General features: G+C 33.7%; 29 protein-coding genes and 2 long non-coding RNA genes across 65 annotated transcripts in view; 12 read left to right on the forward strand and 19 right to left on the reverse strand.

The window, feature by feature from the left end:
* The first annotated feature begins 299 nt into the window (after positions 1-299).
* Positions 300-12,011, forward strand: LOC126854198 (leucine-rich repeat-containing protein 24). The gene is made up of 2 exons (XM_050600661.1): positions 300-3,451; positions 11,630-12,011. Exon 1 carries the CDS (start codon positions 1,129-1,131, stop codon positions 3,040-3,042), a length of 1,914 nt encoding a protein of 637 aa, XP_050456618.1. The 5' UTR covers positions 300-1,128; the 3' UTR covers positions 3,043-3,451; positions 11,630-12,011.
* A 12,408-nt stretch (positions 12,012-24,419) lies between these two features.
* LOC126853582 (uncharacterized) lies at positions 24,420-27,610 on the reverse strand. The gene is made up of 7 exons (XM_050599434.1): positions 27,551-27,610; positions 27,343-27,465; positions 26,170-26,232; positions 25,995-26,057; positions 25,842-25,883; positions 25,674-25,748; positions 24,420-24,494 (listed from the first exon to the last, which is right to left on the reverse strand). Exons 1-7 carry the CDS (start codon positions 27,608-27,610, stop codon positions 24,420-24,422), a joined length of 501 nt encoding a protein of 166 aa, XP_050455391.1.
* Positions 27,611-30,344: 2,734 nt separating this feature from the next.
* Positions 30,345-31,165, forward strand: LOC126853593 (arginine kinase Pro c 2.0101-like). The gene is made up of 3 exons (XM_050599443.1): positions 30,345-30,406; positions 30,509-30,623; positions 31,034-31,165. Exons 1-3 carry the CDS (start codon positions 30,345-30,347, stop codon positions 31,163-31,165), a joined length of 309 nt encoding a protein of 102 aa, XP_050455400.1.
* A 4,409-nt stretch (positions 31,166-35,574) lies between these two features.
* LOC126853604 (venom allergen 3-like) lies at positions 35,575-43,715 on the reverse strand. The gene is made up of 6 exons (XM_050599454.1): positions 43,662-43,715; positions 42,758-42,928; positions 42,584-42,668; positions 41,939-42,074; positions 39,464-39,741; positions 35,575-35,783 (listed from the first exon to the last, which is right to left on the reverse strand). The coding sequence occupies exons 1-6, from the start codon at positions 43,713-43,715 to the stop codon at positions 35,575-35,577; spliced, it is 933 nt and encodes a 310-aa protein (XP_050455411.1).
* A 1,428-nt stretch (positions 43,716-45,143) lies between these two features.
* On the reverse strand, positions 45,144-81,023 carry LOC126859345 (uncharacterized). Of its 7 annotated transcripts, XM_050610507.1 has the most exons (16): positions 80,679-80,705; positions 76,441-76,530; positions 75,702-75,791; positions 73,533-74,963; positions 72,967-73,192; positions 66,926-67,041; positions 64,488-64,724; positions 62,089-62,240; positions 56,835-57,051; positions 55,837-55,998; positions 55,233-55,430; positions 54,621-54,730; positions 53,113-53,465; positions 52,738-52,986; positions 47,475-47,787; positions 45,144-46,473 (listed from the first exon to the last, which is right to left on the reverse strand). In XM_050610507.1, the coding sequence occupies exons 4-16, from the start codon at positions 74,355-74,357 to the stop codon at positions 46,299-46,301; spliced, it is 3,333 nt and encodes a 1,110-aa protein (XP_050466464.1). In that variant the 5' UTR covers positions 74,358-74,963; positions 75,702-75,791; positions 76,441-76,530; positions 80,679-80,705; the 3' UTR covers positions 45,144-46,298. The 7 variants fall into 7 exon arrangements, with proteins under 7 accessions (XP_050466464.1, XP_050466472.1, XP_050466515.1 ...); XM_050610515.1 differs by lacking the exons at positions 75,702-75,791; positions 76,441-76,530 and having other exon boundaries at positions 80,679-81,023; XM_050610558.1 differs by lacking the exons at positions 73,533-74,963; positions 75,702-75,791 and having other exon boundaries at positions 80,679-81,022.
* Positions 81,024-81,725: 702 nt separating this feature from the next.
* Positions 81,726-109,277, forward strand: LOC126859457 (icarapin-like). The gene is made up of 4 exons (XM_050610767.1): positions 81,726-82,012; positions 97,802-97,876; positions 106,126-106,232; positions 107,857-109,277. Exons 1-4 carry the CDS (start codon positions 81,946-81,948, stop codon positions 108,091-108,093), a joined length of 486 nt encoding a protein of 161 aa, XP_050466724.1. The 5' UTR covers positions 81,726-81,945; the 3' UTR covers positions 108,094-109,277.
* Positions 109,278-111,076: 1,799 nt separating this feature from the next.
* LOC126859450 (syntaxin-5) lies at positions 111,077-113,458 on the forward strand. The gene is made up of 5 exons (XM_050610753.1): positions 111,077-111,607; positions 111,944-112,200; positions 112,497-112,691; positions 112,769-112,890; positions 113,009-113,458. Exons 1-5 carry the CDS (start codon positions 111,241-111,243, stop codon positions 113,166-113,168), a joined length of 1,101 nt encoding a protein of 366 aa, XP_050466710.1. The 5' UTR covers positions 111,077-111,240; the 3' UTR covers positions 113,169-113,458.
* Positions 113,459-114,186: 728 nt separating this feature from the next.
* LOC126859340 (transport and Golgi organization protein 1) lies at positions 114,187-121,609 on the reverse strand. The gene is given in 17 exon segments (XM_050610492.1): positions 114,187-114,354; positions 114,869-115,396; positions 115,855-115,984; positions 116,134-116,230; positions 116,431-116,520; positions 116,599-116,737; positions 116,836-117,058; positions 117,254-117,421; positions 117,758-117,982; positions 118,067-118,144; positions 118,268-118,363; positions 118,576-118,713; positions 118,792-118,853; positions 118,929-121,005; positions 121,196-121,329; positions 121,460-121,598; positions 121,601-121,609. Coding segments are annotated over 17 exon segments (4,389 nt in total). The 3' UTR covers positions 114,187-114,298.
* Positions 121,610-124,591: 2,982 nt separating this feature from the next.
* LOC126859359 (uncharacterized) lies at positions 124,592-142,905 on the reverse strand. Of its 3 annotated transcripts, none has more exons than XM_050610592.1 (8): positions 142,373-142,905; positions 131,705-131,969; positions 128,993-129,265; positions 128,281-128,579; positions 127,787-128,094; positions 127,520-127,703; positions 127,129-127,307; positions 124,592-126,955 (listed from the first exon to the last, which is right to left on the reverse strand). In XM_050610592.1, exons 2-8 carry the CDS (start codon positions 131,871-131,873, stop codon positions 126,508-126,510), a joined length of 1,860 nt encoding a protein of 619 aa, XP_050466549.1. In that variant the 5' UTR covers positions 131,874-131,969; positions 142,373-142,905; the 3' UTR covers positions 124,592-126,507. The 3 variants fall into 3 exon arrangements, with proteins under 3 accessions (XP_050466549.1, XP_050466539.1, XP_050466559.1); XM_050610582.1 differs by having other exon boundaries at positions 128,281-128,582; positions 142,373-142,904; XM_050610602.1 differs by lacking the exon at positions 131,705-131,969 and having other exon boundaries at positions 128,281-128,582; positions 142,373-142,904.
* Positions 142,288-169,609, forward strand: LOC126859472 (uncharacterized). Its single transcript, XR_007688820.1, has 2 exons — positions 142,288-142,322; positions 168,671-169,609. It is a non-coding gene; the product is annotated as an uncharacterized LOC126859472 (long non-coding RNA).
* Positions 145,560-161,138, reverse strand: LOC126859325 (serine-rich adhesin for platelets). Of its 3 annotated transcripts, XM_050610477.1 has the most exons (12): positions 160,935-161,138; positions 159,219-159,369; positions 158,448-158,576; positions 158,157-158,323; positions 157,763-157,979; positions 155,280-157,649; positions 154,857-155,204; positions 154,383-154,763; positions 151,704-154,277; positions 150,701-150,821; positions 150,147-150,514; positions 145,560-149,733 (listed from the first exon to the last, which is right to left on the reverse strand). In XM_050610477.1, the coding sequence occupies exons 3-12, from the start codon at positions 158,572-158,574 to the stop codon at positions 149,642-149,644; spliced, it is 6,765 nt and encodes a 2,254-aa protein (XP_050466434.1). In that variant the 5' UTR covers positions 158,575-158,576; positions 159,219-159,369; positions 160,935-161,138; the 3' UTR covers positions 145,560-149,641. The 3 variants fall into 3 exon arrangements, with proteins under 3 accessions (XP_050466434.1, XP_050466425.1, XP_050466417.1); XM_050610468.1 differs by having other exon boundaries at positions 145,560-149,714; positions 154,857-157,649; XM_050610460.1 differs by having other exon boundaries at positions 154,857-157,649.
* LOC126859462 (cytochrome c oxidase subunit 6C) lies at positions 161,820-162,931 on the reverse strand. Its single transcript, XM_050610780.1, has 3 exons — positions 162,770-162,931; positions 162,147-162,301; positions 161,820-162,018 (listed from the first exon to the last, which is right to left on the reverse strand). The coding sequence occupies exons 2-3, from the start codon at positions 162,299-162,301 to the stop codon at positions 161,946-161,948; spliced, it is 228 nt and encodes a 75-aa protein (XP_050466737.1). The 5' UTR covers positions 162,770-162,931; the 3' UTR covers positions 161,820-161,945.
* Positions 163,399-169,543, forward strand: LOC126859374 (uncharacterized). The gene is made up of 10 exons (XM_050610639.1): positions 163,399-163,824; positions 164,502-164,686; positions 164,772-165,011; positions 165,088-165,327; positions 165,418-165,513; positions 165,591-165,865; positions 165,979-166,077; positions 166,200-166,473; positions 166,571-166,815; positions 166,892-169,543. Exons 2-10 carry the CDS (start codon positions 164,546-164,548, stop codon positions 167,049-167,051), a joined length of 1,770 nt encoding a protein of 589 aa, XP_050466596.1. The 5' UTR covers positions 163,399-163,824; positions 164,502-164,545; the 3' UTR covers positions 167,052-169,543.
* A 1,000-nt stretch (positions 169,610-170,609) lies between the features above and the next one.
* LOC126859368 (serine/threonine-protein phosphatase 2A 65 kDa regulatory subunit A alpha isoform) lies at positions 170,610-174,100 on the reverse strand. 2 transcript variants are annotated; one of them, XM_050610624.1, is made up of 10 exons: positions 173,789-174,100; positions 173,251-173,442; positions 172,919-173,138; positions 172,665-172,825; positions 172,429-172,584; positions 172,015-172,286; positions 171,740-171,934; positions 171,405-171,648; positions 171,071-171,314; positions 170,610-170,905 (listed from the first exon to the last, which is right to left on the reverse strand). In XM_050610624.1, the coding sequence occupies exons 1-10, from the start codon at positions 173,870-173,872 to the stop codon at positions 170,901-170,903; spliced, it is 1,773 nt and encodes a 590-aa protein (XP_050466581.1). In that variant the 5' UTR covers positions 173,873-174,100; the 3' UTR covers positions 170,610-170,900. The 2 variants fall into 2 exon arrangements, with proteins under 2 accessions (XP_050466581.1, XP_050466571.1); XM_050610614.1 differs by having other exon boundaries at positions 170,610-170,910.
* A 619-nt stretch (positions 174,101-174,719) lies between these two features.
* LOC126859470 (uncharacterized) lies at positions 174,720-191,380 on the forward strand. The gene is made up of 4 exons (XR_007688819.1): positions 174,720-174,769; positions 175,677-175,761; positions 176,477-176,562; positions 191,244-191,380. It is a non-coding gene; the product is annotated as an uncharacterized LOC126859470 (long non-coding RNA).
* LOC126859431 (ornithine decarboxylase 2-like) lies at positions 177,153-189,609 on the forward strand. 4 transcript variants are annotated; one of them, XM_050610725.1, is made up of 8 exons: positions 177,153-177,967; positions 178,190-178,266; positions 178,566-178,738; positions 178,862-179,162; positions 179,256-179,495; positions 179,618-179,826; positions 180,027-180,146; positions 189,471-189,609. In XM_050610725.1, the coding sequence occupies exons 1-7, from the start codon at positions 177,784-177,786 to the stop codon at positions 180,124-180,126; spliced, it is 1,284 nt and encodes a 427-aa protein (XP_050466682.1). In that variant the 5' UTR covers positions 177,153-177,783; the 3' UTR covers positions 180,127-180,146; positions 189,471-189,609. The 4 variants fall into 4 exon arrangements, with proteins under 4 accessions (XP_050466682.1, XP_050466672.1, XP_050466700.1 ...); XM_050610715.1 differs by lacking the exon at positions 189,471-189,609 and adding an exon at positions 180,857-180,995; XM_050610743.1 differs by lacking the exons at positions 179,618-179,826; positions 189,471-189,609 and having other exon boundaries at positions 179,256-179,427.
* Positions 180,466-186,732, reverse strand: LOC126859383 (dipeptidase 1-like). Of its 3 annotated transcripts, none has more exons than XM_050610668.1 (11): positions 186,581-186,732; positions 184,147-184,300; positions 183,563-183,725; positions 182,988-183,271; positions 182,582-182,639; positions 181,942-182,118; positions 181,781-181,871; positions 181,332-181,407; positions 181,078-181,228; positions 180,847-180,962; positions 180,466-180,677 (listed from the first exon to the last, which is right to left on the reverse strand). In XM_050610668.1, the coding sequence occupies exons 2-11, from the start codon at positions 184,269-184,271 to the stop codon at positions 180,548-180,550; spliced, it is 1,371 nt and encodes a 456-aa protein (XP_050466625.1). In that variant the 5' UTR covers positions 184,272-184,300; positions 186,581-186,732; the 3' UTR covers positions 180,466-180,547. The 3 variants fall into 3 exon arrangements, with proteins under 3 accessions (XP_050466625.1, XP_050466609.1, XP_050466616.1); XM_050610652.1 differs by lacking the exon at positions 186,581-186,732 and adding an exon at positions 186,404-186,516; XM_050610659.1 differs by lacking the exon at positions 186,581-186,732 and adding an exon at positions 186,413-186,510.
* A 10,018-nt stretch (positions 191,381-201,398) lies between the features above and the next one.
* Positions 201,399-231,537, forward strand: LOC126859395 (beta-1,4-glucuronyltransferase 1). 6 transcript variants are annotated; one of them, XR_007688816.1, is made up of 5 exons: positions 203,463-203,977; positions 217,764-218,740; positions 219,046-219,226; positions 224,754-224,904; positions 230,356-230,494. XR_007688816.1 is itself a non-coding variant. In XM_050610692.1 (4 exons), exons 2-4 carry the CDS (start codon positions 217,824-217,826, stop codon positions 230,560-230,562), a joined length of 1,305 nt encoding a protein of 434 aa, XP_050466649.1. In that variant the 5' UTR covers positions 201,399-201,543; positions 217,764-217,823; the 3' UTR covers positions 230,563-231,537. The 6 variants fall into 6 exon arrangements, 4 of the variants coding, with proteins under 4 accessions (XP_050466649.1, XP_050466635.1, XP_050466642.1 ...); XR_007688815.1 differs by lacking the exon at positions 230,356-230,494 and adding an exon at positions 224,978-225,967; XM_050610692.1 differs by lacking the exons at positions 203,463-203,977; positions 224,754-224,904 and adding an exon at positions 201,399-201,543 and having other exon boundaries at positions 230,356-231,537.
* Positions 231,538-235,480: 3,943 nt separating this feature from the next.
* On the forward strand, positions 235,481-447,212 carry LOC126849949 (protein O-mannosyl-transferase TMTC1-like). 6 transcript variants are annotated; one of them, XM_050592447.1, is made up of 16 exons: positions 235,481-235,521; positions 243,431-243,466; positions 373,760-373,937; positions 387,703-387,776; positions 389,827-389,958; positions 390,468-390,540; positions 395,143-395,246; positions 410,507-410,696; positions 422,260-422,381; positions 422,469-422,633; positions 423,079-423,192; positions 433,396-433,536; positions 435,746-435,945; positions 436,139-436,274; positions 442,273-442,402; positions 443,597-447,212. In XM_050592447.1, exons 3-16 carry the CDS (start codon positions 373,773-373,775, stop codon positions 443,780-443,782), a joined length of 1,932 nt encoding a protein of 643 aa, XP_050448404.1. In that variant the 5' UTR covers positions 235,481-235,521; positions 243,431-243,466; positions 373,760-373,772; the 3' UTR covers positions 443,783-447,212. The 6 variants fall into 6 exon arrangements, 5 of the variants coding, with proteins under 5 accessions (XP_050448404.1, XP_050448413.1, XP_050448395.1 ...); XM_050592438.1 differs by lacking the exon at positions 235,481-235,521 and adding an exon at positions 273,605-273,651 and having other exon boundaries at positions 243,451-243,466; XM_050592429.1 differs by lacking the exons at positions 235,481-235,521; positions 243,431-243,466 and adding exons at positions 327,802-327,911; positions 357,010-357,239.
* Positions 258,233-260,137, reverse strand: LOC126851116 (trypsin-1-like). Its single transcript, XM_050594726.1, has 6 exons — positions 259,960-260,137; positions 259,690-259,778; positions 259,476-259,617; positions 259,303-259,416; positions 258,935-259,084; positions 258,233-258,614 (listed from the first exon to the last, which is right to left on the reverse strand). Exons 1-6 carry the CDS (start codon positions 260,065-260,067, stop codon positions 258,468-258,470), a joined length of 750 nt encoding a protein of 249 aa, XP_050450683.1. The 5' UTR covers positions 260,068-260,137; the 3' UTR covers positions 258,233-258,467.
* On the reverse strand, positions 264,600-271,094 carry LOC126851081 (trypsin-1-like). 2 transcript variants are annotated; one of them, XM_050594683.1, is made up of 8 exons: positions 268,424-268,565; positions 267,614-267,727; positions 267,490-267,542; positions 267,215-267,303; positions 266,870-267,011; positions 266,642-266,752; positions 266,103-266,240; positions 264,600-264,872 (listed from the first exon to the last, which is right to left on the reverse strand). In XM_050594683.1, the coding sequence occupies exons 2-8, from the start codon at positions 267,678-267,680 to the stop codon at positions 264,723-264,725; spliced, it is 750 nt and encodes a 249-aa protein (XP_050450640.1). In that variant the 5' UTR covers positions 267,681-267,727; positions 268,424-268,565; the 3' UTR covers positions 264,600-264,722. The 2 variants fall into 2 exon arrangements, 1 of the variants encoding a protein (XP_050450640.1); XR_007687636.1 differs by lacking the exons at positions 264,600-264,872; positions 266,103-266,240; positions 266,642-266,752; positions 266,870-267,011; positions 267,215-267,303 and adding exons at positions 269,222-269,329; positions 269,505-269,640; positions 270,423-270,603; positions 271,006-271,094 and having other exon boundaries at positions 267,499-267,542; positions 268,424-268,712.
* Positions 286,561-291,862, reverse strand: LOC126853614 (UDP-glycosyltransferase UGT5-like). The gene is made up of 10 exons (XM_050599467.1): positions 291,319-291,862; positions 290,824-291,194; positions 290,479-290,701; positions 290,193-290,412; positions 289,785-290,057; positions 288,198-288,691; positions 287,624-287,994; positions 287,288-287,513; positions 286,979-287,198; positions 286,561-286,739 (listed from the first exon to the last, which is right to left on the reverse strand). Exons 1-10 carry the CDS (start codon positions 291,818-291,820, stop codon positions 286,688-286,690), a joined length of 2,952 nt encoding a protein of 983 aa, XP_050455424.1. The 5' UTR covers positions 291,821-291,862; the 3' UTR covers positions 286,561-286,687.
* A 35,073-nt stretch (positions 447,213-482,285) lies between the features above and the next one.
* Positions 482,286-485,339, reverse strand: LOC126850490 (myrosinase 1-like). 2 transcript variants are annotated; one of them, XM_050593580.1, is made up of 7 exons: positions 485,160-485,339; positions 484,880-485,013; positions 484,448-484,781; positions 484,007-484,349; positions 483,560-483,710; positions 482,783-483,024; positions 482,286-482,594 (listed from the first exon to the last, which is right to left on the reverse strand). In XM_050593580.1, exons 1-7 carry the CDS (start codon positions 485,308-485,310, stop codon positions 482,489-482,491), a joined length of 1,461 nt encoding a protein of 486 aa, XP_050449537.1. In that variant the 5' UTR covers positions 485,311-485,339; the 3' UTR covers positions 482,286-482,488. The 2 variants fall into 2 exon arrangements, with proteins under 2 accessions (XP_050449537.1, XP_050449527.1); XM_050593570.1 differs by having other exon boundaries at positions 482,286-482,633.
* Positions 485,340-510,986: 25,647 nt separating this feature from the next.
* LOC126850680 (UDP-glucosyltransferase 2-like) lies at positions 510,987-513,006 on the reverse strand. Its single transcript, XM_050593921.1, has 4 exons — positions 512,476-513,006; positions 511,710-512,080; positions 511,333-511,552; positions 510,987-511,210 (listed from the first exon to the last, which is right to left on the reverse strand). Exons 1-4 carry the CDS (start codon positions 512,996-512,998, stop codon positions 510,987-510,989), a joined length of 1,338 nt encoding a protein of 445 aa, XP_050449878.1. The 5' UTR covers positions 512,999-513,006.
* An 18,846-nt stretch (positions 513,007-531,852) lies between these two features.
* LOC126849999 (nose resistant to fluoxetine protein 6-like) lies at positions 531,853-541,507 on the forward strand. Of its 7 annotated transcripts, none has more exons than XM_050592569.1 (14): positions 531,862-531,969; positions 532,106-532,390; positions 536,299-536,546; positions 536,751-536,944; positions 537,593-537,699; positions 538,344-538,568; positions 538,655-538,868; positions 539,004-539,169; positions 539,257-539,336; positions 539,420-539,515; positions 539,574-539,703; positions 540,304-540,487; positions 540,728-540,870; positions 540,948-541,507. In XM_050592569.1, exons 2-14 carry the CDS (start codon positions 532,144-532,146, stop codon positions 541,095-541,097), a joined length of 2,184 nt encoding a protein of 727 aa, XP_050448526.1. In that variant the 5' UTR covers positions 531,862-531,969; positions 532,106-532,143; the 3' UTR covers positions 541,098-541,507. The 7 variants fall into 7 exon arrangements, with proteins under 7 accessions (XP_050448516.1, XP_050448570.1, XP_050448526.1 ...); XM_050592578.1 differs by lacking the exons at positions 531,862-531,969; positions 532,106-532,390 and adding exons at positions 533,058-533,788; positions 533,860-534,221; XM_050592559.1 differs by having other exon boundaries at positions 531,853-532,390.
* A 10,746-nt stretch (positions 541,508-552,253) lies between these two features.
* Positions 552,254-557,219, reverse strand: LOC126850399 (UDP-glucosyltransferase 2-like). Its single transcript, XM_050593355.1, has 6 exons — positions 557,000-557,219; positions 556,187-556,671; positions 555,702-556,072; positions 555,357-555,576; positions 555,055-555,274; positions 552,254-554,921 (listed from the first exon to the last, which is right to left on the reverse strand). Exons 2-6 carry the CDS (start codon positions 556,668-556,670, stop codon positions 554,582-554,584), a joined length of 1,635 nt encoding a protein of 544 aa, XP_050449312.1. The 5' UTR covers position 556,671; positions 557,000-557,219; the 3' UTR covers positions 552,254-554,581.
* Positions 557,220-561,198: 3,979 nt separating this feature from the next.
* LOC126853623 (uncharacterized) lies at positions 561,199-562,772 on the reverse strand. The gene is made up of 3 exons (XM_050599480.1): positions 562,650-562,772; positions 561,903-562,405; positions 561,199-561,424 (listed from the first exon to the last, which is right to left on the reverse strand). Exons 1-3 carry the CDS (start codon positions 562,770-562,772, stop codon positions 561,199-561,201), a joined length of 852 nt encoding a protein of 283 aa, XP_050455437.1.
* Positions 562,773-564,614: 1,842 nt separating this feature from the next.
* On the reverse strand, positions 564,615-566,017 carry LOC126850975 (uncharacterized). The gene has a single exon (XM_050594470.1). The coding sequence runs from the start codon at positions 565,921-565,923 to the stop codon at positions 565,012-565,014; it is 912 nt and encodes a 303-aa protein (XP_050450427.1). The 5' UTR covers positions 565,924-566,017; the 3' UTR covers positions 564,615-565,011.
* A 2,922-nt stretch (positions 566,018-568,939) lies between these two features.
* LOC126851119 (histidine-rich glycoprotein-like) lies at positions 568,940-569,855 on the reverse strand. The gene has a single exon (XM_050594754.1). It carries the CDS (start codon positions 569,780-569,782, stop codon positions 569,048-569,050), a length of 735 nt encoding a protein of 244 aa, XP_050450711.1. The 5' UTR covers positions 569,783-569,855; the 3' UTR covers positions 568,940-569,047.
* A 1,053-nt stretch (positions 569,856-570,908) lies between these two features.
* On the forward strand, positions 570,909-571,876 carry LOC126851073 (histidine-rich glycoprotein-like). The gene has a single exon (XM_050594674.1). It carries the CDS (start codon positions 570,940-570,942, stop codon positions 571,723-571,725), a length of 786 nt encoding a protein of 261 aa, XP_050450631.1. The 5' UTR covers positions 570,909-570,939; the 3' UTR covers positions 571,726-571,876.
* Positions 571,877-575,831: 3,955 nt separating this feature from the next.
* LOC126851030 (histidine-rich glycoprotein-like) overlaps positions 575,832-576,716 on the reverse strand; it is a 1,063-nt gene continuing 178 nt past the window's right edge. Inside the window, exon 1 of the mRNA XM_050594588.1 lies at positions 575,832-576,716. This exon is cut by the window's right edge and continues 178 nt beyond it. Coding sequence (XP_050450545.1) covers positions 575,995-576,716 — 722 coding nt within the window. The 3' untranslated portion in view covers positions 575,832-575,994.

The raw sequence follows: 576,716 nt of genomic DNA on the forward strand, positions 1-576,716 counted from the left end.
GACGACGACGACGCTAAGCGTCGCTGGCGTCGCCGTACTTTTTTCCCTTGAGCGAGGAAACGCGCGCGCGCGCGAGAGCGATAGATAGAAGCGACAGAGGGTCGACAGGGTAAGGAAGGGTGAGAGAGAAAGAACCAAGGCGGCAGGGGGAGAACGACACCCCTATCGGGGTGATCCTCGCGAACCCTTGTACGTTGGCCCCCGTGCAACGAGAGCAGCGTTACGCTCGAGCGCTAGCACGACGGGGTATCTCGTGAAAATTCGGGTGTCAGCGGTGTCTCTGTAGCAGCGACGACGATCGGTGATGTGAGTGGTGGCGGTGGTGGCCGGTGGTAGCAGCGGCGGTGGTGGTGGTGGTGCTGCCGCTGGTAGTAGTGGTGCGGTTACAGTCGATACGAGACGTGGCGAAGGCGTCGAGGAGTTTCTCGTCGGGGACGACGCGCGAGTGGTGCATGTTGATGGACATAGATTTACGTAAGAGCAACGACGGCAACGACCTGCCCGTCTGTCTAGTAGTGACGTCGTATGAACTAGTCGCGTATGCGCACGTGTGATATCACCAATGGATACTTGATACAGTGGTTGATCGAAAATCCGAGGGGATGCTGTTTGGGCTCGCCGAACGGAGTGTGTTACTCGAAGCGAGAACGAAAGAATGCAAAGTGAATATATGCAGTCGCTAAAGGGATGCTAACAAAGGACTCACGAATGGACGAGACGGATTCGTTCAACTTCGCTCCCTCTCGTGATTCGTCACGCTGCGCAGCAAGGATTCCAGAGAATGGTGTGGGTTCATATAAGCTTCGAGGCGCGCGAGATGTATAAAAGGAACATTAGCCAGTGAAAGGAGAATCGAATGTAAAATACGATAGGGAAAGAGAGAGATAAAAGTGCGACGAAGCGTGGAAACGCGGAAAAGAGGAAGAGAATGGGCGTAAGATCGGTCCCGAGAGGCTTTTCCATGTGGACGAAGACATTTCTCGGCCGTTGTTGAGGTGACGTATGCGAATCCCAAGTGTCATCGGGAAAGTAGGTGTCGCGACAGAAAGAGAGAAAAGAGTCCAGTTGCAGAACGCCAAAAGTTTGCTACGACGACGACGACGACGAAGAAGACAATAACGATCCATCATGGGGGTCTCCGTATTTCTACTGTACGCGGTGACGGTGCTCGGCGTAACGGCCAGCGGCGACAAGTGCGCCAACCAATGTTCGTGCAAGTGGAAGAGCGGGAAGCGCACGGTGGAGTGCATGGATCGCTCCCTGACCAGTATACCGGACGGAATCGATCCGGAGACCCAGGTGCTGGACATGAGCGGCAACGAAATCCGTCTCCTGCCGAGCAATCTCTTTGTACAGGTACAGCTGACGAATCTGCAGCGTCTCTACTTGCGTGAGTGCCGTATCGACCGGATCGACAGCGAGGCACTGGCCGGCCTCACGAATCTCGTCGAGCTCGATCTCAGCCACAATCTACTTACTGCGGTGCCCAGTTCGAGTTTCACCGATACGCCGTTTCTGCGCGACCTGGTACTCGCGAATAATCCGTTCGACAAAATTCACTCGCACGCGTTCAAGAGCACACCGAATTTAGTTAAGCTCGATTTGTCACACACGCAGCTCGTTGAAATCGAATCGAAGGGATTCGTTGGACTCGAGCTGCTTGAGAGTCTCAAGCTCAACAACAATCAATTGTTTACTTTGCATCCGGGCACATTCGAGCCGCTCAAGAAACTTACTAGCATCGAGTTGCACGATAACCCCTGGACTTGCGATTGCCACTTGCGTGAGATGAAAATGTGGCTCGTCAAGCATAACGTGCCGACCCTCGTGGCGCCTGTATGCCACGGCCCTCAACAGTTGCTCGATCGTGCCTTCACCGACCTCGATATAGACGACTTCGCTTGTCGGCCGGTTCTGTTAATAGCCAGCCGTTACGCTGAGGCGACCATCGGCGAGAATGCCAGTATCGAGTGCCGCGTGAGCGCGGTACCGCCTGCGAAGGTCAAGTGGTACTGGAACGGTCGGTTGCTGGCGAATCACTCAGCATTCAGCAGCTATCAAAAGATCCTCATCTTCGAGGAGGGTCTTCAATTTAGGAAGAAGAGCACTCTTGTTCTTACCAACGCCCAGGAGGCGGATTCGAGCGAATTTTATTGTGTTGCCGAGAACCGCGCCGGTAGCGTCGAGGCCAATTTTACCTTGCACGTGTCCCTAAGAACCGCGGGTATGTCGACTCTGGGTACGGGCCAGATCGCGGGTATATCGGCCGCGTTAGTCGTACTCATATTAATCATCCTGCTGATCATTCTCGTGCTATTTGTGCGTCTGCGACGAATGCCGCTGAAGGACATCAAGTCGTCGGCGCCGATGGAGGCGACGTCCGGCGACGGTACCGGCAACGGCAGCACAAGCGACAACAATCCACCATCCGCTACATCGACCACTCGCAGGAAGCACGAAGAGATCGAGACAACGTCGTTCGCTCTAGAGTCGAAGCCTCCCGCCTCGTTGCACCTGAGTTACGTGCAGAGACCGCAAGCGGCTGTGGTGCAGGAGACTGAGTACAGTACCATCAGCCGTTTTGATGATCAGAATCAGTCCACCGTAGCAGCGATACCGGGCGCCGGGTGTTTCTCGTCCACGACGTCCCTGATGCCGATCGATAATCCGGATCTCATCAGGGACACCCGGCGCGGTTCCGCCGAGGATATCGCATCTTACAGCGTCGCCGATTACAGCCGCGTCGGGACGATGGATGACGCTGGCAAGATGCTCTACTCTAGCTGCCTGTGGGAAGCCCGGGACACCACCTGCGGTAGGACGTCCACCGTTCCGGTGAGCGCGTACCACCCGTCGAAGGAACAGCTCGCGGTGGTCGCGGCGCCAATTGTCGAGCAGTTCCCGCCCGGCGCGAAGCAGATGCGTGTCTGGCAGAAGGGTGTCCCGGTGCTGCCGCCGGTCTCGGCGTTAAAACGTGTCCTTGGATCCACGCGCAGCTCACCTGACGAGGGCTACCAGGAGGGAACCGGCACCGACGTCTAGGTACCGCTACTTCATTACTGCGACGCCCGGCACCGTTACCTGGAACTGCGTAGGAGGCATCAGGAGGACGACACCGATTGCTAAAAGAGAAGAAAGAAAAAGATCGTCCTCGCGAGTGTCGGACGGGCAGTAGTGAAACAGGAGCAAGAATGTGTGTCGGACAAATCTCGCTTCGAGTGTGATCGCGACCAGTGTGACGATGACCGATAACGCGCGCCATTGTCGTGCGCGAAAGGACATAGTCGAGACACCGTTCTCCGCTGCTGCGGACGAAAATGTACGCCAGAGTTCACAATCGTACATACAGTAATCGAAGATACGATACTTTATTCAACGGTATTACCCCGGTATCTCATTTAATCAGTGATACGGATTCAAATCAGCACCACGATACCCTGCAATCAGGAAGGTATGATACAAATCGCAAGGTACCGGTAGGCAATGCGAGAGCAATACATTTAGCTTATCGCTAAAGATTGCTATTAATAAAAAATTGAGTCGTTAAACATACAGGGAGTTTTTGCAAGATCGATTCGTAGTTAACTCGTTACTCATAGTTAACTCGAGTCGGCTTTAATTTAACAAGGGACATATCATATCATCGAGGATCATATCTATGTACGTCATATCGATATACATTGTGGTATACGTTTTGTTCGATTCCGAATAAACTGTATTTAGGGTCATCGCGTGCAATTAACACGACCTTCGTAGACGACACGACAAAATTCCTCTTTCTCGAAGAGACCGGTCGCTTGTGCTTATACTTGCGAGCAAGCGTCATTTATAGTGGAGCGATTCTTCAAAGCGGCCAGTCCATTATGCATAGTAATTAATAACATAATCTTGTGTGCGTCACTCCAAATACGTGCAGTGCGATCAGTTGGTAGACATTCGGTTCCATTTATTTGGATATGTACGTGCATCTGTCGCAGGGATTGTTTCCAGTGCTCGACAATGTTAATTTATACAGGATGTTCCAAGAAAAAAGATCAATGTTTGGAACGATAGTGTCTGTCGTTGCGAATAAAGAAATGCTTGTAAGTGTATTTCCTGTCAATAATTAAACAATCTGAATAATTAAACTTTCTCTATGAAAGTCTGCATTTAAGAATATATAAATATAGTGATTGACGATAAAGTTTCACATAATTAAAAAATGATATACATATTTGTTTGCAATTGAAAATTTCTCTTGTCGATGCAATAATCGTCCCAAATTAGATGTACATTTATTATTATTTTATTTGCAATGAGATTGATAAAATCAACTATCAAAGTGGATCTTTTTTCACTGGAGCACTCTGTATAACGCAACAATGAGAGATTGCATCGATCGACCGGAAGTCGTCGTCACCGATAGCGATGTCTCGCGTGTTACACGCACACAGGCAGAGTGCATACAGGAAGTGCATACACACAGCATGCATCGAGTCAGAGACGAGGAAGTGATACGCTACGCCGGTCACGTCATTGTCCCGGCGGTCGTGCAGCACAATATCGACGGGTAATACATTTGTATCATAGCTAAAGCCGTAAAGTCAGCGAATCGCGGGAGATTTCCGTAAGATTTCCCGAAATAAAATGATGGCGTTACATGACTCCCCTTGAGATGATAAGTGGCGATCGCGAAGATTACGAAGACGATGAGAATGATGCGCAGAGTTACATAGGAAGTGAGAAAGTGACGTTTATAAGCTACGAAGTATTTCGCGGATTTTTTCTAGTCAATTCGGTAAAAAAAAAGAAGAAAAAAGCAGTTATACGATGGATTAATTATTCGACGGAACTGGAAACTCGCGCGTTGGCAAAATGTTCTCTCGATCGGAAAGTAGCCTCGTTGAATCATCCCTCGAAGCTTCGGTCGACAAACTCACGATTACGGATCGGCGAGCCTATATTATTGCTTCGAGTGGCCGGTCCAAGTGGCTCTCGTGTCCGAGACGAAGCCTCGCGAAAATGATCAGGCGAGAGATAAACGGTAGATGCTGTTCTAGATTTATACTCACAATGACATGCTCCCCGATTTGATCGCGATCGTGACTTGTTGGCGGATAATCTCAATTTTTTTCGAGTATCCGATATTAAATTTGCCGTGTTTTTGACCGATATGAATCCATTTTCCGATGTTATTCTGCGTAAACGAAAAAAAAAGTTGACAATTTTTTTTACTTAATTTAATACACAATTTAGTAAGGTATGGTTTTTTTATCAATGCTCTAATGATAGATTATTTTCTGTTATTTATTTTTAGTATTTTTATTTCTAATAAAAAATAATTGTTATACGAAATCCAGACAATACATCGATATTAATCAATAATATTCATAATGTTTGATCTTAATACTTAAAGTTTTTCTAATGGGGAATATCATTTCTAAGTATATGTCGTTGTGACAATAAATCCAGTATATTTATAAATTTTTATTGTTCGTCTTTTATATATGCGCTACAAATTCACTAGAATCAATTATATAAGACTGTGAAGAGAGAGATAAATCCGTAAATCAATCGCAGGCGAATGTATACTATTGCTCAATCACTAAAATTGGATTTCGCGATTGATTGACTGGGTTATGCTTAACGTAGCGTCTTGTGAGTCTAAGTGAGTCTCTGTCGATCTATGCATTCGACGATGAATCGTCGTACTGTCAATCAAATTACTATTTCTTTCATTCAGAAATAACTTTGCACTAAATTAAATGATTATTTCAGTATCATTATCCGACAATATTATTAGTAAACAACGTATTTTTGTAAACAATGTAAACAGCAGTTTTATAAAATGCTAATAAGCTTTTAATTCCGTAAAAAATTTTAATCTTAATCTTTAATTTAAAATCTTTTTATTACATAATTTTATTAATTTTATTAAATTTAAAAAAAATAGACATTTTTATAATTAGAAAAAAATTATTAATTTCTCTATTTTATTCATAAAAAATTGATTAAATTTTTTGGTAACGATCAATTTAATTAAAGCTTTTTTTTTCAAATGCTAATTTGTTCTTTTACATCCCTTGCAAAGAGGCAAAATAATCCGATCTGTTCATAAGTCAAAACTGCCAGTCGCGAGTTTCGTTCGTTCGCCATCTAAAGAATATCGTCGTGCGTTCATTTTGTATGCCGTATATAAGCATGTATTCGTGCGGCGCGTGTATGCGTGTATGTGGATATGTATGTTTCCTTTGTGTCAAAACGCGCGTACGCGTTTTCCGTTTGTCGAAAATACATGCGGCCGAGATTCAGCCATTTTTGCGTTTGTCGCCGATTTTGCCGTATAGCGTATCGCGCGGTACACGACCGATTTTCTCTGCTCAATGATCTCGAACCGTATTCGACATATCAAAAAATAGCGTCCCGAAATAACGCGGACCCGATATGTCGCATACACACACACACACGAGATGAATAATTCGGACATTTGCATTGATTCTTGCATCTAGAAACATGAGAGAGAATATATAGACGAGAGAGAATATATAGACGACAAGCGAACAACGTTAATTATATACGAGTTGTTGTACGGTTACACTGAATATTCTGAAAACAATTATATGAGATTTTTTTATCTGACAATTTTGCTACCTGCAATTAAAAGTCACGGTAATTAACCGGTCTCTCAAATGACGAAGAAAAAGTTCATAGAGTTATGTAAAATAAGCAACAACAATCACATCACTTTGAGACGAATCGGCTACTGCTCTCATATAAACACGAGTTGAATATTATATATATAAAGAAAAAGAAAGAGGATAATTTGACGTTGATGCTATTTTCTAATATTTCGATATAATAAACGGAGTTTTAATTTTTTTTTCTTTATTTATTTACTTGCCTACGACCTAACTTTTAATCGTTATCTTATCGAACGCACGACAAAGAATCGTTTTTTTATTTTTTTATTTTTTTATTTTTGTCGGAAGCTTTATTTTGTAACAATTTCAATTTGAGGAATGCACTGTTGCTCAATCCTACCTATCGTTCGTTGTGATCCGTTCGTTAATCTGTGCGAACCGAATTTGTCTCTGAAAAAAAATTTCGTTTAAAACTTGTATACGCAGTTTCGTTCATACGCGACATTTAAAAAAAGAACCGTGCAACTTAAATTCGAGAATTTCTCCGTTTCGCGGACATAGTTGTCTTTTATTAAACGTAAAGTCGCTTATCTTGGAGACTTATATTTTGCAAAGTCGCAAGAAAATGTGAATTGATAAATATATTGCGTTATTTTAACTTATCTGCTTTGTTTTAATCGTGTTTTTTTTTTTCAAGCATTCTCGCGTATATGTCGGCATGTGTCGATCGTTCAAAGCAGCCAAGAGTCAACTGTTGCGTGCAAGTTGAGTCTTTATATCTGATTTCCAGGAGCTTTTTTTTATACCTTTCGATCGACGTGGCACACGACTGACTATCGCAGCACCGCATGCCGGTTCAATATACGCAACGATAATATAGCGACTATAAGGCACGTGAAATTTATAACTTATGCAAACTCGATGTGCGAGCTGTATTGATCAAGGAAATATGCGATATTAATTGTGGCGTATTGTCAAAATTGTGCGAATCTTCGGGGTGTAATCGATCATGCTAAGTGACAATGCTACTTGACAAAAATTTCTGCAAAATACATGTCGAATAGTGTAATCTAACAAGACAATTTACTGTACAATTTACAAAAACTATACGATCGCCATGTGTTCACTGTTCATGAAATTTAGATTTAAAAAAGTTATGTTATGAAAAATCAATGCGCGAAATATATACGTATCACGTGCTCTATTTCACGTAAGGCAAAATAGATATTTTAAAATTTGATGCATATTATGTTTGAAAATTTTATCTTACGTAAAAATCATTTTTAACAATAGATTCCCAATGATCGTAGAACTAAGAGTTGATTTTATTGGTTGTTCTCTCTTAAAAGTTTTGCACTCTAAGAATGACTTGATAATAAAACTTAGCAAGTACACACGCGGAATAATGCTGCTTCGTAGACTCATCATGGTGTGACTTTGGGATTTTCACTTTCCTAAATTATCGATCTAACTCTAGGGAGACGTTGCCGTAAATTTATTTTCTAGCATTCTTTGCTTCTGAAAAACAAATGATCGTGTAGTTAGTTACTGACACATGGCGTGCTATATTGCGTGAAACGAAACTTTCGTCGCATACATTCGAGTGACGACCTGCTACACAAGTATAACGATTATATTTGCTAATGAATAACTTACGAAATAATTTATTTAAATTATGTTCAACAATTTCATATTCGCGCGCGTTATTTCGCACACATATTAGACTAATATTAAAATTTCACATATTTTGTTATATTTTCTCTATATAATCCGCTAATTTACAATCAATTGATTTAATATTATGATTACACAATAACTTGGAATAAATTAAAATATATTTAGAGTTAATAAAATATGAGTAAACAATTGTTATATATTATATAGAGTTAGTTTAATTTTTAATATTTTTATAATTGTGGCAACTAAGCCCCTTAAATCTTTCTCGTTCCTCCTCTCTCAAAGTTTTAATAAATTAAAACTCAATCAAAAAAATATTAACTTGAAAACGCGAAAGTTTCGTTATCCATCGAGAGAAAGATATCATTCTATTTATAGAGATAACATATTTTAAATTTACACAAACGTATAATTTTTTTCCTTTCTTTTTTACAAACGACATAATGACATCAGTCGTTCTCATGCCAGAGTATCGATAATGCGGCTGTGTCTGCATATTTTCACGAGAAAATATATTTGAAACACTGCCGAAAGAGAGAGGGAGAGAGGGATGTGGCGCTAGGCGAGACGAGCGCAAACAACCTATGCACATATTTTCTCACTTCTTAAGGTAATTTTGCTCGCCGGGAGAAGCTCGTGCTTCGCTCCTGGCGTGAAAATATGCTTTCGCGACCGCAACGTTCGACGTCAGGTTTTCGTAAAATTTACACACCTCGAATTTTCGTATCTCTTCGGAACCTTATACACGCATTAACATAATGTTATGTGCAGCGACGGATTTAGAACATTTTGAACCCAAGACAAGGTATTCCGAGCCCTTCAAAAAAAAAAAGAAAAAAAAAGAAAAAATGAAATAAATCAGATGAATTTTATATAGCTATATGTATATATATATATATATATATATATGTATTTCATCTCATAAATATTTTTAATTAAAGTTTATAAAAAAAATTGTTATATATGTATAATGTTTTAATGTTTCTTATTGATGTGTGGCCGAGAAACGGGCCTTATAGCTTTATTATCTAGACCAAAGATTGCATCTGTTATTACGGGTCATTATTATCAGTAAATATATAGATACATCTTCTGGATGGCGTTTCCTGTTGTTGCATTGTGATGTAACAAACGAGTGTTACTTGTTTTAACAATTGGCAACAATAAATCCTAGTAACTACTAATCTACCGAGAAGTATTTAATTAAATTAAATTAAAACGATAAATAGGACAAGAATGTGCATGTATGTGTGAGAGAGAAAGAAAGAAAGAGAGAGGAAATAAGACAGATTAAAACACAAAATGTTAATTTTGCCGCTCGTAGAGTTTTGTATACAGGCAATATACGGTGATTTTCGTACACTATGATAAAGACAATTAAATGATGCGAGACAAACTAATCGTGAATTATATTAACAGCGCGCCTGATAATATAATGGTATGAAGTATAATAAGATGAATGATAGATACTGAAAAGAGAAGACCCTTGTTCGCAATAACTCCACACATTGATAAGCATTTTTTTTACAAATTCAAGATACGCGCAGTAAATTAATTGTCATTATATTATAATAGTATGCCATATTGTTAATTTTGTATTTGGCTAAAAACGTGAGATTAATTCTTATAATCCTTGAGACATTCTTTTTAATTAGAAAAGATGCCAAAGAAGATGCAAACGGGCAGAAAATAAAAGCAAAAAGCTACTTTTAAGAATTTTAAGAAAAAGAGTGTATTTCTTAATCTCAAGCCACGATTCGCATTTTATATAATAGTATAATTAAATCGCATCTTAAATTAATTCTAAACATATACGTGACTTCCAGAGATATGTACGATGTGGTTTTAAGAGTTAATTTCATTCATGATCCCATTCATTCGTGATGTCATTCTCTCCGATTTATTAAAGAAAATTATAAGCATAATATTTAATACAACAATCTAATTATATATAATCACCCACGTAAATAATCTACATAAATCTGCATCGTATTATTGAATGAAGGTATCTGAATGCGGATACTAGTACTCAGGTATGGATAGGGATGCCAGAAATTTTGTAGGTTTCTTCTAGATTGTCCGAATATACTCTTTCAGAAAAAAAATCGCGCTCTATCGTATCTAATTTGATTTTTTTAATTTTACAATTACATTTCAAAGCAAGAAAAAAAGAACAAGAAAAAAAATGAGATAAAAACTTATTAAGAATAAATACGAGTAACATATGTTTATTTCTTCAAAGAGAATATCTGATATTTCTAAGCATGAAGAAGAGCTTCGAAATACGCACCGACGTAATGCGCTAATCCCGGCCTTAAAAACACTGCACTTGTACAATTAGAGTGCATGTTACAAGTCGCATTGCCGCGGTTCGTAACTGGCTATGTGTGCTCCGTGTTAACGTTAGTAATAACATTAATGAGCAACTCTTTGTTCCAACAAGCAGCTCGAGCACGCGAATCCTGCGAAAAAAACCTCACCATAAATTGTTAATTCTGTTAATATAATAGATTGTGTAGACGATAACTCATTCGTTATGTGCCATTTTTATCAAAATGGACATCTCGGATTTTCCAATCCCTCAATTTCATATCTCTCATCGTAGATTTGAAGCGCTGAGAAAGAGAGAGCGCATATTTACGCTTCTATTGCAGACAATAAAAATTTCAGTTTTAATGATAAGAAGATGCTGATAGTGTCAAAACTATTGTTTGAAACAATAGTATTGCGTATATATGCGCTCAGTCGAAAAGATATCACATAACTTACACGTATCATTGCGACATATATGGAAAACTGAAAACTGAAAATCAGATGGAAGGAAGAAACTTAAATCTCTCGAAAATATCGCAGAAAAGCGATAGAGTGTGTTGTCAACGAGATTGTTTTACAAAGTCTTTAGATTTGACAAAATGTAAATCTCTCTCGAAATTTTTATACATTTCTCGCATATCCATATGTTCACACACACACACATATCCATGTAGCTACATATCTAAGTAGTTTCGAAACATCTTAGTTCGGAACGAATTTTGTTATTGCGAATTAATTCGAATTAAAATCTGAATATGTCTTCGGACCAGAATCGATGCGATGTTGACAACCTTCAAAAAATGAGCAGAGAATGTTATTGTATATCCTGCGTGCGCGCGTGTACACGCATTTTCATTGTGTACGTGTACATTTGTGTGTATGTGTGTGAGATTTGCGTATAGATCGAGTGCTCGTGTATTACGTAAGAAATCGGACCTAGTTTACGACCCTTAAAACGAGCCCGCCAAAGCGGGCAATCACTTTTAAGGATATTAACGATGTACAAATGTGTAATTTAGTGTTGCAGGAAGAATCCGTCTAACGGCGTGGTGTATGACGACGAATAAGAAAAATAAATAAGAAAAAGTATATAGAAATATTTCTTTTATTTTACGAGAGAGAATGTGAGACGACGAGCATGCATACAATTGCGACCGTTTAGAGGGCATAGACGTATCTATATTTCCAATTACACACTTTTTTGAAGGTATACATAATAGAGCAGAACATACCGTTTCAAGACGAGGAGATTATTGGTAAAGAAAGGAAAAAAAGAATGAAGAGAGAGTGAGAGAGAGAGAAAGAAAGGGTGCGCATAAAGGATACTGTCATAAACTCACATGTACGGTAAAATCATGTGCTATAACGACAGTTGTCGAAATAAAATTCTTTTCGATCGAATCAGTAGTTTTGTCCTTTTTACCTCATAAGTTTGTTTTTATATAATGCGCAAAAGTGTTGCTTCTAAAAACGAAGAATTGTTAAATCGAGAAACGAAATATACCATTTAAAATACCAATATAGGTTTGGATCAATATTGATTTGAAATAAACTAAAAGTAGAATGTGTAAAAAATAAAAACTTCCAATCTATAAATATGTTATGATTATAATTATTATGATTATAATTAATACGATTTATATATATAAACATTTATTGATAAAATTTATTTAAAAAAATCTTATAAATTTATATATGCATATACGAAGTATTTAAAAGAAAGTGAAATCTATTTCATACTTATTGTTAGCTAATGTAATAATTTAAATATGCGATTATTTTGTGATTGCAGAATTTAATATTTAGTAAAAATTTATAAATTTGCTTTCAAATCTCTTACAAAACTTTAGTTTTACCGTTTAATATTTGATACTTTTTATTCTTAGAATTTAAATAGTCATGTTTTTTCATGAATATTTATTTCAAATATATTAAGCGCTGACAATGAGAGAAGCGTAGGGATTCTAAATATTAGAAATATAGTGCTTAAAAAAATTTTGTAGATTATTTGAAAATATTGTTGTGAAATATTATCATATGCATAGATTGAAAAAAATCTCGTCAATTCCGCTTTATACACTCTGCACATCATAAATATTTATCAAGGATTTAATATTACGATCATTTTCATATATTCGTTTTAATAATCATAAATGTCCGCCAGTATATCCCTGATATGTCTCATCATTGCGTTTATTTATTGACATTAAAAAGGGGAATTCAACGAGATATGGACGAACTGACGGCCATGAGATTTCAAGTGACTGTCAAACTCCCGGAACGAGGAGCGATGAGATAGATCGAAGACAGGCAGGACGATGGTGCTCTTGATGTTTGACGAGGAGAAATCTCCAATCCGTCATTATTATAAGCGGCACTTTATCAATAGAAAGAGGGTCATCTCGTGTCGGATCGATTCGCTTGCATTTGTCAAAGTGAGAAATTATGATGGGTCTCGCGTATATACATCATGTGAAAGGATCGCGTGAAAATTCAATTGGAAAGTATCTCGCGACATAGAATATACAAGTAATACATGAACAGAGGGATGTGTCCAATATAGTTTGATATGTGTGAAGATAACGAAAGAGGACCGATAGAAACGAGATGGAATTGACGAATAAAGGAAACGCCACTGGGAAATCTAGATTCGGAATTATATCTATTACAATTCTGTGTGTATACCTGAATACGTAATCAAAGTTTTGAATCATGGATTATGATTGTTAAATCTGCTAGTTTACTATGCGCAACTCTCGCGCAAAACAGAGTGCATTTCATTCCGGGAGAATTTTATAAATATTAATTTCAAGAAGGTGCGAGTATCAAATTGTGCATACAATTTATCGCCCGATTCTGTCGTCAGATTCCGAGTATCTAAGTGGATTTTAAGCAAATACGGACACGAAATTCTGCATGACAAGAACGTGCCATGATAGCATTCGCCGGATTCCTGGTCGAAAACGACGCAACCTGATTGAAACCTGAACGGCCGAATTGCATCCGGCGACACGGGTGTTGCATTCTGAAATTTCATATCCAACAATCGCGTTATAGCAACAATGCCTTGATTGGTATCATTCTATCTGCGCCGTCTGTCCCGCGCGTTTCTATTTGTAACAAAAAATCAATATATCCGCATGATGCTCTCTCTCTGCCTCCCTCCGCCCGCCAACCCGTCTCTCCACCATTCCCACTCTCCTTTGCTCCCGATCTTGATATGGATGGTGGAGAGAGTTATTCTTCATCCATATGTGTGCATCTCTAACTGAATGAACGCGTTGTCAGGATACAAATGCGTAAGCCCGTGTTTTAGTCCTGGATTTAACCATATCGTGCGTGCATATCCATACTTTTTACGAATGAAATAGCATGACGGCTATAAAAGCTCGCATTGCATTGTATGGTGATGAAGAGAGAAAGAGAGAGAGAGAGAGAGAGAGAGAGAGAGAGAGAGAGCGAGAAGGAAAAAATAGTATTGTTTGAAAGGGCAATCGGTTATTTTCTGTACTTCTGTGATGTATCGGATATCGATCATGTGTGTTAGGAGAAATGCTGTTTTCTATGTCTATGAAACGAGGAAGCTATATGTTTCTGGTGTTAACCGCAACGTTACACTCATATCGTTATATATTTGTACTTGCGAGAGAAATGTCATAATATATAGCGCAATTAATGTCGTTACCTTCGTAATAAATATATATCGTGAGTTAATTATATTTCGGAATTATGTGAAAGCAATAACATTGACAGATTATAAAAAAAAAACTTTCTTTCACACATACACAGTATAAAGATGTGTTATTTATTTGTGTAAATTATTTAATTTGCTTTTCAATAAATTAATGTTTACATATGAATTCCGAGATCAAAATTAAAAATCATAACTATTAAATATTCCGTATTATGTATCTGTTACATTCTAATAGCCTTTCTAATTTCGAACGAAGCCAGCGCTTTGCCATTATACCGAGATCTCGGCAGCAATTTCAATTTTGCAGTGAGATATGCAGGAAAAAAAAAATGCATTTGCCGCGTCGTTTCTATGCGTCGAGTATGCATACTTCGAGCGCAGCTCACGGACCATCTCGAAACGGCATTATTACGCTTTAGCATACAGCCTGTCGAGGGTAAACTCGTGCGTGCACACGCGAATTAATGAACGTACGGTCAGAAAAAAAAACGTCATTCTATTTTTCCGAACACTAATCATGGATTCAGCTCTAGATAGAGCTTGAAAATGCGTATCGGACGGTCTTCATAATGTAACGTAATGCTACCGTGAGCTATTGCGTTGGCCGCAATTTTCCCGTCTCGTATATTTTAGGGATTCTTCAGGGATAACGCAATGCATGTACATTCATGTTATCTGGAGATACGTACATGCATTTTCCTTATGCTAATATGAAATTTTGCATCAATATCACATTTTACGTTAAATCTAATTTTTTACTATAAATATAGAATGAAAATTTATCTTCTTATGTAATAAAAATTGTAATTTAATTAAATATTTGCATAAATTATATTTGCAATTGCTGGTTCAACTGAAAGAAAAAAATGTTTACCTTTTAAAAAATAATTATAAATAGATTCAAAAATAATAGAAAAAAATTAGTTATAGCAATAAATGAAACCCTTTACAATAAAAGATTAGTTTGGCCTCTCTCTTTAATCGCTCGCCGCTATTGCTGATTAATCGGATCCCATGTTAATTAGATGCGAGAGAGCGAGAGCTGCACGGACGACTGGCAATTATCGTTTACGCGCATCGGTCTTTTTCACGCTCTCGCGTGCTAAGCTCGCAGGCCGCCGCTGTTCTACCTTTACCTCGAATTTACTTCATGCAATTACCCATGGGTCTGTTTTTGAAATATCGCGTTCTCCACCGCGTTTTGCTTTTAATTTCGTACCGGGCCTGCGGCGCCGGGCCACGGTTATCCTTGGAGAGCGATATTCATTTTATTAAACATGCGTGCGCGCGGCATCGCAATGTGAGAAAAAAAGAAAAAGAAAAACGAGAGAACGAGAGAAAAGAGGAGAAAAATTTAAACGCGAGCGAGTTTCTTTCGCAAGACTCCCTTTAATCAACCCCCCCGTATTTTATTATCCGACGATTAAATTCGCGTGTTCGTAATTCGCACGTTACTATACGTAATCTGGTGGATGGTTCGCGCGGTCTTGCATATAGACTGATTTGCGATCGAAGATATCGCGTCACTAGAAGAAACGCTTTCTGAACCGTCTAGATAAGCTGGAGCACCGCTGCAATTAAATCTCGAGTAAAACCGGCCGAGTTTTTGTGCGCCAAGTTTGAGTATCGTTAATTGGCAAACGCTGCGGTTTGCTGTGCTCGTAGACGCCATGTATATACCTTCTAAATACCTTTCCCTCTTCTGGGTCACTCACAAAACCCGCGGATCCGCGCGATACGACGAAGTTTGCGCTTCGAAATCAATTTAAGAGGCAAAACTTACACGGCAATATCGGCTGAAACTTATTCAAGCGAGTCAAGGCCATTCTTTTTTTATACAGCAAATCCATTACATAAACCTACTTACACGCACAAAGTGGTTGTCCATGCCCAAAAAAATGATACCTGTTATTATCTAAATAATTAAAGTAAACAATAACGCTAAATGACCCGCGCATTAAGGTCAATTTCGACTCTTTGCCTAATCTCTAGAATAAATGTTGATTTTTAAAGATAAAAATCACGTTTAATTGAATACTCAATTAATTTTAATTTCAAGTATTATTCGGATAGTTATGATTTCACAGATATATCGATATCTCAGCGGAATTATTCTTGGTTGTCGAAAGAGTAAACTTTCACAATTTTAAAAACATATATGAAATTATTTTATCACATGTTTTTTTATATAAAATTGCATTTTACTAAAAGTAACAATTGCTTTCAAGTAGCACACGAGAATTCTCGAAAATATCTATGGACGCGTCCAATGCACACTGCGATATTTCCATGCACAGATAATATTTACAGACATCATTGCGCCTAGCTTTTTCCAGCGTGGCGATAAGCGAGCGCGGTGGTAGTGTAGGAGAATGAAAAATCTCGTTTTAAAATCCGCCAGGAGCCGTATCTGTAAATTAAACTTTAATCAAAAATTCCCTCAAGAGCAAAGAGACGAGTTACGTTCTTGTGGTGAACCATGGATCCGTTGGGCATACCATGGAAAGAAAGATCCTCATCAGAGGTATGCTTGTTGCATCTTTATCGTATTCGAATTTCACATCGCAGTGATAAGAGCGTGACGAAGGTCACGCGCGAATTATTTTTGTTATGGTGTTAAAAATACATTTTCAGAAATACGATATCGATAATATATATATATATATATATATCGGTTAACGTCGCTCCAAATTACCGCACGTGGTTGGTCTATTAATTCCATTTTCTCTAATAACTACCTCGAACCCGCGGGCATGTCCCGCTCGCATCCAAAATCGAATCATGCCGCGCGTCGACAGTCAATCCATCGCGTCAATTTCTAAGTGATTGCGTGTCGATACGCTCGATTAATCAGCCGAAATTCGGTGACAGCTTCGCGATGGGATGTGCCAAATGGATGACAAAAAATTTCAAGTCAACTCAACTATTTGGAATTTGCCTTCTATGGATCTAACTGAACTTCAGTCATCTAAAATTTATACAAATGTGTGTTGTATCTTCTAGAGATTTATCATACATATATTATACTAGAATTCTAAATATATATCAAGATTTTATATTTAAACTGTGTTTATATATATATAATTTTATTCGAAAAAATCAATTGTCTCTGAATCTTGCAATCAAAATCTAGGACAGTTCTCGTTGTAATTAATAATCGACTATTTAACAGAGATATTAAAATCCAATACAAATTTAATTTACATTAAATTGATTTAAATTAGCAAAACGATTAATAATATATATGTAATATATATATATATATATATATATATATATATATATATATAACCTTTTTAATTAATCACATAGTCGGGAGCTTACAAACGTCGAACCAGAACACTGGTCCAGAACAAATCATCTCTCTCTCTCTCCAGAAAAAATCATCTCTCTCCCACCATTTTGCATTTTGCATGATTTCCATTGGACGGTACCGTTTAACGGATCGAAGAAGTTTGCGCAAACGATTAAAATTATTTCAAATTCCCGAACGCGGAATAGCGGTCTGAGGCTGCCGGTAGCGGAGAAGCCGGCGGAAACGGCACGGCAGCGTACTACGTTAATACAGATGTATGAATTACTGTCACGTACCGCGAAGGTTTTCTGTACGCGATGCGTAATTTGTACCGCTGCCTGCGCTCTGTCGTGAGATGAATAAATCATTCGCCACTTATCACGCAGAAACTTTCGAACATCCACACATACACATACACAACGCGCACACATAGCCGTCCCTGATCCTGCACGGTGGTCGCTGCAGAGTCATATGTAATACGCGTAGTTTAGCTGCAGTTTACCTATTCCCCGAGAGCCCTTTTTCTGCCCGACTTTCGAACGTAGATATATATACGCGCGTATATATATATATATGTATATGTATGTAGGTAGATAGATAGAGATATATACGACGAGAAGGGCGATGTAACATCCAAACGACGATTTATCCTAGGACCCGTCTCGAACGACGCTAGATATTATTCATCTGAGAATCTCTCCCCGACCCGACGGAGACTCGACGGGACCGACGGGTTGCTTTTCTACACGAAAGGAAAGGACGAAGACGGATTTCCGACGAGTCGCTTGAGGGATTAAAATCTTCTTTTGAAAAGCGTCGCTAGCGGGCGTCCTTTAAAACGCGACGAGTGTAAGTTTATTTCACATGTCTTGTGATAATATTAATATAATAATAATAGTAATAAGAATTTTATAATAAAGGCTAATTAATAGTTGAAGTTTTATCTCGATTATAGACGCTTTAGTTTTGCCGCGAAAGAAATTAAAGTGCGGTTTAAAAAGATATTCTGAAAAATATTTCTAACTCACGATAAACTTCTACGTTTCATTATACTTTTTCAAATCAAAAGAGTTCCTTCTACAATTTGATAATAATGAAAGGAAAAATCTCAAAAAATATAAACCTTTATCTATATATATGTATATATCAACCTGTACTAAAAATATCCATTATATGTAAAAGAAAATAATAAGAACGCGTTCCAATTACATCGTTGAAACAGCTTATAACGTAGTGGATAACGATAACAACGAAACGTAAAACATAAATAAAGCCGAAGGTATCCTATTCTATCCTGCCTCATAAAATTGCAATAATGCAGACTAATAGTATACATTACACGTTTATTAATTAAAGACTGGACCCAAAATGGGTAGCATTTGGTGAGCTAATAAATTCTAAATACATTAAGATTCTGGAGCTAAATTGTGGCAATCTGAATTAAAGCGTTAATCCCGCGTTTATTCTAGTCTGCTTCTAAGTAATTGATTGTATTTATACATAAAGATGAAAAAAGGAAAAATACGTGTAATGTATAACTCTTAATGTTAATTACGTGGCGTTTTATTTTTTTTGACAGCCGATTAAGCTCGTATTTATTAATACAACTCTATGTGGCAACACGCGATTCTCAAATTCCCGGTTCGCGATAAGGAAAGTAAAGTGTCTACGACACGTGGTGCAGAGGGACGCCGTGACAAGTGTAAATCACGGGGAGAACCGCGCGCAAGAGTTCGACTTGCCTCGCTCGCCAGTAGCTGCGAAATCGACGATGCGGGGCAACGATGCCGTATGGGATGAAACGAGACAAGGGGAGGTGAGGAAGGAAGGAAGGAAGGAAGGAAGGAAGGAAAGAAGGAAGGACTAAAAAGAGAATGCGCGCGGGGCACACGTGTGGCCCATTCGTTCCGAATCCTCTCGCCGCCATCCGGTGTGGGTTTCGCGAAGGGGGTGCCGGACGAAGAAGAAAAAAAGGCGGAGGGTAGAGTCACGCTCCAGAGGCATTTTTCAGAAGCTGCTTGTCGGCCATATCCCGCCCGCCACCCTAAACTCCCCACTTTCTTCTCTTCTTCCACCATCCCACTCTCGCGTCCCCGAAAAAGTCGATAGTTGCGTAGACAGAGTACTCGGAGGTGGTGAAGAGCGGGTGCCAAAACGGGCGGACGAAAGGGGCGGAAGGGACTGTGGCTCTCTCGCGGGCCACGTTGTCAGAAGTTACCATCGATTTTTCAAATTCCCCGTGGGTACATAGGCGACTGACACAATCGGATTTTCTTCGTTCGCCAAGCGTCACCCGGGATATTTGTCAAGAGCGTGAGTCTGACCATACTCCGGACACTTACTACTTATGCGGATGAGAAGACCGCTTAACTCGTCAGGTCACCGTCTTTTTTTCTTATATTCATAAATTTTTTTTTTCTTTTTTTGTATAACGTATGCGAGGTGGAAAATCCAACTATAAAATTGTCAAAGGTTCAAAAGCTTTATGGAGATAAACTATTTTTATTTACTTTTTAACTTTTAAATGCACACGTTTAACGATGGATTGATATTTTATTTCAAATTTTTGTTTTTATTGGTTTTAAACAGCAAGGCTGAAGTTCCACGTTCACAGATGCAAAATCATTGTCGGCCACATGCCCAAAATTTCCGAAGTTTGGGCGTTTCAGAGATACGTGTCAGAGCTATTGGATTATTTTGCGGTAAAGCATGGCGACGCGAGACACTTGCCAAACGAGGCTATCGGCGTAGTAACGTAACACTTGCATAAACAACCTGCCTGCTGCGGTGCGATCGATTTCTCAAAGGCTTATCGACATGTAGAATAAATGGAATTTTCGTGTAATTCCCTCTACGACCAAAGTCATTCCCAAATTGTATTACCACTTCCCGAATTGTCAAGCATTGACATAACACCGTTTGAAAAAAGGTCTGTTAACTTGTAAAATACATAATTACTAACAATTAATATAAATCTTTCGGAGAAGCTGCATGAACATTGCACTGCTGTAATACAGACTAAATAAAGATAATGAAAGTATTAAATGCATTCTTAAATCTATTTTTTTAAAATTACTTTAATTTCATTAATTTTATTAAGAAAATTAAAGATAATGCACATTTAATTTCAATTGCATAAAGAATATTAATAAATTATACTATTTACTAATCTCATCTCTTATTGTCAAACTCCACGCATGTATTAGCCGTCTCCTAAAACTGTTTGCGTATAATTTACGCGATTGTTTCTGCCTTGAGACGCTTTCTACATGTACTATAATCGGATTTAACGATCAACAAGCTCATTGGACAATACCCGTTACTGAATACGTATCGATCGATCTATGCCAGTCGGCACAAAATGCCGATCAGCATATATATGGCTTTGCTGACTATAGTTGACGGGCGACAAAAGAAGTCGAGTCGAATCGTGCAATGGAAACGCAAAAACATCGATTAATCTTTCAAAACCAATCGTTTTATTAATTTTTATTTTTATATGCTAGATAAATCTTTTTCAACTTATTTTTCAACTGATGATTTGAACTAGATTTAATCTTTTTTTTTAACGACAAGTTATTCATTAAAATTTATTACTAATTAGCTTTAATCAATATATATATCACTCAATATATATCACTATTCACATTATGCAGATACGCGATCTTCTAATATTATATGAAACGTATAATGCGCACAAATTATATTTTTACACAACAATATTATATACGGTAGTAGTGTGCATGCTTGTAAGGTTTCTTCTACTTTAAAAATTCTCCACTACGGTTCAGTGACCACGTAGTATACGGGAGATATAGAAGCTACTCTATACCCGATTTCCCAACGTCAACACTAGGTTGCCATTTCACGGGGTTTAAAAATCCGGAGATCGTAGCACGAAGATGGTAGAAATAGAGGTAGGTGGATTGCGTTTCCCCTGAATTTTAAAGTCAAATATAAAGAAGATCGTCTCTTTTTCTTTTTTTCTTTTTACAAACAATATATCCAAGAACAGAGACGTATTATAAATGCTATGATTAATGTTTACCGCACGTTGCAGTTACATATCAAGACGCACAAATGTTTCTAACATATGATATGCGGCTTACGAAGTATCTCGCATGGAAGAATTAACTTTAAAGCGGGTTCTCTAAACATCGTGAAATTATCCATTCATCAACATTATATCAAGCAAACGTGGAATATTCCCTCGCCTTAATTTTCACAAACATCAAATATGATTCCATGCATCATAACTTTAAAACACCAAACAATCCCCTATTTCTCTCCAAAATATCAAATACAACTTTCGGTACAATCAAACGAAATTATTTTACTTTTGCAAGAATAAGGACTTTGCACTGTATTAAATAAATAAATAAAATTAAGAAAGAATAAAAAAAAAAACGATTAAGAAGTCGAGTTTTAATCGAAATTGAAATTTCTAAATTAGTTCCTTAAATTGTATTTCTGGAGGCTCTTTTTATTACCGGGCGATTGTATAAACATCGTATCGAGGCGAAAATCTGAGTTTAACGATACGGTAACGATCCACCGTTTATATAACGAGGTCCTCTCTCGAATCAGTCGGAATGTAACACTTTCCGAACCATAAGCGGCCACCGTTGCGGTTCGATAGCCGCGGGATCGATGGCCGAATAAATAGGCCGAGAGCGCGCGCGACGCGGATCGATCGGTCTCGTCCCCATATCGATATCGGATGGGCCGCGTGTAGCGCATTCGTTAGATTACCCCCGGAGCTAAAAGTTTGGCCGATCTGACGTAACGAGGCATGTGAGAGCGCGCCATGCCGTGCCGTGTCATGTCGTGTCGTGTGGTGTCGTGTCATGCCGTGCCGCGTGTAGCGGAGCGGAAAGTAAGCGGAACGAGCGGAAAGCCAGAGCGCATGTCGATACCTCGAGCGGCAGCGGCCAATGGACTGGCTAAAATATTAAACGAGAGCAAAGACCCTGCTTGTTCTTTCGTACCGCCACGTAGCCGTGGCCGGCGGTTCAATTTCTGAGTCAGTCTAGCTCCGTAGCGGCGGCGCGGGGGGATCGGAAAAGGCGACCCAGTGGAAACAGACGCTCGTGGCCAGACCCACCGCGCCGAGGCAGTCCGAGGACTGGCACTACTGGCGACATCCGCAAACGCAAGCGAGAAGGGAAGAAGGTGCGATCGGTCGGCACGGGGTGAGTCAACTTCGATCGGGAATAAGGACTCGGGGATGTATAAGCGAGATCGCGCAACGCGAGATTTCTCCAATCGAGAAGGATATTTGGTATCATTCTTTCTTTACATTTTCAAAAAATTTTATATATGACACATGTATTATAAATACATACGTATATATTTTCGTGAAATTCTTTCCAAGATTGAGATTTTTAAATTAAATAATCTCAAAATATGAAACGAAATATTCGAATACAAGAATATAATGCAGAATAGTTTCGCTTTTATTTTTCTATTTGTTTTCTTTTTTTTCAATGTGTGAATTTATCATAATTGAAGTTATTTAAACTATTACATGAATGATACGCGTTATGCAACGATCACGCGTAAACGAACGATCGCCTTGAGATAATAGACGATGAAGTTTGGTAGATTGTAATCATGCTAAATTGTCTTTTCTTATTTACGAGTAGGATAATAGCGTTAAACTTCAACGGTTGTATGTATCTTAAGACAATGGTGTTGCGCTCACAATAGCTCTCATTGTTGCATGACATATATCGCCCATATATTCGAATAACTCTTCGATCTCAAGGACTAGTCGGTTAATTTTACGTTGGACTAGTTGGTTTAAGCACGAAGATGATTTTGAACGTTTCTATGTAAATGCAAAATTTGTTTTGCTTTATCTATTATTATAACTAAATTAGGATGATGCGAAGAATTTGACAAATATTTTAAACGATCGAACAAATATCTACAATAAATTATATGAAGCGTGTTATAAAACACAGTACACATTCTAAACAGTTTTAATTCTTTTCGTATAAATGCACTGAATAACATAATCTAAAATATTTGAATATTGAAACATAAAAAAAGGCAGAATAACAATGCAAGCGACGTTATAGCGCTCACTTTTTAAAAAATTCACGAATACTCGTATGGTCAACCGCAAAAAGGCTGTCGCATTCTTTTTCGATAAATTTCAGCACGCATAGTTTGGCGCACCGTTGCCTATTTCAACAGCGAAAGTTTTGTCATAGAATCGGCGCACTTTTATACAGTACACAGTTTATTTAATAGGTCACGATTTATACTGTTTTACGTGTGATCATACGAAAATTACATTTGTTTGAACAAGAATATACAGAGCAACAATACCACAATGTGACAGAACCATTGCTTGAAAGCGTTATTTTTTCGCTAAAAATCGCGTAAAAATATTGTTGACTTTATATTTTATCGAACGCGATTATAATTCATGAAAACTTGTGTTAATTTATATGATAGCGTAAACTACGCCACCATAATTTGTGTTCCGTAATCATAAATACACACAGAGCGAATGGCGACTAAATAAATTCAATTTAATTTCGAGGCGTTTATCAAATCACAGTTATTAATGTTTACAATTAACTGCTTACAATTAATGAGCATATTATGGGGATATGTAAATATATTACTCTGTTATATACGTCATGAGATTTACACTATCTGTTCAAAACGTGATGTCAGGCAACAATTATTTCATTTACATCAATTAACATCGCTATTGACAACGTCACCAGTTATGAAATTGAGAATGAAATATTGCCGAAATTGTTTACATATATATTAGCTGCGTTCCAATATATATTCTTACTTGCTATTTCAATATCTCTGCGTTGATTGGACGATGATATACCTTCGGTGATCTGCTACGACGCCATTCGGATTGTTCCTGAAAAAAAGAGATTGCTGCTCAGCATAGAAATTGTACATATTATTATAGCATATAATAGATATATTATTATTAAAATCTCTCAGACGCATATTACTACTAAAAATCTTTTATATCATTACAATATTCAATTAATAAAGAAACACTGTAACTTATTAACAAACAAAATGATTCGTACAACATAACAACGTATATATAGATAATGTAAGATTTGTAAGACATATATGTAAATTGAAAGAAACGAAAAAGTAAGAAAGAAAATTTCTAAATTATTATAATTACAAAAGTTTCGATAGTCATTACAATCGAATAGAATTTCTCTTCAATTAAAATAGTCTAATTCTTTATGTCCAAAGAAACTTCGACATTTATAGCCCGTAATTTCCGTCCTTCTCGTTAAGCTTATTTCTTCAATGATTTGCCAATTCCGCATAGAGACTGTTAAACTCGATTGTCAATAGAAAATAACATACTTAAAGAGAGAAGTATTAAAACGCATACATTCAACTTGCGCAAAAGGGTTAGCGGGGTAAATAAAAATATCTTGTCAAGCAATATATGAACTCGCGGATAGACGCATAAAGGTCTAAGAGGGTCGAGCATAAATCTAATTTAAGTCTGCCAATCGAGCGACCGGGCTATACCGAGACTGATCTAATGTCCGACCAAAAGACATGATGCGTTTATACGACCTTTGGTAATTCAGAGTTTAAAGGTCGTCTCGTGTCTGTCACGCGGAAGACACTACTTCCTGTAGTAACGATATCCGACGCATATACGCGGAAAATCGCGGTAAATGCGTTTTATTAAAATCTCTCATTTTTCAACGACGGCGAAACTTTAATTAAAAGCGAGCTCGCGATCGGCACCGGGCCGTGACTCTATATGCGGGGTTCCCGTAAACTCCATCGTATTCACATTCCCGCAGAGAGTTTGTGGATTATTAAATTATTTAAGGTCGATGATCTTGCGCGCGCGTAAATTCTGAATAGAGACGCGAATAGGTCACGGTTCGATGATTTTTATCTATGACGCTGAATTAAAACGCGACAAAAGGATATGCGCGTGGATAACGTTCAAGTTTCAAACGGTGTTTTCTTTTTATCTTTTTTTTTTTTTTATTCATGAGTAACGACCTGACCGTGCAGTGAGACCCATTTATCGGGACAAATAATTTACCTCCGGTTTCAATAGCTTCTCGATGCATGACATTTTGCTGTTCATTATTTCCAGTTCCAGTTGCTCCTTGCATAACTGTCGCAGTGAGAGAGAAATCCGGAAATCGGTAAATTTTATTAACCGAGAGCATAACGAAAAAAGACAATTATATAAATTATCAATATTTACCATTTTCTTTGTTTTCTCTTGGAATACGCTCATGCGTTGCAGCTGAAGAGAGAAAAAAAAAAACAAAATTATTACTACGAGCAATGGAAAATTAAAACTAAATATATATATATTTTTTTTTAATTTTAAATACTCGATGATCAGCATGCTTACATGTTTATGAATACATCTGTACGGAGGTATGACATTAGCGATGCTCTTCATCCGTGGTAACTTCTATAAATTATTGGTAGTCAGCGTTTGGATGCTTTTAAAGTATGGTTCAATATCGTTCTAGCCTCGATCAAACTTCAATTTGACTATGATTGCCGAGACTATCACAACTTACCTTCTCCGTTTTCTTGAACAATTCGCAAAAAAGTGCGCCATTCGACGTTATCGTGTTTAAACTCTAATGTCAAAATAAAAACTTATCGTTATTAACTTTTTATTAGTAGTATTTTTCTATATTTTTGTAATTTCACAATTTTATATTTAATCGCAGATAAGAAGTGATGATTGTAGTTTTCAATTATTATATTGTGCATTTTTTAATTTATTTTATATATCATAAAATAAATGTCTCGCAATTATTTACAATGGAAAAATAGCAGAGCAAAATCAATGGGAACTCTGTGTTTGCAAATAATTTGTTTGAAGTACAAAATTATAATTCCTGAACATCATTGCTTCTATAAGGATTATAAAAAATGTTTCATTGAGTGGAAAATAATTAAAAAATTCTTTCTCAATATTGAAGCTGGGATATATTTTTTTCGCGTGTAAGAGTTTATATATTGCAATGGTACATGTGTGTGTGTGTGTGTGTGTGTGTGTATGTGTGTGTATGTGTGTGTGTGTGTGTGTGTGTGTGTGTGTGTGTGTACATATCGATATTCAAATGATTCGTAAAGTTGTTTATATTTTTTTTAAATCGAGAAGAGAATTTGGCAATAGCAAAGTTTTCTAAAGATTGATGACCCGTTTTCTTTCATACGATAACGATGATTATTAAATTTATTTATAAAAATCTTACCACAATACGACGAGAAATATATCGATAATTCTGCGATTTCATTTATTATTTCTTGATTAATTACACACTGAATTAATATTATTACGTTGATTTTAAAGCAAACAATTAATTATAGAACCGTGTACTCGCATTGTCAATAGTATTTTAATTATTATATTGAATCTCCAACGGCATCATTTGCAAATTAATTGTCAGACTAATAAGCTCACTTGAATTTTCTCTACTAAATGGATAATTGTGCCTATAGATTTTCAATGCTTACGCTATATCAATAAAATGATCAGATTTTTAGATTTATATGTGATCGATATGATCTAGCTTTCATTATTTATACGGTTGTACTACCTACTGCTTAATTGATTTCATTATTAAATATTAAAAAAAAAAAAATAAAAAAGTTTATTCTAAACAAAATTCAATTACTCTAATAAAAAATTGTTCTATTTTATTGTTAGAATTAAAATCACTCTGTACTACTGAACTCACTGCAATCGAACAAACGGCTATAATCGCTGCAAAGATAAACGTAACAAAAGTCACCGCTCCGCAATAAGCTTTCAAATTGAAGAAATGTCTGAGATAATAATCGGTGATGAGAAATCGGTATATCTGAAACATGAAGCACAGGGTTCATGAAAAATAATCGAAGTGCTTGACGAACTCGAGATAACCCTAATCGATCTGCATTCCTGACCAGCGAGTTCAACCCGTATCCGGACGCCCGATAGTATTTGTGCAGTGTGATGTCCTTCATGATGGGAAGGGCGATAACTACCGGATAATTTGTCGAGATCAGACGATACTACGTCGATGCTCGGGAGTATAATCGAGGGAATGGTAGCGAATCTACCCTACATTTGACAGGAGATGATGGTTTTTCTATTGGCATGCGCTGCGATCGATCGATGAACAAATGATGGTAAAAAGGCAAATTGCTTTGAAACTGGTCAAACAACCAGACAGTTCGACATATAATAAAAAATTATTGATTTTTTCTTCTATCAATGATGATTCGACACTCTTTCGTAATGATGTTATTTTTGCCAATAATATCGCGGTAAATAATATTCTCGTTCAGGCATCGTATTAGGTATCATCTTTAAGACAGAGTGATGATATATAGATCTAAAGTAACGTTTTAAAAAATCTCAGCAGGAATGTAACTAATTTGAGTATTAAAAGAAAAGCATATCTCAATCTATTTCACGCATGTATAGATAAGAAACTTAAATATATACCTAAACTAAATTCAATTTTGGACGCAAAACAATAATAAGCAATCAATTTGACTGTTTTTGCATGTACAGGGTAGGCCCAAACGTTCTGGCCAGACTGAGATTTTATTGGAAATTTAATTCTGAACAACTTCTGTTTCAGTATTTTTTAAAAAACTCATATTTTCTTTAGTATTTGTAAAAATATAAGAAATAACCGTGATTTCAGAGATTTTCAAGCATTATATTAGCTTTTAAGGAAGCATTTTTTGACCATTTATCCGAAACTTTTTGTTCAAAATTAAGTTTTTTAAAATCTCAAAGTCTGGCCGGAACACTTAAGTCTACCTTGTATAGTTGCATCAAAAAATTTCATATTTAATATAGATAACCGTATACGAATAAATAACAATATTTCTTTTTAAAATATCAAACTGATAACTTTTTGGAAAAAAGAAATTATTAAGAAAGAAGAATTTTCAACTTTTATATTTCATATAATCGACATTTTCGAAATCTATCGAACAGTTAATCAGTTTGAAATTTTGACACATTTAGATATAATTAATTTCCATGCTCACTCGCCTCTGGGTAATATCGTTTTCTTGCATTTTCAGTATTTACACGAGAGTTAGCTCTTGCGTTTTGAAGTTCGGGCATAGTTCGTGTCAGTCGCGTTCGTTACGTTACGTGTCATTAGGATCCTCGTGAAAGGTTTGTTTAGTTTTGCGTGCGCCGCCAATATTCTTCCCGCCGCGTCTTCCACCGCGCGCCGAAGTTTCCCGACGTAATTTATAACCCGCAACTTTATACCCGCCCTATTGGTAATACGAAATGTGTTATTGAGTTATATAAGAGAAAGCGCGAAAGAAATGTTATTCATAATTGATCTTTCTATCGCTTTTTAATTAATATTCTAAATCGGACAAATATCTTGATTCCATATAAAGCGAGTTGTGTGAATCAAAGGTAAACTAAAATGGGAATTTTTAAACAATACTTGGAATATAGAAGAATAGAAGTGACAGAGAGAATTATTAGCACGAGTTTAACAACGATATTAAAATAATTAATTGATATCAAAGTATTAATTGAGATCGATCAAAATTTTGCATATTTTTGCGTCCTTGTCTAACAAAGTTCTCGTGACTGCCACGAATGTCGAGAAAAAAGAAAGGACAACGGGAAGTACGTGAAAAAATATATAATTAATCCAACGCTGTGGGCGAGATGCATCTCGAGCACGAGCAAGGAAATCAGGACGAGGAAACGAGAAAATTATCGAGATAGACAAAAGCAGATAGGATAGATGGGCTGATGGGTCAGAAGGAAGATAAGTGTGTAAAAATAAAGAAAAAAAAAAATAATTACATTCACGTAGACAAAGAGAAAGATGGAAAAAAAATGTGCGATTAAGTTGCGGTCATGCGTTTGTTAAGAAATTAAGCGCACTACCAGAACGAACTGAAAGAAATGAAAGATGTAAAATTTTATGCAGGCGGAATAATAGAATAAAGTAAGTTCTCCAATTAAAGCATTCATTCAACATTACTATTCGAAATTAAAATCATTATTCAATAATAAAGCATAATATTCTATGAAATTAAATTCTCGGAAAATTAAAAAATTAGTTATTTAGAGAAGAGGCAAGTCCTTTTGATGAAACGCGATATTTAGAATATCTTGTATATCGAAAATGCATACGACCATGCGCTTACATTTTACCGTACATTTTATTAATAGCGTCTATAAAAGCATTGTTCTAAAACGGGCAGGCAATAGGGCACTGACACATCAGTTTATAATTTTCCCGAGAGTTGACACCTGTAGTCAATATATAAACAGCGAATCTCTCAAGTTTTTATTGGAAACAATCATCTGCATCTCTATATAATATTAGTGTGATACGTTAAGAAACTCAACAATTAAGAAATAAAATTTCTTGAATTGAAGAATTAGGAAAAATAAATTCAGAAATACATTTTTTACTCTTACATCAAAAATATCCTTCCCGATATGTCAATTCCTATAAAATCTTTTTAATTCATGCATGCAATTGAGAAAAATAGCCCAGTGAAATTTAAATTTGTTTTATTTATTTGTATCAAACATATAGACAAGATTTTTATATATTTGTGATTTTATGTTCTTGAATAAAAATGCTTTTTTATTGAAGTGACATATGACAAGAAGTCTGTTCAACGCTTCTGAACATACTCGCGATTATTTGAGACTTTACTTTGATACAGTCTGTATATGATCCAGTCTGACATAATGAATTCCGATTCTTGCGTAGGCATATATGCACCTGATCCGAGACTTCTGCCGTTTTTGCCGTATTACTCGATCCCGTGATCGAGGAATGATTTCAAGGTCAACAATATTCATCCCGACCTGGATTGAAGCGAGTCAGAAAAAGTGAATAATCTTGATTCCAGGAGAAAATTCACGGACTCGACGCAGATTCATTGCGTATTAAAGTCGATCAAGAGTTATCCGTTCAATCCCGTCATGAACGAGATTCGCTGTTGCGAGCTGGAGCGGAAAGTGGAAGTCAGCGATGGATAAACGAATATTTAGAACTCCGATTGCCCTTCAAGTTGTTATGCGTAAATTTGTAATTATTTATTTTTTGAAACTTTTTTGAAAGCATTTTTGATAAAAAATTTTATTATATAAGAAATCGATTTTATAAAATTAGTAAATACAGTTTTTACTCTACTCTGTTTGTTGAACGGGGGATAAAGATGGACAAAGCGAGTGCCCTTAAACGTCGTTTCACTTACTAAAGTCTCTAAAGCGCTAAATCCGCCATTCGTAGAAGACACGCGGTTTATCCCAAGAAAATGATTTCTGCAATTAGTTTTGTATCGCTTAACGTGGCATGTCGAAAAGGGATTAAAGCTGCCGTAAGAGTGAGGCTAGAAGATAGCTTTTATAATACGATTATCTCGTGCCTCTAGGTACAGGAAGCTTTAACATTGTTAAAGGAAGAGCTCAAAGGGACCTATTACACGCTCGGAGCATTAGACAAACAGATTCGGCAACAATTACTGGACGACCATTTCCTGTTTAACGAAGGCAAGGACAAGTAGTTTCTAAAAGCGAAGAAAATTTCGACCATCGAGTAAGCTTTATAATACGAACGAATGCATGATAAAAATTAATAGTAGTTAATTTGTTCTCTTTTTTGTTTATGTTCGAAATTAATGTTGACGTGTGCACGATTAAACTCTAGATTAAAACACGCAAACGAAACTGAATGGCTTCACGTGTACTCAATTTATGCTAAATGCGCGCTAAGAGCCAACTTCGACGACCAACGTTATAGGGGGTCAAACTTTGATCCGACTTGCTTTCGTTAAAACATTCAATTACAATGTCCCAAGTTCCTTCAGCCGACTCGAAAACATTAATCCCGGTAAGCTGAATGCTCCAAATTGTGCAAAGACTTATGTTGAAACGAAGATTAAATCAAAACTTTACCAAGATTAATCCAAGTTGTATATGGAAATAAGCAAAAAAAAAAAAAAAATTATTATTATAAGACAGAAAACGTTTCTATCCGCAACATGCATTTTTAAGCAACTTCTTAATCAAAATTTTTCGCGTTTACATTATACATTTAAGTTACAAATCCTTCAAGATATCGTCTGTCTAAACAAACTTTTACGGTGTAATGTCTTATACATATCTTAGATAGAGTACAAGAGCGGTGAGTAGCTGATTAAATGAATTTGCATTAATGATTTTCGTCACGATGGGCTCTTGAAGATCCCTTCGCCCCTAGGATTAGGGAGTTAAAAGGGTTAGAGAGTATTACAGGGCTTAGTATTGCGCTTAGAAGGGTGTGGCGTGTGGTGCTTGGGGAGAGATAGTTTGGGGAAAAATAGCCGAATGTTTCGCTCAATTCTTTTTTTATGAGTAAGTTCAAATTCCACGTTTGTGAAATGTACATAGCGTTCCGAATCATTGATTCGTTACTGTAAAAAATGGAATCTGAGAATACTTTTTGTTTTCTCTCCGAAATTTTCCCAATTGTTTTTTTTTTCTTTTTTTACATCTTTGATCAATTAACAGATAGTTTTTAAAAATACGAACGTCATAAAATAATTCAAGATATACGTTTCGCTCTTTAAGCGAAAAAGATAAAACAGATTATTGCGTCAATTAAAAAAAAAAATATTCGCTCTTTAACGTTTGTCAAACAAAGAATCCCCGAGCGCTCTTTTTCACGTTTACACACGTCGCATTTGTCGTTATGCTTAATTAACAGCATCATAACTTTGTTGGGTTTCCCCTTCCAGTCGTTTCTTCTCACCTTTTCTCGCATTTGACATTGTCGCTAATATTAATTAAATCTACAATATACAGAAATACGATTTTGCCATAGGACAGATTTAATTGCCTGCTTTGTTTCTTCTACTGATTGCATATCTCTCGTTGCGTTTCTTTTTCTATTTGTTGCATGCACTCAACGATTACCAGCGCTGTTGCTTGTTATTCACGAATAATCAGAGAATCGCGTAACCGGATTTATTTTTTCCCCCCTTTAATAGAGAGATTTGTTTCACACTGGCTGAGTCAATGTAGACTATCCTTTGAATGCACTAGATTAAAGTGCATCTGACTTTTCGGCTTATTAATTAGACTGTAGTATACACATACTTTATATTAAACTGTTTGTTATTTCATACATTTTTTTCTTAAAAAAGGTAGATAATATATATTATTTATTTATTATATTATATCAATTTAATATAATTTAATTAAATTGTTGCTACTTTGATAATTAACGAATTTATAAAGTACTTATCTCTAATTAATCTTAATATCTACTTTCGATCTTTTGTTTAATTTTGATACTCATCAGTTTTCTCCCAGCTCTTAACTGAATTCAATAATACATACAGTCTATTTACAAGACAACGTAATGTAAATTGAGAAATCTCTAAGAGAGATATTTGCAAAATAATTAAGCGAGATTAGAGCAAGTTTAATCTTAAGACACACTTGTGTGATACTTTGAGATAAAGTGACTTACTCCACAATTTAAGCACTTAATATGATTATACGAAGGAATAATAAATTAAACTGTAAGAAATCGGGGAAGGACTTTCTAACTTGCGGAATACGCGTCGCGATATAATATATTTCTAAACTCAAAATAAGACAGTTCTCACGGTTAAAGTTAAACGTTACATCTATTGCGATCTATCGATTATTTCTTTCTCGTGATGTACACGATTTATTATAATATTTATACCGAATACAATAATAGCAGCAACATAAAAATATCTTCAACACGCTAAAGACGACACGACGTAATAAGAAACCTTTCGCGATTAAAGAAGAACAGCTTTTCGTTTGAAAGTTCAAGGTATATAAAAACCTACGTTGCTCTTGTATCACGCTATTCTTTCTCTTCGCTCCAGGCAAGAAGATATTTTTTTAACGAGGGGAAAACTTTTCTTGTCTGTGGTGCAACATGGGGAGGATCGCATGTGCCTGATATCGATGGAATGAAATGGTAACCTCGCGGCAATACGAAGGACTCGTTAAAGCGGTCCAAGAAATCGGGAAGAAATTGGAATTCCTGCGGAAACACACTCGGCCTTCCTCACATTCTGCCCTACGAATCTTGGCACGACTATTCGAGCCTTCGTGCACGTTCACCTGCTGAAATTGAGCGCGGATTATAGGTGGTTCGAGGAGATCGCAGTCGTGTACTCTTCAAGTGAGAACGCGACGATATTCTATAGGAAGGGTCCGATCAGCTGATCAGACGAATGAATATTATTCGATGGATATAGAAGAGAGAGATCAAACTATGCGTTTTATGAATCTGATCTTTCCCTCTAAAATATATTCTATATTGTAAATATAAATACATGTATACATAGGTATACATTTTTTTTTCACACACAAATATTTATTTATAAAATTCGCTAAATATTTAAATATTTTGAATTTTGAAATTCTCGCGAAGGCTTATTTCATGATTCTTTCCATAAGAATCAAATAATGGACAAAGGAAGGCTAATATATTCATATATCCATAAATTTTGTAATTGATAAAATAAAAATAAATAAATAAAAAGCACATTGAAAAAATTTATAAATTAATTTTACTATGTATTAATAAAAAGAGAATGAATTATTATAAAGAAGTAAATTTTTTACCCACAAATGTTTTTACTGACATAAAGATTCAAGGAATGAGGGAAGCAAGCATGAAAAGAGCAAAGGTGGTATTCACGACATCAACGGTGGGGATTGACGGAACGGAAAGCCCTTTTTGAAATGAAATATATTGTTATGATACTGATCAACTAGGAAAGCAGCTGGAAAGAATGTGTCGTGACCTTTTTTTTATTAATAGCACACAAGTGCCACGTGCGCACGCCATTTATATATTTCAGCTGTTTTATTATTTTGGTTACATTAGTTATGATAAGGCATGATAAGACCCTACGCATAACAAAAAAAATATTAGAATTAAAATTAATATCAAATATTAAGAAAAAAAATTTGAAATTATATTTCAAACGACGGAATGTAATGGCTCAACATATGAGTTAAAAAAAATTAAAAATAATTAATCCATACCATTCCATTGCTTAAAGTAAAATTCCAAATTGCTTTTTCTAATATTTGATATTTATATTTCTATTCCTAATATTTTCTCTATTGTGCATAAATGCTTTATCATTATTTATAATAATATAAAATGTTAAAAGATTTGTTATAACCATTTTTTATAAATATCATTTTTTTAAATTTTTATTTGATTGGATGTATAAAAAGTTTCTAAAGGGTTGTACTTTTTATTAACTACAGAAAATTCTTTTGTGTGTGACATTTATAATATTATATATTTTTATGTAACATACGTGAGAATTGCCTTTAGAAAAGGTATTCAGTAATGTTTCAACCAGATGCTGTCATGATATATGAACAAGAGTTATAAGAGTTTTAATGTTGGGCAAATGTTGGAATAACATAGATGTGACTGTTTACATAGTAAAATAACATTTCATAATGATAGAACGTCCAACGTTACCAAAGCTACTATCGATCAGTTTCTTTCCGCACATTTGTTTCCCTTAAAACATAATAATTTATCTGATGTCTCCCTCTCTCTTTTTCTGTCATATTATACTGTAACACTATACGATTTCTTTTTTCTCGATATGTTTCATTACGTATTATTGATTCACACACACACACATTCAAATCAAATAAATTTACATAATCGCGCTTATTATATTTATCCATTTTTCGCTCTTAGTTCCTATACAGATGATTTTCATCATTTCGTTAACATTAAATTGCCTAATATAAATCTAATATATAAATATTTCAAAAAGCAGAGCTGGCATGTCTTTTTTTTCTCAATGCAACTTTTGCTTTTTTTGCTTTCATCTTCTTACTCGTCTATGTCACATTCACTTGTATTATTCCGATCATCGTTCTCAATAGTAATAGTCTTCTTCCTTTCACTTCAGCTGACACTGGAATTCCTTTCCACTGTTTGAGCTTCTTTATCTCGTCGCATTGGCTCCTTGATATTTTTCCACCCTATTTCAAAGATAGTTTTGGGAAAAATCAGGAGTAATGCTTTACACTTTAGCCTGTTTCTATCAGACACCTTTTCCATTTTCGTGAAAACCGAAGATACATAACTCTTGAAATGACTTGCAAGACAAAGTTCTGTCGCAGTAGAAATTTGTGATAAAAATTCATTGAAAAATGTTTGTGTCAAAGTAATAAATTCCATAGGACCAGAAGCCAGAAATGATTGCTTTGAGCCAAGCGGTTTTGAATACTGTGCTGAAACTGAATCTCGCTTTTTCATGAACAAAGCTTATCTTAATACGTAGAATAAAAGAATGTGAGCAATGGATATAAAATGTAAATCGACTTATCCTTGCAAAGAATGAGAGGTCTTTAAATTTTTATGGCTCGCGCAATAATCCAATATCAATAGACATGACGCCCAGAAACTTTAAATTAAAACAGAAATGTTTCCAATCGGTGTGCAAATATTTTAAATTGAAATGTTTCCAATCGTTGTGCAAATATTTTCTCATTGGTGTTTGTTATTATTTTTGTTATTCCATTTTCAAAGAACCACGAATGAATTAAATTTGAATTTCTTATAAAATTTGTTTTTCTTTTATTACAACAAAAATAAATTGATTAATGGTATTTATGTAATCAGAAATTTTTTGCTGGAGAGAAATAATTTGTCAATATTTTACTGATGATATTATTAAATAAATTTGAAATGCCACTGAGTAGAGATAAAAATAAATTTATTCATAAGCTATTTTGAGGATACCTTACAACAGTTTAAAAGAGTCAACTTGTTTTATATTTTGATTTTGTTCATGAAATAAAATTTGTTTCTTGAAAAAAAGAGAGGCAGAATAATGATACAAATAATCTGCGACAAATTCTTTTCTAGCCATTTTATATCTTGAGTTCATGTTTGATTCCATTTTCTTATACAAATATACATAAACAAACAACAAATCTGTTAATTTTTAAAAGTAATTCAAAGTTGCAAAATTTCACAGTTGTGTTTATTAATTTCCTTTATTCTTCCAGAAAAAACATTAATTTTTTTATTAATCTTAAATCTATTGTAATACATTGTATTTATCAATAAATATACATATAAAGAATACTACAATTTTTAGTCACTTTTTGCATACTCATTCCATTTCAAACTCTTTTGCATCTTTTATTTCTTTCTCTTTCTTTGAGAGTTATAAAAAATTATTTAAAATTAAATTTGCAATTTAAATTTATTAATAGATTAGTAAGTCAACGTGACTCATCCGATCTTCAATTTATTTGTTTGCGATATTAAAATATTAGTTAACATATAACAATGAGGATTAAAAACAATGAGAATTATAATATTCATAAAAGTTGTAGATTACAAAAATATTAAAATTACTAAAGTTTGTTTTATTAAAATCACGCAACTTTGTTCTTTCTGGGACATGAAAATTAGGAAAATAATAATAATTAATGTATTTCATTATATAATTTAATTTACATTTCAAACAAAAAAAACCTATAGCTTTAAAATTTAGATTTAATAAATAAAAGTTGACTATTCATATTTAATTTATGTTAGTCAATAAGATTTCCGTAGTCAATTGCATAATGGTGGAATATATTTGCACATGTGTAGTGTGTGTCTATCACATTTCCATAATTTATAAACTGATAACTGCTAAATTACTGGCTACAATTGTCATTGACAATTTTAACAATTCACTTATAATCATAACAATAATGTCATATTTACTCGGATTACGGTGACATTATTGCGCATTCAAATGCACACGCTGTATGCATTGTAATTTAGATACATCTAACATCTGATATCATTATGCGTAAGCTGTAGATATCATGTATACATATAATAGTTCAATATTTTGATTATCTTAAATAATGTTTGATCATGCTTATCTGTAATGCAATGGCAATTGCATCGTTAAATATAACAGCAACAATAGCTGATTCAGAGAAACAGCACGGATAGTGGAGGTAGTATGATTGTTTCTTATCAGCTGTCTGTTTCTCTCGTAAAGGCTTTGACTTGATTTACTCACAAATGACGATTCTTGTACTATTTTTAAGTGAAATAATAAATATATGAGTAGAAATACATGAGTGGAATAATAAATATATGAATTAGAAAAAAATTTTGAAATTAATATCAGATTAATATTATTTCAATGTTCACTCATCCTTTATCATATATTCTTTATTTTTAACTTGTCAGAACTCTTCATCGTTCTAATCATAAATGATATAAAACTATCTACATCTCTATATTAAATAATAATTCTTTTTTATTTGCCGTCCAACCTTTTATTTCAGAAGAGAACACTCATATTCTCTAAGATACACGTATACATATATTTATTTATGAGATCATTTTTCGGACAGATATGTAATATACGTGCAAAGAATGAAAACGACCAAATTATAATGGAACGAGTGATATATCCTTGTGTGTGTTGGTGATATTAATCCATTTATCATTCTTACGTCAGATTCTCGATGTTCATAAAAGCATGAATAATCGCTATACACCGTATGATAAGAGCGATGCTGATCGTTCAAAAAAGTACCTATCGTTCTTTTTACATTCTAATAATGCAAGATTACTCAGCATTAATTTTAGTTTTGCCGTCATTTTGAGGCTGTCGGTCGAGAATGAACATGAAAACACTGATCCGCATTGACGGATCGTAACTTGGTTTCGTCCGGTTGAATCCGGTTTAATCTTATTTATAAACGCGAGAGAAGATACATAATAATGAAGAATAACAATTTTGTTTCCTTCATCTTAATCGTGCACAAACTGCAAATATATATATGTTTTCATGTATGCGAAAAATTTAGAATAAAAATATAATATATAATTTATACATAATAATATTTAAAATTATTATTTTAATATAAAGCGAAATATTTCTTGTTAAAAAAGTATAATAAACAAATTTTGATAGCATACTTCGACATTGTTTTCGTCTCTTTTAATCAACTTTTTTTTTTTTTGAACTATATAGTGAGTGTTATGTACTTGTCCAATAAAACGTGAAAAAACATAAAATAATAAGTATGTATATAAATATATGATAACAAAAATACGGATCGGGAGATGGGTCAGCAGGCATTAATGGCGAGAAAAAGATTTCCCACTTTTACCGACAAAGATAATCTTCTTACACAAAAGTGCCCCCGGCATCTGAGACTAAGGAACACCGATAAAGATAAACGAGCTTTCGTGCTTAAGGATTAACCGAGTGGTCGCGTGTCCCGTAACGATCGATGAAGCGACGAATCAACGGAGAAAAGAGCCGGCTCCCTAAGTCGCTAAGTAAGTAGTAACGACCGTGCATGGACGGACAACGTGACGACAGTGGATGCCCCTCCGCATCCGTTACTGAGGATTTTCAAGCAAACCACATATGGCTGCTTGTCCACGGAGTAACAAATGAGAGATTGTTAACGTTATTCTAAACTTTGCGAGATATCTTACAAGTATCTACCCACCTTAATACGCTTGAATATATGTATTTGCGATAAATCCGGCAGTAGAATTTATAGCTATTTATTTTATATTATATATTTATACTATTATGTAATTTAATTTAAAATAAACAAGTTGTGTCATATAATCTAAGGAGCCCAAAAATAATGAAATATGTATACGCGTTTTTAATCCTCTATGTCTCTTTCTCCCTCTCTTATGATTATAAAAATTTTTTTATAATTATTCCCTCTTCTTGTTAATCTATCTTAATTTTTTATAGATATAGAGATCAGAGAATGCGCAAGTTCTTCTAAGAGTCTGCACTTACTACAGAGGGATTGGTAATGGTCGCTGGGGAAGGTTCCGGATGGGCATAGACCCGGTCGGCCGAGCTTGTAGAGTTGCTGGAGCGCGGTGCGATCGACAGGTCCGTAATTACACACGAGTACCTCGACTCGATTCCCAAACCTGCCGGGCGTCGCCGCGGTCTTGTTCAAGTCGGGCGTGTAAATCGCGCGGCCGCAACCAACGTAAATGAACGTCGCCGATGCGAGGGAAATGTAAGAGGGGGAGGATTGCAACGCCGCGTCAGAGTAGTTCACTAGTCTGAAAGGTACGATTATCTGGACTAAATGAAGGTGGTTGGGTCTTCCCCCCCCATTGCAGCGCAACTTGAATTCAAATTAGGATGGGAGAAGCTTTTCATTCAATTTGAAATATTCACGCAAGTTTCGAAAAATTAAAAATGTGTCTTATAAATTTATCTCGAATGTTACAAATCGTTGAAAGTTGGAAATAGTTTTTATCAAAAATATGTATAATAATTTTAAAAGACATATTTTACCTATAAGGAGAATATTATAAAAGTTATCTAAATATTAATTATATGTCAATTAATATTTTCTAAACTCTTCTATTTATCTATTTATCTGTCTATTTATTTATTTCCTCTCTATTATAAATTTATTTAATAAATAAATAAATTTAAATAAATAATGTCGTTGTGCTGTAGATATATATAAAAAAAGATAAGATAATTTGTCTTCTCGTATACTTCTTTCAAACGACTTTACAGGGTTAAAGCTCGAAACTGATATTATATCACACATTTTTATGTATCCTATAGGAAATTGAAACCTTTTTTTCCTATCAGACCGGAATAAAAAAAAAAAGACGGCAGCAGCTCATAGCTGCTGGGGGATCCATGTATACCGGACTATCGACGAGTAATTTGGGCTGGTACAATAGCACTCTCGATTTCCAATTTATCGAGAGAATACGCGATTTTGATTGTTCCCGACGACAGAAGAAGAACACCACCCGCTATTTCTCTATCTCCACCCTCTGTTCTATAGAATCGGTCTTCGCTCATTTTCCCTGACGGTCAAGTCGACCGTTTTTCATTTATCTCCTTTCTTCTAACCTTCTCCCAGTATACTGGCTTTACAAAGATAAAGATGAGCTGTCACTTGAGGCATCAAGAAAAGCCCGCATATTATATCAAATATTGAAATAATTTAGATATTTTTATAGAACATTATCTTCCTAAAATTAGATTTTTGCATTATATATGTATACTCTATATCGTGCACTATATATGTATGCATTATATATATATATACATTATTTATGTATACTCTATTGATATTTTTTCTGCTAAATATAAAAAAAAATATGAGAAAAAAGAAATAGGTACTTTTAATATTATAGGATTAGATATCTAAGTCCAATATATTCACATTACAAAATTTATATGCATTCCACTTTTATAAGTAAACATTTTATAAACAATTGTACATTTTTATATTTTTTGGAAGAGAAAATAAAAGATATATATATATATATATATATATATATATATATATATATATTTAAGATTCTTTTTGATTTATTCATATTCTTGTTTTCAAATTTTAATTTTAACTCAGAGGGAGAAGAGAGTGAGAAAGGATATCGCTGGGATATAGATGCAAAATCTAAAATCAGCACTAAGTCCCATGAGACTACCGTGATCGCGGGCAATAGCAGAAACGAGGGTGGATACATAGGATGAAATAGAGGATCGTGAAAAGACGAGAGGAAGATGAGGGGTGGCGAGGAACAGAGCGGTAGCCGCAAACCTTCCCCCGAAATTTGGCGGATAGAGTTAGCTGTGTCTACACACTGAATCGAACATCGGTCATTCACAAAGGAATGCTAGAGTCTCTCGACACAAAGGAATCGTTCCGATCAACTCGGCTCGGGCTATTGTACCTTCTTCTCGATGGCATCGCGATTTCGTGCGTTACCATCGACCTACATACGCAGGAGTGAAGGAAACAGCGCGTATGTATTTACGCCGATTCTGTCGCACGATTTGCATATACAAGGTGTCCCATATCTATCCAGCCATCCTTTATTTCTTTATAATGTGTCTTTGACCGATTTGAAATCGATTTTTTTTCAAGAGACCGTAGTGTAGTTAAGCTATAAGCAGTTGAGAAAATAAAGGTATTTTCACGCGTCATGTTGAAAATTAAGATTTAAAAATGCAAAGAGAATAACACTATTCTTCTTTAATTTTAATACATTTTTTTAAGTAAACTCTTTACTTTATAATAAATTCTTCATTCAAGAAGTGATCAAGAAGATATTTACTGTTAAGGATTGAGAATTTGTACGACCAATGATAAATGATCTTCTCTCGACGTTTTCGCCAACGAGAAATTGGTCAAAAGATCCATCTAAGTGAAAGATGGCTCGCTAGATACGGGACATCCTGTATATCCTGCATGTACATCGTTCACACACTTTTGAATTTTACCCGATTTTCGCGTTGTCGAAGTGCTGTACCTCGTTGTACCACGATGTAATATGAAAGTGAATTCTTTTCCTACTCGTACTATGTTCCATTTTGTCCATGTTGAGTACGTTCACATTCTGACGTACTCCAAATCGTTCTGCAACGAGCGACCCGTTTCAATAAGGCATCCGTATGCACTCCGACCTCGGTATAGTAATCGTTTTGAGAAGCGTTATAACAAGGTTCGTTCATCGAATTCTCTGTCTTATTAACAATAAAACTCTTGACTCTCTCTTTCTCTATTATAATTTTGCAAATATCGAAATTGCTGTAATTTAATTTAAAAAAGTTTCGCATTTGATATGTTCAGGAAAATATTGTACCGTCAATATTCTTATTATCATAATACAGAAGTCATTTTTGCGTATTATTAGCATCTAAATCCGAATAAATTCGATGGAAATTCGAAAAAGCTTGATTAGAAAATTAGAGGGTTCTCAATCTTGTGTACATAATGCAACGCATACACGCGCGTTGTTGTTTCGGCGGCCGTATCGATGGAACAATTTCGCGTCTGCACGGGTTATTGGATATTGAAAAATAACGGCGAGAGAATGAGGGGAAGGGAGGGATGAAAAATGAGATATATCCGTTGGAGTTACTTGCCAATGTCTCGGCACTCATCCGTCTCGAAGAGCTTGCACTGCAACGCCCATCTACGCGCTATAACGGCGAGTTCGTCGTCCCAGATCTGTCGAAACAAATGACGCTTCAAATGCCGCCTCCGCCACCCTCGGGATAAATGATTAAATATTGCGCGTGTTCCGTCGATTTTTCTACCAATTCCATCATGATCCTCGCGGCAGGCTGCGGCCCGGGATTTCCGCGGCTCTCCTTGCCGTTCGCTATAATGACCCGATAAAAATTATGACTATGGAGCACGGTTTCGATATCCTCCTCGTCGAGATCGCTAAACTCCATATCGATGCAATCCGCGTTCTCGCAATCGGTCTGCAGAAGAATGAGTAGCGATTATAAAATGATAATACATTCTTTAATTACAAAAAGAAATGTTTCTCGACTATAATATATTAAGTATAGGAAGTGCGTGTTATGTTTTTACTAAAACGATTAAGGTTAAACATTTGGCTGTCGAGGATTACGAATATCGTATCAGCATGTTTTGTCACAACTTTGAATATTGATTTATTAAATAGAATATTCAATATTGAATATTGAATATTAACTCGCTATTCTAATCGATCGAATGCAGTTTACATGTATTCAATATTACCCAAGCAGTTTCTATAAATATTTACAGGGAACAAGCACATGGTGTGATTGGAACAAATACGGCAATAATTTTTGTTCTCATGGTCGCGCGTCGATAATATCTTTCCTCTCGCCCCGCTATAGTCGTAACGCGCGAGGAAGAATAACAGACAAAAGGTGCAAACTGTCATCCCCGGATCGAACTTCATCATCGTCAACGCCATATCGCCGCCGTCGTCGCTGCCGCGAAATTGGTCGCGCGCGTCAGCTGCAATTGCGCTTCAGCTGAGCGATTTGCGCACAGCTTAATCGCGAGCTTTTCTTCTTTTTTTTCCTCGCCGCGAGTTGCCCAACTTCAAACCGCGCGAATCAATTTAGCAACTTCGACAGTTCGAGATGCCTGAATTGGTAGGGAAATTTATCGCGCAACCGAACGGAAATTCATATCGCCTCTATACGCGAACCGACTTGCCAAGCCGGTCTGGTCTTGCGCTTGATCGATGCGCGAGCCGAAAACGAGACGCATATACCTAAGCAACGCATCGCGCAAACTATTTCAATTCCGCATTTATTACGGACCGAGAATTCGCGGCTGCGTATAGAGAAAACGAAATCGCTGCCAGGACGGCCCGCTGATAAATTGTCTCTCGCCTGCCACTCGGCAGACCGATATTTTTATTTGCTTACATGGCATATTGCTTTATATCAATAACCACATTTATTTATCCTCCTTCTCCTTCTTTTCGCGTTGCGAAGTATTGCGATGCTTGTATCGCGTATCGTTTAATTCGCGCATATTTGAAACTCGCGTTGCATTTTAGTGATTAAGTGATTCTTGGTCATTCAATATGATAGATAATCACATACTTTAATTACTTAATATTAATAAAATATCCAATATATATGTAATATTATATTGTAATATAAATTATCACAATTTATTACCAGAAGTCGATATTAAATAATTATAGAGATAAGAAAGTACAAACTGAATGTTAAGTCCGTATCAAAATGAAAGCGATAGTGAAAAGCAAGGATTAAAAAAAATGAAATAAAATATAAAAAAACTATACTCGTGACTATACAAGATACGATTCGTAGAACAATTTCTTAACGTTTATTCTCCCCCTAAGAGCGATTCATAAAGCTCTCTATAGTAATTCTGGCGTAGCGGGTCGAAATTTGTTTGTTCGATCGTTTCCCCACGGGAGATGTTATAGCGTGTAAACGTGCTTGTTCGGCAAGTTCCTCGCTTCTGCTTTGCCGTGTACGCGTCTTTTCATTTCGCCTAAGCCGCCTCTCGTATCATTACTGTTTCAATACGCATGGGAGATAAGAACTTCTCAAGTAGCGTCGCACGAGACCGCCGAACATTTCGCCATCTCTTCTCTCGCCGTATCGTTATATCGCAACAATAGATAGAGATTGTTGACGAAATTAATGTACGATAGCCGTAGCGAATGATATTTGCGAGAGTGATTCGAATATCCAATCGATACGCTCTTCTGTCGAGTTCAATTCGCGCGATATTTATTTTATCCGAGCGTTGTGTGCCTTCTCGTAGTTTTCCTAAAAATTTTTCTTTTTTCTCAACAATTAAATAAATAAATATAAAATATATAACACTCTTTCACGCACACACATATGTGCTGTGTGCGAAACGAAAAGAGTAAATTTTTGGAAGCGTAGACTATATGCGTTTAACGATACTGTAAATTTACTTAACATTTTAACGTAAAACGGTATGCATATGCGACAACTCGATTTTACAAGGGTTGATTGTTTTGTCAGTAACGCAATTTACATTTCCAGAGTAATGGCATGTCAAACATTTTGATTAAAACGAAAAGCGGCGTATGGGCAATGAAACAAGCGGAAGAAATTAAAATTAATCTGAAGAATCTCAAATTAATAATACGCACTTGAAAATAGTTTATTTTATATATTTCATGTATACATTTATATTTTATATTTTATTTTATCTTTTATATGTTTCATGTATATAAATAGTACATTTGTATGCACAAGTATTTACATGGGGACTTGAACAGACAATTTCAAGATATTTTTATTTTTTGCACTGCGGGATAATTTTCGATATTATTATAATCTTTCAAATGTAAATGCGCAAAAATTAGATAAGTAAAAAAATAATTAATAATTATTATCAGCGGGAATATGACTATTGTCGCACAATATATTAAGAGCTTATAACTTGCCGAGTGTCTTAATTGCGTAATTGGAGAATCTTGTAAGAGATCTAAAATCTGGAATCTCCTTCAAAGTTGGAAATATCTTCTAAAGCAGAGAAGAGATACAGATACAGATTGCCTGCGCTACATAGAATTGCCTGTATCTTTGAGAAATTCCTTAGCGGCTCATTTAATAAATATGCATACATATGGATATGAAAATCTCTCATCGTGCAATCCCTATAGAAATTACGTAAGTTCGGTAAGTTAACATTATTTGGTCCCTGGCTATATACGTGTATGTGTATGCGTGTGGTGTGTGTATGTTTGCTTCAATAATTATCATACGGAAGCCTGTTACTTAATGGCATATCGTCCACAATAAGATACGCGGTGCGCCAGCAAGAGATTAAATAAAACTTATTTTAGCCGTTTAGCTTATACACATAATACTGCCGTATATGCAAATCGACCATATATCTTTACAAACTGTTTATTTTATACAAATCAAAGCTCTTTGTTACATTAAGCATATCGTACTAGCAAAAAAAAAACTAATTTATGCAATATTAAACTGTGTTTCACAGTTATTTTCGAAAAATAGTGAGCCAATCTCTTATATATGAAAAGCTGTTGTCGATTAATTTTATATTTTAACTCTATTGTACTTTTTGTACTTATTTATAAAATATTATTAGCATATTATTAATTAATGATTATTTATTTAAATCAGAGTAATTTCTGGATTAAATCAGAATCCGCCACGCGTATTACAGTTTAAAACTTTAAAAACTGAACTTATGCAATTTTCGAAATAAGTTCGAACGCGAGGTTTTCTTACGCACGATCATCCATATGATCTGACGCCGATGGCGTTGGCGCCAGATCGGTGCAGCACAAAATGTCATAAAATCATATTAAGGACTATCCGGTGCGTTATCCCGCCAGGCCAATATTGTGTTCATGTCAGTAATGCCACGCGTGCTCCATGGTTCGAGCGGATCCGAAGACGACGTCGGCGGTGAAGCCGCCTTATTCAGCTCAATCGATTCCTTCCTCCTCATCGGCTCTTCTATTTCCTTAGGCGATACCCTGCGCATGAATGCATTAAAAAAAAAAACGCGGGCTAATTAGGGAAATAATCGGCTGCCAATATCGAGCTTCATATAGAAACTATTCTACTGGAGACGTTCTTTAAGCTATATATTTGTTTAATCTATATTATTTTTTCGCGAAAAACGTCAAACATCATGAATTATCGTATCTTTTTTTCTTTTTTCTCTCTTTCTAATTTTTAACATTATACAATGTATATATTTGTAATTAAACGTATTTAATAATCAAATGGATTTTTAATTAAGCTCTTTGAAAATAAGAATCTATTTATATAAAATTTATTTTAACTTATTGACGTGATCATGTATTTTTTTGCTAAAACTATAAATGCAAGAATATCTTTGTTGAGAAAAAATCCAATTGCAATATAAACATGATGATTTTATCCTGCATAGTACAAAGAACGAGGTGATTATTAGATAAAATTTAATAAATGCATTATTTAAATCACATCAGTTAACACAGCATATTGATCGTTATTCATTTAAAAAGATAATAGATATAGGTTTCTCTCTCTCTCTCTCTCTCTCTCTCTCGCTCACTATCAATTTTCGTGGTTAATTATTGATATAAATTATTGATTCAATAAATGTCAATTTTCAGTTTCATATAAAATATATCTGATAAAAAGGCTATAAATTTGCTCATTGCTTATTGAGAATAAATAAAATAAAAAAAATTGTGGAAATAAAATTATTTATAAACTCACAAGTATTTTTCAAATTGTACATTTTTTATGAAACTATTTATTCTTTGCTAAAAAACTATTCGTCTTTTTTGTTTGAAAAAATTGCGATGCGCAATAGAATATACTCTTTTTCTATCTCTCTTTCTCTCCTTTTCTCGCATTTAAATTTGTTTCGCAAATATAAAAATATTCTTGTGTCTATCTCTTCGCAATTTTTCGCATATGTGACTTATTGAAAAATTATGAGAAAATATCGTGATTTATCATCGACTGCGTAAGGCATTATTACCTGTTCTTGGCCGTTTTCGGTCGACGTTTCTGATTTTTATCCGGTACCTTGACTGGAATACTACCATTCTGCTTGACTTCCGACTTAATTGTTTCAATGGAAGCCTTTCGACCTTCAATCTCGATATGATTTGTCGGTTTCTCTTCCGGATCATTGAATAGTGATCGATATCGCTGATTTCGTTCGATTGATATAGTGGACGAAGAACTATCGTCATCGTCATTACGGTGTGACCGTTTTGACGTAGAAATAAACCTGTTATTCGCAGATTTTATTCTTCGAAGACGAGCTTCAGTGCCTAGCAAATTATCACCTGTAAACAGCGATCATAGTCTTTTTTGGATAATACAAGATTTACAGATCTAAGTTCATTGAAGTTTTCGCATTCTTGGACGAAAAATTTAAAATTTGCTATAAGTAAATTCGTATATAGAGGTGACTATCCAAAGTCATTTAAAATCATGTTACAGTTAAGCCACAATAAAATTATAATAAAAAACATAAAATTTTATTTTATAAATCTATTTTCATATACACGTATGTATAATCATCTAGTCGAAAATGATTTGTATAAGATAAGATCATATCGCGCCAAATTTCGGATTTAATTATATATAATCTTATATAAGTACATAAGTCCATTTTTTCTCGAGTATATTATATAATTTCATATTTGCATCATAAAATAAAAACAAAATTGCATTTTTAACTTTTCATTAATACGATTTTATTATAATATTATTTATTAAATATACTTAATTATAAATAAATCCATTTTTGTTATAAATGTAAAATAAGATTTTTTAATAAATATTTTTTTCATGAAGTAAAAGAGGAAAATGATCATAACCATTTCAAAATATATTTAACAGTACGTAAATATTTCGGCTAAGTAAAGTTCTCTGACAGCTGATTCTTAATAAATTAATTTTTTTTTCTCAATCCTAAGCAGTCTAGTATTATAATATTTGCATTACTTAACTCAAAATGCAAAGACGAACGCCAAGAATTATGGCATAAGCATGCATGAGTAAGATTTTCAGGTTAAATGAAACTCTTTTGAAACCTAACTCATGGTAATGTATTCTTCCTTCTATCGCCTTAGAGATCTTAAGAAGTGCCACGACATCTACACTTTTGATACAACGCTTTTATAAAACGCTGGAACAACGGCTAGGAATCTTTAATCGTGTAGAGTGTAGACCCATGCATGAGTAAGAATTTCGAGTTAAACGGGGTCTTCTCAAACCCTCATTGTTGGCAAATTATATTTTTTTCTATCGTAAAGGATTTTAAAAGGTGTGACGCACAACACAGTACTTGTCCTTTAGTATAAAACGTAAGGATGATCGTCAGGAACTTTTAATTATATATACGCATACACGAGCAAAAAATTTCAGTAATTTTATATGCTTGGTGCATATTTTTTACTATCTTTTAGAGAAAGATTATTTAATGTCGTTTTAATTTAACATCTAATTGTTTCCTTCACATTTTTCTATATATTTGTACATTAACAACTAACAGAAAAAGATTTTCGATTCTTTTATAACTTTTCTTATTTTACATAGACATATATATTATTAATATTAATTTATATTAAATTATAAAAATATATTTATATGCATTATATTTTATAATAGTATCAAATGGATCACTGTCTTGGAGATAAACCAACTTAATTTCACAAGGATATAAAATAATAAATTATATTCTTACTCTAAGATTGCTCCATCATCATCCGAGGCTTTCCTATGTCTCTTTTTTTCACTCTTTTTTCACTGCTCTTTTTCTGCTTCCTCGTGGTATTCACTCGCGAAAATATTTTTAATTACGATCTTGCTCGCAGAACATGACGCAGATCGGGCGACACTTTATACGGCACTTCCGACATGTTAATTGCACGCGACGCGTTTTTTTTATTTATTATATTACGTCGAGAGAACAACGCGAATAAAAACTACGATCTGTGCTCGACACTCGAAATTCGTGCAACCAGATTAACGCGATGCTCGCAACCTTTATTGTTAACAAATAGTATATATGCTCTTGTTTTAAATCGACTACTATCTTGTATTAAAACATAAATGCACAACGTACGAGTTTATGAATTAAAGATAAATGTCCGCGAGAATGTGAAATAAAAATATATTCTCACTCTGTTGACTGCTCGCGCGATCGATAAAATAAATCACGTACGCATTTCAACAAATAACCGATATATATATACATATATATATATATATATATATATATATATATATATATATACATATAAGCATCAAAAAAGCTTTAATATTCGATTGATAAAAAGTTTCAATCAATTAAACGTATACTTGTTTGTAGAGCGCGTGTAGTAATTAAACGCCGCTTGATTCGGAGTCAATACATTTTGTCCTCAGAATATTTCGTTAATGAATAATGAATTGTAATAATGGTAACTTTATCCTAATATTCCCATATTATACGAGTTGAATTAATAGCTAATTAAGACGAAGATCGTTAGAAAATAGAGGAGTAAATGCGATGAAATACGAAGCGACTACCTCGCGTGCTATCTACCTCGAGTATCGCCGCCCGAATGATAACAAGGCCACGAAACGTAAACAATAACGCGCTATACGCCGTGAGAAACAAAGACCAAATACCGTGTAGTAAGCAATATTCATTGTCGCCACGAAATATTTAACGCACTACGAGATATAAATATACGCGAAATATACTATTCCTTAAATTTCAAATTAATTATTAATTAACGGTTATATATTACAACTTTTAATTACTTTGTTCGCTTAATCTTGCGATTTGTGTATTATCGAGCGTTCGCACAATTCAAAAATGATTATCAAAATTATTTTTTATATTTTAATCTTCGAAAAATTCAATAAGAGATATATATTTGAATCTAAATATATTTTTAAAAATAATTATTGTCAGAAAATTTTTCGCGATTAAACCATAATTTATAATTTCCGTCCTTCACTTCGATATTTATTTCAAGTTAATATATCGCGAGAAATACATGCTTTGAAAGAGATAAATAACTGTATAGGGTACGCTTACGAGTCGTCAATCGCGAGAGTTAATTAATTGCCAAGAGCTGTTAATCTCTAATTGTTATTTAAAAGGGCAACGATCGTATTTGACATGACGTGATACTTCACCTATTTTAAAGGGTTAACGATGATACACGAGCATTTTTCGTTGTGTAATTAATCTACGAGCCAACAAATAATAAATTAGATTAAAAATAATATATTATTAATTATAATTACTAATAATATATTATATAAATTAAGTTATAAATTGTTCATTCTATTTGTAATATATTTATTTTTAATATATTTAAGCAGATATCGAAGTAAAAAAAGATAGAATTTACAAATTGTTTAACTGCGAAGATTTATTCGACGCTAAATATTCCTTTAAATATGTTTAGATTTTCAAATGTATCTTGTTAAATAGAGGAAAAATACGAGGAAATCTTAAAATGTATAGATGATATGAAAACGGAGTGACTCATGTTGCTGCGTACTTGCTGCTCGAATAGTAATAAGATTATGGAATGTAAACAATAGCACGCTATATGCCGTGAGAAACAAAGGATACAAATATTGTATACGTATACGTACATACGTGTTGTGGTATTTACGCGTCTGCCTTGTTACATTCGTAAACGAATTAACTCAGTTCGCATAATATCATGCGGTATCGAGATAATGTTACCGTCATATCAAAATTCATTAGTTATTAATATCTTCGATCATTAACAAAATATTTTGTAAGTACAGAATGTGTGTCGAATCAAATGGAATTTAATTTATACACGATGCACGATATAAAGTAAATAAATGGAAATAAAATTCGCCAATCGTATAGCAGAACTTTGGCATTTATACATTAATGTTAAAATGCATAGGTATTTTATGTGGTTTATTCGATCAAAATCCATTGCGCGAGTCAGAAAAACAAAAACATTTTCAGATATTGCGATTTTTCTACAAATGTTTATCTTTAATTTTCATTTATATATATTTTCTTTAACACTTAAATTTTAATATAGGAATCATTTTAATACAAGAGCAGTATATTAATCTTATTCAATAAGATTATTGCGATGTGTCAATTTGGTCGCGCGATTTTCGGATGTCCAACTTCGTGAATCATAACATTGTAAAAACATAATTTTTATGTTGCTTCTTGGTCGTGATATAATAATAGATAAAATACGATATATACGATTAATATCAGAAATATCATATAAAGTGCCGCGCAATCGTCGTCTTATGCTGATTAGTGCGGGCGTGATCGTAATTAATAGTGTTTTCGCGAGTGAGTGTAAGTGTCATGAAAGAGCAGCAAAGGATAAGTAAGAGAAGAGAAGGAGATTTAGGAAACTGTCAGGCGACGGCGGAACAACCGCAAGGTGAGCAATTTATAACTTACTTAATTTATTATTTGTTACTCGTGAAATTAATTAATCGTTTATTTCCGCGATAATAATAAATTCGCGTATATATATATATATATATATATATATATATATATATATATATATAAAAGTTTTTTTTTCACAGGTGATTGTCGATAAATAAATATATAGAAACGTTAAGAAAATAATTAACATTTTCAATGACAAATTAAATGACTTTTCTAAAAGACGACAAAAAATATACATCAAGCATATAAAATTATCAAAAATTTTCGCTCATATAAAACATGATTAAAAATCTTTCTGCAGTTTATATCAAAAAGGTAAATATATACATGGCATTCTTTAAGATCTGTTAGATAAAAAAAAATAAATAATTTGCCAAACCTCGGAGTTCCAAAGAGTTCCGTTTAGGTGAAATATATACGCGTTTAAATGTGTTCTTAAAAATTAGTGACCATCGTTTTTACATTTTATATACAAATATTTGTTAGAAACTTTTATTTTACATTTATAGAAAATTTGAGAACTTTGCAATTTTTATTGTAATTTTATCATTTTTTATTTAGATAACTATTTCTATAGACTTGTTTCGTAATAGTAAATTTTAAATTTTTGCTCCAAAGATGTTTCAAATTTCAATTGTTATAATTGTTATATTGTATACAAAATTTATAAATAAAATAACGTTTACACATAAAAATAGACTATTTAAAATATAAATTACTTAAAGCAACAATTATAAATATCATCTATAAATAAACTGAAAAAATGTGATTGAATTTTAAACCGTTTTTAAATTTTAGTAATAAATAGAAATAAATATCTTACCACCGAAATCGTTATCACTGGATTCTATAAAGTACTGCTTTTTAACGATGGACTTCTCAGTGACTGGCGGAGCGATCATGGCAAAATGTGCCAAAATTTGTGAATCAACCATTGTTTTCATCGAAGCTTCGCTGGCAGCTAGGGCAGACTTCGCCATTTGCAGTAAGATTTCATAATTTATTGTAGTCTCGGAAGCAATGACTAATTCCAGAAATGGATCTTCAATAGCTGCTTCGAGCGCTTTTGTTTCTATATATTTAATATTTATTATTTAATTCCTTTACACGTTCGCACACACACACAATTATAAAATTTGCAGACTTCAAATATAGTTATAAATTATTAAAATCAATAAAAAATTTTATTTGTACTTACGATTTTTTACGGTATTTTTTAAATTCATCGCTTTTACATCCTTCACAGGATTAGTAGAATTGTCGATTAAATCCGTAAGACCTGATAATTTAGTTGGCTCCTTAATGGGCTGTTTATGTGATTCAACACTCGTCACTGTTTGCGGATTATTCTGGGTCGTTTTCATCTGGTCGTTGAGAATGGCTTTCTGTTGTGTCGTTTTTGTCTGTTTCGCATCGATATTGGTGGGTATACCTTCTGTCGCCGCGGATAAGTCAAAGTCATGTGCAAAGGCCATTACGTCCAAAGCTGCGGTTAACGCATCACCAAAACCTGCAGTAACTGCCGACACTTGCGGTTGGCCAGCATTGGGACTATAATACACGTGAAATTATTGCACGGCCACAATGTTCCATGAACGGATTGATATATCATGAAAATCGATTGTCACATATAAATATATTTTATTCAAAAAAAACAACAAATTTATTATCAAAAAAATCATTACAATAAACAATACTTATTATAATATTAATTTATATATATATATATATATATATATATATATATATATACATATATATTATATATTATATTATATATATAATTTTTAAAACAAAAATTTATTGATACAAAATGAATTGAATTAACAATAAAATCATATTTGAGTGGTATAGATATACGCGCGAGCGGAAGTCGTATTCAATTTGTGAGGTAATATAAGATATTTTCACAGAATATTACCGACATGACCGACATGTTTCGAGGAACTGATTCTTTGTTATTGAATAGAGATATACGATCTATTCATCTTACATCCTGCTACATAAGTATTATGTAACGCATCGCGCGCGTCGAGCTTCATAAATATGTAATAGAATCGAGATACGGTCACGTTCGTACCGCGTTGTTACGCGTTCGTTACGTGGAAGCATAGAACTAATCCATGAAGGACTCCGTTGTTTCTAAACGCCGCCGGCGTTAACTATGTCCGGATTGTACATGACATGCTCGACGGAATTACGAGGTGATAAAAAGTATCGCGTCTGAATACACCGTCTCTCTGACAGAGTGACTCATCCGGCGCAAGGGCGATCATAAATCTATGTATGCGTTACGAGTTGCAAACAGTTGTGAGACAGAATATCAGTCAGTAATTAAAACAGATTTACTATTCTTGTCGTATATATGGATTTACAATAATTAAATAATTATTATAAAAAAGTAACAAATAAATTATAATAAAAGAAAATCAGAGTCGAAAAAAAAATGTATTATTTAAAAATTTTTATCTAATTATAATATAAAATAATATAAACAAGTACAATCAGTATAATTATTATGATAAGCATGTATGTTATAATTTAATTAATAATTTTAGTAAAATTGAAGCATATGTATATGAGAAACTCGAAAGAATAAAACAACGTAAATATTTTTAAATAAAAAAATATAATATTATAGAATATGGATAACTCTAGAGAGAAATGTGAAAAAGATATGATGAGATGCAATGAAAGTATCATTACCTGACTCGTACAGGAGTGGAGAAGGATTCGCGTCCCCACATTATATGTCGAAGCTCCTCGCCAGTCAGTCCTCGTTTTCTCAGCTCGTTTATCGTGACTTTTCCGACTCGCTGCAAAAGTGCGATGAAGCGAAAAAATAAAATTAAAACGACTTGTCATATATAACAATGCAGATTATTCATGTTGCTTTTATAGACAAAAATTGATACTTAAAAAATAATTTTAATAGTCATGCCATTTCATAGAAACGATGTTTAATTTCTTCAAATAATGCTAGAGATATTTAAATCGTATCAATGATAATTTTCTATTCGTTTGTCGATATATTAAAGAAAACATATAATTTGGTGAATTATTAAAACCATTAATTTTTAACCCATTTTAGGATAAATATTTCGCGTAGTTATTCTATTATAACAAAATTTATTACATCGTAGCAAAATTCGATGCGTGCATTTTACGAGAGTCGATACCAGAACCTATATCAGTTGAATGGGATGGCGATAAATAAATTCTGACGCTTGATACACGAATATGGAATAAATCATGTATACGCATTGCCGGCGCGCATATATACAAAAAAAAAAGAACAAATATAAGTAAATAAATCACCTTCCAATTAGCTACAGCGCCCTTACGCTGTTTCGCTTTAGTCTTTGATTTGCTTTTAATAACGAGCACGCCTCTCTGCTCCGATGCGGGATTGTTAGGATCGTCGCCGGGTCCTAGCTTGATACTGTATTCTTGCAGATAATTATGAGCATCTTTTTGCGATACGGCGCGTTCCAAGGACACCACGATTTTTGCCCACTTAATGTAGAAAAAAAAAATTTATTTATGTAATCTGTATGTTCGTATCATCATAGTTAAGTAGATCATTTTTATTAGTTTTATTTATTTATTTAAGTAGATCATGTTTATTATTAAACAATTTTTACAAAAGTTAACAATAAAATCCAAAAAATTCAATTTTTATTTTATTTTATTATTTTTATCAATTGATACGACACAGTGTATATTTCCTTTAAATTTAATATTTAATATTAATAATTTGTTTTTAATGTGATACTCGAAAATTTGCATCATATTGGAAAATTATTTTTAAACTATCTAAGACAGTACTATCTTAAGGAAGCTATCTTAAGAAAATCCGGAAACACAAACATTTTTCGTAAATACTAAATTTTTTAAAAATGTGAAATATTTTAATACAAACCTGCTTGACGAATTCCTTTTCGCTTTGCTCGATAACGTGTGCGTATGTATTGCCCATCATGGCAATCAACATGTTGAGCAATAAAATGGGCACAAGTACCATAAAAATCGCGAAGACGGTCTTGCTCAAATTAGGATAGATCGTGTTATTCAAGTCCGCATACTGCAATACACGCGAGTATAAATACAATGGGATAAATATAACGGCGGTAAATTGTCGCGCGTAAATATCGTGAGGCAATTATAGGTATACACGCTAATAAATAAGCGATCAATGTTCAATATTGCATGCCCGCAGCGACATAGAATTTTCAAACGGAAACTCATATTCTTCCTACTTCGTGCCTCCTCTCCGATCTCACCTCTTCCCTTGTATCATTCTCTTTTTGATTCAATGCAGCGAGTTAATCGTTATACGAACTGCAAAACCGAGCAATGATTTTTATTGGACAGGCGTATTTTGCACATCCGTTGTCCATTTGTGCGGACGCGCGCGACCGGCGTGCTAAATCTTTAATTTTGTCAGGAAACCATATTGTAGTGCATTTTGTGCGACATGGAATTGTCTGTGATTGAAATTCAAGATTCATGGCTTCATGGCCTGACACGCCATTGACTGCAAAAATATTTGAAATAATATAAACGCGCGCACGCGTGACATTTAATTGCAATTCTGACGTAAAACGATTAAATTAATGTCCTTACGTAATCCTTTAAAATCCCTGAAATTTATTTGAATCACAAGAACGAATTAGATGATGAATATTCATAACGCAGGAAGCGGTCAAAAAAATATCTTGCAAATGTTGACACATTAGACAAATATTATATTATATATCAGAGTGCACAGACTAAAAAAAAAAAGGGAAAAAAACGAGAGAATGTATGTATATATGTGCGTGTACGCGTGCAAGATAAAGGTTCACGGTAAAAAGTGATATGTCAATAAAGTGATAATCTATGGCAAAGCTTACATAGCTTATAATATTATTACGTTACGTTATAATCGCCAAGGGTTATCTGAAATAACGCCATCCAGGTCGAAGGATAAGAATGATAGAGAGATGATTTCACGCCTGGAAACCCCTTGTAGAGAAAATAAAACGATTGCGAGAATCCGAAGAGCACGATCGTGTAGATTATACCGAAAGTCAGCATATCACCGGTTATCATGCTGTACACCATTGTGACGAATGGGCCGGTCAATCGAATTGCTCTGGAGAAAAAGGAAAATAAATCACATATAATACATATAATAAATAAAAATATAAATCTTTAAATTATAAAAATATATGATGCCTATATACAAAAGCTTTCTTTTTTTACAAGAAGAAATTGATATTCAAAAAGATGATCAAGTGACAAAAACAAAATTTGAAGCTTTATTTTATTTCATATACATATACGCACACACATATATATATATATTCTAGTTTATCTTGCCTTTAATTATGTAATCCATATATTAGCGGTACCAACAAAATTATCATTATTAAGTGAATGAGATGTCGCGTTTCATTCAGTAGTATTCACACATCAAAGTCCGGAGTAAATCAATCTATTAACGTCATTGATATTGATTTCACTCGCGTGACACAAATACGCATAATATTATGCATACAAAATCCGTCGTAAAACATTTGCCGATATGATGCATATGTGCATATGGAATGCATTATAATTGCATCTCTCTAATCCGCCGAAATAATATGCTTTTTAGCTCGCACCCATCAGTCGTCAAAGCCAAATTAAAATAGCGGAAACAAATTGATGTATATCTTTTTTGTGGTACACGTAATTAATATATTTAATTCCGAGTAGTACAATATTGTTCAAGGTTACTGTTTCAAACTCGATTTCTTTGTAATTTTATTTGGAAATAATAATTTATCATCCGTTTTATATCATTGCATTTCTCGTAAATATCTTTGTGTTGTGATATCGTTTTACAACAAAGATATTATTTGATTTATCAATATTAAATTACACTTACATAAATGGCGTTTGATAACAAAATATTCGATTAATAAGTTAAAAAGTGCATAGTTTTGAACACTTGATATTGAAATTCAGTGTACCGCATGTTATCGCATTTCCAGTAACCACGATAACACGAATAGGTCAGGCACGAATAGTGCTTGTGCAGCTATTTGGCATGCATATATAAACCACTCTTCTTACATGCAGCTTAAATTTATAACGTAGTAAAATAATTAAATGCTAATAATTCTACCTAGCTGAGAAAGTTAAATATATCATTGATTAACTCTTAAAGCAATCGATAAAATCTCTTAGGGAAATATTCCTATTTCTACAAAATGTTGAATGAGTCACACAGATATATAGAGAAAAAGTGAATTATGATCATTAATTTATGATTTTTAACTATTAAAAGCTGTTAAAATATCTTTATATTGTAAAGCACGAATAATTAAAATTATTCTCATATCTTAAACGTGCACAAATGAATTTCGATAACGATGCTATAAAAATGACATAACTAAATTGAAAAAGAGAAAATTCATTACAATAGCATGTAGAGCGTTTTAAATGTTTAAAAGAATTTTTTCTTTTTTATCAATATCGCTATGCTCAAAGTGAGAGGAAATTTCATTTTAAGTTACCGCATTACTGATTGCGTTAACTTTATAATACCAGCGTAAGTAAGTTACGACACTTTTGTTATCGCAAAGTTGGAATCGCGACTACTAATATAAAGCAGACTTCGAATGAAGTATTAATGTATTACACTCGTCGACATTGAAGCAATTTATATGGAGAAATTTACTTTAGCATATAATCAATATCGTTCATCAATATAATATTAAGAATTTTCACATATCTTATTCATAATTATGAATTTATTATACACAATTTTTTAATAATTAATAATTATATTTTAAAATTATAAAAAATGTAATTCACAAATATTTTAATTTTGGCAAATATATATATGTATATATATATATATATATATATATATATATATATATATATATATATATATAGTAAAGATTATAGTTTATATAAATTATTTTTTTTTTTGCCAACTATTATTGAATATATTGCTGAATCCTGTTCATTCTTTTTCGCCTGTCAATTTTTTACATTTTGAAGACAATACATATATTATTATAGCTAACAGTAAACAAAATCAAAGTACGCATCGGTATCAAAATCAAAACAATACGTAATCCGAGATTAGCGGTTTCGGATGTATCATATGTGAGTATAAAGGGGACGCGAGCCGGAATTGCGGATCGGAATCGGCAGGACGAGTGATTAAAATCGATGCCGTCACCATCGGTACAAGAGAAGGGAAACAAAAGCTTTTTAATCCCGGCGCCGTATCCGCGCGCGTCGACGGGCCGACAAATTTTTCAGATTCGTCATTCGGCCGGGATTAAGATTGAAGAGACTCGCGTGGCTTCGTGAAAACGAACGAACGAATGTACGAACGAAACCAACAGCGTGATCGACGAATAACAGCGGAAAAGAGAGCATCGATCGAGTTTCCATTAACTCCGACGACGACGTTGTCGTCGTTCGATTCTACCCTCTTTCGTTAATCGATGGCTGACCTTATCTTGTCAAGGGTTACCGGCGCCCATAAATCTTCAGTCTTTTTCACGGAGTAAGTTCAAGGGAGGGTACAGCCGCGATAGAAAAGACACTATGGAGCCTCCGATATAACTCGTCTAGGGTTTATAGCGAGAACAGTATAAGCGATGCAACTTGGATGAGGGATATAACGTCGTTGTGTTCCGGGTATCGTGTATATGTTGTCCCGAGAAAATCAATAGGGACGCCGACTTCCGCTTGCAAACAAGTTTCCGCTATGCGAGTCTTCCTCCGCTATACTTTCAACAAAGTTCCAGAAACAGACGCTTTCTTCCTTTCTTTTTACCCCCTCGTGCAACTGCTCGGATAATTATACCGGATTAATACCAGATGAGCCATCATATCCGTCTTGCGATGATGGATTAAAACTAAGAATTTCGCGATTATTGTTGCTGTAATCAATATCCGAATCATGAGAAAAAGTTTGAAAAATTAGCTTTATAATTTAAAATATTACTCAGAAAGCGTTGTATCCCATTTTTTTCCGAGTAATATTGTGAGAAAATATTACGATTTCATTCTCAATGTAATTTAATTTTTTCAATATAGTCGCAAGCCCCGATAATGTAGCTTAAGAGAGCTAACTATATTACCAGTTTCTGCACATATAAAAAAATAGAGTATAATATATTTTATTTATTGAAAGCGGTATAAGAACCGTAACATTCTCCCACGCGTAATTACTGTCCATCAGGATCCTCTTTAGAGGATCCCAGTCGCCACTTTGTTTAAGTATACGTGCAGTAATTCCTCAAAGGCTGCCGCGTATTCGGTGCCACGATGTTTCTTGTCCTCCATCACGGCTGTCGTTCGCTTGGCAATAAGCCACAGTCACGCCTTAGATTAATTTCGCACAAAATTTAACGGGAGTCTGCTACAACCGCCTCTAAAGTTACGGCCTAAGTGCTTTACGATGTACCATTTACGACGGGCCTCCATTTTACGTTTGTTTAAATTCAATATACACTCTTTGCGCCTGTACAAGTTTCGTGAACTTCTCTGTATACCTTATAGCCAGCTCTTAAGCACGTTATATCTTGGGCACAGCTGGAGGGCATCCAAGAAAGGGGGCACACAAGAACCTATATAATGCTCTCTGAGCATTGATACTTCACGCGCTTAGATATTTATTTTAGGCCTCAATTCTGAGAAACGAAGGTAAATCTGATAGAGCTTTATTTAAATTTCTATATTTCTCTAAATATATAAATATTACGATAACACGCGTGATAGTAATTAATAAATAGTTAAAAATTACTAATAATAATAATTAATATTTTGACTTGTATAAAAAAAAATCTGAAATAAAGTATCACTTATAATTCCTTCGCTAAAAATTTCAAAATTAAAAGAGATAAATATTTTTACAACAATCCATACGCGAGATCTGAAAAAAAAAAAACGATTGACATTTATCTGATACTCCACGTGTATGCATCGAAATATGACATCTTAGTGATATGTTTACGTGCGCAGTCGGATTGCGGTGGAACAAACCGAAAAGTTTGTCGAAAGGAGCAGCTGCAATCCGGCCACTTTCAATGTCGATCACGTAGCTTTGATATCACGTATTAGGAACGTATAAGCACAATGCGAATGCACGTCTCCTCGCCTCTCAATAAACGATTTGTCCCATCTTTCGCGGAAGTACATCCGACAGGAGGTACGTCGACATTCGTCAAAGTGTCGTTAAGTAAGAAAATGTTTGTGAGAACCGTGTTGTTCACGTAACAAACCAAACGAGGCGAATTCACGATTTATTAAAGTTCTTTTCCCATTCTTTCGTAACGGGAAATTTCATCTGCAGAATGATTTTCTATAATGAGTTATAGTGATTTGCGGTGAAATATTTACGTGATACGTAAAAAGAAATCGATGTATGTCGAGTCAAATGTAGGGAATTTATAATGACATACAGAGTGTAGTAGTATTTAAGAGAGAATAATTATAATATAATAGGAAACAATATATAACGATAAAATTTTTTATCGGGCATTAAAAATTCCGCAAGCTTTTCCTGAAAAATGGAACATTTCCACAAATCGGATTATCGTATATTTAATGCATGCTAATAATACCAAACATTTCTCTTTAAAATAACTTGCATGGAGAGAGTAAATGCATCCTTTTATAAAAATAGAAATATTTTTTTTCAACTCTGCCCTTAATATTCCGTTATGTTTCCCTCGCTAATCTACCATATTTAACCGGCATCCCTTTTTACGGATAATGTAAAAATAACCAATCACGATTATTTTTTACGCTACGTACGCTACGCACACAATTCTCTAGATAAAAATATATTAAATTATATACAAGCAGGACGTTAAATTATACATCGGTCGCGTTACAAAAGAAAAAGATCTACTCGCTATTCAGTCCGGTAAATTGGCAAAGCGATATATACATGTGGTTGCAAACACGTCACCGGATTACACGTGACGGTTGTCAGCTGCTAAAATGATGTGTAAAACAAACGCGATGACAGAGATGTAACGGGTGTGTCCTGGTCGCAGGACCAATAAATTGCAAGCACTTTAATTTCGCAGTGACACCTCCTCTGCCATTTCTTCCTCCCCTTCCCTCTTCCTTGATCCCTTCCTTTCTGCGTGTTTCTTGCATTATTACTTACCCGGCGAAAAACATGAGAAGAAACCACGAGCCAGGTACGGCGAACGTCAGTATCGCATCCTCCGCGTGCCGATTTCCGGCGATACGACATGGAATGCACGCGAGAATGAGTAGATTGCTGATCACGAATATCAACTTGGCCGGTTCGTGGCTCTGAAATGCAAATGCGCGCAGGAACGTTAGTGCAGCCGCATGCACTCTTGCAACGTTTCAGGAACGTCCGCAGAGGAATCGATATTTTCGTGTAAGTTCGATACCTCCCTATGATTTGACTGCATCGATGATAACGCCTAGAGCAAAATTTGCTCAATATGCAAAAGGAAAATATTTCATCTTTGACTTTTATTATATTATGTGTACAAACATTCTACATTTTCTTTTCTGCTTCTCTTGTTTAGTTTTACACCAATCGGAAATGTCATAAATTCTTTTGAAAAGGTATAAAATAAATAAATGTTTAATATTTTAAAAAATATATAATAAATATATATATATGCGTATTGTATTTTAAACACTTTTGCGTGATCTTTTAATAAGCACTTGATTATGCTAATGCAGCCACATACAGTAATTATGAGAATATAAAAAATTAAAGTACATTATGCTTATATTTGCACGTGCGATCAGATAAAATATTTTTGGCCATCAAGGGATTGAGGAAATTACACATTGTCCGACAATGAAACTCGTAGGCTCACGCGCGTTAATGTTTTTAAATCGCCGCCGGTATTAATTATCCGCAAATCGAACCGGACGCGCGGATTGGGACTCGCGTTTAATAATGCAACGATATAGCTTAACATCGTTCCGATTGTATTGGAACGGAGCAGCGTATATATATGCTATTGATCCAGCACCAACAATAACCAACGGTATGTACATATATATGTACAATATATTCTCTCTTAATTGATAGATGTGGATAGATAGCCGATAGGCATGCACGCCATGCCTATGTCGATATTTTCTACATTTTCGCGATCTCTTGTGAAAATCCTTGACTTGAGAAGAAATAACATGAATTATATCACACATATTTACATATAGACATTTTAGTTAAAATTTGTATTAAAATAGAAGGTATATACTTATACGTATATATATAAAATTATATATTATAAAATTATATATTATAAATTCTTTTTATAATATAAAAGAGAAAATTTTATTTAGTTATACTATTTCCGTGTTTATAGTTTGCCGGAAAAAAAATCATTTTTATCACTATCGAGGACATATCGAGGAAATATCGCCTCTATCGAAAATGTTTTCAAGGTAATCAATCATTCTACTACTGGCATTGTCTTTTCTGAAATTTCATTTTCCTACTGATATTCAACTATAATATGATCATGCGAAATAATAAAATTTTATTATAAATCCTTTATGGCAGCATTAATCTAGTAAGAGATAATTAAAAGAGACGTACATTTATCGTGTTTTTATAAAAATATACACGTTCATTTTTACAAAATAAAAAAGAAATCTATAAATGTTTCTTAATTTCCTAATAATATGATATTTAATATGATCCGGTTTATTACAAATCAAATAAACAGGAATGAATTAATTATTTGTAATTGATCTAAATTTTTTTCAATTTATATAACATTTCTATTCATGTCACGAATTAATAAGGCTAATAAAAAAAAAACAGAAAGAACTAGTTGTTAATATCGATACCGCTGCCATTATACCGTTATACATAATGCTCCCGTAATCATCAACCTATCTTTTTCTTATCCATCGGTCTTATTAACGCGTGAAAGATTAGCGGCACGAACATGCAGCTTCCATAGCGGAATATACCTCGATAGATCCACAGATCCGTTACAGTTCACTAGCCTCGGGATTTGCGCAACCAGTCGCATTTAGCCGGTATTGGCGCATTGAAATTGTACCGTTGAGAGTATCAGCGTTGCGAGCTCAACGAAACAACGGGACGTTTTGCGATCGGTCGAAACGACAAAGATGATGCAGCGACGATGATAAGCAGGAGCATTTTAGTTGACTTAAAGATTCCGAGTCGTGTTTATTACATGAAGAATTGATTATGTAAACAAGGAGATATTTTTTACCTATGAAAGCAAACATCTTGAGTCTCACGCACAATGATAATCTGTTCAAAATTTCTTCTTCTTTATTTATTTATTTTTTTTTTTTTTCAACAAAATTTATTTACTTCAACAAATCTCAGTTCAAATTCTAACTCCAATTTATATATTGTTTGTGTAATAGTCTATACTTAATGACGGAATAGAGAGAAAACTGTTGAGCTAGTATCGTGTCATTTTTTTCGCGACTTAAATAATGAGTCTCTCGAGCCCAACTATAACTGTACAAGCAGCAAAACGTCCCTGATGACTACCTCATCGCATAGAAAAAATTTGCAATGCCTACCAGTTGCTTCAGAAACGACAGCGGTCCGACGTTGATCATCTCGCCACCCAGCTGTACCAGGATATAATTGAGCACGCCCAATACGGTGATACACTCCGCCGCGGTGCGGACGACGTCCGTTATCTCCTCGGGCCACTGCAGCAGCACAGCATCCATGTCTGCGGGCCTGAAGTATACGGCTAAGGACAGCGAGGCCAGGTGAAACACCAAGATAATCAATCGCTTCAGGAACTGCAACTTTTCAGTGAAGAACAGACGTCGGCGTATGCATCTACAAAACTTTCCGCATCGATTGGCCGGGACATAAGAGCAAAGTTTTATGAGCGGTAATGTAAAGGCAAGCGGAATACGCGAAAATATCGTCGGTGCCGGAGCTAAGCTCAAAAGATCTCTCCGGATGCGAGATAAACATTCGAGATGACGCATTTCTGATCTCTCGCATTAAATCGGTCGTATTTATTCGCGGATCTTGATTATCGAGAGTGACAATTTATTTATAGAATTAGATGATGTCTGACTCTTGACGCGGAATACGATAAAAATAATCTTTTTTTGTTGTACATTTAATATCGCACGCTTGTTTACTCATAAGTAACATCAATTCTGAACAAGTCAAGAAACTTCTTAATTTCCCGCAAAATTTCAAAAGTTGTGAGTCAATTCTAAACGTGAAAAAAATTCCATAATTAACATGACATTGTTGGAATATTCCACGATGTCGCCGCACGTAATCATATTATCGCGCGATAATCCAATTAACAAATGCAACGTTTAACGTCTTCCGTTTTATCTTTATTCCACTTTATCGCGCCGCTTATTTGTAAAGCGACCATTGTACGCGCCTCGTTTAACGGATAAAATCGCTCTAACCAAATACTCTCGGGATTGACTCCTATATGATCCGATAATAGGGAAATCATAACCGGACGAATACAGTAATACTGTATATTACGTCTACGTGCGGTCCGAGTGTGGTCGTGATTAGTGCCATAAATGGGACACGTTATGGACGCGGTGCAGTTATAATATGCGCGATACGCGGGCTCGTCTGCTAGAGCCTTTAACGTACGTACGAAAGCTTGTTTGTGATGCGAGCGTAATTGCAATCACAGTCCGCCCGTATAACTCCGATAGCCATCGTTTCGAAATCACTGAGCCACCATTGGCCCACGACAGAGTGACTTGAAATAACCGGCGCAAATTATACTACCATCACCGAAAGCCTCATCGACGTCATTCGGCCGATCGGCTGATCGATGTTAATCGTTTGAAGTCACGAGAAAAAGACAGAAACAGAGAGAAAGAGAAAGAGAAATCGTACTCCATGTCGCGTAAACCAATAACGAGATGATATAAACGAATTATAAACGCGCGTCTTGATCGAAGTACCGTAAAAATTTAATCGTTACATCTATCAATTTTTAATAAACATCAGTTTCATATATTCTTGCGTTTTTCTTCTTCAAAAATTAATGTTTCCTAAATATGTTAACATTTAAATTTTTTCCCGAAAAAAAAGTTTACAAAATTATCTAAAATAGTGATTTAATAAGAGAAAATCTTTTTTCTTTAAAATTCTAGAGAAGAAATTTATTACTCGATATTATCCGATATATTCGATAGCTCACTTGTGACTCGAACAGCTTTGTAATTATTTATCGGTATTTGTCCAGGCGACTCGTCGTCGACTATATAAAATATACAAACGAAAAAGCTTATCGCGATGTAAACGGATCATCTTTAAAATGGTCGCGATGTCCTAAAATATAGCTTAGCGACATTTAAAATTGCTTCAGTGAATAGAAATATCTTTAAATGCATTCTATATATATATATATATAGAACATTCTTACAAATAATAGATTCTTTGATTGAAAATTTAGAATTGGTTCACCGTTCACCTTTAATTAATATTTAAAATAGAAGATCTCATTTTTTTACGATCATTTTTACTTATTAAAGCGATAATTTTTGATAACGATTAATTTTTAGATACAAAAATATATATATTATTATTAAATATAGTATATCCTGAGTAATGTCACGATATAATTCTATTTTTCTACGACATGCACGGACACAATACACGCATTTTAAAATAATATATCTTAATTTCGAAATATTCCATGGAAATATTTATTTTCTGATATGCTGCTGATTAAAGTTATCTTTGACAAGACTACTACTATCTTATTTTTCTACCATTTCGAAAAAAATTACCAAAAGAAATAGATATTCGAAATGACACTAAAAGTTGAATTAATAAAAGATGATACTTATTGGTGCGCTACATAAGTCTATCGTTACAAACAAAATGTCAAGTCATTGTGGCGAAGTCAAACATAAAAGCGACGAGATGTTGAAAAACTTAGAAATATAGTAACGTCTTATAATTCAACGAGGAACGAGCAGGAACGCCATCACGTGGACGCACTTACTCGCGCGAAAGTCTTCCATTTTTCCTCAAGTAATCGCTGAATAATACCACCGTCCAGCATGTCCAAGTGCTCCTCCTTCGTACCGTTCAGAATGATAAATAGCGCGGAGTTCCAGTCTGAAATAGAAATTCGGAGAGAGCCATTTGCGGTTAATGGAACATCGCTTTAGGGTTTGTGCCGCGATAATTATGGGTTTTGCATTAGTGAGCGTGCATATATAGCGTGCAGTGTATACAGGTGCAGGTGCGCCTTTTCGACTTTCCTCTTCCGCTCCCGCATCCGGCACGAAAGTTTCCCGCCATAAGAGCGGAAATTTTCCGCCGCCGCTGCCGCCGTAAGATCAGAGGACAAAATTTCTGATGCCGTTAATGTTTCGTTTGAAAACGAACGCAATCACTGAAGAAAGGATACGCCGTAGCCGCAAAATATTCGTATATGTATTTGGCGTGCGACAAGCGATCCGTGACATTCCGTGACATTCCAATAATTTCAGTTTGCGAGCTTGACATTTAAATATTTGAATTACGATTATCGACTTTTAAACATTTTAACGCGATCGATATAATACGTCTTTTCATTCTATCGAATCGTATCAATGTATTATTAAGCGCAACGTTCATGTTCGCGTTACTAGGAGTCTCAGTTGTGTATCGATCGTATGCATCTGTCGTCGCACTTTGCCCGGCTTTGGCGCGAGCGCTAAAGTAATTGGAACTTGGAGGATTGTATCCTCGGGAGTCCTTAATTACCGCTCGACACAAGTGAAGGTAGCTTGACCCGTCAAAAACAATTTCTCGGCTTTAGAGATTGTCTAGAGCATATTATTTTAACATATTACTTCAATATCTTTTGCGATATTTGCGTTACATAATATTTCCTTTATTCATATAAAACTTTAGAGAATAAAAATGGTGAACGGAAAAAATTTAAATGTCTTAGACAGAATTTTGAAATCCGATAACAAATACACAGCATATGCAGAGGATTTTGCACTGGCTGAGATGCTCTCGAATGATTATACATTTATAATTTCAGGGAATAGCTTGTGGATTTCACACAGACCGGTTGCGCGCGAGGTTCGATGCTAATATCAATATCTTCAATCATCCGGTCTTCAATTTTGCATGATGGCCACTGATCTCCCGGCTCCAAACCGAAGTTACTAACGCGTATCTGTTACCGCAGCGCGTAATTATATCTGACTTTAGACTACGCGCAAAGCTGTATAGTTTTCCCCAAGTTTCCCTTAGAGTATATCCTCTTGGCTGCTATCTAGTAATCCTCGGCCGGACATTGAACCGCGAGCTTAAATAACAAAGTACCACTTTGGCATTCCATCTCCTTCGATCGGCAATATTTGTTTTGGAGAATCGATTGCAAAATTAATTAGAATGTATCTCTTCGTAATAGATGACGTTTAAACTATGTATTTATTTGTGTATAGCACAAAAAAGAGACTCTTTCCCATAATAATAATAATAAAATTAATATATTCAAATTAGAAATAAATTATTTGTAAGTTATTTAAAATATAAGGCAGAAGCTAAATCTCTTTAACAATACAAAGTCTTAGAGACTATGGCTTATATATAAATTCGATTCTATGCTGTTCAAAACAATTAAATTATATCCAATTACATATTTATTCAATTACTTTATAAAAATAAATTATTTCTAAAATATATATTTTTATATATTTCTAGAATATATATTTTTATAAGATATTTTTATAAGATAATCTATTTAACCTATTCTTTTTTATAGGATTTTTTACCACTTAATTTCTAAGGTTCTCTATTATTGCCATCGCGATAAAACTTGCGATATGCGACTTTGTACTAGATGTTCTCGAAATAGACACAATTCTGTTTCTCTCGGGTCGACAAGTCGATAGGTTCTGGTATCGAAGTTAAATAATAGAAGAGAAAGAAGCTCCGTGACAGTAGGAGCTCAACAGATAATTAAAATCGCATTGGTGTCTACCGGGTGTCGTCAAGTTCTGAAACAATTTTTCTGACGAAAATTTGATTTATATATATTTCACGTTTGATACTAAAAATTAAATAAATTAAATACGAAAAATGTAAATAAATAGCAAAAATTTCGCGTTTGTTGTCAAAAAGTTGAGATATATTCTATGATAAAAATATAGTATAACATAATAATTTGCAGAGGTAATAAAAAGTTCTCCAAAAAGTATTTTTTATATAAACTGATATAGAACATATATCACTAAATTTTATCGCCTGTATAAAGAGAATATCCTATAGACAACTGTTATCGACACATTCGCGGAAATTTTCGATATGTACGTACATATGAGCTCTATGTATATTTAGTATCATATCGTCTATAAATATAAATGCCAACAAATATAGTAAAGCGAAGAAAATCGCTTCGTTAACATAATTTTCTGCTCTTTCCATAATGCATAACGTAGCTAACGTAATGCTGCTCGGGCAAAATATAACAAATAGTTCTTACAGACCAACATGAAATCAAGATGTTTTACATGTACAGCTTTTGTTATAACATAAAACACAAAGATTTATGCGAACTCATTTACTTAGCTACTAAAAATTAAAAGATTTTATTAATTTTACTAAAGAGCAACCAAATTTAATGTTAAGTTTCAGTATTAATTTTTATAAAACAGAAACCGTATTTCTTTCTCTCGCATCGTAGAAATTATTTTCTATAGTGAAGAAATTTTTTTATAATATGCAAATTTTTTTAGATGTACATATTTTCTCTCGATATTCTCCAATGTATATTAATAAATGTAAATTTTAGATCAATGTACTTAAGAAAATTAAAATAAAATAAAATATTTTATACGATCAAATGGAATATTTTTGTTTTTACAGATCAATTTTCGCAGTCTCGTTTGCATTCGAGAACTATCAAAGACACGCGAAAAAAAAGTCTGAAATAGGAGTTTATATGAAGAGAGCAAGCGTCTTAACGATCGCGTATCAGAACCTGCTAAGAATACTGTAAGCGTCTCAAAGTCTCAGTGTGACGTCGCGTCGTGACATTTACATGCGACAAACATTGTTGTAAGATTATTCGCAAGTTAATCGTGCCACACATAAATTTGCATAAACATAGCATGTGAAAATGTGATGTAAAAAGTTGTTTATATTAAAAAATTTTTGAACAATTTCGCAAAATATTCACACATCATATTCATGTTCTTATTTCAATATCTATTTATTATCAGTGCGTATATTTATGTGCCACAGAGAATTAATTCGTGTATGATTGTGTCGTGAAAAATGACAGCACAAATTGCGCGCCGGAATATCTCGAAATTTTGTTTGCAGCGTGATTTTTTTCTAGCGCAGATATGATAGCGGAAGTTACACGAAAATAACATTTCGCGTGAGCATCGCGCGCTTACGACGCAAGCCCCGAATTAAAGCGAGAGAAAAACGTCGGTAGAGAACGTCGACGAAGGGAATGGAAAAATTTCCGCTGAAAGCTCGATCTTTGACCATCGTCGCCGTCGAGACTTTTTTGGCCAATCGCCATCATCCTCTAACCCACATTCTTCCGATTTGGTCCGCTCTTTATCTCCCTCTCACTCCCTAACTTTGATCTTGGTTTTGGAGTAATTAAACGCCCCCCGTAGAAGAGATTTGTGGAAAATGCAACTCGCCTTCCTATAAGACTGTTCTCTCGCCGTTTCGCTTACTTTTTTCCATCCGGACGCGCCCGTCATCATCCTTTACCTTTACAAGATAGGGCGACATTTGCCCCGACAAAAATATGTCCTCCCTCCCCCTACCATGCCACGAGGACAGGTAAATAGAGTAGATGAGTAAGGGACAAGGCGGCTAAGAAGGAGAGAGATCGAAGGAATAATGGATTCCGAAACTAAATGAAACGCAAACATCCGTGCACCGCGTCGCACTGCGCTGCGGATCCGCAGCTAATCTCGAAACTTCGTTAAATGCCCGTAATTGCATCCTGCTACGACCCACCGCGATTTCAGGCATCCGCTTCGCGGTGTATTCTTACTCGCGAATAACCCGGGAAAAGCCGCGCCCACGAACGCATCCATTTCTCGGTAACGCTTTCCGTTGTTCAGCAGCAAACTTCGATACAATTTCACGCAAGTTTGATTGGGGATAGAGCTCTTAAAATACGAACGCAGCATGCGACAACATGCAGAACTTTCTTCAGCCCTTGTTCTCGGCGGTTCTTTGTTGGGAAATTTTAGTGACATGATAAGGGTAAAACCAAATTGTATCACTTCCTTGGACAGAATGCTGTCATGAAGATATCATCATGATCGGTTCGCGCTCAAATGTCAATAAATACTTGTTGACAATTTTTTATGACAGTAAAAAAAATATGGTTATTTTAAAGCGAATCAATTTAATACTTTTGCTTTAGCACACACATGCATTCTATAATATAAATGAAATATTTTTAGGAAGCATGATACAAATTGCAGCAATATAGATTGAAGTTGACGAATTATATCGACATATATATTTTATTTCTATAAATATTAAAGAAAAGTTAAATTTTTATATCGATGTAAATCGTAACAAAAAATAATGAAAAAAATGAAAAAAATTTTGTAAGAAATCTTTTTGTTGAATGGTTTTTATTTATACTGATCGTTGTCATTGAAATTATGACTTTTATAACAAAACAAAACAAAAAATTATCAACCAGAAACACATTTAATAAAACTTAAAAATGTACAAATTTTTCTATTGTATAATTAAATCGTCGATATAAATTGTCAACTTCAAATTATATCGCTGCAATTTGTATCACGCTTCCTAAAAATATTTCATTTATCTCGCCGGATTTCAATTAAATGAAAAATCGATTTCAATTCTAAATTATCATCAAAATAGGAAAATATCGACGCGATAACGATGGCGAAAGGAACGACGATAACGAGCCAATATCAACCAGTTTTTACTGGCGAGTAGCATGTTATATCGTATGCAATGTCGCGAGAAGTTGCTGGCAGTATGGTTTACTATCCAGCTGCGACACACGTTCGACGTGTAAGAAAACTTTGTAAATTTTCTTTTTTTCTCCCCTGAGAACTTTGCAACCTGATTTTGTTCTCGATTTTGCCCTCGTATCCAATTTTACGGGAGAAGATAGTCCCTTCTTGTTCTCGCTATATTAGTCCTCTTCCTCTCGTTCGCTACCTCCTCTATTCCTGTCGCCGACACTCGCGTCACAATTTTTGCTCTATCCCGCCTTCTTCTTGTTGGGACGCTTTACATGGAGGACAAGCCGTATGTTGGAAACCGTGAGGACAATTTTACATAAGCACGTATGATATAGCGCAAAAAATCCAGTGCGGAATAATTTATCGAATATTCCGAAAATCTTCCTGACGAAATACTTTGTTCCTGTCTTAAAATATATTCGAGATTGTGAAAAGCAAGAGAAGCAAAAAGGTAGAGTAGAATAAAATATAATACTGATTTATTTCGTATCCAAAAACATATGTTAAAATATAAAAAAATAGAGAAAAGAAATAATGAAGAAAAAAAACAAAAATATTAAATGTGTGATATCAAAAATAAAACAAATCAGACTAATAATACTAAAAATTGAAATAAAATAAAAATATTGCATAACTTCTTTTCGAAATTAAGAGAATCAAAAAAAAATTGCATAAATTTAAAAAGAGATTTTTCTCAGCAAGGAATGCTGCACCGCGAGTAAAGAAAAATTTAATTCATTATTCACTATTTCTCTAGAACAAATTAAAGCAAATTAAATCTTTGAAACATAAAAGGACTGAGAGCAAAAAAGAAAAAGTAGAGAAAGGAATGCTACGTGTATATAATAGATGAAAGAAGAGCAACGAGACGTGATGCAGTGTCACTACGATACTAATACTACTATTCGGAAACATCTCGCTCTTGATTCGTCGCAATTAATTAAGGAACACGCGACAAAGTGAGGGCTCATTTGAAGGCGCACGATTCGGTGAACCATGAATGGCGATTCTCGTAGAATCGTCTCGGCGTAATTCGATTAGCTTTACGACGTACTTGTTCTGCCGTCTGGTAGCAGCGTGTCGAGGGCATTGAGGGGATATGCCGAGCAGGTGATATTACTGTAACGCCAGAACTCCCGCGCGGACAGTTCCAGCATCTCACGAAAGACCTCGGCACGCCCAAGCTGGCAGGCAAGTGTCAACGGGGTCAGACCCGCAGCATTCACGATTCCGTTGCGAGCGGGAAGCTTCGGATGTCGCAGAGCATAGCCGAACATATCCTACGTCAAACAATGATTCTCTGTTCTCTATTCCATTAGAATGACAAAAGTCAATTTTCGCGTTTAATTATTATAAGACGGAGTCAAGATTTACGCGGATGACATGAATAAAATCAGAACAAAATGTAAATTTTTTTAATTTATACAGAAGAAAATATAAAATTTTCGATTTAAATGCTTTGCATGTAATAAAATATAAAATAACTCTCTAGGAAATGCGAATAATTATTCAATTCAGAAAAATAAAAAAGATGCTTTTCTAGGAATAAATAATGATCTGGTGTGATGCTGTTTTATCGGATATGATATGACAAGTTTATTCTTTACTTTTAATACGCACCAATTTATCGCCAACTACGACCATGTGCAAAATCATATTTCCGAAAGAATCCTGCTCGTCAGGATCGGCGCCGGAATCAAGCAGCAGATTATAGACGCTCTCGTTAGCGCAGCAGGCGGCCCAAGCGAGCGGGTATTCGCCCAAATACGCGAGTCCCTCGTAATCGGTGTTTCTAGCGGGATTCATTCTCTGCTGATCACGCGGTAGAAAGAAGCTACCGATAGCCCGCTGTGAGATAATCGCGCCCGCATCGACCAGATCCTGCACGAGCTCGTTGTTGTTATAGGCGATCGCTAAGTGAAGGGCGCTCGCACCGAGATACTCTTCCCCCTCGACGACGTCAATAGCAAGTCGCGGGAAACACTTGAGCAATATACGTGCTATTCTGGTGTGTATTCGCGTGTCGCATATAATGAGAACATGCAGCAAGGCCTCACCCAGCGAGCCTCTGTACTGCATCTGCCAACAGGCCTCGTGATCGTTCCACTGCGCGAGTGGATCGAAACGTGATAATGAGGCCTCGATCGGCAGCACGACCTGCTCGAGGTCGCGGAATTTCCAGCGCAGATACTCGGCGCGATTGATCACCTGGCCCTTACCGTCCGCATACATCAGCATACCGAATTGCTCGCGCATCAATTTCTCCACTTCTGGCTGGCCGCCCTGATTGTACGCCTCGATCAGCTCGCCGCCCTTCTTGTAATTGGCAAGCCGATATAACAGGCACTGATCCTCGTTGCTTGCCTGGCTGATCACGCGATCGAGAATCGAGCCAGCGTTAACCTGGCTGCCGCGACCAACGCGACACAAGCAAACACCACCCATTCAGACATATCCCTTCGCTGTCGATCGGGAAAAAGCGCGAAAAAGTGCTATCGCACCTTCGTCATGTCCACAAAGCCGATTTTTTTCTTTGTCTGTTTCGTCGGCTCCTTATCAGCCAACGTCGCCCGAACGAAATCCCACTCGAGTATCTCTAGACGTTCTCAAGGTCGGGCAGCGCGCCATTTCCGTCACGATAAAGCATAAAGCCACTTCGCCGTATGGCTACTCACGACCGACTCCATTGATATAACACTCGAGATTCTCTTACCCCCGACGAGAGGCGGTGTGGATACAAATGGAGAAAGGGAGAGAGAGGGCGAGGGTGCTGGTATAGCAACCGGCCGATCCATAAGCGGTACCTGGTGCAAACGGACACGACAGGGTCACCACCACCACTACTATTTCGTTACAATGAAATTGGAAGCGTTTTTAAACGAGTTTATCAGAAGCGCAATGCTAAGAGATGACACATGAAACGCCGATAATTCAGAGTGAGCGGTCCATTTAGCGTAATTTTAGTCCAATCCGGTTTTCTCCGCTCGATTTGACAGATTGCCGAAGATCATGACTCACTCGTAATCCGTATGTTGACCTTAACACACTTTCCTGCAATTGGATATATGCGCAAATACTTATTTGAGGTCAGTTGCAAGGACGAATGCATTATCGCGTGTAGATAATAAATAAAAATGTAAAGATTAAAAGAAAAAAAAAATACTCAAATAAAAGTATATTTTAAAAAATGAGATTATAAAATTGTTTGTTACAAAAATCAAATTTTAACTAGATAAAATAGTATACAATTATAAATAAATGAATGATATTAATCGCTTCGATTATTTTGTGTTTTTATTAATTTAATCAAGATAAAAATATTAATTGCATTTTTTTAGTACGCAATCATTCGCGCTCAGACACGGTTTCGCGCTTCATTACGTCCATATTTACGATAGGAATGTTGAAATCAATTTCCCATCCCCCAAGTCCGTATAAAACAGTTACGCGCAACGTGTATCTGTGTTTAAAGTGCATTCGTATTTGAAACGCAGCAAATATTCCATTTCCGTCGAATTGGAGCATTGCAATAATACGTATATTGTTACATTGCCGGCATTTAAAATTAGTATCACGTTAATGCGCCGTAGAAAATATTAAGCTGTCGAGAGATTATGGTAGCTCGCACTTAAACGCTACGTATGCTATCAACTCCAGCAAATTATAAAATTATATCTGCACCGTTTAAGAACAAATATCTCTCTTCGTGTAATCGCGAGAAATCTAATGATACCACGCATTGAAATGCAATGAAATTTTACGTATGGCGCATATTTCATGACAAATCACCATTGTCCTCGTTCGACGAATCGTATATAGTCAATGTATTATACGCTACAATCGCTATTGTAAATTGATGCCTCGTCATTCTCCGAATAACTGCAAAAAAAAAACAGGCATTTTCAATTCCGACGATTCACCGACGCGCGCCGCCGGATGGATCGCGCAGACATGTGTGGGTGCAATAGCTGGCGGATGCAGAATTGCAGGTGGTATGTATTAAATCTGATTCATATGCGCGAGGAATAAGTGCCTAAGTGGACACTTTGCGAGCGCTCACATTTAACGCTTTCACAATTGAAGAATCTCGGCAAGTGCCTGAAGGCGGTAAATCGTATTCTTGCGAAAGTTCAATTAATCTCATGAATCATTCCGTTTTGTCGATATGTGCGCTGTCAATTTATCATTAATACTTTTAAAATTTTTAGTCGAAATAGAATACAATTTTTACCACGTAATCGTCAAGCTATGTCTAAAATCGAAAACGTTAAAATAATATTTTGCAGAAAACATTTGAAACGTTGTTCTTGGATGTTTTTTAACGCTTCTATTATTATTTCATTTTTATAAATGTTCTCGTTTTTTATCTAAAAAAATTTGTTAACCAAAAAAGATTTTTTTTCATTATACCGATAAAATTCGCGTTCCTAGATTAAAATATTTTCGAAAATGTTGTTAAACCATGCGCTTTCATTCACCAGCTCTTTCAATTAATACATTGTTTATGCAATTCGATATGCAAACTCACTTTTTCTCCGTTCGTTGCGGAGCGACCGCAACAATACCGTGAGTTTGCCCAACGTGATAAACTTCCAAATTTACACAGGCACGGTGGAATCTAGGGAAAGAGATAACGTTTGATATCTGTGTGACGTCGTAATATATACAATAAAATGAATTTCCACAAACTGTCACGCGTTTGACAAACGCCAGAGACTTCGTAATATGTTCAATATCTATATATACGAATATGAATGAGAGGATTATTGTCGAACGTTGGTTTGAATCGACACGAAGTTACAGTCACGTAATTTATTCGCCAACCGCTATATGCTATTGTATTTGGCATGAACAATGGTTTTTTTTTTTTTGACAGAGAAAAACCAGTTTCTTCAATGCCATTTTCGCTATTAGAGTTTCGATGTTACTACATGCAAATTCAACATGATTCGATGTGATATTTAAATCGTCGAATTTAAAGACAGAAAACGTATATATAAGTCACTATCAACAAGAATTAGAATTTTAGATGCGTCATCATCGTTATCTATACTATATACGGTAAATGGAAATACACCTTATATATATATATATATATATATATATATATATATATATTACATATATATTACATACATATATATTACATGTAATATATATATATATATATATATATTACATGGTCAAACAATTACAATATTTTCTACCATGGATGAGTCAACATGTGCGTCGCACGATGATCTTGACAGTACCAGTCTCGACAAGAGATACATATATTTGTCACTGATTCATGCGTGGCTACGCCGTGAGTGCACGGAAAGCTAATACGACTTTAAGAGAACAAATATGACGAAAGATAACATTATGAAATTGATAATAATGTTTAAATATGATTTTAGATTACATGTGGACACTGTCATCGAGAAAAAATATATTTCGTTTAAGTGTAACTATGAAATGTAATTTTTTATTTTTACGTTTATAACAAACAATTGCTATATTTTTATTATATTGTAGGGCATACTTTTATATTTTATATTTCGTACTTTTCTATTTTATATTTCTTCTTAATGATAATTCATACGTCATGTTATTTTCTTTGATTGCATAAGAACTTTTGTATTACTCTTAATCGACCAAGCTTTTCAAAGGCCAATTGCAAAGTCTAATCGCAGACTGTTTGCGGTTAACGAGCTAATGCGTTTGTCAAATTATGTACACGTGGTAGATTATGCGTCAAGTGTCGAGAAAAGATCTTGAGAAAAATTTCCGTTATTTCTTTTTTAAAGTCGTTATCAGAACTATTGTCATTCTGTAAAAATACTCCAACGATGAATTATATATAGTTTTATGCACAGTAGCTTTAAATTATAAGTAAGCATATCAGTATACTTTACAAATATTTTAAAGACGAAGACTTACTCCTACTTACTTGATTTATGTAGTAAATTATAACTCTTGAAAATATATATAATGTTCTTATTTTTTAAAATTAAAGTGTCGCTTAAACAAGATCATGTAATAATATAAATGATATACATGATATACGAATATACATTAAATTAAATATAGATAAATTACGTGTCGTTATTTATTAGCAATTTATGAGCAATAAAGTATGAGATACTTTGATTCTTTTTCTCTTTGCTTCTGCAATAACAAAATATATAAAAAAAGATGTATAATAGAATAAAATTAGTTAAAAATAGCTTAATAACGTGATCAAAACAACTGCGAGTGTATCACTCTGGGAGCATCAAAAATAAATACTTTTTTTAATTGCTTACGACAATCTTTGTCGTGTCGACAAAAAAATAAAATAAAAATTAAATCTACTGATAAACATGAATTATTCAAAAACATATTTAATTAGCATGTAAAAATATACGGCTCAAAAATATATAAAAAAAAATATATATAGGAAAGATATAAAAACATCTCATTGCCAGTATAGTGCTAGGTATAGATATTTTTTTTTTTATAAAAATTGTCGATGGGAAAATTTTAACAAGCTAACAACTAATCTTAACGAACGACAAATAACGACACAATATTATTGTTTATTTTATTGTATAGATATATATATTACTGCATAGACATATTTATCGAGACATAAAATTATAAAATTATAAAAAAAAAATACGAGAACTGTATATACATTAATACAAATTAATGTGATTCCGTATTATATTCTTCAGATAATAGCAAACTTCTGTCATCAGATTCACGTTATTCCCGACAATGTTTTTTACGTTAAGACACCGAAAAATGTTGTTACGGAACACGATACGGAAAATTTGCTGCTTCTACAATAAAATTTGAGAGTTCAATAGTTGAGAATCCGTTCGAAATAAAAAATTGAATACAGTATTTAAATTATGCACGCCGCGTCTTTCGAAAGACAATTTAACCGATTGCTCGGCAACCGATTGCATCGGCAAGAATCGGCGACGACGACGACAACGAAAGCAGTCGCCTTCGCCTGCGCCCCCCGCCCTCCTCCCTTCCCCCTCCCTCCACCCCTTCCTATTATACCGGCTCTTCCGCATCATAAATTATAGCGGCTGGTACACTCAGGGCCGGAAGGATCACAGGAAGCGGGCCACGAAGCCGAAAACAACAGCGTGATCCACATTGCAATCGACCCGTGAAATGCATTTTCGCGAAATTACCAGCGGCCTGTGAATGAACACGATGCGATGCGGCGCGGCCGATCCGAAAATTCGTCCCAAAATCCCGGCTACATCGGACATACGCAATTACTTTTAATCAAACTGTCTGTTGTTTGCAGGCCACCGTGTGTCGGTGCGGTTACTGAACGCACGACTTAACGGCGCACTCGATCCAAACCTGGATCTCTCTTTCTCCATCTCTCTTTTGTTATTAACCTATCGCGCATTTGCATACATTTTGTGACCTTTGTGACTAATCGCATCAGCGAAACAATAGCTGACGCAGTCATGTTCCGCGAACCGAGGACGTGGTATATTTTATTATGCTTTGATGACACAGTGCAAAATAAGTTGCAGTTATAAAATTGTTTCTTGAGTATTCCATCACACTCAAATATGGATAGATTATGTTAAATAAAAAAGTTAAGACTGCCAAGAATGAATTTTCAACAAATCTGAATCAAAGGATAGAAAAACAACTGATTAAATTGCACAATGATGAATTTGATCAAAAATCTATTAGTGTGACGTATAATTTAACATTCTAAAAAATATAATTATTTTTAAGATTCAAATGCTTAATAAACTTCTTTTTCTAAAAGGAGTTAAATCATTCGATAAAATTCGATGTTTGACAAGCTGAGATTTTTCATGCTCCGCGAACTACCTAAGTTCAACACACTAAGTCAACAAGCCAAAGCTTGTCTTTTGAGCTAATTTTGAATTATAATTTTGATATTGATTTTGTGATAAATGAATTTGATTTATTATAAATTTCGCTATTAACTCAGCATTTAACGCATAGGCAGCATAACAGCTAGTAATGACATGGAAATATCTACAAAATCGATAATAAGTGCAAAATCAAATTCACACAATATATATAGACGACAAAACAAACGACGCATTGATCTAGTACAATGAATTAGTTCTATTCATTGTAACTACAATTTTCCGCAGAAATTGTATGAATTGCGTATGTAAAAAAAATTCGTAGAAGTAACAAATCAAGTAACGTGTTGTTCGTATACCTTATACTTTATTCAAGATAATAGAAAAAATATATGTAATTTAAGTGATATTCGAACTATCGTGTATGGACATTCTTAGAAAATGACATAGTTACGTAAATTTGCACCGACATATTTGATTATCGACAAGATGATTGCATGTATAATAAAGTGTTTTATTATGTAATTATCTCTTTTATCAACTGTTATGAAATAAAGCGAAAATTATAGGTACCCATAATAATATTTGTAGTCTGATAACAAAAAATAGAAATAACGAAAAGGTAGTTAAAGTTATAAATATATATTGTCTCCTTGTTCTAAAATAAGTCTCAAGTTAGAATTCTCTTTTCGATATTTTTCAATGCTAAAGATCTTTATAAAATTTTTATGTATTTGTTTTAATTTATTTACGTATTTATTTTATGATTATTTTAATTACGTTCTTCGTGCATTTATGTATTAAAACAAAAAAATTATAGGAAATAAATTTTTTATAAAAACATTCAATTAAATTATAAGTTAAGAAAGTAATTAAATAATGAGTTAAAAGAGAAGAATAATCATTTGAAATAATATGTTACCTTGCGAAGAGCAGCGAGGATTTCTCGTGTTTCAGGGCTAAAGCATCTCGTCAGTCCCGCCTGTTTCCAAAGTTTCTCATGTAGCGGATTTCTTACGGAGAAGAGCGCAAGCATAGTAGCGGTACACCGATGCGTACCCGCATGTACACACGAGCGTGTTGCGAGATGCACGATAATTATGTTCCGCTGCACCAGTTGGCCCGTCAGCAAGCGCGCGCGTGATTTTCATAATAATAATAATAATATCCGCGTACACACAGATGACACACGCTCGTATGCGTATCACCTCCCCATTGCGCCACGTGTACGATTATCTAAGGTTTCTCCGTGCCAAGTACCTCTACCCCCTTCCCGCATCCCCCTGTTGACCTATATTTTTTCAAGATTATAAAATCTTTCAATGTATATATATATATATATATATATATATATATATATATATCAATCTGCGTTCTGAAAATATTACTTGCGTCATTTATCTTTTCTCATTTTTCTCGAAAAGTCTCATAAATATTCTCGAATGCAAACTCAAGTCGACAACAAGTGCGATAATATTCAACGTTTACTCGGAATAGCAGTATTACTCATCGTCATATGCGTCTTGATTTTCATTTGCGTTAAAATTATCTTATTGATAATTTCCGTGCTTATTGCACGACGCAGAAAGTATAGGGAAAAAGGTACATGGCGAAAAATACGACAAAATTTCGTGACGGTGTGCGACGCAATTGTTCACTGACTCACTCACAATTCCATAAAAAAAGAGACAAAAACACGATTATTAATGCAAATGATACGATATACTTATGCGTCGGTGGCAAAACAAAATTATAGGAAGATACCAATGTTGAGGAAAAAGCGCGATACGTGATTCATAGCGATCACATGCCGCGCCCCGCCATACTTGCAGTCACGTGTTGTTTCGCGCCACACTTGCTGTCACTTGCTGCCACGCCGCGCCACGGTCGTGATTTGCGTCACGTGATCACTGTCGACGCGTTATTCACTGGCCCCGGGCCCGACTGTGATCGGGGGATCGTATATAACCGGCGAAGTCGCGGGGCAAGGCGTCGCTATTTTCCGCGGTCCGGTTCGACGAGTGACCTTGATCCTTTCGCGAGTTGTACGTGACAGGCGTCGTCGACGTCGTCGTTCGCCGAGTCTGCTAAGTTGTGAACCGGTTAGTGTCGATCGAAGCATCGTCGAGGCAACAACAAGCGAGATCCCTAGCAAGTATCCGAATTTTCAGAGTTCTTTGTGCGACAAGATGAAGACGTTCGTCCACGTTGCTTTCGTTGCCGCGTGCCTCATCGCGTGTACGCACGCTCTTCCAAGTAAGTGACACTTTCTTTTAGCTCATTTTTTCTCTTTTTTTCTGCAAAATTGTTCGTTTCGAATCTCGCGAATACGGTAAAGTTCCGCGATATACGGTTGTCCTAGAAATTTTCATTTTAAATATATGCAAAATTTTGATCATTGGTGATTGAGTTTAAATTAAGAAAATTAAATTAGAGAAAACGGTCCTTATAATTTAACTTCTGTTTATAAATGATCATGGATTTGTTGAGTTTTATGAATTGACAAACGGAAATTGATATTCTTCTAAATAAATTCCATATAAATTCTGTCAATAAAGCTTAACTTAATTAAGCTATAATCCACGTCTTTTCTTCATCTATTTAATATTTTATAATACTCATTCTATTTTATAATATGAAATATGCACTATAATCTTTCACATATACAATTATTATGATCTCTCTCAGTTTAGAGAAAATATTGACGTTTAATTATTATTTAGGATTACAATTACCATTTACATTTTTTTTTTTTTCTAAAAATAGCGTACATGTAAAACTGGATTATTGATAAAGTCAGATAATGAAACATTCTGTTATTTCTGTTATGCTATAATCGGCTCGAAAGATAAAATGCGCTGCTATCCGTTAAAATATAATGTTAAATCAATTAAAGCTATTGCATAAAAACAGATTTTAGTTTAATATTTCCAGCCACGCAATTCACTTCGTTAATACACTAAATAAACAAACTTTATTTTAGCTTACTCACGAATTTCGATTTCATTTATTTATATATTTTTATATTTATATATTAAATTTTCCATCCTTTTTACATAATAAAATCAGTTCTGATATATTGTGTTGTCAAACAAGATCAAAAAATATTAAATCTTTTAAACTAATTTTATATATTTTTCCGCGCTTCAATGATTTTTACAAATAAATAAATTATACAGAGTTATCGAATCTTTCCAAGTTTTTATCTCTTATACATTTCGGATCATTTTAATAAAATATAATCTACGTTGTTTATTTTCTCTACACATCTCCGCAAAACTTTATCGCGGCTCCATTTATCGCATTGAGCGATTCTTCAGGATTATTTGCATTCGGCTCACGACATTTATGCGTCGTTATAAGGCGAAGCGGGCACCCGACAAGCAAATATCTCGATTGAATGTCAGGTCACGAAGAAATCGTGGAAGCAGATAGCACGCTCCAACTACTTAAGGCCGTTGTTTACTCGATTACAACTCGATATGAAATTCACTTCCAGCGTAGACTTTGCTAATTAGCATCGGCCCCGTTTTTGCGAGACGGGAACGGCAGGAAGCTCGTTTAATTGGAGCTGCTTCGTCCCCAAGATAATTGTCCAAACGAATTCTCCCATCGAAGTCCAATTTATTCTTTTTGATTTTAATATAACTTTACTTCTCTCGAGCCGACGTTTGTGTGTCCCAACTCTCGTTTTAATCGTGCGAGAATCTTTACAAAAATAATACGATCTGACTTTTAGAAAATTACAATTTCATTGCTAATTTATCGTGATTCCTTTTTTAAAATCAAGATATACTTTACATTATTTTCAATCACACCTTATATTATTTTCGTGAAACTATTTGATTATATTTTTATATGGCAGATAATAATTAAAAAAAAAAGAATTTTATTTTAAATCTCTTTTAATCAACATCAATAGTTATTTATTATTTTTAAAAAATGTTATGTGTAAACTTTATCTTAAAAAATTTTTTTATTTTTATTTTCTTAATTACTCTTGTTTAATGTATTTGAAGATAGAAAGCTTTTGCATTTGTTTATAAATATCATTTATAATTTTTACGAGGCAAGCAACTTTATTTCTAAAGGAAATTAAGAAGTTTGCATTCAAGTAATTGTACATGCATAAATGCATGCCACATTATTGCACCAACCAACATTTGTAAAACAGTCTCGGAAACTTATGCGTATTCTCTCGTTGAAGTACCAAATGATACGAATATTTTAACCAGTGGCTTCGTGATGCGCTACCTATTACAGCATGTCGTAAATAACTTTGGTGACACTAAAATTAAAGCTTTTATATTGTGTTAACTATTATTATAAAAAATATTTACTTATGAATGATAATTCAGCGCGTGTGCAGAACGTTTGTAATCATCGAATCAATAGCGACCCGTCCAACCGTTACAGATAAGCAGCGCTTATCATTTATATTAATTATAGACTTGAATTTCTTTCGCCATAGAGGCGAATGTTACACGTCTATTATTGTGTACTCTGTGAGGAGTGCGACGCCTCCGGCGAGATGTTTCTCTTAAACATGATGTACCTGCCAGTTTTCATGTCGCGAAACTTCGCCGCTATAACGCAGCCTCCACAAGAGAGAACGTCTGCTCTCATTACGTTCACTGACAGCCAGGTGACAGCCGGATAATAATGTAATTTTTGAGACTTTGGCCGGGATGGCGGCCAACAAGCTGGCGAAAATCGAGTTTCGGCGAGTTTCGATCGCGCAACGAACATATTCGCTCGGATCGTCCTGCATTCTAGGTAGACAGAAATACGAAGTAGCAAGTCTGTCAGCGTCAAACAACGCGAATCAGTGCTACAGAGCGGAATCTGCATATAAGCAGATTGCATTTAATCCTATTAAGAATACGTAATCGTCGTGCTTACCGCTGGGTAAACACGCCTCGTCTTTGAGGCACAAGCTTTGCGTAATAATTATCTGCAATCGTAAATCTCTCTCGTGCAACGAACATGACATTTAGTATTATCGCGAACGCGGTGTGTTCTCCGTCGTTGCTGCGGTTCGCTTACGAATAATTATGCTTTATATAGAAATCGATACGATAATATGTAGTCGAATTTACGAGAAATGCGCTTCCATCCATTACATGCGATATAGATGTAGACTGATAAAGGGGAATACACATATTTATGCGTTTAATGATTAATTACATTGCTACTTACGAAATGTATTGAGGCATAATCATTTGAGATATTTGAACACGACTTGCGAACGAATTCCACAAAATATAGAGTCAAGTTGTACATATATTACTATAGTTATATACATATATTACTTATATGCGATTAGACAGATAATGCTCTCGACAAGTTCATTTAAAATTTGAAAGCACTCATTAAAATAGTTAGCTTTTGTAACGCTACTGTACCAATATGCTGTAAAAAAATATCTAAAATCACATGAACAAGTATAAAATTGTTAACATTATTCATTTTAACATTATTTCATACGCTTATTATTATATTTTTCGCTTATTATTTTATTTTTGTAATTTTGTAATATTTTTTACAGTATATATTTTTTATCATTACTAATATAAAATACATTATATTAATAAGTTTTATCATTTTTTTCATTTTAGAGTCGGTACACACATTAGTCTTTTCTCATACGTTGCATACAATATTTGTATTTGACTATATTTGTATTCGCATAAAAATGTGTCGTCTAAATCACTCCACTCGACGCCAATTACAGCGGGAAAGAAATCGTGACTAATTACTTCCCATATATCGCTCACTGTCTGATTACTTGATTCACGTAGCGTCGCAACGTGGCAGTTGCGCAATCCGGTAATGTAATTCCTTCTTCCTATGTTCCGCATCGCGATCGACGAGCCTTCTGTCACCGGCTTCCCTTTCACCCGCCCTCTTCACACGTGCAATCACATCGATATATGTGTATGTGTCATTTGCGCGCTTATAATGCGGATATATGAGGCACACTATATATATACGGTACAACACGATTATGTACGGCAAAGAGTAATAATGGATTCTGATGGAATATTTTTATGCCTTTAAAATGTCTAGCTAAAGAAAGAAAATCTCTTTTTTATTTAATTTTTACAATTTTTATAATTCTAGACGACATATCTTCAATATTTTGTTCATAATTATTATGAATTGTGTAAGAAATAATTAATAAGTTAGATAATAATTAATAACTTATATATACAAAATGCCAATATGAAATTTTTATTATTTAAATAAAGAATTTTATATTTGTATAATTAATTGAATTTTTATTTTATCTTTACTATTGCTCACAAAAATTCGAAAGCACGGCAGAGAAAAATATTCTTTCCAGATGTTATTATTACCCTTCGCTGTACTTCGCGCAATTCCATATGCGGAGTGTCCTTGCGTGTTGACGGCTTAGTTTGTTGTGCCCCTCCGTATCTGGAGGCGAAGTGCTGCCGCGGATTATGACCAACTCATATTATTTTCCTGTCGCGAACAGCCTGACCCCGTTGACGTAGTGTTGGGCTTGCCTTGAGTGGCAGTAGCACTGCAGAATATGCCGTTATTAAGTATGCAGCTTGCGTCCGACCGCCGCCTTACGGTCATTTAAATGAAAAAAGGCAGTATCCCGCACAAACGTTTTGTCAGCGCATCTTTTTTTTACTTCTTCTGCATAGTCTGCTGCATGAGGTCAAAATCCTGATGGAGAATTATTCTGCGCAATAATTATATAAAGTAAAATCTATTTGCTGAATTTCTTATGATTTGTTATTAATTTGCGATAATATGTGATATATTCGATGCTAAAGAGAAAGCTATAATTGTACAAATATATAAGAACAAAGATAATAAGAATCAGAATTTATTAAATTATTTTTCTTCTTCCTGTTTTAACACTTCTGTATCAAATAACACGTATGCTTTAATATTTATTTTAAAATATATTAGTTAACAATCAAACCACATCATTTTAAATATTTGCCTATATTTATACGTTTTTCCATCGCATATGCTTGAAGCAAATAATTTGATATGTAAGTCAATGAAATGTTAAAATATTATTTAACTACAGAATCCACACATTTTGCCCTGTTAACATTTTTACATTTCTCAATGACAAGTAAAAAAATATCATAACGCGTTTACACTATTATATATATTTCATATGAAAAAAAAATCAAAGAAGTATTGTGATATAAGATTTTAACATATGTGTCATTTAAAAAGATTACTTTAAAAAATTTTTTTAATTGCTTGATACGCGCGCGAAAAGAAAATTTATATAAATTTTCAGTTAAATATTTATTCACGCGTGAAGTAAATTATCAACTTTTATATATAAATCTTTTGTTTACGTATCATTCTTCTAAACAATTTATTTTGGGATACGTATCTTCTAGGTATACGGCATGAGATGGAATGAGTATACATTTCAGGATTAAAGTAAAGCGCATCCTTAGCTTCAGCTCGTGCGCGACTTTTGTCTCGACAATGTATAATGCCGCGTGCGTTGTGTAATTCGCGTGTATAAGCAACAGATACAGTATTATAATAACAGTTATACAAGAGAAATAAAAATTGCTCTTGCGCAGTTCTTATTGTTGATTTCAATTTATACTAAACTTGTATAAATAATTTGTGGCAGTAAAGCTAACAAGTGCTCGTACAGAAACTATGCAAAATACAGAAATATAAATTTTTTCTAGAAAAATTAGTAAAATATTGATTTTGATTTCGGAGAACATTTTAAAACGGAGAATATTTTAATATTTTAAAATAAAGCGTCTTGTGTAACAAATTAACTTAATATTTGTATATCAAAATTGGTTTACGTATTTATTGATCATTGTACTATATATAATATTGATATTGAATCTTGCTTACAATCAAATATTCGCTATGATTGCCGTTATAATAATTTAACAACATCGTTTTACGGCAACATTTTTATCACCGTAACTATGCATACATCTGAAAAGAATGCAGTTTTTAACTATCATTCGTAATTCATTTGTAGTAAGATCTTTACTGGCAAGTAATTTGTCAATCTCTGCGCAATCTCACGGCAATGAAAGGATAGATAACAAAAACATTTTTGGAAATATTTTTTTATATGCGCATTCACAAACTAAACGCAAGTTTTTTTTACGAGAGAAATATATATAATGTCGCGTTGCATTTTGTTTGTAAAATATATGCATATTTCTTTAAAAAATATTTCTACTTTACAATTCAATCGCAGGTTCAAAGAACTGAAAATCTTGAGATTTTGTCTTGTATAAAATTTTTTTTAAGTTTTAAATGCACAATTCTATATATTTAAAATATTACGAGAAGCAAGAATCATGAAAACGACTCAGAACAATCTTAATCATACATTTTCCCATCTTTTTCATAACTTTTTGTAATTGTGTAATTGAAACTTGGCCCAAGTTAAATTAATAAATTTACGATTTAATATTTCATACACTAAAAGTTAAGAATGTTCTTAAGCAAATAACGACGAGCAAACTTAATGAGACATAAAAACTTTTCAATTAAATAAAATCCGTTGAAACTTTGTTTACGAAACCGTACGTATCGCCTTCGCGCGAGAACAAGAGGAGGAAATCAAAAGCAGTCTCTAAAAGGTCGAGTTCGTGCCAATATTCGCGAAATGATAAAATCGAGTTGTGTATTTATCAACGATACAACTGTACATTTAGCTTCGCTATATCACATCTGTGACTGTGCTGATCTTGTAATAATTAAAAATGCTTTTGCATAAAGATTCGCGACACACATACATATATCAAAAATTTGCCAGGCTATGCAAATTCTTATGCATAAGTATATCAATAATTAAACATTTCTCTCAGAGTATTCGTTCAGTACCGAATATAATAACCAACTTTCATTCGCGTCATTTTAAAATTGTCTGCAAAATCTCAATTAATAAGGCGACATCGATAAAATACATTTATAGACAAGAATGGAAATAGACGCGATTAAGAAAAGCGATGTAACATGCAAAGCGCTCAACGCTGTAGCCATTTTGTTGGTGTAGAATTATGAGATTGCCGTTCTTGGTCAGTCGGCGACAGACAATCCAATTATTCGCGAGTTGCGAAGCCATAAACTATTGCCGTTGTAGTAACGTAGGATGATCGAGTAATTATGAACAGGCGAATGCATATCGCACGCGGATATCAAAATCGTATCTGTCAAGTGGAAATTCATTTGGAACCAATCATTAGAAAGGGGGAGAGAAAAAGATAGATAGGTAGAGAGAGAGAGAGAGAGAGAGAGAGCGTGCTTCCCTGACTCGTCTCGCTCGCTTTTTGTCGTACATGTCGCCATCGTAATCGCCGCCTTTTCGAAAGTCTAATAAAACACAAAGATAACGAATATTCCTTCGAAACAAATTGAAATTCAATCCCGCGGCGAATCTGTCGGGAGCAAAAGTCAATGTACCATTGATTTTAACGTGGGAGGCGTGACCCCGCCGGGAGAACTTGTGGTAATTTCAAGCGAGAGTTGGGATGTTCAATTGGTAGACAAAGGAAAGAGATTTGTATAAATTTTTGGTATTAAAAACTTATAAAACGAATCAAACTTTTTGTATTTGAAGGAGAGAAAAAAGAGACATGTCTTGTGAATTTACATTGAAAACAAATATAGCGTGATATGAAACTAAAATAATATAAATTATAGCTGTCATAATCATAAAATTATTTACAGTAACCAATTAGAAATTGAATCAGATCGAGATTAGCATTTTGTTAAAAAAATGTAACTCGTTAAATATATTATTTAGAAGAAAAGATCAATGAGATTTTTTCGATCAAAACACGAGATAATAAAATCACCCAAAACTTTTCTTTATATATTCTTTTTTTTTTATTTTGAATTGTGTTGCATATATTAGTTACTCGAAAAACGACGCATTTGACAGACGCGAAAAAAGATTTTGTATAGCTCGAAACGTGTGATTTTAACAGTCTTACGATAATAAGCGCATTGTATATGACCGGTGAAGCTACAACGGTGACTAATTAGCGACAAGCTAATTGTGTACTTAATGATTCTCAGAAAAAAAGATATTGCCATACAGAGAATAAAATATCTTTATTTTCTGACAAAGAGAGAAAGAAGGTATATATATATATATATATATATCATCAATTGGAACAGAAAAATATACGTATGTATTATATATTATTTGCAATTCATTCGCTTCACATTTCTACGTGCAATTACACATATTAAATCGTTGAGTACATAACTTACTTTTGCTGAAATATTTCATGATAGAAAAATAAATAACTATGATATGGACAAGTGAACAAGGATAAATATTGAAAACAATTTAATTAAATAATTAATAAATTTAATTTTAATTAATTATTAAATAAACCAAATATTATTTTTTATTGATTATTAACTAGTTTAAATTAATGAAATTTAAAGATAAACCTCTTTTTATATCTGTTTACAATTTATTGTTAATGCGACTGTCTTGAGAAAAATTATCTGCTATTCCCAGAAGCCAATTTAATTCTAGAAAGTGACCGTCATTAGTGACGAAACCTTATCATACCTATACTTACGAATTGTCTTAAGAAATTAATGTTATAACATTTTATACACCATGCTCACAAAATTACTAAGATTAGTGTGTCACATTTTATCTCTTCTCCTTTTACTCGCGCTACGTTCACTGTACCAAAGCGTATAATTCATGCTGCTCAAGTATTTAATGCCGCTAAAACGTGACGGAATTTATTGTCGAAACATTTTATTGATCTTCACTTAAGCGAAGCATCGTACACGCGTGCCGGTAATTCTTGTTTTGCGTGATCATCACATTTTCGAAAACCATCGGTGTGATCGACGAAATCGAGAAAAAAGCGTGCGAAACACAATGAACCTTTATGGGAGGGTGCGTGTGCGTTTATCCATGTGAGAAAAAAGCTTTGCAGCTTAACGCGAATCGGATTAACACGCTAGTCTTTAATAATGCAAGATAGTGCGCAAATGGAAGCTATCTCTATCTTATATTAGAATACTAGAATGTCTCTTGCCTTTCTAGCAATGAAATTTATATTTTTATGTCACATGACACACACGCACACACACATACACCACACGAACTAAATGTGAACAGATCTAGACAAAATTTTGTTGTTGTTGATATTTAAATTTTTTAGTATCGTAAAATCACTGTTTGAAACGCATATAAACAGCAACTACGTTTCAATTACTGTACTGCGCGTTTGTCATGTAATGTACTTCGCTAATGTATAAGAAAAAAAGCGCAACAGTCAGAGAGGTCGCGATACTTGTGAAAGCGTAAAAAACTGATACGTCAATTTATCAAGGAAAAACATCTTCAATATAATATACGAAGGTAATTATCTCTGTAATAGTTGCAACTAATCTGTCTCTACTTTATATACTGCGTTTGGTGTTCGAATGAATAAATAATGCTTTATACATTTTAAAAACTAGCAATTTTAAAATAAAGCTAAAATAATATAGATAAACAGAAATAGATAATATAAAAAAAAATTTATATTCTTAATTTAAAAAAAAATGCATTTAGTATTGAATATTCTAATTTCTAATTTAATTTCATAATTTTATTGCATAAAATTGCTTTCGATACATATTTGAACTTTGGAGAAGTAAAAGAATATATATTTAGTATATTCAATATATCTATATCAAATATCAGTTTTATTATGCTAATATATTATGCTAATAGAGGCAACGTTGCTCCTTGCGATCGTAATTTTAAATTCTCCTTGTCTCACGTTACTTAATGTACCTGTACATAGAATATTCCATTAATATGCTATATTGATATTTAATTTATAAAGCATTTTAAATACCTAAATCATGTTATCTTATATGTTAGATATCTCTAGGTTGCATGTGCGTTTTTATTGCGCAACATATAACGATGAATTTTCGCCATGCTAAAAAATGATTCGAGATTTCTGTAGAATTACTCCTATAGGACACCTTGTATGCATAGGGTGCGTAATATGTGTCAATCTGACGCACTTACCTCCACTCAACGTGCAATAACTTCTTGATTCAAGTACAGATGATGTACGAGCGAATACGTATTCGCACATGAGTTCGTATGTGTGTATGTGTGCGCACCCTACACAATCTCATCTCTCGATGCGAGCAATATTATATACCGGCCCGCAAGTACTTCCAAGTTATTACGCCTTTGACATCAAGTACATACTCACGCGCGCTATTTCGATTCCAAGTTTCATAATGTTGGGCTCTGCACCAGCAATACCACTTCCCGTTCTATCCATCTCAATTGATGGGTGCCCCTGTGTCTGCCCTCGCTATAATTCATCGATTGAAACTTCAACTTTAATACTGGCGAAAGAGTCATTTTGCAGGAAACCGAATCTTTGAAATAATTTGGAGTTCTTGCTATGTAATTTAGTTTATTTAGTTTATTTCATTCCTGTCTGCAGAATTAAATTCTAGACTTTTGTGAAGTTTCTTTTTAAGATTATTTTTTCCCGTGATTTTTTCGCATATATATACTCGATCTACAATATAGTCTCTCATACTCTACATATTTCTTATCTTCTTTACATTTTTTATATGATTAACAATGAAAAAATACATGATTTTGTGGAATAAGAATTGCAATTTACCTGATAAAGATTTTGTTCTTTTGCGAGAAGAATCACAAACTTCCCAAGCTAGGAATTTGTTCTAATTTTTGGCAAATCAGCTATTCTTACATAAAAATAGATCAATTTATTTTAATTATATAAATTTTTAAATTAAATATTTATATCCGCGTGCGTAAAAGTAAATATTTTACGAAACGAATTAAAATCCTATAGAATCAAAAAACCTCGGAATAGAATTTTTTAAAATTCTGGGAGACAATGCAGTTGTACGTGTTAAAAGACATCATTGCAAGTCGATGAAATGAGTTTTCTCGGGGATTTGAGCACTTTTTTAGAAATCGCGATACTAATACACGCTGCTGCGAAGTATTATTTTTTTTCCCTCATGTCAGCTCTTTGCTCGTTCGCATCTGCTATCGATTTCTTGCATCTCTTTTCGCGCGGCAGTATTCGGTCGGTAGACTTTATTTTCGGTGCAATCAAGCCGTCCGAGATAGTTCAGATAATGAGAAATAGCTTTGACAAAACAATAAAAATGTTTAAGAAAATTAAGTTAAATTACACATACATACATATACACATACAAAATGTCATTATAAATTATATATATGTTTAAATATCATTATAAATTATATATATCAGTATATAATGGTATTAAGTGGCATTTAAATGGAATTTTTCTTACTCAAGTGGCAATTTTATGTGTTTAACATTAGGTTACTGTCGCTAGTGCTTGTCTCTTTTTTTATTTACTCTTTTCGCCATCAAAACTATACGATCCAATCCCGAAAGAGTCTTTTGAAAATTTAAATAAATGCGAAAACTGTCCGTGTCTTCCATATTGACACTAACGTAAAGTTTAAGGAATTTTAATAAAATTTTATCGTATGTACGACTTAAGAAGCGCTTTTAGAAAGTATAACGTTGCACGATCGTAATATCTTGAACAAATATTTATCCATCCCACGTGATGATGATGATAGTGGTAGTGGCGGTGGTTCACGGAGCGAAATATATTTTGTATATATGTATATGTATATGTCGCACGATAGAGTGAAAAAGGAAACATATTTTACGAGACGACAGCAACGGTGATGTCAGACCTGTAATTTCTCATTCCGAGCATACATTTTTTTCATGCGGTTACATCTTTTCCGATAAACAGACTAAATAAGTTACGAAACTTATTTTTTGACGGACAATCGATATACTTTGCTCTGTTCTCGTTTCATATGGGAGATATGGGGAGGGGAACATAAAAAGCGAGAAAGTCACGCCAGTTAAAAGTAATGTGAACCTGTTGAAATGGAGCAAATCTAGATTAATCAAATTACAAAAACCTGTTTAATCTAGAGAGTCTTATTTAATAAAAAGAGAAAAATATTTTGTTTAATTGCATATAAAATAAAGCTTTAAACTGAGATATTTACTGTGAAATTTTTTATGAGTTTAAACTCATGAGTTAACAACAGCAAACCTAAATTTTTTATATGTATATATAAAATATTTTTTTTTATATTCTTAAAATTTTTTTATATTAATCGTGCTATACTCATTTCCTCTTTAAATTTTTTCAGATTTCAGATTAATCTATTTCAGCAAAATAATCTTAAAAAAAAATAAATGCAGAATAAATATCTCTATATAACCAAGTGAAATATATATTCTGCTTTCTAAGCAAATTTTTACCGTTTAAAGAGAAGATTTTCGCAAACAGACAAACGTTGCAATCCAATTCGTATCTCCGTTATAAATATCGAGCATCTAATACTCAAATTCTCCGAGAATCGATTAAACTCCATTTAGCGCCATTAATATTGTATTATGCTATTAAACAAAAGCAATTTTCAATCATGACATTTGCGCGAAATGTTTCAAAATTTTATTATTCGTTGTTTTCCGTACATAATTGCTTATAATCTGAAGAAATTCTAAAAATGAACTTGAATTTATTAACCTGGTAATTTTATTTATCATCGTCGATACCGAATATTTTTCCTAGCGATTTTCAATGTACAAGCTCTTGCTAATTTTTCCACGTGTTTGAAAACACATCTTCATAATAATAATAGAGATGTGATAGAGAGAGAGAGAAAGAGAGAGAGAGGGAGAGCTAGAGAGAGAGAGAGAGAGAGAGAGAGAGAGAGAGAGAGAGAGAGTATGAGAGATAGCGCTCGCAATAACAATAGAAATCATCATCTATTCACGTCAATTTCAATAAATCAGATTAATATTCCATTTGATTGACGACTTCAATTGACTCCCACAGTAATTGCTGCTATATAGGGCGTTTTCAAACTATGTTTACTCTTAACTAAAATTTTTTAAATATTATGAGTAAATTTTTTGAATCTCCCTCTTGTGAAAATATATTTTATTAAAGTAAATCGTCAGATTCAAGATAGATATTTGATGCTTAAGTGCTAATTACTAATTCCATGTCAGTTGGTATGATACCATTACCATCAACAGTATGCAGTTAGGATCGTTGTATATGCATGCATATATCCCACGAAACTACCAATACTTTGCCGCAATTACTGTAATTGCCTTATATCGAAACGCTGCACGTTGGGTCGATCGAATCGGCAAGCATTCCAATTAAGCCACCGACGACGATTGGATATCCCAAATCTCCATCGCTGTGTTCCTTGCTCGAAATATAGTTTATTACTTTTAAAAACAAAAGGATCGTACACCCATAGTTTAACTTAATCCTCGGTCATAATTTTAAATCATCCACAAATTGCTGACTATTAGTCGTGAAAGTACTATTCATTTTTGTTTTACTTATTTTTATAGAGTTTTACAAGAATTTATAGAGACTTTAAGATACTTTGATTACATAATACCTTGCTATTTTCACACATAGAGCCATCTAATCCAGAATCCAAACGTGCTATAATTCGAGAATAATGCTGATAATATCTAACGATACTCGTCATTTCACCGCTAAAGGATATCTGTTTTTGTCAACTGCACGGTGGTCTGTCCATAAAAAGTGGAATTTTGCCAGCCACTTAAAGCAGAATGCTGCGGAAACGCTGCATCTCACGATCAGGAGCGGATTTATCCGGAAGCTAGAACAATCTTCTTCATAAAAATCATTTGGCGCAAGATAACTTTGCTCAATAAGATTTAAATAAATGAAAAAAAAAGCAGAGCATTTCCTATAACGTCTCCTTATTTTGTTATCCTTCTGTATGCTAGGGATTTCGAGAAATAAATCAATTTTAAATTGCGAGATGCCAGTATCCGCTCCTGGGAAAACTATTTCATTCTGCAGTCAATGGCAGTCGCGACGCGGTTTCGCGCTTACGACACGACGTACGTGTTTCCCTTTTTGCCAGGATATCGCATTAAGCCTGCCTAATGTCACTAGAAGAAACGAGCGGCGGGAGGGAGATGGAGAAAAGTGGAAAGTATAAAAAAACGAGCGGGCTCGATAGATCGATCCGGCGGAAATTTCTCAGGGGAACAACATTCGTGAACGCGGTGCCGCAGGCCGTTCAGGCGTTATCCTACATCCATCATGCAGAATTTGCACATTCGTGCTGGACAACTAGATTTACTAGCGAAATATCCATCGCGGCGATGAGGGAGGACCGTAATCATGAAGAAATCTACGCAATTTTATAAGGGGTATATAAATTGAAAATTATTTATAGAAAAAAAATATTATTTCTGATATAACTTATATGTGTATGGATTTATTTGAATATATTTTATATTAATTGCGCAGATTAATATAAATATTTGTCATATACGCGCAACTGCGGAAACCCGAATATTAACTAATGGACAGAAAATTTTAAAAATACTACTTCCTAATAATCAACAGTATCAGTAAAGCGTTGTAATCGCGCGCGACAGGATAAATCATTAAATGATTAAGTGTCTATTTATCAACGCATGGTGTAATATATAGCGTACGCATATAAATTCATAATTTTCGTATTATTAATCTCTTACGCGATGAAAATTTGCGCTTTTACAGACGATCGATACGCGGTGCGTTTTATCAATCATCATGCGAAATTAACAGTTTTATCCGTGACATATCCGTTTTCAATAGAAATTAATATCACATACTTGAGAATCGATTTCTCCGCGAATGCGATTCGATAAGGTCGGTCCTTTACGCGATTCGTTCAGAGCGTTCTATCAATCTGCGCGACGTTTTTCAGCGGTGCGTTTTTCAGCTCGCCCTCACGAGTTTTCTCGAGTCCACGTTACTGCGCTTCTTGCATGCAGAAGGGGAATAGATTGACTGAAATTGACACCTACACTTCCGTCCGTCAATGCGAATTGACGACCAAATTGGATAATCGGTGGAAACGCTACGATCGCGGTGACGATTTTGCACCGAGCGTTGGTATGTCCTTGTTCTCATCCTCACATCACTGTCACTTTCGTCCTCACTTGATTTCCCCTTTTGCCTTTAATTCTCTAAACGTATATTTTTTATACGTATTTTTTAATACCCGTTATTCGACAAACTCTTTAATTCCATGGCAATATTTGGAGAATTAATATTTATATAGATTTTTATATTTCCCAATGAAACATTTTTATTTCACTGCAAGAATAACAACATAAAAGTGCAAAAATTCATAAAATTATCTAGTACGTAATATTTACAAAAATTAAATAATAAATCAGGAAAAAGTAGAAAAATTCATACATTTATGTTTATTGCGCTGTAGTTTTACTAACTATGCCGAGCGATAATTCATTAGAAGTCCTTCATGAGCACGAATTGGATGACGTATAAGGTAATTAACGGTTATGCCGCGCCTAATTGCTCGGGCGATTATGACTTTTCCGCGTGCACATCGTTGCAGCGCCGCAGTGCCACGGCATACACGTGAATAAAGTTTTAAATAGCACCGTTCTTAATAAATCGTAGAATAAGTCTGCTCATCTATCTGTAATACCTTCATTCTTAAACACATAGAAGAATGCATAGAATGAGTTTAATCAAATCACTTTCAAGACATTATTTATATCAGTAATATAATTACGCATTAATTTTGTATGATTTTCTTATAATAACCAATTATTTTTAAGCATTAATAAATATAATGGTTTGACGTATTTAAAAAAATGTAAAAGCTTAATTAATAAATACAAATGCTGTTATACTGTAATAAGTGTTATTTATGTATATAAATTTTATTTATACGTTCAAATATTTTATACAGAATATTTGTTATTAATTTCATAATAGCTTTTCTTCGAATAAGAAAATTTAAATTTTTTATTTAAAGAAAAATTATACAACTAAATATTTTATTGTAGATATGAAATATTCTAGCTATTTTTTGAGCACGCTCGTTTCTTCTGTTGCAGAAAATGAATCATACAGTAAAAATGATTATGTTTATTTCAGGTGCGCGACGTGATTCAATTGAGGATGATTTCGAAGATGCCATCAAATTTGATTTGGCCATGCCGAGTTTATTTGGTATGTATATTTATAGTTATCCCGAGATATATAGACAGATTCTATAACATAATTTCGATTTTCGATATCAGAGTTTACACCTTTTAATAACAGCGTTACATTCGTCACGCTTTCTGCGCGCGGGCGCGCAGTTAAAGTCAATTAAATATATATTTGGAAAATTAAATAAAAAGAGGCAGGAAAGAGAGACAGAATTGTAAAGAAATAAAAGAAGCATTAAAACTAAAAAGAGAAGAGATTTTTATCATTAACTTTCATCAATACGCGTACATTTGTCCGTATTTCCATCGCACGTTTCATGCTAAATTTGACCGCGGAAATTCTAATTTTATTCATGCGATATAAATACCGCATTTAACGTAAATGCAAAATGGACATGGAAATGGTACCTTTAATGGCCGAATGTATGCGTGCGGAAAATACAGATTTTGGGATTACAGACGACCGCCTATCAAATCAGGTGCTAAATATAGGCGCGAATACATCCCGTTATTTTCATTAGCGCTTTCGTATTCCTGCGCTCTAATCACACAAATTCGCAAACGTGGTGTACGAGCGTGCGTATTGCCACTGACAGGTGGGGATCATATAGGCGTGCGCAAATATCGCGCTCACGGTCCGACCGGAAATGCAACACGCATCCACGATTGCATCGCGGGCGTCATGCTCGTATTTCGCTTACATGCGGTTTGTCTGAGCGTAACTTCCGTCAGTCTGCGCCTATATGGACATTTGGTATTGTTTATGGTCTACCAATTATCACGTTCTGTCGTTCGCTCAGAGCAAAACTTGGTTATCAACGTCCATGTATGATCGGCTAATCAATGATACCGCTATTTAACACCGTTTAAAAATTGATTATTTATTCGATGTTTTAATCTCGTCTGATTGCACAAAGTTTCACGTGAAATGTAATTTTTTACGATTTATAACTTTTAACATTGTTTAAAAATGATATTTTACTCGATAAATACGCACACATAAAAATGTTAGATCCAATAAAATTTAAAATTAAAAAAAAAAAGAAACTTGTTTTTGTAAAATTTTATTATATTATTGCATAAAAATTTATAAAAAAATTCTGTTTACGGACAAGAAATATGTTATACATATATCTAAACGTAGATATGTGCCTATTCTTTTCTTTAAACAGATAACGATAAAGGTTTCAAGGTTTCAAATATCCGTTTTGACGATGCATAGAATTAGCATTAAACAAAGATATATGCCCCTTCTAAGTAAATAACAATAATCGGAGTTTCAAATGTTCGCTTTGGCGATGCGTAGAATCAGCGTTGTGGCACTACACACGCATTCTACAGATTATCGCACCGCTTTACGGAAGGCAACTTCCGCTCTTCTACGCTCTAGGATGATCAACAATCTCCCATAAACCAGCTCGACTGCGATATGCGTCATATATACGATTTGTGTATACGTGTATATGTATACAACTGCAGTAATAATGTCTCGCGGGTAATGACTTGCTTATTCGTGTGTGGGCGCGTGCGTGCCACCCGTCACTCTCGTTACGCAACAATTCGAGCTTCGCATATATCGCGAAACGATACCGCACCTGTAGACCATGCCTTCACTCTGACAATGTATCGCCATTTGGCCATTATTGATGATCGCATTTAAGAGAATCCGCATACGAAACTGGATACTCGCATTTAACGTTATTCGAACGTGCATTGAAGATTTTTGAAAATAATATCGTAAAGCATATAAACAATTATATCGAAATTAAAATAGAAACTATTTTATAATGTAAATAAAATATATATATATAAAACTCAAATATTTTAAAAGACAGAATGACCGTGAAATGAAAATATTTTATTAGAAAATTTATAAATATAATTTTTAAATAAAAATATATTTTTATAAATAATATATTATATTTTTAGATTATCCTTATTTTCGTCATCTTTATCTTGAAATTATATTTTAAAGATTTAATTAATGAAATAATTTATTTAAATAAGTTTTTTAATTATTATTAATTTTATTTTATTTATTATTTATAGTATTATATTTAGAATAATTTTATTAAAGTTAAGATTATGTATTTATGATTTATTATTTTGAATCTTTTCATGTAAAAATCTTTTTATGTAAAATTTGAGGTTTAAATATAAATGTATATAATTTATAAAATCAAATAAAAATTGAAAATATTTTAGATTGAAGTCTAAAAGAAAAATCGATATTGAGATTCTGTCTTCTTTCTTCTTATTTCTGGAGTAAATAGATGAATAGACAAGTACAAACGTATGTTAATATGTAACACTTCCGCATTTCCACCGCTGTACGTTGAAGAAATTTGCAAAAGATATAAATGCACGTTACAGTCGTGCAATCGCAACGGAATACATTTGAGAAACTTGTTTATCTTCATTTTTTCCGATCGAACTTGAAGTATACGATATGCGAGAGAATAAACAGAGAACAACAGAGAAAAAGCCATCCGTGTCGGATGTATATTTTCCTACTTTTTTACTAACTAATATTTAACAAAATTCTCGTTAAATATTTTCATGCGTTTCGCGCGTTCGATGCACATTTTATAAATATTTATAAAGTTCAAACAATATGCATCAAACGCCAAATATGCATCCAAATAAGTAAAAATTTTACATAGATAACAGCCGAATAATACGACGGCCTAAAAATTCGCGTAATTCCTCGAAATGCAACGACTTTGGCGATTGCGACAATTTCTGCTTAATGCGCATATGTACATATATGTTACATTCTTATTAAATTATTAGACTTAATTATTATAACAACTTAAGCTGTAAGATTACGTTCATCGCATAAATCGATATAATTATAATATTACGTCGGCGAAAAAGAATAATAACAGGTAGCAGCAGTATTCCAATTATGGCGATTACCAGGAAATATTGTTCTAATTAGCCAGCCGTGATTATTATCGGATTGCAAAAAGCTACGAATTGCTCGAGACAAGTTTAGGAGACATAACACTACAAATATTTATCAGTTTTATAAAATATAATTTATTATTGATAAAAAAAAAATATTGTCAGAACTTTTTGAAAATTTAATGATTGACAATTTGATGTTACTATTAACAAATCTAAAAAGATATAGATAAAAAAATTTATGAAAATTAAGATGATTTTTTTGAACCTAAAAATCACTTAGACATACATCGCTTAGAAATACATGTTAAATTTTTTTTACATTTATTTATCTCAAAAACTCTATATTCGTATATTACATATAGAGCCAAATCTGATTTGAAATAATATTTGTATTGTGAGATAACGCATTGATCTTCATCAGGAAGAAGACAAGATCCGGGATCATATAGATCTAAATCTTTTTAACTATCTGTCATCTTGCGATTGTGACCCTTGTCATGATATCAAGTCGCGAAATACATGCGTACGTCGCTAGTGATAAATATCTCTGTGCAAGCGTATGTTTGCATGGCTGTAAAAACGTGCGAAGAAAGGTAGCCGATCGATCGATCGACATGATTAACAGTGTTATCGCGTGGAAATTCTAACAAGGTGATTCCAAAAGGTGATGCCAAAAGGTGATCCCTAGCGAACATGTAGACGGCACGTGCGTCGTGTGCTCGACAGAATAAAATCCATGGCGATAAACGTCATGTTTGATGGCCTTTCGAAGTAGCGCAGTCAGGTAAAGGTTGCGATATTAATGTTAAGCTCGTAACAAAATGAAATAATGCAGACGTAAGATTAACTCTACTATATAATCTGTAATTTGCATCAATCGTTATCATCGCTATAAAAAGATAGCGTTTTTTTCTTGAACGGAAAATGTACTAAAAAATTAAATAAAATATGGATCTATATGTACAATAAATTAAATATGAATATATGTCTGTTCGATATAATTACACGACTATGACTACACTAAATTAAAAATATTTGAATTGCTAATGCTAAAAATAAAGTTAGAATGGGAGATCAAATTTGGAAAAGTTTCTCTCTCTTTCTTTTTCAAATACATAATTTATTTATATTCGAATATTCACATATGAGAAGATATATGATACCTAAATTACATTAGATATATTTTGAACAGATATTGCAGTGTAAGTGTGTGAATCTCTATATCAGAGTATTGATAGTTTTATAGTCTAATGTCATTGTAAATTTTTTTAAACGCTGATCTCTTTTATAGCCCATCTATCCTTTTAGGAAAGAAAGCTTTTTCCTCTCCTGAAATTTCGCTCAATATTGCGCGCAGCGTGATTAAAGCGTAGCCGAAAATTAAATTTTTCAGAGAAAATTAACAGGTTGCGCAAAAGAGAGAAAATTAATTGGCGCGACCTCTGTTATTTTCAAAGAGCCATTCTCTCGTTCGGCATATTTTGCGAGATGGATGCGCATTATACGCCGCAATTGCGCGTGAATATGGCAAATTAATAAACTGATAGATAAATTTAGCGATAATCTTGTGCGATATAATTTATCAAAAAATGTATTAAAACAAACCTAATGAATTTTTCAATTTTTAATATTTTATAATCATTAACATCGAATAATTTTTCGAAGTATTAAATTTGAAATTGCATTTTTAAGTTCAAATATACATTTATATAATAATAGAGAAAAATATAGAAACGAAATATATAATAAAAATATATACACATATATTTAAAAAGATACATCTTTAGAGTTTTGTCATTAAAAATAAATTTTTGAGTGTAAACTTTTCTCCAAATATATATAATGCTCCTTGTGCACAAGTCACAAAGACCCATGGGAGGAAATAAATTTGTGAGCCACGTGCATAACTGTATATAATCTCTTACGTGTACATATCTCATGTATCAAATTCCATATGCACTTGTGCAGAATGCAGTGCACGACGACGCGGATAGTTTCAGTAGTATGCCTATTTGCCAAGTCGCGACACGCACAAGTCACCGCAATGTCAAAAGCTTTGATTACTATTGCTTTACTCGATCGAGCGAAGTGAGAGTGGATGAAGCGAGACTATGCGAGAACGGAGGTCACACTGGCTCGCTGCATCAAATTAGAAACGTATTAAATTAATTGAGAAACTGCGATTGGTTTTCGTCTGCATGATTACTATAAGCTGGACTGAAATCATCAGTGAATAAAAAGATTTTACGTTGCAGCAAAAGCACTCTCGCAACGCATGTGGATTGCAAAGTAACGAAATATATGGATCACTTGTAAAAGTCACTGCGAGATCGTGCGTGGCTTCGACAAGGTCGACACACGAGAGTACAAAATTTATCAGGTCACTTTCACTATTGAGAGGATTTTAACGGCGCGACAGAAACAGAGAGATCGGGGAACGCTGCCAAAAGCATGAGAAAGAGACGATGATCGATCCGCCGTTGATGGTACATAATACATAATCCGAGGGCCAAAAGCAACCGCGGACATCCAATGGGCAATTTACAGTAATCATTGATTGCGCGACTCGATGAATCGTTATTCAAATCCGCGTGACGCAGCACCGTGGTAGGCCGACTAAAAATATACTCGGGGGACCGGGAGTTATTCCGCGAGCACGAGAGCCTACGGATGCCAATTTCCCGATGATTTCACGAGCTATTTATTATTTTAGCGTTGTCGAACAATCTGAAATTTAATACGATCGCAATGGCCGACTGATTTGCATCAGATGCGCCTCGGAACTATCACCATAAATGTAAAATCTCCTATTTTTTCTCTCTCTCTCTTTCTCTTTTCTCTGCACAATATACATACCTTTAAAAAATAATGTACAAATATTTTTTTGTAAAGATCTTATGAAGATTTTTTGATAATTATTTAATTGGCATTATATCATATAGATGTTCTTATGAGCCATCTTTATCCTTGGATTAATTCCGATAATTCCGAGACACCATATGTTGAGACATAATCGTAAAATGAATTATATTATATTTATGCTAAATATATGCAAATATGCGCCCCACGTAATAGTTGAGACCAGTTGGCCTTCTGTCAAACTCGATATCGATTTGGCGACAGATTTTCACTTTCATGATTTAAATTGATTAAGAACTTAATCACCGATAAAATATAATAATTGCATTGCTATCATTATGTCGAAAACTGATGTTATTAGTTTTGTGTGCATTTTATGTTAATATATTAGACAGATATAATTTCATATGGAAGATATATCAAAATTATATATTGTAAAATTAAAACATCGTAGCATATATAACACACAATAACGATATAAATAATAATTATTACCAATTTAAATTAATGTTGTAAGAGTTAACGACTACGACAATTTTATTTTGCAAAATTGACAGGGTATATTTCGATTGAACGCTCATTTTATATCATTATTAAATAGGCGCAATGTTATATAAGCCAATCCTTCAAATCTCTATATAATCTCAAAATTTGCATTTTTAAATATTTTTATTCTAAATTATTTTTAACATTTCGCGACTCGTATAATAAAACTACTTACTTGTTGCTCGCTAAGCTTATGACATCATAATTTCCTGTTGCTGATTTAGCGTATTTGCTAAATTCCGCGCTTCATATATTCGGCGCACGTCGAATTTCGAAATAAGTGTTTATGAGTGGCCGTTTTTAACAATAACGCACCGTTTTGTCGCCAGCTAATTAAAATTGTCGCGTGCAAAGAGCCAGTAATGCACTGATTTCAACAATGTATCCAATGTTACCATATCGTTTCCCGCGTTTTCCTCTTCCCATCTATTGCAAATTTTTCTATATGCAAACGAAGCCACTGTCGAATAATATGCCGACCCGACGTGTCCTCATTGAGATTCCACATAGCAATAATCGGCCAATACGAGTCGACTATTTTACTCCGACAACCGCATTGTAAGCGCAATAAAGTATGCAAAATTTATCGGCACGGTTGACGCACTCCCCGTTTTCTCTCTGCGTATATCCGATCACGGCATAAATTATTATTATATTTTACGAAATAGTGGGTCGCGGCATCAACTACCATTTTATTTATAACACCCACCAAACGACGTCTTATCGTGGAACCACGGGAATTGCATAACGACATGCGAGTTCGCAAACATGTAAGAGATATAAATACTCTTGGATATAAATATTTATATATTATATCAAGTACATTTAAATTATACAGGAAGACTTAGGTACGATTGTAAAGAAAAAAAAAAAAAACGAATTAAGAAAGCAATATTTTTAAATAACAACTTATGAAGAACTTGTTTTTAATTTTTTTTTTAATTTACACATGACAAAAAAAATGTATTCAATTATATCAAGATTAAGATTAATAATATTAATTAGGTATCCCTTTGTAATCGCTTTTAGAAAAACAATTTTATATCATAGATTTCGCTTAGCGCAAACGCGCCATTAAATAGTATCGTTTATTGCGTTCGCTCTCTCAATTCTTCGATGTGTACATGGTTCTTTTTGCGGGAATTGTGTGAAAAGAGATACAGACATATTAGTACCTTCATTTGTGTTGTTTGATCCAGGATTTGACTTTTGACTCACCTATACCAGTGTGCGCACGAACTGATTTGCGCCGAATCGCAATAAAGCGCTATTGAATCGTTAAAATGAAACGAAACGGTAACTAGGCGGAAAGAACAACGGAACAATTGCTAAATGTACGACTCGAAATGCAAAGTCTCAAATACAATCGTCATTAGATCAATCTTTGGCACAGCTGCATTTTTAACATAATACAAAGCATAAGAAGCTTGTCAAAAAATATAGATTATCAAATAATGAATAAAAATACAATTACATGTATATCGATCGATAATAGAATTATATATATATATATATATATATATATATATATATATATATATATATATATTGATCTCGATTAATGTAGCAAATTGTCGAGACCACAAATTTTATTGAATTATTTTTTTTTCATAAACAATTATTCACAGATCAATGAATCCGTCATGGCATGCTTCATTTCCTAAATCAAAATCATGAAAACGTAATTTTGTAATTCAACGATCACACATGGTCTTAATAAACACGTCATCTCCAAATGCTTGACAAATATTTTTTAAACAGTCGCTAACGCTTTAAATTCAATTCTGTATTATCAAGCACACTTTATCAAATCGTTGTTATTGACATTTACAAATATAAAATCAAGCAGTCAATTTAAAAATTATACAGGAACATTATTCATATGAATTATCACGTACATAGGCAAACATTCGTTTTCTAAATTCTTATTTCTGTTTTTTTGTTCTCTTTCAGAAACTTTTAATAGAATGAGGGAAAATCTTCTGAACTATTTCTGGACTATACCTGATATCGCGAAAATTCCGATTCCTGAAGGAGCAAACACAACTTCCACCACTAAGGTAAACATATTTAATACTACATTACTCGATATATATTTAAATTAATTTATATACTTAAATTATACACTTAAATCAATAATTTCGCTACAATCTCCAAAATGAATTCGTTCAGAATAAACTCGTTAATCAATAAAATTATCGATTATTGTTCGAAATGTTGCATTTGTGGCGTTGGATATTTTGGGACTGAAACTGATCGAAAGCAAATTTCGGGCTGGTTGATGATATCGTCCGCGATGAACGAAGTAAAATAACGTCGACACGCGAGGAGAAGAGCTCCGCACCGCGCCGGACACGTCGCGAAGATAATGCAACACTAGTAATTTACGTACACGTGTAAGCTGCAGCATCGAGATGGAGGAAGGGATGGAGGGGTGAGAGGGAATACCCTTAACAATAGTATAGTAGCGGCAAGTGTACGACGATGGTAGTGATCGGATTACTGCATTTCCCGTCGCGTGTATTGTTACACGCGTGGAATCTGCACGCCACCATCTCTCTGATATGTTAAGTCGCTTAACGCTTAATGCAACTTGCCGTACAAAAGGCGAAACAAAAACGGATAACTGACCGCCAAAAAGTTTGCCGAGTGCCGACGATTTTCTTTTTCAGATACAGTGTTTAATTTGTAAAGCCCGTCGTTTGCACAGCATATATTCGTATAAAACAAGAAAAAAAAAAAGAAAAAAGAGAGAAAGATGAATTCTTTTCTAAGACACTGCAATTGAAAGAGAGAGAGGCAGCTAAATTTGCTTTCTTTATCTTTTCATTATTTGTAATAATCGCGAAATATTTTTGTAAATTTTATCTACAATAAAATTTTTATTTATAATAATCGAAATACTATTTTAAAATCGTTAAATTGTTTCGTGAAAAATGTTCTGTTTCATAAAAAAAAAAACTTCCAGCGGTATTTAAACATTGAAAAATATGAATATAAAATGAAGCAATGATATAATAATACATTAAAAGTATGGCATGTGAAAACGAAACGTGATTTAGCATTTTGTCAGAAAAATATGAAAATATTGAATTGGATATTTTCTTCATTGCGTTTTCACATACACACACGCGCGCGCGTAGAAAGAATGGAAAGTTTAACTAAATACATAGAAGAGCGGTTCTAATAATTCAAACCGAAGCACTACATCTCCCTGTTAGCAGAATAAATCACCGTACTGTACTATGCGCACTGTCATGTTCTAAACGTGGCGGTTGCTAATTTTTCAATAATAGAGCTTAATTAATTTTGATGATGTATTTGTCGGTTGTACAGCTGCAAATTGTTCGAATAACTTATTTGCACCCCTATCTAAACCAGCTCTTATTTTCCGAGGCTTTCTGTTGTATACATCATACTATCTTTGGATATTTAACGATATAATAAATTGATTAGATAACAAAAGTAAATTATATTTTTAATTTAAAAACAATTTTTTAGACAAAAATTTTAAACCGATTACTAATTTTAAAAATTATGACTAATTTATGACGTACATACATATGTTTTAATAAAAGATAGAATAGACGTTCTTGCAATTATAAAATCAGTATACACAGTGTTGCTTCTAGAACAGATTATAAGATTAATCTAATACGCATAATTTAATTCGTTTAATTACAGATCATTAATGGTCATGTGGTAACGATCAACGAGACGACTTACACATCGAGCGACGAAAACGGCGGCACCGCATTCCGAATTCGCATAATCGATGTGAAACCGGAAAATGACACTATACCGACACTCGGCGGTGATAATGCAGAGCCGACAACGGTGACGGCGGAAGCGTCAGAGAGCAGAGAGACGTTGGAGAATATGAACGAGATACCGAAGAACCCGGACGTGCTGACCGCTTAAAAAGCGGTCGGTCGTTCGCGCTCGATATGTCGATAACGGCGTATCGGGGCCGTTTTTGGAAACGAGGAATGATTCCTCATTACGTGGCTGTAGTAGAGTAACTTTTCGATATCGCACCGAGTGCGTTGCGTTAAAATAACATTATTATTATATATAGTTGTATTTCTGTTATTTTCTAGAGCTTTTCAATACAGTTGATTGTTTACGACGTTTACCTGCATCTTTTTGAAATAAAAGATTGCTATTGCTGTGAAAAAATATAGACGGGATATTTACGAAGATATATGGATAATATAAATTGGAAAGGAGTAAATTAATTTTAATTAAATAAAGTAATTAATGCATGTAATTTTAATTAAAAGATTAAAAGTTTTGAATTTACAATAAATTGAATTACAATTTTTGATTAAATTGAGTTAACATAACTGCCTTTAAAGCTTATTGCGCTTTTATATTCTGGCAGCAATATTTTGCGAAATAATGTTAAGTTAAAATATTTTTGTTGTAAATTAATAAAAAAAAAGATTGAAAAACTGATTTGTTGAATCACTTAAATGTATATTTCATATGTATATTATTAAAATTAATTTTTTTCTTATTTAAATGTTACATAGAAGAGGTGAATACACATAACTAGTCATGTATGCTAATTTATTAGTTGACGGTCTTTATTCTCAGAGAAACTGTTTTTTGTAATACATAATATCGGCACTCTACTTGATTGATTATATCACTTATTTACATCGTTCGTCAAGCGTAAGATTTATGCTAATTTACTATGTATCATACGATAAAATACGAATGTCAAGTAGATTATAATTGCTGGTTGACATTATGATATTATCTTATATATATATAACAATGCGGAGATTTTTATTTTATAAAAAATTGTTAAGCTTAATATCGAACACACAAAAATAATGTAACTTCCTCTGTGTGTATACCCAGATAATCTTAACTCCTTTTAATTCGACAATAGTGACTTTGGTATAATTCCGAGTAATATATAGTTATACAATCGAATAGTGTTATGCAGGAGTAAACGTTCGTAAACAATTTTTAAAGGCAAGGAAAAATTTTACAGAAAAATACACAGCAGTGTCGAGATTTTTTATAACAAAAAAACGTACGTTCCTGTAGTTCTATATTCGTGGTTTTTAATAAATTTACAGATATATTTCTTATACATTGTAAACTGGTTAGAGAGAGAAAGGTTGATACAATAAAATACGATGACAATGTATATATATATATATATATATATATATATATACAAATAAAATATGCACTTTGTGTATATTTATTCATGTAAGTTTATAACTTAAATATCCTGAACCATGATGTATGTGTAACCTAAAGATTTTGAAATATCTGACATTTAAAATATAGCTCGAAACTATTCGTTATTCTGTATACAGATAAATACCGATTATGCAGATATACTTTTAATATAGGTATAATACATCATCTTCGTATAATACATCATCTTCAATAAATTCATTGAAAAAATTAGAAAATTAAAAAAAAAATATTTGGCTAATAAACTGTTGATATTTGATTCAATAATTTAAAATGTATTTTTTCAAGATTAAGTATATAGAGTTGTATCTATTATTCAAGTTCTAATCTAAAATCAAGTGATAGTATAAAAATCCAAATTAAAGTTAAAAAATACGAGTGCATTTTATTAAACAAAAAATAGATGATATATAAATAAAATATTAAATTTTAAATATTATCTGAAATTTTCCAAAAAAAAGAATAAATATTAAAAATCTAAACACGCAATAAAAAAATTTTTTTAAATTTCTAGTAGATAACATATATGAAAAACAATATCAGTATCAGTTATTATGGTCTCTGTAAAATGCTTAATACATATATGTATTATCCTTTTTGATATTCATTTCTAAAATGGTGATACTAAAAGTTTTATTTTTTTTTATATTGATTGACACAAGATATTATCAATAATGATGCAGTCTCTAGCTCTGCTGTAGCAAAAATAATCATTCAATTCCATCATATTCAATAAAAGTCGCACGCTTTACGAATTACCGATCATATTAAAAGTGCCGCGATCACTCATAACTACTAATTGCTAATACAGCTATTATTAATTATTATTGATATAATGTAATATAATATTATATATTATATAGCATTATATAATTATATAACATTATTTTATATTATTAATATTTAATAATCAATAAAAATTCAATTAGATTCTACGCACAATAGAGAAAATATTAAGAATAAAAATAAATATTAAATATTAAGAAGTGCAATTTGAAATTATTTTACTTCAAACAAGGGAACGCGGAATGGATTAATTATTTCTATTTTATTAATTTATTATGCGTTAATTCATTTTGATTCTTTGAAGTAAAATATAATTCCAAATTGTTCTTTCTAACATTTAATATTTATTTGTATTCCTATTTTTTCTATTGTGTATAGGACTACAATTATAAAATTTGTTGAAACTATTTTTACATTACATGACAATTTGTCAAGATTGTTGAAAACAGAGAAAATGCATACAAGAAAAATTACAATCTGAATTTTTTAAATTAATATCTTATAACAAATAAGTATGGATTTGCATTGGAATAGCGCGTTAAATCTATAATTATAAAGATATAAATCTGAACTCACCGAAAGTCCGGTATTCTTGTTGGTCGTAATTAAGCATCGTATTTAATAAAACTTAACAGAAATATTTTTCTCTCTTCAAAACTACAAAACCTTGAAATTTAAATTTATTTTTTTTTCGCCACGCGCGAACTGCGAATGGAAGCATAGACATAAAAATATATAGATGGAGCATTGTCTATGCAACATGATATCATAATATGCGAACAGCCTGATGTGATAAATCTAGACATATTTTTATAACTAGACGGATCTAGTTATTATTGGTCTCCCGATTGTGGCTAACTTTACGGTGAAAGTATTTATTGACGCCTAGTGTATATATCACGTATATGTATAATACGTGATCGCGCCGCGGAACTGTCATATGTGTGGTCATGCGGACGTGTCCGTCGCCGTTTGCAATCTGTTGACACATAACTGGACCTAGTGGTAAAGATCTTCGCGACACGCGCGCACGTGAATCAAGCAAGCTGAGAGGATGCTGCGATGTTAGCACGCAGACGTCACATCGCAGGAAACGTGATAGATCGCGACTTCGCAATTGCGAGCTCGAGCAATTCGCGATATCATTACGATGGAGATGAAGCGAATGATGAATTGTTGAGCGAGGAGACTGTCGATTCAACCGAGCACTCTACGACGACGACGACGATGACGTCTCGTGACAGGACCAACGAATTCGCCAATGCGATCCGCTCCATGCAGAGCAGAACCGTCGCGCGGACCGTTGCTAATCTGCAGAATCCGCGTCGCGCGCGCCAGATACAGAGCTACTCAAACTTCATGATGATAGCAAAGAACATTGGCAAAAATATTGCTAGTACATATACCAAACTGGAGAAGCTTGCTCTATGTAAGAATCAAATGTACAGGAATCTGGTATACCACTTACTGCAACTTTAGTCAGTCGCAATATATCAAAGGAAAAATATTACAAGTAGAAGAATCATATTTTTATTGCAAAATCTATTCTTATTTACTCTGAAATCTACTGTAGGCCAGATCATATTGTTTTGGAAAAGTAAATAAAAATGTTTAGAAATTTCAATTACAATTGAGATTATCTTTGATAATTGCCCTTAAATTTTATCACATAAGATATCTGAATTAATATATACAAGATTAAAAAACAGATGTTTATATTAAGCAAAAATACTAGAACTATTTTACAATAATTGTTATGTTACAGTGGCCAAGAAGAAATCCATATTTAATGACAGACAGGTGGAAATTGAAGAGCTTACAAATATAATTAAGACAGACCTAAAAAGCTTGAATCTTCAAATTGGAAAATTGCAAGAGCTTGGAAAGTCCCAAAGAGAAAGCTTTGGTTCCTCTCAGAGTCATCATATTGCTTCACATTCTTCCTCAATTGTGATGGCACTGCAATCTAAATTGGCGGACATGTCAAATAACTTTAAAAATGTTTTGGAAGTTCGATCCGAGGTAAGCTAAAGTAAAATGATATAATCTCTTTTATAGATATATATCAAAAATTATTTTATATCAAAGATTATTTTAGTCAAAAAATATTTTATACATTATTAATTCTCTTTGTATTTTTATAAAAATACACGAGATACATGGTATTATATAATTATATAATTAGATAATTATTTTGTTTAAATTTCTTTGAATGTTTATATTGTTGTACAACTAAATATTTATATATTATGAAAATTAGAAAAGTGAGTACATTTAAATGATAATAATATATAAACTATATGGAAATATACATACAGAATATGAGAGAGGAGCAACATAGAAGACAACAATTTAGTCAAGGATCTGTATCTACTATGCTCCCCCCTAGTGTTGTTTCGGGAAGACAAGGTTCTTTATTACTACAGGAAGAGGTTTCTAGTAATTCAGTTGCGATAGACCTAGAACCAATGATGAATCATCAGTTAATGCAACAAGCTATGCAAGACGATACTGTAAGTGATCTAGCACATGTGTAAAGAAAATTAGTATCATATGAAATAGAATAATTACATATATTTGCTTTCTGCAGGATGCATATGTCCAATCAAGAGCTGAGACTATGCAAAACATAGAATCTACTATAGTTGAACTAGGTGGCATTTTTCAACAATTGGCACATATGGTTAAGGAACAAGAAGAAATGGTTGAAAGGTAAAAAAAAATGTAACTCTGTGTTCCATGACAAATATAAAGAGTTGTCTGAAAACATTTTATCATCAAAATTTTATAAATATAAATTCCTAATTGCAAAAAAATAATGTATTTACAGAATAGACAGTAATATAGAGGATACCGAGCTAAACGTGGAAGCTGCACATACTGAAATATTAAAATACTTTCAGTCTGTAACAAGCAATAGATGGTTAATGATAAAGATATTTGCGGTCCTGATATTTTTCTTTATATTTTTTGTAGTGTTTTTGGCGTAACACTCGGCACTATCAATTTATTATATATATTTATATTGTTACATTTTATCATTCATATCTACTATTTGTGATATAAAAGAAATAGTTGCAAAATGATTTTTACAAAGCTAAGATCTTCATACATAACATAGGTTAAATGAAAAAGATATTCTGTGCATTCCTCCACCTTTTCCCTATAATTGTGAATATTGTACATTTAAACACTTACCATTGTAAGTATTTAAATATTACGTTACTTGTACAATGCATCTTATTAAACATAAAATGTAAAAAGAAAATATTTCTATAGATAATAAATATATAATTTTCATCTTATGTATATAGAAAAGGCAAACAGTTATCAAATAAATTGGACGAGTAACGTTTTACAAAGAATATATACATTTAAAACAAAAAATTTGATTATTTTATATATACTTATACTATTTATATATGTATGTGTAAAGTAATATATTTTTTTAATTTTAATTGGGGTATTTTGATCTAAAATTAAAAAGATAAAATTTTCATATATATATATATATATATATATAATTTTTTTGTGTTCTAGCTAAAATATTAAATTTTCAATAATTCTGATAACACACAGCCATAATAAATTACAATTCATTTCAATCTTTAAAACCATATATAACAATTGTATCTTTTATTCTACATAAATTATACAAGAAACTTTATCATAATATTTTATTTACTAAATTGAACACCTAGAATATGCATGTCATTACTAGAAATATAGATATAATTTACTTATACTTTTTAATATTTTCACTTTTGTTACTTTTATAATGCAATCAAAATACATAAGTATTTTCAACAATTTTTACAAATAATTCACTATACATGTGTTTTCAGAATCATAAAGAAAAAATCATAATATTAATTTTCCAAATAAGTAATGATAAAAAAAAGTTCTCTTAGCAAAACAATATCGAACAATTTATTATATAATAATGACAAACATAACAATATCTTTATGATATTGACATGTTTGCCATATGTTAATGTTAACGGAAAATTATATTATTGTTACATATTTATTTGAAATTGTTATACAATAAGACTGTCACTGATACAGTGATTAGATTTGGCCTTTGTACAAGTATATTGAGAATAACAAGATACAAAACTTAGACTTTTCCATGATGTGCTTTATCCAATGATTCTCCCGAAGAATGCAAGGAACCTGAAATTTAAAAAAAGTAAAAAAAATTTTTTTTTCGATTACAACTTATATTTTTATATTTTAATGTATACAAGTAAAAAATATATTTATACAATTTTAAAAAATGCAAGGAGATAAAAATGGATGTCGCTAAAATAAAAAATTATATATACAAAAAAAAAAAAAAAATTCTGTGAAGCTAGTAATGCAATAAAGAAATATCACAAAATATATTAGAAAATTGAAGATGCACATATCATGTGTGTCGTTAACATAAATTAAAATTGATTAAGCTCTTTAACCTGACACAGCATCTATTTGGGATTATTTCCTTCCATAGTACTCCAAAACTGTCTCACTTTAGAGAAACGTTTGCGTCCTTGCATGCATAAAAATAAAAAAAAGGAACAGATAATAACAACCAAAATGCTTTCCGAAAGGACAGGAAGGAGATGAATCTGACTAAAAACTACTATGATATCCCAATGAATGTCGCTCAAATCGTCGCTCTGTGTCACATACTGTTTTCACAAACCTTTGTGATTGCGCGCACGTTGCTCTCGTTGATGAGGATGAAAACCAGAATTGCGTGGGGGCGGCAGTGATTCTTCCCCCCAAGGATGCGTCGTTCCAAGAGGTGGAGGAAAACCGGGTGGAGGAAGAGGCGGGATGCGATCGCTACCGAATGGAAGAGGTGGTGGCGATCTGTGATGATTAAACGATGGAAGTAAATGCGGTGGAGACATCGGTGGCGGTGGGGAACCGGCGTTCTCATACCTGCCGCCGGAAGTGAGCTGAGGATGTAAGGGCGGCGGCGGCGGCATCGGCGGAGGTGACGATAATCTGCCGCCGAGAGGTGGAGGACGCTGACTAATATCATACGGAGGTAGACCGGAGGTAGTGGGTGGTAAGGGTGGCAGATACGGCGGAAAACAGTGTAGATAGGAGGGCGGTGGAGGTGGAGGAACACCCGAGGAACCACTAAACATTACTGGAGAGCTGGACGATTCTGCTCCTATGAATAATGGCGGCGAAGTCACGGTTTCCCCATTTGTTTCCAAGCCTGTTTGAAAATCAGTTTACGAAAGTAAAATATCTGACCAGAAACATACGAACTTGCAGTTTCGATGTATAATAACTTGCGCAATCCACCATCTGTAGATGAACCTGTACACATTTCTGATGCGCTAATTATATATCTATGATATTATTACATTGATTTAAATTACTACTTGCCAAGAAACTAGATAATCTTTCTATTCTACAGATTACAATATTATATATTCTACACAATTATAATTTCTACAAGATTTTTATAATAAATTATTATTTGCTTATGAAAAGTGTATTGTATATATAACATATAAAAAAAATATAAAAAAATATATTACTATAATAATAGTTAAACATGAACTTTATAATAGATATATAATCTTTTTCCAAGCTAAAAATTATTGACTTTTAAGTTTGTTTGCTAAATATGTATACATATAATAAATATCTTGTAATAAAAATACTTACGATGTAATTTTACTTCAGGATCAGTATCATTTAAGTTCAAATTTTTTTCTACAAGAGTAAGACGATTACGTAATTGACTGGCCTCGGCTTTCGATTCTTCCAAACGACGCTCATTTTGGCGGGCAGCAACCTTATAAAATATAGTATGTGTATATATATATATATATATATATATATATATATATATATATTGTTGTATAGTTTATATATATATATTTATTTATTTATTTATTTATTTATTGTGTGTGTGTGTGTGTAAAATAGACACAGATATATTACCCATTGTTCATGTGCTTTCATTTCCAGAGCAGATATTTGATTTTTATATTCTCTTTCCTGTTCCACGATTTCTCGTTTTAAGATTTCTACTTGTTGTCTAAAGTAAAATTTTCTGTGATGAATTAATTGCAGTTTGAAACTAAACAAGAATTCTTGTAATCACAGGTATATTTAAGAGAATATTTTAACTTGTTCTAAATAATAGTGTAAATAATATAAATTTCCACAAATTTTTAAATTTTTTCTTCATATTACTATTAAATGAATTATTAAATTTGTCCAATATTGTATGCTTACTTATAATTTTGAATTTCATTTTGCATTGTATGTATCCTTTCAACCGTTGATACCACTTCTCCTTGTTTCTGTAGCCACATAGCTTCTTCCCTAAAATAATGACAACATTAATAATTTATCTAAGTGTAAGACCACACACATATTTTTATTTAGATTATCATTGCTTACTTCTGGCGTTCAGCTTCTTTCTCTTTGAAAAACTTTGACAATACCTCAAGTCGCGTCTCTGCATCTTTCTTCTCTTTTTCAGCTATTTTACACTGATCACTTAGCGCAATTATCTCTTCCTTAACAACTTTCATATGTTCTGTAACATAAAAATATTGTTATTTTTGTATTATTATTAAATTTAATTTAAAAAATGTCGCGGTAAGCTAATTCAAGATTTCTTATATTTAGATTAACCTTCTAATAATTGATGAGCGCCTTCAATATCACTTAATCGCATCTTTAATTCATCTCTCTCTTCACGTAGTTGCAGTGCATCAATTTTAATGCGAGATACATCATATAACTTTTCTAAGTCCAAATTATTCGATTTGATCTGATTAACAACTTCCATCAATTCTTTAACTTCTACTTCTTTGCCTTTCAATTCTTTATATAATGATGTTTTTTCGATAAATAACTAAAAAGAAGTCACAAATAGTGTGTATATATTTCTTGATAGTTGAATTATTGTATTTGTGTATATATATATATATATATATATATATATATATATATATATATATAACATTTATTATTAATTATATTAAGCATAATTCATATACATCTATATAATAATATTAACTACTATTGAGATATGCAATTAGAAACTTACTTCATCTAATTTCTCTTCTAAATTATGTACTTTGTCCGTTAGTGTTTCTTCTATATTATTCTTAAGATTTCTCAGAGTTGTTAGCTCGTCTTGAGTTCGCGAAAGTTCTGCTTCAAGTTCTTCACTTCTCTTCTTAACAGAAGCAAGATCTACTGATAAAGTCTCAATCTGTAATAAAATATAAATCTTAAGTATTATATATTTGGTATGTAAAAATCATTTTTTTTAAATTGATAAAATAATAAGTAAATAGATAAAATATTTATAAAAAATAAATAAAACAAATGTACTAATATAAATACCATCTTTAAATTTCTATACTCTATATTCATTATTCTATATGCATTAAAACATATATTTACAAATTTTAATTTTATCGAACTCACACTGAGAAAACAATAAAACAAAAAATTAATGTCGTTTTACATAAAAAATCAAATCAAATAAAAATTAATCTAATAAAAATATCACAGAAAGATATTAGTAAAGTAAGATTATTCTCACTTCTTGAGCTTTAAGATTTAATGCATTTGTTAAGGATTCGTTTGCAGTTTGCTGGGCATCTAATCTTGCTTGTAGATCTTCCACTGATTGAGCTAACGGATTAATTTCATTATTCGATGATAAAACTTCTCTTAACATGCGTTCAAGCTCTAATCCAGCCTCTGTTGCATTTTCTAAATCTTTCTCCAATACAGTTATCTGTTCCTCCAATCTTGTCTTTTCATGCTGTAACAGGGAAACATAGATAAAATGTGTAATTCTCAATTCATACAGATATATAATAAAAATGTAAGATACTTGGACATATACCTGTAACGCTTCTAAATCAGCTTTTAGAGATGTAGCCATATCTTCAGAATGAAATGAGTCACACTGTGTGGAAAGTAACTAAAATATTTATATTTTAGTGGAATGTAACACATAAATTCGCATTTGTATAATGAAAAAAGAAAATATAGCAAAAAGTATAAGTAAATAAAAAATTATAATTTTTACATGTATACTGCTTACCTTTTGTTGGATAGATTCTATATAGAAAGTTAAATCTGACTGCTCTTTCTCAAGTGTATTAATTCTCGCTATAAGTTGCCCATCTCTTTTTATATTCTAAAGAGAAATATAACATAATTAATAATGTTAAATACTTTACATGATTTGATATAAAAGTGAATATTAATTCAAAACATAAATTATTCATAATTAATAAGACTTTAAATACAATTTCTTTTAAATTTGGAAGACATTTTTTAAATTATATATAAATTCGAGTTACTATTGTTTTCGAGCACTATAAATACACACGCAGTATGTATTATTACCTCAATATAATAATATCCAAGAGTAAATATGAGTACAGCAATGGCTGTTATACATAGACAAATCAGTGTTTTCCAATAATTATGATCCAATTTCATTAGATCAATTAAATTATCTTCTTCACTTTCTGATTCTTCTTTCTATTGCAAAGAAAATCATTTTATATGATAAAATATATATATAAATAATTATTAAAAAATATTTTCTTTAAGACTTACTTGCTCCAGAAACTCAGGTGTTGTCTCAATTATGCATTCATCATCAAGTGAACAAACTTCATCTGAGCAAAAATTATATGATTATACTTTGAAACTATTAGATATTACTAGATATTAGTAAAATAAAATTTGAATACCTTGAATTTCATCTGGTATAATAAGTTTTGATTCTGATTTTTTCAAATCCTCTTTGATATATTCATCTTTGTACAAAACCTTGTCTTCACTGTTTATGTAATTACCATATTCAGGCAAGGTTTCTTCTTCTTTTACTGAACTGTCTATTTGATCTTTTTTATGTTCTAAATCTTCTTCAATATTTAATAAATCTTGATTCTGCAAAACTTCATTGAAAATTACTTGATTTAAGATTTCTTTTTGAGGAGAATCTAAAGATGTCTCTGGACTAACAATGCCAGATGATGCATCATTAGAAAATTCGTTAGATTCTATAAGAACATTGTCTGAGTTAGCATTATTAACTGAGTTACCATTTTTATTTATATTGCTATGTACAATAAATTTCTCAGTAAATGAAATATCTGTAGCACTATGATTTAATGCCTCGTCTATAATTTCTCCAACTATATTTTCTCCAACAATGTTCTTGAGGAATGATTCTTTTGTGATATTTTCTTCAATAGCTGTTTTCATAACAGGTGATAAGTTAATAGTTTCGGAAATGTTATTATTAGTTGTAACTTGGACAAATGTTTCTTTGTGACTAATATCTTCTTTTATATTTTCTGCATGCATATTATCATTTTCTGGTAATTTCTGTTCAATATCACTGCTGTTTTGAGTAGAAACGCTTTTTGTGTCTACAGTTTCTTTCAAATCAGAGATTATTGATTCTTTTTCAAGAGACTCAACTATGTCTTTAACATTTTCTATAATTTTTTCTTCTTTACTTGTATCCTGTATTTCAATATTTTCAACAAGGTTGTCAGTTTTTGCAGAAATAGAACTATCATCCGCTACAGTTGAAGGTATTGTTGGCAACTCTTTGGCAGGTTTAGGTACAGCATCTTCATGTACAAAATTATTGGATAAAGGCACGTCACTAAGAGGTGTAGCATTTTCCAAAGAAATAACAGATGCTTCTTCTTCTATTTTTGTCTCATCCAAAACTTTTGCACTCTCAATATTCTCATGTATAATTTCTTGCTGTATTTCTATTTTTTCTTTATTTATAAGATCTATAGTTGAGTCCGATTCTATCTGAATAGTTGGAACATGTTTTTCAGCTACAGTATCTTTAACTTCATCTTCTGAAACCTGTTTTAACTGCAAATCATTCTCAGTTTTAGGAACAAGTATATCATCATCATTTTGAATAGTAGTGCTCTCTGTTGCTACAATGTCTTGTGAACTAGATAAAATTTTGAATGTGTTTGTAAGTGAAGCAAATATACCTTCGCTTTCAACATTTTCTATTATTTCTTCTTTCTTATTATCTTGTATGTTTTCTTCAGCACTATTATCTGTCTCAACTTTATTATTATCCAATTTTTCTTTATGTTCCAATTTTTTGGATGACTCATCTTCAAATTTACTGCTTTCATCAAGTATTGGAGTATCATCTTTGCTCACTTCATCTAAAGTTGAATTGATTAATGCTTTTGAACTCTCTAACAATATCTCAGTGTTGGTTTGTTCATGAATATCTAAAGGTAATTTAATTCCTTCAACTTTACTAGCATCATTTGCATCTGCTTGTGATTCCTTATTGTTGATAAACGTATTCTTGTCAAATGATGATTCTTTATGATCAGGATTTATTTTAGAATCAATTGAATCTTGTTCATTTAGTGATGCAGTAGCATGCACAACTTCAGACACAAAGTTGGGCTGTATAGATGGCTCACCGTCAGAATAAAATGTAGTACCATCTATTACTTCGTAAGGAGATGTTATGCTATCTACATTAATTACTTGAGATTCCTGCACAATACTTTCATCTATGGATTTTACTGATCTTGATGATGCGTCATTATCTTTATGAGCTAATTTATTTTTTAACAAAGGATGTTTATTTTTTAACAAAGAATGTTTTTTTTGTATTTCTTCTGTTATTGACTCAAGTTTCTTGGGCTGAACTTTATTAATTTCACCATTATATTTATAAACAGGCACTTCATACTGCAATTTACGTTGCAGGATTTTATATTCATTTAGGAATGCCTTGGGTGCAAATCCACGTTTGCCATTTATCTGGAATAGAGATTAGTAAATAAGAAAAATATATTCTTTTGAGAAATAAAAATCTAAGTGATAGCAATGGTAAACTATTAATAAAAAATATATCTAAAAAGAATATTGAAATGAGAAATTTTACTTTTCATTAACGTATTTTATTTATATTCTATTAGCTTAATAAGATTCAATATAAAGAAAAATATACCTCAACACCCCATAAATCTGTTCTTTTTCCAGCACCTTTACTAAAAACCTTGACATCTGCATTAATACCAAATGACATTACCTCACGATCATTTGCCGCATAAGCAAGTATTGTCTTGGCTAACGAAATGGGTTCTAAATAAGAGAAAAAATAGATATATCAATAGTTATAATAAAATAAAAATAGTAATAGTTACAATATTTATATTGGGCAACTAAGAAAAATGTGTTATGGGCTTTAAGGCTAAAGTATGGCTTCAATTACCCGAACAATCCGGATCGTAACATAATTGTTTGTCAGATAGGGTGGCTAAGCATTGCGATATGATACAGAGAATTATCACGACCAGAGAAAATAAAAGATTCGTAAACGATCTGATTTCCGTCATATTTTCACTATTGCAAAATTCCACATCACTACCGCTGGCACACACAATGACACTACACCATTTCAGATTTCAGATACACAACGTGACCACAAACTATATATATATACTAGGCAAGTATGTCTTCATTATGCGTAAATTGTATTAATTTCCTTTATAGCATACATATTTTGACATCTAGATATTCTATGCACCATGACTGTTCGAAGGAACGTAAATTTTACGAACGATCCTCTCTATTCTAAAATTATCTGGATCGCGAGCATTTCTTCTATTCTAAGATCTTCCTAATTTTCAATCTCGTTGAATAAAAATCTCGTTGCGTACTTTGTCTTTCATTTATTTCTTCTTCTTACTCTAACATAGTCACGTGACAAACTTAAAAAACAAACTAAACATTCAAGCGCAATATACGCGCGGCATTTGTCATATTACATTTGATTTTCTGTGTATGTATGCAAATGTACATTAATACGTTATATCGTTTTATAATAGTCAATATATATTTTAAATTTATATTGATATAAAATAATAATATATTCATATTTTTAATTTTTAATTTATATGTATACGTTTAATATATAATATAATTGTTTTATAGTTTTTAATTTATACAAGATACAATTACATATAATTGTATATATAAACTGATCAAAGCAATACAAGTTTTTCACTTGGGGTTTGTCACACCGCAAGTTTTCTATATCAAAAACATTTTTTACAGAGATAATAGAAGAATTGATATAAATCATCGCAGTACTAATTAGAAAAAAAAACTGGTTTGAAATATAAAGGAAAAAACTTAGAATAAAGGAGTTATGCAATAAAATTTATACAATCAAAACATTGTGCAAAATTATCAAAAATCATTTTCACAAATCAATGCTTTAATATATAAGCTGAAACCAAAAGTCAATTACTGATCTATCTCCCAAATTACAACTTTTAAAAATTAGCAAAGTATCAGAATATTCTTTTCTCTTTTTTATATAATTTCTAATATAATTATAAACAAAATATGTAGTACAAATCGAACATTTTAATTCCAAAAGCTGTCTTTTTATATTTATGTATTCTGTTTCCTCCTAATATGTTTAAACTTAAAAGATACATAATAGTACAAAATATAAATAATAATTTATTATAATTTATCGCAAGAAATATAGTGTAAAAGGAGAAATAAATAAAAAATTCGAGAATATATAGAAGGAATTTTTAATAATATTATTTTAAATTTTAACATAATTTGTTCTACATGACTAGATTATAAAAGCAATTATAAATTTATGGATTTAACAATGTTAAATATTATGCATCACAAAACGTTATAATACATTGAAATGTTGTCACAATGTAAGTGTGCATTTTTTTTCTTAAGTTTACAAAAAAAAAGAATCACAATTTATCTTGCTCTTACGCATGTACAAAATTACTGAGCCATATGGTAAGAAATATAAAAAAATTTTTATAATAAATTTTAACATGGAGATATATAGATATTTAACAGAGATACATTTGAAAAAGATCAAGAGAAATATGAGAATTTAAATAGCGTATCATATACAAATTCCTTCAATTATTTTTCTCCATGCCTCTAATGCGTGAAGTATTGATATTTATCTTATTTGATATTTTTATTCTCTTTACGAGATTCTTTATAGGTATAAAAAAACGCATTGTGAGAAACTGCAACAACTCGTAAAATATACTCTGTGATCAACAAAGCACAATAATCGAGAAAATGTCATTTAAAATATTAAAAAATAAGAAAATGACTAATTCTTATATAAAATATGCATAGCTGTAAACATTGGAAAATATACAACGAGAGAATCATATAATTTCTTTTTCAATCTTACTTAATACACATATGTGTGTGTGGGTGTGTGTGTATATGTGTGTGTGTAACATGACATTATGAATATCTGTGTTTAGTCAGTTATTATATTATGCTATATTTCTCTCTTTTTCTCTTTCAACTTGATGTGAAGCAAAATTTAGATGTATTAATTTTATTGTTCTCAAATATTCTTAAAATTTAAGATAATAGCAATTTTTTATAGAGCAAGTATATTCTGAAAACTATTATGCAATATCTATACCAAAACTAATTCTAATTAATCTAGTGTAATCTTCAATATCACTTTTTGTGTGAGTCCAATTCCAATATTTTCAGCTCCACAACATTAACCCTAAAGTGTGTACAAATTCACACTATGTGTATATATGTATTATGCCTAATTATTTCTTATCATGAAAAATAAAATATGACTTCAAAATTTATAATATTATTACACACACGCACACACACACATACATACATATGCCGCATATGCATAATTTTATATAATAACGCTTTGCAATTGATTATTACAGCAGCGATTATAAATTTTATATAAATTGTTTATGTATCTTCATCAGAAATTGCATATATAACACTAATTATATTACGCCAATATCTAATACCTTATACATAACATTTCGGGCATCGCAAATTTGCTTCTATCTTCAATGTTTTGGCGAGTTTGAAATTAATTTGATGTTATCGCTTTGCGTAATTTCTTAATTTTTAATAACCAATATTTTCATAACTAAAGTTTAAATAAAAATGAGAAATTTAATTACCAAAATTTTATAAATTGTTTTTAATCATTTTTAATTGTAAAATGCTCTCTTAATGCTTCAGGAGTAAAATAAATTTATTTAGTTTTTAGTTTAGCCTCTCTAATCTTTGCAGTCGGTATAAGATGCCTGAGACATTCCAAAAAATTCTTTAAATTATAATTGTTTTTGCATGAAATGTATCTAATAATGTATCTAATATTATTTAAAGATGACATGTAGTATCGATTTTTCTCCATTTTATTGAAATTCTATACCATATTTTATGCAAAATTGTTAATTACACATTCAAAACATCTATATCACCTGAAATGAGAGAAGTATGAATAATTCTATTTTATATTACACAAATCGTGTTATAAGAATATATATATATATATATATATATATATATATATATATATATATATAAAATCATGTAACATCTTGTTGTAAACATCCAAAATTTCCTACACTACCATGTTGTAGGATAGAATTATACAATTATAAGTGGATTATGCAAAAATCATTAGTTTTTTGTTTATTATAACATGACAAAAGTAAAATGTTTTTAAAATAAAAAACAGGCAATGCAAACCGACAAATTTTCTTATTCATAAAATATAGTTACATATTAAATTCTATATATTTTAATACATTGATATTCAATCAGAAGAATAATCTATGCACATGTGTAAAATATTACACAAAATGTGCATTATCATCACATATTAATTGTGTGTGATTAAATATTTATTATAAAAAAGAAATTAAAATTAAATAACTAAAGAGCTATAAGTACAACTCTCTGCCGGTAAAAATATAGAAATTAATTCATTATTAAAATATAATAGTTACGCACACACGCGTGATTTTCGAAATACAAAATATAAAAGATTGATTATCATAATCAAACATGGCTAAATTAATTAGTTTACAATTTACCAAATCAATGCAACAAAGTCTACATTATATATTTACATTGTAAGTACAATAACAAATTTTTATCCAATAATATTGGTAAAACAAAACCAAAATTCAGCTTGCATTAAAATTCATAGTAGTTTTTGTAACTTATAGAGTTCAGTCTAAAGATAGCATATTATCAGATTTTTCAAGTAAATTTAAAAAATATATGTATATATATAGATATATAGATATTATATTTTTTTGTACGATTTACATTGTGTGCATAATAGTAAAATAAAAATTGATGAGCGTAAAGCTTAATGTATAGTGAAGCTAGCACAAACTTTTGTAGATTATTATTAAAATAGAATAATGTTAAATGAGTTTTCATTTTATTCAATATTAATATAAATCACATCAATTCCTACTAAACTACAAAATTGGAATCATTCTTTTGTCTATTGTTTAACATCAAGTTATTTATATAACTTATTGATTATCTAAATTTCATGAAATATTAACATCAATTGAACTGTTTCATTTTAAATATGATTTTTAGAAACTATCAAGAGTATATATATATATAAAGGCAACATTTTTTAATTTTTTCTTTTTTTTTTTACGAAATTAGATCTGTACGTTCTCCTAAAATCGAGGTAAATATTTTTCATCTGAGTACTTTTTCTAGTAAACCAAATCATCATTTTCAAGATCAAAAATGAGATACAGCACATATATATGTCGTCAAATTTATATCTTTTTATATTAAAATTTAATAAATTCCAACTTCTCTCTCTTTCTTATACACAATTACTAATATTTTGTAATAATCTAATATTGCTTTGCTCTCGAAATAGAAAAAATATTCGCATAACATACTATAGACTAATTACAAGATTAATAATGTTAAAACCTAATAACGATTTTTTCCGAGAAATATATTATATATAAACAAATATTTTTCAATGTACCTTCGCAAAAATATTAGACATCACCAAAAATTTTTCTATACAGATTTTAATATAAAAATTAATGTACGACAACCCGCATATCACGTAAATATGTTCCAAAAACTTTACCCTGAATTTATAACCACAGTTTGACGAAAGGCACAACATATAACCATAACAATTAATTGTAAAATGGCACAAATTCATTTCTATTATTAAGGACAATAAATTAAAACAATAATCGTACTTTTACAAACAGCTAATACAGGATTAACAAAAATCGTTAAATTATACAAATAATAAAAAAAAGAATAAAAAGCGTTAATCAATTCCATATTTACGAGAAATGTATGAATGCGAAGTATCTGATATATCATTTGTAGAAGGCAAAAGCGCATTATATCGTTGAGATTCGAATATATTGTTACTGGAAATGAAAGATTTACCCACGTTGAAAAACTCGTTGTTTAGCTGTATCCTAACTGCACTTTACGACACTGGCAAAGCCATTTGATAATACGCGCGTTTCGTTCGACAATACTCGGCGGATCATTTACCCTTTGATTGCATTCGTCATTACCCATACCAATGCTGCAGTTGTTTTGCCACTGATTACTCTGGTTTGTCTGATTATTACTGACCCAGGAATAGAGACCCAATGCCGAATCTACAGAGCTGACACTGTCGAAGAATATGGGTGATGAAGATTTCGAATCGGGTTCCGTTATACGCTGATAGTTATCCGAATCCAGTCCTAAACGGTCAAAGAAATTCTCAAGCTGAGTTATCGATCGCGGAGGGCGGGATGATACTTTGCTGGAACGGCCGTTATCCTGGCGCCAATATCGATCACTGATATCCGATTTTGATCTTAGAATTGGTCGACCGCGACCTTCCTTCCAACCGTCGGAAAATCTAATGTATGGTAAACATCGGATAATATAGTGTCGGAAAATCAAATTATGATATACATTATACATATAGTGTCAATTTTCTTCAGATGGCTGATGAATTCTCCATTATATTTATTATTAAATTATTATTATAAATATATTATGTAAACATGAAAATTAAAGATATATAAATACCTTGAATTACAGGTCGGACTGTAGTCCGTTTGACTATTACTACTTTCAGAATCCGGGCTATAGTGTCTTACAACCGGTGGCAGTGTACCACCAATGTAACTACCTTTCCTCGATCGATCTTTCTCGGTGGAATGTTGCGTGGATGCTCCACTATCTCTGCGTATATGAGTCCAACAATCCTGAAAGAGATCGATGATTAAAACTAAACAGTTTTGTGTTTTGTTATATGCACACACACACACCACACACACACACACACACACACACACACACACACACGCACGCACGCACGCACACACACGCACACACACACACACACACACACACACACACACACACACACACACACATACACACACACACACATATATATATATATATTCATTTATACCTGTATCCTGGGTGCTGGTTCGCTACGATGAGTACAGTGTCCAGAGGAACCACCAGAGTCCCTGGCTGTTGCGCCGTGGCTTAATTTACTAGAACCAGATGATTTTTGCGTTCGTCCACCTGAGGATAATACACTGCTCGCATCACCACCACCAGATCCCAAAGATCGTCTAATATGGCGGGAACTAAAAATCGAGAGAAATTTGCTAATTAATTACTTCGTTTTCGATAATATGTCCTAAAAGGATTCACAGACTAAATCACCTACCTGCGATAGCAAACGGAATCACGTTTAAAACTGTGATCCGAATAATCCGAACTAGTTTCATAATCCGGACAATTGCTCGTGTTTGTAGCTTGATGATGGGCAGATGGCTTCGCTGATAATTTCGTAGATGCACGCGGTGAGAGTGATGCCCGACGACGTGTGCTTGTGTGGAGATCCGGCAAAGACTTGTGGCATATCGTATTCTCCACCGATGGAGAGCTGTTTGACTTGCGACTGGATCTTCCGGAAGTATGCGAGTGTGAGTTGCTTCTGCCGAACTTGAAGCGAACATCCTGCGGCGCGCAATGCTACAAAACAAATAATATAATCTTATTATCAGAAATTTATCGATAAAAATGCATATATAAATTTTTTTAACAAAAAAGAACGTACACTAAAATATTTTCCAAAACTTAATATAGATATAACTGTGTAAGAGATGAGTGAAAATATATTATAATACGAGACAAATCGCTTTCGCAACTTTTTCTCACCAATATACGATCCTCATCTCGACAGCCAGGCGATAGACTGCCAGGCGAATATCGAAATTTTTCTTCTCGTGTTGTGGGCACACCGTTGCTTTGTGTCGAACTCTGCGGCGGACTGTCAGAAAAAAATACGTTTTCCTTGCTGTCAGTGTTTAATAGACGACGTAACTTCGTTTGCAATTGATCGCCTCCGGTACTGCTCGGGGGTCCTGAAATCGTCCGTCTTTGGGGAACTGGAACTAAACGTGGACTTTTCGGTGGCAGCGCGGGTGGCAGTGTTTGTTGAGGACTCAGAATTCCGTCTACTATGCAAAATAACAATCTTTTATGACGATTTGTGCTATATTATAAAAAGCACGTATATACATAATAAGTAATAAAATATTTATTTATGAGTCTTTCAGAAATCGATCAACTTCACTTTTAATAAATTTCTTACTACTAAAACACTGTATAATCATATGTTTTGACACGAAAATTAAGGAATTTATAATAAGTGGAATTGATCGGTTTATTTTCTTATATTATATATGTGTATAAAATTTACAATATATATAGGTAATAATATACGTATAAAATATGTCAAGTGTAATTTCAGTTTCTCGTAAGGCAATAAATTTCAACATATAGCCTCTTCTTGACTGGATTATTGACAACATGTTGCGGGATCACACTTGTGTGTCCCTTAAGCTTACGGATCTCTTTGGTGACTTACGTCTGTCTTGTTCGTGACACGAAGCCCAGCAACAGGGCGGCGTCATGGGGGTTGGCTGTAACTGCGACGGCGACGTCGGCTGCATCGGACAGGCGGACGAATTGCCGGTACATTTTCGCAATAATCTGGGAGGTGGTGCACCGGGAGCGCTCAGCTGCGAAACCTGTAGGTGGCCGCTGTTTTTCAGTTCCTGCTTCCGATCCAGTACAGTCTCGCTCTTCACATAAAAGGCTTTCGTCTCTTGCAGCAGTTCCACGGCACTCTTCCGTTTTCCTGCAGCACATATGGAGAAGAAAAAAACGTTAAAAGATTACATAAAGGACACACTCCAGTGTAACTAATCTGCTTCCTAAAGAGGAAAGAAATATCATTTTCTGGCCAGATAGTCAAGTTAAACTATGTGCAGACAGTTCTTATCTAGCTGCTAAATTTATGAAAGCGATCACCATCTTATGTAACTTCCAACAAAGATTTCCGATATTTATGTTAAGATTATCAAATATCCCGAAAATGTCAGATTTCATTATGAACATTTTTGATTTATTTGAAATTTATTTCAACAAAAACTTCAATAAGAAATTTTTTGTTCTAAAATTTTTCATTTTATCTCTATTTATTCTTATATTTATAAAAAAGAGAAAATACCGAGAAAGTTTTAAAAGACAATTGTCTATAGAAATTCATAAATATATTGTTTAATATTCAATTCAATGTCTTCATTAAAAAATGAAGTAAAATGCTAATGTGAAATGTACACGAACGGAGTTGCATACGAAATAGAATCTTGTTGCCAATTAGAGCGCCTTCGTATAATCTTACTTTAAGTAATTGGCAATTTAGTCAATTTCATTTCATGTAAGTTCGCAACCGGATATTCCGACATCTAGAAACTCACGAAGCAGTTTCCATATTTAAAAAAAATTGTTATTAATCAATTTTATTAACAAGCAACAAATTTAAGAAATTAGAAAAATATTTTATAAATATATAAATCGTTAATCTTTCGCGAATAGTCAATTTGTAGATTTGCTCATACTTTTAAAGAATTTCGAAATAAAGTATTTTTTATTTGAAATAAGAAATTTCAAATAAATTTAATTAATAATGCGTATTTCATGATCACTATTTTTGCCACAATTTGATAATTTCTTTTCATTCTATTATAAATCGATTTCGTCAATACCGCAGGAAGTGAATACTTATAAGAAATTCTGAATCGATGAAAAAGAGATATATTTTCCTTTTCATTTCGTGTCACGTCCCGGTCTCTATTCTTGTGGCATCATCGACCGATCGCGTCATCGTGTGACAACACATGTGCGCGTATGTATATCGCGGACGCTTGGTTAAGAGGCAGAGGGCAAGTGTTAACGGATGAACGGCAGCATCTGCGCGTTCTCCTTCTGTTTTCGTGCGCGGGCTCTCGCAGAACATTCGTTCTGTTCACGCTGCCACTGATTGACGACATGTGCCCGCCACCGACACGCACATGTCCTCATAGAGAATGCCGGCAGATAAAATCCCCCGACACACATCTCTCTTCGAGAAGACAACCGCCAACTGCGATAATAGCAGGGACGCATAGCGATGATAAAAAGAGTCTCCGGACGGCAAAAGCGCAACGTCAAGGCTACATATGTATATATTATAATGATGTACATATGGCGAAATCGACGGGAGAACGTAAAAAGTAATGGACTTTCCATCGTTTGATGTTCGTTGATGTGGAACAACTGAGTCTTTTTAACTGATTCACACATGATGTGGAAAAGCTTCAATATATTAAGAGAGAATCCTAATTTAAGAATTTAAATAAATTTATAAGCGTAATCCTGTGTAAATAAGAATAGCCGTGTATTCATCTTTGTGTATTCATTTATCGATATATAATATATTCAATAATTTCAAATGCAATAAACTTGTAATGATACGATTTATGAGACGGATGATAACATAGTTTTATTTTTTTTTCTTTTGTAAGATGCTTTTTCTCTTGCAAGCATTTTTATAGGAATGCACAAAATATATTTATTTTTCTTTTTGTGTTAAATGACCTTATATTGTGATTAGAGAAAATTAATGTATATTTTTTTCATTCTCAAATTGTAGGTCATAATTGCGGAATACATATATGTCTATGTGTGATGACGCAATGTTGAATTGAGTCGCGGCATTATATTCGCTATAAATTGTCGAAACGAGGCTATCGGACTATCGGCGCTCGTCCTTAATCGAACGTGACACGGTCTCGCACAATGGGACATTAATGACGAAGATAAGCCGAATTGTCGCAAAAGCCAAAAATGGAACGGGCAATTTTTTATTGGAATATACTGATAACTATAAGAAAAAAAAAATTTATGCACGCATTATGAATCGTACTTCTATCGAGCTGCCTTCCTCCTAACTTGCAAAACTAAAAAAACAAATAATTATAAACTTTTATATCTCACAAATTTAAAATTTTGAGTTCGTTGCACCGGATAAAAATTTAATACTTTTTGTGGGGACACTGAGTCAATATCGATCCCCTAGTCATTTTTATTCACTAGTAAATCTATAAAATAGAAATTTTTTTGAAAACTTGATAAGACTTTAAAACGATTCGAAATACGCGCATAAGTTTATTGCTTCTTTTTCAAATACACACATCAACAGTGCTTGACGCATCGATTTGTAATGCAATTCGCAATGCATTCGCTTGATTTTCACCTGTATGATCGGTATGCCGATGATGATTTCTGACATACGGCGGTGCAGGATGTCTAGCTTGCTGCATGTCCCAGTAAGGATTCCGACTGTTTCCAAAATTGTTTACTCTCGGTTGCTGCGAGGGCGAAGACGATTGCTTGCAAGGCAACCGGGCCATGGTAGTCATCATCTTCTTTACGGAATCTAAGCTGATTTACTTCATCGACGTCTCGCTCAATTTGTTACGCCGTCGTTTCAACCCCATTTTCGAGCTATTGTCTGTTCCCTAAAAGAGATCAAATAATCAGAGAAGAGATAAGCGAAAAAAACAGATAATTTTACCTAATTATTTGTTATATGTATACGTTATTAAAAATTAATTTTATATATTTATATAATAACATTATATAATAATATAATATATCTGAAATATAAATCTGTTTTGAGAAATATATTAAATATAAATTTATATATGTACATTTATTAATATATATTATTATTACAATTTGTGTATATGTGTGAAAAATGTATAAATTTGCCAACAAATGCATTTTATATATATTATAATATGATAGTTATAATATGAAGACCATTGTTTTAAAGAATGTTCAGAAATTTCATAGCAAATAGAATTAAAAGTATGAAACATTAGATTAATATTTATCAAATTAGTATTCGATACATTACCGCGAAACCAGATACTTTGCCATTACCATAATACCGATTTCGTAATGCAGAGACTGTCTCTTTGTTTTATAAAAGGATAAAATATATGCGACATCGGAGGAACACCTGTAGTTCTCTTACTAGATCCTATTCTAACAAAAGTTGTACCAATTTACATGATCGTATCGTCACTCGTTCGATAACTTGTATTCATAGATTTCGTAACAATGCCACTTAAATTTGTAACTCATACAATGAAAGACATCTTTGTTCAGCCCTCATTCGATTAATATCAACATATATACTAATTAATTTTAATTTTAATTAAATTTAATTTAAAGTTTAATTTTACTGAAATTTATTAAAATCGCAATTTTATTATTTTTTATTTAATATAATTTAAAAACTTAAATTTTAGTTTTATTAAAACTCATCAACCTTGATTTTACAATCTAATCCTATTTTAATTTTTACTAACTCTTTAATTTATTGAAAATACGTAAAAATAGCTTAAATTTTTCATAAAAGATTGAGATCTTGCGAATGTATTGAATAGTTTAACAATTTTAAAAGAATCTTTCTCTAACAAACCCAAAAATTTCAAATGCTCCAACAGAAAATTTTAATATCGAATGACAAAGATATCGATATTGAAGTGAAATTTGAGCGCGGTTCCACGTGCGGTCCAAATGTTGACGTTTCGGTTGGCGAATGGTATACCCTCTCGCTGCTGGAACAGCGGGATTGTTCGACTTGACCGAGCAAAAAGCTTGACGGCGGAATCCTTTTCGTCTCCGAGAGCACACGTATAACTGTCGTGTACTCGTGCGACACGTAAAGGCGGCCGATAATATCGCTGCAAGTATGTATGTGTCTGTCTCCGATGTGATGCATTCGCCGAACGGTATCCACCCGTGCGTGCACATACAAAAGCGTGCGCGTAAGCGTGAGATGTCCTAACTGCATCGGACACCGCCAGGACATGCATCGGCGATTGCGACGCGCGTGTAAGCATTTGCAAAGCTGGCACACGCGCGCGGAGTAAACCGATATCAGCTGTCGTCGATTTGTATTAATTATTATTTTTCGTCGAATCGGCGAATAAAATACGACGCGTTGAAGTTACATTTTTCAATTCGAAGGTAGCATTCAGTGAACGAAATTTTAAAAAAAAACTTCCTTGATTTTTTTATTGGCAGAAAAGTTACTTTCTCGAATTTCAGGTGCGGAATTTCATTTTAATGTTATTTTTCAATGATACCCGATAAATTGGAGTACCTACACGTACCAAGATCGTATTAAATTTCAATCACAAACGCGTAAATCATTACATTGCTCCAAAGAAAAAGAAAAAAAAAACTATATCGACATTGTATCGCATGTCGGGAATTGGATGAAATCACAATAACACATCAATGAGCGCACTGATCGCATTATTACAGACGAATGTGACGGACGTGATAAAACTTCGAAACATCCCACGCGCGCGCTTGGAAAGATAAAAGTCCTTCCAATATTAATCCCACAGTAGGGATTTCATGTTTCCGACTAAGTTCTTCGTTCAAATGTTCACGCGTTGAATTCACGATGGCAAAAGGAATATTCTGTTTTGTAGACGTCACAGACATGTGCGTTATCATACGCTCAGTACCGCCTACGCACAACACTTGCGGGTGCACACTTGTCTCCGTCGATTATTGTTTGCATAGTCTGCTAGACTAGAGATCGTCCGCAGAGAACGGAAGCTGCCCACGAAGCCGTAACAATAAGCGATAAATCATGGTAGTACCATCCTGTTTAAAAAAATAATTAACAAACGTAAAAAAATCTTCTCTAACCGATTATTTTTAGAAGATATAAAACTTATTTCATCTTCTTTTCCAATTTCGTTTCAAAAAAAAAAAATATAAGATCACTTAAACCACATTTAAAAATAATTAATTTTTAATTACTGTGTTTATGGGAACCAGACCGTGAGAACAATCAGATATATTTATCATTAGCAAGATTTATATATTATTTTGCAAATCAAATTTCTTCTCTTTGTATTATATTTCCGATATATTAAATCAGTATAATCATGTATATGCATTAAAGTGAAATTAACTTATACTTTTATAGATCATAATATGAAAGAAATATAAAAAAATGATCTGTTTTATATTTGTACTGTAAAGAGTGTTATATATGGACTTGTGGGCTACAATAATAGGAATGTATGGAAAATTATTAACCCACATATCTATAAAGGATTAAGATTTGCGGAAAATAAATGCCTTCGCTTTCTGCAAGTTGTTGTTTACCGTTTAAAAGAAATGTAAATGCCATCTATAAATAACAGGATGTTTCATAAACTAAGCGAGTTCTATTGTACATCTACCGTTTTTTTAATAAGCAATTTAAAATTGTTTTTTTCTTATGCAGCTAATTCTCAAATTAAACTCTGTACAAATCCACTGGAAATTTAACAAAGAATAAGGTTGTTTTTGCATTTCTGGAATATCTTTTGTATCTCTTAATCCCTGAAAAACCTTTGAATTTTTTCCAGTCATTTGAAGAATGCCGTTGGGTCTTTCGTGGAAAAATCGATTCTAAATAAATCAAAGAACCTGTAGATGAAAGATGGCTCTGTTGGTTCGAGACACACAGAATGTGTTCCGAACGCGTTAAACGCGTAACAGTCGCAAAAAACGTCAAGCCCAGCAGCGGCCAGCGATCGTATATCTGCCTGTAAACCATCGACGGATGTGTCGAATGAATCCGCCTAGTCAACAGTTTATGGTACGCGCACAGCAATTGACCTACATTGTGTTGTGTGTTAGAGGAAAAGACCGGAGCCCGTGACTAAATTATCAGGACATTGGACGGCGAGGGTAGACGAGCGTGAGGGTGACTTAATTAGCCAATTACTGCCGCGCAGTCGGTGGTCTTAGACCAGCGGGTAACGGAAGAGAGAAAAAGAGAGAGAAGGGTCCGAATATCACTCGGATTAGTTTCATTATTGGAGGGCGAGGACCAGCCACTGGGGGTATGCTATTCGAATCCAGGACAAGGCGATTGAAATGTCAGCTTTATCCTTGAACGGCGCAAAAGGATTTCCGACTCTCTGGTGGAATCAATTCGCTGCCGTTCTCTTGTTTGCGTTTTCACGTAAACTTGCTTGTACTGACAAGTCTTATTGAATATTGTAATAGAATTTAAAGAAAGTGTGGATGATATCGCAGCATGTTACATATTTTTATCCTAGTATGTAACCTTCTCCTACATATGATTCTCTGGCAGTAAAAAAAATAATACTGTCCTCTTTAAGAGAGAGAATCGTAAATTATTACAGTTGTAGTCCTGCTAAATAATATTTGCTATAAAAAATTCATTGTATTCTAAATATTGAATTTATATAATTCAACGCATACATGATATGTTATAAATTTTTTATATAATGTAACAATGTATTTTTTTCTTAAGTTCGTACACATTTCGCGATATTTGCAATTTTTGCGGTTAAAATTATGGGATGTAGCATTATATACAGCAAAATAATTGCGACAAAAACTGTACTTTCGACAAATAACATTAATGACATTTTAAAGAGCGCGGTGAATCTCTGCCCACTTTACGCGGAGCCTTTCGTGAAACAAATCGCGCGCCGCTTCCGCTTGTAACTTTCTGATTATTTGCCACACGTAATAAAACGCTAGTCTAACATATCTGACAATCAGCAGGGGAGCAGGATGCGTTCATCGTCTAGTTCCGCGTAATTTCTGCGAGCAACCAATGGTTGACCGTGTACGAATAACGTGTACGGTTACGCGGTTAAATGTTAGTAATTGTTTGTTATTCCATCGTATTCCGCAAACGAATTACACAAATTATTACTTTACGAAAAGAAAAGCGAGACAACGTAACAATGTATTTTTCGAAAGAAACCGCATTTTCCTTCCGGGTCTCAAGACTTTCCGCTCACTATTACAACGCTGCATTCATTAACGCGAGAAAAAAAATTGAAAATAATTATCATGAGAAAGATATTTTTCTTTCGTTCTTCTTTCTTTCGGTAACAATGGCATTTAAATGAAACGTCACATATACGGCGGAACTTATCAGTTTATTGAATGAGAAAGGACGGTTCTCTGGAAACACAAATGCAACATGTGCGTCGCGCGCCTGAATAGAATGCCATCGAGGTAACACGTGGATATTTGTAATGACCTTCACGTTCACTCAAGGAAACATATGTGTGACGTAAAATATATCGATCCTTCTGTCACAGATTTCCGGTTTTGTCTGGGCCAATATCGAGCCGACCGACCGCGTACCAGCAACTTTGTCAGCTTATACAGTTCCACAACAGTGTTCATTCTCTATTGATATAGTTATCTTTCCGGTTTTATCTCGCAATGTACTTGAAATGTTTAAACCAACAGGATAGAGTGGGATTTAGCAAAATGAATCTGGAATAAAATTAAAACTCATTTTTTATATCGTTGCCTGAAAAAAAAAAACGATCCTAGAACAAGCCAAGATCTTGCAAACGCGAGTGTTTACATAAAATATCTAGCTTTTACAATGAATTTGCAAAAGTTTTCAGAATTATATCTCTATTAATTAATCGCTGTTGTAAAGTTCATAAAAAAATACGATCTTTCCTCGTGAATTTACAGATTAAAAATTTTATCACGCGAGAAAAAGTTTAATTAACCATGGTTTAATTAATCCTCCATACACAAGGGGTATATTCACACCCCGAACAGCCTTTGAGCGTACCCTACTAACCTTCACGAGGCACGTAAACGGAAGGTTAAAGATATCTTTTATACGTCATACTATATATAATGACGTCGGTGCAACCTTATGTTTTTATACTTTTAATTTTACGACATATGTCGCATAATGTTTTTTTGCATTTCATTATGTAAAAGTGCATAGGACCCTTGCGTCACCTCGCTCTCATTATTTTTTTAATTGTATCACTAACAAAAGATTAATGAAATTACAGGATATTAAAAAATTATTTCGCGTCTAAGAAAATAACGAGTAAAGAACGAGACTCTATGGAGAACTTGAAACTAAAATTTGTAAATTAAATAATGTTAGCGTTAATAGCGTAGTATTTTATACTGATTATATGTAGTTTAATTATCTAAAATGTCGAAATGAAAGAACCATATAAACTTGTATTATTATTGTTTTTAACTGTCAAAAATATTGCTACATATGGAACAAAAAAAGTTTCACTCCTAAATGGACGCTTCTAACTACTTCTAATATTTCAATACTAACTTTTTCTCTGTTTATTCGTTAAATTAGAAAAGATATTATGTTGCTGTTTGCATACAATTCTGCAGCAATACCGCGGATCGATACACACCACTTTCTCTGACCACTCTTCGGCGCGCTATTTTCATCTCGCTTTTGACATTGAATTCAGCCTCATGCATTCCCGAAGAACAATAGACGAAGCCACTCTATAGGGAGCGAAACTAGCGTAGACAAAACCTAGATATGTGGTTCGAAACAAGATCATTTAGAACTGTCTAAGTAATTGTTTAGAATTTTTGTTATAAATGAAAAAAAAGATACATTTGAATAATAAGCTTAAATACGTAATTTAAGCATTAAATTGAAACGCGATTCTCTCTCCTTATTTTCTAATATATTACGATAATAATTATCAGCATTCGTCGTCGCAACATTCGTGCGTTTGTGAGATCTCGTTTACTCTGGTAACTCTATTGTTTTTTACGGACAACGATGACACATGACGTCGTTACGCGAGTTTCGAAGCTGCTGCTCCGTCATTCCTCTCCAGTCGTTTCATCCTCGAAATGTTTTCATACCACAAAGTATACCGGGGAACACAACCAGCCGTATCTCCCGTGTTTTGAAACGCTCGCGTGGCTTACAAAAGGCCGTCGCTGTGGAAAACCGGTACGGAAAATGTCACGGCCTTATCTCCCAGAGCTTGTTTCAATAAAGCGATTACAAGCGCAAATAGCGTCCTAGTCAAGATCTGGAGTTCGGGTATCTCGAAATAACAATTTTAATGGCAACGAGCTAACGAAATTCAAATTTCGCATATTTTTCGACGTCGATGCTCCGATAGCAATTCTATAAGTACCGGATGCGGAAGTGGTATCGGTAGCGCGAAACATTCACAAGCGAATGCCTGATGGAGGTTTAGATTATTTTTAAATGGGTGTAATATACGCGGATATATACACAGCAGCATCTGCAGTTATAATTTAAATGCGAGCAACGGTGTTATCGAAGCATATCGCTAGAAAAACCAGCAGATGTTTCTCCCCTTCACGTCCCGGATTAGCATTAAACGTTATTTTTTTTAAATATTTTTCAAATGTAAATATCGATGCTCGAAGAACTAGACTAACGGTGATTAAATTACAGTATCAACTTATTGCACATAAATTGAGCTTCGATGAGCGCTTTTTATATATTTCCACATAATAATAAATCTGATTAAAGAGTTTATCAGTAGAAACTAGATTAGTATTATCTTTAACAAGAAAATATAATCTTTGTTCTATAGCAATTTTTCTGATAGATATTGATTAAGAATTAAAAAAAAAAGAGTCTATGAATAATATAGCTTCGCTTTTATTTTAACTCACAGAATAAACTTGCATTTTAATAACCGACTGCTTCTTATCAATGCGTTAGCTATGAGGTATAATGCCGGGTTACGTCAAGTCGAAGGTATCGAAATATGATAGAGCTTTCGAAACCGGAAGGAAATCATAATTTTCATGTTGCAATTGTATATGTATATACGTGATCGTGTCGATACTATTGCAAACTCTCCGGAGGAGCGTTAGCATAAAAGTCGGTCATTCTCGAAATCTTACGTGACCATCAGCGGTGCGCTTCCGGCGCGTGCCGTGTGTATATATATATATATATATATATATATATATATATATATATAAACGTACAAATAACGTGGTTCTATGTTATGAAGAATTTTTAATGCCCCCCGTAATGCAGAACGCGTTATAATAATGGGTATACCGTAAATAGCACGCGTACACGACGAATATGCACGTAGGTGGGGAATGCACCTTGTTGTTTAAGAGCTAGCGGTTTTCATCACATGTTCTCACATGTGTGTGTAATTCTATCTATCCACGAGATATAATAAAGTAAGATGGCAGAGAATATAATGCGCGGCGAGCACATTTTGCGCTCGATTAGAGGCTAATGCCAAGGTTCTCTTTCTCTTGATAAAGGGTGAAGTCATCTTTATGGAGATCGAAGTACAGGGCGAGTATTTTACATTATCACGCGCGATAATTCAATTTCTTGTGACAGATAATGAAAGTTCCACGAATAATTAATCAATAGCTTCAAAACAAAAGTTTATTTATTTTGATTAGGTTTAAAATTATCGACATTTGATTTGGTACAGTTAATTTGAATTAAAATGAATCTCTCTAATTCTGAGAAATTGTTGTAGCGACATCGTAAAGAGCAAAATGCAAAATTATGTATTCTAAAAATCGCGAGATCATATTTTAATCGATGTGTAATTAATTTTAATTGTTTCCGATTAAATCTTATCGATATTAGAAAATGTAAAAAAAAATTTGCTCGAATTAACTGTAATATTGATTCTACTAATTATTAGAATTGACTAATAAAATCCAATCCTGAAAATATTAAAGCAAACATTTGGGCCAAACATTCTAAAGTTTAAAGAAGAATTAGGGACAGAAATCATAATTAATTTCAGAAAACTAGCTTTCGAAAATTACTTTCGAAAATTTCTTTCAAAACTACAAGTTACATTCCTTGTTATCCGTGTGACCCTTTTCGATCATAATCAAGCAGCTCTAAGTCATAATTAACTAAATTAAATGTTAAAGATAATATACATTTTAATGAAAACTGATATTAAAGAAAGCGATGAAAGGGAAATGTATTACGATGCAGCGTGATTATCGTGTTCACTGATAAACTGTACAAAAAAAATTTGAAATAAAAGATAACCTAAAGGTCGAAAAGAACGAAAGAGATTTAACGGATTTTAGATATGTTTTATTAAAGTACGCGAAAGCATCTAAATCAGAATGAATGTTTTCTTTTCGATATCCATTTCAAAAAGTAACGACAGAACTCGCCGAGTGCGCGATAGTAATCGAAAGAAATTTCTGCCATGTGCAACACGCGACAGTATTGATTAAAGTGAAATTCTAGATTTTAAATCAAGTTATTGCTTATAAATTAATTGTGAATGGATCGATCGATTCGCAAGAAATCTGATCTTGTTTAGCGTTTAATCTTTTATTAAAATTTCACGAAAAATAATTAAGTGGAAAAAAATAATATATACCCATAATTACTAAAAATAATATTTCTTATCCAATATTACTTTATTTATTTATTTCCTCGATATTTTTGTTTCAATCAATGTTGAAAAAATTCGAAAAATCCCTCTTTCTCTCTCTCTCTTTTTTTATTTGTGTGTGCCTAGAAAAAAAAGTAGAGAATCGGTAAAGTGTCACTTAACGTTGAGTGAATATTTGTGACCTATAATAAAATATGAAAATCGATAGGTCGAGTAAGCTTATCGCACACGGATATAGACATCCGTGTGGACTTTATCGAGAAATTGACCGATCTTCGCTGCGGCGACGATGACGACGAAGCGAGATGAGGACAAGACAGCATTCAATAGTTCAATTAACTCGAGCCTACCGAAGTAATATGAATATTTAATCGAGACACACACGAAACAAGAACGCGTTTGAATCAATGAATTCGAATGTACATCGTGCGGGTGCGATCATCAACGTTTATTCTCGCGTCATAAAATCGATTTGCAAACGCGTCTTTATCGCATTTAATTGATAGACGATGCTTCATATCGGCATTCCACAATTAATAATATTCATAGAACTAGATTCAAAGCTAATCGAAATGATAAAATAGAAATTGTTTGAGAGATTATTAGTTTATTTTATTTGAGAGAGTTGCGAGATAATTTCAAGATATAAAAAGAGTAATAATAATATATTTTTAGTGACTAGAAAAACTTAGTTTAACGACAGATAAAACAAAAAGTAAATCCTTAAAAAAAATAAAAATCTAGAATCAGAATAAATTGTAATACAATATTAAAAAATATAATGATATAAGAACATGCATATATTAAAATTCTTTTGAGAGAAAAAAAATGAGTACTTAAAATAATTACAGTTATGCCTTAGGAATAAGACATTTCTTTTTCGTATTCAGGAATTTTGTATAATTCATGCATATTTTTTATTACACATGAATGTTATTATACATGAAAAAAATGTACATATATGAAATTGTAAATATTGAAATTGAATTGTATAATGATCGATATGTTATATTTTACTGATGTATTAAATTTAAATAAAAAGCCATTAATAGCAATTTATGTTTGACAAAAATATATACGCCACTTCAAAATCATTCTGTCCAATCAAATAGAAATTAGAGATAAAAATCAAATACTAAAGATTGATTTAACATTAATTAAATTTAACTTTATTAAAGTGTCATATTTTTTGCAATATATCTTCGTTTCCATTTTTCTACACAAACATAATTATAACAATACATTGTTTCGCTAAAATTTTACAAAGTTTTTAGAGAAATTTAAAAACGATTTTAACGATAATTCGCATTTCCAACATTTACAAGTCTCAATAATTAATTCGCGTAATAAATGTAAATCAATATTTCAACAGCTGATCAGTCGATGTACAAATATATCGCATATATTAATTGAATAATAAAATAAAAAAAAAAAAAAATCGAAGCAGGCATGCAAAGTAAGCATGTGTTAATCAGCTGTAATAGAGCTGTAATATCTTACTCCAAAAAAAAAGGAAAGAAGATATCTTGGTTACTAAATGCGTGCAATTGCACACGCGACAGAAAGTATATATATATATATATATATATATATATATATATATATATGTATGTATATATGCATATCGGTAAGATGCTTACATATTTCAAATGGGTACTCACAATTGATGTTGCAGCGTCAGCATAGCGACGTTTTCGGGAAAAGGGACGCGGCGAGGACGATACCGCGAAGAACACACATTCGCATCCAGGATATTACTGGCAGCCTATGGGACGTGTTTAGCCATGAGTGAGATGTTCAACGGCCGGTGACGGCCACGGCGAACGCGCGTTTCAAACGTTTGCATCCGGCTGATTGCACTTGCGAAAGTCGTACGAAAAGTCGTTAACCGAACGACACTCCCGCGTGCGAGTATATAAGAGTATATATGGATAAAATACGCGGTCGCTCACGCTCGATAGACCGCCGCGTCTCGCTTTGACATAATATATCTACTAACTGACCCCACGACTGGCTCCCAGCTCTCGCTAGGTGACAAGCTGACTAGCTCTGCTCTCGTCGGATTCGTTCGCTCGATCGCAGCGTCGCGGCGCACAGCAACGGCAGCGCTCGCTACGACAGATTCAGGTAGACTGGAGAAGGGAGAGGGAATGTATAATCGCGATCGCGACGTCGCGTGTATAACTCTACGACCTACGTTCTGACGTTAGGCGCTCAACAGCGCTCAATGATAGTTACTGGGAGAGTTTCGATAATTTATAGTGAAATCATGATTGCCTCTGCGCGCTAAAGGCTGTTATACATGAAATTACTTGAATATGAGCCTATCCGGATTTCCATCGTCGTATAAACATATGCGTAAGGAAATTGATTGGCCCATAAGAATGTATAAGGAAATGAACTAATTAATTTCCTTATGCATACGTTTATGCGACTATACAAATCTATATAGGGATAGGCCCTATGCATAAGCACTTTGAGATTTTAATAAAATGGCCGAAATATATTTTGTTAAATAATACTATAATATTATCTGAATCGTGACATTACCTGGTTCATCTCAAACATTTCATTCAGAATTTCTTTTGATAAAGGATATGCATTTGACGGTACATCAAGATAAAAAAACTTTGCTCCTTTTACTTCGAAACTTTTGTGAAATAAAGGCTGTGGTTAGGAAGATGCTAGAAATGCTTCGAAGCATTTGCTTGACCAATCAGGACAAAAAGAGCAAAAATTTCTTTACTTTGATTGGTTAATGTAATGCTTCGAAGCATTTCTAGCGTCTTCTCGACCGCAGCCCAAGTAAAATGTATTCAGAGTCATCAACCAATCAGTATGTACAAGTTAATGATTTGATTGGCTGACATTGGAAAAAAATTCAAGACTCTAGAAATTCTCTATCCGATAGCCAATCGTATGTCCGATAAATTACAAACGCATACGTCACTTTTATCAAAGAAATTCTATTTTTCGATTATCTACTTTCGTCTTTCACAACTGTCTTCAGTACTTGATTTAGATCTATATTATATATATTTATCTGATATTTATTATAAAAAACACAAAAAATTACACATAACAGGACAATATGCATGTAACTTTTCATGCAATTTTGATCGTAAAGGGAGGTTATATAATCATTGCCTTGGACAAATAAAATGACATTACCCAAATTATTTTTTTCGTTTGTAGAATATTATAAATTAAAGATTTTTATCATGTATATATCACTTAATCATCAATATATTTACATTTATCATCGATAATATTAGATCTGAAAGATTAATAGAGGTTTTTTAGTCATTTGTGAATGTATATTACTTATTAATATATACAATGCATTATATATATATATATATATATATATATATATATATATATTTATATACATATATATATATATATGATTTTAAATAATATAGTAAAAAAGTACATGTTGCAAATGTTATTATCAATATTTTTTCTACTTTTGATATTCTTCAAAGTGGATGATATTTGAATATATCAACAGATTTATAATTAAAAACAACTAAATGTATATATAAAAATTTTAAAAATAATTATAAAAACAGATTTAAAAAATTGTAATAATTTAAAATATCGCGCACAAAATATGAAGATGTACCTTGATAATATCATACATAATATACATAATATATATGTATATATATATTATATTTATCTTTCATATATATTACATATATAAAATTAAAATGTATTTCATTTTTATTAAAAATGTTTTGAAATATTTTATAAAAAAAATTAATTTAAAAAGTTAGTATTATTTTATATTAATTAATAATTCTCTTGGAAATAAAAAACAGTACAATTTTATTAAAATGCAACGTTAATAATCAAAAACAATGAAATAAATAGTAAATTATCCTGATTAATACTGTGTTGTGTGAGATATATGTGATGCAGTATTGACTATACAATAATTAAAAATGACATTTTTTACGGTTAATATTAATAATAATTATCATAGAACGACTTTTTTCTTAAAAAAATAAATGTCTCAGTTTAACAATTATTCTGTAAATGAGATAGACAATGTAACTATATTCGATAGAAAAATAAAGATATAACACGTAATTATATAAAACATATATATGCGTATGTAATAATAATATATACGCATCCGCGCGCGCTCCAGTTATTCGCATCTATTTTCAATTAAAATATAGTAAATTGTTCGATGAAAATGGGTAGAATGTAATATAAAACAAACAAATGTATTTTTTATAACACATTTTTCATTGTCTTATAAGTCTATGGTAATTAATAATTAATAACAAGAAAAAAAACCTTTTTCGTCAATGTGTGTCTACAGTAATTATTAAAAGATATAATTAGCAAATTACTATGTTGTATATTCATTTTGTGTAATAATAAGTAATAATATAATTGTAATATTTTTTCTCCGTAATCATAGCGCGATATCTCTCACGTGCTCAATCATTTCTACAAATATAATATGGTATCTAATTCTTTATTTCATGGAGATATGTATATATATATATATAGTCAGTATATACATACATACATATACATATATATATAATCTATTTAGATTATTATCAATCTTTTCTTCTTTTTCAATGCTATTTATGTGTATATATATATATATATATATGTATGTATGTATGTATGCATATATGTATATTATATAACCAAATACTAAAAATACAAATGTTTTGCATATAGCAGGTTTTAAAGTCATCAAACCTCACCCCAATCTGGTGATCTTAAAACACACATCCATATACATCATATAATATTTGCAGCTTTGCCTACAAAATTAAGGAGCTCATCAAGCGACTATTAATAATATATAAACAGACATAAAGTGTGATCATTTATTATCGGTATAATTCTCGTAGATTGCGCGGAGATAGTAGTATTACACTTTACATCTTTTACGAGAGGACCACAATATCAATACCAATTATTTATTGAGCTTTTCATACCTACACCACTTCTTCAACTGTGTTGAGTGCCAACAGCTATCCGACATCTGATCTTTGGCGCATTATTAATTGCTCTTACACGCGCATATATATATATATATATATATATATATATATATATATATATATATATGCATGCATTACACACACACATACAGAGACACACACATGTGATTACACAGCAGAGATACTTTAAAAGCTCCTTAATTATGCGAGCGCGCTAAATATTCGCTTATCCTTAAGATATTCATATTTACACAAAGATCTCATCTTTGTTTATAGTCTATACAATCATATAAATGTAATATTCAATGATAAAATTGTAACATAATAATGCCTAGCATATCTATCTAATGTGAAAGAGAATATTTTACACATCAAAATTACAATATTTTTCAATTATTCTTGTATATTCTGCAATATTAAATTACTATATATTACACTCGATCCTATTTATGTTATAGGATACGAATTAAATCAAACCCGCAAGTCGTGTATACCAATTTCTTCGTAGTTTTATGTACAATCAGGTTGTAATTTCTCATCCGAGTAAAATAAGTATACTATTATATACAATATATAGATCCAGCAATGTCTAATAGAAATAAATTCTGATAAACAAGCAATATTCTAATTAAATAACTTAAATCAATATTGAAAGTAGGACATAAATTCAACGAAACTATAACCCAAGAAGCAGTCTGTCTCTTAATTTGTTGGGTATAGATCGATGAAATTCTCTCCTATTTGAAATATCATTAAATTCGGTATTTATTACGAGCGTGAGAGAAGCATTTTTCTATTAAAGTGCCGCCTGGTAGCCATCGAACCTTTGGGAGAAAAGTATTGATCAGAAAATTTATATGCATACTATATAATTGAGCACTGTACTTATCATACTTTGTACATTCTATGCTTGTAACAATTGTAGCGCGCAATAATCTTTCTTTATCATATAATAAATATTTACTTGGTCTGTGATAAAAAATCGCATATTTTTTTTTATACAAAATCATATATATTCAAAAATGATCATGATAAAATTGAGTCATGTAACTTTTGATCCACAATTTTTAACATACATATATTGACAATGATATAATTTATAATCATAATCACACAGATGAGAATATTCTAAATAGAATATATTTAGAATATTTATCTGAATGTACTTAAAGCTTTCACGAAAACTGTTTATAGAATATTTAACACAGATATTCCAAAGTTTGGAGAAAATTAAGAGATATTTAAAGAGAGGAACATAATAATTAATATTATATAATTAATTAAGATAAATAATTAAAATTAATTAATTATTAATATTTATAATGAATAAAGTATTATTTACTAAACAATATTCTAAATTTCTGCTGCTTGAAAAGAGAAATGTTAATTATCTCCATAATAGATTTATAAAACATTTGGACAGTGCTACACGATGATGACTACTCAGGCTCAGCTAGAATTCTCAACAGCACACACATAATACACACAATCACACACACACACACTCTAGCTTTTTCTTTCTCTCTCTCTATATCTATATATATATATATATATATATATATATATATATGTGTGTGTAAGTTATATTTATACAATATAAAACTAGATTATCTGTTCACAAAAACAATAATCGATATAAATCACATACATAGATCTTATGTATACGTATGCACATATAATTCAATGTAGTTCTAAATTTGTATAAGAAGAATAAGTATATTTTAATTACATGAACGCGAGAGAATAATTATAATAATAATGACAATTACGATTTTTATTTTTGCACGTTATATATACTTCAATTATTACTAATTTAATAAAAATTTAAACAGTTTTTATATATACACAATAGGGAGAAAGGGATGTGCTTTGTCCATCTTTACAAGAAATTATTTACAAAATATATTCATTCATATATTACCTATATCAAATTAACATTGTGTTAATAAGTTTTCTTATAATAATTATTCTTATCATCTTCGCATATTTATGCATATCTTCCAACGTTCACTGTGTGTATGTTCATATTTCATAAATAAAATAAATCCTTTTTAAAAGTTCTATATCCCCATTTCTGAATATTATACAGGGTGTCCCAGATTAATAGGGACAAAACTCATGTGCAGATAGAGTGGACCAAACTGAGTTGAAAAGTCCTTTATCATTTTTTTTTGTATAACGCTTAATAAAAGAATTATTATTGAGTAAAGTCTGGCCAATCATCGTTGATCTTTAGCCGGACGCACATTGATGAGCCGCGCGCCTGATAATGTGCGTGAGCGCTTAACTGTTACATGCGGCTCACCGATGTGCGCCCGGCTAAAAATCGGCGATGATTGACCAGACTTTATTCAATAATAATTCTCTTATTAAGCGTTATACAAAAAAAAAAATGATAAAGGACTTTTTGACTCAGTTTGGTCCGCTCTATCTGCACACGAGTTTTGTCCCCATTAATCTCCAAACACCCTGTAACTCAAGACGAACTTTTTACTGAAAGACCTGTTTGACGAGTTTGAAAAATGAAAACTTACAATAATGTAATTACAAACTTAATTGCTAAGTTGTTGATTAAAAAAAATATACACGTTTCTATAACTACAAATGTAAATATTACCTTTCACATTTATCAATATTATTACATCAATGTGTAAATTTATTATTCTCAATATTCAAAATGTAACAATTCTCAATATATCCAAAATATAATCATGTGATATTATATATAGGTATTTAATTATCTAAATACCAAATCAACAACTCAAAAAACGTTTTTATCTTTTGGATAGGTAAGTACAAAAAATGTTATTACTTTGTATCTTGAACTTATAGCAAAAACTAATTCGTGTGAAAAATTCGTATGATACTGTTACTTTATATATATGTGCTCTCTTACACATGCATATACAAAAAACTTTTAGAACAGATAGATGACACACAATAAATAAATATGTATACACAAATTAGACATACTTAAACAAAGTCTATCAGCAAAATCGTCAGAATAGCAATCTATAATCCCCATAAATTTATCCACATATTTATAAATATGTATTTTACTTACGGCAGTACAGTCAAATTCACGTTTTTGACACTTGAAAAATTTGGACTTTCTTTTACCGCTTCTATTTTATAGTGATACAATGAACGAAAGAAATTATGAGAGAAGATGATACCCGAAACATAAATAGTTCGAGTTTGAATTTTCTTAAATCTTTCTAAAGCTAACTTGAAGTTTTTTACATCTAACAGACGATAACGTTAGAAAATTGCACATCAAAGAATGAAATTTAGTTCTTGAGGCTAGAATGAAACATCTAACTGGTAAAAGAAAGTTACATACAATGTCTCGGCAGTTTTGAGTTAGTTCAGTTACTTAGATTATAGTATATAATGCATTGTGAGCAAGTCAAATCTGAGTAACTAAACTTTGCTGTTTATAGGAGTACAACATAAATGAAAACGCTAGACGGTGAAAGAAAAGAATAAAAGTAAATTGCTTTTATTTTGTTCGCTATTCTTAAACATTTAAGAACATAACAATTAATAATTAATGACTTATTAAATATACAAAACTCTCTTTAAATGTTACAACAATATAATTCTTATGATCTATGCTTTAGAGAAAAGAAAAAGACGAAAAGAAAAAGGAAAGAAAAACGTAAAGAACGAGCAAGAAAAAAATTGGAAGGTACTATCTTTCTTGTATGACTAACTTAGTAGCAGCCAACAAATCTTTTATAGCACAAAATGCTTTCACACACCGTCTAGCATTTCTTTTTTGACACAATACTCCCGATACATATACAGCAACGTTGTGCGCTAATGTGACGCATACAGTTTCACCAGGTGGAATTCAGCCACACGGCGATCAAATACCCGTTTATGTCGGATTTACAATCAGACAGATGATAGGCCTTGACGAGCGACGGTAGCTAATCACTGTCAAGGTCACTTCCCGAAGGTCATTTGTTTTCTCGGGATATTCGTCTCCGTTTCGCCTGCTCCGCCGTCTCCGCTGTTACTAAAACAATGTTTGCCCGCTGTACGAAATGTTTTCAATTAAAATAGTATGCAAAACATACAGCTAACATCTATAATCATTATCTTTCATTAATATTTAATATAAATTTTATTATATTTGATATATCATGCTAAAAGTTGTGGAAAAGAAAGATAAAAACAACGTAGAAAAACTTTGTAATTTAAGCAATAAATTAATATATATATATATATATATATATATATATATATATATATATATATATATATATGTAAATATGTAGATATGTATGCATGCATGCATATATATGTGTATATGTAAAATATTTTCTTAGAATATAAACAACATAGTTATTGAGGGATAATAAATTGACACTTGCAAATTTTTAAAAATCGAATATGATTGCCTATGCCTTTTATAGATGAGCTATTTTAGAATAAATTGTTTACATACCAGCACCACTACGAGTTTTCCTTCTGTTAATATCGTCCGAAGTTCTGGACGCACCTCTAGTATTGCTTGCTGGAGTAGCTAGCGGTGAAGCTGTATTCTGCCGTACAGATCTTCTTGTCATTACTTCGCCCACAGATTCGTTGCTAGATACAGAAGTGCCTCGTAATCTCTCCTTCCCGACAGTAACTGCCATCGTCGCCGCCACCGCAGCCGTCATCGACGTCGTCGTCGTCGTTATAGTCGTCATCGTTGTCGTCGTTGTTGTTGTCATCGTAGTCACCGTAATCATTGTCGTCGTTGTTGCCGTCGTTGTAGCCATAGCCGTACTCGGCTGCTTGGTAGTTAACAAACGGCTCTCTCTTTGCATTCTATTATTGGCATTGAAATTTAATATATTACTGAAATTAATTTGACTGCCAGAAACAGCTGTAGTTTAAACTCGTTCTAAAGTAACAAAATTATCTTATGTAATATAATTCTCAAATCTCTGAGATTCGTTTTCTTTTTTTAACTTTTTCTGGGCATCATAAAAGAATGCATCAGTATTTGCTTACTTTTGATCTTTAGGCTTTGAGGAAGCAGCGGATGTTTCATCTGACAATCGAACTCTTGCTTTTCCTACAGATTCAATCAATGGTTCATCATCAGACGAATCTACTTCTACCACAATGGGACCTAAAAATATAAAAAAAACGCTTGTCACATAAAGTCTGGCCCAAATATTATAAATCAGACAAGTACAAGAGATAAATAAATTTATAGAATTAGAAATATACATTAAAATGAAATTGAAAGGTTATTATATCTCAAATATTGCAGTATTCAATATTTTTCAATATTTCTCATTTCAACAAATCACTAATTTGGATCACTACATTTGTGCATAGTTGATTTAATACAGTTTTCATTATTATAAGCTTATATTCTTTCTCTCTCTTTCATAATATAATAATTCTCAATATCAATAAATTTTTTTGATATATGTTATAATAATTTGCATATAAACAGTCCTGTTTTTGGCAGTCCTTAATTTGTCATATTATAAACTCTATACAGATCTAAAACCATTATATATATAATATATATAGGGTGTCCACCTACCACTTTTAGCTGATAATGAGAAATTCCTTAGTGAATTCGAGATTTCCTTAGCGAAAATTTTATGAAAGATTATTTTATTTGCTATAATATATATATATATATATATATATATATATATATATATATGTGTGTGTGTTGTGTGTGTGTGTGTAGTGTGTGTGTGCGCGCGCGCGTGTTTCACGCAGAAAGGATAAATTTGTAATGTTTAAATCTTCATAAAATTAGGCAGTTACTTCATAAAATTTTCGCTATAAAAAAGAATTTTCATGCAACTTCAAGTTTGTATAAAAATCGATTAATACTTGATGTGCTAATAGTTAAACAATCTGTATATATAGAAAGATATAAGTGGATAAAAAAAGGAAAAAATAATTCAGACAAAAAAATTTTTGTAAAAGAGAACTCCAAACACTACTCTCTACACACAGAGAAATAGCTTAAGAAATAAATAAACACCTTTCTTAGCTTTTGCCAATATGTTGAACCCCTTCTTTGATTGCTCTTCCTTGCCAGGCACTTGTTTCTTTATAGAACCAGCCTCTTCTACACCCATGCAAGCTTTAATAAGTTCTGCCGCATTCTCTGAGCATTTCCGTTTACCTGGTCTTGGCTGTGGATCTTCAGCTGTACTCGATGCAACGGAACTCTCGCTCTCTTGTCTTTTCCGTTTCCCTATTTTTATTGTCGCATTAGGAGACAATTTCGATACCGTTAGTTTTGGACTTGCTTTCGCGTAGGGTGATATACTACGGCGTTCCTCTAATTTATTAGGACCGTGGGGGCTGCTTTTCGGAGTTTTCGCGATATCCGGGCTGTTCAACTTTTGCGACCTAGTTCTCAATGACCTCTTCTCATTGTTATCGTTCGGAATATCTATTAGAAGCTGTTCCAGCAACGATTTGGGTGGTCTTTTGATATACTCCTCCGAATTGTTTAGCCTCTCCACAAAATGTCCTTCATCGTTATCCTCTATACATATAATATCCTGTCGTCCTTCGAGTTCTTGCTTCCTCCTGCGTTTACGCTTGAGATGTTCTACTTCGCTTGAATCTACTTCAGGATTCTGAGCTGCCGGGCTCGGAGTTTCGTCCCGTTGTAGAACCACAGGATTGGAGTAGGTGTACAATGGTGGTGTAATTCTGATAGGCTGCGGATCTTCACCGAGAGGCGACTGAATACCACTTACGCTCAGATCACTCGAATCATTAACCATCTTTTTAACTAAATCGTCCGTCACTTTTTGAAGATTTACAGAAGGCTCTCTGAGCATGATCTGACTCTGATGACTTTGTACATTACATTTCTGATTTTGTTCGGTGCACGTTTCTAACTTGACGGACTTTGTATTCAGTGAAATGTTACCATTTTTTGAAACCTCGAACCGATCGGTTTGCCTGGTATCATCTACTTTTACGTTAATTTTAGATTCGACTTTGATTTCTAGATTGCAACTCTCACTATTCGAGCAAGAATTATCCGTCGACGTGTTAGTATTGTTCGCGAGCACACTATCGAGTTTTATCGTGTCAATTTTACTATAAGCAACGTGATTTTGTATTATAGGCACACCATTATTATTATTATTATTATTATTGTTATTATTATTAGTATTATTATTATTATTATTCTGTCCGTGAGGTTCATCACTTAATCTAATTGCACTGTTACTTTCTACAATCGCTTTCGTACTGTCTTCAGATACGCTTTCCACAGTTCTCAATTCTTCATGCGTAGAGTTTGTCTTACCCTGATCATTTTGGTTAACAGTACTCTCTAATTTAACACTAGAATTATCTTTATCGGAGAAATCCTTTGCTTGGTGCGCACATTGTAATAAGTTATTATCACTATTCATACTGCTGGTTATGGATGCTGTTACAACAGTCATTGTTCCTGTCACTAAAGGACTGGACACACTTTTGTCGTTACTTGCTGTGTCTAAACTAGCAATCAAATCACTATGTCCAGTTCTTGAAATTGTCGATGATTTTTCACTAGACACATTCTTTGTATCATGCTCACTGGAGTTTGATATATTGCGATTCAACTGGTTTTCAAGATAACTCATTACGGACACAGGACTTAACCTTTGCGGACCACTGGACTTGAGAAGTTCCGAATGGGAATTTGAACACATATCACTACTACTAGTTGAGGAAGGCACGTTCTTATTGGTGGTTGATAAGGTGGGTTCCCCCTGTATTACATTCTTGGCGCTGCTCTGTGTTACTGATTCAGTTGCCGATGCCGGCCTATGCAAAGGTGACTCTCCTTGATTTGGTGATTTTTCCGAAAGAGCATCCATCGACTCGATGCCCGAGTCTTCACCGCCCCCGTTACTGCCGACTCTTTCGATATTCGCGTCAACACCTATAATAGGTACTGTTGTATTTTCAAGTAATTTTTGCTTGACCTTTGCTTCAGTCACATTTATTTCACCGATAGGCAAGGTCGGCTTATTTGCAGGTGCATCAATGTTCTGGGATCTAGAGACTTGGTCCACCGAATTACCGACTACTGTATTGCCTGTAGTCTTCAATAAACTAATCCTTTGCGACGCACTATCTATTTTGCTATCTGTCGCGGATCTGTCAATTTGTTGTTTTACAACATGGTTTTGAATTGTCTTCTTATGACTAAAACTCAACTGTTCGACTGTCTTGTGTCTATTCATAATGGAATTTACTTCACTCTTGGCAACCACATGATTTTTTAGCTGCTGACCAATGTTTTGATTTTTAACAGTAGCAATATAATTCTCCCTATCAGATTTACATTTGACAGAGAGTATTCTAGCCATAGATGGCTGAGAATTTTTTATCGTGGTCTCTGTATGCACAGGTGTCTTATTCTCAGGATTGTTAGATGTATTTCTAGAATCGCCCTGCTGCGCCGAATTTGTCGATTTTAAACCAGTATCGCTCTCAAAGGATAGACTGATATTTGTTTTCATACTTGGTATTGTATTTGCAGAACATTCAGAAACTGCCTTCTGACTGTTAAAATGTGTAATTTCTGTATTTGGAGATTCTAGAACATATTAAAAAATTAATTATTTTAAATGTACTTTTATATATAAATATATAAATTTTGTTATTATTATATTAAAATAGAAAAAAAAAAAAATATTTTTACCTCCTAAATGCAGATCTTTTTCATCGATTAAACTTAACCGCCTTCTTTTATCTTGACTTATTAAGTCTTTTTTTATGCCATTAAGCTCTGTTAATCTGGGAGCAACATTAGTCAGCAAATTACTTTTTTCAAGCGCTGATTTATTAATGTCACTATCGCTTGTTCTCCGAATTTCGCCAACCTTCTTGACTGTATTAAAATCACTCCCAGTTAAAAGTGAATCTGATTTTCTTATTGATTGAGTTGTATCACCCTTATAACCAAGTTTTCTCCATTTCACTTGATTATCTAAAATTCGGCCTCCTGATAAGAGGTTTTGTTCCCGATGTAAACCATCTCCAGATTCTGATTTCTTCTTAGAATCCCTTCTTTTTGTTTTACCTGTAATAAAAACATTATATATAAAATGGAAAAACAGATATAATTAATAATTATATATAAATTAATTATTAGATATTTAATAAATTCCCTCACCTCCACCTATTTTATATTCTTGCATGTGATTTTGTGCGTCAAGATCCATTTGACTCTTTGTTAAAACTTGCGAAGTATTTAAAGACTGATTTACAATTGCAGATTTATGCTTCGAAGGAGATGGTATTCTACTATTCAACGGTATATCATCTACGTCGCTGTTTTTACTCGAACATGGCTTAATAATAGTACTAGTTTGTAGTCGTGCGGCATCCACTGGTAGTTCTTGTTTTAAGGCATTGGGTTTAGTCATAGCAGTTTGCAGTATATTACCCATTTTGCAAACGGCATTAGCATTGTTTATCATTGTGGAATTGGACAAAGGTAATTTTGATGCAGATGAAGTGCCTATGATCATATTTAATGGTGATTTCTTTTGCAGCAATTTGTTACCATCAATACATTCTTTCTTCTTCAATTTACCTCTCCTCTTGGTTAGCTCACTCTCACTTTCACCCTTCAGAGACTTCTTTTCTTTCTTTTTTTGTACTACTAAAGCGTTACGTCCTCTTAAAGAAATGTGTAACGGAGGCACTCGGAGTGGTTCGTCACCGTTCCCTGTATTTGGAACACCACTTGTGAAAATTTTATTCATAGATTTATCAGCTTTTCGCATGGGCGGCGTATTCACGAAAGAAACGTCAACTTTGTAAGCCGGTGTAACGGGCTCGGATTTTTCTAATTTCAATCTTAGTTTGATTTTCTCTCCCGGCATCGGACTATGCGCAGTCTCTCTGCTAGATTTTATTCTGCTATGCTTTAAACTTCCTTCGCTGGCCGTGGACTTGGCCGTTGTCTCGGAATCAGATTGATCCGTATTTGTCGTCGTGTCGTTTCTTCTTGAAAAATTGCTGTCCGCATCGTCGTCGGAAAATATAGAGTTTGATCTATCGTTTGATGGAGATGGAAAAGAGAAGAAGTCATCCTGATTATCTACTGCACTCTCCGGCTCCGAATCTGAACTTTCACTGGGCATTGGTTCCAAGTGTCCTGTTAAAGGATTGATTAGAAATTGTCGTATCTTCCCGGTTGAAGTATACTCCGGTTCTGGCTCCGGACCTTCTTCTTCCGGTTTCGAAGACTCGGAAGTTTCCGTTTTAATAACAGACGACGAAGCAATGCTAGCATTAGAATTATTTATATGAGACCCACATTGAGGAAAGGCACCTGAAACCTGATTCGAGACTGATACACGTGTGGTATTGACTTGAGCACCTTGCGGAATAGAATTGCTCTGTGCATTCCATGTGGTCCCATTAGCATTGCTCGTTGAGGGAGATTGATAATTTCTACTAAGGATATTTTGGCTCTGTCCATAACGAAAATCAGTACTCGCGCTAGTGTTAATATTCATGTTCTTTACTTGATTGTGATGCAATTGTTGTTGTACATTGAGAGCCTGATTTTGTTGATTTAAATGCGTTTGCTGCGGGACCGGTTGCCTCGGATAGGATGACGGGGTTTGTTGACGTTGACTGTTTAAGTAACTTAGCCGTTGTTGCGGAACGCTTAAGCCTACTGTCGAATGTTGTAGCAATTGTTGATTTTGTTGTAATAGTGACTGATTGCTAAGAGATGTGGTTTGCAACGATGTGTTTATATTTTGCTGATGAAGAAGAGCTTGCTGCGTCGTCGAGATTTGTGGGACAATTTGTTGATTTATTTGTTGTTGTTGCGTGAGAAGCTGTTGCTGTTGTTGGAGTAAAAGTTGGCGTTGTTGTAAAGGTGTTCTAATTTGTTGTCCATTTACCGGGTGCCTGACAGAAAGTTGATTCTGCATTTGCATCTGTGAATTCCTGTAAGCCAATTCTTGCCTAATGTTGGGAAACTTTTGCTGAGTTTGTACTTGATTGTGTAAAGTCGATGTAGCTTGCTGCTGCATCTGTCCACCGGGCGGCACTTGATGCACTGTTTGAGGCGGCATCATATTTTGTCCGGTGCTACTGCCGATTACATTGACCGTATGTTGTTGCGGTGGAAGCGACGACGGTTGATTAGCGTTAACAGTCGCGAATGCCGACGATGTAGAAGTTTGGGATAAGTCAGGAATAATCGTCGTCGTTGTCGTTGCTGTCCCTCCAATCAAGTCTTCGCTTCTCAAAGTATCCAAATTCGGAGGCGACTCGTTAGGCGACGGGAGATCTTTCCTTCTAACTGTAGGCTTCTTGGTAGGTCTCATACGATTAGTAAGTCCAGAATTATCGATAACAGCCGGTGGTAACATCTTCTGAGTAGATACGACATTATTTGCATGTGAACCAGCATCATTTTGTAAAAGATTCACGAGTAATGGACTGGATAAAGCGACCTGATTTCCGCTACCATTCGAACTCCCTGCCAAATTAGTACTGTTGTTTGGTGACAGACTAGATGTTGTAGCAATCGTCGTGGGCTTAAATTGATTCGTTAATTGTCCAACGGTAACGACCGGTTGAGTAGTCGTATGACCGGTCGTTAATGCCGTAACTGTCGCCAAATTTTCCTGAGATGGATAAGGGGGCGGCGGTTGCGCATGGTGCTTGAATTGCATTGTATTCTTAATTGTTGTAATCTGCGATTCGCGATTGTGTATTGCTTGGGCAGCATGCGTCATACTGGCAAATGGAAAAGGACCATTGTAGTTGTTCCTAGGCGATGCATTAGAATTAGTTACTTGCTGGTTTCCAGAAATGCCAACATTGCTCGTTGACGTGGATTGGACTGATTTCGCAAGAAACGGTGGAATAGGATCACAGTCAGTAGGTGCAACTACATTTGGAGAACGAAATTGTGGAACTTTCTCCGACGATGTTCCTGAAAGAAAAAGAAATTTCCATGTACATTTCTATGTGCAATTCAACTCATTGTGTATGTATATATATATATTTTGTTTTCATTAATTTGTTTTACAATTTATAAGAACTTACCAGCTGCTATTATTTGAGCAACATTGCGTAGCGCTGACGAAATGCTGGTGGAATTACTGGGACCAGGCAAAGCTGTTGAAGGATTAGCATCAACCGTAGCTGTGTTACTAGTAACATCGCCTTGCGATTTTGCTCCGCCATCTTGCGTAGTTCCAGAATGCAGCACAATTTCTTGTGCATCTCCACCAAAGCGACTGGCTATCCTCAAAGATATTACCTGTAAAAAAATATAATAATACATATGTGTATGTAAATAATATTTCTCTCAACTATTTTGGATTATAGATTATAAAAATTTATAATAGATTATAAAAATTATAGATTATAAAAATATGATGATAATAGAGTATATTGTAAGAAAAATATATAATCAGATATTTATTACATAAATTACCTGATCTCCTTCGACCTGCACTGAAAGTATGCCAAGTTGTGTAAGAGTTGGAGAGCCCTGAGCTGCTAACTCTCGAAGTCGCAGAGCAGCTTCTCTGGGTATTGAAAATGTTACTCTGACAGAATTCCATGGTTCTACCTTATTGACTTTCAGCCCATCTCCTTTTTCTATAAATTGTAAAATACATAAACTAAACATGGACTGCTTATTAATATATTATTTAAATAAAAAATACATTATCAATACACATTATTTTGTTTAGATTATCAAACTGTATATCAATTGGTTTACCTTTGCAAAGCAAAGCATTAAGACGGTCAACAATAATTTCGAACTTCTGAGGAAACTTTGGATCCGCAAGATCACCTTCGCATGTTACCACCGTCTCAATAAGATCACCATCACTATCTGCCGCCATGACTGTAATATTCATTATTATCTTCTAATAATAATAAATAAATTTATCTTTATATTGTAGAATATATAATGGTAAATGTAAAATATATCAAATACATATTAATACAAAAAATTATTTTTAATCTTTGCCATGTTTTAAAATGATGAAGTAATAGTGATGGCAATGCTAATGTAATATTTGTGATTGATATTAATAATAATAAATTTAATTATATATTTAATTATATATAATTTAAAAAATTATAAGAGAATGTATCAAATAAAAAGAAAACAAACAAAATTAAATAAAAATTAAATTTAAGAAATATTCATTTTCCTATTTTTTTCTTCTATCCCCCTCCTCGCCCTTCTCTGCCTGTTTTACTTGTCTTTTTCTTGTCACTCTCTTTTTCTATTTCTTATATCATAAAAAGGTATTTCTTTTATCAATATGTTTTTTATCAAATTGTCATCAAAAAGTAATTTGACAGATAAATCTACTTATTCAAAATCACAGAACTTAACAGCTTCAAAACAGTTTCTAAAATCTACTCGATAATATTCAAAATAATAATCAACTATAATAATCATAATAATCTCTTACTTTCAAGTTTATCACAATAAATTATATAAAAATCATATTTATATATAATAAAATATACGTACCAATCACAAATCACATAACTACCCAGAGAGTTTCAGAACGCCTCAGGGTGTTGCTCCAATATGAATGTGTGTATGTGTGTGATGATGAGATGTCGTGTATCAGTTGTACACCGACAGCCCCAAATCACACCAATATTACTAATCTTGTTTACTGCCAAACAGATAAAAAATTAGAATAATTCAACTATATAAAAAACAAACAATATTAAAATAATTGTATAATATAACACCTTAATACACATATAAATAATATAATATTGTTAGGTAATATTATACATTCCTAATATATACACATGTGTGTTAGCAAAATATAATATTAGAATTTGCAATATAATAATTGATACATAAAATATATCAATAAAAGTTTTTTTTTAGTCTCTCTAAAGCCTCTAAAATAGTGATATGTGTGTGTGTATTTAAATGTCTTACGTATCTGTAATAAAATAATGTACAAGATTATGAGAACAAGTTTGCATTATATTTCAGAAATATTTTAAAATCTCAGAAATTTAATTGAATATAAATGTAAATATATCATAAATACAACATACATAAAAGTAATAAATTAAAGTTAATACAAATTTTCTAAACTTATTCTTGCAATTTTAGTATTTAGACAGTGGAAATTAAAAATATAACAAGAAAAAGAAGAAAAAAAAAAGACAATCTTATACATACCACATAATTATATTGACATAGTTCTCTTTAGCTTATTATATGCCAATAATAATGTGTAAAATATGACACACACACACATATGCATATATCTCTTCAAGAAGAATATAATATATTTAATATTTTGCGCGTGTGCATGCGTATTAAAATTTTAAATTTTAAATGTACGGTGAATAAAATTTTTATTAAGCGCAAAAAAAAAAAGGAAAAAACTTTTCAAGACAGAATTCATCCATATTATGTAGAGATAAAAACATTTAATGACAATGACACAAAGAGAAAGAGTATTTTCGAGGAAAGGTACCTATTATTTACTATACAATCGATAAAGCTGATGGTGCGAAAACGACAAGAAAATGACAAAAACATGGGCGCATAAACAAAAAGTGAGGCCCACTGAGCGTTACTAGGTTATAATTTGTGCGCGATTTCCGGGAAACCCCCGAACGATTTCTGACGAAGAATCCTGGACGCCGGTGGAGTCTGCCGAGGATATTTTGTCGATCGTACGCGCGTACATAAACGCGAAACGATCCCTGACAGGCCGTCTCATCATCCGCGAACGGCAATTAAAATCCACGGGTGCACAAGCGGCCGCGGGGGCACCCGTGCGCGCTTTAACAACGTTAGGAAATAGGTTATAGATCGCATTTTTTTAGCTGGGCGCGAAACGCGGACGTGCATATCGACGTGGATCGACGGTTTCGTAGCGCGAGACGGCCATCCCGACGGGCAACGTAATGATTTTCGTCGAAATAAGGCATCCAGACCATCAGATATCGGGGGGGGCCCACCATTTTGTCCGTCGGAGGAGGTGTACGTGAAGTGGGCTCAAGCATGCTCAAAGATAGACACCGCGAAAAGTCGGAATTATTTTTATTCCCGAGCCGCATCCGTTACACACGGCGCGTATACACACTAACTTAACGTAATCGTGTGGATCCGCGGCGGCCAACGGGCTCGGCTGAGCGGACCTCACTTCAGCCGTCGCGCACAGCGCCGATTTGATACCGTATGAACACAGGAAAATTTCAACGTTACCCCATTTCTTTCCGACACTGTGCGGGATTTCACGCGTCCGTACAACACGGAGGCACACCGCCCGGCCACTGGTCTTAATCGGAAACACACCGCGCGGCCCTTATTTCACTCTCAGCACACAGCGCGCGGCAGGGATCGCGAAAAAACTCGACATAATCGCTAATATAAAGAGACAAGTCATAAAACGCCATGAACAATAACAAGGTGCCGCCATTTGCAATGCGTACAACTGACATGCGCAAATCAATCGCGCGGGGCACGATGGGTATTTTACGAAGCGCGCCATCTTGCTCGATTCTCGATCGCTTTATACATATACATACGTGATATATGTTCCCTAACCTCGAAACGCTTCGAATTCTTCCTTATTGCTTGTTGCGTTTCGATCTCGATGATATTGTCACCAAAACTTTCATGTAAATGCCAATTATCATCGAGACCAGCTTAACGTTTGTCGCATCTTAATGTCAATTTTCGTCATAATATACAGATAATGCGTTTACTATTTGCTTAGCTAGATCGCATCATATATATATATAATTAGATAAAATAACGTTCAAATATTAAAGTTATTACAAAACTCAAATATAAATCTGGATATTATATTGCATTACATCTCAGAGTTAAAAACTTTATCTAGTAGGTATTCAAAAGATATTCACAAATATTATAAATATTGACACAAAGTTAACAGAATCTTTATAATCATTAAAATAATCTTTAACAAAAGCACGCACATTTATATACACATTATATTAGAATATTGTATACAAACTATAAATACTTTGATATAAATTTAATGAAGATAAATTTCAAATGAGAAATCAACAAAAATAAAAATAGCCAACAATATTGTTTTAAAAAATTTATGTATATACAAATATATAAGTCTAAATACGTAAGTTTATTTATTATAACATGTACAGAGATATAATATATAATTTTGAAAAAGACTATTTTTCTTTTTCTTACATCTTTTTAAGTTCTTGCCTACAATAATCTATGAATCTTCTATTTGTGCATGTAAGACTGCATAAGACCGGCTTCATTCATTATTTGTAATTTTTTCTCTGCATCATAGGTTCTACAAAACAACAATTTTAGAAATGTAGCTGAGTAACTTGAAAATCAAGTAAATATATATAACAGATCTCATTGTATTAAGATGAAATTAGAAGATATAATAACAATTTATATAAAATTAAAATATACTTGTAAAAGTCAGCATATGTCCGTTTCCTTTTATCACAGACAAGTATTTTGTATAACAAAGTCCCACTGATACTGACTATCGCCATTCCTATAAGGTTTTTTTTAATCTGCGCCGCATGAAGACCACGGAGCTGAGGTTTTGGCAATGCAGACATCTGAAATTTACAAAATTTTCATATAAAAAATATTGTTTTAGTCAAATTCATTTATTTACATAAATGTCACTAAAATTTCAAAGCTATAACAAAGTTGTTGAATATTTTACTATTAAATATAAATTATAGCACTTATTTAATTTTATCAATTGTTTGATATTTTTTGATATCACAAAATGTATATGATTTAAAATCTTTGAAGCGAGATAATATTGTTGAAATATATATATGTATATATATTTCAACAATATTATTATCTCGCTTCATAGTTGAAATATTTTCGAAGCTCTTGTCTCTTTCTTTTAAAAGTGTTACAATATACAATTTGCGTTTAAGTAATATAATGTTTAATACTATATGTGAATATGCGGAATATATATTATATAATGTTTCATGATTCTTAGCTTATTCTCTTGAAAAGGTATTCTATGAATCGTAAAAGATAATTAAGTTAAAAAAATATCTTGCCTCGAATAATTCGTTTATGTCTACTAAAAAGCTGAACACAGTTAAGTCTAAATAATATTTCGTTCAATTTCGATAATTAGACAGATATCAACCGTTGGCCACAATATTCGATAAAGTGACGTCAAAGCATGTCCGTATTATACTTCAGACTTTAGACCTGTTTCCAAAGCACAATAGTGAAAGATCTCAAGTCTGTTCGTTTTGCAGGCATTCTCTAGAACTTTCTGTATTTGAAATGAGATAACGTATACTGAAGAGAAAAAAATGCAAAAAAATACTGTCATATATATTACAAATTTTTAAAAGGAAGAAACAAGACAAATGGATCTTATGTTGGATTCTTCATGTTTCTTTTTTTTTTGAAAATTTTTTGAACATATATGTGATCAGCTTTAAAGAAAGAAAAAAAGAGTTAAAAATTCGCTGAAAGATAAATCTAAGAAATTTGCATTTCACATCGGCAATATAATTTCATTAAAAGCACATAATTTTTTTATATAGATATATATTAAAAAAAAAATCCTGACGAAATATAATAGTTAACATAAAGATTTATTATTGGCGAGAGAGTTGGACAAGCCAGTTTTAATACATCATCGAAATCAGACATTATTCTATTTTCGTCGATGGTGGTTTTTTATGGCCAGAATTAGATAGTTTCCCGTGTAAAAAGAATTTATATCACCGAAAGGATTCAAAGCTGGACGAAATGCATAGTATGAAGAAAGATTCTTCGTTTTTTATCCGATGTAATTGTTTGTACGGAATTGATTTTTGATGGACTGCATCTCAAGAATTGAGGTCGATGCGTAGCTTGATGCGACGTTTCGTTGCGCAGCAAGCAACAGTGACCAACACCAACAGTGACCAGTGCCAGTGACAGCTGACTAATGTAATGCATAACGCGACGCCTGTCCTCGCGTTCCGTACACTTGTACTCATTTTGTACCCACGGCAAGACCTGTGCACAACATTACGCACACAATATTGATTAATATTAATGGGGAAGAATCATCATTTTCCCAATAGGAAGAACTAATTTCTGCTCTTAAAGTGTATGTGATGTTTATCATTCGTTTATCAGTGTGCATATTTTGTGCAAATTTTCCCTCGAGCGAAGTATAATCTAAATATACAGTATATCTGTAAGAATACATGAATCGATATCATTGTTGTTTTATCAACGAACTTATCTTTCTCTCTCGGTTTCTTTTTATTTATATAAAAGATAAATGTGAACGATATGTGATGTATGTGTGTAATCGTGTTTTAATCACATTTTTTTGTCACATACAATAAATTTAAATTATTTTGTATATAAATATTGGGTTGGAAGAAAAATCGTTAGTTACTTTTTTACTTTTTTTTTTGTTTCTAATAAAACAATTAAAGTCCTCTATTGCCAATATAATATTATTTTCCTTCCAACCTATTAATTTGTACTGAAATTAAAAAAGTATAAATAATGCTGAAAAAGTTTTTTAAGACTCATTTACTATATTTTTTTAAGACTCATTTACTATAGATTTGTTATAAGCTTTTTTATTTGAATTTTTATCAATTTTTACCTTCAAATAATTTCATGATTCTGGAAATTATATTACAAATTTTTTGTAGATTCTTTATTAGATTAGAACTTTTTTAGAAAATGTTATTTATCTTTAATATTGTTTGTAAGATAAATATACAATAAAAAGAATAATCGAGATAAATGATTTGTATTTTAAAATAGTTTTCAGAATTTGTATCAGAGCTGTTGCTCTGTATCAAGCGATCATGGAACAAATGATTGCATTAAGTACACAAAATCCATTGTCTATATTAGTTAAATTTGGTATGATGGCTTGGAACAATAGTTGTGGAATTGAGAATTGCTCTGGTCATGGAGAATGTCACAATGGGACTTGCTTATGCGAGGTAATAATTTTATTATTTGTTATGTTAAATCATCCCAAGATGATATCAATGATATGAATTTTATTTAGTTATTATTCTGTTTTAGATTCAATTTGATGGACCAGAATGTCATATTCCAAATCTAAGTTATTACATTGCTTTTGCTACAATCTTTTTTTTATTAGCTTTTGTTTGCTTGATACAACTTGTTATGTGTATTGTTGCTGAATGGCAAAGAATGAAGGCACCGTCATTTTTGAGAGCATGCAGGGTTACTACTCAGAAAGTGTTATACTTTGTAGTTTTTCTTGCATCAGTTATACGAGGTGCATATTTTACATCACCGGTATGTACAAACAAATATACTTTATTAAAGGAAGTTTTCTCACACACATTTTAATGCATTTTTAATTTTCTTACAGACTTCTTTCAAAGAGGGATGGTCCAGAAGTTTGCTGTCAGCGTATTATCCACTGCTTTTGAGTGGATCATCATTGATTGTTTGTTTTTGGGCCGAAGTATTTCATCTTAGAGATATACGATGGGACAAACCTCAGTTTTTATCAAAATCTTTTCTGGCTTTTGTTGTCTTCAACATAATAACATATTCTCTTCTATTAGCGGAGTTTATCACAGCTCAAAAATATTCACAAGAAGATCAAGTAAGTAACGGAATGGAAAATAAAATAGAGCAACTAATATGCATGCATGCATATTTGATCAAAATAAAATTCTTTTTTGATATTTTTTAGAGTTTCTATACACATGTATTCAATGGCTGTTATGCAGTGCTCCTGTTCATTGTAGTGGTTTTATTTTTGATATATGGAGTGGAAGTCTTTTTCAAGGTGTGTTTCTTTATATCATAATATTTTATAGTATTGCAGTTCAAAATCTCAAGTTATTTATGATACTTTTAACTTAGGTTCGTGGTGGATTCTTAAATGAATATCGAGTCGCTTCCATTGCAACAAATAAACGTATAGCTGATGAAATAAAGATCCATGCAGAGGATCAAGTAACAGCAAAGTTGTTTGATCCAGTTCCATCTACATCTACAGCAGAGCCTTTACATATGCAACAAGTGAATACATCTCAATTACATCAATCAAGATTTGGATTACTCTCTCAAGCGTTTATGCTGTTCATAATCGTCGGTTTTCTATTCAGCGAAACTCTCAGTGAATTTTGGAAAACAAAGTAAGGAAACAAAGAGAAATACAATATGTGTGTATATTATAAGTAATTCCATATATATAAGTTATGCAATATCTGAATTTGTCTTAACTTATACACTTTTATTTATGTCTTAGAGTTCCATTATACAGCAGGAATTGGCATGATGTTGTATTTCGCGTTATTGAAGTTGGTGTAGCACTGTGGTTTCCCTGTGTTTTATGGAACTGCATGAGGTATGTGAACTATACTTTTTATGTATATATTATAATAATAATATAATAATAATATAAACTTTCTTGTTTTTATAATATACTCACATATATTTACGGTGCCATTTTTTTCATTTTTATTTCAGTCCGGAACAATTGTGGATTCTAAATCCGAAGCGTATATTGAAAAGATTAGATTTGGATCAGGGGAAACATATAAAAGAAATTGAACTGCAAGAAAAGAGTGCATCTCAAGATACCGCGTTTCTTTCTGCAGACATAGCATCAATCAATAACAAAGATTGTTGGATTTGTTACGATAGTGATAGACAAGATGCTGGTCCATTAATACAACCATGCCATTGTAGGGGTGATGTAAGTGCTGTACATCATGATTGTTTGCGTCGTTGGCTTGTTGAGGTAAGATAATTATAATGTCTTATTTTAGATAAAAGTTGGTTTTGGAGCACATTGCATTCTGTAAATTTTAATTTTTACATTTTTCTTCTTCCTTTAGAGTTCTATCAATGCTGACAGCCTCATTTGTAAAGTTTGCAATGCAAAGTATAATGTTGAACATGCCAGTCGATTAGATTGGCAAAATAGTTTAACTCCACGCCATTGTCTACAAACTATTGCTATTGTTACCATGATGTGTGCATCTTCTGCTGTCTTATGGGTAGTTATTCAACTTGTAGAAGGACCCATCATCAGAATGCTCGCAGCCGGAACTGCATTATTGATTATGTATGTCTGCATAAGGTAGGAAGTGTTAATCTTCTTTAAAATTTTAACATTGATGCTGTTCAGTTTATGCAGTTAAAGTCGCTTGTTTCAGATTCTTGAGTTTGAACACTGTTATAGCATATCAACGGGCCAAAATCTCGTCGTTAAACATCGTTAACAGTGATAGTGAGAGTAGTGGGAGTGCACATGTTACAACAATTAGTCACACAATTTCTGTGGATGTGACAAAATCGGATGTGGCTACAATATAATCTACACTTGCCATTGCATTATAAAATATAGGTATGCTTCCTGCTTGAAATAAATTCAAGATAGGAAAACTAAATAATAATGTAGATGTGTATATTTGTTTTTATAAACATATACAGTGGGTCCAAACTTTCGAGCCGAATTTTGAGATTTTATAGGAAATTTAATTCTGAACAAAAAGTTTCCTATAAATATGGATTGAAAAATGTTTTCTTAAAAAGTTAGCATCCAAAAACCTCTGAAATCATTTATTATATATAATAATATTATAATAATCGTGATTTCAGGATACATTTTTACAAATATAAGGGAAAATAATGTTATTTAACAAGAAGTGTAAACAAAAGTTGTAGAGAATTAAATTAATTATCTTTCAAATGAGATCAAAATGATTGTAGTAATTTCCATTAGATTTTGAGATAATCAATTTTTTTTATACAAAAAAGTGTTTTTTTGGCTATCAGCGATAAGGCTTTTTAAAAAGGTTAGTTATCTCAAAATCTACTACAATATACTACAATCATTTTGATTTCATTTAATTAAATTTTTTACAACTTTTGTTTCAATACTTTTTGTTAAAAAACGCATACTTGATATTTGTAAAAATGTATAAAATAACCGTAATTTTAGAGATTTGGGCGCTAACTTTTTAAAAAAGCATTTTTGGACTCATGTTTATAGGAAACTTTTTGTTCAGAATTAAATTTCCTATAATCTCAAAATCTAACCGGAATTAGGCCCATTCTGTATACATATAGTGACAATGATGACGCAGTACATTTTCTCAATCAGAATTTTTATATATTTTTTGTAAAATAACAAAGTTATTTTATGAAATATACATAAAATACTAAGAAAAAATGTACTATGCCTACAATTTCAGAAGGATAAAACAGTTGCCAAACTTTCATATTTTGTCTCCTGATAATTTGATTATACATTTCTAAATGAATAAAAAGCAAACTAATTTTGGGTAGAAAGAGATCCCATATTTTACATTATATAATGTATATAATTCATTGCATTACATAATATTTGCAAGATTTCATAAGATAAAGATAAAGATATGTTGTATAACTTTAGTTTAATTATTTCGTTAGTGTATTTTTTCTATATATTTTCTATATTTCATATTCGTAAAGTATTATTAGAATTTGTATGGTATGTCAATTGTTTCAAAAAATTGCTTTGAGAAAACTTAGCACATATACATATTACAATTAGCATATTATATATGCATAAATATATATATATATATATATATATATATATATATATATATATATATATAAAATACATACAGTAATAATATTCATCATAAGCAATTATAATGTTTAAAGAGACAATGGTTTTTGAACTGTTTAGATATCAATAAGATATTATATCATTGATGCAATTTATACCTAAGTATTTATAATTAAGTGAATTGGGTAATTTATGTTAATTGAGTAATTTACTAATTGTTAATACTGATTTAATAATTTACTAATAAGTATTCGCGCGGAAACTACGAATGTTATATATTAATAGAGTGTCATATATAGTATACATATATAAGTTCACACACACACACACACACACACACACACACACACACACACACACATATATATATATATAGACACACATAAAACTTAACAAATAGGTGTTTAAAAAATATTGATGAAAAAAATATTAGGCAAAGTTGCAGTGTCTTAGAGTATATACACTGTTCAGATATATTATTCTTTTCTATGCAATGGCCCAGGAAATTAAAGGATTGTTTTTTTTTTTTAAACAAAATTGTATATATTTTTGAAATGCCTAATTACAATTTATATTAAAAAGAATAATGATTATAATCATTCAGTGCTAATCAAAGACATAAATACTGAAAAAGCTGAAATTGTATTAATATTGTCTAATATAATATGTTTTTAAATCATCATTTTTGAAAATATTTACTTGTTTCATTTTACGCGCTTCACTATGTAGATTTATGACATACATGCATAATAGTTCTATCTTTCTCTTATATGTATATAAATAATTACATACCTCCTTTCTTCTCTCCTTCGATAGAAAAAAAAATCGGCAAATTTAATTTTACAATTTTTTTTTTATTTTCGATTATTTTATCTTTTTTTTTATTAAAAGATGTATTATCAGATTAAATAACAATCTATATAAGTACATAATAAAAACAAAGCTGCTATATTATAGATTGTATTAAAAAAAATGTAATAGAATAATATTGAAATGTCCCAGTTGTATAACAATGACGAAGAACTATGACTAGATTATATATCTTAAACAATTAGATTAATAATTTAGTTACATTAAAATTTACAAATTATTTTATAGAGAGTTTAAATTAATATTGTTTTCATATTAAAGACTCTTTCTCATACATAAAATAATTGTAGATAATATAATTTGAGTGTGTAATTTATATAGTTATATATGAGCTATATACTATACTATACATATAAATTGATAAAAAATTTTAAACATCTTGTTTAGGAACTTATTTCTTCTATAACATTTTGTGTTAAAATAATAACGTATTATATACCATGCATTATGCTATGTAATTCTAAAATTATTATTGATATACTAATAATTTTAAAGATAATTCAAGAATATTAATAATACAGTAATGATTAAAGACTCCATATAAATATTAAATATGAATTTTGAAAATTCAGCTTATATTTTTTTCTGTATAATTTTCTAAAACAATATTTTAAAAAGTTCAAGAAAATGTAGTATATACTATATACACAATACAGTTGTTAATACAAGTATATTCTTATATTATAAAAACATGAAATTGTGCATTAATAATGTGCTCATCTATTGCAATAAGTAAACGAATAAAGTTCATTTATTCTTTAGTATTATTATTCTTATTATTTTATTGCATAATAGTACATGTTAATTATGTTAAAAGTTATGCACTGATTGGATCTTATTATTTGAAGTTATATCTGATATTGTTACATCATACTTTTATGCATACAAATCAAAAGTTATAACTATTAGATAACATTTTATTTTACTTGATGGAAAGAGCAGATTTTTTTTACTTTATGTAAATTTAAGATGAATAATTAATTTTTTTTATGTTTGTATTGTATGGATAAAAGTTGGATATATTATATGATAAATATATCGTCCTCATAATACCGGTGTATCTTACATTCACAATTATTAAATTTAATAAATATATGTATCAGAAATTTATTAAACACAATAATAGTAATAAGCTGTGATAATAATGTATAATATAAGATATCTATATTAATGATTATATAATAAAATAAATTGTAACAAAAACTCATTTTCTCTATCTCTTTTGTCTCTTCTTAATATATATATATATATATATATATATATATATATATATATATATATATATATGTACATATATATATAATAGTTTTAAAAACTAAAATTACTAAACGTTTTCTAAGATTAGCAAAAGCAGAAGTGCAATTTATGATTAGGTATTTTATTGTAGGAATGATTCGGAGAGATGTTTTTTTATTATTGTGTTATATTATTTTTTAAAACACTCAAGTATGTATGAGAAATACATGTTACAAATTAAATTGTATATTGTACTCATTAATGTAATAATAGATATACAAATACAACATAACTTAAGAAAAATATGATTTATATGATTTATTTAATATAATCTACTAATTAGAATTTATATGCCTTTGTATCGCGTCAAAGTCTGCTCAGTGACTGTGCATTAATATTACCTATTATCATGTATAGTGAAGTATTGTGGGATGTTACTTTTATCTCAAATTTTTAAGTTGAATATGTTGTGGATACATGATAAATGCATTCTATGTTGTTCAACCTACGCTGAAACATTATCATAATTAAAATTAAATATGATTAGGACAGAAAATAATAAATGATTTAGTTATGATTTAGTCTATAAAAATAAACATGCAATATACACACTAGATATATTAATTATTCATTCATTAAATTTTAACAAGATATAGCAATATATTTTTACCTGCAATGCCAGCAATTGCTTCTGAAGCAAAGTATTTCACATCCACATCACTATCAGTGTTTAATTTATCGAGGATAGGTTTTACTTGAGTCTGGACTGCTGAAGGTTCGAGAAAAGGTCCAATTCGTTGGAAAGTTTTAGCAACATTAAATCTTACATTTGCAACGTTATCAGTAGCCATTGCTAATACCGTTGGAAGCATTACTTTTGTTGTTATCTCTGGACCACACACTTCAGCTAGAACCTATTATAAAAATAAATCGATTTTTTCATTTTTGAATACATGTTACTTTTACAAACTCCGTTTCAAAGTCGAATAGCACAATAAACTTACATTAATGCAGAACAAGCATGTCATTCTGTGAAGATAGTTCTGATCCCTAGACATAGCTAAGACTTTGGGTATCACTGTATTCTGTGCCCATTCGGGACCAAACTTCTCTACCAATTTTTTCAGATTTAAAGTAGCTGCTTCTCGAATTGCATAAACATGGTCCACCAACCAAGTCATACATAAAGAATTTAATTTCTCGTCAAAAAATTCTACTCCAAGCTGTCCAGCTAACAATGGCATATACCTAAAATGTTAAATCAGTAAAGTTTATTGCTATCTTATTCTTTTCTTTTGATTCCAATAGATAAAGTAGATAAATTAACATATATAATTACTCGATTATAGCTAGTCGCACACGCCATTTAGAATCCTCGGCTAATTCTACAATGGCAGGTAACAGGGATTGTGAAAGTTGTTGTATGCCAATAACTTCGTTAACGCATTCCAGATTGCTAATAATATTGAGTCGCACCTCTGGACATTCATCTCTAAGTTGGGATAAGAATAAAGGTAATAGATGTTCAATTGTGCTGCAAAAATATTAAACGTTATTATCAATCAATTATTATATCTTGCAATAATGTATCAAAATTATTTATTTTATTTATACTTATGTTTTCCAAGTATGGGACTCAATCCCATGATCACGCTTGCTAAAGCTGACTTTACATGTTGGTTTGGATCTGCCACTAGTTCTTTAACTATGGGTAATATACTTGTCATTATTATGGACTCTTGATTAAATTGATCAAGATTCTGGCAGAAATCGCGAACTTTATCAGCAGCTGCAGCCCGCACCTCTGCTTCAATATCTTTTAGTAATACTTGAAATGCTGGTACAAGATCTGTTTTTGTTATTTCTGGACCAACAGCCTTTTGAAGCTACAAAAGAAAAGAAAAAAGTTTATAGATAGTATATTCATAGAAAATATTATATAAATTTTTTTACGTAAATTACAACATTTTTATATTCTCCAAAAAATAGTTTTAGAAGAAAATTTAAGTTTTAAATAGCAATACATACATCTGTAAATTTATCTGCTACCATATAACGAACGCGCCATGATTGATCACTAGCACACTGCCGAAGTGTAGGCATAACCAACTGTTCAACATCTTCTTGTTGTAACAATGCTGCAATACTAACACAAGCTTCAACAGCCAAAAGACGAACTGAATCCTGTAAAATTATTAGTGCATATGTGATAATCAACATAGAAAAAATAGAATTGTGAAATTTCATAGATTTAATAAACTTACTTGTTCATCCTGAGCGAGGATAACAAACATAGGAATTAAATCTGATTTAAGATATTCAATTTCCACAACTTTTGCAAATTCACCTAATTTAGAAGCAGCTGATCGTCGTGCCATGGGTGTATCATCCTGGCACAAGCTGCGAAAGTGATTTCGCAATTCCGCTGTAACATTCAAGTTTTCAAAATGTTATTATATTTATTCTGTATTAAAAAACATGGATTTGCAAAAAAAAAATAAAATTATTGTACAATTACCTTTGATGGCTGGACTCACTCTTGGATAGCAAACACTGAATAATCCACATGCTGATGTTCTTGACGTAAACCAGTCTCCTGAAGCTAAGCGCTGTACCAAAGGAACAAAATGTTCTTCCAAATCTGCAGGACTATGTTGGCTTGCAATATTTCTTAAAGATTCCACCGCTTTATCACGAACCACAGTTTCTTCGACAGTGGCCAGAGATTCTAATGGTGGCTACATTAGAAATTTATAATTTATATTTCTTTGATAGAACAGATAAGACAGATTACTGATATAAATCTGGGACTTATGTTAAACACTATTAAAAAAAATCTATTGCTATTACCAATAAACAATGCACATATTCTGGTCCACCAACAAGAGGAGTAAATGTGCCGAGTTGCTCAGCCAATGCAAGAAGGACTTCATCTTCATCATAAATAGTCTCTGTTAAAAATGGTATTAGCTCACTCCGTGTTCGTTCAATACCTAATGCAAGTGCAATTGTTGATAGCTTCTTGATAGAATTGAGGCGTAGCTGTAAAAAAAATAACATGCTTATAATGTATATTAACGTATGTAGAAATAGCAATAGAAATTATTGTTTCACATTCTAAATGTCTAAAAATTTTAATCAATTTTTTCTTTTTTAAACAATTACACTAACGCGTTTTTAATTCTATAGACTATTATAGATATTATCTTTGAGATCATTAAATGTATATCGTATATAAACTCGATAAAGGATATTACTAGCCTTTCCGCTAGTATCGCTATGTTAGCAATGCTTTGTCTAACGATCAGATGATGGAAAAACGAGCATTTCGGAAGAAGAGAGGGAAATAGAAAATTCGTTCTTCAAAATCATCGTAAGCAGCAATTACCTGAACGTCCTCGTTTTTTAGCTCGTCGATCAGAACCGCAATCGGGTAAAGGCTGTCGTCCGTGGTAGAGTCACTCGCTGCCATTTTGCTACCGGACACACTGGCAATTTGGTGCGCCGCACGTTTGTAAGGCTTTCTCGTGTAGCGTTGACGCGTCGACGCCGATATTTGCGTTTTTGAAGCTCGAGCTCGGATACTGTTCTCAGGATGGCACGTATAATTACAGCATAATGTGAATTTTTTTAGCAACGTAGAAGTTCACTCAAAATATATCTCACACTCCACGCGACTCCATGAATCACTGATACGTACTGACAATAATAATGAACCAATTCGCTGATAGATGGCGTAATGGCAACTTTTTGCGTTCACGAAAGCGCGAATTATGTTTGTGTTTATAGAGTCCTGTATTATAATATAGGACTCTATGTGCTTATTATTACGTACAATTGCATATACGTGTGATTTTCTTTCAAAAAATCTTTTTATATAGCGCCTCGCCTATAAATGTCAATTAATATTACTGATTGCTCGTCTTTAGATTTAAATTGTTTAGATGGAGAAAAATATAATTCCTCTTATACATGTTAAAAAGGATAATTTTTATATTACAGAAGAGATAGTTGGAGATCTCGCTAAAATTCAAATGCGTATTATCTTGTCGAATACCCATTTCCATGTAATTTTCAAGGGAAAAAAATTATATTTTTGATATCTCATATTATGTCCATTTGCATATAATGACTTCAAATGATTTTGAATTCTTGCGCTAAATTGTTCGGAATTGCTCGGCGGTTTTCGGTAGATTTCGCGCGATCTCTCGACTTGATTGGCCGATATGAAAAATTTTCCTAGCGCTTTTCATGCCGATTACTTCAAGATGCTACGTCTGGTATGTAGTGATTTCTTTTTTCTCTTTCAGCGCGGAAACGACGCATCGTATAGACGTAGAGATTGCGGGCTTCGATAACATCCGCGTAGGTAAGCCGATAAAAAGATAATCGAGCCAAATAGATACGATTATTTACAATAGTATAGTTTTGTTGAATAAACTGAGAAAATATTTAACAATTTTATGGCATATTAGATTAGAATTTTAAGAATAAAATAATCGAGCAAATTTTTTGGATAATCGGCCATTATAGATATTTTTATTCTATCCGTTTTTCGAGTATTTATACATTTAAAGACTGGTTTACATTTGTATATTTATAATCGTGTTTATACTACGTTTAATGTCATTTTTATCGAAAGTTTGTTTAAAAATTTTGCTTAGAAATTAATTGCAGAGTATCTTATAAAGTCAACGGTGCGGCGCGGTGTCGCATTAGTTTTCGAGACGCAATCGCAAAAATATTATCGTGATGTACAAGTTATATTTTAATTAATAAGTATCAACCTGCGCGATTATTTATGTTAGTTCGATTAAACGTATCGTAATGATGATTATTTGTCGAAGAAAATATTACGCTTCATTGACTTGTAGTGATATTGACGCAAATGGGAATTTATCAATCATTGTCTCATGATATATATATTTACAATAATTGCCATCTATTAAAATCATATTTTAAAAATTTTTAACTGCGTATATACAGCGTATGTATGAGCCTCGATAATTTGTTAAAATCTTTATTATATGCACATGTATGTGAAGTTAGTCCCTAGGGACATCGCGAGCGTTTGTGAGATGCCGCGAGCTTCGCGTACTTTTCCCGCGTTATTTTCTCGCCATAATCAAGTGCGCGTCGCTCGGTATTAAAGTCGGAAGTACTGTGCAAAATGCTTCGTGCTCGTTAACTATATTTGGATATGATTAGGGTGCGCGTAATTGTAATTAATTGTTTTTGCATGCTCAATTGTAAAATTAATTGTTTTTACTCCTAAGTGCCACATGAAGGAGCAACAACGGTGAAATATGAGAGTAAAGGAGGACCCATGGCGGCATCAAGTAACGGCATAGTAATCATGAGGTAAATAATTTATTATTTATTTATTATTATTTGTAAACAAAATTTAATAAGAGAAAATTTTTAATACGCAAAATAATTATTTTTTGAAATATTAAATAGGGTGAGTTTGAACTATTTGTTATTTTAATTATGAGATAATGAATTTTGAAAAATTATTAAATAGACAAATATTAAAATCAAACCAAACGAATTTAATGTAATTTTTTGTCAATTACTATAATCTTACTGATCATTATAAAATTAACGTTCCATTTCGGAAACATTTTTTTGATTACATACTTATGATAATTTGGAAATTGAATTGCAGTTATTAAAAAGTTATAAAAATTACATTTTATAAATTACAATTTTACAGAATGAAATTTTCAACGCCATAAAAAGAAAAACTGTTAAACATATTAAAGATCTAATCTATAGTTAGATATTTACTCACAATAATATATTGATTCTTAATGAAATCTTAACTATGGCAAATTTTGATTATAATATAATGAAATTTATAATGACTTGAATATTCAAAACTTTCATAATTTTTCCGTTGATACCATCGAACATCGCGAAACGAGTTTAAAAAAAAAAAAATTATTTAATTATATTGCTGTTTATTGTTGTACGTATCAAATATAAAATTTAATGCATACAATAATATTTTTTAAAAATATTAATTATTTTGGGCGTTGCTACAATTTTTTAAAATTTAATTTGTATATTACAGATCAACGTAGCTGAATATCCGAGAGAAAAAGGAACTTTGAGAGTGACCCCTCCCACTTCCCACAGGCACTGGCAGAATAATCCTGAGTGAGTTTTCACTATTTGCAGTATTTTTTATTAGTATTTCTCTGTATTTTTTCATATGATTAGAATGCATTTTAAATGAAAATTTTGAAAGGTTCTAATTTTTCTTTCAAATTAATTATAACTACCAAATATATATATGAGAGAATGGCTTGCTAGTTAGCGCCGAAGATAAAAGTATCAACGATACTTTTTCTTTTCAAAATCAAGCCTCTTTCGCGCGCTTTTGTAAATATTAGAAATATAAATCTTACTTTAGTAAAATTTCTTTCTATATTTGTACACGTAATGGCATATTTTTGTATAGGAATAGTTTTGTTTATTTATTGAATGGTATTGTTATCCTATCGATGATAATAATAGATCAGTGAGCAAAATGATGCGAATCTCTTTTATAATTTGTATTATCATATATAAAGATATGTAAAGATTCTATCAATAAACATTTGCAATTTCAAAGAATCTTATCGCTGAGCAAACGTGAAAATGAGTGCAATCATATTCAACGCAATGCTTACCAGAATATCTCGGACTGCTTATAAGTAGTTAAGTTAATTTTTTTTTCTTAATGTTCGAGATTGCAACGATCTCGAACTTCGCATTTTTGTTGTCGCGCGACCGCGTCATCGCCGCGCGCGCGATGCGAGGTAGCGTTTTCTGCGACCGAGCGAAAACGCGCGGCAACAACAAACATCGTCGCCCTTCTCGAAGGATCTAAGGTAAAATTGTGACAAACAAGTCACCTAAAAACTGTCGGCGGAAATGACTAAATTTCGGGGACCTTCTGGATCCTTCGAGAAGGCGATGACAGTATAAAGGTAAGCCGCCAACCGAGCACGGCGCATTCCGCTCAGAGTACTTTGACGCGTGTACGCTACTCGAGTGAGATAAAGAGTCGGTCTCGTTTAGTGAAATAGACATATTTCAGTGCTGTTGTGTGACTACCGGAGCAACTCCGAGACAGACGCTGTTTATTCGCCGCGTGCGAATTATAATCGTATCTCGCGTATGATTAATATAGCAAAGTGTTAAGATTCTATTCATCTTAGAATCGAGCGCGTCTCGATACTCGCGGGTGTCGTTGTCCGTCGGCCGTCTCATTTCGCGCTTGTCTCTTTTGGAGCACGCTCGCTCGCACGCTCGCTATAACTTTCGCTCTCACTTAAGATACAGTTATATTACGGGCAGAGACTTCATTACACTCGAATCAATACTATCTGAGACATGTCTGCGAACAATTTCAATGAGATTAGAGTTTTCGACGATGCGGTTGACAATATGGACATTATCAAAACTATAATCGATACGGAAAATCAAGAAAACGGTTTTTATATCGTAGATATAGGTGATATCATTATCAAACATCGCGAATGGATTACCAAGATTCCAAGAGTTGTTCCACACTATGGTATGTTCATTTGTAATGTATATTATATATTATATTCTTCTTTGGTATAGAGGAGGATCTTCATTGACGCGAATCTCGAACGGAATTTTTAGACGAATCTCAAATCGAGCATCGTTGCAAATGGTGCAGCAATTCGACTCGATAAATCGGCTCAATAAATTTAGGTTTTTGAATTTTTTTATTATTTAAATTTATATCAAAAAATCTCTTAATTGATTTTAGCGGTTAAATGCAATCCTGATCCAACAGTAATAAAAATATTAGCAGCTTTAAATGCTGGTTTTGATTGTGCGTCCGAGGTAAATTATTACGACTTTTACTGCGATTATATATTCTTTTTGTCAAATTTGAAAAAATCTTTATTATTCTTTCTAATTAAGAAGATATTTTATTTTATTTTAAATTAAGTATATTAATTATTATTTTTTCAATCAAATATTTTTCTTTAAATAATATTTTTGTAATTTTTTATTTACATTAAATTATTGGTTTATTTTGATAATATTTACATGATATTTATTAATTTTGCAAATTATAAGCAAACTTACTTTTTTATAAGCTAGCTTATTTTTAACATATCTATAATATATCATAACAGCAAGAAATCAGGCAAGTAATGCAATACAATGTACAAGCTAATCGTATTATATTTGCTAATCCGTACAAATGTCCATCTCATATCAAATATGCCAAGAAAATGGACATTAACCAAATGACGGTCGACAGCGAATTAGAGCTTTTAAAGATTAAAGATTTTTATCCCGAGGCAAAGTGAGTGTATTATAAAAGATCACTATTATGATATTCATTATTGTAGCTACGATAACATCGCATATGTTTCATTTACGTTGATGTTTCTGTACGATATAGTAATTTTTCGTAATAATCCGACAGAATAATCATACGCATACAATGCGACGCAAATAATACAACATGCAATCTCGGATTGAAATTCGGTTGCGAATCAGACAAGGAAGCTGTGCGATTGATACGACTCACGATAGATCTCGGTCTGTCTTTACACGGCTTTAGTTTTCACGTCGGTAGCCCATGCGGAGAGTTAAACGCATTTAGCAGGGGTATCGATACGTGCAGACGATTAATCAAAATCGCTAAAACTATGGGCTGCAAAGATGTACAATTGATTGATATCGGTGGTGGTTTCCCTGGTGAAAAAGGAACAAATATTGACAAAGTATGCTCTTTTTGTATGCTTTTTTATGAGTTTTTTTATTCATTTTACAATTTACATAATAAAATCTTTGATCAATTTTTCGAAACTTTTTAGCTCGCCAATCTGATTAATGATGCAATTCAAGATCTTGATCCTAGCATAAGAATTGTTAGTGAACCTGGAAGATACTACGTTACTTCGGCGTTTACTCTAGCCACGTACTTACATTCTAAAAGACTCTCTTATAAAAACGGTAAACTTATGAGAATGTATTATGTTAACATCGGTACGTATAGTTCGTTCATCGAAGAATTGATGGGTTTGAAATCCAGAGTTCCGCGAATTCTCTTTGAAGTAATTAAATTTTTTTTCTGGTTATATTATATTTATATGTATATTTTATATATGTGTATTTATATATATTTTTTATATGTGGATATGTAAAATAATATAATTAATTTATTATCGCGATTTAGCCGATGAGTAAAGAAAAATTTCTTTCGACTTTATGGGGACCGACTTGCGATTCGTACGATGTTATTGTTCAAAATGTATTATTGCCGGAACTTCGTCTTGGTAATTGGTTAATCTGGGAAGATATGGGTGCTTATTCTCTATCTTTATGCACAACGTTCAATGGATTTCCAATCCCATCTGTTATACCGATTATTAGAAAAAGTCAATGGTTAGTGTAAATTGATTAATATTTTTCAAATGTCTTATGGATATTATTTTATAGTTAATATACACAATATATATAATGATCATACTTTGAATGAGATATTTTTAAATTTATGAGTTATCTCTAAAATACCTCGTATTAATATAGCCGTACAATTCAGTCTAATTTTATTTTATAATTTAATAAAATAGTTAAATTTTCAGGAAAAATTTAATGGCGGAGATCGAATTGATGCAAAGATCTGTGAAATTCATAGAATGGTCCGAGTCAGTAGAAAGAAAGGGTTATATTGAAAGTCACTGATAGTAACTCTGAATCAATAAGTAAAAGAAAATTAAAATAATATAAATTTTTGTTTATTGTTGATTAAAATAAATTTTTTAAAATATTTTGTATATAGTAATTATCTAATCTTTTTTCAATATTATAAATATATTATAATAAATAATACTAATAATAATAATAATTTTTGTAATTTAGTAAGAATTACAAAAAATACAAAACTAATATTTTTTTAGATTTTCTTTTTCTAAAATGATACCTTACTTTTATGTTCTATCTGAGAAAAGCATTTTGAAATATATTTTATCTCTAGAGAGTTGAATAATATAAATAGAAATAAAATAAATAATATTGTCATAATATTTTTATATTTTGCTTTTTAATATTATTTATGTCTTAATGAAATATCACATATTTTAACATGCTTTCACATATATTTACTTTAACAACCTTCCACTTCAGTCAACATTGAATATTGATGTTTCATTCCTAATAGTTTTCTTCCTATTCTTGATACATTCAATTCTGAAGTCTTTTCTTCTACATCTGATGTTGCATTTACATTATTCCATCTAACATGAAAGAAAAAGAATATTTAAGAAATGTTAGGAAATTAAATATTAGGAAAACTACTTCTTTGTGCGCGATAAATTAAATTAATATATATTATTATATAATTATAAATATATAATATTATTATATAATTTATATATATTATATTTCTCATAAAATAATATTTACTCCTTTGCAGTTTGACATGCGCCTGGATTAAGTCCTTCTCTTTTTTGCGCAATGTATAATTCGTTTCCCGTTATAACATCTTCTCGAGGTGCTTCGGATGATAAAGAGTCTCGTATCTTTTCAAAAAACATTAATAAAACAAAAGCAAATTAAAAAACAAATGAGATAAAAGATGTTATATTCTTATTACTTGTGAATGCATTATATATTGTTTGTAATTTTTGTATTTACCGCTTCTACTGCTTGGAAAACGCGAATGAAATTTCTCCCAGCCAGTTTTTCTAAATCTTCTCTGGTCCATGTTGGTTCTCCTTCTCGATTCTCATATAAACGATCAAACAGGTCGGGATACTTCGAGACATCTTCCAAGCCTATCGGCATTCTAATCAATTTTATTAAACATATTTTACTCACACTTAATATAATAATTAATATCATTATAATTAATTAACATTCGTGTTATTAGTATTAAAATAATTACTTACGACGATACACCATCATAATCTCCGCCGATACCAACATGGTCCACTCCGATAAGATTTCGAATGTGATTTATATGATCTAAAAAGAGTAATATATATATTTGATCGACTCAATAGAAGATAAAAATTCGTGTACAAGAATTAATTGACATGTACAAGAATTAATTGAGGATATATATATTGGATACATTATTGTCAGATTGTTAGGATAAAAATTTAAAAAAAATTATACAATAGAAATAAGATTTTTGTGGAGAAAGAAAGAGAGAGAGAGAGAGAGCGGGAGATAAGGGAAAGAAAATTTTTTTTATATATTATTTTATAAGTGCTATTATCTTTAACTTTTGAGATTGTAAAGTTTATAAGATCTTTTTAAACTTAAACTTTTACTTTTTAAATTTTAAGATTATAGTACTAAATCACATATTGTGTAATATAATTGAACACATTACCTACGACATCCTGCAGCGTTGCCTTTCTGGAAGAATTACAGTTTACAAAATCGCTATAGAAATTCACCATAACGATACCATTGTTTTTTTTCTGAAAGAAAAAAAGAGTTTTTTTGAAACTTTTATATATCTTAAAAAAAAAAAAATTTATATATACTTACAACTAAGTGCAGGACATCATCAGGAACATTCCTGTAATGTCTGCAAACACTGAAAGCGGACGAATGCGAGAATATGACGGGAGCTTTTGTTATTGCGAGCACTTCTCTCATAACATTGTGAGAGACATGAGACAGGTCGACCAACATTCCAATTCGATTCATCTCGTAAACCACTGTCTATAATTTGTAAAATATACCATTATTTTTTTAAGAGAAATTGGTAGTGTTTGGAGTTTTTAATTTTTATTTAAAACTAAAAATTGATGATCGTATTAAACTAGTTTAAAACGATCGCTAAATCATTTTTCATATAATATACAATTAATAATTAATATTGTATTTGAAGACTATTTTTTGATGCGTATTATAGTTATGTAAAAAGGCAATTAATATTTTAGTTTTTTAAATTTAATTAATTATTACGCGTTGATCAAGTTTTGATATAGCATATCAATTTCAACAATTTGTGCCTCTTAACTATTGTAGGATCCATCCCGTATTAGTGATAAATCAGTCATAATTAAAGATATACCAAATGCTTGAAACGATTTGGGTTTTTCCATCGTATCAGACATACAAAATAATAATCAAAACATTATATTAAAAAGATAACAATAATTTTGATAATTCTTTCACATACTTGTCCAAATTCTGTTAGATTGTATACATATCCGGCATCCACGATCGATGCATCAGCCCTGTAGAAATAAAAATTATAAATGTAAAAACAAAATTCATCATCAATTCTCTCATTATATTTGAAGATATAAGATAAGACGTTTTTATGTGTTTCTCTAATTCAGGAAGCTAAACAAAATTATTATACTTATAAATAATATCAAAATTTGTGTTATCGAGAGATAATTATCAAGAAAGATAAGAACTTGTAAAATTCATACAACGTGACTGAAATTTAATATCGCATCTTGCAGTTTTTATCTTGAATACGGGAATTTTGTGCTTAATATAGATGAACAGCGTTTTAATTGCGATAAGCGAGCGAAAGATTCCATTGAATTGGGTTTATAGCGCTTACGGTGACGTACCACGGTGTATTGCAGGTGTGTGTCAGGGTAACGTAACGAACACCGAGATCATAGTAGAGTCTCAAGATGGCTAAACTCGAATCTAGCGAGTGACCGCCCTCAACGGCTATCATAGATGCTATTTTGCCATTCCTCCATGTGGTCTCAATATCTTTCGCCTCTGTGACTAGTTGCAAGTTGGCCGGATATCGCTGAATAAATCGCCTGATCACATCGATCTGCCGCAATGTTAATTGTACAGAATCCTTGTATTGCGATTCACACAGTGTATATGCCACCCAGAACTGAAAATTACGTTATCGCGTAAGAAATAAATAAGATAAGCTTTTCTGCAGAAAGCCTCGTGAAGTTTTTAAAGAGATAACAATCTTTTCATGGCATGCAGTGAAAAGTAAAATAACAGACAGAGACGTAAGAGAGATAAAATAATAATGGGACAAATAATTTCTTGTAGAATTTGGCAATGCGTTCAAGATGAAATAGCTGATCTATTAATTGTAAAATAAATTGGCTGCGTAATTTCTAATAATAATTAATCTTTTGTGTGATCTTATATGCAAGTTGTCATGACTTACTTGTCCACCCACTTTTCCTGCATTTAAGCGAGGCAAATCAGTGAAACATGAGGAACAAGCGTTACTGCCCCAGACACTGTCATTCCTTAGATCTTTTTCGAAATGGAAAGCTGACAAGTTGTTGCTCAAGATTTGATAGAAATTGTACGGTAAATCGTTATGGCTACGAATATAATTGTTGGAGATGTATTTAATCAATCAAATGGGAAAAGATAGGATGCAGATGCGATAAGAATGCGAAATAAAATTGACCTTATTGATCGTTTGTTTGATTCATATTTTATAAGAAATCGTGATTATTTTTAGTTAATAACACGATGTTTATTGTAACAATATATAAAATAAAATGGTAAAATTTGTAAATATGTAAGAAAATATTAGCACAAAAGATCTGATAAAATTTAATTTGCATATCTTTAATCTAATTGATTAATGTTACTCATAATCAGTTTAGAGATTATTTATCAGCAATTAAATCCTTAAACCTGATATCGATTATCTTTAAATGATATCGATGAAATAAAAATAGGTCGAATTTATTCGTTTTCTTATATGCACACTTCCTAATTACACGATTGAATTACCCATCAATAAGAGGCGCTGAATCGAGAGCATCTCGACCTTTAAAGGTATTCACGCTAAATCCCACGGATAATCCGATCACAAACAGGAGAATTGACAGGCAAACGGCGACATTAATGTATAACATTTTTCCCGTACAGTATCGAAAAATGATGTCTGAAAAAGACGAAAAGTAACAAAGTTAAAATTTTTACAGAGAGAACAAAGCTATTTATAAAATAATAATTTTTAATAAAACAAAATAAGGCTTTTGTAAATTAAACAGTTGCCTTCTTCAAGCGTGTGTCGCGATTTTGCATCACAAAAAGATATATACCTTCCATGGAAATTATAGCATACCATATTACATTGATTTCATTGATTTTCTATATTGATTATATATATATATATATATATATATATATATATATATATATTGTTCTAATATAAATATATATTAGAAAAAGAAAAAGACACAATATATATAAAATAAAGTCAATTAAATATTAGTTATTGATAATACGTTACCGATGATACATCGGCATATAATATGTATATTGAGGTAATAATCGTTTCAAACTCTCTTAATAATGTTTAATGTTTTACAATTGCTGATATAATATGCGAATTGGAATAAATCTGGATAAAATGTATGCAAAAATGTACTTTAGTTTTATTTTCATATATAGATTGCCATATATTTTTTACATTGTATTATATATATATATATATATATATATATATATATGTATATATATATATGTATATATAAAAGGAGAAAAGTGATGAATTCCAAACGTACAATAAAAATTATTTATAACAAATTCGGTAATAAAATTTTAGCAGAATATTAAATAGAGTTTTTCAGTGTATCTCATTTGATTAATTTTTTACTAATTACATTATTTACTACTATAGCTTGTAAATTTGACAAAGTTTATATATATAAAATGTGTAGAGTGAATCAAGAATAATCAAGAATAGAATAAATCAAGCAAGAAAAAAATCACTTACTATGCGTCGATAGACAATCAAAAAGAGATATCAAGACAAAATTATAAGCAGTATTTATATATTGTGTAATAGACATATCTACCATAAAAAATTTGATAACTGCATTTTTAATTATTAATCAAGTATCTGTGCCATAATCCTCGATAAGCTCCAAAAAAATGCGGAGATTAAAATCGTGATATTTGCTTGTCTCGATATCAATATGTCATTTAACGATTATTGTTAAAATATTTTAACATTGTCGTTTTCTTTCTTATCTAATGAAAATGAATGAATCTTTCTGAGATGATTCAGATGACTCTTTAAATTACTATCTCAAAACATTATATTTATAGATTTTTATCACAATAATATTATTAATAAATCAATGAATTCAAAATTGCAAAAAATTGAATCTTTAGTACGATATATGTATCGTAATTATGATGAAATCATTATACTTACATCAGAAAAAAATTGACTAATATCACGTAAAAACTGAATGTTATATTTATAACATCGTCCGGCTAAAAGCACGAATTGATGCGTGCTAAGAATTTATACCAATTTATATACCATTTTGAAACTTTTATCATAATTAGATTATTAATTGTTATTATTAATTATAAACCGTAGCAAATGCTGTTAATTAAGTATAATTTATTCCAAACGAATAATTAGGTTTTTTTGCTTTAATCACACAAGAATTTAATCGCACAAGTTAAACGAATTTTTTGATATATTAATTCATTTGATAGAAAACTGGTAAGATAAAAAATTGTATATATATAAACATCAGCTTATAGCATTAAATATCGAATCATATTTTTGTAAAAGTTTTCATTACGCGTGACATTTCCGTATTTTTTCATTTGGTTAAGAGATAAGAATAATCGCGCTTAACGATCACATACATATACGCATACGAACATGTACACTTATATTTAATACACAACAATTATATTATTATTTAATAAATAAAATTTAAATTTAAAGTTTATATATATATATATATATATATATATATATATATATATATATATATATATATATATAAAGAGTACATAAACAAGTAAAGTATATTTTTTTATTAGAATTAATTATTTTATATTACACATAAAATGAAATATAACCGATAATCTGCAATAACACGCTAAGTTTTGGACGACACAAAGATGCGGTCCAAAATTTTTATTGGCAACGTATTGTGTAAAATTGTTGTTTAATATTTGTCGAAATATCTATTCTATCGAGTATTATGCTCTTATAAATCAATGCGATAAGTACTAGATTCACCCATGTCGAACAGTAACGAAGCATTCCTCCGACTATGCCAAGATCGAGCGACACACTGAGCCATATTGCGACATTGCTTTGAAACGCCACTTTAGTATGTAGTTCTAATATACATACATATATGTATATGGTAGAGCTTTATGTGATACATTAGCGTATAATAGGTACCTTCTGTGCTTGATATCTCGCTTAAGAGCGAAGTCTGTGACTTATGTAGCGGTATTGCTTCCGCGGCAAAGCGCTCTTGACGAAAACTTTATTTCTCTGTTTCTTACTGTATGCATTCATTATAAATAACTTGATAACGAGACTAATTGAACTTTTTTTTTCTATAATAAACGTTATATAAGAAATGTGCCTACGCGCGGATGATGTAATCGCACTCTTTTAATGTTTATTTTTATTTACCATTCATTGGCAATTGGACATTTCTTCCTAGTCATTCTACATAATGTATAATCGGCTATTATATTAAAGGTTTTATTTATATCATTCATTTAAACTATAATAATTCAGATTAGATTTGGATTTTACAAGTTTGTGAGAACGCATGCAAACACAAGTTTTATATTTTTTTGCGATATTTGAAAACGCAATAATTTATTTAAGATATTTCTTATATGATATTTATATTATGATTTTATATGATTATGCATTATATTAAATTGTTCAATATATTAAATAAAAATATGACAAAAGATATCTACATTAGAGAAAAAAAATGATTTGAGAGAAGATGTTAAAGTTAGCAACAAGTGATAAGATATCAACGGTCTTTTATATTAGCAGCTGGTATATAGACAACAGTTGCTAAATTAGCTGAAATATAAATAATGATAATTAATAGAACATGTGTTTTACGCAAAGCTAGTTTTGACTTTTCTATTTAATTATTTTTAACAGTATTTATGTTACCGATTATATATATTTTCATAATTAGTTTCTGTGTATAATTTATAAAAGATGACGTTATGTGGTGAATATATTTTGTTTAAGGAAATATGATTCTATTGTATAATGTGCTTAAATTTGTAATTAACAAATTAAATAATTAACTGATTTTTAACACGTCTTAAATAAAATATTTATGATTGTTGTAATACAGAGAATATAAAATATGAGGATGATGAATTTTTAGACTTGCTTTTAAATTAAGTATAAAAAAAGGCAAAAAAAAAATATGTATATTAGAAGACAATTTCGTGAATTTTTAATATAAATTTGAGAAGAAAGCTACTTAATAACCGATATTTTGAAATAAATCTTTAACTTACATATTATGTAAAAAAATATATTAAATATTTAATTATTAAATATATTAATACTTTTGTGTTTTATGTGTATAATACTAAAACATTGTACATACTAAAACATTGTATATGTACAGTATTAAAATCAGTAGAGCAAATAATCTTTCTTTTAGTATTCTATAAATATCGTTTACAAACTTAATAAAAAAATTAAATTAAATTAAAGAAAATTAGGATTTGATATAGCCGTTTCAATTTACTCTGTAGAGAAGTTTTTCTAAAATTGCCACATATTTTGCACATGATTTATTGTACATTTTAAGTTTCACGGATAAAAAAAAGTGCGAAGTTTGCCACACGAAAAATAGAAATAAAAGATTATTATCATTATCGTTACACGTTGTGCAGCGTTTATTATTCTTAACTTTTTGTGCCAAATGAAAATTTTGCAGCAATGTCGAAGTATTCTTTAGATTCTTTGGAGAGTATTGAGGAAGATTCATTGGAAAAGAGTATTTTAATGAATAATAATAATGATAATTATAATGATAATAACCTAGAAGCAATCAAATCCGCTGATAAATTTGTCAAGGATACTTCATTTCATTTAAATCCAATATTAACGACATCGTCTGGAATAAAAGGTATGAAAGACGTAAAATAAGTTTTGCAGATTCGAGTTCGCGAAAGAAGGATTTTAAAAATAGCTGTTTAATACAATATAGTATATCAACATATTTTTGACAAAGAACTTTCGGTTTTGTTCTTGTGATGTTTTTATAAGATTATGCACGTCAAATTAATTGCCGTAAATTAAAAATAGAAATAACTTACAAAGCAACAAGCGCAATAGGATTTATGTATAAAAGAGAAAAAGTGTGAGATTTTTAATTGAAATAAAATCTCTTTATCTCTTTAAAATCTCCGAAAAGTGATATTCTGGGATTAAAATTTTATATTGTATTGGAAATATGCTTTTTTTCTTCTCATTAGCGGGAGATAATTGCGCGCATTCGTATGTATGCGTATATTTGAAATAATAAAAAGACAATGGCACTACAAAATGATGAAGCGATGCTCTGCGTAATGCAATTCGATTTCTCGTAACCCGGGAAGCCGCGGCTCTTGTGGATGAACGAACGAGTTCCTGGATATCGTGCGCTAATTAATTAATGATCGGCGCATAGTAGCGTTGACTTACCGGCGGTCGTGGGGAAGTCGATCGAAAGTTTGACAGTAGTTTGAGAGCACCGAAGCAAGCGCAGAACTGTAGGCGATCGATCGCCTCGTTAACGACAGTACTAATTATATGATATAAAACGTAATATTTCTGGTCGAGACTCGTTCGCGGTAATGTAAAACTCCGCGGGATAATTAAAGCGACGAGCAAAGTTAGAGGAATAAGGCAGAGCGCAGGAATGTAACACGAATGGCAAGAAAATCTACTTATCGATCTTAGCAGAAAAATGAATAAGATAAAAGTGATTTTATTATGTTCCGGAAGAAAATGTTAAAAACTTTAAGTGATAAATCAATGTTAAATATCAGGCCATACTACATATATTGTTCTAGCATAAATTGACGATATTTGGATGCAAGTAATGTACATATAACGTAAAGTAAATGTAGATATTAATGGATACTAACAAATAGAAAATTATACGAATGCACATCATATATTACATGACTATAAAATATTAGGAAAGGTGTTTACTAGCTAAATAAATACGGACTTATTTTATGTAAACGCAGTTTCGACATATAGAAAATACTATTATATCTAATCTCGTGTTCTGACAATACTTTAGACAATACGACAGAGCCCAATGGGACCGTACATGGAGACAGGTGCGCGAAAATAACCGGCAGCAGAAATTCGATAACTGCGAGCGGAAAAAGATTCGTCCAACGACGACAGGAGAGCAACGCGACGTGGAACGAATCGCAGTTTCGTATCAGAAAGGGGAACGATGTCGTTGGGAAATGTGAAAAAGAAGAAGGTGAGGCGAATCGTCGTTGTTGTCATACGTCGACGGAGCAATGTTCCCCGAAGGCGCAAAATTCTTTGTCAAAATGTAACCTGCGCAGCAGCGGGAGTAACGCAAAGATCGACAAAAAACTTGGTAACGTATTCACACCGTGGAGTCGACCAAAACCGGCTAGGCCTGGTTGTACCTCGTATTCGGAGCTTTATCGTCGTAGATTTGGTTAGTCCCTAATCAGATGAGATTTCTTTTTTACGGAAATACGCGGAATAATGCCGAAATATGCCGCCAACCTTGTTTCCACTACCTCCTTCTCATCGCCGTCGGCGGTCCCGATAAAAAAGGACGACACGAAACGATGCAATTTTCCCCGAGGACGTTTACTTTCTCTCGTGATTAGAAGCGGGATGTGTTCGCGCCATGAGAGAGACTGGGTGGAAGGGACGAGGGGAGATTCTCAATCCGGCGAATGAGTCTCGCTGGATAACTTGACGTTGTCGTTTTCTTTTCTAAAGTGGCCAGATTTTTAAATTGCAAAAGTGAGAGGCAACAAAATTCGTATCATCTGTAACAGCTTTTCTGAGTCCGCATGAGAAGCGTGGAGACAAATGTACTAATTTAAGAGTATTTTCATGAATATGAAGATTAAAATCATCTCAGAAATGCATTGTAAAAGATGATCTATCTTTTATAAAGTAAATTTTGTAACAGAATTATCTTTATGCTTAGAGAAATTATTGATATTGATGTATGTATAAATGCAAATATGCAAAGATTATCTTTTCAAGAAATAGTTTCTTGTATATCTCACTCGAGCCTCATATTAATTTTTATTGGAAACTTTCTCTCCGCCGTATACATGAATTTTGATTAACGCCGACACAATTGGGAATATTAAATCATATGTTTGAACTTTATCTAAACATATCGTTGTAAGGCATGAAATTTTATTTTACGACATGCTCGCCGCGAAAGAGAGTCTACTGCGATACAATGTAGGCATAGCTATCAGTTTCTACATATTAGTACAATAAAGTTGTACTATGAGTAGTGACATTTTTATGAAAGAATATTAAAGTATTCGTCCGTTGTAAAATATTTGGAATTGCTTTATCCGATTATATTTCTTTAACATAGACTGTCCTTCAATTATAAAGATAAAATTGTTTAAGATGCAAAAAAAGTCACATTAAATAATTATTTAAAATAATTATAAAAATATTTATTAAATAATTTGGGTTATTAAATAATAAATAATCATTTACGAGATACATATTCTTTCTCTTTAAGAAAATAAAATTAATTATATACATGAATTATATGTTCTTATCCCTAATTCAAATAAAATAAAATAAACTAGATTAGAAAAAAATTATCTAATTGAAATTAAAATTATAATTTAATATTATATTTCTGAAAATGTAACTCAAATGGATCAGACTGAATGAAATGAAATCAGAACGTCTGATGCATACAGCCGTTCTCATGCGACGTTGTTTGTTTGCCATTACATTCTGACGGCTAATTTCGGCAATTTCGCGGGTTTCGCTATTGATATGAAAAGTTAAAGTTCGGCATACTTTATTTTGTTTTCAGGCATCTCGAGGCGTCCGTGCATTCGGTCTCTGGAGGATACCACCCTGTCGATTTGTGGTGACAGCCAGCCCAGGGAGCTCAGTCTGGACGAGGGTTGTTCATCCCTTCCAGGCACCTCAAGGGACGACAGTAGCGAGCTCAACTTCTATCGTCGTTTTATCGAAGGTCACGTTACTCGTTCAACGCATGCTACACAATCCTGCGAGATACCGCATCGAGGAATACTTTCAAATATCTTCTTTTCAGGAGAGCAATGCGAACATAACAGCTCGGACAAGTTGAAGAAACCGGTATATCGTCCGTACACCATCGAGGAGTATAGGAGTCTATCGGTGCCAAGACCTGATCGATCTCTGGGTCCTGATAAGGATGAACTGCAAACAAAGGTACACATATTTTTACGAAATAATAATAATTTGATTTATTATTATTTTTATTATTAATTCTGAGATATGTCAAATACTAATTGAGCAGCAGAAAAACGAAATATATATGATACGGTACAATAAAATTATAAAATAATAACACAATAAGAAAAAGTATCGCGAATGTATAAAATAAAAATATAAAGTAAAAATATATTTGATTCGCGCGATTATTATATTTGACATAGAAAAAAATATAAGTTTTTAATAGTTTGTTTTTCGTTTTAAGTTATACAGAATTCTGAGATATTTAAAAAGTGCGATATTTCTCCGACGTTTTTCTATCTATAGATAGAAAATCGGGATCAGATTGTTGAAGCGAGATTTAGAAGCATGGCACGCAATTCTCATTTCCGAAAACTTATCTGTCGCCCGCGCGTTCGATCAAAGTTTCCGGGACAAGGAAAGTTTCCTCGCTTCGATAATTCACGTTTTCTATATTGCTCTCTTGATAATGAGTATAAAAGTATTTTATATTACTCGAGAACGTCATTAAAACTTGGCGTGCCAAGTTCGCTTGTGCTTTTATCGCGAAATTTATCTTCGCCCGTTTCTTTTATCCTTATCCTTTTATCTCGCTAGATGTTTATTGCTGCGTCTTCGCCGTTAGTGTCCTCGATGTGAGGTAATTATGTTACGGACTGGATCGTACTGAGAGTATGTACGTTAATAACAACGTTGGCCCGACGAAGTTACACTGTTACGGTGTAGGAACGTAACATCGTGATTCGATTAATGCGATAATTCGATTAATTCTTCGGTATCATCGATGCTCATCGTCGATGCAACTCGTTGCAGCTCATTGCCTCAATGTAGCTCAGCGTTTCTCATGCAAAACTTCTATAGACAACTTTGACAGGAAAGTAGAATAAAGCCCGTTTATTTTTCGAATACTGATCGTATAGTAAGGGATCAATTTGAATAAATTGAATAATACGGAAATATAGACGTTAGAAGTTTTTTGTCATGAAATAGAAATTCGATTCAAAAAATGGGAATTTCACAAAGCTAGCCGGCTCGTAAGTTGCTACAGGAAAGGTTTCTGTCGTCGGGTAAGCGAAGCGAAGGAAACTCCGCCGCGTCGTATTTGCGAAGACCCGACATCGCGCAGTTAATACTTTCATGGAAGACGTAGCACTTCTCTACGAAGGAGTTGCCTCGACAACAAGCACGGCTTCGTAGCTTCAATTTAATAAATACGCGACTCTTGTTCCCGAGGCTCAAGCGCGCTATTTTCACTGGCGTCTATTTCCTATTTTCTCGGCGCATAATATGCAATATTGAATTAGAGACTGCATACGACGAATTGTATTCCCGGCAATTGTATACGACGAGTGTCGATGAGCGTCGTGACAATGACTCTTCTCCGTCCGTTTGTTCCATCTGAAAGATGCGCGCGGAAGAAAAGCGTCGCAGTTTATCGTTGAAAATTTAATTCGGGAAGTATTTTAATTCCTACTTTAATTTGTATTTTATTTGTTAATAAGTACATTAATCGCAATAATTGCTTTAAAAATCGAGATACATACGTCTCTTAATAGTGGAATTATGATTTTAATTGTTTTATCTTACAATTAGTAAATTGTTAAAATTTTAATGAAATTTTCTTGAATTGTTCTGCACAAAATAATATTTTTCGTAAGATTTTTTTATAATTTTATTAACTCAGGATTGTACTTTTTTCTCGCGTGTATTTTTTTTTCTTTTTATGTGCATTCAAATTTCTTGCTGAAATTTTTCCAGATATGAAGATAATAATACATAATTTGTGTCTTACTATTTCGGCATCTTTATGCTTTCAGATTTTTTTACCTAATACTCACAGTTTATCTATATTTTATTGCGTTCAGTCGACCTATATTTTTTATATGAGTGATTCCTCTCTGTGCATTTGCTATAAATTGTCAATAATCCGTGCACTTATTTATATTATTACAACTATAATAGGAGTCTAATGTATTTTCTAGAAAAGATATAGATATTTTATATTTTTGGTAACGAATGACACAAATTTTTTCAATCAAATGCGGTAAATAAAACATAGGTAATATTGCTTTCTCAATGATATATCTAGATCCATAAAATATATGATATTTTATAGTTGTATTAGCCGATATTCTTCAATTTTGAATCGTCAAAATCGCCGAACTCTGCGCGAGACGGCAGGTGCGCGACGAGAAAATGGCTGTCGTCCTCATAGTCGGAGGACGCAGTAAATTTTCCGTAGTCTTTGAACGCTTCGATCCGCGAGGGCGAGCGATCTGTAAATTTTTCAGGGTTACTCGATCGCGGCTAGCGAAACGCGATAGCGGGTTTACGGCGCGCGAGAGCCTTTCTCATGCACCATGCAGTATCTGGCCGCGGACCGATCCGTGTGTTCGTTCGCGCGTGTGTCTGAAAGAAAACTAGGATTCCGAGAGTTACGCTTCGTTGTACCGTTTTCGCGGGAACAATTTTAGCAGATTGGAAATTAAAATTTCACGCGGCTTCACACGGGAGCAGCCATCATCCGCCCTCGGAACGTCGGAAACCCTTTCTCTTTAAGCGTGCCTCGGGACAAGCGGAAATGCTTCGTTACTGCATCACGAGGGTTCCTCAACATCGTTTCCTGGAGCCGCGGGCGGAGAGCATGGCGGGTGCACGGTAAAAAGTTTCAAGGTGTTTCACCTCCGTCGGATAAGCAAGGATGAGGTTTCCTTCTCTAAGCGCCGCGAGCGACCGGAAAACGAGCTCGATAAAACTTGTTTAGCGCGCGTACACGTTTGCCGCACGTCAATCATATAAGTTACTTTAATTTGATATATATTTTTTATAAAAATGTATATTTTAATAATGTTCTAAGCTTAAAAAATATTTTTAAAAATTGTTTTGTTGTACAGTCAAATCAGTGCAAAAACATTTAATTAAATATGCAAAAAATATTTTATCAATACAATATATAATTATAATTGATTAAATGGATTAATAAATTTAATAAGTATTTTGTTATAGATTAAAAGCATTAGAGATAGAAATAATTAATATTGATTCATTGTTTATTTAACTAAAAAAATTGCACCTTACTTTGGTATTTTATTTCATACTTTAATCAGAAAGGTTTATATATATATATATATATATATATATATATATATATATATATATATTTATATATATATATAAAAAACGATGGCGCCCGAATAAAAATCTCTTGATTCAAAATCGATATCGAATAAGTCAAAGAATCCTATTATACGAAAGTATAAAGTATAAAGTGCGCCCTATAGGAAGGCATCTCGCAAAAGAGCGGCGTCATGCCAATACGTTATCTGCAATTAGACGCTATAGAGAACCGCGACACGTAAAGCCGTAAAAAGCTTCAATTGCGCAATCGAACTTCGCCGATACCAGATCCAAGTACAGGCGAACAGGAATTTCCGCTCTAACAGCGAACGCTGTGGAGAGAAGACCCGGAGGGACTTTTATCCGGGTGTTTCTTATATAAGCGCGCGCGTTCGTTGTACACTCGCAGGCTATTATCCGGGATTACTAGGTACGCCCAGGCACGAGAGCAGATAAGTACAGCAATATACGGTGGCAAATTTGTTCCCGACAAAGTCGCCGCTATCACTGTCGCCGCTGACATCGCCCTCACGGACAGTTTAAATATTTTAAATGAAACGTCGATGAGTAAGCCGACGAAATGTCCGCGGATGACAGTGGTGGCTAAAGAGACACTGACAGAATGTTTATAATTATGCCGATTTATTAAAAGATATTATGGCCGATAATTACGCGTGACGTTAACTAGTTTGGATCCTGGTATTAATATCGTATCATTAATAAATATCCAATCAGATATTACTAAATGTTAAAATAAATCCATAAATGTTTAATTATTTATTAACGTCAGTAAGCAATTACTTTAATTTGTAATCATGTAATATTACGTTGCAAAGTGTTATATTTAAAATGTAAAATGTGATTATATATAATACATATAATACTTTATTATGCTTTGCACAGTTATATATATGCGCGCGTGCACAGATACATATTTCATATATAATTATGTGTATTGTTTTTATTAAATTATTATAATACAATAAAAAATCAATACTATGTCATTATCATATCTTTTAATATATCTCGTATAGTAATATAATATAATTCTGATTATATGTATATATAAGATACGAAAAAATATCATTGCATTAGATACAGTAATATAAAAATTTCTAATATATTATTCAGTATACAATTTTATGTTTATTTAATATTAACGAATGACGCAACGCTTGCTCAAATATCAAAAATTTGTGCTGTTATCTTTAAATAAAATATTTAGATAATTATACTATTTTATACGACAACAATAATAAGAAAATAGAGATTTTTAATTATTATTTAGTAATATATTTACGCTAAATATATTAGGAAAGAAGATGTGACGTGCTAATATTGCATATATCAGAAAATATAAAAATGGTTTGTTGGCTCATTTATTTTTTAAGGAGAGCGTCTTTCATCCTGACTCATCTGTCCCTTCTGTCAGATGTGATTTTTTTTCGTCTTTGTCTCTCCTTCCATTTATCTGTTTCAATTGCTACTTTTATTTTTTCTGCCGTTTGCTGCTCGGTCTATCCCGTTCTCTATTTCTTTTCGTTATCCCATCTCCAACCTCTCTACCGGGTTCTTCGTCATCGACTTCGATGAGCATTTGCATAATCTACTTTGTATCGGATTCGAGCGGGTCGACTTGGCAGCCGATGATTTTTGATGCAACTAGCTCGATCGACCTTGCTGTGTCTGCAAAGACTTGTAAGCATAATATAATTCGCAATCACAAAGAAACAATTAATTCTTCTATTCGTCATCAAATATGACTTTCATAATCTTAAAATTTCCTTTGCAAACATCAGCGATATGTTTTTACCGATGTATAAATGACGAGTTAGGATGAGCCAAACGTGAATATTTGTGACTATTACAATTTGTGAGATTTTTACAATTTCTGATATTTAAAAATACTTTTGATAAAAATATTATTCGCATACTTTGAATATTTTTGTGTTTAATAAATCTTTTTGGGTCAAATGTTGGCATTTACTAATTGAAATAATATTTGACGCTTTCGTATTTAAATAGATCAATATAAATTTTTGATACTAGACAATCGTCACACCAGCCATTAATTATTAAATAAACACTAAATAGTGTACTGAATAATATGTTAGGAGCCTTTATATAATATTTGCTGTATCCAATGAATATCAAATATTATATCTTTTTGCATTTTTTGTATTTTTCGTACTTTAATCAGGTTTATATTACTATGCAAGATTTATTAAAATATATCATGGGAATCTATAAGAAATGCATAAATGTATAATGATATATATACTATGAAGATATATGTACATCTCGGTATTAAATTCAGACTTTGTTATATCTAGAAAGATATTACTCGTATGTCATGTTTACTTGTACCTTCGTCGGTGTACGCCTCTTCACGGCAAACAGCAATCTATAACCACATCTGTCCGCAAATTTGCGGCCGCCTGTATACTCTTGTATGCACACAAGTGCAGACGTATGCGCGCAAGCCGCAGAGACTATCCCCTCGTCGCGCTGAACTTTCGCAAAAAGTAAATAAAGCCTTTAGTCAGACGTAGCGCGGCGGCATGTTTAGGTTGAAAGTTTCACTAGACCAAACTGGTGGTAGTAGTAGTAGTAGTAGTAATAGTAGTAGTAGCTTCAGGGGTTGTTTGTTGTTGCAGAGAGAATGGCTGATGCGCCGGAGATCATACGGAGACTCGGTTAGCGCGCGCAATCGTGAGCAGATACTGCAACGAACGAGAAGACTCAAGGTACGAGTATATATTCACGCGTTTCGATAGGTTACCGATTACGGTTTATCTTAGGCATGAAGGATTAAATCGATAACATTGACAATTATATCCCATTCTTCTACAAGATTTAAATATACATTGCTGTCAAGTTTATACGTGGCTGAGTCAGTTATTGTGCCATTTTTTCGCATGACAGTAGTAAAGCTGAATTTTTTACTTGATTTGAATCTTTATTTTATTTTTCTCTTTGTTTATGTAGACTTTTGACTTTAAGTTATTACAAATAATTATAATCTAGACTTTAAATTATAAATAAAATACTGATATTTCTCATGTCCTCTTTTTACCCTATACATTACATTATTTAGATATTCATTTAAGATTTGTATGTAAGAGAAGGGGTGTTCTAAACAAAACAAAAAGTAATATGGACCAATATAGTAGTATCGTACTTTACACAGCTAATTGTAAGCGCGTGCTGTCTTTATTTACGTAATCTTTGTTCGCGATCACAAATGACACTCGGTTAGAACAGGCGTCTTATTTCGCTGCCGACAATGTGTGCACTCGATCGAGGAATCCGGGCATTATCGAAAATGAGATTCCGGAAAGTTTCATCCGACACTCGTGCATATCTGAGAACCCGTAATTGCGTTTCTGCAGAGATTTGCTTTTCCGCTTCGCGCGGCGAATCATTTGTAAGTACAATCGCGTTGACGACCATCCGGCGGAATATAATGTCGAAAAAAAATAATGGACGAGGCAAGAATCGCGGTTTGTGCTTGATAAATTAGCATCGATGGCATTCGGTTCCGTTACGGTCGATATTTAATTGCCAATTAGAGGATGCAAAAGAGGCAGATTGCTGACGGGCACTAGCTCGTTTTACCCGACGCACTCGTGAAAGTCAAGCCTCGTAATGACCGGCCGCAAGATTTATAAATGAAATTAATTACGTACGTACCACTCCGCGTTAACAATGCCGGGACCGCGTTTTTCTTTTCTCTCCCCTTCTATATTCTATCTTCCTCTTTCCAGCAGCGTATCTTGTTCTGGCGCTAGTCATTACCCATTTGCTTTCGCTGATATATCAATTTCTCATTTAATTGTGTCGACGGCGATTCAGCTATGAAATTTTAATAACCATTATTCTATTTATTCGCGAGATCAATTGAATCGTAACGAGTGACTAGTATAATAATTTATATTAGCAGATTGAAAATAAAGGCCAACTTTGTTATTCGACTTTCTAACGAATCGAAGAAATAAAAAGCCACATATTGAATTATGTGCTTATCTTATCATTTTATAAAAACTTTACCAACCTAGTTATTACTATTGTAGATTATTTTATATAAATTATAGATTTATTATAGATCTATTATAGATTTATTTTTATATAAATTATAAATTATATTTTTATACAGATTATATTTTTTCTTGCATTTGTTCTGATCTATATTTTTAATCCACATTTAACGGCGGCGCTGGCACATTTCGATATCCTTATGAATGAAATGTATTATACATCAAGAGCAGAGGGGTACGTTAGAAAAGACGCGTTGCGATTCGCAAGATGAAAGATATCAGGAACGCGCGGCGGAGATAGTCTCGTTGCGAGACAAAATATTCATAACGGTAGAATGAAATTCCGTCGGGTCGTATCCTCCATTCGCGCGCTCCATTCCCTAGATACAATTCCGAGAATAACTTAGTTTCGTATCGGCCACGGCTAAGTCAATTGCACTTTGGCAACTTGTATTCAATTATTCCATTTCAACCGGGAACGCGCTCACGATCTGATCTCGCGAGATTACAAAGGTTCGAGCTTAACGATTATTCGCGCGGAACACCGTGCCGTGGTTATGCTACTACGTGTGTTTCCACTTGGCCGATCCAACGCCGGAAGAATCAATTGTGTGTACAGGATGCTATCATCTCATGATGGTATAGCTTTACGTTAAGGAATATCTTTTACTTAAACTTTGCAAATTATAAAAGTAATGGAAATTTTACGTTACATTAATTCGCAGATAGACGATACATAATATTACACGGATTTTTTTTTTATATTTCGCGTATTATAAAAATATAATGAACCTTTATTCTGCGTATTATAAGAATAATAGATAAATTTGCGTTGTTTCGACACGCAGATGTAGACGAGCGACGTAAACAGTGAATCCGTCCAATTTCCTCATGCAAATACTGTATCTTGATCAAGGTTGTAGAGACAATTCACAATATTGTTTTAACATCCATTGGAAGCTCCGTTAATGAACGCCCACTAGTAACGTTTGTTCACGTTTCTTGCTTAGTTTAATGAATAGTGCTGAATTAGAAATAAAATATTTATGTGATCTGAATAACGAAAAATTAAATTTGGTCTGTAATTCTAATGTAATTATTTTAATAAACACAAATTTAGTGTAATAGAATAAAATTCTTATATTAAGATTTTGTTGTGATTTTATAATGATTATCTGATCACTGTTACGATTTCCGGCTTTGTATGTATAATGAAATATTTTATTATTTCACGATTTTTAAAATTATATTATTGAATTTGATTTCTCTTTTACTATCTTTCTGCGTATGATTTATTCGTTGCCAAGAACTTTCATTATGACATTAGGTTCGCATAGATATAAGATGCGATTGATGCAAGTTCGCATAACGGACGAGCAATGGCCGTATAGAAGTAACCCTCGCCGAAGTGCCGTTATCCGCACGTAAATTCAATTATTCGTACAAAGCTACTACTGCAGACCACAACGACCACGAGCATAGGCAGAAATTGAGGGAATAAGAGGGAATAGCGACGCTCTGCGTACATGGATCTGCGTACATGTTATGCTTCTCATGAGAAGTAATCTCGTGATTCGCATACTACACAGCAGACATTCCATTTGCAGTGTGTTTTCTATGCTTGTACACGATACGCATCTCTTATTCGCCAACATTGGTGTGATATCTTGTCACGATGAAGGAAAAGCTGCGATATTAATTGTATTTAAACGGTCTCGTCGGTCGAATTTTATCTTTTTATATAATCGAAATTTAATTTAATCTCTGCTTCTTTTTAATTCTCCGGTTCTAAGAAAGAATAAAGAGTAAATTTTTTCGAAATATTTAGTTTCTAGAAGCAAAATATTATATTTCTATCCTCCATACACACACACACACACATATACAAGCAACGCATATACAAGCTTCCTATATTTCTTTATTTTACATAATGTAAAAAATTAATGCTTCAATACAAAATATTATATATAAATTGTTTTTTTAACATCAATGTGTATTATATTATTTATTTTATTTGTTATACAGAACCCATTCGTATTTCTAAAGTAAAATAAATGATGCTTATCTATATTATTCTCGCTGGAAAAGACTCGCGAGACTATCGACACGAGTCAAAGTGTAAAATCACAGTCCGTGAATATCATTTGATTCTTCCGTCTTCTCTTCCTATTTATTCGATCAAAGCGATTCACCCACTCCCGCGAGCACTTATCCTCTTTGTGTTCACAGTCGAGACGCGCCATCGCTCAAAAATGTTTCTTGCCCCCTTTGAAGGATCGGAACGCTGCCGCCTCAAAGGTAAATTGAGCTCTTTGCGACCTCGCTCTCCGATACTCTAGCTGACTTTTCTGCCGTGCAATTATTCGTGTATCTCCGTAATGGAGTGGAGAAACTGAAAGAAGTCGCGCGGCAAGATCATTGTCGATAACATTGTCTCGTTTATTTCAGGATCGTGAAAACTCAAGGATCCCTGAGACGGACTGCGCGATGCAAGAGAGTCTCTTAAAGTGTCCTGTCAGACATCCGAAGGAAAAGGAAATCATCACGAGCGAAGCATCGCCGTCCCGAGAGGTCGAAACGCTTGAGAAAACGCCGAATTTCAGTTCATCGCTCGCTTCATATGATGTTCTTGAAGATCCGTACTTGGAGACTTTGCAACAGCGTCACTTACAGGAGAAGAAACTGGCGGATCGTCTTATGCGTCAAGCGTTAAACTCTTGATCACGACTGGTTCAGGTAAATAGAGCGTTCAGGTAAATAAATAAAAATCACTATTATAACTTTTTATTTTCTTTTGTGACTTACATGCGACTATTCTATCTAACGGTCTATTTTTACAACTGCGAAACAATATTTTACTGCGGTTTATTTTTCGTCGTATATTTATCCATCGCATCCTGTTTACACGTACTTTATATTCGTAGATCTATATCTTCTATCATTTTTTATATTTATGTGAAATAACTCGCCATATACGTAACATACGACAAATGTGTACGTTTTAAAATGACCCAGTTAAATTTGAAAGTGATATTAATTATTACGGTACATGGATAGATACTCGCTATGAGTCTATGAAATATCGCAATATCGATTATTCGTTTCCACAGATGGACAGCTTTATTTTCGATCGTATCGTGATCCGTTTCTCGTAAACCGATCCGGTCAGCTCTCGTCAAGAACTTCTATACTTCCATATTTTGTCACAAGCGTGCTTATATTGTCGAGACGCAGTTGGCAGACTTGGCAGATCGACGAGATGCCCGTAAATAAATTGCACTTGTACCCGTGAGATTAGTCTGAGGATAAAATATTTAAACTTAATTCCATTCAAATAAATAATTCACTCAATGTTCTGACGGTTCGTATGTCCGCTATATCCGTTACCCCTTGATGCCGCGACGAAACGAGTTGCGACGGTAATACGTATGGACGTAAACACAAACATATATATATATATATATATATATGTGTGTGTGTGTGTGTGTGTATAAATGTTACAAAATATTTCTACAGCAGAGATATCTTTATATCAGACTGTCTTGTGATGTATTATTATAGAAACTTGAAATCTTAATCGAAAAGAAAAATCGAGTCATTTTGTCAATAAAGTCGAACTGTTTTCTTCTACATTACGCGATAGCTTTAGTCAAAAAGAAAAAAAGCTAAAAATTTTTAAAATTTTACGAATATATCATTCAATTTCATTTATTTTTATTCATTAATCGCATTATATATACTATGTTTTTAAATATCTATTTCTCTTTTTTTTTTACTATGTGCACTTTTCAGCATGCATGCAGACGAATCCCTCTACGATATGCAATTGTATAACGAAAACTTGTATTTCTCAGCACGGTTCTAGAATTATTCAAAGTTCTTTCCACCTAGAGAACGATGATCGTGCGGAAAATGAGCGCTCTTGCCAAGAGCGAATCGCACGCGGGATAGTTGGAACCGACGAGTACCAGGAGAATATTTTTATCGGTCATGATCCACGTGGCGTTTTACGCAGCCGAGTTAAACTTAAAGATCCGGAAAATCAGCGACCGTAAAGTGTTCGCTCCCATCGTGTTGCGGCTGCTCTTCTGAATATGTAAATGCGCTACTGTTGTTCTCCGAGAAGATGATTCCGCTGCCACGGTCACGGCTAAATCTGTTATTACGCTTCTATAATCAAGCGCTGCTTCTGAACAATATATTCATTGCCTGCGGCTGAAATTACTTTCGCAAGCTTCGCATAGAGTTACCAACGTTACTCGCCTCTCAATTTATCGAGTCTGAAATTTTCTAATATTTTTTTTTCATTTCACGTTGTGAAATGAAAGTCCGGGAAATTGATCCTTATTCATTTCTCCGAGTTACAGTCGCTTTTATGTTTCAATAATTTTTGCATTTTCGATAATTTTAGTAATGATTTTTTAATAAAGATCAATGACACACAATACAAAAAAAAAAACGCGAGATTAGATGGAGCAAATATTTGTTAACCACAAAAATTTTTATCATTATTTTTAGATACTAAACTATTTTTCACATATATTGTATAAATACATATTTCCAAAATTATTAATTATACAAGTTTAACCGCATTAGAATATAGAAAAATATTAGAAAATATTAGAAAACATTGTATGTCTCTTGCAAATAACCGATTATTTGGTCTTACCCTGCACTATTCTATTCTACTCGATCCTTGTCGCGACGATAGACTTTCGCGGGATATCATGAAGGAACGTGGCGTTATCCGCCGTGAAGGGTTGATCGATCCACCGGTTGCGCGCGCGCTTGTCGCATGCGCGGAATTGATCTGCCGACACGCTGCAGCGAGTTTCGCACGAGTGAGAGAGAACTGTCGTCGAGGTTGATAACTCGTCAGGCCTGGGATATATATCCGTAAATAAACGCAAGATTCTTTTCTTTTTTTCTCCCTCGGGTCACTTCGACGTGTCCCTCGTGCGCGGCGGGAGAGACTCGCGGGCGTGGTTGCGCGAACGAGCGTGTGAGCGTCGTCGTCCATCAGGACGTACCGCGTCGACGGCACCACCACCGACGACGACGGCGGATGTACGGTAAACGTCGTCAACCCGAGTTGGCCGATTACGCCATCAGACTGCCGTCAAGCGGGGAGGAGGTCTGTCTCGCGTGCCATCACACATCAATGGTTCAGGTGAGTAAGCGAGCGAGGCGCCCTGCGAGCGATGACAAGGGGGTTGCCGCGGCGGCGCTCGTCACCGTTCGGGGAATGACGACTGCACGCGAGTGGGGTTTGTTGTGAGTGACGATGGAGCAACGCTATACTCGCCTTGCTTCTTGTGTTGACGTTGCTGACGAACGTGTCAGCCGTGTGTCTAACGGAAAGGTGTCAGCACTCAAGATGAAACAATTCTCACGTGTTCGTAGAAGTACTTTTGATTTCCGTAAATTTCGGGTTTTTTTCTTTCATTTTTTCCCACTTCATTTGATTTGGCGTATTTAGCGTAGTTTTAGTTTGATTGGTATGTATTATACATATCCACAAGCTAGCATCTAAAATTGTGCTAATTTTTAATTAATGTAATGTAAGTTTGAGCGATCTATAACATTGACAGTTGAGATAGCTATGTTGCTATCTTATTTTTAATTTATCACATCGATATACATAGGCATCTTCCCCTGCGCGGATATATGCACGGATACTTTATTCGTGATAGATATTTGCAATGTTGTCTGCATCAACTATTGTTGATAACGATCCAGAAAATTAGTAGGCACGTTTACGAGATTATACCCGACTTGGAATTTTTCGTAGCTATAGTATTATGTCGTCGATATTAAATTTATATTTTAATTCGGTGTTTTTACTAGTAAACAAGAAAGATGTGAAAGAGAATAAATATATAATAAAATATATAAATTTTTTTAAATAAATTTTTATATATATCTGCATATATATAAATGTATAAATATGTACAGTAATAAAATCATATATATCACATATTTTCTTAAACTTCAATTTCGGTAAGAATTAATTTATAATATACAAACATAACTTTATATAATCCATATGGCTTCTGTAATAAAATCGTACGCATCCACTCGGATCATTTGAGCGTAAAGAGCGTTAATAAACGTCTTGTAATTATATAATTTCCTATAGTAATACCCAACTTTTTTTACGTTCGCGCAGTTGCACGGTGAAAATCGCGATTTGTTTGATCAAAGACTATTAATTCGTAACTAAGAGAAGAGGATAGTTCTCGAAGGGAGAGAGAAAAGAAACGAAATGTCCGTACTTAAACCTTCAGCTTCGATTCCGCGGCAGCCCTTTATGTAAATGGATAATGATTCTACAACGGTTGGCTGGGTTCCTAGGACGGCGAATATGTACGTTACTACTGCCGAAGGGCAGTTCATTAACTGCCAGACGCCGGGTTCGATGAGAGAGTTACGGCTCGGAAGAGATAGAGGCGAACTGGCGTGCGCAACGAGGCTTTGAAGTGGCGGGCGCCTCGCGGGCGTCCAACGCGGAACAATGGGAATTATCTTCTATTTCGCTCGGTTCGACTCCCTTTTCTCGCACTTCCTTCCTCTCCTCCCCCCCTCCCCCTTCTTTCCGTTCTCTCCCTCCTCCCCGCCCATTCGTTTATGCCCATCCGTCCCTCGACACGCGCTCATCTATACAAGGATACCTGACGCTCTGTTGATTGGGACGCTTCAGGCGAGGCAATAATCGCGTCGGTTACCCGACCCTATGAAAGCTGTCTTAATGAATCGACGCGAGCGAGAAGTGTTGATACGCGCGCTTTCCCTACACGCGTATTCATACTACATTGTTCTACGGTTCAACGATACAATCGCGACACACGAGCAATTGTCGGCTCGTATTAATTACGTCATGAAATGCTATACGTTTCTATATTTCCAATATATCGATACGATAAATATATTATAAATAGATTGAAGGAAAAAAAGAAATTAGAAATATATAGAAATATATTATTGATATATTCTCAAGATAAATATATTTTATATATATATATATATATATATATATATATATATATATATATCTATATATATATATATATATATATATATAAGTAAAATGAAATAAATAAATATAAATAAAATAATCACATTTTTTATAAAACAAATATATTTTTTATAAATTTTTATAAAACATTGATAAATATTATTGACTTATATCCTGCGAGCTGCAGTGATAATAGGGATTGTATTATTTCAGAACAAATCATTAACGCTTAAATATATATTGCTCTTTGTTGTGTGCGATGTATTTAATATCACAGTTTGTTGATCGCTTATAAATCGCGGCTATATCCTCGCGCAATAACTTAAATCCTTTTTTCTTATTTTTCTTAAGAAGCGCTCTGAGTTACAACGCTACTAATATTTCCCGCGTTATTAATATATATTGATATAAGCTTTATGCAAAGCTTTATGTAACTTGATAATGTAACTTGAGAAGTGTGCACGTAATTGTTCACAGCAGTTCAAATAAATTATGATTATAGCATTTTATCTTAACGACACTCTATCGAAATAATTGTCAATAACGTAATTATTGCTCGCTTAATGCATAAATAAAACGTTTCTCGAGCGCGAATGATGATTTTATACATATTTTATGCTTCCATAAGTTTGTATATTTCATAAATGTCCGTGCAGCCGATGATGGTTTTTTCCTAATTGCAGATTCATCACGCGTTGATTCGCTCACTGTGTTGCGTTGTCCCGTTAATTATCGGCGTTGCTCATCACTCTGCCAGGCAATTATTAACGAATAAATCTAATAATTAACAGCGTTTCACATTAACGGCCGCGTCGATACACGGACGATTATTTATGTAAACCGCGATTATTTATGTTTTAATTGCGGCGCGTTTGTTATCGCACATCAGGTACGAAGACCTTTTTATAACGAGCTAGCCGACACAAATTCGTATCATGCTAATGGCTTTTGCATTAATACCAACAATAAAAACATTAAGTTTAAATAATAATTATTAATTGTTATTGTGCTCGCAAATATTAAGAGAAACACATTGTTATTGATTGAATACAATTATTTATCGATTGTGTATCAATATAATTACCTTACAAATTTCCTACATTTCACACTATATTACGGATATATTGTGCGTAAAAAATTAAAAAGCGCTTTACTTCACCGAACATCTCTTTAAAACAATAAAAATGTAATTTTTTTTTTATTGTTTTGTAATCTTCCTATTTCGTCGATAATGGTAGCCATTATTTGTGAAATAATTGGCTGTTGCTAACGTTTCGTAAAATATCGCGGTTATCAAATGGGTTTCCATATATACAATGAATAATTACATGTGATGCGCTGATTCATATCTGAAAATTTTAGAGATAAATACAATATAAAGAGATGATCTCGTGAGAGAGTTGTGCGTAACATTTGCACATCAGTGCATTTTTTATTAAGTCAATCAATCGCTGTCATTTAAAAAGAGCAAGATTTCAAATAACTTTTAAATAATAATCGAAAAAAAAGATTTAATAATGTAATACTTTTATAAATATTACAAGTTATCATTGTCAACATATGATTGACCGTCTGGAAAGATTTTAGGAGAAAATATATAGTGCGCCAGGTGCACCAGTAATATAAATAGTATCAGTAGTATAAATGCAGTGCTAGATATTTGTAATTAGATTTTTCGTTCGCGTTACGTCGCATCGTTGAATGAGTTGACGAAAATCAGCATTCGTATAATCCACCGGATGCTTGATCGACCAGCCTGAAGCGAAAATATAGCGGAATACTCGACGTGGATACACCGTGGATATAGCAATCCCGAAACGACCAATTTATCCGCGGTCGAGTTACCCTTCTGTGCCACTGCTCTCGTTGATAGTATCTCCTGCCAACGAGCAGCGTCCAAAATCGTTGGTTCGATCTGAACTATCGACCCCATGTATTTGGAATGTCCGATAGAGAGATAGAGTTCTCTTTTGCACTCATCTCTCTCTCTCTCTCTCTCTCTCAACCTCGTAACTTGTTTGATTTCAATCATTTTCGAGTGTTTTCAATACATTTTCCAAGTGTTTTCAATGCAAGGCTCACGAGCGCGACCAGGTATATTGTTTTATCGTTTCCGGCTGTGTTTTCAATGGGTTCGGATGCATAGCAGATATGCGATTCGAAAACGTTGCATTACAGTGGATGCCGAATATCGACACTGTCCGTCTGAAGTTCCTCGCGTTCTGTGGGATACAAATTTTTTCTTTCTTTTTTTTGTTCGACGTCCGCGCTTTCACTTCGCATATATTGCATGTATTTACAGGAATTCCTATTATTTTTTTTTTTTTATGGGACACACGACGGCGATTCTGTGAAATATGATCTTGGAATAATGTTCGATCGCAATGTGCTAAATTTGATGAAGGGCTCTTATTAAACGGCGAACATGTTTTCACATTCCGTTTATTGGATATAATATTTACAGGTTTTGAAATAAGAGATCTATGAGAGAGTTATTTAATTTTCTGTACTTGAAAAATCCACGAAAAATTTTTCTCTCTGCACACGAATTGTTGTGTGTACCTCTATATACAAATTAAAGTAATTCAGATTGTTTGGTATTATTTGATTTATTTTTATATAAATTGAGGAGTATGTAGTTAAATTTAGAGTTCATTGAAAAAACACAAATATATCAAATATTTTTTACTCGCATTTAAGAGGTAAAGATAGATAGAGGGAGACAGAGAGGCTGGGGATATATTTGTTCAGAAATTTAAAATAAATTATTTTAGAGAGAGTAAATCGCTTTTCATCAGATTAAACATGTCTACAACTCGATTTTATTTAGCAGGATGTTATGCAGAATTCACTGAATATATTATTAAACGCTCCTATAAATGCACGTACATGCTCTCCATCAATATAAAAGTTATATTCACAATTTGCATTTTTTGAGATATAATTTTTTATTTATTATATCGATGAAGTGTACATAATCATTTCTGGCTGAATTCTTCATGTTAGTAGTTTTTTGTACATGAAAAAAGAAAGACAGTAATTATTCGTTGAGATAGCTCGAGGTGATATCGCGACATGATTTACATGTCTGAGAAACAGAAAATTCGAGTAGTAGGCTCGACTACTGCCGCGTCTTTCATATTTCCGGCTCGTCGTGAACCACCTTTTGCATCTTAGCTGTCAGTGACACATCTTAGAATTGTAGCTTGTTTAATTATCTCGGCAGTTATGCAAAGCAAATACGTGCACCAGCAGGAAAATTGAAGATGTGCTAATTATCGCGTAAAGACGCAAAAAGATGGGTTCAAGCATGAGGCGGAGGAGCAGAGAAGAAAAAAGAGGGAAGAGACGAAGGAGAAAGATAGCTTAATTGCAGTGGTTTCGTTATATTTGTGTGTTTGTGTGTGTGTGTGTGTGTGTGTGTGTGCGTGCGACGAGGATGATGACTCTCGTTCTTAACTTTTGATACTTCTGCCCGCACGACTTTGCCATAAGATTCATCTTCAAAGCGCCCCTCATCGAAAGCGACTAACTAGCTTTTGCACTCATATGCAGTTTGTAATTACACGTTACGTTTCCGGTTGACGAATTAAGGAGGCTCCTTGATACGTATTTCGTTGGATCCTAGCTCTCTCGCGACGATCTTGAATGCGAAGGCCAAAGCGCGACGCAAATTGAAGAATTATTTGCATACGCCATGATATATACTTCGGAAAAAGCTCTCGCCCTTTTTATCTTCCAAGTATCTTTCTAAGTATCTCATTTCCAATATCGTTATCCCATAAAGAGAGAATAAATTAAGTGAAGCCACTAGAAATTGAACTAATAAAGTTACAGATAAGAAATTCCGGTTTACCCGAATACATTTTTCGATTTTTTAAAATCCATTTACTTTTTACTTTTAAAAAATGATATAGAAATTTATTAACGGATAATAAAGTCGAGTGTATATTTTCATGAGCAAGTGTGGTCGAAAGTTGCCAGACTAAAAACGAGAGCAAATAAACGGGAACATTGAAAGGGTGGCGCCAGGGTGATAGAGTGATTTTTTTATCAATACCTTTTTAGCATAAAACGGCCCACGGCAAGCTATCGAAATTCAACGCTGTCCTTAGTTCAACGAAAGATATCGCTATCGAGAGTTCGATAATACGCACGTCGGCCTATTTTCTTGACGGAGAGGATGGGCGAGATTCGTTTATTATCGCAAACCGCATCTCTCACGAACTGGCTCTTTTCAATCGATGTATCCGGCGGTTAGTGATAACCGAGATGAGAAAGGGAGCAGTGAGGAGAGAAAAAGGGCGAGTTTCAAAGAATTTCCAATTCTCAGCTTTTCAGCGGTGCCTTCGACATTGCGCTTGTACGCGAAATGGGTTAGCGTAATGAATGGTATTCAGTTTATTTTGCCACCTAAGGTTGTTATATGTACGCCGACGCTGTACCGGCACAATGCAGCGCGCAATGGTTGCATCTAGGCACTGAGCTAGAAGTAAAATGAAATTATGGCAAAATTGAAAGGCGATATTTAGTCCTTTTCCACTATCCGCACTATCTTCGTTGTTATAGATCTGCTTTACTTTTATGTCATTTTGTAACAGCGTACTTTGATATAGAATAGAATAAAATATAATTTATGTTTTTAAAGTATGATAAAATATAATCGCGAAATAAAAATATACAAGATAAAAAAAAAATAAATTCTTGACAGAACATGGATTAAGTCGAAAACAACGCGCATGGGATAATAAATCAAGATTGATATCCAGCATAGAGTAAATGAAAACAGAAACATTCTATACTACATGTGTAAATGTAAAAAAAAAAAAGAATCAGATGGAAGATTATTAAAAATTTGATAAAAAAGAAAAATAAAAGTAACAATATTTGTGATATATCGGTATTTTGATATAAGAGAAAAATTTGTTTTATTCAAATAAAATGGAAGATTTTGTAATGTTATTAGCGAAATATGAAAAATTCAACTCATTAATTAAGCTGAAGAGGTAATTTATGGCAAGAAGAATCGTAAATAAAAGAAGATACTTTCGCGATTTCCAATATTTTCTATCGACCTGAAGCACGCTATTTGCTTTTTCTTTAAGAGATAGTTATGTTTATTTTTCTTATTCCAAAGAAAAATGTTTTTATATATTTTCATGTTATATAATAAAAAAAAGTTACTGAAACATGAATGACGGATGATAGAACGGATAACGGATGACAAATTTCATTATTGATAAAGGCATCACAAGATATTCAATATATCACGATTCTTTTATTCTGTTATTCCATTAATAAAAAGATATATCGCGTTTTGATATCTCGATATCTAATAATACGTATAGGAAACAGATTTCAAAAACTATGAAATTAACACTCGATTTGTGGTACCATTTGTTATTCAAACCGGATCTTTAGCAGAATCCGGAACGGAATCTGGGCAACGTGGAAAAACAAACAGAGAAAATTGTATGAGATTTCTTGGGGTGGTTACGAGTGCGGAAACTCATTTACGCTGGGTATAAAAATAATTTCGCACGCATGTCGAACACTGTTACGCATTGTGAAACGGATAAACAATCGATAACCTCATAATCCTTCGTCGAGTGCGTTCGTACTCATTGAATTTTAGAGTATTATTGATGTGCGTATAAATGTAGAATTATCGAAATGCTCATCAAGCCAATTGCTCAATTATTTTGCACAGAATTAGAACTGTAAAATTCTAAGTTTTTTTTTTAAGAATTCGATTTTGAGTTGAATTTCAGGAAATATTTTATTGTTTTTTAATGTCCCAAAATTCTGATAAGGAAATTTTAAGTTATGATTTCTTTTATGTACAGAGAGTTGTGAGTATGTACTAATTATTACAGAAGAATTAATGATTTAAAGCACATTCAAAGGAGGAAGGAAAAATTGAATTCTTAAACATTTGATTATTGAAATTAGTTAAAAAATTTTTATAGAGTTTTATTTCTGCTCGCGGTGGAACGTTCGCTTCGTGAAACGCGAACGCGAGCACACCAAAGCTCAGGTACACAATTTGATAATGGGTTAGCTGTGTAATGTGCACACATTTGCCCCGGTCGGCCCCCCAGCCGGTACACGCGCGCTACACGCTGCAGACTGAATCAGTGATAACAACGTGTTCGCATAATCAATCATGCCGTGACTCCACCTTCCGCACACATTGGCATGCACAGTCTCTCTCCGCCAGTACTTCGCCAGTATCTACGTAGTATCTACACCGTTGGCTCTTCGTGTATCGTGTAGAGGGATTCGTGTAGTCGTGCATTGGAGCAAGCAGCTACTTGGACGCGCACACGAATTTTCATGGTGCTTGAATTACCATAGGTCGCTGGAACTTCGCATGCCGTATACCGTCATCAACGTACGTTCCATTGGCAGCTTGTAGTCTTCCGGACGTAATCGATATACTCGTGATTTCTCACAAGAACAGTTTTGTCCTAGAATATGCGCGATAATCGATTGCAAGAACCAAACTTATCAGTCGAACAATTGTTATATGTTTATCTCTCTATTATTATATTTTAGTGAAAATTATTTTAACTTTTTACTTTTTCTTTCAATTGTATCATTGTTTTTTAAATTTTTACATTTGTATTAATGTGCACTATTCGTCTACGGCTTCGAAAATGGATATCAATTAATTGTGCGCACTCTCAACGGTCCTGTTGTTCGATCGGCTTCGGTAACGCAAAGCTTACAATTAGTATAAATTTAACGATCGATCTTTCTCTTTCCTCTCGTGTGAATCACTGTCACCGCAATCGCCGCGTATTTGTAAACGACGTGTACACATTGCTTACCGTACAAGGCGCAGCATTTATTGGAGAACGATGCTAGTCTATGGTAGAGACTCGATTAACGAACGTTTGATGTTACTGTGTGACATTGTAATCACTGATCGGATTCTCTGTGTATGATAAAATCACAGAGAAATTCTTATACCGATTACAGAAAGATTGTAATTAAACAGTTTGAAATTCAAAATTTTACTAATAATGAAAGAGATATTATATCTTCAATCATATGCATACACGCGTAATATAATACTTGAATCGAAATATAAATATTTCCCGCAAATTCGAGATATTTGCTCGAAATAATAATTTGATTAATTTCTTCTAATCCCCAATCGATCTGTCAATCGATACATGTACTAATTTTTACGAGATCTTAACCAACACGTTATACACGTGGTCTCATGTCGACGGAGATCATCTCTTTTTCTCTCTTTCTCTCTCTCTCTCTTTAACAGATTTGGAGAGAGTTCTCTCTTCTCAAAAGCTCGAAAATATTAAATTCCCTCTCTTTATGCAGAGACTACTTCGCCAGTCGCACGCTGTCGAGAGAAAAAGCGGACAGGAGGAAAAGAGAGTCGGGTGTTCGAGCTCCTTTCGAAGAACGCGGATTCGGGACACTTCCGGATGCACATCCCAATGCATTCTGATATTACTTTCTGCGCGCCCACCTCTCTTGCAATTGTAATGAGCGTCCGCTGCGCGCGACGTAGAGGGATTTGCTGGCGGTAATAGCATGCAAACATCCTTACGGAGGGAACACGAGGACGTCCCGTACCTCTATCCCTCTTTTCCCGCAGTCGTGCTTGACGTCACGACGAGTTAATACATCTGCCTACCAGACACGAACGCTGGTACAGTGTCCTCTCGGGCGAACCTTGACGACGGCTGGAATTTTCTCGCGTTTTACACCGGCGTGCATGGTTGCATCCGGGATTTTCACTCCGGGTTATAAAAATCCCTGCAACTGATGTTTTCTCCCGACGTCGACGTGCTACGACCTTCCGCGGACGTTAGTAACTAACGTGTACAACGAAGGACATGATGCGACGAAGAAATGTCGACGAGTTTTGTCGACGTAGCACGTGAAAGTTTTTTAATAATCTCTTTATATTCATAATTGCTTTATTATGCAGAAATGATTATATCGTCTTATCTTTTAATTTCAATTCTATATATTTTCTATATATTTCTTATTGTATTATTGTGTTTGTGCCATGTTAATTTTATTATTACGTTATTGCTGCAATATTATACTATAATGCTTTGATTCTTAGTAGAATATTTCCAGAAGGAAAGAAACTTTTAAACTTTATATAAATATTTATACGAAATTCTTCTCTTTGCGACTAATGTCTTAATATATTCCAAGCGTTTTATTTTAATTTTTCTTTTAATTATATATTAATTGTAGATTAATATTTTATATCATATTAATGAAAACAGTGCTACAAGATCACTCTTACTTCATCGCGCGATATTTTTATAGATTTTCATACACGGAGATGCAAACATCTCTTTTGCGGTTCTCTTTACGCAAAACAAAGATGCTTGCGTGGTCGAAGTACTTGTTCGTACCTTTTTCACAATAATGATACGGCAAGCAGCGAAATGGAAAGAAAACATGGTAGTGGAAAAATTGCGTTTACCGAACAAATTATAAGAAAATAGTTATGACGAAATTGTGGTTGCTACGTTATACTTACTATCGTCATGTGTAATGGTGGTCTTTCGCGGGAAGTGCGCGTTAAGAAAAATATAGTGCGCCGGAGTTCGCAAACTTTTAGTTTGTCGCCGCCGTTGTTTTAAACAATTCCGTAAAACGGCACTTTTTCCGCATTTTTTGCAAGATGTATTTAATGGTCTACAACAAAACCGCCATTTTTATATATAAAAATGTGTAATAAGTGAAAGTCAAATTTAATTGCCTTACGTTATTAGATTGTAAGGTGTTACAAATTGGAAGTACATAAAATTACATCGATACTAAACAATTAATTCTCGCATTAACAGTTAACATTTTATATTTTTTATACTGAAATATTACTTCGGATTATTTTCGTAATTAAATTGCAACAATTTTTTACTATTATATAAATTTGAACTATTTTATTCAATTACTACATGAAATATAAATTGATGTATATGAAGCATTTTAGATAAGATTTAAAATAATAAATTGAAAATAAATGGACTAAAACTGGAATTAAAACATACAATAAAATTGTTTTCTTATCGATGATTTTGCGCTTTTTCGCTAAGATAGCAATCGGAATGTCACGAAAATATCTTACTAGTTTCCATTGAATTGACATAACGCGTCGAATGTGCCTTCGAGTCGTCAAATATTTACATTTGCCAAGGCGTGTAAATGCGTCATGGGATAAACATACGCGCGTTTTACACGTTACTATATATGCAGGCTATAATTCGCAGAAATGTAACATCATAAGGAGTACATTACGCGCGCGCTCCTCGTTCCACACACAAGTGACCCTAATGCATCCGATATTCGTTTCTCCAAGTCGGTCAAGACTCCTTCAGAAGATGCATTTCCACTCGAGACTCTCTTCCCATGCTCGCTCGAGGAGTTGTGGGTGCATCCGAATAGTCAAGGTTTGCCTGCCAAGGTGAGGCTGGCGATCTGTGCGGGAAGATTGTGAGTCGGGAATCGAGGGGGAGGGGAAGGGGGGGGGGTGGTGGAAGTAGCTGAAGGATGATTTATCTCCCTTGGGCGTGAAGATTTTACTTCGGGTGTTAGTTCCGCCGGTTGAACATCCAGATGGAAAGCGGGCGGTTTATGTTGGGCGGTGCAAGGAAGGGTTGCCGCGAAGTTCTTATCGGCATGTATATAATTTTCGGTAGATTCGCAACTGTTAGTAGACTGCGGCTGCCCTTTGCCCTTTGCGAACACGAAACTTGCTGTACTACGGCAGAATACTTACGACCGACGTTTACGTTTGCGAAGCAACACATTGTTCCCCAAGGTACAGTAGGGCGGATTTCCTGCCCGTATCGGTTAGTTGAACATGATTTAGTCACGCGATTTTTGTCAAGCTTAATATTGAATCGTTCGGTGAGGAATTCGAACGCGCAAAGTTTCAGTCTCGAAGTTTGGTTCATGAAATTTTATTGAAAATAAATATATAGAAAATTGCATATTCTCTTGCACAGATACACAGACTCAGTTTTTTAAATATTTATCATAGAGACATATTCACAGAGTCAGTTTTTCAAATATTTATCATAGAGGTAAAAATATAAATAAAATATAAATAAAAATGTGCAAAGCGCGATCAAAGTAAAAAATATAAAAGATCTTTTAATTATTTTAGAATAATAAAGAATAACGTTACAAAAATTAGGGCAATATTTTTATTCGATATTATTGTATCAGTATCAAGTTAGGAGCGTAATATTGGAAATTTTACTGCTTCGAAGAAAAATGATGATCAATATTTTTTTTGCGAGCGCCGTACAGAGATTGCGTTATTAGAAATTTTTTATTTCATTAATGAAGATAGACACACACTCAGTTTAACGATTGTGCTCTCGACATCAAATTTTATATACGAGATTCTTATTATTTTTATATATATTAGATATATTTTGTATATTTATATTAAATTATATTCTTATCTGTTTTGGATTTTTTTGCTTATGATATTTGAAGCCTGCTTCCCCTTCTCTCTCTCTCTCTCTCTCTCTCTCTCTCTCTCATCTCATTATAGAGCAAACATTGATTTTTGCAACAGATTTCGTCGATTAACGAACTAATAATTAAGATAGTAAAGTGGCTCTTGTTCTGCAGTCGACAAGCTGTTGTCGGCAAGTTGCTCGTCAGTTTGTTTTCGTCGATGACCGAACCACTTCCATAGGTTTGTTTAAAAACAACGCTAGCCGTTGCGGTGTTATCATAAGTTCTTCGCTTGGAGCATCCGTTGGGATAATCTCCCTGTTTATAGAAGGGAGCGAGGTATTCCTAGTTTAAACATACCCCCTTAGTCGGCTTTCTTTAACTTTTCTCGCAAATACGCGCAAAAGATGTAATCCGATTACACGTTTTGATACATTTAGAGACGGTGTAGAACAACATGCGCGCTTGACTGCATTTTACCGGATGTATTTTCTTGCCGTTTGTGCTTTAGCCTCATGTACATAGTCAAAGATCTTTTTCTTGGGTCCAATAATTTTTGCACATTTTGATCTGCGTACTTTCTAAACAAGAAATGTTGAAAGAAATGCGCTTCCTCTTGTATTTTACTTATATCTAAATGTACATAACATTGACAAATATCTTTTTGACCAAAATTAATTTGCAGATTTCTCTGCTTTTTGCATACATTTCATGTACAAATTATTTGCTTTACTACAAGTAAATAACATGCTTTATACCTATTTCCAACTGTTTTTTGAAGGATTCGCGTACCTGAATTAATATTCTTCCGGACGTTATTCCATCGTCGAGAACTAATGCGAGATTCATCATTACACGACGACCTCATCTCGCCATAGTCTGTTTTATTCCGCTCACGTGTCCCTATGAAATTATTCACGTTAGTCGGCGACACATTGTGCCTCGCGGTTCTGGAAGAATAAGTGGCGAACGTAAAACGCGACAAAAAAGGAAGTCGTTCCACGCCGATTTAATGGGAACATGTTACACAACATTAACGAGAACACATATTTGTCTTATGATTACTTTCTTTGTCAAGTTTTCGGCTGACTTCTACAAGAACGAGTACAATAATTAATCAAGACGTCGCGATAACTCATGTTTCGTGAGAGAGCTTGATTATTATTTCATACTTCGTTTCGCGTCACGTAATCATATAATCGATTCATCACTTGATCGCTATCATTTTAATGAATTTAGTATTCGCTCAATGTAAACACGGAGAAAATGTATCAATTAAAAATTCGAATCTTCTCAAGTTTTTTAAAATATAATAAGTATTATACTTATAACATTATTCACCAAATGAAACGCGATTATTATTTTTCATCGCTAATCAAAATCGCTCTCGTATATCTGTATCTCGAAATTTAAACTCTTCAAGATGATGTTTGTTCCGATGTTTTATAATCAGCCGTGTTTTTCTTATCACTTCCAGCTGGGATGCCGACCATGGAATCTCAGTCTGACGAGCGTGATCATCTTGGCGCTGTCGAATATGCTGCTAACGTTCCTGCTATTACAATCGGAGACTTGTATGCCGGAGACCATTCCACAGAAAGTAGTGGAAGTGAACGCCGTCACAGAGTGGAATCTCGGTACCCTCGTCAAACAGCAGGAACAACAGCCGGAATGCATCACGCAGGATTATCAACCGACATCACCTGATACTAACAGTCTGCGACTGGATATTAAGCTCGGTAGATGGGACGCTCGGCGGATGTTCCGAACGTTCGACTCGGTGCTAGTCGGTAGCAAATTCACAGAGTTGTCGCAGACTTATCGGGTATGTCTGGCTACCCAGAGTTCCGTGGAAAAACTGCATTCACTGGTGCAGGTCGCCTTGCATTGGACCGGACCGATGTCCGTGGCGCTTTACGCTGCCGGTGACGAAGAATTCGAAGTACTGCAGCGTTACCTGGTGTACCTGAGGAGATGCTACGAGTCCATCAGAGAGAGAGTGATCTTCTCTCTTGCTGTACCGAGGATGCGACCGCCTAAGAAGCAGCCGCGCGTCTTCGAGCTGCCGGATATTATCGATTGTGCCAAACCGGAAGCCACTCTGAATGAGTTCGCGAAACATATATCTAGCGAGCAGACCAATTGGCGGATACGTAACGTTTATCCGCAGAACCACATGCGCAACTTAGCGCGCAAGAACTGCCAGACGGACTACGTATTTCTGACGGACGTTGACATCGTGCCGAGCTACAATCTGACAGCCGCGCTCGACGAGTTCCTCAGGAGCGACAACTGTGATAAGTGCGCCTACGTAATACCCACGTATGAGTTGGATACGCGGATGAGATTTCCCCAGAACAAGACCGAACTCATCAGGCTGGCGAGGAAGGGCTTAGCCAGGCCCTTTCATCAAAAGGTCTTTATACATAATCAATTCGCCACAAACTTTACAAGGTAAGTAATTTTATTAAATATTACCTCCCCTTACAAATTTGTTGAAATAATATTTGCTTCAATCAAGTGAAAATATATATGCAAATATTATTAAAATATATTTATATAATCGATTTAATATCCGTTGAAATTGAGTGAATTAACAAAATAATGCGAATATATAATAGTTTTCCTATTAAAAATTACAGAATGTTTATCCGATTTTAATATATATCATTTTAATATATATGATTAATTAAGTATACAAAATGTTAATTGGATACTGCGCGACATATATGTATGTTTGAGGACTTCTTATTTTATAGGTGGCTGCAGGACGTGTCGCCGACACATAAATATCATGAAAACGTAAGGACCGGTAAGGTCTACGTTAGTCATGATGTGACGAATTTCGAATTCCTTTACGAGCCTTTTTACGTGGCGAAAGATATCGCACCGTCTCACGATGAGAGGTTTATGGGATACGGATATACGAGAAATACTCAGGTACGCGATATTCCCTAGGATATGTCTTCTTTTTTTCTGTTTGCATTTGCCATCCACGTGACGAATACGTTAGTGGCAATGTGGAATCGAAAATGCAATTTCGCCCAAGCACGAAATAACATGAAATTTTACAATGCGAAAGTTTATATTCCACCCGGTAGGTTTAACGATACGAACGTAGTTTTTTCCGTTAATGTATGGAAATACTCGTATTCGAGAAGATGAGCGCTGCGCGTGTACCTGTATAATGCGCCATTATAGTTGTTATTTGCAAAATATATCAAATCAGTCAGCAATAATACCGTAAAACGGCTTAAATTAAAAATGTTTCTGCGGCAACATTATTATCGATATTCTGATGAAAAAGCGGATAGGTAATAAAAAATATAAATGTGACCCAAATGTACCCATGATAATTGCACGAACGTGAGATGGTATTTTACCGCGTTGTTAGTTTAGCTCAACGTCGAGAGATAAAAAGTTTGCTATTAAAAATTAATATACCTTTTGGAGCTTTAACGAAATTAACAGAGATAAATGACAATAATGGAACCGGCAGCCACTGCCCATTATTATACTTACATAGTTACTATGTAAATAAATGGCATAAATTATACTAAAAGATTTTGAGATATAATTGGAATATAATATATATATATATATATATATATATATATATACATTTCCATGTTTTATAATCAGTATTTTAAATTACAATATTTTGCTAATTCAAGGATATAAGTCATGCTACGAAAAAGTCATGCGGATATACGATAGCGTTGGTAAAGTTTTAGCAAGATAGAATGTAGGCGAGATCCTGGCGTGAGCCACGGGAAAACCAGGGAGCCAAGGGCGCTCGTTTGTGAATAGTACGTTCGAGAATAGCAAATTGGAGTGAGCATGCCCCCGTGCACAGCCGCGACATTAATTGAATTACATATTATCATTGCCGCGCTGTTATCGGGCCGATAGAGGCTCGTTTCGCGGAACGATCATTATTCAATTTAAACTTGATGCATCCCCGGTTGTGTAATCGAACGTTTGCATATCGGGACAGCGGGATGCAAATTGCGTTCGCTAATGTGCTTTTCAGGCACGTCATTCTCGCCCGAATTATGGAAGAATGGCTAATTTCTTAGGCCGATAACATCAAACTTTGAAACTTCACGTAGCTCGTGGCTACGTCATGCGGGTAAAACTTGGATATCACGGAACGGGGGAAGATTTTCGATCTCAAGTCTAAAACTCGAAAGCGGAAAACCAATATCTATAGATGCCTCGATTTACCTTTCACGATTTTCACAGATACGATTTTCGCAGAAAATTGATAGTAATCTTTTCTTCTCTCTTCGTTGTTGTTTAAACTGTGAGAGAGAAAGATCGAGGCAATTAAAATTGCAACGGTCTCTAAAAGATTATTTGTGAGAGTCACGAAGCAGCGGCGACAACTTTTCCGCTCGCAGTCCATACACGAAGAGTTTGCATACCTCTGAGCGTATGGATGTACGTTCGTAGGGTGGCACGCGGTGGTTTCGCGTTGTTTCGACGAGAGAAGTGTACGATGTTCGTGGTTTTCGACCTCACGGCGGAAATAACGAAATTCCATCGCACGGCGAAAATCCGAGCGCGACGACCGTAAAACGAAGTATGCCAAGTACCGACGGCAATAAAACGAGCGTAAATCTACGTATATACGTATCGCGACTGCGTCGTCGACTTGCAAACAGTCGCGATGGTGATGTGGTGGTCCGTAGTCATGCGGCTGATATTACATGCCGGTGGACATCGGAAGTACGTACTCGCAAGCGCGTCTCCTTTGCGGTTTACGTCGCGCAACATACATTCGCTTCTGCGGAAAAATGAGAATGGCTATTGTTTGTTTGTGTTCTCTCGTTGTTCCCTACGACACGTTTAGATAACTGCCAGAGACTCATTTCCGAGATGTATAACATTAAGGCCAAGCTATTATCTGATAGCTTTCTTTGAGGAGGAGGGAAGGAACAAGACGCAATATTGGAAATTTTATCTCCATCGCTTTTAATAAATAATAAAAATATCCTTGTTTTACGGTACTCTATTTCGTTGTCATAGCGAGATTTTTGTACACGAGTAAATTTTTTAACGCATTTTGTTTTATTGTATGCATATTGAATGTTTATATATATTGTTTTCAAAGTGTTTCGATTAAATCTACACATTTTGACATTAGGTGTCGAATTTTAGACCGCAACTAAAATGCCTTTTCAACCGACGCACGTTTCTCGCGTCGGACGCGGAGGACGCGTCGCTGCCGGTTAAATTTTATTTTGCGTTAATTAATCTTCGGTTGTTTGCGTATACAATGTGCGAGAACAATGCGGTATACGCTATAATCGCGACGCAATTACGCTAGTTCCCTGGCTCGCCTCGATTACCCCGGTAAAATGAGCATGTTAATTGCCGATCGATTCGTTAATTCCCCATGCCCTCCCATCCCTTTTCATCGAGTAGCCTTTGTCGAGCTGGCTTAACTTTCCCCCCTTCCCCTCACCTCGATACAACCTTCAATTACTCGCCGCACCGGCCGATTATCGACACGATATGAAAAATTCGGGCCTGACGAGACGCGCGGCATGCGTTGCTCGTTCGCGATTCCTATATATAATATCGCGTCGACGATCGATCTTGTCATCGTCGATTCGACACGCCAACGTAGTCGAACCTCGAGGGATTCTTTATTGTCGTGTTTATCGAGTGTGCCGATCGGGCCGGCACGAACCGTCCCGGCTTGATATCTCATCAGACCCGGCATTATCGGATTGATTCCCGGCTCCCAGGACTGGCGCATCGCGACAAGAGATAAGCCTGGCGTGAGAGATGGAAGAATAAAAAAACAGAAATGAAAATAATCGGAAAATCAACACACTTTTTCTCCGATGTAGTTCAAAAGAATATATTATAATTATAAATTCGGATCGCTAACTTGAGAATTGTGCAAAAAAAAAAAAAAATATATACAAGTATTATTTTTACAGTAGCCAATTTCTCAAGCAAGATAGCAATAAGCAGAGGAATTTGCACGAAGCTGATATTAAATAGGAAATTGAATATCGATTTATGCATTATATCAGGAGTGTTAGAAACTCCATGCCATTACTGTTTCGTGAGGTGACGCATTTCCATTCGCGCCGTACATATCGAGTATCGACGCGACGTTGTTCGCCGTCTGACATTTTGTTTCTCGTTGCTCGTTGATCCATTATTTATTATCGCTTCAGGTTAATCTATAATAGCGATACATTCGACTCTCGAGGGTAGATAGTATGTCGTTGTCGCGAGAGAAGTGGCACCGAAGTATCGCACGCAAGCACCTCGCAGATGATTGCTATCAAGTCGGAAACGAGATAGTTCGTTCTAGATGCTTCAACGTAGCGGTCACTCTGCTACGTTGATTGAGCGATTTGGTCTGCCGGGATCGTAAATCAGAGGCACGAATAGAACGATTCGATTTGCTGGTTGCGAGCGATACCTTTCATCGTTTGCAGTTTGTCGAAAAATTACGCGGAATATAGAGTCCACTTGCGCATTATATAATTATTGAAAAATGCGAGACGAGAAATTTAGTGCCGAAGGTATGTAAATAAAATAAAAATAAATCCTCTTATCGCTATGAAATTTTTAGAAAAATCTTGAATTTACAGAAAAAGATAGAATTGTTGTTACACGAGCCTACAGTTAATTGCTCATTAATACGATTAACATATTTACAATATTACTCGATAAATTATTTTACATGACTCATTAACGCTTGATTCGGCTTTTGACATAATTTATTTCAGCTTAATTCGTTCGATAGCATGCCGTTAATTTTTGACGTAACACGCTTTCGCACATTCAAATATAACTGATCGCAAATTTTGTAACTAGATGTTTCATGTGGGATTAAGTAATATTGAATAAGTAAATTTTATTTTATATATTTCGCATTACGCGCATTTAAATTTGCATCCGTAGCAAAGTGCTGAGCAAATTAACCTATGCGAATTTGAATTATCGGCGCATATATCAAGCGCAGTAAATCGTAGCGGCTGCATTTCATAATGCAAATTCGCGATAATGGAGCAACAAAAATCTTATTCGATTTTCGAATATAATATCGCGTATGTATGCGTATCGGCATTATTTCCATTGCGTTTAATTATTCCCACGCATTTTTCCGGCAATCTTTTTCCCTTAATTGTTTTATAATTGAATCGGTTCCAAAGTGATTTTCGATTAGGCGTTCAGGTATTCCGCGTAGCACGTCGGTAGCCAACGATCCAACTCGATTCAAAGGATGTCCGTAATTTAGCGGCTAGTTCTCTCATGGAAGATCAATGACCGCGGCTTGCAGGCACCGTGTAACAAGCAGCAATTTAAGTGTCTCGCAGGATAATGCAAGTTCTCTCGTTTGTAGAGAGGAGATCGATCGACTTTAACCAAGCGCGAAGCTTTTGCAAGCAGATTTGTCGTATTTAAAATTGAAAAGGGGCATATGATTAGTGTAATAACCTTTTTTCAAAATAATATTGTGAACATGAAACAAATATCTCGAACGTCACGATTGTGTGGCGCAGAAGATCTCTGTAACGTCGAAATTTGAATTTATCTAATATTACACGGATTTTCGTTTCTGCCGCTCGCTCCATTTAAGCGCCCTCGAAACGAACGAGAGGATTTGCGTTCCGCCCTTTTGCCTCCGCCGTTTTAATTCCATTCTAAGTTGCGGTGCCGCGCCGGTGCCCCCTTAATGCAGAGAATGTAAGATAAGTGGAGGCGCCATACGGCTGGGCGGCCGAGACGCGCCGTATTCGCGGGGATTTACGTCGACGTGCGATGGCATAAAACTCAATTATCAGATTTAGCCCGCCACTTACCATCGCATAGCCGGCATATTACTCGGCTGCGCCTGTGTTTCCATTTGGAAAAATTATACGATCCTGTTTACCGTCGCATTCACTTCACCTTATGCATGCGTCGGCACGTCTTCATCTAAAATACCTGTCACTTCTTTGCACATTTGTTTGACGAAACGCGCACATCTTGAGTCGCGAAGAGCAATCTGAATATTATCCGAAAAGTGTCACTTGCGGCACTTCATCGTTTTGCGATATATGTTGACATAAAACCATATGATATATCCGACTGTTTGAATTGCCATGCTATTACATTGATATTATATTTAAATCAAATAAAATACTCAATAAAAGAAAATTTGTAAAAGAAGCATTATATGTATAATTAAAGTTAACGTGTAACAATATTTAACAAATTATAATCCATTAGTTATTTGATTGTTGGCTATATTTTTTCTCAATCATTTGTAACGTAATCATGCTAATTTGACTGATATACATAATACTGTAGAATATATAAAATAGATAAGAAAAATTGTACATTCTTTTAGATATTTTAAATATTTATATAAACAAGAACGTATTATTTGTGTTCAATATCGAAAATCGTGCTTGTTTTTATAAAACGACATGCTATGGAGATTATTTTGCAGAACAGAGACGCATATTCGCGGACAAATTGAAGAGAGCCGCTGCGGCTTGCGCGAACTGAGAGAAATTGGCGCGAGTTTCTCGATGGGATTGCGTCAACAAAGCTAAACCATTGGTACGCAGTGATTTCGCAGAACCACCCGAAACACGTCGGTACGTAAGGAATTCTCAGCTAGCTATGGAGGTTCTTGAATATCAAAGGGACACTCTGTCTTTGAATTTCAAGCATCGGGATGCCACGGGATCCTTCTGCAAACGGTACGGATCGAGTCGCACAGCAGTTTGTGCCAGCACTGATTTTAACCGATGTAACAACACGGTAATTACGTCACGTGTAATTTGCGAAATACATGACATCGGCGCAACCCAGTATGCATCCCATTGCTTATAGACTGTGACACGTAATGCATTGTATTCGCACGCAACAGACATACGCACAAACTAAATTTAATACTTCAATCTCAATTGGGTGAGGAAATATTAACGATTGTGTGCATTACGTGCATTGTGTTCTGCATCTGTATTATCAGGTCGCATATCTTTGGAAGTGCTTTGAAGTTAGAGAAACTATATTATCGGGAACGGGAGTTCTCCCTCGACAAAAGATGATTTGATTATAGTATAATATAATCACATATTCTGATTTATGCCAATACTGTATCACGTATATAACAGTGATGAAAAATCGATTAATAAAAAGAAATATAATCAAATATATTGGATATTATGTTTGTCATACTCACACACATGTTACACGTGACGTGGCATACTTTCGTCTTTTCCAAGCGAAATTGAACGGGAGTTGTCGTGACAGGGGAATGAAATAAAGAGCGCAAACTGTCAGCATCGGCGTGTCACGAATCGTAATGGTCCGCGGCGATGATAGTGACACCGTCCATTCGATACTGAAGCGTGAAATTAACCCGGGCGCATTTCCCCCAGGTGCTAGGACCATAAGCTTATCTTCCGCGCGACATGCAATTCCATTTTTGCGAGCGAGCGTGCGGAGCGAGTTGTACCGCGGCCACGTTTCCGCTAGTTGTAAAATTTTAACCTCGCCGCTGTATGTTTGTAAAACATGCGGCTACACGAACACATTTAAGCACGTTTTCCTTTTTGGATATCCGGAGCACAGAAATGCTCCGGCAGAATAAATAAAACGTCGAATAGAAATCGTGAGGTGCATTGTGAGTTTATTAATCGATATGGCAACACAACAACAACTGCTACTCTCTGGAGATTATATATTTTTCGTAGAATAATATGTTGCTTTATTTATTATCATTCTTATTTTTACGATTTGAGACGTGCAAACGTTTCTTATTTTAGAATTTATTGCACACCGTATCCGGGTAAGGGAAATATCGTATTTTATTCTGCTTGTGCTTATAAAACATAATAATTATAATACGCGTTCTTTCTATGCAGCCGCACGTACTTACAACTGTGTGGTCCGATTATGTGACATGCAGATGCATACACCACATGATGCAGATATAAAACCGTTGCTCTCTCTCTGGTGACCCACTGTAATATTATGCATTACCATTCGAAAGCCGCAAACGATTATCTTATCTCTCGTTGAAGCGGCAAGCGTTGTCATATTATCTCTGACGGATGGAATACGAGCCAGATCTTTGAGCATCTTGACAGAACGATCTTTCCACTGCATTCATTATAAATGTACACCATGCCAGAGCAAGCACTATTTTTTTCCAAACAATAAAATTATTAATTTTTCTTATCTTGAAATAAAGCAGCTGTGGTGTTTGATTTTTTATATCTTTCTTTATTTCTCTTTACTAATTTCAATAAAAAACATACGGTACAAATGATATTTTGAGAAAAAGGAATGTCTAAATGCTTTTGTGTTCGTTAAAAGGGCCATTATGGAGCACATAAAAGATAGAATTATGTAAATAATATATTGCATGCTTTGCATACATACTCTTTTTTTCCGCCCCTCACATATATTCTCATTCATCTATTTTTTTTACTTGCACGTACACAACATACGCGTACGGCGTCATCGCGACCGCCCTTTGAGTCCTTTGAACTTCGTCGGGAGAGAAAGAGAGAGAGAGAGAGAGAGAGAGAGAGAGAGAGAGAGAGAGAGAGAGAAAACAGAGATCGTGCGTCGAGTTCCGCAAATTGTTCATCCCGTCGCGCAAAAGTTTCAACGGGGCCGCTTCGCCGCGCCGTTTTGCGTTCTCGAGAGCTTTGACGTGTATTATGCGTTATCGTGTGCGTGATGGTTCGCGGAATATTCTCTACCCTAGTCATTGACAGTTGTCGATGTTACATACGGTAGTTCGGAAGGCCACGTCGGAATTTCAGAGGGGCAAGTTTTATGGCAAGAGCACGTCCCGGACCCGCACCTTGCGTTCTCTGCCTGTTTTATAGCTATGTATACGCTATAAAACCGTCGCCGCGTCGCGTGCATATGTATATACATATATATGTATATATGTAGTATGCATTAATGCCGCGGTAGCCGTGGTATACACATGCATTATCCAATAATCGTCGCGATGACGAAAGTTTCGCGTACAAACAGAGAGCGCGGCGGCGTGCATTCGCGAGCAGTATCAGGGAAACGTGTAAGTTCAGCAAACATCATTACGCCCGCGAGTCTGTAACGAATGTGAGACCGTGGGGTTTGTTAATTAAGAAGATACGTCAGCCCGCCGTGTTGTTTAATGCAATCTGTTCCCCGGGAAACCCTCGACAAACAGTCGGTCGTCCTCTTTCCGAGAGGTTCGCGCGCGCGAGAGGCGCACTTTAGCCGCAAGGATGTGAGAGATCTGCGCGCGAAACTGAAAGGAATTTATTATCTATCCAATTAAGACGGATAATTATGCACGGTGTCCGCCGCGCCAGCGCAAGCTTGTTAGTTATATAATATATACGGCAATGTCATAAATATACGTGTTGAACTTGTCAAAACCGGATATCAGATTTTTATCATTACTCACTCTCGAATCTTATACTTTTAAACACGCGAAATCATAATTACGCGAATTTTTTTTTTTTTTAATTCAAAGCATTTCTTTCCGTTGCATCTTCTTATGTTTCTTGATGGAATTTTCAATTCGTTAAATTTATATCATTTTCATTCATATATATATATGTATATAAAGTGTCAAATTATTTCTAACCATCACGTTTCAAAGATCAATCTTAAAACATTAAGCCTTTTTTAAATATTTAATAATCTTTTTTATATAGGTGGAAAAAGTTCGACCCGAATCAAGATTCGTTATGTTGCGTAAGTGCTGTGTCATGTCGCGCGTCAATATCGCGTTAGATGCTTTCAGGGCAATTGTACGGGGCGAATATGAGCCCGAGGAAGGGAATGAACGCGAGTTATAAATGCGAGCTTGTCCCGTCGATCGCGACGTATATATGTTTTGGCAGTGTCAGCACACTGTAGTAACGTGACGAATTGTATGCATCTATTGCGACATGTACTGCGGAGACAATCCCGCGACGTCGCGGCGCCTGTCACACGCATGTCGCGTCATCGTTATGTATAATTATTCACGAGGTCTACATCTCCAAGATCTAGAACGCGGTAGATTAGATTCTGTCTATCAATTTCATCCGATGATATAATCCGAGTGCATGCTGCTATTCCCATAGGTTACCGCTCTTCGTCGCATTAACTAACAATGTTCATTCTGCTCCCATAATTAAGATCATTATTTGTCATTTGCTTGATGGTCTAAATTTGATCCATTATTTTTAACTCGATTAGAAACTATAACCGCATCAAGATCGCTTTATACTCTGTGTTTTTATATATATACATGATGGAGAATCTTGATCGTATTATGTATTTATAAGTAATGATGTGAATATATGATTCACAGAACTCTTTCTCTATCTCTCTCTTTTGTGCATATTTTTTCCATCAATGGCAGTTTCAAAGCATACAAAAAACTAAATATTTGATAATTTGAGGTCTATCTATATAAATGTATAAGAAAATATGTAAGATACATATGTAAATAATTCTTATATTTTTGTAGAATAAAATTTCAAATAATTTTTATTGTGTCGTAATAAGAAAATAGTGTAGTTTATTTAAATGATATCTAAAGAATGTAAAATAGAAAAGAAAAGCAAGCTCATAGGAGATACTTGCATTCAAGCTTTTGAAAACAAAATGTCATTATACATAGGAGAGCAGATCGATGCTTTATATGATAAGTAAATCGCTATGGACAAAGTGAGGTCTACACACATACTGTTGTCGCCAATATTGTCTCCGTTATATTGTTACACGCGATTATTCACGATGACGTTTTCAGACTGAAGGAGAACGGGCGAACCGCGGATCTCGTCCGTTAGGTCTGTCTGGCTCGTTCCGACAAACCCAGAGCGAGATTACGACGCCATCCGCTTTTCTCCTTGCTGTCGCGCTGCTTACGCTGTCGGAAACACGGGACTTCCCGCGAAGATGTCACTATCCGAACGAATATTTGCGGCATGTTCTGAAAGCCACTTCCGCCAAAATGGGACGCACGTTCAAAAGTTGGCGAGGAGCACGCTCTCATCCGGAAATGTCGCAATGTCATACAAATACGGCGTACAAATACGTTCGCCGGTCATAATGTTCGCCGATTTCTGATGTCATAAACGTCCACTTGGACGCAATTTTCGATACAATTCTATCACTGTACCGTGCCAAAATTCTATTAATTTTTTTTTGCACATAATTAACACAAATATCTTGTTACAATTTTCATAAATTTGACACAATTCTATTAAATATTGCGTGAAATTAATGTCCCAATTATTTTCACACAGTATGTATTTTATTCATCTGATTACTTTTTACACACGGTCTTAAATTGATATTTTGGATAAGGAAAAGTCATCTTAGTAACAATGTTTTTTATTCGACATATGCCCAACTCTCTTATCGAATAAAAGACAATACATCACCAAATATTTTCGCGCGTACTCACGACGAAATACGCGCTCATATTAAAGATTTCCATTTGCGCGTCGACCTAAGAACCTAACGTCATTTTCTCGACCGGATCGAATGCTACAGAAATGACAGACATGCTCGCTTGCACACATACATAGATGTAGTAGATGCACGAAGGCTTATGCAGACGCCCGCATTTATTACGTCGCGAGACACGGCGCGGCAGCTAGAATCTCCTCACTGTGGTTACGAATCAGAAACTCTTCCCGGGCTTTGCAGCGGGCTCGTAAAGAATCTAGGCACACTTCCTGCACCCCTCGTCTCGTTCGCTCACAGTTACCGCAGATCGGCCTCGACAGAGATTTGTACGTGTTATATCTCGGTGCCAGCACTCGCGAATCTTGCCGTGGAAAATGATCCGCGAATGATTCTCGCCATTTTCGCGGTCTGCGATAAATTCTTGTTCTCTCCGCTATTGATTTTGGTCAAAATATAATTGAAGACAAATATAATTGAATTAAATCAATTAATATCGATCGCGGAATATAATCGATCGATTAAACCGCGCTCGTCTCAATTTCCAATTTATTTCAATTTTCGACTTTAATTCCATTTCAGGGGGCACATTTGTCTCGTGTAACACCAGTCGCTCGTTTTTCTTGCAGGTTTACGAGATGTACGTGACGGGTTATCAGTTCAAAGTGCTATCGCCTGTATTTACGGGCCACTGGGGACTGCAGACCAGAAAGAGCAGGCCCGCCTGGCGCGAGCGTCAGAACAGTGCTAACAGGAAGCAGTTTGAGACGTTCAAGAAGGAAGTATTCGCTCGTTACATGCGAGATCCGTTGAAAATGATGAAGAACGCTAACTGACAAAAGCTTCATCAAGGATCTCGTTGAATCGAGACTTTGCCGCCGTTTCATTTACGTTCGTCCTTAGGCTCAACACACATCGAAGATTCCAAAGTAGAATTAGGCCTCTGACAATAGTCAGTGCTCACACCATTTAAGTAGTCAATAGATTCCAAGTGTTTCACGTGAGTCAACGAATAATTCGTCAAATAATATTCATACTTTATCTTCTGTTATTATTTTAAAGTGACGCAACATTTTACATGCAAATCCTATAATTCTCTCTGTCAACTTTATTTAATTCCAATAATATTATTTATTATATAAACCGTTTAATATTTTTTTTTTACTAATTGGTGTTCATTAATCGCAGTAAAAATTGTCTTTGATTATCTATATACACGTTTAGGTAGAATTTATTGGAAATCTTTCACGGAGGATAGTTGATTTTATCCTTTGGACGAGAATAATGATGAAATCGTATTAAGCGACGGAGTGCTTCAATATGCTTGGGAGAACAGATGCCAGATCGAGTAACCGCGATTCGCGCTACTTATCGAACCTTCCGGTTCATCGATTCCGCTAGGCGAAACCAACCGCGGAAACTCTTGTTACTTCTACTCACGATTTCCCAAAGTCATCAGAGACCGCGCCATACGGGATCGCGGAATAAATATCTTCTCGTGAGTTTCGCGGCACGTACTCGTGCACGAGGAGCGGGAAAACGCAGGCAGGGGATCTTAAGTGAGCGTACCTCGTTAGCTGTCTGGGGCTTAAGAGAGGGTGGCGTTTAAATCCAAAATCGATACTTTGCTCGACGCCGACATAGCGCTCCGAACGTAAAATAAACAAATAGCATAAACCATCGCCATGCCGTATCTGGTTGCATAGAAGGATGCGAATTATTTTATATAGATATATAAAATATGTCCTAAATCATAGATTCTTTTATCTAGACAGATTTCTTGACCAATATCGATTAAATCGATTTTTTTTTAACAACAAAAAATCATAGAGCACTTAGATAATTTTTTATAATAAGAACTTTACAAATTTTATAAATTAACTTTTAGAGCGAAAGTAAATAATAAAAAAATTTAAGAAATTTATATTAATTGAATTTTAATTCGACATTTGATCAGGCTACATCTATGATCTGGTTTCACACAAATCGAGAGAGAGAGAATTGAAATTGTCTAAAAAATTTATAGATTATGGAGGATATACGGAGAATTTTGGATATATAATTAAAAATGGCAATACACAAAAGAATAAAAAATAATATTGCATTATTAAAACGCGCTCTACAAATCAAGGGATCGACGATATTTATGACATCGAAAATGTATGCGTTTTGCTTAACAATATAATGAAGTTATTTCGTAAGATCGCATTATCTGTACATTAATATATCACCGTTATTTGTTTTACTTTATGAAATTGCAGGGCAATTATGAGGCAAAGTTTTGAGATTTGTAGGTATGAGGATGTCTAAGCTCAAGAATATTGCCATCGCTAACATTCACTTCATCTAATTAATTTTTAGATAACGTACTCTCACTTTTTCTTTTAACTGACATAATATAGCCTTTTAGATCTATTTCACTTTTTTTCTTTAATCATAAAAACGAAGTATTTTATCAAAAATTTCAATTTTATTATTTATGTTTAACAATGATTGCAAAAAGATGCCTAACACGTAAGAAAATAACTCTCTCTCTCTTTTTAGCTAATTTTATAAAACTATGAGGATACTGTTGGTGCTGCTACTGTCAGTTAAAAGTTAAAACGTTAACGTTTAATTCAAGGCACAGAGTTATCTTTATATTGTAATGTTTTTACTGATAGATGTAAAATATAGCGCATAGACGGTGTTGTGAAATAATATAAAATGTAATAAAGAATTACGAGAATTATATATTGCTGTCTCTCTGATTCTCGCAATAAGTTCGTTGTGAAAAAGCGTAGTATTAAAAGACGTGAAAATAATTACAAAGTTCTGTCCTTTTATTTCTTCCGACGTTTTATAAGAGACAATAAAAAATTCCAAGAAAAATTTAAATTTAAAAAATTGAAAAGTAAAATTGAAAAACTAATATTAAACCGATATTAATATATGCAAAGGCTATATACATCTTTTTCCATTTTTGTTATTTTTCAGATTTAATTTTTCGTGACATATATATTTATCTTTTATATCTGTCATTAAACATTACGATAACAGAAAAATTAATTTTTATCTGTGTTAAAAAAATTTTTTTAAAGCTGTACGAGACATACAATGTAAATGATATTACGAAATGACGAGCACCAAATCGTTTTACACACATCTGTGTGTTATATTTTGTTTTGTAGACAATTGTATCTCTCTCATATTATGCGGTATTGTTCCGTAATATAATACTTGACTCTTCCCATTCATTTCATAATCTCGAGAGCTGCACGAATAATCCGATTAAATATTGCATGCTCTATTGCGCTCTGTTCGAACGCGTCAATCCTTTTTTCCACAGTTATCTCAAGCGATCTCGCAAACGTTCGGCAGTTAACTTGAATCGCGAATGCTGACAATGGCCGACAGTAAAAAGTATACATAGAGAGACTTCACCGGATGTGAGGATAGAAATGCTAACGATCGGGCGATTTCAGAGCACATTCCCACGCAGTTCCATAGCGCCAGGTTGCGGCTTATAGCTACGTTTTATCGTGTTACCGCAGTTGCATCGCGTGTCATAGGTGTCGACTTCGAGTGCATCGGGTCCTTCGAATATACCGTAAAGAGATATCGACGGCACGTGCGTTGAATATACAGAGCGGTACGAAAACACGCCAGTTATATCTTCGAAAATAGATTTTTCGAAGAATTTGGGGAGTTGATTTTTCTTTAGTAAAAATATTGAGATAATAGTTATTATTAATCAAAAAATTTTAATATTAAATATTTTCGTTAAAATTTTGCTTTGCAAATTTTATTTGTAAAAATCTCTTCCCTCTTGTGATAGTTTTTATCTGGAAAATTATTACTGTTTTAATATTCATGTTAATAAAATATTAATTTGAACTTTTATGAAATTTATTTCTAAGATATCACTCAAACTTTTTTGGGAATATCTTGTATACATAAATTATTTCATGGATTTTTTTTGGTTACATGTAATCTTTAGAAGCGCGTTATCTGTTCTCGATTTCTGTAATCGCATTTATTGAACCGTTTTGAGACGAGAGAAAGCACTATGCTTTGCGAAGTCTTTTTTTTCTTTTTCATAAGTTCTCGCCCATCGGAAAGCACGATGAAAATTTTCGTAGCTTACGTCAATGCACTCGATGACGTAACTTCACGTTTAAGCCCGAGATATAAACCGTTTTCTCGGCTTTTCCCCGCGATCGTTTCGGTTTAGTAAAGTTTGTTTACGACCATCGTGTCTCGTTATGCAAGATCGGAAAGGATGTGCGCGAGAAACCGTTGCCGGCGATGTTGCTGTTATAGTCGTTATCGCTTCTGGTTGGACCAGCAGTACAGATTCGCTGTTCTAGTTGTTGTAAAGGATTACTGCGCGCGAGAGAGCGGAAGTCCTTAAAGGAAAAAAATTTTGATTTATTTACGTCACAGCGCAGCAAACACGTAACGAAGAAAAAGATTTTATTAAGGTCTACGTAGTTCCGTAAACTCGATATTTTCATCACAAGAAAATTCGAATATAATATAGTATAATTAAATGTTAATTTATTAATAATCTATAATTCTGAATTTATAACTTCTATTTATAACTTCTATTTATAACAATTAATTAAAAAAATAGATATTAAAGATAGCAATGCTAATTTAAGATTATGTTACATAGAAAAAATATGTCAAAATTAATTACTAATTAATTAGTCAAGATACTACAAAAGTATATATATATATATATATATATATATATATATATATATATAATAATAATAATAATAATAATAATTTTAGTATCTCTCATTACAACACAAGGGGATAAAGTTTTAGAAAAGATAAATTAGAAAGTAATATCATAATGAAGGATACGATGATTCCTTGGGTCTTACTGTGTTGATGACATCAAGATTATTACATGTAATAATTTTCCACTAATGTTGCAAAAATCAGTATTACGTTATCTCTCAAAGTAATTACAATTAATAATAGAAAATACTTAATACAATCATTTCTATACTATCATTACAATTAATATCGAGTCTATGGAGAACCGAGTGATTGGTGTATTCTAATGATGTAGAGAGCGAAGAACAAACAAGAGAAAAAGAAGGGATCTAAGGAGAAGGAGTAACAATAAGGTAAGTAAAAATTACAATTTGGTTATATATTACTTATTCATGCATAATAATTATTATTTATAAAATTAATTGTCTAATGTATTTTTGCGATAACATAGTTTATTTTTACAGCAATATAAAACTTGGAATATTTTCAATTATTTTAAAAATCTTGATAGCAATTTTAATACTAAATTAATTCTAAAAAACAATTTGGTATTAAGTTAATTTTGTCAATTTCTCTTTTTTGCCTTGTTTTTAATCATTCTTTTATAATTATATTCTATACGTCTATAACAAGTTAATATTTTTGAATGTATCCATCTTTATGTAATTAATTTTGATATATTTTTTTTGTTTATAATTTGCTATTTGTGTTTTTTGGAAGTAGAAGTGCTGATGTATTGTTAAATTAACAATTTAGTGAACTTTTATTTAAGAAACGCTTGATCTCTGAAGTGGTATAGAAAAGGCAAGAAAATAGCTTTAATTTTCAAACAAACACGGAATGTTTATATTATACTTATACGGATGTGATCGTGATAAATTACCAAAACTTTGAAAGTCGTCTTATTTGTAAACACCCCCTCTATATTCGTATTTATATATCGTGCGATATGAAGAAACTTGACAGTCTGTTTCGAACATCCGTGTGAAGCATTTGCCCTCAACAACATAGGTAACTCACTCAAGGTCGGTATATTTATATTGCCAGTTGTTTTTCAAAGTAGTTTTTTATCTCTTTGTTTTAAAATTTTATTATATTACATTTATCTTCTTACAACATAAATGACTCATTTTTGTTCTGCGTATTATTACTCTGTTACATTTTTAATATAATATATTTCATATACTTTATATATTGAGCTAAAGAAAAACTGAAAAAGGACCAAAACATATGCTTTTTGTGATTGTATCATTTAGTTAGGATATCAATATAATTTTTGTAGTGGGACATATACGCACAAGTTGCCGCGCTGGCTCTTAATTGCCTTTTGTCTTCTTCGTACGATATATTCATAAAAGTCATTATTAATTTATTTTGATTCTTACTTTTTATTTCTATTTCTACCTGATAAAAGCAATAAATTGAGGCAGATTAAGCAATAAAATTATGACAAATTAACACATAATTATGCCATACACATAAATTTGATTTCTCAAGATGAGAGTATCAGATTAACAAAAGCTATTAACATACATATTCTCGAGCATACTTTGCCACTTGCGTGTACTAGAAATGTACATAATCCTGAAGCGCAATTTCTTGAAAGAGCACGCATCGTACCACGGTTTAAGTATAATATATTCTGGCGTGAATGTTAAAGCTCTCGTTGTATATTCAACATTGTATATACAGTTAAACCGTTGCTCATTAATAATCATAAGAATGCAGGAGCACTTCTAATTGCATGATATATCACTGTGATTAGAATTTAGCCAATGTTCAGTTTGATATGATAAAGTGAAGAGATCATTGACTTTTTTTGCAAAACGGAACAATAAGAAATAAGATTTATTTTATATTTTTTCAAATTAGTTATTTGCGTCTTGTCAAAAATTTTATTTTGTGAAACAACACGTGTTGTTATTGTGAAATAAGAAAATTTTCTTGATTCTATTATTTAAGATGTTAATGCGACTACATGCGACATAATCTTATATAATTTTTCACACTTTATATGTGTACTTTGCGGTTAAAAGACATTTTCTTCTCTTGCGCATTTTCATATTACAACTTGGTATATTTGGCTCAGCTAAACAGCAATGACCGTCTACACTTTCCACATCGTTGACTCATTTTGAGAGTGGTTTAATTTTCTGCACGTTGCCGGCTCTTTAGCTAGGATTAGTCCTCGGCCAATTTCTACAGAGTAAAAAGATGTAGAATGATGTGTGCAAGAGGGATGCTACAGGACACAAAAAACACAGGGAGGACAGAAAATAGACAGCGTATGCTAACAAATGCAAAGTACAATATGCTAAATTCTAATCACAGTGCACGCATTATATGTATCTATCCGCGATATATGCATGTAGTTGACTAAATTATTAGATTCGTTCTTGCGACTCTTCGTCTCGTTTTTCTTTCTTCCACAATCGTGATCCGAACGGTAACTCTTTCTTTTCCTTGAATCGCGTATTTTCTTCTTATTTTATCTTAGTCTGGATTTTTCTATTAGATCTGTTCAAAGTGTTCGTCTAAAAAGTATGCGAAAAGCATCGCTGTGTGGGAGAGAAAGCCTCGCGGAATATAGCAGCGATATTAAAGCGAGTTTTGAAGCCGTTTACGCGTCAATCAGCTCGAAAGACGAGCAGTCATGTCATTTTACCAGGATAACAATGAAGTGACAGCGCGTAACTAGATTTTCCGTTGTATTGGCTACCAGTGTTATGTTCGCTTAATTTATCACAAGGAATTGATGTTGTCGAATAATTTTAGAAAACGGTTATGTGGAATGATTGCCAAATGATATCAAATACAGCATTGGATTTTATTTTCATAATTAGAAAAGAAATTAATAAAAAAAGAAAAGGATAAAATTTTATACATATATACTTTTATTTTTAGTTTATAATATTTTATTTATATTAATATTTAATCGTTTATCGAGATGACAGAAACTTTTTATGGTTTTGAGATATATTATCATCTTAATATTCAATATGTTTTATATTGTCAAGCAAAATGAATTTGAAATCGATTCGGAGGAAATAGAGAATAAATGAAAATGTTCGAGAAAACGTATGCGGGACACGTCACATGTTCAAGAGAGCGAAACTCGTCCTCGAACGTTCTCGCGATTAAATTCTATTTCTCACACCATCCGATGTTCAACGTTTGGTTAAATTCGCTTATCCGCACTGTCGCGAATTTTTCGTTGCACACCTCTCTCCCAAGTACAAGTTCCGACCGCGCAGATTGCGCCTTTTCTCGCGACGCGTTAAGTTCCATCTCGAAGGAATATAAGATGAAATTCTCTTTGTTGGCAGATAGAATTCCAGTCATTCAGCTTCTCTCAAAAAATTCTTACAAGTTACTGTGTTAATATTATTATTTATGGCTACGTTAATATATTTAATATCAAGACGATTTTGTTTGAATAATTACTGATTTGAATGATTATTAAAGTGTAAATTTGAGTAAAAGACAGAGAAGATTGCCTCGACTTGATGTTGCTGTGATTGCAATTTTTAATTGCGATAATTAAGATATCGCTAACTCTTTCTCTATAATTAACATACGGTGTACGGAATAGCACTATAACGTCAAAGCGAGCGGTCGCTAACGGGTAACACCGGTAGTTGGTGTTCCTATCTAACGTCGCCTAATACGGGGACGAGTCTAATCCCGTCTGATCTTGAATAATCTGAACTAATCTCGTGCAATCTAACGGCAGCTTTCGGCGCCGGGTACGAGCGTCGGTGGAATAGGTCCGTTTTCAATTAGAGGGAACATTTTGCTGATGGCTCCTGCTTCCTCATACACCTCCCACCGCCCGACTGGATATCTGCCGAAACTTCGTACGGATACGGAAGGAAGGTTTACGGATACGGATGTTGGTGGGAATCTGTCAGTATGAGCAATCCCCCATAGATAATGGTCGGATTATGCAACCGGATTAGGATTTTCTACAATGCGAGTGTGCGTGAACCTTCTTACGGAGATTCGTACCTTGATTAAATTCTAAGTGCAATCAGCCGAGATCTCGTGCAATCGCTTAGTTTAATAGAATTTGCCACTTTTTGTATTTTTTTTTTTTCAGTATTCACTCCGCTTTGTCAGAAATAGATGCACGAGAAATCGGGTTTCGCGAAAAAGCTACGTCCATTTGGAAATTGCCGTTCATTGATTGTAGCTTTCTCGTGGTAACCGCCGAGATCGAAATGGAACGCCAGGTTGACGTTTTGCCACACACTATGTGTATTGTTTGAGTAGGTTTTTATATCCCAATTCTGTTTTTGATTATATATGTATATATATATATATATATATATATATATATATATATTTTCTTTCTCTCTCTTTCTCTCTCTCTCTCTCTCACACACACACACACACACACACATCTCTAACGACATAATGCGGTTGAGCGCTATTTTTTGGCACCTGCTCTCAATTGGATTCTATTTTTTTTACAATCTTCTTCCGCATTTTCACATTAATTTACCGCATCCATCCTTTGCAATCCGATTCCATAAAACGATAAGATTCTTTCTTTGTGATTCTCGTGGATCGTAACTTCATCGTCTTTTCTTTTACTTGATTTTAAGTGTCAAATATTTACGGAGTCTGATAAGAGAAGGGAGAGAGAAGAAAACGTAAAAAGGGGAAAAGAAATAGACGGTTACGATTCTCGTCTGGATTACATGAGGATGCGGGTGATCCTCAAAAGTTGAGGACTGATGTAACGGACAGAGAACGCAATGGCGACGACGAAAGTCATTTTGCAGAGCTTGGTAGGCGCTCCTGGCGCCTGCAGAAGGAGAATCGTTTTGTAATTGATAGGAGTGTTTGTTTTCGCATTTGTAAATAGCATTCCATTAGTGCCGCCGCGAGCACACAAACTGCACGAACTTTGGCGCGCACGTCGAAGTTTCACGTTTCCCATAGCCGTTTCGGCCAGAAGTACAACTAATCGAGCCTCGTCTGCTCTACGAGCTTTTCCCAGTCCATAACCCTCGAGAATACTGTATATTATAATTTGTTGCGTCGTACATCTTTCTACGATTGCGCAAACCATAAAAAAAAATATCCCAGGGCGCATTTATCACTCTAAAATTGACTGAATAATTTCCTAATTTGATATTAAATTAGGCATCAAATTTCCTAAATTTGATGCTTAATGAAAATTAAACAATTAAGTTTCATTTTCATAAACGTCAATTAACATTAAATGAGATTTAATTAGCATTTCTAGAGAAAGGGTCTTGGGTAATTAATTTAAAATTAAAATGCTGATTTAATTTTACACAAATTAAATGTTTTTAATAATCCAAAATTTTATTAGTTTTTCTTTGCTACGATTTTAAATCATAGAAGTTAAATTCAGAAGGGAATGTCAAATGCATTGCATAGTCTATATAATGCACGTAGATATGTCATATGCAATATATATATATATATAGATATTGAAACGTGCAAGCAAACGTTACACAGCAGCACGTATAAAAAATATATTTTATAAATTTCTACGTTGATATTATGTCAATACACTGCCTTTGATTATGAATTTACAAAGCAGACGAGTACATATATAACTTATATTGATTTATGCAGTATCATGCTTCAACTTTAATTTGCAACAATTATCGTTGATGATTCATATGACGGCTACATGTTAAAGTATTTTTTTTTGCAGGATAAAGAATAAACATAAACTAATAAACAGAGGAAGTGATTGTAAATATCGTAAATACCGTAAAATTGTTTTGTCTGAGCAATGTTTCGGATTGGCTGTTGGCTTTCGTCAGTAGCAACGAATGCGCAATTTCGTTCGCGCAATTTCGAGCCAGCTCAAGCGAGAACGTCATCCCGACACGAATTTTACGACTGATCACTCGCGAAGCCTCCTCTTTTGTCACGTTCCGCGCCGTGGTTTTCTCGAAAGAAAAGCGGATCCTCTCGGATACGGGTTCTTTCGATTGGAATGGATGAAATTCCATTACTACGGAATTTCGCGTAATTCTTTCGGAGCACTGTCGCGTATATGTTCCGAGTAATAAGATAGACATCACTTTTTTCTCTTTTAGTCATCTTTTCAAAATGATGTTAAATATAAAGAATGTAATTATATTAGACAGTGTTAATTTTTTAATGTTAATAATTTTTCTCGGGAACTCGTAAATATTCGGAGCAAATTAACTATAGAAAGATCTTTGTTTTTATGTCAAATCTTTTGAAATCTTTATATGTTACAATCTCATAATAAGATTAGTCATTTTTTTCAAAATTATTTGATATTTAATAAAAAAAAGATCTAAGTCAAGACCTAGAGAAAATTCTAAAAAACTTTCAGAAAAGAAACCTTTATTATATTGTACTTATATTGGGACGTAAATCACCTAAATTGCGAATAGTATTACTCAACCAATTCTCTTGTCAAGAAGAGTATAAGCTTATTTGATTTCTGTGCATAAATTCGCTCTGAGTGAAAATTCATTTTGGACTGCGCGTTATATAACGAAACTCGCGATATTTCTCCAAGCTGTGAGTAATTAAAATGTAAATTATGCGATGTGAGTAAACATGTTTGTATGAATCGCGCCAAGCACAGCCGACGCCGGAAGGATTATCCTTTTAATGAGACTTGACAATGCGCATTAATGTCGCGATGCGTTTATTAGAAGTCATACTGAAAATTTTGCACACTGAAGAGAATTGTCCGTACACCTCTACTAATAAAAAAAAACGTGCCGGTTTAAATCGAGAAAATTACCGCACAAAACTAATTAAAAATAAATTTATAAAATATAACTAGGATATATATATATATATATATGAAATCGTTATATGAAATTTATATTTTTTTTTGCAATTGTGTGAATAAAATAAAAATTATTTGATTTTTCGGCAGACTTCTCGGCACGTTCGTGGCGTTTCGACGATTACAAAGGAATTCTACTTTATATTTGCGCTATCAAAAGACTCGTGGTCATATTCTACGTTTCGCTTTTTCCTTAACGTATAAAAGAAATTCTCGACACGTTCCCCTCTACATTCGCGCTCACATCTGTACGCGGTATAAATCGCTCGATGATTTTTTTCTTTTTCATAACCCTCATACGCACCCTTGCCGTTCTCCTTCCTGCGTCTTTTCGCCCAGTACTTTTTATCGTTTTCCCGTCCGTCTTCTTGCTTCTTATTCGTTCCTTCTTATATTTCCATTACCAAAACGAAACAGGCTATTCCGCGGTTTTCATACTTTGGCACAACGTAATTACCGCGATTTCTGCGAAAGCGAAAGAGTCTGTTCTGCAAAACGAACGATCACGCGTAAAAAGCGCTCGTGAATTTCGTGATGGCATGAAAATAATCTTGCATTTGAATCTCTCTCTTGAAGTTTCGAGAAGCGTTACGGAAATAAAAATTAAAAATTCTTTAATAATACGTAGGTTTGAAAAGACTACATATACGTGCAAAATAATAACAAAAACATAAATCTAAAGTAAATAAAAACAACACACAATAGTAACGTCATAAATTCTATTAGTTATACGTCATCATTCGGCGCTCGGTTTAGTAATATAACGCAGTCTATTGTTATTCAGACACACGTGAATAGTCTCTGTCAGACAGACAGAAAATGATTATAGATTACTGTGTATTTCCTTTTAATAATTTTTTAAAATAATGATAGTTATTTTTTTAATGTTTAAATTTTTCTAATATTTGCATCGTTTGAAATTTTCGCGGACTTAGATGTAACTTATCTTTATTGTGTTTACTTATTATTTCCAGATTAAGAACGTTGATATACAAATGTCGAGTGATTAAAATAGAATGATGTGGCATATAAAATAATAAGATATGATACATCTAATACTTTATTAATAATTAAATATCTCGTTTTGAGAAGAAATAAAATATTTTGCATAAATTTATTTTTTGTAATGTATTAAGTATCTTACAGCAACAGCGAATATATATGTTATCGGACTATCTTTAAAGAAACGTGATTATTTTCTATTATTATAATTAGCAATCAATAATTTCGCGTAAGCAAATCGAAGATATCATGTGTGTTTTCGCGAATAAATATATAGGTGCAATAAATAGAGAAATTCAACGACGATGGAATAATCTTGTAGTGAGAAATTTATAACTAATATAATTTATTATTTATTACTTGTGATATTAGTTGCTTTTTTTAACTCTCAAAAAGGGATGCTTAGTACTATTAAATATATCAAATGTATCGTTACCTTTTTTCCGCGATGTCAATTGATTTTTTCATGAGTAATCACTGAAATTGCGTATTTTGACAGTTTAAAAAAAATATGCTCTGAGATAAGAATCGAGGCGCATATCATTCGCATCAATCTCATCCATCGTTTCGGTCTCTTTTCATTTTAGATTTAACTCTTCGCATTGATAACTTCGGTTACTATTGCCCTCTTGTTGACTTTAAGTGCGATCATCGCGACCACGAAATAGATTATTGATTCATTTATTCTCGAGTTGCAAAATTCGGGAGTGCCGTGCAAAGTGTCGCACGAACGTTTTCATCGTGAATGGTTTATCGCATCTTAATTAATTCGGCAGTATTGTAGGCGACAGTAAATATTGCGTGTCCGAACTTGGGAGTGCTGTGTAAAGTGTCACATCTCCATTTTTATTGTGTTGTGCAATGAACTATGTTTTTGTGAGTGCAACGAATTCTATAATTGCAACAAATCTTGACAAAAGAAGACCTAGAAGACATCGGGTAACACTAGAGCAACCTTACCCCAAGTAAAGATTTATTTTATTTATATTTAAATATCAATAAATAAATATATATATATAATCTCTTTCTCTCTTTTTATAGATATAATAATAATTTATTTTTAATTACTTCTGCCGCTGTTATAATTTGAATCTTATATTTGCATGTTACAGATCACTATAATTAACTTTGCTGCTGCGCATCGATCGGTGAGTCTTTTAAATTTTCATTATGTTTTAAAATAATACTATTAAAGTATATTTTTAAGTGCGCACTAGTTTGGATAGGTAGAGTTTTTTTTTTGTTTTTATTTCGAGATATTCTAACTATTTTTGCAAGCCTGCTTAATATATATATATTACTGAATTTTTAATTTTTACTGCAAAAACGCTCGAAACTTTAATGAGATCTTCAAGCAAATGCTCTCTCTATTCCTTTCGCATTAAGACGTGTCTCGGTTATAGAATCGTGCTTTCCTCCAAGTTTAGCGAAACCTCCTTTGTTTTCGTCGCCGTCTTCACCTCGAGGCGACAGGGGTTTGTGGTGCGATGCATCGGCTTGCTCTCGTGCGCACGGTACAATGATAATCCTGTTACACGGTAGCGTGTCAGTGACTGACGTTCCTTTGGCACTGCCTGTTCCCGGCTCGTCAAAGTACAAGAACCAGGAAAAGGCTCTGTCAATATCAGGATTGTTTGATATAGACGCTGTCCCTCAATGGCTGGCTACATTGTTGTCGCGAGAGAGTTTTATTCTGATTCAATTTTTTGTTTTTCTAGAAATTCTATATTGCTTTTATTGAACTCGTCAGTACGTGTTGGTATTCTTGGTGTGATTACCTTTATAAAGAATAATCGTTTTCTAATAAATAATTAAATATTGTTAAAATAAAATAAATAATTATTTTGTAATTATAAAACATAAGAAATAATAATACAATAATATAAAATAAAATAAAATTTATTTAAAGCATTGAAAAATTTAAAAGAAAAAATTAATATAATTTAACTTTTCTGTTGAAGAATTTTAACCTACATCTGCGTATTAAAATTATATAATCAGTATATTTGATCGATTCTGTGTATTTTTTTTAATTCTATTTTAAAAAAATCAATTACATCGTAAATCATTTCTGACGAAACTGACTTTAAGCCGTTTTCAACCAGTTTGCACGTATTAAATTCGAATACCTTTGACGTCGATTCACGCGTTATCTCCCTGCGCACGTTATTAGAAATGCATTGTACCGAATAGCGCACTTCGTTTAAATTCATTCGGCAGTTAATAGAAAATGTCGGAGAGCGAATTTGGTAATAGCGCAGAGCGGCTTATCGGTAGGAGGCTGCTCAAAAGCGGATGCGAGAGCGGGTTCGCGACCGGCCATCCGGTTCCACGAGGTTGGAGGCCAACCAAGCGGTCATCTCCCAGAGGCCTTGTACTCGGAAATAGACTGGGTTATACGTATATATATATATATATATATATATATATATATATATATGTATGTATGTATGTATGTATGTATATAGGTTCTGTGCCGTAACTCTAGCCGGAATACCGGTATAGTATTGATAATGCACGGCCTGTGCCCCTTTGCGTTTATACCATATGAGTATATGATCCGCCTTGCCCATTCGGTGCCGGCGATTCTTCATATCTCCGGGCTGTTGATTTTTGCCCGGTATCCCTGATCGCGTTTAAAGCGCCGCTCGTTATTTCTATCAGAAAATCAATCGTTTACTTAAAAATTTGTATCGCTATTTTATGACTATTTTATTTATTAAATGGATTGATCATTCTAAGCTTTATTTCTCGTGCAATATTTTTATAAATGTATAATTAATAGAACGCGAGATGGAAGTCACACAAGAGGAATAATAAAAAGTATCAATAAAAAGTATCGCTATACAGTTATATCCAACAATTTTCATAGATACATATTTCTGACGGAAATGATAAAATATGTAATTAGTGTAGTTTTTATGGGAATCTGCATGAGAGTTCGCGAATACGTATTCCGTTGGTATACCGCGTATTATACATTTCCATAACCCTTCTTCTTTTCCCTTGTTTTATTTTTTTTTTTATGTACGGCCGTTCGTCATGACGACACGAGCGCACCGTATTTCCCCCGAGTGTTTTTCGTAGCCATAGTAATTGTTTACTACCGTCGCGCACCGGCCCGGCCGTACGATGCTGATCGCAAAATCAATTTTCCTTCGTGCGCCAGATGCGTTCTGCAGCGAGATTCTCAACCAGGAAACCTTAATCTTGATGGTAAAATTTTATATCAAATCATTGTCACGTTTTTTTGAATGACAAGATCGATAATATGGAACGTTCAATTAATTTCAGATAATAACAAGAGATTATACAATTACCAAAATTCTTTTAATATTTAATGATATATATATATATATATATATATATATATATATATATATTGTTATATATAATTTTTCAAACTCTGTATGTCAAAGTGCAAGATCAACATTATTGCTTTTCGAAAAATATACATGTATACGTACCTATCTATATATGCGCGGCACGCTTTAATATATCAAAAGCGGGCGTACGCATTGAAACAATTAAATCGCCAATAGTACGAGCCAATTTAAGAATGTGTTTATTCCCACGGTAATTTCCGTTATATACGTTCGAAGCATGAGAGAGTTAATCGCCCTGTCCATTTGCGTCGCGCAAGAATCTCACTCACGGGGCTATCGGCTCAGCCCTGGCATCGTCGCGTGAGGAATTCCGTATTAAAAGTTTACCGTCCTCATGGTAGGGTCGTGTAGGGCTCTCGCTTGCGGGAAAGGGCCGGAATTCCGTTGCGCGGCACGAGAGAAGGCCGAGGCACCAGGAATTCTGTAGTTACCTACGTTAGTCGCGCTCACCCTCCGTACATTTCCCTTCCCCGTTCCTTCATCCAGCTCGATCCTACGTTTTGCCGTCCGTTGTCATCATAGTGTAAATCGGACCTTTTGACTACCACCGACGGAAATCGAGAACCTTTGACACCGTACACCGCCACGCGTCCTCGGAAATATTTTTTGAGTTTTATTCGCCGGTGCTCCCGGAAAAATGCCGCGAGCGTAACAACGACGCCGTTCGATCGCCCTATTTTTTTTCTCTCTTATTTTTTACTTTACACTTTTTTTTTGCCATGGTAGTACGTGATAATTAAAAAATTCTGTTCAGGTCAAGTTGCTTTGACCGGGAAGATTAATTGTTCGGCAGATAATTCTCTCTCTCTCTCTCTCTGTCGCGTAATCTTCTGTAGAGTTTCTGCTTGAAGATATACGTTTTCTGTTAAAATGGTGCATCTTCGAATATGGATGCATTTAGCTTTATTTCTGTCTGTAACAGATGAATATTAATATTCGAGTTCCTGATTTAATGAAGTCACGTACGGAAGTCCTTGGCTTACGTCATTTGTCATAAGAGCAAAGCTTAGCTACAAGTTCAGTATGTAATTGCGTTACCAGACAATTTAACTTTGTAGCTGTCAGATGGAAAATGAGACGGATGAAAAACGACATTTCGTGGTATGAAATTTCCAAAAGCGTCAAATTAATCGATTTAAAGGACAAACGGGATCAAGAGATCGCGCGGTTTGGTCATTGGTCCGGGAACACAATGGAGAGAAATGCATTTGTGTCGCGTTTCACCAGGAATTCTGGTGTCGCTATCCGTTTGTCCCATCTGTGTTCTTTTTATAGCGTTACTAACGAAGGTGTTATATTCCAGGCATCTATATCGCTTCGAAAGCGCGTTTCGCTGCATCGAAATGTGGAATGCACACTGCGTTGTTAGTAAAGATATATATCGTGATAATTTCGCATCCCATACGCAGACATTACGCGTTCAAATACTTATTCGTGCGTTATCGTTATCGAAACTAAATCACCGCGAAACAACGGACGTAATATAACGACAAATATTACATCTCTCGCGACAAGGTATATGCGCGACCTTTTTCTTCGACACATTATGATTGTCGTCTTGAGTAAACTGCTCGATGCTCAGCAGATATCATGGCACGATATCCTCGAACATTTGTTCGTATATTTGACACTTGTTATTGCAATCGACTTGGTTTACTTAAATCAAATCGATTCCTGTAACATGTTTACGTTCTCACAACACGTATCTCTACGTCGATCAAATTCCATGGGATGTTTTATTTAGTAGGAATTGGAAGATATTGTTGCTCGTTCAACAGAAAGATTTCACAACTGATAAAAGTTGATTTTCTGGAATTTGCGATCTAAAAAAAAGGAAAAGCTACTGCTTCGTAACGTATGATAGTAAGTAGGTCACATTTACAGATGTGTGCATTTCCAATTCAACAATAGACCATCGATATTCAGGATACTTTTAATTAAAAGGAAGGTCAGAATATTTTTCAGTATATATTTTTTTTGTAGAAGGAATAACACATAAACGCATATATATATAATAACAAGCATGTTGATCAAATTATACTTGATTTAAGATAAAACATTGAACTCCTTCAATATGTGCATATGTGTGCAGCGCTCGGCACACTCTTGAAGGAAATTTCGTCTGCTTTATTTATGTATATTCTCATCGAATTTCCCGCGCTCCTGCATACTAGCAGCAAACCACTCGCATCTCGGGAATTGTATGACGTTCACGAACAAGATGGTATAAAATTTTGCAGCCAGAGAAACGGGAAGTCGTTATTTCGTGCAATATGCCGAACGCAATTAAATGTTTGCTCATAACTCCTTTTTTTTTCTCCACAAATATCCTGCGCGAAATACGCACGTACACACATAAATCTATGATGTATTTTGCGATCATTTGTGAAATTTGCGAGACATCGAGCACAACGCATTCGTCTCGTTTTCTTTTGTTCTCCCGTATGGGGAGTATGAAAAAAATTTCATTTGCGCATACATGTGGGATGCACGTTTAATTAATGTTTGAATATATTGGCTCGGGCGTTTGCATGCGAGTAGAAAGCCGTCAGAAACATTAATAAAACGTTTGTCGTTCGAAGAGAACCTAGAACGAGAATGTGTTTCTATTCTTTTATATTAAGCCAAAAATAAAAGAATGTGCCGCGATTTAATCCTAAGATCGAGGTTTCTAAATTTCTTTATTGGTATCGAATACTCAAGATTAATCTTTTAATAAAATTTTTAGAAGTTTTTCCTTACATTTTTTTTTACTTAGCGCATCATGTAAATTTAACTTAATGATGCAAGCAAATTTTTGCTTTTGCTGGAGATAAACAGCGTTTTGTCCTTTTATTCATGCGTGTTCTTATCAAATTTTCCCCGCATTTTCTCCGTCTTTCTCTCTCTCTCTCTCTCTCTCTCTCTCTCTCTTTCTTTCTTTCTCTTTTTTATCATGCCGGGGATTGTACAGCGCGTATAATAAAGCTGGCGGAAAATGTTCGTCGGAGAAGTTGGGAAGGGATGGTTGCCGGGAGGTCCCTATGTAACACGGGTACATACGTTACGGCGTTTTATCCCGTCATTGTTTCCCCGGAAACTTTTCGCCCGTTGGTGCAGGTACACCGTAAACTTACTATTTTTTCTAGATGTAAACTCCTTCGCGTACAGGTGACATAATTCTCGATCCTTCACTTTCCGATGTTCCATAAAGTGGCCAATAAAATATCTTTCGCATTCTTCTCATGCGTATTCGCCATAGCGGCTTTGCCATAAATGTTTTATGACCAGGGTAGATATTGAATTCTTCTTATCCCTCCTTCACGCACTATACATTTGATAAGCGTGTGGGAAATTTGTCATGGATGATTCTCGACTTTTTGAGTACGTGGAAAGATCTCTCCCTATCCCATGTGCCATTAATTCTTTTACACACGTGAAGAGAAAAAGAGTTTGAGAAAATATTTATCTTACGCGTATCTTTTCGAGAGGCATATTTTAAAAATATCGATTCAGCCCTTCATCCTTTTACAGTTATAACAAGAGACTCTTTTATACGCACGAATCTCTTACGTAAATATTGCTTCAAAGTCGCACGTAAATGTTGCTCACTGTAACAATCTGCTTGCACAACGGATTGCGCACTGCGGCAGATATTTATCACTGCGGTGAACTTTGAAATGTGTTGCACGTGTGTCGATCTCACAAGCTTGTTGTCACTGTGATTTTGCTGCTATTTTGTTTAAACGATCCTTCAAAAAAAACGACACCGATGCGGTCGACTGCTGCTGATCGTTGTTGGCAAGAAGCACGTCCCGTATACCCGTGCTAATGGAACTCTTTTATCAAGGCTCGACTTTGCACGACGGTCGATACTTTATATTCGCACGGACGAGTCGCGGGCGTCATATTTCCGAGGCAGCGTCAGGAAAAGAGCGACAGGACGAAATGGAATATCAGCCCATGGGTTCGTCACGCGCGACAGGAGTTACGAAACGACGAAAAACGAGATTTTGCTCGAGGGTCGAGGAGAGGCGAATCGGGATCCGGGAAGGGGAGCGTGGGAGCGATGGGTGGCGAGAGACACGCAAAGGCCTGTTGGGATTATTTGCACGTCGCTGGGATGGAGATGGCTTCGCTTGATCGGGACTTGCGCGAATGCATGCACCGATCGCGCGCAGTCAATTTGCAGGCGAATGCAGGATTATGAATTTTTTCGACAAACACGCGACTCAATCGTCTCTTGTTTTCGCTAGCTGACGGTATATGCAAAATTTTTTAAATTTCGACAAAAATGTTCGAATTTTTTAAATAATTTTCTAAATAAAAACTTGTTCTAATTATTTTATATGTCATTCTGGGGGAAAGAAAAAGACAGCTTTGGACAAAAACAACTAGCTCTGAGACTAAAAAATTTTATTTGAATATATTTCTAATAAAAAACATTGAATCAAAGCTGTGCATTATTTATAGAATATTTATATAAAATTTCTCACTTATAGCTTTTGTCCGAAAAATGATAATTTTTCACTTGAATTTTTTTTTCACTTGAATTTACAAAAGATATGTTCCTTTTTTGTATATGTCAAGAATAATCTGGTAGATTTTTTTTTTAATTAAAATTATATTCCTTGCGCGTTCTTTTGATATCCTAAGCGATTATCTATCTTTAACTTCGATTGGGCCTGTTGCGAGTCGACAGATGCGATGTATTTGGCTGGACAACAGCACGATTCGAGCAGTGATCGATCGATGTTTAAAATGTTCCGAGTGATGGAGGATATAGTTTTGTACAATGCTTGATCTCTTACGTTTTCGAGATCGATACACGCGTCGCAATATCGTACAACGCTATCGTGCAAAAATGAGGAACGAAACTTTTAAGGTATATACGCTAGCCAGCAGTGTTCGTATCAAAAATCGATGTCGGTCGCGTTAAAGCACAAGGTCAACGGATAGAAAATACCGTTCCATGATTTTCATAAAGCGTCAGAATGCGACTCTTCCTTCGAATATGTAGAGCGCACGAGAAAACGCTCGTGCACGGCATATGCCTTTCGCAGTTTTAATACCATGCTTATGATTTATGTATCGGAATACATATTGCATCGAATCCCCTCTCGTATTAATATTGACACTGGAAGCGAAGCGTTTTCCGTTCTTTCTGCGCAACACGGGAGATATTTTTATTTCGCGTAAAGGCTCGTTCGGACATAACGATTTTCGACATGTCACAATACATAGATATCAATGTTATTTTTAAATCTTACCATATTTTACACAGATAGTGTGCTCAAGTAATATAAGATCAGTTTATATAAAACTTTTAGGACGCAAAACTTTTAGTTGCAAATCCGCAGCGAAAAAATTAATAGTAACTGTAACTATGCGCAATTTTTTACTAAATAATAATAAAAAACATATGTATCTAACAAGAGATATATTTAATAAGAGATATATTTTATCAATTAAATATATTCTTAATATAACAAATATTTAGCGACATTACAGTTGTAAATACGATTTTTTTTTTTACATTTTTTAATTAACCGTATGACGCTTTTGTCCGTGGCATTTTGAAACAATAAAAGCGAAAGGCTCGCGAACGATCCTACGGGTCGAGTTTATTGTCAGGAGAGAAGCTACTCAATGGAAGAGCTTTAAAAATGGGGGTCTCCACGCTGGAATACAGAGAAAATTTCAGGATAACGATCATAATCTTGACAGATGCGAGCATTCGTCACTCGTTAAATTTCCTACTCGTGCGCGAACCTGACGAATATCCTGACGGGATAGAGTTGCAAATTAGGACTTTGTTACAGCGCGTTTTCTTTCTTTTAAAAGAGTCTTCGTCGGCTTTCGGAGGATGACGAGGAGGCCGCTTGATAATGCTTCTAAATTTTCGTTACCGCACGATGGAAGGCGTCCTGTGAAATGCCAGTGTGTAAACTAGTTAAAGTAAGAAAAACGGTCATGCGAAGGAGAAGTCGCGTAGACAGTCGCCATTGTGCTTGGTAATTCTCGCTATGTCTCCGTTCTCCGTCTTTATACCCCCAGCAAAGAGTTCTAACAAATGTGTCACCTCTGCAGAATTGCTACTAAGACTATTTGTGACAGTGATCTATCGCTCGCAACAGAGGTATTGTAAGTGGCAGCTTGTACATTTAACATTGTCTTCAATTTATCCACGTGCAAAATACATTTTGGAATTTTTAAATATCAGCATTCCCGAACATTAGAACATGAGAATCCTCTGGAAAGTTTTCAATGTTACGAAAATTTTAAGAAACGAACAAGAAAAAGACTCCGAAAGACAAATGCCTCTGAAGGAGCGAGACTTTTTGCGTTTCTTCGCGTACAATTTGTTCATTGTATTTGGTGTTGTCGAATGCTGCCTCGCGACAAATAAGGCTACTCGCAAAGAAAAGAAAATCAAAGCGGCTACACAATGAGCTCCCTTATTGAGCGCAAACCCGGTTTATATCTCGCGGTAAGGAGGATACAATGCGGCGGGCGCAATGCTCCGAATCCATTCCGTGCACATTCGGTAGACAAACAATAATTACAGAGTTCTCGTAGTCCCTCGGACTACGCTCTGGGAAAATACTGATGCAATCTCGGGTGCAGCGCCAGCCAGCCAGCGAGCTAACCCCCGACAGAGGGGTGAGTCGCGCTTTTATTTCCCCGGGAAACGGCAAACGACGTTAGCCAGTACGGTGTACCATTCTCCCCTCTCGGAACCCTATTCGTGCATTTTCTATGTGTGGGTGTCTGCTCTTTTTATATTATTAAGTTCCTAACGTACTGAAAAGGACGCGGCTGTAGCCTTTCGCATCCAGTATGTGTTTCACAGCCGTCGGGATAATCATATTTGTCGTAGCGACGCTAATATCGTCGAGGATCTCGCGAAATTGTCGCAATAAGCGTGTCTCGCGTCGCATCGTATTCCTAGAGCGATGTGTGTCACCGTAGTTTACTGAGTAAAAAATACTGTAAAGATTATAAAAACTCTTATTCGATATTCACGTATTTTCGTAAAAAATGTGTGTAAATATTTATCATTCAAAATTTGATTAATTATTTAATTAATCTTACAATATATTTTTTTCAAGTAGACAATTATTTATATACACTTTTTCCAATAAATAATTGTCAACACATCTTACCAATTACTAATATTCTAAAAATTAATAAAAACTTGATGAATTTCTGTGAAGAAAATTTGGATTCAATGTCTTTTTCTTTTTTTCTTCTCTTAATTTTCTCTCTTTACGCGTGAGATAACAAGCTGCTAACGACGATAGTCGCGAGCATCTTTGTTTGGGCGATTTCAGGCAGAAAGTTCCCTCACTTAGCATTCGTGCTTCGTCGTTAAAACGATGAGGTCTCCTGCACAAGGCGCGAAATAGCATCGAATAAAAAGCCGATACGCTTTTGTAGAACCGAGATGTGCCCGGTACGGCTGGTTATCGGAGTTTCCCGGTTCGCAGGCGCCCAACTGACGCGTGTAAGAAGACATTCTCAGCTTCATCGGCAAACCGAGAAACTTTTCGATTGCGCCTATCAAAGAGAATTTCTTTCTTTGATTTTATTATTGTCACAGCTTGTTGTCTATTGACGACTATCGAGTAAAGTAGACAACTAGTTTCGTCGCACATGAACGCTCTGCTTCCTCTCGAGAAATAAGAATTACTACAGATAAATCGGGATTCTCTTTTATTTTTATTTTATTTATATTTTATCGGATCTCTTTTGGTCTGATTATCAACGAATTTATGGACTTCGCAGAAAGAATTTGCGTAATAATATATTTCTCAATTCGTAATAATTATCCAATGGCGTGCTGTGGCTTGATAAGTTATTATCCTATAAAAGCGAACGATTTATTCATTTTATTCTCGCGAAAATCTTTATATCACGCGCGATCGCGAATGCACATAGTGCTCAATTGGCTGGTACGCGTACGTTGAAGTCGCGGGTGCAAAATTGAAATGCATATTTGAACGTTAATTTTAGATATCGCATTTAAATCTGAAATGGGTTCTAAAATCTACAAAATTAATATCCGCGTCTGCGAAAGTAATGTAAAGTTACGTCTGTGTTGTGCGAGCGCGGACAAGATTGGATTGTAATGTGAACGATGACGATAGAAAATGAACAAAACAGTTCGCCGCTATTTCCTGGCAGAACCATAAACCCAGCAAATTATCGGAAGAGGTTTGCTTTAGTATATAGTGAACACATCTTTTCCTTCCATAACTAAACTACCTATTTAAAAATTGATATTTCGAATTTGAAATGTAATTAAATTTAACAATAAAACTTGAAGCGTGTTAAATGACTTACATGACAGGAGGGAAGAGAAAATTGTTTAAAATAAAAGAAAATATCATTTTCTATTTTTTAAAAAAAGCGAGCGCTAATTCAGATACGTCTTTCATCGTTTTATAGTTTTATTTTTAAATTGGCAAATTTTATTTTTATTAATTTATTTTCTTAGCGTGTTCTTTTGTAAACGGTTTTACATTAGTTCGGTGAACGTAATTGTTATCTTGAGTACGCGAGTATCAATAAGAGAATAGTGGGAATAAATTTCTGTGGATTGCTATTCGCTCACGGTATTTCGCGTCGCAGTGCCACTCGCAATAATCGCTGTACTATTATAACGTAATAACGCCCTGCGCCATTACTTTAATACGGTATCCCGTCACCGAGGAGTTTTGCCATTCCGCAATTGCGCACGTAATGTCACAATATTGAACGGCTACTCCTTGACTGCTTTTTCAAGGTGCTGTTAGTTATTGGGGAATTACTTGGATTTTGATTTTCAACGGTGATCGAAGATCGATGTGTTGGAAATGACAAGAACGATTTCTATATGTATGAAAGAATTTTTCTCTATTTTTTGAAATTTAAGAAAATATAATATGTGAAAAAATATAAACCTTTCTTTTTGGATTTGCAAGATTTAAAAGAGAGAAATTTGAGAAAATTGAAGTCAAAGTGCAATGGAGCGAAAAAATATCAAACGGACATTCGCGTGAATTTACAGAGATATTGGAATCGGTGAATCAGCAGTATCTCTCGGATTGGTCGGTCTCCGATGATTACACACGATGGATATCGTATAACGACGATTCGATGATAATACTTTGATAGGAAACCGTCGCATGCGAAACATAAACGCGTATCACCACAGGAATTGTGTTTCATACCGGAGGAGAAATATTTACGTTGCTTATACAATTACATACGATATTTTCTGAGCTCTGAAACGTTCTCCACGATGGAAAATAAAAATTCATTTTTATGATAGTTCGAATGCAAAATAATCGCGAGTTCAATGATCGTACATCTCATGAAAAATAATTTGCTTTGCGCGTTTGATCGCGCCTCTCTGTTAGATAACACCGTGCTTGCTTTTATCGAGAAGAATCGCGCAAAAGAACTGAAACGAGAACACATCACGTGAAATATCCGTCACTATCCGACTATCTACTGGCCGGCTTAACAAAATTGATCCGTTAAAAATCTATGTACTCTTCTATCACACAGCAATGTTCGCGGTAATGATTCAATCCTCATCAATGATAACGCTGCCGCAAACGCACGTGCCGATTCTCATATTTCAGGAATATGTAGAAATTTGGTGAATATTTTAATTTTATATATCATCAAATATCATAGTAATCATCGGAAATCCGTCGCAAGATGAGAACGTGCGGCGCTACAATTCAGATTATTATTTTAATTTCTCTGAAAAGAAATGTAGCTTTATTTGGAATTATAACTTATCAATAGCTACGAACAAATGCATTATAATTTGCGCATGTGGCACGAACGGTCTGACCTACGAATAATTTATTACTTTCAGATTTATTTACGGATAACTTTGTCCTTTACTAATCAATAGTAAAAACGTATGTTTTGTACAATGTCTGTGAGCGATTATTTCTACCGTCTTTATAAAAATTCACATACGCGCATATATTATTGAAGCATAGTAGACAAAACCATATAGATCAAAGTTCAATTCGTAGCAATTACGCTGTTTCAATTAATATCTCTTTGCGTTGTCATTGTCTTAAATTGTGTGACTTTCATCGTGGCATCTCTGAAAGTTACTTTGTTTAACGAACTTGAATTCACATCAATTGTTGTTTATTTGAAACACACGTTTGTTGATACGCTGATATTGTTCGTCAATAACATTGGTCAACTCGTCTTTAACAATCTATCATACTAAATCATTCTCTAGATGGTCAATATTTGAATTAGTATTTTGTCACACAATTGTCTATAGAAACTATTAACTAGCGTACACGAGTTGAGTTCTGACATGAAACAAGGACTGAGATGGATCTATCTGAAAGGATTGTTAGAACATTTCTGCATGGACATTTATAAATATTTATAAAGTATGACCTGTGCTTTATCATTATGATTTATTATTCTTTCAAAATGTAAAATCGTATTGCTGTAATTATAATATTATATCAATCGTGAATACGATGGTAGCGTGAATGTAGAATATTTGAGATTGCTCGGAGAATGAAACAACACACGATATATTAATGAAGAAATCAATAGTTTTTACATAAAGTACTATTATAAAAAAGTAGAGTATTCATTTAGGACAAAAGATTATTAAAAAATTTATCTTATTGATTTTACATTTAAAACACATCTAAAACATATTATCTTAGGTTACACGTATCTTAGGTTATCGTTAATAATCGTTATGTAATTGTTAATACTGCATCTCGATGGAGATAGCATTAATTTTTATACATATAATTTTCTCATATTGATTTCTTTTTATTATTGTAAATCACATTTATTATTGTAAATATGCAGAACAATATTAATGTGTAGGAATTGAATTGCTTGTAGTATCGAAATCGCTTACAGAGACAAAGCAAAAAATTTGATTTTAATCAATCCAATCACGTGCGTTCGATACTTTTCTAATTTTTTGCCTACGTGTTATTAACATTTATATATGTACAATCATCTATGAAAAGGTCTTTACGACAAATTTTTTTTGCAAGATAGCAGTATTAGAAGCATAAATCGTAGAAATTTTTCATCGATGAACCAATACTTTCTTTCGTCGATACGCGTTTTTCTTATTCCGATATCCGGATTATCGGGGTTATCCGGGGTTAACCGGTCGCGTTGAATTTCCGAGAATTCGACCTGGATTTTGCTTGTTTAGCGCCGTAGTTTATTCGGAGAAACGCTCTCGAACAAAATATACCAAACGCTTACCTGACAAACATAGTGAAACGCTTGCCAGGCTTAATTAAACATCCGCGAGACAATTCGGAACGTGCCGGTTGAAAGATAATTAAACGGCTTTACAGAAGAGTAATGAGACGTCTGTTATGAAGAACAGCCAAATCAAGGAGGGAGTGTTCTTTTCCCAAGAGCCAACTCGAACGGCTAGCAAGATAAACATACAGTATCGAGACAAAGGAATCATTTTAATGTACGCAAATTTATATCGCAAATTTAAATTTTTCAGATCCAGATTAGTAACATTAGAACAAAGATTAGTAACATTTCATGTATAATTTATTGTTATCAGAAAGTCTGGATATATTCACGCGGCGAAAGCTAGATAACAAAAAAATTGATATTTGAGGAAATATTTATTGCTTACCGATTATAATAGCACATTATAATATGTTATATTCGTCATAATTCTTAACGATCAAAATCGTACACCGTGAGCTGTTCGAGCAGCATGACGTTCTTCGTGAGACGAAGACGACAATTATTCGGAGCTACGATAATGGCAATGCTCTTTACTGGCAGCACCCAGTACGTAGATAGGGTGGATGCGTACATTGACTGTTTGTGCCACCGTTTACGAGTCAGCCACCTGTGTGCAGGGTTGCAAAACCGTTTATTCAATGCCACCGTGCAGCGGTGGTGAAACCCGGAGCCACCGTTCCGAGTCGACGCTGAAATTAATAATCCCGCGTGACGAACGTTTACATCGAGGCAAGTGTAAAGGGCAGCAAGATAATATTTATTGCATTGCGCAAAATTACACGTCGCTACCTTGGAACTGATTGCTCTCTCTCTCTCTCTCTTTCTTTCACTCTCATATGAAAGATGCATTTCGTGAAAACAGAGGACCATTATGCATAAGCGATTATAAATGTGTTATATCGCGTTTACGCATAAATCTGAATCTGTGTTGCGGATTCTGTGATTTTATTAATGTGATATGTCGCTTACAGAGATCAAGATATTATTTGACAGTGACTTAAATTTCTAAAAAAGTTGGGGCGAGATTGATGATTATAGTTTTGTTGTTTTGGAATTGTCGATTGTTAAGATAACTTAAATTTATTATTCGAAAGTACCTTTTGATGATAAAACAAAATGCGTAACATTTGCAAAATATAGTGTTGAATCTTAAATTTATATATATATATATATTTGAAAAATATAAATCGATATAATTTTACAAATTTCGATAATAAATGCACGAAAATAATGTCTACGCGTTGATTCATACAGATGAGAACACAATGATTAAACTCATCAAAATTTTTTATTTCTGTTTCCTTATTACAAAATATTCGTCATTGTCGCAAACAATTTTCTTTCCACTTTTGGACACTTTTCAGCCTTCTACTATTATACGTAATATCTTTTTCATAATGCTGTCCGGTTTTGATATAGTTTAACAAAAGTAAATAGTTTTTCAACGGTATGCTACTTCTCTGCTATTTTCGGGGGAGGACAAAGAGGGAAGAAATTAATTCTGCTACACGTTCGCTCGCTTAGTTATCCAATTTCGTACGGTAGATATTCGCGTGTACACCCCAGGATATCCAGCACTCGCACATTGAGCGCCCCAGGACACGATCCCAATTTGGACACTGTTGTATACGAGTGGACCACCGGAATCTCCCTACGATATGAACAAATAAAACTTTTTCACTTTTGCATAGAAATCAATTTCTAAAAACTAATGCAAAGACAGAATAAAATGATTTTAATATGTGATGTTCATAATAATGATTATGTATTAAATTAATCTCCATCTAGTATTATTAAAAAATTATAAACAGAGACAAAAAAATTTTAATAGAACTTATACATATAGTAATAGAAGATAATAGAAAGATATAAAGAATAATAGAAAAAAAAAGCTGCAAAAATATATTATAATTAAAGGATTACTCGGGAATTGTTGATTAAAAGAAAATATTGATTGGATATGAGATATACCTGACAAGTGTCTTTTTCACCGATAGTGTAACCGGCGCACAGCATATTGGGTGTCACTATTCGATGACGAATGTATATCTTTTGGCAGACTTCTTGATCAATAATCGGAACCCTCAAGATTTGCAGTATTTTGGAACTCTCGCCATTCGGCTAAAATTGGCAACACGCTTGTATGTAGGCTACCAAATGTTTACCGAATATCTACCAGAAATTCCGTCAACATTTATCATGACGATCAACAAACAAATCTTGATATTTCTATATAGACAATTAATCCCGTCACTGCTGATGACGATGAACATTTAAGTTAATAATAAATAAATGCGAAAACAAAACAAAAGTTTATGAATACACAGAAAAAAACTCACCGATATTTTTCCCCAACCCGAAACAATTGCATTGCTACCAGTTTTAATGTTACTCGATGGTTTCGCCAAAGTAACAATTTTTGCGTTTTGACCCAAGGATAAAGGAGTGAGCAACTAAAAAAGTTCTACTTTAACAGTATATTGTGCGAAGTGAACCATAATTGGTTACATACTTTGATTAAAGCGACATCATAATCGTAAGTATCCTCATCATACCATTCATGGGGAATGATTGAAGAAATATCTGCGATAAGAGTACCTTCTTTATCGTGATAACTGCTAGCTACTCGGATTTTAAACAGCGATAATTTTCCACTATAATAAACATATTTAATGGGAGATTAAAAAAGAGATTATATATTAAGAACAAGAAATTGTGACACGTACCCATAAACGCAGTGTGCTGCTGTTAAAATCCATTGTTTGCTAATTATTGAACCTCCGCATACGAGTTTATTATCATAGTGAATAGAAACCTGCTCAAAATAATTTTCACAAGACGATAATAACACATGCATGAAAGAATTTTATTTGTTAGAAAATTATTTTTCAGAATATCTGATAATATATCAATATTGAGTTGCAGCAAATCTATATAATTACTCGAATATTGAGCCATATGATCATTGCGAAAGAATATTTTAATCGTAAACTGACCTGATATGGATGCTTATCGATAGTTGTAGACGTGCCTCCAATTATTCTAGGTCTAGGTTCTAAACATGAGGCGGAAACTATTAACGTCAGACAGAATATAATCAGCATGGTTACGGTTATTACGGTGACTTAGTTACTAACATATTGATTCGAAAATCAACTCACGGATTTACGGTTAATCGCGATAAGACAAATGACACTGTGATACCAAGATATGATATACGTCGATATTCTTAGAAATCATTCATAAGGTGCATTTTCAGCGTTGTTTAATTATTGATATATAATCGGAAAAAATCAGGAATAGATAAATTGTATTTGTAGATATAAAATTAAATATGCGATAAATTGTATTTGTAGATATAAAATTAAATATGCGATAAAATCTTTTAAATACATTTAAGATGGTAACAGAGTTATACGAGTTGCTCATATTTTATAATTATTTTTTATAATTTGAATAATTTGAATATTTTTTACACATCAATAAACGTTTAAAGCCTTTTTCTAAATAAGCTTTATATTTTAAGCTTTCAACATTATATTTCGATTTAGGCAATCAATTTTTTTTTTATTTTTACATATCACAAAACATGCAATTTTAGAGTGCAATATAGTGCAGTATAGTCTAATTTTTTTTCTATTTTTTACATTGCACGATATTCCAATATAAAATAAAAATATGTTCATAATGATATATGGATTGCAATATAAAAAAAAAACAGAAATTTTCAAACTTGCCTGAGGTAAATGCTTGAATTGTCCCCACATATGCTTGAGAGTTCATTCTATAGTTTTAAAATTATGTAGTAGCATAATATTAATCGTAATATTAAAAGCATATAAAATTAGAGACATATATAGATGTCTATTATTTAACATATAGTAACAGAGAGAAATAAGAATACATTAATTTAAAATTTATAGAGTTTGTAATTTCTAAACACTCTGTAATAGTCCAATTTTGATCCAATTTTTTTTATTTTAAAATTTAAACATTTATTTGAGAAGTTTAACAATACGACAATGCAGCGTCATACGGAGACATTAGAGAAGATTCGAAACAACAACTGAGTGTTCGCTGAGCGAACACAACATTACATGCAATTAGTAAGTTAATCATTTAATGATCGCATCCCCAATCGTGTTCAATCACGAAACAACAATCTCGCTTACGGAGATGTTGCTCGAATCTGAGAGAGAGAATGTTGCCCCCATGTACGCAAACTTCCTCTCGTAGGTTAACTCGTTGTAATCTGTTCGAAATTTCCAACTCGTGATACTTACTTAGTTTCTACCAAACATATAACACATACATGTATGAAATGTATACTGTCCGACACACAAACAATATGAGAGAAATATTCTACTGTCATACTTTTCAAAGTTATACTTGTTATATCTCTTATTGCAAGTCTGACAGATCCATTTTGTAAGCATCAACTTCAAGAGTGCAAATAGATAATAGAATCTTTGAGTTAATATAACTAAAAATTATATAACAAGTTGCGTAAGGCAGGTAATGTACATCCTATTATCGTCAAAACGTGTTTTTAATCAACACGTATAACGCATCGCGTTATCATTAGACACGAGTGTATGACCGCAATATTGATAAAATAATCCAGGGACAAAATATCTGTTACAACATTGATATTATAGTGAATGGAAAACAGCATTCAACTTTATAGCAGATTTTCCATTTTACGGAATTATTATTTGATGCACATTTTACTACGATAAAATTCTATTAATGTATTCACATAATGTTCTCTTTTTCGAAAGCCTGAGAGCAAAATATTAGATAGTTTTAAAACGTGCTTTTACTTACTCGATTTAATCAGAATATTTCTATTTTTACACTAATTAATTTCGCGCCAGTAAAATGTAATATCACATTCTACGGCAGATTGTATAAGGATTTGTGCGCACAATAGAATTAATCCTCAATTTTAAAATTATATTGTAGTATTCGCGTCCGTAGTTTCTATATATATTATTCTCCAAAAATTTAAAAATTATTTTTTTTACCAATGAATAAAAAAATAAAAAATAAAATTATAAATAAAAATTCTAATAATACTTCTTTATAATACTCGTTATACACATATAACGTAATATTATTTATGCATTCAATATGTGCGAAATTATGATCAACATACACATTTTCACTTTCCAGCTTTTATTAAAGTTCAACCATATTCTGCAACAAAACATGACGTTAAGTTGTGCAACATGACATTTATGTTTTTATTTTGCTCGCATAGTCTCAACGCTGATTCATTAGTAACATTACAATCGATCGTTACGATTTTTATGGATGATTTGGCTTTTAGAAAATGTGTTTTTTCATCTTTTTTTACATATTAAGAACAAATAATTATATAAATAAAAAAGTAACAAAAATAATAAAAATAAATTTTGTAAGTATAATAAAAAAGTGAGGCAATAAAATAATAGATAGAAAAAAACAATCTCAATAATATCAATTTTTTAAATTTGTAGACAATTAAAATTGTCAATAATCAAATTTCGTCATTGACAATTATTGACATTTATATATAGTCGTCCAATATAATTAATTGCGGTGGCAATAAATGATCATTATATTACTGATTGTAAAGCGTTAGAAAGCAATGACACGATATCTAATTAATTATGTAAAATGCTAATGCTATTCGTTTCAAACAGTGCTTTTACTCATAAAAAGATTGCGTATAATCATCTTTAAGCTGTGTGTAGCTTATTTAAGCATTGGAAAAAAAGAAGAAAAAGAAAGAGAGAGAGAGAGAGAGAGAGATACGCGCATCTGTCAAATAATTTTTCGTCTCTCGAGAGATGAAAAATAAGAAATAATGGGATACCGAATGGATAAACAAGTGTAGGAGCGAGGAAAAGCTTTTGTTTCTTTCTCCCTGTCTAGTTTTTGTCAGTGAATTGGCTTCGAGACGATAGAGCTGAAGAAAAAGAAAAAAAAAAAAAAAGACAGAAGAAAGAGAAAGAGAAATGTTACACAAGGATCCGCTTGTGAAAAAATATTAATCTCCGCACACAGATGAAAAGTATCGCTCGTTGTAGTGATTTTATTCTTATGCCGTTACGCAGACAGTTTTAAATATCGAGCAGTCGCGATCGAAAATTGGCGAGCTTTCCGGCGGCGATATTTTTCTCTACGCGGGATAACGGAAGGAACGGATAATATATTGCGACGACTCGTATCGATTTTTGCGCTTGCATATAGCGATCGTTGTAAGGGACTTGGGGCTGCAGCCGTCCTTCCTGAGGGGATATCCTCTATCGCTGCTATTCTCTGCCACGATAAAGAACCGATTAGAATTACTATACAAACACACACGTTGAATCGCTTCGAATTTTGTGCACACGTTTGTTTCTAGGACGATGGTGGAGGTCTATTGCAAAATGGCCATCTGATAGGAATAGTGTCTCTTGGGGATTCGATTGTGTAAAATTTGCTCACTCCGAAATATATGTACGCATGTATGTCGTTTGTACTTCACAATTAAAAATTAAAGAAAACAAAAGTTTCAGCTTTCTGATTTTCTTTCACATGAAAGAGCAAAACTTTTTATATTAACTTTTGCAAACTAATGAATTATAGATATTTTTTACTAAGAAAAGATTATATATATATATATATATATATATATATATATTTATATTTGTTTGTTTATAATTATTTGTTTATTTATTTATTGTTTTAAAATCATGTACACTTTTTTCTTTATTTATATTTAATAAAAAAAATATTTAATAAAGAAGTACAGTGTTTTTGTGTGTAAAACGTAGCTTATCTTGGCCGTATATTTATTATCAGATAATAAATTTTATCGTTCTTTTTTTATCTTAATGATGATTGCGCGAAAATAGATTAATGTGTCATTAGTGTTTTAATAAAGCCGCTAAAAAGATTTTAAGCGGCCGCTAATTAATTCCGTGCAATCGGACTCTCCGCGAGATGGAAATGAAAACTGTATGAATTTGTATAACTTTTATAAACCTCTTCTCTATTTAATTGGCGTGTACAAAATATCGACGATAATTTAACGACCAATCGCGGCGGCGTGTCGGAAGTTCCGTTTCCGAAACATGACAATTAAGTCACATTTGAAATCGGAAGTACAGAACATTCACTGCTAGCGCTTAAATTAAATGGCATGCTCGAGTATTCATGGACTTTATCAACAAATACGCTGCGCGCGGCAGATCGAAATAATTGATTGCTAGTCCGTCGCTGCTACGTTAAATCTATAAATATGTATCAAATATTGATGAAACCGCATAATATTTGAGTTCAAGTAATTGTTTATTTGCACTCAAACGACTATTTTTTTATCTTTTGAAGAGAGATACGTATAATATTTGTGCGATGCATAATATCTATATTTATATTATTATATATATATATATATATATATATATATATATATATATATATATATTTAATTAAAATAAAGGATTTTATATATATATATATATATATATATATATATATATATAAAATCCTTTATTTTAATTAAATTCATAATTACTATGATGAGATAAAATCTAACCGGAGATATTTCATTGTTGGAAATTAAATATCGAAGACTGCGTGTTTTAAAATTAGTACGCATTTAAGCTAATTTGCAAAATTTGATTTATTAATTGACATTATAATCTCTTATATAAACAATATTATAATTTGTGTATCATTAATTGGGATTAGGATGTAAAGATTTTACATGCTGCTTTAGTAAGCTCTACTAATAGATACCGGAGTTTACAAAGATCCAAGATAAGTAGCTGCTGATGCGAGTATAGACTCCCGGATGTGTTCTGATTTCGCATCCTAATCCGTAGGATAGAATGCCAATCAGCGTTTGCTCCGATACTAGAGGCGCGCCTAGATCACCCTGTAAACAATAATATCATGATGGTTTTGAACGCTAGAAGCTTCAATCATTTTAATTATTAGATATCAAGGTATTCAACGATAGTAATCTACCGTTGAAGATAGATTTAATAGATTAGATTAGATTAATTTAATCTAATTCAATAGTTTTCTAACTAAATTAGATTAGATTAATTTAATAGATTAGATTAATTGAGATTTAATAGATTACTATTGACAATCTCAGAAAACACCAAATATTGATTCTCTTTCTATTCTTATGTGAGTGTTTAAATTTTATTTATTTTTAAACATTTTTAAACATTTTTCAGAGAGTCTGCTCGTTTTATAATTTTTAGTGGCAATATATAACTGAAATAGAAAACTTCAAGTATTATCTATTAAATCTTACAAAATTTGTGTAAAATCTTAGTTTAACTCTGCGTAAATCGATTGTAAATATAATACAGTTTGTGTTACGGAGATACAATGTATCTACATAAAAATGCTTCCTTGTTCTAGTTTTCGAACATAGCAAATGTTGCAAAAAAACAAAAAATTTTTCTAGCCCGCGTGCAAGTCTCTTGGTATTTTGCTCGCGGTACATCGACGGCGCGTGGAAATTGCGTTCTCGAGTCAAGTGCCGCATTGTTCACTAATCTGGTGCATCCGACACCTGAACCAGCCGTGCGCATACTTGCGGAAAGACTATTGACTCTATCGACGTAATTGTATACTCGCGGCCGTGTACAATTGGAATTCGACCACCATCGACTGCTCTTAATTTACGCGCCTCGCATTTTCCACTGACCGTTGCTCCCCGTGAGATCATTATGAACGTAAGCTTGTATATCCGCTTGTATACCTAACGGAAACGTAGATGAGAATTACCATTAACACAAATCGCATACATAAATGCTAATTTTTCGTTATCTATTCTCCGCATTTTCTGTTGTAAAAGAAAATTTTTTAGTAATTCTAGCATCTCGCGTAATACTTTACCGGATCCATTGCGTCTGACATCCTGAGAACATGTACTCGACTCGACGGCACGTAAATGATGCATACACTGTACACGCGTGCCAAGTATCATGATGCGCGCCGACGAGGTCGAGGTTCTCTTCTCAGTGTCGGATACTTTCTCGAGTGTCACCTAGGATTGTCGCCGGTTTTGCGCGCGCGACGACGAGCTCTTCACGGATCATTGCGCCGCGAGTTGCGTCGCGTCATCCTCATCTTATGTTTATCTTACCTGACACGTTTCCGACGGGCGAGTCGCATTAACGGCGCATAGCATCTCCTTGGACAGCGGCTTGTAGCTCGGCATTTTCTCTTTGCACGTACGTTGATTTATGATAGCCACAGCGGCCGCTGAGAGCTGAGTCCTGCCCTGTAAATTTGGCACAGCTCGCACGTTTTTACGACACGTTTCTCGTTATTGCAACTTTGGTCAAGTCGGGGCTTACGAACGCGTGCGAACGTTTTGCGATAGTGTTTCGTAACGATTTACTTTGCTAACGAACGTGACTTTGAATAATGTCGCGCGCGCCAGTGTCAGTTAAAATTGTGTAGAAAGTTTGCATATCCGCGCTCGCTGTAAAAATCTCATTCTTTTAGCATCGAGACTTTTAAAACAAAAAGTTTAAAGTTTCACCGCGGAGGAACAATCTATGAGTTACGCATTTTTCGTAACATCTGGATACTTGGTCAAATGACAAAACGGCGGTTTTTTCGCGCACAGATGCTTGGGAAAATTTGAAAATAAAGCCGCGCGTGTTACTCGATATTTACCTGTTTCCAGCCAGTTACAACACAGCGTGTTCCATCGAGGTCTTGTTCAGTCTCATTCTCTGGAAGCCCGATAGGAAGTAACTTTTCTCCAAACTTTGCGGGATTTTTTAGCTACAGGATTGATAAATGTGAAAAGATAAAAGTTTATTATGATAAAGCAATGTCGTATGCACAATAACCAATGAAACATATATGCTGGATGTTTGCTCAGCGATTTAAAATACATACCTTTATCAATGCTATATCATTGAAGTATACATGCCTATCAAAATTTTCATGAATTACAATATTACTTATTTCTAAGACATGGCCGCATTGTGTGCAAGTATAAGAGGAACGTACGCGTACGGATACTGTCGACAATTTTGCCCTGTAAGATGCGGAAACATATCAAAAATATTATTTTCATAAAATCTCATAATTTGGAATTAATTGCAAAAATACATAATAAAAAAAAAAACAAAGGAAATAATTATTATTGAGAAAAGATTGATGCGTACAAATTTATGAAAAAAAGAATTTGTAAGAGACACCTGGTATATTATTATGTATTTTTCGCAGTAGAGCACGTACTTGAAAACACAGGATGCCGCAGTCATAATCCACGATTCGTGTATGAATGCGCCACTGCAGACATGTCGTTCGGCTATTTGGATCGATACCTATATTGAAATAACGAATTCTATCTGAAATCCGATTTATTCGAAAATAATAGCGGCTTACAGTCACTGCGCTGTACTGACTACCGATTAAAACCACATGTGAATGGCGTATAGTTTTATTTGTCAGCGAAACGCACGTTACTGCGAACCATGGTGTAAAAAAAAAAAGAAATAAATTTCTCTCACGTGGTATGGGTAATCCTCGATGTCCACATATTGATGGCTTTCGGTATTAACAACTATAATTACAATTTATATGAAAATAATTTGATTTGAAAAGTGCAAATATATGTAAAAATGTTTGACTCACTGTACACCAGAATGATGCAGAAGAATAAGATAAATTTCTTGGACATTCTTTTGCACTGATCAGTCATGACTAACGGCGCTTGTATAAAAAGATTTTGTCACCAAAACTTGCTTTCTGTTGAAGATAAAAGTTTAGTATCGCATTATCTATATCTAAAATCATTACAAAGCGTTATCATAAAAATGGAAAGAAAACATTGCACGATTAATTTAGGGTTACACATTAAAAGCATAAATCCATTACGAGATAATGTTTATGTGTCAATCTATATGGTATATATATAATATATAAATGATACCCTATCAATTGATTGATAATGGTATAATTATGTTAAGATTATGATAGCTAATTGAATATCTGCGGTACAATGAAAGAATAATCATAAGACATGTTTTATATTTTTAAACTAACGCTATATTTTTTTATCTTTGTGGTCTTTAATTAAAACGTTAAAGCTTGTTGTTGAATTACATATGTTATTTATAATATCGGTCATGTTATTTAATATTTATTTATAGCATTTCTTTTAATTTATTTATTTTTCAATTAATGTTATTGTAATTAAATAATATTATTATCATAACTTTTTTCAATTTGATCAAAGTTATTTAATATGACAGTTCATTGAATCCGTTTAACGACTTTGTTTTTAAATATTGCAAAAAAAAAATACATATATACAGAATATAGAAAAGTTTTTGCAACTATCTTTTATGTTTCTAATTTATTATACAAATTTGATATTTTACGCTTGCAAACTGCTAATAACATGCAATCTCAAGACATATGCAATTGTCAAAGATTAAATACCGCTCTTCCATTTTATCCACCAGCGAAGATTTGCGACGTTGGTGTAAACACCGGGATAAAATGGCTTAGAGCATTCGTATCCCCAGGATACGATTCCGTAGAGAGTGCCATTGACGGTGAGCGGCCCCCCCGAATCACCTTCACATGAATCTTTGCCACCCTGTATATAACCCGCGCAGATCATTCTGTCAGTGATGCTGCGATATTTTTTATATCTGTTTTGACATGTTGTTCTGTCTACGATTGGAAGCGACACTTTTCTTAATACGGGCGACATTTTTCCACCTGGCTAAAATAATATAATTGCAACTTTTATTATTCCAACTAATTAATATACCTATGATCGTAATAGGTCCATTAATAAACGATATTAGAATTATAAACGTGGTCGTATATCATTACATATATATAATAGACAATAATTATCTCTCCCCGCAAATCAGATATCAGTGAACGATACGATGCGAAAAATTCGTTTTCACTAAACGGCAGAGCAAAAAAAAAAACATTGAAATCCGATTAAATATAATTTAATAATACTCGCTTGCGTAATATGATATTTTTCATACACTCGTAACATGATTTAGTATCGTCGCGAATATCGACTTCGTTCGCGTATTGCAACACCGAATGCATCAATCGAATGCAGCGGTTCTGATTGCTGATACATGAGACAACATGAGATTCCCGATCGTTCTCATGGCTGAAAATCGCGCTCGATCGGGAAAGTTTATTGTCACTTAGCACCATCTGTTTTCCGCGACGTTCAGATAATGAGTCTATTCTCTGTGAACTCACCTTCACCATACCCCATCCAGTAACGTTCACCATAACACCATCCGCGAGTTCCTTTTCCGCCAGCTTCACTGGCTGCACCCTATCGTTAAATCTGATTTCGCCGTCGACCTGAAATGAAATTTCCAGAGCGTGCGAAAGCTACCGATGCTGTTATTGTCAGCTGTTGTATTGTCAGACCGTTAGTAAGTAAAGAGAGGAAAAAACACATATACACACGCACATAGAGAAAAAGAAAAAGAGGAGAGAGAAAAGAGAGAGAGCGAGAGAGATATTGATTACGTACTTCGAGAAGGGCAATATCGTAATCGATTGTCAAGTCATTGTAAGCTGGATGTCGAATAATCCTTTTAACTTTATAATAGACGCCTTCGTATTTGTTGTTACTTCCTGCGCTGAGGCTGTAATTGTTAGCCGATGATCTGCAACGAAACGAAACGCGCGTCAATATATATAAATACTGTGACAATAACTGCATGCTATATGCGAACCACGCTATGACAATATCGACAAAACGTTTACTGGTAAATGCGCGACCGCATTTGTAATAGCGAGACGGATGATCACGCAAACATGGCTACAATTTTCTAACTTGCACTGTGACAATATGCATCGGAATAAACTTGATGTGATATTTGATTTGCTTGCAAATAATCGAAAATTATATTCAGTTTATGACTGAAAACAAAATTAATTAAACAATTAATTAAAAAAGTTGGCTTAAAAATTTCTTTTCTATATTTGATTAGTTGGATTTTTTAATTTATTAGAATTTTTTTATTATACATTTTTTTAAAGATAATCAATTATAAATAATCCATATTGATACCGGTAGATGCATTTAGATGATTTTTAAACATTTAATAAATTTAACGATTTTTCAAAAAATTGCATTATTATGAAAAACTATAGTAAATAATTTATAGTTTACAATTTTATCTTTTTGTATCTATTTAAATCCATGAAGCATGGGAGCTTTGGTAAAGCTAAATATAAATTTGATAACGAATATAGTGATATTATATTTGGCACTTGATAAGAAATATTAACAATTAAGAGACTTTCTAAAGATAAGAAGAAAGATCATTATCCCAAACATATGTTATGTGAAGATTTTGTCTTGGGATGTGTGCGAGATAAAGTTTATATATTTATGAGAAGATAGAGTTTATATATTTATGAGAAGAGAAAAAGAAACGTATACCTTACACAATGAGCCGCAGAAACAATCCATTTATTACTGATGATGGTAGCTCCACAAATATGCAATGAATTTTGGAAAATCTCTTTCTGGAGGCTCAATTGATAAGGATGCTGGCTTATGTCAACTATCGTACCTTTTATGATCCGAGGGTCAAGAAAGAAAGCCGGTCGCAGGAAGGATGCTGTAATATTAAATTTGATGATAGAATTTGTCTTCTGGCCGTTTCAGCAAAAAAGTTAGCCCCAGAATGCGGCGAATACATAAATCACACTAGGATTCAATCGACTTTATTACGTGTAACGCTTTAGAATCTTTTGAACTTTTCTTTCTAAAATGGAACGTCTCAAGCATAATAGAAAATATGGCTAAGCAAATTCTGCCGTATTGATTTGATATTAATAATTAAAGCTTATTATTAAATAAAAAAGATTATGTTTTTACCCTATATAAAGATCCATTTATAAATATGGAAATATTAACTTTAACTTAAATAAACTTAGGCAAACAGATATGAGGAATTATGTATTATAAATATATTACACGTAATAGATATATATAAAAATTATTGGTCACTTCTACTTACCGAAACCAGCAATGAAAAGCAGATGAAAAATGAAATTTCGTAACATCTTACAAGTATACACAGACTAATGTCATATATGTACACGCACTGGCTTTTATATTGGGTTTCTCATCACGACAAACTCTTATCTTGTGACGACGCAAGTCGTTTTATTCGAGTGTCGTATAATATAACACAATTATAAAGTAAAGTAAAAAGTAAAATAACGCAGTTGTAAAGAGACGTCATATAAGAAATAACCGATAACAAAGTATTATCTTGATAAAATCGTAATAATATTGTACGGTAAAAAAAATAAAAAAAAAATATTCATATTTACGACTATTTTAATATAATAATAACTCAAACGAGAGAACATTTTTCTAAAATTATATAAATAAAATTATATTAATAAATATTTATTTAAAAAAATATTTATTTTATTTTATTGACGGGTAGACAATTTTATATTTTTCATGTTTCATTACTTCTTTTTTATATAATTATATTGTAACATATCACAGAAATGAAACAATAAAAAAAACTTGATAATCTTTTATTATTTTTGAATACCATACTCCTTTTAAACGTCATTTAATCATATCGATATCCAATTATAAACTATTTTATATATCGGTTTTTTTTCTGATTAATTATTTTATAATGCGCGATTTTCAGAAATCCGAGACCTGTAATGTAAAACAGACAGTATTTATATACTTGTAAGTAATTGACTGTAGAATTGTTTGCGCAAGTGTGTTCGATCGAGCTCTGATAAAGTCTTTATCTTACAAAAATTCGTATAATACATCAAAAAATTTCATAACTTGTAAAAACGAATTATAGGCCATAAATGACGGATAAAAATTATTGCAATCATTTCGATAAGATATCTGCTTTTTCTTACGCTTTTTATTATTTCCTATATGATACTATTTATTGTATATGTTAACATATATTTTAACTAATACTAGAATACTATAAACGCGCTACGCGCGCGCCATTTATTTTATGTGTATGTGTATATAATTACTTACATATTAATTCTAGTTTTCCACTTTTTCAAAATAAATTAAATAAAAATTACACACCCACTTAATATTTAAACTATCAAATGTATCGCTCAGTTATGACACGCTTTTATTGATATAAAAGTAATGTTCAATGCATGGTCGAGATAACTAATTAGCATCGCAAAAAAGAGGTAACAATATTGCCAGTATCGATTTAATAAATTCCGTAATATATTAATTGATAGTTTAATAATTGATTTATAATTTAAAATACATGTATAATTTAATATTCCGTTTGTATATACGTCATAGTACGGAAAATATTTCGGCAACGAATAATCAAAACATAACGGTACACGGTCTTGACGATAAACATTAGCGCGCTATTGTTAACGTGTTATGGCTTACAACTTTATTATTCTCACGGCGATACTCGAACAGTAAGGAAATAGAACGCGAGACACTCCATCAAATTTCCCTACTCAACGCGATCGCGACAAGTATCGGGAAATAATTTAATATTATAAATAATTAATTATATTATAAATAATTATTATAAATATATTATCTTTCGTACAATTTAAATTTTGAATAACACGTAATTATATCATAATGGATAAATTCCGAAGCGCGTATTTTACGTTTTAATCATGAATTGAAATGATTAGAATCAAAATTGTAAATTATTGTTTTATCGTGATTTTTCTCTCTCTTTCTCTCTTTATAAACAATAATTATTTCTTTAAAAATACTTGATTTCTAATTATATTTTATATTTTATCGTTATTCGAGTTTTTAATAATTTAAATATGATTCGGCTTGAGAGCGCATAATAAAATAGTCAAATCGCAGGTTCTAATAATGATTAACATAATAATAAGCTCCATGATATATAAATCGTTTATTAAATAATTAATCTATAATTTAAAATATTTGTATTATTTAATATTCGACACCGTATATGCGTCATAGTACGCAACATATTTTCGGCCGCGAAAACAATAACATTGTATTCGGCCTTGGCGATGTAAACATTAGCGCGCTATTGTTAACGTCTTACGGTTTATAGCCTTATCAGTCGTACAACAACGCTCAAGCAATAAAGTAGTACTTGTTGACTCGCAGTACGATTCACGTGTGAAACCGGATTCGATCGTGCCGAAGTTTGAAAGTGCGGGAGTGTCGTTCAAAGTATCGCGCATACAAGTGCGGAAGTATTTTTTAATAAAAGTGCGAGAGTTTAAAATATCGCGCGTGTGAATCAACCTGAGAGGAGGAGGAGGAGGCCTAGGAGAGGCATCCTGCACCGGCGGAGCAACCCAAGGGTGAGAATTATTATTTTTATATTAATTATTATAAATCCCGCACACGCATTAATTCGATTCCATCATTATTTGAATAGTTTAAACAAGAGAGACTAATACTATAAAAGTTTTTATTTAAAATAGTTTTCTTTTTTAGAATTTATAAAATTATTTCATATTTATATACCTTCTTATTATTATACGCATCGGATATAAAATTCGATGCGCATAATAATAATTTTTTGAAATAATAATAATTATTTTAAACTGCTATAATTTGGATTTTATATTTGTGTGTTGCAGACAACGTAGTCTCAAGACCAAATCTCCGCTGTTGCGCATCAGTGCCGGTAAGTGATAAATTTTATTTTATTTTGAGGTGACGGATCCATAGATATTGTAGATACAAATGTAGATTGTAAATTGTAAATAAATCCGTTGCCTCAAAAATGGATGGGCTAGAATAAATGCACTCAAATAACTTTTAATAGACTTTTCAAATATATATTAAAACACATTAGAAATATAATTTTGAATATAAATTAAAACAAAAAAATTGAAAAAATATAAAATATTTTTTTCAATAGAAATTTTATTTAATTTATTTATTATGTTTAATTTTAAAAATGTCGCCAGTAAATAAATTAATAAACAAGTGTTTATACGACCAAACTGGCAATTTATTGTTTGATTATTATATCACGACGTTTCGATATGATTTTGGTCCTTATCAAGTGAAAGTTATAATTAAAAAGTTTGGTCGTATAAACACTTGTTTATTAATTTATTTAATGTAGAAGACGTTAAGAATTTTATTTCATACATGAAATATTGATAATTATTGTGATGCGCCAATTTTGTCATAATTTTTCATAGCCCAACCATCTTTATTATCATAGCAATGAAAGCTTAGACAGTTTGTCACGCATCGTTTTAATATAATTTTACTTTAGTCAATCTAATGCCAAGTTATCAATCAAATTTAATCATTGTTTAAAGTAATAATCTTATTTAATCTTATAATAATATATAATATTTATAATATGAAATTTATATTAAAATAAATTAATAAAACATTTATGTGTCGTATAATTTGAATAATTTGACAGAAAGTCAAATTATCAATCAAATTTAATAATTGATTGTGAAGTAATAATATTTATATTAATCGTAATAAAATTAAATTAAATAAAATTATAAAAATATATAAAACAAAATTAATAAATAATGTAAAATAAAACATTTGTTGACTTTCAGTCAAATTATTCAAATATAAAATTTTGCAATTTCTTGAAACGATGCATGACAAACTGTCATGTCATAAATGAGCATAAAATTATGCTCGTGTAAAATTATGCCCGGCGACAATAATTAGCCGGCAATGGAAGGAATTTTTTCCTTCATTGACCTCTGATAGGGGGTCGAAGCTACATCTCTGGCTAGACGTAGCCAGAATTAATATGGCCAGAATCAACGAAAGGTAAGTCCAACTGGCCCAACGGAAACAGCCTATAATAGTGCATTATATTAGGGCATTCTATTAGGGCACGCGAGTAAGGCACGCGAGTAGAGCACACGCGATTAGAGCACGCATCTATTATAAAATATATATAACTATTATAAAATTAGTTATATGTAATACAATAATATGTATAACTAATATGTGTTATCTGTTTTTTGAAAATCTATTAAATCAAAATTATATATATATATATATATATATATATATATATATATATATATAATATTTGAATTGTCAAATATTATGCAGCCATGACAGATTTTTATTAATATGAAGTAATGTACAGCGTAATATTGAAATAACCAATCAACACTGAGGAAAAGAAGCAACAATACTTGCGAGTATCGATTTAACATGTCTTTTTTAAGAGTGGATTTATATATTTTTTCTAAAGATATACAAATATTTATTATAAGTATACATATTTTTTACACCTATTTCTATCGTTTATTTGAATATTTCTTCGAGCATTAATTAAAAATCAAAAACATAAAAGTTCTATTTAAAAAAATCATTTTAATTTATATAATTCTCATAACTGAAATTCTGTACATATTATTGGTTCACAACTAATTAATAGCTGGAAATTCGCAATTTCAATTAAAGCTCGCTTCTCTGTATATCTTTTATATGTATTTCAACAGGCATTTGGAATTTGAACGCATGGACTATGGCGGTTTTCAATACATCGATTAATGAAATTCTAATAATTCCATAGATTCATTGAGTCGAAAATGCATAATTTTCGTATTCATCTATCTTTTGCTCGATAGATTATGATCCATCAGCTATTAATTAGTCGTCTTGTGTATGTTCCATGTAATTTTATAATTCTATCGAAATAATATGAATTCTGACTTCAGTATAATTATATTATTTATAAATTTATTATATATTAGTTTTATATACACGCAGAATTATATCACACTTCTGATAGTTTCTTCAAAAACCGACTGATAATTAAAATTCGAATTTCCGTCATACGTACCAATATTGCCTCGAAAAATAGCAGATGTCTGCTTATACAGGATATTTCGAGGATTGTTACGAGGGGTAAAAGAGTGCCGTACCAGACTGCACACTTGCCGACATCGGCAACGACTGCTGTCTCGCGATTAACATATAAATCAAAGTTCCAACGCGGCAGACCATCTTCTCCTTCTTTTCGTGCGCTCGAATTCACCCTCGGATTCCCCTGTTATTCGCGCCGGATGCGTGTGTACCACCAGCCGTCTTATGTGCTATTCTCTCTCTTTTTCCTTTTACTCACTTTCTCGAAAACGCACTGAAAAAATGTTCGGATCTTGAAGAACTGATAATTATGAAAAATATATCGTTCACTCACATCGAGCAAGAAATACAGCGTGCCTTTTTGCGAAATTTTTCTAAATCAATCAATCATCTCGTGAGTTAGCCTAATATAAATTTGCAATTAACAGGGAAAGAAATTTTTGAATGTAAAGAATTTAAAAAAGAGCACTTAGCGCATAAATTACATTATAAGTAATTTTTGTTAAATGGATTTATGAATTTGTTTAAATCTGTAATTAAACAGAAGTTTGGTTAAGCTAATACTAAATACGGGATTTCAATACGCAATTGGATTGCCCTTTAAAGGACAGCTTTTTTAATTTTTAACTTTTAAATTCTTATACATTGCGAAGAAATGCAACACATGACTAAATATGTTTCCAAGAACTCCAAGAGCTGACTCTAATCAAAAGAGAAGACTATCGGTGTAATTTGAACGGAAGGAAACTAACGTCCTTGCCTCGCTGGTGTATCTCGCTCCGAAGCCATGATAGATAACTGAGGTGGAACGAGTTCTGGGTGTCGTAAGTCTGCCACGGTAGGACTAACGAGTCCCATCCTGAGAGGATTCTCAGACACCCACTGGTGGTGGACGTCCGCACCGTAACGGGTACTTTCTCCTTCGACTACCCGCGTATTCTTTCTCCGCTTCTTTGCGTCGCGCGCACGTTCAAGGCGATTACAGCACACTGGGGACAACGACGTTACAACGACGTATGCAATTTTCACACTTTCGCTGGTCGCAATTTATCAGCAGTGAAAGTTGACCGTAAATGTACGCGAGAAGATCGAGAAACGAGAATGTATTACATCGAAGACATATATCTTGCTGTCTCTTCACATCGAAATATCGTAGAAGCACGAGAACTGGTGGAAGATTTTTTTTTTTCGTGAAATGTAATTGTTGGGTTTCGACGGAGATCGTAAGTGCAGTTTAATGGAAATAACATTTTGAAATGAGATATAAACGCTTAGAAACAAGTTTTTCGTGGATTGTGCGACGCGGTTAAAGTCTAGAAAATTTTATCTGTTTGGCTTGTAATTTTTATATAAGAATTACTTAATGACACAACGCTTCGCCACGCACCTGCAACGTCGGCATGTGCAAGATTGGCGCGTGACAATTAACGATTTTGATAATGAGCTATAGCATAATTCGAATTAACGTTAATCGAGTAATTGTGCGCTACGTCGAAATGTACTTGCCCTGCCTATGTATTCATCCCTTCCTTCCCGTCTAGCCGCTTTAAAGCCACATCTGTACCTACGTCAGCCACATAATTGGCTTTCCCGATCGTGCCGAAGTACTTGAAGGCGCGAGGATTACCGGGAACCTGATTGCGCGAGAGCTTTGTGCGGCAATTTGGATTTTCCATCGTTTCCCGTCCTTCGTTTTCCTCTTTGTTACTCTCGTCGCTTTTACGGAGCTTGCGCGTCTTGCCCTACGAGTAGAAACGCATTTGAAAGAGACGGTCGGTAGTTGAAAACATCTTTCTCGATAGGATGTATCGAAAATGTATGTTTCCATTATAATTTATGATCCATAAGACGAGCACTTAACGAAAACCATACTATTTTGCGTACGCTTACAAATTGTTCGATAACATTTAATGAATCGCAATTATGTTAATCACATATAGAAATGAGGTAAATATTATATTTTATGTTAAATTTTCTTCTCATCAATATTTAAAAACATTGCAAAATAACTAAATAGAAAAATGCATGGAAGAAACAAAATATATATGAATGATTAAATTTAATGTTTTATAGATATATAATTTTATTATATTATTATTTACAATATTCTTTCATTATTTTTATAAAAGATGTTTAATTGATTGCAATTTTCGTAATTAATTGGTGAATCCATTGTAATGGATTATTATCGCAATCACCATTCGATAAAGCGTATCGAGACAGAATGAACGATTAGCGCGATTTGCACGGAAATACTGTTGGAACGAAACTGTCTGGCGAATAGTCGACAAGGCATAGAAAAGATTACTCTCGCATTGTGGCCGGGTGTCACTAGGAAAGAACGTCGGTTTACCCGAGAAAGGGGATGTATGTGGGGATGCATAGATAGGACGTCGCGCGGAGCGGCGCGGCGCGGAATCGGACTTGTAATTATACCTGCATGCATCGTTTCTACGTGCATTATAAATGGCCGTGCATAATGAATGAACCGCCGGACGAACCCGCCGGATTATCCCTCTGAAAGAATGGTCCCGCTATCCTATCTAAATCATACCCACCGGCGTCGTTTTGCACCACCGGCAATGTTCTCGAACCCAGGGGGTAATTTCCATGAACGAACGCGAGTAATGTGCGGCCGTGACATTTTTCAAGGTATCAATAGCCTTGGCAACGTTGTGATATCTCGGATTTTTCGTTAAAAATAACTGATTTACAAAGGGGTTGAAAAAGATTTTCAAGCCAAGGAGAAAATAATGAAACAATATATATTTTAAATTTGTTTTTTTCTGGATTTATAAAGAAGAGATAATAAAAATAATATTGTATTATTTCTGTACCCACAAGCACATTCATATAAAGTAAAACGTTCGCGATTGCATTATCTTCTCCGCCTTGTCATTAACACTGTAAATTAATTTGCAATTATACGATGATATGTACTACGAGGACGTATAACGCGTCGGAAAGTTCATAGGAATGATGGACACGTATTATTCCGCGGCGTTTTACCTCTCGTATAACATTTTAAATCTTAATGGAGTACGCTGTGAAGGTACGTAAAGCGTAACGGCCGAGCAATGAATTAATTACGTGGGTTAGTCGTTCGCACTCTGAGATAGAATCGTGCGAGTGAAATTCACGAGCTCGATTTAATATTTCACTCGGAGCCGCGGGATGCGAATTCCTCGCAAAATCTTCGCACAAAGTCGAAATGTATGCCTTGAGTGTGTCGTTCTATGTAACACTCAAACATTTATATATGTATATATAATTTTATTATAAATATACAATATATAATATATATATATATATAATGTATTAATATAATATTTATAATAAAATTTAATTAACCACATATAGCGCCGCGCGCTGCGGTGACCATTAACGCACATGATTCCTGTATAATATGGTCTACTGAATTACGGTTGATATGCAAATGTGCCACGCGACCCTCGTTTTCAGTTTACGTGATAATGTCTCGAAATTGGACACGCCAGTACCATCGGCAATCAGCATCGCGAACAAGCGACCGCGGCTGCCATCGTCGCGGTCCGGTCGCATTTTTCAAACTTTACCAGTAAAATTTCGACCTCAACCAACGACTCTTGCGTACCGCGATACATCAATCCGCGTGGCGTCGGTGATGAAACGGCAGGGCAGGTCGTATAAAAATATTGGGTGCAAATCAATTTGGTGATGACGTAACTCCGCAACTGCACCGCCACTAGTGACCTATTTTACTGTCACACTATGCAAGAAATAGGACTATATCGGATAAATCTAGATTTACAAGAGAGAGAGAGAAAGAGAGAGAGCAAGAGAAAGAATAAAAATAATATAAAACATTATTTATTTTAAGAAATGTCAATTTTAATTTTAAGGATTTTATGTCAATTTTAATTTACAGATTTTTCTAACAAATAGTATTTAAGAACTAACTCAATTAAAGTTGATTGAAATTGACAACTGCGATCTAATTTGTGATTATATACATATTGTACATGTACACATATATTTTTATAATAAAATATATTTTATTGAACGTTTTAATTGGTAACTTTAAACAGCACTCTCGACGAGCCCGCCGGATGCATAACTTCCCTAACGTTCCGCGATGGAACGCGTCTTGCGGTCGGATCACCTGTTAAGCACAATGCTTAATCGGGCTCCGTAAGTGATTAGGAAACTCCGAGGGAGAAACCGCGGAAATAATTAACATTCGCGTCTCGACATGCGTCGATGGTGTTGGAGACGCTAAACGACATGTATCGTTATCGAGTGAGTAGAGTAGATGGAAATGCGGATTCCGCATTAGCACATGAAAATTGGAGCTTGCCTCTCCCTCCCGCCACCCCGAGTAATTCGAATAGTACGCGAGATATCGCGGTCTGCGGTCCAAAGATCTTAACACATAACTTGCCCGTGGGGAAAGTTGGCGCTATGTACGATAACGCTCGTGGGCAGCATCGCTCGAGTGTACGTCAACTGTGTAAGTTTCAAATTCTCGAGTCCGTTCTCTTCGTATGTCTTGATCTGGCCGGTTGAGGTCAGGATTAATTGGACTGAGCCGGGATCGGATTTCGTGGGTCGATTTCAAACGCTTTCCGCTACAAAGATATTCGAGAATCGGAGAACATTGCGATTATCGCGTTAATTAGAAATTTGCAAGGGACTAATTTGTACGTAGAACTTGGTAGTATTATCAAGGAATAGTGTAGATAAGACCGGCATAACCGCGAGAATGATATATCGACGTATTATTTATAAAAGAAAAGATCAATCGATTCCTTTGCATTGGGATACACATAAAAGCACACACACGAGCCGGACTTTTGCGCGTTCAAAGGGTTTTAAGTTAGAGGTTCTCTCTCAACTTTACTCGCATGCTCCAGGCATTTATTTTTACAAAGAGGATAATCCATTGGATTCCAGTTGGTTATTGCTAACTGTATACGACGATAATCCCTGCGTTGAACCAGGGTTTTGTTCTTAACACCAATTTAATGCTATCTCTTTTATCGTTTTCTCCTACTACGAAAATCCATCTATAAATTATGCTCTTTCAGCTCGCTTATTTTGTCGCGACTGTTGAAAGAAATTTGAAATGACAGATACAATACGGCAGACAAAAATTTAAAAATATGGTCGGATATTTGTGCATAAGATTATTTTATTTTTAGACATTTATGTTAGCATACAAGTTAAAATCATGCGATGAAAATCATGACTGTATATCATGTAAAAAAAAAAAAAATACTTTTGTCATTCAAATTTAATTATAAAGGAGGAAAAACATTATATATAAAAATTATTTATTATTTTATTTTTCGATATCAAATACTTTTCTTGAATGCAAAGAGGGATTTGGAAAATGTAAATAAGTAATGATAATGAATAAGTAATGACGAATGATATTATCGCGCTGTTCTTCTTGATTATTATCTTTGATGATTAAGATAATAATTTATGTATTTAAATCTTTTTCTAAGACAAAAAAAATAATAAAACAATTATAAATATAATTATTATAGTAGAACGACAATTTCTCACATTGTTACTGATAAATTTTGATGAAAATTGCTTATAAGAAATTTATTAAAATTTGAAAAGAGAAAGAAATCAGAATAATATGATATCTAATATCTTTAATTAATTGAAGATTATTCAATGTTTTGTAATTTCATACAGATGGATCTAATACTTATTAGACTAAAGTCTTATTAAACAAGAAATGAGAAACGGAGTGAATGTTAATAAACGTTATTATATAACACAAAGTTCAGTGGCATTTCTTCTGTAATACATTTATCACGAGGGATAAAACACGTGTTCGCGTTTAACTATAGATAATGAACGTTCTAAATTCCGGATATGGGACGAAAATTATTTTCGCCAGAAGAGCAACAATTTCATATAGTTTTATATCGCCTCTGCAGTCAGCGTCATGTAACATCTTCAATGTGTACCACATGTTGAACAGTGCACACATTTGACCGCTACAACACATATGATTGATACGATAAACTGTCTCGTTTCCCATTTGTTGTTCTTTCTGTGAAATTTTCTGTGTTATTTAGAAAATAAACTTTGCGTTACGCAATGTTGCTCATTCTGTTGTTAATGCGGGAAATATATAGAGGCTTAAAAAATATAAAAATAAAAAATTTTACAAAGGACTTCTGTGCCAAATTTAATCTAAACGTAATATTATTATTTCATTATTGACACTCGGAATATTTTCTTTCTTACATTAAACGAGCAATAACTAATCCCGATCCCATTTCCGATATCGTGGCATTGTAAAATCAAGCGCCGGTAGACGATCATAAGAATTATATCTGTAGTTACGCGGGCAGTCTCTCTCAAAAGATCGAATAGCAAGCGTCTAAGAAAAATGTTTCTATATCTCTAAATAAATTAATATAATTTAAATCATTATTATATAGTAATACATGAAAAGAACATAACAATGATAAATTTACAAAGATAAATTTTCGCTGTTCGCTGTTTCGTTGCGATACATTGCTCTTAAATTTTCATCCGTTTCGTATTTTTGGGCTTTCCATTTCGATGACAGGCCAGCCGTGCAAATTAAAAGCGCGCAGCATGGGCTCGCCGCGAGCAAACAATTTACTGTAGCCGCGGCGAAATATTTGTTTCCTCATAAACAAACCTGGTGATCCAATTTAGGTGCATTTAGTTGCTTTCGATGCAACGCGTAAGTCATTGATACATTATAACGGTAATTATAACACTAAAGAATCGTTAAAAAGAATATGCCATTAAAATGTTATTATAATTTTTTGAATTATATTATTGCTTTGTGTATGTGTGTGTGGTACAGCACATATTTATTATATTAAAAAATACAATTCATTATTAACAAAATTAAAAAAAATATAAGCTTACGTCAAGAATTAAAATTAAATGTAATTAAATTTATAACAATGCTGTGTGTTTGTAATTATAAGCTAAATATATATATATATATATATATATATATATATATATATATATATTATATATAAATGTTTTATAGAATTTTCTATTTTTTATATAAGCTCTCTTATCCTAAAATTCTTCAATTTGCAAAGAGAAAGCCTTTGTTAAGTTCTATGGATAAAACTGTCGCTACTTAAGTTTATTGGAAACACATTCGTCGTTATCGAGATACATGCGGAATTATTTAGGACGCACGTATATATGTTTAGCGCCGGATGGAATTTATCGTTAATTTTATCTCTTCTCTTCCTCTTTCATTTGATCTCAATTGAAGCTTCTACTTCGCGCTTGTAGTTGTTCACGAATAGTTTGGCGTTCACGATGGGTTACAACGAGCAAGACGAGTTGAATCTCGTAGATCAGATCGAGAAGCATATTGACACATCGGCTGAGCGCCGATCGTGCCATAGTATCTCTCGTGTTACAATGCGATACTATGTATCAGGTATCCGTGAATCATGCAATGCGTACACCTAACGCGCCACGCGCCTCGCATACGCCGCATGATTACCACATTAAGATCAGCCGATAGGATCAAGCAAAATAGCCAACTGAGACGAACGCGCGTCTCGAGGCGATACATTTTTGTCATATCTCAATTACAACAATTTTCAATTGTCAAAATTGTGTGTGTGTGTGTGTGTGTGTGTGTGTGTGTGTGTGTGTGTGTGTGTGTGTGTGTGTGTGTGTGTTATGTGTGTGTGTGTGTGTGTGTGTGTGTGTGTGTGTGTGTGTGTGTGTGTAACTTGTGAGTTCTCTCCGTTACAGAATATTTGTTTCTTTTCGTTGCTTTATCAGAAGTCTTCCGTTTCAAAAAATTTTAATTTGGAAAATATAGTATACTAGTGAGATAGACGAAAGTTTTCATCAATTATCTTTACAATAAGAAAAATAAAGAGATGAGGAAAGGAAGAGGAAGAATTGAAATATAACTTTTGTAAGCGCGCGATTGGGTGAAATCGTATTTATATAATATTATATATTGCAAGAGAGAAATTCTGCGTTTCCTAAAATATTTTCATGTATAATATGTAGCATCTTATGTATATTTATATTTATTATCAATTAAAGAGAAAGAAGTTATTCTGTGCCTGGGGATATACGCAGAAGAGATTTAATAGTTAAACGTAGTTATTAAAATAATTCGCGAATATCGAATGATTTTACTAATTTAGTCTAACGACCTTAGCTCGGCTGCCTACTTGAATCGTTAATATCCACCAGCGCTAATTTAGTTCAAGGGAGTTGTGCGAATTTCTCGTCTTTGTTCTCCCTGGGTAGCGCACGATAGTTTAGCAATTGCGACGAGGGCGCGTCCCGGCGTAACGGTAGAGACAGTCGGAAAGACAGGCAGTTCCCTTCCAGATCTTACCACCTTGCATAATGCATCGCGCGACGCCACTAAGCCAAAGGGGAAACTTCCCTGACGTGGAACGCCAGGAACACACACGCGTAGCTCTTACATTTCTCTCTTCCTTCCTTATTGTTCAACATCCCGTTGCGCAAATCCTTTCATTGACTTTCGATCTGCTTGGCTCTTGTTTGATTTCATCTTTGTATTGTACGTGATTCTCTGTATTGCTGTTTAATCGCGCGAACAGGATAATTCTTAAAGGTTTTATAGACATATATAAAATTGTGATTGACGCGCAACGCGCGAGAAATCGTGGATAAATGAATTAATGAGACAATACATTTTTACAAGCTATCGTATCGTGAAAGAGTTGAAAAGTCCTTGATATCGAAACTTTTATTTGCACGCAAAAATTTGGCTTCGTTATCGGAACCTTTGTTTACATGTAAAAATTGTTAATTAGTGCCGAGGTTGTTATAAATTTTTTGTATAAAGATCATTAAAGTTTTGATGAAATTTTTTGTGCTTTAACGCGCGATCGATGGTTGCGTGGCTTGCGCGGCCGCTCGCTTCAAATTTGCCTATGTTGGATTTCACAGAGGAACACGATGCGGTACGTTAACTCCGAAATCCCGTGAAACACTTCGACCATCGTCATCTTGTATGTACTACGTCGTAGCTGCGTACGCCTAGACGGTACGTGCGGACGGTGGTATGGTAATCTAGTTCGCGCCAAGTTTCCGCCGAGCTCGAGTTAAGTCGGCTGCGTCGAGTAAGCTCCTGGTGTTACCACGGCTGATGAGTCCAGGACACTTTGGAGGTACGGTTACTAAAAGATGACACGTTTCCGTCGCATCGCGATAGAAGCTATTCCGCCGGCTTTCGCATAGCGTATCGCATAGGGGATCGCTTCTTTAATACCGGTTTTTTAGATCGCGATCGCAACGATCGAAATTTTCATCGATAACATTTTTTTTTATCGCAAAATTGCTTTTCTCTTTCTTTAACATATCCAGCTATGGATAAAAACGTAAAAAAACTGCGTTTTCTCGATGTTTTATTATAGATTTTATTGCTAATAATGTATCTGCAATAGTATCTGCAATAATGAGAGTTTATCTTTCGTATGTAATGCAAATAATTTTATTAAAAATAAAATAAAATTTTGTATATGTAAATAATCTCTTTAAATAATAGATTAATATGTACTTTAAATAATAAAATAATTAATTTAAATAATAAAATAATTAATTTAAATAATAAAATAATTAATTTAAATAACCAAGAAAGAATGATCATTGTGTGACATATGCAGAATTGTAAATAATTAAATCTGCAAATTGCATATAGTTAAAGATTATTTATATTTTGCGTTAATCACCCTTTGTGCTTTAGGCAATCTGTATATCTATAACATTAATACAGCGCCAAACTGGCTAACTCTACTCTGATGTTCTATGTTTTATGCGTTACGAAGTGGGATAATCACATAACTTTGTCATACCGCTAGTTAACTTAGAAAGCTTACAATTGAAGAGAGTATGTACTTCGCTTATTTGGCATTACATAATGAAATTTTAGTCGTCCATGCATTAATGCTAATAATATTTTACACAATAAAACTTCTATGTTGTTGTTGCATTAGTAAAGATAATTTACGAAAAAATTTATTTATTATTTATTATTTTGTTTTTAATAAAATAAATTAAAGAATCGATATTTTTTGTACACATATAATAAGAATAAGGAAACATATTATGATTGTAATAAGTAATTCTTATTCTTCTATTTCAAATGTTTTTATTAGATTAATTATTATGCGTATTATTAATAAGTTTGAGATAATTTGATATCTATTCAAAATAATTTAATATCTATTCATAATTTGATATCTATTCAAAATTTATATACAAATTAATTTATGAATTGTTATTTCATAGAACAATCGATGTGGAGAAGGATGATGGATGTGGAGCGCTTATATCGACATTAAAAGTTATAATTTTAAATACGATATGATTTATAATAATATCGCATATCGCTGTGAAATAATTACGTCAACTCATTAATACTGCTTAATATTAGATCGCTCTTCCATTATTCATAAAAGCAGAATTACAATATACAGAGATATAAAAATTGAGAAAAATGTAGGTTCGCTTAATATTTCTTGAAAAATAATTTTATTTCTGGAACACAAAAGCATCATAAACTGAATAATTCTATAATTTCAACTATATCTTTTTACTACGTTGAGAAATGTTTTAAAATTTAAAAATTAGAGTACACAATAAAATTGTTTACAATAAAATTAAAAATCTGGAAAATAATTAGTACTATTACAGATGTTAATATAAATAATATCGTGGCAAGTAGAGCAATGATATCTACATCATAACGTTGATACCATGGTTTATCGCATTCGCTAAATCGGAGATGATTTACTTCTTTGTGGCGCATCGCGAATTCTATCCACCATATTGCTTTTTCCATACTGTCATATGGTTGATCCTTGTAGAGAACTTAGATATGTCATCTTCTCTTTATAACTAAACACATATTAAGTTAGCAAATCACTATTAATATTTAACTGCATTACGTTAAAAATGAATTTCGTATAATAGGTATATTTGTTTTCGCATACGGAATATAATTATAATAAATTAATTGATATTGATATCTCGGGTAATTTACATTAATAGCAGAAAATTTTGATAACAGGAATTGATTCATATTGAAGTATATATGTATATATAATATAGTATATAATATAGTATACACGAAATACCTTTTATCATTTAGAATCTGATGAATGGCTGTAGAGAGAGATTTTTTGGTTATTTCGTTTAATTTGAGATATATTGCTGCACCTAATGAAACCAATCGTCGAACTTGAACTTTCTGTTCGGATAGAATAGGAATTCCCAGGACTGGAACTGCATAATAAACAGCTTCTTCGGTACTCTGAAGTCCGCCTTGATAAATAAACAACTTGATGTTCGGATGAGCTGCACGAATGGGACAATTAGTAGTGCTGCGTGAGTCATATAAATAGATTGGCAATCGTGAAATAATGACTTCACATTTTTAATTTTACCGATTATGCCTTGTTGCGGAAACCATTTCGAGATAAATGCATTATCGATTACAATCTTTCTTGACAATTCGTCGCAATCAAGTTTCCAAATTATTTTATAAGATAACTTGGAAAATACTTCGACAAAGTTTTCTAGCATTTCTTTCTGGAAAGGGCAGGAAATGGTGCTTCCAAAGCTCACATAAATAAATCCTTCTGTTGCGTTATCTAGAAATTGTCCTAATTTCTGGTCGTCGTATTAAAAAATTAATTATTTAGTGCGTTTATTACAAAATGATAAAAATTGAAATAATATATTACCAAACAGGCTAATTTTTGTTTTTAAAATTTACATACTTTTGGCAGAGGTGGCAGTGTTTTTTGTATATGGATTCCGCTAAAAAATACTGCATTTGGTTGTTCAGGTCTAGGGTACACGATCGCCGGGTTTTCATTAACTAACAAGACTCTCATGTTTTTTATTATATCGATGACGCGTGGTATATCATTTCCGAGATATTTTTTAGCCGTTTCTTGCTCCATAGTTAAGAAATTATTAACATAATAATGAATAGAGGACCATGTCTTGATAAAATTTTGCAATCTTTGCCAAAATGATGGATTTTCCTCAACTAATGTATTAAGTTCCCAATTTGAAACATGTGATGGAAGTATGGGACTACCAAAAATATATCGTTGATGATTATGTATGCCCATAGATATGACTCCTGTGTAATACATTATCAAGATATCAATGTTTCACAACATACCGAAGGCATAACTCTCGCAGAAGGAAAGGTCAATATTTTTATATTTATAACGATACTAGCATCTCAGGCAATACAAACATCTCTGAAAATATTGACCGTTCCCTCTTGTATGTACATATCATTTGATATCTTGTACATGCCACTTTCAGAAATCATCTCACCTATGAGAGGAGCGTTAAATCTATATGCCATAGTAAATACCGCCGGACTGCTTATTGCTTCTACGATAACCGCGTCAAATGTTTCATTACTATCTTTTCTATAAAGTTCCTTAAATTTTGGTTCATCAAATATGATGTCGCTAAACATGTTCGTTTTGTTCAAGATGTGTTTGAACAATTTGTCATCATCGTCATTTATCAATCGCAAAAATTCTGTTTTGTACTTTTTAACAAAAGAGGTTGCGGTACTTGACAAATTAATTTCTGTATAGTTTTTTAACGTCGAATCTCTCATCGGAAGTGTAGTTAATATGATTATTTCGTGCCCTCGTTTGTTTAAGGCTAAACATAACGATCGAAAAACTATTTGATGACTGTAAAACGGTGCATACGTGATCACGAGAATCCTTTTAGCATTCGCAATGTTGTTTGCCGGCAGCAGCCATAGAGATAAAATCACGCACATTTTACAAATAACTCTATACATTTTGCTACTGTTCTGGTGGAACTGATTTTTCAAAGTTATGGGCACTTATATATACATAAATATAAATATTTATATATATATATATAAATATTCTAACAGTTGTTACTAAAGCTCGAATGAGAAGGAATAATTCGAGTGACCTTTCGCATCACGCCGTTTGATAACGAGCGTATAAATAACCTCATTTAAAAATACATGTATATGAGAATTTTTTATTTGTGTTGTAAAATAAAAAAACTAATCGTTTTAAATAGAATTTTAATCATTACACTTTTAATTACAATTTTAATCATGCACATTATACCATATTAATTGTTTATAATTTATTAATACATTAGAGATAGCTTATATATACATATCGTTATTTTCTATTTCAAATATTGTTTTAATTATGTCTGATCTTAATCTTTTTCTCTTTTATTATTCCTTCACTCAAAAATTAGCAATGTATAATTAGTGCTCACAATTAGTGCAAATAATCAAATTACATGTTATGCATTAGTACTCTCGTTCTCGATGACTTTAATCATTATTGCAAAGCAAATGAAATATTAGAATAAATTATATTACATTAGAATAACGCAGGAAAAAAACTTTTATTTGATAAAAAAATAAAAATAAATTATGCATATTTATCACTGTTACGTTCAGAAATGCATTTTAAACGTTATTAACGTTATGCTTTTTTCATTATATGTTAGCATAGATACTTTACATGTGCTACATATGATAAAATAATGATAAAAGTAGAACTTGGAATTAATGACATGATAAGATTGAGGCAATATTCTATTTTTAGGATCAAACCGAATAGAAAAATCTTTTAGCACTTTTATCTCAAATAAACAGTCATCACGATTTTGTGATCGATCATAAAATTTGATGAATAATACAGAATACGATATATTAACAAAAACATTTATCAAATTTCAATTTTATAGTCTATAAATAATATAAATATTACAAGAAAATAATGCCAATTATTATGCGGGATTCTATACTACATATCGTTATTTGTGTCAACTATGAAGGATTATTTTTCGCCGATTTGGATACGTGCTTAAAGTAATGTTAAAATATTTTTTTACGCTAACAACTACCGCAGAGAATTCGATAATATTCGTAAATGAAATCGTAAAATCTGATATAATATCCAAAGAACAAGAAGAGATGCTATAAATATTACTATAGCAAAAAATCCAATGATATCCCAATCGTATCGTTGATACCACATCTCGTTACAAATATTATCTCGCAAGAAAGGCGTCCCATTCTGCCGTATCACGTACTCGATCCATCTTATTGTATTTTGAAGACTGTCGTACGGTCCGTCATTATAAAGTTGACTTAGATGTTTCATCTGATCTTTGTATCTTAAAATAAAGAATACGATATTATTACGTCGATGCATAGTGATTTTAAACTCTTTTCTTTATTGTATAAATATAATTAAGCTTTAATAAAAAAAAGATTGCTTATGTAAAAATATTTAACTTATGCAGTAATACCTTTTATTATTTATAACTTCATATATAGCAGCCTCAATGCTTTCTTTCGAAATATTGTTTATATGAAGTTGAACTCCAATGCCCAATTTTTTTAAATATTGCACATTAAATATCTGATCCCACATAATGGGAAATCCTATGATAGGAACCTCATAATGAACAGCTTCCTCGGTACTTTGCAGGCCGCCTTGATAAATAAATAGCTTGATATTTCGATGAGCTACGAGAAAATCAACACGAGTTACATATAATAATATTTCTAACAATAAAACACAAGCGACATTACCAAGGATACTTTGCTGGGAAAACCATTTCGATGCTAGTATGTTCTCAAACTCGCCAGGTAATAGGTCAGGGTCATGTTTCCAAACAACTTTGTACGGCAGCGCTGAAAACGCTTTAACAAAGGATTGATATGTATTATTCGGTAAATATTCCCATTTAACGTTGGTTCCAAGACTGACGTAAATAAATCCTTCGGTCGCGTTGTCGAGAAACTGTTTTAAATCCTAGCAAATGTAACAAGACTGATAGTAACAGATATACAAATGTATATAATGCAGCGCAAATAAATCTTATTTGAAAGTATTGAAAAATTATATATACATATATATATATTTGTATGATATACTTTTGGCAGGGCAGGTGGTACTTTTGCGATATGAAAACCATGGAAAAATATGAGGTTTGGTTGTTCAGATCTGACATAAGAAAGCGCTGGATGTTTGTTCGTCAAGTATATACTCATGTTTTTCGTTATATCATTAATGTGAGGCAGGTCTTCTCCTAAATACTTCTTTGCGAGTGCATCCTCTATAGGAATATGTACGTTTATCCAGTCATACATATGCTTCCACACTTCACAAAAGTTAACGAGTCTTCTCCAAAATGACATATTGCTTTCAGGTATCGTATTGATTTGCCAATTGGAAATATGCGATGGGAGAATTAAAGATCCAAGCATATAGCGCATATAATTATATCCATCCAGGCTTGAGATACCTATGTGTCATATTATTTTTTATTACTTCATGACTGTACGAATAAAATGAATAATAATTATTCTTAATGAATAATAAAAATGGATCGTAAAATTTAATTGTTTGATGTCACAAGTTTTTCTTACCTATGAGAGGTGCATTGAATCTGTATGCAAAGGCATTCAATGAAACTGTGGGGCCTTGCGCTACAATAACTGCGTCAAAGTGTTCATTGCTATCACTTGCATATAATTTCTTCATTTCTGGATGTTTAAAGACCTCGCGATTTAAGATGTGAATCCCACTCCATACAATACTTTCTACCTCTAAAAATTTTAACTGCAAGCTTGCTTCTGCGATATTATTAAATGATGATAGCGTTACATATTCAGAAAAACCCTTATAAAAGTAATTTAAATCAATCTCTCTATAATTTTTTAAAGAAGAGTTTTTTATAGGGTCTGTAGTGACCGACACAATCTCGTAACCCTGTTTGTTTAATTCTAAGCATAAATTACGGTAAACTATTTGATGGCTGTACGATGGATAATTTGATATAACTAATATTCTTTTGGCGTGTGTCACATTATATTGCACTATCGTACACAAAAACACATATATTAAGAACAAACACATTTTAGACCACATTCTTCCAATGATCTCAGTAAATTATCCTGTCGCAAAAGTAAATGCGCTCGTAGAATTCAGGTGAAATAATTTATATATAATATATATAGATGTGTGTGTGTGTGTGTGTGTGAGCGCGCGCGTGTGTGTAAGGATATATATATTTGATGTATATATTCGTGTAAAAAAAAACACTTCTATTTGCAACAAAGTACTTAAAATGCGCATATAATATATATTTTAAAACAGAGCGTTAGTTGAATTGTTAATCGCGTAGAACGTGTATTTTGATCTTTTTTTTGATTTAGAAAGTCAGATATAATACAAATTATTTTAAAAATTTTGTAATTTTTTTATTCTATGACGTACAGTTTCACGCGTCTCGTACGTTTGATTTGTCCTTGAAAATAAAAGCATTAAAGCATTAAAGCTGCGAGCTTAATATAATATGTCATATCATGTTGTGTCTATTACGATATTCATATCATTATATCGATTACAGTACATGTATGTATATTTACTTATCTATTTCTTTGTTTATACTTGTTATTATTAATTACTATTTACGCAGAGAAATTTTATGAGATTGGACTAACAATCGTAATGATTAATGCGTGATCGTTGGCTGTTTATGACGTATTTTCATGTTGGATATAAAATCGTTGAAACGGACGTGTGGACATTCTCATAAATCTGTCGGCATCATAAATCGTTTCGTTGAGATATATTTAAAAGCATGCTGTCTCCGGTAACAGACGGCGATAAGTTTTCTCAGGTCGCTTGTTTCTCCATCTCTTGTTTCCGTATCGATTAAAGAGGCCATGTATCTTAATAAATTGCGCATTAGCCGCCAGTTGTTCCGACACCATCCACCATATATACCGATCTCATAATTTAAAAAGTTTCGTGATTTTACATCGTGATTTTATTATTTATGTAGACAGACCACGTGAAAGGAAATCGAACTTTCGTCTGTAAAATTGTGTCAGTGTTGTTTGTTTGTAATGGCGGCCGGATATGAGAGTTACCGGATTTTGACAAAACCCAGGTATTGTTTTTATATTCGTTAGGAAAAGTTTATCCTTAACGGAAAACTGATATTAATTTTCACACACACACACACAATAGACATTCTACGAAATATATTATTCATTTTTCCCGCGACAATCGAATAGTAATAATGAATTACATTTCTTACAATTTTTTTTATTTCTCCTTATTATTTTGTTGGTACAATCTAAAAGTAATTTGAAAAAATGTGATGACGTGTGTAATAATTTTAAATTATTTATTTATAATATTTATCATAAATTAATCAGCCTATTATCACAGAAATTCAGCATTCGATATTAGCAAGTCTTTCTGAGAAAACTTTCTTAATGATGTACTTTATAAAATAAACATTTTTATAAGATTTTCAATTTTACATTAAATATCTCCACATGGGTGCAAGGATGCATACGTATTTTCTTTTTAATAATGAAATAAAATGCTACAGCTCATACAATTCGGAGTACAACACATCAATAAGTTCTCTTTAGCTGAAAAATATATATTTCTCGCAATGTCATATATTTGTTACGCATTCTCGGAGATTGACACACCTTTTATTAACCCAAGTTATTCAGAAACGTTGCGCGCCACGTTGTGTATAAACACCTGCAGCATTTTCCTTTAGTTCCCATCATGTGAACATTATGAGACTGTCTGGATATAACGGCTGTCGGAAACTACGACGAGAAAGACCGCGATACGAATACGCCGGGAATCCAACATTTTGCGTTATAACGCCGAGGAAAAAGCCAGCGAAGAATTCAGGAGAACGTCAATAAAATCCGCTCGTGGTGCCTTGTTATTCCCTATAACATGTATTTCATGAGGAGCGACAAGTGTCTTTCAATGAGTGGAAAAAGACGTTTATATTTCCATTATGACATTGATACGCGGATTATCTTTGAAGATTATTGCCACGTGCTTGGCTCTATAAATAACATTGATACGGCGATTATTTTTCTCTCTGAAAGACATCAAACGTACAAATCGCAAATGATATGGTTCTCGAAAATTCTTTGATTGTTCTTCGCATTTGTCACTCTTTGTCATTCGCTTTTAACGATCAGGTTATCATGATTGGAGCAAAACCCCTTCAAATGTTGATTGCAATCGTGAAACTCTTTGTGAGTCAATTATTTTCAAATAAATAGAAATTTATAATACATTGTTATCCGAATTGCGACATAAACAATGCATGTTTATCGAATTAGATTTTTATAATATTTTAAATAATTTGCAGCATTAGACATTTAGGAAATTTTATGTGCAGTTACATATATTTTATTTGGTGTTTCAGTAACATATTTACGTAGCAATATAACGCATCATGATTATCGCTGTAACATTCGTAGAAATCAAAATTTCCATGTAATATTAAACACCTGTCACAAACTAGGGACAGTAAAGGCAGATTGCGATATGCTGGTTTGAAACCGTGTAGGAGGTATGTGGCTCGGCGAAATAGAGTTACGAGTGCTTTTCAGGATATTATGTTTGAGTTTCGTTCGTAATATACGCGTGCATCACTAACTTTACGCGGTGATATCAAAGTAATGATGGTGGTTGTAAGGATAAAGCACAATTGCGATTTTAGTTAAACACATTGATTATCGAAGACGAAATAATTGCAGATATATTTCTGCAATATATTTTTAATTATGTCGATTTAAAAAAAAAAAAAATTATTTATCTATTATTAATTATGTGTAAGAAAGAAAATATTTCTTTTTTTCTCTCGCTTGTATTATTATATCATATTTTTAATTTTGTATGAGATATATTCGAGAAATATCGTATCGATCCATTAATAATACAATATTTGTTACATCAACTTTAATATAAAGCAACGCTCCAAGGCAAAGTAAGTGGAGTAAAGAAATCTGCGGGGAAGGGAGATAAGAATTCATCTAATTGAAGTATTTTAATTATTCCGTAGTTATAAAAGGAAGTTCAAGACACGAGTGAATTTTAGCGAGTATCACAGGAACTTTAACTCGGACGATTCGTCGACTATTAAAAGGTAGTTAAATAAAATACCAGCTACCTAAGGAAATTACAAACGGAACGAAGTATAATTACTGAGAAAAGCGTCATATAAAATTCAGCGTTTAATTGCAATTTCCATTAAACTTGTACATCGAACGACTATGTTCTGTTTGATTTCGAATGAAAAAGGTTTTCTAAAAACGTTTTTTCAATGTAGAAAACATTAGCGGATAATACTAACGAACGACAACTGCGTTTGTCGCTTTTACAAATACCTTTTGCACAAACAAGGTTCGCGCATTTTTTACAGACGCCACCGTGAACGCAAATATGTGCTAATGGATGTGCATCGGTAAAATATCAACGTTGCCTAAACATCACGTCAATGGAAAACGTTCAACGTAAGTTAGATACCAATTTTGCAAACGTTATCGGTGCACATGATGATGCAGTCAAAGTCTATGCGACATATTTTCGACTCGGACATGCGCATAAATTATTAAGACATGATTTTATTCTTATATTTGAACGTTATCAATTCAACTTATCGTAATACTTATTGTAACAGCTTATCATGCTTTTTTATATTATATGTTCACTATTTTTTTATATTATATTCTTATTTATGATATAAAAGAACATAGATATATAAAAATTTAAATAACCTCGATTCCAAGCGAGATATCGTTGAAATATCTATCTATCGCTGATACCATTACGATTCGAGTTTAAGCATTTTTCAACATAACACCGTAAAAACTGTGCTTGTAAGATTTTTAAGATGTGACATTTATCTTTGTCCTATATATCCACCGCAGCCGCCAGTGATTCAAGCATCGAAATGGAATGCCGACCGTTTGTACTTTCGATTCCGTCATTAAGGCAACACTCATGGTTTATTCAGATGACCGCACCGAGAAATATAGATAGATAGAGAGATAGAGAAAGGTAGATAGATAAATTAGAGAGAAAGAGAGACAGAGAGAGAGAGAGAGAGAGAGAGAGCACGAAAGCGATGCTACTCGTATGAGGTCGGTACTCCAGAGTCACTTGCTCATTCAGTTGATTACGTCGGCCCGCAAGTATGGCTTTTCCCTATGGCTTGGAGAGCCCATAATCCCGCCATCTCCGTCCCGTTGGGTTGTTTGCGCGCGGTCCTGAAATATCAGACCCGCCGGCGTTTACGAGTTCAAATGAGAACCCTTTCTACTGCTCAGACGTGTTATAGAAGCATTTTATATACTTTTTTCATAAAGTAGCATCAACCCACCACATTGCTTATTGTATAGCAATATTTACGCAACATTTACAGGTGGAAAATATTTATTTACACATATTATATATATATACATTATATATGTTATAACTGTGTATGTCGTAAAATCTACACAAAATCTTTTACTCTATGATACTTTGTATGTGTGCTACTTTTCTGGCATATGTTGGAAGACGCATTGTAGACAAGCGGATGAAAACTGTTAGCTTCGGTGTAAGCCACTTAGCCTCGAGGCATTTGTCTAACGAGTGGATGGTTTCGATCGGCTTTCGTCCTATTGTGTTTGCAAAAGCTTTCTTCTGAGCCGTGTAGCCCTCAAGGGTATCTTTAATTAAACTTTATCTTATTTAATTAAATAATACTCTATTGAATTAAACAATAATGACACAATGGAAAGAGCAACAATGCTGCTTAAACACAAGATTTTTCGTCGGCAGCCAAATTTTTGAAGCCAAATATTATCTATCCGATTTTAATTGATTCTCTCCTACTGATACATTTGCGAATGCGTTTGTAGGCGTACTATATTTCGAGTAGCTCGTAGTGAGGTATGTTATGCACTCGAATTTTATACATTCTCAAACTCGCGTATTTATTTTCTACATATAGAATATCCAAATTATACATTGCATAGTTTTATATAGATATGAGACTTAAATGCTACAGAGAGAAGCTGCATAGACGCGCGTATCTCGTGTGTGTTCAGGAAAGTATGTATTTATTAACATAGCTTGCGCTTGTATCAGCGCTGTTTCAGATTGCACAATAACATCCTACTACCTCTCGCTACTCTTATTTTCTCACTAAAGGCCGGAGAAAAGGAATTTCCCGACAAAGTTAAGAAATTCTTTGCTACCTGCCGCGCTTTTTACATAAATAACATTCCGTAGTTTCCTAGTAATATGCCGAAGCAACTGGAAGAAGAGGTCGAGGCGGTTCTCCACCGCGCCGGTTGAAAGATTCCGCTTTTGAAATTTCATGCCGAATCTCTCGTTGTAAAATTTTCCACATGGACGTCGATCGTCTAACCGGTAGTTCGAATCGCGACCGCGGAAGCGATGGAAATATTTTTCTTTCCTGACGATATGAATTCCTGCCGATACACACGCCACGGCTAGAGAAACATATCCACGATCTCTTCTCCTTTCTGACATAAAATCGCAGACACGCTCTGTCATACTGCTTCCCGCGAGAATTGGAAATTATTCTTCTGTCACTGCGAGACATTCCGTATAGTACTGAAAACTATATATTCATTTTATTGATTTGACGGTTTCTATAAACTTTATAACTTTAAGCTTTTCTTATCACGCGTCATATATATATATAAAATTTTATCGGTATAAAAAATTATTCTGTAAAATAATTATACCGATAAATATATACATCACGCGAGAAGAGAATAGACGGTTTTTTTTTTTTTTTAATTTAAATGTACTAACTTGAAAGAACTGGTAATTATCTCTGCAAATTTTAATAAAGTACATCAAGGATTTAAGGTTTGTCGATTGATCGGGAAATCATTGCGATATCGAGAAAGTATCTCGGCAGCTCTGAAATACGATTCTTCCCTGGCGTGGAATAATTTTTATCATCGCCATAGACGGTTGAATATTCAAGGGAATCCGTTCGATTCATCTGCGCACGTGAATATTCAGCGGTTCCGCTCGTTCGTTCGTCCGCCCGCCTTTACACCCTCCTCCTCTCATTTCCTGCCGCACCTTTCCGCCCATTCGTATCTGCGATTCACAAAGGATTCGCGGTTTTGTGATACGCGATGAAAATAAACCACGCGATATCACCGGCCGCGTCTCTCCCTTTTTTTTCTGTGCAAGTAATAGCGGCGTCCTCTCTTACTTAATGCATTTGCCATGACTTGATCTGAATATTTACTGAGGTTTTAAATCTTTTATTGCCGACGTTCTTGATTTTTCGCATTTTTAAACCTTGAAAATCTGCCAACAAATTAGACTTTTGTGTGTGATTTCTTTTATTTAAATAAAAGATAATAAATGGCAATAATTAATCTATGAAGATTAAACAAAAACAAAGCTTTTTTTTTAAATGAAGGATATTTCGTTATTATGTTATCTCAAGTCATACAAAATATATTTCATCATTTTTATAAAAATATTAATTTATATTACTGAAATAACGAGATTATAAAGATAGAAGCTATAATTAAGAAAGATAAAATATGAAAAAAAATTATTAATAAATTTTTAATTTATTTATGATATATTGATTTTTTAAATTTATTAAACAATTATATAATAAATTTCTTACTAAATATATTTTTACATTTAATTTTGATCTATTTTAAATTTAATGTGGACTAATGCTATTCTTGATAATTCCAACGAGATCTAATCTAGATGGTTACTTTGCAAAATTTAGAATGTTCAAGCTATATTGAATTCATTTAATGTAATCTGACATAAAGTTTAGTTTAACATCACTTTTTTGGATTAAGAAATATATTTGATTAAAAGTAAAGAGGGAAATGTCATGTAACCGTGGACATATGTAAATATATATATCTTATTTATTACAAAAAAAATCAAATACAATTACAATTGTAAAATTGCTTTGAATTTATGTGCCATGCCTCAAATAATTGCAACCAAAGATGCAACTTGATGCAGTTTTCAGTATGGAAAATCTGTGGCGATGCAAGGTTGCAAGCTTTTATACCGCAGCGAGGGAAACTGCACGCGGATACTTGATACATTGCGATGTGACATAATGATGCGTCGGCTCGCATTTCATTCCGTCATTTTCTCGTGGAGAACTCGATCTAAACTTGCGGCGCGGGCATTAATTCTTAAATCCACGATCAGAGAAGCAGCTCGCAATGATATCGCGTACGTTCGCTTAATCGCCAAGTGACAATCCGCTTTTTGCGCGTATCGTCGATGTCCACGTCAGATGGAAATGCGAAATTAAAATTTCGGTCGAATACGCACGCCCGATATGGCGTGGCAATTGCAATTTCACGCATGGCGAGGCAGGTTCGCAGTGCAACCGCACGATCGCTACCGGGAAATTAATACTGCGTTCTCTACCGGCTCTCCCCTCCCCTCCCCTCCCTCCTCCTCACCCCCATCCCTCACTGCACGATCGCGTATGGTTTTTTGTGGATTTAAGAGTACGCAGCTGGCACGCGAGCCAGGCCTGATCGCGGTGAGTTAGGGTTCCCTGAATTTACAGACCATTGCGATATAGGCGAGCAGTGACAATAACGGGTTCAACTGTTACGTGACACATTTGAATTCATATCACACTCCGCCAGATTAGATGCCATCCGCTCATATTTTATATCTGAATCATTGCTACATTAAAGTATACAATATATACATATTTCTTACATGACAAATTTATTTCTCAAATGCGGCGGAAATCTTGAAAAATGGTCATCAAATTTGAAGATGTTGTAACGATACATTTTTTAGACTAGTCTCCAAGAGATAAATTTTATTTTCGCTTAATGCGCGAATCATTATTTTTTGTCGATCGCAAATTTTCAACTTTATCCTAATTTGTTTTCTCGAATTAAACAGAAAATTACCATTTGCTTTATAAAAATTTAAAAGTGAGGTACGAATGAGTCGTACATTAGTGAGCGCATATCTCTCTGTATGTATATATCTGCCGCTCGTTTCGCACGTTAGTTTGTGGAAATGCGAGAAAACAAATGAGGGTTTGAAATGTGACGAATCGCGATAGTGAGCCGTGCAAACGAAACGTGCCCGATGCGTGTCATCCCTGGCATTTATAAACGGAAAACAATGAGCGCGCCGCGAAACGTACGTCGCTCTCTCGCCGCTGTGCCTTTCCACACGAACGGCAGTACAAAAGAGTTGAAAGGCTGAAAGGTTGCCCCGTGGTTTAAACGATACGTTCGTACTATGATTGCTAGACTATTTGTTGTGAATACGTGGCAAAGTGCACGCTTTGACGGTATCGCCGATGACGCATTGTCTTTTATTATAGCCATCCACATATCCATTGCCTCATTTTCCAGGCGCGGGAAATTGAGGCGATAAAATACATTTAACCCTTTGGCTCTTTCTCTCTCTTTCTATGGATGATGTGATAAAGCATAATATTAGAATAATAACGTATTCGAAATCTGCCGAACGATCAATATCTTGAGTCGTACGTAAGAATAAAAAAAAATATAAATTACACAGAAACAATTTTATTTTACATTAATTATATAATAAAAGATGTAATGTAAAAAAAAAATATGATAAAAAATTAATGGCCTAAAGAATTTAAATTGTGTTTTTTCTTTTTTTTTTTTTACAAGAAAGTCCCGTGAGTCAATGAATAACTTAGTAACATATTGAACTAGTTGTGCGCACTTGAATAAGTAATGTGTATATATCTTCCTTTTCCATATGTATATGTACGCGTTGCACGTATTACAGATTATGTGGAAAATGTTCTATATGTATGGAGAACTTATGCAGAGTTATGTATATTTTGCGCAACGAGCTTATCGAATGGAATTTGCGGCATATTTTATGGAACTTTGCTCAAGCGCGATTATAAATATGTATATTTAGAATCATGGTAAACAAATATGATATGAACAACATTTAGTAGTACGATAAACTATAAAGATATAGGGACGCTTATAAAACCGAATAACTAGATACAGATCTTTGTTGTATCGACTGACTTAGGCTTGTTAAGCTTCATCGATGTCTCGTGCATTAGATACTCGGTAATCTCGGCTTATGTAGATAGGAGAATCGAGAGAGATTAATTACTCATTCAGTTTGGAATTAGGCCTATTGACTTAAGGCTTACCTCCCTCCTCTCTTTGATCAGATCAGAAATTGACCGAGACACATCTTTCTCAAAATATTTTTTTCGGTATAATTCTCTGTCATAGTAAAAGTTCAATTGAGATCAAATTTATAGTAAACAAATAATTTTTTTTAATTAAAAATTTCTATCGAAAAGTTATTTTTTGTGACTATTAAAACTTTTCTCGAATGATTTTTAACCGCTAAATTAAATTAAAGGAGCTATCTCTTCCGGGATATTAAATTGAACGTGAGAAACAGAGAATTTTTGCATTTGTTCTTTTGCAAAATCACGAGCAGAACTATTGGCTTTAAATCAACACGAAAAATTCTACGTTTTGATACGATGATTAGAGAGGACTTTCAAGACTCGGTTGGTGTAATAAGGTATCGCAAAAAAAGAATGTGTATCCTCTTTTTTTTTACTCGGTGAAGCTACCGTACGTGACCAGGATTCCTGAAATGTGGAACAAGAAACGCGGATATACACACACATACATATCTCCGAATCGTAGGGTATAACAAATCATGCTGTTTGTTCTCTGTGTTAATATTAAATCTGTTGAATTATCCTTTGTCTGATATTGTTGTATCTATTTTATTTATGTTATACTACAAGAGAGCGTGTGTTATCGCATTATAATACTTGGATGTCCGAATACATATAAAAATCCAGTAACGTTTGTTTTGTCGGCGTAATATTACATATATTTTAGTAGATTAAAAAATATTAACAGAATAATACAGGATAATTATTTATAAATAATTTTACGCATATTATAATTATCCAATTTTGCATGATGCAAAGAGATTATGTTTAAATAATTTGGAGATATTGTTATGTTATTTTACATCATTTAAACTAGACCGCGCCAAATAAAAGCATTTTTTTGGCAGCTGCACATCTCGTTCGATACAGCATTCTAGAATGCAACAAATAGAATTATACGTTGCAGTAAAATTGCATGCCCTTCACTGATGCGTATTTCCATCAATTCATTTAGCCAATTTTGCCGTTCTTCCATCGCTGTAAACTGCTAATCAAATTTTATTCTTTTTCAGATAGTGCCGTTCAATATTTATATTATTCTGAAATATTTGTAATCGTTCCAATCAGTGTCGCAATTATTCACGTAACTTGATTGAAATGTTTTGAAAGTTTTCGCTAAGCTGAAGCGTTTTAAACAGCAGTTTGTATGAAATTATCTTGTGAATTATTATCTTGTGAAGATATTATCGGCACAATACATGCTACGCAAAATTGAAATGTCTCTTGTCCTATGTCCTCGACTGAACGAGAATGATAACAGTACGTAAGTATGTTTGCGCTGCAAACGAATGGGATGAGCTCTAAAAAAAATAATGATAGAATCGCGATAAAAGGGTCGCAGAAAGGAAAGCGTTGTTAAATCGGCGACATAAAGAATATGATGGACTGCGAATGATATAATATATTTATATATATACATGTATATATGTGTGTGTGTGTGTGTGTGTGTATGTGTGCGTGTGTGTGATTTATATATACGAGAAATACGCTAAATATTTCGGTAAATACTCTTTAAATTTTATGAAGTTAGAAAATTTTTTGTAATAATTTTATCGCACATTTTTTATTCAAAATATATTATTTATAAAATAATGCTAAGAAAAAGAATATATTTGCCGCTACGCACAGAATTTAAATCGATGCTATTATGTTTACCGCAATTTTATGAAATAGTATAAACTCCTTGGAAGTAATGCGTTGTTTAACTTCAAGAAGAGCGCAAACTTTAATGCTAATTGTAAATGTTTTTACGGCTATAGTTGACTAATCGGAATCCATTATAGTAGCAAAAAAATCGTGACGAGTTCTCGAGACATTATCCGCAAGTAAATTACCATTTCTTCTTACAATATCACTTTACGACAAATTACTAGAATCTTTTTTAGGTAAAATGTTATTTTTAATACTGTTAAAAAATTTAATATTATAAATTAAAGCTTAAAGATCGTTGCGTTTCATATTCTTACATCGGTATTAAAATTAATTATATCTGTCTTTAATAATTTATTTCGGTTTTCTCGGAATTTTAGTTTCATCATTTTTGGAATGTATCCAATTTATATAGCCTTAAAAAATATCTTAACAATAAGAAAACTTATTTTACATGGCGAATACATGTCGACATATTTTTCTTTGCCTACCACTTTTCTTCTTTATTATTGAGATGCATAGTAGAACCCATTGATGTTTAAAAGCTTCTGTCATGTTGACGAATATGAACTAAAGCTATAATATTTAATTCTAAAATCAATAATTACAAAATTTAAATTAATGATATATTAAAATAATTGATTTCTAATCAAAAATTAAAATTAAAGGAATCGTTATAATAAAACAGTCGAGTCAAAAGATCTATTAATTTTCTTTTACTTTCTTTTGTTCTGTTACTTACTGGAATATAATTATGTTACCATTAATTTCTTCAAATTATACACGCGATTTGCAATGATTTATATCGTGTGCGTGCTAGCAATGCTAATTTTATTATCCAACGATTTTACATTGGCCCGTAATGTTTATCGCACCTGATTGTACGAAAATAGAGAAATTTCAGTTGATTGCAATTTCATGACGGCTGGATTTTTTTATGCAGTCATGTGCTTTGCGTAGGTTGTTTGCAATCCGTTGAGTTTTTGTTCATTAAAATTTTTCGTGCTACGGCGACTATTGCAGGTCGCAATGGTATTAGCGGAATCCCACAGCTGCAACCATATAAAACTGCAATATGTTGCGCGTTCGGACGTATGCACACGCACGTATCTTCATTAACATACCTAATTAATCTTCGATAAATATACGCTCCATCGCTGCTACTGGCGCGCATCATTTTTATGCTCGCGGATCTCGTGAATAAGCAAAATCGTAATAAATATAATTCACGTTGGCATAAGCAGAGATATACGCAACATAATTTTTATAATCCTACCAGGTACTTGCGAATTTTAAAGCGAAGAGATTGCTTTAACAGACTCCGCCCTTTGCTTCCCTCATAGAAGAATTAAAATTTACGGAAATACGTGTACGCTTCTTTTTTCCTACGCCTGCATTCGCCGTCTAACGTTAGGTAAGCTGTAATAAAAATTATATATTGACTTATAAAACTATTAAAAGAGGCGTACATAAATGAGCTTGCTAAGATTGAAGAAGGCGGAAAAGCTTGGTAATTTCTTGCTGAAGTGTGGTCACGGTTAAATCCGGATTACTCTTCTCGATACAAATCGAATAAATAGCTGACTGGACAGCCACTATCTTTTGGATTGTCATAATGATATTAGTTTTAATATTTTTAGAATAAGATAAATTATGTGTGTGTGTATATGTGCTCATTTTTTGCGTATATAATATACATACATTGTTCAAGTTGTATTATCGGGAAAGTTTTGGCTAATAAAATTCAAGTCTAAGTAATCTTTTTTTCAAATTAAAATGTTTGCGGATATATATATAGCGTGTATAGAAGTCAAGATAGATAAATATAATGTACGTAATAATAAGTCGCTTTTAATTAAGTCGTCTGAGTAGAGTGCTTTGTGAGAGTTATCCACTAAATTATGTTTTGATAACGGCAAAGAGGTAGCAGATGACGCAGAATGGAGCGCTATAATGTAGAACGATTAATCTAAACAGGATGATAAAGAATGGAGGGATATATTTTCCGGAACGCGTTAATGTCGTCTAAGGATGCTGTCCGGGTAAGCTAGGAAAATTGTGAAATATCACAGTATTTGTCGAATTGAAATGCACGATCCAGCTCGCATATTCGTCATTGAAATCGCAACGCTGTAAAGATCGACTTAATAATGACAATGCCATGTCATCCGAATCCTTTTTAAATCTGAATCAAGCTGCACGATTGAGTTCCTGCTCCAGTCCTTGATGTAACATCCTAACGGGTGCTTCGCATTAATTAAGGCGAGTTGCTCATCAATCTTATTTTCTCTTACGCCGCCGCAGCGGAAGGGAAGATTAATGTAGGTAAGACAGAAAAATCGAGAAAAACCGACGCGTATATCCTTTCCGTAATTTACAGCCATAGACCCGCCAAGATGCCGCGCGTGCGCGCGGAAACGAATTTCAGATTCATGCAAATCATCTTTAAGCGATTCGTGTAAAATCTGCGATCCTAACTCCTGTTTTTGGCCGCTGTTCACAGTTCGTGCCAAGAAGTTTACTTTCACTTCTGACATTTTGATATTATAATAAAATTGACACGAGAGAAATGTGCCTAAATGTCTACATTGATATGTGAGCATGATATATGTATATATGTCAGCTTTAATAGCTTTAATTATAATATTAGTGGATTAAGCGCACCAGAGCAAACAGACTTTGTTGTAACTACGCATGATAGATTAAATGAAAGTAATGAATTTGCATTAATGCCGTAATTATCTGTCGCCATTATATTTTTCAGGAGACGTATTAGTGGTCTCTGATATTAAAAAGCTCTCTCTCTCTTCCCCTCCCAATTGCTCAAAAGCTTACAAAGTGGCGCAGTAATTTATGTGGGCACATCAAAAGGATGTGAAATCGATGAACTGTTCGAATGAAAATTGCGGCTATATACGTATTATCGTTAATGTAGTCCATGTATATACTACTTACTTCATCTTAATTCATATTTAAAAGAGTGCTCTTTTGCGCAGCTTTGCATGTAGAAATATCATGAGCATGTTGTAAAGCAATTTATTATTCATTTTCATTAAACAGCTAAATTGACTTTTGAGCGCACTACATGCTAAATTGAAATTGCAAACGGATGTAAACATGATTGGTTTAATTATGATAATTATTATAGCGTACTCCCCTCGTATATAATTAATCAAAATCGAATATAATATATGACATATATATATATATATATATATATATATATATATATATATATGACAATTATTATGTGTAATTAAATTTAAACATTATTTATTTTTTAATAAAAAAAAATTAATTTTTTTATACTTATTGAACGTTTTGGACATCCATTATACAAAGCCGTTTGCAGTCAATACTATAAAGATTTCGAACACAAAGTCCTATATGTAATATCTATCTATATATATATATATATATATATCTCCACTCTTATTTCTTTTACTCTATTTATATATAATAAAGCAAATATATTTACATTAAATTTATTCAAGCAATTTCTGACATTCTATTAATAAGCAGGATTATAACGATAATATAGAAAAACTTATACATTATGTACTCTTTTTTAAAATGTTAATGCACACGAGGAGGTTAATATTGTTAGACAGAACGTTATACAGTAATGCGGATATATGCGTGGATAAATTCGATGCATAAAACAGTATCTTAACGAATCGGATATAATATTTAATGATTTTCGATGAGTGTATGCAACATTAAGATTGAATATAAAGTGACATTAGCTACATGCCTTGACAAAGCGCGAAACTGCGCGCATAGATGTTTTTATTATTCTCTATTATTTCACATTGTTATAATATTTTAAAGAGATCTTGTTTTGAAACAGTTTATTCTCCGTTTTCTTATTATTTAGTTGCGTAAAAAAAAATAGCATTTTTTCGCTTCTTTATTTGTTTCAATTTTGCGAATTTTGCGATTTTCGAAGCATTTCGCTTATTTTATATTTTATATACAAATACAAGTAAGTCATTTAATCTTTTATGATCATTATTAGTTATAGCTTTTTTGTTAATAATTAATTACATCTATATATTAGTGACTCTACTGCAAGATTATCCAGTTAAGGATGAACGTGAATAATTCGGTATCATTAATAATTGAGATGATATATATTTGTTAATATATTATGTCTTACAATATATATTGTATATATATATGTGTGTGTGTGTGTGTGTGTGTGTGTGTGTGTGTGTGTGTGTGTGTCTATATTATGTGCTTATATGTATTGTGTATGTAATAATTCTATGTTTTTCTCAAATATACATCATCAATTCAAAGATAGATAAATGACAATGGTGAATGTTCTACATGATCATTTCTGTTTTGTTTTTTGTATAAATAGAATGAAAAAATTAAATGCAAGATTTTTTAAATTTGAAATAATATGCGCGCATATAATTGTACATAGGAAAACGATCGATACGTACTAATATTTTTGATTTTATGAAATCAAATTTATCGAATCTTTTTCTGGTTCAGTCTTTTCTTTTCAAATTCATGAGACGTTACAACAGGATGAAGTTACGGACAATGATTTCAATGTTCTCATCTCTTTTAAAAGTCGAAAAATTTTCAACGTTGAAAGAGTCGTGATGAAAAAGTCTTACGGTTTTTTCTTTTCGTTTTTGATTGGACAAACGTAAATAAAAGGACCGTGTCGCAACGTCCGAGTAAACGTAACGTAATGTATCGCGAAGTCGTATTGCGCTGGCGTGGATAAAATATATTTTTACAGCAGAACCGGACCTTCACGTCAGTTACAGACGTACTTCGCCGTGATTGTAGCGCTTTTATCGTTTTTACAAACCCTCTCTCTCTTTTCCTCTCTCTTTCTCTGTCTCTGTGTGTATGTGTTAACTCTCTTTTCCTCACGTACGAAACCTTCGCATGCACACGCAGTCAATTGAAACGCAAACACGATAAGCGCCGTCGATGCGCGACCTGTGACAGATCTCAACGTAAATCGTATACTCGCATCGCTAAACGTAACATTTTTCCAGTTTTAACGTTTGTGAAATCGTTTGTCTCGTATGGCTCGCACCGTATTCTTTATACAAATAATCTTTGTATACAAATTTCATACTAATTTCCGTTACATGCAGTTGCAAAAATTATCAAAATAAATCGTACAATCTATTTTCTCGAGAATTTTGTCGAAAAATAGTAAACTATCAAAAGGCATCGTAGCATAAATTTTATCTAACGGTAACAGATGTGCCTTGTTAATTGTACGAAATTAGCATTATGATAAATCATTGCCCAAATTGTTGAATAAACAAGACTTTCAAGATAAAAAAGTACTATACCTAAAGGCACACGAAATAAAAAAACACAACAAATTTTCATATTATATATTCAAAAATGTACAAAAAAACTGGATTAATATTTAATATTAAAGAATAAAAATGAAAATGATAGTGTATATATTTAGGCTGATTATATTTGGCTTATCAACGTGCTTTGCGTAAGATCATGAAATTTTTGATGTTTACCAGCACGCGGCGCGCTTTACGTCACGGATTTATTTTTAAAAATAAAAGAATAATAATATTAAACAATATTATTATTTAATATTATTTAATATTATATATTCACCTTCTTCTATAAAATAACATTGATAAAATTAAATAAAGATATTAAAGAAAAATTAAAGATATTAATAATATTTAATAATACTTACTAATAATATTTAACAATTCAATTAAAAATTGAACAATATTATTACTTATTATTATATTTCTTCTTCCTTTGTTCTCTCTCTCTCTCTCTCTCTCTCTCTCTCTCTCTTTCCTCTCTCCTTGCCTCTAAATTATTACAGTGGTATTGGTAACATACGTAAAATAATATATGTATTCAGCCTTGGCGATGTAAACATTGGCGCGCTATTGACATACCTTGACTTTATCATTCACGCGACGACACTCGAGCAGAAAAGTAGTCGTGCGAGACACTCCGTCGAATTTCTTTAAATGCGATCGCGATCGCGTATTAAAAAATTATTTGCTATTATAATATAACTGATAATTAATTTACATTTATAAATAATATATAATTACATACATATCGCGACGATAAATCTTGAATCGCATATTTCCTAAAATTTATTTATTTAATAAGAATTAAATAAATAAGAATTAAAATAATAAGAACCAAAATTATTGTTTTGTTGCAATCTTTACGGGTAATAATTATTTCTTTAACAATATATACAGTCAAATATGTATTGTCCACGACGCTACATCGTTTGATTTTTCGATGATTTAGATATAATTTCAATTAAGAATGTGCTGTAAAACAATCGAATCGCGAAATCGAATAAGTAACTTAACAATAACTTGTTTAATAACAATAATTCAATTATTTATAAAACGATTAATGTATCACGAAATGATTTATTAATAGTTTAATAAATAATTTATCTATAATATAAAATATTTAATATTTCGTACATGTAATTTAATATTACGAATGTATATATTTTATAGTACGTAAAATATTTTGACAGCAAATTAACAATACCTAATATGGTATTCGGCCGGTGACGACGTAACATTGGCGCGCTATTGTTTACATATTATGGCCTTATTATTCATTCGGAGATACTTGAATAGAACTGTAGTGGAGTGAGACGCTCAAATTTCTTTTCTACGTGTTATCATATCATTTGCACGGCGATACTCGAGTAATAAAGTAGTAAAGCACAAGTGATAGATAATCTCTATTAAAATATTTATATATATATATATATATATATATATATATATATATATATATACATATTTCAAATCATATATATTATTTACACTATTATAAAATAAATATATTCTAAATTATTATTTTACAAAATTATATAAATATAACTCTTCTTCGACGCAACCTTGACGGAATGGCAGGGCTTAAGTGGTGCGGGAGTGCCGTTTAAACTATCGCGCGTGTGTGTATCAATCAGAGAGGAGGTCTAGGAAAGGCATCGGGTATCGGTGGATCAACCCTATGGTAAGTAAATTATTATTTATGTATTAATTATTTATTAATTGCGTACGTGCAATTTAAATTAAGCAATTAATCGTAATTTGATTTTTTGTTTATATTATTTAAACAAGAGAGAATTAGAGAAGATTTATATATAAAAACTATAAGCTTGTAAAAGTTTCTACTTTTATTGATTATAGCTTTTATATGAAATTATTAGTTATTAGTAAATTTTTTTTAAATTTATAAAATTATTTTATTAATCTGTTATTATATGTATATATCAAACATAAAATTTAATGCACAAAATTTTTTAAAAATATTAATTATTTTGAGCGGTGCTACAATTCGCAACTTTTATTTGTATGTTACAGATCAACGTAATGACTCTAAAATCCTGAGAGGAGGAGGAGGCCTAGGAGAGGTATCTTGCATCAGCGGAGCAACCCTAGGGTGAATATTTATTTTTTGTATATTGCTTGTTAAAAATCGCATATGCACATTAATTCGGTCTCTTTATTTGAATGAATTAAACAAGAGAAAATTAAAAAAGAGACTTTTATATAAATTATATAAAAATTTCTATTTGAAAAAAAATCTTTTTAAAATTTATAAAAATGTTTCACATTTACATAGAGCTTCTTAGTAGTGTTCGCATCAGATATAAAATATTCCACACAAAATATTAATTATATTTTGAACACTGCTATAATTTGGACTTTATATTTGAATGTTACAGACAACGTAGCCTCAAGACCAACAACTCCGCTGTTGCGCATCAGTGCCGGTGAGTGATTGAAATTTTATTTTATTTTGAAGTGACGGATCCGTAGATATTGTAGATTGTAGATTGTAAATAGATCCGTTGCCTCAAAATGAATGGGCTAGAATAGATTAAATTAAATAACTTTCAATGAACTTTTTTAATATACAATAAAATATATTAGAAATATAATTTAGAATATAAATTAAAACAAAAATTCGAAAAGAATATAAAATATTTTTCTCAATTAAAATTTTATTTAATTTATTTAATGAAGAAGATGCTAATAATGAAATATTGATAATTATTTTTATGTTACGCCAATTTTGTCGTAATTTTTCATAGCCCATTCATCTTTATTATCATATTAATGAAAGCTTTGCTTTAATTGATTTTAATATAAATTACATATTATTATAAATATTATACATTATTATAAGATTAAAAATTGTTACTTCAATCAATTATTAAATTTGATGAAATAAAAAAATTCTTTGATTAATGAAAAAATTTGATAACTTGGCATTAGATTAATTAAAGTAAACTTATATTAAGACGATGCATGATAAAACTGTCATGTCATAAATGAGTATAAAATTACGCTCACGTACCGGTATATAGCGATAATAATTAGTCGGCAACGGAATTTTTTTCCTTCATTGATCTCTGATAGGGGTTAAAGCTACATCTCTAATTAGTTGTAGCTAGAATAAATATGGCCAGGATCAACGCAAGGTAAGTCCAACTGGCCTAATGAAAGTAACATACGGTGCATTCTGTTAGGATATGCGAATAAGACACGCGATTAGGATGTTCCCAAAAATTTCAATAATCCTGGATTTTTACTGGCTTAGCTAACAAAAGTTGAGTTGTTAGGACTGTTAGAATTATTTTAACTTACAATTCTTAAGGAATTAAATGCTTATTAGGGATCGAAAGTGTACTAAGACTATTAAAATATTGAGGGGATAAACAAAAAAAAAAAAATAAAATATAAATAATATAAAATTTAAATTTATTTACAGACAAATTAAAAAAATTAAATTAAAATTATTTTTGAAAGATAAAAATTTTACTTCTTCTTCTTTCTCTCTTACTTATCTTCTTTTTGATCAGCTTTGGATCAAGCTGTCGTAATTTGTTCGCCTCATTAATTTTTATGTTATTTTACCCGATAATGTAAACGTCACTTAAATAGTCGCTCGAATCACGTGTTCCATGAATTAGACTCATAGCGCGAAATACCCAGCTACCTTTTATTGCCGCGACAAACATAGCGAGAAGGGGGAGAGGGATTTATTCGTAACGCCGATGTGCCGTGTGGCATCGCGGATTCGCAACCGCGTCCATTCCCAGGTAATAAAATCGCGACAAACTGATTTCGATCAAAGCCGGGGAGAGAGAATCGGCCGACCGGCTTTAAACCCTTTAAAATCCTCTCGAGCGTATCGAGCATTTTCAATCCTTTGCATGCACGGCAAATAAAAGTTCCGCGACCATGTACGTGTCGTATCGGCCGTTTCTATATGCGGTTGCATCGTTTGGGCTTCGCCGGACATGCGTTGGTGTTTGAGAGAGAGAAAGAGGAAAGGGAATAATCCTCCGCAAAGTCGGTTTATCGCGGTCATTTTTGTTGCCGCGGCCGTTTCTGTGCGTTAACTCGAGTTATTTATATATTTCGAGAGTTACTCTCGCAGAAATCTGATTGCTCTCACGCGTCGACGGATATTAATTCATATTTGCCTCCCCGCAGCTCGTCGATTACCATTCGGTTGGTTAATCGCTCGCTTCACCGTTATTTATCCGGCTTGTTAGCTCTCTCGCATATTAACGATAATTAATGCTTTGCTAGAAATTCCTTAACTGCAGTGTGGCCGTTAAATGCATGTAAACAGCTAGGCATGTGCGAGCGTTTCAGGACATCAACGATCACCCGCTTATTCCCGAATTACGCACCGGAAGTAGCTGCATTTGACGGGATAATTAAGACGGGTTCGTTTCGTAGCTGGTTCGTTGCTCGCGCAACCAGCGTAATAACAGCGATAATCATTATGTGCAATTGCTTTAATTGCTCTAATTGAAAAGTTCCGCCGCTCGATGACGAGTGTTTTAATCGAGAGAGACATGTATTGTGATTCACAGAAAATATTTTCTCGCAAAAAATTTAGCGTTTTAATTGCTTAGCAACGCGACGCAGGACGTCCTCGATGATGTATGATATAATAACCGTAAGTGCCTCTCTCATTAGCGGCTCAAGTTTCTCATTCAAATAGCTGCCGCTTCATGTCCCGATCGAGTTTAACCCGGCCTTAAGAAAGGTTCTAGTCTCGCCACCTGCCGCCAGCATCCCTTCCTTTGCGACTGGCTCCGTCGCGTCGCGAGGATCATTGCGTGCGAGTTAAGCGAGTTATGCCGGTAATTAAATGCAGCGGAATTGAATGTGTTCCCCGACGCAGGAGCTAATCGACATCTCACGAAGTGCGCCTTGTCGAGTAATTTGACGACGCGTTCGCGTCGCCGCGAATTACCTGAAACCGAAAATTATTTTGTGATAATTTGCGGAACGGGTAATGAAACTTATAAAGTAATATAATATAAAAAAAATGTATAATATAAATTATTAAAAAGTAATATCTTATAAAGTATTAGGTATTAGGAAAAATAGGAAGCAAACCCAGTGTTTATTTTACTACGTATTTCACTCTATTATTTTACCATTCCGCGATATGAATACATCTCCCCTATCATTTGTACTCTCTCAACTGATATATGTTTATATTTCCATGGCGCTCGCGTTTTCGCGATTCTCTACGTATTGACGAGCGAAATATTCTCTCCCTTTTGTCCGTATCATAACAATCCGTTTAAAAAAAATCCGATTTAAAAAATTCTGTTTCATGTTTCTATTACCTAGCTCGACGATATTCGAAACACGGGAGAAGTTAGTGAATCTGCTCGATGCTTCGATCTTTGCGCGCATAGCTGACGTTATTTATTTCGTGTCTTTCGCAATCGCTCATCACTCACGGTCCCGAGCGTCCTCGATTTTACTCGACGGAGATTGCATTTAATTAAAACACATGATAGGAGCGCTTGTTTTCGAGGCCGCATTGGGATTAATAAGTCATATACTATATGCAATGTACACAACGACGGTCATTTTACATACATGGCCCGTTTGATTGTAAATCGTAAAGTATATTACGGGGCCTCTGTGTGTGCCTCTCTCTCTCTCTCTCTCTTTTTCCCTCTGATAGAGCGTAGTCGCGATTATCGTTCGTTACGATGTCACGCTGCTCGACAAAAAGTTTGGTACAATAGCCGCCGCTGTTATAATAAATTACTGTCACACGTCTACATGTGTGATTCGTTATACAATATTCGCACGCATGTATGCATGCACGATGTACACATATCTTTTATCAGACTGGAACAAAATTCGCCTATTAACCCTTTCACGAATTTCGTGTAAAAAATGCTATTCGTCTCGCCGTTACATATGTTTTAAAGCAGAAGTTATCTTCAAATTGCTGTCATACAAAATGCGTCAACGTTTTTTTTTTTCATCGCGAAAACGAGCGCGAAAGCTATCCTTTTTACCATTGCTGATTTTTTTTTATTTTTTTTTATTTTTTATTTTGCGGGATTCCATCCGTTCCGGCCGTAACCTTTGCAGGGATGGACATCTGCATTTAATTACAATTGCGCTGACCGCCGCGTGTTTTTACAGAAACGCAAACTCGCGCAAGCGTGCGCGCGAGCACGAGGATTAATAAATTACAACGCGCGCCCAGTGATGCGACCGGCATTTTCAACGCGTCCGCGGGATTAATCCCGAATAATGTCCCGCAAACTGCGCGACACGCGATCGAAAATAAAACGCCGTCGACGCCAGGCGTATTTTTCCTACGCACTGGCCGGATATTTTTATAGGGTGTACACCGGGTTTTATGGCTCGTGCATCGTGAATCACTGATTCCGAATGTCCGGGGTGGTTGTGAGGAGGGAGAGAGTTGGGGGAGGGGGTCCCTCTACCTCGTCTCGGAGAAACGAGCGAGCCGTTAACCTGATAGTGCTTTTAAATGCCGTCGTCACGTACGCCAGTTCAAAGCTGCTAACGAATTCCCGGCTGAAATTCGTTGCACGTGAACGGAAATGCGCGTAGCAGCTGCGACGGGAAGCGATCGTGCATTCTTTCGGATTGCGAATGAATCTGCTTCCGCGACCCGTCACTGACACGGAAGGAAACAGATATATATATATATATATTGGTAATATTATACTATTTTTACTTTGCGCATGCAAAGTTCGAAAAATATTCCTCATGTGCAATAATATGAGATTTGAAGTCGTTTAAACGAATTGTAAATATGTGTTATCAAGAATTTTACGATTGCCTATTACCATTTTATTTTATGCTTGCAAATATCGAACATACAAAATTATGCATATCAATGTAACCTGCATACATGATTAAGTATTAATTGATAGATTACATATTGACGGCGATGAAAAATTTATAACCATGACACAGCATATTTATCACTATTATTTTTTAAATGACGATTATAAACAAAACTGAAACGTCACGCCGAGTATCTATATTAAAGATCGAAAATTCAGCAAATGTATTTAATCGTCCGATTAAATGAACAAGCGTAATGTAATAATTATTGAGAACGATTTGCTTAATCGGAGCATCGAATAGGATAACTATATATATATAGTTAGATACAATATGTACATATGTGATTTCCCCTCGACGATTCTGTAGAGAGTAACCGGGATAGAGGATGGCACGTCTGCAACAGCTCGAGATTAATGGCTGGCCAAATGCGTGGAGTGTATGTTGCCGCACTTTGTGCGTCGTCCAGGCCTATATTGCTCCCCTTCCTCCGCCCCGCTTTTACGTAGATAAATGCGAACGATATGGAAGACTCGCGCAAACTTCCATCGTGGACAAGCTGTTGTTCGGCGATGAGTCGTTGTAAATGAACATATAGGGAGCGAGATGGTAATTTCGTTCTCCTATATAATGAAAATACGCGTTACGAAAATTGAGTTTGACAGTTTCATCTACTAATAAAGTTAATCTACGTATTCATCAATAAGCTCGACATTTAAATATTACGGATCCGAATGCGCGTAGTCTCAATGATTTTTTTTCCTATAAGTCGAAAACAGAAAAATACTTTTTCCTCTCCGCTGTCTATCGAAGGTAATATCAGGGTACATTACATCGGTAGATCTATTACGCGATGCACCTATCTCCACACGGAAGTAAGTTAGCGAACTAGGGCATCAGATAAGCGGAAGAGATCGTCGGGGAGCTTAGGTGCGGCGTAAGGAAACGTTGATACCCATTATTTCACCGTTATTTGCTCTTCGTTATTTCACGTCGGGTCAATTGCGAGATGAACTACTGGTGCTTGCACTCATACGGCGCACAAGACCCAATCGCTTTATCGAAGCCTGACAGAGTTAGCGTGCTTTGTAATAAAAAGTTTCTTTCCTCCTGAATAAATAGAGCGGCACGTTGAGCGAAGATACAGGGATGATTCTTTGATGTGAGTGCGTGATGTCAAGCGTAGAGAGTCGCGCGGCATAAATCACGATGTTTCATGCATGCGCGTCACGTCGTTCCTCAATACTGTCGCGCTTTTAAAAGTTCTGTCATCCTGTTGACAAAAAGGGGAACTACTTTGTCGTATTTCTTCGATCCGTCGTACGTATTCTTCCCCGCCCGTATTTTACTTTATCGAGATTATTCGTGCGCGCAGTAACACTTGCCACTTGACGCTATTAAAAATTCAATAAAGCATACTACGTAAGAAAACGTAAGATTCCTTTTATTTATTGTTGCGTTATACTTATTCATGCGCAGCTTCGAGAGTAGCTATTGTACTTGTGCCACGTGATAAAGCAGACCGTCAGGCCAGACATATATATATATATATATTTATATATATATATATATATATATTTATATATATATATACATATAGAAGAGAGCCGCGGAATTTATTTCGCCGCGAGTTTCACCGTAAGCGGAAGAGCCTTGCGGCGCGCGTAAAACACGTGCTCGATAACGACGTTAGCGGAATTATCATTGGTTTCGCGGTCGCGTCCATGCGGGACCAATTTCGCGCGACGCTAATTGTCGACAGTCGGCGGACACGCGGGCATTACCTCCTCCCTCGTATTTAGTTACTTCGAATCAATGAGACAAATTTCGAGGGTAAATACAGCGGCGTGACGCGGCGCTCGTTGCATTAAATCAAAATACATTATTCAAAACGTATTATTATTCGCGTTCTAGTCTGTAAACGTGATAAAACGCGAATTCGCTTGTTGATAAAACAACGTCGGGTATACGCGACAATATGGAAACCATATGGAACCGTCGCTATGCAATCGTTCCATGCGTTCTGTTTTCCTTTACTTGCTGTTTGTCCGGCGTAACCGGTCGATGTTGTTAATAACGTTGTCGTTAGTGCGGCACCCGTGCGATGTATATACGATTATTACAGCTGTAACGATCCCTATCAGCTATTGCCAAGGTATTGTAACGTATTTCGCGGAATTTACGAGGACACGTAAATGTTTCATATTATTAGAGAATGGAATTAGCATGCCGAGGTAGTTCTCGAACTTCAACGGCGAAATGCGATTTAACTTTTGAAAAGGAGGGTATTAAGCTTTTACACGACAATGACTGGTGTTCTCTGTACTATGCAATGAGATTGTAACGTTTCAGTAACACAGTTTATGCTTTGCTACTTTTTAAGTAGTCGGCAGTTCGTTATATTTCGCTCAAAAAAAGAAAATAACAGACGAAATGTAATTAATTAAGGATTATGTTATTTGATTGTTGAATTTATTCATAATTCAATCTTCTTTTTTTATTTATTTCGTTATCTTTAGAAAAAAAAAAGAAAAAACATTTTCCCCCACATTCTTTGTTTCAATGTACAAGTAGAATCTGTAAAACGATCTTTAAAAGTAGGATCAGAGATAAAACAATCAAAATTGAGATGCCGTACAATCAAAATTTCGCTATAGCCGTGATCGTAAAAAACGCGCAGCGGTTGTTTCCTTTGTACTACACAAACAGTATTTGTAGAAATTCATTCCGCACAGCGTCGGGCATTCTAAAAGTTACCGGATCTCCCAGGACAATTTTGTCAGACGATAAAATCTGCAATGTCGTAAAAGCTTATTCGCGTTCATCATAAAGAAAGAGAGAGAGAGAGAGAGAGAGAGAGAGGGAGAATGCGCGCGAAGATATCTACGCAAACTTGCTGGGAATTCGTCTCAAGGACGATCTGCCGACAATTCCTCGTCAGTGCGTGTTCTCGAACGAGCGAAACGTGGGAAAGGGCGCGGATGTTCAAAGCACGACGGCAAAGGAAAACTTAAAAAGGGATTGCGGAAGAGGGGGTGGAGGGACGAATACACGCGAGATCCGGGAATACGAGCGATATTGCCGCAGCGCGAAATTTTCGACGTTTGGCACGTAACTGCGTACTTTATAGAAAAAGCTTTCAACTTTACTGGTTGCTGTATATACGCGCGCACGCCGCCTCGTAAGTCTCGCACAGCTTTATTGCACATTCCAGCACTTTCCTCTTCGTTCCTATCGCGCGCCCTTGCATCCATCGCGGGAGTGGTTCGCGCGATTGCACGGACGGGGAATGTCGAGAAGGCAAGGGCGTTCACCATCCGTCGTACTTATTCAAGTTTTCAAGGATACCGAACATTCGGTAATTGCGAAAGTTTCACGCCTTAAATTCCGGCTCATTCGAGCTCTGCTTTCTCGTCTCGTCTCGTTGCGTCGCGTCGCGTCGCGTCGTCGCTAATTCCTCGAGATTCCCGTCTCGTAGAACGGATTTCAATGCCGCGGCATTAAATAACAGCAGATCCCGACGAACGGACAGACGATGTTAATATCATGCCACGATGAGATGCATTCCGCGCGCATTTTCTCGCGCTAAATTGACGCTGAGTAATCGTATTCCCCGAGAGATTCGTCGGTATTTTTATTTTATTCCGCCGTTGTTAATTTTCCATGTTGAATTTCTCGACCTTGAGCTTTGTAATAATTTTGCCGCTAAATCTGCTCAAGAAATTTGCATCGTCGATTTCTTTTTCTTTTTTTTTTTCAAACATGATATTAACCGAACATTTTTTCTATTGGAATCCCAGTATTAAAGTTCTCGTAAAAAATGTTGAATTTTTTTTAGCGGCTCAAACATATTGCTTGTTTTTTCCCTTTCGTTAATTTCGTCGACGTTTCTTAAGACGGGCAAGGCAGTCGCGGATCACCGAGTTATGGCACTCCTCCGAGACTTTCGAGGATCGAAACGTTACCACCATGTCACGGCAGTAATGACGGGCGAATCAGACTTTTTGCTTGGGAATCCAAGATAGAAATGTTTCGATCTTTTTCTTCATCGTCTTCTCTTCCCTGTCTCTCTTTCCGTCTCTCATTTTTCTTTTTATTTTCGGGAAACGGAAACGAAAGTTGGAAACGAAAAAGAGCGCGAGGATTGACTGTTTCTGGGATATATATTTAGTGAAAGATAGAAATTTGGTGACAGCGTCAATCGACAAATCGCACATCGCAATCAAAAACTCTTCCACCAGGAAACTTACACGAAAAAAGAAATAAAAGAAAAAGGATTAAAGACGAACTCACCACCGTCGCAGTAATTTTGACATCTATGATATCTCTATGGAATTGAAAAGCGATTTCTTTCCTTATTTATTTATTTTTCACATTTATATATTTTGTAGAATTCTTCATAACATTGTTCGATTATGTTTCTATCGAAGATAAATTATTGGTTTTAGTTGTGTTAAAAATCCGACAAGAAGGAATAAAAAGAGTGTAAATGCCAAAGTTATAAATACGAAATTGTAGAAAATTGGAAAAGTTTTGACTTGGTGCATTTAGTACATCGAGGCGACTATCGTTGATATGTCGTCGACCAATCGTTAAAGGCGATCATTGGACGGTGTTATCGCAGGAAGAAAAATTCTCATCGGTTATCGCGGTATCCCAGCTCCCATTACTTCCAAGCGGCTACCAAAGCCGTACGTTTATTCGCTTGACCACTGATATATTTGGACGATTTAAATTATCTAATTTCCGTATATGTTTTATGGATTTCAATGAATTATTATGTAAAATCTATATATGTATATATATATATATATATATATATATATATACGTATGATTTTAATATTTACGATATTTAAAAAAATATAAATATTTGCAAAAATTCTTTAGCATTTACAGTTTATTATATCAAAAATATAGCATATCATAGAGACTGTACATATGAAAATAAGATTGTAGATATGTTTTGATTTGAGAAAAATTGCGTTTTACAAAAAATATCACAAAAACGAATGGCGGCCTCTTAAACTGTACAGCGATCGTACGTTGATGAAAGCGATCTGGCAGAGAGACAAGCGCGAGAGAAAATACATGAACCGGATGTACATTGAATTACATTGTTTCAGCCGTTCTCATTTTGCTGCTTGATTTATCGTCGTGTTACTTTAAGCGACGTTTTAAAGTATTACATGTCGATCCTGTATTTTTGTGCCGCACATTTGTATCCGCCCGCGCTCTCTCGTGTAAATAATGTAAAAGGGGTGAAACATTTTGATCGAACAAAAATACGAAACGCGTCTCGTAAACCGTTTTTGCAAGCCGTGTCCAGTTTCAGTCCGCTTGATTCTCTATGAAATGTTAATGCCTATCGTCGTAAAATTTCAGAATTGAAAACAATTGGTCTGTTGCCAGTATCCAATGCTCACTCTTAGATACGATGTTTCATCTATCCCCTTTTTCGCAGGATAATTCGCTCTGCGAATCATTAAAATATGCTCGTAGACACGTTTCATTAATTCGCGAACGGTAATTGATAATCGAAGCTCATTTCGGCCGCCGTGTCGTTGACATCTGACAGACTCATTAACCTATCGGCTTTCCTGAACCCCGTAATTGATTTACGACTCGGAGTTCCACGCTTCAAATTCCGTGCGTGTTATTATCGGCGCGTTTGCAACGGCTATTATATCCTCCCAAGCATTGCATCTCAGAAATTTCAGAACGAACTTAACCGGAGATAATTCGACAAGTTCGCTGATAAGAAATAGCCTTAATCCGGTTGGTCCAGTATATCTTCATCCTCATCCATAAAGTCTCTCTCTCGTATCTAGCCAGTAGCTCAATCATCGTATATATCCTGCGATAGTTTCGCCAAATCTTGTCGAATCGCTAAGCTACTGATCGGAGATTACGACAGTTTGCGACATAATGTCAAGTCAATCATAAGAAAGCCGTGAATTTATTATACCGAATGCGGCGTATCCTTGTTTGGTCAGCTCTCGAGAAGCCCGAAATCACCTGCAACCCTCGCTTGCGCGCGCGCGTAAGCCGGCCTCGTAAGCTTCACCGCCAAAAGCCGTCCGAACGGGATCGGTACTTCACATCCGATCCGTTTACCGATGCGATTATATTGATCGACCGTGCCCGGCCGTATCGTCGTATAGACGGATCCTCGAGCGCAAAAACTCCATGCAGATCTACGCTCACTTCGAAACGAAAATGTGATTTCGCGAGAGTTACAGCGGCAGTGTATTATGCTCAAAAGACAGAACGCGCTTTTTTTTTTTTTTAATTTGAAGCTAATCTCGTGTAACTCCCTTTCGATGTCCTCTTCTCCGAAGTCGCGCGCGCGAATAAAGGTAATTAAAATCTTACTCGGTCGTTCGCGTGTATTTCTTCGCCGGCTGGTCACGAATACATTCTACGAGAATTCCAGCTGACGCGGAGATCTTTCTTCTCATTACATCTAACTAGTCTCCTTCCTAGATCCGTGTTTTATCTGCAAACCGCATCACAATGCAGATTGGTTTATCGATAGATTGGACGTTTTGAGAAACACTGAATATTACTCAAGTCTACCTTACGACGTAATTTCTTGATTAATACAAGTAATTTAAAATGCATCATAAAGTCTTCTCTCTTCTCTATTCTCTCTCTCTCTCTCTCTCTCTCTCTCTCTCTCTCTCTCCATCAAAAAGATATGAATATGCAATTTTATTAGCATGTTGTAATCCGTTCTCTTTTTACTGATAAAACAAGGACAAAAAAAGTTATTATATAAGACATAATATACGTCAGGGTCAAAAGTTTTGGCGGTATATTTATCAAATGGAAATTTCTAAACTTGCAGCGTAAAGCGATAATGTTAGTTAATATTTCCACGTACTGTGCAAAGAGTTCTCTCTTGTCATTCGGGTGGCATCCAAGGGAAGTAAGACAGAGCCCGAAACTCTACGCTCGAAATCATTCCAAGTTATCCGTGTACCGTGAAGGGTGTTGGATGGCGGGGTAAAATCCCGATTACGTTCTACCTTGCTTCGGCTCGTCGACGAGATTCCTCCGACAGTTGTAGCTTCGGGAATGTCTACGCCCTTCTCTCGTAAGCCTGCGATCTTGCCTACGGTGGACTAGGTTGAGATAAGGGAGAGAAAGGAGAAAAGGGAGAAAGATCGTAAAGAGGATGTTTTTGAAGCACGAGGATGGCGAATTTTTGTCTGGATTCTGTTCACCCACTTCATCCCGAATCTCGTCAATGCATCTTCCCCGCGAAAACGAGATGTTATCGGAAATTGCGGGCGCTGTCTTACTTTGCGAAATAGCGTCTCGACATTGGCATGAAATCTGCCGAATTTTCTGGCAAATATGATAGCATTTTACGCATATATCGCGTGTAAGTCAACATATATATGATATACTGTTCTCAGTTCTATGCCATGTGTGTGTATTCTATAGTGCATTGTCCAAGTGCATTAATTAAATACATTCCTATCCCCTGCGGCGCTTTAACCGAGTGTTCACCACCTTTGATTGTCCACGGAGTTGTCCTATTGTGGCTGATGAAACGATCTCTCTGTCGCGCGAAATCTCGTGGGCGGGTGAGAGTTGTTTTGATGAAACCGTCGCCGTCTAAATTCATTATCGCGGCGTTAACGGGTTTCGAACTTCTCGTAGACACCCAGTCGGTGCGTTGCAGGTGACCGACCGCTGATTTTCGCTAACATAGGAAACCGAGCTTTCGGACGGCATTTGTCGAGGTAATTGTGGAAGGATTGAGCCTGTGCTCGATGTACGAGCCACGTTTTGCATGCTCTTTCACGTCGCGTGCCTCGCACTACGTACGGATTATAGGTATTATTTCTCGCGTCGGTTCGCGTTTAAGATTGCCCGCCGATCGATATGGCACGTACAGCGAGATATCCGCACGGTTAACATGTGATTTCTCGCAGAAACATTGCGCTTTCAAGTCCAAGATGCTATCTCGCGCCGAGAAGTCGAAATATTTCACGAGACGAAGATAACGAAAGCGATTTCACGATTCGACGATAAAATAGACACGAAGCAGAACGCGTAACGCATTAACAACAACCGAGAAACAATGAATACTTTATACGAGAATTTAAATAAAGAACCGACGGACGGCACGGATCAGACTGTGTCTGAACTGTTTTCGTCGAAACTACTACTACTACTGCAAGAATACGAAATGTCTCGCGCAAGACATCGGTTTATCTTTATATCTCCGGCAACGAGAAAGAGACAGCGAGCAATTGCTCGAGATATACCACAGCGTTTAATAAATGAAAGCGCACGCGGAGAGAAAGGTGAACGCGGACTAGACTTGCCTTTATCTTTATTTAAGATGAAGTCGTTTCGTATCCCTCCTTCTTCCTCGCTCTTCGGTAAACTCATGAAGAGACCAGCGTTCTATTGCAGCCGTTCTAACTTACGGGGCGCCGACACCTTTTCACGGTCGTTGGCGGACCTTGCTCTCATGGGGCAGGCGCCCGACGTCGATTAGCTGCATTATTAAATACGGTCAGAGACGGTGGCAATATAACGAACCGAATATAACGAAGTATAGGTAGCGCGCAGTAGCGAAGTCGCTGAATATTCAGGCGCGACAAGAACACTATATTTCAGTGCCGTCTACAGACGTTTGTTCCGCGACTATAAGTTTCTAGTTAGAAACTTCCCCGACAGAGTATAAAACCAATTTATACTTCAACGGAAAGTCTACAAAGAAATGATTTAAGCGCGTCATCTTCGCGCGCTACGCTAAAATCTCGTCTGTCAGATCGATCTCTTAAACGTTTCTCGACATTGCATGCTAAGTGCCGCCTGACACTTTCAGCTGAAATATGTAGCTTAAAACCAAAAAATTGAAAAATATATGAGATATCACAGATATATGATCGATTCGATTTAAAGAGAATAAAGATCGTGTGTGAATAAAATAGTTATCGTGAATAATCGCGCTGCTCCTTTTTGCGGCGAGCAAAAACTCGTTATGCGGAGTCATGAGGGACATGCCCGCGTTCTTCCGACGCTTTGAGTGCGGAGAACCATTAACCTGACACGTAAGTGGCGTTTTTCGTTCTATAGGGTCGTAATTAAAAATTCTTGTGTAGTTTGAAAGTGGATTCATACGGAAGTTTAGCGTGCGGGCGGACCAAAGTTCCGTGCTCGCTTGCGAATCGTGGCACTGACGGCTACTCGGAGCCATTACACTAAATGATCATTAATTGCGAACTCTGGGTACATTATGCGAATTACTTGAGCGACAGTCATGTCGCTAATATTAAGTTTCTTGGTAGAAGAATGTTGGCATCTTGCTCAATTATAACTTTCTGGAAAACTTACTTATTATTATCTAGTGATAAGGAAAATTATGATTTATCTTATTATCACTTATAATTGATTTACATGATGATATTTTTATTGTTTGATAATCTTTCTTATGATTAAACTCATTTTTGTAATTTTAAAGATATAACAATTAACATTCTTAGATTAGCAAAACTATGCATATATATTTTTGCATTATTATTCTTAAATTCTAAAAAACTATTTAAAAAATGCATCTTTTTGACATAAATATTTCTAAACAGAATCATTATTAAATGTGTATTAAATGTGTCTTTATAATTGTACATGTCGATATTCTCGTTCCCTTTATATAAATCATTACGCGTGAGTTATTGTTACGTTTACACATTAATTGTTTCACTTGCGATAATGATTTGAGGCAATAATTAAAATTATATTATATATATACATGACTGTATCTTGATACGATGTAATTTCAATTTGATATATGTTCAGAATTGTGATGGCACGCGATGTAGCCGAATTCAATCATATATCCATGCAGCATCACTTCGCCACTACGGGCTCGTTATCGTATCATCATCGTCGGTAACGAGCTCGTACCGTCATTACGTTCATTGATTCGCGAGCCGTGATTCGTTGCATTGTTAGATTCGAGATATCCTCAGGAAATACAGGTAATAAATAATTGCTCAATGTCGTCTTTGTTATATTGCTCGTAAGGTCCAATATGCTTTTAACTGTTTAATGCAAGACGTAGCGCGATGAATACTAAAAACTTTGTTAATAATTAAATGTTTCATTCATTAAAATGAGTTAATAAGCGTTGCAAATAAATGTTTACGAAGTGGAATAATTGGGATCATTAGGATCATTAAAATCACGGTTCTAATAAAATTATTAAATATCATTTTTTTTTACCGTTTCTTAATGATTATTAAATGTCACATATATATTTTAAGTCAATTTATGGCAACTGTTAATTGCAGATTTTTTTTTTAATTATTACATCGTTTACTCGAAGGTTTCAGTTTTGATCACTTGAACGTAACGCGTTTTTGGGATGATGCTTCGGGCAGGTAAACCATAGGATAAACAATGTGACGTCAGTAGAGTCCAAGGTTGAGCAGGTGCCGGCAAACGGGAAAGAAGAAGAAAGGGAAGGCGCACGAGAGTGCAGGCAGGAGGGAAAGCCCCCGGGGGTGGCTCGTGCGCGGGCGCGGCTTTGCGGGTCAGAGTGCGTCGGGTATATAACCGGGCGGATGCCGTCGTTCCTTAGTCTCGCGCTCATCGTCGTCGGGACGACCCGTCCGAGCTCGACGCCGACGCCGACGCCGATTGTCGTCGTGATCTGTGACATTCCGATGACGTTGTGCGGTGCGTACCGATCTGCACGTCGTGTCGATCGGCAAAATGCGCGATAACAGATGACAGATCGTGGGGAGGTGTCTGCGTCTATTCCATCGCTAATTCGTCATCATTCGTCAACTTTTGATGATATTATCGATTAGTGGAAAAATACCGTTTTTTATCTTTATTCAATCGCATTTAAGCGTCTTTGACTGACGAATCACATGTTCTATCATGCGATAATTAAAAATTATAATGAAAGGTAGAGCAATCACGGAGAGAAAGACCATAGATGGTATGAAGGTACTGCAAATAGAATATTGCGGTAAATTTGAATGATTGAAGATATCGAATATCTATAATTGGAACTTGTTCATAATTTTTATCTCACAAAATTTCTCCGCGAAAAGTCAATACAAATTGGCGCGTGCAAACAAAACGATCGTTGAAAGACTATCACGGGAGCATTTGAGAACGATTTTTTGCTCGAGTGTCATCTCACCGGAGGTCATCTCACAAATAGCGAGAATCTGTGAGATCGTTCATCGTATCAGAAGTTTGAATCTTGGGGATCTTGGGTTGCCGACCAAGTAGAATCGGGGGAAAAAAAATTATCGCAATACTTGTCCAGAGATTGGATTCAACGGTGCGAGAGGTGAAACTGGAGGAAGACGTGGTACAAGAAAGAAGCAACCAAGAGGTAGCGGCGCCGGGAAAAAAGATAGAAAAGCGCGCAATAGTGAAGGAGAAACGGGGGGTTGGCGGGAGATGAAGGTGCTGCCGCGGAGAATTTCAAGCCGTGTCCCCGGCGAGATAGGAGCCGTTTGTATAGATCTATATGCACAGTAAAATTGTGGCGACGTAGGAGTTCTCGCTACGAATATCTGGGTCATACAGCCATCCTCTCTCGGCGTTGTAACCTGCTCTCCATAATTCTACGAAATTCTCTTGATACTGCAACAAAGTAGACCATTGACGATCTGGAGGACTTCTCACTCTTAAAACGCTCGAAAAGCACGCCAAACTAGGATGATAAATGTAATTGATAAACAATGTAATTGATATAAATATTGAATAAAAGAGCACACGTAAAATATAAGATAAAAGAATAATCGCAAAATTCGTGCTCGCGTAATCGAAATTACGAGATTTTATCCGAACAGACGGATAACAATACATATATGAGAGTATGCAAAATATCGAACCGCAATTTGCTCCAGACTCAAACCACAGTTTACAGAACCATTACGTTAATGTCATTTAAGTCGCGCGCTAAAGTGAGCTATAAGTATATCGTGTTTTACTCCGCCGGGAGAATCCGTAATACGTACGAATCAATGATTTGTGATTCGGTACGTTACCGGTCGCGTGCGCGGTAACGAGCTGTCACGTCGTTACGCGGTTACGTAAAAAGAATCTACCTGGGTTCCCCTATGGGGACAATTTCCGAGGAAAGTCCACGCGCAAGGGCTATTATCCGAGTCGTGTAGCGAGAGGTTAGCGCGCGAAATCCGCTGCTACCCTTCATCTAGGACACGGTCGGGCCGGCCGACTCGATAAATAATGAACCCCCGCAGTCATTTATCAAGCTCACCGCGAGAGGAACGAATGCTTGGGTTTCGCTGAGGACGGTCTAAATGGGAGAAGCCAACGCGAGGCACCGGCTAGCACCGCAAGATACCGCGTCGCATCGCCACGAAGGTTACGCAGAAATTATGTCCCCTTGATCGGGAGCTTACTCGAAAGCCAATGTATTATTCTTTACGACTTATCTACTCACAAGATTATCGACAAAATAAGTATCGTGATATGTGCCGGAGTTCGCGATCCAAGTGATACTTGAGAAGCGACCCTTAAACGCCGAGGAGACGCAGAGCGTCTTCTCTCGACCGTGCGAACTCTTCCCTGAGCGCTCGTTTTAGAAATGCGAGAATCAGCTGATTCAGATCGCGATCAGTGTAGTAACACCGGGCAATGCGATCAAATTCCGCGCAGGAGATAACGGCGTCCGAAAACGTACGGTTCGCGATTTGATGACAGTGATCGCGCTTCGGGCTTCGCGATTCGAAAGAAAGTAAGGGCTTGTCTCGTGCGTGGTATCAAGCAGCGCCGAGTAACATGAAGCGACGGAACAACGGTCCCTCCTGCTTCTGTCAGACGTCGGCCAAGAGAGGCGGGCGCGGCGGATGCAATGGTACTGAGACGAACGAGCCACCCGGATGGTGCATCTACGCGGCGGTCGCCCTCGTCGCGGTCGGTTGCTATCTCAATGCGCTCGACTGCGACTTCGTGCACGACGATATACCGGCGGTGGTGAGGAACAGGGATGTGATCGGCGAGGCGTCGTGGAGCAGCGTGCTCAATGACGATTTCTGGGGCACGCCGATGGAGAGCATCAATAGTCATAAGAGTTATCGACCTTTCACCACTCTGACGTTTCGGTAAGTCAATATTTCTCTCCGTCACATTTATCGGGTTCCATATTATAGAATAATTTGTGGAAAGTCGATAGAGAATCGACTCGGTAGCATTCATTGTGGCGACATTCAAGATAACTGTAGAAACTGGGTACATGCGAGAAGAAATCGAATTATTATCGCACGAAATTATATATTCGATCATTTGAGGGCAAAATTTAGGATGAAACGTCATTTTAGATATCATCGTTTTCCTCTATGCAACTTCTTTTCTCTTTTTTTTTTTTTGCATTTTATTCGTCAAGCTCTGACCTCTTAGAACAATCTGTTAAACAGGAAAGTGAATACAATTCGGTGCACGACTATTCGGATAAAATAAGATAACAAAAACTTGTCTCGAGAAACGTGTCTGGTTGCCTGACGTTCCAAACACATGGCACGGCCATGTAGCTCGCAGCACCCATATCCTCCGTTCTTACCGAGACATCGAGAGAATCGCGCATGTACATAATACATATATATATATATATATATATATATATATATATATATACATACATACACATGTATATCCTTGCAATCGGAGATGCACCTTATGGTAGTACTACGAAGAACGGCAAGAACCGTTCCCTGACCACGATGGAGGTGACCGAGCATACGATAGTGTGTGCAGTAGCGTGTCGTGTAGAGCACACGAAACTTCCACTCCCTTCGTCCACCTTCCCTGTCGTTCATCCTTCTCCCCCTGCCCGGCTCTGCCAGCCGATTTGATGCATGGATACCAGTTTGCCACTCCACGTGCAATACTGCATATTGGCTAGTATTGGACGATCCATCACATCGCAAGACACCACCACATCGCTCATCCACCCTTAACGCTCCAGATGCTGTTGCCAACTTGGACGAGGTGTGCGGTCTCGGAACGTGCTACGCGGGTGGACGGGAGCAGGGAAGATGGGGGAGGGGGGAAGGGAGCAAGAGCATAACGCCTTCACGTTTCGCGCGTTATCGGAAGTGGAACGCATCCATAATCCTTGGGCGGATGCGAGGAGGACGCCGGCGCCGCGGCGCGCCGCTAACCGCATTCGTCTCGTCGGGAAGACGAGCCTTTAACGATCCAAATCGCCACTGACGCGCGAGGCTGCCTTTATATCGCGCTCGAGGCGATGGTACCCGATATCTCTCATTGTTGCCGCTAAGCGATTCGAGTGGAGGAGTAATTTATGCACGTACGAAAATGCGCTATTTACGTTGACATGCGGTTAAAAGGATAAGCGAAGATTTATGTGTTAGCCGTTAAGGCGAGAGAGTTGTCTATCGAGACGGTTGATACATTACACTTTCATCCCTTATTTAATGCGAAACATATGTATGTATATATATGTATATATATATTATGTGTATGTGTGAGCAAATACGAATAACTTTTATCTTATTTAATAATCTATTCTAGCATTTCGTTGCATCTGCTATAAAATGAACTTGTCACAAGAAAGTGGAACACGGTAGTCGAGCATGCTGGATTTCCTTTGTTCGTCGATAGCTCGTTCCAATAATTCTTTCTCTGTGGACAATCATGCTTCGAGTTGCCGGTATATCGGGTGAAAAGCTTTGGGCAATTGCGCGTTCCTTCCGAGTGCATGTGTGTTTCATTCTCTATCCTTTCCAGACAACGCGTCTCTTTTCGTTGCCCAGTTTCTTTATTGCCGCGAAACTCTGACGGCGTTCATTGTACGTTGCTTTGAGGATTCGAGTTCGCGGATGAAAACGCACTGGGACGACCCCAAGAGTCCAGAGTACATTTGTGGCAGTTGACCCGATATCTTCCGCACACTCGGACAGCTTTAAAGTTTTCGAGAGATTCCCGGGTGTTTCCTCGAAGCGGTCATCGTATTTCTGCCGTGCTCGCTTCTATACGCTTCATCATCGATATCATCGTGCGACGTGTACAAGCTATACCTCCACGAAACGATAAACGCGGGTAATCTTGTACTCAACATACATGGCATATCATTTCGAAGAATCGCACCGACGATCGTTCTCCCTATATTTAATTCTCCGTTTGATCCCTTTGCCGACGCTTTTGACGCGACGGGTGCTAATTGAGATGATATCAGCTGTGCGAACGGCGTACCTTATCGCAAAAGGAGTATTTGAAAAGCAGTTATCCACAGTTATTTGCAGTCTGAAGAATCGCGTGGGCACGTATTTGATAGGAAAAATGAGATTTCATGCAGGTTGTACGTATTTCAGCTACTTCGTTTTGCCCGGAAATAATTTACGAGTGCGGTCGAGCGTGAGTCTTTGCCTCGACGTCGAATGAATAACGCAGAAGCTCGCCGAGCGATTCGTTTCCACGTTTGCGAGAGAGCGAACTTTACGAGAGAGTTGGCGACTATGTTAGATTATTACGGCCGCAAATAGAAACTGACCGTAGACTACGCTCTACTAGAATATAGAGTTCGATAAAGCACAAAGAGTGGATAAAATCAAATAACCCCTTATTATCGTTGAGGTTGAGAAAATGTACAGGTGTCCAATAATACGCAGCATTCGTTTATCAAGTTTATGCCAAAATGGACTGTTCTAATTTATGGTTTGATATTTATGAAAAACTATTAACGCTTCACAGAATTCGCGAGACACACGAGTTAATAATCGCTGATCGCTTTTGATTAAAATTGAAAAAAAAAAAATTAGGTCGATTTGATGTTAAATTGTGATAAATTTCATATGTTTAAGTCCGATGTGTTTAAAAGGGATTATTAAAATTCTGCAAGTGAACTAAACTTACATTTATTTTGTAATTAATACGCGTTCTCACGTTCACGTGATATCGCGTAGTTTACGTCAATTTCGTTAAGAGAAATCTTCTCGGCGTGACGGAATATTCGTGGCTCTGTTATGTTCTTCTCTAACGGATTTGCCAACGCATCCCCGGTGTACTTTGTTAATACATATTATATACACTCATATGCTCCCGCTCGCGGAAACGTCTCATTCTTCGTCTCATCACATCCAAAAAAATAGCGATTCAATTTGATAAAATTGTGTCGGCAAATCTCCACTGATTTTTCAGAAATTGTCAGCGACTTTGAAACATTATTTAAATTTAATAAACGTCGATTTGTTTGTAGATCATATCAAAACACGATTCATGAATTCTAAATGGAGACCTTTCTTTTTCTCTAACTTCTTTATATTTAAATAGTCATTTAAAAAGACATTAAGTGACGTCGATTAAAAAGCTATTTCATACAAATAAGACTTGACCAACCGTTCATTTACTCACAAACGCTCTCTTTTACCGGCTATAGTTGTTAGCACTTTACTGACATTGCCAGTTAAATCACGATCAGCGACTAAGTCCGCTAAGCGTTAGTCGGTGATTTATGAGTCGGTCGACAGTGGCGATGGGCCGCGTTTTGTGGCCGTCCTCCCTCTGTGAGGGAATAATTATTATTAAATTACTTAACTGGACACACACGCGTGCATGGTGGAATCTCGTTCCACGACATTATAGTGACATGCATGAATGATTGCGTTGCAAACTCTAATTTAGACGTCTGATATAGCTTCGCGTTCACGTACGCCTCGTATTCGATTATGTCGACCGTAATATTTCATTTAGTCTTGCAGCTAACCCTCGTCATTGAATTAGATATTGGGATATGCTATATATTGTTTTATGCAAGAAAGTTTAAAGGCAAATATATTTATCTTTAAGCTACAGAAATAAGCTATAAAAAAACAATATCATAGAAACCTTGACATGACGATATTATTATATTTTGTTATTTCCATATTCAAGACATGAATATGCAAATCCGTCAATTCCATATATAAAATTATTACCTAATTATTATCTAATTATTATCTTACATAGTCCAAATCTGTTAATAATGCGAATTTATATTAAAAAACATAATAATGCGAATTTATATTGAAAAGCATTGTTTAATTATTCATGAATGCAAAAAGATAAATATTTTTAATTTCCTGCTTAATGATATGGAATGTTGATACTTTATTTTAAACAAATTAAAATCATGATCTATAAATATGTATAAGCAAAGCTTGACGCATACGCTCTGACGATCGAGTTTTGGTACGAGTTCAAGAAAGAGATATAGAGAGTGTACTTCCACTTCAAAAATGGCCATTTCCACATTTAAGTGCGTTTCCTTCTGGCGTTCTTAGTTCATGGCGGATAGAGAAAAGTTCTTCCCGTTTTATTTGAGTTATTCAAATAGAATAATTTCATGAGCGAACTGTTTAGTCCAAGTATATCCGACAAGAGCAGCATTTGCATATCGATGCGAAATGGACATTCTAGTTTCAAAGTTGCGACAAGAATGTAGGATTTTATGTATCTGCGAATATTCTTTCAACCCGATTGTGAGGAGGAACTTGAAGAGCGCATTTGTCTTCTATGAGATGGACTTTCATATATTGGATCGTACTTTAACTTGTTACATACAGGCTTATACACAGAGGAAAATGAGATTTTGCAAATTAAAAGAAAAGAAAAGAAAACTACCACTTTTAAGCTACCACGTTTTAAGCTTTACGAAAATGTAATAAATGTACATAAATATACATATATTAAAAGTCTACCATAGTCCTGCTATCAAATTATAAATTACATTATATCAAATGAATAAAAGTCATATCCAATAATTCCATTAATATCTTGTAAGATATTTTCATCACATTATAAAATCTCTCTCAAATCGAGATTTTATTAAGAATCATCTTACTTTTCCCAGTTTTCGGAAAAGAGTTTAATATATGGATAGCTTATCCATGTTGGTTATATTAAAGCTTGTTCTTGATATTCTACATGACATCTCGCGCCGTGAAGCTCATTTCCGACATAGTAAAGATTGCAATACTTCCCCTCGATTAATCGAATGGACGCGCGCCATTAAATTTTCATCGATTGATAAAGAGTGGCCCCGTGATCGAGGAACGGTGAATTAATCAGGTGCGAGGTACAGGTGGTAGAAAAGATAATTTGCTTCCGCATGGACGCACGTCATTGGATTCTCGGGGCGCGTTTAGCTGACTCTATATCACTGTACTTCGTGCCGCGCAGTGATTCATCTGGAGCCTTTCGTGACTCTCTCGTGCCAGAAGCGTGCCGTGAGCAAGCGCTGTAAACTCGCCCACTCGATCGTGCGCGTATATTAAAGAACGCTTTTGTGCGCGCGCGTATCTATCCCAGTACACATATCCACAGGAGAGCGTGGTACTTTGTGGATTTGAACATTTTATTGCGCCGCTGTATGGATACGCATAATTTTCATTGACCCCGATAGATCGTGCGCGACGAATACCCGGCAGAGCTTGAAGGTATTAATTACTGATTAGGCATGGCTCGATTTTCTCGTCCAAACTCTCATTATCAACGTTTAATTATTACGCTGCTGTAAATTCCCTTGTTTAGTACGGCTAATTAAGCGCTGGCATAATGGGTGATTATTGAGAAAAATGTAATTTGTCTTGAAATATGAATCAGAACCTAGGTCTATAATCCGTGGACGATATTTTTCAAAATCCAGAGAGATATATACGTACAATTTTCAGACAGTTGTTGAATTTTGTTATTAGCTATGGATTATTAAGAATTTTGTTTCTATCTATAGACATAAATAATGTACATTGAAAAATTATTTAAATGTATTTCGTACGGGATTTATTCATCAGAATTAATTAATTTATTAAAAATATCATAATTAAATATATGAATAGTGCACTAGTTAATTACATAACTCTAAAATAACTCTCACAAACTGCATCAGCTTTAAATGTGCGTACACACATATAGCTCGACTGAGTTATGGAACGAGAAGCTTTGCAGCCTCCTCCGCGTTAGATAGTTAATTACTTAATTACGTCGTCGTAATTAGTTTACGGTTCCAAAGTCGAGCGTGCTATAGTTACCTGATTGACGTATCGCCGTAACAATAAATCGCTTCCTTACGTGTATGAAGGCGCTTCTCTTCGTAAAGACTTGATATTACAACACGTTAACAAAGTACGTAAGCGTTAGTTTATACTATTTATAAATAGAATTGTGGCATCTTGAATATTAAGCATTAAGTTTTTATTTACATTATGCAATATATTTTTATTATACAAGCATTATTTATTTTCTATATTTTCTTGCATTTTTGTATTTATATTTTTGAAATTATATATTATTATTTATTGTCAGTATATGCACACGCACAAAATTTTTATTAAGAAAATTAAAAATATCTTTACTTTGCGATTTACGACGTATAAAAATTTTAAAAAATACTAAATATTGCACGGAAGATTTATCATTGAGAATCGATATAATTTAAAGAATTTAATTTACGATATATATACCTCTCTGTATTTAACTTGTGCAAGAACAAGACTAAATGGCTTTATTCGCTCGAGCCAATTCAATTTTCAAGCGACACCCCGAGGCCTTTAACTTCCTAAGTTTCAATGCAAAAGAGTTCAATTACTTGCCTTTGTACGGCACAAAGATGACATCTGAGACGTAAGATAAGCTACGATACCCGCTATAAACGATTTGCCCAGAGCTTATATAGGAGCAATGCCAGAAAGAATGATTCAATTTTCAAAGTAAATGCGGTAGGTCGACAAAAATGTGCAGTCTCAAGAAAAATAATAAAAAGCAGTTAAAATTATGTACAAATATTTTGAATATTTTCATATATATTTAATGTATGTATATATAATTATATTTGTTTATTTTTCTTTGTATGCTTTCTATCTAAGCAGTGCGTGTATGGCATAATAATTAAAGATGCTTTGAAAGACTAGGCTTTTCATCTTTTTTCTTTCATCTTTTATGCGCTTTACACATTTTTAACAATATGATGCGCTGTTGGTAATATATATATATAATATATAAAAGTGAAGAGTTTTTTTTTTCATCGCATCTCGTAGGGAAGTCGAGCTTTCACAAAAAAGTCAGACTATTTCTTTATTTGCATTTTTTTATTTTGACGGCAAAGCTTGTGTCTATAATATCTTTAACGTCGAGAGCGTGTTAGTAAAATATGAAATAATTCAGATTCGAGATAATTGATATGATTGCACAATAATAAGTTCATTGAATTTTATTAGAGCATTAAATATTTATTAAATCTCATGCTGACAATCAAGGAGGGAATAATTCATATAGAAATGTGTCACGATTGTATGATTATAGTGTATTGTATCGGTTTCTAATTTATTTTTGCACACTAGGAACATTTTAGTCCCTGAATCAAATGCCTTAAGAAGATTCCTTGTTTTTTGCCATTACACTTTCGTGAATCGTAACATTGTCCGGACAATCAAAATAAGGCTACAATTCCAGATGCGTGCAATAATTTTCTCTATATGTATACTAGCTAATATTAGTCGAACATCTTGCATTTTTCGCATTGTATTTTGCTAGAAATATATCGATGCCATTATTACTCATAACAAGTTTGTTGCAAACTAATAAACGTTTGTGAGAATTTATGATATTTTAAAGAGACGCATATCAAAATAATTTCTTTTTTTCATTTTTGTATATAAAATTTAAAATAATTTTTGGTTCAATGTAGCAGTATTCAAAAAGATTGATAGCGGCAGCGACTGAAAAGAAAAACAGACAATGCATAGGAAAATGTAATAGAATGCATAAAGCAATGGTATACGTCGCAGTATGCACGATATTGTGATATCGTAGTGGTTTGTAAAGTGGAGAAAGAATTGCTAAGTATTCATACGGAATTTATACACGCATTACATCATCGCAAAAATATATAATAATCTTTTGATTTCACGGCTGATTTTTGCGAGATACACAATCAGAATGAATCGTACTTTTTCCCATTTCCGCGATGGTCCGGATCGTTCTAGGAAAATTGAACCCAACATATATGATAGCCGATAGCTGACGCGTGCCTGCTTTCTCTCTCTTCCGACGTTTTTCTCTTTCTTTTTTTCTTTCGCAGACGCAAGCGACATTTCATGGTATTACTTGTATCGCAGTAAAGCCCGACGGAGAAGCGAAATACCGTAACATTAATCTCGGGCAATCGTAAACCGAGTAATATAAAATGTATGGCTTCTCTTGCCGTTGATGTAATTCCGTGCATCGGTCGTGCGTCGGTCCAACTTGCGTTCTATGTTATCATTTTCACAATCCGCGCGATATTGAGTCGAGAGAACTTCATTAAGTATTACAATATAGTAACGGCTCTTCTTTTATTATTACACTATATTTTGTAGCGTCATCGCCTATCTCTTTTCCTGCCTCTCTCACGTAAACCGTCATCGCGCGCGTGGTAGAATAACAGGGCTGTTAAATAGACAGCGTACCGAGAGCTGTTCTCTTAGGGTTGCAAATGCAATGTCCGTAATAGCGGGCGCCATTATGACTGTGGTAAGCAAGACATCAAAAAGATTAAAAAACTATGTTGCTTTTCTTTCTGTGTGTTGTACCGAGTAACTTTGTTCTCTTCTCTTAAAATGTTAATTAACAGTGACTTCTAAGAGCCGAAAGTAAATTCAAGTTGAAGCTTCAAGAAAAAACAGACCGAACAATGAATATTTTTTTCATGTAACTCGCATAATGCGAACGTCGCTTAATAAATAACTCATTCATAATTTGTTCAAACATTTGTTGCAAATTTAAATCGTAAAATTGCTATAAAATTAAATAAAAAATCAGAAAGAATATAACATGGAAGTTTTATATCTTTCTCATGAAACTAAGAATACTGCGATAGTCGCGTGCTGAATGAATTATATTCTCTCATGAATCCATCGGCGCATTTGTTTCGGCATTCCGACATCGATAGAAATACGAATAGCGAGGATGATTTATTCGAAGAGAATCGGCGAAGTAAAGACATTCCTCGTAATAGCAGTGGGTTCCCTAATACGTTCGTCCTTATGGAATGGTTTATTGGTTGTCAATATTCACCACCAAGTACTCCGTAATGCCCGTACACTTGGGACAGAACAGATTGCCTCCCTTTTACCGCAACGGGACCGCCAAAAACACGACTCTCTCAGTAGCCTTTCCGACCTGCAGACATCATTCCGTCCCTCGGGAAGGATATGGCCGTGGTAGGGAAATGCAGCGCGCTATCGGAATCGGGAATCTTCCGTTATGGTGATCGTCGGCACGTGACGGATTCGCATTTTGAACGTGACTAGTCGTCATGTCTAGCCACAAATGTGCAACTACCTTCCCCATCAGTGCTTCCAATAATATACTGGAAGTTTATAGTAAATAAGAAAATACTTGAAATTGAAATTCCATTTCTGTGAACATTTAATCGCGCGATACATTCGAGATTGTATTCTCTCTTCTAGTTATTCATTTTCTATTTATAAATAAGAAAAGCTATTTATGTATGAGTAAAAGAGAAATGAAAGTGATAACTTTATAAAAAGTTAGATATTGTTATATTTTTAATTGTTTATTTATTATTCATTATTTCATGATAAAGATAGCAAGAAGATTTTAAAAATATTCTTTGTACTGTAATACGGTTCGTAAACATTATAAATAAAATAATATATTTAAAATATAAATTAATTTTTTTTAAATCTGTGAATCGAGTGCAGTTTATATTTCGCGTTTTTACTTTCTCTCCAGTAACTTGAAGATACGGTCACTAAAAACGTGGTAAGGTCGCCCGATCTTCGATGAGAACAGGGATAGAGTTGGGGCAGCAATTTACGTTTAACCATCGCCAGGGCATAATCTGTTTAAACTCCTAGAACAATGTACGAAGAGCAAAACGTTATCTACGGAGCTTAGCAAGGCTCAACACTCGCAAACAGTAAAACACGAGTGGACAGTGGGGTGCGACGACGACGATGCTGCCGGCATCGTAGTTATCTCGTCTATTCTTATATCTTGTCTATCTATTATTTCGATTGTTCTGTTGTGTTACGTGAGATTTCGAGAATTGTTTTTAAGCAACCTCTATGTAATATTTTTAATAGGCTTAAAATTGGAACTATTGAAACAACTTAATGCAAAATATCAAGGGATTGAAATCTCTAAATGATATAATCAATATAGACTTTTAATTCTCAGAGATAAAAGAAAAAGTAAAGTATTTGATATGCATGATATACTTATTAACTTATTAGTACCAAAAAGAATTTTAAATATTTTGCGCGATTAAAATAATGCATGTGTGTGTGAGATAAATCTAATATATTTCTAAAATTTTAAATGCAACGAATAATATAAATCTTAATGTATGTCTTTTATTAGATGTTTTAAAATTTATATTAAAAATATGAGTTTATATATTATCACTATTTCGCATTTGCTACGCTCTTAATAATTTATTCCTCAAGTGTGTCGAATTTCGTATACATAAAAAAAATATATTTATATAATAAAAAACATTATGTAATTAAATAGAAAAAGATAAAAAATAGAAAAATTATATATATATATATATATATATATATATATATATTTAGTTATAAAAAATATATATTAATAAAAAATTAGATAAATTAAGTATTACGAAGTTTGACAAACTTGAGGAATAAATTATTAAGAGCGTAGCAAATGCGAAATAGTGATCAGTTTCGATTTCAAGGGATCGAATTACTTCGATGGTTAGAGGATAAAATCGACGTGGTCAGCTGGATTAGGTCTGATTCGATTTTAGCCTAGTCTCATGCCAAGATCCATTTCCTTCGCAAGGGTTGGTCGTTTGCGAATTGGGCCAATATCGTCGGTGACTATTCTATTCTGTAAGAAATGGAAGGGGGCCAGAAGTGTCATCGAGAGCCTCGATTCCCTAAATTGATAGTGAAATGATGTAGACACGGAGAAATTCAATCTCCCCAATTTTCTCCCTCGCGCGCGCTCGCACGATGAAATCAATTTAGAGCATTTATTAAATCGGCAGGATGTCGTATTATCCGAGATTTCTGAATGTTTCAATATTCAGGGTTATCTGACAATTTTTTTTACGGAACAGAGCAAAAGTTTATAAGAATATAATTATTTTATACATTTTTATTAACACATTTGCAACTTTTTTCCAACAATAATTTAGACTCATGTTGAAATACGTACATTAAATTGAGATGTTTTATTCTTTAATTGGCAGACAATAATTGTGCACAAAATTATCTTTAGTGAATCTAAATGTTTGGCATGCGACAAATCGTGAGATCAAATTTCACTTTATCGTTCCGGTAGAAATCTCGAATCGATTCGATCGACCAATAACCGATACATTGCACGTAGTCTACCGTGCTTACTGCCTCTCGACACGCCATCATATCATTGCGTGCTTTAGAGATCTTGTACACACATACACATGCAGACACAAACACATACATACATACATATATATATATATATATATATATATATATATATATATATATTCGCCAATACCTAATCTAAACGGATAATTGTTTTTGTACTCTCTGTATCAGGCAATTATCGGCTGATGGAGAAATATATGTAATCAATTATTTTACATTGCTTCACAATGTACCTATATTATATGTTCAATTATATTGTACGTTTCTGAATATAACATATTTCATATTTTCATATAAAAAATTCTTGATAAATATTAAAATCTAATAATTTAAAATATAGCGTTATGTTGTCCGAAGCAAATGCATAGTGATCGTATTTCCAGCATGGAGCTTTAAAGTCTAAAAGCTAAAGCAATACGACGCAGAAAATGAAGATCGTAAACATGAATATCTTAAATATTTAATGCGTTTCGCGCAGCTTCCGCCAAAGGTGGCGACGAAGCAATATTTCGTCGCACAATAACATCGTATTTACGTAAGCAAATTCCTAGACTCTCATCGAGAGAGCTTTCGAAGAAGAATTTGCATTCATTTGGAAGTAGCTTATATACCAGTTGCTGGAAGGGGCCCGTTCCTTTTTCATGCAAATTCGAAGGACTCTGTCATCCCGGAGGGGATTTCGAACTCTGCGTTACAAAGTAGCAGTTAACTTCCCTTTTGCATGCCCGTGCAACTTTCCGCCGCAACTTCAGAAATGTTAAAAATATGGACAGCACCGGTGCGCGTGTGCGCGCTCTCTTCCGTACTTTTCACAAGATTTATCAACTACCGTCAGCGGAATTAACGCGTCACTCGCGTAGTTCATGCGCCGATGTATTTAATGCAAAAATATGTATTCTTGTGGCATTCACGTCATTATAATTCAAATTGAGATTTGCACACGGAACAATACAATTAAAAATTCTCTAAAATTTTCTCTGGACGTATAATGTTATCTAAAGATACGCCAAAGTTGATCTCGCATTCTCGCTACGATCCTTTAATCGTGCCTCTGTATGCGTCTAATGGATCTTCATATACTTCCTGAAATTTATGGATACCGGACCCACTAATCAATGCCAGTAAAAGTACGACGGAATTGGAATGCCGGAGAGCCGAAGCGCAATCGAGTACGGCGGAATTCGCGCTCTCCAGGTAGTGGGTACGGCTATCCGCGAATCACAATGAAACCGGCAATGACGTATGACATCGTTTCCGGGCAGTCGTGGCCGAACGGAGAATGAAAAGCACGCGGCGGCGATATCTGAAACGTGTTTCGCATGTACGCGAGAATAACGATCCGGCCTCAGCTCAAACCCACGACCGGTGCCTCGATAATTGGATGCGCGTAATTGGCCGAAATAGAGGGAAAATGGTATCCGCCAGCTATCCGTATCCATTCTTGCGTTTGGGCATCTATAACGTAACGACATGGACGGCTTGCTAGATAGAAGTAACGATCGATCGATATATTTAATTGATATAATAAAAGTATTACAAATATCAGTCACATTTAAATATTCGATATCATTAATTAAAACATCAATATGGCCGATTAATTTTAAATGAATTAACTTTATTGATATTCATTAATCTTTGCCGCACACATGGATCTTCCTGATTCGAGCTGTTTTCGTCAAAAAAAAAAAATTGTCGAACACGATTGTCGTATATAAATCACAGACTTTTAACAATCATGTATTTCCGTGTATAAGGGAATTCAGACTACCAAACTTCGCGGATTATGCTAACGAGCTTCTATTCCGATGTCCATGGCATTTTAACGAGCCCCACATTATGTAAGTTTCCCAAGAAAGTTTGGACTTGGTTTAGAATTGGAAACGTTTTGCTCGAAATGTCACACTTACCGCTGTTCCCGTTTCGTCGCGCCATTAAGAAACATTATTCTGGCGCTGTGTTGCTGCCATCGACTGGTCCGTGTTATATCGTTATATCTGTAAGCCTCGAAACTTTTTCGCCGCTTAAACAAGTCGATTCGGACTCGGGTATCATAAAGATTCTTGTCGCCCCGCATATAACACGCCACATTGCCATTCAGATCGATGAGAAGCTCGGAGACATTGGAACGTAACGGCAGTGCTCCACAATTGACCGATCGACAAACATAGCCAGAATTGGAATCCAAAATCTCATATGAGGACACGCGTTATTCGATGTACGATAAGATTGTACAAAGATTGTACACGAGACCTCTTAACATTATCAATTTTCTCGTCATTGAGCTATCTTCTTTTAAATTTTTTCTATTTTCGTCTAGTAATTCCCTTGTATTTATTCAGCTTCGCAATAAAGTTCTGTAGATATTCTATTGTTCCTTAATTATAAATGGAGAAATTATTTTATCGAGGTACACCGAAGAAGAGAATCTTGATATTTAGCGCTTACCGATTTTTGATTATAGATCTAGCACTTTGTTTTACCCATCGCGAGCGTAATGAACGAAGTTACATAAGCTGCTAGCGTGAAAGGTTTTCCGCCTCACCGCGAGTAAACCGGCGTTTGCTGTGCACTTTTCAAAGTAAACTTTTCGTGGCGTCAACAGCTGTCGAGAAGTCCCAGTGCGAAGTAATGAATTTCGCGAAGACAGCTCGACTTCGGCTCTTAAAGCGAGCGAGGGTCGGCAATAAATCTCGCAGGGTTGCCCGGCATGCATCTAACAAATCTCGGCGGCGCACGGCAAGATTTTCCCTGCCGGCAATTCGAAAAAGTGGAGTCTCGAAAAAAGCTTTCTCTTTCTCTCTCTCCTCTCGCGCATTCCCGAGACCGCATTCGATAAACTCGGATCGTACGAACGCAATACCTTTTTCTCGTTTTACTGCACGACCGCACGAAATTCAGCTTTTTCAAATTTTTAGTGGACACGTTACTGTTAGAAAATAATTCTCCGGCGTTAGAAAGCTATGTGTCGTCGGTATTGCGTCGACAATGAATTCTTTTGACGCAACAATTTCGATCTCACATAGTTGGCGCATTTTTCGAGAGTTTTGGGAGATTCTTGCCGCATTGTTAGAGACCGTGTATGCGTTGAGTATGCTTTATAAATTTGATTAATAAATGAAAATTGTGCGCTTATAAATATAGCCGAGTTATATATCATGAAAGTTAAATTAATGTGTTGTAACAATGATAATTGGCTTTAACGTATCTTTTTAAACTTAAAATCGGAAATATGTGACCTGGATTTATCGCTTTTTGAGTAATAGCGTCAATCTTCAAATGAAACTCCAAGGCAAATAAACGGTGCATTATTGAGCAATTGTTGAAATAAACGGGAAAAATAATGAGTCTTTAAAACATCATATTATATGTTATTGACGTCAAGTATAGCAATAAAAATTATAATAATAACGTAATATAAAAAAAGAGAAATATTATATTATTTACTCGAGAAACAATTTTAACAAGTTTAAAATCAATTTCTGTATCTCACCCGTATAATATGCAAAGTTTAACGTGCGTCCTAGTTCAATTTGCGAGCGTATCATCGGCATATGTATGTGTGCGTACGCGCACACTATAGTAATTTCTATTTGGCTTAAGAAAGGATTAATTTTTTTCGGTCACCAGCTGCACCATCTGTACGAGTTTCGCTATTTTTCAAGAAAAAAGATTTTCAGACGCCGCACACACATATATCGTACACGCTTTTTTGCAGTTTATGATGAAGAAACATTTTCGCGCAGTTAGTATCGCGTTCTCATTAAAAAAACACTCCACTCAATATCAGTCACGTATTTTTTTTTTTGCGTGTATATTCTATACATAATTTACATACTTAAGATTTACTTAAGACTTTTGATTTGGCATTTATAATTTATATTTAAAATTTTAACTTTATAAATATTTTTAATATTTTATTCACTATTCTATCCTGTCAAAACCAAATTGAATATTGCTGTGTGTATGTGTGTGTGTGTTAACAATATTAATATTATTTTATTTTATACTCTATTATTAATCCTATAAGTAAGAATTTTTATTATTTTTATTTTTTACACACATATAATCTATAATATAAAAGAATATACATACATAAAAGAGGATTATATATATGATCTAGTTTTGTTTTTGCATTTCGAAGAGAGCCTGTAAATCCCCGGTTTTGTTCTTATCAACTATTGTTTCAATTGCAATTTAAAGACCGTATTTTAACACATGCTGATGTAACCGCAATTCAGTCGGTGACAGCCAGGAACTAACGGGTATTTGGCCGCCGACAAAATGGCCGGCGCAGTGATTATATCGAGGGTTGAAAGACATAATCGCAGCAGGGGCGATTACGGGAATACGTTGTCCAGCATGGGAACGAGCGATCTTTGTGGTCCCAAGTAAATCGTCCAAGTAAATGTCGTAAGCGTTGGCTCAATCAGGATTTCAACGATATTGTCATTCTCTCATTGGATCCCTCTATTTATTATGTTCTTCTCGTTCACAGTTCCTCTCTTTGCCTTCCTTTTCTGACGTCGATTTTACCTCTAATTAACCGAGAATCACTTACATTATTGTTCGCGTATAAGCGTTTCGGATAGTCTGTCTCCAACTGTTACAATAATTATAATACAAATAATTGTCACGATTCGTAACTATACAATAATATTTCCCTCTCTTTCCCTTTTTTGTCATTTCATAGGCACATTCAATGGCATGTAGGTTTATATTTCAATCGAGTTCACCAAAAAGATTATGAGACTTTTAATTCGCGTTCGATAAGGTATAAAACATGATTGAAATACTTTTATCGAGAAAACATAAACACATACACTTTTCGCATACCTCTGTTCTCAATGAACATATCCACTTTCTCTCTTTTTCCTCTCTGTAATGTAAAATTGTACATGTAATATCATTTGATTGAAAGCACAATAGAGGCTGTGAATCGTAATTTATCAATATTGCATGTTGCATTAATAAATCTACGTACTCGGATTATTTTGTATACAAATATCGATAAACAAATATTTCAATATATTATTTATAATTAATCGTAACGTATTGATGATGCAGAGAGATGTTAATTTAATTGATGTTAATTTAATACGACTATACTTTTGATTGATTACCAATACGTGCGTAGCGTAGAAAATTAATGGAAAGCGTTGCGTGCGGCAGTAAAATCTTTTTCTTGCGTGTAAAAATTATAACGATTATAATGTTACATATGTATTACATATATGCATATCCACATACAACACAGATATCCATACATATCTCGACGATAAAGTATAACTGCATCGCGTGTAAATAATCGCGGACACTGCGAGAGATAAACATCGTATCTCTTCTTACTGCCCGCTGTATTGCTTACACAGTTATAACTTGCGCATAAATGCTTCGACGGTTTTGTAATTTGTGGGCCGACGGTTGGGTTTAAGAGAGTTATGTGTCTGCGCCGTTGTTGCTCCAGCAAATACAGCGTCGCGGTGAGTGCGGGAATTGCTGCGTAAAGGATTTAATCCTATTTCGCGTCGAGTAATATTAAGCTGGGCATGGCTGTCTTCGCTACTCGCGCGCTCGATTCGCTTTATTAAGATGCGCTTTATCACGAGATACTTAACGCTTCGCCTCTCTTTGCGCACCTGACGCGACGCGAGCTCGCGCTGCGAAATAAAGAAAGCGACAAGGTGACGTGCAATGTATTTGTTGGGTGACAAGAATATAATTAAAGCACATTCACAAGATTTTCAGAATCATTTTATTATGTCTCTTACTTAATAGCTGATTATGGTTGTGAGCAACTAATTCTTAATCAGCTGATTTTGACATTTATCTACATACGTTTTAATATTTCGTAAATAAAATTCTTATCGGTGATATTAGAGTTTTCAATCAAAACGGACGCAGGTGATTCCAAGAATGCTCTAACGTGAGGAATATATCTTGTTATACGAGCGTAGAGGGTGCGATATGTTGAGCGCATTAGCGGAACCGCTTGCCGTTCTCTCGTTAACCATGCCCATACTGCTCTTTATTAACGCACGCTTTACACCGTCGGCATTTACGAAGGTTGTCCCTTCGCCTTAATTCGAAATATTACGTAATCCCGTTGAGAAATGGCGAGGTAGAAATTATTTATACGCGACAGCGCCATCCCGACGTGCTCGAGGAATAATGCGTCCGGGACGTTTTTAGGTACTTGCACAGAGCGCATCGGCCCCGCGAATTGATATATTACACTGGTTCGTTTTACCATTCTCCGGGTTTTATCTACGGTAGCGCGTCGCAAAACATTTCCCGGCATTAATACAGTACTCGAAGGAATAGTCGTCTCCAATCTCGCGGCGAGAGCCAGTGCATTGCATTAACGTCATGATTTCTTCGCTAGAATTGAAAGACATTATAACGTTTCTTTACGCTACATCTGTTCTATCCACCAATTCAATTAATAGTTTATATTCGTCTCGCGAAAATCATTTTATCTTATTTAAAACGGCAAATCTATTTTCTTCAAGCATCTCTTCAGCATCAATTGTGCAAACTATAATATATAAAGTTTGTGTACAATCTTTCATCTCTTAGACGCTTTATGCGCCAGAATCAACTGATCCCTGCGCGAATATTTTCGGACGTAAATAACGATCATTCCGCACCGTATGCGGGGCGGTACGTGATTAAAGTCACTCACGATCTCGTATGAAGAGGAGCGCATTTTGGTCGTTTATCTCGACGTGTCGTTTAAAGCGTGAAACCGGCTTAGGCACCGCGGTGCTTTACGACGGAAGATAAAGGGGTACGTTGCGCGTACGTGTTTTGCGTCGGTGCGGGACGTCGAGTAATCATGTAGCGCTGTCACTCTCGTCACTGTTCCTCCAACTACACATTTCCCTACCTCTGTCGCGCTTTTCATCCTATGCATCCATTTTCCGGCGTTAGCGGCGTTTGCTACCGCGCGAGTGTGATGTCCCTCCTTCTCTCTCGCTCCGCGCCTCGTCGAAAGATGATGATGCTTTTATGTCCGATGTCGGACCATCCTCAGAACCTGCACAAAGGCCATAATCAGTGACCGTGTTACACGCGGTAATGGTGGAAAGGAAGAAGAAAGTTACCGCCACTTTCAGGCTCGTTTTCGCAAAAACGATGTCCGATCATTATCCCGTGGTCCAAAGGCTTGCAATACGATATCGCGGATGAGCTTCAGCTGTTACGTGAGTAGAATGCTATGAGAATTTTTTGCCTTTGCGTTCCCTCGTGCATTCTCTATCTTATTAAAGATACGTTTATACACTTATGTTTTTCTTTCCTAAACACGAGTACGCGAGTTCTTGTATTATATATCTTGCGATGTGTAAATCCGTTTTACGCGCTACGTAGATTGTATAAAGAATAAATAATAATTCTCTTAAACACATAGAAACACGATGTTTAAAACTGATTTAATTTCCGCGACCTCGATGCTTATAATAATCATCATATTTTTATTGTCGCAAATAAATGTAGTAATTATTCTTATACGTTTTTAGCACTGTTTTTCAATCCTTTTGAATGATAAGCGATTTGTGCGAATAATTAAAATATTCATGGACCATCGGCTTTTTCATGATCCCAGCAATTCGGATTGTAAAATATTGTACGAAAATTATGCAAAGCTAAAATACTGATTTAAAAACATTTTGCTCATTTTATACTCCGTGCTTTATATTAATCAATAATCAATTACCAATATGGTGGAAAGTTTGCGATTTCACAATAACGGGGTAGGTTCGATCATTTTACGATCATGTATGCATGATCGCAGTACTTGCATCATGAATAATATCATTCTCTCGTTTGCATGCAACGAATGAGATTTCATAAATTATATCAACGTACTTTTTTCTCTCTATACACGGCACCGGTACATGACGCAACGCATTCGCGTTTATATGCATCATCGTGGCAACACACATGTGTCTAGTGAAGGTACTAAAACCCATGCCCATTAAAATGGACGTGCCGGCTAAAAGGGTTCCCCGGCAGCTGGCTGCTCCTTCCTTCCTTCCTTCCTCCTCTGCTTCTCCCGGTCTGCTAAAAGACGAATGCAGCATCTCTCTTGAAAAATGCATTCGTATCTTTGCGCACACTCGCGCGCACGTATGCCCACATTGCATTCTGCTGTTTTCGCGTAGGATCTTATTGGATTCGTTCGTGTATGTACGTGTACACTTTTCTCTGCGAAAGAATATATGTGCGATGTATCTGCCGCGGATATTTCAGATGCATTTTTAACCATGCAAACGGGTGTATCAGACGCAAGTGTTACTCGCAAAAACAATTTTTTGAGAAACAATTTAAAGCAATGTTGCGTTAATCATTAATTATAATGTTTTATTAGAGTCATAATAAAATGTAAATAAAATATTTTTTAACGAGATGCGCGTGATATGCATTTACCGTAAAATACAAGCGGACGTGAACGTGCATTATAATTCTTTGAATATAAACAGTGGAATATGAATTACAATTTGGGGATATATCAGAGAATTTTTAAGGCATGCAAATATCTTTACTCGTATGTTTCTCTCATTTAACATTATATTTAGAGTATATAATGATTGAATTAATTATGCATTAATATACATTAATGCATTAGAATTAATCGCAACACTTGCGATATATATGTGCATACACGTGTATGTATAAGCAATATGCAGTATATATTGAATAAATTATATAGGCTTATATTATGATTTAAATTATCGTAGACATAGTTTTAATCTTTAGATATATTTGTATAATATATTATCTGTTAGTAAAATAAGACACATTGATGTTTTTGCAAAAGAAATTATTAACTATAAATATATAAAAATTTTTACAATAAATATATATTAATTTTAATAAATATATTAATTAAATAGAATAGAATATCGTCGCAATTATTAACAAATACGTCTCGAAATGCTCGTTCATTACGCATTTAACATTGCAAACATGACTTTTGGATAAAATGAGATACTGTAAATAGGATCGTGGAATGTATATCCTGTTTATAATCAATATCAGCTGTTACCGCTTATATAATAAACACGTATAAAAGAATTTAATTTTCGCTCCATTTCGCGATCAGCGTGATGATCGCCAAATTGCGATATCCGCGACCCTGTGTCAAACGGCACGCTGGCTGTTCTAATTACAGGATTAAATTCGCCGTGAATTTCCGTCTCGCGAAAATTCACGCCGCGTTCATGATTTTTGATTACGTGCCGGTGTCGCGCGATAACGCTTGCAAAACGAGCGAACGCGACGCTGCGCAGGTGAAATCGTTCGAAAGAATTTATTTCACCTGCACGAGTGCACATCCGCGGCTCGTTCCGCATTTATCCTGGCTATTGTAACAGCGCGATAATCGCGTGCCCTATAATAACAATTGTATCGCTCCCTCCCTCCCTCCCTCCCTCCCTCCCTTCTCCCTATCCGCCGTGTGAAACGACATTTCGGTTATTCGTTGAATTTGCAGCATCACCACCTGCACCGATCCGCTATCTCATCGATTGTCCCGACATAACTCTGCGCGTGGAAGGTGCAAATGTGTCGAAAAAAATACGGTTATGAGGCCGTATATACGAGCCGATCGAAAAATTGCGCGAATTTTTTTCCTACTCACGTCGCCGTATCCATTCCGCGTTTTTATCAAGCTCGACTGGCGCGCGTGCGCGTCGTTTTATTTTATAACCGAAAATTCCACGCGCGCTATGCACTATCTCTCGAAATACAATTATGAGATGCTTCGGCGCGTACCGATGTTTAGTCCGATATTGATTCGACGCTAGTGCCCAATCAATTCGTAATTTTACGCGCATTTTTTATATATATACTACGCTCTCTGCGTATCTTTGAACGAGAATATTTTCGGATTTTTGCGCGAGTGAAAAACGATAATGAAAAATATTTCGCGACATTCTTCTTTGAGCGAGACGCGAAAATATCTCGTCGAGAATCGGTCGAATTATTTCCGAAACAGCTTCCTTCGGTCGCGTCTGACACGTTGGAGCAAAAAAAGAAAAAAAAAATGCCCTGAGTCGAAGCTGTCGACAACGGAGTCGGGCGCGTTTTTGCGGCGACACTCGACACGAGTTTCGTGTGTTTTCATCCGTAGTGTCGGTTTGCCGAGGAATGAGGATGGAGTACCGGGAGGAGTAAGACGCGAATTGGTTTTGCCGACTCATTTTTCACGCCAACGTACACCGGAAAATAGACTGTCGCCACGTGGCTCGCGCATAATGCTACACGTTCGCTATTTTGGCAAGTCACCCGTTTCAATCAAGCCCAGACGTGAAAAGTACGCTGCGGGTGGTCGTCACTATATAGTCCTTCTGGTTGCGAGAATGAAGGCGAATAGCCGCGGTTAACGCGAAACGGGATATTGTCACTCTTTACATGAAGAAGGTGAGGAAAATGCGAATGGAGGGAAGAAGGATGCGAAAAAATCTGCGATCTCGGCAAACCGTACATCTGTCATTCTCGTGAATGTTCGTTGTCGGGAGCTGAAAAAAAGCAAGGGGATTTCGGTTCTTGTCCCATCGGGAATAGCAGTCCGTCCGGAACAAATGGAAGCGAAGCAGCTTTAGATTTCTATTGTATGCAAAGTATTTAACTGCTATAAGAAGCGTTTTCTTTGCCAATTTTACGCTGTATTTCTATTTATTCACAATAATCATTATGCATTTTCCGTCATATCTCGGGAAATCTAGTGGAGAGTGAACGTTATTCTCTCGTTTATCAATATTGTGGCGCCACAACGCCATTCTGCGTTTTAATCAAGTTGAAATGAATTTCAAAAGCTTCCTTCATATTTACGTTGAAAATATATTAAATACATTAAAAGCTCCCTTTTATATTCACGCGCGTGGAAAATATACGAGATAAATGTGTACCGGGCAAAATAGTTTCGCGAGACAAATGCAGATGTGCATGTGTATGTGTGTCTAAAAACATTTAAATAATGTTTATGGAGAAACACAAGGGAGAGGGGATGGACATTACATTTTTATTATGCTCATTCTGGGCAGGCGAGTACGATTTATGTTCGATTTATCTCCGAGCTGGGAAGAGCCATCCCGACGGGTATAATTAGCCATCTACCGTCGTCGGAGCGTTGATCATCTTCGGGCGGCCGCCAAGAGGAATTTTTCTAAAGGATATAGCGACCAAGGAAATAATGCGACTCCGAGGAATCGTATACCTTGGTGGGAATTGTTTCCGCGGCTCGTAGCGAGGCGCTCCGCCTCCATCGCGATTCTTGGCAAGCATTGTTGATGAGAATGAACGATGAAATGGCTCGCTGCGGTCTGGCGGTCTCTGGCCATAGTATGGAGTGGTGCGGTTGATGAATTGGCGCTGCGCAGACCCTGTGCCCCGTGTCTTCCCTTCACCACCCACCTACGATCTCCCTCCCTGCCCCCCCATACTCCTTCAACTCTTCTTGCTTCTCTCTCACTGTCTCTGTCTCTGTCTCGCTTTCTTTTTTTCAACCCTTTCAGAGACCATCGCTATTATATCTATTCTTCTTCACCATTATAACTCTTCCGGGAATGTCCGCAGCTTCTCCCTCGCCGAGCCACTCTTGTCCTCCTCTTAGCCGCCCTCTTTTATAATTGTTTTCCGCGATATCTCTCGATTCTTTTTATCTATCGGCGCTTTTGCACGATCGCTAAAGTGGCGAAGCTTTTCCGCTCGCTTGAAGCCGCGCTGGATAATGCGACAAACGAGCACGGATATCGCGTGAGGATAAACACAGAGAGAGGGATGAAACGGGTGTTCGCTGAGCTTAATTCTTTATGGTGCTAATGCGTCAGAATACACAAAGACGCGCGAGTAAATCCGCGAATGAAATCTTTAAACGATTTACGCGACACGACACGGCGCATACGGCCGACGAATTAAAGAAAAGAGAATAAAAAATTATATTTTTTTTTTGTATTAAACGCAGCTTACGTTAAACAGTACAAAGTATTAAAAAAATTATTTCATTTACTTGTTACATCTCTCGAACTCAGTTTTATATACAATACGTTTTAATATTTTATATCACTGAAATAAATCACTACATCTTAATTGTCTTTGATTAATTTTTTTATAATCTCTTGATTTAAATTTATTTTTATTTCGTTTTTATCTTTTAGAAAACGAAATTTTAATCAATTTCTGGCATTATGAAATATGCGTCTTTGTAAATAATACTGACCCGAATAAAATTTAGCTGTACTCTCGTATCCGTGTATAGACGGATATGCATATGCGAGTTTGCATCATTCGTAGATTATTCGCTTCCTCGCTCGAGCATCCGTTGCGTGAAACACGAAGAAATATCTCGAAAATAAATTTATTCGTGCACAAATCAACAGTGAAACATGCTACAGCGATGAAATATACTAATAACAAAATCCAAAATATGTTATTTGTTTAATATTAAAAATAATTATTTTTTAATTGCGATATTTTTTCTATCTTTCTTTTTCTCTCTACATGGCTTAATATTAAATATAATATTAACGAGTATAATATATGTATACGCGAGTGTTTTATATATATTAATGTATAAAATATCTCATCAATTTTACTTTAAAAAAAGTTTACATTGTATATTTATTATATACAATAATTTAACAAAAATAAAACATTTAGATATTTCGTTGGAAGATTTCGTTTAAAGATGGGAAGATCTTAAAAAAAAAAAATGTGGCTTTGAAGAACCACTCACATAATTTTTTACAAATAAATTTCACGAAGAAGAAAACGCGACACGTAATCCAATCTTGTTTCTTAATTTGTCCGGTTAAGCCTTCTGGGAATACGTTGTCTCAAGTAAAAGAACCATTGAAAAATAAGAGGGCGAGATTTTGTTAATATTATATCACTTCTGGACAAGCTAAAATACTGACACAATTCCAATGCTGACATTTTAATACATCAAAGTTTAATTTACTGTTTACCAATTTTTCTCTTACTCGTGAATATTTTATAGCATTACATTTTTAATCCTTAAACAAGAATATACGCAAGAGAGAGAATACATTAGATGAAAAAAATAAAGTATATTTATTTTTTTTTTAATTTAAAAATATTGTATTAGAAAATAGTTTTTGTGTTAATTATATACTATATAAAGTAATCTTTTAGGTTTACGTGATCTCTTTATTATTTTTCTTTTTTTTTTTTCATTTTTGTATCGTACAGAGTTATTTGTTATCTTCGGTTTCAGCGCTGAAATTTTTTCTTATCGGAGAAAGTGAAGATGAATAAATAATCGTTTATTATCGGAAAATTTTGATGATAGATATGATAACGTTTTTGACTGCCGTGACTTTCGCTTCGCGTAGTATAGTTTGACACATGTTTTACCTCGCTCGACACGTATACACGCGCAACCACGTTCATTACACCACGTCAAACTTGGCGCGATGACACGTTGCGATAAGTTTTGACAAATATTCACGCGCCCCCTCGGCGCACACTGTATGTACACGTGGCCATAGCCGTGATCCAAATTCCACGTCAAACCAACATCACAAGTCATTAACGCTTTGGTGAAGGTGTTCACTAATTAAAACGTTCCCTCGCGAGATATTAATTTTACGCAGCAGCTAAGCGTGAGTATTATTTGTTAAAGCTTTTGTTAAAAACATTGAACGCATCCATCTCCTAACACATGAATACATCTCAAAAGATTTAACTAATGTACAATGACGGGAAAGTTAGCAATAGTTTTTTATATATAATTTTTTAGTCCTTTTTAATTATAAGAACTATCTTACGTTATAAATGTAAAGGTTTGTATACGAAACGGCACAAGTTTTATTATATTTTTTATTTTTAATCGGAAAACTTTCGGGAAACTTTCAATTAATTATTATGCGTGTGAATTTTGCCAACTGTGTACAATAATGATTATATATATATATATGTATGATATCAAAGAAATGCAATCATTATTGCAATTGTTCATGGTTTTAAATATCCTGTTAAAAAAAGCTACATGCATCTCGGTGTAACAGGCGTTATTGACGCTTGATAGGTTGATGGCTTAAGAGGAAAATCGTGTCTGTACGTGTTGGTGACACCAAGAGCAAGCCTTTGATTTTTGTGCCGGTTCATGAATGCACACAGGCTACGCCCTTGGCGCTCTTTGCAATCTTCCCTTTTTTCTCGGCCTTTTTTTCTCTTGGTGAATTAACCCGTATATGCAATCACGTTAACGTATCGAATTTAGCCTTTGGCGATATCGACATTCACGGTATCCGCATTTTTATGCAGTAATAGCCATGCTGCAACGACCCGACACTGTGCTCGATACAGAGGTTAAACTTAACGAATTGATCTTCAATAAACTTTGGACAATCGAGCGAGATGATACTTTGATTATAACTAGTTGCAAGGCCCATCTGAGAGCGGAACATGCCGTGTCATATAACGAAACACAAACAAAAAAAATAATAAAAGTTGTTTCTTTACCCAATGAAAAAATAAACTCAAGGCCCGAGATAGTGTCCCCGAGCATGTTTTACAAATAACTCAACTTTTAGAAATAATTTTACTGTTGTTTCTACAAGTATATAAAATTGCTTTCATATATTTAAAGCGTGCAGCAAGATATAATATTTATCAACCGATATACATGATTATAATATTCTCGTCCTTAGATAACCTTACGTTGACCGCGATTTTAAAAGATTTACAATTCAAGGATTTTATCTTACGATGTAAAAATATCAGACACGAGAAAATCGCGTGGATTTTCTCCGGAGATCAGTTTACCGGGCCTAGCCAGTCTTCTCTTCTGGCGTTTACCATAAAGACAGCGAGGAGTCCGCGCGCTTTTTTCTTCGGCAATGGCTATCCATTTGTCAGAGATGCGTTTTACGGACTATTCGTCTGTCTGGTGCTGGCGATTTATCAGACCCGGGCCTCGACGTTTACAAGACTGGGAACACAGATTCTGCGAAAATCTATGAGAGAGGAGAGGCTTATTCCGAAATCCTAAAGATCCTTTACCTAGTCAGACAATGTAATATTTTTTTTTCGATTACGAACCGTTTGCTAAAAACCAGCCGAATCACGTAGTCGGTGTATCATCGTTCGGAAATGATACTTCCATAAACAAACATATAGGGGAATAGTCAGCGGAGATGTAGTCAATACTTAATGCCCAAGAGTTTGCAGCGCCTCTGAGCGCGTGCTGAATCATTTATCAAACTCCGCACATTTCTTCTCTGATTCGACGTATGATGGAAGACGCGGAAAAGGCCCTTCTCATCGCTTAACGATTCTACAGCTCGAGTGGGGCTCGAGCAATTCACTTAATTGAAACTCACCTTTTTTATAATGAAGATTAATGACTGTCATAATACGACCGATTGATCGATGGGACTAACAATTCAATGTTCGATTTGAAAGTTTAGGTATGTGTCTAATCATCGCGACACATTTTTTTTTAACTTGACAAGATAATATTAATATTAAATATTTTATACGATATTAAATATTTTATACGATAAATATTTTTGTTAAATATCATGGCGATATATATATATATATATATATATATATGTGTGTGTGTGTGTGTGTATTGTGGATATACATGTATACATGCATACACATAAATAAATACATATATATGTATCCCATATATGTGTATGTATATACATATAGATGTGTGTATGTATTGCGCTCCTATCCATTAGGTGTTTGTGAAGTTTAATCGAGCCGTCGTCGAAGTCACGTAGCTCGCCGACGCTGCAGAACTGATCGTTTATTGCGATTCCCGGCACCCGGGGCGGTTATACGAGCGCGTTAAGTCATCGTCTTCAATTAAGGGTAATCGGTAAATTGCTCGCCGCGCTTCCCATCCACAACGGTAACGGCCAGACGAGATAGAGAGAGGAAGAAAGCATCACGACTTTCTTTAAAGATACGGCACGAATCCTACTTCTGCTCTCGCTCCGATATTTGCATGCATTAAACTTATCTCGACATCTATGACGCCGGGTGCGATGGTTCAGACCAGAATGCGTTTGAGAAAAAGAAGAAGAGAATAGAATTTGCTACGTGAAATTTTTCTTGTTGGTTCAGAGCGATTTAAGTTTTTTCCTATCGATGTTGGAAGATGCGAAAACAAACTATAAATTTCTTTTGCGAATTTGATTTGACAGTTGAAAGATATAATTTATTATTACACAATTTTAGTTACAGTAAACAATTTTTGGAGATTTCTACTTTTCTATTAATTATAATTGTTTTGCATGTGGCAAATTATTTTTTAATACATATATATATATATATAATTTTATCTTTCTCTTGTTTGTAATTTTATGCAAACGTTTGAAAACGGTTTCTTTCCGGCAATTTTATCCTTTGTACATCTAACATCTCTGAGCACTTTACGGTTATGAAACATATTCTGCCGTAGAAGAGAATTGTTTCAAAGCGTGCCGCAAAGCGGTTGTTAATATTATGGTGTATGACATAGAATAGTCTTTACAAATTCTTACTTATTATATTTCGCAAATTTATAGGTAGATAAAATTATTACATATTCTAATATTCATTATAAACTTTTTCTATCAATGTTATTTATCTTATTGGTAAAGTATATACTTTTTGTCATCCTTTCCGACTGTTTTACCAATGTATGTACTTGGTACTGTACAATTGTGGATACACGAATGCGCGTCTTTCAACTTCACAAAAGGCAATGCTATTCCGTCCCTTTGATGTTCCAGAAATAAATCGAAACACACTTGTGCATTCTTCCTTATTCACTCGATTCTCATTCTTACCATCGAAAGTATTTGATCTCTCTTATCTGCATTCTTTACTTCTCACCTATTCTCTTGCTGTAAAATTACAATCACAGACGTACTCTCGGAATACTGCTTATTCAAATATATATAGATATAAAAATATCGCCCAAATCTATATTGTTTTGTGCAAAAATAACGTGTAATATGTCATCTCAAAGTGTCATATTAATTCTTTCAATAATAGATATGAATATGCATTATATAATTAGTTGGATAGTACAAGAAAAAAAATTACGATCATAAATGTTGTCCTGGCAGGAGTGCATCTTTTTGCAGCGGTAGAGACGAGCGATTAAGTCTTGACAGTAAAGAAAGGAAAACTCGTTGCTGCTGCGTAAAAGGAAAATCTGGTTTATTAATATGATGAATGGTGAAATTTCTATGGGGGGGCGGGGACGGCGATATGGCCCCCGGTATTATTCCATGTAGCGCGCCAAGGCCCTACGTCTCTGACGATTATAAATCGTCGCTCTCTCCGTTCCCATTCGACTATTCTCTACAGCGGTTCTTGCGCTTCTTCTTTCGCGCGGGGGGAAGATGAAACCAGATTCTCGTACTACTTGGTCTTGCTTCTAAAACGTGCAAAGATTTATCGCAAGTTTTTTCCTCTTGTAGCGATTCGTTCGCGCTGTATCACTTCGCGTCGCAGTTATCAAACACGTGATTTTAACATGATTTTCGAAACTTTTGCATTCACGCGCGAGAAAAATCGTTCAAACATTTTTAGGTCAACATTCGATTGAAGTGACTCAAACGACAAATGGGCGCGCCGCGAAGTTTGGAATTGATTTTGGACGGTGGTGTCGCGATTCGTAGAGGCACGCCCGACGAAGTTTCTCTTTGTTAACGAATAAAATCGCTCGGATAATAAATCATGGCTATCGAGGATTTTTCCGACGACCAAGGATAAACCCGATGTCGTTTCTTTTTTTTCTTTTTTTTTTTTTTTTACGTAGCCACCACTTTGAACGACGCTTGCTTATTCACAGACGGCAGTTCATAATCCCCGCATAGCGGCTTTCTGGCTCCATTAGAACCGTTCAATCATAGATATGATCAATCGTACGTCAGCTTTTCCTACGCGGGAGGAAAACCGCCGCCGCCGCATCAGGCTTTGCCCCGCCGTTGCAACACAGATACGAAAAGACGGAAATATCGGATAAGATGAAAGTTCCTCCCGGCCAGCGGCAAAAAAAAAAGACACACGGAAGACGGAGTGGTAAGTGGCGCTTCGCTAACGCAATAAGATTACTGAGCTCTTACCTTCGTTGCACGGCAAACAATGAGAGTTATTTCATTGGATCACTTGATTGATTATTATTGACCAATATAGTCGCTCTGTATCTCGTTCAACGGACTAATACTATGATTTTGTGTTATCTGCGACGAAAATCAAATTGAAATTCAGACAATCAAAAAAAAAAAATGATTGACAGTTTTGTCGGGCTTTATCCTCTCGTGAAACTGTCACATAAAAATAATTTATAATTCGTCGAAATGAAGAATATTGCTTGATATTAAAATTAATCTGATATTTTATGAAAGTTTTTTTTTTTCAAGCATTTTCTCGATTTCATAATTGACGCTATATTAGTAATGTAATTTTGATAATCAAATCTTCTCAATATCTTAAATATAATTAAACGTTTCCAATAGCTTAAATATATTTAATATTTGACGCGCGATTTATCTTGATCAAAAATGATTAATAGATTCACGCATTATTCTGTAATGCAATTTTAAATTATTAGACAATAGAATGCTTCTTCGAGCAAGAATAGAATGCACAATGTAAAATGCTGTTGCTATATCTACAGCATATTTTGAATATGCCATATGCTATTATATCATTTTCATTATAGATTTGTCATTTCGAAATTTATACAAATATCATTAATTATTCTGGACAGTTTAAATATAAAATGGAAGGTATGGAGAATATGAGTGACATATATTGTCTTGATCGACAATGGGCATTAGCACGATTAACATGTTATGAGCATTTTAGAGATCAATATAACTGTTAGTGAGTAAAATAGCAATAAAAAGCAATGATAATTAATGGCTAAAATTTACGAATTATGAATTGGATTAAGCGCAACTTTGAAAAATATATTTGAGCATCTCATTAACCGTTTGTCTACGTAAGTTTTAAATGTCTTTGCATAATTTTATTTTAATCGTGTGTCGTTTGTAAAAGGTCATTACTTAAGTAGAACAGTGGCTCTATTAATATCGGTTTAGACAGTGTAATAGATGTAAATTGTAGACGTAATTTCTAGAGTAATTTAGTTACCAGTTCTAAAATATTTACTTATTCAAAGAGTAAAAGTTTCCACGTGCTGTCCAACGACACTTGAAATATTAGTTCGTAAATCATTGCGGTGCGGTAAACTTGTCGTGCCTAAAACGCGGAACTCCTGATTCGTGCAAAGTAAGTTTTCTTCTAGTGGGTTGTTTACGCCGTTCTATCAACTAGATTTCTATTTGTTGAGTCAAATGGACAGTAATATCTTCGCTCTCTCTCAATCCCGAAAACTGACAATTTTCTCGCGAACAACGGATTAAGGGAGTAAATCGCGTTGTAACCAGCATCAGGATCGGAGAGGGTAACGTACTATCGGCCTGTTTTATTAAGCTAGATTAGTAACTGTGAAGCTCTTACTAAGTCCGGCCTTAAGTGAAAGATGAGCAGAATGACTAGGGAATGATTGATCGTGTCACGCCTACCCTCGTCGCTGACCTTCTTCTGAATCTTCTTCTTTTTCTTATCCCCCCTTGCACAGGCTCAAGAAATATCCTTTGACAGTGAATAAATCCACGCTTAAAAACTTTCTCAATCTTCTCACTTTGCTCCCTTGGACGAGCCTAAGACTTAAGAAGAATCGTGTCCGTGTCAGAGTCGCTTATGGTTATCGTGATAATATACTAAAAGCAAGTGGCTCAACGAAAAGTTTGAGATTTGAATCGGAAAGCTTGATTTTCTTTTAGATGGATCGCAATTTTATATACATTTCCGTTTAAGTACCATTTTTTTTTTTTAAATACGTGTATTTTTTTTCGTGAATATTAAAGACAAAATTAATCAAGCAAAAAATAAGTGAAATATTCAAGAGAGAAATCAGTTGAAATATTTTCGTCGCGAAATCGATGTAAGACTGTCGTGGTCTTATAATTCTCACAGCAAAATGAAATTCGTGATTAAAATTTGATTTGACCCTTAGACTATGTCGTTGATAACTATATAGAGAGTAATTTGCAAATTGAATTGGCAATAAAACAACGAAGATTTTATCAGTTAACAAGCTTTAATAAAATACATAATATTAAAAATCCGAGACAAGAGAAATCCGAGTAATCAACTTTAGAATCTAGAGCAAGATGGCTTCTATTGTAAAATGTTTGTGATCCATTTTCCTTAATGTTATTGCCGAAAAAAAACGAAATAGAATAATATAATATATTGCACATTTACCACAATGCCATTTATTATATATTTACTATTGTGCCGTAAGAAAGATGTCGGCGAAAGGAAGCAAACTGTTAATAATTAATGGCTCGATGCTTTCTGGAAAGATGACAATATCACTGTTTCCTCGTCTGCGGTTCCGTTTATATACGCCGTTCTTTCCACAATCGAAAGCACAGTAGGAGGAGAAAGAACTTTCCTCCGTTGAAGAGACAAATTGCTTGTTCCTGGAAATGCTATCGTATAATTTTCCATACCCTTAACTTTCGCCTCCCTTAACGACGCGCGTAGATACGGATCGGAAAATTTGCAATGAACCGTGTGACTTTGTCGACGGAATCAATGTGACGTTCCTCCAGCCCTACCAACGTCGCGTGATTTCTCGCTTTCTCGTCCCGCAATCACTGTAGAGGAGAAAAGAGAGAAATTTTCTGCATGTGCTTGCACGGAAGCACGAGTTTTGAACGGCGATTTGCTCTACTCGCCGATTTCCGATTTAGGCCTTCTTCTGAATCGATCGCGTGATAGTAAACGGATTTAGAAGTCCTAAATAGAGAATAATATTTAGAAATTCTTCTCTTTAGAAGCATTGAAATCATAGAGACAAAATGAATCGTGTTATTGTTAGACAAAGTCAAACTTCTTATTTTATTTTTCTATTTTTACAAAATTATATATATTTAAATATTATATATTTTTAAATAATTTTAGTAATTGAAATTAAAGTAGTTGAAGCTCAATTGTTGTGTGATTAGGATTTTAACAAATGTTTTAGATCATTTATCGATAAAGCATATTGCTTTTCTGATATTTTTATACAACATTCTTAATTTTGACAATTGCTGTGGTTAGTAATGCATCCACCGGCTTTGCTAATAAAACTTGAGATATTTTCGAGTCGCTCGAAAAATTGTTGCGATTGTATATCGACCGGGATTCGGACACTTAGATCTCAATCGTGACCATGTGAAACAATATCGAGAGAATTTGATATCATTCCTGTGGGAATATCGCCGGAATTGAGTCGTAACGATAACATATCAGACTTTCTCAAACATGGCGAGATTGTCGACACGTTTGACATCGGAAGTCTATCTGTTCGTTCAATCTACGGATGGAAGACGATCGTGATCCGTCTGTCGGGGCTTAGGATCGATTTACGGACGTGACCTAGTTCATATCGCGTTACCTTTGGCGAATGAGCATGTCTCGATTCTCCGTACAAGCAAGTGCGAATGCAGCGAAATTCGAGTAACGCATCCGTCCGGAGTAACAGAAATTACATTAGAAGAAATTCTTGTCAATTAAACGAAGACTTTACGAAATTATGATAAACTCGAGACAAATAATGACCGCCAAAAAGAAAAAAATACATCCGAAAAATTAGAGCAGGTGTGCAGAATGAAAGAATGAAATGCATAAAACAGTACTCCTTAATCTGCACTGTTGATTACATTGAGTCACATGCATTTCTCAAGAAAAATTTGTTGACGCAAACAAAGCACTTTTCCTCGGCTTGCCATCTTGCTTGAGGTCGCAACCATTCTGCTTAAGAAAAATAAAAAATAATACTGCCGCAATTCCTTCTCGTGAAATAAACTGGCTGTAAACACAAATTTTTCAAATTGTTTCTTACGTGAGCAACATGTGTTAAGCACAATCAAAATTTGTTAAAAATCACAAAAAAAAATAGTAATACAAAAATGGGTGTAAAGTTGAAGCATCTTTTGATGAAAAATATAAAATATATAGTACGTTTAATGTTTTAATATTTTGATATAATTTCTCTAAATATTATTTTCGCAACACGCTATGAATATAGAAGAATTTATCTCATGCTAATGCGAGTTCGCGATAAAGAGAGTCGATGATCAATGACGCTTTAGTATCATTATTGTCCTTTTGAAGGCTATAATAACAAATAACTATTATGTATGAGAGACAATCAGGATTCAAATATAATTATTATATTACTATAGCTTTATGTAGCTATGTGAAATTGCAGGGAACTGTTTTTTTTTTTTGCTAACAATGTAGCGTGTGTAGCGCGGGAAGTGATATTTACCGCTGCTTTGTAAAGGTGGATTTAATGCATGTATGCGTATACGCTGAATAATGTAACGGTGGTAAGTTATATGGCATTTAGAGAGACAATTTACAAAGGGAGCGTTATCAGCCGAGGTGAAAATATAAAAACTCTATTCAAGCCCTCACATACGATATACCGCGATATTGTAAAGCTAACAAATCCGCGTTTGAACGCCAATTATATTTATATGCGGCGGATGCATTAAATTTTCTACGTTAAAATTATGATGCGCTATAATAAATTGTCTGAACATTTCATAGATAGAATTTTAAATCTGAGAGAGAGAGAGATGCATTCTCAGAAATTGACTTTAATTTACAAAATCTATAGAATAATGATGATATCCATATAAAATAATTGCTCGAAATTATTGAATATGTTTATTACAATATATATTCTCTTTTATTTATAATCTTTTTTACATAAAATGTAGGCATAAAAGTAAGATGAATAACAAGAAAGATAACAACGAATTAGGTATAGCTACTATAATAAAAAAAAAACATGAAAAAGGATTTATGGAGACGAGAAGAGTTAGAAAAAAAAGTAAGAATCTTCGAAGAAACTAGGGTGTTCCGATAAATTGGAGGCTGGAGAAATGAAAATTCTGGGCAGCTTTCTGAAACGCGGTCAAGCGTCCGTGAGAAAAGAAATTATCGCGGAAAGTTTTAATCGCTAATTACGTCTTTGTTGGACTATATGTGCGCTGCGGTCGTCAAGTCAGGTATACGTCTTTACTTATGTGAAAAGCAACGAGCGAATTCCTGTATTTCGTGCCGCAGTGGCGAAAGTGTAGAGGTGACCGGACGGATGTCGGGTCGGGCGATGCGAAAACTTCCCAGACACGTAGGAACGATGTATTCGTCGTTTTAGTCGTGCTGCACGGCGTAATGACGGCGTCGTGAAGGTTTACTACGTGCAAACTCGCTGTAACGAGTTGGGGTATTAGAAAAAAAGTTCGCTATTGCGGTGCACCTCCGACAGTGCAGCGGCCGGCTTTTGCGACGTCGAATCATGCGGCGAGTTTTCGTCAGCTTAAAAGCTCCAGCTGACATGCTGGACGAAATGTTGGACGAGAAAAAGACAATGACTTGCAGTGATATATGTATATGTGGACTATATATTCTTGAGAAGATGTGAAAAAAACTTACTCTACATTTCATTTTCAATAATGCATTGCGTCGTCGTCTGAAAATTGACTTTTCAAAGATTCATTAAATTAGGTATAACGAGATATACGTTACGTTAAATAAAGACATCCATTAATGACACATTAAAAAAAAATTTCTTTCTCACGGATATCATACTTTTCACTTTTTTGCAGACTTGAAAATGAGAATTCTCGTATTAAAGTTAAATGCTTGAATTATTATTTCAACCAGAATGCCTTTAAAAATTGATAATGCTTATTTCGTCTTTTATATTATTTTATTGATTATTATGATATTCATTATTAGTAATAATCGATCATGATGTTAATTGAAATTTATAGAGATAATATATTAAATATCACGTAATGATTTATAAACAGTTTGTGGTATTCTCAGCATTTTCGTAGAGCGCTCCGTTTCAAATATAAAGTATTGTACTTGAGACGAGAGTTCTCCTCTGGTACTCGCATAATGAGGGTGGCCTTGTTTCGTCTCTCCACTCTGAAGCGTTTTGATAAGGGCAACATCTAGATGTTCGACTGGAAAGATCCTTACAGCAAAAGGAGGAAGATGCTTCCATGTAAGCTCATGAAAACAATATGTGTCTTTATATCTTTTGTCGATGGTTAATTAAAAGGAAATCTTACATATGCACATGCAGACATTATTTAAGATACTTTAATGTGAATGTGAATTTTGCAGACATTAATTTTTTGGTCATATTATTTGTTAAAAGAAATCTAATCCGGAAGACTTTTATTGATATATCACAATGCATTTTTCATTCACGATTTTTAGTCAAAAAACAATTGTTGATATTTATTCTGTGATCTTTAGAGCCATAAAATAACTTTCACAGAAAAATGCTACATTTAATATAAATATAAGGACTTTTATTTAAAGCTATATTATGTGTTTTATATTCTTAGAATCGGTCGATTGTTTTAATTCGATCATTTTTCGCATTTTTTAATTTCATTTCGATTAACGTTTCAAGTTTATGAATGCTGAAATATCGTGGAACAAAAATGCATACCCCACAAATAGCCCAGAAAGCAAGAGATTTCTTCCAGCAAAGTACAAAAGATTGTATTGAAGGCACTTTCGGGAGGGTCGATGAAATGTATCGAAGTTTTTGCCATTGCTAGAAGAAACTCGATACCGGTGCACCACCATTGCCATTTTATAGGTTCAAACGAGAAATGGCGTTCTCTCAACCATGGTCTCTCAAGTTTGACCATTAACCGTATTGTTTCCATCCTCCAAGTTGTTTTGGCCTTTAAAATGGAATAGACTTCTCTCGCCAAACAAGGTTAGCATTTATTTGAGTGATTTACTTCGATTATTTCAGAATATAACGTCATTCTTGTGATATTTTTCTTTTGAGAATAATATATATAATTACATAAAGAACAAATTATTATATATTTTTTCTTTTCTTCTGAATTTTTCCTTTGTTAAAGTTCGCTATACATAGAGGAAAATAATGTGTCTTTCGAGCGATGTAAGTGACAAGTGTATTTCAAAGTAAAACGAAAAGAGTAGGAAAAATCGTTATCTTTTCTTGTTACCGTTCATCATCTCATGAGAAATAATATGAGCGAAGACGATATGTTGCTATTTCGATTTGATAGTTTGCACAATTTGCGGAAAGTCCAATTAGAAATTTTAACATGTGTGTTTTGATCTTCATGTCATGTGATAATTTATAAATTTGAAAAGTTGGGAACTTTAAAATTAAAAATACTTTGACAAATAATTCCATGACTGTTGCCGCGTAAGTTAAGTACATTTACCTTCTGTTCGATTGATCATACGTTTAATGTCTTTTATTTTTTTATAATTTATACTCGTGTTTCAATATTCTTTCTCTTCATACTAACATGTATAGAATATATATATAAAATCCAATAAAATATTTTATAAAATACTGCTATATATCTCGAACTCGCGGAAAATGAATGAATGAATTATTTATCTTGTATTAGTATACTTTAAATTTATCTTATAATAAAACAAGTAATTTCATTTTTGTTAAAATAATAATTTAAAAATAATTTTTTATGCTGAGTGTTCTTTGCAAAAAAATGTGTTTAAGTTATTTAAAACTCGCCTTAGAAAACATCGGTCACATCGTAACTAATATCTATATTACATCGTAATTAAATATGGACACAATTGTGGCTCTCGGACAGTAATAAATTCAATGTAATAATCCGATATTCCGACAAAGCCGCTACCGTTGCACAAATACAGCAAGCATAGTAAAATACAGAACATTTACTGTCCGATATATTGTAGTTTCTCGCGTTATTCGACGGATTTATGGTAGCCTGCTGTCAATGATAGATAACAATGGAATTTTTCTATGAAAAAGAAGGGCTCACGTTTACTTTTGTGTAGATTGTACGATTCACTATTCCGATTCAGACTTAGCATTGTCCAACTGTATTTCTAGCGTCGTTTGAGGCTAAACTTATACGGGAGAAAATGTTAGAGCGGGCTTATTTTCTCATGGGACAAAGTTATCTGCAGACGAGAGAGTCTGTTTTTCTCATGAGCCTAGTTATATCTGGCCCGGAGATGTATTTCAATTCGGTCGAAGATACTGTCTCTTCTATTTCATATGTGAATCTCCATCTTCTTTCTTCTCTTCACCTTTCTCTTTTTCTTTCTCTTCTCTCGACCTCCTCATGGGAGACGTGGATTCCGCTAAGGGAATGTGCGTGGGTTGTGCAGCGGCTGAGGAAGAGACCGGGGATGGTATACGCGAGGCACGGAGGCGTTTAGTTCGGCGCGGCACTTTATCCCTTAAATACCCAGAGGTATTCTTCCCACGGAATTGTAGGTCTCCTTCTTTCCTCGGCTCGCTGAATGGCTCTGGATATCCTGAGAGGATAGAGAAGTTACCTCCATTCTCTCCCTCTCTCTCTCTCATTTTATCTATCTTTCTCGCTTTCGTACTTTTTTTCTCCGCTTCTCCTCACGAAGCAATTTATACGCGCCACCGTCTCGCAAACAGTCGCCCATTACTCCACGACGATAAAGCTCCACGAGTTTTGCGTCCGAGACTTGCATGCGCGGTCGTGAGTTTTCGAAAATTTATTACATTGTCCACGAATTAAGAATCATAAGAAACTACTGGACTAAGAACTGGTGAATTACTAAAGACATTGGTTATTCGTGAATTTGTATAAATTTCCGATCGATGTTTTGCGATTGCTTTCGACGATTATAAAATTGACGTTTAATCTGAATCGTAGATTCGTAACACGTCGCATGAATTAGGCGATATAGGTACAAGCCACTAGCGTGAATCGATAAGAAGGAAAATCGTATTAGCGTGCAATTGAAAAATCCACTTCGCAACACAGTATACATCTCGCCAGATCTCCACTTTCGTCGTGTCCCCCCACATTTCTGCTCTTATCATATGTACTTTCATTCTTGGTATAGTACTATAATATTATTTAGGAGCACGCAAGCGAAATAGTGTAATGATACACCGCGAAATCTAATGTACATCTCGAGCGACGAAATTACGGCAACCGAACTTTTTCTCGAGCGCTCTCTCTCTCTCTCTCTCTCTCTCGCGACATTTTCGAGCACTAGTATATTTAAAAACACGACATGGCGTGTTTTTCTACATATACAATTTTTGAAAAATTTATAAATTATCATTTTAAATAGATGCAGTTCTTTTTTTATAATGTTTCTCAACAATTTCTCTAATTTAATTAATCTGCAAACGTACAACTATATACATACTTATTTTGTTACGCAAGTGATTGCAATTTTAGAGCCTAACTTAATAAAACTAACACCATAAACTTAAAAAAATTTGAAGCGCATCGTATATGCATGCAACCATAAATCCTTACACACGTGAACACTTGGACTTTATGGCTCTAGGCTTGATTGTAAAACTCGCTTTAAATCAAAAGCACTCGTTTCGTTCGGGTCGTCACGAATAGAAGCGGAATAATCACAAGCATCTCGGCACACTCTTTTTCAGCACGCTATATAAAGATGTCATGACGAATTCATTTAATTGGAAATTAACCTTCTATTTGCGTTTGACAGAAATTAATAAAATTCTATGATTAGAAGATTAAAGAGATGAAGAAAGATTTGATTATGTTAATTATATTTCTGGATGAATAAGATCTCATTTTTAATTTTAGATTTTACGTTATTTGTTCGTTAGAAAAGATATTTTTTCATGATAACTATTGTAACATAATATGGAAAAAAATTTATTTATTTTACGTACATGAGTTTTATAGTTATTTCATTTTATTTTTATTACATTTATTTATTTGATATAAATATATACATTGCATAAACGTGTAATCAAAATTAAGACATGTTAAATCACTATTCAATAATATATTTCTCATATAATTTTTTTAATATATAATGTAATTTATAATAAAAGTTATGAATATATTTAAAAAAGCCAGTACAGATATTATCAAAACACATATTTTGAGTTCGTTTCATCGTAAACACTCGTACGACGTAAAATTTGATAATCCCATGTTTTCTTCTTTTATACATGCATCTTCAGATATAAACACGGAGATTCTATTACAGCAACGGCATGGGGGGCCTTAATTCCGCTTGCAGTTTGCCCGTACGTTATCATCGTGCCCGTCCGCCTATTCGCCGGTGCACAAAACGCGAGATCGTTCAAACGTCGTGTTTAATGCTCGGGGCAGGAGAAACCTGGAACGCGATTAATCTCAAGACACGAGAACTTGCTCGGTGCAGTTCCTTACACTGCACTGTTATAACGATCGCGGCGGAAACGAGCGCATTCAATGTGGCGCCTCGCACCAGCTCGAAATTGTGGCAGCTCATCTCTCTGCGTCTTTATCTCTTTCTCTCTCTGTTTTTCTCTCGCCCGCTCCATGTGGCTACGACTCATCATTCCGTATTACTTCCGTACGTGAAGAAACGAATAACTCGGTCGTAAAGACTCGCGGCGAATTGATTGTCGCGGCAATAAAAAGGGTGACAATTAAACGCGGCTATAAAAGCGGTTGCGATCCGATATAATCGTTCCGGAGTGTATACGCAATACCGTCTATGTATTTTGGTGACATTTTTACGAGTTGTACGAACGAACGGTGTAGGGGCTAAGGGAGGGAGCGTTACCGCAAACGCGCGTCGTTTGCATTCAGCGACAATGACAAATTTAATAGCTGTGTTTCGCGGCTTGCCTGACAATTACGATGACGCTTCGTACGCACGAGTAACGTTAATAGGTACGGTCGGACTGGTTATCGGGCGCGATAAAAAATGATTAGCGCGCAAAGATTACATCGCGACGCGACACGGCTTTGCAATTTTCATTTTGCAGGCTCTGCGTATATACACGTATAAAGTATCTCTAAAAATAAAATATTTATTCACGCGTGCAACCATTTGTGCGTCGTCATGGATATACGTTAGTGCAGTCGATGCGTTCATAATTATAGTTTTGATTAAAAGATTGCAGCTGGCCCGCTTCCATTATTTCATCGCGTCGATGTCGAGATTTGTGCGACGCGAAGCAACCAATTGTCGATTTTCTATCAATCGATCGGCGCCACTTGTTTTGTGCAATTGCTACAATATCGAGTTTTCCATTCCCGATTGCAATGGTTTTACACGAGCGATTTGCGCTGCTAAAACCCTTGAGCGCAATATGACGCGAACGACCTTCGTGACGGATTAGGAGCAAATCGGATTACAACAAATCAGTGGGAGCTTACTTCCGCGAAACATCATCAGTTGCCTTCCTCTTTCAATGTCCGATTATTATGTCGAGTTTAATTGGAGAGCGCTCGAATTTTGTGGATCATAGTTCTAGTTATTATATTCTTTTTAACTCAATAACTCTCGTATATGAAATGCCATATAATTAATCGTTCCTAAAGAGGATTGAAAAATTACGAGAATAAATAAGTGTAGTAAATTGTTTAATAAGCTTTTTGCACCTTGTCGCAAGAGAAGCTTTTTTGCTTGAACACGTTTTAATCAGTTCCTTAACGATCCCGGCTATGGGGACACGCTCGATCAGCAGGTTAATTTGACTGCAATTAAACCAGTCTCGACCATTTCCCAACGGATCCCAATACAAGGGATTGGGAACGAGGCGTAAGTCGGATTTTCGCTTAGCGATATCAGCTACGTCGCACACCAAATGATTAGTGGCACGATTCCAAATTACCATCTAAAACTATCCAATTACTATCTAGAATTGTCTACATTCTATGCCAAACAACAGTTATTATCTATTATTATTTTTATTTTGATTATATGCCTATTGTGAAATAATTTTTTTTTTTAACAAAACTGTTTACAACAATACATAAAAACTGCATATTTTTTCTAATTTATTAATAATAATATTTATGTACAAATTAGGGATTATATTAGCTTTTATACGTAAAATAATTAGACTGTATCCGAGAAATCGATTGTGGAGTCGATCGATATTGTAATTTTGAGGCGCAATCTGGATGGGGATATGTGGTTTAATGATTACATGATATTAGCTAGGTGCCTGCTGCATGGCCTTCCTCGGAAAGTCCTTTATCATATATGTTCGACATGGACACACCATATTTTCCAATATACAATCTAGGAAAGGAATGAGGCCCGTCGGTTGATATATGGCGCCACTCAAGGCGTATAAACGGTCGTAATTCATAGTATTATCAGATCTGACTGCGTGGCTGAAGTGGATCGTAAGAATGAAAAAGAGACAACGAGGGGCTGAGAAACAGAGGGTCAAAGAAATCGGAGATAATTGATCTTGTCGATGACGATCTTGCCAATCTGCGATTGCAATCTGGCAGATCGCCAGATATTAACTTTGCATAACTATTAATTTTGTTACAAAGGAAGCGAGATATAAAAATGAAGGTAATAAATAACGAATAGAAATTCATATTTATAAGAATTTTAAAACGTCACAGACGTGCTCTTATTTTCTGAACATAAAAGAACGGGCAATATCTTACGGATATCGATCGGTGCCTCCCGACGTGTCCAAATTTCTTCGCGTGAACAACAGAGATCGAAGTCCCGACGTGTCCGTGATTTATTTCGTTGGACACTTGGCCGGGAGGAACGTGACTGGAAGTACGGGTTAGCCAGTCCCTTAAATCACTGAAGCAGCACTGGAGAGTCGAAATCGGTATCTTGGCTGCTATATTCCGCGCACGATTGAGCCTGAATAGCGTTCTATGATGCTCTATCATCGTGCCTTTGTCTTGTGGCTGCAAACGATAGTTCTCGCACAGCTGAAACCCGATGCCGCCATCGAAAAGGAAACGAGATTCGAAATATGTACATCACTGTCAAGGAAAATCGCGCGAAAATGTTTCCTCTGCGGTATCATGCATTACTTTGACATTCCATGAGAAAAGTTAAAAGAATATTTTCTATTCTGAAAATAGAAAGAGCTTTTAAGATATATCTCGTGCAATATAAAAGTAATTTCATTTTATTTTTTTTTTTTTGTACAGTTGATATATGTATTTTACATCAATTGATAGCGATAAAATATTTTTTAATATATAGGCAGCTTTTCAAAATCTTTTTTCTTGAAAGCGGAAGAGGATACTAACAAGACGAATTGACGAAACGAGGTTGATTTTCGACTATGTAACGTGAGAGGGATAGTAAACTAAGCCAGCGTGATTTAACGACATCGTTCAAGACTTTAATACCTCGTTACGAAGGGGCCGATCTTTCGACTTTTTACGGTGCGTCTTTAGGAGAGCCCTTTGAAGAGCTCGAAAGTCGAACATCTTTTTGAAAGGCTCTTGCCCGATGTGTCATCTTCGCACGGCTAAATTTTATTAGTTAATTAAGTACCGGAATTCTGCCAAGATTTTCTTTTCAGGATGTTGATCTATATCGTGCGATAATTTATGCGATAGTACGAGCCTTTACACACGAGGCGACATTCTTACTGAAGTACGGTTATTCAAGAGAAATGAGTGTCTGATTTTAGAGGTTATTTCTGAGATTAAAGCTTATTTAGCTGGCGCGAGAGCCGTTCGTTCTGTTCCGGAACGCAAAGGCAAAAGTGATAATGACGGAACAGCGGGAATAAGTATTGATCGCGCTCTGCGGCTGGCCAGTAGTTACGGGCTGGTGTGGTCAAACAGTAGTAATAGAACCGGTCGTGGTTAGCCAGTAGTAAGAGCGTAGCTGTGGTCAGACAGTTAGTATCAGGTCTCGCTGCGGTCTGATACGAGCAGCTGCTCTACTTCATCATACTATGCTTCTGTTTTGAAACTTTTGATGGTTGTATCATGAGTATTATTTCAGTTAAAATGCAAAATACACGTCATTATACTTTAATTACTGCATATAAAATATTTTTTTTTTTAGAGAATAACTAGCATTTCTCGATCCAGTGCAAATGCCAGTGCGCAAATACAATGCTTTTGCATACATAGTGTTACTTTATATTTTTCTATTCTTTTAACAAACGAATTAAAAGAATGACTAGAAAATTGTGATCAGCACGTTGTACGTTTCATACAACGCACGATGATATCGAAGCATATTGATTATTATGATAATGTCATTATGTGATATTCATATAATAGTGACGATGAAAACGATTATTTACCTTTAGTAATAATTTAAAATAACATGAAAAAACTGGGAAAGTTAAGTCCGTTTTTTCCTTGCATTTTTTCAAAGAAACGTCGTATAGAAATAAAGCCGATTAAATACTTAAGAATGAATTAATTAAATAAGTAGAATTTAAATGTTCTGCAAATAGACTCTTCATCTTCAGGACAAAAAACTTTTTTTCTGTCATTTTCAAGTAAATCAAATTCTCTAATTTTGCAAGGTTTCTTTTTTTTACTCGTATTCGAATAAATTTTTAATATTTTAGTTCTAAATTAGTAATTTAGAACGCAATGTCATCGATAGATATTGTACATATTATTATTTCTTTACTATTAGTAAGAGTGTATGCGGTATCATTTTTTATGCTCTTATATTAGCTCTCGTATATAAATAATACAGAGATACACGAATTTCTATTGCAGAGAATAAGATATTCCTAAAGCATTGCAGTCAACAGTTTTTATTGTTTGCACGTGGACACAAAGACAGGTCTGTAATTATTTTCCAGACCAATTCTTTCTCTCTCTTTTATGCGTTTGGACGAGTTTCAATGATGACATGAATAAAAGATATGAGAGGAGAAATTCGCGTAGAAAGTTGCGCCGACGAAGACAAATTGCATTACAGAATTCCTTAGGGGGAAAATATAAATGATTATTCGCAAAGAGAGGGAAGAAGAATGAAACTGAAGATTGAGACATTTGTAATATACAACGATTAATCTTCTTGTTTCTTATATATAGATCGAAGTATACTAGTGGCTAAAATAATGACAATCTAGTTGAAGTACATACCGATATCATATATATCTCCGCATGCAATTGTCTTTGTATATTTAATCGCGTAATTGATAGCGAGATTGCATCAATACTTGTTTAATATCTAGGTATGATAATGCAACACTGTCGTTGCAATCCAACGTACTTCATTCCGTAACGTGAATGCACGTGCACGCTGTTGTGCTTGGAGAAACCATGTAGAGCAAACAAGAAGCTCTTAAGCATATAAGCCTCATAGTCTGTAGTTCGAGCCATTGCGTATGCCAGAAATTTGCGAAACGAGGACGCGGCAGAAAAACAAGCTAATATAATAAGTAGATGTATATAAGTGCGAAGAATGGTTTGTATATTGATTTTTTAATGCAACACGAGCGATGTGAGAATGGATACCTTCAGATTGAAAGCGCATTATTTCGCAAAAAAAATTTGTAATAAAAACATAAACGTATAATATACAATATATATTGTAGTTTGCAATAGAAACTTTGCAGTAAAATTTCGCGCTACCCTGCGATCGACGTATGCGAGCTTCTTGCTTGATCTAGAGCCAAGGAAGAGACAGGATACGCCTCCGACAACCCATGATCCTTGACACTTGGAAACGGGCCAAGCGCAGGTTCTCCGGGGGCGTCGAACTTATGCCGTCGGCAGGCTTCCAAAATTATAGCCCGGCTGCGTCAGCAACTACGGTGTTTGTTTTCATCTCGATGTCGGCACGACGGTCCATATATATTTTTTTCTCATTCCCGTCTTATTTCAATTGCGTCTATTGTTTTCAGCGATTAGTGGATTGAATAAATGTGACGCGATGAAAAATATTTCAATACAGAATATTGCCGCGCGTGCTTATCAAAAGAGAATATTATTTTTATCAACGGACAATAAATAAATTATATATATATATATATATATATATATATATATATTTAATATCACAGTTATTTTAATCTTCTCAAAGAAAACGGCATCCCACGGTTAGTTGCGGCGAAAGGAGAATGCTCGGAATGGTTTTCTAAAATCCGATTACTTCGGTCGACTTAAGCGGATTTTCGTGGAAACTACGTCACGCCCGCGTTTGAAATCCATTGTACTTATAAACAAAAAGATGACAGGCTTTATTTTCGTGTTTCTTTGTAACAATAAAATTTATCCCCTTTCTTACGAATAAGGATTTCATATAAGCATCGCTCTTTGATACAGAAACTATGTTCGATGCAACGAAGACATTTTCGTCTTATTAGCAAATAATATTGTTTTTGTATACGATATATAAAATAACATAATTAGTTTACCTCTGACTTGACAGAGAAGTGACTTATAATCTCGGCTGATTTAAGAGTCTTTCGATGAAAACATCATTTGCATTTATACCGAATATCTATCATCTTCTATACTCAGCTATATTTGCAGAAAATATCTGATATTATTTCTGATCTTTCATTGCTCTAATCTAGCTTTAATCTCAATTACCTGCCGTTTGTCATTCGTCATTCATCTTTAAAACGCTCTAAAAACGTCGCATACATTAAGCCGAAATATTTTTAGAGATCCGGCCATAGCGATTCATCGATATCGTGTCTAATACGAATCTCGTTTTAATTTCAGGTTAAATTACTTGATGGCAGGCTTGAGTCCCATGTGGTACCACGCCACAAACGTCGCCTTACACGCCGGTGCGTGCATCTTGGTCACCAGAGTGAGCCTCGTCGTAGCGGCACTTCGACCAGGATTCGCGGCTCTCGCTGGATTGTTATTCGCTACGCATCCTGTGCATACGGAAGCGGTAAGTGATATACGAGATATTCTGAAGATAAATAAATGTAATATATTTTATCAATTAATCATTTTAGGATTTAAAGACGTAATTTTTCAAGTAAGAAATGCCGGTATATTAAACTCGGTTTGATCTGGCGATTTTTATTACGATCACTTACGATTATCTGTTATCTGCTATGTTTTTGCAGATATAAAAAAAGGCAAACTACTAGTTGTACACGTTAGTTGTACGCTTTAATCGATTGCTCGTTATTCCGTGATTTTGTTTGCATTGATTGCTTACTGTTAATTAATATGCAATAGCATATTCTCGCAAACATGTACTTACGCGTTACATAGTTCACAGTACAATAGCAAATTCACCCTAAACTAAACTAAACAACAAGATTAGCAGAGTCCACTCGTCTCGTAACCGCCTCGTATGCGCGAATAGAGTCTAGCTGATCCGATTTTCGTAAGTGCATAAACATAATTAGCCTAATCTTATTATGACTATGATCGTGACGGACAAAATTTGATGTGCTTGTTGCCCGAGAGAGAGAGAGAGAGAGAGAGAGAGAGAGAGAGAGAGAGAAATGAAAAGAGAAAGGAAGAGAGAGAGAGAGAGACTGTTGTTATAAGATAGACCTGTTTTTGCTATAATCAACGTTGGCGTTTATCAGCCATAAGAGAAACACTTGGGATGTGTGCGCATGCTACTTTAGACAAATCGTAAGTTTTCTTTGGAACTCTATACAGACTGAGGAGAGGCAGTATTAGAGCTGCTAGCTTTCATCAAGTATTTCTACACGGCATTAGCGTGAGAATGATAAACTTCGGCGTTGTTAATGTTATTACTCTACTTAACCTACTTTACTAAAGTATATAACTATGACGCTTTGTTCGTCGTTATCATACGTAAATTATATTATGTATTTCTAGAAATGAAAGTTTGTAAAACGTTAGATTGAAAAGTTGAGAAATACAATACGGAATTATGTGTCAGTGATTAAAACACATTTGTTTATTACGTTGAGAATGATGCAGTTGCTAGAAATTTGTTATTTTTTATGTAAAATATTTATTTTTTATGTAAAATTGTTAAAAATAACATAAACGATATACCATAATATACATGCATATATGTTAATACTTTTTATATTATTTCAAAATAATTTTATGCATGAAAATATGCATGTCGCATACGCGCAAACTTTTTTTTTTTATTGATATATTATTATTCTATTCGACGGTGTTTATATTTATTCGCGACCCAGGAATTGAAAGCGATACATTATACCAATGAACAATGCGTGTTAATTTTTCGTAATTATGAATAAATAATTACACACACACTCGAGAAGAATGTATGGGAACTAGATTGCATAGGTATATATATATAAAGGTGAATTCCGCGTCATTAGTTCAGAATCGTGCCTTTTGAGCAGAATTACTGGCGGCGTACGACACTGGTTCGCAAGTCCGGTCTCTGCCTATTACAAGCTCGGCCTGCTTGCCGGTCACGCACTGCATCCTGTTACAATCACGTGCGTATAGTATTGCATGTATTATTCGTTGCGTGCATAGTCAGCCCTCGTTGCCAGTGTCACTATTGTGATATCATGTTCACGTCGTGGGCGGATGGCTAAGTCAGATAATACTCATATTAGATTAAATAATCTGCCAGATGATTTTTTTTACGATGGTATGACAGTATCTCGTAATATCTTGTCCTCATGTAGCAATAGAGCAGTGGAAAAATCGCGGCAGGAAATATCGCAATAATTTTTACATTTCTGGCAAAATCTATTTTTCTTTTTTAGCAGTTTTGCCGACAATTTTGTGACCGGTTTCATAAATGATTAACACAATTTTCAAATTTGGAACTAGTAAATAGGATGATAGAATATTCCAGCATATATTTCAGGATGTTAATTTAAAGATTTACTCGTCGTTCAAATTATTTTTATCCGATCACGTTAAATATTGAAATATCCACACCAATCGAAGTACTGCTATGCCTTTATCGCGACAAAATCGGCAAAAACTTTTTATACGTTAAAAGTGTTTTTATGTCCTTTTTTTTTAATACATATTTTTTTGTCACGAAACGTTCGTAAACTTGTCGTTAATATTAATAAATTATACTATATCGCGCACGAATATCGGAAATCTCGTGTTTTAATCGGAAAACGCGACGCTGCAATATTAACCTTTGGTTTACCCGCAACTCCCCGTTTCGCTTGCCATGATACAGGATCTGTTATCACATCGTTGCTTGCATTATTCTGACGGCAATCGCCGGCTCTCTGCCTCTGAGTTAAATCATCGGTACCGTTTGATGCTATTTGCCGAAATGATCAGCTGACGAAACTGTCGTCCGTTTCCAGATTAAATCCTTCATTCGGTCGTTGAAAGGAATCTCGTATTAATTAAGTACAACACCATTGAAGCGGTTGGCTTTTGGTCTGGTGTAAACCGCTCTGAACAAAGGACGCGTTTGAAAGGGTTGGTGAAGGAGGGGCATCGAGTGAAGAGGGATCACTGACCACCGTCCTGGACTTCGTCGTTTGTCTGTCGTGCGAACGCGGAAATCTCTGCGATCGATCAATTAGCATGCTCGTGTCGCTGTTCATTATATAGGCTGCATTCTACTCATACTCGTATGACTAATTAATTGGCAGGGCTTCCATAGGCATTTGCAAGTCGGTCGAGTAAGGAGGGTCTTTTTATATTTATATTGTGATAAGCTTATTTATAACAGTTAATTTAATTGAATGCTAAGAGATAAATAATAATTTTATATATATATATATATATATATATATATATATATATATATAAAAGAGAGAGAGTTAAATGTTTAAAAAATATTTGTACTTTTTTTGCTATAGCAAATTTATTAAAATGAGATGGCTATGTGGTTGACATATACTAAATATATTCTTCAATTAAAATTTATGTACGCTAGATTTTCCGATGATAATGTAGCACGGTGACATCAAATTACGTTTTAATAATGTCTTATTGACATTAGAAATGTCATTAAAACGTTATTAAGGCAATTAAACGCGCTGATAATAGCTAAAATTATTAGATAATAGAGATTTAATATTATCAAATAGTAGAGAATAATTGCGTTTCTTTTGGTGCTTGTTGCATTTTTTTTTCAAAAAGTAATAATACAACGTAGCAGTCATTATCCTTCTTTTTTATAGCGAGATTTATTAAGATTTATTAAAAATAATTTTTGCATTTGGAAGAAGTTGCAAACATTATACCTAGTTGTAATTATTATACATTTGAGCCATTATATATTCAACTCAAGTTGTTTAATAAGTGAATGAATGCGAGATTATCAGAAATAATAGATATGCAAATCGAATAAGAGTCTTTTCAGAAATGTCTGGATATATAAAATAATATAAATATATAAAATAATAATTGATTATTTTATAATATCACTATCCATTTATTTGGATCGAAAATGTAATGAAATACACAAATTCAGTCCATTAACCATTTGATTAAATATTGTTTTATTATCTTATCTCATTCATATACATATCTTTTGTAACTCCTTTTATGTTCTGCGCATATAAAGCCTGCAAAGAAGAAGAACAATTCCTTGAAATCACAACTACTTTATCGCATTAAAATGCGCTTACTTTTGTACAATGAAAGTCGCTCGATTTCACAGCTCGTTATTGAATGAGTATAACGAAACGAATTCCATAAGAGAAAGTGTAGATTAGAGAAACGGCAAGAATTTCAAAGAAACCACAAAGACTATAAGCTCTGCTATTACAATAATTGTCTTACCGTTGTTTGTGGTATTTAACAACGATCTTTTTCTTTATTCAGTGTTTTCTTCTGACACTGTTTTTACGCACATTATCGTATATGATGGTACAAATTATAAGCAAAATACTAACAATGTGTATATATATTGCTTTTTACTTTATTATTAAATTTTATTATTAAATTTATTTATTTATTTTATTTACTTTATTTATTTTATTATTATACTTTATTATTAAATTTGAATCATATACAAAAAGGAATTATTAATTCAAGTAACTCTTTTCACATTACAATAATAATATTAATTAGTTTGTATAAATGCTGATATTACAACTTTGTAACATTTGTTGATTTTTACTTAAAAAAAATATAATTAAAAAAAAATAATTAACTAAAACAAAACTCATTTATTTATAATGCATTACTCATTTTTCGAAGAATGCTTAAAATGCTGAAATTTGATAACTTAAAACATGGAACATGGGTCATTTCGTAATATTTCGTAATATTTATTTATATAGACAAATGCGACTTATTAAAATAGATTTTGTTATAAAAGATGAAAAAAATGGCTAATACTTTTATAGAAAGGCATATAAAGCCTTGTTTTGGATTCAAGATCTAACTTTCTGCTTAACGCGGATGCCTTTGAAAACTGTTTAGCCGTATTGTCTTTACTCAAAGCATCTCTTGAAAAAGAAGAACGCGATTCTTCCGCTGCACTTATATATCTCGAAAGCAAACGGGTGGGCTAAAACAAAATACGTGTTCCGTTTCACGATGTACGGAAGAGGCTGGCTCGAAACACACTCATGGAAGGGAATAGAGAAGAGCAAGGATAAAGGGAAGGAAGATCGCGAGCGAAATGCGTCCCAAATGCTTCCTCTTTTCATCTAAAAGAACTAAAGAGCATCAGCGTGCATACCGGAATGTTTTCCAGGTATTGTTGGGAAGGAGAGCAGGGAGATGCATTCCCGTTAAATCATTCGTAAAATCGTAGGTACCTTCACGGCACAGTGCGATCTTTCCGACCTGAAAACGCAGGCATTTCTCCGTGTGTAACAATCCGTTCATTTTGAAAAACCAACAGGACAGTCATTGTGGCGAAGTTATCGCTTGCCCGTGAAAAAATAAAAGAAGAATTTTGGCATTACGGGTCGCCTTTAAAAATTTATAATATGACAGCATGTCATTTTTTGTCAATTTAAAGTTACAGTTGAAAATTATATGAATATTGAAAATTGTGTCCGTCATTTATTATATCATGTATATATATATATATATATATATATATATATATATATATATATATATATAGATATTGTACATGCAGTATAGTAAACTCATACTGATACTCTAATTGTACTTAATACATATAATAGCCTGATTACTAAATTAAGGGAAGCTCACTCGGTTAGCCTAGATTAACAAAATAATTCACGGATCCCTATGGATTATCGATGACTAGTACCTCGGAATTAGCAAAGCCCATATAGATTATACATTCCTGCAACAATCGACTATTGGAATTGATTGATACACATATGAATCTTATATCGAAATTTTTAATTATAAGTTATTATCTTTCTACAAGTTTACCTGTCATTTATTATCAATGAACCAGTGAAGATATTCAGTATAAACAATGAAAAATTTAGCGTTGAAATAGAAAAGAAACGAAGAATGATATGCCAGATATATTGTAACAATGATGAAGAAGATTGGAACCAAAACTAAGAAGATTACTTTTCTCGTAAAAGGCAATTTTATCTTTTTGCGGCTTAAAGTAAAAGCTGAAAGATATTTGTCATATTAAAGAAATTTGTCGGAAATTGTAAAAGTTTTATGCTGTGGAGGGAAATATATTGCCTGCATTGTACATTATTATCATGTACAAAACTTGATAAAGGTTCGATAAGAATAATGATAATAAAAGGTACTACGTAATATTAAAATTTCTAGAATAGGATAATTATCTCGTCGTACGTTCGAGTCTGTTAATTAAGTACGTTTGCCTTCGTCCTTTTGTGCAATCAAAAAGGGGAGACATATTCATTATCTCGCGGACCATCGATTTCGACGTTCTTACCCGAGGGAATCCGCGGACGTCGGTCGGCCAAGTCGGCGACGACCTGGAGTTAACAGCGCGAGTTTAAAAGTGATTTATCTCTGATTTATGGAGGAAAGAGCACGGTACGCGGAAGCCGAAAGTTTCTCGGCTTCTCGGCGACGAGGCGGAAAGAATTATCGGTCGGGCACAATGGACAGGCGGTGATATCGTTTACACGTCGAATCCCACGGCCGTCCGTTCTGCAAGAGGACAAAAAGAATGTCGGCCGCCTTCCTCGCCTTTGGCCGAAGAAAAAATATCGCGGCTTCTGCGAGCTCGGCGGATTTTGCAGAGCCGAGCTATGCTAGAATTGGAAACGCCGTCGTCGAGATGGTTGCAATTGAGAATGCAGCTAAATTTTTTTTTTTTACAGCGGGAGAAGTTTGTAATGAAAAATTTAATTCGTCGAGAAAACGGGAGAGAATTATTTGGAACAAAATATTTTTACTACGCAGGTAAAATATTTTATCTGCTTCTACACATCAGTGTTTTTTCTCCGCTCTTTGATATTTCTTGTTTAAAGATGTTCTCTCCTCGTATCTTATACTATTTGTGAATAGTTCGCGTGTGTTTTATATTTCAATGCTTAATGAGAAACTTGCTGCAAATGTACCAACGTCAATCTAAGTTCTTGTAACGCGCGGTATAAACGCAATTTATCTAAAAGCACTTACACATTATTGGCAAGATTTTGCCTCGCTACGTTCCTTTTGGCCGCATGCGTTTGCGAAATCCCGCGGTGAAATATTCATGGCGACGGTATTCGCAACTACCAGCAGCGTAATTCCGCGCACGATTCGTAGGATGTCGATTCAAAGTAGAGGAGGTAACCTCGTTTCACGCGGACGAAACTTTTCTCTCCCCGTTTCCAGCGGTGTTCCTCCCTTTGAGCTGACGTCGAAAACGTTACAGGAAACGTGTCGCTCCGTTCCCAAAGGAGCTTCGTCGAGCGCAGTCGATGTTCAGAAAATATCCGTAAGTTGGTGACGCGAGCAAAAATATATTTGTCAGCGATCGAAGGTATAAGCGCACATGCACGAGTGCAATTTTATAAAACATATTTTCAACGCGTGAACAATAAGACAAAATAGTTTATTAACCATAACAATTTGCGCTTTGTCGCGTTTCATTTGTAAAACACGCGCGAATGCCTGTGTTTGAAACGATTTAGATATATTTGACTCTCGTCTTTTTTTTATCTCTCTTTTTTCTTTCTCTCTCATCCCCTCATCAGTTTAACGCTTGACACAAAAGGGTATCGCTGGCGCATCCCGCTGTCTCGCATCACGCCGCCCCTATTCCGGAAACAGCCGGAAGTAGGAAGGTATCAGCTGGCTGAAGTCTAAAGCTGAGAGTTTCAGGTCTTGATTGCACGATTCATAACGTTCTCAGAATCCGGGCTCCAGTGTTCGTTTTGCCCATCCCTTAACTTTCTCCAGTCCTATTCTCAGCCACCACGTGATACGACACGAGGACGGATTCTCACATCCGGACAAGGTGGATCGCTCGTTACGGCTGAAACTCGAATTTGCGCCAGGATAGAGAACGATCAGAGGATTATGCCGGATCAAAGAAGCGTGTAGAGAAAGGAGTATTTTTCTACATGCGAACAGTGAGCACCGGACTTTGTAATTTATCATTTTCAATGTAGAATCATTTATTTCGCAGCACAAGAGTAATATTTTAGCAAGACATCCGAAAGCATTTCCAGCGTTTTCGTATTTGCAAGTTACCGTCCGCTGATCTTTTTTATTCAGAATCTGGAAAACGTACCTTTTTTTCGAGGAGTTGAACGAGAAAAGTCACGAGAGCAACTATTTAAAAAAACTCCGCGCAAGATCAGAGTGAAAACGCTGACCATGTAAGAAGTATTTCATCAAATTCCGATGTAACGGATTAAATTGGACGGAGTAATTAAAGTTTTCTTCATTTTAGCGCGCGTAACGCGCATATTTTGTAATATATCAAAATATATTAAAATAATCTGATATTTAGAGAGATTATTTTTTTTTCTTTTTTTTAAATTTTGCGTCGAGTGCCTAAATTTTTATCTCGTTATTTCATTCTGTCAGTTTTCCGTTTTTATGATGCAGAAAACTCCACTATTGAACTTTCCGTTATAATTGACGTACACGCTATCACTATACGTGCATCTTTATAGATATATGTCCTTTGAGAACGATACTGAACTTTCACAAGCGTTCTGCAAACAAGATCATAGGATCCCTTCTACACAAATATTTTCTAGTAAACTTTCTAAGCATTTGTTTCTTAATGCAATTTATAGTTTATTTATAATACGTATTTTGAGACTTCTCTCTGTATTTATATCTGACAATTAATTGTCACATTAAAAATTATAAAAAATTTAGTTTTATAAAAATAATCTAAGGTTATTGCTTGTATGTGACACAATAATATATTTCTTTTGCAATATACATGCAAGATGAATATATTACGATATAATGTAGACACGCGAACTGTCATTTTCTTTGAATGCATCATAAAACAAGGCAAGCGCGTCTCTTATTTGGCTTTAGAACGTGGATGGAGACACGTGCGGCCAATTGAAGTTCCATTCCACAAAAGTTGCTCTGGCAACTTCCTAGCGACCTCCGCTCCCAGACTCAACTCGAGGAGAACCGCAGGAACCTCTGTGACGGTAATTGGGGACAAATAGAGAAAATACTTTTGCTAGTGGCCGCAATGACGATCATCCCAATGTTCCGTACGAGCGGTTAGACGTTTCATTAAAGGATATTGCTCAGAGCTCGGAAGAAGGGCAAGGGGGGTGTGGGTGCAAACTTCTTAAGGGTGAATCCGTTGCAGTATGCCTCGGTTTGATGATGGCGCATTAGTGAACCGGAGAGAAGGTAACCCTCTTTCCCAATCGTTGCGCGAGAAATCTCCGGTGAAATGTCGCCAATTATTAGAACATAAATGCGAGCGTAGTTCTCCGATCAGAAGTATCGAATCAGATAAAAGATCAATGAAAATTGAATATTTTTTGGAATGATGCTGCTAGATGAGGATATTATTATATATATAAAATACATTTTGTATATCTTTTTATTTTTTTTTTGTGACAGAATATCCTCTCATTATCTAAACTATTCTCTGAGATTGTGTAATATAAAATCATATGTTTTACATTCGATAAAAATTAATGTTTAAGTCGTTTTATTACGGCCATTTCAAATTTCGGGCAGCTGTATCACTTCAAAGTAAAATGAAAGATATGTTCACTCGCGCAAATAAAAAAAAGCTACAAGTCGAGTGTCTGCTTCTTCCTTTTCGCCGTTTCCACTCCGTTATCTGTTTGTGCCGCCAACAACTGACATGGAGTACAGATGAGGTTAACAAGGTTGTCAGAATGACGTTGAAAGTGTTGCAAATAGAGATATAAAAATACAAGTTATATCATTATGCTTCGTAACGTAATAAGTGAATTGCTACGTTAATATTATAAGTTTTTAATAATATTACTATCGATGGGAACGGGATACTATAGAGGTTCTTTCATTATCGGTTTGGCGTTTGTCCACTTCATTAGCTTTTTATAAAGCAAGTTTGGAGGGATTTAACGACGTCGTTGTCGCGAGAAAGAGAAAACGGAAAGCGAACAGTAATAATAAGAAGCCGAGGCTTTATTAAAGCCTCCTATAATATTAAAGAGGTCAGGATATTGCCGGCTTCTCGTACGTGCTTACACTCGCGAATATAACGATGGTTTCCAAGAACATTTAGATTGTACCGAAACTGTATATTTCTGTTATATTATGAGATTATATAAATTATATAATTATATAACTATTATATGAATATATAAGTTTAAAAAAAAATGATTTTATCTTATATGTATACGTGATATCTGAAAAATGTGATTATCATATATAATAACAGAATATAATTTAATGTAAATTTGTGATTTAATCTTTTTTGTCATTTTTATTATTTTTTAATAAAATTTAACACTTCGCGGCTTCTTGTGTCGCAATTCTTGGTTTAGTGACTTTAATCTACGGAGACGATTAACTGTAAATGAAAAGCATTTTCAGTTAAGGCTCATTGTTACTTAAGGCGTACGCATTGCAGGCATGTTTATTGCAGTTGACTTGCTATTACGGCGTAAGGTAATCACACTACCGTGTACATTTCAAACGAGATGCTCTTTTAACGCCGTTATACCTACTTTACGGCAATGTACCCTTTCGTGAGAAACGCCTCGTTGGTGCTTAGGCTGCAGCATGAGAACCAAGTGACCGAGCTGTCGTTTCGTGGTTACGACGTCGTTGCCGTATCAGTGTATATTGCCCCGTGAAAGAGACCCGAAACCTTCCCTTCTATCGGACTACCTCGATTCCGCGGAAGGGATGAATTTTGCGAGCGCGCGGAAAGGAACGAGCGTGTTCAAGGGGATGGATTTACCCGCAGAGCTTAGTTTTAGGCCAAATTAAACATGAAGCTGCGCGATCGTTTCCATTCGTGGAGTGTTTCCTTCACAGAAGATTCAACGCCAGCAATTGAGCCTGGTATACGTCTTTCCTTATATCATCGCCATTCTATAATACTTGAACGTTTAATTTTATATCATCATTAAAATGTATGTACATCGCGAAGTCAGAAATATTAATGCTTATCAAAGGGGAGCAAAGAGAGAGAGAGAGAGAGAGAGAGAGAGAGAGAAAGAGATATTGAAAGTATGAGTTACGTCTTCATCTTCATTTATCTAATTTCTAAGTTTAGTTTCAAATGATATATAATATAATGAGTGCTATGTACTATATATAGTATGTGCGAACATAAATTAACTAACTCATATGGAGCAGGATATGACATTTAAAATAATGATTCGATTTACTTACTCGTTTCAGAATCATTTGCGAAATATTTGCAAATCAGCCAATTAAAACAGTTATGCTCATTGTGTGCTCTATTAGAATTATCTTCCGCTGAATGTACAATCGATTGTGACATTATCCCGCACAGAGAGCTTATATTATTCATACTGAAAATTTGACATATGTTGTAGGTCATTGTATGTCATCGTTGATACGCATCATTACTTTTCTCTCCCCTCGTCACCTGCGGTTTAACCGCGTTAAATGACGATATTAATTAATTAATTTGTGAGAATATTAATATTCTACAAACGTGGATGCGCGCGTTTAATTTGTTATTGCATACAAAAATAGAACTGAGAGAAACGCAAAAATAAATCTTTTTAATCTTAGATTACTATTTACACGACAAGAGTATTATTAATACGAGATAAATTTCATTTTTGTAAAAATATGTAATTTAACTAATTTAATAATTAATTATAGTATTCAAATATCTTTGAAAAATAACAAAAAATAAAAAATATAAAAGATTTCAAGATAATATTATTTAATAATTTTATAAAATTTTGCACAAAATTGGCACAGATATTCTGACGTTAATCAATGAATTATTAATATCTAAGTAATAGTCCACGCTTCCAAGAATAAAAAGAAAAATATATTGACATAAAAAGAAAAGTATTGAGGAAGAAAACTTAAAGAAAACTAGGACACTTCGAGTTATCTCAAAATAACGAGCGAACTCTGAAGAAAGTGTAGCGCTTCATATAATCAATTAGAACTCCAGAACGAGTGAGATGCTAATGGAGTTCGACAGTACAAACTAGAGCAAACTAGTGTCGAGTCGAATGAATGCATCAGCTTTCTCACTGGCTCGCATCTGTCTCTATCGTAAATCCATGCGTGTAACGCAAACGATCACAAATCGCTATCTTTGGTCACCTTATTTCTTTTATGTCAAATTTATCTTTTAGCGAAAAATATGCCCACACATATGTTTTCCAGCATCCTAAGAATAAAAAACAGTTTATTGACTTTTCGGAAATATATGGATGAAATGTATGAGAAGAATTGTTGCAAAATAAATTGAAACAAACAAGTTTTATATGAGACCAGTGAAATAAGTAATAAACGATTTTATTATTTATTTATTTTTTTCTGAATCACTTTGCATTTGTTTCTCCATCGTTCAAAGGCCATTATTTGCAAGTGAGGATAAATATCTCGGTCATTCTTTGTTTTGGAGAATTGCCCATTATCCCTCGCCATAAATCTGACAAGTGCCGAAGGAATCTATCGCAAAGTGGTCATCGTAATCTCTGTTATCTTAAGCAGACCCTTCGGTTATGGTTCCTTGCTGCCAGCAGAGAGAGCCTGCTTCGAACTCGGCTCTCATTCCCCTTGACATTGACGGAGTATTGTTTTCCCGAGCAAGATTTCCTTCGGGTGTACTTGATACAAGAGCAGCAAGGATGGATATGACGAAAAAGGATAAGATTGTAATGAAATGTCAACTCAGTGTTTATCTTCTGCGAACTTTGTTTGAATGTTCGAGTTTGATACAAAACGATATTTTCGAAGACATTTTAAGTAATACTGATAAAATATTTCTTTCCTTTTTTATGCAAATCGTTAAAAGCATATTACACATTTTGCTCGCATATTTCACATATTTCACTCATGCCAAAGTTGAAGGATAAATGCTAATTGTTACTCTTTCCGTGGTACTGTTTTGCTGTAATTGAATGATTAATTGCATCTCCGTTCTCGCGCGACGCTGAAAGCGCATATTCATCAATGCCTCTCGTACATATCTATAATTACAGTTCTCAATAATAATTTTAACGTCGGCTATGAATCACAATGTCGTTTCTTTTTAATGCATTTTTGAATTATTTGTCAAACGTATTGGAGAATAATATATTGCTAAATAAGATATCAACAATTTGCGCTTAACAATTACGATCAATTTAACTTTATGCTATATTATTACACGAGAATTGTTTCAAACATTTACGTTAAATTGTTCAAATATATTTATTAATCAATGACATTTTAATCAATAATATGTGCGTGCATATGTAATAGATGCTAAATTTAAATACACATATAAACTCATATATATAGCAATAACCGAAGTGTTACAAATATATTATCTCAATAAAATGTTTGAAATATTTCGATTTAAGAAAAAGAATCCTAACATGTTTCTTCAGAAAGAATTTTATACCGGAACTTCGCTGATTTCTCACCATTTCTGTCTCGCAATTTCTGTTGCCCTGGCAGATTGTATCCCTGCGATTCTCTGTGGAATTAATTCGTTAAGAGGTGGGAGGTTGGCCGTTCCGGCGTGATAGACGGGGTTCGTAAATTTTAGAGGTACACCTGGTACTCTAGCCTAGTAGGAAGGAAGGAAGGAAGGAAGGAAGAGGGATGAGTACGACGGACAAATCCAGCTTCCGGTAGCAGGTCGGCTTCCCTAGCTGGAGTTGATCCTTGAGAATCTCGGTTATTCACTCATGTTAGACTGTCGATAACTTGGTTACAATCTTAACCCTGCCAAACTTTCTTTTCTCTTTCGCACTTTTATGTGCTCGCTCGTCTTGTCCGTCATCTCGTTTGCCACAAAGATCTTTGGTCTGGCTTCTCTTCCGGATCATCCTTCTCGTTTTACATCACTAAATCCAATATCATGCTGTCGCTTCGTATTTTCTGAAAGGATCACTAGGCACAATCTTTGCCTCTATTGCATTTCCATTTTTTTTTTTTGCTCCTAAGAGAAACACAAACGACGAGTTACTTTCGTATAACCGCAACTTGTTGAATAAATAAAATTTCTGAGAACAAAATGAAGTACACGTGCTTGAGTCTTAACTTTCTAATATGTTTATGTAACATATAGATATATATATATATACACAGATATATACATTATAAAAATACAAGTATCTACATATCTGGTATTTATTTATCACAGCAAGACTACTGTGATGCTGTAACATTATTACTATATCTCATTTTATTTTATGTCGCAGGTGACTGGCATCGTAGGCAGAGCGGACGTTCTAGCGTGCATTTTCTTTTTACTGTCCTTCCTTGCCTATCACGGGTGAGTATGGCTTAAACTCTTATAGACTTACTGGCTAGTTGGCTGCTCGTATTTAATTTCTTTTTCAAGTTAATACAAATACGAACGCATAAATGTTTTATATATTAAACTTATATTTGTATATATATATATATATATATATATATATGTATTTTTCACATAAAATATGTATAACAAATATAAAATTTTGAAGTTACACAAAAGATAATTTGATAACTATGTTATGAAAAAAGAAAACTTGTTCTCTTTCACGTACATATCTAATGAGTTACGAAGTTGATATATAATACTCTCCTGTAAACTCGGGGGAGTAAACTTAGAAACTGCGTCTACGTCAAGAATGTCGAGCGACGCTTAACGTCGCGACGACGCTAGTCTGACGCCAAAATAGCGACCCCCATTCGTTTTCATGAACATAGAACCTGAAAATTATAAACTAAACTAATTTACTCCACAAACTACTAACATAGCTATGCGGAAGCATCGTAAATGTGCCCCGGGGGTCGCTCACATCGATCTTCAGTGTTAGAGCTTGAAGAAGAATGACTTTACGCACAAAACAATTTCAATTATGTTTCTGAGAAGACATTATTCTAGCGATATTCATTTTAATTCACTTTAGATGTATTTCTCGCCTCTCTTTCTCTCTTTTTCTCTCTCTCTCTCTCTCTTTCTCTTATGCTACTTCTGGAATAAATTTAATTAACTATAGGAAAGTCTGGCATTCGGGAGTAATACTTAAAACAAATTTCATATAGACGAAGAATCTGTAAAAACGAACTCCATTGCAAAAGCTTTAAAAAGCTTCCGTGAAGGTCGTATTCCAACATAAAAGAGTGGTTGCGAAAGACAAGAAGGTAAAACTCCGTCTGTAGGTCTAGCATCGAGCGGCCAATGGCTGGCCGGCTGGCTAAGATGCTTGTCTTCGAACCTGAGAAATTGATTACTCTTGGCTGCCTTTGAGTACTCTTTCTCCTTCGTTTCCTTCCACTTTTACTTCATCGCCCCGCTCTATGCTTACCTTCTTTTTTTTCTAACTAGTGTCTTTTAGATTCTCCATTTACTGTCTCTTACGATTCACGTTGCGCGTTTAAATTCCCTTGGCGAGTAAGCGTCCGATGATTAATTCCAATTATACATTTAACTTACTGGAGACCCTCGTCGTTCTCTTGACCCCCGACCGCTTTACTTCTCTATAGAATTAGTACATTCTCGCTCGCTCTCTATTGTAGCTGTGGCGAGTTGCTATTAATCTTGCTTAGAAAGCTTTGATGTAAATTGTAAGAAACACTTTCATTTTGTTGCCGCACTTCTAGCCCGTTTTTAACTGCGAGTTGCTGAGGAGCAACGATTTTGTTCTGGCGGATCAGTTTCGCGTTGGTTCTCTTGTTCCTAAAATCCCGAGCGACATCCTGTAACGGATCTGTCACTTGACATAGATTGATGTAGACGCCAACCAACATAAACGAATAAATCCTACATGTCTTTGGATCTATGCGAGAATTGTTTCCCAATATTGGTATTGATATAAGGAAAAAAATATATTAGAGATATCACATGTGTGTGAAAAATATATATCTGTAGAGATCAATATAGTTTTGTCATTACGTTATTAAAGGATTCTCGTTATGAAATTTTAAATTATTTTATTATTTATACTAGATTTTGTACACATTTATTTTTATAATAAAATAACAAAATTAAATGAAAAGATTTTATATTATAAATACATATACATTTTTTATTTTTTTTACGCGATTTTTTATTCGTATAAATCACATTAAATCCGGTGTGTATTTTTTTAATAATAAAAAGAAATTACAAAGCGGCGTACTCGACACAATTGTAGAACACTCGCTTGTTAGCTACTAATTTGTAATTATTATTTGTTTCGAGTCTATAATTATTTTATAATTGAATCTGCAATATTTGTAGACAAGTCTAAAAATAGTTACTGATTTATGTTCTTCAATTCCAAGTAGGAAATATAATTCAGTTTATGATTGTACAATATTTTTTATTTAATTTTTAAATTTCTTTTTTTTTACAGCCAACAGACGGCTTACATATGGTCCAGTGTTTGTCTGGGTGCCCTGTCGATGTTGGCGAAGGAAACTGGCGTTACTGTTCTGGCACTAAACCTTCTTTATGATCTCTGTCGTTCCTGGCATTCAATCAAGAGGTAAGTGTTTAAGCCCTCAACGCTGAAGCGTAATGTACCTCCCAGCGCGGAAATGTAAGGTTTGATGTCGCGAAGTAAACTTTAGATTGATATAGTTATCTTGATTTCAATTATACTTACATGCGTTAGAATGTAATTAATTTAAGAGATTTGAGAATAGTTGGATCTTGGAGAAAAAAGAAATTGTAAAATACAAAGCTTCTTTACTTCTCGTCAAAGTTAATATGACTGTATATAATTAGCAATTAAATTACCATAAATTCTATGTCGTATATGCTCCAAAGCGGTAAATGTGCTTTTCGTGATGAGGCAAAAAATGCGGTCAAAATATTTTAGGGTGTTTGAATTCCATGTTGAAATTAACATTATTCTAATGTTGATTATATTATTAATTTTATAGTAATACTATACTAGTATTCAGTTTATTTGTCATAATAATAAACGTAATATATATATATTGTGAGAGAAAAATAGTCATTACACTCATGCGTTGTACATAAATTTTTCAGGTCTATTTTCGAAGCCAAATGGAACGACGATTCTAGATATTTTTCAAGACGCGCTGCAGCATTACTCGTTTCGGTAAGTTAAAATAAATCTGTGCGTATATGTATTTACTCATAATAATAATAATAATTAGCGTATTATATGTATACATCGGTTTTAATCTCTGATTTACAAACTTGCAATAGAAATTCGCTAAATTAATAGCCATGTCAAAATCATGTGTTTTGAAGAAAGTTCGCTGATAAATTCCATGCTAATAAATTAATGTCACTTTAACATCGATTATTGATGGCAATCAGTAACATTTTTAAAGAATTGCGAGGAGAAGAGTGACTCTATAACAATCTGAAGTATAGACGAGTGGATAATGGTCAAAGTGGATTGGATCCTTTTAACGCACCATGTACGTTCAGTCACGTGTGAAAACCTTATAGGATTTGCAGACGAGTGGCAGGAGCGAACGGCTTTGTTATTATTGTATTAACGACAATGTCTGCACTTCCGGTATCCAGGGAATTGTAGGAACGCCCATGACTATATTCATCCATTTAAATCCGTGCACCCTCAACTTATCACGTAACTGGATTAATGGAAAAATCAAGCTTCAGTAAGCCTCGGCGGCAATTGAACCGTATTGTAGCACGGTACTATTGATTTATGTGTTATTCTTGATTGTGTTATTCACAAGATTTATTGAATTATATGAAGAAGAAGAAGAAAAAATTTCTGATCAAATGTTTGTTGATTGATCGTAATTATATATACGTGCTGTAGTAGTGTAGCTGCTACTAGTGTCTCTCTACTTGGTGTTACTCCTAAAAGGGATTACCTACGTGCTAAGAAAACACGATCGTCGCTCTTCTATAATCCGCGGAATTAGCGCGGATCCCCTATTCCGTGTCCGCATCGTTAATTCTTAACGACCGATATCTTTCGTTTTTATCGCTCGACTGTAGTTAGACACCGATGTTTACAGCAGTTTACGTCTTAAGCAAATTTAATCGTTACCATAGATACACTCAACGTTGAGAATTTCTCTTCACGGTCGTGGAAAATAAATAACATTCTCCTGAATTGCTATGCAGCAAGACAAACTGTGTAGCGAGCGAAGCGTGGAATGAAATAGTGGCAGTTTCAAAAGATCAACAGGATGATATATGATTCACATTAATGGGTATTGCATGACAATCGGAAATATGGCAGGAGTTTGCCATTGATACTCACAATAATAATCAGCTTTCTGTTAATTAGTTTTGTTAAATAACAGCAATAATTACACACTCAATGATTATACACACAAATTATTTCCAAAATTTATTTAAATTATTAAATTAAATATATTCATTAAATATTAAATATTGAATCGAATATGTAATTTGATAGAAGACTTTGAATACTTCAAAGAATCGAAAAATTTGCATAGTTTAATTTTGCTCAAACATTTTATGCGTTTAATGTAGAATCCTCTTTGGTAACTTAATTTTCAAATGAGATTTGAAATTTTTTTTTGAACGAATGGTATAGCTTTTTAAAAAGCTCTTTTTCTTTCTCCCGCTCTCTTGTGGCAAAATCCACGTAGAGGGTATGAAGTATTTTGAATTAAAAAAAATCTTAAATACATTTTATTGCAATAAAGGATGTGTGTGTGTGTGTGTGTGTGTGTGTGTGTGAATTCCGTATTTTCGGCATGGATTCATTGAAGTCATGCTGGTCGATTATTATGACATCATATAACCTCTAAGAGGAGTTTATGAAGTGTTATTAAATCTTCGGCATTTTACGATCATCGATGTTCATGCTCGAGAAACACAAGCTTTTGCAGCGCCGACGCTCATCGTCTTTATTACCGCGAATTAATTTAGACGGCAATGTATCAAGCATACCTACCGACAAGAATGCCTTCGATAAAGATTCGAGAATTTCTTGGTAATTGTTATATTATGAGTTTGTTATAAAAATATATATTTGATAACTGTTAGACTGATAAATAATAATTCAACGATCTTAATTTTTCTGGAAATAAACTTCAAATAATGCATTAAATTATCCGTAACATTTCGTCTTAAATAATTTGGCAATAAATTAAGTTGTACAATTTTTTTCTCGGGGCAGAAATTGCTAAATAAGGTAATACATTACCCTTAAGATGTATTGTATAAGTCAGAGCAACACACGACCCATCACTTGGCCCAATACGAGAATAAAGGTTGCGCATAGAGGGTACTTTAACCGAACACGATTCTGAGTTATGCTAATTTATGCCGCCGAACGAGGGAGGCGTGCTTGCACACGACCTACCCTCACACAGTTATCTACATATCACGGATCTCTTTCCACCCCTGTCGTTTCCGTCAGCCCAGCACTTACACGTTTTCAGGTACGTCGTTTTCAACGATACTTCACAAGTCTTTATCACCGAGAAAATTATCACTAATATTCAAGGATAAGTACTATTTCAATCAGCGTTAAACGCCCGTCAAATTTATAAATTCCTTTCAGTTTAGTAAATTAAAATAAGGATATCTTATTTTTAATTTGTGGAATAATGTTTCGCAATTGCTTAGATATATAGATGTCATTTGTTATACACACTTGTGTCGGCGAAATTAATTTTAATTAAATAAATAGATAAATTAATTTGTTTTGCAAATAAATTATATTTTTAAGAGACATTTCAAATAATTTGCACACAAATAGACTTGCTTCAAAATATTTTACGATTGGTAACGAAACTTATTGCGTTACTGAAATGTCATCATTGCTCTTGTATCGGAGTCAAGGCCAAGTGCTAAAGACGCATCAAACTGCTAACACCAAGGTGACAAACCTAATCAATAGGCCAATCCATTAGGTACACGTGCTGTTTACTGATTGTACATTGCTATGCTCTGTGTTATCTGATTAGCTTACCGTTTAACTCTCGTTTGTCTTACTCTCCCTTAAGATATTATGTTCAAAGATAAATTACGATCAAAAGTGTTATAGCAGTGATAAGAAATGCATTATTGCAATTGCTTTCTTCGACTACTTTGTTATTATTGAATTAGTCGATAATCAATATTTAATTGAATGTGTAAGAAGCAAAAGATGCATTTTCACAGAATCTTAAAAGAAATGAGAATTAGAAGAAATCTCTTTAAAAAAAGAACAAGAAATATATATATATATATATATAATATTGCATTGATTAATCACATGTATTGTAATCTTTATACTATATACACATTAAATTATTTCTTTACTACTATGTTTGGATATTATATGACAAAAAATCGTGGCTCTATATGTATTTATGGTTAAATGTTTGCAATGTTGAAAAAAGCTGCATTGATATGCAATACGACATTTCGTGCCCGTTGGATGTTTATCGGAATTGAATTTCCGCCTCGCTCGCCGTGTTCCGCGGGTCAACCGGGATCTCGTGGCGGCGTAATACAATATTCCAAGAGCTTTCCATTGAAGAACAAGACCGGCATTGCTGGTGTCGGACGTCTCGACGGGATGCGGCGTTTCGATGACGGCATTACGTATATACGACGTGTTCGTACGATCGCTTTAGGATGAACGCTATCCTAGTCTGTCGACTTCGATCCTGGAGGATATGAATACCTCGAATTGGCAGATATTGTCCGGCTCTCCGTCTCTTCCAGAACCGCTTACCACTATGTCTGTCCATCGACAAGAATGTGAGCGAGGCCCCCGACATAGGTACAAAGGCGGGGAGACAGTGAGAGGGCCAGCGATGCTCCCGGATAACTCCGGAATAAGGGATGGAGAATGGTCTATCGGAGGATAGTACGGACGTCTATTGAGTTAGCGAGCTCTGCGAAGAACGTGACGGAAATGTGACGACGGACCCGTGTCATCCCCAGCGCGAACGTGACGACGTCTCGACGTGGCGGAGACTATGAAGCGTTTCCTTCTTTACTATTCAGACTCGCGAATTGCGTTACTTAATTCAACCATTTAAGAAAACGTCACTCTGATACATGTCGCACCCATTAGTGGCATTATTGCGAGACCTTTATTACCTCTATTAGCTTTCTCCACTGGATGTCTTATAAATTGTGAATAATTGAAAAGAAAAGAAAATAACAATATTATGAACATGATAGATATATGTAAAAAACGCAAAAAAATTTTGTCTTTGCCATCTGTTTGTTTTACACCATTAGCTCCATTTTGATTTATTTTATTGTATCATAGAAACTCGTATAAAAGTTTCTATATTTCTGCGTAAAATTTTTATGTCTCTATCATATTGTGCGGTAGATCAATAAACTACAATTTTAGTAGTAGCCTAAAAGCACAGACTTTCTTACGGTTATGTTTTATTTCGCTCTCTTTATCTTCTGAGAAATATAAAAATAATTTATAACCCAACTATGATAAAATATTGTAAATCCATCTTAATTCAAAATAAGAGACACTTGATTCGATGCCACACAGTTTGTTATATTCACATAACTATATATAAGATATTTATATTATAATTTAAATTTTTCTCTCTCAATTATAATATTTAAAGATATAAAGAAAACAAATTTTGTTATGCTTGTGTAAGGATAACTGAAACATTCAACTCTAAATTTTACATTGGTATAAACTCTTGAATGTTTCATAAAGAAAAATATTCTATAACAATATGAAAATTCATCGGACGTTTAATGTTTGCAGTTTGGCATACTTCTTGTGGTACGGCTCGCTCTGCTTCATGGTACTTTGCCGAACTTCTCCGCACAGGATAATCCAGCTGCTTTTCATCCCTGTTTCCACGTCAGGTGAGTATCTGTATAAATCCTTTATGTTACGCGAGTCGCGACGCGAGGAATCCTATTACAATGTTTCAAAACTCGTAGCGATTGAGAACGACTGGAAACTTTATACCATTGTCCTTCGCTGAGGAGTATCGCGTATATGTGAGATCAAAGTGTTGGATGACAATGGAAACAAGACTTTATCCTTTGATCTAATTCAGCTGGGATTCACCTCTCGCTCGATGCAGCAGTTGGAAACATTTAAGCGGCAATGCTATTTCAATTGTTTATTTTTATCTCTGCCATGGAATGTTTTCTCAATTGGATAAAAATTTTAATTTAATTATTTTCATGAAACTGATATAAAAGTAACGTGTATATAGAAATATTTAATTAATTTTTGGCATTTGAAGGCAATGAGAGAAAACATAATTTACACTCGCTTTATATTTATATATTATTTTATATTTTATTCCGAAAATGAGAAATTATCTTATAAAAAAGGAATTAAAAATCTATTTTCTATTCACGCTAAATACTTGACTTAAAATGCCTTTTTCTTTAATGCCTCGAAATTCAAGCATCAGTAGACTATCTGCCAAAGAAAAATTTTCAATTTGTGTTCGGGTTAAACTGAGAGAATCTCGTCTGCCCAACTTTTCCACTCCAATTGCCTGCTTGCAACAGATTCGCGTCGCGTCCTGCTGCGCCGATTCGAGTATCGTCGTCAAAGAATCTGAGCTCGATGCAACTTTTCGGTGCAATTCGAAAATCCTTTCAGCTGATATCATCGAAGATCGAAATGCTGGCAATACTGCGGTGATATTCGCAGCTTTTATTCAGTCAACGCCATATTCTTTCACTTAAAAATTTTTTTCCAAAATATGGGCATTTCGATTCGAATGTCTGAGAAAAAATTTTCTAATATACGATCCGATTTGACAGTCCGCTGATCATGTCCAGTAAATTCGATCTCGCTATTTTCCGTAGTTCAACGATATCACCGCCGTATCTATTACGTCTCAAGGAACGAACGTGTCCTGACGTTTCACGTAGATGGAAAATGGAAATGATCACACGATGTTATTTTCTGGACGCGCAACTTGTCACTGCACAGCTATTGTTTATGACGGAACTATAAAATATATTCACTTCATATGACTTCTTATATTTTTATATAAATATAGAACATAAAATTTTTTCCACATTCACGAAAAATTATCTTAATTGCAGAGACGTATCTTTCGAAGCAGTTATAAACGTAATACAATTAGTCTCTCCCTGCTTTACAAAATTAATTAGTCATACCATTACACTTGATAAAAGCCGTGTTTCTGCAAATGTCTTTCATACGTGGCCGTGCATAACCCGACCGTAAAATTCCTCTTTCTGACGCGACTGACGAAGAAACGCTAATTAAATATAGCATTCTCTCGCTATACCTTTGTTTCTCACTGCCAACGCGGGAATAGCACTGCAAAAAACAACAATTCTAGTTACTAATTTGAAAGAGAGATTATTCGATAACTTTAGCATATTGAATCATTTTGTTTTATTTCCATCAATGCCGTACTCTTCCCATTTGTCTGACATGTATAAATGTGTATTGAAGAGCAGTTTTTTTTTCCCTTCTATTTATTCATCTTTCTTCTCTGATACAATCCCAGCTTCCCATCCTCCCTTCCTTTCTATAGTCAAGTGAACGAATAAGAGTAAAAACAGACCGGAAGAGAAGAAGATATTATCTCATACGAAATACTTTGGGGCTAGAAACCGGGCGGAATATTTTATGCAATGTATAATTTGGCTGGATGTACCGTCGTTTCGCGGAATTTATGATCGCGCAAGCCTACATCGGAGCAGTCTTTCTTTACACTCGCGAATGCTTCACGTTTCCCTTAGGATTCTATTTTTCCTCTGTTAACCCAAAATTCCTCTCTTATCCTTGAAATATCTTTGCTGTCAAATATATATGTATGTGCATGTATGCGCGGCACACGCGCTGACATATGTCTGTAGGTGATGCTGCAACTTGAGCAAATTTACGGCAAGACGGTCGTCGTACGGTTTCCGTAAATGTAATTATGCGTTTAGGACGTTCCGGGAATATATCAGACGGTATATTGGCGGTACCGTTCGACCGCTCAGGTGTGGCTACTTCGTTATATATCCCGCGCGATTAATACGATAATTTAAGTTTAAGCTTGTTAAGCGGATGACTGGCACGCGTAACTCCGCGCGAAGCGCTAATCGCCACTTAAATAGGCTACGATATAAATCATGCCCCGCGCGCGCCCGTTATTAACGCGGAGCTCGAAACAACGTGTTCTCTCGACAACGCGTAATTACGACTTGCTCGCTACAATGTAGGATGCACACGTGCCGCTTCAATTCTCGTAAGATTCGCAATTTTATACCGCTGTATAACGATAACTTCTTTATACGAACAAGTTATCCAACTTTGCACACGCGTATCCAACATAAGCCGTACGCTAATTTATAAAAAAAAAATCCTCTAAATCGAAAACTAAACTTTGCGATTCCCAGCTTGCGGATACTGGCGTCGAGAAGATATTACTTCACTTTATTAGCAGATCGTAGATGTGGTGTGAATGTGTTATATGACGCGACATCCCCTCAAATGAGCCCCAGTAGATGTCGGATATATTTGCTGCCCCTGAGAATTGCGAAAGTGCATTAGAAAGTGCCGGAAATTTCGCGTCGTGCTTTAGAGAGTACAGAGTAAATGATATCGTTAAAGGGTCCTTCCGGTTCCGGACAGACTCGTATATGGGTACGGTGCACGGTCTTTGCGATGATTAATTCCACGATGGGTCCGCCCCATGTGTCTCGCTCTGTTGCTGTACTCATGTGCAATAATATTATAGACGCTACACGCGTGTCATTTCCACTATGGTCTGCGCCGGCTTCGTCGTAAAATATTAACGCGGTAGACAGCTTCCGCGGAAGACGGTACGACACATTACGAGTGTTACTACGCATCCGAAACTATCTCCGACAATCCCTTTAAAATTTCTCTATTTCTATTAGATTTCCCTCAGAATACAACATGATCTAGTATGCAAGAGATTATTAAGGAGATTAAGGAGATATAAATGATCAATGATAAGATGGGATGTGACAAATTTAGTCTCACTGTATATATTCAGCTACATATAACGGGATTAACATGAGCGATGGACGTCTTAAATAATAATCATGTGATATAATTGTGCTTGCAATAATTGATCAATTCTTAAATATAAATTTACGTCTACATTTTATCATAATAATATCATAAATTAATAGACAAGTGTTTATACGAGCAAACTGGCAATTTATTGTTTGATTGTTCTATCATAACGTTTCGACCATATGGTTTTGGTCCTTATCAAGTGAAACTAAAATAACAATACTATAAATAATGATAGTCAAGTTACAATGAAATAAATATAATTATGCACCTACGTTATAATTAAAAAGTAGAAAGAGAAAAATCGAAATGTCAAACTGATCAACTTGTGTCAACCACTATGTTTGGAATACTGAGAACGACTAAACGACCTTTATTAATTTATCGTATATGTTGTTTAAATTCTCTGTATCTTTTTGGGAGTTAATAGTGTTGTCAAATTTTTTAATAAAAAACATTTCAGCTATTTCTCTCCTTCTTACATGTTTTCCGTTATGCAGAATTTTAAGCTACTTTTTAATTATAACGTAGGTGCATAATTATATTTATTTCATGGTAACTTGACTATCATTATTTATAGTATTGTTATTTTAGTTTCACTTGATAAGGACCAAAACCATATGGTCGAAACGTTATGATAGAACAATCAAACAATAAATTGCCAGTTTGGTCGTATAAACACTTGTCTATTAATTTATCTACTGGCGACATTTTAAAATTAAACATAAGAATATCATAAATATTTTGACATTTTGAATTGTGAATAACATTAACAAATAATTTTATATATTCTTTATGATTAAAGCAACTATTCTTTATGTTCAATTGTACACTAAATAGAAGAACGTAACGTTGTAATAATGATGACAGAGCCAGTTCACGGAAGTAACTGTAATTTTATTGTTTTTTTTTTAAATCGCCGCAAGAATTCATGGGAATTTATGCAGCATAGTAACTTAAAACTTCTTCTCTCTTTACGTTTGTATATTTGAAATATATGTATATACTCGGGAGATTTATAAGTTTATAAAAACAGCTTACCTCTCTTAGGAGAACTGCGGAATATCTCGGAAAGAAAGCAGAAGAAATATGCTATAAATGGTTAACGTAAGTTTTCTCGTAAAAAGATTGTTCCACTTTCCTCTCCGTTTGATATTTTGATACTTCTCTTGTTTTTTTTTTTTATAATATTGTGTGCATAAAAAATTGGTGTATAAACCAAAAGCATATAATAGTTTATACGATAATACGTATAAAACAAATTTGTAGAAAATTCTACGTCCCGAATTATAAAACGCGAAGTCCTCGATGCGTGTGTCGACGAAACATTGTCTATAGAATGACAGAGTGCACTTTGAATTTTATCCATGATAGAGAAGCATTAGAATAATCATGCACAATTCCATTCAATCGCTGGCTTCTTTTTTTTTCAACATTTACTTTATTCAATTTGTGAATGACAGTAAATTGAAATTGAAATTTGGAATATTCTTAACAATAGGAGAACGACGAATGTTGCTGTGCAATGACTACGCGTGTAGATTTTAAATTGGGCAAGAATCACAATTGAAATCGCAATCCAGCGAAAGCTAGCAGTCGAATCATGTTGTCGCGTATTGACGCGATTTTCTCCAAGGAGGATGTCAAAACTTACTTTCATATTTATGAACTACGCTATGCGAAAATGCAAACGTATGCAGCACTAGTCATTTACGTTGCGCTCACAATCATGCACGAGTGATAGAACTTCATGCATGTCTGATAGCAATAGAGTGTAATATAGCGCCTCTCCCTCTCTCGCTTCTAGTTCCCCATCGCTGTATGTATAATGGCATGTCTTTATGACGTAATCCTTTGACCGAGAATATTGTTACGAGAAAATTTGTATCCTCTCTCATGGCCATTTTACTGAGAGTCCTGTTCAATCATCTTTGAAGTATTACTCTCTGTATTTTAATATCGCGTATCCCAATTTGCTCGCACAAAGTATTTTGCTGCATGTTGCAAATAGCGGCCTTTGAAAAGAAGTAAAAAAAATATTTTATAGTGCTTGCGTTATATCTCACTATTCGTAAATTTGAAAATTCTCTAGCTGAATAAAATTGATTGAAAATAAAGTAAAGAGTAATTTCAATTTTATTCAAGATTGCTTCTGTCTTGGAACGATACAACAAAATATATGAAAGACATTAATATCGATTGCTAGCGAAAGATAATGGAAGTTATATTCATTGTTCTCTATTCGCATAATCATCCATCAGAACGTTAAATCCATGGATCAGTTTTCGTGCGGACGCCTCATTGCCGGGCGATTAATTCTCATGATCGGAAGTTCCCGCAGTAAATGGCGTTAAGCTCAAGTCTCCCATTTCCCCTTTCTCTACGTCAGAATCGTAGGAAAGTGGCTGCTCATTTATTAGTTAAATCTAATATATCTTGTTAAATCTCGTATATTGTTTTTTTTTTTAAATCTCGTTTTATTACGGTTAATAATATATCAAAGGGTAGTAACATATTGGTTGTCACGCAGCTGTAATAACCGGCGAAAAAAAAAGTGCATTATAAAATGCACGAGCTTTGGAATTATGTATGAATATATGAAACTGTTTCTCACGTTAAAACTATGAGCAAGAGAGATTTACGGTTTGGGGAATATTTTTGTATATATACGAATACTCACACATCACACGCTCAGTTAATACCGCTAGTCAACTACGGACATATGCGCTTCTTTCTCGCCGTACCTAAGTACTTTCCAGGAGCTAACTTTGTATGCTCCTGCCATAATTTATGCTCCATTCAAGCACCTGCGCGCCTTCCCGGAATTTCGTCCTTCTCCCCCGCATAAACTTTGTGTCACGAATTCACCGTAAAGATTGCATGGTGATATACCCGGTGCAGATAATTAACATTAACGTTTACGAGACGTTTATAACTAGACACTAAACCATTAAATATAGCCGCTTAAATAAACGCTTTTTTCCTTGGATAATTCAACAAAAGTATATGTTCCGGAGAAGAATATCATCTTTTCTTATTTCAAACGAGAACAATTGAACAAATCGTTTATTCGATATTTAAATATATTTTTTACAAATAATTTGTCTTGTAAAATTTATCTAAAACATATCTTTTGAATTATTTGTCAAAACAACGACTTTAATATTGCATTAATATGTGTTGGCGAAAATTACGTATAAATATATAACGAAAACGAACTAAATGATCACAACGTGATATTATTCTACCTCTCGCAAGAGTGAATGAGAATATACGTGGGCAAAGGACTTCCTGGGCAGTGAAAATTTTGGCGTAGAGATAAAATGCCTCTGACAAAGCTACTGCGACGACACTGCTGAGTGCGCGTAATTAGTTATATCCGGAGGCACTGTTCTCTAACGAAAATCCCTGGCGGTAGTAAATTTTATACTTCATACAAGAACAAAGCAACGAAGATGATATCAAACAGCTTTTGTGACTTTTTTCCTCTTTCACTTCTATATCAAAGAATTTGTTGCTGACGCAATATCGTTACCGTACCTTAAACATGTTTCCTGCGTGGTGAACTTTATTATCTACTTTGTAGAATGAATTGCGATGATGATTCCTTTTTTTCAATATGCTTTTATTATTCATGGTAGAATTCAAGTGAGAAATATAAATAAAGTTTATAACGCATCTTACCTTAAAATAGAACTCCTTACTGCATAGTCTTTCCGAGATAAATAGTCGTGTTTCAACTATTCTCGGGAAACAGTGAGACCAAACAGAAATACACGTCTGCGACGACTAGAGACAAGGGACAGGAAGAAAGAAACGTTATAAAAAGAAAATGTCGCCGTGGGTGTCGGCTGCGGAGTATCCAATTAGCCGATACTCGAGAGACGAGTGGATGTTTCGAGACTCGGGAATATCTGCCGGTATCTTGGTATATCTCGTAGATCGTGTGGTGTGTCGCTCTTGTGGTACGCGCGGGTGCAATAATAGTTTTCAAGATTACTCTACATATGTAGACTTTGTTTTATTTTATATTTTCAGTAGAAAGTGCAAAAAGGGAAAGAGTAGTAAAGGATAAAAAATAAAATTCCAGAGCGTGATAAAAACATTCTCGATATTGAGAATGTCATTGAAGTTTTTTTTCATGAGATGATTCGGTTTATCATATGTAGAGTAGGAGGGATTATATTATTATTTGATTTTGTTGGTTTTTTTAATAGCTACCACTCAGTTCTTTATTAATGAATTGCGTAGTTTCATCCAAAGTTGTTTATATACATTCTTATGTAGAAAATATTACTGCTTATATGGAATTTAAACTAATAAATTTGCGCTGTTCTATATCTTGTAGATAAAATAAATTTATTCAAGAGCTAAGATTCAATAAGAGTATATTATTGCGTACGAATACGTGCGCATATTTGCCGAGTAAATTTCATGAGTAACATTTGAATAAAATTATATCTTGTTTCATAGTCGCTTACGTAGACAATTTTGCAAGCATCAACACGTTATACACGAGAGATATAAGTCATTCATAGTGTCGCTACCTCAACACGCATCTATCCACAGATATATCTACGTTGGGTTGCGCAATGACGTTAAATTATCTATTAACCACTTTAGAGGACATTAAGTCAGTAGGACCGCGAAATTTCACCGCTCCACCGTATACGATGCCTCAGAGGCAGATCCGAGATGCCTTAAAGATGTAGAGTGTGGTTAACAGCACGCATTTACACCGAGCTCCGAAGCCGCGGAATGTCTCAGACTAACTGATACGGCATGACATAAATTCTCTATAGCCTCTAAGAGCACTTTGGGTAAACCGCATCGGCTTTCTTACTCAAATGGTGTTTCTATATGTATCGTGTCGTTACATTATCATATATATTATATATATATATATATATATATATATATATATATATGTATTGTACATTGGATTGCGAAATATTTTATAATGATTAATGAGAGATTCTACCAAGTTTGTGTGTGTGTGTGTGTCATTACGTTAGCAAAATTGCTCTCTAATGACAATGAAACAGTAATAAATTAATGTTGCATTTCTAATGCTTGAGTATAATGCATCATTACTGACAAGAAGTAGAATAAATCTAACGACTTAAAGGATTTCTCGCTCGTAATAATGGTGGCTCTGCAACTGTATTAGCTCTTCTGATTTACCGCTGGTGTCACTGATATTTTGCTTGAAAATGGAATGTAATACAAAATGCAACGGAGGATTTACATGCGGAATATTATTGTTCTGGAAGTATACGTGGCTTTACATACATGCGCACAACAGTGTACACATAAAGTATTAAAGATGACATTTATTGTAGAGAATATTAATTTCACATATTACAGATAGTTACCAAGCATTATTAAATCGTTCGTAATATCTATGAATTTCGAAAAATAATTATTTACGTCATAATTACTCGATATCTTCTTGTTCATTTACATTTAAATTTCATCAAATAAAGTCAAAATTTTGAATTGGACTATAATTTATCAACAAGTGTCATGTGCGTATAAGAAGTATTAATATAAATATATTAAATAAATCCGACAAAATTCCCATATTCAGATAATGCGACAGTTACACAAACGTTATATGACAACGAGGCATCATGGGAGATGTCGTTGACAATCCTCAACGGCATATATCTCATATATATGGTTACACGCTGAATCCTGAATATTTCACCTACAACTCCATACGTTATAATCCATTCCGACATCTTCCATTCATTATAACGTGACGCGTCGTATAGTCGTAGAAATATAGACGCCAGACCAGAGGAGGTATCAGCGCGACGAGAGATGGTAGTGGAATAGTTAAATCGAAATGTGTACGCGTTTCCTGAATCCATTCTGACGCGTTCGTACGCATCAGAAATGGATTGTCATCGGTATCCGTATGCTGGAGACCGACGGCGCATTCTGGCACGAACGCAAGGCGAAGCTTCATCTTCGATCAATCAATCCCACCGCTTTCGGCTCTTCGTTCGTTCAGCTGGAAGTCGAGTAAATTACTACGAAACGGTTATAATCTACGTCTTACCCTATCCGGGATTGCACGTCACAAATTATCTAAGTAGAAACCCACTTACTAATTCTCTTACTTTTCACTATCGTCATCACGGTTTCTACATTCCGTTTCTCCTCTATTCATTTTTTTTATTCATGTCAATGCACTTTTTTATCATGCTAAGATGAGAAAATATTCGGCCAGGGCTTCATTCACTGATAGGATGAAATACATATATGCCTTTTATTCAGTTTATATTTATTTGTTATATAATTTATATTTATTTGCAAAGTTTATATTTTATTTTTTCAACAGTATGTGAAAAGCTAATTAATCTTTAAGAGCTAAAATAGAGAGTGCTAAATGTTCTCAAGTAACTTATGGGAGATCATATTAATGGCTCTAATTTTGGCCTTCGTCACAAAGTTCAAAACTACTCTATGCGGATGTATGAGAAATAATGTGTGGACACATACGTGGTCAAAGTTTATACGCGATTGAACTTAGTTATAGCAGTGAGATTTATCTTTGCAAAAGTTGTGTGTTAGAATAACCACAATTAAATTATATTAATTATAACGATGTTAATATAAAACACATTTAGCAGCTCAAAAGTAACTATGTCGCGAAATTAACAATGTAATAACTTTACCGGTTCGGTACGTATTACTCAATGTATCATTTATGATCTATGAAGCATATAACTATCACTATTATTCTCGGAATAACGTTTCAATCCAATTTCGAGTTACATGAATTCCATCTGATCATAGTCTATTGAATACACATTACGTTCACCGATAAATATCGTTTTGGTAAATCAAGTGTAACATACATATATGCGAAGGATTAATTAGGAGAAATCTATTTAATGAAGCATAATTAAAAACTGTGTCGTAACGCTGCAATTAAGTAGCGCAACGTAGGATAAATAAATAATGGAGATTGCGATTGGAATTTATTGTATACATACGGAAATAAGAGGATAAGATGTACAATAATATCTTTGTCATATCGATCAAATGTGATTTTAATTAATAGAAATCTTTTATGAGCTTGCTGGCATGAGCATGGCATGTTTTTATCGCGTTTATGTTCCGAAACATACAACTCTAAGCAGCAGCGACGTTATCGCGCTCTCCGGTAATTTTTCTTCTCTTTACAGTCCGAAAGAGAATCCCGGTGTTCGTGTGTATGTGTTCAATTAAAACGGTTCACGGAAGTCGAATTAATATGAATACCATCATTAACGGCGAGAGAAGAAAATCCAATCGAAGGGCAATGTCTAGACCTAGGCGATAAGTCTGGAAGTACATGGAAGAGAGTGCATTTAGGTGGAAAACGCGAATCGGGTTTGCTGCAATATCTACCTACATCGTTCTTGACTTTCTGTCTTATTCCTCGACCTTTTCTGTATTTATCTTTATAGAGCGGAGAAGTTAATTCTTTTCTTGGTTAAAGAGGAACTGGAAATGCTCTTCAATAAGACAAATAATCATTAATTTGACTTATTGTTAGTTGAAATAATAAACGGCGCTGGCGATACGAACGTAATTTGTTTCACGTAAAAATAATTAATTAAAAATTTAAGAAAAAAATATATGCCAAGTATAATACATGAAAAATATTTAAACTTGAATGCCATAAATAAAAATTTAAAAAAAAAAACAAAAAATTGAGATATTTATTTATATGTATATAGCATTTTTCATCATAAAATAAAAGTCTATTTTTTATTTATATTTTATTTATATTTATATTTTTATAACATTTTGTTCCTATTCTCATCATCCATGAATAATAAGTAGAACCATCTAAATATTAATATTACTGCATATAAAAGTTAATGCTATGTTACAGCTATGAATTTACAATATTTGTCTGTGAACAATATTAAAATAATGCGTTATAATTAAAATTACCTTTTTTGATATTAATTATAATGATCGACTAAAATGGCAATTATTGTTGTCGCTGATGAAGCCGATAACGAATAATTAGCAAGCGTATGCTTTTTTGTACTCTAGGAGGCGCGCATTTATACGTCAGAATCATCGATTGAAAATCAAGCCGCAATATCGCAGCTCGCGCGAATTCGATCATCGAGGCTAAATTTGATAACGGAATTACTACTATTCACGGAAACGGTGCACCGATGTGTGCTATTGTCCTCTTTGTGATACTACCAGAACAGAATGGAACTATTAAATTTTAAAGAAAATCGATAATCTTGCATAGAACTAATTCAGGATATCACTCGCAAGTTCAATAGTTGAATGGACATGGAAAGCGTGATAATTACAAATAAACACATGAATTACGTAACGCGTTTTGTCCTTTGTCAACGATATATCGCATATTGAAACAGATGCACTTCAATCAAAGTTTAATGGATTAGACATGCGATATACGCAATATAGACTCGAAGAAAAATATATAATGCTACTTATATATATTAGATCACTCGATCAAGATCAGGTTGACGGACATTTCGCGACTACTAGATTCAGGAACAATACACTTTCCGGTGCAACTGACAAAGACACACGGCAGGGTATACCGGAGAAATTGGTATCAACAGGAGGAAGTGGAGAGGAGGACGTACGTTTGATTTCGTGGTACAGTGCAATACATCTCTCCTCGGTTTACCGGTCGCTCGCTGAGACGGAAGTGTATCGTGCCCGACGAAGCGGGCACATCCGGTTCGCAAGATTAATTGCCAATAAACCTCTATTACAGAGACCTCTTCCCGCACCGTTACTCTTCTCACGATATCACGTCATTTCCTAGTCAGACACTTCGTACGCAACAATGTCGATCTTGCTCATACTTCCTTCATAATGCCGTGTATTAAAAGAAAAAGTGTTATTTATTAAAAATTGATAAATTATTATTTTGTTCTAAATTTTTGGTTTATATTCTGTAAGTTTGATGTTATAATAGAATCTATACAATTTATAAAAAAATATATAATGTTAGCAATTTTTTTTAGATGAAGACATTAAATTTTATGTCTAGACATTAAGACGTTAATTAAAATACGTATATTTACATTTCGATTATCACATTTCAATTGAATATAGTGTGAAAAGCATTACTAACAAATTGTTACAAGTATGCATATATTTTTAATTACATGATGCATGACTTCGCGCTTGGAAATTGCATTTATGTAAATGAGGTGACTATCTGAAAAATTTGACATAGAAAAATGATGCTAGTTCGCGTGCTTAGAAGCTGCGTGATTATGCATGCAATAAATCTCGCTTCGAAATCACCAAGTGAATGCTTAGGAACACGTGCGAATCGATCGTAGCCTATCTTGCACCTCGGGCCTGGTAATCGAGGGAAATTGCTTTCATCTGAATTCAAAAGCATGTATGAGAGATCAAAGTTCTTTCGTGCCGACGACGGCGAAACGAACGGACGATGGTGCGAAGAACTTATCACGCGAGCGTCGATTAAAGTTTTCACCTTTGCATCTGGTTTCATGAATTTCTCAAATATGATTAATCGTTTCGAGTATTTTAAATTGTCATTCTTTGCTCACGATTTAAGCGAATGTTAACGAAAAATTTGACAATATATCTAATTTATTATTCCTGGTCCGTGAAACACTTTTATGTTAATTTCTTCTTAGATCTTTTTCTTCTTTTTATACAACTTTGGTTTCTCTCTTTCAAAATATAAGTTTAGATCTATTATTATCAAATTGACATGATGCATGCAATTTGGAAGCCGACGATATCTTAACGTCGCAGAAATACGGGCGGAAAACTTTACCGTTTATGAGCATCGACAGGATCGATACCCGCATATCACGAAGGTGTAGAGGAAAAAGAGGACGGTTGAATGAAAGAGAGGGTAAATTGATGGAAGGGTACGATTAAAAGCTAATGACATCGCGTTTCTACGCGAATGACGGCTTCAAAAGAAAGCTTTTTCTGAAGTTGGTTGGTTTGACAAACGATCGTAAGATCAGTAAGAAACGGTGTCTAGCGCGCACCGTCTTGATGAAATAGTTTTAATTGAACCAATTGATTAATTCTCCTGCACTAAAAGAAAAAAATTATCAACATCTACAATGCGTAATATATTTTTTTATAATAAATAATAAATAATGCAGAAAATAATAAACTTTATATAAATTTGTAAAGAAAAAAAGGTTTAAAATAATTTGTATATTAAAATATGCAAGTACATATATATATTTTTTGCAAGAGTATAACTATTCATTTACGTTTTTTACATATTTGATAAATAAAAATAAGGAATTGTTTATAGCTTCTGACTGTTCTTTGATTTTACCTCCTGTTAATTGGAAATTTATTATTAGTTATATGCGCAAATTCTGAAAAAATGCATATTTATCTAGGCGAATCTATGAAAGTTTACAAACCTGAGAATATTCTTTTTAGATTTATAGCAATTTTTATCCACAATTTCTTCCAAAAATAAATGTGTGGATATGCCTCACTTTGTTTCCCACACAAATGTACATACACGCGTGATCTTTTTTTCGGGAAAATTTTACTTATTTCGTAATACTTTCATGCTGTAAAATATGCATCACTCTTGATATATGCCACAAAATATTATTTTAATATTTCAGATCGTTTTTTTATTCCTGCATTACGAGCTTCTGATTTTCGTGTCTTGAAAGCTCGTGATGCACAAGCACTCTCATCAATCATTTCAACGAAATGAAAATATAGATAGCCAACGGCAAGAAAAATTATTCGGCCGCGAAGGAGAACGGCCGCTCAGAGCTGAGATACATTATTTTCTTTGTTTTGTTTTTTTTTTTAGCTCTACATTGCGTTTTTCATTTTCCAATTGTTCAAGAGATGGATATTAATTAGCAAGTAGCAGTACAATATACGTACTCAAGCATGAAATAACAAAGGGATAAATGTCGTTAAATCGTGAGACATTTAAAACAATTGCTATACGGAATGTAAATTTTGCTTGCGCCAAGGGAGCCATTAGAGAGCCACTCTGTATTTAAATTTTAGCACTTCTCAGTACGTTTTTTGATGTACTTTTTAAACGAAACTGTGTTTCATTAGAATACATTAAAAAGTCATATTACAAAATACGTGTGAGTCGTTATCAAGGCGATCAGAGAAAATTTATTTAACATGCGATGATATAACGACTGCGATGTAATTTAGCGCACATCGCTATATATATATATATATATGTATATCACCATCGTATTTCTATTGTAATTTATGTGATGTTTCTCTTATCTGTGTACGTAGATAAGTTTATACTCTCTTGTTTCAACTGGATAATTTATCGAGTGGGTAAGCTTAGAATCTCTTACACCTCGCTTCTCGGTGTTACTCGCTTACTTTTCGACTACTCCGGTGAATAGAGCCGATGCTGGGTGACGTCGCCACATCTGGCGCCGAGGACAATTAGAGGGACTCATGAGCCGTTGGAATTAACACTCACAACGACACGAGCGAATATTTACCGGCGCGTACCATGGCGCGTTGTGTGGGTGAGCTTGTTCGCGAGACAATAGATTTGCCGAGTAAGCCATCCCAGGAAGCGCGACGATACACTGAGAATATCCCCGTCAACGATCACAGCACAGACGCTTGCTGTGGAGTTAGGGCGGGTAGGGCGTTATATCGGTGATTATATCGGTAGATGCTGATAGTGAGAAAATGGGAACCTCGATGTCAGCAACTGGAAGGTACCACTTCAGCCCCATTGGCCGAGCTCTTCAGCTCGTGCTAAGAGGACAATACCGATCGTGAGAAGTTGCCTTCGTCGCAACGATCGAGCGGCCAATTTTTTTTCGAAAAAAAGCGTCAGGTCGAGAAACTTGCTCGTCAATTGAGTGCGATAATTTTTAAAATAATTAAATCACATCAGAATTGAAAGAATATTATTAACATAATAATAATTACTATTTGTCTGAGTTTTATCGGTAATTTGGATACAATTTTATTTATAGCTACATTATATATATATATATATATATATATATATATATATATATAGTTATATATATATTTAATTTTGTATTGTTGTTATTTTCAGATTGCTGACTTTTTGCTACTTGGCTTCATTGAATTGTTGGTTGCTTCTGTGTCCGGCTATACTTTCGCACGATTGGCAAATGGGATCTGTTCCTTTGATTACATCTTTTACGGATAGCAGAAATCTGGCCACCTGTATATTTTTTGGCGGTTGTCTGGTTCTCACGTACAAAGCCTTCACGGATTTCGAGGTGAATATATGCAAAAATTTGATAATTTGTCGAATAATAGATTAAATGTAGCAAAATCTGTTATAAATAGGCAGGAAATATATATAAATTACGCAAAAACATTATTATTATATTAAGTTTTTTCTTTTTTTTTTTTTTTATTCAAACAACGGAATTTTCCTGAATTTTTTTTTTTCGAATTATATCTTGAGAAAAGATCTACTAATTGTAAGATTTTTAAATTGCCATATTTTATTTTGATGTATCGATATAAAGAAGTTTTTTCAAGTGGACGGTATCGCAGACTCGCTGACATTATCAGTTATCTTACAAACATAAAACAAAATGAGTGATTATGATCTGCAAAATGTCATTCCGCGGTTAAACGATTCGAGAATAGGCTTGATGTAACAAGAAAGATAGTACTCGGTGTTTTCAGTTCCTGTCGGTCACGACCGACATAGTCGACGATGATGAAATTGCGCTTGGCTCAAGGGTCATAAAGAGACTTGTGTAGTAATCAAGTGAGACAAACCGTAATTGTAAGTCAAACGATAAACGCGTAAATTATATTTTAGATTATTCAGCAATAGTCATTAAGTCTTTGGTTTTATGATTTCTTTAAAATTTACTATCTGTATCACGGTTGTTATTTCATCAAAGAGGTCATATCTTTTAATGTTGCTTCACGCTTTTCTATCCGCCGGCAGTTACCTAGCTCTTTGCAAGTCCTAAGTGGAAACAGACTTTTTTTCGAACGAGATCATCCTTACTTTTACGCATGAGGCAGTTTATAGGTTTACGCGACTGCCTCCGAGGAAAAAGATCTTTTTATAGATGAGATTGCTTTTTATTTCGTCATTAGCTCTTTATGTGTATAAATCTAGAGGTATAATGTTTTATGGTAGTCAGATTTTACAAATATCTCAAAAAAATTATAGATTTTTTTTATTATTCCAATAAATTTTACTTTTAGAGTGTGCATTTAGAGAAAAGCAATAAAATGAAATTATTTTTATATACAGAGAGCTTACTATATATTGAATAGTATTTTTTTAAATTTTATCTGATAGATGTTTATTTACAATGCAATATAAATCATGACAATCATATTAAATAAATTGTTTAATAAATCTCCATGACGTTAGTGCTATAGCTGTTTTCACATCAGAGAGGAAGAGAGAGAGAGTTATGACTTCAATCGGTGATGTTATATTTAATCATTATGACATAAGATAGTTTTTATAAAATATATAATATTTATATGATGTATTGTATTAAAATAGCAGTCTATTTAACAGTCGTATAAAAATTTTACGAAAATAGAATTAATTTTAATTAATAAATAATATATCATGTATATATTGTATAATTATATCTTGTTCTAAGTATTTGAGAGCGGACAATCTCTGCAAGAAATCTGCTTATTCGCTAATATTGTACGTATTTTTTCATATACTTCACGTGGAATCAATCGATACGCAATAAGCGGTGGTACGCTCTTTTTGAAGCCTGCTACTTGAACAGGTCCTTTGGAATTCTTTTTCATCAGTAAAATCTCACTATCCTGTTCCTTGCCAAGAATCTATATAAAATACAATAATTTGAAATTTTACTAACAAACAAATTTACGTATTAACATAAATTATTTTCTTATATTTTATATTTTTTAAAAAGAAAAGTAAATGAAAAAAAATATATATTTTTTATTTACTTTTCTTTTTAAATTATATATATATATATATATATATATAATTTAATATTTATATTACATAATATAGTTTGTTAATATAAATTCTTATGTAAACTAATTATTATTGATAAAGCATGATTTGTTTACCTTGTATAAATTAGTAGCCTGGTGAATAAATTTTCTAGTCTCGACATCTTTATTGCATCCGTTTATTTTATCTGATAAATGCAAAGATGTTTCGACAGAAGAAAGGTGTTTTTCTTTTCCTTTAGTATCTTTTGATACTGGAGTGATCACCGACGTGGTCGACATTTTGTCATTAATTTGATGATATTTTTTACCAAGATCTATATTTATGTTGCTCGAGGTGGATGCAGATGACATTGCAGATGTGATCAAACGTTGCGTTTCAGCATTAATAGAAGATTCTGATGTACCCATAACGTCATACTTTTCTTTGTTTATTATTTGTGCTTTTGCATGCGTCTCATTAGACGTTCCCAGTTTGTTATCCGAAATGCTTTTTCCTTCATTCTTGTTTTTCGTTCGTTTTAAAGCAATCATCTCGGCTGAAGCATCTAAAATAGCATTCTGAATTTTTGTCTCAGCATTCCAACCTTCTTCCAATTTGCTTCGATCTCCTACATGAATATCACGTTGTTTGCTTTCAATATTGTTGGTGACTGCTGCTTCCGCTGCTGTTTCTACATGGGTAGTAACATTCTCAGTTGTTTTCGAATTATTAAACTTATTCTTATTTTCTGTGCGTTCTTCAACAAGAGTAGCAGCATCTGACATTGTAATCGGCCAATTATTTAAATGTTCTTTTTTTATCTTATTGTGTATTTTCATTTTTCCTAAATTTGATAAATTAAAAGTGATTTCTCCATCTTTTTTAGACTTTCCGCTTTTAATAATATTTTCATTTGCTGCTGGTATATAAGAATTCTCTGACGATATCGATTTAATGTTATGTTGGCTATCTTGAGTATTACTTGATAAGAATCGCGCTTTATGTAAATCTTTTTGTTGATTATGGTAATTGCTGTTTTTTGTTTTAATAATTGTGTTTATCGTTGCAGAGTTTTCATAATCATTCTTCAGAATTTTCGAATCACGCGCGATCTTGATTTGTGCTTCGGAAAATAAATCCGACGATGTTTTTGAAGGACTTTTCTTAATTACATCCTGTGGATCGGTATTTTTTATATCATTAAATGATATCATTTTTACTTTTGCATTTAGAGCAGCATCCATAGCTTCTTTTATATTGTTCGTGTTATTATTTCTCATTTTTTTATCTATGTATAAATTAGATGACGATTTATTCTGTTTTGTATCTTTAAATTTACTGGAAATTATTGCTTGCCCTGATATATTTGCGTTCAGAATATCTGTATGCTTCTTTTTCACAATATCATGATTTTTATTTTGCGCATTAGCTTTTGCGTAAGATTTACTTGATGATATTCCAATCAACTTTTTGAGATTATTTTTATTAGTATTATCAATATAACCGGAGATATTTGAATCCGATGATACTGTGGAATCTGTAATTAACTGTTGTTTCCTATGAATATTCGATTCGTCATTTTCAATGCTCTGTGTGTCTGCAAATGAATTAATTAATGTCGCTTTCAACAAATTATTTTGATGCTCGTTTTTATTATTACTAAAGCTTATTGCTTGTCTTGACACTATAGCATCTTCATCATCATAAACTTTTTGTGAGAAGTGGTTATTGTTATGTTTGCTTTTCGTTAATCTTTTATTTTTAAAATCTTGAATGTATAATATTTCTTTTTGCTTATCTCGATTATTAGTGGAAGTTACTAATGATGTCGGCAATACTTGTGTAACCGTAAATACTCGTTCTTGACTGTCTTGTGCAATATTTCTTGAATGTGCATTATCTATTTGTGATTCAGTGTATAAATTGGATAATGACCATATTTGTAATGGGTCTTGTGTATTAGTGCTTTCGATACTATTTGAAGATATTGCAGATGTCACGGTATTTGTGACAGCTTTTAAATTTTCTCCTTTGTTATTAACAGTGTTTTTATTTTCTATATGTTCTTTCATATCATGGGAAAATGTCGTTTGTATTGATTTTTGTTCATTTGAATTGTAACCATTATTCATATTATGGAATTCTAAATCAGATAATAAATTCTTATTTAACTTGTTTTCTCGCATATTTTTAAGATTATTGAAAATTGCGGAATTTGTTAATGTTTCTATGTTTGTTATAATTTGTTCTTCCGAAGCACTTGAATTATTTTTAATTTTTTTTTGCGATTTTCTATATGAATTAGATTTCACTGAATCTCTTAGTGACTTTTCTTGAGATTTACTCTTAAATTTTTCAGAAGACTCCGTCTCTGCTGATGTTGCGGTCTTTCCAGTAACTTTCAAACTTTCTTTTACAATATCGTTAATATGTTTGTGTTGTACTTTTGTACGCGAGTTAGATTCCGTTGTATCTTTTAATAACTCTTGATGTGCATTTTTTATTTCACTAGAATTAGTTTCTTCCGACAATTTTATATTTGAAGTAATTATTTTATGATGTTTCAATTTATTTTGTTGTGATTGTATCTTTTCTTTTACGTCATTTTTTAAATGTTTGATGAAACGTTGAGAGTTTGATATTTCTACTCTTGCTTCTCCAATATTTGCCACATCTGCTTTTTGATTGTCATAACTATGTTGTTTATGTGCTTTTACGATATATGCAGGATCAAATGCAGATTTTTCTTCTATTGAGTCGTGTAGATTTTTATTAATCTTATTAACTGTTGACTCTGCGGACACCATTGGTTCTACAACAATTTTTTTTCTATTTTGTAATTCTCCGTTTGAAGATGATGTTGTTGTTTGGAATTTAGTATTCCATTTACTAATATTATTACGAGTCTCTGAATTAACTTCTTCTTTTTTTCTTAAAATATCTGATTTATGATCAATCATCGATTGAATTTTTGTGTCAGTTGAAGAAATTAATCCATGCCAATGTTTGTCTTTCATATTAGTATTCTTCATATTTCTATTCTCTATTCTGTTAATATTTGACAAAATATTTGATTTGTGCTGATCTCTTTGTGATATCTCTGCATATAAGTCATCTGAAGTCAGTTTTAATATATCGTTTTGATTTTCGTTATTAAAGCTGTTTAAAGTTGATAAATCCGTTGATAATTTATTCAAGTTATTAATCTCTTTCAGGTATTTTATTCGTCTGAAATTAATCTCATTTTCTGTATCAGATTTATCAGTATTTATTTCATTTTCATCTTTTATCTTGTTGTTTGTCTGTATTTTTTGATTCGAAATAATTGACGTATCTTTTAGTAAGTTATTGTGATTTATATTATTAGCGCTATTTGATATTGTTTCCATTGTTATTTTATTTGCAGTATCTTCCAATTCTTCCGATCCACTATGTGAATCAGATGATATTGCCAGCAATTTATTTTTATGATTATTTTTAATATCGTGTAAGATTTTTGATGCTTCTAAATTATTGATTATAATTTTCTTTTCTTTTAATTGATTTGGATCATGTTCATTATGTGTCCATGATTTCTCTTTTGAATTATTTGATGATGACGCTTTTATTACATCTTCAGTGAAAGTTACTGTCTTTTCCGTTGTCTCTGCATTTAATGCAATTCCTAATTTTGATTTAACAATTTCGTCTTTTTCATTTATTTCAATACTTTTATCATTTGCGAATTTTTTGATATTATTCTTATCTTTTAGATCAGTAAGCCACTTTGTTTTCAATATATTATCTTCCCATCTATGCTTATCATTGTTGGTAAGTGCCGATATTGTTAATGTTGCAGTATTGGCAACTTGTGTATTGTTTTTTTGAACATTTAAATTGTTTTTACTTGTAGTTTGTGATGATGATGACACATGTAATAAATTTTGCTCATCCAAATCAGAAACATTGTTAGAAGTGATTGTCTTTGTATTTTTATTTAATATTTGTGATTTAGTGGACGAAGAAGACGATGATAACGAATTTATTGATTCTTGTTGATGAGAATTTCCAATACCAGAAATTTCTTCTATTTCTGTTCTTACGCCAATATTGTCTTTGTGATTTACATTTATATTGCCCGAATAATGCTTATTTTTTATATGTTTTTCTTTTACCAATTTAGAAGGCAATAATGATTTGGATAAATCAGACCTATGTTTATTATCACTAGTTTTGAAAGCTGTTGATTGTGTTGATACTTCTGCAATGTTAACATTTATTTTGTTTTTCTGTAAATTATCATGTTCATATTCATGTTCTGCTTGTGACTTTTCCGAGGATAGAACAGATGACGAAGAGAATAATTTTTCTAAATGAGATTGATTGTTATCTTCTATAATATTGGGCAACATTGATTCTGCTGCTACTTTTGAAATAGAATTTATTTTATTATCTTTATCATTGATTAAATTAAGTTTCGATTGAAACATTCTGGAAGGCAAAAACAACCATTCATTTTGTACATTATCGGACTTTGCTGTTGATGACATTTTTACGTTTTTTTCTGCACCTTTCTGAACGTTATTATAATGGTTAGACTTTTGCTCCATTTTTGATTCGATAGATTTATTGGCTGCTTTTGATAATGCTTCTGATTTAACGGTATTTATTGCTGGATTTTTAAAGTCATTTAAATATTTTTCAGACTCTTCTTCGGATTTCATAGATAATTTAGAAAATATTGATGTATTTCCCAATTCGGACTTTTTATTTTTTACATCAACAGAAATTTTTTTATTTGCTGATGCTTTAGCATTTATATTATATTTTTTATTATTCCAATAATCCCAAGATTCAATTTGTGATTTTGTAGATGATTTAGAAGAAGCTATTGTATTTTTTATATTAGATTGAGATTTATTCATCGTATCACTCAGTAAGGCTGTTTTTCTTAATGTTTCTACATTCGCATTGATTTCGTGGGTATTTTTTAATTTTTTATTTGAATGACGATTTGTATTTATTTGTGATTTATCAGTTAATTTAGAAAAATCAGATATATTATTATTATCTTGATAATCATTTGTTATGCCGCTTGAGGATATTTTTTCATCTAATGCCTGTTCTATAGCCACAATCTTATTATCTGATTCAGATGTTTTCGATAATGTAGATTGAAGATTACTTTTAGATTCACTGAATTGCGTCGCATTTGCAGTCTGTTTTGTATTAATATCAACATTTGCGTTTCCTCCATAAGTGTCATAAACACGTTTCATTTCTGTCTGAACATCTGCGCGAGGGTTCTTTAATGACATCAACTCCCATGAGGCCTGAGAATAATTATTATTATTACTTATTTTTTTATTGCTATGTTTTATATGCGATGTTGTATCGATCATAGAACTGTCAGAAATTAGATTTTCTTCACGTGTAATAACTTTGCTTTTATTTGTATTATCTTTGCTTTTTGTTTTTTCTTTGCTGTTATTTGACGTTATTTTGTTTATTTCTATAGAATGCGTAACTGGGTCAGACAGATTCGTATGCTTTTTTAGATAACGATGTTTATCCTCATCTGAAATGTATTTTTTTCCTTTTGCATTTAATAATATTGTTTCATGTTTAGCATTGTTTTGCTTTTCGTCTTCTTTCATAACAGCTGCTGAAGATTCAAATGATGCATTTGATTCTTTATTTCTTCGTTCTTGTTCTTTAATGAAATAGATATATTTATTCCAAGTATTAAATTCAGTTGCATCCGATGCAGTTGATGATTTTATGCTATTAGCCTTTTCATCTAAAATATGATTATCTTGACTATGGTGTTGATTATAAGTATTATGATTGTATTCATTATTATTCTTATAGCGATTTTGTTTATTACGGTAGCTATGATAATTGTGTTGGTTATATATATCATTTTTTTCATGTTGGTTATGTCGATCGTGAGACAAACGTTCATCAGAAGTAATCATTTGCGATTTTTTTGATACTTTAACATCATTAGTAAATTTCTTTTTTTCTTCTTCTGAATTATCATAATCAATTCTTTTTAAATCTTTAGCAAACTCCATTTTTTCACTATCACTCATTTCTTGATTATCAAAATCATAATCATTAACATCACGAAATACATGTGCTTTTCCGTGTTTGTAAGCTGGAAATTCTGGTATTATCACTTCAGCACTATTATCATCGATATTGATCACTTCTATTGACCGCGCATAATCTATATATTTTCTCTTTAAATCCATATATTTTTTTCTGTCTTTTATGTAATTTTCTTCATCTGAGATTTGTTCGTTTGACGATACGGCTCTATGATCATGCTCGTTCATAATTGGAGAAATTGTTTTTGTTGCAACATTGACAGTGACTTCTTGATTTGCTTTTGGATCATGATCCTTCTGACTTTCCATCGTCTTTGGATTCATCAAATGCTTTGTTTCGGAAGCGACAATATTAGCAGTAGAATCTTCGTATCCGTTGATACTGTGATGCACTTTTTGATTTTTGAGATGTGTTTTTGAATGAGCGTGAGATAACGATGAATGGGCCAACGATGAACTGACCGGTGGATGACTTTTAATCTCACTGGAATCCATTTCAATCCCCGTTGACGTCACATTATTATCAATTACAGAGTGTGTGCTTCCTAGAAGGCTATTCGTCGTTTCAGTTTTTGTTTCAACTGTATCGGATCCATCGGCTGATGGTGACACGAGCATGTTATTTTTATGTTTATTCTTTTTATCATCAGATAAATTCGATTTCGCACCATTGACGGCGATACTCTGATCTCTCGAGTGATAATGCTCGATGTTTACAGGTTTCCGCGTAATCGTGTCCGTGGAAATTTTCGTTATTAACATGTTTCTTGATTGTTTGTTTTCAATTTCCTCTTTTGTTTCCGTTGATGTAGAATGAATAATTGAATGTTGAATTCTATCCAGATTCTGTTTATTTCTGTTTCCGATATTGTTCTCTTCATACGAATCAATCATATCATGTTGAGACGAAGAACCTGCTAAACGATCGTAATTTGTTTCGTCTCCTTCAATATTTATTTTTCCTGAAAACTTATGTCCATCATTTTCTTCAGGTTCAAATGATGTTTTAATAATAAACTTTCTTCCATACTTTTCTCTCTCATCCGATGTTTCGAAATCGTACTGTTCTGCAGAATGAGAGGCATGAGATGCGTCTGACAAATGTGCTTCTGACAAATCCGTGTGCGTCCATTTTGCGTGTTTCTGTTTTGGTATATTGTTTCCTGCTTCCTGATCTTTTGTTATACGAAAATGCATATGCGGTGCGTATTCGTGTGAAGATTCATGTCGCAGCCCAGTATCCTCTTCATCTTCGTAGGATGACAGTCCGTGCATGTGACGTGATACCGCAAGTTTATGGAGCATTTCATTTGTGTCGCGACCGTGCTCCTCTCTCGAGGTACTCTGCAGTTCAGACGATAGATGCTTCTGATGTTCTGATTTATGCAATAATTTTGTATACGAACGATCAGTGTCAGTGCCAATAGCTGTAGAATCGGGTAGCGTATATTTTATCTCGCCGTGGTTATTGTGATTCATTGCTTCGGATACATGATGAGATACTAAAAATATATCCTGATCGGCATTTTCGCTTGTGAAATGGTTATTTTTGTTATTGTCTGTTATTTTCGCGTTATGTGACGGTCGACGAAAAGGATAATTAAAAATATCTGTATCAAATGATGACCCAGACAACAGCCATTTACTAAAATCATCGTTATCATAAAGATTTTTTTGCTGAGCTGCTTTAGCCGCTTTTGCTTTTGTTTGAGCCAATATTTTGCAAATTGCAGCTCGACCGTTTAAAGACTCGGCGACAGTTGCTTTTTCGGATTTTAACACTTTGCTTCCGTCGTTTAATTTGAGCAGATGTTCGGATATACCTCCTTTATGGGAATTGGCCCATAAAAGTCCTGAAGCGGATGTTTCCAAGTCTCTTTTGGCACGGTTGCTATGTTTTTCTATATTTTCTATATTTTCATTAGATGTAGATTCTTTTGCATTGGAAACAGCATTGATAAAATTATTATCTTTATTTATAAAAAGATTCTTGATTTTCTCTATGTTTTTTTGTATCCATGGAATAATATTGACGAATAATGGATTATCGGATAACTTACTGACATAATCACCATGTTCCTTTATTTTTTCATCAAACGCAAATTTTGATTTGATAATAGCATTGATAAAATCATTATTTTTGTTCTTAAAAAGATTCTTGATTACTTCTATGTTTTTCTGAACCAATGCAATGATATTACCGAATAATGGATTATCAGATAATTTATTGGCAAAATCATTATGTTCCTCTATTTTTCCATCAAACGCAGATTTTTTTATTTTAGAAATGATATTGATAAAATTGTTATCTTTATTCATAAAGAGATTTGTGACTGTCTCTACGTTCTTCTGAATCCATTGAATGATATTGTGGAATAATAAATTATCAGACAATTTATTTTTTGATATTAAAGTTTTAAAAAAATTTAATTCTTGATTAAATTGTTTGTCATTGATTAACTCATCGATTAACTTCTGCAAAGATTTATTAATTTCCGCTTGATGTATTTTATTGTCATTGTTGTCCAGATCCTGCATATTTATAAATTAAATAATTTTAAGTATATAGAAATATGAAATTTTTAATTAAAAATTTATTTTTTAAATATTATGTGTTATAATAATTATTATATGCTATATTTAAGCATATATTAATACAATATAAATGCGATATTTGCTAACTAAAATATATTATTTTATTAAGCAAAAACAGGAAAATTACAACGGAAATGTTACGCTTAAAATCTGTATGAGATAAATGCTTTAAAATCCAAAATACGTTAATATATATATATCTGTAAATTGTATATAAAGCTGTTTTAAGATATTTTAAATAATATTATGATTGTCTCTTTATTATAACACATATTGAAAAAAACATACAAAAAAAAATTTAATTTTGAAATTATTTTTTAACTAATCTTTGGTTATAACATTATTAAATTTATTTATAGAATATTATTTATTATTTAATGCATTTTTATTAATATTTGGATTCAAACATACCTTATGATTTAAAAAACTTAAAAAATTAAAAATTTTTTTTTTCCAATCTTTTCCACTGGATGCTTCGTTCGAATATTCCTTTTCTACAAGAGTCAGAGTATCACTTTCATCGTTTATATGTTTTGATTCACCCACACTTTTGTCATTTGATTTTTCATGATGCAGATTAGGCGATACAAAGCTCCAACACAGGAGAAACGATAAGATCACTAAAATTTTCATCATTTCTCTCATCACTTCTCGACAAAAACTGCTACTTGTTATCGTTAGTCGTTGGATTTTATACTCTTCCTAGCAATTGTAAAAACATTCTGTTTCCTCGGAAACCTCCTGTGGTTGTACACGTTTAAATATTGTTGAAACATTACGTAGAATTCAGTTTTATCATTTAATTTCAATTAATTTATATCTACATTTTTTTGTAAAAGCATATTTTTCGGTATTTTAGAATCTTTCAGAATTTATGAATAACAGCGTGTCGCAAATCGGGATATATATATATATCGCGCTTTGAATCGTTGCCCGTTATACGTTTAAAACATGCAAGTGCACAATTCAAACATAATTTTGTGAGTACGGCAAGTTTCATGTAAAAGCAATACAAACTCGTAGTGTAACATAAACTTTAATCGAGTATGTTCATCCAGCATGATGAAACTTACGCAGCAGTTTGCTCTCGAAGAGATCTCGATGCAGAAACGCTAAATTTAACAAGGATTTTAATATTGCATTTATCAGTGAATATCTTCAATACTTATATCTTTTTTCTTTTATTTTCAGCAACAGAGGCATCCACCTCTCGTTCTTGGCTGGATGTTCCTGGTATTGCCGTTCCTACCTGCGTCTAATCTTTTCGTCACCGTGGGTTTCGTCGTGGCGGAACGAGTTTTATATACGCCGAGGTAACTTCATTAAAGCGTTACAAATAATAACACAATCACAATGATTATTATAATAAATGATATGATTTTTTAAATGCAATTTTACAGTGTCGGATGGATTATTTTGATCGTTTACGGTATGCAAGTGAGCTGGGCTGCAGTGCCACGACGAAGAAGCTGGATCACTACAGGCGTAGTTCTCCTGCTTGTTCTAGGTTGTTTCAGAACGGTTCTTCGGAATAACGATTGGACATCTAGAGAAACTTTAATCAAGTATGTGATCAAAGATTATTTAACATATTACACGTTTCATTAACTTAAATTAATTCGTTTGAGAATCCCTCTGGTCGATCAATAATAACGTTACAAAGTGTGCATGTGTAAGTTTAAATAAACTTTTCGCAGTAATGGTAAATCTAAGGAATCGTTGCACGCAATCTGAGTCTTGCAATTACGACAAAAATGATTTTGTCACGCAAAAATATCGTGGACATTTATGGCGAGTGCTTAGTTCCGGCTTAAACAAGAAGGCTGGCATAGCGCCAGTATGTACATTCACGAACTTGATGCAGACACCAGGCGCCGATTGGCTATGTATGGGGTTGCAAAACATAACTAACGTAGATACGAGATGACGATGGTAGCATGGTCGTATTCAGGTCAAGAGAAAGAGGGAGGGGGGGATAGTCCCGTCTGACCTCAAATCATCTTGTTTCAGAGCGGGGTTGCGGTCTCTGCCCTACAATGCTAAGATGCATTACAACTTTGCTAACTTCCTCAAAGACACATCGCAACCGAATCTTGCGGTCCACCATTACCAGTTGGCCCTCTGGTAAGTATATTTCTCTTTCTTGCATGGGGGTATACAAAATCTCGAAATGCACGCTGGAACAGAACTGTCATTTGTCAACTTGCGTAAGGACAATGGCATTTAATTACTTGGCAATTCAAAGATCTACTCCATATATAAGATACGAATTCCTTTCATCTTGTCATTTTCAAGTCATAAAATGACGTAGATGTTGTTTCTATTATATAGAAAATTCAATATTCTGAGGTTCATTGTCTTGAAGCGTGCAATCTTTTAATTATATATTATCACATTTAGTAAACTTATCCTTTGATCTTAAATGCTTATAAATAGAAATCTTTTAACTTTAAATTCTTTGTTTGTTAATAATAAAAATTTTAGTTGATTATTTGCACGAATTGTTTATAAGTTAATCGTTTATTCTAAAATAAATGCTTCTTATCATACTTGGTTTGTGAATAAACTTGGTTTTTGTATGCTTTAAACATTATACACCAGAAAATTGATTAAATCTTATTGCCATTAATTTATCATTTCCTGATAAATATTTTCATTGCGATAACCATGTATAAAATAATCAAATTGTACAGGTACAAAAGTTTATATTAACATGTAAACGGCGATATAAATACGCAACTGGCGAGCGATAGCATTATAATTTTGATGTTGTTATTGTTATATAAAATAATATAATCCATCACATTTCATAAACTATCATAAATTTTACTTTATTGCTATATACATTCATATTGCAAGTATAACATTCCTTTATGTCAATTTTATTTTTACAGACAACAGAGGACATATTAATAAACGACATAACTGAGCTATGCAAAACTGTCAGAGTCAAAAAAATTAACAATTCATATGCTTAATCATATAGCATTTATGACAATGCATTAAACCAAAATATTTAATAATAAAATAACTCAAGCATGTCAGCACAGCGTTATAAATCTAATACATATTTTTTATATGACTAAGTTAAGCTCAGTCGGTTATGTATTTTCTGAAAATGGATTGGAAATCAAAAATATTATTAAGAAACATCTAATATTATACAAGAATATTTTTAAAAATATTAGAAATTTAACTATATTTTTAAAAGATTTTACATAATATTAGATATACAAAATATTTTAAATGTAATATCAAATCTTACTCTTTACGCACACTTTGAAATAAATGAAATTTGTATTTGTGTGTGTGTGTGTGTGTGTGTGTATATGTACGTGTATATACATTAAACTCTCGTAATTAAAAATAAACTTTAAAAAAGTAGGCCGCGATATTACGGAAAATTTTTTTATATAATTTAATGCGCAAGATAAATATTCAGGTTGCAAATGCAATTGACTAAAATAAGCAAAATTATTTGGAAAGTAGTCTTCGAGCATTGGCGCCGGATTTGTCTGGTGATTGTTTGAACAGCGGGCCAGATAATCGTCAACTCGCGTTGTTGTTGCTTCGTATGTGGACGAATACATTGAGTCATACATTTTTCGAAGACAGTTTCTTACATCGACGATTGATTTATCGCCGAACCATCTGCATAAACTGTGTATGCATATTTCTAATATGTATCTCTGTCACAATGTTTCTAAAAATATAGAAAACTATTAAATATCAATTTGAGATACTTGCGTAAATTGTCACAATTAAATTAAATTACTTGTAATTTTTTAATTGTTAAACAATTGATGATCGCTATAGTCATTTTAAAAGGGATTGTTAAAAATTTTGTAGAAAATGGCTCGTTATTCCATTTTATACTTATGTATCAATTTTGATAAAAATTACGAGTGAACAGAGATTAAACACGAAATCATGAATATGAATATTGTTTTGTGAAAGAACGTGTCATTTCAGTGTATACATGCTTGTGTTCAATACGGTTTTATAACCTTTATGGAGAATATTACGCGATAAAAAGAGGATAAAAAGTAATTAAGAAGATTTATTTATAAATTTTAGCATTATTGCGAGAAATTTTAATTAACTTTTGGCTTTGGTGTCCTTTGTAACTTTATAATAATTCTTTCATCTTTAGGAGATAGACGACGGTAAATTAATGCATAAAGTCACCGGTACAATATAATTGCAAATCCATGATTTGCATTTTTTTCACCAACTCGCCAAATGCTTGTTTTCTGCTTCAAGTTCCCATAGAATAATACACACATTTCCATAGAAAAATATTATTAAAAATAATTATTTAAAATAAATGCACATTTATATTGCATTATTTTATTATTAAATTTTTATAATTCCATCTTTCTCTCTCTCTCTCTTTCTTCTGAATAATTTCTTTGTTATCATAATTTCTTTGTTATCATAGTCTTTCATTACTTGTTTAACCTTTTATTTCTCCATGCATAGCGTTAGAGGACACGGAATATTATAAAAGAATAATAAGCGCAATACAATCTTATTACCACACGCACTTCTCTCTACTTCTCAACCATTATAGATTAACCTTTTTTTTCCATCTCGTACGTACATAGCGTGAGCAGGGTTGTAGCAAACCCGACAAAAGTGCATTAATTAGCCGCAGCTCGACTGCGCTTGAGATGAAGTGGTAATCAGTCGTTGGCTTTTACTCTCTCTCTCTCTCTCTCTCTCTCTCTCTCTCTCTCTTTCTCTCTCTTTTTCGCTCTCTATTTTCCATTGTTCTGTACTTTTGTAATTTCTGTCTGCGCGTTTTCCCCCCTACGTATATCTCACAAATTTCGTTATCCCACCTGGCATGAGAATCGCGCAACGAGGATCATCGCGCCGTAAAAAATAATCGTCTGTTGGAAAAATAAACGAGTTCTCGTTTTAAAATGCTGCAACGCGTATTTTTGCGATGCGTCACGCGATTCATCATCGGGCAATCATCTGCAGCGAACTGATAAATCGAACTCTTGTTCTTTGCACATTTCGCCATTTTCATGCAGCGAGCTACGTGCTGTAATGCCGTTTGTAACATCACGCTCGCAGATTGTTTCATCGTAATATCGAATTATTTGTCTACGCGAATGCAATCAATCCGGTAAACATATCGTGAAATTGGTGAGCCGCGGTGCGAAAAAAAAACTGAGATAAATGAGGAGGGAAGAGAGAACGGGGAAAATTGGTCGGCAGCTGTAGTCGTTGCGATGCAAGAGTGGACAGCTGCAGTTGGATGAAAATTGCATTTCGGCTGTGCATCCACGCTCGTCCAGTTCGTTCACTTATAGATCTCATTTCCTACGCTGAGCTCTCTAACCATTCTGTCGCACCTCTCTCTTTTTCCTTATTTTCCTTTTTCCGCCATTTTCCGTTAGCGTCACCGCATGGCGTCCTGCGGATCGATCAGTTTTGGCTCTTTGAAAAATCGAATCTTCAACTAACTGGCAATTTTCTCCGCTTGTTTTGTACGTCAAATCGTCGTACGCTATTTTAGCCAACGTATAACGGCATGATTAGATCGTAGATTGATAAATAATCGATCTTCCCCTCGTTCAATGTTTTTTTCTCCTCTTCGCAACATTTTAGAACAGTATCAGGTAATTTGCAATTCCATAATATTCTCTTCAGAAATAACAGCTCGATCTCCTTTTTCTATGTCTTACATTTCTATCACCTCGTTGCATCAAGTTTCGTTTATCGCTTACAACATTCCGCTCTCGTTTTGATCCCCGCGCGACGAATTAGTTTTCGATCTGTCGTACGAAATTTCCCCGAGGAGAGTCACGGCGAAGTTTCTCTTCCCTCCGGAATATCACGCCGAGTAAGTAATTTAAAGTAGTCCGAGATTGACCTGGTCCGTGCACGAGTAATAATTGAGCGTCACCGGAAGAACATAGAGTTCTCTCGAGGTATTCGCTCCAAGACAGTGTCTCTCGCTTTTCTCCTGCTTTTCCCTCCTTTTTCCTCTGTAGCGCTTATTGCATTCGTGAAAAGAATGGCGCAAGGTATCCTGAGAATTGTGAGTAGCGAAGAGTAAAGAGGAAGGCAGAACGGAATAAAAAAGATGAGGCGAGCATATTCGATGGAACGTCATAGAATCGAGGTAAGACGCGATTTTTCTGTTTGCTTTTCATTCGCCGGGAAAAGTAGACTGTATCGTAGAAACTCTATTCCTCCGCTCTCTCTCTCTCTCTCTCTCTCTCTCTCTCTCTCTCTCTTTTACTTATATCTCTTCTCTCTTTTCAATATGTTATGTCGCATTACTCTCCTATCGGTCCATTTGTTTGCTCTCTTGGTCGACAACCATAAGATGCAAGAGTTTCAGGATATTTTTACTTTTTTTATGTCAACGGCTATATTTTTATCGCGTTTAAATTTCTCGCATATATATATAATATATGTGTGTGTACCACTTATCGCATTTCTTTGCTTATATAAAAAACAAAATTACTCTTTGATTTCTTAATTTCTTAGAAAATCTGTCATTATAACAATGATACAAACAAGAAATATATCACTTTATATATTAAAGGAAATAAATTATACGAACGAACATTGACGCTTACAAAATTTTATAATGCGCAAAAATAAAATAGATTTGCTTAAACAAAGTATTATGGAAATTTTGTCGCAATGTTTGTGTAAAAGAGTATTCGGATTTTTAAAAATTTCCGGTTGTAGTTAATATCGTTATTTTACGCCGCGATGTGCGCCATTTGCAGATGCATTGTTGCTGGACCATAGATACCGTGGACGAGATATATAAACCATCAGAATTTTACACGGACATTATACAGCCTTATATTTACGATAATGCATTATTTGATTGCAGTTTTACGACGCCGCGCTTTTACTATTATTCAACCTAGGGCATAAAACCACGCTTGGTGTGTGCAGGTTCTGTATCTCGCAGTAAATCAAGTGCGAAGAAAATCCCTTGAATACGCTGATCCGCAATAAAAATTCTCGGGACAATCGCTAGTAGAAGGAAACGTTCAGAAACGAGTCGCGCGATTCTGCACCAGCTATTTGCCTGAATAATATCGATAGTCTAACAATAATTTACTACATATTGCTCTTCAAGTGCACTTTGCAAAAACTCATCCGTAATATAAAATCATTGAATCACACAAATAGCTTCTTATGCTCGGTTTATCCTTTTATGCAAATGAGAATCTTGCATCGAATCGCTTCATATGGATCTTTTATTATTTTACTTGTCTTAGAAATATAAATAAAAGCTTAAGATTGTTTTAAAAAAGTTTATTACGTATATTGCACAGTATACTTATTAATTTAAAGAACAAAGCGAAACTTTCTTGCACCCAGTGCAAAAATAATGAAATAAAATTCTTATAACTTAATTTAAGACGCGGTTGCCACGCATATACAAGAAAGTTTGTTTAATAGTATTTGCTGCATTTTAAAGCGATTTTATAATAATATTCTATTGTAAACTAAACTCTCTCGTGCATACTTGTAATGTTCAGCTTGCATACTGATTATTTATAAGCTTGTTAAAATGTTTTCAAATATCATTACTTTATATTAGCGCTAAAAATATAATATTATAGGAAATATTCAAATATTTTTTAATTATTTCTTATTACATATTTATTACAAATATGTACAATTATCTTTTTTTTATTTCTTATTACATATTTATTACAAATATGTACAATTATCTTTCTTGCTTGAAACTTGGTAGAATCTATTGGATCGATCGAAACGTATTGAACCAACATGAAACGTGCATGCGCGTACAATGAACACACGATGTATAGGATGCTATAGAAAGGGAAGGTACAGTGGAAGCCGTACGGCCAATTTATCCACCAACATTTCCGACGAGCAATGCGAGCCCATAGCTTGCCCATTGATTCTTCACGGTGCAATGAAGCAACGCATTGCCATTGTTTCATGTTCACAATGAGATATTTATAGAAAGCTATGTCCTAACAGTGCAGAATTAATACTTATCAACATTGTGTTCATCAATAAATCATATCAGTTATTTAATTTTTTTTCATGATAATAAAAAGAAAAGTAATAATTTGCAGATACAGAACCTTATACTTATTATTAATTAGACATATTTTTTTATTAAAAGTAATCACATTAAAATTATTTTAAGTAAAATATAATATAAGCTAATCAGATATTTGACAAAATAGTCTTTAACCATAATAATAAATTTTATTTTGAGAGAAATATATTTTTTATGTATCTTTAATTTATTTAACAAGGTAACAAGAGATAAAAATAAATGTTTTTATTTGTATTTTTATTTATGTATTAAAATCGACGATCAAGTCTGACATACATATACACATTTTTAGATTTAACTTCTTTATCTCTCTTTCTTTCAATCTTCAAAAGTCCAGTAACGTTGCTGTCTTAACTTTACGATACTCTGCCGCTATAAAGTTGGTTTACTGAAAATTACGACGAGGAATCTTGCAAGCAAGCTGTCTTAGGTTAGCCGTGGGCGGGCTTTCTTTTACAGTAAATACCAACAGTAAATTGTAATGCAACGAGTTCGTTGAGTACAGTATTTGAATTTAAATTTAGTTTATCATCTTAATGTACGCGTTTGCCATTTCTCTCTTTGCTTTTACTTCTAATTCTTAAATATATATATATATATATATATATATATATATATATATATATATATATATATAAACTCATTCTCTCTCCTTTCTTTTTTTTTTCTATTATAAAGTAACATCTCCAATTTTAAAGATATACTAGATTTATTAAATAATAGTAATAATGTTGGAAAGAGACGCGGTGCAGTTTGTATACTTGGAAATTTCAACTTCTGGAAAATGATGCTGCATGGGAAGGGGATTGGTGAGGAAGGATCTATCCGGGGAGCATAGTCGACTACACTTTATCTCCTTCTTATAAATGAAACAGGTTATTTATTATCCAATAAAGAGGCACTCCTGGCACGCGCGGTACCCCGCGGATACTTTACGGGGGTGGCAACCCTTGACGTGTAAATATCGAGGTTTCTCTGCGTCCCTCTCCGGAGACCACTGCACGACGTTCCATCTTTTACACGAGTTTTCGACAGCACGAGAGAATCTCGAATTGGGAAGAAGGAAGGAAACCCTTTGCACTCAGTATTCAAAAACATATGATTAATTACCTTGACACTTGCTAAGCATTTATGCAAGCATTTATGCACTATGCGAGCAGTATAGCAGAATATTCGAGTTTTAAATTTTTTATATTAAAAAACAAAAGAGTTTGTAAAAAGATACTTGAAATAAAATCCCTCGCAGTTATTTTAATATAAAATTATTTTTAATTTTATAAAAAAATGAAATTCGATGCTGAAATATATATATATATATATATATATATATATATATATATATATATATGAATTAATTCTATTTGTACCTATTAATAAGTTATTTCATATTTTGAGTTGTTTCTCTTTCTCTTTCTCATATAAGACGTATACTGGCATAATTTTCTATTAAATTTTTATTGCTTTTAAACTGTACAGTCGTCGACCATATCTTACGAAGATTACTTGCCAGAAACACATGCTTTTGTGTGCGTTGGTCCAAATAAAAAATTGTTGCGAGAGGCTAGGTCATTCGACCAAGTAGCCTTCATTAAAACTTTACACAGCTTTATGGAGTCGACTAGCACCAGAGGCTGCTTTGCACGCAGTGGTGAACATGTTGCAACGAAAAGCAAGCCTATATTAGTCTCTGTAGATTTAGCGAGATATGAAAATCCGAGATTATTAAACGCTTTTCCTGCCAAGCATGAAAGACGCGACGATTTAATCACGTGGGCAAAAAGCAAGACGCTATGCGAAGTACCTTCTCTTCGACTTTCTTCAAGCTGTGATTTTCAAGGCGCACTTCCGATAGCGTCCGCACATACGCGCGAAAACTTTTAACGAAGTTTGCGAAACAGCTGATTGATTTTCTCTTAACTCGATCTCGAGTTATCCTCGGAAACGTGCGACGCATCTCGAGCATCGCTTCGGAGATTGATCGGATAGAGTATATAATGGCTTTTTATCCTCAAACATAACTATAATAATAAAATTGAAATATAATTAAAAAGATTAAAAAAAGATAGGCAGGTGATGCAAATTATGTTTTTATGACTCGGATTTTATTATCATATAATTTTTGAGAATAAATATATACCTTTACATTACATATTTCAACTGTGATAAAATAAAAAAGTCATTGGTTCTGAGAAAAATTGAGGCATTTTTACAAAATTTGAAATTTAAAAGATCATTGAGCGTGAACAGTAGTTATCCTTTAGGGCAGAATAATGACTGCGGCGCTCCACAACCGTGTGATTTGGGACTTCTCTTTAAAGAACATGCAGATTATCTTCGGGCGTACTTTTTTCATGGATAGTTTGCCTTTCTCGCCTTTTTTAAATTGATTCTATTAATTCGTCTTTTAAATAATTATAATTCTCTTTTAATTATATTCACCGACACTTCTTCTCGCGGAATGTTTGGAATAAACGGCGACTTCCGGCAATTCTTCACAAAAGATTTCTTGTTATGTTCGACAGGACAATGATCTTCTCGAGCAGTGCCGACTTCTAGCAACTTTTGAATGCATCGCGATTTTCGACCGAATTTTCCTAGATGAAAGCACGCAAGCTCGCTACTACTCGGATAGACTTCGTCATCCTTCACTGCTTTGTATTCTCAGTCGCACGCACACTCTTAGCATTTTCACGGATTGTGACTTATCCTCGAAGGAAGCAACGCATACCTTCCACGCAATCCTCTTTTCCGGAGGCAGGGAAGCCAAGGTATAAGGCATGTCTGCATCTTAAGACGGCGGAAGAAATTCCAAAGAATTCGATAACTATCTATAACCAGACGGCGATGAAAAATTTTCGTTTTATTTTGCGAGCGCCGACATTGAATCTCGATGCAGAATTTCGCGAAATGGCAAAGTGACAGTCTTTTTACATAATTATTTATTGAAAATTTGTCTTAAATTTTTTTTTTAAAACTTGCACATTTTCTTTATTTTATAATTTATTTCGTTGAAAACTATATCGCCGTTATATCGAGATGCGCATATGGAAATAGACACTTTTGTTAGAAAAAAATATATACGTGTATAAAACGTTAACCCCTAAAGTCTTTTTTTCATCATATTGGAATAGCTATATTGGATTTCCTCTTAAACTTTTATCCGCTTTTTTCATTCCACTGTGTAACTCTTACACGAATCCTATCTCCGTATTTTTCTTCGCCTTTGACGGTTCCTTACTGAGCCTTCGGAAACAACTTCTGTCAGGTTCTTATATCGTTGCACCAAGCTTAGATTTTGCTGGTGAATATCTTTCTCTTTTAATATTTTCCGATATAGTCACACGTGCATTGACATTGAGCCAAGATTGCAGGTGATACATCCAATTTTTAGTTGTATCTATTTAATTCGGCTAGTTTTTATGTGATGTGATGTCTGTCTTAATATTGAAATATTTTAAATATATTTTAGTTTATGCGCATAGTATATTTCAAGATATTAAGGTTATATATTTTAACGGCAGATATTGAAAATCAATTTGAGAGCAAGTAATGTATTTAAAATTTAAATGCATTTGGACCTCTCTAGAGAAAATGCTTTACTTTTTGCAATTTTAAATGAGAGAAAAAATTGATTAGTACACTGCGTTATAATATACGCGTTATAATTGAATAAAATATCTATTAAATAAAAGTTGTGTCTAGAGAGTTGTGTCACGAGAATGGCGATATCTATCTATATCTTCAGCAAACGTTTTGAAAATGCGTTCGGTCGTGATTCGTAGGAAATACTATTCTCCTAGAATGACGAAAGCCATCAAAGGCTAATGGATTCGGCCCGGGATAATTCCGATCCATTATCTCGCTTGTAGAGCCCCCGTTGGCGCGGTTCAATTCATCCTTTTGTTTCTTTTCGCGTCCTGTGTTGAACCGAACTCACTCTTCGCTTTTCCCATTCTTTTCCTTTATCCAATTGTTCGCGATCTTTGATTCATTTAAGTAATTTCACATCGTTCTGTATGGTTACCGCGTGCAAAATTTTTAATAATATTCAAAAAATGTGGAATGATTTAATTATTATCGTTATACATGATGAAAAACAATGAAGGACAGTTGTCAGATTTTTATGAAAATAAAATTGATGTTAAAAAATATCGATAATTATATTTTTGTATGACACATAAAAGTTTATTTAAAAACAACCACAAGATAAATGTATTAAAAAGATCATTTTGTCTGTGTTTCAGGCTTTGGCCAGGTTATGCCAGTGCACATAATAATCTTGGAACTCTCACGATAGATGATCAAGCGGAGTATCATTTTCTAGCAGCTATTAATGCTCAACCTGGTCACGTAAATGCTCATTATAATCTTGGACGATTGTACAGGTCAGTGAATAAATATCTTCTTCCAGAAAATGAGTATATTATAACGCTGCATAAAGATTATTAATTATTAATGTATTAATAATTGATAATCAATTATTTTATTGATATGACGCATTGAACCGCATTATGTCAATTATTTATTAGAAACTGTTGGTCGTTTCCACGTAATAAAAATATCTCCCATCTCTTCTAGTTCACCATTTTATCAACGGGTCATCGACCTAGAGCAGCGTTTCCAACAGTAAATTTAACTCGAGCTGTAATTCCGGTAGCATGGTTAAAATTAAAGTTTAATTAACGCCTTCCTACTTGATAAATTAAAGTTTAATTAAGGGTAGAAGTGGGACACACTGGCGGTCGACTGTTGCGTAAATGTAACAATTTTTCGCTCATTGTGCATAATAAATCGTGAAAAATAAGCAATATTTCAATTAATTTTTTTTTTTCAAAAATTTTTATTTAAAACTTATGCCTATTCCATGATATATTTACGCAACAATTAATAAACGATATTTCTGGTTTCTTTGCTATTGCCTATATAAAGTACGAAATAGTTCTACACTTAATAAAATCATAAAGATAGAAAACTTTTTTATTCTTTAACAAAAATGTTTGTGTGACATTGCTAAATTATACTTTTTTTAGTGCTTAATCAATTATAATCATGCAATATTTAATGCAATAGCTTTTTGTGCCAATTTATATAAATATAATTATAACAGCATATAGTATCAATATGACATTTGCATAATATTATTATTATACAAGTATATTTGAAACAACGACACATTTTAGCTGAGTCTATTTTTAATATAATTTAACGTATAATGCAACGCGTCGCGTATTTACTATATAATTGATTTTACGTGATGCACATTAGCGCTTGCGCATTGAATAAATTACGCAATGGCTCAAATACGTGACGGAAAGTGATGTTAATGTATATTGCGTGTTACGCATGGAAAATATGCCGTGCTCCTATGACATGCACCATAATAAGATTATTGTCTCTTTAAAATAGAATGACTGCATTTATGGACAGTTCATACGATTCATATCTTTCTTATGTTAATTACACAGATGCACGTTATTATCAGAAATGCATTAGAAAAAAATGCCATGAAAATTGTTTTACAACGTGTGGAGTTAATTTATTAATACTTATTGATTCTACTTTTTAAATATTATTAATATTATGACAATGCGTGTTATTATTTATATAGAGTAATGGATTTCAATCACTTTCATACTTCGCTATCTAACATGTCACTGAAAAAGAATGAAAAAGAAAGATCCAAGTTTTAAAATATATTATATTATATAATACCATAATTTTTTCTCGGAATTTAAAACTGGATTGGAATATAGAAATTAAGGACAAATAATGTAAGATATAATAAAATAAAAAATAAATTTGTAAAAGAAAATTTGTGTCTCTCTCTAAAATATTTTAAATTAGATCTAGGATTTGCTGTACTCTGTGCGTAGATGTGTATCTATATATAAATTCTCTTTTATCTGTTAGTACTTCCTCTTTCGATCACACGAAAATGTCGATAGAGCGATATTGGTAAAAAGCATCGCTCCAGCTGCAGGCGTAAACAGTAAAAACGGCATTGTCGATCGGCATTATTGGCGTCGCCATTCTCTGACAATTACCGGGTCTTTTGTCGGGGGCAAAGTTGATTACATGAAAGCGCACGACTATAATTCAACCGGACGCGTTCGCGAAATTGCCGTTCAATTTGTACGGGAATGCCGAATTTACTCGCGGTAACTTGTCCGTCGCTCTTTTTAACGCGGACCTTTTTACCAGCCTATCAACCTACTTCGTAACGTGCAGCATTTTCATCGCATTTATTCGCACAGTACAGTAAGCTAAACAAGAAATACGTTGCCATGATATTGTTTTAGCGAGATGCATAAGCAATGAGACGCACGGTTGGTAATGAATGATTAAATAATATTGTTCGAACGCGCCATGCATTAAATTTGCAATTGACGCTAATTAGAATTGAATTGCTCGTTACTGATTAAAAATAATAAATGATAATTATATTCATTGATTATATTTTATTGAAGCCTTCTTTATAATTTTTATTAATTAATTATAAAAGAGTCAAATTGATTAATGCAGCAATTGATTCATAGTAATGCTTAGTCTAGGTAAAACATTGATAGTTCATCAATAGGAAAATCTTGTTTTCAGAAGAACAAATCGAACTGAACAGTGCATCGAGATGCTGAGGCGATGCGTGTCGCTGGATCCGGCGTATGCGCCGGCATTTAGAGTTCTAGCGAGGATCGCCACTGGTCCTGCAACAGGCGAACTCTTGAGACATGTAATTCATCTTCAGCCACGAAACCCGGACGCTCTCACTGAGTATGCTTACTGGTTGTACAAGAACGGTGAGTTTTATTAAACGAAATAAGCTTGAAGAATCTAGAGCAGTAAATGACAGATTTTCAAATCCCCGATAGAGAAGCGATGCTTGTCACCGAAGGTAGAATAATCTCGCCGGAGTTGTCCGCTACGAAGCGGCAAACATATAATCGAAACCTTATATTTACACACGCGGGAAACTTGCTTCGTCTCTTTTAGGTAAATGGCTGCCCTCGCTCAAGTACTATTTCAAAGCCATGGAGATTATCCCATCGCATAAACCGTCGCTCATCGGTACACTCAGGATTTTGAGGTCGCGAGGTCAGTGGTCCAGGGTACACCAGCTCATCATCAGGTGAGCATTTGCGAGCTACGTGCGTGAATGCATTTCCGGACATATCGTAGTCACTATTGCAGCAGCAGTAGCAGCTTTCAAAAGGATTAAAGAGCATATTTCATAAAGTTGTCGTGAGAGTAGCATCGTGTGTTGGATTTCCACGTGCATTTAATCGCTCACGCGAAAACATTAGAGTAAGCGGAAGCATTACACACCAAGTGTATTCCATAGAATCATATTTAAGATAGTATCAAATTTACATTCTCTCTCCCGGGTAGAGAATAGTTTCGAGCGCGCAACGTAATGTCCAAATTCGTAATTTTCTCCGGTACAAGAGCGATACTGTGTGTACAAACACGATCTCGCTCGTGTGTGTGTGTGTGTGTTGCAAATTCCGTGCATGCGGCGAAGCGTGGTATCGTCGCGCGGAAATCCTTTCAATTTCAGATGGGCTTTGCGTGGATCGAGCGGCGGGCTTATTCGCGCGGCAAGTACTCGCTACGTTAGCGCACACGTCGATTTGCAATCAGCGAACGAATTCAATTTTTTTTTTTCCGGCGAGCTCTCCGGACTCGATCTTCGTTCCGCGCGAGTTGATTAAAAATTCCACGCAATTTTCGTATTTTATGCGAAATATATATCGAAGAATAAGCTAAAAAAAATATAGAAAAAAAAAAAAAAAACAGATTCAGAGCTGTCTATGCGAGACGATGCGATCGTTTTGTCTGAGTGTCGGGAATCCGGCCGTTTATGTACGTGCCGTGTCTACGTACACACGTAGATTATACGATAACGGGCGCGCAAGTGGTGGATCCTCGTGTTTTCACTGCGACCGCCACCGCACCACCCCTCCGGCACCTATTTTTCCACCCTCTCACTGTAATCCTCCCGCGCCTCGCTTATGTATGTGTTTGTGTGTGCAAATAACGCCTATAAAACACGCACAGTAAATTTGCCTGCGACGATTCGCGCTGTTTTTGTAGCCGGCTCTCTCTTTCCCTCTCGATTTCTCTCTTTCTCTCTTTCTCTCTCAAATAGTTGCTAGCAACGAAGAGCCGCATACCAGCGGCGTACTGGCGTCGTCCGGGCGTATACGAATTTTGCAGGGTCAGGGGGAGATGTGGCTCGGGGGATGTAGGAGCAACGGGGCGAAAGAGGGGTTAAATTTTGGAGAAACAACGTTCGGAGAGGTGCCGGCAGTCGAGCAGCAAATTTCTCTTTCTCTTTCTCTCTCTCTCTCTCTCTCTCTCTCTCTCTCTCTCTCTCTCTCTCTCTCTCTCTCTCTCTCTCTATGTCTGTTGCTACCACACGTGAAATTTCAATATGCATCGTTTGACAGATGTGGCGCATCGCCCGGATTTTAAATGCAAATATAAATTCCGCAATCCGTAACGACTTGATGGAATGTAGAGCTATGTATAGTGACCAAAGGAAAACAGAAAAATTGTCTAAACTGCCACTTTATACGAAATGAAAGTAGATGTACAAAAATATTAATGATTGTTACTATACATCACTCTACATGTAGAGCTGCAAATGTTAAATGATGTATATACGAATAACGTTTAATGTAATTTTCCAATAGAATTATTAATTTGGCGCTGATGAGAGGGGCTACCTTAGAGATTTCCAAAAGTAGTCGGACTAATGTCGCATTTATATTTTTATATATTTCTATGCTTTATATCATATTAAATTAATTCATGCATCTTATGCGAGCGTGGGCGTTTAATTTATTTATTGTTTGCAAAAAATGTGTTTGCTCTGGCACAAATACGGAATTTCTCTTTGTTATTCGACATGTATTGAATCGGGTCGGCACACATTGCGTATAAAAGAATCATATTATTCAGGATATTCTTGTTCGCCAATAAACGTGCGAGACAAAGTTTGAAAGGTATTGTTCAATCCTACGTCCGCAAACGGACGGTAGCGACCTTGTTTGATTATATTATTTTGAATCGTATTGTTAATGTTACGGAGAATGTTCTGGAGAACTTTCTATAGCAGGGGAGCGTTGCTTTACGTTTCATTTATTTAAAGCCAAGCCGAGGCGGGCACCCACCATTTCCACTTGGTTGCCGATGGTCGGATTAATTTCTCATAAATCGCTCGCGGTTTTCGTTGATTGGGTCACGGTTTCATTTGTGCCTCGCTCCGGGACACGCCGTTTCCGATCTAAAGTAATTAAGTGTCGCGATCGGCATGTAGCTCAATATCGGATATCTCGACCACGTCCGCTTTTATAGACGTACAATATGATATTGACACTGTCGAGAAAACTATCGACTGGACATGTGACATATTACGATACCATTTCAGGAAAGTTGTTCTCTCTGAGAACTAGCTCAAGAAACAATAGAAGCATTATAGCTTTTATCGAATACTTTACGTAAGAGAGGATATACTTTTTAATATTTCTTTATAATGTATTCAAACAAAGACAGATCGCATGCATATCAAAATTGTTAACTGTAAAGTATTGTTTTATTTACATTATTTGCGACTAATTAAAATTGTATTTAGCGAACAATTAAATTGAGTATGATAGAACAGAAAATGTAACATCAATAAAACATTTAAAGAAATTTTTTCTAGACATTATAAAGTACAATCTGTATGCTATATTAAACTCAATAAATCTCAATAAATCATCGAGACATATCCTAGTTTCTTGAGAAGGTAAGACTAAGACTGAGCAATTTTCTTGTCCATTGACAAAAATCTTTTTATTATATTGCTAATAATGAAGTTACACTTTATAATGTTTGTATCTAGAATGAACATAAAAAAATGGGAAATAAACTTGTGTGTGTGTGTGTGTGCCGGTTTTATATTTTTTTTTTTTTTTTGGTATTATATCTTCATTTTTATCCATTTTTACAAAGTATTTTGAGATAAAAGATGTATATTCAAATAAAAAAAAATATATATATATTTAATTATTCTAGCGTTTAATAAATCTATAAAGCGCATTAAGTACCGCGTTACTCGTTAATTAAATAAACATTTTATTTATATGTAAAAATTATTTTGGTTGGTAATGAGGTTGATTAATAAATAAATATGCATTAATGAATATAATAAATGTCACGTTATTTTATGATTATTTGTTTTAAATGCAATCGATATCTTTTCATAGTCGAATTAATTGCGGTGAACTTAATTAAAATTGTGTTTGTTATCCAATAGAGAGGAATAATGCTCGGCGAAAATATTACCGATATTCATTTATTATCATTATGTTTTAGAAGCATATTGCATTTTCTCTACACTAAAATCGTTTGATCATTGCATATGAAATTGTTTGCTATAAATGTTCTCTGTCCAATAAATTTCCATTTCATTTAAAGAATCATACAAATGTGTCCAATTTCCAAAACATTGGCTAAATTATTGCAAAATGCAGTCACACGCAACGAGCGTCGAAAATATAGTCCAAATGAAAACATTTAAAATATGATCTTGTTTCATCCGATATCGTTTAAATTTTGTATATTTGTCTATATCTTATTAAATCACCAATTTCAATAATTTTAAAATCGAGCGTAATGTGAACTCAATGAAATAAATATTCATTAGCACATTAATTAGCATTGAAAAATTGTAAAACTTTTAATGTATACATCGAGAGACATCGCATAGCTATACAATTCCCGCTAGAATAAAACAAATACATCGTACCACACGCGCGAATCAACCGTCTGGAAAATAATATCTAGAATAAAGATCAACGTGAAAGTCGATCGAATGGCTGGCGCATTTACGGTGAAAATGCGTCAAACTACTCTCCCACTCGCACTTTTTCCCCTATCGGACATATAAATTCAGAGAAAAGCCACTCCACGGGGGATAATGCCACGGACGCGATAACGTCGTCGCCGTTGCGTTGCATTAAGCGCTCGACGAGCTGATAAATCGAGAATTTATCGACGCTACCTGCGCCCCTGTAGATTTTGACCAATGAAATGGAACGCGCGCGTTTGAGTAAATATTTTTTTTTTCTCTGAAATTTAACACACTCACGATAAGGATAGAATGAAAGTGACGGTATGCGCCGGTGATCGCGAATTGCCATGATACATCGTCACGATCTGCGGTAAACGACCTGGTAGCGGCGATCTCACCCGCCTCGCAACAACCTGCAACAACACAGTCCGGACGTGTCGGAATGCGGGAAAGAAATGCACATGTGTCGCAATAATTTTGAATCAAACTTTGCCGCTATCGTTTCCACCCACGAGGCAGGATGCGATATTACACTGGCGTTTCGACTTGCGCGCGACCGTTCCCCGACACAGCCCGACACGGGTCTCTATCTTCCGTTGTAAATAGCGATTTTATAATTCATGGAGCGCCGTGTTTCATCCGGTCTATCGGCGAACCACCAAACGGCCGATATGACCTGTAGCAACCGCGCGTTACCACTTCGTTACAACCACATTTATGAGCTAGAGTTTATTTCACGCAAATGTCCGCTCAAAGTACCAAGGTTTTAACAATGCTCACCGCAAAACTTTAATCTTTAAATCCTTTGGTGAAATTACAAGCGGCATGTATGTGCGGCGGTGTACAGACGGTGTCGACGCAAAAGCATCATTTCCATTTTTGCTCGTGGCTAACAATGGAGGGGGGAACATACAAGATATATATTTCCATATTCGTAATGTCGAAATTGAATTTATTAAAATTTAATCATGAAAAATTTAATTTATTAAAATTTTATATCCGATTTTAATCTTTACTCAACATCGATACAACTGCTGCTTGAATTTTTTACTAGTCCATATGAAATATTTTTTTCTAGCATTTTTATTTTAATATTATTTAGACTGAGCGTTTAGAGAGTCGTATTGCTGCAATTGCTACTGTCTCTCGATAATACGTATATATCGATCGATCGCCAACGATTTCAAACTAACCCGATGCGCTCGAACACACGTGAGATTGCTAAGTCACGTCGCGATTACAGTCAGGCCAGCCAGCCAGCCAGCCAGCCACGTCAACGCTATCGCTGGCGCCGATCGATATCGGCATTGATACAGGATGAAGGATAAAGCTATTCGATATACATAGGCATGCGCTCGATTAATCAGTACGAAAACGCTGGTATTGTCAATGCCTAGAATCTGCTCTAACTACGTCCGCGTAAATGTTACGGCCTTGATAACAATCAGAATTATTCTGGCAACTGAATGTACAGGGACAATGCTGCGTTCACTTTGACACCACAAGATTCATTCGCTTACGAACAAGAACGTTAGCTATCGGATTATAATTATCATGTGATATGATGTATGAAATTAAAGCTCATATTTTCCTGCATTATGTAAGCGATAATTCGTGAGATTTATAATATGACAGATTTTTTATTCGAAAATTATACAAAATTATGCATCGATATACTCTCTCTAGATGAACGATTGCGATTCGAACGTAACAAATTGTAGCGATTAATGCACGAATTATTCTTTCAGCGTGCGATTACAATCAAACAAATAATACTGTGACACAAAAATACGATGTTATATAAATGTTTTATACAGAAAATATTGAGTGAGAGATTATAGTCACAAATTCACGAATCAAATATGTGCGCGAATGTAGGGTCGCGTATCTTTGTAACACTCTCGTCTATCCCCCTTTTTTACGGCTCGTAAATACGATAGTCAGGTGAGAGAAGGGAGATCAGGAATGAATTTAGCGCGCAAGTGACGCGTAAAAAAAGCTACACATCACTTACAAATTTATTTTCTAGAGGGTACAAGTATGTTGAATAATGGTATTTTGCCAATGCAAAAACGGATATTAAAGATTTCAAAATATCCACAATTGAGTAATTGTTGAAGGTAGACCCAAATTCAAAGGCTCTATATTTTCCTCCCAACAATTATTAATCTTTCTGTAATTTACAGCTCGTTATTTCGTGAAACATAATTCTACACATAGAATGAAAGCAAACGGATATGAATAACGTGGCACGTAAATAATGCAAAATTTTCCTTCTTTGTTTCAGATGGCATTTAATATTACGAGCTAAACGAGGGGGCTTCATCTATCGCGGGGATTTATATATTCGTGCGTGGGAGCTACAAAGCGAGTCTCGTCAAAGGGCTCATCAACATCAACGGAATCTCTGCATATCGGTTAGTAATTTTGGCATCGCATGATGTTGCGCGTATAGAAGCAAACTTTCGTGTAAATTTAGTTTGCTATTTCTCTCCCTACCATCTGCTATCTTTTTGCAATTCTTCAGTCGCGTTCCGCCATAATTCTAGTTAAATAGATATAGTTGCATTTAATCTTTTTCCCCTCTGTTTCTCATTTTTTATTCTGGTCTCGTTTCTACGGTAATTTAATTGGCTCGGGCACGATTTGTTCCACTCATTAAAAATTTTAGCCGTTAAAACTTGCGCATTTAAACACGCATTGTCTTTTTACCGTTTTGTCTAGACTAAATCGCTTTTATAATTATCACGTGTCTATAATAATTGCGAAAGTACTCTTTTGCATTTATAACTCAATTTCAAAGATAATCGGATATCTTTCTGAAATCACGCAATTATAAAAATGCAATCCCTATATTTTTATTCAAAGATTAATGTACATGCACATATGAAAGAATACATATAGACATACGCATATAATTTTTTAAATTGTGATTATATATAATTATAAGCCATCGTGATGTGACAGATTTGGAATTAATAATTTTTATACTGATAGTTTGACAAATTATATTTAACGAAAGCGTAAAAATGTGTTTAAATATTGTCAAATATTTGTTTTCTCTATTGTTTCTCTTATTTTATACATTGAATAAATTCATGTAGAAAACAGAATTAAAGGCATTGATATCTGTGTATCGTATATACACGCGCAAAAGTAGCGTCAGCCGTAACTGGAAACATGACGTGTACAGTAAGTAAAGTTTGCTAAAGTTTCATAATTCTGAAACTGTATTTAGCCGAACTAGAAACTTGTGCGTTCAAACTGATATTCGGCATTAATATTCTCATCGCTATTCAAAACCGATGGTACTCTGATTAACTAATGCATTTTATTATTACCATTTACTATTTAATGCTTTCTCTCTCAATTATAATATCCCTACATATAACAACCGTGTCATATTACAGTCAATATTAATTTAATATGTATATAATAATGCTTCGCTCTCTCTCTCTCTCTCTCTTTCTCTCTCGAAGCAATTTAATTACATTTATCCTAAAATATGTTATATACAATCAGACAGAAATTACCATACGCATTCATTGACAATCAACAAATCATGGAGAGATCGCAAATTCCACTCGAGCATAGGTAATTGTCTGTTGTAGGAGAATGGATGTTCGAGACCGCGGATAGCCAGTGTGTCTGTGCAGCTGGAGCAAGACAGCAACAAGTCGGAGCAGCTGCAGCGGGCGCCGCGTTGCAACGTGCGTACTTGCAGGCAGCCGAGAAAAGGGAAGGCGAGGGTGACCGCGCCGACTCTCCTCGTACAGAATTTCCTGGAGACACTTTAGTCCACGTGAATTGGGAAAACAGTTCTGTCTGTTTATTCACCAGAGAATCGGCCGTGGAAGTTGAAGAGAGGAGTGCAGTTCTAATCGTAGCTGCCTCGTCCGCGACGATCAGCGACGAAGAGAGTCCTATTATAGCGGAATGCCTGAATATTTTCGTATGCCGTGTTTGTGTGTTATCTGGGACCGCAAGCTCGACTTGTCGCAGATCATTCATGATATCGAAATAGAGAAAGGTATGCATGTATTATTGTTATCATTTATATATGTATCCTGGAATTTTTCGTGGCATCCTGATTATACTATCGATCGGAGCAATGGTCGCGATCTCTTCAATAATAATATTGCTGACGGGAATAAAAAGAGAAGAAAAGAAAAACAAATGCCTGCCCTGTAGATAACTTTGTGGCTTTGAACATAAACAAAACATTTTAAAATTGAACAATCGTTCAAGCCAGGACAAATGACAGTGTGTGCAATGATGAGAATTGAATGCTAGCATTAAACTCCTTGAAAATTATTTTGCCACTTTTAAATTTATGATAAGGGTACGTAACGAGAGAGGACCAAGGGAGATTCGAGCGAATAATTGTGTGCAACATACTATGCAAAGTTTCTCGCGTGTCGATTAAACGCATAATCAAGATATATGATATAAAATCATGTGCGTCCAGCATGTGTCTGTCTACACTTTCGAAACGGGATAATTGTAATTGGTAATATAGTTACATGTAGTGTGACGTATTTCTATAAATATTTGCTGTATCTCGTGTGTGCTTTCAACGTTTTTATGATGTCTGTTTCGATGAAATAATAAAGCTGCCGTGTTATACATATACATCTGAAATATGCAGCCTTTTATTCAACAATATCAGAGAAAAAAATTGAAAATTATATTTGTGAAAAATATTTTGACGGAAGAATTTCGGTAAGTAATTTAGTAAAATTATATAATTGTCAGGAGAGAAAAATATTTAATATGTAAACTAATATTATCAAATCTTAAAAATATATAAATAATTCCCTTGTCACAAAGGGAATCCATTATAAGGAGTCCACTTGAGAACGTATATAATTTTTGTTAGCAATCTACACGATAAAAATCAAACATTCATCGAGATATACATTATATTTTTTTCTGCCGTTTATGTCAACGATGGAAACTGTACGCAAAGGAAAAAAAAAACGAAAAATTGTGACGCCAAATTTTATTTTACTGTCATGACAATGACAGTGTATAGCACAATACTCTAGATGAATATATATATAAATATAAATATATACTTTTAAGACTCTTTCTCGGATCATTCTTTGTGTGCCTCTCTCGTAGAAACGCAATTTTATGCACGTAAATACACGGTGCCAATACTAGGCTAATGAATGTACCACTAATCTGCGGCGTTTGGTATGGCTTTTGTATATGAAAAGAAAAACAGAAACAATTTTTTTCTTTCTTCAAAGAAATATACATTCTTCGATGAGCTTGGTATGGCAATGTTATGCTGCAAGTATCGCAAAGAAGACAGTAAGTATCGTAAAAAAGACAGTAAGAGTAAAGTTTCTTTTAAAATTTATTAATTTATGATAAAAGCAATTAATTACAGTATAAAAACTTATACATGTATATCAGCATTTAATTACTGCATTATAGAATATTTTGATTTTAGTTTAAAGTTAAATGAAATATTAATATCAAAATTATATATAATTACACAATTTTAATATAAAACTGTCTAGAGGTTAAATCAAATATTGCTGATAACTATTTTTTTGCAGTTTGTAAAATCGATAGATTTTTTGCAATTAATAATTTATCATAACTAGCAAGATAAATAAAATATAATTTGTTTGACATTAACGCAATATGATAAATTTTTGTACGCTTTACGAGTACTTGCAAAACTTTGCCAAAAATTATGAAGACCAATGTACATACCTGTATACAGAAACAAAAAATATGTTACATCCAAATTTTTGGCGATGTTGCTTATTAAACTTCTCTACTATAAATTATTATCATGTGTAATATTATTATAATAAACTCGAATAAATACATTTTGGCCATCTGGTTACAACGGCCTACGGTACTTTGCAAAACACTGCGGATAGTGGGAAAAAATGCAACGAAACGTGGAGATGAGAATGAAACATGAGATCTAAACTATAATGGTATATGGAAATGGCAATGCATATGTATGAAGTTATATTTTCAGTTATTATACCGTTCCTTCCACGGTTCTTGTTTGATATCCGCAGAGCATGGATATTTTTATTTGAATATTTCTTTTTAATGTTGTTAATGTTGAATAAAATACCTACAAAATTTTTTGCTTTAATTACACCAGAAAGTTAAAATATTTCTCTCTCAATCAAACTTAATGTTTTTAAAATTATATTTTATAAAGAAAGTTAAATATATATTTAAATTTTGTTATACTATATTTTATACATAATGTTTGAGTAATTAAAGAAGAATTTAATTAAGAAAGTTGATGTAATAAAATTATACGTTAATCGGCCAGCGTCAGAATTGCATAAATTTTGCACAATATATCATATTATTATTACAATCAAGAGATGAGAAATCTTAAGCTTTCCCGTAAAAATCGTACGGATGAAGCTAAAAATAGAGGATCATAGGAGAGTTGCTCATTAGCTAAGGTAAGAAGCAAAATACTTGCAAGTTAATACGTTTAATACGATAAATGGAAGTGAGCCGAATATTCTATTTTTCGTACACTTAAGCCTTAGGCGTTTTCCCAACTTTAAAGAAAATAAGCATTTAGCATCACGTATATTTCATTATAAATTCCTTGAGATAGTATAGCTGCATAAATAAAATTATATTATCGCCATGACAAATACAAATTTATATTAGTGAAAAGAATTTTGTGATATTTCGTAATGGTCGAACGTCGAAAAGAATGGAACTCATACTACATTTAATTATTTAAAAATAATTCTTAATTCATATAGCATATAGGAATTGAGCCCCGTACCATCCATATGAGTAAACGTCAGCAAATAGATTCAATTGCAACATCTTTCATTTTTACCATACATGTATATACATATAACAGTCTTCTCATTAGGACGTTTGGCCGATCGACAAATCCAATTTCTAATTAATATTATCATCATACGAACAAAATTAAATCGGGTAGAATGTCAACAAGAGCTTAGCATTATCCGTTCAATAGCAGACGAAGACAAAAGCTCTCTTTAAAAAGAATACAAAATTGAAAAATATTGCGATATTGATATGCAAATTTGATACCAGAAATTGTACGCGGGCCGTGTATAATTAGCCGCAATTTGATTAGTCTAGCTCTAAGTTACTACTTGATAGACTAGTTTGTATATCTAATTACGATATGTTATTACTCATATTCATTGTGAATACAACAATTATAAATTATCATAATAAAGTGTATGTTTATACATATACCTATACATGCTTGATTTATATGCTGGCATCCGACCATCGCTAATATTGGCGATTCCAGACTACCTACACCTATAATCAATTATCCAGTTTTCTCCGGTTTAATTATGGTCGTCCGGCCAAAATTGCGGTTTTATTGACCAACAGCATCTACTAAGTAAATTTACAGATCTCCCTTTCTTCTCGCAAGAATAGGTCGACAAACTTTAACCAGAGAGAGCTAACACGGCGATAATTTTCATTAAGTGCGTAACTTGTTATCGCAAACGTGATAATAGAACGCAGTAATTATGAGTATATATTCACTAAAATCGTTCTTCTAGTATCGTTTATCGCGATTATTTTTAAAGATTTATAAAAAAAACTGTGTTTTTTCATTTTTATACCATATATTTTTATTTGAGTAAATTACTTATATCGCGCGCGAGTGTTTGGCTTACGTAAATGATTTTCAAATATCGTTTAAATAGATTTTTATTTTCTGACGCCTGAGCGTGCATGAGATATTTTTACAATAAAATAATAACCTTTGCCGAGCGAAAGAAATAGTTACACGCGACTCATTTTATGATGAACAAATATACATTTAGTCGGTCATACACATCTGAGCAAATCTACTGTGCGCAGATGATTTTGAAGAGTCTCTGGCATTATGTTCAGTTCACAATGAGCGCGTACTTGCACTCTCACCCCATAGTCGGCAACGCCTGGAAATAATGGAGCCCGCCGCAATGCAGAATTTCGGTGCCCGGTAAGTATCGTGTAATTTTAACGGTAATTGCTGGCGGTTTAAACGTTCCACACTTGAAATAGCCCTTATTCCGCTACTACTGTGAAACGTCGACATAAAGGGTGAATAAGGATTGACATTTCGAATTTTACATTATTTTGCCACAAATCTTTTTGTCTGTGTGTGTTTCGTCATCTATTTAAAAAAGCGCTATTTATATAGTAGCATCTTTCAACTAAAGATAATTTTCTCGCGTCGAGAAACTTTCTATGCACGAGCTCGGATAATATTTTGTAAAAAGAATTGTATGATCATGCTACGCGTATTTTAGTCACGTAGAGCTAATAAATTGCTCCTTACCGGAATCTTTGAACCCGTGCAAATATCTTCTTTCGTTATAACATCTTTCCATGCCATTAGAAACATTAGAAACACATACCAATTCCATAGGCAGTAATAATGATTTATTTATTCCTTCACTTGAAGTACGTTTGATTGATTCATGTATAGCTCCACAACTCATGCCCTTACAGCAAGATATGCGAAAGCATCCATAAATGCATTGTGCATCGAGCCGAGAGTTTGATTTACATTGCGCGAAAGTCGGCTATCACGTTCTCGATAGGCGGATTTGCCGATAATGGCAGACGGATCTGCATGATCCGGGAGCCACGTGGGAATACGAATCCGGACATTATCCTGGCGCATCGTGACAGCTCGGTAACCCAGAACGGATGAATGTACGTCCCATTGCATCGAGTGCGGTTACGTGATCTGTATTCGTCCCAACGTCCTGGGAGCGACGAGGGTCATGCCTTCCCCATGTCTAATGAATCCTTTGCTTAAAGCTCGAGATCTTCGAAATGTTGACTGTCCAATAGTGCGCAGCCGACAGCTAACATCGACAATTGACATCAAATTCGTGTATGGAGATAGACAATGGCCATCGAGTGAGAAATCGCCTTTCCATGTCGGATATTATGATCTCGATACATCTCCTATACTCGCGTCGTTAATCTCATCGATATCTCGAAAAATTATTCGATTAAATTATTATTTATATACGGGTACGAGGTTATTTATGCACGAGCGCGCGCAAAATCCTTGACAAGTCGTGCTATTATCTTCGTGTAAAATGGATTTACGTACGAATACAATCGGCCCGTTAAATTAACGACCTTCCACTTTCCATCCCGTACATATATACTCCGTTACATACATATATATATATATACCCGTGATGCATCGTCGTTATGATAAAACTCTCCCGGGAAGCGTACACTGGGATGCGCCGGGATAAAGCGTCGCGATATTAAAACGCAACCGCGCACGTATAGGCGTTTATTTTTATTTACCTTACCGGTAACAAGTCCTGTAAATCGCGACGCATTAGAGCCACGTAGGGGCAAGTTAGCCACGTTGGCGCGAGATGAGGAATCTCGGTGATGCGAGAAACGCGGATGCGAGACACACATATGTACTGCGCGTTCGCCAGCGCGCTCTAAGTTATTGCCTCCTTTTATTATCGTAACGTTCCTACGTGTATCGAATACGCACGTTATTTGTCGGCCACTATACCCCTCCGGGGATCTTTATTCGCTCGACACCGTTTTATTTCTATCGTGAGGACGAGAGGGTAAACGAGCGACCGGATCGAAAAACGACGATGCTTTTCTTTCCGTCGCGATGATAGCGTCCTGAAAGGTAGTAGTGTATGGCAAGAATTTTCAACGCCATGAGTGAAATGCGAATGCATCGTAGAATGTAACGGAAAAAATCCGCTCAAAGCTGTCTTATAAATCGATATTTCGACAAGCCGATTACTATGCTCGAAATGTTTTTGCACGTCGTCAAATGTGTGCGCGCATTCGATAAAATAATATGCAATTGTAATTGCGAGGTAAAATTTATTGTTTTAACGAAATTTACGATATGCAAATCTATTTTCGATATTAATGTCGATTACATTGCTGCGCTATAAATAAAATTTTGCTGGGCGATTGTAACAGCGTTTCGTAAACGACCGATTTATTGCTTCGTTCTTCCATTCGCGAAGGGATCGGTAGATTCATATAGTAAAAAAAATCATGAGACTTTAACTTGTAATTGATTTCGTATAACTTTGCGTGCAAGCCAAATTGTTAAATTGCATACGAAAATCCGATTAAATCGCCAGTGTTTTCGTTGTATGATTTTCTGGCTTTAGTTTATACGTGTCGTATCAAAAAGTCGATTTGGAAAACGAAATTCTATTTTGGTAGATGCAACTAGGATTCACCTCGCTGGAGAAAAGAGCGTTTTATATTCTAGCTACGCGTGTATCTGTGCACAGAGCTCCGACTGCAAGCGAAGAGGCTGTAGGATTTCAATTTTGTCAGAAAGCAAATATTGTTGCTCGACCATCCGATTCTCCTTCTCTCTCGCGACGCTTATTGCGCGGTACGTAAAGTCAAACGTATACAGAACGAAATGGTCAAGGATAAACCGAAGCACGTTAGACGTGGGTGTATCTCTCAAGTTTCTCGCCAGAAGGCTGTCACGTCTTCGCGTAATTAAACTTCCTGACCCGTCAGAGCTACCTGAGACCCATCCAAACACTGTCTAAGAGCCTGCAGCAACTGCCTTTACACTCCAGATTCAAAGCGCATGTCACAGCGAGGGAAGAAGAACAGATATATATTTCGCAAGGCAGCTTTTAATTTTGCCGTCTCATGAGTTTCGCTGCCGTCGACCGTCTTAGCACTCGTTCGCCTTTCGAAAAGTAACTCGATTTTCCTTTGTTCCGCGTTAATTACTAAATGAGCTGAATAATTTTAACGCAAAATAATATTACACAAAGTTCTTTAATCAAATTTTATCGTGCGCTCCAGCCAGCATTATAATTTGGAAGGTTTTTGTTATCTTATCACACGGAAGCTTTGCATAGTTAAATTAATTGAATATTATATTATCAATAGAATAAATTAATAAAATAGATGAATCAATGGCTATTCTTTTCTCTTTACTTTGCAGGAAACTAAAATTCAAGACAAAGAATTATTTAATTATAAAAAGACACCAGTATGTATTAGATTTAATTTTTTAATCATTTTAATTTCTTGCATTTCTATAAATATATCTCATGTGAAAGTATCGGTTTTACGGATAATAGATTCAAAATCGAAAAAAAAAACGACAAAAAAATTACTGATAATATAAGATATCGTGCATACGTCATACATATTGGAAATACGAGAAAAAAATCGCTGTAATTGCAGAGGATTCGGAGAGGAAAATGCCAGTACGCTAATGAGCCGTTAATGGTAAATAAATGGACCAGCAAGCTCGCCTGCATTGCACCAGCCCGTGGGATGTGACGTCAGCTCTACGTCACCGTTGATTAATGAGCGAGCTTTGTTCCTGCCGAGGTCAATTACATCCAACCCATCCCCGGGCTTATCCTTTCTATGAATTCACGACTGGAAGCTGCGCCTTTTGATCTAATTTTTTTTTGATACGACAGAAACGTGCATGCGCGTCTACACAAAGGGAAATAGATCTCGTTTAAAAAAAGCAAGAAACACTTTATATGTAATATGCTTGCAGCTTTAAGAGCAAAATAGATCGGCTTAACAAAAGACTATATTTAAATTGTAATTTTTTATCTTAATTTTATTATTAAATATATATATATACTTTTAAGAAAAAAAAGAACATTATTTATCTATTTATATGAATGTAAATTTTACACAATGTTAAGAAAATATTCTATTTTTGAATCCACTAGACACTAAACTTCTAAAAGTTCCTCAAAACTTCCTCTTTCCTTAACTACAACATTACAATAAATTGTAATGTGTTACAAATAATATATATGTATGTGTACCGGTAATTTGTTGACTCGTTTAAAGATTTGACAGAAAAGTTTATCGCTACGTGAGAACTCTTAAAAGCTCGATCACTGGGTTAGCAGGTAAAAGTTTTACGTGGAAGTCGTGGACATGTTAAAGCGAAGTGTATTCACCCATCGATCTTAGACTTTCGTACAAGCCGCGGTTGGATCGAGAAAAATGAGTCTTTGTGAGTGTAGGTGCAGCGACGCTGTTTGCGGTTAAGAATGGCGAAAAGAGCGAGAAACGAGAAAGGAAGAGGAAAGTTACCGCGTTAGGTAGCCATGGTAGCGGATGAGATTGCAAAAGCGTTTCATCGGGGTGTAAATCGATCGATATAAGTTCCAGTCGGTTCGTTCTGATTCTACGAGAATAATATTCTTGGAACGAAGTATCGATTCCGAGGGATATAGAAAGTGTAGCAAAAAAAAGTATTATTACGCGAAGAATAATTTTAAAACCATGATTGAATTAGATAAAAATAAAATGGCAAAACTATTGTTTTCTCTTCTTTATGAAAATACAAAGTTAGCGTCTCTATATACGTACTAATGATGAATAACACAACTAAACAGGTTTCTGCAAAATTAACATATCGTTCTTCACCAGAGTAATTTCTATACGCCGGAATTTTGTGGAATTTTGTGGAATTTTGTCTCTATATGACAGTGACATATTCTTGCTCTACGTAGTTTCTCTCTTTATATACCATTTTATTACAATATTATTTATATCGGATGATTTTCGGTTCTTATGTCTCCTTATAACAAAGTTTATTCATGGATTTCTATCATTGGCTTTTTAATTTTTGTGTAATTAATTGCCTACATAACTCTGTTCTTTTTTTCTTTACAAATTTTCTCTTTGTTCGAAAATCATGGATTTTTATTTCTATTTATACATTTGTATTGATCCTTTTTATTCCAATTGCTATATTTGTATAACTGCTGCATTTGTCTTTTATGTTGATTTTTATCTTTTTTTATGCCCATTGTAATTTATATATAATATATATATATATATATATATATATATATATATAAAAAATTTATAACTTTATTCTATAAATTTAATTATACTTTAATAAATAAATGAGAAAAAAAAATTTATGTTTAAACTCGTATATCAATCCAAACTGTTAGTGCATTTATCTAACACTTTAGACTTTACATTCTCATTTTATTTCTTTTTCCTTCTTTTACGGACATCGGAAAGAACGTAATCTGGTTTCGATAAGCCCTTTACCTCAGACAGGCAGTGTACGGAGCCGCTGAAAATTCGATAGAACAAACTCGCTATACAACTCTTTGGTACTGAAGGATGGATCTTGGACAAGTTATCGTGTCCGGGTATAGGCATGGCAGCCATCAAAGTTTCGCAATGTGAAATCGCCGTGGGAACGTCGAAACGACCCAAGCAGGAAGCATGAAATTCGCACGACAGATTTCCTCTCGAGACTCACTGCTGTCAGAGAATCTACTCAAGATCAGAAGCTAGTTAGAAGATTGGAAGAATTCGATTTTCCGCGGAATAAATATTGAAATAAATGTAACAATCAATTTTTTCATGCGCGATTGGTCAACCAAAGGGACAACTAAAGCATAGCGATAATATATTATCTATCTCGTTAAAAAATATATTTTGTAGTATTTAATAATTAAATATTAAAAAAGTTAATTAAGAAAATGTTCAAATTATTATTTTTTTATCACGTTGCCTATACGTAAAAAGTTCACTTACTAAAAAACTCTTTTTCCAACTTTTATCAAAAAGTGAATAGATTATGATGGATGTATATTTAATATTGCATTTGCGAATAAAATTTTACGATGTATGGCTGCAATTTTGAGCTTGGTCAAGTTTCGGAGATATTTTGAAGGCAACGTTATAAAATATAAACATTTCCCATCTATTCGCGCAATATCGAAATGCTTTTCAATGCAAAACGAAATTCGCGCGTTTCCGAGCGACTGTATCTGCTTTGCTTAGCCAAATAAAAAAATTGGCAACATCTGCGTCGCACTTGTTATTTTCACGTTAGGATCTGGCGCTTCTCGACTTTATTGGCAATTACGTAGATATGCAATTTTAATTAAATTTACGAAAATTTCATCAGAAAGTGCTTTATTATTATTTATTTTATCAGACACTATATCGATAATATTTCTGTAAGAGAGGAGGAAGAAGAAGAGAAAATGTGAGCCGTTCAAGACGATATTATATTTCTCTCAAGATTTCAATTAATATCTCCGAAATTGTTCTCCAGTTTCTTCTCTCAATTCCTCAATCGTAAACATTATTAAATTCTTACCAGAATTTATCAAAATTATTAAATTATCATCGTGTTTCTTTTTATTACATATAAGCATTTTTATTTTGTCAAAGGAACGGACTAGAAATGCAGGATGCGGGATCAGGATGACATTTTCGATATATCTCTCTAAGCGCAAAATAAAAAAAATAAAAAAAAAAAAAAACACGAAAATCCAACAAATTTTTTATTTTATACTCAGTTTCAAAATTTGGTTACCCAATAGACACATGTATACATAACTCAAGTTGTTGTCTCGCATATAGTGTCTCTCTAGTTGACGAAAACATCGCTAAGTAAACGTCACGCGTAAACGCAATCAACGTTAACTTTGCACGTAACCCGCGCTAATGTAAGTCTAAGCGGACAACCAAAGAGAGAAGGAGGCCTCTCGCAAATTCTCGAAAGGAATTACTTCCGACTACTGTGGTCGGCGCTTGCAGACGCAGTTAGTTTAGACGGTGTATTAACGGTCGCGACATTGATTGCATCCGTTCTTCTATCTATTTGCCGTTGGCATTAATTCAATGACGACCGCAGCAAAATCGAGTACGCTGTATAGTACTGGCTCGTTCGCTTTCGAGAATCTACCATGCCATAAAATTCGGCTATCACGTGTTCGTGCTTCGAAAACAGGAACAGGCATAAATTCTGATAATATTCTTTGATTGATTTTTGTTTTAAAATATGTTGGATAATTAATTAATATCCGCAATTTAATGCTAGAGAATGATTTACTCTCTACATTTACACTCTACATTTAGCATTTATGAAGTCAATAATCATGTTTGATTTATATTTTTAAGGGGAAAAATAAATTTATATACCTTCGCAAGAGATAATTCTCAAAAACAGCACGTATATCTCTTTCGTGTCTACGTAAAAGTAAGGCACTTGATATTTTCCAGTATAATATTTAACAGTGCATCATATATTCGCGCAAAAATATATTACACAGTACACATATACATACACGTATACATGTAAAATAATAAATATTTATTTAGGTGAATATATATAAAGCATGCAGCAGCAATCGATAAATGTGCAAATATGGAATGTGTACATATCTCCATGATATAGTTTTGTTATTGAAAATTTATCGTTAATTGATCACTTTCATTTGCACGCATTATATATTTTTGTTGTAGGGTGTTAAGTAATTATCACTAACTGCGTGGAATGCGTACCAATTGGGACCTATCTACGCGAGTATGTCTATTATGGGAAATCACATCGGCGTTAGATATTGCAAATAATATTCGACAGTCGATACATTCGCAGTATTTACTTATGTACATGTAAATTGCTATGGAATAGAGTTCGCATGCTCGCGTTTACCGTTTAAATACCTTCGTAAGTGACGTAGTAGACGTTCATTACATATTCACATGTGTACAAAAACATTTTGATATGCAAGCCATGTGAAAATGTGATTTTTCCTTTTAAAGCGTGTTGCACATTATACGTAACATCACCATCACAAGCACATAACATTAAATATATATTCTTATATAAGCTTTAAATATCGACGGCGACGAATATTTGATTTTACAACAATCAATGTATATTGTTTAATTTAAAACCTATCTGCTCTCTGCTTACTGTGTACTCACTGCTCATATTTCCTGATAATTGCGAACGTTTTTAAAAGAATATTATAATATTACATTTATATATAATATAAATATACGCTATGCGTATCCTATATTATATATAAATGTAAATATTATTATATTATTATACTATTATTATGTAAATATTATTATAATATATTATTATATTATATTATATTATATTATTTATTAATTTAATTTTATTTTACATATTTTTATAATTTTATTTAATTTTATTTTATTACGATTAAATATTATTACTTCACAATCAATTATTAAATTTGATTGATAACTTGGCATTAGATTAATTAGAGATGGATGGGCTATGAAAAATTATGACAAAATTGGTACAACATAAAAATAATATTCAATATAAAAAATAAAATTATTAGCGTCTTCTTTATTAAATAAATTAAATAAAATTTCAATTGAGAAAAGTATTTTATATTCTTTCCAACTTTTTGTTTTAATTTATATTTTATATTTATATTTTAAATTATATTTCTAATATATTTTAATGTATATTAAAAAAGCCTAGTGGAAATTGTTTGATTTAATCTACTCTAGCCCATCCATTTTGAGGCAACGGATCTATCTACAATTTATAATCTACATTTGCATCTGCAATATCTACGAATTCGTCACCTCAAAATAAAATAAAATTTATCACTCACCAGCACTGATGCGCAACAGCGGAGATTTGGTCTTGAGGCTACGTTGTCTGCAACACACAAATATAAAATCCAAATTATAGCAACGCTTAAAATAATTAATATTTCAATAAATTATTATTGTACGCATCGAATTTTATATCCGATGCGTATAATAATAAGAAAGTATATAAATATGGAATAATTTTATAAATTCTAAAAAAGAAAACTATTTTAAATAAAAACTTTTATTGTATGAGTTTCTCTTGTTTAAACTATTCAAACAATGATCAAATCGAATTAATGTATGTGCGGGATTTATAATAATTAATATAAAAATAATAATACTCACCCTTGAGTTGCTCCGCCGGTGCAGGATGCCTCTCCTAGGCCTCCTCCTCCTCTCAGATTGATTCACACGCGCAATACTTTAAACGGCACTCCCGCACTTTTATTAAAAGATACTTCCGCACTTGTACGCGCGATACTTTGAACGACACTCCTGCACTTTCAAACTTCGGCACGATCAAACCCCGTTTCACGCGAGAATCGTACTACGAGTCGGCAAGTACTACTTTATGGTTCGAGTGTTGCTGTATGAATGATAACAAGATATGAGTCGTAAAACGTTAACAATAGCGCGCTATTGTTTACGTCGCCAAGGCGAATACAATGTTATTGTTTTCACGGCCGAAAATATGTTGCGTACTATGACGTATATACGGTGTGAAATATTAAATAATACAAGTATTTTAAATTATAGATTAATTATTTAATAAACAAATAATATATTATGGAGCTTATTATCATTATTCGCACCTGCGATTTGACTATTTTATTACGCGTTCTCTAGTCGAATCATATTTAAATTGTCATCAAAAAATCGAACGATAAAGTACCGATTGAAATATAATTAAAAATCAAGTATTTTTAAAGAAATAATTATTGTTTATAAAGAGAGAAAGAGAGAGAAAGATCGCGATAAAACATAATTAACAATTTTGATTCTAATCATTTCGATTCTTGATTAAAACGTCACGCAAAATATGGGCTTCGGAATTTATCCATCATGATATAATTACGTATATAATTGTTCAAAATTTAAAGTGTGTGAAAGATAATTATTTATGATATCAAATTATTTCCCGATACTTGTCGCGATCGCGTTGAGTAGAGAAATTTGATAGTGTCTCACGTTCTACTTTCTTATTGTTCGAGTGTCGCCGTGAGAATAATAAAGCCGTAAGCCATAACACGTTAACAATAGCGCGCTAATGTTTACGTCGTCAAGATCGTATACCCTTATGTTTTGATTATTCGTTGCCGAAATACATTGCCGAACTATGACGTATATACAAACGGATTATTAAATTATACACGTATTTTAAATCATAAATCAATTATTAAATTATCAATTAATATATCACGGAATTTATTAAATCGATACTGGCAATATTATTACCTTTTTTTCGCGATGCTGATTGGTTATCACGACGATGCACTGAACATTACTTTATATCAATAAAAGCTTGTCATAACTGAGCGACACATTTGATAGTTTAAATATTAAGTGGGTGTAATTTTTAATTAATTAATTTTAAGTAGAAAACGTAGAATTAATTAGAATTAGAATTAGAATTAAGTAGAAAAAGTAGAAAACTAGAATTAATATGTAAGTAATTATATACACAAACACATAAAAAAAATGGCGCGCGAGTAGCGCGCGTTTATAGTATTTTAATATTATAAAATATATATATTCAGAATATTAAATTTTTTATTATATATATATATATATATATAACAAAAATTTAATTTAATTTTAGATTCAATTAAATTGAATATGACAAATTACAAATTTTATTTCACATAACAAATTTTAAAAATTAGTATCAGTACTAATATAAACTTATAAATTTTTTGTATCAATTATTAAGAGGAACGACGATCTCGCAAGAGGTTTGCACTATATAAAATATATACGTATATATATATATATATATATATATATATATATATATATATATACATATACACATATATATCATGCGTGAGATAGTAGAAATCCCGATGGGCGACTTTGCCCATGCCAAATGTATTTTAATATTCCATGCGATATTCCGTTTGTGCGCGTTTGGGTACAGGGTTAGCAGTTAGAATCGATCGATTAAGCTCGCATAGGCTTTTCGCGAGCACACCTGCTGCGGAGATACAAGCGTACATGCAGCGGAGGTCTTGCAAATTTGATGGATCACCCGTGGTAGCGACGGTGCCGCAGTCCCACTCAGATGATGTTTGCGTGCGGCCTTATAAATTATCGAAAAGATGGGCTATCGTGCCGGCTAATCGAATCGGCATTGCCACGGTTTGCACAACGGAACAGTGCGTGACACGCTTATCATCATAAACGGGCCCCGCAGAACGACACGATAGCGATGATAATATAACCGTGGGTTGGAAATGTTCAGGCACGATTTATGTCAGCCATAGACAAGCTCGTTACGATTGCGCGGGAATTCTATTAAAATTAACAACGAGTAATCCGCGCATTTCTGACGCGTTTCTGACACGTTATATCTACGCTTCTCTCGTTTGTTCGCTAGTTTAACCACGCAAATCGCGCGTCGGAATCCGTACAAAATATTTTGGAAAATGCAAATTATCATTTGCAATAATTCCGATATTGTTGCTCCACCTTTAATCTCTCAGTTATCCAACATCAATACAACACCAAAACTGCAAATTTACATATCTCAATAAATAAAATTTTCATGTTGATTTCATTGTTACTTTCAATTATCTCACATTAAATTTGCATTTATTTGCGTCTCATATCTTCTTTTATTTTTCTAATCGTAAATCTGTTTTTTTTTCCAATATTAACTTATTGTAATTGATTGTAAGTTAAGTAACATATAAATTAAATAAGTAACGTGTAAATTAATAAATCATATTATGTATTGCATGCGATTAAATATTCATTTAACTTCATGTAAATGAAGTACAACCTAAGGTCTATTGTTCCATACAGTGAATTTTATTCTCTATCATGCTTTTATTGTTTTATAGAACAATTAAAAAGTCGAAATTTTTTGAAATTCTGTTAAAGTTTATGTAATCATTTTATTGTAATTTACTTAGCGTTCCGCACGCAGATATGTTATGACTTCCAAGCGTTGATGATTACAAAATTTTATCAAATACCTTCAACGAGACGAAGAGAAAATGATTAATAAATTTAATTGCATCGCGTTCGAATAATACATTAAATTAAATTTACAATAGTCAATGGCAAGAGATTTTTTTTCAAACATTTTGCGTAACACTGTTAATATTGATCTAAATGGATATAATTGATATCATATTTTCTGATCGTCGATAAATTCCACGTAAATGAGACTACGTTATTTAATATTTTTAAATACGTAAGCTCATGGTGTGCAAATGTTCAATGTAAAAAAATATTTGTATTAAAACATTTCGGTCATATTATGTAACTTCATATATTAAATTACATATATTTCATATAATTTTTACCTGCTCTCCGTATAATTTTCAGATCAATTTTGTATGTTGAATATGAAGAATAAATTAAATATGTATATATATATATATATATATATATATATATATATATATAGAATTAACGTTGCAATATTGAAAATATTCTATTCTGAAAAAAGAACTGTAAATAATGAAAACGAAATGTAAATTCAATTACATATTACAATAGTTTCGAAAGTGATCAGTTCACATATCAATTTGTCTATCGTTTGTTTTTTCATTAACAGTATATGAATAATAAAATATAAATAATATATAATATATAAATAAGATATAAATAATAATACATGAACCGTTTGCATAAGATTGCCGATTGGCATTATTTCAAAATAACTGATTGTGAGATGAAGAAAGATTAAGCAAAGAAGAAGCGATCCGTACAATATTCTTCATTTCTAAATCCTATCATGAATTTACAGTTTGAATAATTATAGCCGATTAATCGATGCCATCTGCTCCTCTGTATGGATTCGAGAGCGCCAGCGTGGTATTAACGACGCGTGAATCCCCATTTATCGGATAGGCTTGAGACATAATACCCCTCATCTCTCACAGTCTTGGTCGCTCTATCTTGAGAGAGCTTACAACCTCTCCCATCATTTTAACAAAGACGAAATTGGAGAAGGTTCCAGAAATATCAATGCGACGAGTACTTTTGAACGAGCGGATTTTTCAATAGCCTCATAATGAGGTATCAGCATTTCGATAAATTGTTTTTAAAATCATGAGAGTGCTAAGTATGTAAAAGTTTTCATTTTATTTATTTGGTAAATTTGATAAACTTAGTAAGAATATATTTTATATATACACCCGCGCGTAAGAATATGTTTTCTTATTCTCTCTCTCTCTCTTTTCTTCTTTAATTCTTCATAGAACATTTCTTTTTCTTCCGATGACTTCTCAGTTGAGGCATGTAGATTTATAAGGCTATAATGAAAAAAATTTTACTAGCATAAATCACGTCTAGAATTAATTGTTCATTGTTGCAAAGTTTTAATTCTTTGAATGTATACATTCATCAACGTAATCCTCACAATCTTACATTGACATTTATATAAATAATTCATTACGAAAAGGGATAGTTGGAAATACGCGACGCACACTAACATAATCTATGATTTTAATCAATAATCGATATTTTAAAACTAAAATAAAATCTTAATATTATATAATTTATAAAAAATATTGATATTAACTTTTTTCATTCTCAAGTTAAAAAATGTTACTAATTTTTCTAATATCAGAATAATATGCAATTGTGTTGCGTCTCAAGTTATTCTTCATATATTATTTTTGCATAAGATAAATAAATCTAGCAATGTGCACATATCGCATACATTTATTTCAGCCAGATATTCTTGATTTGCATCTAAATGAATCTAACTCTTTACAGATCGTACATCATTTTTTTGCATGCAGCTTTCTCGGAAGCGATTTATAGCAAATCGTCCCATTGCGAGTCACCAACGGATTAATCAGATAGTCAACGTTTCACTACAATTGTACATACAATTCTCGGAAGCCTATTTCGCATTGTCCAAGAATCTAGATCGACGCAAACATTATTCAAAGCCGACAGTCGATTGCATTCCTATTAGATTTATGGAAAACTCTTTTTGAGGCCTTTCAAAAAATCATGTTTACTAAAAACCAAAAAATAATAATAATTTTAAAAAAAGTAACATTCGGATTGAGCGTAGGCAGGCGGAACAATTAATTGCACAATGATGCTCAGATTAAAGCGAAATGAAGCCCATTCGCCCAATGATTATAATCACGAATACGCGCGATGACGAGCATTTAATAAACGATCATGCGATGCGCTAGATGACGGCTTTTTAATAGTCGACGGGCTGCATCTGATTGATTATTGAGAATTTCGAACATTTGCATGACTCTGACTAGAATAAACGACGATTGCTGTAACCTGACTGACATTGATCGATGGAATATTTTATTTCGCTACGAGCAACGAGTTATACCTACCCTTGTCGCAGCTCTCTTTCTCCACTTCGTCATTTCATTTCTCTCATGATGCTATTATCAGGCATGACGATTTTATTGAAACGAAATATATTGCTCATGTAACAATGACATATGTAAGAATATGTTTCCGATAAAAAAAAAAAAATTTGCATATCAAGAGAGACGGTAGTGTCTCGCGCCAAATTAGGAGAGAAGCAGAGTAATAACGTTTAAGCATATTTTTTTTTAAATTTAAAAATATAATTTTTTGACAGAATCAAAATATAAAAATTTTTATTCATCATTATTATTATCTTGTGTTTGCAAAGCTATGAGTAAATAAATAAATGCTTGTATGTGACATTAAATGTATAATTTAAATTTTTTGATAGTTTTGTTCAAAAAGTCTTAATTAATAATTGTTATATGTGTGTATGAAAAAGAGAGAGAGAGAGAAAGAGAGAGAGAGAGAGAAAACATAAAGGAAAAAAGAAAGAGAGAGAAAGAAAGAGCTAAATTAACTTTATTTTGTTCTGTAACATTTTTCAATATATGTTATATTGCATATTGTATATAATATTTATTATTTGATTGAGTCACTTTACAACAACTTGTGCTGCTATGATCCATCACTATCAGTTTACCATACGTTATAGTGTATAGCAGTAACCATGGGACATGGACCATGGCTCTTGTTCCAGAGCTTCCAGATTTCTCTATCAATCACAGGGTAAATCAATCACGCCACATCCTACCTTCGTTAAGCGGAAGCCATTTTATTTCTGCTTCCTTTGTTCTTTTATCGCTTCATCTCTAACTTGACAGGTACATCTACTAATTCGGCAGACACACGTGACGCGACGTACACACATCCGTTTGATAATATAATCCATAGAGAGTTTTTAAAAAAATTATGATATATATATATAAACCGGTCAATGAACTACAATATATAAAAAGGTATTTTTTGCTAAATGACTGTAAGAGTTTTTTGCGAAGCGTGGAACAATAGTTGAATAGTTTAAGCGGATATTTGCATTTCTCCCGCATATACATTGCTTTTTCCTGATTCTCTATATGTAAATATATGTGGTTTTGCACATTTGCTCGTCTGCAAATACCCGCATCGCTGATGGAGTGTTCAAAATACCATTTTAATTGTTGACGTTACATTAAGCAAGTTTCGTCTTTTATATTTTAAACAATTTTACATTTTTTATATGTACAAGATTTCTACATTCACTATCATGAAGCAATTGTAATTAAAAATATAAGTAATTTGTTAACAATTATGCCGCTACAATGTTGAAAATGTCAAAACATAAGAAGAGACGATTTTGTAAAAGTTTTTCCAGCTGCTTTGGTGTCAAAGACGTGCACAAACTTGGGATGCAGTGTTACATACCTAAGTAGCTTGCAGAGGCACTTCAGTAAAACACCTTGTTCGCACTAAGAGGCTGTTTAGTATGCGAAGAGAGCTTCGAACAGATTAACTTAGCTATCGTAGAGAGTTGCGGAGGTCTGCCAGATTGACGTTGACTTGTCTCGCATCTTCGTCACGGTTGAAGTGATTTCGATGTTGTCAAGCAAGTGGAAATATCTGACGCTTTATTATCACGTTTTATTTCAATTTTTAACAGCATAATTATCTTAAAATTTTGAGCAACTATCATTGAAATTGTAATGTAGATTATATATGTATATACAATTTATATATAAGCTCAAATTATACGCTTGAATTTATAGATTTAATAATGAAATTAATTTAGTGCTAAAACAAAGTAACGTTTGATTAAGTTATTTTACATGAGGGCGTAATATGTACGGTTTCTAACGGTAACACGTGTACCGAGTTTCCGTGTACTGTTTAACGTGCAGGTGTATATGCGTTATATTTGAAGCGGCGGGCTTCCCTCGGAAATGTATGGTCCCGCATACATATGGTATCGTACGTACTTGGGATATAAACTCAATGATAGATATAGAGGACATCTCGAAGTTGCACGACACGATTTAAAGTTCTTCATAGTTCCTGCCAGCAAAGTATTTCGAGAAATACAATTCTTTGCAATTGTAAAGTTATGATATATTTTTCCTTTTACTAAATTTTCTTTTTTTTTATTATTACATATTATATAGCAGAATTTTGCTAAAAAATATATTTTCATATATTTATATATTAAACATCCCAAAACTAACACGCACATGCAACTAAGAGTTTGTAGTATCATTGCCGTCTTTTTAAATATTTCATGTTAATTATTTTATGTAACTCGATAAACGGTGGCTAAAAGAAATTGTGAACAATGTGTTTCTAATGCCCCATGATATTTTATTAGAAAGAAGATTAATTTTCTCAGAAATAGTGTATATATATATATATAAGTACATATTCTCCTGACGAAGCTTACCTCCGGTAACATTTACCGCAAAGATCGTAAATTTGGTATAACATAGAGTAGTTACCAAGGATCGTGTCTATATGCAAACGGAATTGCACAAAATAGAAGCGCAGCTTGCAGTTCGGTAGCTCGATGCAAAGCACGCGAATATTCCTTACTACCGAATACAATAACTCAACCAACGTTTAGTACAAATATACTGTGTACATGTGTTGGGTATATGTGTATGTGTGTATGCTAAGAATATATTTTTTATAATATTTATAATATTTATTAGTTTACTTTCTAATTTTAATAGGAGCAACAGCCAACCGCGCAATTTTATTTAGAAAGTATTCAAAAATTTATTAATGTGTGTATGTGTAAAAATGATATAGCTTTATAAATTATAAAACTTTTGCGTCCAAAGTAATTTTTTTATTATTATTATTAATAGCGATAAAAAATAAACTTTACAATTATATGTTTTCTATCGGCACAATTTTCGGACATTTTTGTTGTCGAAAATTGCAACAATTAACGATTATAAATAACACTTTAATTTTACTTTTAATTTTTATAGTATAAGCTTACCATCATTTCGTAATTATACGTTTCACTGCGGTAATTAATTTTTGTAATTAATCAAGAATATGATATCTTTGTTGATACAAAGCTATTTGTGAAACAAATGAATCAGTACAATTGATCGTTTTTCCCAATTTACAGTTTATATGGCAAATCGAGTCGGCAATGTTATACGGTGTGGGATTTTGCGGACGTACCGTGGTTCGTCTGCAACGATAGAATGTAGAAGCGAGGTAAATGGAGCTTCGCGCCGCGCCGAGAAGGTTGTAGAATTGTAAGCGGTGCGAGCGGAAAGGGTTATACCGGATGGGAAGCGCTTAGTGTATATTTGAATTCCCTCGAGGTAAATTCTTCGACGGATGGTGGCGGCGACGTTCAGACGGAATTCGTTCTCGAGTTTCTCCTTTACGCTCGTTTAGCCTCCGTTCTGTCGACGAAACAGCGAAATTAAAAGAATAGCGAAACGGATATTCGACTGTTAATTCATTCGGCATTTCAAGCGACCGTCGTGTTCTCGTATAAACACCGCTTCTATAGTCCCGCCGTGTACGACTGATTAATTCGTGGATCGCGGTAAATACAGGCAAAACGAAAACAGCACCGCGACATTTCCATGAGTGATTTTTGTTTGTGAAGAAACACAACAACTATTCGTGAAGTGAAAGGGAACATCGTGTATCAACGTTTGCACACTCGTTTAGTGTACACAACGAAAATCAGGTCAATACGATTATTGTTTTTTTTTTTTTTTTTCGATATCTACGCTAACATGATGGCACCATCCGATTAAGCTTATATCCATGATGTTTTTTTCATATCGACATTTTTCCAACAAAAATAAATAATCAAAATTTCAGATTATTCAATTACACAAATTAAGAGAATAAAATATTTAAAAAAAAAATGTTGTTTTATTAAATTATATTGATGTGTAACGAATTATTTTTTCTCTCGTTTATTTCTATGAATAATAAAAATTCACTTATTACAGTCGAAACGTTTGCCGCTGCTTCCGTGATAAATCACGGGGAACTCATGATGGAAGTCAGCAATTTGTGACTTACGATTGGCCGGTAGCAAGAGTGCTACTGTAGTAAATAGGTATACTTTTAGTCCCTGCTGCGTGCTTTTAAGCACAGCAGCGGCGTCAATCTCGGAAGAAACAGCAGCGGCAAACCCACCATTTAAACTTCCACGTCGAAAATAAAAGTGTAGCGCTGCCAGATGGCTGACCGCCAAGATACCATTGCCGGATGGAAAGGTCCTATTTATCTTTCAACCGTCTTTCATTTATGTCGTTCCCTGCAAGCTTTTGCCCCGCATTTTTTTCGCATCCTCAGCTTCAACATTATCGCACCCACTATATAAATTTCAAAACACGCATCTCTGAGTTATTTTGAAGATAAAAAAATTACGTATAATTATATTCATAAAAATTATATATACATATTCATAAAATTAATTTCTTAAAATTAATATTGCTCTTGTTTAAAAAGAGCAGAGATTCATTGTAAGAAATTGTTTGAGAACTTTTGTTCCATAGAATTTTTATATTAATGCTTGGAAAAGAGAAAGTTTTGTACTTGTCATAAAGCTTGTTCCGATGATAACTTTCGCCAAGATCTATAATATATTTTTGTTCTCGCACAAAACCTGTAATCTCAGAGAGTAATTAAAAGCTTATAAATTTGCGAAACAGTCGCGATAATAAAAAGTAGTTCAGGTGGGGATATTCGCTCGCTATTACATCCTTCTAGATTCTCTGACCATAAAAAACTAATTTATTCTCAAGGAAAGAGTGGTGAAGCAGGGTGGATGAGGAAAGGGCATCGGTATGGCCAGTCTCGCGTCTTCAATGGCCCTTTCGTAGGCTGCGGCGTTTCGTACTGCAGCCGAGTACGTAAGTATATCATTTTAAAGACGTGCCGCGAAATAAGTTTCTAAGTAGTCTGCCGAGAGTTTCGTCAGAACTGCGTTCCCCCGTCTAAGTAGTTACCAAGTAGTTTGTGCTGCCGGAGTCAAGCCCTCCCCGATATATTATGCAGGTGAGGGGATACTCTACTTTTCTTCGCGATCTCTCTCTCTCTCTCTCTCTCCGTTTCTTCCCCTCTCTTTTGCTCCTCGATTTCACCCCGCGTTTCTCCTTTCCCCTATTCCTCCTCTCACTTTCACGTGCTACCCATCCTACCCTGCTCGGCGTTCTTGTTTCCATACCTTCCTGCCTCTCCCTACGCGCTTGTTTCTTCTTTCTTGCTGTAGTAACTATAAACTTTATCAGCGAACTTTGACCGCAAACGCCTGTAACGAGGTGCTACCGAGGTAGTACCGAGATACCGAGTAGAGAAACCCAGGAGGTCCAAGCTCAAATAAGGTAGCTAAATTCTTGTTTTAGTATGTTACTCGTTTGTAAACGGTGTTGAGAACGGTTTGGATTCCACGCCGCGTGACATATTCATGCCATATTACAATTGCGTGCCGTTACTATCGCGTATCCTTCGCTAGTGAGCGATTTAATGAGGCACCGTGCTCTAATCGAGAAATGAATATGGATAAACGCGTGCATTAATTCGTCATTTGTCAACTCACCATTTTGTGGATGCTCTCTCTACCATCAGTTAACAAATCTCCTGATTACGTGCGAGAATTTGTTGGCGTCGTCTTTCTTTTAATTTCTATCAACGATTTCGTATTCATTGTCCGTATCTGCCAATCGATTCCCCTTTCCCGTCGTCCAAGTCAATCTCATCGTCGACAGCCGTAATGATTCGACTCTAACTTTGATGCATCCACGTAATCCACAAAGTCAAGGGTATCGTATACGGAATAAATTTTCAACGAAGGATCTTGGGCTCGGGGTGATTACCGCCGGATACAGAATGTAAATGTTACTCGTGCCGGATGAGAGCTGAGGAACCCTCAGGTTATTTTATATCCACTTAAGTATGCGTAGTCAGAGGGTGGCCAAGCTAAATTAGATTGCGGGTAGATCCCTTTTATAATGTATCAGGAGTCTCTTTTTCTCGAATCAATAACGAAGGAACTCTCTTTTAATAAAGATGTTTATATTTATATATGAATACATCACATTACATGAGAGTGTTTATACGTAGAAAATAATATAGTATATAATAATTGAAAATAAAGTATTCTAAGATAATAAGATAATAAAATATTTCAAGATTAAATAAAAGCTGATAAGCTATGGCGTGTTTTTAAAGAAACATTTCACAAACTTTTATTTTGTTGCGGCAAAAGAAAATATCATGACGCGTTTCTGCTCCGTTAACGAACGAAGGGCCGACGAAGAGAATGCGACTTGTAATTTAACCCAAAGTCTAAATAATGCAAAGTTTTAATGATCTCAGGATTCTCACCAATGAACCTCTTTCTTTGCTTGTGTGCGAACCACCATTATCCTAGACGTTTCTTGATAATTCGCACAGATGCGGATTCTCTCTCTCTCTCTCTCTCTCTCTCTCCACTTCCTCTAAGAATATTCTATACTAGTTTTGGTCAATCTAATTTTCGTGAATCCAATGATTATAATTTTAATAATAATTAGACTGTAATTTAATTGCCTGATTGATAAATGCATAATAAATTGCAATAAATGCAATTTTCACTAATTAAACTTATCAATGGAAAAATTACCAAAATTGAATTGTTGAAAATATTTCGCTCATAGTCAAATTTCAATAAATTGTCACATTTTTATAACAATGTGTATACTTTTTTCAATTTTTCATATTTCTATCGTCAAGATTGAAGTATGAAAATATTGAAAATAACTCAGGGCATAAAATATAACAATGCCATCCACAATGCGCGCGCGCGTTTGTTAACGATACCCATGTTTTCAATCATATTTATTTATCATATATAAGAACATTTATTTATATATTGATGATTTAGTTTTCTCTCCTTAGATTATAATAGAACTTTTACTTTAGAAAAATAAATTATATGTAAGAAAACTTAATTTCTTTTATGATTATTCCAAATTATTTTGTGTAAATATAAAAGAAATATCTCTTTTTTTCTATACATTTTGATATAAAATCAAAGACTTTATATTATATCTAGACTATTAATAACGATGTGATAACCATTTACAATTGGGCAGACTGTTAATATTTATATTTATTTTTGAAGGAAAAGCTGCAATTTTGAATATAATTTTTATTATAAATGTATATAAAATTTTGATATTAATGTTGTAGTTTTCTCTTCAAAAATAAGTATGATTAAAAGCCTTGTTATATTCTGCGTAATTATAAATGACTGTCCTGACTTCACCAGTCACATCGCTGTTAACAATCTAGAATATATATAAAAGTCTGTGTACAAAATTATTATGAAACATAATGGCGCTATAATGACAGGCATGTTTATGTAAGTATACTGTCCAGCGCATTACGGTGTAAACATGCGCAGCAATTCATAGGAAATATTTAAGCCGATCGGTTTAAAAAAGTACAGAAAAGTGAAACGATCGGCTATTCAAAGCACTTGTTACAAGTGCTCGTTTAAAGACCACTTACACTTCATCACGCAAGCGACGGTTTGAGATAATCGCTATGTAAAAATTTGCCTCGGGAGAGTATCGCGCAGCTTTTAAGCACTCGCCATGCCGTGAAAGCGTCCATGGATTTAAGAGAGAAAATTCATTGCCATTAAGCGTGTTATAAACAGCACCTCAGCTAAGAAGACGGATGCGATAAAATGAAATCTCTGTATCATGTCCTAACACTATAACAGTGAATTCTCTGACAATATTTATTAAACAATTATATTTGTATATTTTAAAGAAACTTTTTTCGATTCTCAAGTAATATCGTAATAGAATTAAATAAGATTGACGATTTCTACAAATATCCAATAGTGAAATTAATAGCTATTAACACAAATTCACATCTTTTTCTTCATCACTATCAAACTAATTTCTCACCCGCAGTTGTGCGTTTCTTCATCCGTTTCATCGTATTTTCTGTTCAACGTTTATGCGCTTCTCCCACGACATCCTTAACAACGTCTGCAAACGCCAACTGCGTTCATCACAGATTGGCTATCTCGTCGCGTCGTAAAATTGCATCCATACCACACGGGAGTTGCTTATTTAAATGGCCAAAGAAATCGTAATCGATAATGTCTCGATAAAAAAAAAAAAAACGTACTTGCGCATTACTTGCGAGTATGAGATTTTTATCGGCCACACGCTCGCCTGCGCATTTTCCTCGTACCAATACTTCGATACTTTTCTTCTAATATGCTTACTCGGGCATCACATACAGCAACGTGAGTGGGGAAACGTGCGCCCGTACACGAATACCTTTTTCACTTCATGGCGAGAAACGCGTCGAATCGAAAAGTATACCGTTGAACACAAGGCTAACGGTAAAGTCGAATTACCGTGCTATAACATCGAATGGTTTTCCAATCTAAAAACGTGCTCGGCTGAGATTTCTCGTACGCTTTTATCCGACAAATAAATTCAAAAAGGCAGACGATTGAGTAGCCACTTACTAATATAAATACATATCGAAAAGCCATTTCAAATTGCTTGGTAAAGAGATTCGAACGTTATGAGAATTTTAATATGCACGCAAAAATTGCTAGAGCTGAAACATTTGAGATTCGTCGCTTTCTCTCCCAATTTTATATTTCTTTAATTTTCACTTCCTTTAACATGACTGCACTGCCAAAGTGTCATTCGTCTGTAATTCTCGTTCGTATATCTAGCTTTCAATTTGCAGTATCGTTTTCCTTCGGTGGCAGCTAGACCCGCTGAACCGTCCGCTATTCTCACGGATCACGCGCATCCACCCGGAAACTCGTAGTTTCCATATATCGGCAACGACTTATCTTACGCGCGATCCGAAAACGGTGTCGATTTTACATATTTCTGCTTACGACTTCAGTTTCGGAAATATTCGGGAATATTTCCAAGCCAAGCTGTCGCGGCGCCGACACAGCATGACAACGTGGCACTATCAATGTGTCGGTAGTTCCAGACCGGTGGCTTTTCATCATATTTTATTGCAATAACTGAACAAACTTTTATATTCGGCGATGATGAAGTATCAGTTTTAACGAAGCTTCGGGCAAATTGATACCAGAGATCTATCGGAAGTCGAGGGAGACATTTGTGCAAGGCGTGCTCGGATTGTACGATACAGTTTTCTATCGCAACTTCTTCTTCCTCTGCCGCTATTTTTTACCTCTTTCGTTACATCAGCTCTTCGACTCTTCTGACCGACGGCAATCTGCTCTTGCAACGCTCCATCAGTATGCCAAGACATGCTCGCCGTGCCATCGCATCTCCATTAATCCTTCGACTTTAGCTCAAATTACCGGTCAGAATCTCTATGCCAGATCGAACTTTGCACACTCTGTTATTACACGAACGGCACCGCCGTTCGTATCCGGATCTTCTCCGACACGTCTTACTAGGAACGTCGGATGCTATAAACGATGAGACGGGCATGACACGCTGTTTGGCTATGAAATCGATGCATTTCATAGATCGCTGCTCCAGTCGCTGCTGCATTGCGTCGTTTATTGGCAGTGATTGATCCGATACACGATATTGCTGTTACGTCGTTTATAGGATTAAAAATGACTGCGCATACGTCAATATCGATACTATTTTGTGCTGGACTCGCAATCTATATATATATATATAAAACATATAGTTAATAAAACGCATTTTTGTATAGCTTTTTTATTATATGTATTGCTATACAAAAATATTTTTTATAATTATAATAAGTTGGTAATCTCTGACATCGATACATAAGAATGTTCCATTTTATGAATAAATATTTCATAACAATTGTATTTACATTAAGCGGACGCCTGCGGCAAAGTTTATTATTGTCGAAATAATGTTATATATAAATTCTTTGTGCAAATTCCAGTCTGTTTAAAATATCACCAAAAACCTCAATTGTTTTTTTTACAAATTCGCGTTTTAACCGCGAATAAAGTTTACGATAGAATGAATGATTTTCGTGTAAATTAGATAAATACTTGTTTTTCGAAATTGTTCGAACTTTCTTTTAATCTCATTCTGTCGAGTCCGCGAGAAATCCACAGTTTACAGACAAGTATTAGCTCAAGCTTTATTGCAGTGGCAGTTGGAAGCGGCATTATCCTTGACAACTTTCCCGCTTCGAGAGAAGATCGTGAGGTATGAGGACCGATGGGAAGGTTACAAGTGGAGCTTGCAATAGCGGCGATTGCGGAAGCTTACCTTTTCTGAAACCCTTGTATGAAACGATCTTCAGGTTTGTGATATCACGGATTTTCAATGAGACGTACGGTTTTACTCGGCTAAACGATGTTTTTACGATATAAACGGAAAGTATTTTTTTCCTTATTATTTTCCAATAATTTATTTGTACTTTTAATAATTTTAATAATTGTTTTATAATTAGATAAAAAATCGAGTATTTAATATTACGATTTCTGTAATAAGCTTATTCACTTTAGCTTATTTCTATGATTGCTTATTAAATGCTTTTGCATATCGGAGACCTTCTCGAATAATCCAGATAATCTTTCTTGCATTATGTTTTATTGCAACGAATTCTCGTTGCGTTCGCTCTCGCATTATAAAATTTATAAATCAATTTTATGAGAAAGAGTAATGTAATAATGTCGAGGAAAGCGTTCGAATTTGTTCGTTGTCAGCAATGTAAAAAGATAAACGTAAAAGATGAAACCATAAACGATACATGCGTGAGTCATCAGATAACACTTGAATTTTCACGTACTAATACACCGTAGCAAAATTCATGATATGCATATTTATGTAAATCTCAATTCGTCCGGGGCGAACAAAATAAAAGTGAGTTTTGCAGCGTCACAGAGAAGCTTTTGCTCGGAGGAAAGACCGACACGCGCGATCACGTACCGTAACCCTGTCCCATGAACAAGAATCAACGATCTCCTGTCTATCTGGCGCACGCCAAAGGTCCCATTATGCAAACTCGATAAATAGTTTCGCTGTCTCAAATACACGGATCAAGGGTATCGATGCAGTCGGGCGTGTTTCGAATACGTTATCCGTCTCTCCTTCGAATACGCGCGAGTATTTACGAGAGGTCCTGCTAGTAGCCGACACATCACCGATAACACTCTAGCTGTATACAGGCAGACTGCATAACTTTGCGTGGCACGCCTCGCGTGAGACGCGCAATGAAATAAGAGTCCCCGGTACCCTTTCGACTTTATTCGAGCACAGTTTCCTAGTTCGAGTATCCGTAGTGCATCAAGAAGTTCGCAATCGCGAACTGAGTGGATATTTCTCTTTCGCGCTCCTCTATCCTCTCCCTTATCCTCCATATTGCGGAGATTCGAGCTACGGACTTTTGGTCCCTGGACACGCGACGGAGAAAGCGACGAAGAAGAAGAGCTTTTTCATTGCACCGCCGCGACTTTCGTCCGACGACCGACGCTTCTGAATTTCAATGCGCCGATGCGGAATCTATTGGGTTCTCTCTGTACACTCGGCTGGATTTCCGTTTGTCTGTAACTTGTATATCGATCGTTGACTCTTTGCTTTCTTCGACGAAAGCCCAACGGGATCTCGCGGTGCTGGTGGTTTGTCTATCCTTATTAAGTAAATTTTTTATCGTCTTTTTGAGGATACTGCATATACACACATATATATATATATATATATATATATGAAGAAGCACACATTGCAATTACGGCTCTCACAACTTGTACGACACTACCGAATTGTGACAATTTATCGAAAAAAAAAACGGCTATTTTTGGAGATTCTATCAAGTGAAAAAGAAGAAAATATCAGAATACTTTCTCCCCGCGTCTACATCCCCAGTTATGCTGAATTAAATCGTATTATCTCCATGTAACTAGAGAGCGAGATGATATAACTTCCATACCGAACATTTTCGTCCTCCTTGATATCCGATGAAATTTTCCACCTAACGAGATGTCAGGACGATCTCCCCTGATTCAATTCCGCGAAGAACTCTTCTCATTCTTTGGCGAAATTCAATTTCGACTTAGATCTGAGATTCTGTCATGAAACGACCTGCTCCGCATCGACGAAAGGAGAAGACGGCTAATTAAAACGCTCTCGAAATCTGCATTTTTCAATGAATTAGATGTCCGACTGTCCAGTTACCTTTTTCTTCATTAGACTTCATTTAAATATTTCAGGCGGTCGCTCTCAATTCGTAATTCGTTCAACGTCTATCAATAAATAATCGTGAATTTAGTTTATCAGCAATTATAAATTTGAAATCGATATAAATGTAGTAGAAGAAAACAGTTTATGCAAATCTCTTAACGATAGATTCTAGCTGATAAACAAAGTTTGTTCTGAGGATATGTGCGAAGCGCGAGGATTTTTTATAACCAAATTACAGACTTTCTTGCAGCTTGATCAGAACAGAAAAGAAAGACTATATTCGCGGAAGCTGGCAGGTCGAAGGTGGATAGATTCTGCTGAGATTCAATGTGATACGATCCATCTTCATCTCTTGAGCGGACAACGGCTAAGGCTTGGCGCTTCTCTGCTTCCGGAGCACACTCCTTCATCATGTTCTCCGATGCTCTGATCCCCGCACTTCTCTACGCTGACTCTATTTCTAGCTTATTGTTAGTGAGTTCAGCTATGTGTATCTTTTTCGTACGAGTTTTTGTATTTATTTATTGCCTTTTCGAACTAAACCGTTTCTTGCTACACATTCTCCTCTTATCTGTCTTTTTGTAGATAAAATTTCAATTTAATTAATGTATGATGAGATAGTTGCAAGATAAATATAAAAAAAAACTTTTAACTTAATGTAGAAAAATTAATTAAAAGATTAATTTGAAAGACGAATCTAATTAAATTAAAGTCTTTTTCTACAAATCTTGATTACACAACATTTATTACGATATTTATTATGCACAGTTGATGAAAACTACGAAAATTTAGATATTTTTGAGATAATTATAATTAAAATACAACCATCAATGTGATATATCTGACAAAGCTATTCTGCGCAATATATATAAATACTTTGAATTATTGATTACACAAATATCCTAATTAATTAAAATTAAATATACACGCGTAACAATTAATAATAATATAATTGTGCAAACCCCATTATTATATATATAAATATTATTGCCTATTCAATACTGCAATTATAATAAAAGAAAGAGATAATTATATAATGGCACGTAATATATGAACAAATGAACAACAGTATTCTTGGAAGACTCTATTTAATAACTGCAGTCTAGTAAACATCTGTATTTTTAATTTATAACATGAGCATTAAAACAAATAAATTCTACTAAAAGCAGAATCTTTACAAACGAAATAATTTAATTGTCGTAGTAATATATGCTTGCTTGTAAGATATGCACGGAGTTTCGTAATCGATATTCAATAATCGATGTCCAAATTTCTCTCTACGTTTAGCGCCGTTATAAAGTGAAATTCTTGGACATCCGGAAATGCTTGTGAAAGTGTCTATTATAATTTAATGACTTTGTAAGACTTGTCTTGGACAAACTTCAAGGTGACCGATTGTTGTTCAACAAATTTGGGCTCATTGCTATAAGTTCAATAGAAACTTAAATTATAAATTGAACGTCGAGTTTAGTAAAGATTGCCGGGCAACAAAAGTTAGCAGATTGGTTCATCAATAATTAAATAAATTTAGCAAATGTTTTCTGTACATTTATTAAGTTTAACTTTAAATTTTTCAGATCAATTACAATTTATTATATTGTGATTACAATCTCTCATTTTTTTAATAAATAGATGTATAGAATTCTGTAAATAGATGGAAATATTCTATAAGAATATAAATTATATAATTTTTGACAAAATTGAGCTTAATACGACAAAAAGATAAAATTAAGAATATTATTTTTTATTTATGATAAAAAAATAATTAAAATTATGTAAAAAAAGAATTTGTGCAATATAATAGTGCAAAAAAAATAGAGCTAATAAATAATTGTAATATATAAAAACACTCGGCAAAACTGCATATTATTATGTTCTCATCAAAATATAAATATATTCTTATGAATATAACTGTTTTTTTTTCTACATGCACGCAACAATTTTAATTATCTATTCATATTTCTAATTGCAATTTCGCATAGTATATAAGAATGAATATTCGTGACACCGTTTTTTATCGGAAAAGAAAATAGAAGTTCTTCATCGAAAGACAGGAATCTTTGTACCACAGTAGAAAAACACATTTTCCTAAGCCAAGTCGGGAACAGCCTGGCCTGTCAGTTCTATCGTACTTTTCTCGGACGTAAACGAGATCCTTTTCCAAGAGAAACCCATTAATCGTGCGCGTCTACACCGAAGTGATACATTCCACCGAAAGGATTGGTTCGGATGGTTCTCGAGGAGTTTTCAGTCGATCTCATTTGCCGGTGCAGTCGGGCGCATCCTGCAATCCTAAACACTTTTCCTAGCTGATCCACATCTTCGCGACCCAGCCTCTCGGAAGCTATCGGTGTTTCACCTCGTTCCTAACACTCTCTCCCTTCTCTTTCTCGTAGAGAGTGAGATTCCAGCCTCCTCATCCTCTCTCTCGTAATCCTTCATCTTTCAGAAAGATTATCCATTTCTTCTTTCATTTACTTGCGGTTAATCATTTAAAAATAATTGCAATTTTTTGTAAATTGTTTTTATTGTTATATATTTTAGAAAAAAGCCTGTAATGACGAATGTGAATTATGAAAACCGCGACTTATGGTATCTCTTTAAACAGAGTCGTCCTTCTCCTTAAATTTGATGATACAGAAAAATTATATATCCAAACAACATTTTTTAAGTACTAAATATGTTTTTGCTTTTTATTGCAAATTTTATTTGTGCACATTTGTATTAATTTTAAGCTACATATATCCACTTTTTGAAAAAAAAAAAAAAACAGTTAAAATAATATATTCAGAATAAAAAAACAAAAATGTCTTACCTGTTAAATACAAAAAAAGAAACTAAGTTTTGAAAAATTTAGAATTTATTACACGAGGTAAAATTTTTGACTTCCCATAAAAAATTTACGTTAATGATGAAATTAAATGCAGACAAAGCTTGACTTGCCATAAAAAATTTTAGTTAATGATGAAATTAAATGCGAACAAAGCTTTAAGTATTCCGTAAGCTGGTCATGATCGATAGCGTTGCGGAGCTTGATTCAAATTTATTCCCTGCTTAAAACGATCACTCATCCGGCTCACTAGTTACTAACAGATCCCTTCTGATCCTAAAATTCAATCACTCTTTTAAACGATTTACTCAAATTGATTTAATCAATTAAATAATTTATTGTAACAAATTTGTGTAAGAAATTAAATATATTTTTTAAACTTTACATGCAAATTATTTTTTACAATTTTATTATTTGAATTAAATTATTGTTGAGTTCTAATTGTTCATATTTTAATTGTTGATATTTTAAAAACATCGCGAGCAATATTGGAAGTTGCAAAACTCAGCCGATTTATTGAATGAAAAAAACCGTATGCCCGAGTCCAAAAGTAATTAAGCGTTAAGAAATCCGCTTTACCGCTCACGAGGTGAAAAACTTCTGAGCTCTTCTTCGTAAAACTTGCTCTACGGAAAAGTTGGCGCCGAGAACTTTGTCGGTTCGTTTCGCTCAGCGAAATGAGATGCGCGCGAAAACGCGAGAAATTTCGGGAAAAGTTGGCGCTCTCCCGCATACGTGCGTACGATCGATAGCGCATCACGGATAAGATCTAATTTAAATTAAACTCGATCTCCTCCTTCGAACGTTAGAAAGTCGTTTTTTTTTTTTTTGCCAGTCATCTTAACTCGCAATTGCGCTTTTCCCTGCAGTTTGGCAAGATGACGTGTCTGCAGGAATGACCTTATCAGATCTTGGCTGTTTAATACTCTATTACCGGAACAAAAGCAGCGAGAAACGCTCGACAAGCTTTAACGAAGTCGACGCTTTTAACGTGCCTCTTTAATGTTAATTTAGAGTTGGGCGCGCCCGCCAGCAGGCTGGTGCTCGGTTAACTGACAATGGAGACACCGAATGTTCCAACACGGTGCTCGTAACCGCCTCCGAAACATAATTGCAAGAAAATATCATGACGAAGTTTCTTATTTCCTCGTTTTTTTTGCGCTTCTGCCGCCTCTCCCGCCGCTACAATTAAACGTAACTGCGAAAAATCTCCACTCGCCTTCTTCTTTACACCTACTTTTTACTTTGCGAGCTGCTGCTTCGCAATTTTATTATAACTGTAGTAAGTTCTCTTAAGATGCTCTTTTTTCAACATTATGAATCATCCGTGATGTTCAAATAAAGTATAAACCTACTTACTTCTTGCTGTTGTATTTATAAATTTTATAAAAAAGTAAGCTTTTAATAAAAAAGTAAGAAGTAAGATAGATAATACATTTTTATAAAATACATGTATATCTAATATAAAAACTAATTGATTATATGATTTACTATTATCATGTTTTCTTTTCGAATTATTATGTTTTGAGAATAATTTGTATGATTTTAACAAAACAAACATTATTTGCATTAATTATAAATTTGAATTATTAAGATTTATTGAGGTCAAGAAAAAAATTTTTTATTAGTCAAATAAAATTATACTTACTTTTTGATAATCGAAAATTTGGCAAAGCAAAAATACTAAATTAATTTACATGAATAGTTTCTCGATTAATATTAATCAAATTTTGTTATTCGAATAAACGTCAGATTTCATTTGCAACGATTGCTTATTTATCAATATTAATATAAATTCATAGTACAGAATATTCAGCATTAATTTATATTATAAAATGATCAATATTTCAAAGCTATAATAAATCAACTGTAACATATGGTACGCAGTTTTCACGCAGGTGTATAATGTGTTTTTGTGATTACAAAAACGGTCAGCATGTTGCCATTCGTATGGCGACACTCAAGCTTTAAGATAGTGACACGTTCAAATTTCTTTCCGAATCGCCATCGCAACAAGTATCAAAAAATAATTTATTATTTATTATTTATAATTATTACAATTAACAAATATCTTAACGTTTAAAACAGCTATTAGGATCTTTTCAATGCTAAATGATATCCTAAATTGTCATGTATCATTATATTTGTGAAACGGAATAATGTGGATAGCAAATATATATATATATATATATGAAAAATTTTGTCACGTCTCGTTATCCTTTTCTTATTGCGTCATTATCGAAAAGGGCTTTTTTTCTCGCAAGGACGACATCTCGAAAGGTTATCAAAAGTAATAGGAAAGGACATTTTTTTCTCGTTGAGCGCCCTTTTGCACTTGCCCATTTCTATTCGAAACTCTCATACCAAGAGGCGTAATCGTTTCTGTACCCGATAACGCATTTTATCCGACGCCTCCTTCGCGTTCCTCTTCGCCGCGATTCACCAAAGGCGGTAGCCTTTGAGAATCAGGATTTCGCGGCACGATAAAGGCGCACAGTTATTTGTTGGGAGGACACAACAAAATCGACGCAAGGACCGAGGACAAAGGAGATCAGCGCGAAAAAAGGAACGATGCGCGTCGCACTCGGGAAGATGCAATCTGCCGTAGTATTGTTTGATGCGATTTGCCGGCGGTTATTGTTTCGTACGTCGCAGCCACGAAGTTACACAATTACGTCGACGTCGACGCTGTACGGATTCGTCTCTCGCACGGCGCCTCTCACCGGTCCCTCTTTTCCTCGGCGCTTCCAGCATTCCCTTGGGCACAAAAGCGGTTGCTGTTCAGCGTCCGTCGTAGCATACTTTGCTGGATTGTTTGGCAGTCGCAGATTTCTAAACGGTAGAGAGACAGAAAATGAATCTTATTCTTGATCACTTTTCTCGATGTTTTCATGATATTTTTGCGTTTTTCAACAAAACGATAACAATCTCACGAGATATAGAAAAAGTAAGACTGAACAATAAATAAATGGCATACAGAAAGTGTTGTCGACAAGTACTTCTTCAGGATTAAACGACTTAAGGCTAAGATCGATTATTTTCATGATAATATATCCGTGATTTCCAATGATGACTATTCTTGTCTTTTTTTTTTTAACTTTTGAAAAGAAAACCTTGTATTTTTGTCCTGCATTTTTGCTGCTTCTTTTATACGACGATTGTTGAACATTCCTTTACAGACTTTCACGATGTAAATTTAAATTTCTTAGGTATTCATTCAGCATAAATCTACTTATAATCTTGATTATTTAGTTAAAAACCGCAGACTTTCGTACCTTTTCACTTTCAAGATAAAAAATTTAGTCTGCAAACATGAGGAAAATTTTGTACAATTTTTTAAAGCAAGGCTCACATATTTGCAAAACTTTTTCCAGGAGTCATGTATCATTTGATTACTAATTTTATAAGGACGCCAATAAAATTAATCGTAAAACATGGGCGTCTCTGCTTTATTCCACCACAAAATTTGTTCTGCTCTCCGCATGGCGCAAGCTAATCTTACCCATGGGATTCCGGGGCACGGATTTTCGGTCTACGCGCATATATTGTGCACATACAATATTTACATTAGAATGTAAACGATCTTCAAGCAGCCCGAGTTGTTGCGACGCGTATGCATATTCCCGTCTAGACACCTCTTAGTACTTCGTCGAAACTGTCGAGTCTGCTGGCGCGGTCCGTTTAATGTGTACGAATACATAATTATCGAGTTACGGATTATATGCACGCGCAGATGGGTTTGCATGTGTATATACAGTATAATTTCATACGCCACGAGTTATCCAAATTATGCCAATTATGCGTAAATTATTGTGTATATGGGGATGATGCAGTGTGTACACAACGCGCGAGTACAATTAACACCCGCGAATCTGATATTGAACGATCAAAGATACCTGGAACTGCATCGACAAATAGTCGATGATAACTAATAATGATGTGCACTTGTATTGATATCAACATTATCCGTATATGTTATTGAAATCGATACTATTGTGCTATGATAAATGTAATTAATATTTAATAAAAATTTGTGATGTCTCATGTACACCGTAATTCGGCGCTATAAATCTTGAAGATTCATTGCTTATGTATCGTGTTTTTGTTCGTTTCATTAAAAAACCTTGAGCACATTTCGAGGAGCATCGACGAACGTGATACGAGTACACGTATAATGGCGCTCCTGATCTAATTACAGGAGATTCTGCTTGCCGAAGCGCGATCTGTTATTTCCGTCCCTCCTTCTTCTTTTATTAGACGACGGTATGCATAGAAAGCTGTATAAACGAGATAGGCAGCAGAGCATTCGCAGTACCGACCTGGCCTGCACCCTTTTGTTTAACACCTTATCTCATCTACTGGCAATTCGATCTATCCAGTGTGGAAGAGTAAACCCGACAAATTAAACAAAGCTAGACTCTATTATTCTTTCTTAAATTATGATACACGATCCTAATATATATGCTACTTCTTTCTTTCTCTCACACATGCACACACACGCACATACGCACATTCTTTGGCTACCATCTCGCATTATAAGATGCAAAAAATAAACTTGCAAAATGCTTTACTTATCTGAATTTTCAAAAAAATTCAATTTTTCAATTTTTAATTTTTTTTTAGAATATTTTAGATAGATTCTGTATTAAAATTTCAAAATTAATGAAAAATTTTATTAATATTAATGTTTTATTTTTATTATAATAGCAGAATTTCTAAGTTAGAAAAATTAATTAATTTCTCTAATCTTCCAAAAAATTAATTTTTTAATTGCTGTTTAATTTCTGTTTAAAATTTTCTTACTTATGGCGCGTAGGTATTGTTTAAAGTACATTTTGTTAAAATTTATTGGATCAAAAGTTAGTGCGAATAAAAATAACAGACCGTATATGCCATAATGAGTTACTTCGTTTCGCTGAAAGCGCTCTCGTTACTTTGCCAAGGTTTTTGCTTTGAACACGCTTTGAAAAGATATTTCCCGAGAGTAATGGCATGCGATTACTTCTTTTCGAAAACCGAGTTTATTTCTCGAATTGTAATTGCTGTATAGTGGCTTCAATATTTCTTACACTACAACCAATCGCAGGACAAAATAATCTACGTATATATTACCAAAAGTAATATTATACAATTTTTTCCCACTTTGTGGGAATGATTATATATTCAGAATATGTATGAGGCAGCTTTTTTACAGATATCGCAAATACATTATTTTTACCCACAGAATAATAAATCTTCATAATTTTAACTACAAACATACATTTAAAATATTCTTTTAACAGTGATACATATGAAAAAATAAAATTATTTATTTATTATTTTTTTACTAGGAATATTAAATGACAATTCCTTATAATACAGCAGCATTTTAGAGATAAAGAAATCAATATATAATGTGGTATACAAATAATTATATTCTAATTATAACAATATATTACATCTTATAATTAGACAAATATATAACAAGTAAGCAAAGTATTAATTAAAAAAAGCGATTTAATATCTATTATAACCTATATAATCTACGATTTAATAACTATTTCTTATATAATAAGTAAAATAATGACTTTTTTGTATACATTCATGCATATTATTTATTATATATGTATTATGGTTGGTAACTCCCAAGTAAAATTAAGTTTCCTTGTTGCAATGACATCCTTATACCAGTCCATCGACCATTTTGGAGTTCTCTTTCGATTACTATCCGTAAAATTGACATGTATTAATCCAAATCGTTCTCTATCAGAACAAAATTTGTGTATGATTATGTTTTATTTAAAATTTCAATTGATTTATGTATACAATAATTAATATGTATTATTTTCCTGTCTGTACTTCTGTCACTAATTTTAAAGATTTTCAAACTGTAATAAATAATAGTAACTTACGTGTAACCAGCGGACCATTCAAAATTGTCTAACAAACTCCAAACAGAATAGGCCTGCACATTACATCCATCTTCATAAATGGCTAACAGCATAGCTTTTATGTAAGAATGCAAATAAGATATTCTTAAATAATCAAAAGTACAACATCTGTCAGAAAAGCCATTCTCTAAAATATAGATAGGTGGATTATCATATTCTCTCGCAATCTTGTTAATTATCTCTCGAAATCCACTAGGGACGACCTAAAATACATTTTCGTACATAAATATGTATACATACAATTAATATTTTTATAATTTATATAGCGTAATTTAAAAAATTGTTTTGCTAAATTGTGTAATTTTATACATAATTTTATTGCATGTAAAATATAATATATGCCGACGTATTTAATTTAATTCAAAATATTCAATGTAATATGCAATAATGCATTCAATTATATCAATTATTTTTTTTTTTTTTACAATCAATCATAATTTTTTACTCTTCATATTCGATTCAGTCGAATTGTCGAAATATACATATTTTCTGAGATGCATTAGATTTTGATTTCCAATTTATAACATTGAGTACAATCTATGAATTATTCACACATAATAAATTATTCATAACAATAAGTTAAACTGTTTGTTCATCTTAATTGCGCTTGATTATTTCGATCAAATTAATAAATTCTAAATGAGTTCTACACAAATAGAAGTTTCAAATTCACAAAAATTGATATCTGTTAATTTGATAAATATAATTAGTATGTACACATTTTCTATGTTAACTAACATTGAGCCACTTTGAAGCGGCTTTTGGCCATGACGGATCTCTACTCTCTTTCACGCCGGAATAAGCGTACCATTCTTGCTCTTTCGTTCGTGGCACTGTTTCCACAAGCCATGTAGAATAATGATTCAATCCAAAAAAGTCCGATGTACCCCTAAAAAAATCAAACAAATAATACAAATTAAAGAAAATAATACCATATTACATTATTATTAATCTATTGCTTTATCGCTAATTAATTTTTCTATTCTTAAATATTTAATTGATATTATAGAATCTTACTTCTTAAATTATTAATGATATATTATATGTATTCTATAAAAGAAAAAAAAAGGTTAAATGAGTTTTCAATATTTCATTGAATAAAGAAAGATGCAAAGAGATCTGCATAAGCATGTGCATTTAAAAAATACGCTAAAAGATTGCACATGCATGCTATAATTTTCTTACTTAATATATTGCACCCATTCAGACGATAATTCCGGCAAAAGCGATCTCGGATAACCAGCCAGTTTACTGTTTTCAGCTACATGACTTTTCATAATTTGTGGATAATCACCAGTGTTCGAAAAAATTGCATGAGCTATCCATCCACATTTAAACTGAAAATGCATGTCTACCGCTGCGGTATCATTAAGATATTTGGGTAATGCACCTGAACAAGGTAGAACTATGCCAATTGTGCCATTTCTATGTTTTCGAAATTCTTCGTCGTAAATATGATAGATCTTGGCATGTGCCTTCAACATGTTATGCATGCACAGAAATACGCCAGGACTGCCTAAATTCTTTCCTAAAAATATATTTTGTTTTAAAATATATCTGACATAATTTTGCTAAAATAATCATGCGTGTTTTGCTAAAATATGAATAAATACATGCGATAGATACCTGGTGCCTTTATTTTTGTTTCGTATCCTTCTTCGCAAAGAACGTTAGGTTCATTGAGAGTTGCAAAATATTTAACTTTTGGGCTAAGCTCTTTAAAAACAATTCTTGCATAGTCGGATATCCATTCAACCATCATTTCATTAGTCCATCCACCCATTCTTTCAAATATTTCTGGATGGTCCCAATGATATAAAGTGACAAACGGTTCGATGCCATTCGCTAAAAGTTCGTCAATAAGATTTTTGTAATAATTGAGTCCTTCTTGATTAATTACGTTAGCGTAACCAGTTGGTAAAATACGCGACCAACTAATAGAAAATCTATAAAAATCCACCTAAAATATTTAGATTAATATTTGATATTTTATATCGTAATTAATATGTTTATAGTAAAATATTAATTTGTTTTTACATGTATTTATGCAAAACATACTTTTAAATCATTTAATAACTTCACATCTTCTTTATATTTGTGAAAGGAATCACAAGCCACATCACCATTGCTACCATCACTTATAAAATTTGGATTTTCATGTGTCCACCAGTCCCATATACTTTCACCTTTATCTTTTTAAATTTAAATGCTTTATGATAAATTAATTTTGAGTATGATGAAACATATCATATGTTTTATGTATCCATATATTTAAAATCTCAATTAGCATTTTAATGTTTAAATAATTGAATAATCAAACATGTTATTATCTACTTACCACTTTCGTTCCAAGCTCCTTCTATTTGATAAGCGGACGAACTCGTGCCTAATAAAAAATTTTTCGGAAAAGATGACGTATCAGTAGCAAAGATGTATGTGACAATAAAAATGAAACTGACAGCAACTCTGAGAAACAAATAACTCGCCATTTTGAAGGCGACTGGCTGACAGCAATCAAGGCAATTGAATATATCAGCTGTATACATATTGACCTCCATACTTATCTCCACTATCTTCTAAAAATAGCACCTATTTTCTTAGTATTTGCTGTCGTTTACAATCTCTATCCTTCTCGCTTATTACATTCACATATATATATATATATATATATATATGTATTACACAAATGTAATCGCGACGCAATAATGTTTTTAAAATGCCATGTACTTGTGCATTATGTGATTTAATCCAATTTAATTTTTAAATCTCTGTATCTTTTCATTTGTTCAAAATTCAATTTTTATTTTTAATTTACGAAAAAAATATTAAAATACAAAACGCATATACATTGCAATGATTATAATGTAGCGCTCAACTATTATAAAGTTTTATTTTGATTATTATTTTTATTTTGAAATTTGATTACAACTACAAATGTCGTATATGTTAAATTAAAAAATTCCAATTTAATCTTTAAATACTCATATCTATACTAAAGGTGAATCCAAAACATACATTTTTAATGCATGTTAATAAAATTTAACAATAAGTTTGTGCACTGATATCAGCGCCTTGAATTTTATCTATCCTTTTAATTTTTACCTTATCTTGAATGTTTTTGTTATTATATAATTATATATAATATTATATAATTTTATAAAATAACTTGATTTTAACATATCAAAAATATTTATAATAGAATTTTTTTGCGAAAGATTAAAATTGATGGAAGAAAACATTTAATGCACTGATATATAATAAATATGTGTACAAGTAACATTTAAAATCCAAATTATCGCAATTTGTCATATTTTACGATTTTTTTGCGTAATTGTTAAAGTGATTCTGCGATTTTTTATATATTCTAGTATAATTTTGTGATTTCTTGTGTAAGCTTTTAATACAAACTCGTCACAGAAAATGTTCGTTGATTTCATAAAAACTTCTTACACGTGCTTTCGCGCATGCTCCTCGTAATCGCAAACGTAATGAATAACAACTTTCTTTGATGTAAAAAAGCTACTTTACCTTTGAAACTCTCGACAGAAGAGGACTCTAGTGCAATTACAGCATGGTTAAACACCTGTATCGTTGACAATTTGCAACCATAACAATAAAGCATAATAATGTCATTAAAAAAAATGTCAAGAAAACATTTCGTAATACATGACAATTATCATAATATGTGCTTTATGTTAATATAACTTTATATATTTATCATTAAAACAGAGCAATCTTAATTAAAAAAAATAAAATTTTTACATTCATGTAAAAATACATAAAATAATTCTAAATATTTTTTGTAAGAAAAGTTTTTGTAAGAGCTTGTTATAATTTATATGTTAAATTTCATAAATTTAATAGTTGCATTTCCTTATTTACATTTTAATACTTATATAATGAAGTTAGGAAATTATAGATACAAAAATAAATTTGTAAACATAAGGCTTACGATAAGAAAAGAAAAAACAATCTTATGATAGCAGCTAGCGACAAATATGTTCATAGTGATATAACTTATGTAAATAAATAATACATTATCAAACTTATCATATTTTAACTGCGTACTTGAAATATATAGATAAGATTTATCAAGTAATAATATATATGTATAATACACATACACATTTCACAATAAACATAACAAATGATATTTGAATTGCTTTATAATTATGATATTGAAATAGTATGTAGTTATAAATTTTATATTTTATTTAATTCACATTTTTATTTATGTTTAAAGAATGAATATAAATAAGAGATGAAATCGAACCGTTACAAGATGCAAATGTTATAAACTTCAAAGAAATATAAATATTATCTTTATATCCAAAGTTTAATAGATGTATTAAAATATACTTATTGCAAATGTGTGCAAACATGATTAATAACATACATATTTTGTTCGGAATGCTTCCATCTTGCTTGCTTCAAATTAAAATGATAAAAATGTGTGTAGAACGAAGAGTAATGCGCTCAGTTTCTAAGAGGACCATCCTGCCACATTGAAACATCTTCGCGACCCATTCTGAAGAGAAATTTACTCGCCGCCGGGAAATACGTATTCTGACAGGTAATCTCCGCGAAACATTCGGCTCTGAAGTAAGGTCGGGTTATATAACCCAAACAGAAAAATACATTGGGAGCACGAAAACTTTGTTGCTAGAGAAGAAGCAGATAACGCTTCTTCTCTCGTTTCTTCTCTCTCCTTTCAAGTGTCTCGATGTTCCGATACAGAATAAGGCGCGTATCCGACGTAGCGTACTGAGATGCGCGACTTTACGATACTTCGCGAAGAAAGTATATCAGAGGATTTTGCATGCGTATGCATTTTAGCGTGTTGTATAGTCCGATCGTAAGGCGTGACAGTAATATGAAAAAATAGATATAACGTTACTACTGCTTTTTTTTTTTCCTCACGTTCTGCCTCTTTCGTGGCGGAAAATCGAACCAAGTCGCGCGCGTGCCAAGTAGTCCACATTTATAAATTCTAATTTTCGCTCAGACCGAATATAAAAGTTCTCGAGTTTTGTGATTTTCACCGAGGCGAATTTCTCATGAGTTTCCTTGCGTCTTGAGCGAAAGAGTTCACAATATATACAATTTTTCTTCAGCTATAAATCATTTTATGTTCCATGACTAATAGCATTTTAATTTATGTCTTTACGACCGAAAAAGAGACTTTGTGGATTCTTATTCTTCCGTACGACGAATGCAATTTCTTTCGTAAGACAGTAGTAAAACGAAGAGACCAGGGAGTCTAATATTCACTTTTAAAAGATATTTTCTCTGAGAAATGCGAGAAGGCATCTGTCATAAAAGTTCCACAAAATTTCATTTATCTACTCCCATTATATAATATCAATTTAGAGTTATACAAATCCCTTGTTTATTCTCATATTACGCTACCTTTTACCGTTTACTTTTTTTTTAGATTTATAGGTATCCTTTCAGAAAGAGCAAATATATTCTAGTAGATACATACCCCGAGCCTTTGATAACAAGGGTCGAAACTTTCGGAAATGGACTATGGTATTACCGCCGTGCGTGGAAAACCGATCGAACCTTAAAGATAGCATTAAATCCGAGCTTTATGTGCCAATTATTCGACATTCGGAGCAAAGTTGGAGACCCCTTATCGCTGCAACTCATCTCATAAAGATCCCGATACACGCATCGCTTTTAACTCCATATACGTGCTATGCAATTTCCTAGAGTTTACAATCTTTTGATGGTGCTTAAATTAATCAGTGTCCATCTATATAATGCTTACCTTTCATACAATAACTTTCACGATATTTATGTTTATTTCTGCTCTATAGCTGAAGAATTCTGATAATAAATTTCTTTATCGCGTCCATCATTTTCAAATATATCAAAAGTTGAACATATGAATAAATCGGACGTTATCTACTTGCGCCATAAATCCACATAAATACTGAAAACAGGCGCCGAGCACTGTACTTTTGGTCCTTTACTTTTTAATTAGATCGTCTGCAAAGTTCCGGTTAAATTCGCACATCGAACAAACGTTTTCATGGTAGTCGAGACTAAGCTGTATAATTTAGGTCGCCAAGGTAAACGACTACGGCGTCTTCGCGAATCTGTCAGCATCAAAATATGCTTTGATATGTTATATAAAGAATTACGAAAAATTTCGCAAATCGAATCGCTTGCGACAAACAAAAATTTCAGAAATCATTAAGAATTTTATTTCTTCTAAATGTTTATGTATATTTATATATGCATCGCTTTTCTTAGACAATCTTTCTGAAGCAAAATTAATATTTATAGTTTCATGAGTAACAAACTTTTTTTTATTATATAAATAAGATTGTTGTAATATATGTATTAATGCTCCTCTCTTTTTAGTCTCTTCTATATTTTTAATTTATATTCTGCAAAATACTTGATAATTTTAGATATATCAGCCAAGGAATTTTAATATTTTATTCTAAATTGATTATAAAAGTTAATGAAATGTAATATATGTATTTGTTTGATAAATTTTTATTATTTCAAATCATTCCATCTAAATTATAAATTGCTATCTGCATTAATTCTTCGTGATATAAAGCTTATCCGGGATGGCAGCCATCGAAATTTCGAGACTCGTTGCTTATGAATACTCACGTGTATTCACCGCGCTCGTGTAGCCACAGAGCCAATAATGGCGCCATGAGTTTATTACTTGCATAAATTAAGCAGCACGGATAATAACCTTCTCGTTATGCCGTCTACAGTTCCTCCGATAACCGCACTCTCGAATACAAAGAGGATATAACTATGGTTTAACAAACCATGACGTTTCGCTGCTGTCCCGATTAACAGATAAACGGACATTAATGTTCGTCTTTGTTTGAGAAAGTTTTAATGTTTTCAATAATTGTGAGAATGTCAAAACTAACCAATGTCACTTCAGTCAATCTAAATCAATAGAGAATCGTATTTCATAATATTAAGTTTCACAGAAGTTATATTTTTAATGACCAAGACGTCTATATTGATTGCGTCGTTATTTTTTAATGAAAGATTGCATTTAGATCGATAAAGTACTTATTATTTGAAAATCGTGGCATCAATCGTTTTTTAATTCTAAGTGATTGAATAACGTAAAAATATAAAATTAAATTGTCAAAATAAAAAATTATCTTACTGTAGATTATTAAAATAATAACAGCTACTTCAGACATTAATATTTCTATTATAATTTTTATTTTATATAAATAATTAAAAATTGAAACTTAATTGTTTATAAGATTTGAATATATTACGCAAAATCTACTATTTATCAATTCTAATGAAAATTTACTTTTGGTTTTAAATAAAATATATCTATAATCTTGGATTAATGAGTCGAACGATCATCTACGAGAGATTCGTTGAGAATCCTCCAATTTCAGTGAATAATCTATCGCGTTAAGTGCTGATTGTATTATTAACATCTACGATATTATAGTAGAGAAATTTTACAAGAGAAAATCCTTAGTGCGATTTAACGCACTTGGCATATAACGTCAAAGGATTATACTTAGCATATATTTCGTTTCGATACGAAGATTGCTTCGTCTACGCGTTCCGCATCAAAAGAAGATCCATCCGGCCGTAGTACATTAAGGACTTTAATATGAACCAATACGAATATCATACATAACATGGCGAGCCGAAGGAGACACGCGGCGTGGTACAATAAACTATTCTCCGGGTGGCAAAACACGAGCTCTGGCGCCGGTATAACCGAAGCCCAACGTGCTGTTTCATTATGCGTTGCGACGTGGCAAAGTGCCAAGGTCTTTGATAAAGGGGGCGACCATGTCGTGCCCGGGCGAGCCCACTCTATATCCCTTCGTCTTTCCGCCCTTTCGCCATAACGCGGAGGCGGCATGCACCCTCTGACGAGCGTCTACCGTCCACCGCTTCTTCCGTCTCTTCTTGTACGGACATCGCGGCGACACGTTGTCGTTCTTTTCTCTTCAACACTCTTGACCCTATTATTCCACCCTCCGTTCTTTTTTTCCATTTTTTTAGATTATATCAGTGATTTGGCCACTGTGAAAAACCGGATTAAGCGTATAAAATCGTAGCAATTAATATTTTGGATAATGCAAGATATCTTTGATGAATATTCGATCGATTCGTAATAATTTTTTTTGAACGATCTTTTTTAATCACTAGTCCGGTTAGCCTAGCCTCTCCACTCCCGTCTTTCGCCGTATACGTGCACATCGTGTGCATCGGAAGAGTTCTGCCACGGTTAATTACACGACGCTTGCATGCGCGATGATCAGTTTCTTAGATTAGCGGCAGGCAATTCCTACACGCCGCAGGAAGTCAAGCATGAATCAAGCGAACGCCTATGGCGTCTGACACATTCGCGCGTCTCGAGTTCTTCACCCTTAAAGTTGCCGGGCTAGAAGTCGAAGGTTGTAACTTGTTGCCGGAACTTCGTGAACACGGCTACCGCAAGAAAGCCGAATTACACGGAGCTCCGCGTTACGAAACTCGATCTATGAAGCAAAAGGGAATGAAATAATTATATCTTTCCGTTTCAATTATACAGATAATATCAATATCTTGCCAACGAGACATTCCGTAGCTATTCTTTCGAAACAATAATAATAACGCAACTGCAGCCGATATCAAAAGTAGATGTGCAGAATATTATTTTCCTTGTATATAATTTTAACTTTTCCCTTCGTAATATTATCTCTCAAGAGAATTTGTCTTTTCGAGGAAGACATGCATGCAGAAACATTTAAAATATTTCTCTTGTTTTTGAAGAAATGTAACTTAATTTTAAAAAAGAACCCTTTCACAAATATCATACTTATTCCGAGAATTTGAACGTGTTTGCCATTTAATTCTGACAAACGAGATTTTATTTTCGTCGCTATTTACGTAGAGAGGCACTCACTTCGTACGTGTGTTACGATATTCCCCGCGAGTTTTACACATTTCCTATTCCCATTTAAATACTTTCCAGTCAGGTATGGATAAAGTTATACGACGAATGATGCTTACATCCAATTACGGTAACCAGCCCGTTTTCAATAAAAACGGTACTTTCTGTTTGCGCATTCCGCGCCGGCTAACGAGCCGTTGGTTTGCCACTTAAACTTTTCCATTGTGTGCTCTCTCATTTCCAGCCGCGAGGAATTTTCGGTATTCGCCGAGAGATCTGGTATAATTGCACGGATTACGCGAAAAGACCGAGCGTACCAGATAACCACGGATTACACGGGGGTCCGCGTGACGCACGAATCAACCAAATCGTGATTTTCGTAAAATTGCTTCCTCAATTTAACAGCGCTGGGATACCGGGGGTTGCGGTATCTCTTGTAAACCGATAGCGCATCCATGATCATATTTAGGTACCGATCTATACTACACCAAGGGGAGGTCATCTCCCCGACCGCACACTCGATTAATTAATCTAATCAATTACTTAACAGATATCGTATAAATAAGTTAAAATACGAAGGTAAACCACAATTGAGCGCTAATTCTGCGCAACGCAGCAAAATATTAATGGCAATGAAATTTATATATCTTTTTGCATTAATATGCCATCAATTAATATTAAAATATATTTGCAATTATTCAATACGATTTCTTGCGTAATATAATTGAAGGATCTAATAAACTTTGAGTTTCGCATAAAATTATTATAAAAAATAAAGAATTAATTAATAAAAAAGTTATATCATTTAAAATAAAATATAATATTATTGTTTACAACTCCCAAATTCATTATTTAATATATATTTTATATACTAAAGAACAGGAAATTGTTGGCTGCAATAATAATAAAAAAATTATTGTTAAAATAAAATTTTTTTCGAAATTTTTTTTTATATGATTTAATATGTTTTTGCCTCAAATCGTTCAATTGTGACACATAGAATGAAATAAAAAGCGTTTATTATCGCAATTTTGCAAGCGGTGCGCGTAAAATAATACCACAGAGGTGCCGCAAAGAAGAATATATTTCCAGTTTCAGAACGACAGCAGTAAAACGAGCGAGTTCATTTCATGAACTTCTACGTATCGAGTTACTTGAGAAGCTTAAGAAGAATGGGACGCTGCTAATAAATAGCGATTTGTCTTACATGGAAGGAACGATATTATTTCATATCTTGCAGAGAAGATAATTTTATTCTCGCGACACACCTCTCTCCGCTTTCGCCCCTCATCCTAAAATTAGTCTTTCCTGAATGAGTGTCTACAAACATTCTTCTCATGAGAATAATTTTATAAAAAATGTTCCGCAAAATGTGACAAATTAAATTAAATCGTGTCATTAATTGCAAAATTGACATTTCTATTATAAACGAAAAGAATGGTAAAATCAAAGGAGCAATGCGATAATAATATTCGTCAGATATCTTGCATTGTCATAGATAGAAATTCCTGTATCGCAAAATTAGATTCATTTTATTCGTATTATTGTACAGAAAATATGTTCTGCGAAATAATAGAAAAATATATCATGCAAAGTCAAAATATCTCCCATATTTTTTCAGGCACAAAAGCATAATATTAGATAATGAAGATAATTATTTAATATAAAATTGTTTAATATAAAAAAACAAAAATCTTTTTTCTTAAAAATCATATATTTACAGTTTAATATTTTTATTATGGATATTCAAAAATTGTTAAAACAATTTTTGAAAGAGATAGAAAACGTCTTGTGACCATTCACTTATTCGTGGGAATGGTGGATCGTGGATGGTCTTATGATCCGTCCTTCTCGTATGATGAAGTAGGAAGATTTCATACTGCACAAAGAGAACTTTTCCATGTTCTGCTGAATAGGAACGCCACAAAAGACAGACGGAGAACAGAATATTCGACCTCGATATTACAAGACATTTTGAAAGAGATATTTATACGACTCAGTTTCTTACACGGATCCTTCGGTGTTATTTCGGCAATTTTTATTTCGCCTTGTTCTTATTCTCGGTATAAGAATAACTTGCGAAAATTTTAAATAATTCCTAGATGATATTATACGACATGCATAAAATATATATATATATATATATATATATATATATATATATATATTGCGCAGAAAACAATAATAAAATTACATAAATTGAATTCCATCGATTTCGATAGATTGTTGTTAAACATTAAACGATAAAATTTGTGTGCATAATAATAATATATGTGCATATTCATAATATTGTGTGCATAATAATAAATTTGTGTACATAATAATAATATATTTTCACAGAGCAAAGACTGCTTCTCGCGTAGATCATATGAAGCGAGAAACGAAAAGTCCTCTGTCACAAATCATCGATTTCACATCGCGGAATGTCCGCTAACGCCATTCAGCGCGCATTGAACTAGATTAAAGTGACTTTCTGTCCCGAAGCTGTTGATACGGATCCAAAAGTATTAAAATTTAATGTTTCATTTATTTCACTGGCGTCTCTGGACGACAGGTATCGATAAAGTTGCCAAAGCCGCCTATATACCCGACTATTGCCGCTTGCTCGCGCTTGGAATTTCAGTTGGCTATTACAGTAACATCTCGCCGTATGCGAGAGCATTTACACTAGTATCATGTACTCACGTTTAGGAATGTTATTTGAAAGTTCGTGGAAGGTAGCCGGCGGTAATGTCGGCCAAATTTCAAATACCGCGAACATTGCGGATATGAGTCATGCGAACTACCCGAAATTCGCAAATATGTTACGCTGTATCGTTAAGGAAACATTTTCACAAGCTCGAATTGTTCATTACATGAACAGTAGTTTCTAATCCACTGTTAAAAATATGATTCGTCTCGTGCAAATAATTCGTTGCAATTGTCGAGCTTAACTCTCTGTTAGTCGTAATTTTTATTACCTAAGATGGATAAAAAGAACTAAAGTGTTAGTAAATATAGCTTAAAATAAATAGGATAAAACAAAAATAATTTTTATTTTTTAATAATTTTTATTTTAATTTGGCTTTACGTATTTATACAATATTTATTGGATAATGCGACTAATGAAAGATTAATAAAAATGCAAGATATATACATGAAATCATTTATCAACACTTGTTTAATAAACGAGCTCGAAAATATTATATTATAGACATGCCATTACCAATGTATATTAACTTGTTGATAGCAGAATTCTCGACATTAGCAAACACCAGCAAATCAGAAACTGTTCTCATATGTTTTGGAATGCAAAAAAAAATTAATATACCCACTGCGCATAGAGACATGCATCAAGAAGCGTTAGTTACATCCTATGTGTATCGGTCCAATTTCAGAAATGTTTTGATGTAAAGGAGAAGAATAGCACGGGGATGGATTTATATTCCTGCACCCAATTTCTACGACGGGGTATAGTCTGCAGACCATAGTAGACTTCGGCTATCGTTACTTGTACGCTTCGATGCATGGCATGCGGCGCGAATAGCGACGCTACAACCATCGCAGCAGGCGATGCGACGCGACGTCGGTGGCCGTTTTATAAAGCGATATATATATATATATATATATATATATATATATATATATATATATATTGCTCCCGGGTATACTTTTATTCCGCAAATATTCATAAATCTACGGGAAGAATAAAAGGCCTGCTTATTCCGCTCACCTTTTGTTGTCGGCGGCGCGACGGCGGGCCGTTGAAAGCAAACGTCGCAGTTAAATGGCTGGACGTAATTTTCCCGTTGTTCTCCTGGTCGGAAGAAACGACATTTTTGCCAATCCCGCGTGCTTTCTCATGTTAACGAGCTTCGAACTCGTTTCGTACTTCTCGTCCCGTCCCGTGACCATCAACGCGGAATCCTCCCTTCTTCTCTTCTAGAAGTGAGAGAAAGTTCGAGCGAAAGAAAAGCGGTAAAGTTTTCCTCGGGGAAAACGATGAATGGAGTATCAGACGTGAGATTCTCTCGCGCGTGGATTGATTTATATTTTATTTAATTTCTTTACACACACACACACACACACACACACGATTTTATCATGCGCATATATTTTGATTTAACGTTAAATAAAATCTTTTGTGTATTTCCAGCAAATTGCACGATATTTATTATACCATTTTTCATTTTCTGCACGATTTAATTCGATTTAATCCGGAGGCATACTGCGTTTGTAATGAAAAAAGGGGGCTGTTTGCGATGAGTTAACGAAACGATAAGACGTACTTGCTTGTTTTGCGATATAATTCGTGCACGAAATGAAATAGATTTCCCGCGGGAGTGTTACAACATAGGCAGTTCCAGCCCTCGGCGAATATCGTGTGGTAATCAGTGTAAAATAACCCTCAATTTCAATGTTTTTTTTTTTTTGCACCAGTCAGTTCCTTTCCGCGTAGTCAATTTGAGTTCTCCCATAAAATGTCGTGTTTATGTGAGTGAGCTTGCTATATAAGGTCAGACCTTACTATGCTACATAGTTTGCATTTGGCGCAATTATAGCAATAAGTATTGCGAATAAATATGCGCATTGTTAAACGTTCGAGAGGATACGTGCATCTCGATCTATTCGATAATGGGCAAAATTGTTGGTATGTAAGATTCTCTCTCTCTCTCTCTCTCGTTCGGAAGAACACACCGGCTTGTCCGAGTCCTCTCCAACTGCCGGATAATTACCTAGGGGACACTCGGGAAGCGGCTACGTTTACGATAATGCACAATGCAATTCTCATTACATTGCGCCGAGGTACGTGCTCTCGCGGAGGAGAGGACATTATTGCATCCCGCAGGATCTTCCCCGAAATGGGTCAGGAACGCCCTGTGGCTTGTGCTGAAACGCGATAACAGCCACTTAAGCATTGTTCCCGGTACGATCGAAGATACTTCCCGAATCGTCCACAATCTCGACGGAATGACCTCTCGGGAGACGACCGTGGCCGAAGCGTTATATCGATCGATGGCGGCGAAAAAGTGAATCGAATGCGCCCTTTGAAGTGAAGAATCGAGTTGAAAGGCTTGTTGCGGTATTATTGAGTTTTAGTAGAGCCGAGTTTTCATGAAAACGAATCGCTATGATAACTAACAAGTGCTTTCGAGTGCCAGGAACACGTCGAGAGCAAACGATCGCGGTTTTTCGATAAAGAGCCTGTCAGAAAATAAACCCTGCCGACAACTTTTCTAATATTAATCGTAAATTTGCCGGCTCATTATGAAACATAAATTCTCGACGCAGGATGCTGAATTGTGTAAATGCTCTCGCAGAGATGATGGAATAACGGCAAAACTTTCTTCAAATGTATGTAAATATGGTTTACTTATTCCTGTAAAGGGACGAGCACATAGTTCTAGCCTGTACATATCATCCTTCTTTCACTAGATAATAATTATGCGAAAAACGCTAGCGGAACAAAAATATGTAACATTTAAAACGCAAGGCAAAAATTAAATTGGTATTGTTATTACACACGAATCATTAATTTCACGAATCAAATTAGCACTTTAGAGCATAAAGTAATAATACAATAATTCAATTAATTTTTCATTATATAATTAATGACAATTTTTTTAAATTTCAATTCCATTATTACATCTATTGATTTATACCTTCCTGCTATTCTAAAAAATATCTTAATATGTAATAATGTTAATTAAAACACAGATAATAATATTAATTAAGACACAAATCAAGATTATAAATTAAAACATCTAGAAAGAATTAAGACGCCCCGATTTTAAAGATACACTACTTTTCTCTGAAACGAAGCACAAGCAAGAAGACTCTAATGGCAATAAAAGTGGAAAACTTTTTTGTCTTTTCAAGGTATGAGAGATTGTATCAAAAGAAATGCCAATGCTTTATTTTTCTACGTTATTGCGAGCTATCGTGAGCAACAAGGAAGCATATCCCGACGGAATAAGGATCTTTCGTACGGGACAAAGGGCAGGATCGATCGTTCTAGCCCAGAACTGTGGCTACTGTGAAGTCTAGCCTTGATCATAGCAGTGGAGAAACCCAATATAAGTTGCCAATAAGACGGCAGTTGCCGTTGCTCTTGCCCACAAATTAAAACTATCCCCTCTTACTAAATCTTTCTTCGCTTTTATTCTTTTTCTTTCAGAAATATCGTCGCGTAATGTTTGAAACAACTAGGACAGCAATATTTTTTTTTAATAGCAGAAATTTAAGTAAAGACGCGCAATTACATGTTTAAAGTTTTAATTATAAAATTAAAAAAAAAAAAAATTATTTTGTCTATTTTTATAGTTTCCAATTTATCGTCATAATAAATATTTAAAAGCATATACATATAAATAATAATAATATTAATAGTATAATATTATAGTATAAAACATAATAATTACTTTCTGCAAATTAAACAATTATATATTGTATAATTTAAGAAATATCTAAATAAACCTCAAGAGAATATTTATATCTTATTTACCTCTTCATTCTCAAACATTTTTCATTATTCTATTTAGCTTTATAATTTTTATGAGCTTGAAAAATGTTTTGAACATTTTGGATATGATTTTTGCATTATTTAAACAATGTGTTGATCATGTTTTTGTATCAGTATGTATTTCAGGCGCAAAGCGAGTTTATGATGTTATATATTTTATTACAATTTAATTTGCATTGTGCAGAATAAACTGTGCATTTTGGTATATATTATTATTGGTATATATACCAAAATGCATAGTTTATTCTGCACAATGCAAATATATATATATATATATATATATATATATATATATATATATATATATACATATCTCTCTCTCACTTAATGTTATCGGCTTTTTGCGTAAACCGATCGTGCACCTTATACCAATACTTGTCTCCATTTGCTTGCTGATGGATTTTTCGGATCTCGCACTTCCACACTTTCCGGAATCTGACACAACGAACATTCGTTTGATACGTATTGTATTCCGATGACTGTCTAGATGGCAGGAGTAAAATTTTCCTCACCAGTTATATCTGATAAAGTTTTGTATGACAAATAACTAATGGAAGAATATATTTAGAATATATACTCACTATTATATAAACATACATATCGAAAAGCATATTAATTGAATAAAAATCGATCAGTGTTTATGATTCATGTAAAGTTTAGTATAACAATTTTAATAAAAATTTCTATTATAATATTATTTATTTTAACTATTGAAATAATATTACTATAAATAAATATATATATTGGGCACATTCAATATGTTGCAGTATCTATATAAAGAAGATATAAGTATAATCGTTATCCGTTAAGTGCGCTTCCATGTTCTTACATCCTCTTATGTATATCTCACCAAGATATTTCTCTTTATGCAACGAAGAAGCTGCATAGATTTATAAGCGAATACATTCAAACAAAAAAAAAAAAAAACGCTTCCTTCATTTATAGTAAGTGCAGGACATAGTAATAAATTAATAAAAATATACTTTGTTGTAATGGAGCAATGCCATTACAACAAAACACAATATCCACGTATGGATATTTTCGCTTAAATTTTTCAAATCAAAATATAATTATACATTATTTGTTTTAAGTTTTTAACCTTTTACATTAAATAAGAGATTTTGCTAAATTAAAAGTAATATAAAGTGAAATAGAGAATAAAGATAAATATTTGAGAATAAAAAAATATGGGATATAAATATTCTCTTGAGGTTTATTTTAATAAAATCTCAATAGTGTTATATAAGTGTTATATAAGTTAAAAAATAATTATTTTTATAATTTAAATTATAATACTTATCAACTTACTTTCTGTTATCTCGATATCTATTCTAAGTAAGAAACAAAAGTTAACAAGTTAATGAAATAATCTAGAGATGAAAAGTGCCATGATGATTTTGTGATATTCTATATTGTATATATATGGTTTTATGTATTGATTAAGCTTCATCTCGTGTATACTCGCGTTATCCTTGCAACGATGATATGCAGAAACACCGCACGTTAACATAACAGATCGCAACGAAAGTTATATATATGTTTATGCCAGGATTTCATGCTCGGCGTCGCACGCAATGTATTATATGCATAGCAAAGTTTGCATTGGCGTTACTGCTCACAATCAGAGATTTGAGCATGTTTACATGGCAATGCTATGCGTTGCAATTTATGCAAACAAAAAATTATAAAAGGATTTATGTTGCATTGTTGATACTGATTATAAATAACCCAAAAATTGCATTGGAATAATAGAAAATTTTTATTTTTGTCAGTAATTGAAAAAAATTAATTAATAATATGTGATCGCATTCAAAATAGAAATGTGCGCTGTATTAAAAAAAAAAAAAATGTATAAAAATGCTTGCGGCATGATACACATAATATCAAAGAATACGATAATAATATTTTCTGTTTACATATTTTTAAAGGCAATGCACGTGATCGGACATGTTCCTCCGCGTTCAGTCAACCTAGCTTCCCGTGGTTTCGATGAAATTTGACGTTTTGCATAAAAGGTATGGGCGATATTTGGTGCTGAATATCTGGCGATATACGTGCAAGAAATTTTGACTGATGCCGGAGGTAACAATTCGAATACCAAATAGCAAGAAGTACAGCTTTGATGTTACGCATGAGAGGAATGGCAAAGATCTCAGCGGAAAAGAAGACGGAAGCGAACAAGATTACAGGAAATGCACCTTACTCGAAATTAAGAACTCTTTCTACTCGAAAATATTTACTTTGCTCATTATTAATTGAGAAATAACAACGCATTGTTGTGTGTCGAGAAAAAAAATTCTCGATTAGACTTTGTGAATTTCTATTTTTGCGATTGTCACTTCGTCAATGCAACGAGTTAGAAATACGCTTTGCCTGGAAATGTAAATGTTCGCTTCATCGATTTTTTTATGCCTCGATTCGTGTTGTTTCAACGAGCTTGTATTTACTGTCTGCGTACCTGTCGACAAACAGATTCGAGGACATTGATATGTAATCGTATTGTCATTTCTATTAAATACTTAAAAACGAGTTATTAATTCGAGCCTTTCTCTCTCTCTCTCTCTGCTAGTTATAAATAACATGAAGCGCAATAATATTTTTTCAACAGTGGCATAAAAAACAATCTTTTTTTTTTCATTGTTTATTGATATTGAATAAGAGCTATTGAAAAGAAATTAAGTAAATAAACGTTTTATTATTTACTTTATTTACATTGAAAATTTCTATTTATAAAATGTGTCATTTTCCGCAACCAAGATCATAATCGATATCACAAGGCTTGCGGTCTTGAAATGAAATTATATTTCATCATGAGGACTTTACGGATGCACTAACAACAGTTTGCGCACATGCACCGCGTCGTCGATGTATCGTTATCGTAGGGGAGGAGGAGGAGGAGGGGGAGGAAGAGGGTGTCAAGCCCGCTATATAAACAAAAGAAAAAGCACTCATAAAGAATCGAGGTCTCTTGGGCGCGCAGTAACGCAGGAAACAAGATACTCTGCGTTTACATAATGCATGAGAAAGAATATTTACTGCTCCATCGGCGAGTATATATACATACCTACATGTTGCATCGTAGTATATATTTTCAAAACTACTAGTGTGTCATTGCAGCATAAACTATTCGATGCGATAACGCCAAGAGTTAACGCTTTGCGACGAACTTATTAAACTGCACGTTTAATATTGATAATATACATACATACTGTTTCCGCGATTACAAACTTTGTACAATATAATGCAATGTAATGCAAATTGGTAATTTGAAACAGACAAACCAATTCAGCATTCTGAAAGGCAACGATACAATAACAGTTAAAGATAAACAACATATATATTGAGTGACTTTTAACTCAATATTTAATGTAAACTAATTGCTATAAGATATAACAGTTTGACAGAAACAAGGAGAAAAAACAGAGAGGAGAGAGAGAGAGAGAGAGAGAGAGAGAGAGAAAGGTGTCTCATAAAATAATTATATATAACTTTTCAATAAATGATATTTTTGTGAAATTCTTTGCGACATGCGTATAATTTATCTATAAAACAAAGTTCAAAGAATAACGAAAATTCTCAGCAGTGAATGGCGCATGCCTCACTGACTGATAAAGCTGTCATAAGATCTTGTGGATTTTTCATAAGTCGTCGTGTCACGAATAAGAGACACGAGCAAAATGGTAGAAGAGAGATTTACGTCAATCTAGTTCGCCAGCCGACACGAGAGACGAGTAATCAAATTTTCCCCTAAGATAGCGGCAAACGCGTCGTCGATTTGCTGAACACTTGACAGAACCTCTCAGGCTCAGACGGTTTTCTACGATTATACGTCCATAATGCTCGCGCGCTAACAGCAGCTTGCGTGAAAAAAAGAGAGAAGCTATACGAAAGCGAAATTTATTACGTGAAACGGACAATATACGGGCGTTTCTAACGAGATAATTTTTACAGATTTCTTTCACGGATAATAAATCGTGCTACCTACTCGTTTTCAAATGTGCAATATAATTAATTAAAATCCTGTTATATGTATATAAGAGGAAATCGCAATACTGATGCATGCTTAATGACTCATTTTCATAATTTTCATTTGCATTTATACTTCCTTATTATTCTAGACGCAAAGTTTCTCTAGCATAATGACATTTACGTGATTATTCCACGCGCCGTCGTGTCAACGCATGTTGTTTCTGTGCAGTGAGGCGGATTCTACTGAAGTTCCGTGAGAATTTTGATAATTAATATTCATTGTGGAAATCATGCGGGCGTGGAACAGAATGTAACGCAGAACTTAGAAATGTGTATGATATGTCGCAACAAAATTTCATTGATGGAAAATTATTTGTACTTTGTTTTTCATAGAAAAAAATATTTTAAAATAATTAAAATAATTTAAAATAATTTTACTTAATTAATTATATGTATATTAATATTTAGTTAAATTATAATGTTTCTCACATCCTGCAACGCGCAATTTAACTTCTAGCCACATCATTAGATGTAACTTCAAAGTTTTGCTTTTTCTACAGGAAGTTCTGCCTTTTTTACAGAAAAATATGAATGCGAACATATATAAGAGATAACTATATCTTTCCGTTTCTAATAGGCCGTTTCTAATAGAACATTTTCACCTTTTTTCGTTTTATATGGTGATACTACAAGGAAAGTATAAATCTTTTCAAGCGTCTTTCCTTCTCGTGTACCTTCTCACGCTGTGCTGACTGTTTATGTTTTTGCAGCGATGCGTTCAGCTGAGGGCGCGTCTTCATTTACTTTGGAAATGAAGGCGTTACAATGAGATGAGGGGGGTGAAAGAGTGCGGCAGTGAGCTTTTATCGGTACATCCTACAGAGCCATTTTGCATTTTCCCTCTTTGCAGCAGTCGTCACCGACTTTCTTCCTATTTACGCGTGGAATCCAACGACCTGCAGTTTTTCATTCTTCCCACCCTCTTTTCCTCGACCTCTCCCTTCCTTACGCTTCTCACCTTCTGTGAACGCACGATTCCTTCTGTTCATTCGAGCATCGAGCAAATTACTTTCTGAGTGGCTCAGTCGAGTCGTAACTCGTCTCACTCACGTCCATTCTTTCCTCTTTTTCGCGCTCATATCCCAGTTCCTTCGAGAATCTGGATGGATATCGATCATTATTAATCTTTACAATTAGAGGGGGCAATCTTTCCAAGTTTTCATCGTGCAGTTATTAAATGGGCGCTCTTAATCGTGCCGGATACAAAGGATAGAATATTGGAAGTATATTTATTTCTGTCGAGCGAATAGAAGTATTGCGTTGCGAGTTTCCGTGCAATATTGAACTTATTTCTTCACTAAAGACAGTGGATATTAAAAACGAATAATATTACGATTTGTTCAAATATATACATAAATAAATCGATATAAATATACATATTAATTAATTTTCAATATCTACTGGAAATGAAAGAATATAATAATATCACATATCCGTTATATATTAGATATAATTCAAATTCTTTATTTTTTAATAAAAATATATATAAAATTTTTAACATATATTCTTATGTTAATCTTACTATGTATATATATGCATGCGGTTTAATATAACAAGATTTATTATATAATTGTATATTATATGAGTTATATTATTTGATCTTTGATATTTGAATAAACTCGTATCGCTCGTGTCCATCGCATAAAGTGTATGTGTATATCAAATAATTATATAATAATATACTTAATTATATAATAATATATTTAATATACAAGACGTTAATGCTTTTAACGATTTGAAATATGATCGTTAATAAATTGCAACTAATGCGTATTTTTAATGTATTCATATTTTAGAATAGCTTTTTACATATGAAATTTTTACATAATTATAAATAATTCATACTTACAATCTTTTCTATTATATTTCTGTCTAGAGAACGCACAAATATATGGCATGAAATTACAAAACTAATGAATATAAAATCGAATTCTTTTTTGTGGAGTCTACCTATAGTGCAACGCGCAAAAGAACATGATGAATATATGGATGCGGAAGTAATACCCGATAGCTATCAACTTTCATCCATGTATCCCGTTTTTGTTGCTGCTGTAATAATAGCCGTAGCAACAGCGAGAGGCACCTCAAGGGAAGTATCGATCGTGGACTTAGAACACGGAAGATGCTTTCCCTGTAAAAGTTTGACGCGAGACACGTTTACTCTCTTTTGCTTTATATACTTACATATTTAACAAACACGAATGCATTAAAATAATACACATCGCCCTGATCGCCGAACATGTAACAAAAATTATTTTCTGTATGTATGTAATTAGCAAAAGAAAAAGCGGTTAAGATTTCATCATTTAATTTTAGCATTTAAATAATGATAAATAATATAAGAAGTAGTACAAAAAAGTATATATCGTTTATACAAAAATTTATTTGGAAAAATATATAAACAGGTATTTGCGTATACAATTTGTATATAATATATTTTCTCTTGCACAACATTAAATAAACTATATACTTAGAGGTGTGAATTTATAGAATACTCGGAAGAAATATGAAAGCAAATTTACAATTAGTTATAGAATGTTTTTAAGTTTTCTGAATGATTGGCGTTCCCAGGATATAAACATTTTGCAATTATTAAAAATAATCAGATAAAGTAATGACAATTTTATGAGTACAGAGATATTTGTCTCCGTTTACTGATATTTATCACAGAGATATTTGCTCGCACATTATTTGTTTGACATAAATGTCAATCATATCTGATAAGGTTGTTTAAGGCTGCTATCTCAAATTAAATCAATTTCTGTTTATGTATAAATCGTTTGTTTTTTTTTTATTAAATTTATGTTTTATTTTATTTCTAGATGATAGTATAATATAAATATGTGTTGCGTGTTGCGATATTTTTGATTAAAGTGATCAAACGTAAATGACATTCTGAATTCGTCATATGCGGTGTATAGACCACTGTCCGAGGCAGACATTCTAATGTATTCGGCGCCTACAGTATCGACATACCGTATATGTATATAGTGTATCACTGTAAATTCACAATGCATTTACCCTCAACAATTAACTATTATACAAATTTGGAATCATTTTTATTGTAGCTAATATTTAATTAAATATTTTTTATTTTTTTAACACTTTTTAATATGCTAATGTAGATAAATCTGGAATTGAATTTTATTTTATTATAAAATACATTTAATATAGATTGAATTATACGAAAACTAAAATATTATCTTACCTATTTATGAAAGTAAATATTATATTATTTATTTATCCTTTTAAAAGTGAAGGAATAATGATAGAAATCTTATAATTATAATTAATATTAATTAATATTAACAACATACATACATATATACAGCTTCGAAATTTAAACTCTATTTTACATTTTACAGAAAAAAGTCCACTCTGTATATACATGCGCATTATTATCGTGACGTCAAGGTTATAAGGTGAAGACAACACAATTTATATACCGTTACTTTGAGTTACTATCGAGTCGACTGACATTTGGACATTATCTTCTTGGATACTATAGCGACTAAATATAGTAAAGCTATCATACAGAGTCACCTGTGACATTTTATATTTCCACTTTAGCACTATCAAATTCTGTTGAGAGAAAAATTATTGAAGAAAAAATGTTAAAACTGTTAAAAAAAGTTAGATTAAACGTGATATTTAAATTTAATTTAATTATATTTAAATTAATTTAAAATTGTTGATTATTGATATTCATCATTGTATTTATGATATTCATCAACATAAATTATTTATACATAAATTATCATTTATTTTTGTTCGAGCATTGACAATTGTTTAATTGTCAAAAAATATTATATTCTTAAAAGTAAAATATTACATGTAAATTTATATAAAAGAATTTATATAAAATAAATAAATAAATAAATTTAGATAAAAAAATATTTATACATATATATAACTAATAAAAAATCTTATTAATCTTAATAATCAAAGTACAGAATACAAAACAATTAATAAGATTTTGTTACTTTTGTTTAGAAATAATATTCAATCATTATTAAAAGTACGAAAATTACACATTAGCCTTTGACTTGCCTTCGACAGGTGAATATAAAAAAACTTAAAAGTTAGCAAAGAACGCATTAATTAATATTCTTTTATAAAGCAACTTAAATGCAAAATAAGAGAAAACTGAGTTTTTCCTGGAAAACAAAGTTTAGTGGAGCGCAATAAGTGCATTGCTCGTTCTAATCACCTAAGTCGATGAGGGAAGAATATATTATTTCTTATTTCTTATAGCCTTGCAATCACTTTCCAGTTTTTTCAGGCCGCTTTATTACGACGCGTAACAACTCATCGAGGTCTCGCTTCGCGGAGGCATTCTAAATTATTAACATTTCTCGGTAAAAGCTGCAAATATTCTTTATGAAAAAAGTAGGTTTCGCTCAAAATTTCATTGCATTATCTTTGTAATGTGCATATAAATTAATCAAGCACGAACAATGGTTGATTCTTTCGTATCATGTATCTATACATGCAAGAGTGAGTCGCAAACTTTTACTTCTATTCTCCAAGTTCTGTCTTTTCTCGCTATCATAACACATCTACCGGAAATACCTAGTGTCCAAGATCTGCTTGACGTGTCCAGCGAATCGTGCGTACTTCTCCACCATCCGACTATACCAGAGAGTTTGCGTTGGGGGGTCGCGTAATAACAGCCTCTCGCGTCGCGTGGCAGTTTCGCAAGTTTTGCAAGCTGCCTCTGTTCCGTGAAGCGGATCGAATTCGTGGATCCGGGAATTGCGAGCTTTCCCTTTCCCCCCTGCTTTTCTCCATCTCAGTTCGCCGCTCGCACCCTATGCCGTGTACGTGTCTCTCAGCTTCTAGGTATCCCCCCGTTTACTCTCCATTCCGGCCCCGCCAGAACGCCAAACAATGTCCGGAGTAGTTTGGGGGAGCTTGGCAACGTGCAAATGCGGCTTAACGTACAAATGCGACTCTCGCTTCCTCTCTGTCGGTCCTTCGCGACGGCAACCGGGCTGAATGGAAATAAACGCATGGAAATAAACGTATGGAAATAAACGTCTAGCCGCGACCGCCACCCTCTCTCCGTTGCGAAATGCCACGAAGAGAAGCGAATTAACCACGTTTTCTCACCAATACTCTTGTCGACGCGTACTTTTGTTTTCTGCAGTTGCTTTTTTTTTATATATATATATATATATTGTCACAAATTCGCAGAATGCACATAGATTACAAGTGCAAACTTTGTGCGCGATAACACTTTCCACACCGTGATAATAATTCGCGCAACGTCTTCTTTTTTATCTCTTCACGTTCGAGTAGTGCCAAAACGATTCTATCAAATAGATATCGTGCATACTTTAACGCTCATGTAACGAAATGCAGTCGCTGTTCGATTCGACGTATCCGATTTACACACGCTGTAACGAGGCGACTAGTTGGGAGATACTACATTTCCGTCCATTTCGCTTTGCACGTACATACAACGCTGATGCATAAAATCTCACCAGGCTACGCGATCCAAAGTTGCTGGACCGCGACTAATCTCGCTTGTACGACTATCAGCGCGTTAGTTCGCGTCGAACAAATCGTTTAGAAGAGATAATAGTAGTTGCAGAGAGAGGTGTGTCTGAGTACCGCTGCGATATAAGCGGTATGTGCGGTGGGTGAACTCGGCACTTTCGGAAACCGCAGGTAGTGGAGGAGGGTTGCAGTTTTGCCCGCAGGTCAGCACGTTGCGAATTGGCGCGCCGTTACTTTCATCGCATCTGAGAGACGCCCTTTGACTTTCCACGGCTAATTTGCGAGGTCGTTACGGGCTGCGAAAGCAATTTTAATTGTTTCGCCGCGTATGACACACACGGAGAGCGCGCGCGGACACAATTGCGCGGGCTTGATCGACCAACATCTAACTATGCCTATTCTTCTGCTACAGAGATTGCGGTCGAACATCGTTGAACTCGTAAACGGGTCACTATTCGACCGAAGCGCATTATCTAAATTCCTTTCCAAATCAGTGAAGTAGTAACACGGAATTAAAGATAACGTTAATGTATCCATAAAAACTAACAGAATTTGCTGTGCCATTTGACTTTATATATGAAGATCTTAGTATTATATAGAAAAGCAATACAATAACAAATCTCATAACGAAATTAAATATAAAATTTATTAAATAATAAAATTTAAGCTAGTTACGCAGAATTTTTTAACATTTTGGGGGGCAGAAAAAAAACCAGTTTTTAAAGAAATAAACATATTTAAAAGAACCAGAGAAATATATACATATATATATATATATATAGAGCCCGCGGCTATACAAATTAAACGATAAACGCGCGACTTAAGTGCTGAAAGAAATTACCGTGGCATAATTTCCGGAATGGACACGTTGAAAGCCCTTTAAGCTTAATTGGATTCGAAGGAAAGCGGTTCGGGGCGTTGTATTTCTTAAGACGATATCGATCTGCGCTGACTTTATGCGATCTCATCAGGCGTAAAGCGTTGCAATTTGTGCCGCTGTGTAGAAAACTATCCCACGGTATCTACGACTTTCTCTACACAGGCATATACCATGGAATCTCGAATTATACGATTACATGAAATAGGAAGTAATTTCGTATCAGTTCGCCGAGGCAATATCGTTTCATCTAAGCATACATAAATGTGTAACTCATAAAATTATAATCGTATTATATTTCCGTACTTAGTACATTTTTTTTATGTAGAAAGAAAAAATAAGTATATGTTATTAATATTTGTAAGTTTTTAATATTTTCTAACTTATATTATAATTATTTTCAATTACTAAAAATATAGCTTAATATCTCTTTAACATTAAATCATATTCTATAGTAATTATCATGAATTACGTATGTCTTATTAGCACAAAAAGTAACGACGCAATTATTATAAATATTTCATTCGCATAGTTACGTTTTTCGGCATATCAAAATTTTAATATTACTCGTCACGGCGCTTGACTTGGATCATTAAATACATGTCATATGTATAAGCGCCACATTACCAGATGAATTAAATGAAAACTGATTTGAGACCGAGTGCATATATCATGAGAGTCATTTTATTCTATCCTGATATAGCTGTCGTAGACGTATATGACTCTGTTCGCCTCTGTTATCCGTCGCTCTTTTCTGAACGCCGTTTTATCGCACTCTACATTCTTTGTAGGAAAAAGACGAGGTCTCGAGTATCTCGAATGGTGCCTTCGTAATAGGGTACTTTTTTGCGATAGCTGTACCCGCCTCTTCGAATCTTTCCATCCTTCAGGCAACATACTTCGTAAGATACAGGAGCTAGTGGTCTTTTCTCGTCTCATGGTATCTACTTCTTTTCTCCTTCATGCATAATTCCGATGTGTGATAGAAATTGTAGTGGAATAGAAAACGTGAGTAACTCATCGAAATGAGCGATATAAAGTTAAAGAGCGCAAATGCAAAGAGCCAATTAAAATTGAAAATAGTTTTTGATCTTACAATATAGACTTGTTTTGCTTCTATTTTTTTATAAACATATATTGTATAGGAACTTATGATAAAACATATGTATATACATATATATATATATATATATATATATAGAAATAGATTACAATAAAAAAGTTGTTTCTGTACTATAAACTATATCTACAAACTGCAATTAGTCTAATGTGTTAATGTGTCAATAAATAATTAAATCGAATAAAACAACAGATAATTTTTTATAATTATATTTTTATTATTTTATATATATATATATATATATATATATATATATATATATATGTATATATTATTTTTATTATTTTAGTTTGCATTACGTATTAATTTTTTTGGAACTTGTCAAAACTTAAAAATGTATAATAATATGAAAAAAAAAGAAAAATAGATGTAATTTAACAAAAATCTATGCAATTGTGGATGATATAATTTAAAGACTATTATACAGAGCAGTATGTAAAAAATATTTAAAATAATTAATAACTAAGCTATATATTATGGATGCCAACAGATTTCTTTTTTTGCATTTATGTTTTTATAATTTTTTTAAATTTTAGATAATTAAGATTTTGAAATCGAATATATTATCTTCGATTATTTGCAACTCAACAAAATGTATTTTTAAATCTTATAAATATATTTAATTCTTATAAATATAGACTTCTGATATTTTTTAATTTCTTTATAAAAAATAAAATTATATATATTAAATAAAATTATGCTAAAAAAAATTAATTATTTTTTTTTGTAACATTTACTTGCTTTTTCGTAATGCGATTAAATATTATTTTTAATAATTTATAAATTATTACTAATATAAAAAATAATATTACAAATATGGCAATTGATAAAATTGCTATAATATCCATATCATTTCTCTGGTACCAAGGATCATAAGCAATGCTGCAGCGAAAATGAGGAGCACCTTTATGACGTATTACAAATTCGATCCACCAAATTGCATTTTCCAATAAATTATAAGGCTTATCTTCATTCAATGCTTTAAGTTTAAGCATATTTTCTTTATATCTAGAGAAAAAAAATAATAGGACGTTTTAAAAAAATATATCCTTTTTATTTTAGAATTACATTTTTTTCCTAATTATATAAAAGTTTTGAGATAATGTTGCATAACAATTAGATTTATATGAAAATAATTAGTAACTTGTCGTATTTAAGAGATATAATTTATTGCATAAAGGATTTTTATAAAAAATATTTAATATTATCTTTAATTACAAACAATATTTATAATTACCTTTTGTCGTTTAAAATATCTATTATGGATGCGTTTACAATTTCTCTCGAAATATTTTGATAAGTTAAGTACTTTGCAACTCCGAGAGATACCAATTTGTTAATATTGGCGAACTGATCGGCCATAATTGGTATTCCTATAAGTGGTACCGCGTTATAAACAGCTTCTTCCGTGCTTTGAAATCCACCTTGATATATAAACAATCTAATTTTTGGATGAGCTGTAAAACGGAAAGCACAGCAAAATGTATGACTAATGATTACATGTATACATATATTAAAAGAAAGACTATAGTTTAATTAATCTTTTTTATTTTTACTTATGGCACTAATATAAATTTACCAAGAAGGCTCTGTTGAGGCAACCATTTAGCGGTGTAAATATTATCAGATTTATTTCTTAATTCTTTATCTATTTTCCACACAATTTTGCATGACAAACTTGCAAAGACATTATGAAATACATTTAATACGTGCTGAGAAAATTGTGACATAAATATATTTGAACCTAGGCTCATGTAAATAAATCCATTTGGTGCATCTGTCAAAAATTCATTCAAGTCCTGAAACAAGATAAAATTATCAATAATATTTACTTGTATATTTGTTCTACAAAAAATAAATAATATATAAAATAACAATAGCTTTATAGATATGAAGCAAATATATTAGATATAAATATTAATTTTTAACAACATTGTTTGAATGTAATAAAATTACTTTTGGTAAAGCTGGAGGTTCTTTTAAAATATGCAAATTTCCAAATACTATAATATTAGGTGTTGTTGGTCTTATAAAAGATATAGTTTCTTGTTGGTATTGAAGTATAATACTAATGTTTCTTTCCATATCACGTATGTCTGGTATATTTTTTCCGAGATATTTTTCTGCTATTGCTTGCTGCTGAGGAAAAAAATAATTCAACACGTAATATAAGTAATACCAATATTGAATAAAATTATTTAATCTCTGCCACAATGATAGATTAAAACCGGTAGCTTTCTCCATTTCCCAATTTGATGGATGTGATGGCAAAACGGGTGCACCAAGAAGATAATAATCATGATTATACAATTTTAGTGATGTTACACCTATAAATAAACATTACGCAAATGCGATTATTTAAATCAAATGTTTGAATTTAAAAGTCTGCGCAAAAAACAATACTGAATACATCACTCACATTTATGATATGAAAAGTAATTAAGCTAATTACTTATTTATATTTAACTGTCTTTAAATTCCATAATAATAACGCAAAGGATGACAATAAATATTTACATTAATTAAGCCAAATTGATAATTGAATTATATTCTTCAGTTAATTTTAGATAAAAATTATAAAATTAAAATTTTATTAAGTTATGACCTTTCTTGATACTTTTGCTTGAAAAACTTAAAGTTTAAATTGACTCCAAATAATCTTGTTTAGACAAAGCATAAGAAATAGTGAATAATATATAGGCTATATATTTTTTATTCTTACCTATAAGAGGTGCATTAAATCTGTGCGCCAACGGATAAAGACCAGGTGTCTTTACAATTTCTACAAGTACTACGTCAAATTTTTGGTCACTATCTGTTGCATACATTTTACGTACTTCTGAATGTTTATAAATGTTTTCTATATAAATATGGCACAGATTGAAGAATTGGTTAAATTCAAAATTTATCCATGTAAATTGCTCCATAATTTTAACAAAATTTAGTTTTTGTACGTTATAGTTGGAATGGAAATCGATTTCTGTTAAATTTGTCATAGCAGGATCATTAACTGGATCCGTTGTTAGAACAACGAGTTCGTGTCCTCGTTGGCTTAGAGCAGCCCATAATGATCGATAAGCAATTTGATGACTATAGGATGGTGTCGGAATAATTGCTAAGATTCTTGCAGCTTCCAAGAATGGCGTGACGATGCACAGAAAACACATTATCCAAAATGTCATTTTGGCATTTGGTCCCATTTTTCTATTAATAACAAAACGTAATAAAAATTTAATTTTAACCATCAAACGGAAATGTAAAAATTATTGACTTGCTATTGCAGCAAAATGCCTACTTCTATCTATATAAGTCTCTACAGTCTCATTTTTTACTAAAGATAAAGTATACATATTTATTCATTTTGTAACAAATAATGACATATAAAATATAATTATCATTGCTTTGACAGTATTACGCAAAGCATATGTTTAAGTATTCTCAGAAATGTATATTTGACATATGGCTCTAATAGAGAATGCAAATTAGTTTTTTTTTTTAGAAATTAAAAATAATGGTAACGTAAAACTTTTTTATGTATTTTTTATATCAGTTAGCGAGTAAATTTCACAATTCTTGCATCTGTGTGATAAAATACTTAAGTTTTAAATTATAAATATATGTAAAATTTTAGAATATATTTAAAGTATTCGATTATCAAAGCGAATATTAATATTGCATATGACATGAAATTACGAATAAGATATACAATTAAGATAAACATAATTTTAGATTAGATTTGCATTTATATTTAAAATACATATTCAAAAATCTTATATATTAGCATTGCTTATACGAAATAATTTTGGTTAAATATAATATTACCAATGATCTACAGCTTATTAGCAAACTCAGTGTCACTATGACAGCAAAAATTTTCTAAGCACTAAATGTTCTTATGTATTTCAATTCTGCCAATCAATAATAAAAACAAATTCTTTTTGCTGTTACGTGACTTTAAATCATGGATGAGTTTGAGCGGAAAGTGAAATTGGTTTGAAAACAATGGTATATGTTGCGCATGCGTATTCTATGGACCGTGACAAATAAAAAACTCGCAAAATCGATGGACCGAAACTGTGGAGATTCGTTTCTTTTATTTCTCGTCATCTTCATCTGTCACACTATTCCTCTATCTGACCGCGCTCGCGCGCATGAATCGTTTTTCTTCCGACCGCAAGAAAGTGAAATCTTATTGTAGTCTGTCGTCATAATCACGGAACAATTGTTTTTAAAGACTTCTGATGCAACTCTAGTAAAAACATGTTAATCAACACGTTGTAATCATGACAACGAGAAAAATGTTCATATTTTTATACACGCACACTACTAAGATAATAGAAACTTATATTATTCTTTTTCTTTTCTCTTCTTTACAAAAGACTATTCATCATAACTGTATCAATTCTTATTAATTGAGTTTATCGCAATAAGATTTATGCCGCTTATAAAGATGTCACAATTTTTCATTTAATTAGACATTCTAAATTTAACAATATTTATAAAAAGAAAGATAAAAAATCAATAAATACGCTTCCTATTTCAAGTATTTGATTATTAGACAGTAATATTATCCGTAATTAATGTCGTTGTTATAATTCGGAGTGAATTTAACGGAATATTAGTTCGCAATCAGTTCAAGAGATCGCGACGATGCGCTTCCATGTATCTCCGCATATCAGTCCTAGCCAAAGTTTCTACCTATTCGCAGAAACCGTATTCAACATACAGTAGACACTATGCACGAGAATACTCTGGGGGAGTTAATCGGGACTAAGTTTAAATGTCTTCAAGATGTTTGTACTGACCCACTTGCACATAGACAGACTAACCATTGGCATTGGTCGCTGTACTTCATCAACGAGATATGTTCAAATACGCCCGCCGCGACGGGAATAATCTGCGACATGGTTAAAATGAACTTGTAGCAAGTGTTACGTTATAAGATAACGTAAATTCTTTTTTTACACACATATCGTTGGGCAATATTATTTGCTCTTTTTCATTAAAATAGAAATACATATCTTTTTAAGTATATTCTCTAGTCTTTTACTATGGCTTGTTGGATTAAAATTTATATGAAATGATAATACGAATAATAAATATGCGATATATAAAACAAGGAAATAGTATTTCCCGACTCGTTCGTGATGAATGATGATTAATGACGTTTCATTAAGTCGAATTTCCTTTAAAATCGCTAAGACTGTAAACACAATTTCCCTAAATCGCGAGCCTCGACACGAAGTAATTATCATTCGCGATCCTCGCGTTCCACCTTCGTGTGATGTATGTACTTGTCGGTGTACCGGATAACTTTAACATGGAACACACATACTTTGAATGCGGCTTGTTAAAAGTTTCCTGGTTAGACGGAAATGGATTTTGCATTTGGTGGTAGGCGTGCGACTCGTAGGCACGAAACAACTTTACGATGTCGACTACCTCTCAGATACTGCGACGATCAACCGTCCACGTGAAGAAATCTAACCGGAATAACGACGAGAAAATATACAGTTAATGCCAAAAGAAAATTAGTTATAAAGAACAATTTATCTTTAGTATAAAAAAAAGTATAAGAGAGAAATCACTTAAGTTGCATGTTTCTCTTAGCTTTTTTGGTTAATAACAGCTAAAAAAAAAAATAATAATTTAATAAAAAAAAAAAATTTAATAAACTAAAAAAAATAATTTATTCCACAGATTATATTGCACATACTAAATTTTATAAATTTTATGCAAGAAAAATAGAAATATAAAAAAATAAAACGTTTGCTTTTTAATATAACCAGAACTTGATAAACAACGACATAGCATAAACAATATGATTATTTATATAAAACTTATTATAACTACATAGATATTTATTTATCAACATTTGGATTAATCAAAAATTAAGCTATAACATAAGACTGTGCGTAATATAAATTTCATGTATATTTGTTGTATTTTCTTCGATAACAAGACGCTTATTATTGTGCCATACGTCAATTTTTTAAATTATTTTTTTTTATATTACATATATTTAATTTATTTATTTCTATCTAATCTCATTTATTTATTTAACTTATGTTTTTAAATTTTAATACTAAATTTATCTTTTTACTGATATATATGCAAAATGCTAATCTATATATTTCCATATTATCTGAAATATATTATACCTTAGTGGGCATCTAACTGCAGTGAAAACCTGTTTATAACGTAATAAAATTAACTGTATAATTCTTAGCTATCCAAAAATATTCTTCTTATCGTATAAAATATTTTTATGCCAAATCCATTTTATACAAAATTTAATACAATTTAATAAAATTTTTTCTTTGTTACGTTTAAAATTATAACATGAACCTAATAAAATTATGGGATTTATTTTATGTAGCAATTAACACATCTTGTTATAATTTTTGTATAAAGCAGTCCAATAACCTAGCGGAAATTCATTTCCGAAAAGCGTGAAATTCACTCTGACCGAGTTTACCGCCACTTTAATTTCTTTTTTGCATGCATCTACGGAGCACTCATTTTCTCACCAGCTTGCGCGATATGACGAAAATATATCCGATCTCTGGCATAGTGAGAATATCAATGAAAATCGGATAAAGACAGCCTACTCTTAAATTCGAAAGTGAATTCAAGATCCTATTTGAGTATCATTCCTTTAATCCACCTTGGAACCGGATTATAGAGATAATTTCGCCGAGTCGCTTCTAATCAGCTTTCATTTACCGCAACTCGATGAGAAATTCGTTAAAATCTTTGACACTCGCGCGTCAAGAGATAGAAACGGCAGATTTCAAAATGAAGATCTTTACCTCGAGAACTTTTCGCATAAAGCTTTTTCTATTTACTATTATTACACTAATATCGTTAACTGATATTCGTGTGTAAAAACGGCATTGGAAAGTTTCGAGAAATTCTTAGAGGAAATAGTAATATAAATCATGTATTTTAGATAATTCAAAGTAAAACTGTCTCTCCCTTTTCATTTTGTCACATTCATAGAAACTAAATAATATAATATAATAATTGAGTCTTGCATTAATTTTCCACAAACCTGTTTTACACGCTTATACATTAACCAGTTTCCGTTCGCAACATCGTAAACATCGTATCGCGCGGAAATCATTACCTTGAGCGACTCGATTCTCCGCAAGGTCGATATCGGCCGTTTACGGCAGGGACGCAAGCTGATCGATATTAATCGCATTTCGCTAGTGGTGACGGGTTCCTCTGATTGACGACGACGATTAATGCGGGTCGTCGGGTTATGCCCCAGATAAACCGGCTGGTTGGTCCTCCATGTGTATGCGCTCTCGCTGCGGAGAGCGTATGGGGCGCGTATTTACGTTCGTCAATTTACATGATCGGGAGCGTGAGCGCGCACGGTTCTCGTTACTTCACGCTCCATCACGCGCGCGTGCAAGCACGCGTATGCAAACCACCTAAGTTGCATATGGTGCCGGTCGGGCCCGGCCAGCCGGCGAACGGAATTTCCATCTGGCGTCGTCGTTATCGCGAATCAGCCGCCACTCGCAGTTGCACATTACGCTGGCTTTTCTCGTCGGACACGGACACTCTCCTGTACGGAAACGATCGGATGAAGAACAGACGTGAATAATTCATCGAGTTCCGACCGCACTTTCGGTCGTCACGAGGACCAAGCCGCATACCCATTTTTGTTTTTTCTTTCCCTTGTTTTCGTTTCTTTGCTTTTGGAATTCATAGTTCGTTAGTGTCGGACCAAACAGAACGCAGACGCGATTGGTATGCATTTGCCGTTAATCGTGAATACACAGTGGCTGCTGTCAAAAAGAATTGCGACCATCAGATTTAGCATCGTCAGTGGCTTCACGCAACAAAATTGACCTTTCCATAACTGGATCAATTTTTGTTCGATCTTCAATACGATCCTAATATTTCTTATCCAACTTGTCAGAAATATCGATTATCTGTCAAATTATTTTAGTAATAGAGTTAACTTACCGATTTTTCAAGTTTGTGTAAAAAAAGACGCAAAATAAAGATAATTATTATAAATAAAAATTAATGTGTGGTTAGTAAATAAAATTCAATAATAATGCTTTAATAATAAAGATGAACTAATTGTTATAATGTTATTTATATTATTTTTAAGTTATGTCATTATTTAGTAATTATCAAAAAACAATTAAATATAAATTAATCAATTTTATCATAATAACTATTATCTATAAACTATAATATTATTTGTGATTTTCTCTTATAAATAAATAAAAATATTTATTTATTTTATAAATAAATCACGATGCAATAATAGTTATTATGATAAAATAGATGAATTTTTATTTAATTGTTTTTAATTACTAAACTTTAATTACGAAATAATAACATAACTTAAAAATGATATTAATAATTTTACAATAACTATTTTATTTTTATTATTATAATATTATTATCAAATTTAATTTACTATCACATATTAATTTTATTTATAGTGATTATTTTAATTTTGTGCATTTCTTTACACAAACTTTTATATTAAATATATTAAATTAATATATTAATAAATAGCAGAGAATATATACAAAAACACTTACATTAATATTAATTAATTAATAAGATATTTTAAATACAATTTAATATTGTAGCATGACATAAGCATTTTTTCATAGACATTATTAATATGGATTACTGAATACTGATTACGAAAGTAGAACATTTTTAAATATATACGATATGCGAGCACAATTACATATCATTAAGCTAAATCATTAAAAATTAATGCCTAAGTGATTAAGTCTTTATATATATATATATATATATATATATATATATATATATATATATATATATATAAACACATACATTAATATTAATTAATTAATAAGATATTTTAAATACAATATAATATTGTAGCATGACATAAGCATTATATAAATATATATATATACCTATATATATATTTTAATTTACATTATGTTATATCATTTATGTTAAAATCAGATTTACATTAAATTCAGACCTTTTTCATATTCAGACGCATCGAAATTTTAATGTTAAAGTTACAAATGATATTTAATAATCTTAAAAAGAGAATGTAATATTAATTCCTATTATAAATAATTTAATTTCATTTATTATTCAATGCAAATTACTTTAATTGACAATACTGAGTAATTTGCTCTACTTTTCTATATCATTTTAATTCAGACACATATAAAAATAAAAAAGAAATAAAAATTTCATTATATAGTCGGTAGGTAAAAACATAATTTCCTTTTATAATGCTAAAATTGAGCGATTTTTTTATAAATAAAACTGCGCCCACATTGAAACAAAAAATAACATCTTGCATCATTATGGATGATTAAATATTTCATACATGGCAAAGCCGATATGCAAAATATTATTAATATCAATTTGAATTACGAACGTATCATGTTGTTGACATTTACGAGATACAAAAGTTTGTCAAAGAGCAATTGGTTACACATCGAATTATCTTTCCTGATACACGTGATTATTATATGGTAGCGCTATATACGGAACAGCTGGTGCAACCAGATACGTCGGCAAAACATTTTCACTTCGCTGAATTGTCAACGACATTGCGCGCCGTGGCTTAATCCGCGTCCAGCTTTTTCCATCCGTTTCGTTTGCCCGGTACGGCAGACGTATCGATTATGTTCGCCATTTCAAAGTGGCTTCGTTTGCCGCAATCGCGGAACCGCGTGTTTTTCCCCGGCATAGATGACCCGCTATAACTGGCTTTTTTTAATGACAGTTCCGCTGAGTCGATGGCGAGGGTATCGTCACGAGTCTCGTTAGTATATATTCGATGATGGTGCCTACCGTTAGTGTCATCGATCCCGAAATCTCGTTATGCTTCTCGATATCATCGAGTACGAAAAAAAGATGGTCGTATCACGAGGTGAAATATTGCGCGGTTCTCCAACGATGTATTTCATACGGATAACATCGGCTTTCGTTAACGTTTTTTCCAGGTATAGATGGCATATCTAACTTTGATCTTCCAAAGTGAGATGAAATATCACAAAGTTTATCGATGCGTGTATCTAATCAAAATTATCAAAAAATACATTTATTAAGCCAACGTAAAATTATGAACAATTTAATAAAATCATTATTTAAATTATATTAAAATAGCGTGCTAGAATATTTTAAAATCGGCATATTGACACAAAACATTGCAAGTAAAAATTAAGTAATACATACATAAAAATAGAACGTTTGAGAGATATTTTCACAGAGATCCAATTATTAATATATGTGTGTGTATTAAAAATTAGTTTTATATTGCAGTCCTTGATAGATCCTGACTTTTTCTCAGATATTTCTCTATAATATATCCATAGAAAAGAAAGTGGACAGACGTCTGTCCACAATGTCTTTCAACTTTATAATGGATTGTAATGCAAATCTTCTATTCTTCATGCGTTAATAATTAATCTCATAATTTCTATACCCAAGATTTTTATTTTATATTAAGTTGCAGTAATTGAATTAGCAGGATTATGTTGCAATTCTGGTATCTCTAGATGTCGTGTTTATTTAAAATTAAATACTTTAATTAAATAAAAAATATGATTGTTTCGACTACATGCTCCGAAACAGTAGACATGCAGATATACAGTATACATAGAAAGGAAAATGCGAATACGAATGCGAAACGAAAAGAGGGAATATTCGAGAGCGATATGACCGAATCCCCTCATTGCGAGAGGATTCTCCCTCCGCCCAGCTCGTAAATCCTGACGTTGCGGTGCGTTCGTAAACTCGTTTTGTCGTGGCCGAGGCGTGACGCTGCACCCCGTTATAATTAACACAGGATGATGCGCGGTATAAATTACAATTATACATGATTTACAGGATGCAATAGTCGCAGGCTGGTTGCCTTCGTTACCTTCGCTGGCTACCTCTGCTGCCACTCGCATTATCTCTCCTTCTCAGTTACTCTAGGTTCCTGCGCTTTTAGTTTCTCGTCTCTGGATGGTATTATCGTCTATTTCCGTGCATTGCGAATGCTCCTTTTTATACGAACTACTGAATATACATGTTTGCACTAAACCGCCCCGCGTTACGTCAGTGTTAAAAGCAATGTTAAAAGAGTCTTGCTTATAACACATCTATTCTCGCGTTGCATCAACGTATCGTGTTTGTTGATGCACCGATATATCTGTGTCCATTTAAAACCTATTCTCTATGAAATCTCTCGATTTCGCGATGAAATTCGTGCATCAACAAAAATATTTGTAATTGCAATTTTTTTCCATTTATTAGCGACACATATATATGTATATATTTGTTTTGTCTTAAAGTTTGAGAGTAAATAGTCTTACAATTAAATATATAAAAACTGGAAACATCATGAATTTTCAAGAATGATATATATATGTATAATTTAATTTGTTTAGATAGAAATCTTTTTTCTTAATTTTATTTTATCTAGACATTTTTGGGTTGTATGTATGCATTGTTTTTTTTTTTTTAATAAGCAATAAACACTATAAAATTTTTAAAAAATGCGCAAAAATTTTTCTAATTTTGTGAAAAAAATTTGATAATTTCTTATAATGCAAATTTATAACTAAATCTAGAATTAAATTAAACCTAAGACATGTCGCTTTCACAGTTTGCATGTTTGAAAATATATGTGCCAGGCTGTACCGAGGTCGAGTCACGTGCTAGTCAATGACTAGCGGGAGTCCTCTTAATTATGTCACCCAATTCTGCACGAGACACAATAGGGAAGTTGCGGTTAATAATTCCAGCTTTGCTGAAACGTTCAAACTTATAAAAGAATTCAAGCGGTACCAGGAATGACTTTGGGTCATATTATTATCACGCTAAGTGTAAGTAATTGCCTCTGCATTTTGTTGTATATTACACACCTTTAATTATTATGATCGAACTACACGCAAAGTCATCATTAGTGCTGATAACAATAATATATAATTCATTTTATTTGAATTTACTTAATCAAAATGCAAGCGTGCTATAAATATTAAAATATTTTATAAACTTTTCTTTTTTCTCCTTTATTATAAATACAGTTTATGTATTTTGTAAAAAATTTTTATTAGCCTGTTACAAAACTTATTTGTTACATTTTTAATTTTTCTTAAATGCCCTTCGTAGAAACTAATCTAAATATATATTAAAATAGTTTATATGTTACATTTCGTGCAATCTTTCTCGATTTTACTTTCCGTAAAATAAAATAATCAATATAAAAAGTTTAATATAAATTTTTTTTAGACTGTACGATTTTTATCATATAATTGCAAAAAGTTGCTTTTGCATCCGAGCTAAGAAATGTCTATTTGCCGGTGTCTGCTGACCGTTTTTGTCGATTTACAATAGTCACGCACGCCGGTGGTACCATCGCGGACAATATCATCGTTTTTATTATGGCAGCTGGTAACCCAACCGGTAAACTCTGAAAGCGGACGTGCCATTACGCGTTTAAAGCAATTTCCGGAAATCCCTCGTGACGTTCGACAAATGGACTGGAGTCATAAATAGTTCTGCAGTCGCGGGTTGAAGCACGATGAGCGTCTATTCCGTTTCATCTTCCTTCTCGCCTTTCTCGAGCGTTTCGTGAAAGATTAATGTGAATTTTATTATTACGACTCTTATATGTACGACACTAACTTAGAAAAGACCATAACATTTCTATCGTTATTATCGAACTTATCCTCGGGTTGTCAAAATGTAGCTCCTATAATGTCGAGGATTACGGAGGACCTCGTAACTTTCCAAGTACTTACGTATTTGATATAGAATCCATCTCCGCATTATAAAAGAATTGTTCATTCATTGTGAAGACACGACAAGAAATGGTAATGTCTAATTAAAAACGCACGAGCATTTAACTTATTATAAAAAAAAAAATTTGAAGCAAACAATTATTAATGATATGGTTATAAGAAAAAAAAAAGAAAAATATATATATATATATATATATATATATATATATATATCATATAAAGATCTATTGACTTATATTGAAAATTTATTGATTAAAAGTGTACTTTTAATTTCAACAGTCAGTAAAGTATTTTATTAATGTATTTAAAACTACGCGTGTATGTGTACATGTATAAACAACACAGATGCCCATGTGCCTATATTTATATGATTTATACATTTGCTTTAATTTAAACTCAACTATGTTTTTCGAGTATTGGATTTATTTATGAGTTTACTTATAACACATTATTACTTAATAAATTGGTTTAATGTCAATAGATAACCGGAATCAATGGCCAAAGTAAATTTGGTCATTTGCGGAAGAGAGCTATAATTGAATACGAATTATTTATGTTTTGAATTATATCAGCTGCAGATATTATATTTCCTCATCGAGTGTCAACGTTCCAAAATCACGAAATCTTTAATAAAATGATCTCTTTCGTTGCGCTTGTAACAAAATTATACATTATTCACATTTAAATATGTATATACACATACGCAATGCAGTAATTTAAGGCAATATGTAAAGAAATAATCAGTAAAATGAGCAAACTTCAAATTGATATTTCTGCCAATTTCTATTATTTTTTTATTATAATACTTTAATTACAAGTTTATACAAAGTTTGTCTATTGTGCATGCAAATAAGTAAAATTTTACATTTTGCATTTCGTTAAAATAAACATTTGATGCAAGTGAACAGTGATCAATGTATAACTTAAAAGACGGAAAAATTCAGAGCGGCAAATGGCGCTTATAAAAGATGCATGATAAGCGACTGTTTCGTGCGTAGATTCCCGTAGTAGAGGGGAAGGCTTAATCCAGAAATATGAAGTAATACGTCGTAACGCGTTCTCTTCCAACATGAACTAATAATAAATCTCAATTTCACCGAGTCGAAATAATGCGTATGTGGAAAGAAGATCTCTCTGCGACTAACGACTCATTTTAATTAACACTAGAATTGCTTCAAAATTGCAAGAGACAAATTAAGTTGGCGCATAATAAGTGCAGTATGGCAGCTATAATAATTTATATAAAAACGTTTAAATAATATCTTGTTTTTATATCAAATGTGTTGATTACTTGATTTAAAAAATTCTGGAGACTTAGCAGTTTTCGAATAGAAATTTTCTTATAAAATTTTTCTTCGAAAATCTAGCATATTTTAAGAATTTTTAATAATGCGGAATGTTATTAAAAAATATTATAACAATCTTAATTAAAGTAGAAAAAATTATTATTTTGTATCAAAATGTGAGTTTGATACTCCATATTTTCGGAATCTATAGTTACTTGTGTTGGAATTTTTATAATTTTTTTTTAAACATTTTTCTAAAACTAGAACTTTTTGAAAAAAAAGATGCAGATTGTTTTTCTATCTCTACTTCTCCATTTATTACAAACCAAAAATTTTAAAATAGACTGCTAATTTTACAGAGATAAGTTTAACTCAATGTAAAAAAAAATTTCACAATAGTTCCGCGTGATTGCGATAGAATCACGCCACAAAAGGGCAAAACTTGGTTAACTTGCCAATTAATTTTCCACTAGTCATTTTATCCAAATCGCCCATAACTAGCGAGAAAGGCAAGTGAGTATAATATTTTCTATTTGAAACTTTTAGCCGTAAATAGAAAAGAATTGCACGTGCAATAACAATTATTAAACTAAGCCATTTCAACAACTGTAATAAATATTTATTAGTAAAATTAATCTCTATATCCTTTGTGATTTACAACGATGAAATAATCATTGATCGGACAAATCGGACTTTTTACTATAAAGAAAACTTCGAGAATATCATCTTTTGGTGATTAATTTGTGGAATGAAAAAGTCTCGAACATTATCAGCGATTAATTTATCTAAATATAATGCTATAAATTATAAATTATTGAACTTTGCCGTACTCAATTTCTATTCTTGTTTTTATTTCTGTAAGAGGAAAAATATACAAATTAGTACATAATATCCCAGCATGCATCAATGATATTGTCAAAATTTTTCTATTTAAATCCATTTTTTGCAGTAATTTTCTTTAGATGATATATGTTTTAATCAATATTTTGCAAATATTTTCTATTTAAATCTTTTTCAAAATCTTTTCCATCAAAATATTGTTTAATTATTTAAAATTTAAGATAGTGTTTCTATTTTTAAAACTGAATATATAAAGAATACATGTATAAAGTAGACAGAATATAAAGTAAACTTTGAATATATAAGCACATACAGATATAAAGAGAAAGAAAGAAGAAAAAGATTAATTTCTTTAATTAAAAATTATTACCATTTTGAGATACATTTTCTTTAAGAAAATATTTATTTTAAAGTAAAGAAAAAATTGTATTAAAATTTGACATGGAAAAAGTAAAAAGAATAATACTTCATTCTCATCCATGTTTTATCATAAGAGCCTGTTTTTTTTCTGTGCAAAAAAAAATAATTTAAGCGCTGCTATACAAAAAACTTGTATAAATATTTATTAGTACGTGATAAATCGTACAATTTATAATTTCCAGAAGCACTGGCTGAGACACTAGACACGTTCACCTAACACATTGCCTACTAGGTGAGTCAGACGTATGACTTTCTGGCACAAAACGTGGTTAGACTACTCTATACTCTGTTAAAGTTTCTTCATGTTATGATGATATAATACAGATCGAAAATATAGGTGTAACTCTTAGATTTATAGCATTCCTTTATCACTGTTATTTTACTTCTCTATTAACTATACTGACTATAAATATGTATATTATAACCTTTTAACAAACTTAAACAAACAATATTTTTATCTATGCGTATTTCTAATATTTTTAATTTATTAATATTAATAACAAAAATGTTTTAATAATACTTTTAATTTATGAATATTAAGCATTCGGAAATCAACAATTTAAAGAAATATGATAATATTTATTGTGACGAAAGATATATATTCCATTTTATATATATTGTACCTTAAAATTTACTTGTATGGAGATATTTTAGTGATAATTTTATTAATTAGCTATTAATTTTGAACTAAACATGTTGCAAGTAGCATCTAGTTATCAAAAATGAATTTTATCATAGATGTACATTTGAATAATACTGTACAATGTCAAACCAAATACTGTACAACCAAATCGATTAAAAATTGAATAATAGCCTCTAGGAGTACACATATATGTGTATAAGTGTATAAATACATAAGTATATATTTAACTACGTTATTGTATTTATGCGTTAATATTATTACGTTTATCTAATTGTCGAAATATTGAAATATTAAATTTGCCTGCTTTTCCTTTTTTCCGTCTTTTTTCCGTCATTTTTATCGTACATTTTATCGTTTCATTTTTCCAATTGTCACTTATTCTAAAGGAAGGATTTATTATTTTTGACTTGACAAAATTTTGCTAGCCTCGGCATAAGCACTCAATTTTCTTTGCCATTTATTTGAAAGCAATACAAGAATTTCAAACATGAAATAATATGAAAAAATCAATATTTATCAAGGTTTATGTTTCAATTTATGATATAATAAGTACAATTCAATGTTTTTTCAAAGCTTACAAAAAATTGCAACTTTAACACACGATGCAACGCGTTTCTTTAACTTCTGAAATCAATTGAGAATCATTATCGGCGCTATCGTGAACGCCGATAAATTCCCTGTGTGTGCGCGCACTCTAAAAGAAACTTTTTATCCTATTATTTTCTCTTCCCTTCTCATCATCCTCTGCCGCCGCGATTCGCGAGTGACCCTTAAATTTCGTTTTCGTAGGACGGAGCTCGCATGAAAACCGCTTTAAAGTACTGAACTTCCCTATGAAACTTTTCCTCCACAGTCGTCTTCCCTTTTATTTCGCCTTCGGCTTCGACAGTGGCAGCGGCGGTTGCAAACTCGCCGTCTTTTCCGCTTCTGCTTCACCCACAATGTTCACATGGCTTGATACACATCGTACTTTATATGGCCAATCATTAAAAATGACTCAAGGTAATTTGTAAAACAAAGTTCACAAGAGACCACAAATTTTCTGTTTAGCCATTACGATCGTAAAATAAAGATCGCGCACTTTGGTTGCCATCAAATTAGACACATTGCTCTGCAATATGAGTCAATAAAGTTTTTCTCTGAAAACAGATATCTCCAAAATACCGCGGCGGCTTTTCAAACGACGAAAGAGAACTCACGAGAATAATAATGCGCTCGAGAATCTCTTTCTCGGAGACATTAGTCAAAGTTGAACTATGCATGGGGTACTTTCGAGATGGGCGGCTGTTTAATTGTGTGCATATTGCTAGAATGACAAGCAATTTATCTTCTATACTTTACAATATATGCTTTTAATCATTGATGCACAAAGTGATGCGCAATGCATTAAATATTTAATATTATGCGTTCTAATAAGTCTTTATTCTAACTTTCAGAAAATATATTTTAATTTATGCAATAGATACAATGCAAAACATTTCAGAAAAAAGTAAACTATATTTAAAAAAATATTTTTATTACAATCCATATTATCACCATATATATTTAAAGATATATTTAAAGATAAATGGCATTTTTTTTTAAATCTTAATTTGTTTGTATTATTATTAATTCAACAAAATATTATTTTTGAACATATTCAAATTTTATGCTGATAAATCTATTATCTTGAAATAGTCAATAATGCCTTAGATTTGAGATATTTTTTTAAAGCAACTTTATTGTTGAATATCTATCATTGTGATATGTCTTCGATTGATAAAAATACAATCTTCTTCGGAGAAAATTGCGACGGCTTGCGCTTCAGCTAGAAATGGAAAGAACATCCGTAGATCTCGGATATTATCACTTTAAATCGAGAAATTCCACTATCTCGAAACCGTTCGTATTCTGATTTATTTTGCCTTTTTTTTTTAGAAGCGATTTGTTTCAAGGTAATTTGAAAGCTTACTCGTCAATATCATAAATATTGTCGATTTTGTCATCATAACTGCATTTTTACAATGATTTATAGTAACGATATTACGAATATCTCGTGCACAATATAAATCGGTCTACCTGACATTGATGTTTCATTAAAAGTTATATTTTATCCTCATATACAGGGACTGTGTATATCACTATATCACAGCAAAACTAGCTTGACGTTTTGTCCAACAAGATATATCGCTCGTCACATACATTCAAGTGTTATGTATGCCAAATTATTAGAGATTATAGTTTACATGAGATTTTTGCAAAACATTGTCATATCGAACTAAATGCAGCACGAATTGTAAAATGTTCCCTCGTGTGATATAGTACGTACTAATTACAGAGTATTTCAATTACCATTGTCATTATACCGATTGTAATGGGACATTTAAGCGCAGTATTTCGAAGCGATATTGCGAAGCGCGTACAATACAATCAACGAAATCAACTGAATATATCGGAATTATTTTGTGTATTATTGTACGCCGAAAGATGACATTATCGATAATTAATGATAACTCGCATGAGACTAAGTTTTAAATAATAATGCTGCTTCTCTGCGATAATGAATTAGCTTTCTGACGCTCAAAGCGCTCATCAACTTTTTTTCCCGAATATTTCTCGGAGGGTAGACGTAGTTAGGAGAGAATGAAACGCGACGGACAGAACAGTTTTATTCGTTCATTAGTCACATAGACCAGATTGAATTCCTCTTGAGTCTTCTTCCGTGGATTGTAGAACGGGCGTGGATAGGAGCAAGCTGAGGTTACGAGAAGATCCTTCGTCTCCGAGGTTTTACGACCGGGAGAAATCTAGGGTGAAAGTCAATTTTTCCGAGAATTTTCATTAGTTAGGCTGAACCGGTAAAATCGACGGATGACACAACCTGTCGCCGACAAGACGCGACGGTAATCGATAAACCTCGAATTGATTTTTGTGAAACTAATTAGAGTTTATCTATATAGCTCGTCAAAATCATAGTTATATATTTTAATGATATCTTGTTTAAATCACACACACATATATTTTTAATTATTTTTGTATAAAAATGTGGTGATAAAATTGTTTACACACACACACACACACACACACACACACACATAAATTATCTTAACATTAAATATTTATTATTTATTTATTCCAGTTATATTTATTATTATTGTTTTCAATTTTTAATCACTGACAAATGTCACCATTAATATCTCGTTATGACAATTATTATCTTTATTGCATTTTTGATATCTTCCATTATGTATAAAATATATACTGATGATTTTGAAAATCCTGTAGAGCATTGTGTTTCAATCTGGATATATATATTAATTTATTCGAATTATTATAATTCAAAACTATTAAATAAATAATAAGATAATCGACTAATTTTTTCTAGATTTTATGATGCAAATTCATATTTTCAATGCGCATGTCGAATATTGAAAAAATATAAAATTAATTGACCAGCCAAACTCGCTCTTATTTTCCTCATATTCTACTATGCATTTTTGAATTCGAATTCTAAAATACTTGCAACATGCACGTACACACTTTAAATCGACGGGTTATATGCAACGATGTCGCGACTGGGATCCTGTCAGCCTCGCGTATGATTTATTGCCGGCACGAACAAGCTCCTCGTAATTTACGCACCCCATACCCTGCGGCCCTTCATACCCCCAACCTTCGACGTTATTTCGCGAAACGTCCAAACAGTCGCGCGGTCGTGTTACATTGACGCGACGAAAGGAACAATTCGCCTCCCATTCCTGGCGTCGCATATCCGTTCGGGCTCGTGGTTTGCGATAATTATTCCGCGAAGTTGATAATTGTGACGTCTATTAGGAAGTTGTCACCCTTCGTGAATGATTAATAATGTAAATTTTTACATTATTTTAGTGAAAATCCATTAACCATAAAATCGGTAAATAGCGCATCATAATATAATATCTCGAATTCTTTATTATGCATTAAAAATTATTATATCTCTTGAGAATTTTTCGTATATATATCAAAGATTTTTGGAGAATAACAAGCCATTAAAAAATTACTTTATTAAGCAAGAAATTCTTATACTATTATTATTATATAAAATAAATTGTATAAATTAATCTTTTTATATTGCAGGATATATAATTCTTATTATTCGATATATTGTAATAGCATTGTTTATATAACGTTATTAATAAATAATATATATAAAAGATAAATTTTTAGAGTTTATATCAATAATAATAATCAAATACCCAATATTTCCAATTACAAATCAATTTTTTTCTTCTAAAAAATTTTTTTATAAGATAATATGAGACATATACACTACTCAGAAAGAAATAGGGAAAACTTTTTATATATTTTTGTATATATTATACATATATATATATATATATTCATAAAGTAAATAAAGCGCCAAGTACACACACCAGTTGTAAAAATTGTTGTATGTAAAAAACTACCTTATGAAAGTAATGATATTAAGAAAATTGCGTCAACTAAAAATAAAAATTTATAAAATTATATTAACCAAAAAAAATTGTACGAAACAGATATTTTAATTTCTAAAAAAAATAATAAAATAAAAAAGTTGGACTAACTAAATAAAAATTTATACAATTTCTAGAATTTATATATATTTCTTTTTTATATCCAATATTAAAAAAAAATATAATTAATAATTTGCAATATGGTATCTATTATAAAAAATCATCAAAAATGTAAACAATGATATGCATTCCTTAAATCCAGTAAAAGTTTAAAAAGAAGCTAATATAAAATATAAAAAATAAAATTGAAAATTAATAAAAAAAAAATGGAAATTAGGAATCAATACAAAAAATTAAAAATTTATATAAAAATTAAAATTTGATACAAATAAATACAATGGTACAGGACTTTTCGACTCAGTTTGGCCCAATCTACCTTCACACTTCGGGTGTGTCAAAATTTTTGAGACACCCTGTATACACTTTATAGCAGCGTCAAGTTTATTTAACACGTTCCGTGCCACGCCGTTTTTGCCCAACATGATCTCCAGGCCATTCGCTGTTTTGACTAAAAATTGATATATTGTCACACAATATGTCATTACATCATCAATCCATAAATAATTAGCTTGTTTAGAGTAGTTGCGACACCGTGTACCATAAATGGTACACGTGGCGCTGCGATCATTTCGACTGTGAAAGTCAATCAGTTCGCAAATTTTCAATTAGTAAAGAGAACCTGTTGTATTCGAAATTGTTAAGTATAAAACGAGAGAAATAGAATATCTAACAAAAGAGGCGGTAGGTATATATATGCAGAGAAAACATTGTTTGTTTTTCATTTTTTTCTGTGAGAAAACATGTTTCTATTGTTACCTTTCATTAGTTTATTTTTTCATCTTTTAATTTTTTGTATCGATCGAATGATCTAACTTTTAATTTTTAACCCTTATGATAGGCAATATGGAAGTACAAGACGTAAATAGTTCTAGTTCTATTTCCAGCGAAATAGAAATCTCATTTAGTATAAAACGCTCGCGCAGATTTATATTATCTTCTGATGAGACGAGCGATGAGACATTTGAGGTTACCGCGCGCCATAGATCGAAATCCCGCCGAATTGTAAGTAGCTCCGAAACTGAAAATGAAGCGCCAAATATTACTGATGATTTACCAGACCAATGGATAAATCCAAGTGGAAACCAACCGTCACTTATACCATTCATGGGTACACCTGGAATAACGTTAGTGGATTATTTATGTGCAGAAGAAGAAGAGTTGTGACGTTTTGCAGCGATTGCCCGAATAAGCCATTTCTATGCATCCCTTGCTTTAAAAAAATCAACCATTACTTGTAATCCATAATTATTGTACATATAACAAATAAACAAATTTATGTGCTTTGTTCTATACTGCATTTTGTTTAATGCCTCATTCTTTTGGTGGAGATATATTTTATAGAATTAAATTTATCATAAAACATATGTTTTTGGCGGATTAAATGAATATGTCTGCGTGTACCATTTATGGTACACGTGGCCTGTAGATCAAGTTCGACGTGTACCATTTGTGGTACACGTGACACGGAACGTGTTAATGACGCAATGTGCGACACATAGCGATAAGCAAACAAACTAATCGAACTCTCGAGCAGCGTTTCACACAAGTATTTTATCTGTTCAACGAACGTGAGTGAATGTGTATACACTGTCATAGAGAAATTTTTCTGTACATACTGAAACGCGAGTTATACTTTATACAACACAGCCTTTCGATAAATAGGGCCTTGCTACTTCAACAGAGCTAGTAACTGCATTTAATAATATTGGTAAAATCAAAAAAGTATAAATAAAAAGCTGAAGTTTGTTACAATTTATAATGTTATAATTGATATTTATATTGTTATAATTGATATAGTAATTGATATAAAAAAAATCTGCAGACAACTTGCAATAAAAAAGTAAAAGTTATAGCTGCATTATGTTATTTTATCGTTTTTTGTTTATTTTGTATATTTGTGTAAATTTTGATGTCTTAATTGGTGTTTTTGGACAAATTAACAAATCTAACAAAAATGAATACAAAAAAGATATTAATAACATTAGTGATATGCTACCTGCTTATATAATTGCTTCGAAAGCTAGTCTCGTTAATTCAACTATATGCGGAAAGCAATTACGAGACTTCCGCGACGCCGTGGATCAACGAATATTATGGAGCTTAAAAAGTAAGTAAAAAGAAAATTTATTTATTTAATTGTAATTTTATAAAGAAACTCAAAAATATTATTTGCGTTTACTCTATACTGAATTAATTGTTTAATTTCAAAAACTATAATTAAAGTTACCTAAACTCATGTGCCTTTTTTTATTATTATAAAAAGAAAAAACGATTAGTTAATAATTATTAGTAATTAGTTAATTGCGGTTAATTTTAATTAGAGAGTATTACATTGTAATAAAAATAAACTATATACGTGCAAAATTATCTAGCCTAGATATTTCTAGGACATATTTATAGGACAATTCAAGTGTACAGATTTAATATACAAACTTATAACATTATTTACCCAAACTCTGTCAGTATACAAATAACAATAAAAAAAGTGTTAGAAACATATACATATGTTAGCCTGTTATATGTTTACATATAATAAATGTGTAGAAACATACACATATGTAAATACACATACACATATCTAAAAATGCTTTATTAAAAAATTCTAAAAAAATATAAATAAGAATATAAAAATAGGATAGAAATAAGATATGATAACAGATTTATTTTTATTGTAGCTTCATGCAAATTTAATTTTAAAAATGTTTTTTACATGTCACACTCATCTAGTAAAAAAAATTAGTAAGACATTACTCAGAGACTTGTTGACCATGCTATTTTACTATCTGACGACCAGTTTCATGGAAAAAACATTGATGTCGTTAAGCAGATCTTACTTAATAATTGTTTTCCGACACACATTGTAAATCGTTATATTTGTAAGAGACTGAATTTTTTGAAACACTGGAGCAGTAGCATTCTAGGTGATGGGGAAATTGATACAGACAAACCCTCCTACATCGCACTACCGTTTGTCGAAGGCTTGAGTGACGATGTTGGTCGGTTGCTTAAAAATATGGGACTGACAGTGGTTTACAATATACCTAAAAAATTAAATTCACTGATTAAACGCGGCAAGGATAGTTTGCCTATTAGCAATAGAACGGAGGTTGTTTACAAAATAAATTGTAAGAATTGTAGCGCTTCGTATATTGGCCAGACAAAAAGACACTTAAGCACCCGAGTCAAGGAACATTGTAATAATATAAAAATGCACGAAAGTAATTTATCCGTAATTAGCAAACACAAATTAAAATTTGATCATGACTTCGATTGGTCAGCGCCTGATATTCTACATAACGAAAAACATGTAAGAAAGAGAGAAATAGCTGAAATGTTTTTTATTAAAAAATTTGACATTAATTCCCAAAAAGATACAGAGAATTTAAACAACATATACGATAAATTAATAAAGGTCGTTTAGTTGATCTCAGTATTCCAAACATAGTGGTTGACACAATGTCAGTTTGACATTTCGATTTTTCTCTTTCTACTTTTTAATTATAACGTAAGTTGCTTAATCCTACTTTTTTTTTCTTTGTAACATGACTATCATTATTTATTGTATTGTAATTTTAGTTTCACTTGATAAGGACCAAAACCATATGGTCGAAACGTCGTGATATAATAATCAAACAATAAATTGCCAGTTTGGTCGTATAAACACTTGTTTATTAATTTATTTACTGGCGACATTTTTAAAATTAAACATAATATTACTCAGAGAGTATCAAGATGACTTTCGACATTTTGAAGGCACAACTCGGAGAACAAGTTTTTATTAGAAAGTTTTAGAAAAAAACATTCAAACAAGTTTAGTAACAGCAAAAAGATGTGAACGAGCACATTTAAATAACAAAACTATGATTAAAAATGTAAAATCTAGAAAAAAAAGTCACTTGCAATCTGTCGAGATATAATAATCCTAATAAAATTTTTTTGTAAGTACAACTATGCACCGTAAAAATGCAAATGCATTTTTTTCTTTAATGTGATTCAGATTGAAAGATAAAAGATAAAATGCGTAAAATATATATATATATATATATATATATATATATATATACAAGATATTTAAAATATCTGCGTAAGGCATATGCTTTATTTAAGAAAATATTCAACACAATAAATGTTTGAGAAATTAGTTTTTTATCGCCATTTAAATAATATCTCTTATTTTAACAGAAAATGATTTATTTTTTAATTCAATTATTGGTACAATTATATTTAATATTTAAAATTTAATTTTGTATTTTATTTTTAAATTTTTATTTTATTGTTTTATTTTTATCGGCAAAACAAATTTATAATATATAAATTCTATTCTTTTTTTGTACTAACCGTCAGTCATAAAAATAGAAAATTAACTAATAATTATATTATTAGTTTAATGATATTAAGACATTACTTTGTATATTATATTACTATATTATTACTAAAATATGGAATAATCTTATCTGTTGCGTGTAAATATAAAATTGTTTATTATATTACTATATTATTACTAAAATATGGAATAATCTTATCTGTTGCGTGTAAATATAAAATTTTAATAATTATTTATAATCTATATTTAGAACATGTGTTATTGCTCAAAAGACTATGTACAAATTATTACAATATTATCATATTATATGGTTTACATTAATTAATATTATTTAAAATATGCCTTCTAACTTACAAGTCTAAATCGAAAAAAGGCGTATAATGTTTCAAGTGTTGATCGTGTGAAACGCTGACGCACTGAGTCGCGCTGACGCACAAGCCTCGCGCGGAAGTTAAATGACACGCGATTCGAAGAAATTGCGAAAATGCAAGCAAAGAAATTTGACTTCAAATTGTCATCCAAAATGAATGACACAATTATACAAGTATATACATATATACAAATATATATAATCATGTTGCTTAGCGATCCTTTCCGAAAATTAATCGAAGGGAAGACAATAAAACTTTTCATTAACGAGTGGAAGAGAGTTGCAAAATCAAAAATACACGAGTAATTTTTGATCAGTCAAATATTCTAAACTCTAATAATAAGTCACGCGTACATCATAATCTCTTAGACGACTTAGACTAACGAAATGTATATAGAGTTCAATCACATGCGCGAGTCAGACAATAAAAATGACATAAAATAGTACTACGTGACTATATAAAATAGTACTACGCGATTACATACGCTAAGAATAATCGCGACTAGAAAATACAAGATTACGAGAAGAACCAACGCAAACTGTACAAACAAAAGGTCATTTAAATTTGATGATTGAAAATAAAAAGTTAAATAAAACCGAATCATGAGTGCGTTCTTGGATGAATCCCGACTTTCCCAAGTTCAATTCCGTGATCTTAAAAAAAACCTTTGTGTCTCCCCAGAGGCACATGATTTTCTAATTAGTAAATAATAACAATATAACATAATATTTTAATGTGTATTCAAATGAGTAGTCATTAAAAAGAGAGACAAAAGGTGAAATAACAGTTCGACTATTAATAAGCGGGACCGCGGGATTGGCTGGACAGTTGGCTTCAATTAAGCCCCGGGGTCTCTTCGTCTCCGCATTTATACCTTTAGGATCTTTAGCCGTTCATATCGCATGTGTTTGTGTATGCCAGCCTATGTATGTTAGCCTATAAATTAAATCAACGAGCTTGGTTACACCAATATTATTTTTGCTTTAAACGAGACTTAAAACTTTTGGCCTTTGACAATAACTAATGTCGTGGCTTTTGATTTTAAGATTAAGACTAATTTAATCGTTGATTAACTTATAGTCTAAAATCTAAAGCCCAAATCCAAATAATATTGACTAGTGTCAAAGATTACAAGTTTTAAAACCCGTTAAAGTCAAAATAACATATTGGTCTATCGGGCCTAAATAATGTGAGATATTCAAAAATTATTTTTTAAATTCAACAATTAATAAAAACATTGATAATGGACTAATTTTTAACAAGAAAATTATTGCTTAATATTTCTATTTGAATAATAATTGTTTACTTTTTTTTATTTAGTGCTGGATTCTAGTGGTGCATTTAAACCAGGTTTTCTTTATGGAAATAATTACTGGCTGGGAAGTCGTAGTCAATGTCTCGATACGATGAATACAGCTCTTTTAGAGGACGCAGAGCGGCATACATTAAATAATACGATATATCATGACCTACAAAAAAAGTTTCCGCCTTTCGAGGTAAATTACTTTGTCGCTCATTTCAAACACAACAGTACTCTTCAATACCACATAAAATTCTATACCATTGAGGTAAGCATACATTTTTATAAAATAAATTTCTCTTTTTCTCTCTTTCTCTCTCTCTCTCTCCCTTACATAAAATTAGCTAGAAAAAATATTAAATTATAAATTATATATATATATATATATATATATATATATATATATATATATTATATACTTTGTACACATAAAAATATATTAATATGTACTATACAGGATATTTTGTTTTAGGATATAATTACGCTCGGTCTCTGTTTACCAGCATCGTGTTCTATAAATGATCTAAGTTTAATTCTGAAAAAAATATTTCGCGACAGAATTTTTTCTATCAGTGACCTTTATTCTATGGACTTCAAATTGATCGAAGTTAAAAATCTGAAAGATGAATCAAAATGGTTACTTTATGATTCGATATTTTTCATCTGGTAAGTCAAAAAATGCCAAGAAAATATATAATTAATAATATATATAAAATAATAATTACTTTTTTTATCAGTATATAATAATAATTACTTAAAAAACAGAAACACTTTTCATACGTTAAAAATTGTCCTATTTTCAAACCATTGCAATTCTGCGAAATCACAGAGAAAAAAATTAAAAAAACATTTTGAAACTTAAAGTTTCTTTTTAATAGGTTTTTGGTACTTAAAAAAATTTTTTTATCTTTTTTGTTCTTTAAAATTATATATTTTAGCATTTTACAGTTCAATAAAAAATTTCTCTCAAAAATTTTAAGTTCCATAAACTACATTTTGTCTAAATTTTTAAGAACAAAACAATGTGTTTTGTTTTTTTTTTAAAGCAAAATAAGAAAGATAAAAAAATTTTTTAAATCATTGATAGTATTAATAGCATTAAAATTGAAACTTCAAGCTTCAAAATGCTTTTTTATTTTGCCTACGATAATTTTTCGCCGAGTTTGAACGGTTTGAAAATAGTCCAATTTTTAGTATATAAAAAATGTTCTCTACTTTTTTTGAGTAATATATTTTATAGGCAAATTTTTGTATGGCTTTCAAAAGTTTTGAAATAATAGAAAGATATATTTTATATTTATTTTATAATTGCAGTATTTTAGCGCTTACTTTTTTCATAATGATAATCGGAACAATATACGATATATTTGTGTATCAAAAAAGAAGAAAATATTTAGTTGTAAAGGATAAAACTATAGCTAGTAAGTATCGTATTTAAAATCACTTTAAAAATCTAATAACAATATACTAAAGTCTTTCTCTTTAAAAAAGACATGTTATTGACATTTGATTGCCTTTTATCTACGACACTGATTAATTCTTTTGCTGTTTGTATATATAAAGTGATTATTGTTCAAATATTGTCTAAACATTTTCAAGAAACTAAACGCTTCTTATTTTTCACGAATGTTTTTTTTATATCAGCGATCTATTTTTGAAGATCGAATATAACACAAAGTATAATTCATTTATAAATATTAGTCATTTATAAATAAAGTCTAATTCATTTATAAATATTAAAAATTATATCAACGGTTTCAAAACTTATTTAAAAAACCTTGAATCTATTTAAATTATTTCTTAAATATTATAACACATCGAATTGTCAAGTACAAATTGTCAAAATATGTGATCTCCACGATAACAGCTACTCAAGAAATAAATACAGCAAAAGAAAACCAAACAACATTGCGGAAATGGGGGAAGACAACAATATATCAATAACATGTTTTTTTTAGAGGAATTAATTAATTTTATTTTTTCAAGTTTTTTCATTTAATCAATGTCATATGTTGATTTTTATACATATATAAATATACATTAGAAATTCTGTATTGCGATACAGATGTGATAGATATACCCAAGGAAATGGAAATAACATCTTCGTCCATATATCAAGAAAGCAAAATTGGACAAATACTAATGTGTTTTTCTATATACACAAATACAAAAATAATATTCAACACAAAATTAGATGCTGACGCAATACCTGCTATTCACGGATTAAAATTTTTAAGTATAATTTGGATAGTTTTTGATCATACCGTATACTTCATGTTAGATTGTATCGGTAAGTAATCAAAAAAAAAAAATTATAAATTTGATATACATATATCTTATTTTCTACATATAACAGATATTATTTTGTATATATAGATAATAAAGCATTATCAATGAGATTCACCTTTGATTTTCTCATTCAAATATTAACTAATATAATCATACCAGTAGACACTTACTTTTTTTTAAGCGGATTTTTAGTAGCCTATTTATATTTGAAGGATAAAATAGGCAAAAAAAATTCTACGTCAATTGAATACAAAAAAAAACTAAATGAATTTTTTATTCATATAATAAAAAGATTTATTCGGTACGTTTTTTTCTCTCTCTATCTTTATTTATACAAAAAATAAACAAGAGCAATGCATATAAAAAAAATTTAGAATTAAAATTTGACATTGAAAGTAATTTTTTATATATACATATTTATATCCCAAATTTTAAGGTTGACACCTGCATACATGATGATGATAGGAATAGTACAATTAAATTCAGCTTGGTATGACATGAATTCACAATTTTACCTAACACATAGAATGTATGAAACTTGCACAAAATATTCATGGAGAAATCTTTTATATATAAATAATCTGTTTGATTTAGATTCGATGGTATAAATATATTTAAAATAGTGATAATTAGTTCAATATTGATAAAAAATATTAAAATTTTATTTAAAATTTTTTATTTTTTCATAGTGTATGGTTTGGAGTTGGTATGTAGCCAATGACATGCAATATTTTATAATTGCTACTGCGCTATTGATTTTATCAACTGTGTAAGTTGATCTATTGATGGTATTATTATAATCAGTATATATACTGGGCATATATTCAAATAAATAAAAGTTGCTAATTTCAGGTATTTTTACATAGCTGCTGGCATATTGGCTGCACTTTTAATAAGCTCAATTGTACTTACCGGTTATATTTCATATATTTACGAATTTGTTCCGACGTAAGTGATAAAAACATTTTGCTAATTATGAGATAAATTAAATACTTTTTTATTGTAGATTATATGAACAACAAAGACTTCTAAATGTCTTGTATTACCCTCCTTGGATCAGAATAGGACCATATATTATTGGCATAATTACAGGTTACATTATAAGAAGACTAAATAAAAAATTGGTTTTAAGAAAAGTAAAGTATAATTTGATTTTTATATAAAATAATATATTTAATGTGAAAAACTAAGCAATTATTAAATTATTAAAATAGTTACAAAATACATGAATATATTATTCTGATTTATTATTTATATATTAATTTATAAGTGTATTAATATATTTATATATTAATATAAATTTAAAAAAGTATAAAACTGAATATTATAGTATAAAAGTGTTTTTATTAATTTCAATAAACTTGAAGCATGTGATCAAAATCATAAGTTTGAGCAAAATTTAAAGATTTTGCTAATTATTTATTATATATAAATAAGCATAATTTAATCATAGCTTTAAACAATGTGTAAAAATTTACTCTATCTAAATCTATTTTATATCTAACAATGTCTAATAATAAATCTAGTTCTGCACAACTTTTCGCTTCTATGCAAAGCAAGATTCTCACAATGTCAATATTGAGCAATACTTAACATTTGTTGACAGAACTCAGTGACCTTGCTTCTACAACATATTTTATTAAAATCGATAAAATTAATATTTGAACTATTAACTCTAAATCTATATTTTCTTATTGCGTTATAATATTTTATATCTAAAATAATTTTTTTTTTAGGGAATTGTAATTTTATGTTGGTGTTTTAGCAGCGCGTGTTTTATTTTTGTATGCTTTTCTTCGTTAATCTTTTATAAACAAAATGTATCTATTCTGTATGCTGCTATCTATGTTGCATTAAGTAGAACAATTTGGGCCACAGGTATAGCATGGATTGTAATAGCTTGTTTTACTGAGTATGGTGGTTAGTATATTTAATAAAATATATATAATAAATCAGATTATACACACATACATACTCTCTTATCTATATAAATAAGTTATAATATTATATTTGTGACTTGCATCTTTTATTTAAATTATTTTTAATTTATTCTTTCTTTATTTCAGTAAATGCTGGCATAACGCATAAAAATAATTCTATAATTTTAATATATCTTATTTTATCACACATATACATACAAATTATTTTATTATGTTACAGGTATTGTTAATCAGTTATTATCATTAAAAGTCTTGATCCCTTTCAGCAAACTTACTTATTGTGTTTATCTTATACATCCTTTTGTCATACAGTTGAATCACTTGACTAGTGAAACATCCATTCATTTGGAATCACTGCCTGTGGTAAGCCGAGATTATTCCTGAAAAAAAATTGATACTGATAAAGAGAGAACTTCTTAACATTTGTTATCAATTTTTAGGTTGTTATGTTTATTGGATACTTTGTGATTAGTTACATTTGCGCTTACGTATTATCTTTAATGGCAGAAGTACCATACATCTTATTAGTACGAATGTTCTATCAACCTCACAATAACATCAGAAATTATACACACCGCAAAATGTCATAATATTACATATCATAATCAAAATATTGTAATATTAAAATACTAATTTTAATATTAAAATATTAATGTAAATACAATGTTTTCTCGTTTCAAAATTCGTTGAAAAATGCTTTCTTCAAGGGACATTAAGGGATCGTTTTGCTCCACGTGTAGTACACAGTCAAACAGATCATATATGTGATTCACCTAGTTAAAAGTATTTTAGATCATCGGATTTCAATTACGCTTAAAACAATCAAATTTTTAATAGATTTAATCGATAATTTAAATTCCTATTAATTATGAAAATGTCATTACTCTTGTTTTACTTGTTCTATTCGTGCTTTAAATGAAGATATCACAAAATATTTTTGTTTGTATTAAAACTTATGAATGAAATCATAAAATAAATTTTATCAATTATGTAAAGTATTAATCGCATATATCATACATGTGTTACACTTTATAATAATTTAATATTTGTATAAATATGTAATATTATATATTGTATATTAGATATGTATATTATATATATTATATAATATATATTAGATATGATATGAATGTAATATTGTATATTAGATAATATATTATATATCATAAATATATCAGGTAATAGTATTGGTTTTAATAAATATTGTTATTAATTTTAATAATTATTTGTAATAATGATCACCAATTTTAATAGTAATGGTTCGTAATATTATCGATTCTTTAATATAATATAATTATTATTATGTTAAAAATAATAATTATATTAATAGTAATAATTACACATCAAAAAAGAGGCTAAAACATTTATCTGGATAACTAAAGATATTTTTTAAAAATATTTTATTTGCGCGTTTTATTTTTTATTTGGTTATCATTAATCTATTTCCTTCTTTTTTTTTATAATTATTATATAATATAAATACGGACAATGGCAATTGCGTTATTTAAAAATAATAACACTAAAAAAAGTTTAACAAAAAAATTTAATTATTATTTTATGCACACTATTATTGTATGATGATCCTTTTCTATTGCAACTTGGATCGCGAAAGTGTGATCCAAGTTGCCCAAATTCGCGATTTTTTGCTAAAGATTACAAACGTTACGTCAAGGCACAATCCTCTTTTCTAAATTAACTTCTTCGCTTGCACTCGTCGACTTACACTACGATAGAGTCCATTATCGTCGCATATACCAACCCTCTCTCGACGAGGGATGGATTCTTCTTTCTTTACGATGGCGGTTTTGGCAACAAGCTCGTCGTAAATTCGGTAGATAATTCTCTCACCCTAGCGTTAACCTACATTAGATGCGATTTATTACAGTTTATAACTTTACGGTATTCGGCGTCTTTCAGTGACTAAGTTAAACTTGGTGAGTTCTAGAAGTGCGGAGTCTGCGGGCTTGCCAAATAGCGCGAATAGCAGTCACATTTCTAAAAAAAGAACTTTGCGTAACTGAAATCCTGAGAGATTTTGTAATTTGAGCTGCGAAACATTATCGCCATCATGGACCATCTATTATCAACTATAGTCATTTACTTCGACGATCACTCGGGAGAAAAAACATACTAGCGTACCACGATACTGGTTTTATTCATCAATGTCATCGATTAATACACACACACACACACACAATACAGTTTTTTCTTTTTCAAAATTTAACAAATTTATTTATATAAATAAATAATAAATAGTTTTATTTTTAAAAAATTAATAATCACGTAATTGTGCACATTAAAAATTTTTAACAAATTTAAACAAAAGTTCTTGAAAAAAAGCGTTAAAATTGCTATAACATTTTCTTTTTTTTTTTTCTTTAAGTGCCATGTTTTCTGAGAGTATCGGCGATCAATAGCATGACTTATAAACAGCTCTTTTTTCAGACTTTTTATAAACAGCTCTTCTTTCGAAGAATGATACTATCCTCTATCCAAACTATTGATGTAACTTCTTAAGCCATGATATTTTATGGCATACTACCACATTTTACTTTTATTTTGCTTCAATTATAATGTGCAATAATTTGTATTTGTAATTGTACATAACGTGTTCAGGATATTTTCATTTTTGTCTTTTAATATTATTTAAAATTTTATTTATTTAAACATTGCAGTATATTTCCCGATTAACTGTTTTAATAAGGTTAATTAATTTTTTACATGCACATATTTATAAAATTAATTATATGTAATACAATAATGTATATAACTCTAATTATCTTTTTTCAAATCAATGAAATTAAAATCATACGCATATTACTTAATTATTTAAGTTGTCAAATACACATCCATGACAAGCTTTCATTGATATAAAATGAAATACAGCGCAGTATTGAGATAATCAATCAACATCGAGGAAAAGAAACAACAATACTTGCAAGTATCATTTACATGATTTTACATGTCTTTTTTAAGAATGGATTATAAAACGAAAAATATCACGAGTCTTGTTAGATAAACACAGTAAACAAATAAACAAATACAGACGTTATCAAAATTCCAATTTTTTTGCAATGTTTTTGTAAATAGTAGAATGTATTCCTAACTTTCTTCTCTCCTTTTTCCAATCTCTCTCTCTCTCTCTCTCTCTCTCTCTCTCTCTCTCTCGTACACATACACACAGTAAACTGTCCATTTAATGTTTTCTCAAATATAAATCACCGAAATTTGTGATTGCACTCATTGCTTGCGAGCTTGTATAAACAATGAATGAGCCGACTTAACAAACTATAAGCCAAAAATATTATTAAAATCATAATTATCGGCAAGGCATTTTCGAAGATGAAGTGGCAGATAAAGTACGGAAAAAATGGTAAATGAGGAGCGGTTATAATAAAAATTTTTTCGAAGTGAAGTACTTAGGTTTTCACAATTATTCTGCAGCATTTGATGAAGAAAAATAGAGGTACGAGTGAATAAAGATGTGGGTGAAGGCGAGAGCGTTGGCGGAAAGGACGGAAGAATTCGAAGTGAGTCTCCCTTGGAGATAGGGGTCGAGGATGGTGGTAAAACTCTCGGCGAGCACTTTTGTTAATTAAATGCCGTTGTTCGGTTCAACCGGGCTCTTTTGATCGAGTTATCGTTTAAACAGCGTTCGTTTAACAAAAGCTCTAGCTAAGCGGGTTGGGGGCTTAAAAAGCAGCCTCTGCAGCGCAAACATATCAAACTACCGCTATTTTTTGCTAATTAAAGCTAATTGCTACTTTCGCGCTGTCACTTCAGTTCGTTCGTATATTCATCATTGCAAGTTATTTGCTTTTCGTACGAGCGGCACTTTCCATTCGAAAGCTTAAACGTCGCACTGCATTTTTAGCGTAAGTGGCGTGTCACACGACGCTATTACACAGACGAGACACTATTACGCTTGTAGAGTTATACGTGATATATTTTATACGAGATTGATGTTTAAAATAGTATTTGTTTTTACGAAACGATACTATTGGATCGATCGTCATCGTACATCAAACGTACATCGCGCGAAATCGTTTCAAACAATTTTATAATGTTTTCGATCGTTATAAAAGCGTGTGATACAAAGTAAACGGTTCGTTTCGCATAAACAGGGCGCGCGCGCGCGGATTGATACGATGCGAGAATAGCGAGTGAGCGAGCAAAAAGTTTCGATCGCGTTATGTACGAAGCGTTGTACACGTCCGTGTATGCTCGTCGAAGCGATCATGCGTGCCGTCAAAAGAGTTAACTTAGACGTAGCCACGCACGACGTCACTGGCAGCACGTTAATAAATCGGTCGATTTTTTTGCAGCCCTTTCTTTATGAACGAGCGTCCCTCCCTCTTTCGTGATCGTTCACGTCGTCCCATGCATCGCTTCACGGAAGTCTTTTTCAGCAAAATAAAAAAGCTCGATATACGTTACCACCGATTACCCCGATATTGTTGCTCGTCGAAGCATCATAAAGCTATTCCCGACCGATTACTGTTCTATTGCGTTGCATAGCTTTTTACGAACGCATTAAGAGGCTTCCTCTTTTACCGCCGTTCTCTCTTTGCATCGCCATCGTCATTTCGCAGGTGATAACGCCGTGCAATCTTGGTCGACACTTTTCCAAGCAGGTTTTGTGCGTCGAGGGAAATATAATAATCCTTGGGTAGCGCCGGCATAAATCGCGTCCTGCCAAGCAGGATTTTATGAGCGATTTTGCGACTTCTTTCTGCATTAGTTCTGAAGAAGCGGATAAATCGTCCTTTTATTTATTAAGTCTCGGTTCACATTATAATATATTTTTTCTGCATTATAATATTTTTTTATCTAGTAAGTGGAAACCAAAAAAAAAATTGTTTTTTATGCGGAAAAGTTGTAGAAATGTAAAATTAAAATTAAAATAATTAAAAGTTATATTAAAATTACAAACTAGGGATACTATACCAATCTCTTTTACTCGATAGTCTGTTTTCTAATCATCTTTTAGTAATTTTTCTTTTGAGTTTAAACTTTAAAAGATATATCAATATAAAATCTTATAAAAAAAATAAAACAATTATAATCAACTTATACTCATCGAATTAACGAATGTGAAATTTCGACGATTTATAGTACGTTGTGTAAGAAATATGGAGCTTACACAGATTGATGGAACAGACGCGAAACGTGTTGCAAGTTTAACTTAAATCTTCTCAACAGCGAGTAAAAGTCATGCACGTCGTAAAGTTGAGCGAGCGTCGATAAAAGGGTGAAGATGAAATGCTTGCACATCGATTTGTTTGTTCTTCCTTAAGTGTCGAAATGCTCGGCAACCCTTCTGTCGCATCTTTCTGACAGTCGCGTTTGATTCCTTTCGATCTTTTTTCTTTCTACTTCCGATGGAATCCGATTGACATAAGAATCCTACTTAAATCTCTCGTTTGCGTCACTTTTTCGAATACGTTTTTCTACGCTTACACTTCGCTTATTTTAGATACTATACAGGCATATATACGCTTTTCGTGTTCGCTTGCACTTTAATCTTTTACTTGCGTCTAATAATAACAAACTGTTTCTTGACAAAGCAGTAAAAATTCTTTCTTATAATGGAACAAATTAATGTATATCATACATACAAGAAATGCAGGTTATTTTTAAAATATTATTAATATTAGAGAGAAGCCGCAAACTCTCAGGATCTTTTAATATTTCCATAAAAAAAAATCATATCTTGGTATGATTTATTCTATTTTATATGTGTTTTCTCTACTTTTTATCTCTGTCATTTTATCACTTGGCAAATCTATGATGTAGATATTTTTCATTTGAATCGATTTCAAAATTATGTAGTTCCATTTATTAGAGGCATAAATATGCGTTGTATTCTTCATTGACATTGCATTTTGCGATCGGGACGATCCATTAATTTTACTCGTTTACAACGAACACATGAAACCGTGCATCGTTTACACGGGCAATCCCGCAACCGCGAGCACCGATTCATCATCGACCCAAACATCGCACGGAACATTTCGCTCCATGCTGGTATTCCAAACGTGCACTTTCCGCGGAATTACACCATCCCTTCTTAAATCACCCACCCGGAAAGCGCGGGAACGAATTTCAGTTACCAGCCTTAGCAAATATTCGTTCAACATCGCGCGATGCAACTGACAGCAAAAGCAGACGATTTCTGGAAACTTCTGCGAATCCTATCCACGTACCTCGTGGCTGTGGCACCTTGTGATTTCGCGATCCGCCGTCTTCTTTTTCTTATGCTCGATGAAAATCGCCTAGCTTCGTACGAAGCTGCAGAAAAAAAAGCTTTGAAAAATGAAAGCCTCGTTAAAAAGACTCGTTTTCTCTCCCTCTCTCTCTCTCTCTCTCTCTCTCTCTCTCTCTCGGAGAAATCTATTTTTATAACAAAAGAAGCTCAGAAGGATTGTATGAAAATCGAGAGAGAACGTGAACAAGAATTTTCGAGAACGAATATATTCGGCGCGGCAATTAATCGTAATTTTGTCGCACTTTGATGACTACTATAATTGACTGCGTCGTAATTAAGGTATGCGGACCTCGTCGCAGCTGTTAATTAAATGATGCCGTTAACATCATGGTTTGCGTGCACGTACCAAATTTCCGATTTGAATTTAGTACGGATTTCAACGTCTTGCTACTCTCCTCTCTTCCTCCCGCCCGCCACCCCCCTCCCCATCCCCTCAGCCCTCCATCCCTTTCCTGCCTCTCTTCCTCGTTCGTGAAAGGTTATCGCGGGTGGCAACGAAAGGGAGGCAAACGGTAGCAACCTCGATGGGAATAGTACGGGCTATGAGTTGCAGCCAGAGTTGCGAATGAGTTATGTCTTCTCCGTGAGCGTTCAACGCTCCCGTTCAAGAGAAATTCCTATTCAATTTAACGTATCCCAACAGAGTATCTGCTAATTTCTCCTTATATCTTACGAATTTTGTTTGCCCATTCGCGCTTTTCTGCCCGGCGTCTATCGTACTTTTTGCCCGTCGACGAGCTTTTCCTGAAAGGTCCTTTCAGAACCGCTTCTTTTATGCCGTTTTCGGTCGCTTTTTCGTACGAGCGAAGGATAAAAAGCGTGTTTGCGCGAATAGGAGGTGCTTCTCCCGCAAAACTCTTTGGCTGGCTCTTTATCCTGGCTGTTTCTCGAAGCAGAGAGCAATTCACAGAAGAAGTGCGTTTTAGCAGGTCTTACGTTAGGGAAACAATACGCTAACTCTAGTATATTTACTGTGATAATATAAAGGCTCCTCTGTGTAATGTGAGACTTATTTCGCCAAACATAATATAAGAAACAAGTATATTGTATTATGTTATAATTAACAATGTGCTTCACAAGAAATTCAGTCTAACACATTGCTTCTCTCTCTTTGTTTCAGCGTAAAAACAAATATTGTTGTATCTTCTCTATAAAATTGAAAAAATTTACGCTTTCGTGAATAAATTTCAGATTTGTAAAATAATACATCTAAGATAAAAATTGAAATACATCTAAAATTCTGCATACAAAAGAATGCACTTATCGACAGTGCTCTTTATGATTTATCGTTGACATTAACGTCATCAAGAAATTCACAGCGAGACGAGATTAAATGTTTATTCTGTTAATTGCCCCGCTGGTGGAGTTCCCATCCACAGTAGAACAATTATTCGTCCGTCGATTGAAATTCTGCGGTCTTAGCCGAAAGGTAATTAACTTTTAATCGAGAAAGTTCAGTGGCTCCGGGTTACCCCCGTCTCCGAATTACTTCTTGCCTATTTCTCACCCTATCTTTCCCTCTCGTCGATTCCCTTCCCTCCCGATTCTTCGCTTGGGTTCCTGCCACTCAACGTGTCTAAACGTCTAATCGAGAAACGTATGCCCTATATGCGATATATACACCTCCTTTAACTTGGCAAAAATCACATTCTGATGTATAATTAAGTGCCAATTTATTGTCAATTTATTATTAATTGCAAGAATATATTATAAAATATACTTTGTAATAAATTATCAATATATAAGTGCCAAATTTATGTTACATATTTAATCAATAACGATTGTATTAATAAAATACGTTGCACTAATACTCGAATAATTAGTTTTGTCCAAATATAGTTTTGTTAACGACAGAAATTTGAAAATAACATCGTGACAATATTGGCGATGTCACGCGATTTGACTCGAAGATCAAAAATGGTATGGTTACATAGAGCTTACCGTAAATAACATTGCAGTCTACTTAAACTTTTTCAATTATTTTGATATCTTTTACCGGCAGCGGTCCTGAGACCGGCATAGAGGCTGTTATGAGAATCGGAGGGAGAGTTCTCATTTTCTTCGTTCATCTTTCTCGTGTTCCGTCGACGCGATCGCGCTCGCTTTCACTTTTGACGAACGTTTCATAAATAAGTCTTTGTGCGATCCATCTGGAAATTGAATTGAAAAGTTCGCCTCGCCCATACCGTGGGAAAGCTGAAAACGACACCGCGGCGCGTGAATCGACGACGTACTCGACCGTCGGCAACGCCGTCAATTTTCTGGACGATTTTTTCTCCTCCTCGTGTCGGTCCATCAGCGTCGTCGTGACGCGCTTCATTTATTCGCATTCAACCGGCTGAAATCTCATTTATTACCCGTACCCGTTCCCATATGCAATTTTGTCCGATGCGGCGACCGCGTCGCCGTGCCACCGCTAGTAGTCGATTGGCTTTTTCAACCACGACGTATCGTACGACGACAAAACGGCATGTTCATGCGCGAGGTGCGACGTAATTTCTGATGCATTCGCGAATAATGCTCGTTCGCTTTGATTCGCCGTAGTAATATAGCCATTATTATCAACACGGCTCGGCATTTATTGTATTTGGCGTCGATGCTGCATCGTGCACCGCGACGATAATGCAATTCGCGATGCCAAAGCAACATCTCACTACGTGATCTGCGCCTTGTTTGCGTTATACCTATCGATTGTTAATGAAAATCAAATGTTTGCTCAATACATTGCCCGATGCGTTTCAAATTTATGCCAACAGAATCAAGAAAAATTTAGCTGCATTTTACGTAGGCTTTACTCGTTTTAAAATACATTAGTTTAATAAAAAAAAATAATACAAATAACACAAATGTCACAAAAGCAAACTAATTGTAAGAGACATGTGCTCTGCTTGAAACTAAATGGATACATTTTTTCCACAATTAATTGCAGAACATTCCGAAGAAGCGTACTACGTGACACAGCTCTTTATCACGGAGAAGAGAGATTCGCGATTTATCTGCTGCAGTTACATTATCTCCGAGTTTCGGTACTAATATGGTCTCCGCAAAGCGCTTTCTTATTAGTCTATTTTATTTCATTCCATCTACAACGGCGAAGATTAAATGGATTCGCGCGGCAATTTGTGGATCGATAGATTTTAACGCACTTGGCAGACCTCGCCAAGCAGCATTGGACTGTTTCCAACCAGAGCGTTCGGGAAATGTAGTTAGCCCGGTACGTAATTGGTATTCTTGACGCAAAAATTCATTTACGAAATCACTGAGCATAAAAGGAAAAATGGGAGATATCTCAAATAAAAAGCACGAGCATTTAATTTTGTAAGCCACTCTAAATAAAAATCTTGATGTTTCGTTCAACTTTAATCCAGCTGTCTCTCTCGCTTTTATTTACATTCAGGCATTCACATCTGATTAAATATTTGACGCGTTTAATTAAAAAACGTATCTAGCGAATGATCTAAGAAAAAGAGACAAACACAATCGAGAGATAAAAAGCTTAATTTTATAAATTCTGTATCGCAATAGAAAATGTCAAAGAATGACAGTTAAGAGAACAATAACACATATATAAATATTTCCATTATATATAAATAAAATTGCGATATATAAATAAAACGATTAAAACATAAAAACTTTATCGTATAAATTAATAATCTAAGATACTCAGTTTTATTAATTTGGATCGTTGGATATATATATATATATATGTGTGCATATTTCTATGTTCATTTAAATGATATAATCTTTAGCCAACAACTTTGTAAACCGCTTTAAAGCTAAAGAGTCTTTCTTGACTTTTTAAATCTACACATCAGACGAACACAAGTCTTTATCATGCAAATGTAATTACGACGAGAATTTACCGTAGCCGCTAATGCAAAGGCAAATATTTACGAATAGGTTGCGTCCGGAAAAATCCTTAACCACAGAAAATTTTCTTTTTTTTCTATCATAATCAACGCATATTTGTCAAAAGTTATTTATACGCCTACTTTATTATCTGAGTACATTAATAAAAAATACTCTTTTACATTCTCCCAATTATTTTATTATTGAACATTTTATAGACATTCTTTGTTCGTTTAACATCGCCATTCATTTTTTCCGTCAATCTTCTTTGTGTCATATTATTTCTTTTATAAGAAAATTGTAGAAATGAAGTGACCCTAAATGCGATCTCTTCCACTCTCTCCACTTTTTCACTCTTTCTCTCTTCTATCTTTTTTCGTTACTTACAGATTGAAGACGCGTAATACTTTGTGTACGCACACGGCTTGTGACAGAGTGCCTTGTCTACTATCTGTAATTATACCGAACTTCGTGCCACGACTACAGAAATCTCCTATTCCACGAGAACAAATTAAAATAAATCTCGAAGATAACAACTGGTCTGGTGGGCGAGAAAAATCTTGTTAGCCGGTATAAAGAGAACTTTTTAAAAATATTTTGCAAATATTTTGTGTAAAGAGTAAATGCAGGAAAAACATTCATACATAAATTGTAAACTTTAAGATACTACTAATCAGAGATGCTGTGTATTTTGTAATATTTAATCTTTTCTTAATTTATTTAATCTTTTATTTTTCATATCTAAAAGTTTTCTGTCTCACATCTAAAAAATATACATAATCCAAATATTTGTTTATAATTTATGCACACACGTATGTACATAAAATGCTACTAATTATATTTTTTTCAATATTACAACGATTAAGACTTTTAAACAATTAACAATCTAATATTGAAAAAAAACTCAACTTATTCGCTAATTTAAACTTCAAAGTCTAATCCGACTTTTAGAATGAAGAGCGGATATACCTCGTTATAGTTTTTGACTTATTACTGTTTCGCGCCCGCCGTGTTTGTAACACGAAAACGAGAAATAAAAATCCGGCTTAATGTTTCGAACGGACTATTGGTTGCCCAGAAACAAATTTTTGCGCAATATTGGAATTCTTTTTTCCTTCTTCCTCGTTCGGCTAATGCGATCTCGATAAAGAGAACAGAGGCAGCATTTGATCAAAGAGGGATGGCGTCCCTTCATCGAGTGGGAGGATGGGGTGCGCAATCAGGAATCCTTTCACTAGAACTTACAGAGATGTAGCCGATTCTCTCGCGTTGTATGCAAATCCATCTATACTTGATTATTTCGATTCATCGTCGATGGACTCGTCGCCTGATCGAGTCGATCTAACGAGGGAACGGAAAAGGAGGAATATTACCATGAGTGTTGAAGCGCTCTGCTTTATTATTAATAAAAGTTTGCAAAGCAATTGTACGACCAGTAAGATTTAAATTTTTCGATTATACTATAACTGAAGAATTGCTATCAGAGAACTTTTGCGCGCATTATACATAAATAGGCATTCAACTTATGCCTTTATAATTATATCTCAAGATAATATTCATCACATGTTAAGATAACATTTTTCGCTTTTCACGCGATACAATTTCACTGGTCGTAAACTTGTCAAAAAATTGTTGACTAAAATTACAATTTTATTAAATTTAGCGTTTTAATAAAATGCCGTAAATTTACTATCGCAGTGTGTGTCGTTATTTATTCTTAGACATTTATATAATATATAGCGTAGACTGTATTTACATATAATAAAAATTGCGATTGTGGCAAGGACCTCGTGGGCCTAAACCAAAAATTGATAATGATAGTAAGAGTATGTTATTCAATTTTGGAAACTTTCCATTCGTAATTGAACAAGCGCTTCAATCTAATGAGAAAATATCGTCGATGTGTGTTTTCTCGTTTGTGTCGTGTGCACGCGACACCCGATTTCGTTGGAAATAGCGTGCAACATTTCGCATGATTGTCTTTTATTGGCGGCTGTGAACCGCGGTTGCGTCTACGAGAATATCGCATGCACTCGTATCGATGTTCTCTCATTTTGTGTGTGTACGTGTTTGCCATAGGAAATTGAAAATACTCCAAATTCCGTTGATGCAGCGAAACGTGATAACGTGTCTCGTGAATGCGAGAGTGATCCGCTTTCGGTAGCGACGGGCTGCTAAAGTAACGGCGCAACGACGCAATTGCGCGCGAGACCCCATCACCCCCATACCTATTTGTATTTTTTAGTCGCGTTCCGTGATGCGCCACGTCCTTTATCGCTTCGCTCGGGCGTCCGAATTTGTTGTGTTTTAAATAAAAGTCAGCGCGCCTGAATAATGCGATTCGATTCATTGCCAAAGAAAGAATGCGCATCGATCAGCACTGCAATGCCGAAAGTAGTAAGAGTTTAGAAACGCTAGCATACACGCCAAAGTGTATCGCACTTCTATTATACTGACACTCGCATAACTAGAAATAAAACTCTATGGCATAATAAAGTGCATAATTTATTACTAATTTATCTTTAATCCTAAATTTATTGCTTCTCTTAATTAACGGAAATTTAATATTAAAAGCGTTGACCTAATATTAAACGCTGACATCCTTATCTTCACAAAAGAACTTAACAAATCGTAAACAAAAAAAAAAAATATCAGAAATCATTGTTAATTAATTGTTCAAAAATACTGCAATTAAATGAGTGAATCGGAAATATTTCCTGCAATATCAAACTTCTAATCAGTAGCCTGATCAGTCAATGTTTCGCTTCTGAGGCAAAGATAGTATAGCGTACGCGCGACTATGTTACAACGGGGCGATGAATGCTCCTTAACAATATAGTTATCAGTAGTGTGTGTGTACCAGTATACGTGTTCGCGATTCGCATAGGTTTCACACAGGCACTTGAAATGGCCGTAGATATGTATTCCGCCCGATGGCAAAGGGGTCTCCTAATTGTTGCTGCAATGTTCATAGAATACGTGTGCTCGGTCGGCGGCATTTGGCCTTGTGTACGTGCGCGATGTTAGCATCGTATACATTATCGCGCTATACATTCCTTGGGTCGAATATACGTGTTAATGGATCCTTGCACTCTGAATTAGGTCCATCTGCCAAATGGACGCGCGAACCGGCGGCAAAGGGAGCCTCATTAACCTGATATTCGAAACACATCGGTCATGTTAACAATAACACGTGGCACTCAGCGTCATTTCCGAAACTAATTGAGTTTCGAATTTCTACGAAATCATGAATGCGTATATGGAAAATATGTTAAACGTACGATGACTATCGTGTACTATTGATATATTCATACAATACTAGAGAATATAATTATCTGCGTTTCTATTAACTAACAATATTTCTCGATTATAGCTATTTATAAAATTTATAATTTTATATCTCTATCTGTTGTTCAATTAACATGGTTATATATTTGAGATTTTTTTATGTAGTCTTATTATCTAGCACAAATTTGAAAGTAAGATTATTCACATAATATATATATATATAATCTCGTAATATTCTCATTTTCTCATTTCTTTTCTTTCTCTTTCTTTTTGTCAGTCTCCTCTTTTTTGCTTTCTGTCTCATAATTCCATGAATACGCACAAATGAACATAATGGATCTCGGGATGCAATTTTGTACGTTCACAAAACCCATTTCGCTCAACTACCAGTTTTATACTGACAGTATTCGCCCCCATGCCAAAAATTTGCCCTCTCTCACTTTCTTCGGCTTCCTCTTTTCCCTATTTTTCGTATAAATGAGTACTGTAAAATCCACGTGCACAAGTGCTCGAGAGATAAAAGAAGTCTATTTCGCGATTATTTTGCATATTTATTTTGTAAAAATATAATTTAATTCTTTTTTTTAAATCACTTGTCATAGCTTATATAGAAAGAAACCTTTAAGTTTCAATTACAATTTGAATGTTCCTTTAATATATAAAACTTGATCATGCAGATTTTATTTTTTTTGTCATAAACATTTCAAACACTCTGTTTGGCTTGAATTGATCATGTATTTGATTGCTTATCATATTATTATACAAAAGCTTCAATCCCCATCCTACAATAGCCAAAAGAGCACATAAAACTAAGAATGATGTTATCGTCAGGAATACAATGATATCTAAATCGAATTGCTGATACCATGCGGTATCGACTCCATTGAAATGTAAATGAGGTGCACCATTGTGACGCATTACGAATTCAATCCACCATATAGCATTCTCTAAACTATCGTAAGGCTTGTCTTTTGTGAGAGCACGTAATTTCAACATTCTATCTTTATATCTGCAAATAAAGCATTAGATGCACGTTATTAAGTATATATAAACATCGCAATTATTATTTTCTATTCGTAAGGGGATGACTATTATTGTACACACACGCATACACGCATACACATAATTGACATCGTAATTACCGCTTATCGCCGGCGATTTCCAGTATAGTATCGTGCAGTTCCGGCGTAGTAAGCTCGACTATATTCAGGTATTTTGCTACTCCCAGAGAAACCATTTTCATAACTTGATACACCTGATCGAAGACAAATGGTATTCCTATGAGAGGAACGGCGTAATGAACTGCTTCTTCGGTACTTTGTAATCCGCCTTGATAAATGAAGAGCTTGATGTTTGGATGAACTATGAAGGTAAGAAGGGAAAAATGGATTAATAATCTCAATATTAATTATTGTATAACGTTGGCTTGTCCGTTTTCATTTACCGAGTACACCTTGCTGCGGGATCCATTTTGAGATGAAAACATTAGGAGGAACATGAAAGCCATCGCCCTCGAATTTCCACAATACTTTGTACGGTAAGTCGGCGAAGGCATTGGTAAACACCTCCAGTATTCCCTTCGGCAATAATTTACTTTTCACGTTTGTTCCCAGACTCATATAAATGAAGCCATTTGTTGCATTATCCAAGAAGTCCTTTAAATTCTACAGAAGGGAAATTTTATAAAGGAATATTTTCATCATATTTTCTCGATCAAATGTGCGAAAATGATCGACAATAAGAAATGAAACTTCGATATTAGGTGATAATTGTTGTAAAATGTATGTACTTTCGATAACAACGGCGGTGTCTTTTTAATGTGTAATCCGCTAAAATGAATGATATTAGGTATCTCGGGTCTCGCATATGCTAGCAATGGTTCTTGATTAATCAAAATTAGACTCATGTTCTTTGCAACGTCGACGATATGTGGTATATCCTTGCCAAAGTACTTTTCGGCAATTTCTTGCTGTTTGACCGCGAAAGTATTAAACCAAGAGTATATGTTGCTCCAAGTTTTCCCAAAATTTATCAATCGTTTCCAGAATGAAAGATTCAGCCCTGTGTAATCTTCGAGCTCCCAATTGGAAGGATGCGATGATAGCACAGGGCTGCCGAAATTGAAACGGTGACAGTTTTGCAAATCCATAGACATAATACCTGCGGATATAAAATTTGTTAAGCGATTCATTATCTGCATGTATTATATACATTCGCGTATATAATCCAAGATACTAATGTAATAATTAATTTTATTCAACAATTTTATTTTACCGATTAAAGGAGCATTAAATTTGTGAGCCAGCATGTAAATTGCAGGAGTCATAATCATCTCAGTTATCACCGCGTCAAACTGCACATTCGTTCCATTCGCATAATATTTCAATAAATCAGGATGACTGAGGACATCCTCCGCAATATCGTGACCTAGTCTCAACAATCTCGTCTTTAATCCTCCTAGTTGCGTGAGATTCCAACGAGTCTGACTCAAATCAGTATCATCGATCTTTTCATATACAAAACCAAAATCTATTTCTGTATAGTTGACTAGGCTAGAATCGTTTAGAATGTTTGGATTCAATGTTACTATCTCGTGACCCCGTTTATTCAAAGCAAGACACAGTGCCCGAAATACTATCTGATGACTGTAAGATGGGGCTGGGGTAACGATCAATAATCTCTTACTACATGCTAAGTTGCTCGTAGCAAGAATCCATAGAATCGCCATAATCGGCGAGATACCAATAATCAATTTCATTCTATAAATAATAAGAAAAAGAATGATGTAATTATACACATATATCTAATTCTTGGCGGCCATGTGCGATTTATGTAAATACAACGTGATAAAAATTTATCTTGCAATCGGAAAATAGCAAGATAAATATATTAAACATAATTTAATCATATATATCTATATTTTTTATATAGTCTTCTAAAATAATACAAAATTATACATATAAACAATATTATAATAATTTTTTTTTTATTTGCGCACAAAATTATTTAACTTTGTATAAAATAATATAAATTTTATTGTCTACATCCTATAAAATTTGACATTTAATTAAATTTTGTATTACTTACGTATTGATATTGAAGATATTTATAATATTATATTTATTTTCCGCAATAATATTTTAATTAGTTTGAAAAAAATTAAGAAAGAATATAAGGTAATTTCAGAAAACTTTTGTATTGTTTTTATCTCATAACACAAATGTCAATAAGCATGTCATTAAACAATAAAAGTTTATAGCATGGTTTCTGTTGAAGAGACGCGCACAGACTGAATCTCCCGAAATGAAGCAAACGTGTTATGTAGATTTCTTCGGCATTACGTTAACTTATAATCTTCACAGGCATTGACAATGAACGTGATCAGGATATATATATTTAGGTATATATTAAATCTGACAGAAGGAAAAAATCAAATTATGATTTAATCAGAAAATAGGAGACTTGCAATAGGAAAATGCTACAAGAACAACTATACTGTTTATTAAAAGAAATAAATGCAAGCAAATTATAGCAAATTATAAGAGAGGAAAATTTATTCTTTTTGTCGATTAGTATTGTCTATTATACTTAGAAATATAGCAAATTAAGACATATATATTACGTTAATATGAAATATTAATAACAGTTTCTTACTTAAAACATATTATAAAACTGTTTATAAATTATCAAATTTGCCTATTAAACTACATCATTAATCATTAAGATATAATACTCTCTCTCATCGTAAAAATGTTTATCAAAAGACATATAGTTAAAAAATATTATATAGTCTTGCATAATATTTCGCATGGTTCAATGCTATTTTAAAAGATCAAGGCTCATCCAATAACCTTGAATTATATTTACAGATTAAAGATTAAATGGAATTGTATATTTACGCTTTTCAAATTATTGCTAAAATCATATTATCAAAGTAATTTAATTTATTATAATAAAAAATAGTAGAAAAATATCAATTATTATATCCGCCATATGCTTTATGGAATTTTTTTTATCATATTATATAATACTTTGATAAATCAACTTATGTCTAAGATCACTATTTGTAAAATAAGAAGTACGTTGTGAGAAACTACGCAGATAATGTATACTGGTATAACATACTAGGAAGAATTATTGCAAATACCTCACGTTTCCACGAAGCCAATTAAAAATAAACACGGATTAATATTGAATTTTCCGCTTGACAATTTAGATAGTGTTACGAGATATCGAGATATGTACAGGTATATTACAATAGCAGAATCTTTGATAGAAATAGCGACCAATGCTGATACGCATGGATTACAATAGAAGCACAAAAAGATCGAAAGTCGCAGATCAAAACTATTTCGATTTGGCAGACAATTTTGGATATTAGCGGAATCACTCGGACTCATGCTTACGACGCGCAAATGCTCCGAGTAGACAGTTGTGTGTGTTGCTCTGGGGATTGAAATTATGTAGATTAAGCTCGTCCACACCATGTTCGAGAGCCTAAATGAACATTAACTCCGTCCGCACATATTCATGGAGGAAAACCTTTATCGTACCGTATTGCTGAGAATGCAGTTTTCTTGACGAGAATGCAGTTTTCTTAATTAAAAATTTGTTTAACGTATGTGTGTGACAAAGTTTTGTTACCTTTGTGAGATAGTGGACTTGCATAATTAATTTAGAGCATTTACGAATACATTTAAAGAATATATTTTAATTCTATGGAACGCTATTTTGTTAAATGATAACAATTAGAAAAATATAAATGTAAGAGATAACTAGAACCTGTTCTCGCATATATTCGAAGATATTGAATCAGTTCAATTTTGCTTGCATATATAATGACATGGCTGCGCGACAATAGCAGTATGGATCTTATCGGCATATCGGCTAACGGAAAACGTTCATTCTTAGTCGCTACACGCGCAACTCGGCACGCAAGCACATGTATTAAATTTCGTTTCTAGTGTACGTCGAATCAAAATCAAATCAAGCTTAATACGTGATCGTATGGCTGCGGAGCCAAAGAGAGACGACAGGATTCTCCTTCGACCGAAACGACGACTCACCTTGCAGTTCCTCAACTGTAATTCCGACTCGATAGTTGTTACGGTATTACGAAACTACGCGCAGCTCCTTAACTCCATTAATCATTACAGCATCGAAATCGATCCAAAATCGTTTTTGAGAAATGCGAATAGTTTTATTATAATTCGTCTTGGACGCTACTCATCCCTTAGTTTCTGATGATACTTATTTACTGACATATTTTATACATATATAAATCAAATTCATGTAAGTAAAGACTAATTTTTTTTATATTAACAAAAAAGATTTTTTCTACTACAAATAAAATAAAATGAATTTAAAATATATAAATTTTAGACTTGAAACGTCTCTATCAGATATTTTAATTTAAAATTTTTATGTAAAAATCAAGAGATTACATAAGAAACAGGTTTAGAGAATAGCATAAAACAACAAGACAAATCTAAGAATAGCATAAAAATAATGTCCAACATTTCCTTTCTACAAGCAATTTATTTAACGCAGCTTTATTTATAGGAGAATTAAATTTACATCTATACAATAGAGAGTAGAAGATGTAATCACTATTATATAATCGATATTAATGATAATGAATTTTAAATGTCGATTTTATACAAATGACGATTTTGTATACAAATCGTATATTATATTACATAAAAAACGAATTTGTTTGTATAAGAATAATATGTATGCACACAATACTTACATGAGTTTCTAATAATAGCAGTAAAAATTTAATAAAGTCTTGTAAGTGTTTTATAATGTCGTTTATATGCGCAACTGACAATTTAACTTTATCATAAGACTATATATCGTCCATAAGTTTAAAAATGTTTTCACAAACGTTCTACGTATAAGCTAAAAATTATCGTAATTTAAGACGCAAATATTATCATTTTACAAGCCATTTTACTTTGCATTGTAATAACTATCTTTAATATGTATTGTATCTCAAACAATGTACTTTTCTTTCAATTTCATAACTTATCTTGCCACATGTTGATATCAGTAATATAAGTTGCAGAATCAGACATATCATAAGATATCATAAAAGATGGATGATAATAGCGTTAAATTCTTTAGGTAAAATAATTTTATAAATTTATAATCAAATTCATAATTGCATGCTCAACTTAATAATAGTTTTTTATTGAAAATGAGGAAAAAATACAATTAAGTATTGTGAAATTATAGATAGTTCTAATGTCGTATACCCACGTTTTATCATTGTACAAAATTCAAATATAATTTCTATAATTTACTTATCATGCACGCGTTTAGCGATGCTAGATCGTAATGGACGACTCGACGTCCGTCCCAAATTGTTTTACAAATGACTTAGCTGGCGATAAATCATCTCAGGCCACATACCATTCTCAGACATTTTGCATATATACAATAGGACTCGTTCTAAGGATCATTATTGTTTTATGACGGTAGCCGATTGGTGGTTGTCTAGCTCTGTTTGGGCAGACAATTACCGATTCTACGGAAGCCTCTTTTAGAGAAAGACTCGGTAGACTCGGTAGACGTAAAGGAGAGCCTGTCTCTTTCCGCTTAAATTTGGAAACCGAATTCCGTACATTCGCAACTCTCCGAGCAATCGTAATTTTGCAGGCAGCAGAAGTTTAGCCAGCGGGCTTTCGTTCGAGAGGTAGAGCTTAGAAGTCAAATATCGGGAATTTCATTTGCGCGTCGCTATGTATTATTCAATCGTACTCAAAGGAGTTTCCTCGCGAGATAAGCTGCCGTTGAACTCATCAATCACTGTTCTCGGCTGTGATAGACTATTCCAATAAGCTCAACTGTCGGGATTAGTACTTGTGAAATCGATGTATGTCATCAAAGTGAACAAAAACTTTGTTTTAGTCTACGATAAAGCACCAGCACACTCTGGCTATCGTGCATTATTATCTGTCTGCTATCAATAATTTATGTGTGTTTTGCAATATTTTTAATATATAACAATAAATAAATCATATACATATGTTATCATGCAAAATATTGTGGGTATTATATATATAGTTAATGTATATAACAACTAACTATATTAAATTATAAATTATAAGCATTTGCACATTAACAATTTGAAATTATACAAACTAAGCACAGTACATTACATTTAATATATTATAAATTTTCTCGCAATAAAATGTTTGATTTATAATGCAAATACGAAGCATGATATTTTAATAAAAATATATTAAAGTTATCTTAGTAATGGAACTTCTTAAAAGACATTAAGTTTTCTCTTCACGTATTTTTGGCGCCGATGTTGTTTCACAACATTTGTTATAAGGTGGACAATAATCTTTGCAAAATGCGACTTCATCAATGTAAACGTCCACTTCGGTATGTGGCTCCTTAATACATTTAAAAACGAGTTTGCCATCCTTAATATATTGATCAAATGGGATTGTACATACTCGCTTCCATCCAAAATGTTCCGCGATTCGTGAGGCATACCTGAAATGAATACATTATTTATATTAAGCAATGGATATCAGGTTTTGGATTAATATCTACGTAAATCTGCGTAAATCAATTTAATTCTATATCTTGCGACCTGATTCGCTTAATATATGATGGCAGAAAAACGATACTCGATAATATCTCAGTATCGAATAACGTTTCTGAAAAGCGCATCAAGTTATCGTATATTACACCAGTCTTAATAAACTCGATCGTTATTCTTTGAATATGACAGGAAAGGCTATATATCAGTCGCTTTCCCCTAATGCGGAATTGAATTACAAGGTAACAGTTTCACTGAGCATACGACATGTGATGGATAGAATCCGGCGATGTCTCGCGTTGATGCGAGCCCGTCGCGAAAATTACTCAAGATCCATCCGAGGCGAGCGGAATCGGGGCGAAATGACTGGCATTCCGTACGTGTCTATAACCCTAACCAGAATACCACGGTCAAGTAAGTCGGACTCACTTATTGCTGCAGTCAACACGGAACAATCGATAGCCACAATCGCGCGCGAGATACCAGCTATCTAGCACGAGCTTTCTGGCAATACCCTGGTTCCGGAAGTCCGCTCCGACCGCGAGAAAGCTGCACTCGAAGAGCTTGAGAACGCAGTAACGCTCCCAGAGATTTGGCTTGCGGCTCACGTAAGCTTCGAACTCGATCACGTCTCGAGCCAACCCGCATTCACAACACCTAGCTAACTCGACGAGCTTGTCGGGATCCCAAGGACAGGAGCCGGCGTTCACCGCAGCGCCCACGATACAATTGTCCTCTCCCTCGGCGATTATCGTCATACCCTCACGAATCTCGTCATACATCATCTTTAGCAATGATGGCGCGGGCTCCTGCTGATGCAAACCTATGTTCACCATGACTGGATCATCTTTGAAGAACGCGTCGCACATGAAAGTCATTATTCTGTTGTAATCCATCGGCAAAGCCAATCGTGTTTTGCAAACTGGCAGGTCCTACGATGCACGAATATACACGTAACACGAGTTTTTGCCGCAATAAATATAAATAAATTTAACGAACTATTACAAATTTGAGTGTTTAGCGAATCTTTTTAACGAACCATAGAAAATGGCAGATTTGTCAAATTTATATTTACAGATTTAGACAAATGTTACTTTTGACAAATTCCACGTTAGATATTGTTATGTCACTGTAATATTATTATATAAAGTGTAAACTTAAATCTATCAAACTTACCACACATCTTGTTGTATAATTTCGCATGGCAAGGCGTAAACAACGTCCTTGATTTCCAAGACACGATTTGTATTTCACGCACTTCGTGATAGGACGTGTTAGTCTCAACAAGATCGATGTCATATTTTTGCCTTGACTTATCCTAAATAAAAATATGTATACATACCGTTATGTATTTTTTTGCTAAAACATGTAATATATCTCGTCCCTGCGTACATTCCGTGAAAGATTTTTACACGTTTTAACATAGATTGACATTATGTTTGATATTTTATTAATATTTTTAGGTTTATTAAGAAATACAATAATATATAAGAATAAAAACTTAATCTTACTTGGCTTCTTTAATAACAAATAATGTATATGATCTCTCGAATTTTTACGCCATTTATCTAGAAACAAATTAGAAATGTTATTTATATTTTTTTATGCTTTTATATTATATTTCTCATATTTCTGTCATCTTTTTACGATAACCGCATACTTCATTCAAGAATTGCAAAACAAATGCCAGTAATAATATAATTGCTAGTAAATTTTTTTATTTTTATTGGTTAGATTTTTTTCGGGCAAGATAAATCGGTGACAATAAACTACCGCGGAAAGACGATCGGATCCCCGAAATCAGCCGTTCTTGGAAAATCACACGAGCGCATCGGACGTGTGACAGTCAAATAAAAAGGAAGGAAAGCAAGATACGAGGCGAACGTCCGCTTTCGCGAAGGATTGGAGATTATCAGAAGATAAATTGCATTTCTTTTCGTAGTAAAACCATCGCCATCGAGGCAAACCGTCAGATTTACTACTTTGACATAAATTATCCAAGAGCTGACGTTCGTTACTTAAGCGTCAAGCGAGAGAACGTTAAATTAAACTATCGGCAAAATATCGAAATAAAAAAAGGACTTTGAATAATTAAATAAACTTTACTGTTCATTTATTCCTAAGTTTCATGCCGAGCTGCATGGAAATTCGAGATAGCTAAAAGAAAAAAAAAAGTACGTTTCACTTCTGCCAAGAAGAATTCCGAGCGGTAAAACTTAACGTCGTCGTTTCGCAGCTTCTGGAAGACCAGGTCGGACAATAACTCAAACACGGCTCTATTCATTCATGGCCGTTGTACGAAGTGATATGGGTGGCAGCTTGCAGAGCGGCACCTGATTTATGTATTCGCGCCGCGTTCCACCGCTTCCGATATACATGCGCCTTCATATAGAGACCATATACATAAACGGTCAGATACATATAATACAACCGAGTGTACGTGTATACGTATGTGCATCGAGGATGCGTATATGCGAGGGTGTAGTTACGCGCGAATGTACGTACACACACACACATACATTAGTGCGCACAGATAGGTATTGCGAGAACGGTAGGTGCCGCGGCTTATTGTTGATGAATGCGGGGAACCCGAGCTCACTGAGCCACGAAGGGGATGCGGGCTTTATGTGTATATCGTAGTCAGACAACGGCTGGGATGGAAGGAGAGTGGAGACCGATAGGTATACGAAGTGGAATGGCCCCGCGAGCTCCGCTAGCAAACCCGTAATGAGAACGCGGGGAGATACAACGGCCCGTATATGCATCAATTATGTGTCTGATTCTCATTTCGCGGTTGGACCACACGCGAAAAATTGCAATTTATCGGCGCAACAATACGAGAGCATTATTAATATCCATTAACTGTCTGCCCAATGCGGTTATCGCGGGCCGCGTGTACGATCATCGGTCGGTTGCATAAATAAAAGTAAAATCGCCGTAATGAATTGAGGAAAAGGGGAAATTAAATTTATTCAAAGCAATGATTCATTGAATAAAAAATATTTACGCTAGAGAGTAAAAGATGCATTAAAGCTGCAAAAGGAAAATAAAATTGTAAAATATTTAAATAATATAATATTAAAAAAGAAAACACAATATATATTTTTTGGTCAATTTATTTAAATATAAATTAGTAAAAAATCAACATTACACGTAAGTAAATATAAAAGCAGCGTGCTTTTATTTAATTTTGTATTTTATAAACACACAATGCACAGATAAAATATATGATGTAAAATACAATGAAAATATGTATATATTTAAATACATGAATAAATGCACATTTTATTCAATCCAATATTAAATGTACATTTAAACATATATGTTTAACCATTTTTAAATTTCTCTTTAAATCAATAGTCATCGTATAATCGTAACTCACACAAACGCCATATACTTATCGAGCTGTCATTGTTGAAAGCGAACTTTCAACCATTCGCTAAGCCAGTCTGCTTTATGAATCCGTCAAAGTTCCCGAAGAATCCATCGTAGCGTGACCTTGGGCTTCTCGGTCGGTTCTTATCTTTTCGAACTTACCCTACTCGTTAGCTTCCACCTTGACTAATCTGGAACTGTTACTATTGTCTTTCGCGTACGTGTCTTCGGCGTTGGCGTGTTTCCCGCCGTATCGATCGTCCTTCTCAAAGTGTTGGTTTCTCTGACCTCCGTTATCGTAGAAATCGGCGTTCTTTTCGAATTCATCTTTGTAATATCCAGCGGCATAAGTCTTCTCACGATCATTTCCAGCCTTGTAAATATTTTGCTTTTTCTTTACGACTTTTTCTTTATGATTCTTCGCATAACCCTCACTTTCCAAATGACTCTTTTCCGCACCGAAAGCTTCAGTATCCTCGGTCTTCTTGCTCTTCTGCTTCAAATCATTTTTTAAACCTACCTCGAGAACAACGAGACCAGGATCTTTCTCGCTACCTGGATCATTTTTTGCAATCTCGTGCTTTGACGCGGCATAATGCGCATCGTCATCTCGATCAAGTCCACCGAATTTACCGGAATTCTTGTCATCGTTTATCATCAAAGCTCGTAATGTCGTGCTATCGCGAATTGACGTGTCAGTTTGCGGTTTCACAAATGCAAACTCCATGTGGGTGACTCCAGGCGACTTCACGCCCTTATAACCACGCGGCAGCATCTCTGCCTCGGGTTCTATGATCAAAGGTAGTAGGGCCGCATTGCTCTTTGCTCTTGTGGCGATCGTTCTCGATGGGCTATCCTCCTCAAACTTCTCTACACTATCGTCGTGAATCTCGAATAATTTAGTCGCGGATACCTCTTCCTCGAAGCCATAACCGTTAGTTGATTCCGGATTGAATAATCTCGAGCTGCTAATGTACATCTCGTTCGATCGATCTCTCGCCGGATACGCGCAAACATAGAGCACAATATAGGCAGCATACCAACCTGCTCTGAACCATTCTTTACAGATTTTCATTTGATTTGCGGATTTGCTTGTTCAAATTTATATACAATTTAAATGCAAATTATATATGTATGTATTTGGACAAATAGATTTGGTATTGGATAAAGGAATTGTTGACGTAATACAAATCATGCAAACGCGCTGGCACACACTGTAATGAGCGCGCAATAATACCAGCTCTTTTATATCGCGTGGCAATCACTCGGACTGAGATCGCTGTCGATTTCACATGGCCTCAGCGTATCTAGCGTAGCGTATAATCAATTCAAGATCACAGTGACAGTTTACAGTACTAGCTAATCAGCGATGCAAGGCAAATTCGCAGGAATAGATCAAAATTTCATATAGCAGAAACTTGAGAAATATGTGCTAAGTATTCCTTAAAACCTATAAAAAATTAATTGCTTTCTCTATCGAATGACTTGGCATTTTATTTTTTCGACTAAATCTTAATTTAAACTATTGCCTGCCTATTCCTCGCAATTTCAATTAATTGACGAAATATCCTTCCCCGAATCATTACGCAAATCGAGGACTCTTGGCTAATGTCGGCGAAAGAAATACACCATCAATGGCATGGTACTTGAAGCATCGAGACGACCTTAAAACGCTCGATGACGCTAAAACATCGTATGACTTATGATATAAAGAAAGCGTCCTTCTAACGTGCGTATATAAGACAATAACGGATAACAGATACGTTAGTTTATGAATAATTCAAACACGAGACGATAATAACGATTATTATCCGGCGCTTTGTTTGCGAGAACGAGGCTGCCATGATCGCAAGTTTAGTAATGCTGCTCGCCGGCTTGTGCGGCAATATTGCATCACCAGCGGGGACCGCACACATGATGGTCTCTAAGATGAGAATAGCCGATCTCGAGACCTCAGCCGGGGAATATGCGTACAATCAGCAAACGGGCCATCCGGTTTCGTACACGCGATATACCAATCACGGAAGCGGACGTTACTACCATGCACCGACGCCGGTACATTACGTCGCCGGTAGCTCTGCACCTGTTGCGCCCGTCGTTTCTGAAACTGCATCGTCGCACGTACCCGTTCTGCTCGCATATGCGACTGCGAACCGCGAAATTGTACCATACGCGTTGCGTCAGCCTTACCCGCGCGCCGGATTCATTAATTATGGCACGGCTCAATTAGCGAAATACGCGCAGTCGCTTAAACCGCCTAAGCCGGTTGCTCGCGCGCCGTATTACAAGCCGGGTGTATTTAAATCAGATGCGGATACTGTTAAAAGAAGCGATAATAAGGAGAATGAGGAGAATGAGAAAGATGATTATGACAACGATGACGAGAATAATGATGGCGATAAAGAAGACGATAAAGGTCACTTGACGAAGGATCACCAGAAAGCAGTTGATTTTATAGCAACCCGTCCTATTCACGATTCCGACAACCCTCGGCCAGATATCGACGTATCGCTTAAACTCGGCGAAAAGTATTCTGCCGCGCAGAATTTTGCTCATGGAGAAAAGGCTGACAAAGGGTACGACAAGCGAATGGAATTTGACATGGGTGAACGCCAGCAGCATGATAAAAGCAGGCAACAAGGTAGATTTTTGTTTATTTTTTTTGGAGAAGTTCATTGAATTGTTTAATAGCTTTAGATATTTATATTTTTGCACGAGAATATATATATATATATATATATATATATATATATATATATATATGTATACATACTGTCGAGCGAAATGTTACTTTTTGCTGCATCTTTCAGAACATTATGATATTGAAAGTGAGAACAAAAAAGGGTATAGCGACACGGCCGGAAATTATGGAAGCTACGATGAGACTGAGAATGGTGAGAAGGGTAGCAGCTATGGGCAAACATCGTACCACAAAAAGGGCCAAAAAACCAGCGGCTTTCATAAAGTTTACCACAAGGATGAATATAAAAAGCATACCGATTTCTATGACGAAAGCCACAAGAAAGGTTATTTCGACAAGCACCTTGCTACTGACGAACATCATAATGCTAACGAGGGTAATTTCAAGAAAGGCGGACATCATGAATCTGAATTTGATCGTCAAAATAGTGGAAAGAAAGAATTTCGTGACAAAGGGCATATACAGAATCGTGATCAGGGTTATAATAAAGAAAAAGGCGAAAATTCTTATCATAATAATTATGAGAATTATGACTCCGATGCAGGCACGGGTTTGATTAAACAGCATAGATATGAAAAAGCTAGTTAACACTATTAATTAATTTCGCAGAATATTTAATGTAATTTATCTATTAATGTTTTATATATCGATTATAATTTATAAGACATAATAAAATAAAAAAGAATTTATAATCAAGTATTTTTATGAGATAGATTTTCAGTTTATATCATACTGAACAAGTCGATTGAATAATATGCTTATAACAAAAATTTTAAATTTTATAATTAAAAATAAACATTGTAAATATAATTAAGATATAAATTTTGAGGATAAATATAATAAAATAAAATTGTAGTATTGATTAAAAATATAAAATGTTTTTTGCATAATAAAGTTATAAATTTGTAATTAAAATCGATTTGATTTAAATTTGATTGTTCACATTAAAGATAGACAATTCAAGGGGCTCTTGATAAAACAAATACAAAACTGTGTCAATTACATCACCGAATGCGATAACTGCCCGATATTATGGTTTTATGGAAATGGTGTGTAACGAGAGGCTATATTTTCTTGTGACAGCTGCTACACCGCAGAAGCGTGACTGATATAGCGCAAAACATAAAACTTCACTAAATTATTACGACAGTTACCGATTTCGCAACACGCGTTACGATCGCGCTGTGCAAATAATTCAAATTTCATTTTACATCCAATATACATTTATAGTATTGTAAGAGTCTGATTAATGCAAGCTATTGCGTATTCATAAAAACACATGACAGCGTAAGAAAAATGATGATTTAATAAATGCACGTAATATTTTGCAGTTAATTGACATAACGTCACGAATATAGTATGAGAAAATGTATAAATAAAGTGTAATAAATCTGTTGGAAAAATTTATTTTTCTCGTCGAAACGTACAACAATTAATACAGCGTGACAAACGCAACTCAACAAGCAGTAGGAGTAAAATGATGATTCTCATATTAATATCAATGTCCCTTTTTGAATCCCCAATGCTTGTGATCTTCGTGACCGCCCTTTTTGCCATGGTCGGAATGATGATGATGATGTTCTTCATGATCGCCATGACTTTTATGACCTTTATGATCATGATGATGGTGTCCTTTTTCATGATGACCTTTCTTGCCATAATGGTCCTCGTGATGATGATGATCATGGTGTCCCTTCTTAAAGTGACCACCCTTTTTATGTCCGTGTTCATGATGATGGCCACCGTGTTCGTCGTGATGACCATGATCGTGATGTTCGTCGAAGAATTTCTTATCTTTCTTAAATTCGTCGAGTTTGTGGACTTCGTGATGTCCCTTAGTGCTGTGACCCTTGCCATAATGTCCTTTCTCATGGAATTTATGACCCTTCTCACCTTTCTCGCCCTTGTGATGTTCGCCATAGTAGCCGTCATCGTGATGATGATGCTTCTTATGACCTTCATCTTTATGATAATGTCCAGAATGGTCCTCTTTGTCATGATGTCCCTTTTCTCCTTTCTCATGGTGATACTCCGCCTTGAATCCTTTGTCACCTTTTTCGCCATGTTTGTGATGATGATCGGAATGATGCTCACCTCCATGTCCGCTCTCATGATGATGAGAAGCGGCTACTTGCAGATCGTCGTAATGGGCTCTCGGGATCTCACGTGCGGTGGTCACGCAATGAGAGGCGATGCACGTTGCCAGCAGGCAAATTGCCGCCAATCTGCTCATCGTGCCGTATTTATCCTCGTTTAATCCAATATCAACGAGAGGTGTTTAACTTCGTCGCTGTAATCGGTAGGTATGATTAAATCGCTCGCCTCGCTCGGATTATATATTGATCGCAGGATAATCAATATGAGGGTAGGCTCTTTCGTGGCTCATTACGTTGTTGCGAAAGCAACGTTTCCTTAACCTGTTTAAATTGTAATGCGGATTTCAGTGAACCCGCGACTATCGCTTGGACCGTTATGTAATATAATTGAAATCGTTGTGTCCTGCTTACCAAACTACGTTTATGCAGCCTAAATAAAGCGTTTTTATTGTCTCACCAAACCGCAGTACACTGATTTTCAACAACTTTAATTTATTTCTATAACTGACAGAAATTTATACAATTAATATATTTTCCACAAAGATAAATATGCAAGGATATAACATACATATAACTAAACATTATCATCAAATATCAGAGAACAGTATATTAAAAACGCTTTGATTGACAGAGTAGATAAACTTACAATCAGCAATAAAAGTTAGTAAAACATCATTTATATTATGTATTTTTTATTTTGTGTATCGTTATATTGACAGATTTATTTGCTGATAAATTAACATTAAATTAACATATTATTTTATCTACAAATTTGTGCTTTTAACATTAATTTTATCTTGTTCTACATTCATAACAAAATATTATATTCTTTTTTAAATATGTATATGTATCTTATATTGCAATTTGATATACATTACAATTTGATTAATATTATTTATTACAAGAGCAAGTTTTTATAAAATTTCAATACATGTTTTATATATAATTATACATATTTTATATATTCTTTACATATATTACATTCTTTTTTTCTTTCCTATCTTTAATTAACAAGAGCATGAACATATAATATTGTTTCGCTCTTGTAAGTAATTCAAAATTGACAACATTTCTTTACATACACACACAACTAATAGCACATTTAAGCAACAGTATAGAGTATAGAACAAATGTTTTACGAAATACGAGTCCAGTGTTGTGAGAGAAATTAAACAAGAGCTCAAAAATGAAAGCGATTACGTGCAAAACGTTGGTGGAACCACAGGTATATAAGCTTTGCTTTAAAGATTGTTGATCAGTCAATTGTATTCGTTGGTCCTACAAGAGAACCAACATGGCTAAATACATAGGACCATGCTTGCTCCTGGCGATGGCTGTGATATGCACGGTCATTGCCATATCTTCGGCGCGAGATGTTCGAAATATAAGAGATTTAGAAGCTGCCGGTACCCACCATCATGGTCATCATCACGAGCATGGCGGAGGTCATGAGCATCATTCTTACCATCATGCAGAACATGGTGGAAAAGGTGAGAAGGGCCATAAAGGTCATCATCATCATGAAAAGGGAGAGCACGGTCATCATGGCAAAGAACATCATGAAGGTCATCATGACGAGCATGGCGGGCATAAGAAGGGTCATCACGATGAACATGATGAGCACGGCAGTCATCACGAACACGAACACGGCCATAAAGGATCGAAGTTTGGCCATGGAAAAGGTCATAAAAAGGGCGAGAAAACTCACGGTTATCATCATAAATCACATAAAGATGAATTCCATAAAGAACACAAATTCTATGATGATTACCACAAAGGTGGTCACCATGAGAAGCATGGCGATCATCACGAGCATCACGGTGGAAAAGAAGGCCATCACAAGAAGGGTGGACATCATCATTCCGGCCATCATGAAGATCATCACGGTAAAAAAGGTCACCATGATAAAGGGCATTACGATGAGGATCATCATGGTCACCATGGTAAACATGGTCACGAAGAACACCATCATCATCATGAGGATTATGGAAAGAAGAGCGAGCATCATGGCGGTAAAAAGCATGGTTTTTCGAGCGGTCACGGAGGTCATCACGGTCATCACGGCCACCATCACCATTAATCATGCAAAGCTTACCAATTTAATGCAACATGAACAGAATAAACTTTTATATTTTTTGTTCCTTGTTTTTTTTTTTTCGTTAATTTTTAGAATATCGAATAATATAAATTTATCTCGTTATTAAGAAATTAAAATGTCTACAACAACATAATTATTTTATTATTTTCTCTAATAATTCCTATACATGCCCAAAAAATAGTTTTACATAACATTTACATTGACATAATATATGTTATAATTTCTTATTTTAAAACATGTAATATTAGTAATGTGTGTGTGATAAAGATGTATGTTTTGTATTACCAAATACTTTGTTAGTTTGATATCTTTCAGATCCAGACTTTCAGATTTAAATACATTTATCAAATAAAATTTAAGCATGAAAATGAGGGGAGAAGAATATCTTAATTAAATATTAAAATGCTAAACTTTTTCTCATCTTCGTTAAAACTTAAAACATATAAAATTGTTAAAAAAATTTATAGATATATATAAAATATATAATGTATAAAATTGTCATTGGAAAAAGTTAATAATCTAAATGAATTTAAATCAGATTAAAAAAATAAAAACTTTTATAACTCTCTATTGTAATGAAAATATTTATTTTAATCTTTTTATATTTAATTTCAATTTACATATTAAAAAACAATATTGATGCAGTATAATTTTTTATTATAAGTTAATTTAATCTATCAAAAATTGATAGAGAAACGCAATCACACACAGTATTGCATAATAATATGTTCAGATAATTTTAAACAATTAGTAGATTACATGATAGAATTGACAGATATATTAAATAGACAGATATATCTCTCTAATATATCTGATTGTGAACAAACATTTATATTGTGTAAGATTTAAACAGCTTATAATTTGCTAAATCTTTTTAATGTCATATGAAAACTCTCTCTGTAAAGATTATTAATGCAGCAAGAACATATAACATTTTATTAATTATAATGTATATGATATATAGTTTATATCGTCTGATAATATTTCCACATATAAAGATAAATCAATAATTAACAAATTGTCAAAGATCTATAGTTTTCTCACAGGTTAAATAGATGTACATATATTAAGTGATGCAAATTATGACTATCGTAAATTATATATCAACATGCCTGAAATCTTTACTGTTCATAAAAATTCCTATATTCCAGCTATTTATCAAATTCCGATATTAATAAGCAGCATTAAATTTGCCGTTGGGTATAACGCATTATCGAGTAGTGGTAAATAAAGCTAGATTCTCATGATATCATGTATTACATAATTCGTTCAATGAATTCTTCCGAAAGTACATTATAACTTATTATCTTATAAATGTAAGTTGATTAAAGAGAAATCTCCTACAATAAGAATAATTATATATACATGCAAATCATATAAAATATTGTATAAAAAAATATACTTTAATATTTTCAATTAATATTTGCCATTTATTAGTGCTTTCAATCTGCTTTGAAAGATTGCGATACTAGACTGTGACTGCTGTTTACCTTAATATGTATATTGTGAATACGCTCGATATTATAAAAACAAAACTGAAATGAAAACACCCAGGATCTATTATCGTATTCACCCTGCCGCGGATTTGATTAACGATCTCACGCTGTTACGAATGAGCTCGTCATTTCCATGGCGTCCACCCGAATTGAATTCCGGCATCCCGGACGCGGATTAACGGGTCTTTATGCACTTCTTTACTGTCACGTACGATGCAGCGGGTGTTCAGGATCGTGCAAGGCTATTCGCTGCCGGAGATTGCATGCACGCGGCAACGAACCTACTTGAAATGCTCCGCCATGTGACAATTCCGGTGACCGACGAAAGGGTTCACCATTGTTTCGGCTCGTATTGCATGTGTGGGTAGTTTAATTAATGTAATTGAAGTAGCTGTGGCACGATAAAAAAAAAGAAACACAATACGCGCGTAAGAAGTACGCACGACCGCGTTGTTCTGTGATTCTGCGTACTTTCATGGAAGCAGAATAATTATGCTATTCGACCAAATTAATGAGAGGCTCACTCAGAAACACGTGACATTTGCATTTCACTTCCGTGAATTTCTAGACTAGAAGTAAAATAAAGGAATTTTTTTTACATTGTTTTTTGCTTTTTGCGAAATAAAATATACTCGAGTCATTTACGTTGCATTTCTTTAAATTAATTATATGTCAAGTACGGTATAATAAAGATAAGATATTTCCCAAAAGAAAAAGTATAAATATGATTAAAGATACAAAAGTTTTTTAATATATTATTGCCGAAAACTAGCTAAATGAGCTTCGCCCTGAATTCGAGATACCTTTAATAAAATTTTCACAAAGCCGAAGCAACCTCTCGAATAATAAATGATTTGCGCGTTACAGTCGTATAATGAAAATTGCATCATGCGACCGCGCAAGAAATCCTTTGACAACATAAGCTGCTAGATTAAATATTTGGATTAAGCTCATCTTGTTGGTGTATTTATTGCATCTCGCTAAAAACCAAGGTTATAATTAAGTTTGTTCATAATCAAAGCTTTATGCCATCAACCGCACGTATATAAGTGAGTTTTGTTCTTAATCCATTTACGTGAAACATCAGCAGACGCAGATAAAAACAGATTGAAAAATGTGATTTGCCTGTATTGTATGCTGTGTATTTGTTAATTTTATTTTATTTTTTTCAAAGACACCTTTACGTGGTAAAAATACTAATCATCTATACTTATATCAAAATTTAATATTTTTAATATTTGTAAATATAATTAATTGTTTATAAATTATATGTGCAAAGCTATATTTGCACAATTTTTAGAGTTTACTGATTAATCGACAAATAATGAGTGCAAATTATGTATGCATATTGCAGAAGATGATTTACATTAAGCGATATGTATGTTTTCGACGGCTTGCACTGACTGGTTAAATTATCATAATGCGGCAATATAATGGAAATAAAGGTTACGAGAAGGATTGAGAGAGAAATTAACTAGATAAATCCTAATGAAATTTTCTTATGTAAAAACGTCGATATTTATTCTTTAAGAAAACAATTGACTCTAAAATAGTATGTGTCAATCTGAAAAAAAATTAATGATATAGAAAAATTTTCGAAATGAAATACATTATTTTTTAATACTGTTATAAGTTGCATATATGTATATAGTATAGCCTTTATTTTTCAATTATATTAACTTTTCAATAATATTAATTCTATTATAATTTTTAAATATTTATATTAATATTTTTATTATTTATATTACAAAAATGTATTTAGATTTATATATATATATATATATAATTGATAGATTTATATATATGCATATATATATTTAATATGCTGTAATTGATGACGTAATATGTTATGTTGCACACTATTGCAAGAGATAACATTGCAAGGTGTATATGCGGTATTTACCTACAAATTTAACGGTGTCAACTTGCAACGCGCGTTCCCGCGGCACATTAATATCCGGTAATCAATTCAATCAGCTGGTCAATCGATTAACCTCAATTATTGGTGCATTAATGATCTGTGCTATATGTAACATTAAAATTCATGCTGTGGCTGAAATTGCTAGTATATTACTCTTGTCCAACAATAGAGAGATATTGTGCTAAAAAATATTTTTATTGTACACATAATTAATTTACGTTAAACCAATAAAACTGTTGCTGCTTGTTTAGAAAACTGCTATTGACATGAAATATATGCTGTTTACAAAATAAGTATTTTGTTTGATTAATCTAATTTTTTGAATTGATGATAATAACACAGTAATGTTAATAATGATGTAATGTCTGAATTATTATAATGAATAAAATCGTCAATTATGCGTTTCCTTTCACACAATCGTTATCTTTATCAATAAACGGAAGCACAAGGCGAGGAAATGGCAAAATTACTTAAGTTGGGAAGTGGTAAAAGACCGCCAAGAAAAACGATGGCAATAAATCGTGAGGAATCGATAAGGCGTAATATCACGCTGCCGTCTTGACTGTAATGTAGCTGCTGGGACAAATATGAGCTGGGGGAAAAACTTATTTGCCACATTAAGATCGAAAGAGAAAGAAAAACCAATGAAAGAGAATAACACAATCAAGCAATTTCTTTATGCGTGTTAATATATTTACGCATATTTATATTATATAAAGAATACAAAATATATGATCACGAAATATCGTCTCGTGATATTGTCTGAAGTAGATATAAATCATAACTGTAAAATAAGCTATTATTTTTTGATCAGTAATACTTGAGCCAACAATTCTAATGTCCTTTCTTATAACCGTATTTTTTTCCGGATTGATGATCGCCTTTCTTGCCATATGCATCGTGATGAGAATGATGCTCCTCATGACCGTGCTTGCCATGGTGGCCTTTGTGCTCCTCGTCGTGATGTCCTTTGTCATGGTGGCCCTTTTTACCGTGATGATCCTCGTGATAACCAGAATGATGATGACCGCCCTTTTTGTGATGACCTTCCTTCTTCTCATGATGACCATGAAAGTCACCATGCTTCTCGTGATGTCCGCCCTTATGATAATCGTCGTAAAACTTGTGCTCTTTGTGATATTCGTCTTTGTGAAACTTGTTGTGGTAACCCTTCGTTTTATGACCTTTTTTATGGCCCTTCTTCTCACCGAACTTGCCACCCTTGTGGCCTTTTTCACCCTCGTGATGTTCGCCATACTTTTCATATTCGTCGTGATGACCTTTCTTCTTTCCACCATGTTCCTCATGATGACCAGAATGATGTTCCTTATCATGCTTACCGCTGTCGCCTTTATCGTGATGATGATGGCTCTTGTATCCCTTCTCACCTTTTCCACCGTGGTCCTCGTGATGATGAGATTCATGTTTGTGACCACCACCGGATTCGTGATGATGACCCTTATGTTCAGTTGCTGCCGTTTCGAGATCATGTACTTCTGCGATTGGCGACGAGACCACAATCGGTTCTAAATGACCTGCATGGTCATCGTTCTTTC

Source organism: Cataglyphis hispanica, chromosome 1, assembly GCF_021464435.1.
Source record: "Cataglyphis hispanica isolate Lineage 1 chromosome 1, ULB_Chis1_1.0, whole genome shotgun sequence".
NCBI classification, from domain to species: Eukaryota; Metazoa; Arthropoda; class Insecta; order Hymenoptera; family Formicidae; genus Cataglyphis; species Cataglyphis hispanica.

What these genes read in the sequence shown, in the direction of transcription:
- LOC126849949 (XM_050592420.1), top strand. Translation starts at nt 327,589, where the DNA reads ATGAAGCGACGGAACAACGGTCCCTCCTGCTTCTGTCAGACGTCGGCC. An exon ending in AAGCCTTCACGGATTTCGAG is followed by an intron (nt 410,697 to 422,259) that starts GTGAATATATGC and finishes TTTTATTTTCAG; the next exon opens with CAACAGAGGCATCCACCTCT. An exon ending in TCTAGAGAAACTTTAATCAA is followed by an intron (nt 422,634 to 423,078) that starts GTATGTGATCAA and finishes ATCTTGTTTCAG; the next exon opens with AGCGGGGTTGCGGTCTCTGC.
- LOC126851073 (XM_050594674.1), top strand. Translation starts at nt 570,940, where the DNA reads ATGGCTAAATACATAGGACCATGCTTGCTCCTGGCGATGGCTGTGATA.
- LOC126859325 (XM_050610460.1), bottom strand. Translation starts at nt 158,574, where the DNA reads ATGGCGGCAGATAGTGATGGTGATCTTATTGAGACGGTGGTAACATGC. An exon ending in AAAAGATCTGCATTTAGGAG is followed by an intron (nt 154,278 to 154,382) that starts GTAAAAATATTT and finishes AATATGTTCTAG; the next exon opens with AATCTCCAAATACAGAAATT. An exon ending in GAAAACTCGTAGTGGTGCTG is followed by an intron (nt 149,734 to 150,146) that starts GTATGTAAACAA and finishes CATTTCGTACAG; the next exon opens with CGGGCAAACATTGTTTTAGT.
- LOC126859395 (XM_050610678.1), top strand. Translation starts at nt 203,873, where the DNA reads ATGTACGGTAAACGTCGTCAACCCGAGTTGGCCGATTACGCCATCAGA. An exon ending in ATCACACATCAATGGTTCAG is followed by an intron (nt 203,978 to 217,763) that starts GTGAGTAAGCGA and finishes TATCACTTCCAG; the next exon opens with CTGGGATGCCGACCATGGAA. An exon ending in TTCGCCACAAACTTTACAAG is followed by an intron (nt 218,741 to 219,045) that starts GTAAGTAATTTT and finishes CTTATTTTATAG; the next exon opens with GTGGCTGCAGGACGTGTCGC.
- LOC126854198 (XM_050600661.1), top strand. Translation starts at nt 1,129, where the DNA reads ATGGGGGTCTCCGTATTTCTACTGTACGCGGTGACGGTGCTCGGCGTA.
- LOC126853593 (XM_050599443.1), top strand. Translation starts at nt 30,345, where the DNA reads ATGAATTCCGATTCTTGCGTAGGCATATATGCACCTGATCCGAGACTT. An exon ending in AGACTTCTGCCGTTTTTGCC is followed by an intron (nt 30,407 to 30,508) that starts GTATTACTCGAT and finishes TCTTGATTCCAG; the next exon opens with GAGAAAATTCACGGACTCGA. An exon ending in AGCTGGAGCGGAAAGTGGAA is followed by an intron (nt 30,624 to 31,033) that starts GTCAGCGATGGA and finishes TCGTGCCTCTAG; the next exon opens with GTACAGGAAGCTTTAACATT.
- LOC126851081 (XM_050594683.1), bottom strand. Translation starts at nt 267,680, where the DNA reads ATGACTGATCAGTGCAAAAGAATGTCCAAGAAATTTATCTTATTCTTC. An exon ending in GCGGCATCCTGTGTTTTCAA is followed by an intron (nt 267,012 to 267,214) that starts GTACGTGCTCTA and finishes CGCATCTTACAG; the next exon opens with GGCAAAATTGTCGACAGTAT. An exon ending in TTGTAACTGGCTGGAAACAG is followed by an intron (nt 266,241 to 266,641) that starts GTAAATATCGAG and finishes CCAAATTTACAG; the next exon opens with GGCAGGACTCAGCTCTCAGC.
- LOC126853604 (XM_050599454.1), bottom strand. Translation starts at nt 43,715, where the DNA reads ATGCGTCTCGTTTTCGGCTCGCGCATCGATCAAGCGCAAGACCAGACC. An exon ending in GGATGAGTGCCGAGACATTG is followed by an intron (nt 42,075 to 42,583) that starts GCAAGTAACTCC and finishes CGCTCGTTGCAG; the next exon opens with AACGATTTGGAGTACGTCAG. An exon ending in CCATTACCAATCCCTCTGTA is followed by an intron (nt 35,784 to 39,463) that starts GTAAGTGCAGAC and finishes CTACTGCGACAG; the next exon opens with AACTTTGTCTTGCAAGTCAT.
- LOC126859431 (XM_050610725.1), top strand. Translation starts at nt 177,784, where the DNA reads ATGTCTGCGAACAATTTCAATGAGATTAGAGTTTTCGACGATGCGGTT. An exon ending in GTTTTGATTGTGCGTCCGAG is followed by an intron (nt 178,267 to 178,565) that starts GTAAATTATTAC and finishes ATATCATAACAG; the next exon opens with CAAGAAATCAGGCAAGTAAT. An exon ending in ATTATTAGAAAAAGTCAATG is followed by an intron (nt 179,827 to 180,026) that starts GTTAGTGTAAAT and finishes TTAAATTTTCAG; the next exon opens with GAAAAATTTAATGGCGGAGA.
- LOC126850490 (XM_050593570.1), bottom strand. Translation starts at nt 485,310, where the DNA reads ATGGCGAGTTATTTGTTTCTCAGAGTTGCTGTCAGTTTCATTTTTATT. An exon ending in AGGAGCTTGGAACGAAAGTG is followed by an intron (nt 485,014 to 485,159) that starts GTAAGTAGATAA and finishes AAATTTAAAAAG; the next exon opens with ATAAAGGTGAAAGTATATGG. An exon ending in GAATGGTCCGCTGGTTACAC is followed by an intron (nt 482,634 to 482,782) that starts GTAAGTTACTAT and finishes TTGTTCTGATAG; the next exon opens with AGAACGATTTGGATTAATAC.
- LOC126850399 (XM_050593355.1), bottom strand. Translation starts at nt 556,670, where the DNA reads ATGAAATTGATTATTGGTATCTCGCCGATTATGGCGATTCTATGGATT. An exon ending in CACCGCCGTTGTTATCGAAA is followed by an intron (nt 555,577 to 555,701) that starts GTACATACATTT and finishes TCCCTTCTGTAG; the next exon opens with AATTTAAAGGACTTCTTGGA. An exon ending in GAAATCGCCGGCGATAAGCG is followed by an intron (nt 554,922 to 555,054) that starts GTAATTACGATG and finishes CTTTATTTGCAG; the next exon opens with ATATAAAGATAGAATGTTGA.
- LOC126853623 (XM_050599480.1), bottom strand. Translation starts at nt 562,772, where the DNA reads ATGACATCGATCTTGTTGAGACTAACACGTCCTATCACGAAGTGCGTG. An exon ending in ATTATACAACAAGATGTGTG is followed by an intron (nt 562,406 to 562,649) that starts GTAAGTTTGATA and finishes CGTGCATCGTAG; the next exon opens with GACCTGCCAGTTTGCAAAAC. An exon ending in CGTGTTGACTGCAGCAATAA is followed by an intron (nt 561,425 to 561,902) that starts GTGAGTCCGACT and finishes TATTCATTTCAG; the next exon opens with GTATGCCTCACGAATCGCGG.
- LOC126859374 (XM_050610639.1), top strand. Translation starts at nt 164,546, where the DNA reads ATGGAACAAATGATTGCATTAAGTACACAAAATCCATTGTCTATATTA. An exon ending in ATGGGACTTGCTTATGCGAG is followed by an intron (nt 164,687 to 164,771) that starts GTAATAATTTTA and finishes ATTCTGTTTTAG; the next exon opens with ATTCAATTTGATGGACCAGA. An exon ending in TGCGTCGTTGGCTTGTTGAG is followed by an intron (nt 166,474 to 166,570) that starts GTAAGATAATTA and finishes TTCTTCCTTTAG; the next exon opens with AGTTCTATCAATGCTGACAG.
- LOC126859462 (XM_050610780.1), bottom strand. Translation starts at nt 162,301, where the DNA reads ATGTCTGCATTGCCAAAACCTCAGCTCCGTGGTCTTCATGCGGCGCAG. An exon ending in ACATATGCTGACTTTTACAA is followed by an intron (nt 162,019 to 162,146) that starts GTATATTTTAAT and finishes GTTGTTTTGTAG; the next exon opens with AACCTATGATGCAGAGAAAA.
- LOC126849999 (XM_050592559.1), top strand. Translation starts at nt 532,144, where the DNA reads ATGTTATTTTATCGTTTTTTGTTTATTTTGTATATTTGTGTAAATTTT. An exon ending in AAAGGATAAAACTATAGCTA is followed by an intron (nt 537,700 to 538,343) that starts GTAAGTATCGTA and finishes ATTGCGATACAG; the next exon opens with ATGTGATAGATATACCCAAG. An exon ending in ATTTGGAATCACTGCCTGTG is followed by an intron (nt 540,871 to 540,947) that starts GTAAGCCGAGAT and finishes ATCAATTTTTAG; the next exon opens with GTTGTTATGTTTATTGGATA.
- LOC126859457 (XM_050610767.1), top strand. Translation starts at nt 81,946, where the DNA reads ATGAAGACGTTCGTCCACGTTGCTTTCGTTGCCGCGTGCCTCATCGCG. An exon ending in GGCCATGCCGAGTTTATTTG is followed by an intron (nt 97,877 to 106,125) that starts GTATGTATATTT and finishes GTTCTCTTTCAG; the next exon opens with AAACTTTTAATAGAATGAGG. An exon ending in ACACAACTTCCACCACTAAG is followed by an intron (nt 106,233 to 107,856) that starts GTAAACATATTT and finishes GTTTAATTACAG; the next exon opens with ATCATTAATGGTCATGTGGT.
- LOC126853582 (XM_050599434.1), bottom strand. Translation starts at nt 27,610, where the DNA reads ATGAAGGACATCACACTGCACAAATACTATCGGGCGTCCGGATACGGG. An exon ending in ACAGATGTATTCATAAACAT is followed by an intron (nt 25,884 to 25,994) that starts GTAAGCATGCTG and finishes TTCTCTCTTCAG; the next exon opens with CTGCAACGCATGAGCGTATT. An exon ending in AAGAGAAAACAAAGAAAATG is followed by an intron (nt 25,749 to 25,841) that starts GTAAATATTGAT and finishes TCACTGCGACAG; the next exon opens with TTATGCAAGGAGCAACTGGA.
- LOC126859359 (XM_050610582.1), bottom strand. Translation starts at nt 131,873, where the DNA reads ATGATGACTACCATGGCCCGGTTGCCTTGCAAGCAATCGTCTTCGCCC. An exon ending in GTGTCACGAACAAGACAGAC is followed by an intron (nt 128,583 to 128,992) that starts GTAAGTCACCAA and finishes TATTTTGCATAG; the next exon opens with TAGACGGAATTCTGAGTCCT. An exon ending in GAGATGAGGATCGTATATTG is followed by an intron (nt 128,095 to 128,280) that starts GTGAGAAAAAGT and finishes TTTGTTTTGTAG; the next exon opens with CATTGCGCGCCGCAGGATGT.
- LOC126853614 (XM_050599467.1), bottom strand. Translation starts at nt 291,820, where the DNA reads ATGTGGTCTAAAATGTGTTTGTTCTTAATATATGTGTTTTTGTGTACG. An exon ending in ATTTAACGCTCCTCTCATAG is followed by an intron (nt 287,995 to 288,197) that starts GTGAGATGATTT and finishes TGTATTACACAG; the next exon opens with GAGTCATATCTATGGGCATA. An exon ending in TCCGCAACAAGGCATAATCG is followed by an intron (nt 287,199 to 287,287) that starts GTAAAATTAAAA and finishes CCATTCGTGCAG; the next exon opens with CTCATCCGAACATCAAGTTG.
- LOC126851119 (XM_050594754.1), bottom strand. Translation starts at nt 569,782, where the DNA reads ATGAGCAGATTGGCGGCAATTTGCCTGCTGGCAACGTGCATCGCCTCT.
- LOC126859368 (XM_050610624.1), bottom strand. Translation starts at nt 173,872, where the DNA reads ATGGCAGCGAGTGACTCTACCACGGACGACAGCCTTTACCCGATTGCG. An exon ending in CCCATACTTGGAAAACATAA is followed by an intron (nt 171,935 to 172,014) that starts GTATAAATAAAA and finishes ATATTTTTGCAG; the next exon opens with CACAATTGAACATCTATTAC. An exon ending in CATGCTTGTTCTGCATTAAT is followed by an intron (nt 171,315 to 171,404) that starts GTAAGTTTATTG and finishes TTTTTATAATAG; the next exon opens with GTTCTAGCTGAAGTGTGTGG.
- LOC126850680 (XM_050593921.1), bottom strand. Translation starts at nt 512,998, where the DNA reads ATGGTTAAAATTAAATTTTTATTACGTTTTGTTATTAATAGAAAAATG. An exon ending in ATTTAATGCACCTCTTATAG is followed by an intron (nt 512,081 to 512,475) that starts GTAAGAATAAAA and finishes GTTTATTTATAG; the next exon opens with GTGTAACATCACTAAAATTG. An exon ending in AACCTCCAGCTTTACCAAAA is followed by an intron (nt 511,553 to 511,709) that starts GTAATTTTATTA and finishes ATCTTGTTTCAG; the next exon opens with GACTTGAATGAATTTTTGAC.
- LOC126859383 (XM_050610652.1), bottom strand. Translation starts at nt 186,476, where the DNA reads ATGGCTCAGTGTGTCGCTCGATCTTGGCATAGTCGGAGGAATGCTTCG. An exon ending in ATGATGTCCTGCACTTAGTT is followed by an intron (nt 181,872 to 181,941) that starts GTAAGTATATAT and finishes TTTTTCTTTCAG; the next exon opens with AAAAAAAACAATGGTATCGT. An exon ending in GCATGTCAAACTGCAAAGGA is followed by an intron (nt 180,678 to 180,846) that starts GTAAATATTATT and finishes CTTTCATGTTAG; the next exon opens with ATGGAATAATGTAAATGCAA.
- LOC126859345 (XM_050610515.1), bottom strand. Translation starts at nt 74,357, where the DNA reads ATGGGTGGTGTTTGCTTGTGTCGCGTTGGTCGCGGCAGCCAGGTTAAC. An exon ending in CTTCTCATGTTTTTCGCCGG is followed by an intron (nt 57,052 to 62,088) that starts GTAAGTAATAAT and finishes CTTTTTCTCCAG; the next exon opens with AGCAATTCGATTGACCGGCC. An exon ending in CCGAAAACGGCCAAGAACAG is followed by an intron (nt 46,474 to 47,474) that starts GTAATAATGCCT and finishes ATTCATGCGCAG; the next exon opens with GGTATCGCCTAAGGAAATAG.
- LOC126851116 (XM_050594726.1), bottom strand. Translation starts at nt 260,067, where the DNA reads ATGCTGATTATATTCTGTCTGACGTTAATAGTTTCCGCCTCATGTTTA. An exon ending in TCGATAAGCATCCATATCAG is followed by an intron (nt 259,779 to 259,959) that starts GTCAGTTTACGA and finishes TATTTTGAGCAG; the next exon opens with GTTTCTATTCACTATGATAA. An exon ending in GTGAAAAAGACACTTGTCAG is followed by an intron (nt 258,615 to 258,934) that starts GTATATCTCATA and finishes TTCATATCGTAG; the next exon opens with GGAGATTCCGGTGGTCCACT.
- LOC126850975 (XM_050594470.1), bottom strand. Translation starts at nt 565,923, where the DNA reads ATGAAAATCTGTAAAGAATGGTTCAGAGCAGGTTGGTATGCTGCCTAT.
- LOC126859450 (XM_050610753.1), top strand. Translation starts at nt 111,241, where the DNA reads ATGTTAGCACGCAGACGTCACATCGCAGGAAACGTGATAGATCGCGAC. An exon ending in TTTTGGAAGTTCGATCCGAG is followed by an intron (nt 112,201 to 112,496) that starts GTAAGCTAAAGT and finishes ATATACATACAG; the next exon opens with AATATGAGAGAGGAGCAACA. An exon ending in CAAGAAGAAATGGTTGAAAG is followed by an intron (nt 112,891 to 113,008) that starts GTAAAAAAAAAT and finishes ATGTATTTACAG; the next exon opens with AATAGACAGTAATATAGAGG.